General features: G+C 32.4%; 1 protein-coding gene across 3 annotated transcripts; it reads left to right on the top strand.

The window, feature by feature from the left end:
• The first annotated feature begins 161426 nt into the window (after positions 1-161426).
• On the top strand, positions 161427-543133 carry LOC124369085 (latrophilin-like protein LAT-2). 3 transcript variants are annotated; one of them, XM_046826804.1, is made up of 25 exons: positions 161427-161643; positions 299044-299070; positions 372805-373009; positions 396526-396666; positions 401727-401995; positions 404945-405259; positions 431290-431436; positions 449629-449761; positions 452505-452665; positions 469327-469440; positions 470346-470459; positions 473342-473455; positions 496562-496699; positions 502023-502133; positions 503470-503813; positions 503909-504046; positions 508325-508526; positions 514294-514394; positions 522989-523253; positions 525713-525932; positions 526024-526298; positions 526487-526737; positions 526850-527140; positions 529187-529416; positions 534544-543133. In XM_046826804.1, exons 1-25 carry the CDS (start codon positions 161556-161558, stop codon positions 534989-534991), a joined length of 4842 nt encoding a protein of 1613 aa, XP_046682760.1. In that variant the 5' UTR covers positions 161427-161555; the 3' UTR covers positions 534992-543133. The 3 variants fall into 3 exon arrangements, with proteins under 3 accessions (XP_046682760.1, XP_046682764.1, XP_046682763.1); XM_046826808.1 differs by having other exon boundaries at positions 534529-534660; XM_046826807.1 differs by lacking the exon at positions 431290-431436.
• Positions 543134-576716: the final 33583 nt, after the last annotated feature.

The following is a 576716-nucleotide window of genomic DNA, read 5'->3' as shown; positions in this document are numbered from 1 at the left end:
ATTTGTTTTTGCTGATGATCTTGCTTTACAGATAAGTATTGAAAGAGATACCAATTTGTTACCTGATAGTGTGCTGTTAAGTGTTGACCGAATAGTAAATGATTGGTGTGCAGCAAATTCTTTATGTTTTAATCAGAGTAAGACCCAAAATCTTATGTTTAGTTTAAGAAATGATGTTGATATATATAATATTAAATTTCTTGGTGTTTATGTACAGTCTAATATTAAATGGAATGTTCATATTGAAATGTTGTGTAAAAAGATGGCTAAAGGAGTTTTTATGTTGTATAGGTTAAGATCAATTGTTAATAGAGAAGTGTTAATAGCTGTTTATTATGCCCATATACATTGCCATTTAACCTATGGAATTTTAGTATGGGGTAATGATGGGAATGTAAAAAGGGTACTTGTATTACAAAAAAGGGCTGTGAGAGTTATATGTCAGGTGGGGAATAGAACTCACTGTAAACCATATTTTAGACAGTTTAAGATTTTAACTGTTTATTCTATTTTTATATTGAAATGTTTGTTGTATGTAAAAAGTCATTTAAATTCTGTGCCAACTAATAGTTCTGTACATGGTTATTTCACAAGAAACTGTAATATGCTTAGATTAGATCAGTACAACTATCATTCCACTAAATCAAACTTTTTAGAAATAGACAAAAAAACTGTATAATTTGTTACCAAACCATATCCAGCAACGTAGCTTAAGATCTTTTAAAATGAAAATTAAATGTTTGTTGTTGGATTTATGCTGTTACAGTATTGAAGAGTTTGTTAGTTTAATACGTCAGGTAGATAGACTTAGTAATTAGTCAAACAATCATTAAGCCTAAGCATGACGTTGTGTCGCATTTGTGAAAATGTTTACCACAGTAAATTTTCTGATTTCTGATATAGAATGGGAAAAATCAACAATAATTATTACGAGCAACCAACAGCATATGCACAAACCGTGAAATAATTTATTAAAAAAGGCTGTTTATAACCATCTTAACCCCTTTTATAGCATTTATATAGGCCTATGAGGCTCTATAGAATTATAGACTTTAAATTTTGTTGGCTTTTATAAAATATTTATTTATATAGAAAAGACAATTTAATTGATGTTTAAAGTTAAGTTTAAGTGTATAATAAGTACATCAATATAAATATGGCGTTAAAATTACTTATACATTTCATCATGTAATCTAAAAATCCACAAATTCATCATTAAAAACAGAATTTCATCCAAAATATAACATAAAATAAAACTGGGAGAAAAATTGCAGCACGTTTAAGGAGGCAGTCAGAGTGTCATGCATAATGTCATCTGAGTGACGTCATGTAAGGGAAGTTTTCGCCCAGAGTACGAGCACACATTTATCTCTTTGTCTCATGTACAATACGGGTCGTGCTCGGATTGACCTAACGTAAAAAATAATCTTTTCAAAATGTGTTCATTTTATTTTTCACTAAAAGAATAATCATAAAAAATATTTCTCCGCACTAAATCTATAGAGGCTTTTACGCGGCTTCCGGAGTGACAGGATATTTAAGGTGGGTAACGGTAAGTGATTGGGGCCACCTCCTGCCAAGGTCCCGTGGTACAGTTACCATGAGAGAGGATAGTGGGAGAATCGATGTCATTCATGCTACATTAGAAACAAGGGAGGCTCTATTTTATCCCCTACCAGTAGAAAATAAATTTACTACCTACTATAGTTGTTAAAATTCACAAGTGTCAAAGTGTTGTCTGTGAGCCTTGTTGCACTGTGATGTGATGCAATTGACGTGAATATCTGGAAATATTAAAATATTTTGTTAACCTATAAATTATAATATACATGTAACTTTTGTATCAAACATATTTACTAATGGAAAACACACACACACACACACACACACACACACACACACACACACACACACACACACACACACACACACACATATATGTGTGTGTGTTTATATATATTATATATATATATATATATATATATATATATTATATATATTTTATATATATTATATATATATTTTATATATATATATATATATATATATATATATATATATATATATATATAAAATCATAGAGTTTATTTGAATTACTATATATTTTAATATACTAACAGAACACAACCTAGATAAAGTAAGTCAGATGTTGAGTGTTAAGTTCATAAATTCACTGTTAAGTAGTAAGTAAAGCAATAAAATACTATAGTTATGGACAAAAGTTCATGTATGCTAATTTATAATTAAATTCAATCGTAGAACTAGTTAGGAAGTTGTGGACATATGTACATATAATGAGCACATCATTATTGCATACTTACTTGATTATTAATTGAAACACGTGTAACTAAATGTGCTTTATTCGAAGCTATAGAGTCTGTCAAAGAACCTCCCCTTCTTTAATAGTATACTTGTGTGTAACCTATTTATAGTTGAAATTTCAAAGTACAATAAAAGTTGTGTTTTCTCAATGTCAAAGATAGACAAGGGAAGACTGCAAAGACCGAGTACATTTCCTATTAAACTGAAATATTTTAATTGTGTTCCACTGTACCTTCAAAGCACAAGACAATTCTTTTGTTAAAAGAAACTTTGAAAAATATACTTAATAAAATACTTTATAATAGACTCCAGGTTATTTTTTGCTGAAGATGTATTTCTCCAACCTAAATGGAAGCAGAGGAAGTGCTGACAAAAGAATGACAGATTGCAAGAAAATATCTAGTGAAGAGAAGTACACTTTTAGGCTCCATCCTTTACCTTTGTTACCTTCCTTTGTATATAAATATATACATTATTTTTGGTTACTATGCCTCTATCAAGACAATAATCTACGATATTTAAAATATATACGTCGAAGCTACTACTAACTGACTCATTACACAATCTTTGAAACTACTGAACGGATTTGCAGTACATTCGCTAAGAAACGAGTTTGAAAATTTTGTACTCTAATCGCAAAAATCCATGATACTTTTAACGAAAAATTGTATTATATTTAGAAGTTTCACAACATTTAAACTACCAAACATAGATAACAAATAGATGCACTCAAAACGAGATTTTATATTATTTTACAACCATCGAAAACCCATGCATAATATTGTGCTTGTTAATTTCGGAGAAAAATTAAAAATTGTCTCTCGAAACAAGAATTCATTTGGTAATCCATATGCATTTTTCATTCTCATGTTTGGTTAAATTTTCATTAAGGTACAGTTAAAATTCAGGTGGAAGTAGAAATTTTGTTTGAAATTGTGAAATTGCAGCTCTATGGGATCTTCAAAATTTAAAACTTTCCTGTAAAAGTAAAAAGTTGAGTAGCGCATTGTAAGCAGGCCTTGTGTCTCTGATTGTTTTTTTGATTGGTGGATGCCGTGTCGGCTCGAAACCACTTATGGAAGCCTGTTGGCCATAGTGATCGGGAAAGGCTGCGTTGATCACAGACACCTTCAAGTTAGTCAAGTTTGTAACTATGTTGTAATTTGGTGTGGCTGAGTGGTTTGTCACCGTTGTTGGCGAGTCTACTGTCCAATCGAGACAAAATGTCCTGAACAAATCAGTGGCTCGTTTTGTCATTGGGCTATTAACCCCTAAAATGTTAATGTTAAAATCCCCCGTGATCATGAACTTCCAATTTTTTCACTTTGTCACTTCAGTCAGCAACTTTTAAAATTTTGAAAAAAAAAACAATTTTTATTCCCACTAGAAGACCTGTATGTTGCAATGACAGTCAGTTGAGATTTTTTTTTGTTAAAACTTAAAGTCAGTAAGTGCGTAAGGGGTAAAATAAAAGTTATTTTTCATAAGAATTGCCACCCCTCCACCTTTTGTGTAAGCGCGGCAAAAAGAATTTGCCAATTGATAATTTTGAATTTTGAATGTTGCTGTTGTTAAAACCTGCTCGGTCACGACTAACAGTTCGGGATTGAGTTCTTCGCACATGAGAGTTAGCTCATCCCCTTTACTTGTAGCGTTTTTTGCATTTTGATGCATAAATTTCATACATTTTTCAGGTTTTTTTTTAATTTAGTTTTTTTATTTTGTTGTTATGTTTGTCAGTTTGTAAGTGTGGCTAAAATTGGATTCCCTAAAAAACACTGTAGGTTGTCAGCCCTCGTCTGTTAAAATTTAATGCTAATATCCAGTTTATCCAGTCAGAGGTTTTGCTGGCAAGGAGAAGTAGTATTCACGGCTCGTACGGCAGTGTGAATGGAGCTGGCAGCGCTGGTGGCTGTGTGTGGGTCGGTCTCGACTGACGTCGAGGCAGAGATGTCATGCAGGCCGGTCTCTCCACTATAACATTTGCCAGGACCTCCTTCTATCTTGGCAGCAAATGGAGCGGCGTGGTGGTGCCTCCTAATGGTGTTCATGTCGAGTAGCGAACGTTGCTATCTCTCACTAATGTGACCGGCGAGAACGGGGTGGACGATTAGAATTGTAGGATCAGAATATATATATATATATATATATATATATATATATATATATATATATATATATATATATATAGTTATTGTTAGTTTCAGCTATAGTTATAGGTGCTGTTAGTATTGGTTCGATTTTTCCATTTTCTTCTTTTAATTCTTACGATGACATATTTTTCCTCCATTTGAGATTGGTCTTCATCTAGTACCTGGAAGCTGTTGGAGATCGTTAACGGTATCTTCCGCGATGCTCGGTGCAAATAATTCTGACGCATCGGCAGCAAAAAAGTTACGTCATCATCTTTTTGCAGATAGAAATATTTCACAAATTGTTCTACTGAGGTTCTGAGGAACATTTATATTGTTTCCTGGAAGAGGAGTCTTTAGTATATCAGCAATGGATTGGTGAACTTTTGTGGGCAAGTTTAGTTAGTTCATGCGGTGATGAAGCCATAGTTTGATAAGGTCAGAATAGATTATATACATTCTACTCTACATTATATAACACAGCAAAACACAACAAAGTGAAATAATTGATAATCCGTTTGAAGTGGCAAATGGAATTTAACAAATGTTTTCCAACTGTGGCTGAACCAGACGAATCATTTTTGGACAGCCCTCGCGATGATCCGTTGACGAGACCGGTCTCGTCTATGGTTCTTTTTCCTATGAGTGAGGTGGATGTGGCCCGTATCATGCGGGATTTGAGGCCAAAAAAATCCAGTGACATCGATGGCATGTCTGTGTGGTTGTTCAAAGGGTGCTTCAAATACCTCTTGACTCCAATGACCCGACTGATCAATCTCTCATTTGCTCAAGAGGGATTTAAATTTTTCCCGCATTTGATATTTTGGCATTGAAGATTGTTATTCTAATTTTTTAAAAAAGGTCGATCCTTGCATTCCAAGCAACTATCCAAGACATCCAATTTCTATCCTCCCAATTTTCAGCAAAATTTTCGAAAAAGCTTTTCTCAAATAATTTGAACAATTTCCTGATCATCACGAGGTTCTATGTCCCGAACAATTTGGTTTCAGGAAAAACAAGTCGACAATCGATGCTGTAACGATTCCCATTTACAATGTTGTCGAGGGCCTAGAGAGGCGAGAGCACGTGCTAAGCATATTCCTCGACCTCTCTAAAGCTTTTGACTGTGGGCATCATGCAACACTGTTGCACCAGTTGTGGTCAAGTGGTTTTCTGGGACCGCCGCACGATTGGATCTCGTCTTATTTGAAAGATAGAGAGCAGTGCGTGCAGATTGCGAATACAAGACATTCAAAATGCAAAGCAAAGTCAAAGTGACTTACGTTGCCCAAAGGAATCAATATTAGGGCTAGTCTTTTATCTAATTTCGCCAATAGATTGAATTCAGTGATCCAGAATGGAGAAATGGTTCAATATGCTGACGATACGACTCTCTGCATCAAATCAAAATCAAAAAACGAACTTGAAGTGGAGTCATCTATCGAATTGAATTCATGTATCTATGTATTTCTCCAGAATCAATTTAATTTAAACACAAACAGTTCAAAACTAAATGTCATTCATTTTTGCCTAGCGAGAACGTTGATCCGAGGTGATGGTGGATGATTTCTATCTGGAAGAAGCAGACTCCATCAAGTTTCTTGGAATGTACCCGTTGGGGGGGGGGGGGGTACGATCATATTGAAAACGTTTGCTCTAAGGTTGCTTCGGTAATCTATGTCCTGCTCAATATTGCAAACTTTTTTCGATGGATGTATTAAAAATGGCCTATTTCGGTCTGGTACTTCCACATCTGACATATGGCTTGAGATTGTGGGGAAACCTGTTCAAAATAACGATTTGAAAGAGTTTTCAGCTCTCAAAAGAAAGGCGTGAAAATTCTTTCTAAATTAAACTCGTCGTGCAAAGATACCTTTAGGGAGCTTGGATTGCTGACCCTGCCCTGTCTCTATATTCTCGAGGTGGCACTGTACTGCAAACTTAAATGTGAGTTGGTACGGGGCAGGGATGTCCACCAATACGGGACTAGAGGCAGGGATAACTTTCGAGTCGAACAGCACAGAACGGCAGCTTTCAAACACTTGCCATCATAAGCTGGAGCCGGACTAATCAATAGGCTCCCTGAGGGCATCAAACAAATCAATAAAAAAAAAAAAAAAAAAAAAAAAAATACAAAATTGGACAAAAACATATTCTTATGTCAAAGACATTTTACTCAAATGATGAGTTCATGGTAGGCCGCTGGGATGAAAATTTATGAAATTAACAACAACCACGAAACCTTTATAGCTACTTTGACGCATTCCATGCAATATTGTAATTGTTTCACGCAATAAAGAATATTATTGTTATTATTATTATTTACATTGCAAAGTTTCTCCTTGAATGAGGTTTGAGAGCCCTTTTTCCCATGATACTAGTGTATATAATATAGGAATTTACTAGCATGATATTTATCATGGCAAAAACTACACATAGTGGCCAAAGTCTCGTGTTTCGGCTGAACGTTATTGGATGGCATTTGTGGTTCAAGGTATGAACTGAACCTTTGGTTCTGTTATATGTTTCAATGATCTGTGGGTTTTTGTGTCTTTGTAAATAGATGGCGTGTCGTGTCAAACCGATAAAAGCAAAACATTTTTTTGAATTTTCAATTTTTGATGTAACCATTGATGCCATTCCATCAAAACATAACAAACTGGTTCCAACCAACTTTCCTATTTTTCTTGCACAACTTTACGGAGAGATTTCATTTTGTTTTTTAAGCGTACCCACTTTGGCCAATTTATATGGTGATTCTAGTGGGGAAGTGCCTAGAAGTACTGGTGTCAATAAGTGGTCAATGGTTATGTTTCTGTTGGAACCATGGCAAGTAGTAAACAGCTTTTTCACAAAGAATTCACCACGAGTTATGCCTTCTGTATATAATATTCTTCCTGTGTAATTGAATCAACCATAAACTTTGTGGCGCCGTCACACATTACAACTAGTTTTATTCCGTATTTATCAGGCTTTGAAGGAATGTACATCCTAAATGTAGAGCACCCTCTAAAAGCAAATAGTTGTTCATCAATTGTCCAAAATAACCCAGGTTTGTACGTATGGGGGCAGGTTTGAACAAACATGTCCCTGATTTTTCTTGTATGGTCAAATACTATCGGGTTTATCTTTCGGCTTTACTTTCACTGGAATCGAAACGCAAACATTCCAGCAAGAAAGTAAAACGGTCACAAGACATAGTAGTACTACATATTTGACCACTGAACTTAGGATTGAACATATAATGTGAAGGTAAAGTCTTGCTATAGTTGGCATTTATTTTCATAATTTTCTACTTGGTTTGTAAAATAATGGTACTATCTCCTCTCAATAAAAAAAAAATGTTAAATGTCTTAACTGATTTGACTATGTCATTGGCAATGGCAATAAGCCATGACTGTATGAGGATTATATTTTATGCAGAAGAAACATTTATGCTCGTCACCAGTGTAGGCTTATTAGTCTAGCAGTGTCCATTTTGAACCCTATGGTTCACTTGGATCACATACAACTATGTGAGAATCAGATGTCTGAGCTATGGGGCTCCAGGTAGCTGCAGCATCTAAGCTAGCCTCGGTTGGCAAGCTAAGGAGGCACTCGTACCAAGTTGTATTGATGTAGTTGTATGTTCTTCATATACCGTTTGAAAAGGAAGCGAGGCCGTCGTTTCTGGTTTTTTAAAATTTCTTAGTAGTCACTGTCTAATACAACCACTTTGACGGGTGAAAAGTGACTGGTGGCAAGCACCCTCCAGCTTTTACCAACTAAGGAATGCAGCTGACCGGATGAGTCCACTTGCTCCGTGAAAACTTCAAAATTCGAGTCGCAAGATATACAACTGTACGTGTGTAAGCTATACATTAGATGTCTAGTGTTGGATACCATTTAGGTCTTGTTAAAAACTGTTCAGAATATATAAATCAAACTATAAATATTGTATTTGTAAATGTCTCTCGGTGTTTGACAACTGAGTATGTTTGTATTTGAAAAGGAAATGTATCTGTATGATAGAATGCCCTAACGTGATGTAGAATGCCTGTCTACAATAGCTTATAAGCAGAGCTCTAGGATTGGTACCAGGCTGTTATCAGCTGATCTCCTCTACTCAATGTCTCACCCTACCAACGTTGGCTTATGTTCAGATTCTAGTAATAAATATTCTCTTGTAGTTGAGATGGTAGGTGTCGATTCTCATGTTTCTTGTGCCTAATAGATATCTCAATGGCAAGCCACATTCGGAATGGCATTGTACTTCACGTGACAACGAATGATTGTCAAAGGTTGAAACCTAGCTTCTAGCTCAGGTACTTGCCGCACATATATGTCTACATGGTACACAAGGGATCAATTGTAAAGCTCATGGCAGCGGGAGAGATTTTCCTCTAAATTTCAGGTATATCAAGATTGCGCTATTGTCGATGCTTCCCGTGACCCTTCACAGAGGTTTAATCTAAGTCCTCCTATATCTTATCACACCCTTAACTCAACGCACAAACAGTGCTCCTCCGTTCAGAAGAATCTGTAACTTCTGCAGTATCACCTAAAGATAGAAAGGGGGAAAATGTAGAATAAGATTTACAGATTCGTTAAGTAAAAAAAATAAGGTAAAGATGCTAATTCAAAATATGTCTGTACAATTCCAGCGTAAATCAAACAGCTACACCTAAATATTTAGCTGTAATGGGAAGAAGATATCACTCTTAACCCATCAGCATCCATTGGCTGATTATTTTCTTCCTGCTGCTCGGAAACACAATGGATGCTTCCATGTGACGTCGTTAGGACCTGGATAGGTGAAAGAAGGCAACTTCATACCAACGTTTAATTAAGGTACAGGTACAGATTTATCACATAATATGTGACCTTATGCCAAAGCATCAGCGGCAACATTAATTTATTCGAAGGGTATGGGTTGTGTTACACTAGTGGATATATCCTCGTCACCAACAAATTATATCTGAGGAAATGAAGGTTGCAGCTGAGGCTTAAATAGGAACTTGGAAGTTGAGATTTAGCTAAATAGTATTTGGTTTCATTGGAAAACGCTGTCAGTTCTTTCAGGCATGCACTTGGACAGTTTATTGTCGATTTCTACATCACGCCAGGTTATTTTTGTACAATTATATTTCTTTTTTTATATACTGTCTTTCTTTATTTATAAGTAATATGTCAAACACCAAGAGATCATTTACAACAAAATTTCCGATTTGATGGACAAATTGTTAACAGTTTTATTTTAAGACCTAACACGTCTCCTTAAAACTAACGTAAAGTAAAAGTTGCATTTATTATGCCTCTAAACATATTCTATTGCATATCAAAAGATTTTTTTGTTTGATAATTACAGATAATTTATGATAAGTTGGGGGATGGTTTTACGATTTCGCTGCTGTATTCAGCTTTTTATGATTAAAGAAATCTCTGGCGAAGTGATGTTTTACTTTATGTAGTAAATTTGAGTTTTAATCTTGTAATTTTTTCATGAAAATTTAAAGAATTCTGTCGTGATAAAATTTATAAGAGTGGTTATTAATTATGCAGTAGCAATTATAAACCGATATAATTTATATATTATTCTGTCTTTTCAAAAATGTATAAGAAATAATAAAAAATACACTTTTAAATTTTCGGAGCAGTCTCTTATTATAGAACATGAGAGGTTTAAAGTTACTTCAGTGGTAGGAAACAATGTTTGGGAATTAATCATGTGCTAGGTGGTATGAGAATAGTTCATATCCATAGGAATGTACCATAGGAGTTCTAGGTGCAGTATTGTTTATAATTAGTATTAACAACTTGTGCAATGCCATGACATATATAACGCAATTCTACCTGCTACAATCCTTCCTGAGTAAGTTAGTACTTTTTATTGCATGGCCGCATGTTACAGTGAATTGTACAAATGTTCAGAGCGCATTAGCTTACAGAATGACTAGAAACAACTAGAGGGAGACAATGGGGGAATAACAAACATAAACTATCCTGGGATACTTTTTGATAGTGAAATGAACCGAAAATTATATAATTATAAACTTACAAATATTAATCAATGATTTTATTTAAAGTCAAGATAAAATGATTATTTGTGAGCAAAATAATCAACCAAGTAAGTAATGGATCTGGATGGAAACTAAAAATATGCATTCAAAAGAATTTAACATTGAATAAACATGAAGAATATAAGCTAAGTAAGAAAAGCTTTAAAAATAAAGATGAATATTTTTAATTTATGGTGATCGATGCGCTATTGAATAACCAAGCTTTCATCCTAAACGACTTAAACAATATGAAATATTTATAGATAAATAAATCTTCTCTAGATTTGATTAACCGTTGTAAATGACAAACTGTAAAATGGTTTAAAAAATAAGTTTCAATTACATTAAAAATATCGCTATAAAAATATCAATAAATATTTATAGTTGTGATGAAAATGTCATATCAAGCAAATATAAATATCAGAAAATTATTATGCTGAATTTAATAATGATTTTTTGTTTAATAAACAAGAAATCTCATTGAATATTATGTGATGTGATAGAATAAAATAAAAGATAAATATATGAGTGGGAAGGTTATCATTTAACAGAAAGGGTATATGGAACGATGCCACTCACCGACGCGTCCTCGGGAACGTCGTTTTTACAGGTCAGGCGCGCTAGGCTGTACGTCTGGCGTCACAACCGAAGAGGGCCTTTACGGGGTCACCTTGATGTCCGTGAGCAGATGGACAGTTAGAGTCACAGCTAATACTACAGAAACACTTCACGACAGTCACTGGCGTCATGGGGGGAAGTGGTTAAAAAGGAACTCACATCTGTTCGGGGCCTAGTGAATATCCACACAATCTAACGGGTTTTGACAAGGGGTTTTGAGACTCCCTAACCTTGTTACTCAAATTAGCGTAATTTACATATTACAATGATACGCAAAACGAGCGAGAGACCCACTAGACGCCAAGAGAAAGGGAGAGAGCGTCCACCGGCTTACATGGAACGAGTACTGGCCGGGCAGCGTACAGAGGTCGCTATGCCGATCACGTTTTCACGTGAACTGCGGTGATGTTAAATTAAACTGTCTCGACCAATGAGAAGCGGTCACCTGATTCCACGTCTTGTTCCATAGTGAAAATCAATGCTGCTTATCGATTATTCAGATATAAATACAATCCAAATTATTCTAAACAATAAAATTTAATCTTATTCTAATTAAACATGGTTGTAAATATTGTACACACATTATTATTTAACAGACTTAAATAAATTGTAATTTCACAATTATTTACTGATATGATTCATGTTTCACGTTTATTGTGTCATCTTTCACGTTTACGTTTCAACTTTTCATAAATAAATGGCTAACGTAATTTCTAGTACAATCAATATAATAATCCATATGAAAATTAATTAATTAAATAATAAAATAAACAAATTAGAATTAATTAAAAAACCTTAAATTATTCCAATACTATATCTATCTTCAACTTCCACTATTAAAAATATTTCAGATAAATTTATATGTATTTCTTGAATCAAAATCAGCATATTATAAATTTGGTTACATTTGTTAGACAAATTGCAGATACTTCAATACCAGAAACGAAAGAATAATTTTAATGACCAAAATATTATCATTTTCAACATCGTTGTTTAAACCTAGAGTTATTGAAGAATCTACAGTAATTTATCCAATAAGTCCTGGAACAACAAATACTTAGTGAACATGGTAACAAATTTCTTCCTAGAGCAAAATTTTACTAATTGTTTGTATTGAGATAGTAAAAAGAAAACTTTTATGATTGAGAATTTACCAGTGACTTTTGAACAAAATCATATAACTATTGATGACTTAAAATATTACAGGACTCAAGGTTTATATAGATTATTAACGAAAAACCAAAGTAGCAAAAGATCATCTATGTTTTCAACAAAATTTAAAAAATATACTTTTAAACTTTAGACTAATATTATTCTATTTAAAATAATTATCTATCGACTAGTAACGAAATCTCAAGCAGAGGTAAAAAAAGATGAGATAAAAGATTAAATTGAAAGACCTGGAATAAGAAAATATTGGAATGATATTATATTTATTATTATACTCAAGAACAGGCTGGAACCTGAAAGAAATTAAGGACTTTACTTCGAATAAACTTGATGAATTGATAGAAAAAAACAAAAGGAATTAAATATTTAACAAGAATTTTACCTGCAATAATGTCACCAATTTCAATAGAAGGTGGTGTTGAACTTTTAAATAGCTTATTAAGAATTTACCATTAGAATTCCACGTACCAGATCACCGGTATCTAAGACATGACATTAGGGATGAAAAATAATGAAAAGAGAAGATCCTGGTATATCTTAGATAAAGCTGCAATGAAGCATTTTTAATGTAAAACATAGAGATACAATTACTAGACATATTGTAGGTAAAATTTTACAAGATACAGATACGGATAGATATTTATCAAAATATGCGAAATTAAGTGAAACACTTATTGCACTTCCAAAAGCTAAAACAATGTTTTAGAAAATTAGGAATGCGCATTGAAGAAAGTTTGAAATTTTAATTAAATAAATGGAGAAAAGGTTGTGAAAGAAAGTTTTATCAAACTTTATAAAGAAGAAAGAAAATCTGTTTAATAGAATTAAATAACTGTTAGTATTGTATTTATTGTAGATAATTGTAAAGATGAGATATTTTTAACAAATAGACAATGCAATAAACGTAAAAAAGTTTCAAGAATAGAAAACGAATCACAATTTAATTTTTATGTTATCATTACAAAGAGATGCCAGGCACTCTTTATGGCACTTACCTAAATACCACCGTGATGAGGGTGGAAGGGGGCTTGAAATGGAGCTTGATACAATTTCTTCTTGCATTGTTCTCAACTTTAGATTGGCCAGAGAAGAGGAGGGTCTTGTAGAGAGCATTTCGAGCTACCTCGAATTTCATGCCAGTTACTGCAGAAACCACATCTAGAAACGAAATGAGCAACTGCAGCTACAGAAGCAACAGGAAAGAGGACTGTCACAACTTAAATATGTACAGCTTTAGAGAAAAGGCTTATGTGCGCTTTGTGTGCTTAGTAGCACAGAGATTCTTTACCTTTATAGAGAAAGGACCATTACAATCCACACCGTGATACAGGAAGGCTCTGTTAGGGGTCACAGAGATCTGATTCTTTGGGTTTTGCTTAAAGCAAGTTAAGCACTTGAAAATGCGGAACCGCACGACAATCCGAGCAGAGAGGATCCACATATGCACTCGCACGGATGTGTTTGACATGAACGTTTTGCACAAGAAGATTTACCATGTGTTGTTCTTTAGGGAGGATGCAGGGGTGACAACTGTCATAAGAAAGGCCAGAATGCTTGAGCGTTATATACTTTTAATTAGGTTTTTCACAGATTTTACATTCGTTTGTATAAATTATATATTAAGATGAATTGAAATATTTAATCTTTTTGTTCATAAAATTTATCATAATTGTTTGGCTTTTTCACTTAAATAGGGAAAATTTGAACAATAAGAATTTCTGTCCATTTACATCCATCTATTTATGTTGTTTTAGACAGTAATTTAGACTGATTTTCAGTTGGCTATTCAAATGAACTAAACGTGGTATATTATTTATTTATATCTCTGTATATATTTCTGATGTATCTATGTTCATGTTTAAATGGAAGAAGTACAACGATATAATCAGTGGGACGAAGTTGATAAGTATACAAGAAGTACTATGCTAATATTTCTGATTTACCTTCAAAATAAAAAAGCATTAAATAGTGACTCAACAGTATGGTTTAAAAAATATACTTACTTTATCCTCTTATGTTCCCAAAATTTCAAAATGTCACAACTAAAGAAAAAGTTTAAGAAGCCTCAGCTATGTAATCAATTTAAATAATATATACAGAATACCTAGTATTCGTGTATAATTAGAGTCAACTATTTAGCCCACATTGAAATGTAATAGACTAATAGTGAAACATTACGTCGTAACCGCGACATAAACAACATGCAGTACACTTGTCCCTGGATCGGAAACTACATCTGTACATTGACAAGCACAAATTGTGTAATATGTCGCAGCGTGTACCTGGCTGGTGACAACCGGTGAATTCAGATGAGGCAACTGTGAGCAGGAAAATGTGTAATATGACATTCCTTTTACTTGAAAGGTTATCCGTTTGACAAGATACATTTTTAACTCCATCTTAAAACTGACATTTGGTTAATACAGACAACACTGTATGACTAAACAGCTAATGTAATAAATATATTCTATTTCAAGTTCAAGTCATTTAATACATAGTCTTTTACCGTAGTACACGTAACATACATACTCCGTAGATTATATACAGAAAAATTAAAGCAGGTTACTCAGAAAAGATACATGCATAGTTTTATTTTCATACCTATTTATATTTTAAAATGTTACGCATTCTTAGATTCGATAGAGATTTAAGACTAATTATTAATTTTTCAAACTTAGCTGACAACTCACAAAAAGCTTTCATTTTCTACAAGCTATTTTAAAGATTTAAACTTCAAATTGGAATTCTAATACTAAGAAAACAAGAACGATCTCACGATTTAAACATAAAATTAATCGCACTTCTCATCGTATTCGGCAGTGATAGGCTGTAAATAACGGGGAATGGTCGTTGTTAGAATGTAGTTTGAATTTCATACTTTATAAAATTACTTTTCCGAGTTTCTTAATTAAGTTTGTGATTGGATATTGTCCCTTAATTTAAATTTAAATAGATTACTGGTTAAAATCATACATTAAGACTATAATTAAAACACTATTTCGAGTCCTGTCATATTAACTCATCTCTGTAACGGTTTGGACGTTAAACATAAATTATCCAATCACTTTCAACTAAAATTAGGATTATTGTCATTATGACGTATGGAGTAGAGGACAAAAGTGATCTGGACATATCAAACGCTCGCCACATCAGATGTATCATATGTTTGAAGATAAAAAAAATCTATTTTACACTTTATATTTTTCATGCAGGGGGTGGTAGTCCTGGCCCCTCATTGTAAATACACCGCCTGTGTCACTCCGTAGTTTAATTTAGTTCCGTAGAAGAATGTTAGTGACTCGTTTTGGCTCAGGTGACATTTAATAGCTTGAGTTTGTTAAATAATAACGTGAACAAGACAAGGAAATCATCTTAGAGGTAATTGCTTGCAATAAAATTAACCATTGGACTAACAAGGTAAAACTTTTACACGACAATATAAACCACATTTTTTTATCAATCTACGAAGCAGCGCACTTTATTAAATTGTATTGAGTCTCTTATAGTAATCTGTTCTACTGGCGATATCAGTAACATCGTGGATAATTCACATTCCTGAATTTTAATTCTATTATATTTATTTATAAAAAATCTGAAATAGAGAAAATCTAAAACCGGTAAACCCTATATAATTTACAATGCTATTAAACACAGAATTTTTAAAAGTGGTAAGGTGTCTTGGCGATGCTTAGGGAAAAGCTGTGGAGCTTTTATTAAAACTGATGAGGACATGACAACATTAACTGTGTGTAATCAAAAACACACTGGAGAACACCCCGTCACACTGCACTCGCTGTTATCATCGCGGGCACGAACTGCGTCTGCCGCTGCCGTGTTACCTGTGCTGCCTGAAACACTGCCTTCAGAACCCGCACCCTCCTCACCGCCTGCGACCAATACGCTCATTGCTGCCTGATCTACGCCAAGCCAGGGACCTTCACTAACTGCCAACTTTTCACCACTAATCCCTCCAACATCATCTGAGTCGATTACGGACATCGCCTTTCTCAAAAAGGAGCTAAATAACCTATATAAACCTTACAAAAATCTGTTGAATGACACCATTGAGTCCGACTCTCGCTTGCTGAACTTCACAGACGAGAGATTTCCTGTGAACAACCCGACGCTCTGCGGGGACAAGACCGCTCGTGATTTCGCGACTGTGGTGTCCAGTGCAAGCCCCTCAGCCTATCAGGAAGCTCCGTGCCCACCTCTACAGACTCGTGTGTACAGTGTACCGTGCTGGTGCAGCCTGCTCCATCTTCAGTGAACCCAGAGCTTCTAAACAGCCTTAAAACTGTAATAAAAGTGCTAGAAGGCAAAAATGAAGGTTTGAAGCTACAACTAAATACATATTCCTGCAGGAAATCAAGTCATGAACAGCAGAGACGGAAGTAAAGACCAAGATACAATAAGCCCCGATAGTAAATATAAAAAAAGTCAAATAAAATCAACTAAAAAAATACAATGCCAGTTCATAAAACAATAAAAAAGCTAAAACATCAACCAAAAAACCCCAACAAGAAAAATTAGGTTAAAAAAGACAAATCTTATTTAGGAACCAGAAACCACCTGAGCTTCCAGGTGTTAGAAAAAGTGTGGAACAGTCAAGCCCATCAATTCGCCGACTTGGTGAATGTATTGTGACGAGTAACGGCGAACTGCGTGTCAGTAGGAGCGGTGTGTCTGTAAGGAACAAACCTGGCAGACATCACCTTCAGCAGCCCGCCAACTCCAAATACCTGTAGTCTTAATCGCTAACAATAACTACATTGCGGCGGGTGATCACCGCAACATCTTCAAAATCCTGGAGCAGCGTATCACCGTCCACCTCGACTCAGCCCATGTCGTGATCTCGGCCATGCCGCATCAATATAACCTGCCTTCGGACCATCCGGTGAATCAGTAGTGAAACCGCACATCTCCGTTCGCACACCCAAAATAGACAATTAGGAAGCGAGCCCCCATGGTGGCGAACGGGATAGCGGATCAGAAGTACACCTAGAAGGAAAAAAAACACCGTGGATAGCGTGCTCAGATTCATTTACTTATTAACATTTACTTTAGGTATTCACCACCAACACAGGGTAGAACAAAATAACATCTTTAACCAAGATAAGAACCTTCTGTCGAAATAACAATACTGGCCAGACGAATGTAACAAAAAAACTCATTACTACAATTAACCCCAAAATTTCTGTCGTATGTCTCAGGTGCACCTGAATAAATAAAAATTAGGAACAGCCATAATTTAAAACAATAACTGCCAATTCCACCCGGTATCCTTCGGCTAAGGGCGGGCTCCTAATGAAAACCAAGAAATAAAACTACATAGCATTTAAACTAACCTTAAAAACTAAATAACAAAATATAAACTATAATAACTGGCAGCAATAACAAAATAAATAAATGACAAATATCAGGGTATCACAGATGTTGACTAGGTATTCAGCTCATCATGGAGGCCAGTTTTCCAGCAGACAGGGGAAACCCTGGAAACAGATGTCTGCGACCACCCATGATGACGAAGCAGTAGGAGGCAAGAGTTCCTCTCCTGGACATCGTCAGTGCGAAACAGCAACTTATGCCAGCATGTTATTCGGAAAATAAATAAGTAAATAACATTAAAAAACTTGAAAAGGTAAAAAGTTACAATTGGTACTTCCAATAACGTGCAAAAATCTCAGAAGTTCCTCGCCACTCTGAAAAGGATGTGCAGAGCGCTCTGAAACAGCACAGTCAGTGCCTTCTGCAGCCACAACGAACAACACTTACATATACTATATAAATACAAAACATGAGCCGGTGAGAACTAGGCTCAAGACTTAGAACCGGGTCAGTAGACATTCCTCGTCATCTCCTTCATTAAATCTATGCGTCAGAAGGAGTTGAGTTATTGGACTTGAACGCCATTGGACGGTTCACCCTTCATGGCATGCACCTTTCAATGAGAAGAAAGAGACTACTGGCCGAGCTGTTGGCAAGGAACCAGATAGGGGTCAAACATGACACCTTCGGTGGCAAACCGCCAGCTGCTCTTGTTGCTGCCTCCCGTGAGTCGCCCACCGCCTGCTCCTGGTTCTGCCTCCTGTGAAGCACCCTAGACTGCTCCTGGCACTGCCTACTGTGTGTCGTCCTCGCCTGCTCCTGGCACTGCCTCTTATGAGTCACCATTGCCTGTTCCTGGCACTGCCTCTTGTGATTCGCCCTCGCCTGCTCCTGGCACTATCTCTTGTGACTCGCCCTCTCCTGCTCCTGGCACTGTCCACTGTATGTCGCTATCGTCTGCTGCTGTCTGCTGCCAGGTCGGAGATTCGCCGAACCCACCTTCGGCTGTTCCGTACACGACATCTCCCGTGTGCATCATGCAGCAACACGACAGATACGCGGAGGCGGTATTCAACGGGCCTGCTGCGCCGCCTACCACGCCACTAAATATCAAATGAGTAATTCTGATTTTTAGGAGACCCACTTACCAGCTACGGAAAAAATAACAGACATAACCTAACAGACGACTTGAAAATTCTACAATCAAAATTCAATACGATTGCTTCACCAAAATGCGCAAATTGCCACTAAAAAATTAGACTAAATTCAACTCATGTGTGACTACCTGGGAACAGATTTTCTTGTGATAACTGAACACAATTTAGGGGGAAAAAATATTGACCGCTGCCAAATTCCAAATTTTTAAACTGCCACTTCCTATTGCCGACAACTGTCCAAAGGAGGAGGAGCAGTTTTCTTGAAAACAAATTTGAATTTACATTTTTTCGCTCACAGAAACAATTATTGAAAATGATTTTGAAGCAGACGGAATCAGACGTCTCACGCAAAAATCAAAATTACAGTTTTTTTGGAATTTACAAGTTACCCGGCGGAAATTAAGAAAGTTTTTTCAAATTCGAAACAGTTTTGACTAGTCTGACCAACCGCAAACAGGATTTCATCTCGATGGGCGATCTCAACATCGATGCTTTGAACGTAAATCATTCCTATATAAAACGATTGATCGATTTTTTGAGATGATCTAGTCTTGCGTTGCCAGTCAAAACACCAACGCGCGTGACGGCAACACAGACAGCCATCGTTCACATCATCACAAACCTTCCAAATGTCGCGGTATCAGTGTCAATACAGCTATTTAAGACCATTTCGGTCAAGAGGCTAAAATTAGTGGAAGAAAACTAGAGAGTGAGCCCAAAATTGCTAAAAGAGACTCATGGCCAAGTAACATTGCTCTCCTCAATGCTTCCCTTTCAAAGAAGAGATGGGCTCTTTTTAACCCATCACATTCCGTAGAACAATAGTATAAATACTTTTCAGACTGTTTGAACTACCATTTCAATTTGCGCTTTCATATAAAAAGTTTGCCCCCGAAAGGCGAACAATAAATGAATATTTTCCGAAATGAAAAAAGAACATCAAACGAAAATTGAAAATTTTCTAAATTACAAAAGCATTATGGAAAAGTGAAATATAATGTATGATGACTAAAAGAAGTGTGATACATAAAATTGTATGTTAGACTGGGATTTCAGTGTAGTGTAAATGTTTGAAAGTTTATATCAATTTTGACAATTGCTTACATTACATTTTGTTTCTAGCAGTAAAAATGTTTGATATGATTGATATTAATAATTTTACGATGCCCACGTCTGCCTCCACATGATCTCCACAGAAACATTTGTCCAAAAAATGATAAGATGCTCTTACTACTTTCTGAATTTCAAGGCACTTCTCAGCACTTGTTATTGTAAACAATTTTGAGTATTAAATAAATACCTGTTTTGAGAATTAAATAATGCATATTACGTACACATGTGCACGTAATGTCTGGTCCAGCAGTAAGATCTAAAGCAGCAATACGAGGCAACGTTTTGATGTTGTTTTAGTAAGCATGATTGATTTAAGTATTCTAAATAAGAACATTTTTTACGAAAATATAGAATTAGTCTCTCTATGTACAATATATTGATTGAATTTACGTGTTATAAGGTTTGATATACGGTCTTTAGGAATAATAATTAATTCGTAGCTAATTATTCCGGTTTAAAGTCCAAATTTCAGATAACGTTTAGAAAAGGGGTTTGTTAAGATTTAGGTAGCTTTATTTCTAATCTTTACAGCCATATTTACGTGGAAAACCTTAAGTGGTGTACGACACATTTCTTTGAATTACTGCAATGCCCAAGAATGTTATCAGAACACATAATATGGTTCTAAATAGACCTTGACTGAAAGATTTCATAGCTATGACAATCTCTAATATCTTAAATTCTGTAAGTAAAAACCAAGTAACTATATACATTACCCTAGTGCTAAAAAACTACGAAACTGTAGTTTTAGCTGGAGTAAGTCTTTTAGATTACATCCAAAATTTTCGCGTATCTATACATATTATGTCGACATTGAATAATAATGACAAATGAGGTCAAAGTAAAACTAATTTTGGATATTCTTTATCCTTAAAATCTTTGTAACTGTGATATTAGATGCACAGTTTGAGGATAGCAAATATAGATTTTCTCCGGAGATTATCCCTTTTTCAGTAGTTACCAGCAATACATGATGGTTTTCTTTACTACATAAAATATGCAAGTTTATTCAGAGTACAGTGATTACGAAGACAACAAAAAAGTGACTTTCAGGTGTCATACTTCGTTTTTTTCAGTAGACGTCAATAGTTCAACCGTATTACTACTTATTTCTTGCTGCTGAGACAAATTTTACTAAGCATCCGTTCTTCTGTTCACCTGTAGCAGGAAAGCAATTCGGAAACTGAAGATTATTCTTTGGGTTTGGCAATTTACTTACCAATCCATACATTTATCTCTAAATTGAAAAATCCAAATTATTTGTTAAATTAGTATGAAGGGTATTCCCTATTTATTGGAACATGTTCTCATTAATCCTTTGTTTATGTTTTCTTCGTAAACCGTTTACTAAAAAAGCTTATAAATGACAAAATACATCTATTTCAAATTAAAGTGTTTCGTTGCTTGTAATGTTTGTGAAGGTCACAATAGGTCCGCACTAAACAACCCACCACTGACAACTGGGTTTGTTTGTTTTATTATGTGCATGTCTTAGACGTAGTTTGCAGAGTTTACACTCATCTTTGTTGTAACTCCTTACCTCGTGTTGCAACGCTTTTTTATGATTTGTATATCCGTGTTGCAGTTACGTGTTAGGTCTGTTATCCACCTAAAGAAAAATTCAGATTGCAGATCTTGAAACATACCTGTAATGTTGTTGATTGTTGTAACACTGAAATATGGCAAATTTCAAGAGGAATTATTTAACCTTCATATTTCTGCAGTCATGAGAATAATGGATTTTAAATAAACCTATCAGTGAGTAAAACAAAAATATAATTATTTAGATGTTTGAAGCGTAAAAAATTGGTATTCTCTGTGTCCGTAAAACTCAGAATGTCTTCTCAATTTTTGTCTTGATTACACGAAATATAAATAATTATTTGAAAATGATTGCATAATTTTTATCTTATTGAAAATAAAATCAAACTTTATAAATAATATAACCATTGCTATAATATAAATATTAATGTAAAATATAAAAACGGTTCCAATAATTTTAACAAAAGTTATAAGACTGTAAGAAGTATTTATAGGGACTGAAAACAACGCTAATGAGACAAAACGATACCCCATACGCACTCGCATTCCCTAAAACAACATTAAACATTAGTTAAATATATTGCGTATATTCATATATTTCATTACATATGCATTCAGTTCAATTAGTCTGTAAGATTTTGGAGGTGAATCAGAGGGAGTCCTTAAAGAAAATACAAAACAGTCTTTTGTAAAACGTTCAAAATAAATTGTAGCCATTTTCCAATTAAAGTTGTCTAACTACTTTTGGTTGTTTTGCTGTAGTAAACATCACGACCTGGCATGTTAGAGTATTGTTCACGTACAAAATCATTAAAATACAAAAATACATCACCAATAACACTCAGTAAATATATTTCATAAACACTGACAATTGGCCACGGCTGGCTAGTGACATTGCAGGAAGTCAGTCACGCGCATGCAACTAATAAGCTGCAACCTCTCATTCATTGTACGGCAATAACACGCCTATTTCTATCGCCATGGTCAGCAAAGCTTATACATGTTGCTGAGCCGTTATTTAACTGGCACAAAAAAATTGGTAGTACAAAAAGATTTAAAATTGTTACAAAAATATGGTTAGTTTATTTTCACTGATGAAAAAGCTGTGTAAACATAGACCTATGAGCCAACTTTTAAATTTCCACTATCTTTTATACCTAATTGGTACAAAAATGTACAAAACTCTGATATAGTTGCCTATATAATACAAAACGAATAGCGAACTATGTAGTTCCAAATTATTGAACTTTCCTTCACAAGTGATCCGAGTCATAAATTCATAAAACACATGGTGTGTGTTTTTTCCTTATGTCCTGTTACTTGATGTATTTTCAAGTAGTGGTCAGTTTTGTATAGGCCGGTTATCTAGGTTGTAGTAGTAATCATACAGCTAACTTGTGTCAGAGTAGGTTGACTGGAAATGAGTTAAGGGGAGTTGAAGGTCGAAGGGTCAAAAAATAAAAAAAAATTTTTTTTTGCTAAACTTGTTCTCTGTATCTTTCTGTACATTTTGATACCAAACATGGCCTATAAAAGTTGTTCTAAGTATTTTTTATTTAATTTTATAAAATAGTCTGCATAGCCAATTTGCGACCAGTTCAGCTTTCACCAACTTCTATTGACGATAATTATTTCTGTATTTGTTTGCACTTTGCATAGTACTCAAAGTGAAGAGTAAAGGTTGAAGAAAAATCAATGTTGGCAACACTTACTGCATATTATTTGTTGTCTATTGCTGTTTTTCTTGTCTGCTTAGACTAACCTAGTATTGTTTACTGTTGTTTTCTGGTTTGTCAGTGAGAAAGGTAAACAAAGTGTTGTTGTTTGTGTTTATTATTTATAATAGTAAAATATTTTAGAGTTTAGTTGTAAATATGCCGAGAGTGCAAATAAAAAAACGTAAGTTTCACGGTAACAGGTTTACAAATGCTAATCCAAGGCAGGAAGCAGAGACTGAGGTTAGGCCTAGGCCTTCAGTCATCAGTTCTGCTGAAAAGAAAATTGTAGGCAAATTAGATACTTATGATAGCTTTGATGCTTCAGATAGAAACTTATTAATTTCATACAACATTTTGTGTTCAGTGTTTTCTAACTTTGTAGCTTGTAAGGAGTGTGGATCTGACGTTTTGATAAAAGACGATATAGAAAAGCGTAATGGGCTGGCAAGTAATTTAGTTCTAAAGTGTACAAATGATGACTGCACATTTAGTCATGAATTTTACTCTTCTAATTTTATTGATAAAAATAATACTTTTGATATCAATCTAAGAATGTTTTATGGTTTGCGGTGCATTGGAAAGGGGCCAGAAGCTGGGAAACTTTTGTGTGGAATGTTGAACTTGCCTTCGCCTTGCACCTATGTAAGTAAATATACGAATACTCTCAGAAACTCTCTAGCTACTGTTACTGATAGTTGTATGAAAAATGCCACATTAGAAGCAATAAATGAGAATATAGATGATAAAGATGAAAAAAAAATTAGTACAGACATTCCAATTGCTTTTGATGGAACGTGGCAAAAGAGAGGATTCGTATCCAAAAATGCGTGTTGTATTGTTACGGGTGTTGATACCGGAAAAGTGTTGGATGTGGAAGTGTTGACAAAGTACTGCAGTGGATGTGAAAAAACAAAAGGCAACGAAGGTAAAATAAAAAGTCATGAACCTAATTGTTTAAAAAATTATGAGGGGACAAGTGGCGGCATGGAGTGCGTGGCTGCTGTTGCAGTTTGTCGACGATCGATACCTACGCGTGGCGTACGGTATGTAAAATTTTTAGGTGACGGCGACTCTAAGGCTCATCTGGCTGTAGTGGAAGATAATCCTTATGGTGATGACACCCCTGTTGAAAAGCTTGAATGTATAGGGCATATTTCCAAGAGAATGGGCACAAGGCTGCGAAAATTAAAAGCAAGGCTTGGCGGTAAACCTCTGTCAGATGGTAAATCTATAAAAGGAGTAGGTAGACTTACAGATAAAGTTATTGATAAATTTAAGTCATATTATGGCAATGCAATTGGAGCTAATGTAAATAGTTTGGATAAAATGAAACGTTCTGTATGGTCCATATATTTCCATTACATCTCTACGGATGAACACCCGAGCCATCAGCTATGTCCACCTGCACCGGAAACTTGGTGCAAGTACAATAAAGCTGTTTATGAAAAAAAAGACTTCAAGCATAAAAATACAGTTCCTGTTGCAGTAATGGAAGTTATAAAACCTATTTTTCAATCATTGGCTGATCCTAGTCTCCTTAAAAAATGCCTACATGGAAAAACCCAAAACGTTAACGAGTCTTTCAACAATATAGTCTGGAGTAGAATACCTAATAATGTATTTGTTGGAAGAAAAACTTTAGAAATAGGGGTATTTGATGCAATCTTGACATTCAATGATGGAAACTTAGGTAGATTAAATGTTTTGAAAGAACTTGGGATTGTTAACTACGGTATAAACACTGTTGTGGCGCTGAAAAAAGCTGATGAGGTTCGACTTCAAAAGGCTCAACGGGCAGCACAGGATGCAACCAAAGAATCCAGAATTGCTAAAAGAAGAAAGAAACTTGAAGAAGAAGAAGGAGCATCCTCTCAATACTGCCCAGGTGGATTTTAAGGTAAAATATTCACAATAATAAGCTGATTTTTTACATTTATGTCGTTTACATTTATGAAAGTTGCATTTTTTAGTTTTAGGAACCATTATCTCAGGTACTAGTAGAGTTATTGCTTTGAAATTTTTACTGGCTGTTTGTATATAAGTAATGTACAAGATAAACTACAATGAATAAAATTATTCAACTAGAAATATATATATATATATATATATATATATATATATATAATATTAAAAAGGTTTGAAAAAAAAATTTGCGATTGAAAAAAAATTTATAATTTTCAAGTTATATTACCTATCAAGCTAATTGTAGTTTATTTTACTTATTATGATGCAACAATCAAGCATAAAAAATTTCATGCTGTTAGTTGCTATGGTTACCCAGATATGTGTTCCTAAAATTCTTACTTTTAACATGGGTGGGAATGGGGCCTTCAACTCCCCTTAAACATGTTACTTTGGCTGGCACTCTCATGCTATAGCTGCTAACACAGTCATAATATAGATAGGGTGTTCGTTTAAGTTGTTGGCAAAGTTGAGTAAACGGTTTATGACACAAAAACAAACAAAAACTTTCTCAGACCGCATGTTTATCTCGCTCCGTTTAGCCTTTGTCTGCGTTTTTACAAAGCTGTTTAACTTTTGCATCTTTAAACAAATTTTATTTTTACTAGCATATTAAAAGTTGAAAAAATTATGAGAGAGCGAATTACCGCTAATGTTTTCATGAATGTAATAATTATTATATAATTTATTAATGATAAAAATAGTTAAATGAGTAATAACAATGATTAATTTTCACCATTCATCTGATCGTATATACTAAATGGAAGGAAGGATTAACTACTATACATATACAGTCACTATACAAACAGATACGTGAGCCTCGCATTAATTTAGTTTTGCAAACAATCAATAAATGTATGCTAAATACAATTTATTATATTCAAACCACTTATCAACTTCATTGAACATGATTGGATTAAGCTTAACTTATTGTTGAAAAGGAGTGAACAATGGGTTGCAAACTCATGGCATTTTTTAATAACTTAGATTTGTGCATTTTTTGTATCTAATACAATGTTGAATTAATATTTACGGAAAATAGAAGTATATTACTTCAAATATTACAATATTTGGCCTCCTCACCATATTTTTTTGTTATTTGGCTTTGTATGAAGAATTCCATATTGTTTAAGGGTTAAATTAATTATATACACACAGTATTCACTAAGTTTGAAAATAAAGTCTATAATACCCAAAACATGTCTGGCAATATACTACGTTACTAAGGGTTGAATGTTATTTGAACAATAAAGTTAAAAAGACTTAACCAAATTAACTAAATTATTTTGCAACTTTTGCACTATTAAAACGTTGCAAACTATTGAGTTGTTTATTAATCTCATATCCGAAAGAAAGAATAACATAACTTATAATAAATAATTATTAATTTTCAGTAGTTATAGTGGATGTTTAAAATATTATCAGAAACCCAGCAGAAGCTCACTTAATAAAAGTCCAAACTTTTTTTTGAGGGAGAGGAAGGAAAATGCATTTATGCACACAGATGGCCAGCCTGTAGTGTGGAGCTCTCGAAAAAGACGTAAACTACCCACTAAAAACCTACTCTATACTTCAGGATCCTACTTTGTAACGGTTTGTCACATTAATTCAGGTTAGGTCTGATTTTAACCTAAGCCCTCAGGGCTAGCGCCTGTATGCGCTACTAAGAACTAAGGTCTAGACCACGTGACGATCCAAATTAGCCTTCATGCCCGAGGGTGTCCTGGACGTATGCGCCAAACAAATCAAGTGCAGTGATCCTGACCTGCAGTATCACTTGGCAGACCAAGTCTACCGATAAAGCACCATCAGTGCGTGTTGCCTAGTGGCGGGGCCTTTCCTAACTTGAGCAGCTGAAGAAGGTGTGTTCCGCTTCGTCGGTAACGCCCGGGCAATACATACAGTTCGGAGACCTAGTTTTGTACACACGAAATAGGTAAGCCTGGAAATACTAATTCCCACTGAGGAATTGAATTGGGGAGGTAGTAGTCCATACGACCGTGCAACCGTTCCGACCTGATGCCTTGCAGTCCATCGTCCCCGGGATTCATGTTCCCACATCCCCTGTCATTTTTGGTAGATGCGGGCGTTCTTCTTTATTAAGGCGCTCGTTACCTCGTCGCCGATAGATCACATTCCTCTGCTCTGCCAAGAGTTTGACAGGGAGCAACGAACTGGACTGTTGGCAAAGACACCGGGAGATACGCTGAAATTAATCTGAGTGTTGCTTGATGCTGCACTCGTCCGAGCCTCGTCCGATACGCTTCATTTTTCAGCGCATCTGCCCACACCTCAGCTCCTTACAGGAGAACCGACTGGGCTGCAGTTTTCACAAGTCTTCTACGGCTGGAGCAGGGGCCATGGACGTTGGCCATCAGCCGACTAAAGGATTGGACTCCGTTTGCGGGCTTACCCGCAGTTCGTGAAATCTGATCCTTCTAGACCAGCTTACAATCGACCCTCGAGGCAGCTCGAGGGGTCTGACGCGTCACCACACCCACGCCGAGCAGTACGTCAGTTTCTATCCTCTTTTTGGTGAGGATCACGATCTCTGTTTTAGCTAGAGCCAGAGACAGGCGTGATCTGCTACGCAGTTGTTAACGACACGCATGACTTCGTTGAGCTTCAGCTGGACCAGCTCAAGGTTTTTTGTGGCGGTCCAAACCGCGACATCATCGATGTACCCAACTAAAATCTAATGATCCGGCATCACGCCCTACTCCTGTTACAATGGGGTAAAGATTTTGGGACATGAGTTAAATGAGCAACATATAGGCTCAAATCTAAGTTGTGCAAGATTTTATGCCTTCTAGAAGTTTGAGAGGTTTAAGGCCATTCTTACATGAAAATATTATAGAAATTAAGAATGCATTGTAGTAGCGTGAGAACAAAAACACTTTCGACAGTTTCCCTGGGGCAGGAAATTCATAATAGTTGTCGATCACCACGCTCTATGTTGGTTAGATAGAAACAAAGATGTTTCAGGAAGATTAGGAAGGTGGGTGCTTAAGGGGAGTCGGATGGGCCTATCCCCGCAATGTTAATTTGATGAATTTTAGGTACCATTATCTTAAAAACTGTAAATGGTAGCCAGTTAATTTTTTTTGTATTCTGCTCCTTGTACTTTTCTTAACATTTTGAATACAGGGTTATCAAAAATCTTTTCAGATAAACGTGTGACATTTTTTTTTCATTTATGCAAAAAATATCATAAAAAATTACAATTTAGTCTGATGTATAAAATTAAGTACTGAACATAAGGCAATAATATGTACTCAAAATGTAGATTATTACTTAGGGAACAAATTAAAAAAAAGAATCAACAGGCTACCTATAATAGTTCTTGAGAAAAGTGTACCTATCAAACAAAAAACATAGTTTTTACAGAAAACGCATTTGAAGTTCATTGTAACAAACTCTATAAAAATACAAAAATAAACTACAGTTAATAGTGTCCAGGGGCATATGCTGGGTTATCTGGATCCTCTTCTTCCTCAAGCAACTCTTCCAGTCTTAATTTGGTTAATTTTGCCCTCTGCCGGCACTTCTTTTCTAATTCCTCGATGGCATTTTCTGCTTGTCGGATTCGGATCTCATCTTTCTGTTTCATTTGTCTGACCAAATTGTTGCCAGGCTTGTAGCCTAATTGTTAAAGCTAAACATCTCACAATATTACCTTGATTGAAGCAAGCAACAGCCTCATATACACCTAGTTCAAGGGTTTACCTTAGCATAAATGTATTTCTAGGAAGTCGAGACCAAATTATGTTGTTGACGGATTCATTGGGTTTTGTGTACCTCCGTGTAAACATTTCCTTAGAAGGTCTGGTGAAGCCAAGTCCCTAAATATTGGTTTTATTTTGTCCATTACCACTTTAGGGAGGTGGAAATGATCTTTATGATCATAGGCCTCCTTATTGGCCATCGCTCTCTGGTACTTGCACGTCAAAATCTCTTTGCAATTCTTTAGAAAAACAGCTATAAAAAAAGAACTAACCATCAGAAAATCTTAAGTGAAGTATTTTCTGAAAAAGAATGAAACAGGGAATACAAAATCACAAAAAAACAATTTTCGGTAAAAAAAATTTTTTTGCCCATCCGAGTCCCCTTAAGCTTATGGAATACGAATATGAAATACGTCACAAGCAAGAACGTTTACACGTGATACCAGATTTTCTGTCTCAGAACCCAGTTTATGATTGAATAGAGGAAGATGAGGAAAAGACTAACGAGATTCCTCTATTAACCTTTAATCTACAGGATCTAGGAAAGCTTCAAGAAGACAATTGGCTCCCAAGTTAGCGCAACTGTCTGCCCCTTCATTTCCTGTGATTCCTCTATGTCCAGGCACCCAAGTTAGAATAACTTTATTGGTTTTCGCCAGCAATTTCAAGACCTTTTGGCATTCCCAGACTGTCTTCGAATTACAGTCATGGTTGGCCAAGGCCTGCAGAGTAGCCCTGCTGTCCGAGTTAATGTAGATGTTTTTGCCTTTGTAGCCCCTTTCCACATTAACTCTTGCACATTCTGCAAGGGCTGTAACTTCAGCTTGAAAGACAGTTGCCAGTTTACCTAGGCTAAAGCTTAAGTTAACCTTCGGTCTGGCTCCCCAAACCCCTGCCCCAGTACCCTTCAGAGTCTTTTACCCGTCCGTGTACCAGGTTAGAGCCTTCTTCATGTAGTCAGGCTCACCTTTTGACCATTCCTTCCTTTCAACAATGTTGACTTGAAATGGTTTTTTCCCAGTCCGTAACCTTTGCCATTCTGTCAGACATCATTTCTAGAATATCCAGTTTGAGAATGTCAACGATCTTGGAGTGCTTACTAGCATGGTGATAATGCCAGTCCCCATTGCACTTCAGTCTGTAGGCAGCCATCCTAGCCTCTCCTATGACGAATATGTCTAGGGGTGGGAAGTTTAGCACTACTTCCATAGCAGCGGTTGGTGTTCCTCTCATGGCACCCATTGTCCCCAAGCATGCCAACCGCTGTACCTTTGACAGGTTTTTTGCGGCAGTCACCTGTTGGACTTTTGGCCACCATACCACTGAGCCATACACCATCATTGGCCTAATGAATCTGGTGTACAGCCAATGTGACATGTCGGGTCTAAGCCCCCATGTGCATCCTACCGCACGTCTCACCATCATCAATGTAGTTTGAGATCGTCTGATTATGTATTCCAGATGACAATTCCCGGTGAGTTTATCATCCAGTTTGACACCTAGATATTTGAACTCCCTGCTTAACTGTATCTGGCCCCCACATAGGACTGGCTGTGTGATTTCCAGTTTCCTTCTACTTGTAAATGGTATCATGACGGTCTTCGAAGGATTTACTGCAAGTCCTTCTTCGTCACACCATCGCTCCACAGTGGCCAGTGCTCTCTGCATCATTTCCAGACACGTAACCATATGCTTGCCTCTTATGAGTATGACAACATCATCTGCATAGCCTTGAGCATACATACCCTGTTCATTCAGAGTCCAGAGTAAGTCATTCACAACTATGTTCCACAGGCTTGGTGATAATACACCTCCTTGTGGACATCCTCGCTGCGTTTTGACCTCTCTTGTGACTCCGCACAGACATGCCTGCTCTTAAGCATGTTACTTATCCACCTAACAACAGTTTTCTCCGTACCCCTGGATGTAAGCTTAGACACTATAGAGTGAGTACTCGTATTATCAAAAGCTCCTTCTATATCCAGGAACACTGCTAAAGCTATTTCCTTTTGTTCAATAGCTTGCTCAATCTTGCCAACCAGACAGTGTAGGGCTGTTTCACAAGATTTACCTTTCTGATAGGCATGTTGATTTGGATGTAAGGGACGGTTGACGAGGACTGTGTCCCTTAAATGCGTATCCAGAACCTTCTCCATGGTCTTGACGAAGAAGGATGTTAGGCTTATTGGTCTATAAGCCTTTGCACCCTCATAGGAGGGTTTGCCTGGCTTCGGGATAAATATAACCCTAGAGGTCCTCCAAGATGAGGGTATGACTCCTGTTGCTAGACTAGTTCGAAACAGTCGTAGGAGCAGAGGTATCACCAAGTCCCCACTCTCCTGCAGTAAAGCGGGAAAAATGCCATCGGTACCTGGTGATTTGAACGGCTTAAAAGACTCCAGGGCCCGTTTTATCCCTAAGTAGTTGATAACAGTCTTTGCACAGTTCCAGCCCTCCTTAGACGAGCTATCTCTAGGTTCTCGCCGCCATTCACTAACAACTGTTTCACTGGTTTGAAACTATCCTGGGAAGTGTGTATTCAGTAAACACTGAAGAGTCTCCTCAGGATCCTTGGTGTGAGTCCCATCTTCCCTAAGTATAGTACCCACCACATTTGTGGGGCTTCGAGCTAGGACTTTTTGGAGTTTTGCGCAGTCAGGAGTCTTATCAATACTCTGACAGAATTCTCTCCACGAGTTTCTCTTAGCTCTTCTCACCTCTTTATTGTACTCTGTTAAGGCAGCAGAGTACCTATCCCAGTCCCCTGCACGTTTGCATGTATTATATGCTCTGCGAAGGTTTTTCCTCAAGGTTTCCAGCCCCTGGTTCCACCAACATGCTTTTTTCCTTGAGTTTTTCTCAATCACGGGGCAGGCTTTGTGGTACGATTCTATCATGGTGTTTTGCAAAGAGTTCGCCATGTCCTCGACCCCTTGCCCCTGATACCCATTTTCCCTTACTAGATTGCTTTTTAGACCTGCATTGAAAGCTACCCAATCTGTTTTCTTTGGGTTTCTATAGGTCTCATTTATTTTATACGACCTCATGTCAAAGGGGATATACTTATGATCTGAAGCAAATGCTTCATCTAGCACACTCCAGCTTAAAACTTTAGTTGCAATATAGTTGCTAGTCAGAGTTATATCTAAGACCTCTTCTCTTACCCCTGTACCTCTTCTTTGTACAAAAGTTGGTTTACGGCCTTGATTCATAATAACTAAGTTAGATTCTACTATGAAATTCAAGAGGCACTCACCCCGATTGTTGATGTTGCTGCTCCCCCAAGCGGTGTGGTGGGCATTCGCGTCACAACCGACAATCAGGTGCCTCCGCGTAAGGGTTCCGAACTCCACAATCCGCCTCATCTCCGCAGTTGGCGGTGGTTCTGGAGAATCGTATGGGAGGTAAACCGATGCAAACAGGATTCTGATGTTGCCATCACCTGTCTGCAAGTGATCCTCTGTCACGGCTGTGTCTCTAGAACACATTTGTGCCATTTTTAATGATTTGATTTTGTTACTGACATATATACATGCTCTAGGGTTGTTACTGCCAGAATCATATATCAAATTACTTTTAGCGGTGCTCATCCCCATCACACGGCTGCCAACGGTCCATGGTTCTTGGATCAGGACCACGCCTATGTCGTCAGCCAGGATCTTCTGGCAGAGTGTTGCCGTAGCTGCTCTGCTGTGGTGTAAGTTTATCTGGAGCACCGCTGTTATCCACTATTGATCGTTACCTCCCTGCAGCTTGAAGGTGATCCTGTCGCTACCCAAAAATGGGCGCATCGCCAGAGTCTTCAGCTTCTTCAGGGAGTCTTCGTCCACATGAAGGACCAGGAATTCGCCGTTGGTGCTAGATTTCCCTCCAACAGTAGTCCATTGATCCGTGTCAAGGTCATTCTGGTTTTTGAGGGCTTCGAACAGCTCTTGCTTGCTGTCCACCTCGATGTCCTTAGGGATAAAAGTTGATACTTTGAACATCCTTACCAGGCTTTTAGCTGGGCCCATTTTCAGCTGAACTCCTTCGAAAGGACTCAGCTCGTGGACATGCTTCTCCAGCCACACCTTTGTTTCTGTGTTAACACAGCCGACCACTATCGCTCCACCTTCAACATGACGTGTTGCAATGGAACATGCCACAAAATAAGGCGAGGCTAAGCCTGTACCTGCAGCCGCCGCTCTGGATAATTTGGCTGCCCGAAAGAAATTCTAACTGTTAAATGACAGAATTGGACGGAATGGACTTGATGTGCGAACCTTTTTTTCTATCGCCTATCACCCTGCTTGTATTGGGCTCGTTGAAAATTTTAACGGAACGTTATCACAATTATTATTTCACTACTTATCGACGAATCAGTAAGACTGAGAATTGTATATGAACCTGACATGCTTTAGCTACAATACCACAGCGCAAGAGACTGTGAAGCTTTCGCCGTTCTACTTGATGTTTGGCAGAGAGGCACGACTATGTGTTGACGTCAGACTAGGCCAGGACAACGGTGAAGGTAAAGAAGAGGAAGTGGTGCTGTGACGACTATGACAGTGTCGGCCAGATGTGGTAAAGATAATCGCCCATTGTTAGAGGCGACAAAAGGTAGACAAGACTAATTGTTTTGCGGATTATGAGGCGGGAGACCTTGTCATGGTGTGGACTCCGACCAGAAAGTAGGTGGAATCAAAAAAAATATTTCACCGGTGCCATGGACCATATAAAGTAGTGCCTAAGCTATCGGAAGTGAAGTATGAAGTAGAGATAAAGAGTAAAAGAGATAAATGGCACACTATCAGAGATATATACACTATTCAATTAAAGACACTTAAGCGTTATTACTTGAAACGCCTTTAATATGTAATATTTAAATATGAGTAGGTTAGAGAGAATATTAGTATTTTATAATGAATTTATTTATTTGTAATATAAAATCTGATTATAATTTTTTTAAGTTTAAGAAATTTAAACATTTTAAATAGTATAAATTAGACTAGTATTAGAAGAGTCTATGGGCGACTTTTTATGGACATTGACCGCAGTAGCGATACCCGCACAAGTCATTAGATAGGCTGAGAATATTCAACTTATATAGCAATAATGACATTAAGTTCAGAGGAAGTAGTCTATGAGCGTAGAATTAGTTTTTTTTTTTTTTTTTTAATGAGTAAAAGTTCAAAGTGAACTGTCATGGTTGAATACTAGTATCGGAGAAGATGCTTCTAGTTTAAATAGTATTTCAGTACGAAATAATCCGAAATAATGTAGGATTCAACACTTGGTGTTGGGGAGTTGGGACTAAAAAAGAATTGAGTTTAATGATAATCTCTCTCCTTACTAAAAATAAAAAATTAAAAGAAGATGATTTTTCAGATACAGAAGTTCTCAGATAAAGATAGCGTCATGGAGAATTTTAGCGATTACGGAGCTGAAATGTAGAAAATGCTTTCTATGGTTATGAGTGTAGGTGTTAACATTTCACAAGTGATTGACAGAATGCAAATGCAGCTACCAGGGGAGAAGGATTACGTAACATTTAAGATCTAAGATAAGATTTAAGATTTTAAATGTTTTACAGTTATTAGTCCAGCAGGAACTCGCCAGCTTCAAATTGTGCAGCTAGTAACGAAGTTGAAAATGATTAGCCGTGAAAGAACATACCGACGGGCGTAGTTAAGACTAAAATTTTGTTACAGGATTTGGAGAAATTGAATTCACGAATGATTAAACAAGTGTATGAGTTAGTTGTACCTATTAAATATGTGGGTATTAAAAGTACGAAATAGCCGATTGTGTAATAGCTGACAATGTAATTTTGGTAAATATTAAAGTTCCCATAGTAAGATTACAGACAGAGTGGAGGGTGTACAGGATGATAGCGGCCCATTTGCTTTGCATAACACCACACGTGTTTTGAAGCACGAGACCACACGAGCATCAGCGGCAGCGCGCCGCACGACTGTCGTGTTTGAGCGCGTAATATTTGCAGTTGAGCGACTGTCATAGGAAAAAAATGAACGACAATTCAAGATTTACTTAATTATTTTGTATATTCTTGCACTCCAGGTAGTAGGTTACTTGCAAGTATGGTGTACGATCAGAGATACGTAATCACACACGGTCAGGAATCTAAGAATACAGTATAGAACTGAATTGAATTAAATCATAATGTATTTCCCAATGTTCATACATACAGCTTAAAAACTAAAATTCCCTAAAAAATAAAATAGATGTTACAACAATCCAAATTATTTTTTAATTATAAGTTTAGTTAAGAATTTACAATTATGGAATTAATGTATATTACTAATTGTGCTTTAATTAATATTTGCAGTAAAATTATTTTAAAAAGTTGAATTCATTTAAAAAGTATTAATACAAAATATTAAATACCCATGAACTAAGTCTACATGCGCAGAAAGCCTGTAGGCATTAGTTGCTTCCATAAGATTATGGACGGATTGTATTTTGTGGATGTAATTATTAATTATAGAAGCATATAATGTGTGCACACACACACACACACACACACGCACAATTTATTAAATATTGCACTAATGTTAATCTAAAGTGATTCATTAAAAGTAATAAAATCTAGAATGATATATTTGTAGAATCAATAAAAAAGAAACGACAGAGCATTTACATCATTTACAGTGATTGCTAGCAGAAGATTATAGTGAATGCAGTAAAGTGAAATTATACTGAGAGCTGTATGAAGAATTCATAATGTTCCGTAGTGGAGTGACAGGTTAGATAAGGAGGGGAGGGCTATTGTTAGAAGTTATTTCCGTCTGTATTCAGCCGTAATAATTGATTCAGCCTCGTCAACAATAATAAGATATAACAATTTATTTGAGCGTTACTTACACGTAAATACAGGTGGTGAATCGCAAAAGTGGTTCTCAGGAAAATATTGACAGAGATTTATAAATAGAAGATGGGATGTATAGAAAGAGTAAATGGATGAGTTGGATTTAATAATTTTCATTGGTACAACATCAGTATTCCGCGATTATCGAGTATTATGTGAATGTGAAGTTGTTGAGAAGATTGAACATTGGGTATCGGTAATATAATTATAACATATTTTATCACACTTCACGCTGCGATGCTGGGAGCTTCGGAAATTAAAGTACCGTACGATTGTAAATTATTAATTTAAGAAAAGTATCCTTGTATAAAGGAAACCTATGTTACAGACTCACATTATTCCAGCCTCATGATCAAACATGAAATCCCTTAAGTTGCCACCTCTAAGGACGCATTCATCAACAAACTTTGAAGACTTTACAGAATGTTAAGATTACAATTGGCCGACCAAAGTTTGTCTCAAACTTTCTCTCTTTCAGGTAACCGATTTTTAGAAATAAGATTTGACCAGAGTCCCGAGGACCATTTGCCACTGTTGGCAGCTGATCTAAGTGTAATCGTTTTTTTTTAGTGATCATAATAATTGTGGGAAATCTATCTGTTAGGCATTAGGTGTGTAAGGCCTGTAATAACAGTAAACGAAAGAAGTGAGGAGTCTATTGGACTAATTTATGTATTGTGCCTAACCTCGTTTACTATTTTGTTTATGTACGTAATGTGGCGAAGCGTTGTCTGGTTGTGGCGTAAACGGAGTAGTCGGCAGCATGTTGTTACTTAAGGAAACCAAAAAGGGACATGGGCGAGAGACCGCTTGCGATTCGACTAGCAACACTGCACGGCAAGGAATGGAGGATTCCTATAATTATAATAAGGGTTACTGAGTAACCTATAGGTAACATAACATTACTCTGATGGGTAAGGAATAAAAAGGTATATATTTCAGTATAATGAAGGTTTTATTAAAATAGTTTTCTTATTTTACACTTGAAAAAGTAAATTGAGGGCATAATGAGAAACAGAAAAGTAGAATGACTCTAAAACGAGAGGCTACTCAAACTCAGTATAAATGTGTGTGTATGGGTCAGTCCTAAGTTAAAGGTAATGAACGATGTCTTATATAAAATGCTGATATATGTTTGTTTATTTAATTGACCTGTTAAATTAATAAACAGTCAATATTTTCATGAGAGGATATTAAATGTAACGTTAAATTGTCTTGTAATGTTTGTGTAATAGAAAGGGGCCCCTAAACAAATTATTATGTTATATTATTTGTAAATATACATTCCTAGATAGATTTAAGGCAAGATGTCTACTGCTGACCATTGTTCATATTTCCGCGAAGCTGCTTTTGTTGTGCACAGTTCCATGTACAAAACTTTGTACCTGTACTGTACACTGAACATGTATCCAGCACAAAGGGAAATTACAATTGTAAATGTTTAAGGGGTTTTGCATTACTTATGATGTCAAAAAGGACAGCTTTATATATACTGAAAACTTTATTCTGATATCAATGTGAATCCTTCATATGTAGTAGATTCAAGGGCTTTGATTATACTTACTTTTATTTTTAAGTATTATTTTGTTAATACCAAACCAAGAAAAATTGTGGATACTAAGATTTTGATTTAAACAATTTTGAAAATTCGATGATTTCTATGTAACGATTAGAATCAGGATAGCGTAGGTTCCGATTGAAGTTGTTATTCCTGTATTAAATATTTAAATTTGGGTTATATTCATTTTTATATCTCAATTGAATTTAATTGTGTGTATTAATATCTGAATAGAGTAACAAAATTTTAATGGGAAATACAAAAATGTTATCAATCCCTATTTATTAATGTAGCTAGGAACATTGTAATTTGCCTTCCATTAGTTGTTGTCACGTATTGAATTGTGAAGCATGGAACTATGAACTCTTAGCAGTGAAACTGTGCCACATTAATTAAGGAGAAAACTAAGGACAATTTTGGTCTCATGCCAAATGAGACGTGTTATGAATACTATATATTAGTAGTGGTTACGGTTTACCAGTGGGATATTGTAACCGCTGGACTTCTACTGTGAATGCTACTTAACTGAGACATGAGCCCTTATGTGGGCAACTCCGAAGTTGAGCGAGACGAATCAGCTTCCTATCCAGTCCAACTTCAGAGATAACCTATAGGATGGCGTTCCTGGCACAGCGACTTCAGGACCAGAAAAAGGGGTGCCTAACCGTAGCTTCCCTTCAAGAAGGAGGTGTGTGACGACGTAGCTCATCCCTCGCCGTCTGAAGTAGAGGGGAGGGGTCAGGGTGTGGCACCTCAGGGACAAGCAGTTGAGTTGCAGTCGAGAGAGTGCGTAGCAGCCATGGTCAGTGGGCATAGCGGAGAACGCGGATTAAATTGAGTGTTATTATCTCTCACACGCCAAGCGGCACCATCCCCAGCTGACCCCTGGAAGACGCCGAAGGGTAAGTCACAACTATTGCAATTTTGAAAGGGGCAGTACATAACATTACAATCTGTCTAAAAATTGACCTTATCACTCACAATATTGTAAAGCTAACCACGAATATTTATTCTTACATCTTCTTCCATGTGGGTACCGTAATAAATATGAATAAATAAGTCTTAAAGATCCTTTGCCTTCAATACATGTTGGAGGTGGACATGCATGTGCAATTTTAAAGATATGACTTTAACTTGAGGCCTTAAGTAGGTTGACTTGAGCTTTGCATTAACCACATTGGCACATATATACTGTACCTCATGGTACAACTAATAGAGTCTGTCTGAATTCACCAGGCAAAAGCAATGTGACTCCAGCCTTAGGACACTTTAGCCCCTTTATGTCCTGAGACGTTGTGCCAAGAGCCTCAGAACTTCCCATTCAACTTGAAGGCAGAGAGGTAAATTGAAGATAAAGTGAGCCATCATTCTTTTATCAATAAAAGTAGTTGCAATATCTGAATATATAACGGCAATAGGTATGTTACTTTTATTTAAAATTGTGTGCAACAACATATTAATGAAGAAAGTTTTGCCTGAGCCACAAGGAGGCTCAATCAGAATCAATGATGTCAATTAGTAGTCGAATAAGTCATAACCTTTATATGGCCTAAAATAAAATTTAAGAACATTAACACCATCGACTTCAAATAACTCAATGGTATCGTATGACACTTCACTGGAATGTATACGGTTGACAACAGTGAGTCCTAGATCTCGTAAACGAGAAAGAATATTAGAGTGTTTTCCCATATTTTCCCATAATCTCTCTCTCTCTCCCCTCCCCCCTCTCACTCATAACAAAATACAGGGAATTATATAATACTATTTAATATAGAAGTGCACTGACCATACCTTTTAATGTCCTCAAGTTTTTGGGCAAAATAACCATATTCTTAATAAAAACAAAAACGCGCGTGACTCGTCAATAACTAATTTGTAAATTTGTATAAATCCCGTCCTAATATCTTTGTTACAGCTGTGTGTACAAGAGCATACAGATAGATAACTATGATGATATTCAAAGTGCAGCAAAATCTAGAAAACCCTTACCGGACGGTTCAGAAAAAACTTGTTTCCTTTTAAATCTCTGTACAATAAGAAACCTATGGTAATAATGTAATACGGTTATATGTTTGCTACTACAGCAAGAAAGAGCCATAAAATTCTACATTATCTAGAACCTCAATTTACTAGGATGAACCTACCAAGATTTTTGCTTTTAAGCAAAAATAAGAATATTGAAATATTCTGAGAATATGAAAATTGAAATAATAATAAACTTTAAAAGAAAAAACTTACATAATAGCCGGGATATCCAACTCGACAAAATAGTTCTCTTCAAAGATCTGCGATAATCCGCAGTGGAATGTTTACCCGAGGGCCCATCTCCACCGTGTTCTTTCTGTTTATCAATAATACCAAAGATCCATAAACTTGCGTTTTTCGTGTTATAAAACGAGATAGTATATCATACGTTTTTTATCATTTGACTATTGCATATACATACTAACCTATCTATGTACGGTACACGATGAACATCTTTAGACTAACATAAATTCAATTAATTATGGTGAGTCGCCGTTCATTTAGCGTAATCGATTCTAATAAACCTCTGGTAGGATCATTGTTCATGCCATAGGATAACACGCATTGCTTATTTTCATACGTCTATTTTCCAACTGGATCATTTTTGTAATTCCAATCAACCCGCCACCAATTGATCTCATGTGTAAGATGATGAAATGTTTCCAGCAAAGCTAAATGCTTGAAAATAAGAACACTGATTAGTAAAATGTATAAAGATCAAACTACAAGAATTTGACATGACTTAAGTTATTACCTGTTCGTAATTTAACTACCCATAAAAACTAGCTACTAAAACATAATCTATGAAATATAGGAGGCAGCCTAAACCTCTTTTAGTCTTTAGGTTTGTATGTAACATTTCTTTTACTTTTTAATGTGTATAGTAACATGTATTTCTCTTTTGTAATCAGTACCGCATTTCCCTATAGGCCCACTAGGCCCAGGCCTAGGGCGCAAAATTTTAGGGGGCGCATAAATTTGAAAGTACACAAAAGAAAAAAGTTGCGGCGGCGGGTGGTGTTGGCGCTCGGCGGGGCGGGTGGCCAAGGTCAACTAGGTCCGGGGTGCGACGTTGACTCATTCATTGGTTCATTGCTTTTATTTATTCAAAATACTCCTATATATATATATATATATATATATATATATATATATATATATATATATATATATATATATATATATATATATATATACTATTGTAATTATCTTTCATCAAAATTACGTAATTAAGAAATTTACAGGATTTTTACGTCAGTGTAATCAGAGTCCTCTGGGGGGGGGGGGGGCGCTCTTTGGTCTATAGGCCTAGGGGCGCCGAATTTGTAAATGCGGCCCTGTTTGTAATCGATATGTAGAGAATCACTTCTATCTCTAAATATTCGGAACAATCTTCTGCCGGACGCACAATTAAAATAAATAATATCTCATAATTCTTAAGGTATCTTTAAGTGATTACGTTGCTCGGCTCATTAAAAAATACAAATGTAAATATTTTCTAAAAAAATAAATAAAAACATCATTTTAACGATACTACTGGGGACTGAGGAAGAAATTAAAGATAGGATGCATTAAGAAGTCACTTTCATTCACATTATAACCCAAATATGTAACGCACAACAGTACAACGTGCCGCTCGCAGAATGCGAATAGACGTAAACAGAATGCGCGCGCATCCTGGTGGGGCTTATGATACATGCAGTGGCATGAAACATGCAAGCCTAGCAACAGCGCAGCAGCCCCTTCCATGTAGCAGCCACCACAGTGACCATGGTGAACCCATCATATTATTGTTCTCTCGTGGTGTAAACGGGAACTTCAGGCTTATTACTCAATCACTACACAACTTGTTTCCACAACAAGTACTGTAAACAATAACGATGTTATAGTCCTATTTTACTATTTTTGAATTCTGAATTTAAAGTAGTAGTAGTTCTTATCTTATCTATTATTATTATTCTAACATGGGGTTGCTAAGTGCCATCTTTAATGGTGACTCAGTGTAAGTCTGAACATATAGTTTTGGGACACCATTCGCTTTTATATGATAAAATGTTTTGAAATAGAGGAATAAAAAGAGAAACTGTCCGAATAGTATTTTACACTAGCTATTTTGTGTCACTACGGGCTATTTTCCAATGTCCAGATGATTGTACACTGATATCTTATAAATAAATAAATAAATAAATAAATAAAAAGGCCTTTATTCATGAGCGATTTTCAACATTGATGTTGTTTTACAAAATAACTCAGGTCCTATATAAACTAAACATAAAATATACAACCAAACAATAAAAATAACTTAATAACTCAATAAAGAAAAGCCCTTTTTCCCTCTTTCAAGGCGCACGCGCGGCACCGCCAGCAGGGCATCCTGTCTCGTCTTACGCTCCCTGATTATTGACCGGGCAACTAATTTATTTTTTAAATATGTTGGCCTACTGGTTGTCAATACCTTGTGGACAAGAGACACAGTTTGAATTTTGCAAGTGTCCTGTATTGATGGAATTTGAGCCAATTTACGATAAGAACTGATATGGTCATATTTCCTCAAACCATACACAAATCTTATGGCACTGTTTTCTAACTTTGTTAAAATTAATAATTTTTCTTTGGTCAAACTATTTCCAAATGCGGGGAGAGCATAATATATTAAAGGTAATATCAATGACTTGACAATCTGGAGCTTAGCTGACACCGGCAGGAACGACCTCAGCCTGCAAACAATCCTCAATCTACAAATGACCTTCTGATATATATATATATTTTACATGACTTGTAAACTCTAGTTGTGAGTCTATTTTAACACCCAGAATCTTAACAGTTTCACTGAGAGACAGGGACGAGTTGTTCAACATGACGTCACCGGGAAGAGATTGGCCGGTATTATTAAATCTCAGATTTAAAATTGTACATTTATCTGGGTTTAATTCCAACCCATTTCTTTCCGACCACATTAGCACTTTTGACAAATCATTGTTAATTTTTGTTAGTGCCGATTTTTGCTTCTGAGGATGGGTAAGGAAGCAATAGCTGGCAATCGTCAGCATATGAGTGCAGGGAACAAAACCTTATCGTGTCGGCAAGATCAGACGTATAGATGGAAAACAAAATAGGACCGAGGCAGCTGCCCTGTGGAACTGCACCAGATCTGTGTAGTATGTTAGAGGAATCATTACCAATTTTAGTGATTTGAGATCTTCTACTTAAATAAGATGCAAAGAATCTTACAGAGGCATCATCAAACCCATAAAATTTTAGTTTTGCGATGAGCATTCGGTGATTGACAGAGTCAAACGCCTGTGAATAATCTAAAGACGTCAAGTTACAGCAGAGATTCCTATCAACTGCAGAATACATGTCATCAAGAATATCCACAAGAGCAGAGGAAGTGCTGAAATCCTTTCTGAAACCAGATTCATGTTCAGGCAAGACATGTTCTTGTTCTATAAAGGATGAAACTTGTTCAAATACTATCTTTTCTAATATTTTGGAGACCACTGGAAGAATCGAGATAGGTCTGAAGTGAGAGGGTAATGAAGGATTGTTAGACTTTGGCAGAGGCAAGACAATACTTCGCTTCCAAGAATCAGGAAAGCAGCCAGTCACCAGGCATCTACTCGTATTTACTAGGTGAGTGATAACACCAACACAGAAAGGACTGAGACTCTTTCACCATTACAATATTTATACCGTCCGCTCCACAGGCCGTAGAGGAGATGCTGTTCATCACTCTTTTTATGTCTTGTTCGGTAATGGTCTTAAATGAAAAACTGTTTTTAATTCTATCACACTGACTGTTCTCATAACACTCCAGCTGTTCCTCACTGATTCTTTTTTCACAACCCATTCGAGAAAAATAGTCATTCATATCATCAGGTGAAAAACCATAAACATCACCTGCCTGTTTGGATTCCCATGCACCCGAGGATCGAAGAGTAGCCCAAAAAGCTTTCGAGTTTATTATGATATCAAACAGGATATTTCCTATTGGAAGGACAAGAAACCCCCTTGAGTGTACATGATGAGGTTTGTAGCTTTGATTAGAATAATAAAAGCATACATTAGATTTGCAATGTTGTAGTCGAAAATGAAGTCCCATTTCAAGTTATGGCCAAGTTTGATAACATTTTCACACAAGGTACAGGATTGTTAGTATATAATTGTTACTGTTGGAAATGCAATTATCATAGCAAATTTGATACTTATTAAAATACTTAAGAACTTACTGATAAAACAGACTAATATTTTTTTAGTATGATTTTTCAAACAAGCGTTTACCATGAAACGTTTTAGTCATCAGAATAAAGTGAACTTATATCTTTTACTGATCATGCTTAGATCGATTCCAACCCAAACCACCTTCTACAATAGCTTACCTTAAAAGAAAAATATTTAAAATCACTGTTAATATCTATTGGACTAGGTCACACCGTGTGCTAGCTATTTTGCTCATATGCGATTTACAGCTCACTCGTTCTACCTCATATACAACAGGTACACTCTACTTGGCCAGCAATGATCGATGGATCGCTATAGTTTCTGCCACTGACAGTAAATCTATCTGGTTGGCATATTGTACTGCGGTAATTGACATTTCCAGGTAGAGTTACATTCATAAGATCGAGTTAAAAGTACTAAGTACAACTCTTGTTTTTGAAAAAATGTATTCTGTGTGACCATTTTAAATTATTTTCGAATAGTGGTTGCATATAAATATATTGATTATATTATACATAACACTACAATATCTAATGAGATAAAAGAACCTTACAGTATTATCTGCAAAAAATAATCATATGATGTGATAAAAAACTAAACTAATGTATACAGATATGAGAAAAAGGCACATACGCTTCAGCTAGAATAGGCAATGGATTCAATTCGTTGTGGTGTGATGCAATGTCACCTCGATAACTAGTAATCGAGTCCTTGTAGTGTAGTATGGATACAATGATCAAAGATGCTTCAAAATACATTTCTGGTAATTAATTTCAGTGTAATAAGTATAATGGTGGTTAACTGGTTATAACTGTAAAAAAATAGACTAGCAATAATATTATAATTCCAATGATACGTCTTACATGTGAAACTTACGAAAACGATTCTTCTGAAAGAAATTATATCCTAGCGATTAGAGGTTCCTAAATTTAAAAAAGAATCACTGATATTATTGTTGTAAACCACAGCGTAAAATTGTAGGGTTACCCTCCACACTGTAATTCAAAACTTTTCTTATAGCTGTATAGAGCCCATCTATTGTTGTATGTAATTTATAAATACATGTTCTCCAAAATTCAAGCGTAAGTGCATGTCTATGCCTATGCCCCGCGTAAGTTACTAGCCTATGCCCCGTTACCTCACTTACTTTTTTTTAGCTCTATTGTAACGGGAGCTAGGTTTATGTATTTATGTATGTACGTGAGTGTGTTAAGTGTGCTACATATCTGAGTTATATATGATTAAAACTTATCGGCAATGTGGGTCGACCTATCTTTTCAACGACTCGTGCCCACGCACAGGCTTGCCTATGTGGGTACTTTTTTCCTATATTTTAAGTAATGTTACTGTTTTAATCATACTTGAAAATTACTATAGTATATATTACTCTATTATGGAACTGTAATTTCTTTATTTGGAAATAAATAAGGTTTTGAATTGAATTGAATTGAATGTCGAGCGTAATTGTGAAATACAAAAATGGACTACTTAGTCCAACGTTGGTCACAGTAACATGGGGAGAGCCCGTAGACACATCCTTTGGCACCCTTATACAACGCCGAACTGAAGCACTTAAGGAGCAATCAAAATCACTCATATTACCATTTTATTTTTACCAAACATGGCTTTCATTAATGGTTTGGATAACATTGTATTCAACATTGTATTGGCTAAACATAGTCGGGCGTTTTAGCAGTGGAGATTGTCCTAGTACTAAAAAAGGCAAAATTTAAGATGCAAGAAATAGGTTGTTTGAAATGGCTACAATAGGTGATCAGCATTCATCTATTTAGATGCTATCTCAAATCCATTTTAAGACGAGGAAGCAATCTTCGCTCCCATAACCTCCTTATAAATTATCAGATTCCGAGATAAGGAACAAACTCCATTATCCACGCTCGGATAGACCATTACAGTAACAAGTGGAATTTTTCTATGTCTGGTCATATACTATTAACTATGTGATATATATAATAATTATTAGAATCTCACTTGTGTCTCGTTATGACATAGGCCCTTTCTCTTTTATAAACTAAATCAATGTGGCTTCGGATCATTGAAAAATCACTCAAGAACCTTAGAGGGTTCAAAATGGAGCAATGAAAATAATAAGAATTGATTTTAAATGTAGTTTCAAATTTCAAAACAACATGTATAAATAATGATTTTTAATATTTATAGGCTAGCTTAGAATGTATAAAAACGCATAAAAGACCCTGACTAAATTCTTTTACTTAAACGTACTTTGCCCAAGGTTATATAAAATAAAGAAACATTAGTTCAGAGTCAGTTGGTTTCTGCCTACATAACATAAGAAATATAGCTTATGAAAAAACTGGGGGTGGTGGCAGTAGTTTACAGATCTAACTGTCATGTTATCCATTAAGGGGAATGCATTTTCACACTTCAGGAAATAGTATGTCATTGTAAAAAAGAAAAAATTATAAATTCGAAATCGATGACTAGAGATAATCCCGACAAAGCGAATATATTCTCAAAATATACTAAAATTGTACTCAGAGTAGCTTTATAAAAAGCACATGATCCAGTGAACAAAAAAATAAAGATATGATCCATTATCAGAAAGTTATCTGGTTAAAGATAATGAGAAATCTTTTCAAACGCGTTTTTGGAAATCAAGGGAAACAGTGTCTTGACCCGTCCCGTCACTTAGTCCATTAGTACATCTAACTAAAAAAAATCTAAAACAGGATTGTAGTAATCCAGCGATATCTCTTGAACCCATGCTGATAAGGAGAGGTAAAATAGCACTCTCATATAAAGAAAACTGCGTACAACTTTCTACACTCTCATCAATACTACAGCAACAACACGTTAGCCAAAGATTATGGATTTTGAGAAATCTATACGATAAAAACGATGAAGATTTGATAATTTCTAAAGCCTGCCTGTTTTACCATTACCACTCATCCACCTAAGACAGGACTTTTATCTTCATATAAACATGAATTTAACTCAGTATATGTTACTTTTCATATTTATATTAAACTTTGTCATATGATGTATTTATAACTTCTGTGTATGCAGGATATGTAGTACCTGTTAAATTGTTCTAATGTCGTGGTTGCTTATTGTGCAAATACTTTCTATAAGATATAAATGAACATTTTAGGAAATAATACTGTATCAAATATTTATAATTGTGTCTGTTTATAATTATGACACTTGAAGGACGGGTAAATAGTAGCAATTTTCTTTTCCAGGCTACAGTATGAATTATAGAATCTTGAAAGTACGAGAACTGTACTGGTGAGCGAGCGTGAAGATTAGGCTCCTGTCTTCAGTTCTGATGCGTGTTTTATGCCCTATGGTTTTCTAATTTCCGTTGTTTTCAGCTCAGATGTAAGTGAATAAATTCAGACAATTTCGTGAATTCTTATAAAAATTAGCTTCATTTAATTTTTAGATTATTTTAATAATAAATTGGAATTTACTTTGGAGGACAATTCTAATCTCCCTGTTAAGTTATATCCCGAAGACATATTTATGTTTTAGTCTATTTACTAATGGAATGGTATAAGTTGTAATCTGTGTAAAGATAAACTATTTTTTCAATTATCGGCATGTAATATCAGCAATGTTGTACATTACTGGTAAAATATAGTGTTTCAAAAATCGCTATAATTACATATTGCTACTGTAATAAAGTAGTCTATAATAATTGTATTTACATATATTTGTTATAAATGAATTCTTATGAACACATTCTTATTCTTATGAACTTGAATAAGTTCAATAAGTTCAGTTAAGATTTGCAAGACGTGAACAACGTTATGTTTGAAATACCATCTAAAACATTGGAATGTCATATTTTGAAAGTTTTTTGAAGTAGCACGATTGGAGAACGAACCTTGAGGTAGACATACGGTGGTATTCCTGGCGTATCGAGGAGCATTGTAGACTTCCAAAGGGTAATGTACAGCATCCTCAACCTCAACTACAGTATCCATTGATTTGTAAATCATAATACCAGTTAGAATCTTCTCCAACATAAAATGTTTAACGCAGTTGGCTGAGCCATCTTTTGGAGTGATGATAGCCCACTGTCTTAAAGCGAAAATCCGTAACAGGCTGTTAAGGTTTGGGATATTTTCTGTCCTTAAAACCGACCAAAATTCTCAAAATATTGCAATTTTTCCACTGATATTTATTCTTGGTACCTGAGCAGACTGCTTAGAGATATTAGATGCTGCTTTCCCAGAAATGATCAAACTAATAGGTAACCTAAAGGAGTTCTCCAGCTACTTTAATTCCTCCATCAACGAAAGTATCTGCCACGACAATAACTATGCTCCTTTTGATTCTAATTTTAGACAACTACAGATTAATGAGGAACGTTTTGTCTCTGCCACCAGGAGTCTAAATGAAAATCAATGTTTACTATAAGAGGTTGAGTATTAACTTGCGTCTGTTCTTTTTTATAAATTAAAAAAATAACATTAACGAATGACAGTTCTTTTGGGTGTATGCGGTTGACAACAGTGGATCCTTGTCTCGTGAAGAAGAAAGAATATAAGTCAAAATGCTCTGGAACATTATTAAACATTGGTTGTAAATAATGTCGAGGAACAGTTAAAAATTCTGTATCTATATTTTTCTAATAATTGTATGGGGTATCGTTGAGAGGTCTAACCAACATGATAGGAACAGCTTACGAAGCTTCTTCCAGATTACTGTTCCAATAAGCATCGTTGTCTACTAAGGCAAGTGGTCTAAACACTGCTTGGAATGTCGTATTATCACTCCTGCAAAGGTTTGAGTATTCAGCATTGCTGGGATGGACGTGAACACTCTGCCCAAAACTCTATTCTTCGTAACTTCTCAATATCCTGACACAGGTTTCCCTTGTTTCGTTCTTCATAAACATTATAATTTTTACACGTAATTGGCTGGTATAGTTCAATACATACGATTCCTCGCAGAGGCAACTTGGCATAGACAGAATAGTCCAAGCAGTGTTATGTTTGGCAGATTATTTATTTTACTAGTAATTTTGTCTTCATTATAATAAACTCTATGCTCATTTTCAAGATATAGATTAAGATGCAATTACAGGAGGAAACCTGTCATGAATAGTAAAACAGAGTATGCACCAGGCTGCCTAGGTACTGTTTATGAATCATCCTACCCGTCGTATAGTTCAAATATTCAACAGTGAACGTATTTACCTGGTTTAACACTTTCTGGACAACTTTGAAATGTTATTTATTTATTTAACCGAGTTGCCATACTAATTTAATATTGACAGAAATGTGCTAGATAAGACTAGATTATATGGAGATACCCAACGATTATAAAGATGTATTGAATTTTGTTAACAAGGTAACCGCCATATGATACAAACTACCTAGGATAATCTGGCTAACCATATTCTCCGGTTTGAGTGTTCTTACAACGTGTTCTGTGTTAATATTAAGCAAATATAATTTACCATATACGGCAATTGCTAGTGACAATTTCATAGGGAGATGAGTCTGTGTTAATGTCAGGATGTTCATGCATAAAGCGAGGTTTTCTATTAAACTTTTATGGCAATACAACCATGTTATGTCCATGCTCTTTTAACCTACAATCTTTTTAATTACTAACAGTCTTTCTGATAACCTAGTCTTTTCTTGTAGTGGTGTCTTAAATGTGCATGTGTTTCTAACTTTTTAGCCGTTGCTATTGTGGGGAATCCAATTCATTCTTGTATTCTCTAGTTTCGCATACATAAAACCAAGAACGTCTTTCGGTCGCATTCCGGCATAATGATATAGTAGCCATCTTCACCACGGCAGAACATCACAAGATAATGCAGAATGTAATAGGAACGGCATGTATCGCTGATTTGTAACATGTTATTGCTTATATTGTGAATTGTTATATCCCTGCTCTCAAAATCTGGACCAACATGAAAATTTGTCACTTCTCTACACGTGGATGCATTGAAAACTCTCAAGGTTTTTGTAGTTGACACCGCTTCAAACTAAATCCAGAGTATATCCTTAATGAATGGCGTAACAAAATATATACAAAAATATAACACTGCAGTATTTCTACCGTTGCATTGTTTAAATAAATTTATATTCAAATATTTAGGCAAATACCACAATTTAACTTTATTTTGAAATAAAATGTTGATTGATTTGATACCTGATGAAATAAAACCTGTTACTGACGCTCTAGCATAAGGCCTCATATTTTGTAATATATCTCTCTGTGAACCCTGAAATTCGGCATGAAGTTATCTTCTTTCAATTCTATAGCTCCAAACGACGACATTTGGAAATATCCATTGTACTTCATAACAGCACATAACATTTATCTGGCAACGAGTGCTGATTTTTTCAAGGTGTTCAGGGTAGGGTTCAAGAATATATTTTGCTACTACCGCAACACATTCTGAGAGTTTCATCCTTTCACTTCAATGCACCGAATCTGATTCTGATTCTGAGTTACAAGGTGACTGAGGACTACCAACGTTACCAACGTTGTATTTGGAATAAAAAATTCGACATTTTTTTTAAACTTGAACAATATTTACCAATTCAAGATGTTGTAGTCTTTTCCTTAAATTTATCTGTAGCTGTCTGGTTAACATTGGGTTTTCTGTGTACCACCGAGTGGCGTTTATTATATTTGTAATAGCTTTTGTTTCTGGATTATTCTTAACATGTATTTTGAATCAGCTTAAGATTATCTCAGCAAAACTGAAAAGGTTTTCTACTTTTATCGTCTTTTCTCCCTTTTTAACTGATACTACAGGGATCATCTGAATTGAAATACATAACCGTTAGCCAGTTGAAGTGTTGAGTTGTTTTATTAGTTTCGTTCCTAACCTCACTTTTTTACCAGTGCAAACGTTCTCCTACGAAGCGGGGAGTTGCATTTTGCTGAAAAGTATCTGGGTTTATTAGAATAAGGGCATCAAATCATTCTCCATTAAAATTTCCAGAGAATATAATTATATTGGCTCCCTGTGCAGAATCTCCGAAAGTTGCTATAACTTTAATTTCTTAATACCCTTATTTCTTGATATACCATATTTCATGACGCAATAATTCTTCCTCTGCAATAATTTCTAAAAGTGATCCGTATGTATAAGCTGTGAACATATCTCTATCTTTATCACTATATATTTACTATATTTTTCCTACATTTTATCGCAAAAGATTATTGTTTTTTTTTTTTAAGAACAAAACATCATGTAATGAAACTATAAGACAGACAGTAAAAGAATCCCGAGTATGAAATAACTTCAAATTAAATATAATTGTTTTACTAGAAAAGTGTGAATTAAAATGACATGAAGCGGATTACAAATTAAGATATGTGGTAAATTTACGTTTGGAAAGAAAATAATGTAAAAATAAACAAGCTTGAAGTAACTTTGAACCAACAACTGAACTTTAGAGTTAAACAGTATAACGACTTATATTTGTACTAAAAACTTTCTTCTATCGATTAAATTCTAAAATAAAATAAAAAGGAGGGAATAAAAGAGAGTCGTAAAAATTGAATTAGCAAGAGCAAAATTGAGAAAATAACAATGTGTGAAGCAATAAAAATAATATGATTCTTCATGAAATAAGCTATATCTGATTCAGACTACTACAGGTGAGTCAAAGGTACAACTGTACCAGAAAATAGTAAAAAAGTGTAAAGAAAAAAGCGAATAATTAGAATATAAGAAAACAATAACCTTCTACAACCCCCCCCCCCCGCGCCAAATATCAGAAAGTGGATAGTCAAACGGCTACATTTTTCTAGAGTATTACCAGTTAATTTTAAGAGGACAGTAGTTCAATATTGATCAGTGGTCTAATAACAATATTCTTGTTTTAATTATTCTAATATTGTAATACAAATTTTAATTCTTAATATTGCGGATTTTCTTGAATTTCCTCTATTGATTATGAAACAATGCTAAAACATATAATATGTTAAGTGTATTTATAGTAGAGTTATACATTTATGTGGAACCCTGATAATAATTTTAAAGTTTTAACATTTAAGATTGTCATAAAAACTTGCAATAAAAGTAACGTGGTTTTTTGCGGATTTCAATGATTAATTCATTAAACTATGAAAAACTCATCTTGAGCATATACGGAAGACTCTAATAGCACACTATTGGTAATTTAAACCTTCTAGAAGTCGTAAAAGTGATCGCAGTTTTTTTCGGATATTCGACGTTAGGCGTAGTTTCTTAGTCAGCACTAAAGAGTCAAGACATTGAAGCGTTTAATGAAAATCTATTCAGTAGTTTTTGGTATTTGTTTCCTGATTAGTTCATCATGAGTCTGGGCGTGAGTTTGAGTTATCTTATATATAATATAATATAATTATAGATATAGTTTTAGATATATCCTACAACTTTTGTTTAAGAAATATTTGAACATTTGTCTTAATTTGAATATAATTAGAATTTATTGTAAGGTACAGCCATGTAATGTCAGTATTTTTGTCTATAATCTTAGCTTGATAAAAATTGGCAAAACACATACTACACCTACGTTAAGATTGAAAGGTGTAGGTCAGTAATTTATTCAGAGGAATTGTGTATGCTTGTTTGTGTGGGCAACAGGAAATTTAATAAAATAATATAGGGTATAAGAACTTATAAATCTCATTATACTTCAGTGGTTCATTCAGTTAAGTAATTAAAAGATATGATTAAGCAACACATTATGGTTTTAAGTAACTATTTATGGAGGGGAGATGGGTCGTAAATAGAGAGATTTAGCCTACGTGAAAACAATAGCAGGCAGGAGACCTGGTGAACTAAAACTCACGAAGCAACCAATTTAGATTTAAAGCAGGCTATAAATCTCAACTTTGAACCCTGTATTGATCGAGAAGAGATTAACGGACTAGATCCGAACGGTTTACGTCTGAGTTAAAAACCACGAATATAGTCCTGAAACCCAATATCATACCAATACTGTTATGTACATGTATTGTAACTATTTTATAAATTACATGTATATAACTATAACAGAATGTTAAAAATGTTTATTAATATAATTAAAACTTATATCATTCTATTTATAGAAGTAATTTGAAATCGGCATTATAAATCCCGAGGAAATGCAACATACTTTGATGGTGTAAAACTTCCTTAAAAACATTCAAAAGGATCGAACTTTTTAAACGATTCAAAGATAACTGACAGTTTTTAAGATAGACGTAATCTTAAATTTATTTGCAAATTAATGTATCTCTAAACTTAGAGCAATATTAGAATTTACAATCTATGATGATTGATGACTAATAGTAAGTTTAAAATACGGTAAAATCAATTGAATAAGCAACGCATTTTGGCTGTTAAACACGAGCTAAAAGAACAATATACTAAATAGACTGTTTTTATATTAAATTAGGTAGGAAGTTGTGGTGGTTATCCTACAACACAGTTTTTACTAAATATCAAAAACTTATATAGCCATTCACTTCTGTGGTATCTGAAATTACTTGTATGCCCGGATTCTTAGCTACTACTAATACTTACAAATACTAAATTATTGTATTTTAAAACAATAAAAGATTAGAATACACGTTTTCAAAACATATGCATATTAGTACATTATATTATACAAAATAAAAAAGTAGATACTGTATTCATTTTTCCATTTTGTCACTTGTCTACTGTAATATCATACTTTAACAATTAAATCAGTAGCTTTGCCAACGGCTTTAAATCACCCTTAAATTAAGTAGGCTTGTTGGAAAAAGCAAGATTTTTTTGCAGTAGGTATTGATTGATCATAGATATATTTTATAAGGTCTTAAACATTTTTTGTTCTCTAAAGTGCAAAATACAGATACAAATTAATATGTATTATTCAAAATAAAAATGTCGGACTCATAATTATTAAGTATAATTTGTTATAGTTCTCTATATGCCAAGTAAAAAGTATTGGTACTAAACATTAATCTACAAACTATCATTACCAATTAAGGTGATTATTAATTGGCAACTTTGATTGAAAAAAATGTATTTATCCGTTAATTATCAAAATAAATAATCGTCTACAGATGCTTTAAAAAACTTAAATGCATCTCCACGGTGCTTGAAAAAAAACTGTGTTGAAGCCTTTTTTCTGAAAGAATAAAAAGAATAAAATAGTTTGATGAAATTTTGTGAAGACTATCACTTGTGGGGATCAAAAGATTTCATTCCTGTCTGTCTATTTTCTGTACGTTCGCACGCTGACCTATAGATATGAAATTTTGCATGAACCTTAATTTGTACGAGGAAGGTTCGTATATACTTATACAGAGTTCTATGTAGGTCACTCAATGGGATTTGGCTGACAGTTTGTGAATATTTTACATAGGTCTTATGAAAACCTCACCTTGTATAATAAAAGTTTTAAAATCTATTTTATGATACGCAATACATTTCTACTATTGCAGTATTTTTTTTAAATTTATATCTATTCATATATAATTTTTTTATTTCGATAAGGTAGTGCAGTCGTAAAATGTATTATTATCGTCCATAAATACTCGTAGAATCTAGTCCTTAATTAATATGAACATATTGATTTTTCTTGAAGAGGTAAAAGTGGGGCAATCACTTTTCCCATCAAGTGACATCATCTGCCTCAAGGATGTGTCACCACATCCATGCAACGCAATTGTAATGTGTTGGTCGGGGGTCTCGGGATTGCTTTCGACTGACGTACGGTGGGGCAGATAGATTTAATTGTGGACCCAATTATTTTTATACACATTATTGATTTTTCGTAATACTACTGAATTACTGTTTTTTTATCACATATAGCAGTTATTGTGGTAGTTAGTACTCTTTGTAATTAAAAAATGTTGAATGAATGTTAAATACATATTACAAATAAAATAAAATTGAATGGTAATGTAAAACATAATTTTAAAAATATATTTAAAATACTTATCTTTATACATATTTTAGTTTACTAGTTTAAATGACTTCTTCCCTATATATCTTTTTTTGAAGATTATGTTGGAATTTTATACCACGAGTGCAATTACACTAATAGGTTCACAATGTCCTAGCAGTATTTTCTGAACGATTGGTAATTTGTATTTTATTCACGGGCGAGGTTTTTATAATAACACTAAATCGACACTAAATTTTGAAATGAGCTCTGGTAAATACATTGATATAACAATGTGTCTCTGACGCATGATGTTTCCATCATTGCAATTGCGCTAACATAGTTTCAGCTTATCTTCAATTAGCCTAACATATTTATTCATCTGTTGAATAACCCTGCTAATCATAACCCTATAATCTGATATGTTACTTCATTTCAGCCATTATTACTTTTTATCATGTTTATCTGGCAATGGTTTCACTGATAGTTAGTATTCTATATGAGTTATACAATTCTGATAGTTGAATTCGTGCGTAAAGAGTAGATAATCTTAGCCTAAAAGTATTTTTATGCTTCGATTGTGTTAAGCTCTTCAAAATAAGAATGTAAGTGAATGGAATAAATATTTTTTTATATCGCCCATTAATAAACAGTATCTGAAAAATTAAAAAAGTTATAACTTTAATTTTTGGAAATTTGCCGATTTATTATTGTACATCCAATAACTGTTTTATCATTTACTTACTATATTTTGATTAGTTACCATTAATGTGCTATTACATTTTCATAACAAATAATTATAATTTTAATAAAACAATTGTATAACTACATTAAACAGTTATATTTCATAAGATATTGTGTAATAAGAGCATATCTATTTAGACGCATGTAACAAGAATATATTCCGTGTATACGGAAATCAAAGATTTTCAACTTCAATTTCATTCTTTAAATGACGTTAATTATTTACAAAACTAATATTAAAAAATATTGAAACACAGAGTAAGACAATGCCTAAAAATTAGATACTATATCTTTTATAAAATAGTGCAATTTCCTGGAAATATTTTGCGTGGTTGCGTGGTGCAATGGTTGCGTGGTTTTTCTTCATACAAAACCATGTTATTATACTACGTCTTAGTGTAGCTTTTTTAAATAAATAAATCTTTAAATCTGAGGTCAGCTTCTCACCTAGGGAATCAAAAATTAACTCCACTATCCAAATTATTACGAATGTTCCTTAAATTAGATTGCAATAATAATAATTCAGAATATATTACTTTTAAAATAAAACAAAGGGAAATATTTCTTATGAGAACAAAGAACTAAACCATGAAACTAAAATAAAGTATTTTATTGAATCAACATATAAAATATAATACATAAAGTTCATATATCACATACTAAGAAATGGTGTTCATCAACTCCGGAAGCTCATATCAAAGAATATAACAATGATAAGTGTATTAGTGAAACTTTCGAAAATTGATTTTGTCCAGATTTTCACAGTACCTGCGCCACTGTGTGACTCGATGAAGTAAAACATTCTCTAGCCATGTACCAATTGTAAATCGTATTAAAATTACAAAATTATAATTATTATATAAAAAAGAAAATAATTATATTTTAAGTTAGCAATATATTTAAATCACGTGAGTACATGTTGAAGTGCAAGATTGATAAGCAAACTAGATTGTAGAACTGGTTGAATAATGTTATAGAAAATATCAATATTAGAATAATGAACCATATGTTCAATAGGTAGTGATGCAAAGATTGGGAAGGGGGAGGAACATCTTCTTGTAACCAGCCTCTGCCTGAGGGTAGTTAGATTTGAGAAGTGCTTGTGGTAGTACAGTGTCAAGTTGCAGACTATATTTGGTCTCCAAGTTATTATTAAGAATTAAAAGAAAATAAATCATCCCTCAATTTTATATTTTCTACTCATTTATAGTAATTACAGCGTAATTAAAGATTTTATTAAAATGTTTAGTATTCCTTTATAGAAATTTCTAAAATATTTATAGATATTTAAGTTTATAGTTTAATATCATAAATTCTTGCTGAAGCGTTTATTTTTAAACTCGGAAATGTGTTTAAGTTTGAAGAAAATTAATAATTTATTTTATTGTAAGTAACATTTATTTATTGTGATTAAAATTAAATTTTTATTTAACTTTAACTTTTGATTTTAAATAAATAAAATACTTTAGTGTAGTTGATTTCCATGTTTTAGTTGCGTTGCTCTTGTAAGAAATATTTCAGTTTTATTTTAGAAGTTATCTATTCTGAGTTATTATTATAACAATTTACTTTAAGGAACATTTATAACAATTTTGATAGTATAATTTATTTTTTATATTCTAGATGAAAAGCTGACTTAAGGCTTAAAGATTTATTTTTTCGTAATGTTACACGCGGACTTAGTATAATCACACAGTTTTATGATGAATTGTATTTCCAGGAAGTCACAATATTTGATAAAATAAATAAGAATTTATTTTGAAACGTTGTTTAATTCTGTATTTAAACAATTATTTTTATAAATAATTCCTGTCATATGAGTAGATATAAAAAGTAAAAATGGTTCTTATGGTATAAGCCAAATTGAACCACCAAAGAAAAGGTGCCAGAGTTTCAAAGCTCAATGAGCAATTCAAACGTGCGTAGAACAGCAGGCATGAGAGCCAGCCTCTTCCACGTGATATGATTTTATCAATTTGCTCTCTGTCAACGATATCCTCCATGGGGCGTTTCAAAACGGAGCATAGGAATACGTTTTAATTGATTACACTCCTAAGCATTTTGTTAGCCCTTCTATCAACTGTGAAATGCTCGTACACAAAAAAGGTCGAGCACTGTTGGTTTCGGTTACTCAGCACATGCATATAACTTTTTTCCGTGCCGTGTGGATGCAGGTGAAAGTAGCCCTGGGCAGTCAGGAATTGGAAACGGCTTTCAAATTCTTAATCAATGTCGCCGTCAATTTACTCTTTGTCTCGTCCCAACTTCGCTGACATGCACCAAATGTGCACGAGCCAGTTCGTGGTCTCCTACCGATTTACTTCCGTCAGAAGACTGTACAGCAGCTTCCTTTCCTATACAATCAAAAGGATGGCCCCAACTACGACTAACGTGGGGGCTCGGACAAGTCGTGGTAGAAGAGACCCTCTTCACAAAATGCAAAGGTGGTATTTTTAACACTTACTGAATTTGCCCAGATCACTGTTTTACACAAAAGAATAGGCTGAGCTGCTTTCGCTTCAACGTTCGAACGTTCTGCTTCGTGAATAGTCGAGTATTTGATAATAGCCGCATAGCAGCTGTACCAATCGCCCGTCGGAATCTCTTCCCAAAAGATCAGCTTGCTGCCCAACGTCAACCCCAAATACCTACTTCGTTCGGACCACCTTCTACCTCATTTTCATCGAGATCTTCTTCCTGATTAGCTTAAGATCTCTAGTTGGGTTTAGTCGATTGCTAATGGATGACTGTGCTATTCCAACCAACCATAATTTTGATATACTCGTTTGGTAGTAATTGTTTAATAATATTCTTTTACTCCTACAGAACAATTAATTTGTTCGTCAATAATTTTTACCCAACATCTTATACCAGTAAATAAGAATAGTAATGTTTATCACACCATTAGTTACAGTATACACCATGTACAGTACGTTCAAACATTGCAGTAAAGCGTATTCTGTGATAGACGTATATTAAAATAGGTTTGCTTGTAAACCAATCGTAAGTGAGTTACATACTCACTATTCACAGTAATGCGCTAGTGATTGACCCTTGTCAATCACAAACGCATTACAAACACACACACATATCATTGTACCACTAACATCAGTTGATGTAACTTGCACTCCCTGATTCTAGCAAACACCATACCTTGCTTTACACTAGATATATGGCAGTACATTAATTAGAAAGAGTATAGTGCTACAATGAAGGTGTCAAAGGACAGATCAATTTGGAAATTCCTTAAGTATATTTTGTATAATTACACAAAGTGCTGATGTTTTCTTGAATTTCAATCTAATCGTGTTGGCCTATTCGACTTTAACCCAGTTCAGTTAGGTTAGTAATAATGTATTGATATCATTTTACGTGATTTAAAATAGACCACATTATATAAATACACTCTATTACAATAATATATTTTCTATTTCCAATAAAAACCTTAATTGAAGTTTTGGATGGCTATTTCATTACTCAAAATTCCACTCATTTCAAGAAACTAATTATCTAAAAGGTTTTAGTAAAATAAATATAATTATTCAAATTATCCTTAAAGTCCTATAAATAATAAATAATCATATCCAATTTTAGTTAATAGTTCAAAACTATTTAATGGTTATTATAAGTTTAATTAAAACTTCATATTATAAGTAACATACAACAGCATTTTTTAATATGCTTTCTGAGCATTTAGTAATAATTAATTGTCCTAAACACTATTATTGCTATTCAAAGTGTGTAGAAATCTTCTCAGTACAATTTATGCCTTATTTAAGAATTCGAATCTACTAAACATTAGCTCTCTTGGTGTTTAAACGAAGCCGTTTTTAAGTTTTTATGATGGAAAGTGTTTTGCATCCGATACGAAAATAATCAATAAAATTAGAATTCATGATAATTTATCGGTTGTATATCGGATATCGGATTTATCGCAGAGGCAGAATTCATTATAATTATTCAGAGCTTTATTCAAATGCATAACATAGTGTGTATACATATATATATACATATATATATATATATATATATATATATATATATATATATATATATACACACACATATATATACATATTATATATTATAATCTAATTATAAAATATTGTTTACAATATACGTGTCTCTAATATATATCGCTTTTTTGTGTATTTACGTGGTAACACGTCATTGGTGAATCGCTTTCTTTTTTCAAAGTTAAATTTAAGGTATTGTAAAGTTTAATATATGTAAGCAAACTCAGGTCAACCTTCGCGGAAACAATATAAAACATAATATTTTGAGAAACTTGTGATTTTTTCCTAAACTTTTCAATGTCCTTAAAATTGTCTTGCCATACTCAAATTTGCTAGCCGTCAAAGGAAATCAGTAATGTGAATGTGTATTTTACTTACAGAACTATGTAACAACCTGGTTATTTATTAAAACAGTTTATTTCGAGATCTCTAATCCGATGTCTTCCTCAAGTGGATAACTAACCTATCGTACATCTACAATCTGGAATAATATAATCAAATCATACCAAAACACCATTGGACGAATGAATCAGAAGTTACAAGGAACAAGTTGTTTGCCAACTACATGGACACCATCTCACAGATATGCACTTAATTAAAAACAATCACTAACTGAAAAGAATGGAATTTGGTTATAGAACCGTGAAATAATATTTTAGAGGCTCGACTAAGAAGGACCACTTCACACTAGGCAGTGAAGACGCCGAACACACACTGATTTTAACAAGAGTTCACTAGGTTACACATAATGAGTTTATGAACAGTGCATATTCAAATAAAGTGTATAAAATAAACAGTTACCTTTATTTTCATGAGAGGTACCTAACCGTAGTCTGCAGTTGTTGAGGGCTAGGTTGTGATCAGTAAGTGTTGGAAATAGGCTGCTGTCTTGTAGGCAGGCGTGAAGACGGAAGATGTCCTTCACGGATTCACTCACGCACAATACGACCGCAAACGAATAGTTCATAACACTGTGGCCAGTCCTGTAGAGCACGGTAGACGCGGATGTCCGGGAGCAGAGACGTTCTGGTAGAGATTGCCAATCCAGAGCACTGACTTTAATGTTAATGTAAATGTACAACAAATAGAATAAACTAATATTTAAATGAGAGAGTAACACATGGGGGAGAGAGTAAGTATGGTAAGCAGTGGCTAGAGAGTACATAAGTGCCCCAGGCGGGATCGAGAGTATAATGAGCAAGCGTGCCGTCGCTTTAAAGGTAGGCAATTGATAAGTCAACCGTTGTGATTGGTTGGTCAGTGTACAGTAAACAGCTGATTCGGGAAACAATGGTTCATTGGTCTGTCACTGTACGTGAATATTTTAATCCAGTAAGGAATGGTATTGTAGGCACTAGGACGCAGAAAGAGATATAGGATTAATGTAGTATATACAGTTTAGTAAACAATTTCAAATATAGAGTATAAATTGCCCAAAAAATATATACATAATTATTATTCAATAAAAGTAGCCTTTTCATATTAGGCAATAAAAAACAAGTTATTTAATGCAATAATACTTAACACTAACTATTATGAACTGAACTCATAGAAATGTGTTACTGACTTTTCACACCTCTGAATTACCGTCCGTAATGACTGAAAAATACAGTAACGTTCATAATCTGATTTTTCTTCTGTTACTTACTTTGTAGAAACATGGAGTTTTTATTAGTTTTATCAAAAGAATTTCTATCTATCGATATTACACAAATCGACTGCATTACAACACAGTATATTATTACCCACTCTTGGAATTTACCTAAACAATGAAACACAACTGTCAAATATTAATATATTTAAAGTCATCGGAAGCATTGGTGCACATACTCAACAAGGTAGGATAGTACGCCACACCGTGTGTACCGTAACAGCCTTCGCTGGGTCGGGTGCAGATGTTTAAATTTATAGCTCATTTCATTTTCGAGATGTTCTGCGAACAGATAGAAAGACGGATAATCTTATGGAAATGTTTACATCCCCTACAGCAGGCAAAAGATAAATTGAGTCATATATTTCAGTGGCACTCAGCCAAACTTCATGGTGGGAGATGCAATATCATAGTCATACACACAGTCATACTTGTCTATGTATAAATAAAGTTTCACGTACAATTTTAAGCCAATAGAAGAAATCTTTCTCACCAACATCATGCATTCCCATAAAAAGATTAAATTAGGTTTCATAGCAAAGGTGTTTAAGAATAATAAAAATTCCGGTGAGCTGAGAGGGTTTTTAAACACATTGGTTAAAATAAAAATAAAAATATAGAAAGGTATAGTACACGTAAGAAAACTATTTTAAATTAAACATCGGCCAGGAAACACCCTATTTAATAATAACTTAGCTACTGTGGCTAGGGTGATTAGTAATAGTAAAGTGACCGACTCGATAGAAATGTAACAGATAACGAAGAAGATACCTTGACCAGGAATATATATCCGAACAAACCAACCAGTCCGTGCACGACGCTCAACTCGCCCGTACTGTCATGTTTTTCTGCACATTTTAAACTCTTGTAAACGACCCGTTTAGGCGAAATTTTAATTAATACATTTTGTGTTATGTGTTTGGGTATGTGGGCTACTCTGTGGTTTTATCTTCTTGAGTGTGTGATTTAAAATGCCGTAATCGTACGAAATGCGTCACGCTTAAGAATATAACGGATTACCTCATGCTGAGAGTACATAGTATTATGGTATATTCTCGTTGCCATCATGGTTACTTATAAGACCAATATAAAAATATTCACTAAAGCTGAACAAAATCTCATGGAATGACGTGCACCATCATCGAACTCAGTGTTGCTAATATGTAACTGGAACTTCATGCAAAACTTCAAGTTTATAGGTTCGCTTTCGAGATACCGAGCGGAAAAACAGACAGACAGACAGATATGCAATGTTTCCAGCACCAGGAGTGATAGGCTTCGTTAAAGTTTAGCCAATAACAAAGCAGAGAGGAACTTAATATTAGGCGTTAACATAATAAATAGGGTATCCGAGTAAAAAGATATAGAGAAAAGAGTGTTTTAAAAGCTCTTTATACAACATAATGAAGTGAAATCGAGATGTAATAAAGTGGATGAGTAAATTATGTAGGAAGTAACAGGGGAGGAAGACCGTTTTCACTAGTAAAACCTAGTACATGTTGTAACAGTAATATTGTATGTTGGTACAATTTGTGTTGCATACTCTCAGTACGAGTAATAAGTAGGTATTAATGTATGAGATACTCGCTGCCACGGATATGAGGGGAAGGTCGACAATGCGATGAAACCTTAGCATCCGCCTCAACTGAGTGCTGTTTAATAAGCTCTCTTCATGAAAGCAACTACCCCAAGCTGCCGGAGGAAATGTGGATTATGATGTCTCACTTTAACGTATTAGGTTACAAAGCAGAGTTGACGAGACATTTTGTTTAGGGATTAAATATTTTGGTTTAAATATATACATTTCAAATAAAAAAATATTTACGTGTTTGATACATAGTCATTATTGAAGTCTCGTTTTGGAAAATAAGTATAATCTAATATGTAAGTGATACTATGTGTAATGTAAAGCCAAGAGAGCTGAACTTTTCGTTGTAGTCTATGAGAACTAATTACTAGACAACATTATTTCCAATGGGACAATTTTCTTTTAATGGACATAGAGCATTAACGTTGGTTAGCACTGTGTATGCTCTTGTGTTTAGTTTCGATACAGCTAAGACCCCTTGTCGGTTTTTTGTTATTGCTATTGTTAAAACGGTGATAACTTTGATGGTAGATCTGAGTGCATTGACTGAACGCTCGTCAGAAGTGTTGTATATATATTTTTTGCATATTATTGAACAATTTTCAGGAGTCGCAGATTGTTGTGTGTGTTAAAGATTATTATGGATGAACAGTTGTTAAAATACGTGTAGCGCTAAAGTTTGAACGAAAGATAATAATAATAGATAATTAATAAATATATGGGAATTTAAAGTTGAATAAAACTCAAGGTAACCAGCGAAGCAGTCGAGGACTGTGGAACTAGTGCTTGTCACTAACACGTGTCCACTTGCAATCATTCTTTCTACCTCCTCGCTGTGAGGCTTTTCTTCTGCGCCTTCAATCGGCACGACGCAACTTCATCACTTAAGTGTAATGAAAGAAAGAGCGTCTACGTTAGTCTGGTACTGTAGTTTTTGAAATAACAATATTTAATATTTATTTATTTCTTTTTTTTTGTCCATTACATAATTGTTATTTGACCATAATTGTATTTAGGTGTTATAATGCTATTGTCAAATTGTTATTGTTTTTCCTGTTTAATCTATAAATTTTTATGCTTCTGCAGTCCTGTCTCTGACTCCTGAGCTGGATTGCGGCAGCATCTCTGCGGCCTGCGATGACCAGCCTCCATCTCCGCTATTACAAGTTTCCTCATCAGCTCGTAACGCCGGTTACCCCATAGATGTTTTGCTGGCTGGAAACTCTATTTTGAGATATGCAAGCGCAAAATGTGTATATAGAGGTGCATATCTTGAATATACGCGGAATATATATTGACATTAGGAATATATTGTTAAGTTACGTAGGTGTAAGTGAGTCTGTGACTCTTTTTCACGTAGGTACCAAAAATTTAAGGCGAGGTTATAGGGGAAGCACTGGCCATGGGAAGCGTGAAGCCCTTCACAGTCTGGCGGATTTGATGTACACTGCCAAGACAAACTTTCCTGGTGATAAAGTCTTCAAGAACAGTATTTAAATTAAAAGAGTTCTTACTTAAAGTCTTTTCATAATTTTTATTCACAGCTTGAACTGATCTCATTTAATTACAATGTGCAATTTATAGAAGTGAACTGCTGTCTTAGAAGGAAGCACTTTGCCTGGGACGGAGTGCATCTGAGCAGGGTAGGTGATTCTTGCTTGAGTTAACTGCTACAAGATGTCATATCAACGGCGATTCCGGATTTGGACTGTGACGTAGCTTCTGTCACCAACGCATCCTAGTCCTACACTTGAGTCCGGTTTGGGTCTGGGGGGTGAGGACACTGACTGTACTGCTCCCTGCAATCTGTCTGCTTCTCACTCCTCGGGAAACTAGTTGGGCTGGGAGAGGAAGAACTTAAGAAGCTCATAATTGCTCATCTCTGAACACAGGGTTTGATGAAATGAACGCGTTGGTGAGTGATTCCTATTTTGATGTTTTCAGAGTAACCAGAACATTGGCTTCAACCTAACATTCCTTCTGAAATGTATAAAATTCCAGGGTACAAAATGCTGAGATCAGATCGCCAGACCAACACGCCTCACAGAGTTGGAAGAGGAGTTGCTTTATACGTAACGGAGGGGTTTGTGTGAGAGCAATACTTCCTTGCTGATTAAGTTGACCCTGTTATAAAACATATATTTAGACATGAGGATGAAAGGAGTGCGACTTGGAGTGTGTGTTGTACAGGCGTTACCACCTGAAGTAAACTTCTCTTGATGCTCTGTTTCATTTCCTATTTTTTGATCTTGCTATCGAAGTCAAGCCTGTCATTTGCCTAGGACACCTCGAAAATGACCTGTCATCCAAGATTCGTTGCTGAAATAATTATTTACGGCGTCTGTTGCTGATCTGGACAAGATCATAAACTGGTTTATCACCAAAGGCCACAAGTTGAACATTGTTAAGCCTTCAGATCTGCACATCCTCATATATACAGTCCCCCAGCTATCTTAGGGTGCAGGTGATGCTTAAAGGCCGTGCCCTGGTGGTTTGTGACTAGATCAAACCGCTGGGCGTTGTGCTTGACAAAGACCTCATATTATCTGATCACGTCATCCACGCCATTTAGTTATATCTCGGTATTTTTTTTAAATAATTTGTATAATAGCCCGTTATCTGAAAACTATATATTTAGTCTGCAATATAAAGCTAATGAGCTAGTCTTTAAAGAGAATATTTTAAATGATTTTTAAAATTTATTTCATTGTTGCAGCAATTAATGTTACGACAAATCTTGGAAACTTTCGAATACTTGAACTGAATAATATTTTCCCCAGATACTAGGCTTGTGGTAATGTAAACTTTTTATTTACTTATTTTTCACGCAACATGGTCAGTACACGTTATGATCAGGGTATGAATTTTACTTAAATGTTATTATTAATAATTAATAAAATTTTTCTTAATTTACGAGTGTATTAACAAATTACTCAAAATGTAACCTACTTCATTAAAATAAGTGGTTCCATAATTCTGACTCATCTACATATAAATTTGAAATCTTTTATGTCATTAATTGATTACGACCATCTCCCCTCTGATGTATATAAGATAATATTTTCAGTATTCTTCAGCCAATAGATATTGTAGACACATTCATATTTTTAACATATTTATTTTATATTTCTTATACAATTTTAAATCAAGCTGTTTTGTTATTAATATTGAAGTAGCGTATTTATATATATAGGGACGTAGTTCAGTTACTGTACCTTTTTGAGATAGTAAGTGGCCAATATTTCAATAGAGGATATAAAGTTTTTCAATATTTCAATAGAGTACTCCTAACATAGCTTTTTCTGATTTGGTATAATATGCCCCCATTATTTTTTACGTTCAAGCGGGAAAACATTTTTACATGTTGGTCTATACTGCACTCTTCGATATTCGAATTAATATGAGATTATTATTTCTCTAAATATTATTATCATTAATAACTTATACTTTATAAAGTAGGACCCAGCGATGACTGAGAAATGGTTATTGAACTTCTTAACATCGATAGGTAGTATAAATAATTAAAGTCTTTATAAATTGAAGAACTCTTATGAGATCATTAATTGTCCTGTAAAAGTTAGAAGAATGAAAAATATTCCCGTAAAAGTCTATTAATTCAGCTGAAACTGAACAGCTGACAACCTGACTATGATATACATAAACCCTAAAGGCTTGGTTGAGAGCGAAATGTCATGTACAGCTCTAAAAGCTTATCAAACCCTTTTTACTGCGACAGTGTACACAATTAGTTAGTATAAATAGTTTAGCTCAATGGTTATTAGTTCCTTAATGCTAACAGAAATATCTAATAACAACCCATATCACGAAAGATTATAATAAATTGTGTACAGGTACTGTTGTAACCTAATCAATAAAACGAACAAAGTACGTAGATGTAACCAGAAAATATGAACCGAACCTCATCCTATATATATATATCCACAATAGCTATATACAAGGTACAACTAAAATATGTTTACTATTGCAACAACATAATTTCGTATATTTACTGATAAAATATTGACATTAGATATTATGTACTTTTCCAGCGCTTCTACCAATCCTCAAAACACTTCTTAAACTCGGTCTTCTTTGGGATAGCCTTTATATATATATATATATATATATATATATATATATATATATATATATATATATATATATAAAGGCTATCCCAAAGAAGACCGAGTTTAAGAAGTGTTTCGAGGATAACAGTGAACATAACCTTTCACGTTCGACTGCACTTTCCGAGCCTTTTTCGGTCTTGGCGATCCAGAACGCCTCCACTGGGGTGATTTAACCTTATCTTCGACGTCATATCCGTAAACCCATGTTTCATCACCTGCTGTCACGTTTCAATAATTCTTCATCGACGAAAATCAGACTCTTCATACTCGCAGAACAAAAAAGTTACTTTTTGAATACACCTCAAACGTCTACAAATATAGCAGATACGTGATAATTATAATTGATATGATGTAAAATGTAGAAAAATATAAATCATGTAGAAATGTAGAAAAAACGTAGTATCACTGGAGCCTCCTTCATGAAATATAAAATAATAATAATTATTATATATGGAGGAATAATAATCCCACACATAACTTATTTATGTTGGAATGTGGTGATGCATTGCGACTGTTGAGTTAAACTACATTTCGCCTTTTGCTCAGTGCAGGCGTCTGAAATCTGACACTGTTCCGTTCTTGACTCTTGGAATCTGGATTCCGTCTGAAGAGATTCAAAAATGCTCGGTGATGAAGACGTTAAAAGAAAAATATTTATATATTTTTTGTATGACAGACATGTAAATGACAGCTCCGTATGGTTTCCCAGCAGCCACTTAGTGTAATCTAGGTGAAACGATCTCATACTATAGAGCGAAGTAAGCAGTCTTCGTTATTATACAACAACGTCCAACATTCTCACCCCCATGGAATGTAAAAGCAAATAGTAAGTAGGTTCCGAGATCGTAATTTATTCTACAGAATAATAAAATGTTTATTATCTATTATTGTCAATTGTTTGGGTATTGGAAAACTAAAGATTTTGAAACAACGTGTCCGTGTGCGTTATTTACGAAGAATTTTTGATATTTTATAGGGGGGAAATTGGTAGTGGTAAGATGTCCTAAGTTTAAAATTATCATGAATATTTGAAATATAAAACAGTTGTTAATATTTATGGTCCTTTTTTGTTTTAAAAGAATTCTGTTAGAATCAATATAATTTCGTATGTAATATGGGAATTATAAATAAGAAAAATTGACTTGTCCAGATAAGTAAAGTTGAACTCATGGGATGGATTTCAAATAAGTGGAATTAATTCTTAATCCCATACGCATAATTGAAGCATTGAATAAAAGTTTTGAAAATAGCTATAATTGATATAAAAGTATATATACTTGCCCTGATGTTTTAGAAATCATTGATAATTTTAAAATCTTTATTTCTTAATAATGAAGTTTCACAGCAAAGTGGATTATTGATCAAGATTATACGTGAAAAAATCCTGTCACATTATATGCTTCCTTGAGTACAATAACCATAAAGACAACTGTAAGTACGTTTTTAATCAAATAATAAAAAAGAAGTGGTTCACGAATCAACTATCTTGGATCGAGGACAGATAGAAAGCCACCAACATGATTCACAATAACCTTTTATTTTATATGGTTGCAAAAGGAAGTCCAGTTTAAAACTTGTCCTATGACTCCGTAAAATTTTAGGTTGTCAATGAGAATGCTCTATCAATTCAAATATTGCGGTGGTAATACATTTCGTCCATTAAAAAATAAACTTGTTTGCGTAAAAAACCCATACTAGTATGAATGTGCAGACTGCTACAAATCCTTTTAATAATGTATGAATAAATTTCACAAAGATACATACAAAGATATATGTGTAACCTTATTGAGTTTCCTTCCCAGTGTCATTTTCTTATTTTCTTGCTCGTTAGCAAATTATTAAAATGTTTAAATCAGGGGATACATTTATCATAACAGAGAAGTTTATAATATTACCAAGAATTTTAACACGGCAGTCAAATTTGATCCAAAATCGACCCAGTCAATTTTTAAATGACTAGGTTGCAGAGCTAGAAATTTTTTGAATGGATCAAATTGAAGTTAAAATATTAAAATATAATTTTAATACGGGTCTCTATCTGTTATGAAATTAAGGAAGGAAGAAGGGAGAGGGATTAGATATACCGTATGTAAAATAAAGGTAATATAAGCTCAAAAGTATTAGTCAGACAAAACTGCTGAGGAAGCCCAAACAACTATGTTTCAGGGCCGGAAGACGGGGTAACCAAATCGAACGACTTGGCAGCGGCGGACTATCTCGAGATTTAGTTAGCTTCAGTTAAAAAAATATTTAAAAACTTAGGATACTAAAACATTCATTGACGTTCCTAGTCACGGAAAGGAACTTAATGTCTCCGTTAATTTGATTAAATTATTAAAGCCGTGTCAATACGTAAGGCTTATTTCCCTACATAAGGGTACTGGGCATTAAGAGTAATGGCGTTTATGTTGGCGTAAATGAAGTTTCATTTTCTCTTAAGCTCTGTAAGTCAGGTTTACAAGGTGAAGGTCATTGTTTACACTTTTAAAGTTAATTTTTCCAAGTTGGGATAAGGCGATATCTAATTTTATTAAATCGCTAACTAACATTTTTATGTTCGATATTGTCAAAGTGTGTGGCAGGTGTTGGCTCACATACTATTCATAACTAGCACAATAATAATGCTAGTTGTAAATAATACTGTTAAGCTTACAAATATGAGACAGTGAAAATTTTTATTAATCCTTAGTTATTTGAAAACTGAGATGAAAATATAATAAAAATCACCCTGTTGTGCTAACAGTTAACTGCACTGTTAACACTACTAAACATTTTTTAAGAGTTTGGTGGGTTGCGCCTCAGTCTATTAAGCCCTCACGTAACCCACAGGTTCATATTCTCTCCCTCGCTTTTTGAGAACCAAGGTCATGTAACGTTGTTTTTAGTGAAAGATCAAGTCTATGCATAATACTGTTAACTCTATATGAATAAAACGTATAGAAGCTGGGAGAGAGGAATATTCAAGTCCATGTTTAGTAGCAGTAGAGAAGCCCGTCTAGATAATATGGAGGAGCTTGGACGAAACAGTTGGGCACACTATGAAGCTCACAATGTTGAAAAACATGCGTGGACACTAAGGCTGCTTAAACAGTTCATCTACACGTTATTTTGGACAAAAGTGGGGAATCGTGTCTTATTGCCCTCTCAAGGTGGGATTTAACTTTTTACGAACTACCATATATAAAACATTGTTAAAAGTAACAGCTCAGTTCTTAAAAACACAAACGAAAACGAATAAGGTAAGCGATGGGGGAGTAGCCTCTTATAAAGCCTACATAAAAAGTTTACACATCATGCGCAGGATCACTGTATAATGACTTCAATGTTTATAACAAAACTATCTCCATGTTAGATGCAATCATTAAGAATTATATAAATAGACACTGAAATAAAACAAAACATGTTAAATATGCTTTTGAGTCAATGTTTAAAAAAGAGCGTATGAAGAAACCTCATTGAATACAGACAGAATAAAGGATATGATTTTAGAAAAATAAGGACACGAGAGCCGGAAAAGGAAATTTACAAGGCATATTTTTTAAGGAACATCATTGCCATTAACCTTACAATTAGATATTCATATCGGAAAAATTGCTAGAACTAAAACACTATATTATTATTTGATAAAGCGAAGTTATCATAAAACGTCGGCATACCTTGAAATTCAAATGAATTAAACAAATAATGGTGGTGTAAATATTTTGCCTCACCATTGATATTTCCATTTTTGGCTGGTTTTTACCTGTCAGAAGAATCTATACTGAATACAAGAAAACTGATGTCACATCTAGGTAACACAGGAGCGGCATACCAGTACCTGGCAATATCGATATGTTAGGTTAAAGTGATACTTTAATTTGATAGGTCTAGTCTATAGTGGAGGACAGTAGCTTGAGTGGACGTGGCTCACTTATTTTAGAAGGGTTTTTAGCAACCCTAAATATGAGGTTGATCACACCCTGTCCAATTGACTGGAACAGATAGCAGCGACTGTCGACCCTTATCGTAGTTGTGACAAGAGATCTCGATAGCGGGCGACTCCAATCGTGCACTATTACCCATCCTGTATTTCCTGACACCCAAAAACCAGTCAGGCCATACAAAAGACCTGGAGCTACTAGATTTAAGTGCAGTAGCAGTTTTCTCAGCTTTCTGCCGTAAATAAAAAGAGTGAGGCTTCTCCCGGCTAATCCATAAGTACATTAATGAACGTTTGCATAATAATATTCCTAAACTTGACCTTCAAAATAGGTAGCGTATTTGCCCCTCCTTGTGAGCTTAAAAGTGAGTTAATGATAGCGTTACAGTGCGCGAGGCACCTCCTGTCACACTTACAAAGACATTAAGTGTCACAATATAAGTCTGCGTTTTTCTAAATTATGACATTATTCGACCCTGAAGTGGAAGATGTAAGCTTAAGAAAGAACTCCACTGCGGCCCCACCTTTACCGGAACTAGCCCCTAACATATCCTATTCTTAATATTAAAATACGTACATTCTTACAAGATCAATAATATCCCTTTTTACCATCGTTCAGTGAAACAAGAAAACAGTAACACTACGTTTCGAGATCTGCAATCTGATCTCTTCTTCAGGTAAAGAACTAACCTAATACATAATTAAAAACTAGGTTAAAATAAACAAATCTTACTAAAGCGTTGTGGCACGCCTAAGTCAGGAATCACAACGTACATGTTGTTGTCAACTTCACTAACACTAAAGACATGCACTTAATACAAAACTATACAAAACACTAATCATTAAAACTAAACTACGGAATACAGGTCACAATACGTCTTCACTCGTCTACTAACCACCTACGACTGACCAGAGGGACTAGCCAATGGCAATCGTGACGGCTGGCTAAAACAAGATGGCGGAAATACAAGGGAAGGGGAACAGGAATGGGCCCTTTTCGTTATTATTGGTTCATGCGAGATGAACTTCTTAAAACCATATTGTGACTCCGCATTGGTTTATTACAAATATCCGATCCGTTTGATACTTTTGGTTTTCTCTTTAGTTCATTTTTTAGAATTGGCAACCAAAGCGGCCTAATCTCGACTGATGGTTGACTGATTGGTTGGTCTGCCAATTTAATGTATGTTGCCTCAATTAATTTCCTTTTGAAGAAATGTGGTTCCCGATGTATTATGTGGGCTTCATCCCAATTCATATGATGGTCTTCGGACCAACAATGGTGTGCAATTTTTGACTTTTCTGTGAAACCCTTTCTCGTGTTTTCTTTGTGTTCTTTTATCCTTACGTTTAGTGGTCTTTTTGTCTCGCCTATGTATTCCCTATTGCAGCTACATTTTATACTGTAAACACAGTTTTTGGAATCCTGTGTGCCATTTTTTGGTTTTGTTTTTACGAGACTTTGTCTAAGAGTGTTGTGTGTTTTAAACGCGGTTCTAATGTTGTACTTTCTACCTACTCTTCTAATTTTCTCCGATAATCCCGGCACATAAACGCAAATGCCGCAAATGTTTATGTTGGGATTGACATAAACGCAAATTTATCACAATTCTGTTTTTCTGACTCAGGAATGATTCTTCTGGTTCGTTTGCACTTATTAATTACTAATTGAGGGTATCCATTGCTTCTGAGATCCGATTCAATTTTCTTAAATTCTTCTTTTAGTCCATCTTTATCTGAGCACAAGCTCTTTGCTCTATCAAACAACGAGTAGGCTACTCCTTCTTTGACAGATTTTTGATGGTTGGAATGATAATTTAAATATTTTCCTGTGTGTGTTATCTTTCGAAAAACAGTTGTCTTAAGGACATCCCTATCTCTTAATACACACACATCCAAAAAGGGAAGCTTGTTTTGGACTTCCACTTCCATTGTGAGGCGGATGGAAGGAGAAATACTATTAATGTGATTCAAAAAATTATTTAATTCAATGTCTCCATGAGAAAAAATAACAAAGGTATCATCCACATACCTCCACCAAATCTTCGGTTTGAACTGAGCTGAAGCCAAAGCTTTTCGCTCGAATTCCTCCATAAAGATATTGGCGAAAATAGGAGACCGTGGAGAACCCATTGCCATCCCCTCATCTTGACGGCATTATGTATTAGGTTAGTTCTTTACCTGAAGAAGAGATCAGATTGCAGATCTCGAAACGTAGTGTTACTGTTTTTCTGTTTCACTGAACGATGGCAAATGTCCGGAAAAATCCTGTTTCCTTCACAATCCTTCCATCGTCAAAAATAACCTTTACACAAAGAATCCCTTTTTATTCTTGCACAGTTTGATTCAACACTTATTATTCTAAGGTTAAGTATTCATATCCTATAAATATTGTCGTATAATAAGAAATATTGTTCATTATACAAAGTTACACACCTAACAGACACCTCATGGTTTGTTACTATTTCATAGCTCAATTATTTTTTTTCTTCAACAAATAGTTTACTATGTTTTAGATTTTACAATGAAGTGGGATTTCATTTGAAAATGATCCAACGTATTTCTTGAAACACTTTTTATATTCCATTGCATTTCCCATGTTTCTAGTTCTTAATTCATGTGTCTTTCATTTTATGTGGGTTGAAATTTCGAAACCATAATCAGGCCACCGGGGTTTTCTGATTATTCATGATTTATTCATACGGTTGTTGTACACAGTTTGGGAGCAAGAGCAGGATAAGACTAAACGATGCACTGTCCAACAATTCCTGTGATAATGTTTTCACGAGCACAAAAATGCTCATGTTTTGTTTTCTGCTCAAAATTTCATCTGTATTCTGTTACAACTGCCTTGCATGTTTAAGGAAGTGAGTGACCTACAAGTGAAGCATGCTAGTGCACTAATTGAGCCACGTTTTCTGGTAATATTTTTTTATTTTAAACGACGTAATCTGAAGTCATCATGAGTAAATTTGTTAGAGATATAAAATGACGGAGAAAAATATATGAATATCATAAATAAATATAATTATACATATAAATAGATATTAAAAACACAATAGATATGATCTATTTTTATTATAGATATTAATAGATTATTATATTATTATTATACTTCAGGTCGGTATTAAACTATCAGTTATATAACATAGATTGTATATCATATATTTTATAACATGCTGTATTTAGAAGACCATATGAAAATAGACATATGATCATATTTCAGAAATTATATTATTTGGTATATTATGCAATAATATTTCTATCAAAGAAATATAATAATAAATGTATGTCATAGAAAGATGATAGTGTAATATCGGCCAGTGTTATTAATTGATACTGACTAATTTTTTGAGGAAATGAAAAAAAAACAACTTCTTCGTTTATTTTTTTACCACTGTCACTGCCTTTTATTCTCGGTTCATATAAATGTTGGTTTAAATATTGTTTACATTTTGTTTGCTTTCTGAACAACAAAAATTATTTTATAATGACTTCACGGAAGTCATTTAAATTAGGTGAATGCAAAAATACTTCACTGCAAGATGTATGAAAAGATTAAAGATATAACAAACAATACTACGCCTGCAAAATTTATTAGAAACTAATTACACTGGCATGTACATGTATTGCATTAAACCGATCTCAAGTTGTAGCATTTTTCCATCACTACTAATATAAGTCGTGAATAGATGCCTTTTCGCTTATTCCCTATACAACATTTATCAGTTGTGTTAAGTTGCAGTTACAGAGTACTATAACTATACCGTTACTGGTGTAATGGGGGTACCAGGAAGAATCAAGGACATAGCGCATATTTTACACTGTGATGAATTCCGAATGGTATACTACATAACTCAAACCAATCAAAACATATTGTGTGTAACTGTAACGACTTTTATTATCAGCAAAATCAGCCTGTATATGCCATTACGAAACAATTGATTGTAAATAAGTATATGAACTTGGAAAGATAAAGGTGTCTCTAAAAACCTTGAACCTAAGTTATAAATAGTAAAGTTGAAGTACATATTTTGAAAATCAAAACTTTAGATGGAATTACTGGATTACTCACATCGATATCGAAGAAATATCTAGATATTTCATACACCTGGAGATAAGAGTTCGTTGAATTGTATAAGAAATCTAACCCAGACTTTTTATAACATCGATAGAGTATTTTAAACTTTAAATGTCACATTTACCAAATGTAATTTGATTTTAACTTTACATACCAATAAGAATTCGTGAAACATCTCAATAATTGATAAATAATCCTCAGTAATGAGATAGAGAGGCTAGATATCACAATATTAAGTGAGGGATAACTGTCCCTACTTTTAAAGAATTACTGTGAGTGATTTAAATTAGTCGTATGTTAACGTTTTGATTATTTTAGATACATTGTGGTCCACCTGATAATGTGGCACCGGTGGTGGCTGTCATTGAATGACTTAGTTCTTGTTTGATGTTATAAGTAAGAATAATGGCAAAGGAACATAATTATAAGATAACAGTAACAATTTTCTCATGTTCTACAGTTAAATACCTAGTTTATAATATATTTAAATAACAAAACTTTATAAATATATATTATTATTACTCTTTGACTTAAAAAGGTGTAACATGAAACAACTGTAAAATATATGTATTTATTTTCGTTAATACTATTTGTATTTATTTTAAGAAGTTTGCATATTCTCAAAAATTTATAAATACTTAAATTACAATAATAAAGTTATTAAAATTGATATTGAAAACAAAAGCTGACTTTTAGTTTCACAATCTTCACGGAAAAATTAAGTTTTCTTTCTGGGTGTAAAAATATTAACATAGCAAAAATATAGTCAAATATGAACGGAAATCTAACGCAACACTCTTAGTGTCATTCCAATGACACTATTTAGTACAAAGGGGAGCGCAAAAACTAGGTACTTTTTTAGTCGTCCATTGAATTCGGTTCTCATTGTAAACCTCCGGGCAGCACGTTAATAAACATTGCACCGGCCTTTGAGGGCAAGCGTTCGGACGGTACAATCCCATGCTGAACGCTGTGGAAGCTGTCTGTAGCCCTCGTCTCGTACCAGTGTACTGCATTGCCCTGTGTTGCAAATGCACATGCAGTACAGGGCTGTTCCAGTTATGTAAATGCAAGAAAGGTTAAGCAACTCTAATCTCCCTACTCTACGATTCTCTGAAATAAATTTTTCCGAGTATTCAGACTGCCTATTGATTAAGACAAAAAAACTCTTTGTAAAGTCGCGACGAACAGCCTCTCAGTAATCTAATTCCATAAGAAAGGTAAATTAGGCCAAAATATACCTTTAGCTGCCCTTGTCAAATACTTAAATAAAAAACTTGTGAAAAGCAAGATACCAGATGCTATTTTGTCACAATCATTGTTGACGCGATCAATCCAGATCGTTACTATGTCAAAGTGTATGTTTAAAAGACTAAAAAAGTCAGCTTTAAAAAGTCAGCTCTCTCACGAAGTAATCCATGATTAATGTAGAGAGAGAACTTTCGTTTGTTCATGCAAAGTGTATGTAATTTTTTTTATTTTCTATTTATATTATTGGTTTTAAAATATTGTATACAAGACTTTATATCGGTTTGTCATTAATCATTTAAACAAGAGTCATTGCAATATTACTGAAATTGCCGGAATTCCATCTCGTAGATGATTAATGTCACTTCACAGATACTCGTTTTAAAGTTTCGATACTGCTAGACACGTTTTCCTAATACCCATAAACTGATCGCAGAATTAGCATTAAACACCAAGTATTCACTTTTACTTTCAGAAATGTGCTGGGGTTATTATTTCGCAACGTCCTGGACGAAGCATACTGTTGACTGTCTGTTGTGGGTGACGATGATGTTGAAATCTTCATCCACAGTGAAATTCGAACTTAATCCCATATACTCTTTGAATGTGAGTATAAATTGCTATCGACGAGAAAGTGGCTTCGGATATGAGTAGCAGTAGTTAGAGTTGGTCTTTACTTTTAAGAGGGTAAATATGGCTTTAAGGTCTTTATTCGCACTATAATCATTAGGAATGATCCAAATGACAACTCATTAGGAATAACCCTGGGAATATTAAAGTCATTAAATAGTTCTCTAGACACAAATGTTTAATTGTAACCGCTATAACCGATTGCTCTGTCTTTAAGCCAAAACTCTGTAAATTGAAGGTGTTAGTTATTCTGGCATGGCAAAACTACGTTAAATGTTTTTGATAATAACAAAATAAATAAAATCAATGACCAACGCTATCAATCATTGTTACGTTTACATTAATACTAAGCTTATATGCTTTACAGACAAGATTATCAGGTGGTCTCCCAATTTGTTTTTCTTATAAATATTTGTATAAACACATTAAAAACATATTCTTTAACACTCTTCATTGTCACTCAAAGTTGAGACTTATCAAGAAATATGCAAAACATTGTTTCTTCTCTGAAAAAAAAATACTAGTCTGCCAAGTGACATTTTGTATTTTTAATTTGATGGACTATATTGAATACAAACAGCTATATTTTTCTCATCCATAATTGGTTTTGTTTTAAGTACGCTTTTAGATAGAAATACTTATTTTAAACTTAATTTTATTTTCCTATTTGTAGTGCAAATTATATCTTTAAGCAGAATATATGAATTGCCTCAGTATCAATCAATATCGTATGCTACAGCTTGTGATGTATTGGCGGTTAAAACCCTTGGTGCTAAATCCTCGGAGGACAGATGTCCTGTCTTGTTACACTATGTAGATTAGCGTTCCAAGAGTTAACACGGTCAGTTGACATCGGACGTTATATTTAGTAATGTATTGTATATGAATTCTTCATATACTTTAAATGGACTACTTGGATTGTTTCCCGTAAAAATCGTTGTAGAGTGATCCAACTACACATACAACATTGGATACTATAGTTGGTAAATGATTATCTATTAATCATATGTATATGATGTACCGTAACTCTCTGGGCAAAGGTATATCACATTATTGCTCATGTCAAGAATAACATATTTCACCATATGAACATGGGTCTCCGATGCTTAGTTTCCCATCTTTTTATCTGTATAAGTTTTGTATAAAACACATTTATATCTTAAAAGCTAATACATTCAATAATACCCAATTTGGCTCAAACGTTTATGATAACAAGGCCAGTTACTGAAAAACTTCAAACATGAATACCGGTACTAACGAAATTATGTCAAATAGTCAATGAATTTTTCAGGTGTGTAAACAAAAACGTTCTAGTAATAATAAATAATAACTAAAACTTTGATTTTCAACAAGGAGGTTTAGGTACGAAATGTATAATGCTATTTTACAGTAATCAATATAATTATGCCATTGATGCACATTAATGCACTGAAAGATTGGCATTTGGTTAATATAATTTTCGTTCACAAATCTAGATATAAAAACGCCCGTTTAAATACTACAGTATGTGAACGATCCCTTGTCAACCCCTCGTCGAAAGAACCCCGTGGGTCGGATAGTAGGTCCCAGGCCGGGATCTGGACCCAGTGTCCGCCCCTTAAGAAGAAGGTAAGATACGGATTTACGACGTGGACCTACGTTTAAACTACGATAAAAAGTTGTTTAGGGTGGATAATTGAAACGACAGATTATGCCATAACTCAATTATATTTCAGGAAAATAAATTTCTGTGTTGACTACCGCGAGACTTTTCAACAAGCCTTTTGTGTACTTCAAGATGTATTACTAGCACACTCATATGATGAACAAACTAATAAAGTAATAAAGCTCAGAGTATTTTTACTCAAGAAAATGGGATTAAGCAAGTACTATTAATTTTAATAAGTTTAAGATTTTAAAATTAATGGAAGTAACATAGGCTCTAAGGCATTACAACAAATTCTAAATACACGTTTTACTTTATTTAATACTTGGATTAGTATCTGTATTACGGGTCAATTGTCATTAACTAAAATTGTAATTTTATGATTACCAATTTCAAGATGGTGACAGTTTAAATCGCCTATTCCAAATAATTGTTTTTCTATTAGGAAAAGAAGCTTATAAATTGCCCTTAGTCCTATAAGGACCTTAGCGCTGCTTCCGGAGTGACAGGATATTCAGGATGGGTAAGGTTAGGGGGATAGGGGCCGCCTCCTATCGAGTTCCATGAGGAAGAATTAGGGCAGTAATCTCAGTCATGTCCCCCCGGAAGAAGGGAAGCCAGCTCTGAACCAGTCTCTCCAGTCAAAGCAGACAGGGGGTGGCACACCCTTGTTGAGGCTAGCAAGAACGTCTGATACTTAGGAAAAGAACCCAACCAAATCCAACAGTCATCTCCTGCAGTAGACGAGATCTATCAAATTACACTTGCACCTCAGAATCTGGACATTTGTGGTTAGTGATGTGCAGCTCCTACACATCCATAAGGTTGCCCATATTTATGTGAGACATCGGCTTTTGCTGTGCATAGTGGTAGGTTCAAATTTATAATTATCTTAAGGTAATTTACTTGCTTGCCAGCGATAATCAGTACTCAGCTCTAATGTTTCCAATCTATTGTGGTGAATGCTGAACTTTATATTATTTTTGCTCAGGTTACAAAGGCCACCTAGTACCTCTGCATGTTTTACATGTAATACATTGATATAAAATATTATTTGTAAAACAACTTTTATATTATTACACTTTGAATTAAATAGTATTTTAAATATATAATTCAAATATCTCTGATATCATTATATATCGTTGGTCAGAACAATTTTGCTGTTACTTAATTATATAAATGCCTTTTCGTAATCTGAAGGTGCAACTTAAAAAAATATAGACTGCCCATTCAAACTCTGAGCTGGAGTTATTAAAATTTAGACTGAAAGTATATGAGGTATACATATTTAGGTTACATGTTGCTGATTGTAATTTTAATTTGTAGTTTACTTTATCTAATTCGTTCACTGGTATATGTGAAAGGAAGTAATACTGTATTAACAGTCACAAACGCATAAGACCAACCCAGTAATTATTTCCTACACTTAAGTTTTAGTTCAAGTAACTCGGGCAAATTTTTACCAACTGGGCGCCTACAGAGACGTTTTTCAATTGTTATACAGAAGCCAGACGTCTTTTTGCTAGCCTACAACAAACCACTTAAAATGTTCTACTGGTTTTTATGCATTTTAAAATTTGTTGCTCTCTCAGGCACTGTGATCAGATCCTGTAGAGTTTTATTCTGTTATGTGATTTGCACTATCTCTAGGGATTTGTGTCTTGCGTAGCCGGAGGTTCGCACTAATAGCTGTAGGCATTTTTTTTTAAATTTTTTAGCTGTAGATGAGGCAGGATAGAAACGTTAACCAACCCTCATCTTTATGAAACCAGGTAAATTATATTTACAAGTTTTATTTTGATATGCGTTGTGAGAATGCAATAGTTTTGATATTCAATGCTTTTGAAATGATTCGGTATTATGTAGGTACATGAATCCTGTGTTAAATCCTTTGTTAATGTATACGAAGACAATGAATCCATTGTCTTTGACAACACTCGGGTATTCAAATAATCCTTGGAAATATAGGACGAACTCTGTTGTTCGATTCCCACGGAATATGTTAACCATCGGAATCACATTAGAAAGAGCTATTGTAATATTAATATATACAGTTTATAATACCGGATATATTTCGTTTCAGAACAAATACATTACAAAGACATGTTATTAAGTATGTAAATATAGCACAAAGATGGTATACAGATTTTCTGGTTAGTAAAATAGGAGTATAATTCTTTGGATGTATCATAATTATAATTAATTTTACCCTGTTCTGTCAAATCTAACTGACAAGAGACTGTTTCCTTTATAAATGAAGTGCTGAAACCGAAAGCAGTACGTCATATTTACTACATTCAATTATATATGCAGTGTCGAGATTTTTATATACCTTGTATCGAGGTAACCACTAAAAAATATAAATTTCCAACCGGCGTTAAAACTTTGGAATCACCAGAGTACAACATAAAGTTAGCTGTAAACACCCGTATGGATCTTGGAGAGCAGCCAAGAGGTTCTCGTTCACAAGAACATCCTTGAGACAAATTTATTATATTTTTCACTAACACCGTTCCTATGACGATTTTTAACGGGTTTTTAAAAGTCAAAGAGTAGGACTACAAGAACGCCTCACTCCTTCCTATACCAGGGATTCTTTATTGTTGACTCACTAGAGCAGTAGGAACGGCTCTGCAATCGGAGGACGGCGGCGTTATGCAGCACTCTGTGGGTTACAACTGATAAAACACTTGATTTGTGAATAGTGATGAGGATATTTGATAGATATCGTAGTATTTCTTTTAAAACACTTTGTTAAAATGCGGCCTGGGTTAATCTTCTACTCTCATGAAAAATGCAATTAGGAAAGTAAAACTCCATGCTTTATGTCTGCCTTCTTGAAGGTGATGACAATTTCTCTGAATCCGGGACCATATGTTAACATGTGCTTAGAAAGTAAAAGCATATCAAGTTAAAATATTTCAAAGGAGAGAGAGTGGTTTGGGCGTTTTATAGCACGAAAAAATTAACGCAAACAAGAAGTATACGTTCTGCATCAGCCTAGTATACTGTTTATGGCTCCTTGAATTTCAAATTAACAGGTTAAAGAGATTCATGCAGTAATTAATTTATCTGACAAACTAAAATATATTTTAGTTGCTAACATGCAATTTCCTGCCGAAATTCAGGAAGAAAGTATAGTATATTGCTGGTATGCAACCGAATAAATATGAAAATGTGAGCTTAGTACCTTTTAATTTTCTCTGTAAAAGTGATATTTGTTGAATACCATTTCATGGACAAACTATATGTGCACCTCTACTTAAGAGTGCTAGCTGGTCCACGATGTAATACATTTATTACATGCAAAAATCAGCGTATATGTTTTTAATACTGTCGACTTTCAAAGAGAATACGAGTACTTAAATACTGGTGGTGTCTAAGTTACAAGAAACATTGTTTGATAACTGAGCAAAGATGTTCAATCTAGTTCTATTATATTTATACAAATTTCGATATTTTTATTTACACGGTGAACCAGACTACCTGAGAAACTGATTGTAGCGGTATATCAAGTGAAGATATAAACTCTGTTTAAACATAACCCCCCTATTTTGTCGCCCAAGAATTCGATAAAATTATTGGGATACCCCGAAAAATCTGAAAGAAGTATTTTTAATAGTAGTGGGGTTTTTTGGGGAGATTTTTAATTATAAAAATGGAGCATGGACACTTTAAAGGTATCTTGAAACAGAATATTTAAACAAATATTTTCTATTTATTTTTGCTGTAAACATGTAGGGTGTGTAAAAAGTCTTTAACAGTTTTTTATTGCTACTTTATTAAAATAATTATGAAGCTCCAAATGCTACCCAAAATTATGTGTGGATCTACCTTCGCAAAAAATAAATAAGAAAGTTCAGTTCCCAAAAATGTCAACATTAAAAAATTATTTACTTTTTAAATGTTTACAAATGTTAATATCTAAAAATATTAAATACAACCGTAAGGTTTACATTACACCAAATTTAAGCCAATAAAAAACTGTGTTTTTATTTAAACTTTAGTTTTGTTTCAAGCGATTTTGGTTCTGTAGTCAAAAATGATAAGTTCAATTTATTTAAAGCATTTTATTCATGAAATAAATTGTAATCAGGCAGTTGATCATTACGAGTATTTTGAAAAGTCCTTCATTAAGCCCATCAATACCTTACAGTTGCTCTAACTGTTTCCTGTGGCTGCCAATGCTAAGTTGCACCCCCTCAGTGAAGTTATCTACTGAACACTTTTTTGGACAAATGGAAGCTACTGTATTTCTTATTCTTTCCATAATATTCTTACTACTAGTTGGTTTTGTAGCATACACTATAAAACCTTCCCCCAAAGGTAGTATTCCAGGAATCGTAAATGTAGTAAATGACAGGATAATCGACTATTGCACTCCGTCCTATCAATTTATCAGGACTCTGTTCAGTACTAAAAAAAACAATGATAGCCTAATGTGGAGGTGCGTCATCTTGCTGCAGGCACATTCCTTGTCTAGCTTCACTCGGAAGATTCATAAAGTGGGTTTGGTAAGATATTGTTAAGGAAATAATTGTACACTTCTCCATTTAAGTTTCAATCAAAGAAGTGGGGGCTTATTATCATGTTTCAATTTTACTACACAACGTGTTCAGCGTTTAATACTTTTCATTGTCTACCGCACGCATTTAATATGGATTCTCGAAGGACCAGCAACGTATATTATGGTGATTCACCTCGTTGTTACTTTTAAATGTCACCTCACCACAAGAGGCCAAGGACTTTATAATTCATTCTCTCTTGGACACATAAACAAAAGTTGATACTCTGAAGATCTCTGTCAAGCTCTTGACGTTTTCCTGAAGGATTCTCAAAACTGGTTTGACTCCACCCAGAGCCAGCCGTTATTTCTTGGCTTGAGTCCTATAGGTTTTGCCCTTGATTGTAGATCCTTCTGAGGTCCTAAACCAAGGGTTTTGTATAGCAGCCGCTAAAGTATCGGCAGAGATGTTCGTTTCTAACTGGTCTTGCAACCTTCCTATCATTATTGTAATCACAATGCACACTTCCAGTTTTTAGAACACGATCTGCTAAACTTCAAAATGCCTTTTGTTATAGTCAGCTGCTGTAGTGAACACTCGCCCAAAACTATATCGAATGTCTTCCCACTGGCGTAAGCCATTTTAAAATTTAAATATATAAAACTACGAACAAAACTAAATTATTAGAATTTTGCTGTGCGTAAGTTGCGAGTATTACAACTGTTGCAAGAGTAAAAACATCAAAGGTAATTCTTCCTAGCTATCATTTGCTTGTTCGGTACTGAATTGGTTGTTTTAGAGTTAGTACAGCAGTTTAATGTTTATAACAATGACTAAATATGCATTATTGTTATTGTTTATCACAAGAACAATGCACACATAATCAGCTGGCAAAGGTTGACGGGAAAATTCCAAAGAAGATAAAAACATAAGAATATGAAGATAAGACAAATTACCTTCCATCCTCTTAGAAAGACATTGCGATTGTTGTGCTAGTGACCTTCGTACTAGAGGATTATACAAGTTGTAAGACCTGCAAAGGTTTTATTACTAGGAGTAATTAGTACACGTACGAAAATAGTGATGCCTGAAATACCAACAATAACAATAATAACTCTTTTTGTTGGGAATATAATGGTTCTCACTCTTGTGTGTTTTCTGTAATTCGTGTATTGTCTGGGTAAGTTAATCATAGACAAGAGTGGTGGATCGCGGAGTTATTATCGCGAGCTAAATGAGCTAGAGACGAGTAGATAATTATAGTTCCAGCAAACAACAGATTAGGCCTGCCGGACATAATTATACAGTGTATTAGGCCTACTACTTTTGAAGGTTAAAGTCAATATACGAAATAGGAAAAGGTCCAGTTCAACGCAGTGACGCCGAGCAAACATCAGGCATCAGTATTCACATCCACCGTACGTAACGTATGTACTGTAATGAGTAATATATATTAAAAATATATTACGAAATATGAATTATTATGGATAAAATATACATTATAAAAATGTTGTTACAATTTAGTACTCCATTTTATTGCTTTAAAAATATCAAATTTAGAATATTATAAGATATTGTTTTGGTCACAGTCGTAAAGGGTCACAACTTCGTAGATTGGGAATAAATAAGTTTCTTATACAAGTTAAATTAAAAACTCATTTCATTCGCTGTAAAGAAATAACTGTCTGCGTTATTAAATGTTTTATTGTTTTAAGGTAATTATTATTTATTTAATATTATGCTAGTTATTTATTTTACATGCAACGTTATTAAACGTAAGATTATCCCGGTTACTTAACTACTTTTATTTAATTATTCAGCTGGGTTATGAATTAAGCTGGAGATTATACTATATTGGAAATATATGTGACGGAAATAAAGATGTTCCACAAGATGAAAATCAATTTAATCCAATTTTTATGTTATTTACTGCTAGAATCCAAAGTGCAGACAATTACTTAAGAGTGTAGTAACGGCCTTTAAGAGGAAAGTGGGTTAGATGGACAAATAAGATTTCCACAGCATTTTAGTACGAACCAACCACATGTTTTATCGCACTCCGCTATCCAAAGAATTAGGTATGTCCATTTTTGAACTTTTTAGGTCTAAGTATACTTATTGCACGGGTAAAAACTGGCATGAGGACATCATAAACCATAAAAATTAAAACCTTATGTAGATATCTAATTGTTAATTTATTCTTTGTTGATAATAACGATTAAATGTGTCGTATTAGGCCGGTTAATCACTTAGACAGTTCAACTGGGTTTTTAAATTAGTTAAACTGACCTATACATCCTAATGTGTAAAAAAATACGAATTAAAATGCTTAAATTGACAATATTTTCAGCAATTCGCCTTTCGTTGCATTTTAGAAGTACTTACTTGTCAGTTTACTGTGTTTCCACATCGGTTAATGAACGGTTGTGAAAAATAGCAAAAAAAAGAAAACTTTCTGAAAATGATATTTTTAACTTTTTGTAATTTTTCGTAACTCCCACAGATTGATACCGAATTAAATTCAATATTGTTTCTGCCTATTTGTTTTAAATATTGGTGAATATTACCCAACCATATAGGTTATTTTTGCTACTATTAGATAACAGTTTTGGTTTTCCTATTCTTAAAGTTGCTTATCTATTAGAAATATCCAACACTTAAATTAAATTTTATATATTTTGTTAGAACTCGATACTGCACATTCAAATTTAATATACTGCAAATATTGTACTATTTAAGGTATATAATAATAATAACATGCCAGGTTATTTTGTGAGAGATATGTTTCTAGGCTTTAATATTCTTTCTAATATGTATCATATGATTACAAAGCTTTAATTGAATAAACGTAAGAGATACCTGTGAGCCAATATAAATTGATAACTTGAATCAAAGTAACTTATTTAAGATTGATGAAATCCGCAAATTAGATGTTTATAACACTTTACATGACTATTGCACACGTGTATGAAGTATCATACACTTATAAAGGATAAAATATAACTTTATTGCTCTTTTACTATGGTGTGAGTTTTCAAGTCTAACTAAAATACCCTAATTTTGTATTGCTGATTAAAACAACTTTACTAGGCTGTTCTTCATGTGTTGCTTTACAATGTTACTCATGATACACCACGATAACTTGGTCTGACCGATGTGTAGTAACCTTGAATTGGTTCTAGTATCATCTGTATAGTAAGTGTTTTGTTCCCTCGTCATTAGTTTATATGCAAGATAGCGCTGGCATGTGTGATCGCTATTATTTTGCTACAAGTCTGTTCAGAAAAAACATGTATTTCACTTATTTAAACATTATTATACGTCATATTACTTATTGAATAATTGAGAACTTATAAGTTATTGTGCAGAATGTAATGGTAAAAATGTCTTTACTACCAAAAAAAGTAAAACTGGACAGTAAGGCGTTATGTATTGGTGGAAAATAAACATTTGTTCCCCTAGTCCACGTGACGTTTCGGTGTATAGTGTGTGCCGTGTATAGGAGGGCTTTGTCGTAACCAGTTAATGTTGTCCTGTCGAGCCGGGGCATTTCCTCTACTTGTGTGTTTTTGTAATATGTGATTAAATCCATCTTTTCCATTAGGAGCCCGCTCTATGCCGTACGATTCCTTGTGTGATTTGATATTCATGTTCCAATGTTATTATCTGCAGCGGCAGCAATATTTATTTATAACAGATCACATTTTACTAAATTTTTTGTTTGTCTCTGATGTTTTTTTATTAAAAAAATGTTCAATAAATAGTTTGTTTACTTTATCTACGTCTTTTAAACATGCTTATTAGGTAGTCGTGAGCCGGCCCCAACTCCGCCCCCAAAGAAGCGCGCTTCTCTGTTCTGTTGTGGTGCGCGAGTATTGACGCGTTCCATGATGTTCGCTGGCTATAGTTTCAGATTTTATGTAAGATTCTAAGCTAAAAATGAAGAAATTGGTTTTTTATAATTTCCACTATGTTTAGCAGCTATACGCCATTTTGTTTTTTTTTTTAACAAAAAGAATTTGATACTTATTGTTATCTTTACGAATTTTACAAATTTGGTTATATTATATGAAAAAATATTTTAAAATCTGTTTTAATATTTTTTAAATGGCAATAATTTAATTTGATTCATGAAATATCTAATAAACTACTGTTTTAATTAAAATTGTATAAGACTCAAAAAGTTGTTAAATAACTGCTTCTTTCAAAGATACTTCATTTGTAAAAATGGGTTAGTAAAGAACTAATTTGTGGAAGGATGTTTGTTGCAAATGCAAACTTAATGGCCCATAATGTGACAGTATTTGAAGAGCTGTTATTTAAATCAGCGTTTACTGTAATTAAAATTCAACACTAAAACTGACTATTGAGTATTTAACATATAATAAACACAAACATAACCAAATTAACACGTTTTTAAGATTAGTTTGCAGTTGATAGTGTTATGGAAATCATGTATTCTTTCAAAAGATGACGGACATGCACCAGATCTTGCCTTGTAAAGTACAACCTTGCTGGTGCCCTTTGTTTTTATGCACATGTTTCCAAATAGAAATTAACAAATAAGAAAACATTTGTAAGACTTAATTAATTAAGAAAAACATAATTTTTATTGAGATACTGGATCATTCGCACCCTTGATGCATGATGGCGGTAGGCCTGAAATTACTTGGACATTAGACGTAGAAGAGCGGGTGTTGGAAGCAGTTGACCAAGACCCTAGTGTGAGCACCAGAGGAATCACGTCAGTAGTGTAAAGTGTTGACCACATGTGCGTTTGGCGGATTTTTATAACCCACCCTATTTTAAAACTGCATCTATACCATATTCAAAGAGTCCAAGTACTTCTTCGGATTGACTATCCAAACAGGGTTGCTTTTTGTACTCTTATATTAGAAAAAATGTGCTGTCGACCCTTTATTAAAGTCAAAAACTACAGTCCAGCGTATATAACTTTATGGAAACAATGATGTATAATAAAGTGTTTTAATTTCTACATAAAAACGTTATAAACATTCATTAGCATATTTTATTTGAGGTGAAATATACAACTACAACTCTTATTCCCTTCATTTATTCTGCCTTCGCTCTATAGTAAAGTAAGATATATTGCAATTTCTATGATATAAGCTCGACATTCGGTTTTTTCAGACATAATGTCGTACTTGATAAGCTTAAAAGCTGTGATATGCATGATTAGTTATACAATTCATAGGTATCTCTAAAAAGCAATGTTAAGTAGTTAATAGTTCTAGAGAGGAGTACGTGCAAGATTTAATTACTATGACTATTATTCTGAAACATAATATATTTTTGTTTCAGTATTATCTTCTGCGATATCTCGTGTTAAGAATTTAAGAGTAGAGAATCTTGCAGACAACAAGTTGACATACGACAGCTGCATACTCGTCAGAAGCCATTTCTACCTACCAAAGCTATATATAAAAACAGACATTAGTATAGAATAAGTTTTATATCTGATGTGTTATTATTTATAATAGTCCTTCCGCTAACGTCAGGAGGTTTCGGGGCTTCAGTATATTTTCAATGCAATATTTAAGTTATAAAGTTTCTATGATGTAACTTTTTAAGAAAGATTCTCAAACATAGCTTACAATTTATTTTTGACAACTTATTGAACAAGTTAAATGTGACTCAAAAATATATTATTCGTATCATTTGCTTCAAACGCAGAAGAGATCATACGGATCAGCTTTTCAAACAACTAAATATTTTAACAATAAAAAATTTGTTCATATTCAAAGTTCTTCGGGCTTTTTATAAGAGGAGTGGCAACCGGGGGACAGAAAATTTATTCTATCAAACTAGAAATGTGGTAAATCGCCATTTTGTAAGACCGAGGGTGAATAAATCATTTTTTTCAAAAACTTTTCTCTACTTAGGCCCAAAAAGTTTCAATCGTTTGCCACAGGAAATTAAAAGTTGTAATACTTTGATTTCCTTTTCTAATAAACTAAAATATTGGCTATTTGATGCTACAAGTATTGATGTTCTGTTACGGTAAAAATACATTAGAATTAGGTTCATGAGTCCATTCCTATCAGTGTGAATTCCGTCCTTGTGATAAGAACACTATTGTTATTCGTCACAGGAGCTGCCTGTTACAGTGTTTTTGTTTGAAGACTAGACAGTTAAGACATCTTTTGGTATTACTTTAATATTAGTTTTAATTTAGTCACCATGTACTGGATAAAGGTGACTGTAATTTTCCACAAATGTTTTGAATTACTATTGTAAATATTGGGAAATAAAATAAATATTATTATTATTATTATTATTAATTGTTTTCAAGCATGAAACTTAATGTATCTAATCATACGTTCGCAAGTGTCATTTATACACTATATTTGTATAAAAGTGATTTGATTAGTACGTAGAGTAAAAGTTATTATTTTTATTTTAAAATTGTATTTTCCTGCTATTCATTCTTAGTGTAATTTACATTGTTTTAAGGGGAGCGGGTCGTTCCTATCCCGCGCATGTTAAATTTACAAACTTTAGGTACATGTATTGTCAAAACTAAGTAAGTTACAACCTTCAAATTTTTTGTAGGCAAAGAGTACTCCTTTATAAACATCTCTTGCAACTTTAGTAAAAAAATCTTTAAAAAAAATTTTTTTAGGAATTTTTAAATATTGTGTTTAAAAAAATTATTTTTTTATACCAAAAAATTTTTTTTTCTCATTTGTTTTTTTAGATAGAATGATAAAAGATGCAACACCATTTGGAATTGCACTGTTCTATATGCATACCAAATTTCAATTCTCTAGCATTTATAGTTTTTGAGATACATGTACCTTTATATGAAAAAAACCAAGTTTCCGGGAAATGTCCGGTAAAGGCAAAAATGACTGCTAAACTAACCTTTTGCTGCTAAAACATCCCAGCTCCGTACTCAGGGTCATCTGGGTCTTCATTTTCCTCTTCTAATGCAAGTTTTCTTTTCCTCCTAGCAACTCTAGCCTCCTTGGTCATGTCTAAAGCAGATTTTTCTGCCTTTTTCAATCGTATTGTATCAAAATTTCGCAATGCGGCAACAGACTTCTCGCTCAGTTTGATTCCTAGCTTGTTATACACATCCAATTTGCTGGTGAATCCATTATTAAAAGTTAAAACTGCATCATATATGCCAAGTTTTAGAGTGTTTAGCCTTACAAAAACATTTTTAGGCACCTTAGACCAGACGGCATTGTTGAAACTTTCGTTCTGGTTTTGAGTCTTTTGGTCAAGGCATTTTTTTAGAAGATCCGGATTGGCTAAATCTCTATAAATTTGTTTGATCTGTACCATCACTTCATATGGCAAATTGTGTGACTTATGGCTGAAAGTCTGATGTAGGGCTTCGGCTTTATTATAACCGCACCACGACTCCGGCCCCTTTGGACATAGGCCATGTTGCGGAGTGTCATCATTCGATATTTTGTGGAAATAAGTTGCCCACACATTTTTAACCATTTGTTGAAGATCTGATCCACCTCTTTTTATAGCTAGGCCATAATATTCTTGCAGCTTGTCTATGTCATTATTTGTTAGCCTATTCTTGCCCCCTATTGCTCTATTATCTTTTAGTTTTGTTTTTCCCAACCGTTTCTTCAATTCCCTTAGTCTGCTCCCCATTCTCTTCTTGACATGATTGACGCATTCCAGTTTTCTTACTTCTACTTCATCTCCATATGGCTTATCGTCAACCACCTTTTTAAAACCATTGCTGTCACCATCTCCTAAGTATCGTACATACCGTACATTTCGATCTCTGGACTTTCGGAAAACATCTAGGGCACCCGCAACTTCCATGCCGCCACTTGACCCTTCGTAGTTTTTGGAACATATATGATCAGGTACAATTTTTTTTTATTTTCATGTACAGTGCAGATTTGACAGTATTTGGACATTATGGAAACATCCAACACCTTGCCAGTATCTAATGATGTTACGCTGACAACCCCATTCAGTGACTTGTGTCCCCTCCTTTGCCAAGACCCATCTAAACAAACCGTCAAATCTCTTTTTGACGTTTCTTCACACTCATTTACAGACACAGCTTCCTCAATTGCCTGCTTCATACTTTCACTAGCACAATTTTCAACAGCCTGATATATTATGTTACTACAAGGTCCTATTTTTTGAGGTGGTAAAGGTAAGTCTAATAATGAACACAGAATGTTACCTGCACTGATACCTTTTCCGATCGTTCTCATGCCGTAAATAAATTTCAAGTTTACCTCATATTTTCCATTCTCATTTTTTTTAGAGTTGTAAAAATTAGTTGATTCCAAACAAACACAACATTTCAGTTCAATATTCACAGCCAATCCAAATCTTTTCTTATCCGTAGTACAAAGTTCTATGCAGTCTTCGCTATCGCAGAATTTACATTTTACAAATTTTTTTAATTGCTCACTAAATAAACTAAGATCCAAAATAACACTACCCATTCCAGTTCCTTCATAATTGTCATATTTATCAAAGGACAGTTTTTTAGAAGCAGAGCTAATGTTTGCATTAGTAGTAGGCCTAGGGCTAGGGCTAGCAGAATCTGTTTGGGTAGGCCTAGATTTAGAGTCCAACTTACGGTACTTGTTTCCTCTAAACTCACGTTTAGATTTAGTTTTGTAACTAACCTATGCTCTTGGCATGGTTATAAGAAGTTGTAAAACACTTCAAGAAACAATACACACTCCTAATCTACCACTAACTATGAATAAAGTGCAACACTTTTAGTAAAACACAATTATCCGACACAAACACATATAACATAACCTCCTAAGCATATCAAAACAAATAAAGCAATATTCTTTCTGTCATCTGTATTCCCAGTTGTCAGTACCAGGTTGACCAACAGAGCAAAGCCATAACATACTTATAACTAACACACATGATATATATGATTGTGTCAGCCAACATCTTACGAACTGCTGCAAAAAACTAGTGAACATCTTTTGTTTGTGAATTTTTTGGGTAATTTATAAATTTAATTAATACTTACATATTTTTAAAATACACACTTTTAACTATTAAAAAATGCAATAAAAATTTTTTCTAATTTTTTTAAATTTTCATCGACCTGCTCCCCTTAAATCATTGTATGTTTTTATCGATATTTGATTCATTCATAATGTAGCGTATTGCCTGTTTCATTCTTCCGTCTTTTCGTAAGGATGGTTAATCGAAGAATTAACATAACTCACCAAAATTGTTTCAAATTGAAGATAGTTTTGGTGCCAATAAATACAATTGTTAGGTCTTTGAATGTTATTAATAGTAATACTATATATATGACTATTTTAGTCTAAAGTATCTTAACTGTTTATGGTAATTTAAGCATTCTTATATTTAAATAACTAATAGATATAATATTATAAATATTTTACCATATGTTATTCTATACGAATAAAATATGCTCGGAGTAAATAAATTAATAAAGGCAAAGTAAAAGTCTAGAAGGTTGACAGAAAGTTCAGGACCAAAGTCATGAAATATTTCACCGTGGTCGTCCACGGAGGTCGAGAACTTGTTATCACTGTTCCAATCCTACATGTATATCAAATATTTACAATCACTTGGCCCTTTTCGAGGTAGAATATATATTCTTGACATATACTAATTGAGGTTGAGTGGTATAGAGAGGTTAATAGCCCTAACTCCGCCTCTAATATAGGTGTTTTCCATTTCATTTCATTTCACTAATAGTGAAATCAATTGTACCACTCAGATGTCATCAATCCAAATTTACATAAAAGTAAACCATCAGGTACTTTAAGCATGTTCCCTCTGTTACACTAATATTCCAAAACCGATAATAATAATATTATTATTATAACTACAGAAAGCCAATCACCTCATGAAAATTTGTCTCAAATAATAAAGCTTATGAATAACGCAGATTAATGAAATTCCTTAAAATCTATGTTTATATTTGAAACCATACTTATTTAGAGTTGAATTAAGCTTCATTTTGAATCTAGTTCGAACACTCAAAAACTTGAAACACGGATCTCAAAGATCTTATGTACAAAACCCGTCAACAAAAAGCACTCTATCTGAAGAATACTCAGTTTTGCCTGGATTACAACTCAATACAACTTTAAACTTTACTTCATGTAATATCCTAAAGAATAACTAATTGATTATAGCTTAAGTCTCCTGTTTTAGGAAGGGGATTTCCAACACAACCTTACATTCTTATACTGTAATGATTGAAATATATGGTATTAAATTGTTTAATGGCTGAATTATTGATTTTAAAAGAATTATAGGAGACCTACAATAATTTTTATTACTAACACTCAAAATAATCATCAATTATGAAAAATCGTTGCGAGCATCAGTACAATGTCACATAGTTTCAAACTCAGTTCCTGAAACAAAATATGACAATGGACAGAAAAAACCTACCTCACAACAGACGAAGACGTTTAAGTAAGTATTTAAACAAATAAACAAAGTAGGGTAAGAAATTAGTGAGAGGAACTAGCCAACACGGGTCCAATTAAGCAAGCAAAATTAGACAGGAAATCAATTCAACCAATCTCTCACCATTTGAAGAAGATCAGGCACAATCTACAGTGTATTGTACGTCCATTATCTCCTTCTCCCCAAACTATGAGAAGAAAAGTTTTTTTATCTGAGTTATGTTTCATGTTTGATATTTAAACTAATTTCTGATACTTTTAATCCAAGACAAATTATACAGAACATTCGATATCTATCTATTTATATTTGGTTTTAAATTATATAAAAGCAATTATTCTAGCTTCAAAATATTAGAACTTTCTAACTTTAAACCATCAAATATTTTATAATTAGTACCAGATTTCCTTGAGAAAATATTGAAGTATCTTCATTAACCTGACGCGAAAGTTATAAGAAAATATGGTATGTAAGGTTAATTTTTATAAGTATGTGTTAAAAACTTGTCTATGTCATAAAATATATACCACAAAAATTAAATTAAAATGCTTAACACAAAGATCTTTTTAGCACATTATCATAACAAATTTATGAATAATAGAAAAAGCTTAATTTTAAAGCTTTAATCTTCTTTAAAGTATTTGAAAATAGAAAGAAACATAAAATCTTCCATTTCTGAGAAAATGTTTAAAATGTATACAGTAAAAAAAACACATATAATATTCTGCAGTATGTAACAGTTCCAACCTTTTTCATTTTGAGAAATATGATAATTTAAACTTGTTTAAAATAAAATATTATTTATAAAAATTAAAACTTGTTTTTTGCAGTTTTTTAAACATTTCATATTTGCAAATAAGACTCGCAATCTCTCTCATAGTACACAAAAACTACCAATGTCAAGCCAATGGCCTTAGACTAAAGTGTTGCCTAACAAAAGGATCTCATAAAAAAGGTACATCCCTAAAACCTGCACTAATATTTTCCCTTGATAAGTACATACAGTTTAGACCCAAAAACATCAACGCTCCACTCTATACCCGAAGGATCTTCCATCAGCAGTAATTAGCTCCGTAGAGCCAGTTTTCTTCCCTTTTGATAAATTTAAGGTCTAAAACAAAGCTGGAGGAAGTAAGACGTGCTGTTTCATCTTATTTACTAATTTATTAAGCTTGGCGTTTCTAGATTCAGCTTCTGAGACTACTTATAAAAAACATTGATTTTCTGAATATTTTGAACAACCATCGTTTGATACATTGCACTATTATATATATATATATATATAAATCTGGAACAGTAAACTTTCAATATTTGGATATGGTTCCTTTAAAGCGTATATTGTGTAGGTAACGACTAAAATAAAGTATAGGTATCGATCGCTTAGTCTACATTCAGAATATACTCAACAGTTAAATTAAACAGCCACAAAGTAACAATGAATAACAGGAACTCAGCTTTAGCGTCTTTTAAGAAATAAGTACTATATCTCAGATGTGCTAAGTGTGAAGAAATAACATGAAATTGAACCAAGCAAAGCACGAGGAGGTTGAGCATCTATTACTTTGAGGTTGAAAGAGATAAAGTAACTCAAATGCTATTATGTTGTATTGTGCACACAACATTTTAGGGATTTTGGGGGAAGAATACCAAAATATATAAACATTTCAAAAAATGATAATAGGGTTTCGGACGTTTACCATCGTTATACGTTACTAAATGTATAATACAACTTTTTAAGGCCTGAAATGTATACTCTTAGTCAGATAATATAATCAGATGATATAATTATTTCATGGAAAGAAGAAAGAAGAGAAAGAAAAAATAAGTAGATTAAACTTACCCGAAATCTGCTTGTATTCCAGACTGGAGGAAATGAATTAAGGAGCTGTCACTGCACAGGATTCAAGTCACGGACAAGAAAATTCAAGAGCACTATCAAACGTCACACCAACATAGGCGAAAGTTTTATTTGCTCTCTTTTTTATGAGCTAACTGTATTATCAACTGATGAAGTGGATAAATTTCAATCCCCTAAAAGTTGTGTTATACATTTTGTAACATATAACGATAGCAAATTTCGAAAACCCTCCTATCCTTTCAAACCTTCCATCGTCATTTGCAAACTTTAAACAAAGGACAATTCAAGAAATTGTAAGACATTTAAAACTCACTGCTCGGCTGTCATAATAAAAAATAACCCCAACAATTAATATCATGAATATACATCTCTATACTTGTCATATTTGACAAGAGCTACTCATTTATTGTCTCTGGCCAAAGATTATTTCCATTAATTTGGTTTCGATTGTGATTTTTGAAGTATAATGCTGTCATTAGTGTTGGCTCAGAAGTTTTATGTTCTCTTGTTTGTAATTATTGTATTTCATCGGCAAGCTCAGCAATGGTACCTTTAGATAATTCCTGTGCTTAAGTAAGTGTGTTTGAGGGGAAATGGTATGGTAGTAAAATAAGTCTTGTCTGTATTTTTTGTGATTTAACATATATGGGGGCTATATTACCAGCCCTCACACAGTACAGGAAGTTTGCTGAGATAATTGAACTCTGAAGTGAGTGTCCACTCCGATTAATTAACTTCGTTCTGAAGTGACAACTACTTATCAACACACGTGGAGTCCAATTGAACCAATAGAAAGCAGTTATTTCTAAAACAGTGCACGTCCGTGTCAACTGCGAAGTGTAATAAAACTGTCAACGAGAAAACCGATCAGAAATGAGTCTCATCAAAGTTTGGTCTCAATAAAAACGGTGTCGTCCCGCAATGTCTCTGAACATTACAAATTGACCATCACAATTTTTTAGTATAAAAGTACCATAGTAAAAAATTAAAAAAAAACTCAAAATATAATAAAACTAAAAAACATCGGTATTTATTGTGTTATAAATTTATAACATAATTTGCTAATTAAAAAAAGTCAGTGAAAACACATTGGTTAGTAGAGTGAAACGCCGCCAACCGCATCAGAATACGACGATCCAGTCAGAAATGGCAGCGCATAATGTACTTCACAATGTGTACCTAAAACAACCCGCCATTTCTGATTGGATAAACCTTTCGAGATGCGGTTTGCGGAATTCAACTCTACTAAGTGAGCTCTTTCAAATGAGATATCATTCGACCCATGCTTCAATTTAAGATTTCCATGTTTTCCTCTGTGGGCCGTCCCCCCATGGTTGGCATGTCATGGTAATAGCAAGGGAAATAGTTTACATAGCCATATGACACTGTGCAAAGTTTATAGATGTTATCTCCTATGGTCTTTAAAATATTAAGCCGTACCCATACTTTTCAAACACCCTGTATAAGGATTAGTATATACACAAGAATAAGGGTGATTAGATTTTGATATAATAAAACGGTGGAGAAACACATTAAAAACACAACCGTTAGCTAAATGAACTATTATATTATATTCTTAAAAAATAAACAAGTATTCTTGCCTACAAATCTGTTATTACTATAGACATACCAGTAGTCAAATGTGACTTTTCCCGTTTCTCGTTAAATACCCTATCTTACATGGATAGAAAAAGGATTTAAACAAAGGATGTGACCATTAATCCACTCAAGAATTATTGAAACTGTTTTACCCTGATTTTCAACTTGTCGCTTGTGACATCCAGTATATTTAATGACTAGGATAAAGTTAAATAACAAACTCATTAAATCAACCATTTGAAAGGTTTACTACTCCTTCAACAAAACTTCACTTAAATTTGTAAATTACTTTTTCTGCTTAGATAATAACAGCCCCCATTGGATGGCTTGGGCCAGTAATTTAACTTCAGAAATTTAGCCTATAACGTGTTCAAATATGGATAACTTACTCTTTTCTCAAAAAGGCTTCTGCATATTTATTTTAACCCAGAATATAACGCATTATATTTCCCGTCAGTTTATCGAGACAAGAAAACCCCCTTTTTGTAAACTAATTTAAATTCAGTTACTTTCATCTAATGTCCCGCAAACTACAGCAGAAATTTCAAAAGTTTTCTCCGCCCCACGGTTCAGTTTTTAAAATATTAAAAATTTTAAACTGATAACAAAATCGATCGTTTTTTTATATATCGAGAACATGTCTTGATTAAGTTTTGCTGTCTCTTATGTTTATTAATCAAAATTCACATTATTCATGAAAAAGGGAACGTTTTATTAAACTTTCGAAAACTACTACCATTTACGACTTTCAAACGTTACATATTTTATGTAGGGTCACGTTACTGTTTGGTGTTTGAGCGTTGGGCTATGTCTCTTGTGTTCTTCTATTCAGTTGCCATAATAAGAATAAATATGTTTAAATATGTAGACTTCAGTTTTTTTTTAATTTTAGTAAAAGAATAAAAAGGAAAAACGTGTTAGTTCCTAATACATTTGAACTGATATTATCACAGTTGAAAAGTTATAGTTTGTTCCATCTTGCATGCATATTACTTGGTTACATTTTAGTTTTCAATTTTTATTCCTAACTGGTTTTGAGAGCGCTATACCTAATAAGAACATAATAGGTCATTTAGTATATACAAATAAAATAAAGGCTATGCTTTGAACAGTGTATATATACAGGGCTTTCCTAAAAGAGTGTCACAGACTTCTGTGGGTGATAGTGTTCATCATTTAAAAAAATAAATGTATAAACATAGGTCGATAAGTGTGTTGTTTGGTCACTAGACGTTATTTTGTATTTTTATAAAAAATTTCTCTAAAAACTAAATTTAGCACATAGTTTTGAATAGACAAAAGAACATAAACAAATTCTGTTAATTAATTGAAAATTATTAATTCATAATAATAGCGTCTGTTAAAATGTTTTAAAGCTAAATATCATAAAACCAGTATAGTTAAAAAAATTTGACAAGACATTAAATATTTAAAATATGTTATTAAAATTTCAACGGTACTTGTTTCAACGAAATCCGTCTATGCATAAGCGCGCATGACCACTTTAAAGTTAAGCCGGGAGCATCAAACATTTTATCTTTTGATAAACTTCAGCTGTTTTACATAAGTCATAAAAATTGTACACGTTACCAATTCTTTTGAAATATTTATAAAAAATCCAACGGTACTTTTTCCAACGAAATCCCTCGACGTATATGCGAGCACGACTACTTACGCAAGCCAGGCGCAACAAACAATTGATATCTCTCTCAAATGTGACATGTTTGGAGAAGTTTCGGTGCAATCAGTTCTAGTGGTTTTGTTTGGGACAATGCTTTTGTCATGGATTTTAGCTTGTCAAAATCGGTGACTAGTTTCCAGTTGGTCACTAAACCCTAGTGTGCCAGAACTGATTCCATACACATTACTGTATCGCTGCATTTTCTGTGGACGATATTGTAAAATGTGGGGTGCTTGTGTCAGTGTATGTAGTTTGCCTATACTGTTATGGACTTTAGATTTTGGGTTATCAAGATATTTTTTGCAAAAATGCACTGTATTACCACAGAGAGTTAAGAAATGTATAATTATTATGGCGAAAACCTGGTATGGCTAGAAAAGCCTACTTACCGAGGAAAGTCATCATGTGTCTAACTGGCTGTATTAATGACGCTGCAGCAAGGCGTTCTTCCCGTACTAGCTTAGAAAGCCTCATTTAGCAGGGAAACAGGATTTCCGTTTGACTATCATTATGGTCAGCCCTGAGTAGGTCATTAGAGTTTCTTCCTATATCCATTGGGATAAGAAAGATCAGGGTCTGCACATGAAAAATGTAGGTAATATATCTACACAGGTGAAATTTCGACAGATTTAAGACATAGCGAACTTACCTCACCAATCAAAATCATGAGTTAATAAAGGGTACTAAAAACCTTTAAATGATTTTTCAGTGAAATCACTTAGCCTTGATAATATGATGGGGCTCTGTGATGAAACTGAAGTAGATATATTTTTGGTACGTATTATTTCACGGTTCATGCAGAATTTCAAAACACACAAAACACACACACACACACACACACACACACACACACGCACGCACGCACGCACGCATGCACACACGGAAAAGAACGAAGCACACAGTATATTGTGAATAAGGTATCACATACGTACTATTTACGACTAAGTTAATTCCTAAGAAGAACCCATATGCCTGTTTCAAGAGCCTCCTCTGATCTATGTCTATTATATAATCCTATTGCCTTGGTTCAGTGAAGAAATTATATCCATATTTATATATCTACGTACTCCTCGTTTGAGAAAAACGGACACACTGGTTTTATCGACTGTAAAAATTTGCACATTGTGTCTGGTGCGTTGCTTTATTAGGCCTAGACGATTTGTAATGATCTCGGACTCGCTGTACTCGCATGATTCCTCAGTGTGTAAGAAAGAAAGAAAGAAAGAAACTCTTCTTTATTGAGGCGAAATTAGGACCATATGGTCCTTTCTTACATTTAACCTCTTAAAAATATGTCTTAACAAAGCAAATTAAGGCTAATTAACTATAACACTTACACTTACAGTATTCCATTCACACAGTCACGATTCAAAGAGCAGCCCCGCCGCCCGCCCCAATCATCCGGTCCAGGTATTTTCGTCTCAGCTCCGCCACAAACCGTTATCGGCTCTCAATTTGTTTGACTGGATCTGGTAAGGAGTTCCATAATCTACAGGCGGTAACGGTGAAGGATTGGTTATAGGTTTTGGTTTTGTGTATTGGAATTCTGAGACTTAGTGCACCAGACCGAGTCTCTCTTGCGCCACTCACCGCCAAAAACTGAAAGTTTTCAGATAAATATTTTGGTGAATCCGTATTAATAATAGAGTACAACAATGACAAAATTCGAATCGATCTTGAATCAGCTAAATTTTAGAATTGATGATTGAATAAAATATGGTGTAACATGATCCCTTCGACGTAAATCAAACAGAAAGCGAATGCAGTAATTTTGTGTTCTTTGCAGTTTAGTGCTAAGGGCTACAGTCATGTCATTGATTACACCGTTGCAGTAGTTAAAGTAAGGAAACACAAGTGACTTGATCAACAGAAGTTTAATGTGAAATGGTAGAAATCCTTGCATTCGTTTCCGTGTGTGCACAGCAGCGAACACCCTGTTACAGGTGTACACCACTGCATCGGTCCATCCAAGTGTGTTGCTTATGATTAGTCCTAGACTTTTTACCCTTTCAACGTATGGTAAAAGTTTTCCGTCTACAGTTATTGTCGGTGTATTTTGTAGGTCAATGGAGTTGGCAAGTCGTTTATGGCAGACAATCATGGGTTGGGTTTTATCCGGGTTAAGTTTAAGTCCATTTTTTAAAGCCCATTGAACAAGTCGTTGTATGTTTTCATTCATCCACTTCACAGTCTGGTTTATTTCGATAATGTTAAAGTGTGAGTAGATTTGTAAGTCATCACCATAACAGTGAAATTTGCAATGTCGCAATACAGTGTTAATGTCATTTATGTACAAAATAAAAAGTAGTGGGCCAAGAATTGATCCTTGCGGAACTCCGCAGGTCACAGTTCTAAAATCAGACATTGAATTATCATTGCACACACACTGCTTTCTGTGCCTCAGATATGATTTTATCCATGCCAAAGCATTTTCAGAGAAACCTAAATTTTGAAGCTTTTTAAATAGAATGTTATGAATGATTGTATTGAAGGCCTTGCTGAAATCGAATAGAACTAGTAAGGTATAAAGACCTCGATCCATGGCTAATCGAATGTCATCAGTTATTTTCAGAAGTGCAGTTTCTGTACTATGGTTTTGGCGAAAGCCAGACTGAAAAACATTAATAATATTATTTTTAGACAAGAAATCAGATATTTGGGAATGAACTATTCGCTCAAGGCCTTTCGAGAGAGCTGGTAAGATACTAATTGGTCGGTAGTCTTGGGGTTCAGATGGAGATTTAATTTTATTTAGTGGACGAACTAAGGCAGACTTCCATTGTGTGGGCAAAACACCTGTTGTGAGAGATTTTTTATAAATTGCTGTAATGACAGGGAGAATAGCAAAAAGAATTTTCTTAACTAATAAGATTGATATGTTGTCTGAACCCGTAGCATTCGTTTGTATACGCCTGATTGCTTTAAGGACATCTACCTCTAATACTGGGTTTAAACGAAACTGGCTGTCTGAGGGAATATTATGGGTTTGTTGACTCAATTCATCTAAATGGGTTTGTACAACTGCTGTGTTAGATTTTTGAGAAAATGATGAAAAATACTCGTTTAGATCATTAAGTGAAATATTAATAGAGGCAGGAGAGGGTTGCTTACCAAAACTAAGCTTCTTGACATTACTCCATAACGCAGTTGTCGATTGATTTCTGTCTGAAAACATACCACTTATGTATCGAAGACGGGAATTTCTAATTTGTTGTTTGACTTGGTTACGAAGATGGCGGTACCGTATCATTCAGTTGACATCTCTAGAGCGCCGAGCCCTTCGAAACAAGGCATCTCTTTCGGCCATTAGACCGAGAATATTCTCGGTAATCCAGGGAACGGGTCGTTTCTTATTAATTCACTTGGTAACAAGAGGGGCGTGTTTGTCATACAGCTTTAATATAAGAGAATTTAAAGAATCAACCATCTCATCAACAGTCTCCTTATTCTGCACGGAATGCCATGGGTATGAATAAACATCCGCAAAAATGCAATTTCATTCATATTTCTGTATGATCTGTAAGTTATATATTTTTCTTTAGGTTTGGGAACTTTTAATGAAAGGGCACAGAGAATTAAATCATGATGGGAAATTGCCGGAATTGGAAGCTGCCCATGGTATAATGATTCCTCAGGGTCCGAGACTACCATAAGATCTAGCCAGGTGGCGGTTTCGGCAGTGTGGTGCGTGGCGTTCAGTGGTAGTATAGTCAGGTTGCAGGATTGAAACATCCTAGTGAGCTGTATAGTGTTGTGATTGTTAGGTTTCAGAAGATCCGTATTAAAGTCACCCATAATCAAGACACGACCATAGCCCGGGAGAAGGCGCAAGAGAGTATCCTCAAAGTCATCCATATGCCCCACCTTAGGTGGACGGTAACATAATCCTAAGAGAAGTACATCTGAAACAGACACATTAATTTCTAAAAACATAAATGCCGGTTTAGCCGAATATTCCTGCGGTGTAGAGTACAAGTGCTTAACCCCAAAATTTTCTTTTATAAATACACACACACCCCCACCAATTTTGGACAATCTATCATTTCTGAAAATTAAATAACCCGGAAGTGCTACCCCACCGTCAGGAATACTCGGCTTTAACCAAGACTCAGATATAGTAATGACATCAAACATCTGATTCATAAAAATAGTCCTTACTTCATCTATATGACATCTAAGCGATATATGGTCTAAATCAGTCCACTAGTTTTGCATACATGAAACAACCGAACTTTTTTTCACAAACATTCTCATTTATAACATCGGTATAATATATTTATTTATCTTTTGCATAAATATTTTGTACATTCTGCACTATAATGTGTACATTTTTTTGCATAAAACAAAACTAAATAATCCATTCTTACAATAATCTGACAAAAATAGTTAAAATATCTTTGGAAAATAGTAACTTTGAATTGATAAAAACGCTAAAAACATGATATCATCCAGTAAATTTAAATCAAAATACATCGTACATGGCACAATGCAGAAAGTGCAAAAATAACAATAACATCACCATTCCATTCTAGCAGTATTATTAGGGTTTATATTATAAATATTGTTACATTTTATTTGCTAAAATGCATTTAACTCATGTATTGAGTTACATATTGAGTATGACAAGTAAATCTAACTTTTATTGGCAGCCAACACCTTCTCAAAATGCACATGTTTGCCCGCGATTTCTTGTATCCTTTTCGTCATAATGGTGATATTGAGTGTTAATGCGTTCATTCCTTGAGTAGACACCCATTGTAAACCTTATCTCAGGTAGGAGTTGATAAGAATCTTCAGCCAAAATTTCCAAAGTGCAGCTGATCGACTCAAGACATCTGCAATGGCACAGAACTGTCTTATTTGCATAATTAAATCCAGCTATTGTACGTTGAGTTCAATTGAATTGTTTTATTTCCATAAAGGATACAGTAATTGAGACCTTGCTGATAAAAAGCTTATCGGCAGGGTCATATTTAGCCATAATAACTATTATCAAACCCTTACAAAATAAAATAGTTTGTATGGGTCCTAAGCCAAAATTTCCCAAATGCAGCAAGTAAATGACTTTTGCTTGTATATTTACAATATTTACTAAAAGTTTAGTGTTAATTATACAAGGCTTATTTAATTTAGCTATCTGAAATGTGTTGTTTGGGTAAAATAAATATAACAACATGTGCTGTAATACAATTTGTATTGCTACTAAAAAGCAAGAGAGAGTAGGATTTCATAATGAACTGTGGCTGTATCATGTTATGTTTAAATGAGCGCGTGTAGAAGAGGGGATGGTATCGCTCTCAAGTTACACGGTGACGATCCCTTTGTTAAGCAAATAGTGTCATCATTACACAAAGGACCCTGTTACGACTAACTCTACCATTATGATTACACTCCGTTTTATATCACTAATTCTCTTCAATAAGTATGTTTAAGAACAAACTATAATCATATCTTAAATATTTTTACTCAAAACAACACGTATAACTATTGTATATTCTCATAGCTTACATTAGATGGTTAAATTTAAAGTCGTAATACTACGTGTCAGTTGAAACAGTTTCATGCTTTCCAGGAAACATATTACTTTTATGTAAATACTTGGATACTGTAAAAGATCACAAGGTAGTTTTGATAAATTGTAGTTATGATCATTATAATGCATAAAAATCAGAATTTTGAATTGTTATTTACGAAGTACGTAGTCTATTGTAATACCACTGAGAGCATAAATACAATCTTTGCATTTCTATTATTATGTTTAAACATGAAATTCTAAAATACTCACAATGGATTAATACCTAAATTGACCGAATATGAAAGACAAAGATAATGCTCTAAAGCAAGACGCTCGTAACATTGGTCATAGTAGACTAGAAAATGTAAAACCTGCCACTTCCCATTAAATGTGTCTCGTCTTATGGGAATCTTACGGATGTTCAGACAGTAAATATGTATAACTATGAACATTATCTATGTACCACCTTTACAGTTAAAAAAATTGCTTATTTCTTCAAAACTGACAACAAAATAACTGTATATTGGCGAAGTGGCTGGCAGGAAAGCCAGCCTGTGTTTCTTCGTTAATGATCACCTGGTTACAACGCTTATCAAAAAATAAACGACCAATAATTAAATGCGTAGTACAGTATAAGTAATTATTTTTCAAGTTTATTTTTTACTTGTCTCTCATAGAATTAATGTTCTATGTCGAAAGATAAATATATTTTTAGGTGTATTCGACATTAGAATTCTAACAGTTTAGAATATTTTGCAATCATTTACAAACATTTTACAGTTTTAGCAATCCCTTTTTCACTAAAAGAATGTTTAATACATTTAAGAACATATTGAAATAACATTATAGTAAACAGTTGAATCCGTGGGTTTGTAATCCTGGATAACAAACCGACCAAGCCATAACATTCAGCCAAGTACCAAGCCATAAAATGAACAAGTACTTAGATGATATTTAGCCTTATTAGAAGTAGTGTCTAATTTCCTTTGGAAGATCTAAAATATTTTACTACTAGTGTTGTAGTATTGTTTGAAAATCGATTTCCGTACGTTCCCTAAAACCTGTTATTTTGTTACTTAACTATCAACCTATATGAATTATTTTGACTTTTGGGCACTCCAGTAAAAGAAAATGGAGGTAGTGTGAATGTAATATGTTTCTATATTATTCTTGTACTTTGTTTTCCTTCAGTCATAAACAGTTTTAGAACGTTAACGAAGATCGGGACTCATTAGCCTTAATTAAGTTTGTACTCAAGGCTTCACATACTCTTCAATGGCACAAACTTAACAAACAATTTCTAGAATTGCAAGAGATTTCGATAAAGATAAATGACCTTTATAAGGAACAGCGAAACGTAAAAATCTACTAATAGTTTTGCCGTTTAAAAGTAGGGACTTTATCCAATATTACAGTGCATATAATCGGTTTATTTCGTAACATAACCGTAAAGGCTATTTGACCGTAAGAAGAGGTACTTGTAGCTTTGTACATTTTCTTACTAGTACATACTCATACATAATTGAAATAGAACTCAAATTGCCTTTTCTTACACGTAACCTCGCTTAATATATTTCAATTAAAAAATATTATACAAGGTGTTTGAAAAGTATGGGTACGGCTTAATACAGTATATTACAAACCATAGCAGATAACTTCCAAACCAATCTATAAACTTTGCACAGTGTCATATGGCTATGTAAACTACTTTTCCGTGCTATTACCATGACATGCCAACCATGGAGGGACGGCCCACAGAGGAAAACATGGAAATCTTAAATGAAAGCATGGGTCGAGTGATACCTTCTTTTGGGGATATTTTAGCTTACTTAGTAGAGTTGAATGCCGCAAACCGCATCTCAAAAGGTTTATCCAATCAGAAATGGCGGGTTGTTTTAGGTACAAATTGTGAAGTACATTATGCGCTGCCATTTCTGACTGGATCGTCGTATTCTGATGCCGTAGGCGGCGTTTCACTCTACTAACCGATGTGTTTTCACTGACTTTTTTAATTAGCAAATTATGTCATAAATTTATATCACAATAAATAAAACTAAAATGAATTCGTCGTCTTTATGTTGATAAATTAACATAGTTACACACTAGCAATGCTATTTTATTCACTATGTGAAAATACAATCTTAGAACAAAGTACTTACTTATTAATAATTTGCAACTAACCTTTTATTTATAATAAATGTTAAAACTGTTCTCCCATTGCAGTTTGACAGTGAGCTAGCTGGCTGAAGTAGCCATCCATAACATTGCGTAGTATTTCAGGAGGTATTTCTGCCGCTTCATGTAATATTCTTTGTCTTAAGTCGTTTATGTCATAAGGCTTGGTTTGATAAACTTTATTTTTTAAATATCCCCAAAAGAAGGTATCACTCGACCCATGCTTTCATTTAAGATTTCCATGTTTTCCTCTGTGGGCCGTCCCCCCATGGTTGGCATGTCATGGTAATAGCAAGGAATAGTTTACATAGCCAAAGTTTATAGATGTTATCTTCTATGGTTTGTAAAATATTAAGCCGTACCCATACTTTTCAAACATATATAATCGTAGATTACAATTATAACTATATAGAATTGTAAAATATTTAATAATACTCAATTTGTTTCTTAGGTAATGCGAAGTGAAAATAATTCATGTAACCACATAAAACATATATATCTCACTCGCTCATCACTGTCAGTGGCTGCGGCCATGCACTCCAAAATTGAGTGTTTTAATGCTGACGTGAACCACACATAACAATTCTTCTAGGATGTTATGAAAAAGATATATTTAAGAGAATTCATTACTCGACATGCAATACGGACGAAGGAAACATTGTAGTACCGTGGTAAGGGGCATGCAGGGTAGTAAATAAGCCACCAAAGGAGTTTAAAACTATAAGTGAGTGTTCAGTGCAAGTGATACTCGGTGGTGAAAGACTAGTCGTGTCTGACACTCTGGAGCAATCTGTCACGATATGCTGCTAGGCCACAGCTGGTGAAATGTGATAATCTATTAGTGTTTTATTATTCCTATCCGGTATAAAAAGCGGTAGCATTGTTAAAAAAGATGGGCGAATACAATATATAAAAAATGGAGCTATGAGTTTGTTTACAATTAGCAAAAACACGATCATAATCCACTGATAGTGAAACGGCAAACTTGTTACCATAACAGATTGTGGTGGTATTCTCTGTGTATGCCACTGACATGCTACATGATTCATGAGACTGACAGTTGAAAACGCCAAGTATGTATATTTGAACGACTTACAGGTATGTTCTAGGAGTTTAGGAAGTGTTCTACATGCCAGGAAAACATGTTCTATATCCTACGGTTTGTTTTAAACTTAGCATGAGAGGTTTTAATTACTTTGGACATGCACTGTACATTGACTTACCATTTAGTTAACGTGCACTGGCTTTAAATGGAAGTAACAGTAAACATTAGGTCAACGTTTTGTTATAAAAGTGTAAATTCATATTGAGTAAGTATTTATTTTGTGTTTTATAATTGTTTTATTTTTGAATGTTTTTTTGCAATAGTAAGTTGCTCGGAATTGATATACGTAAATTAGTCTTTATTATATTCGTTTTAGGATTGTAGTTTTAATTACAAAAGTACTTTTGTAAAGCAGTATGAAGCGGTTGAAAAAAGAAGCATTAATATTAAGATTTAAAATATGCATTTTTACTTCATTTGTAGTGGCCCTATAGGAACAGTTCTGAAGTGGTAAATGCTATTCCAAAACATTTACTTTATTCGACAATTTTTAAAAAGACACACTTGTTTTAAACTTTCTAAACTATAAAACAGTGCATTTTACATCCTATTTATTATACTCCTCGATGTGGGATCTACATACACATCTCTAATAGGTGTAATTAGTCAAAGTTCAACTGCAATGAAAATGTGGCAATTGCTCTCCTTTGATCATATCAAAGGCTCTGCTGTGTCTACATATAACACATCCATAGGCAGCATCGCATTTTCTGACATTAGATCTCTCGTACTTCCTATGTTGGATTATCTTGTCTTAATATATTTATAGATCCCAAGTTTATCCCTTAAAATTTTAATGTGCTATATAAAACTCCTCGATAATTGTACTTGTAAATTTAGTCGTCCAGGTTAACCTACCTGTACATGTGGACTTGCATGGTAATAAATAAACAGTAATTCAATTAATACAGTCCATATTTGCATTTTTATTACTCTTATTTCACTAAAAATTGTGAATGTATATAATGCAATGTAACATTAATTAAAACAGTTTTATAATAAGAGATATATTTTAATATTAAAGAGTTAGTAATCTGTATCAATTTAATGTGCCGACTAGTTGACGAGGTATGATTGAGACCTGACGACCTAGATGGTGGTATGATGATCCGGGAATGGGTTTGGATTTGATGATAGGGAATAATATTTCAGAAATGTATATTTAGGATGGTTTCTCCAATGGCAATCTTATATATTACAAGATGGGTTTGAATAAATAATTGGAAGTGGTGATAAATAACCAGTATTGTTGTTTTTTGCTCATATTTTTACCTTACCACACTTAAAACAATCTGTTAGACGTGAAAATACAAGCTAAATTATCCATCGGCAGAAAAAGACTTAAGGACACTTTTATGAATGAAAACATTCATTATTTAAATTTTATTCACTAATCAAACTATTAACAGAATTTGTTCAACCGAAAGCTGAAGAAACTGAAGTTTTCAAAATTATATATACATATATATATATATATATATATATATATATATATATATATATTATATATATATACTCTAGTATGTAGTGATTTTAATAATAATTTAGCAGTTTTAATTGTATTTAGAATAACAATATTAATCAGATTAGAGTTTGAGCAAACATTTTAGTACAATAAAGTATCGAAGTCATCTAATATAATAGGAATAACGAAACCTAACTTTTATACGCCCAACCCAAAGTCACGACATAATATATCACTTTTGCCATTCTGAACACTATAATAAAAAGTTGATTAGGGTGGATAATTGAACAGGAGAGCTTATACTATAAATCAATTGTATTTCAGAACTAATGTGTTAATTACTTTGAGATTTTTCATAGAACTAGAATTTTTGCATCGTAAGATATATTATAAACAAAATGCAACATAATCTTCGGATGATAATAAGACCCAGAGTAGCAGTTTACTCAAAAAGGCGGTAGTACTCAAGTACTAATAGTATTAATAATTTTCTAATTTAATAAAGGTAGTATAATCTCTAAGGCTATATCAAAATAATTGTTTTTATTGATATGATATTTGAATTAATATTAATACTATCAGTTTCTATTATTAATCAAACATTTAATTGCATTATTAGAAATTTCACGGTGGTAGTATAAACAGCCTATTCGAAATAAATTACTAAATACGAATTCTATAACTATCAAACCCTGGAGAAAAAATTACCGGCTGAGTTTAATTATGAAGACAACACCTCATCCAAGTACTAATGGAATACGAGAACTTTCCTTGATGTCATTGCATTTCATAGCGGTACATTGTTTGCACCATTATTTTGTGTTATATTACAAATACTTTGGCACTGTAACTCTTTGATAATGAATGTTTAATCAGGAAAAGCGGTCTTAAGTTAATTTACTTGCTTGCTAGCGATAAGCAGTACTCAGCTTTAATGTATTTCAGAGAACACTGCTCTTTAAATTTTTTTTCTAAGGTTACAAAGGACACCTATTAGCACTGCATGTTTTAAATTGTAATGCATTAGTCTTAAATATTCGTTTTAAAACACTTCATTTTATATTATTACTCTTTCAATTAAATAATATTTAATTAGAGTTTCTCTAACATTATTATATATGGTTGGTGAGAATAATCTTGTTTCAATTTAATGATATAAATGCCATTGCGTAATCTGAAGGTGCAACGTGAAATAATAATATAGACTGTCCGTTCAAACTCATAACCTGATTCATTCAAATTTATACTAAAACCTTGTGAGGCGTACATATTAAGGTTACATGTTGGCCGATTGTCAATTTAATTTGTAGTTTACTTTATCTGACTTCTCCACTGGTGTAAGTAAAAGTAATAAATATTACATTAACCTTTCCAAATGTATAAATTTTACAAGACTAACCGAGTAATTGTTTTCAACACTGAAGTTTTGGTTCAGGTAACTCAGGTAAATTTAAACCAAGTAATGGGTCTCTACAGAAACGTTTTTAAACTGTAAAACGAAAGCTAGTCGTCTTTTTGTTAAACCACACCAAATTAGTTAAACTATTCTATCGGTTTGTATCCGTTCTAAAATTTATAGCATTATTCTGCTGGACGTGATTTGCTCTATCTCTAGGAATGCTTTTCTTGAGTACATGAAGTAGCTGCCGCAATCGGCACTGATAGCTGGGGACATTAGTAGATGAGTCTCCTGCCTATTCTCAGAAACCTTTACCAACCCCATTTTTATGAATCTAGGTAAATCATATCTTAAAGTTTACTTTTTATATTCGTTGTGGGAATACAGTTGTTTCGGTATTAAATGTTTTTGAAATTACTCTGTATTACGTAGATGCACGAATATTGTATTAAATCCTTTGTTAATAATCCTTATGTATACGAAGACAATGAATCCATTGTGTTTGACAACACTCGGGTATTCAAATAATCCTTGGAAATATAGAATAAGATCTGTTGTTCGATTTCCATGGAGTCTGTTAACCATCGGAATCAGATTAGAAAGATCTATTGTAATTTGAACATAGCCTATACTGTTTATAATACCGAATTCAGAACAAATATATTCCAAAGACATGCTATTAAGTATGTCATTATAAAACTAAGAAAGTATAGATTTAAGGTGTGTAAAATAGAAGTAGAATTCTTTTGATATATCAGAATTATAAATACTTTACCCTGTTTTGCCAAATCTAACTGACAAGAGACTGTATCCTTTATAAATGAATTGCTGAAACCGAAAACAGTATGCCATGTTTACTACATTCAATTATATATGCAGCATCGTGATTGTTAGCTAAGTTGTATCGAGGTAAGCACCAAAAAATATAAATTTCCAACCGGCGTTAAAACTTTGGAATCACCAGAGCACAACATAAAGTTCGCTGTAAACACCCGTATGGATCTTGGAGAGCAGCCAAGAGGTTCTCTTTCACAAGAACATCTTTGAGAAAAATTTATTATGTTTTTCACTAACATCCTTCCTATGAAGATATTTAACATTTTTTAAAAGTCAAAGGGTAGTACTTCAAGAACGCTTCACACCCACATATACCAGAGATTATATTTGTACTGCTATAGACGACTTACCAGAGCAGTAGAAACAGCTGTACAATAGGAGAACGGCGTTTTGCATCACTATGAGACTTAAAACTGTTAAAATCTATAATTTGGAAATATCAATGAAGATGTTTGATAGGTATTACGGTGTTTCTTGAAAAAGCTTGATAACTATTAAATTTCTGTGTAAAAGTTATATTGTAAAATGGGATTTCATGAACAAAATATATGGGCACCACTACTTGACAGCGCTACCTTTTAGCTCCCCCATGTAACTAAAATTATTGTATACGAAAAAACTTGTATCAATGTATACATTTTTAATACAGTTGTCTTGAAATGAGGGTATTTTATGATATTGATGGTATCTGAATTATAAGAAACATCGTTTGATACTTTAATAAATATTTTAAATATAGTACTACTAGATTTATACAATTTTCAATGTTTGTATTTATACACTAATAAGGATTAGTCCTTTGTACCTCATAACTTTACGTACCGTTATATTATAAGTTCTGGTAATTGGTCAAGGCCATTTTTTTAATAGTGGTCCAGGTTTTCTGGCTCTGGCAGTTGCCTCCCAGCCATCCGGCTTTTTGTGAAACCTCTTCCAGGTTTAAGCTGTATCAAATTCCAGACCTTTACAAAACCACTAGATCTTCTGAACAATGCTTACTTGTTCCAACCCTCTTCCGTATGTCCTAGAAAACCTAGGGACCTTGAGCGTTTGCTCTGTAATACCCGACATTCAAATATGACGTGCTCGGCTGTTTCGTCAGCCTCGCCTCATTTCCTACACAGGGTGTCCTGAACCAGAATACCTCTTCTGTTGAGGTGGCTTCGAAATATCCAATGACCTGTAATAAAACCAGTCTTTTTACAGATCTCCATTATAAGGGCATCTGATGCAATGTTTCTTGATGGTCCGTTGAGCATCCGCTTTGCTTGTACGTTCCCCTCAGTTTATCTCCATTGTTTGTGTGTTTGTTAAACATGCACATGGCAACTGATCTACGTGCTAAGTTATATGAAACCCCACACGTTGGTTTAAGACCAGTAAGAGAAGAGTTGGCTCTAAGTTAGTACAACTGTCTGACCATCATTACCTGTGATTCCTCTATGTCCAGGCACCTATGTTAGAATTACCTTATTGGTTTTCGTCAGCAGTTTCATGACTTTATGGCATTCCCATACTGTCTTTAAAATACAGCCATGGTTGGCCAAGACCTGCAGAGCAGCTCTGGTATCCGAGATAATATAGATGGTTTTGTCTTTGTAATCTCTTTCCACATTAATTCTCGCGCATTCTGCAAGGGCAGTAATTTCGGCATGAAAGACAGTTGCCAGTTTGCTTAGGCTAAGGCTTAAGCTAGCTCTAGGTCTAGCTCCCCAATCATCATCTCTAGAATGTCCAGTTTGAGAATGTCAGAGATCTTGGAGTACTTGCTAGCATCCTAGCCATCCTAGCCTCGCCTATAACAAATATGTCAAGGAGTGGGAGGTTTAGCACTACTTCCATGGCAAAGGTTGGTGTGCCTCTCATGGAGCCCATTGTCCCCAAGCACGCCAACCGCTGTTTCCAGTTTCCTCCTACTTGTCTTTGTAATCTCTTTCCACATTAATTCTCGCGCATTCTGCAAGGGCAGTAATTTCGGCATGAAAGACAGTTTCCAGTTTGTTTAGGCTAAGGCTTAAGCTAGCTCTAGGTCTAGCTCCCCAATCATCATCTCTAGAATGTCCAGTTTGAGAATGTCAGAGATCTTGGAGTACTTGCTAGCATCATAGCCATCTTAGCCTCGCCTATAACAAATATGTCAAGGAGTGGGAGGTAAATGTTATTATGACGGTCTTCGAAGGATTCACTGCAATTCCTTTTTCATCACACCATTGCTCCACAATGGAAAACAATACTCACTGCATCATTTCCAAGCACGTGACCATATGCTTGCTCCTAATGAGTATGACAACATCATTTGCATAACCTTGAGCATACATCCCCTGTTCATTCAGAGACCAGAGTAAGTCATTCACAACTACGTTCCACAGGCTTTGTGATAGTACACCACCTTGTGGACATCCTCGCTGCGTTTTGACATCTCTCGTGACTCCGACTCCGCACAGAGATGGCTGTGCTCTTCTGCTACTAATCATCTTATTTATCTATCTGACAACAGTTTTCTCAGTACCCTGGATGTAAACTTAGACACTATAGAGTGAGTACTCGTATTATCAATAGTTCCTACTATATCCAGGAATACTGCAAAAGCTGTTTACTTTTGTACAATAGCTTGTTTAACCTTGCCAACCACACAATGTAGGGCTGTTTCACAAGATTGTCTTTTCTGATAAACACGTTGGATGTAAGGGACAGCTGATGAGGACTGTGTCCCTTAAATGCCTATCCACAACCTTCTCTATGGTCTTGGGGAGGAAGGATGTTAGGCTTATTGGTCCATAAGCCTTTGCAACCTCAAAGGAGGGATTACCTAGCTTCGGGATAAAAATAACCCTAAAGATCCTCCAAGACGAGGGTATGACTTCTGTCGCTAGGCTAGTTCTAAACAGTCGTAGGTGCAGAGGTATCATCAAGTACTCACTTTCCTGCAGGAGAGCAGGAAAAATGCCTTCGGCACCTGGTGATTTAAACGTCTTAAAAGACTCAAGGGCCCATTTTATCCCTGAGTAGTTGATGACAGTGTTTGCACAGTTCAAGTCCACCTTAGACGAGCTCTAGGTTCTCGCCAGCATTCACTAACAACTGTTTCAATGGTCTGAAAATATCATTGTAAGTGTGTTCAGGAAACACACTGAAGGGTCTCCTCAGGATCCTTTCAATCATATTTTACAAGGCAATTGGGAACTAATGCGTGGAATGGCCTCATTGAAGACCAGTCTGAAGGAATTGATTTTGAAAGAATTTGAACTGTGTTTTTTTTAAGGAGATTTTCTGCAGCAAAACCTGCCAACATTACTAGCTAAAATTGAACCACTGCAAAGAGCAGAAATAATATTACAATAAAATGACGCTCCTCCTTATTTCTCAGATAAAGTTCCGTTGTGCTGATCGAGAACCATCCAATTTGGATTGGAGGTGAAGGAGTTATAGAGTGGCCTTCTCTAACCCCAGAACCAGAACTTGTCGTAAAGATTAAGGTGATTAGATTTTTTCCACTTTTTCTATGTTCAAATTATACCGTGTCTTTTCATTCAGACGTACCAATATACATTTGTGTTACGCCGTTTCAAAACATTTATTGTTTAAGTTGTAACGTCATCGTTACGTGACAAATACATTTGGGTCATCGGTCTGATCAACCGATCGTAATTTAGCTGTGTTGGAGAGACGCCTTCAACAACCCTGCATTTACGTGACATTGAAGACTTGCATTTGCCTATGTTCCACTGAAGGAGCAATTCAATTCCAACCGCTACAAACGTTGCCACCCGTACTTTCCCCGATTGAACTATGGACCCCACAAGTTTGTGCACGAGAATTACAGTCAGGATGTACGACATTGTTCTACAGGCTGTTAGCGTTAGACTCCGTTGATGTAAAGTTCGTCAGGAACCTCTTCTCTGGCTATTTAAAAGCCCTGTGGATTTTATTAAGAGGTAAGGCAGAATATTTTCATTTTAAATCATTATTTTGTAACTATGTAATGTACAGTAAAGATTCATGGTGATATTAAATTATTGGCAATTAATGATATTTGAAATTGGTTGACTATTCATGCATCAACATTCATCAATAGGCCATTTGCAAAAGTTTATTCTAAAGTAAATTTAATAAATTGGGCCTATAGCACTCCAGTATTTTTAATATTGGCATTAATAGTATCCTAATTATTGTTATGTCAAAGCAATATTCTGATTTATCTGTCATTTCAAATTTAAGAAACATTAAATGCAAGATTTAAATAGTCAGTGGAATAAAAGTTGCAGATAATAAATGGTATGTAAATAATTTGTGTAGTTTTTGGTTGGTAAATTGTATAAAGTTTTATCTTTAAAACGTACAGTCACTATTTCTTTTGTATTATGTTCTAAATACAAAATGTAACTACAGGGAAAATGTAACTAGTTATCTGTGGACAACTTAAAGTTTGTAACTTGTATGTTTGCTGGCTACGTTTTGTTGTAGTCCTAGTAATGTTTAATTTCTAGATGGCACCTTTAACTATATTAATTGATATGTTGACTTACTGATATTGTACTAAGCATTGTTTTTTAACGAATTAATGGATCAGAAAGTATAGTAGTCTGAACCTTTACTTAACTGATTGAACATGGCGTTCTAATTAAGTGCTGGAAATGATTTAATACGTCCTCTAGTCTGGTTTAAATATTAACCAATTCTACTAAGGAGTGAAGTGATGCTTTACTGAATCTATTCCCATGTTAGATTGTTGTGTATATTTTGTGACAGTCCTATATACTACTTAAACTGTATACTGTATGCTAAATTTTTAAATGACAAGAAAATAAAGTTATTATATTTCATTTGAATCCTAACTAAAGTTCACAGTAAAACGTCTAAGTGGCAGCTAATAAAAACATTTAATAGATTTGATATTATCATAAAATGTGAGATGGCTTAATATTTATGTCTATTGTCTAAAATAGTAGAAACTAGACTGTCTCAGCCAGTAGTTATTTTGTAAATATTAATATGGCGATAAATAAATTTATGTCGATAAGTCAAAATTTTGTTAGGAGTATGTACTGTATGTATTGTAGGTATGTCAAGTTACAAAATCTTTATTAAATTAAATATAATCGGATTACAGGCCCCATGCACCACAAGAGTGCGTGCGGGAAAATATACATTTTATTAACACAATAGTTATTTCTGTAATTATGTTTGTATATGTAAATATGTATATGTGTATATGTATATTAAGCCCATAACTATGTGATACTATTAAGATAGGAATTTTGTAGGTTTTAGCTACGGCTACGACCGGCCCTGGAACGGCCACCATCACTGCTGCTCTGTCAGAGCCTGCACGGACGCGCACCGCCCTTGGTCGCCCCGCGCCCTACCACGGCCACCTGACCGGACACAGGGCTACCACGAACCTCCCTACCATGGACTGCCACTGAATTGTTGCGGGATCGACCACGCATTCCTCGACCGATAAGTCTGACACTCTATAAATAATTTTGTTTGGGACAATTCTGTAGCTAGCCAATAAAATCATACACCTTTTTTCAGTGTACCACCAGTGGAACGTGTAGGCATGTGCCTACGGACGATTCGCGCCGCGCTTCCATTAGGAGATATCCAATTGGACATCTGGGATGATTATACCAAGGATTTGGACTCATGTATTATTGAAGAGCTATACTATACATTTAAATATAGTATGTTAATATTTCAGCATGGTGGCCACCTGCAATTATTCTTTTGATGTATTTGGGTATTAATCTATCATTCTCTTTTAGTGTAATCTTAAGCCAATTTTCTTGGTAAATTCTAGTTGTGTATTACGATAGTAATTGCCAAATATTGGTATCACTTTGACAAATTTTGAAATATTTTGTGTCTCAATCAATTGAATAATAGGTTCTTAGAATTTGTCATAATTTTGAAGGTGCTAGTATACTTTGCTATATAATAAAATTGCCTTCACTTAATTACATTGTTTGGTTTTCTGATTTACCTTTTTTTTAAAATTAATTTCCCTGAACCAGTAAAACTGAATTAGCATATTAGAATACCAATTTCAATTGGATTGCTAATATGCACATTGGTATAAATATACATAACAAGGAAGGTCAGACAACCCTGACTCTTATCATAATTATGTTATCACATGATCATTACTTACAGTTAACAGTATCACAGTGGGTATTATGTATTGAATGGCAATCACTAGGCTTTCAGACATTAAGAATGTGTGTCTATATCTATGAATAATCAGATAAGCATGAATAGTCAATAGTGTACTTTCCTTAAGCTTTATCTGCCTTACTATTGAGTCACTGTCCACCTGGGCCGTAGGGTTGATTCCCCATTGTCGTCCTGCAGATTCATCTACATAACTACAAATGGGGTGGCGCCCTTAAAAATATTATTAAATACCCTTGCATTCATCAGAGCTTAGCTAGTGACATTACAGTAGGAGTAGATCTCAGTGAACTTAACCCACACCCTTCTCCACTGAACTAGTCGGGACCTAAACAAATAAATTTGGGGGGGGGGGGTTACAAAGTTTATTTATAATAGTTTATACATATTCTGTAGTATATAGGTTTTTTTTAAATCTAAAGCTTTCATTGATATTTAATTTTCTCAAATAATAAAAATTCAAAAAGCTCAAAATGGAAGATTACACACACACACACACACACACACACACACACACACACACACACACACACACACACACACACACACACACACACACACACACACACACACACACACACACACACACACACACACACACACACACACACACACACACACACACACACACACACACACACACACACACACACACACACACACACACACACACACACACACACACACACACACACACACACACACACACACACACACACACACACACACACACACACACACACACACACACACACACACACTTAATTCTAATTAAATTTTACCCAATTTTATAAGTTCCTTATGTATTTTTTTTTTAACAACTCTAAAACAAAATTATTTATAAATTTATAACTAGGAAGTTTTCATTTTACCAAGACAAGTGCCACTAGTTTAATAGAATAAAAATAACGTAATCTGTTATTTGTGGCTCAAGTTTGCATTTTACGTTTATTTTAAACCAAAAATATTAGAATACAAATATAATTGTATCAAATAAATATTATAGGGCACAAGATCTCTTGCAATGGTACATATCCAGAAGTGTTCTCTTTACTGGAAAATAAATTAATATATCTTAGTAGTACTGTTTAATTTTTGGTATATTTATTTATTTAACAATATGTCATACTTTCAAAGCCAAAAGTATAAAGTATATCTTATTTTATTCAGTAATAGCAGTTTTTAAGTATATTGTACATGTTACTATCCAAACAATATATTTGACTACGTTGTTCTTATATCATTTATACTTGATTATTTGAAGATTATACATTATTATACGTATTAATCCTCAATAAGATCCTAAAATCATTATTATGAACAACTCTCAACTCTCTTATGCCTTATTAATAATATACGCAACTGCAAAGGTAAGAATTCAGAGCTTTGTGCTAGCATTGAGCATACTAACAATGTTACAATTAGTATCTTTAAATGTTTATATATAGCTGTTGGAGGTATTTATACACATTCTAAAATAGTGATGCCTGAAATACCAACACTAACAATAATAATTCTTTTCGTTGGGAAGATAATGATTCTCACTGTTGTGTGTCTTCTGCAGGTCGTGTAATGTCTGGGTGAGTTAATCATATACAAGAGTGGTGGATCGAGGAGTTATAATGACGAACTAAATGAGCTAGAGACGAGTAGATAATTATAGTTCCAGCAAACAACAGATTAGGCCAGCCGGACATAATTATACAGTGTATTACTACTTTTGAAGATTAAAATGAATATACGAAATAGGGAAAACGCCAGTCCAACGCGGTAACGCCGAGCAAACATTAGGCATCAATATTCACATCCACCGTACGTAACGTACGTTATAAGATATTGTTTGTGATATCGTTACGATATTATTGTCACAATCGTAAACGATCAGATTGGGAATAAATAATTTTCTTTTAAAAGTGAAATTAGAAGTTCAATCCATTCCTTGAAAAGAAATAACTGACTGCATTATCAAATGTTTTATTGTTTAAGGTAATTATTATTTAGTTAAAATTATGATCTTTATTTATTATATATGCAACTTTACTAAACGTAAGTTTATCACGGTTTATTTGAGTAGTATAATTTAATTATTCAGCTGGATTTTTCTGTTATATTGGAAATTAAACTGATAGAAATAAAGATGTTTGTTAAGATTAAAATCAATTTAATCCAAATTTTATGATATTTGCTGTTATGAACCAAATTATAAAACAATTGGTAAAGATTTTGGTAACGGAATTTGTGAGAAAATGTATTAGTTTCACAAATCAAGATTTTAGAGGTTATTTATGAACCAACCGCATCGCATCTATCACTTTCCGCTATCGAATGAATTAGATACTTCCAGTTTCCTTACTTATTACGTATATATAATATCTATTTGAGGTGTAAAACGTGACGAGTTTTTCCAATGACGTAGTGTAGCGGGTACAACGGTTATCGTTACACCGTTTGACCGTTTCTGGTAAGTTGTTATGCTATTTATCCATTCTTATGTTGTTTAACTAATAACATAATATTATAAAACGTTTTACCATATTTTATTCCACACGAATACAGTTGTTCGGAATGAAAATGTTAACCCAGGCAGAACACAAGGCTAGAAGGTCGTCAGAAAGTTCAGTATTAGTCATGAAGTGTCTTCACCATGGTCATCCGCAGAGTTCGAGAACTTGTTATCGCTGATAAAATCCTAAAAATATATTAAATATTTACAACGATTGGTTCTTTGCGAAGTAAAATATATTTTTTGGCATATAAACTAAACCAATAGTACATTTTACTGATGTCATCAATCGAAATTACATAAATGTACAACTAAGTAAAACATTGGGTACTTTGAAGATGTCTCCCTGTATCCAAAACATTTTGATACTATAACCACACAAACCCAATAATCCCATGAACTCGTGTAACAGGAAATAACGCATATTTAATAACGCTCGTTGATATCTGTCCGTATTTGAAATGGTGTATATTTAGAGTTGAATTCAGCTCGATTTTGATCTAGTTCTAACTATTAAAATCTTGAAAAATGGATCTCAAAGATAGTATATACCGAACCCGTAATAAACACTGTCTCTGAAAAATACTTAGTTTCGTCAGGATATGGAATCCACGTAAATAACTACCGTAATTGATTATGATGCTAAAGTCTCCTGTTAGTGGAGAGGTTTTCCAGCACAACGTTATATTCTCATAACGTAATGGTTCAAATATATTGTATTAAGTTGTCGAAATGCTGAGTTAATTATTTGTAAGAACTATAGGAGATATAAATATTTATTAATAATTATTTATTGTCACCCAAAATCATCATTGATTATAAAAGTCTTTGTGCGTATCAATACAATGTGGCGTCACAACAAAGAAACCCAGCTCCTAAGACAAAACATATCAATGCGGAAAGAATAAATCAATGTCACAACAGACGAAGAAATTTAAGTGAGAACCTAAACAAACAAATATTAAGAAATTAGTGAGAGAAACTAGCCAACACGGATCCAATTAAGCAAGCCAGATTAGACAGGAAATCAATTCATCCAATCACTCACCATTTGAAGAAGATCAGGCGTAATCAACAGTGTATTCAACATCCATTTTCTCCCGATATTGCCAGAAGAAAAATTTCATTTCCGGGTAATGTTTCATGTTTGATACTTAAACTGTTGTCTGATGTTTTTAATCTATGACAAACTGAACACAATATACCACGTTTATCTATATTTTGTTTTATACAATAAAAAATCAAATACTCCGACTTGAAAACATAAAAATTTTAAAAAGTTTAATCTATCAAATTTAGGTAATTACGTGACAAAATCTTTAATCCAAGTGCCAAGTAGATTCCAAATAATGTATTTACGCAATATCGTAATAAATATGTTTATTTTGTGAAATTTAAAGAACAATTATGCTAAAAGGAATTATGAAAAATGAAAGAAAATGGAATACAATTAAATAACGAAGCTAAACATAAAATTACGTAGGAAGGAAAAACACGAAACTAAGAACTGTAAGAACGACTGGCAGGTACGGTTAATTTTTATCAGGCTGAAAATTTTAGGAAAATTGAAAGATAAATATTTAAGATTGATCTTTTATTATCAGGTCATCATGCAAACTTATTAATAGTAAAAAGTGCTTGGTGTGAAATAGAAGCAGTCAAAGGAACTCAACATCTATAATGTTGTATTGTAGACACAACAACACATTGGGTAAAGAATACCAACATTATAACCAGTTCAAGAAAGGATTATAGACGGTTTCGGATATTTGACATCGTTATTATATTAACAACTGAAGAAGAAGGTAGATGTCAATTCTTTTCTGTGGTTTTAGTAGCGATTATAACATCGGATTTACTGATGTCTTATATTATGTTCCACCAAGTACAGGAAGTTTGGTGAGATAATTGACCAACACTGAGGTGGACGACCCCTTCCGAAGCTGAACCTCGTTCAAAAGTGTCAGCTATCTATCAACATACGTGGAGGTCAATTAAACCAATAGAAAGCAGTTATTTTAAAAATAGTACTCGTCCGTGTCAGCGATGAGGTGCATTAAAACTGTCGACGAGAGAGCAGATCAGAAATGAGCCTCATCAAAGGTTTGGTCACAATAATAACTCTGTTGTCATGGAAATTGTGTAAACATTGATTTCGGTGGGTTTTGTGCTAGAACTGCTATTAGATTTCATATGCGTACAGTAGATAAAAACATTTGATCATGTTACTCTCTCGATTGAATGTTGACCACTGCTTCTTTGCAGCCATTTAACCCTTCGACCGCACAATCAATAGGATTCAGTCTTTAACCAATAAAACCATATATACCAGGTTTGAAGTGTCTATGTCGATATTATAAAAGAGCTGTCACACAGATGGACAGACAGTTAACGACAAAAGTTTAAGAAGGATCTCTCAGATCCTTAATAATATATAAATATTGAATAAGCTGGACCACTCTTCTAAACATATGGCCATGAACCGTCGAATGCGTTTCACAGTTTGCAATATAAGGCGACATCTAATATTAATGTGACAAAATGTTTTGGTTTATATTACAATAGAAGCTACATACAACGGTGGATAAATAATTTCAAACCCAAAATTTGTGTAAATGAATTGTTTTCCTTTTTTTAAATAACCCCGAATTTTTAAACACATATATAACTGTAGACAAACCAGTCGAAATTTGGGACTTCATTTCTCTCCGTTAAATATCCTATCTGAAAGGGATAGAGATAACGATATAAACAACTGATCAAGAATGTGACCATTAATACACTCACGAACTATTGAAACTACTTCACCCTGAATTTCCGCTTGTCGCTTGTGACATCCAGTATCTTTAATGACTACAATAAAGTTAAGTAACAAACTCATTAAATCAGTAGTTTGAAAAGTTTTAATTACTCCTTCAACAAAAGTGTACTTAAATTTGAAAATTTCTTTTTCTGTTTAGATAATAATAACGCCCATGCAAGTCAGCAATGTAAATGCAGAGATACTAATAAGGTGTTCAAATATGAATAACGTACTGTTAAAAAAAATAGGTTCTACTTATTTATTTGGACCCAAAATATAACGCATTATATCTCCAACCAGTTTACTGAGCTAAGAAAAACCCTTTCTGTAAATTACTTTTATTTATATCAGTTAGTTTTATATAATGTCCCACAAAGATAAGTCAGAAATTTCAAAAGTGTGTAAATCTGTTCCCAGTTTAACTTTTTTAAACTAAAAACTTAAATATTATTAAATAATCAGTCACTTACATATAGAGGATATCTCTTGATTATTTTTGAAGCCTCTTATTTTTATTAATCAAGATTATTATTACTAATAAAAATTGAAAATGGTACTTTTATGTAGCTTACGAAAACTACTAACATTTACGACTTTCAAACGTTTATTATTTTATATAGGGGCACGTTACTGTTTGCTTTGTGAGTGTTGGATTGTGATTATTATGTCTTTCTATTTAATAGCCACGAGTATAAATAATTTCGTTTCAATTTGTTGAATTATCCTTATTTTGTCTATTTTAAGAAATGATTAAAAATAAAATTGTTTAATACCCTAAACAATTTTAATCGATTTGAACTAGTTTTAATAGACCGAATAGAAAATGTAATATAATTAAAAAATAAAAATCAATGAAATGCTTTAAAAAGTCTACACACATGGTGGTATAGTGCTCTACAGATTTATATTGTTGTTACAACACTCTCTAAACTACCTCAAATGTCATAACTTTTCTATAAGTATGACTCCATATAACTCAATAAGTATTTTTCTGTCTGTAATAATATTTGCTTATCTTATACTAAATGTTACGATAGTTAGGATGAGTTTGAGGTAACAATCATATACAATGTTATTAATAACATTGATTTATACAACATTTTCATGTCAAGAAATATCGAAATTAAGTTTTTAATTCAGTAGAATATTAAAAAAGACTTATGCTACCATTCATTATTTTTAAGATAGCTCATTTACATACATATTATGGTTAGAATATTGAGCCATAATGTATTAAATTCCATTGATTCAATACGTATTTTTTCAAGCAATGCACAAATGATAACAAATGTAAATCTATGAAGATAATAACAGTAAAAATCTGTAAAATTAGAAATTTTAAAGGCATGTGCAATTCTCGAAGGCGACTTGACGTCCTATGAACTCATTATTGGGTCAAGTAACTTGTGATGAAGAGGAGATCGCAGCTCATTTCAAGAGTCCTTCGCAAATATTGGATAACAATTGGCCAGAGGTTCATGTTTTATTGGCAAAGTTCATTATTGAGAGCACAAAGAACAGTATAACAGAAGTAAAGGTCTCTGAAGTGCTTACTCTTGTGGCTTTTACAGTTTGTAATTTTTTTAATGCTAGTATCTTAAACAAATAATTTTCGTTAATCAACATTGTTTTTACTTATTTTCTTACTTTTAATGTGGTAGCTGCTATAGTACAATTTTAGAAAAGGTAGAAAAAAAACAGATCATTTAAAATCTGTGAATTACATTTTAGATAATAATTATTGACCGATTCCAATTCAGTCAGGTATCTCCCTGATCAGAATATTACCATGTGGAAATCATCAGAATCAATAAAATTTCCCAAGGAAAACCCTTTTTTTGGGATAAACAAGTGCTTACTTGACACTTTTTAGAGTGTTAAAGTAGCAAGTTTCATAAAGTATCCCTATGATATTATAGGTATTTTCTTCTAGAAAAATGTAGAAAGTGACAAAATTGAAATATATTCACGCTAAAGCACCCACACTTAGTGTTATTGCCATTATGTTTTGAGGAGCGTGGGCTTTGAGATAGTGAAACTGGCATATCAATTATTTGGATTTTGTGACACTTTTTCTTTTTTGTGGAACGAAGTGGGGTCTTCAGAGATTACTGGATCAAACGTCACAACGAAGAGGATGTAGGAAGGTAGCTTGATTGTGAACGTTGTGGAGTTCCTGTGGATTGTAACCTCATGCCATGGGCCAAGTATTGAGACACGTTGGATGGCTCTCACCCAAAAGTAGAGGTTGAAGCAATAACATCGCCGTCTCGTCGTGCACGAATAATTGGCGTAGAATCTGAGTGTTTCGTAGTGCAGAGATTAGTTTGTGTGGCACGTCTTGGTTATTATGGAGAATAATTTTTCAAGGTCCTCCAGGCTATATTCATACAGAAATTGTTTGGTAGTACAACAAAATTACATCCTCTAGTCATTCCTCTCGCCGTATATCTAGAAGTCAGGCAAATAAATAATTGTTATTATCCTTCTTTTTTTCTATATATATATATATATATATATATATATATATATATTAGTTGGTTTTCATTACGATAGAAACGTAAAATAAAAATAAATTATATTCATATTTTTTATACGTTTACTTTTTTATATTTAATTAATCCTGATCAAGTATTCAAGGAGAGTAGAAAATATATTGTCTTGTTCTATTTCAATAATAAAAGAAAGAGGGGTTGAAACTACTAAGGGTTGAGAAATGAAGAACCGCCATGTGTTGAGTATTTGATTCCAAGTTTATGATGTTCCTCGTCATAATCAGAAACGTGTCGAGCTATAATCGGAACCCTACTTTTCAGCCCTGTTTTCAGCTACAATAATAGAATGAGTAACCTTGTGAGACTTACCTTCAATCAAAGGATAACAATAACATTTTCTATTATCCAAACCTTTTATTCCACTCTAGTTCCTACAACAATTGAGTTAATTTCTTATAAATCGTATCTCCAATGATATGACAACACAAACATATGTGATAAGACGATTCCTATATTTCATCATTGTCCCATTCAATAGTTCAGTATATATATATATATATATATATATATATATATATATATATATATATATATATATAATAGTGATATCAATATTCAATCAAAGAATAATTAAAAAATATCATAGAATTGGAATCCTAATTGCCATCTTTTTTCTTCAATCATTGAACACGTAGCCTTATGAAAATGATTTGAAATCATTGGATAGCATAAAATTGGTTATTAAACTCCAAATTTTTAAGAACTGATATCGCTAGAAGAGAATGTAATACAAACTGCATAATCACAATCCTATTAAGCTCGGAAACTCTTCTTGATCAGCAATTATTCGAAAAAGAGGATTATGTAATTTATGGGCTACTGAAGTGCTAAATATAACAAGGTAGAATTTATTAGGTGCCTTAATAGGCTTCACTAAGGTTACATACAGAATTTTAAATCTATACCTCATTTCATTCTCATAATTGTCCTACAAACAATCATACAAAAAAGTTTTACACAAAAGTGATCGCTTCCTTCTAGAAATGATGTTTCATGCAAGATTTATAGTGTAAATATAAATCATTCTTTACATAGTTTGCTACATTAATACATTATCATTTTTGTTAATTAAATCGTGTTTCATATCAGTGATTAAGTAATACAAGTCTACTCACCAACTCACTATTAAATAAAGTTGGTTAAATTAAAAAGGGATTGTATAAATAAAACTAAAGTTTTGTTAAATATTGTAAATATAAAAGCAAATATCATTTACTAACTGCATTTTGGAACTTATGGCTGCAGGTCCCCATCAACTCCTCCGTGATACTAGGGTGACGTTGAATGTAAACAAATTTACTTTTGAAATTTAATATAATTCCCACTGTCAGTTTAAGGAATATAGTTTAAAAATGGATTTTGTCACGTTTTGGAATTATATTTCCTGTATTAACATAACCTAACAGATTGAGCCATATGTTTTGGACAAAAAATATTATCATACGATGTAATAGATTGATAACGCCTCGTCCAGAGTGCCGTTATAAACCTGTTAATAAAGATTGTTATTGTAAAGGAAGATACTGTATTGTGAACTTTCAATGATTTTATCAATAACCATGCAAATTAGAATCTTTTTAAAATTTATTCACAAATTTAAATTAGAAACTAGTTTTAATATTAGTAAAACATGGGGACTTTAGTATTATCGCAGGTCACTATTTAAAAGAGCTTTTCTTAACTGGGACTTAAAGAACTTCTATATTATTAGAAACAACAGACTTTATTTGACTTATTGTGAAAATGACATATATCTATGACGATCGGTTCTTGTTATCTGCCTCCCAAAAGGAAGCGACGTCAGTGAGAAAGGTACTCTGTGCCTATCCAAAACTTGTTATTATTTGATATAATTAGGTTTAGATTATATTCTCATAAATATGTTATCAGTAGTACCAAATTTTAAGATAACCTTTACGAGCACTCAGGTGATCTGAATTGATGTACTATCTCGAGGAATGTTTTTCTTTTTTTAGCCAAAAGTGCGGGGTAGCGCCGAGATCACTGAAGGCCAGAGGCATTTCTAATCAGTACTATACCGATCTCAGATCACGCCCTAGATCTTCAAACTTTTCAGATGTAAGATCACGTTGGACGATCTGGCACGTAACAAAATAAATCTGTTTTTCCAATAATGCAGTTTTTTAGGTCCCTGTTAAGAAAAACTCTTCCAAAAACAGTGGCCTCTGAAATACAACAAAGTACCAAAAACGGTACCATTTTTATTTTAACTTACTTCGAATAACTGTTCAAGAAATAACCCCTTTAATTCCTATACTTGTGATTTGAGAGGCCCGCATGAAATATCTTCATGTTGTAAAGGAAAAAAGGAATCGCGGACAGACATATACGTTCTGAATTCTTATGTTGCCTGTCAATAAAAATGAGATTTACCTCTACCGCTATAGTCAATAATTGATTAAAAAAAGTAGTTAAATACAATTTAGCAAAATGAAATGTAACCAATAATACCCATATAAGGAATTTTTGTTGAAAACAGAATTTAGATGTTTAGATTACATCACACAAATTCTAGTGGACTGATTTAGGCAATATTTGACATTTTGATTGGTTATATATAAGCATCAAAATATAAATACCTTTTCATTAGATGTTGTATCTATAAATACTTAGAAATTAGTATAAAGGAAATTTACTGTAAACACGGTCAACACTTTTAGTATTTATTCAGCAGATCAACTCAAGACATCTGCAATGGCACAGAACTGTTTTATTTGCATAATTAAATCCAGCTATTGTACGTTGAGTTCGATTGAATTGTTTTATTTCCATAAAGGATACAGTAATTGAGACCTTGCTGATAATAAAGCTTATCGGCAGGGTCATATTTAGCCATAATAACTATTATCAAACCCTTACAAAATAAAATAGTTTGTATGGGTCCTAAGCCAAAATTTCCTAAATGCAGCAAGTAAATGACTTTTGCTTGTATATTTACAACATTTACTAAAATTTTAGTGTTAATTATACAAGGCTTATTTAATTTAGCTATCTGAAATGTGTTGTTTGGGTAAAATAAATATAACTACATGTGCTGTAATACAATTTGTATTGCTACTAAAAAGCAAGAGAGAGTAGGATTTCATAATGAACTGTGGCTGTATCATGTTATGTTTAAATGAGCGCGTGTAGAAGAGGGGATGGTATCGCTCTCAAGTTACACGGTGACGATCCCTTTGTTAAGCAAATAGTGTCATCATTACACAAAGGACCCTGTTACGACTAACTCTACCATTATGATTACACTCCGTTTTATATCACTAATTCTCTTCAATAAGTATGTTTAAGAACAAACTATCATAATTTATTAAATAAGTTTACTCAAAAAAACATGAATAACTATTGTAAAAGTATGAAACTAATGCAAAATTTACATTGTATGAATAAAATTAAAATCATATTACTGCAAGACAGTTTAAGTTATATCATGCGTTCAAGGAAACATATTACTTTTATGTAAATACTTGGATATTGTAAAATATCACAAGTTAATTGTAACAAATTTAAGGTATGTTCATTATAATACATAAATATCTGAATTTTTAATTGTTATTTTGGAAGTACGTAGTCTATTGTAATAGCACTAAGAGCATAAATATAATCTTTGCATTTCTATTATTATGTTTAAACATGAAGGTCTAAAATACTCATGATGGGTACGAGTTAAATGAACCGAAATGAAAGACAAAAATAGGACGCTCTTAACAACATTGGTCATCTTAATATTACTGACCAAGCTGTATTGAGTGTTTCGCCCTAAAGCAGTCTTACACGTGCCCTAACAGTAAATATTTAAAGAGATTTATTTACAACTATGAACATATTACATTCCTCAAGAGCTACGTTTACAGTTTAAAAAATTACTTATTTCTTTATAGCTGACTACAAAATAACCGTCTAACATCGTGGTTTCTGTCAGGAAAGACAGGGTCTTTTGTTTACTGATTTTCTGCTTATGATCCTTAACAAAATATAAACAAATAATAATTGAGTGTGTAATATAACTATTTATTTCTTAGCTCTTTTTTCTGCTTGTCTCTCATAGAACTAATTTCTTCTCTAGAAACGAGGAGCATATGTTTAAGTGTATGCAGTTAGTATAGGAATTATAGAATTTTAGAATATTTTATAAGGATTTCCAGACTTGTCACAGTTCGATCTTGAAGTATGCTAAGGGATATTTTAAAGTAATCAATTACTAATCCAATTTTACTATAAGAGTAAGGTTGAATAGCCAATACATTTCAGAAAATACCTAAAAAAACTTCATAAAAAAAAAAACGATTTCATAGTTAGTTATCAGTTCAATAGGTGGGTTTGTAATTCCTGATAACAAACTGACCACCGCGCAACATGTACAGTAAAATGAACAAGTACTTAGATGATTTTCAGCCTTCTAAAAAGTAGAGTATAATGTTAGAGATTCTGTTATTAGTAAGTGTTACATAATCATTAAAAATTCTTTGTTTGGTGGCCAGCCTCTCAGAAATAGGCGAATTAAACAAAGAGGAGCTAATTCACTATTAAATGCTGACAGCATAAACGTAATTTGCTTCACCATTCATTTCAACATTTTCTCTAAAGGTGTTTTATTTGCTATAATAACTGTAAAATTGTACAACTATTTTGGGTTTTATGCAATCCAGAAAAAGAAAATGCACGCAACAATTTCTCCCAAAATGTTTGCGGTTTATTTTTTTTCTTTAGACAGTTTCAGTAGAATTAAACATAAACAGTTTTAAAACGTTACTGAAGATTGGGACTCTTTATTCTTAATTAAGTTTGTCTCAAGGCTTCAGATACTCTTGAGTAGAACAAACCGAACACGAATAATTCTAGCTTTGTAAGAGATCTTGATAAAGATAAATGACCTTTGTAAGGGACAACGACACATAAATCTACATACAGAGTTTTGCCATTTGCAAGTAGGAAATTTTGCCAATTAGTATAATGCAGTTATGATTTATTCGAACAAAATTTTAAGAAACCGAAAATGGTGCTAACGTTTGGAACATGAAGGGCGTTAGACGAGACGAAGTGAACACGATCTAAGACGTGGAGTTTTGATCGTGAGTGAAAAATAGGGAATTTTCTAATATAATAAACATTTGTATACATTTCCAAAAGTCCTTCACACCCCATTATTCTGGATGTCTAGCGTCAAAGGGTAAAATAACTCAGATGATAGGATCGAGCTCTAGCTGCAGCTAAAGGAATTTCGTTGTTTATCCTTGTCATAATGCTGAGCCCCTATAGTTGGAGAAAATACGTACAGCGCTTATCTTTCTCATTTTAGTTGTTTGGCTTTTAATTTTATAAAACACGTATTACATTTTTAAGTTAATTACGAACGAGTGTTCTAACATACGAAAACTACACAATATACTGTATCGAGATGTGTGTTTGGAACATTAATTGGTTTGTGGAGTTTCCCTTTAGTACACTCTCGTACATAATCGAAACATTACTCAAATGCCTACTTCTTACGCATAACCTTGCTTACTATACTTCACTCAAACAGTTATTATATTCAAACCATCCTAGTTTACATTTATAACTATATGAAAACAGAAATTCATTAATACACTCTATTAATTACTCTATTGTTTTTAGGTAATACAAAGGAAAATAATTTACGTAATTATGACCACATGAAGCAAATTACGTTACGTAAATAAATAAATACCACTTTAAACTCATTAGCTCATCGCCCCTATCCTTGTGTGCTTTTATGCCACAGAGCCATCAGTGTCGGTTGCTGAAGCCATGCACCCCAGAATAGGTTGTTTCAATGCTGACTTGAACCGCATAAAACACTCCTTGGATTCGATGGAAAAGATATATTTAAGAGAATTCAATACTCGACATGCAATACAGATGAAGGACACATGGCAGTCCTGTGGAAAGGGATACGTAGGAGCGTAGATGAGTAAGAGTAATGCACCACATGCGTTTCAAACTATCAGGGAGTATTCAGTGCCTGGAGGTGAAAGGCTAGTCGTGTCTGACACTCTGAAAACACTCATTGGACACTAATCAGTCACGATATGCGGCTAAGCTGCAGCTGGTGAAATTTAATAATCAGTCAGTATTTTAATATTCCTATCCGATATATGGCAATATCATTATAAAAAAATGGAGCTATGCGTTTTGTTTACAACTTGCAAAAACACGATCATGGATCCGCCTACAGTGAAATGGCCAACATATTACCTATAAAACCTATGTGTAGGGTACTGACATGCTTCTTGATTTATAAGACTTTGACAGTTAAAGACACCGAGTACCTGTATTAACTATTTGTGTTCCGGGAGTGTTCTTCACGCCAGGACAACGCGATTCGCTTTTCTAGGCTTCGTCTTGAACTTGGAAAGAGAGTGTTCAATTGCTTTGGACCACACTGTTCAGTGACCTCCTATTTAATAATAAAGCATTAACGCAGTTGACGTGCACATACTTTAAATTAAATTCAACGTTAGATTAACTTAGTTTCATACCAGTCTTTTATTATTTACATTAGATAAGTATTATATTTCGCATTTTACAATGAATTAATAATTAAATTTTGTATTCTATTTTGTTTTTATTATAATAATAAATGATTTTGAATTATGATACGTCGTAATTTGGTATATAGTTTCTTTTTTACTTTTTATAATATTTATTTTAGTATTTTATTTTTAACGAACGAAGTACTTTTGTAAAGCAGTGTAAACTAAAAAGCGCTCTAAAATAAAGACGTTAATATTAATATTGGGTTTTCAGATCTTAAATATACCTTTTTGATTTAGTTAAAGTGGTTTTATAGTGCGTTAGCTTTTTACCTTCAAAATTATAAGAAAGTGCATTTTACAACTTATTTATTAAACTCCTCGGCATAGGATCTACTTACACAACTATAGTGGGTACTAACTAAGAGTAATTAGTCAACGTTCAACTGCAATGAAAATGTGGCAATTGCTCTGCTTCGACTTTATCAAAGGCCCTGCTGTATCTACATAGTATACATTCATCACCTTCTCTGACACTAACTCTATTTAGTACTTCCTATTTGTTGGATTGTCTTGTATAAATATGTATTATAGTTCTCAAGTTCATCTATTGTAATTTAAATCGGGTGTATACAAATCTTCACACATTTTACTTACAAATTTAGATGTCTAGGTTGACCAGGTCGTGTGGACTTGCACGTTAGTACTTAAAAATAACATCAATTAATACAGTATATAATACTATAAAAACTGTATCTGATGTGTATATGCAATGATTGGATTTAATATAGTACACGTGTAAAGAGATTGAAGTGTCAAAGATCCAAGGCCAAAGTAAAGGGTTTGAAATTGAAGGAACGGTTGTAGCTCGCCCTTCTCGCCCGAGCAGCCAAGGCTAGGAGTCATTACTCGAATTTAAGGTATCAGAATTGTGTGTAAAATAAATTAAACGTAAAATGTATCTTTGGATGTTCTTTGCACTTATTTTGCGTGATTATACTACTAATTTTAAGATTAATAGTGTTTGGAGGGCACAGGTTTTAGATTAGAACTGAAGAATAGAATAGAATAGAAATTCTTTATTTTGCTGCAATACAATTTAGTACAATAAAGACCTGGAAAATTGTCTAAGCATTTTTGTACTGAATACAAAAAAACGTATTCAATGGCGAGGTTAGGACTATTAAGTCCTCTTATACACTAACAATAAATTTATAAGCAATACTTATAAACCGAGGTTTGGTTCGGTTCTTCACCGATACCGTAGCAAAACTTGGAATGGAACACAGCACTAATAATTTTCACTTATTTTCCTTTGTTCAAATTCTTATTATTGGGATTTTGCCCATTATTTTTATTTAGAGTTTAAACAATAATAACGAATACAATGAAAATTTGTTTAAGCACATAGGGTTTTTAATTTATTCAGTTAGATCAGTTGTTGGTTATCAATTTCCCCCAGCAGTATGCATTATTCTCCCACCACCTCCTCCAATCAAGGTTGTTCTATTCCCAAATCTCTTGTAAAAAATAATATTTATAACTAATAAAAACGCTGCAGATCCAAATATTAGGAGAATCACACACGAGATACAGAGATATTAGACGTTACAAAATTTAATTTGCTCCACCGTAGCTCCAAACATTCTACAAAGCATTTGAGACGTTGCCTTTTCGGGAGCTAAAATTTCGTTTATTAAAGATCAAATTAAAAAATATGTTCCAGCTTTTGACTTTAGTATTTATCTTGAAATATTACTCGGAACAAATGAAATTTAGGGAAGATATCCTTACAAGTAATTAATGACCAATATTTATTCGCTGTACAGCTTCTTAGGTAAATATATTTTGTACTTGTGCTTTTATTAATTGTATTTTATTTGTTCAACTCCAAATTTTTTCCGCGATGTTGGAACGTTGCTCATCTATAATTCAGCTCATAGAGGTTTTTAATCGATTTAGACTGTTATGCAAATCGTTTCTATAAACATAATAAAGTATGCAGATCAGTTTTTTTTTTTTAAAGGAGAGGCCGATCTCCTGGGCCACTGGCCTGTGCGAGGATCTTATCAAACAGAATAAGGGGGAGAGTCGATACAGTACAAGGCCAATGGTACTGATAAAAAGTGCAATGGTCACAGACAGGATTTGAACCTGCGTTATCTCTAACTCAGACCCAAAGTCCAACGACTTAGACCGCTCGGCCATCGGCACTCCCTACAACCACAACACAACAAAAAGAAGTACAAACAATCACAACAAGAGACAACAACAACCATACAACCACAAAACAACCAAATACAATCATATTTATTTTTTGACGTGTATTATACACGGTCAGCAGGCTTTCTTAATAATAGGGGTATAGTCTCGTGGTCAACTTGTTGAAAATGACTTTAAACACACTTGAGGATCCGTTAAAATACTGTATTTACGCTTAATTATTTTCAAATATAACATGCTTAAACCCCTCCTCCACCCATAATTCAAATTTGTGTGTTGATAGCCACACAAACACAATTGTCTCTTTTATAAAGACAATATTTGTTGTATATATTTAGTAAAAAATATAAAATGAGTGTGTAAGGAAATAAAATTTCTACAAGTAACACTAAAACAAACGTGCCGGTATATTCCATGGGCTCCAGCCCTTCCGGCTATTCTTGGAAATATACATTAACAGCTTAACAAGCACAGTATTACTTAGTCCATTTATTAAAACAAACCATTACTGAGAGACTTTACTACGATACAACAAGGCACACCTAGTACAAATTGTAACTCCACACTTGAGAATAACACTCAACATGAAAACCAGGAGGAACTAAAACTCGATGTGGTGCCATAAGGCGAGACTACCTTTTAGATTCGTATTGCTACACCAAATATTCATATTTCTGCAGAAAATGACACCAAACGAGAACCACTAGTACAGGCAACTGCATTCGTGATAGGCTCCCAAATAGCAATATATTTTGTACAAAATAATGCCTCTAGGGATCACCCCTGGACCATCCACCTTAGTTGCACGACCCAAACTTCTCACCGACATGATTGACACCTTATCTGAGGTTAGTGGGGACTATCCTCGCCTCTTTCTTCGCTTTTTCGATCAGCCTAAAGCAAATAGCTAACTTAGAAATAGTTGATTAGTCTAGTTTAATATTGGTAGCGTTATCGAAAAAAACAATACTGATATTACTAATTCTCTTGATATCACCTTCTTACCTAACTAGAACTGAAATGATTTATCACGTGCAAATATCTACTGAACCCCTGGCTAAATCTGCAAGTGACTTGCAGTCCCTCTCCGACATTTTGATTACTGAATTACATCTTAAATACTCGACACTATTATTACCGGACGCGTGCTCAATTTGAGGACTCTCCTGCACCTAAAGTTTGAGGTTATTAAAAATATGGAAAACCAGTTTCACAGAGACTATAAATACTCCTCCACACCAAAGCATCACAAACATTCACAACATATACAGCTACGTTATTTCAACAATTTTTACAGCAATGATCACGCTTATCGTAACGAGCTATCACCATGACAATAGTGATAATCAATACGATAGTTAACTTAATTAATCCTCACAGAATCCTTCAACTGCTAGTAGTTCACAACAACAGCTTTGGAATCAAAATAGTGTAAACAATTATAAAATGCATTATAGTTACGGGAGTAATTACCCGCGAAATCCTCCAACTCGGACCAAGTCAGGTATAAAGCTCAGCATATTTATGATGTAGGAAAATCCGAATCAATCCGCATGGAGTTTTAAACTAGTTAAGGGGAATTCAACGGGTGGAAATTTTTCTCCTTTTTCCTCATACCATTCCTTTGAATTGTCATACTGCACCAATGAGAGAGAAGAAGAATAAACCGAAGTTTATGAATTTACCATATATTCCACTTATGTTTTGACCTGTTAATATTCGGAAATTTAGGTGTTCAAGGATTTATCGATACGATATCAACACATTCAATAATATCTCTTCCTCTTAGGTGGCAGAAAACAAGAACCGATCTTCATAATAACATGTAATATTTACAATAAGTAAAATAAAGTCCTTTCTAATAATGCAATATTTTAGGCCACCGGTAAGAAAAAGTCTTCGAAACATAGTGGCCTCCAGACAATACCAAAGTCTCAACATTCTTTACAGTACTAAAATTTCACCGAACGTAGTCATGCAAAGAGTCGATCAAAAATCCACAATAGAAGCTAATTGAGAGCCTTATACTTTCCACACCAAAGCTATTTAGACCTAAAATTCTAAATTTGTCTTGCAAATTCCCATTTTTGGTTCGATTGAAGTTTCCAGTTTCAATAATATTTGGGTCCTGACTTTCTTGCTAAGACAAGGGCTATTTTAGATATGGCCAATAAACACTGTAATATTCAATAAGGCTCACCAGGATCTTTGTTGCTTAGTACGCTTCCTACACTAGAGGGTATCATTGATTAATTAAAATTAGAAGACAACCTTAGTCCCTAACAGTACTAATTGGTTCTTGAACTTATCAGCGAGCTCCCGGACACCATAACAAAGCGACTTGGCCGGATAAATCGAATGTAAAATTAGGTTATAATCTCAAAAGGTCGTGAGGTCACAACCTTTTGGAAATACCGCTCCTAAGATGCAGCTGATAAGAGACCATATTACTTATGATTTACCCTACAATGGAGTAATACGTCCAGCCAATTCCAATTATGTTTCCCCAGCATTTCATGTACCTAACAGGGGCGGAAACTCAAGGCTTGTGGTGGAATATCCCCGAATTAATTCTTTAACATATTTAGAAGCTACACAAATACCCACAATTGGGTTATAATTCCAATACTTGGTCAGCCTTGTTTTTTTTTTCGCTGTTGGAACTTAATAAATGTTATTTTCAACTTCTTATGTCTTAGGCGTCAGTACACTTCGTAGTACATTCGCAGTACCGTGGAATCAGTATGAGTTCAACAGTTTAACTTTCGGAAACGCTTGTGAGAGCATGGTTCTAACAAGGCACGTCGACAATATCTTGGGTAAGATCAAATACAAACGTGTTTACAATTTTTTCAATGATATTTGTGTTTACATGTCGGGTTTATTTGAGGAGTATTTATCACACCTTTTTGAGGTCTTAATGCGTTTACAAAGTAATCCATCAAATATTACCATAGCTGTGGCTCATATTCAAATTTGTACTAAGCATATTCAGCCATGTATTTGCCAACCAATAAGTTACCATTCATTTTAACAAGGCCGAAACTATTAATATTTTCCAACACCTAAAAACATTATACGATTCTCGGTTCTTAGATATTACTGCATTTACTCCAGGTTCGTAAAATAATTTGCAGAGATATCACTTCCGATGAATAAACTGAAAAGAAAAGGGAGATAAATTCATCTGGGTTCCTCAGCAACAAAAAGGCTTCAAAACTCTTAAGATATATTTAAATTCCCAGTCTGTACTGAAGCTGCAAGACTTTAAATAAGAATGTATTCTATAGATGCACCAGGTTCAACAGTGGGAGATGTCCGTTGAAAAAAACAAATTTTATTTGTTATTGGTTACGTTTAGTTCTCGTCCTCTCAACAAACACAAGCTTAAGTACTCCAAAATACAACTGAAAAGTCTAGCTATAATACATGTGTTAAATAATTTCAAACAATGCCTAAAAAACATCGGTTATTCCTTCTTCAAACTGACTTTTCTGCATTGCAATTTCTTTAAAAACCCCAAGACAAGCCATTAAAATAACACACTGGATTTCGTGTTAAAAGTTACTGTTCACCATATCATGGGCAATGAAAAAGTTGTTGCGCAGTTTGTCTTTAGCGTCTGTTTGAAAATTCTAAGCCAACATACATTCTAATTATTAATTATTACCCCACTCTTCCCTCACACCTTCAGTTATAGTGTTATTTGGTGTCCCGGATATATATATATATATATATATATATATATATATATATATATATATATATATATATATATATATAAGGACATAGTACAGCACCAAAGTGAAGATGCAGAGATATCATAAATTAGGATTTTTCCACATATATCCCTAACTGTATTTTATTACACAAGGTATTCTATTACATAAACAGCTTAATCAAGCTCGGCCTAGAGTTATATTACCTATTAAATGAATTTATCTTGTTTTTAAATACTATCACCAAGCACCTACAACATCTCATTTTCGTGTGAATAAAACTCTTTATCACATTAAAAAGTAATTTTGGGCTTAGAATCTTTCCACTATCATTGCAGATAAATTAAGATATACAATTTGCGCCAGACATACAGGTAAGAGTAAGCACCTAACACCAAAGTTGGTTTTGTTCTGTTTAAATATTCACTAAAGCTGAGGAAAAATATTTTATAGAACATAAATGCCATCGCCAAGATCCACAAAGGTTATCGACATCCCAACAGCCAACTCAACCGTAAGAAAACATGTCTCCTCTCATTTCGGTGTTTCCAAATTTCTTGTATGAGACAATGCTCCTCAGTTCAGATCAAGAATAATAGAAGACATGTGCTTGAACTATGACATTCAGCACATTTACATCGTGCCTATTTACCCGAATCCATCAGAAGCTGAAAGATCCAAGAAGAAGTTGAAGGCAGTCAAAAAGATTTCTACCAACAATGTCACCGAATCGGAGACAAATCATTAAATATTTTCGACTGGAACCTCACGACAGTACCAATACCTCTTCTGTCAGCCTCTTTCCTGGTCTTTCTTGATATATTACATCAATTAAAAACTGCTTAGAACCTCGAGAATTTTACCAAGAACCAATCCCAAAAATCGAGTATCGAGCAGTAGTGGCTCGAAGACAAAAATAACCTGAGATGTGTGAGACAACGGAAAGAAACCGAGCGATTGGGTTATGATTAGTCTCAAACCCTTGAGCAAAGCAGTGGATAACATCAATTATAAATTAATACTATAATGTCTATACGTTGTGTTACCCATCCAGTCACTACTAAACAAATTAATCCAACTACTGATAGATTTACTCGCGCGGCCCATGTATCACAATTTTGTCCGAGGGAAATTTTGGTTTGAGTACCTTCATTGGACGATAGTAGTATTAGGTTTTGGTTTTCCTCTTTTCGCACATTATTTAGATTCATTGGTGGTCTATCCACCGCTTGGTCTAAGGTGCGTCTTTTTTAAGGAATCATCTACAGTGCTGAGCATCACAAGTTCAGTCAACGTCCGAAAATCCTTTTTGTGGACCACCAGAATTCGTAGAAGTGGAAGATATTTTAATTTATGCTTGAATTGAAGCATATATGAATGAATATGAACCAGTTCTCCTCTTTTGGATTTTATTTTTATTTTTTATTTACTTTCGTAGAGTAGAGCACCCTCTAATCTTATAAACCATTCGCAGGTGTGTGTTTGATGATCAGACAGAGGAGTATGCAAACAAACATAATAATTCCCACCTACACCATTCATATCACTCATCATCTTTCTTCCTTATCCGAGATAAAGTTGTTATTCTTATTTTTTAAGAGATTTATAATGTTGTTAAGTATTTATAGTTATAGGTATTAGATTCGTTCAAATAATAAGTAAATATAAGCCGAAAGAAAAACGTGTGCAATACATTCGTTTACTTCCAATAAATTCAGGTTTCAGGTTTCAAAAATAGCTACAAACGAGTAGCCAACTATTTTTCTTATTAATAAAATTAGTTTATTTGCAAATACACGAGTACCCAACTCTTCCTCTTATCTAACAACCACTTGTGCTTATAGTTAATTTAATGTTGTTGTTTAGTGTTGCATGTATGTTAATTTGTTCGTTTGGTTTTAATTTAAATGTATTAAAATATGACATGGTATGTACTGAAAGTGAGTAGGCTTTAAGAAAATCGCGAAAACACTCCGAAATGCAATTAACCGATTGTCAGCATGCAGCTATAACGTTCATACCAAGTCTAAAGCACTCAATTAATGTTTATTACAATGAGAGTAGATGCATGTGCTCCTAAGGTAAGCAAACAAAATCCACTATCCTAAATCAGTATCTAGTTTCATAAATATATAGTTTAACCAGAAACTGAATATGTTCAATTAGATTGCAATGGATTAGTTGCGGTATTTTTCAAAACCTCCTTAGCAATTTAAGTTGAGTCCATTTATTTAGATACAAAATTGCAAATCTTAAGCAATACGAATTGCCTGTACAATGTTAACATCTCATAAATTAATGAAAGATGAGTGGGGATGACCTGTCTTGAGTCAGACGTGCTACAGTTCGGCTCCGTATTTTGGTGGTAAACTCGTTAATTTCTAACGCAAATCTTACACAATTGTATTCGTTATACTTTTTCCTATTCATTACAAGTAATATTTTTCAAATTCTTAATCTTTTTGTTGCTATTCTTATGATAAAGCGATCATTATTTCATGTTCCGATCTCCGCCTCATCTAAGATCAGGTTCAAAGGGAAAACCGGTTCTCTTATCTGCAACTGATAAGCCCGTACTCCAGCGCTCGCTCTCCGCTTCTTCTGCGTCGAGTCTCACTAAATCGATAATGCCAGCTGATAACAGGCCCTCCAGTACATTTGACTCTGCCTTCGTAGAGAAGTGTGTCAACAACTACCTGTCAGGCTGTGAGGGACTGAGAGCGCTCTTCGCCAAGCTCAATACCTTCGCCAAGAAATAAAGTCTGCCGTCGAGTCTGCAGTGACTAATGCCCTCGCCAACGTACAAAAAGAGGTGAAGAAGTTGCAGGATGAGGTGATCACTCTAACAAGTCCTGTGGGTAAGCTTGATAAGAGGCTGGGAGAGAGGTCAGATGAGCTGGAGCAATACCAGCGCAGAAACAACATCCGGATATTCGTCGTAGAGGAGAAGACCGCTGAAGACGCAGATCAACTTGTGATCGACTCTGCTGTGACCGACTGGGTCTGGAGATGACCCTGGAGCAGTTGATCCGCAGCCACCGCGTCGGGAGACCTCAGCCTGGACCAGCACCTGACGGCCGTAAGCGGAGTCGTTCCATTATTGTGCAATTCTGCAGCTACAGGGATCTGCGGAAGGTTTTTGATTCCAAGAAACGGCTTAAGTGATCTGGCATCACAATAAGAGAAGATCTGACGGCCCGGCGGACGGAAGTGTTGCGACAGGCGACGGCGCGTTTCGGGGCCGGTAGCACTTGGACCCAGGATGGACGCGTGATGTGGGTCGACCACTCGGGGGTGGCGACGAGACTGGCTGACCTTCCTGTGGCGAAGATTGGACTGGCTACACCTATCAGCTAAGACCCTACTTTTACTTTTGATATTCTACATTATTAAACCCCACATAACTGACAAGAGCGTTGAGCTTCAAGGGTACAATATTTATAGAAACGATCGCACTTCAAAGGGAGGTGGGGGAGTAGCCGCTTTTGTAAAATCTCATCTTCCCGTATCTGTCCTTTACTCTTCTGATAACTCCAGGTTAGGGCGTCCTGAGTACATGATTATCGATATTAGTTGTAATGGAATACACGTTCTAGTGGCTGTGTGCTACAGAGCACCTGGCCTGGATTTTCATGTGGAATTCGAACACTCACTTATCAACTTTATGGCTCCTTACCGTCATAAAGGGAATTTAACCGTTGTAATAGGGGAATTTAATTGCAATTTACTGGGACCTGATAACTACGACAAGACCAACTTGACTAACCTTTTCCGTTCCTGTAATTTAACTATTCTTCCACTAATCGCCACTCACCACACAGCTACTGCCGACACATTGCTGGATGTTATAGCGGTTGCTGACCCGGATCGCGTTGTGCATCATGGACAATACCCTGCCCCTGGCCTTTCTCGACATGACCTCATTTTCTGTGTTTACAGATTATCTATTCCTAAGGCGAGCCCCAAATTCGTATCCTTCAGAAATTACAAATATATTGATTCAGATGCTCTTCTCAATGATGCGTGGGCTTTACCTTGGAGTGAGTTAATTATAGTTCCTACTGCTGATCTTATGGTTAATAAATTTAGCTCTTTGGTTTTTTCCTTTGTGACCAGCACGCTCCACTGGTGATGAAGAGGGTTACTAGGCGGCCAGCTCCCTGGATCACAGGTGTTATACGCAATTTGCAGGCTCAAAGAGATTCTGCATTTCGTAAAGCAAAACGTACTAAGTCACCTGCTGATTGGCTAATATATAAAAGACTAAATAACAGAGCCAAGCAACAAGTTCGCAATGCCAAAATAAGATATTACTATGTACAATTTTCTTTTCAACAATCGACAAAATCTTTATGGAAAATGGTGAAAGAGCTTGGCATAGTTAAAGTTAACTCTGATAAGCCCATCGCAATTGATCTAAATATAATCAAAAACTACTTTGTTGATATCCATATTGATCTATACGGTGCCATTGATTATACGAATGAGTTGACTGTTGCTCCACTTAATCGTGTTCGGTATCAGTTCCCTTTTGCTGGTATGACTGAGACTGAGGTTATGAGTGCGATCTTGAGAATTTCTAGGAACGCAGTTGGAGCCGATGAAATACCTATGAAATTGTTTAAATATATTCTTCTCGTACTCGTTCCTATAATTACAAATATTTTTAAGAGTTCTCTTTCTTCTTCAATATTTCCGTCTGTTTGGCAACTTGCTATTGTTCGTCCACTTAAAAATTGTTAATGTCCAGGTGAACCTTCATATTTCAGACCCATTACCATTCTATCAGCTTTATCTAAATGCCTTGAGAGAGTGGTGCATCAGCAAGTATGTTTCTTTCTCGAATCCAACAAAACTTTGTCCAACTATCAATCGGGATTTCGTTCTAATCACAGTACAACCAGTGCTCTTTTAAAAATCGCTGAAGATATACGTTCGGTAATAGACAAAAGGCTTGTTACCATTTTAATGCTTTTTGATTTTTCTAAGGCTTTTGATTGCGTTTACCATTCGTTGCTTCTTTTGAAACTGCCTAAAATCGGATTCTCTGATGGCTGTGTGGAGTGGTTTGGGTCGTATCTGTCAGATCGTCAGCGGTGTGTTAGGTCCAACGACAAAGACTCATACTGGAAACCTGTAAATCGAGGGGTGACACAAGGCTCTGTAATTGGCTCTCTTCTTTTTTCAATTTACATCGACAACAGCTATGATCAAACACTTATTTTTTCACCTGTATGCCGACGATTTGCAAATTTACAGTCACTTTCTCGTTTCAAACTATCCAAACGTTGTTGCTAACATGAACACTGACACTGATGCTATTGCAACGTGGGCCTTCAAACACGGACTCAAACTATTCTCAGTGGAACTTTTAGACTTCTGATCAGTATTGACTTGAACAACTCTCCTACACTCATATTGAACGGTCATCTCTTTCATACAGTGACAAGGTCAAATATCATGGACTGACTATTACAAAATATCTTAGTTGCGCCCATAATGTTACTGATACTTGTGGCAGGGTATTTGCTGGCATTCATAGTCTTAAGCAATTTGCTATTTATTTACCCTTGAATTTGAAAGTAATGCTAGTGAAGACCCTGATTTTCTGCCATTTCAATTACTGTAGCTTAGTTATAAATGACATGACATGAGAACTACTCACTTCTGAAAGAGGCCTCTTTCTTAGTGGGTATTGTGGTTTCCTCTCACCGCAGGGGAGAGTAGGGTGACCAAGCTTGTAATCAGAAGACGAGTAAATTTTAAGTAAAACTTGAGTCTGGCCTGTCCACTGGCCAGCAGCATTTGTAGCTGTGCCCCCCCCACTATTGACACGTACGAATATCTCCAACACAGGTCTCTACGACTGGTTAAGTCGGTCACATTGGTCATAGTGGAGGCCCTGGAGCTACTAAAATTTACTTCATTTAATTAGGATGTTTTGCTAACTTGTATATGCATTTATAATAATCCACCTTTAACCTTATCCCCATATAAGTCAATGTATTTACGCGTTTCGACCGCCGCAGAGAGGCGGTCTGGTTGTGGCGCTAGCCACGATTATTGGGTATCCACCGTGCTATAAACAGGCTATTGTTCTGATCCTACATAGTAAGTTGAGCTGTGAGTACGACAGACCAAGTATACGTCATCGAGTAAAGGTGACGAGTCACGAGTCAATGTCAAGTACTTAGGTGGTCGTAATGAGAAGTCAACCCTGCGTGAAGGATTCTTGGCCTGGTCGTGGTATAGCCACTGTGGGGAAGTATAATTAATTTAGACTATATTAATTTTTATTCTTCGTGGAGTCTTCAATATTTTAAATTGTACTAGTTGCATAAACCGGAGGGGGAGTTATTAATTATTTATCTTGCATATTTATCATACACCAACATGCGTTATATATCATTTTATTCACAGAATCGTATAAATATATAATATAATGGGGTGAAAAATAATCAAAATAGAAACTTTTTTGAAAGATGTTTTGCTACAAAATGGGGAAGGGTTACACCTGACAAAGTAAAATGTTGTAATGAAAAACAATATCTATCGTTTCAAAAATATTAAAAAAATGTTCTGGTTTCACAATATGTACAGGTATAAACATATTTTATAGAAAATACAAATTATGTGATTTAATAATGCATTACTAAAAAACAGTACGCGAACTGCTGATTTTCTTATTATAAATTTGAGTTTCTTGAACAATTAAATGAAAATGTAGATTAAGCATTAATAGATTATTAATATACTAAACTATAAATACTAGTTTATACTAAAATTTTAAAAGGTATCAACTATAAGAAGAAAAGAAATTAATTAGTTAATTGATATTAATTATTGATACTAATTAATCTAAATTGAAGACAAAGAATAATAATGTTATTAAATATTAATGTATTTCATATTTCTAATTCTTACCACAGTGTATAAACGTATATATTTCTATATTTACTGAAGAGTCAATAAACGTCTCCTGTAGAAAAAAAATCCATATACAATGTATTTTTCGATTAAGTCACTTTGTAAGTTTTAATTAGTAAATACATAATGTGTATTGTTTACATCTTTATGTATGAATATCAACTAAGCATATCTAATGGTGATATTAAAATCTCGTTGGACATACAAAGAGGCTGTGCAAGAAGTTTATTACATAAATAAACTTTTCATTCTTTTTTAGGCATTTTAGTGGTCTAAGACGCAGATATTAATATCCAACAACACGCAACCCAAAGAGTAAATTATTTAGAAACTGATATAAAATTCAACTTTCATTTATAACAATTGGTAAAGAAAATGACTACTTATTTAATATTAGCTGTTGTTTTGTTTTTATTATTATTAGTTTTATTATTACGCCTAACTAAGTAAGTGAACTTATTTGAAATGATATACTTCGAGTCGCTCCTCGCACCCATAAAATTCATTTTCTCAACATAAAAAAATCATAAATATGACTGATAATTATATTCGTGTCTTTACGTTTACAACTATTTGTATAAAACATTTTAACTATAATTTTTTTATGTTTCAACTATATATTTTCTGATAAACATTCCTCAATTCATACTTAAATTTAAACATATTTTCATTATGAATTATAGTTTCTTATAAATAAGTTTCCTTTAGATATAAATATACTACTGTAGATATTTTGCAAACACAGTTTTAATATAAAGCTACGTTCTTATAATCTCAAACTTTGTTATTAAATTTAATTCTAAAGTACTAGTATAAAAGATAATAAATAAAAAATAATTGCAGTTGATTCATAAAATAGGTTTATAGTTTTTTTCTTTATTTCACATATAATTTTATTGTGGCTAAACGGATTATTTATTATTTTAGATTTTTTTATTGTTTAAGAATTTTGTTTTTGGAAAAGGAGTTCTAAATGACAATTGTGTGCAGAATTAGGATACGGAAAATGACACATCTATAAATATTTCCACAACCAATTTGTATTAAATTTAGATTTAAAAAATTATATTAAAATATTTTAAATTAAATTTTTTTAATTGTAACTGGTTAATTAATTACTGGAAAACGTCTTGTTTTTCTTCCTTTCTGACGTGATATAAATTCTGTTGTTAATTTTTAATTGATTGATAAAGTATTATGCTTCTTATACAGTTATTTTCACAATATAAAAAACTAATAATACATACAACATGTAATAAGCAGAATAAATTTTCATGATCGTACAAGTTTAAAACATCGAAAAATAAAGATAATACTATCAAATTTTCTATATATATATATAAATTTCAAATTTAAGTTTAAATTTAAAGTTTATGTTGTACATCTGTAGTTATAGTTCCAAATTTGAATGCATACAAACGTTATACTCAAACGTCAAACTCAATATAATCACTCTTTTTATGTGTTCTTTATTATTACACATTTTAAAATAATTTCTTAATATTTTATTTCAACTTTAAGAAAAATAGGGGAAAATATATAAAATTAAAACTGTTATTTAGATCATTACATTATTTCCCAAAGCACCTTCTTAAAAACTCTCAAATAGTCTTTGCCAATGTTATAAGAATTTTCTAAATATTAGCCATATAATTCTAATTTTAATATCCAATAAATTCCTACGCCATAAAATATATTTTTATATCTGTATTCAGGTCCACTAAAACGTAATAATCGTACAACAATTACTCTTTCTGTGTTATTAATTGTAGCTTGGAACATTATTGTATATAATTTTTAGAAACTTTTTTGTTTGAAAAGGTGAACATTGTTTAAAAAAAACTGGTTTATTTAGTGAAGCTTATGCGGAAAAAGTCAGGCAAGAAGAGCAGAACCAGTATATTTGCTAAATACGCTTACAATGCAATCCACTGTTTCCGTATATCGAATATAAAACTACTACTACTTCACCGTTTTGCTAAAGCGTTCAGCGTCGCGTTGTGGGCTAAGTAAGTTGTTTCTTAGTTACTCTTTAATATAATTGTATGGCACGAATTTAGTTATTGCCTTGCATGTTATTGTGTATTGATACGCTTCGTATGAGACCAAATATAAGTACTTACAAGACTATTTATAAATTTCTATTACAAATATTGCAGTTAAAAAATGTTACTTAAAAGTTATATATTATTACAGAAACGTTTAGTTTATAGGAGGAAAAATCTCACTTTTGTCGCTGTTGGATATTTCTCGTTAAAAAAAGCGTAGCAAGTGACTAAGAGGATTTTTAAAATGTACCCTTTGAAGGTCATACAAAAGTCAGAGTTTGCGTTTTAAATTTTTTCAACAAACTCAGTAACTACATTATTAATTTAGTACATTTAATCGAAACGTAATTTTTTGAATGAATTTAAATGTTGTAATTCAATTTCATGGAAATTCCTCTTACTGTGAAAAAGGTTCATTCATTATATATTATGTTTCCTATCTTTTCTTATTGTAGTGAATATCATGAATGGCCTCCTTTGGTACCTACTATACACTTACGGTTTTTTCCCTTAATGCAATAGAGTGAATTGGAAGAAGATAGGAAGTTGAACTTAAAACCAATATTTAGTAGTTTTATTCAAACGTAGCACTTGCCGTGAAAAATCTAAGATTTCCTAAATGTAATGAAACGTCACATTAAAACACAAACAAAATTAGGTATTGCAGCACATATCTGTAAATAATCTTTGATGAAAAAATACAAGAACTATAAAAGCAAATTCCCTAATATTAATTAATTTAATCTATTACATTAATATCATTAGTTTTAAAGTAATTTAAAATATATTTTTCAATTTGTACTACACACATTCTCCATATTGATATAAAACAATAACATTTTTGTATGTTTTAAACAATAAATGCCTATGTTAATTTTCATGTAGTGCTATCTTTGCACAAAATTATGCATTTTTTATTTGTGATTCATTCTTTAATAAGATATTTTGATAGCAAAATCGGCTTAGCTCTGAAACAATTCTAAACAATTGCAGCAAAAAAATATAAATGTTGGTTAATAGATTGGTTGCTGTTTTTCTATTTTAACCAGAAATTCTCTAATTTAATTCATGCTCATTTCAAAGCTTTATGAAATTTAATAAAATTTGAAATATAATTTATCAGTTGATTATTGACCCTACAAATTTTGTGCATTGGAGAAGTAAATGTTGTATAAGAATCTAAATTAATTAAAGACTACTATTTACTGACTCCAGAAGAGGGGTTTTTTTGAGATTAGAGATAATGATCACCGTGAAATACATTGTAACGTAGGAGCAATGTTAGTATTGTTAGTAGTGGTATATTTAAAAAACGAAAAGATACGTTCTGTTTGCGATTTTAACAAAAGGTCCCAAACGATATCCGTAGCCAGGTTAAGAAATATCATTGAAACAAATGCTTCTAAAACATTATTATTTCCATTTCAAAACCATTACTTGGAATAGTACATTAATTTAAACAATGTATAGACGTTGGTCGTAATAGTTGAGTACTCCGAAGAAGTGGCAATATAATTTTGGTTGTTCGAGATTCCCTGGGTATCGAGGTGTGTTACTGTATTTATTACGGAAACAACGATTACCACGCGTGTCTAACACATTACTACGCATTTATATTTCTTCTATTGCAATTAGATTTCTCCTTGCACTTTATTGCGGGTGGGCGTACACTAGTACGGTCACGATCACGGCCATGGCTGTGCGTCGTGTACTTTACTGCGAAATGCCATGCCATCAGACATCGCACGGTTTACTACCAAGCTACACAACATGTATCAGCAAAATAAATGCAGAACATTTTAATATGATTACAAGACTTGTGTCGTGATAAAGTGCATGAATACGTGACCTCGGTGTGGGCGGCATGCTGGGTGTGCTGAAGTACTAATATCAGCACAAATACAATTTTTACAGTATTTATATAGCAGTATGGCAAATAATATGTTACAACTATTTAATGGACGTATTTTTTGTTATGCTATAATTTCTATCTATTTAATACATGTGTTCTTTTTACTATTTATATTTTACCTGAGTCTTACATTATAGTTCGTGATAGGCTACAGTCCTGTCTATTGTCTTGAATGACATTTACTCTATAATATTAATTTTATACTTAAATTTACAGCTGAATATCAGCAAAACCCAGTACTAACATTATAATTAATATGAAGAATCAAAGTGAATATTACTCACTTTGGATTTTTATATTTGGTGTAAATAAATCACGCTTTATTGAAATCAGTTTTAAAATTATGTGGACTTTATTTTTGTTTTAATAATGTCTAAGTATATAAAAACTAAATTCTCTTACAGGTTATCCAAAACTTGGAAAAGAAGTCGGAAAAAGAACACTATTTTACAATGTGATGACAAGAAGTAATTTGTGTTACTATATGTTACATACAAAAGGGTTAGTTACGTGTTTAGTATTCCTCTAATCTAGTTGGACTGGTTTACCTATTCACCATCGTCTGCTCTACTGTTTTGTTAAGTGGTAGGTAGTAGTAGATTAACAATCTACAATTTATGTAATTATGTTAGTCACTATTATCATTATACCTAAAGCATTCAATAAAATTTAATTAATGGAGAAGAAATGCTATAATCATTGTAATTAGTTGTGTCAAATGGCGGCATAAGCTATATTCTACTGAAAACGTTATTCATCATATTATATTGTAGCTTAATCATTTTTAATGAGCAGTTTACGTTCTTAAGGTGCTAATTGTATTTTCAATGTTCTCCTCAGTGACACATTAAAACTCCTATATTCTTAAATATATGCAACATGTAGAATATGAAATACAATGAGTGGAAAATCAATTAAAAAATACAAGAATATCAAATATTTTATATTTGATACTAATCAAGCGAGTTTTACTATTCACAAAACTATCAGTTGTATGGTTTTATACGTATAATTAAATTTGAATTAAATAGGTGATTCAAAACCATGGAACTTATGAATTATACATATAAAATTCTATGTATTATATAATTTTTGAAGTTGTTTTCACAATGCCATTCCGCGGCGGGGGTTAATACTTTTTAAGATAGTATTTTAAAGATATTATTTTTGGGATAAAGAACTACACTTTTTTTGTTAGTCTGTCCTAAAAGCTGCTGAGGCTGGACTGGAGAATCAGTACTTTTTACGTTAGTAAATTCACAATGCTGTGGTGAGCCTACTAGTGAGTAATATTATTGAAAGATTATTGGTTGAGTTGAAAATATACTTGAAAAGATACTTGAAAAGTATATACTTATGAGTAGAATGTAAGAATATTTTAGTCATGTGTTATCATTTATTAAAATACAATATGGTTATATAAACATAAGCATAACTATCATGTTTGGCACAAGCAGGCCATTTATATGTCAGGGATATATGAGATTAGTAAAAATTCTAGTTCCGTTTTAATTTTTACGCCAAAAATTGTGTAATTTTTTTAAAATTTTGAGTACAATAAATGTAATTGTGTACACATAGGAATGAAATTATTAAAATAAAACCAATAGTAAAACCTGTTCATTGTTATAAACTTAAATTATACAACTTGAATTACAATTAGTTTAATGATGCGAGTGTGGCTATAACGTCTTAACAATAATACCTATGAACAATACATGTTAATCTAACAACACCATTACCTGAAATTTACATAACATTTTTAAAAGCGTCAAAAGTAATTTGTACGCGTCACCGATTTTATGTAAAAGTACAGAAACGGATGACGGCACTGGCACAGGGATAATAACGTAGACTATGGCTACTCAAGCGGTGTCGTCACCCGCGCAGTGTTTGCAGGCTAATGTTATTCCCTCAGTACTGCTATTAAGTTATATCATCGCACCGCTTTGCATATTAAAAGTCGGCTACTTTACAAAGTGTGTCGCGGTTAATTCTGGGCCAGCCTTGGCTTCACAGCGTTCCACAGTAACTGGTTAGTAAAACATGTGAGGCTGTCAAGTGAGAACAATCATTACATAATGTAAGAGTCTATTTACATCGCAAAAATAGTAGCATGTTATGTAATCAATTTGAATGCGTAAAAATCCAATTTTAGGTCAAATTGCCGAAGGTCTCATTACGAAAAATATAATTTAAGATTATAAAGGAATATAAAAAATATCGTTATATGTTACAAAATACTTGTATATAACACTAAGTTTGGAATATTGAAATCCACCCTCTTTGTGTAAGAGGTTTATCTATTCACAATTTAAATATCATATCCTTTTAATCCTTCTATCGTAAATAATAAACTTTAAATAAAAAACAGATTCTTAGTACGGACTCGGAACCAGTAGAAAAATCAGTGAACAAAGCATACCAATCATCTGGTCTTATTACATAAATGGACGGATTAAAAATACACTCCGCGATACCACAGGAAATACCAACATCGATTTTCTTGTAAGTGATCCACTGTCGATTGTGTGGGTGTGTCATGTGTGTGTTCTTGACTTATATGCAGTAACAACCTCTTGGACTCATTTTCTCCTGTTTGGACACTGGAGCTGATGTTGGGTATGTTAATTTTTACACTTGACGAAGAAGGTAGAGTTAAATCCTCGAAACTTAGTGTTATACATTTTGTAATATATAACGAAGGCACATGTCCATAATCCTATTATTATTCTTTCATACCTATGGTCAATAACAATCTTCAAATAAAGAATTTAAATCTCGATAATAAAAACTCTGTTGAAGATAAAAATAACAAAATCAATTCCTGTTATTTGTTTACTAGATAAACTATAACATAATACATAACACGCTGATATTTCTGTTGATGATAATTACGTTAACAAATCATGCAACCTTCAATAATTGTAAGATTAGAAACTTGATATTACATTTTACAAATTTGGTTTTCAATTATATCTTTTATATTGTCCTTACTATTACATATTCTACTTAAAAGATCTATATTACATACAAAATTATGGTACCAAGCGTGAAGGACGCAAGGATACTTAACAGTACAAATATGTATTAGCCTACTCCTTTTCAATCAAAGTGAGTAGTTAATTTTGGATTGGTTTTGATTGTTCTTTATAAAAACGAATAGAAGTCATAGGTACTCAAAAAAACTTTTATATCACACTTTCCGATTAAATTATTATTGAGCATTTAGTAATTAAGTGTTTGGTGTTTTAATTGAGAGCTTTAAATAATTATGTTCAATATGAAATCCTCATAACCTGTTCTATAAATTTAATTTGGTACATAAAACAAGTTTTTAACGCCACTATAAAATTACGAAGAATTAACAACCAAAAGAAATAGTTATATTATTGAAACTTATTATCCTATAATTAAATACACTGATAGAGTTAAATAGTTAAGCCTCGTAAAAATCAATATATGACACTTTTAAATTAACAAACAACTGTATTAATCCTTATTTTGTAGCAAAAATATAACACAAATGTATATAAATTTTTAAAATAAAATTATATTCCCTCAAATAACAAATTGGATAACGGGCATTTTTGAGAGTGTACAAGATAAGAAAGTCTGTTCACACAAAAAACTAGCCGTATTAGCACGTTCAAAACGAGAAAAGTACATTTGAACTTTGTTACAAGTTTAAATGAAATACGCAGGCAAATAAGGTGAACATTCTTCTGAGAATCCCAACAATATTTATTTCTTTAAATAAGCTAATTGAAGACTGACGTTTATACGAGTAAATTTGAATAATAAAATTCCTCCCTTTTTTATTTTAATTTCGAATGACTTATTCATCGATGATACATTTGATCCCTCATGATTAACTTTATTAAAAACACCCATATGCTTATATATGCACTGATATTTCAGCTGTAACAAAAACAAAGATTTTTATCCATTTACTTACAAGTCGTAAATGCTTTACCATTTTATATATACAAAATACTTACCCGTCTACGCAAAACATCATTCTTTAGATAACAATAAATTGGCAATATTTAGTACTGCCGTAGAGTTCGGCTTAGTTAATTGCAGTGCATCATTGTGCATCTTTTGTTAAATATTTCAAAACAATACGTGATAATTTAAATATGTAAAAGTTAAATTCCATAAAATACAACAGGTGCTTTGTATGTTTGATGGGGCAAATGCCGAAACGCATCATACGAAAACTATCAAAGAACTGCTGCTTTAGAAGTGACATTTATCACATTTACGTTATTATATTGATGAATTCCAGAAAAAAAAAAATACTCTGCCTGACAAGCCTCCCTTGATAAAAGATTATTTAAGATGTAACTAACCAGTTGAAACAAGGCATGCTGGTATGTGTTTGTCAGCTAAGGATATTTTGATTGTCAACAATAACAACTTGATAAGATAGTTCTTGGATCCATGTACATGTAGCTTTATGAAACTTGAAGACACCTCAGTATGGATGCTGAATGCCGAGCATGAGATTACATGGTGGAAAGTACAAATTATATAGCTCAATTACAAAAACCTTAACATCTTATATGGACCTAAAATTTAGGCTGAATGTATAATGTAATTAGTTTTAGATGAGTGATGAGCAAGAAAAGAAGTAGTTTGCAAGTGTTGTCTGGGGGAGGGCATTTTGCAGATATTACAATCCAACAAAACTAATGCAAAAGCTGGAGTTACCCTATTAGGATCTATGCATTTTTCACACTCTGCTTGTGTTTTCATCTTTCCGTTACATAATGCATTGATATAAAGAACATTTATTTTTTACTTCATCTAGAATAAGGAAAATTTGTATTATTTTTTCCTCGTATTAGTTAGTCGCACATATTACCAGGACCGCGTAAAGTAGAGGCACTCGTTAGTTAACTATTTTACGCAACTTTTCGTTAGATAACTGGATAAAGATTTATTCATTTAGTACGGAATACGCCCAAACCCAAGAATGAAATAGGCTGGGAATAAAATGGCCGTTACACAAGCTGATGCCAATTCACGTTCTCTTATTGGTGATAACATTCTACCAATGTCCGAAACTGGCAACTCAGTTTTAATTTGCCATGTTTCATTATCACTGCGTAAAGCGTAGTTACAGCTGTAATTACATTCTGAAACTTTGTGCTCATGTACAGACGTACATTGGCCCAATGAAGAGCATTTTAGAAAAGCTAGATTGCTTTTGATTTTGATTCAAATAAATCATAAATATTAGTAACACAACTTTTCTTAAATAAAAAACATCAAAGTCCTTTTGTGGGAAAGCTCTTGTTAGTTTAATTAGATTATTTTTGTCACTGTAAAATCGGGTGGAAAATACCTGAATAAAAAATTTTCATTCTCCATACTTTGGCTACAAATGAGGTCAGAAGTGGAACGTCACCATGAGTAAGACACCCTCCAGCGTCGTATCGCGACGCACCTTTCCCTGTATTGTACGTCTATGTAATAAATTGTAATTCAACTAGCCCATTAGGTCTTCTGCAGTTAATTATTTTCTATCTTTTATTTTATAAATATTGAAGTGGTGACAAAATCTAGAAATGCTAATTTTATAACTGTAGCAGTAATAAAAATATAAATGAAATTCTGATATAGTAACAAACTTTTTAAAGGAGAACATTATTTACTGTGATGATTTTTCATCTTTATAATATGATGTATATGGCTAGTTATTTAAGCATGTAAGTGTATACCTTAAGCAATTAAAAAACCACAGACGAAATTTAAAATGCATAAAACTGCATTAAAATTTAATTATCTAGTAGTTGTTTTCATTAAGTGTTAAATGTTATTGACATTTATTATTATTGTTTTTTAAGAGTTAAACTAAATAAGCGTTGTTGACATTGTACACAATATTAGTAAAATGAAATTATTTACAGTAGTGATATAGTGAGGTTTGATGCTCGGTAATAGATGACTCATGTATTTTCTCCGAACTCCTTATTTGTAAAACCACTCTGACATTGGTCTGTGGGAATATGGGTCAACATGTTGAGTTCATTTGGGTTAATCCTTGTTTCAGTAGAAGCTATTCCTTCTTTCAAGAAAAGAACATGCAAATTCCCGAGTAACTAAAAGTGTTATGACTGTAAAGTAGTACACTGTCCCGTGATTGATTTACTTTGGTTATAAAACGCAATTTTAGAGTGCCTTTATACCTCTTATGTACAAACCCGTGTACTCATACACGTGCTCCAGAAAAGGAAGATTGTTTTGAATCTCTCTCTTCAAGGCTAAGAGAATGAAGGCAGAGCTGAAGTTGTATACATTGAGGGATCCTAACCTACCATTTAATTTGTTTTAAATTTCTACTTGGACCGGGTTGATTACACTAGGCTAAGTAAAACGGTCTTGTGGTTATTATAGCCGTTGTTTCTGTTTAAATAACTCTTATCTTGCTGTTCGTCAGAATTGTCTGAAATAAATTTTCTGGTCGTCTCAGTGCTGTATGCGCAGCAAAAATTATAGGCTCATTAGTATTTCTTTGAGCATACCATAGGAGAAACTATTCGTATATTCAATTTGTATGTCACAAGGATACCGCTGTGTTGTTTGGAGATTCCGAAAACAAAGCAGGGGTGTAAAAATTGTAGAAAATATTGTCCTATAATATTCCTTTATTAGATGTTGAAAAATCTTCTTTGGAATAATACAATTCATTCCCAATAACCTTAAAACGTTTATGTTTGATGCCGCTATTTTCAAAATAATAAAAATACTATCATAATATGTTTTTTTAGGTAGAATAAAATTTGGTAGGATTCAATTTGAAATTTTGAAGATATTAATTGTTTTATCTAAAATATATGCAGACAGACAGACGGGAAACCAGGTACCATGATCATATGGTAAAATGGGTTTGTCTTGACCTGAGCAATAAATTCATATACCTTTGTTCAGAGAGTTGCGGGACACTCTGTATATCGGTTCCGATTGAAAAGACATGCGTTTCTTAAAATTGTCTGTGTCCTGTTTATTGTGCACAATGTGTTATCAAACTCGTGTAGATATTACACTATTTGTTTCCCTAATGTAGGGTAGGCCACAACTAAATGCAATCTCCTAACTTCAGTGTAAATGGTGAAATAATGTCCTTTACTGGTCTCAAACAGTTTTTACAATATGACGAATAGAATCCAGTCGTGATATTAAATATTCTCATTATTCTCAATATTAAATGTAAGGAATATTTGACACTTTTGGATGTTTCTCAGTTTGTTTTAGACCTAATTTGGCACATTAGTGTCGTACCTAACAGCAGTAATTAGATTTTCAAAGATTTAATTTATATGTGTTGCAGTGTGTCCAATCTCATGCAATTCTTTGTATAATACCCTCCCCTCTGCATTCGTTTTATTTTTATCTGGTATCCAGATAGCACGATTAATTATGTAATTCAATAATCCAAACTTCTGGGTTGAATGATAGTGAATTGAGGCGTTCAGATGTACTGGCTGTTGGTTTCCTATATAGTATATACCGAAAGTATATAATTAAAACTGATATGTTAGTTATAACACCGGTTATTTAAGCATAAGAACTCAGACTTATAGATTAGGGTTTGGAAAAGTTTTAGTCCTTTGGCATTGTTATATTGTATTAGTGAGTAGGTTTCTCAAAAAGGCCAGGATTCTTGGAAACAAAATTTCAGATAGTACGAATAGACAAGTAATGAAAAGTTAAAATGTTCTTCGGTGGAATGTCATCTCTCTAAAGCCTTGCGAGCTATTCTTAAGCTACAAGAATTCTTTAATCTCGTAATCCAGGGCACTCTATTCTTAAGGTGGGCTTTTTCAAAGCATGATGAAATCGAAATAAACAATCTTCAGTCTGGCTTTATAAGAAGTGCTGCCAGGTGACTTAGTGAGAACACAATACAATTTAGCTATTAGCTAACAGCATCGACCTGTTGATCCCAATGTGGGTTACACTGAAAGACAACGCCTAAGAACTTGACATTACCATAGATTATGTCATAGTTTCTACCATTGCTGAATGGTAGTGTGGAAAAGTAGTCTAATGGAGAAATGCATTTTTTTATGCAGGCTCGATAATGAGCTGCTAATTGATAAGCATTGTTTAGGTTTAACATGGCAGAATGTAAACTAGTTGAGAACTAATTTAGAAACTTTGCAGCCATAATAATAATATCAATGGGTAGGGTTATGAAAAGTAAGGGCCGCACATCAAATCTTTGAGGTCCTCTAACCTAAATTTCCGTAAACTCAGAAGACTCAGTATCCTGTGGAGTATCCATCAGGATATGTTGTATTCTTCCGGAAAGACAATAATGAAGCCAAGCTATAATACGTAGCTTGTATGGTTGTGATGCTGTTAGATAAAGTTTACTTACCGTGATCCGCGTTGCGATAGGCCTTAGTTAAACCACAAAATATTGCATTATAGATTTACCCTTATTAAGTTCTGAGAAAATATAAATGAATAAAACATGCATTCCATCCACTTTAGAAAACCAAAATATGCGTTTGGTGTAGCGGAACGTTAGCCAAAAAAACCCAAAATCATGTCAAATGTAAACTAAAATAAATTAACCGTTTGAATAAAGATGGGTCTACAGTTGTTTGTGCAATTTTTTTCACTACTTTTTAAACAGAGATTATTCTTAAATTCTTTAAATCGGAAGAAAGCATGCTGTAAGAAATGAAAAGGTTGAAAAAAGTGGTGGACAAAATAATATGAAAATCGTTTTATTAATGCCGGTAGAGTGTCATAAAACAGTTTGCAGTCATGTGGTTTATCATATTCATGATTCTAGACGCTAGACTGACAAGTTGGCTTAAGATACAAACATGTACAATTTCTAGGAGCCGAATACGTTGATGACAATTATGATGTACCGTTAGATCACCATTATATAGAGGGTTTGATGAAAACTTTACTATAATGTATTATATTCTGAAGTTGACATTAAACCTAACTAGAATACCTTCATTGCGAAGTTCAACGCATATCATAGGATAGTGATGGTTTTTATGTTAGAATTAAGTCAGCTTGGTCAGATTCATACCGCTACTGATCTAGTATAAGTTTGGTTGTTAACAGTTTTACCAAATAAGACATGAAGGATTGTGATTGCCTTACAAAAAATGAAACATGTTTACTTTATATGATTAGCAATGAATCTTTTACCAACTAGATGTTCTACAGTTCCATTCAGTAGTATGCCCACTTTAGTTAGTTTGTACTAAATTTAATCAGGATTTAAATTCGAGGTAAATTTTTTAGGAGTGTCGAAAAATATGATGTTATTTTGATTCAATTACATTCCTTTCATTTGAGATTATTAGTTAAAAAGTCACTGCAATAACTGGACTGGCTAACCAAATATATGGAAATGAAAAGAAAAATATTTTTTTAGTTATCAAACCTTTGGGCTAAATGGTGAAACGTTAAAATCATAAAAAAAACCGTTAGGTTTCGTTAATTAGAAACAACTTAGTAGTCCTTTTTTACATATTTCCGAAATGGAAGTACATGAATTAGTTAATAGACGTCTAACTTGCTGTTTGTCTACAATACTCGAAAATACAATATCAATTTCTGTGACAGTGTGCAGTGTGTTTAATATAATATAATATCAAAAAATATAATATAGGTACCATTAAATACTATTTATAACGTTTAAATATATTGTGTGAGTTGCTGCGAATACTTTCAAAAATCCGAGAACAGTTTAGCACAATAATATATAAGGTTATGTCCCAATCAAGGAAAAACACCACTATCGTTAAATTCACGATTCCAACTTTAATAAAAATAATTTAAATGTATAGTACGACAGTATATTCACTTCATGCAGCAATCTTACCCTACAGGTCTTATAAGTGATTAGGTATATCGTAATTCAGTAACAAATATATTTGGATTTCAAACTAAAAAAACAAACCCCACACGAAGTATTGTCTTAAGACTACATTTATATGCAGCCAATATTCCTCATGCTATATTTTCAAAACTTTAAAACCTATAAACATCCTAAAACCTATAGTATGTATCAACGCAAATCGTCTGAATATATACTGGACTACAGGATTTTGTCGTTTAGTGGTTTAGAAAGAATATTAAAGCGAAAGTGGCATAATTCCCACTTTATTGAATAACGTCATAATAATTGTTAAAACATTAATTATGAAACTCGTTCTTGAATTAAATTAATCATACCACCACCAATGTCTCCAGATTCTGACGCTCTACAACGTATTTCTACATACAAGTATAAAATTGAATAAAGATTTCCCGAATAATACGTTAAATATATTGTTTTTAATTATTTTCATTGCACCCTACTAAATTACGTTTTTGCTAGTAGACCTGTTATTGCTAGCCTCGTGGTACCACTGGGAATACAAAGGCTATACCAGAGACTCCATTTTTCACCAGCCTTAAGGCTGCATTGGGAATACAGCGTCTTATCCGACAGTTTGAAATCATCCCTTTGATATCTTTATGTTTTTTAGGAATCATGTTTTAGTTTAAAGCTCAAAAATTTATTATGCTCATGCCAGTTATTAACAGTTGTGCTTAGAAGTAAATAAGAATAATATGATCAAACGTATATTTTAACATACAATAGTAATACTTCCCAAGAAATAGTATCCATTCACTAAAGCTTAGAAATATTTTAAATTAATGAACATGTTTTGAAAGACTAATAACTTCATGAATAAAGACAAATAAATGTTAACTTCTGCAGTTGTAAGAGCAGGTGATTTTAATGAAGCGTATGATAAAAGCTTAAATAAAAACACCGAGTTCTGTATTTATTATCCGTTTATTCATAGCAGTAAAGCGAGAGAAAAGACATGAGAGAGACAGAGAGAAGGAGAGAGAGAGGGGAGAGAGAGAGAGGGATTAGACTTATTCCAAATTGTATAGGACAAGAACCTGAAATCGTTCTACAGAATAATGAGAATTATTTTTTTACAGGTATATGGGTGAAATCATTGCGTAATTAGTTCTGAGTTAAAAAACAGGCTCAAAATTAATAAGGTAAATTCATATGTAACAAGAAAAGAACGTAAGAGCTAGTTATCAAGTCAAGAGTGAGAAGAGATCTTTAATCCGCTCGTCATCCAATAAACTTATATAACTTACGTATATAACACATATAACTTCATCGTTATACTGTACATAAAGAAGTGTTGATATTAAGTCTTACCGAGGCGTGTAGGACTTCTTACAATAAGACACCAAACCGTTCGGGAGACGTATTGATCACGTTATATTACCTAGGTGTGGAGGACGTCTTACAATCGGAAAGCACACCAAATTGTTACATCGTATGCTGTAGATAGAGATGTGTTGATGTAAACACGTTACATTATCCCAGGATTGGAGGACGTCTCACAGTCACACACCGTACTGTCTGGGAGCTAGACTTGTAATATAGTATACTGTAGATAGAGACGTGTTGATAAAAACACGTTATATTACCTAGGCGTGGAGGACGTCTTACAATGAGAAACCACACCAAATTGTTACATCGTATGCAGTATATAGAGACCTGTTGATGGAAACACGTTACATTATCCAGGATTGGAGGACGTCTCACAGTCACACACCGTTCTGTTTTGGAACTAAACTTGTAATATAGTATACTGTAGATAGAGAGATGTGTTGATAAAAACACGTTATATTACCTAGGTGTGGAGGACGTCTTACAATGAGACACCACACCAAATTATTACATCGTATGCAGTATATAGAGACCTGTTGATGGAAACACGTTACATTATCCAGGATTGGAGGAAGTCTAACGGTCACACACAGTACTGTCTGGGAGCCAAACTTGTAATATAGTATACTGTAGATAGAGAGACGTGTTGATAAAAACACGTTATATTACCTAGGCGTGGAGGACGTCTTACAATCAGACATCGCACCAAATTGTTACATCGTATGCTGTAGATAGAGACGTGTTGATGTAAACACGTTACATTACCCAGGATTGGAGGACGTCTTACAGTCACACACCGTACTGTCTGGGAGCCAAACTTGTAATATAGTATACTGTAGATAGAGAGACGTGTTGATAAAAACACGTTATATTACCTAGGCGTGGAGGACGTCTTACAATCAGACATCGCACCAAATTGTTACATCGTATGCTGTAGATAGAGACGTGTTGGTGTAAACACGTTACATTACCCAGGATTGGAGGACGTCTCACAGTCACACACCGTACTGTCTGGGAGCCAAACTTGTAATATAGTATACTGTAGATAGAGACGTGTTGATAAAAACACGTTACATTACCTAGGCGTGGATTACGTCTCACAATCATACACCGTGCTGCCTGTGAGCCCAAATTGCAAAATCGTATACTATAGATAAAGAAGTGTTGATATAAACATGTTATATTACACAAGATTAGATAATGTCTCATATTCAGACACCGTACTACTTGGATGTCATAATTGTAACATATTGTACTGTAGATTGAAATGTATTGACATAAACACATTACACTACCTAGAATGTTTTCTAGCAGATTTTACACATATTATTAGTTGTGAAATTACCCTATTCGGTGTCTAAAGTACTAATCTGATACACAATAGCTGGAGGTGTATTATATACCCATTGATAAGATACAAGCAGTGATTAAATAGATATTGGAACGAAGAAACGTAAAATGCCTTAGTGCTAATAAATTTTCAGTATTTAGTAACTTAGACTGAAAAACTGTGTAACATAAAGAACAGAAATTATTGTTTTAGCAATTAAGGTTTTTATTTACTACTAGGTATTATTTGAAAGTTAAACGTACATTTTATATTCACATATAAAAAATACCGAAATGTCCATAGCACTAAATAATAATTAATTTTAAAGTGGTAAAGGTGTTCTTTCTGTTAGAACACTTTAGTTAGCTGTGCACTGGCTCATTTTATACCGGTGATTACCAAAACCAACACTAGCTACTATGTTCTTAAAGTGGCCACCTCTTATAATCCTAAAACTTTTCTAAATTGTGTTGGGCAACCACCTTTGTAAGGTCGGAAATAACTATGACGAGTTTTTAAAACACAAGGAATCAACAGAAGGTCTTGGCACTTACTAATATTCCATTTCCACCGATTAGTGTTTTGCATTAATTATCCTTGTTTGATCTAGTAACTTCAACTATCATTTTATTAATGTGTAATGAAAATTCACTACCAAGAACGTCTGGAACGTCGGTTTAAAGGACATTTCGAACCGCGCTTTGATATCTGACGGGTGATGAGATGTCTGGTCGGGAAGTGACAGTGTCACAGAAGAGTGAGCTTATGTACATAAATACTGAATAAGAGAGGTGCGGAGTGAGATGGAGGTGGGGCGGCGCGGTGCAGCGCGGTGGAAGGCGGCGCGGCGGTGGGTGGTAGGAGGCCGATCCTTAGCCGAAGCTCACTCAGTCGCTTGTGACGGTCGGGCCCGCGCGTTTGTCTGGTCCACTACATGGTGAGGTGAGTCTGGACATATTACTTAGCCCGGCTCACCGCCCACCGCACCTACTCATGTAGTTACTACAGGCCACAGTTACGGTTACAGACATGGATGTGACTCTCACCGTCGTGGCCGTCATACTCACACTTCTCACGTTCGGACAGCCTTCGCTCTCAGCAGCCGACTCTCAACACGGTTTGTATATAAATATTTACTTCATCCGTTTTTTTGAGCTAGTATTACAAATATTAAGCACTAGCTGTATTTATGTGCGATTAAGAATATAAAGTTTCAGTTTGATCATATGACGCTATCGTAAACTGAATGTTTAGGTTAAGTTTGTATAGACATTGTTTATTTACTTTAACGATTCAGCATGGAACAAGTGATTTGTTGAGCCGTGTTACACACCGAGTTTTTATTCACAATGTAATTTTTCTACGATAAATGTTAAATACCCAGTTAAATACTTGGTAGGGTTTGATTTATTCGTAAATTAATTTTGACCATCTTTAAGAAAGTATTCACTTTATAAAAACCAGTTTAAAATGTTTGTTACAACTTCTAAAAGTCAACTAAGAAACGACTCTGAGTAATTCCGGTTCACTTAAAAGCAGTACTTCAATTTTATTTTCTAACACGATGAACTAGTGAGTGAGTTGAACTAACCCATTTCAACCTCATTTATCTTCTCAGATGTTTAAAAATAGAACCAAAACATTGATTTAGATATGGACTTAAACATTTTATATAATAATATGTGTTAAAATCAACATACAATTAAGTAATATTTGAACCCAGAAGTATTTTAACTCAACCAAATATGATAGTCATTGTGGTGTAAGTCATAAACATAATTTGAAATAACGGTTTTTGTTTTTATTTGTGTTTTGCAATAAAATAACAAAATAGCCTATTTATGTAACTTCCTAGAAAAAAAAAAACTGTTTATATGTTTCAATCACACTGACTGAAACAATAAATGCAATCTTCAATGTGGTAATTTGAGCGCTTTCTAAATCCAAACAGTCAAATATTAATAGGCTACAAAATGTATTAATAAAATACGTAATCATTTATTGATAAACAGAGTTTTTTCTAACATATACTCTTAAAAAGAAGTGAAAGAGGCATTAAATGATTGTTAGATTTATACGTTAATTTTCAACGGTAGTAAAGACATTTTCTGTTTAAACGATTTGATTCTGAAACAGTGGAGAGCATTTGGTTAAATCGTACCTGTAGATACGGCATTTCTTTGTTAATTTTAAGTGTTTGTTTGCTTTTTTAGGTGTCTGTTACTTGTTATTTATAATTCTTTGTAAATGGTTTTGTTATGAGAGTAAAATAACATGAGAACATCTATAATATAAATATTTCACACTTGTATGAAACGTTACACGTACAACCAATAGTGGCGTTAATAAATACTATACCAAATAATAACTTTTGTATGATAGTACCAGATCAAAAGTAACACGTTTTAAACATTTAAATCTGCTTAATATTTCTTAAAATACCAAGATTCAATATAAATTACCCAAAATATTAAAACAAATATTGTACGTTTATCGCATTACTTTACACATTAAAACTAAATTTAATAGTCCTTATATATCTATATATACTGGTGGACACCGTTTTAGATCAATTTAGTTTTGGTTTTGTTTTACTGACAGTACAAAAAATATAATATACAAAATAAATTAATACCAAATGCTTGAGACCTACGTTATTCATATTACTCTTTGTGTTTTTGTGCACTTTATTTTATTATTTTCCTTGTGTAACACTTTTAAAATTGTTACTTATTTACAAATAAAACAATTTAATTTTGATTTTATTCTGTAAAAGTTGCTTGCTAAACTAGGCGTCTTTTTAAACGGTTACTCAAGTTAATATCCAACCATATGGGAATCGTTTTGAAATTATTTTACTATTTCTTATCCCTTCGTACCTAGTATCAATGTTGTACGTGTCATTTATATTGTGAGACATATTGATTTCGTAAATAACAATGCTTTGTTAAATTATTAGTTACCTAATAGTAATAGATTATGTACCATGATACTCATATATTTATAGTTTACACATGGTTATTATTTGTTTATTTCTGCAAAAATCTTTATTTGTCTGAAACTTGTCATCATAAATTAAAAAGATTTGTAGAATACAGTCTTCGCCATACAAAAGATATTAATACCTTAGTTCCCTTTCTGGGGAAGGGGTTAGCCCTCTTGTTTCCTCCTTATTTTAGTCTATAAACAGCTTTTCGAGTCTTAGCATTCTGTTTGAACTCGGTCACTCAAATATTTTGGAAAATCGGAAAATTTAGATGTAGTAACATTGTTTTTAGTATATTTTTCTCGTTCATCAAAAAGAATAATAACAGAAACCACCCGTGACGGAACCATAAATTAATTAGTTATGATACACCTTATGATAGGAGCTATATTAGTATTGATGTTATGAGTTTTCCATAGATTTTGGTAACTCTTAATCAGATATATAGTAATATCCGTATGCCTCGATACTTTATTGTGGTGGTGAAATATAAAAATATACACTTTCACAAAAACCCTAAGTACTTAAATACTCTTAGCAACATGGTTAGTAATTATTAGTATTATTTTAATTGCTTCACTATTTTATTTTGTAACGAAAGGCTATCCTTATGTACGGCATTTTCCTGATCATCCCCTTTTGGGTAATATATAATATATTGGGTATTATATTTCTGGAGTGTTGTTTGCAAATCAGTACAATATTGACAGTTGGCGCAAGTATATGATTACCATACCGTTGTTTGAATTACACACTCAATTAGATCTATAAATTTATTGACGGCAAACGCCTATCCAAAAATATGATAAGCAGCTGACGTATATAAACTTACAAATGTTAAAGGTACATTAGGAGGTTTTGCGATGACATGAAAGTTTGGTTTTAAGTTTTTATGGAATATTATGTGTAACCTATGGAATAGCTATCTTTAGCATAAATAGCCGGATCTCGTAAACAGTTTTTAATATGAAAGTGTATGAGTAAAATAGTCCGTTGGTCCTTCCTGGCTCTTCCTTCCATCCATCTTAAGCTAGTGGTAGTTACCAGAATGTTGGTTGTTGAAGTCATCCCTGTGTCTGCGAGAGAGATTTCAGAGTTTAGATATCTATATACATTCTATAGTTGAGTTTAAAACATCTACTTACGAGCTACTAAAATTTTATAATTTAAGGTTTATTTGCTTTATTTTAAAGTATTTGAAACTTTATCAACAGTTCCATTAAAATATACAAAATAGTGTACTTATAATTTATTAATCTGCAGTTTAAATCATTATACGGAATAACTTAGTCTAACCTTTTTAGTGGCGTGACTGCTGGGAGTAGATTATTATAACGAACTCCAGCAGTCCACCAGAGTATATACAGACACTACTAGTGCTTAAAACAAAATATAGATAGTAATTTAACGGATGCCATATAAATAGAAATACAAAAAAAATTAAAAATTCATACATTTTTGGCTATGTATAAATTATAATTCACAAATCCAACAAGCAATTCTGAAAAATGTCACTCGTGCACCGCAAATACAGAATATATAATCTATAATCGAAAGGCCAGATGAGATTGATTGCAAATAGATTAGGAATTGTAAAACTAGCAAAAATATTATACAACATGCTGTATAATATCTGTATTGATCTGTTGAGTAGGATTGAGTAAGAAAAATATACGGAAGCAATAAAATTAATTTGTTTGGTAAACATATATTGTGTCCTTAAAAACTGTTGCTCTATGGTTTTATATTAAATTTGTATTACTAAGTAATATTGTGTGAAACCTTGTAACCCTACATGAAACTTTAAAAAAAAGGAAGTTCTATTCCCGCTTCAAATGGCAGCGTAGCCTTAAACACCTCACTCCTGGTTAGGTATTAATGCTCATTAAAATTTTAATAAGTCTCATTTCCGTTTACCTTGATCGCAACGTTACCCATTCATTCCGTATTCTAACAAGCTGGAAATATAAGCTTTGCATGTGCGTAATTTTCGAGCACTTCCATTCATTTTAAAACCTGACAAAATCACTGCTTTGCTCGGAACTAACGTTACTAACAACGTATCTTAACCTAGCTGCCTGTTTACAATGATATCTCTTTCGTATATTTATAATAAATACTTATCTATTTGTAATTTAATAACAACGAATCTTAATATTGCCTCTTACTACAAATTATTTACCTAAAGAAATACAGAAACACTATATGTCTAATTAAAATAAAAAAATCTATTACTTTATTGGCCCTGTACACAGTCCCTGAATGTGTCTTATCTACCAACGGAACTAAACTTATTACAAATCTAATAAAATAAACATTGATTTCCTAGGCTGTCTCTATATGAATTGTGCCCTCACACTCGTGTACTTTGATCTGTATGTTTCTTATAGACATTTTTTATCCACGATACTGTTAGTCATTCAAAATATCTAAATAGTTTGTTGCTGTGAATGGTATTCGTTTGAAAAGTTAAATTTAAAGAAGATTTTGTGCTACCAATCGAAGTTACAACTAAGAAACTCTCTCTAACTCTTAACCTAAGTAGCGTCAGCTTAACGGGAACTTTCCAATCACCAACAATGACCGGTTAAGTGGACTGCTTCTAAGGACAGGGGATCTTATACTATTAAGGGAAGTTAGAGCTAAAATCTTCTATCCACTTAACCTAATCAGTAACAAATAAAGGTGACTTCCTAGTTACCAACAATGGTCGTGCAGGCCGTTTCCAAGAAAAGAGGTTTTTATACTACTAGATGATGTTATAGCTAAAACGCTCTCTCTACCTCTTAAATTAAGGAGTAAAAATTGCAGATACCCTTATAATCACCAACAGTGGCCATACAGGCAAACTGTTTTCACAAACAGGGCTTGACTTTTTTTATTTAATAAGTACCTAGAGTATAACTGTACTGAATGAAAGTAACATAGTGTGTATGGCATAGTAACTTGTTTTATATCGTATACAGGATGATTTTTAATGAATGACTAATAATCTAGGATATGTTTCAACACACCATAATGACTAAAAATTCAATAGGAAACATATCTAGAAACCTTTTTTTATCTCTTGCCACTATTATGTTTCTAATAATAATTTGTATTATAAGAAGTTCTGATCAACGGCAATGCGTATTGTTTTGTGACATGGATGGACAATTTTCAAATAATGTTAATCTTTTCCGACGTATAATGGTGGCCCGTTACAACCTTTATATTTCTATTTACCATGCAACCAACTCGTTGAACAAAAATAATACATTAATGTATTAATAGTCTATACTTTAACAACTAATTTATGAACATTTTTCAATTGACCTTAAAAAAATATCTTAGACTAGTTAATTCTCAATATACTTACTAATATATAAAACAGTAATCAGCTGTTCCATTGTTCCTATTGCACAGCTGGCTAATGTTGTTGTTTACTAACTAAGCCAGCAGACTCTTTATTTGTAAAATATCGGTTCAACAATACGATACAGATGTATTGTTAGTCTATTGTTTTGTGTATTATAATTAACCTAATCTAAAATCTCAATCAGTATATGAAACAAATCACAGCTTTAAGGAAAATGTAACATCTGCCTTATTTTTGTGTGATTTAAAGAACAATATTGTTGGTATGACTATAAGATAAAAAATCAAACCCTTATATAAGGTTTTTATACAGGGTGAGTTTGTAGCTGGCTCCAATTTGAAAATAAACTACGGATATATTAATATAGTTTTGGAAAGTACTTATTCATATAATAGATGTTGTTCAAAACATAATTTCGGTTGATCAAACTATTCTTAAAAACAACAATGTTTGGTGGAAAACAAAATGGTTTTGTTCTATTCCTGTAGAACAAAATGTTTCCGAACAATTCTCCAATTGAATTACTTCTAATTCTGATGTGCTCAATCAAATCCTACAATATTGCAGTCATTTCTGAACACCCTCCTGTTCATAGAATATTAGTGGTAGCTTAGAATAGTTGTTAGTGTGGTACAATAATTAATGAGACTTAGAGCAATATTTGGTTTTAAACATAGTAGACTGAAGTTTTGACATTTTAGTAAAGGTCTAATTAAGTAGATAAATAATATAATATTAGAACTTTAAAATGGAAGTTTCCATATAATTTACGTTTTGGCATCTGAAACTGCTATCTCAAATTTAATAAGGAGTAGTGAAGATAGATTATGTTTCAGTTACATAAAGCGAATGCAACGTTACAATATTGGATGGAATAGATCCTTCCTTGTAAATATTAGTTTTTAAACCCTTCTCACAACCTGATTTATTACTCTGTAACATGTAGCCAAGAATCTTGGTGGGGGGGGGGGGGCAGACAACTGATATTTGCAGTAGTAGGCAGAGAGTAAGGCCCCATTTTGTTCCTTAAACAGTTCTTGACCCGTTGTTGAGAACGATCTTTCAGCAGTACATGTCAGTAATACTGGATTATTTCAATAATAATAATCGTTTACTAAAAAAATGAATTGAAACATTTAAGATTTGGGGGGTCCGGAGCCCTTGGATCCCCTCGCTGGCTACGTCCTTACTCTTTAATTATCATCGTCCAAGTTTTTTCTCACAACGAGGTCCTTGATGCAAGGTAGTATATTAATATAGGCTTACTGTAGAGAAACTGATTGCTTTTTTTAAATAATTACTTGGCGTCACGTATCATGGACACGTCCCGGATCAATGGCATGTCGAATAAACTAAAAAATAGGGAAATTAAAATGTATGGCTATGAAAATGGCATTTTAAACGTGTACAAACTGAATTAATGCGTTCTATAACCATGTAATATTTGAAAAAAAAATTTTAATAAAGTTTCCAAGTAGAAAAAGGATTTTGAAAACCAATTAGATTTTGTTCATATTTCGTATTCTGTTTTTGAAAAAAAAAAAAAATATTCATGAGGTTATGTAGTTATAGTTTCCAATTACGTGGTAATGTGGACGCTGACTGTGGGAGCATTACAAACCAACAACACTGCTAGTAAAACATGTACTTGTTTCTAGTAATGTGGACGCTGATTGTGGTATCATTACAAATCTACAACATTGCTAGTAAAATATGTACTTGTTCCCGGTAATGTGGACGCTGATTGTGGTATCAGTATAAACCAACAAAATTGCTAGTATAACATGTACAGTACTTGTTTCTGGTAATGTGGACGCTGATTGTTATATCAGTACAAACAGCGTTTATAGTAAAACATGAATTGTGGATGCTGATTATGAAAAATATACAAATGAAAATTTAAGAAAATAGTTTTTGCTTTTTGTTTTTTTTTTTTCAAGAATTTATTCATTTGTGCATGAATGCTTTTATTCTCATTCTTGAACAAATTATGTAATTGATATTGAAGTAAACTATTTCGTTAAATTTACAAAGGTGGAATACATTCTTTGCCATACAAAAGATACTAATATCATGGTTCACTTTCTGGAGAAAGGGTTAGCCCTCCTGTATCCTCGCTGAGTACGCTACTGACAAGTAGACTCCTTCAGGGCTTTCATGAAGGTCATTCAGCTGCAGGAATTCAGTTCTCTTGTGTTTCCGTAGCACGCGACATTCCAGCACACTGCAATTTTTGCAATTGAGTCATAATTGTTGGAGTCTGGCCTCTTGGGTTTTGTCACTGTTGCGAAAACTTACACTGTGCAAATCAGAATTCAAAAATTTATTTGAATTATGGGCACGCTCGTAAAACATAAGATCTTTGTAGTAACTATTGGACAGTAACTTAAGTATTACCTTGCAATATCGTTTGGAATAATAAACTTACATATAACATGAGAATCTGTTCCTTCCCCCTTCTTAAGGAACATCAGAACAGCAATATACAAACTATTTACAGTAATTCCTTATCATTTTTTATACTCAATGAGTGAGTCACATTCTTAATTACATTTAATTTACTGTATTTAAAATTAGTGATACATTCATCATTACTTCAATTATTTACTTAAGCCAAGTATAGTATAAACCAAATATAAATAACCACATCAACCAATAAGATGAAATTCATACTTTCCAGCGAAATAGTCCGTCTGTACCTTCACTGACACAGATGTAACCATTATTTACGTGTCTGACAGTTGTTATTAGGCGTGACAAGCTAAAAAATATAACCTTTGAACCTGTGATAAAAATGTACTTTCTATATTTCTATCCCCTTTTATGCCCTCCCATTTTGACCAAAACTATAGCTAGCGTATCTGACAATGTCTCTATGCTTGTTTCACTAAACCTAGAGGCTTTGTGCTTATTCGAGACAAATTTGCTCTCGACTAAGAAAGTACTTTAAAAAACATAAACATTATTATTAAGCTCCAAATAATAGTTCTTATTAGGAAAATATTACATTTAAAAATTATAACATGATTTATTAATATATAACAGTTAATATTCTAAATCTTAAAATTTAACATTGAATTTGTGGAATCCTCAATAATAGGTTAGAGAAAAATAGTTACATTGCATTTTACTCTTTAAAGGAAGAGTGTGATTCTTATACGAGTATTATACCTGTCCTCATGAATCAATGGTCTGTCTTAGTACCTCATCTAACAGAATATGTAGGAAAGCCTCTACAGTACAAGATTTACAATACAGATAAAAGTGCTATGGTCACAGATATAATTTGAACTTGCGCTATATATAAAGTCCGATGTTTAACACCGTGCGGCAAGCAGTTCTCCATTCATTTTTGTATTAAAACCAATTTGTACTCATTTAGTTGAAATAAACTAAATCCACACTAAAATTAAACAAAACCAATAAACAGCGATTCTCGCCAAAATATCTCAAACAGAACAATTTTGAAAGTTATTACCTATATTATCCGAAAAACATGTAATTTAGTTCAATAACAACTTCTAATATTGGAATTCAAATGACGGCGACAGTGGTTTTAGAATCAGTATTTGTTTTAGCTATTACAAAAAGATTTTGTATGAGTTTGGTAAATAAAAAAGGTTCAAGTTTGTTTAATGCCACAAACTTATTGTTCATAAAGTTATTGTTTTGAAACTCCTGTAGAGAAAAATGTGAAAAGTATTGTATAGTACAAAATTAAAGAGTATCTTTACTTTAATATAACAAAGTGTAAAAATAAACCAGGTTTCAACGAGATAAATTATCACTGGGCTTCAAGAAATTTAAAAAAAAAAATGTTATAATGTTAATTGCAAAGCCTAAAAATATACCTCTAAACCACATAGTTTCAATAAAACTGGGTAATCCGTATGACTTGTCTGTTCGTAAACTAGGCCTCAATTAATTAAGAAAATGTTATAATGTTAATTGAAAAGCCTAAAAATATATTTCTAAACCACATAGTTTCAATAAAACTGGGTAATCCGTATGACTTGTCTGTTCGTAAGCTGGGCTTCAATTAATTTAGAAAATGTTATAATTTTAATTGCAAAGCCTAAAAATATACCTCTAAACCACATAAATAAATAAATTTCTTTATTGCCGTAATAACAATTTTTACAACATTGTATGGCATGCGTCAAGTCGTGTAGGTATTTAAATAAAATAATTTTGTAATGTTTTACAAAGTTATATGTAAAACTAAACAAATAAAAGAAACCACTTAAAATTTTAATTCTCAAATAAAAGAAAACTTAAATAGAGAGAACATTATGGTTTATCGTGTATGCCTAAAGCCTGGCACCCCCCACTCAACGGTTGTACCAGCTAACCTCCCCGGTCCACGAACTCGCCGACGGAGTAAAAGGCCCCTTGTACCAATAGGTTCCTTAGCTTCCTCTTAAACAGTGGTTGCCCATTTTCAGCCTGTAGCTCAAGAGGCAACTTGTTGATAAGTTTGACCCCGACCTCAGATGGCAGGGCTTCGAAAGCCCGGAGCCTGTGCTGCGCTGGTCTTAATGCATCCCTCCCTCTAGTGTTGTAGTCATGGACGTCACTGCCCCGCGTCACTTCACATTTGTAACGACAGTACAGGACAGTCTCGTACATGTAGAGGGATGGAAGCGTTAACAAATCGAGACTTTTGAAGTGCTCCCTGCAGGATTCTCTCATTCCTATTTTCGAGATGATTGCAAAGCCTAAAAATATATCTCTAAACCACATAGTTTTAATAAAACTTGGTAATCCGTATGACTTGTCTGTTCGTAAACTGGGCCTCAATTAATTTAGAAAATGTTATAACGTTAATTGCAAAGCTTTAAAATCTACCTCTAAACTATATAGTATTTATGAAACTTAGTAATCTGTATGACTTGTCTGTTCGTAAATGCCCTATTTTGTAAATTTATCTCAAACATTCTAAACATTTTTGCCTCGTAGATTTTTCATATGAAACCGAGTTGAGCAAAACGTGAATTAAACGTTTACTCGGATACTAATAAAATACTTAAAATGGGGAAATGAGCTGTTTCGAAATAACCGAATATTACTGTATATTAAAACGAATACCAACTTTCAGGTATTTTTATAAAGTGGTCAAAATATTTTCTTTTGACTTTATATATGTGCAAGGTTTTGAAGTACAAATTAGTAGCTTCGGTTTTTCATAGTTCAAATGTAAATATAATAGCATGGCATAGTAATTTAAAACCAATCATTTTGGGGTTTTAAGAAATATTTTTATTTTACTATTATTTAATTTTCTACAATGTATTACAATTATCCCTTCCAGTTTTACATTATACAATTGTGTTTATCCATGAAGTTACCAGTAATTTCTAAAGATAAAAATGTGTTTTTATATTATATTTCTAGAAGTCTACAAAATACTCATTAAAACAATATGCAAAATATCTTATTTGTAACGTATCATGAAGATGTCAAATACAATTTAATATACAATGACTGTTTAAATAATTAATTAATATAAACTAACATAGAAGATACAAGGAATATTATTGGGGAACATAAAGGTCAACATGCAGTATTAATATTTAATAAATAATTATATTACGTGTTCTAACAATAAACAGTTCTAAGATGTAATTTCCTATTAATATTGAAATTCATTCTAGTATTGATGTATCCTGACCTCGTTCCAAATGACTAGGGCTGTTAGTCCTGTACACAACTCCATAGTGACAATATCAGAGGGATCAGAGGCACAGAAACAACTCAAACACACTTTCAATGCTAAATCAGCAGAAATCTGGACGAAAAGTGGATTAGTATTGACTTGTTGAGGCTGCCGGTTCTAGCAATCTGAATTGTGGTACAGTGGCATGTTGGCGAAGGAAGTTTTAAAGTATACAGGAGAGTGCCAGTAAGTATGTTTACTCGTATGTAAAATTTATTATGCATAATAGAGTTAAATATTTTTTACAAGTTGTAGGAAACCACAGAATTATTCCGCGTAGGCGCCGCTTAGAACCTTTCTTAAAGTGAAATGACTTTTGCAGTACATAAATAGTATAATGAATCAATTAAAGATAACAGTGGCATTCAGTAAATTTGTACATTCTGGAATGGAATGAATATTCATCGACAATACAACACACAATTTATCGTTTTCTAGTTCATATGTTTACTGTAGTAAAGTAAGAAACAAACTTTTAACCAGTATAAGGAGAATTCCTCCGCAAAGAATTCTTTAACAAGTCAAGCATTCCTCGTGCACCACCCGTGAATTCCCTCATCCGCCACTGAAATGTTCAAAGACTTTAGGAGATTATCATTTGTTACTCCTGTTACAGGCTGAAGAGAAGCTGAATAAATTCATCTTTAGTATGCATTTCCTGCACACAAATATTCATGTTGGTTATTTCTATTTAGTAAATAGTAAAGTTAGAGAAGAAAGACAATTCAGAGGATAAAAATTGTTGCAGATAGATTTAATAATTCATAGTGTTGATCGCTGTATATTTTAATTGATGCATGATCGAAAAAATAAGTTCCAGAGAGATCTTTAGTAAAAGTTGTGAGTCCAAAAAAAGAGTAAAGAACTATTACTTGGATTTCTCAGATTTACATGGACTTTACAAAGTTGATTACAAAAGTTTATTCTGTTTTAGGGATTACTTAATCTAATCTATTTAAAATCATAATTATAAAGTCCTCTGCCAAAAAACGACAGTAAAGTATTTTATAGTGTACACGAATTGAAACAGGATAGTATAATATGACGGATTTACTAGTAGAAAAAATGTGAACTAGTATAATCAAATAAAGGAGAACTACATTGGGAAGGCGTAACTGTTTTTGCGTTATTCTGTAAGTTACACTTAAATAGATAATAAACACTTTGTAAAATATATACATATATATAATACATAATAATATATTTAAAAAATGTATACGCAACCTTTAATTTTGCTTTCTCATTTACTATTAAATTTTATATAAAACATATAAAGTTAAAACATATGATAAATATGAATTTGCGTTTCAAACATTTCAAACCGTATACTAATTAAGCTAAAGGTTCGTTTTAAGTAAGCAACGATACATGGTAAATCCTCTTCTCATTATTTGAATCTTAACCACTGCTTCCCTATAAAAGCAACCCCGCATTGTCCCTGAGCCGTCCTTCCCCGTCCAATCAGGATTAAGCTTTCAATAGCCCGCACACTTTCTCCACTGGTCACTCACTACACACTCAGTCCACACTTGAATACCTCTAGGACAGTTTTTACCGTTCAAAATATCCCAACTATATCCTATGTCCTAAAATAGATTCAGGCATACGAACATTGTAATATATTACTCTTATATATTAATAAACATTCTAGCTTCATATAACAGTGAATCACTTATACATGTATTCACCGACAGACTGGCAGTCATCACAGGACAATTAAATTTAGCATCTTATGGCCTATATAGTCCTGTAATCCTGCTACTAACAAAATGAAAATATAATTATATTAGATTCAATATTAGTTTTTAAAATAATAAAATGCAAGGGAGAAAATTCCTAAAATATTGTTTTCTAATAAACATAAAACGTATAATGTCCTCTTCACTAATCTCCCCACGGATGTAAAAATACACAACATGGTTGGTTTAAACAGAAATTCTTTTATATATTCGAACTTGAATTTTGCCAATATTTGACCAGCGAAACCCGAAAGTTAAAATGCATTATATAAACCCTTTAAGGGCCTATGAAAATACTCAATGGGGGATATAAAATAAAAGTGCTATGCTATTTGAATCTAAATATACGTGTTGTTCTGATTAAAATATGTGGGTTTAGGAAGGGGAACATATACAAAATTCCTCAAGTTTGGCTTTTAATTGATTTAATTTTTTCCTTATTTTAATTTTGTACGTTTGTGGCCCACAAAATGGTTCACATTTAATTTCTAACCTTTAAAGGTCTTAAGTTAACTCAAAGCAATGTCATTAAAAATGTAGAAGTAGATCAAAAACAGCATTACATTGGTTTAATGGTAGTTAGTAGTTCAGTTCACTGTTTAAGCTATAGCGCTGAGGAACTTAATGAGATCCTTAAAGGTGACATCTAGGTAGCATTCTTCAGGTGCTATCGATAACACTGTATCTATTCCATGTTTGATAAACAATAATGGGAACTAGTGGAACATACGTATCAAGTATCAACTTATCACAAAATACCAAAATACTATTGCTAAGACTAGAAATGCCTTGAGCATAGACTGTCATTGAGTCATAAGGGCTCAATAAGAAACGGTTTTATCGCCTTTAGTGAACGCAAGATGCAAATTGACTTATATCAGTAACATTGTGGTAACTTTGGCCAAGTTTTAAAATTTTACAAATTTGAACTAATTTATCACATCACATCCCTCATAATTCTTTAATTACACTTATTATTTTGTAGTTTACTCTCAAAACAATGTTTTAGCATGGCTTCATAACTAATCAAGGAGTTCACAGAAAACCACGACTGTACCACTTATCAACTTATCACTAAATGTCCGTAAATATTGGTCGCTGAAGCTTGAAATTAGAAACGTAGTGTATCCTGGAGCAACAAGCGCTCGCTAAAATACAGTTTTAAAACTTCCGCAATTTATCTGTTGAGCGTTGCGGAAAGCTACACAAATTTTACAACAGATTCCGCTAGATTTACATGTTTTACAAGATTCAAAGTGAATATATACGTAGCTTTAGTATCCCGAATTTGTCAACATTTATGCATTTCACATAATGATGGTTCTACCTTACTTAATATCTTCTTCTCTAATTTAACGGAAAGTTTTTATGCTAGGGTTAATATAAATCAATTAATTTATATATATATATATATATATATATATATATATATATATATATATATATATTTATTTATTTATTTATTAGATCTGAATATATCACTAGATAAATATACAATTAACCTACTGTAGCTACTGAACCTTTTGCTGTAAAAGAATGTTTCCTTGAAGAGCATAACAGACGGGTTTAATATTTGCCTACATACCTCCGGTTTGGGATTTGCTATAAACCAGGCACGATTCAATCCAGCTATCAAAAATTTCTTCTCAGATCGGATGACCGCGGCTGCCGAGACCGATGGCGTGGACGTGGGTGTAAGCGAGCAGAATGAATGAGTGAGTGAATGAGTTTAAAAACATGTTTGTAATGTGATATATGTTATTATATAAAGTATTGTTAGTTTTAGTTTTATTCTAATTTTTAAGTTAATTAAAACATTATATACAGATTTAAGCAGATTATTTTTGTACTTCAGTTATGTAATTGTTTAGTTGTTGGTTTTTTGAGGTTGAATGTTAGAAAGGGCTATGTGGATCGTCTCTGAACTCATACGCAAATAAACGAATTATGACTATGACCTCCGTCCTACTGGCCTTGAAATTATCCACAGAGTTTTATTACCTTATAGTTTCTCACTATAAAAATGGTAATCTCCCCTATGTATGTCTCATCCCAGTGATATGTATACTCTCAGGTAAATCTAAAGTACTACTGAGATTTCAATCCCTGAGATTTTATGAAAATCTGATATCTCTAACGCTTGTGATTCATCTTGTCTTTTATGTCTCATATACAAACGTTTCAGTGTACCAATTTATTACCTTTAAAGGTATTGGAATGTGTAATAAATAACATGATTAGTGAAGTTTCAGAAAGCAATAGAAAGAATTATGTGATACGAAGAAGATAAATTTGAGGTGACCGACCCCTTAGCACTGGTCTTAAACGTAATATTGCTCAGTAGCAACTAGAAAACACAGGTTACTATGTAATAAAGAACACATCCTCCTGCCTAGTAACAATTAAAGTTGTTCTCAGCTGAGTTGAATTTGACCCCTGACTTTTAAAAGTGTACATTTCTGATACTTGAGACCCAAAACATTAAAATCATATTTACTGAGAGTAAAAGTATTTTTAAACAGGCTTAGATCGCATATTTTATGTATGTAGTTCTTTAAAATAAACCAGAATACGAAAAATCGAAAATTAAAAAATTTAGATATACATAGTTCTTGTCTTTAAATCACGTACTTCGTAAAGTTAAATAAGTGCAGACATTTAAAAAAAGAAATATTTTTAAACATTTTTCTTAGGCTTTTTCCATACATGGTGTCCATCCACAAGTTTCGTAGAACAGACTTTGTTAAGAAAAATTCGATAAATGAATTTAATCTTGTATTTAAAAAGTTCACAATTGATGGGCAACTCAGCTCAAAAACTGGGACAATATAACTAAACGGTAGGACATACTCTTTTAAACATATTGGAATAAAGTTAAAAATTTAAAATATTCTCATATGATAGTCTATATATATATATATTATACGACTACATAATATATATAGCATGAATCCTGCCCTTTATTAAAAGTCATAAGTTTCATAATACCCAATATTACCAGCACTCTGCTAAATTGAAAACCAAACTCTAGGCTTTGAGATACAACCATCAATCAAATGGATGGCATTAGTAATTATGCTACAGTTGGGCTCAGCTATTATTAGTTTTGGATGAGGTGGAGAATGTTACTTACAACTGAATATATATGCATTATATCATTGGATCTCGTATACGTGCCGTCACCAAAGGTACTATTAAGGTTGACCTTAGTTGCTTCTAGACAGGGTCTCTCACAAGATGGGTAACAAATTAAGAATAACCGTGACAATTCAACATACGATTAACAAACATCAAAAGTTAAAAAATTAAATGGATTTGCTTATATTCCAAATTATATTTATTGTTTTTTTATTAAGTATTGAATTGAATCTTTAAAACTTACTTCATACAATTTTGTGTGAATTCATCTAGAAATAATTTGTGTAAAATGTGTGTAAAAGAATTAGAATTCTAACAATTTTCCAAAGTAAATTACTTTTCCATTTACATGCAATTTAAGTTCGTATCGTGTTGAAAACAAGTTTAGATACATTTTTAGGTACATATATTTGCTGAACTCTGCTCATTGGAGGTTCTAAAATATGTAATTTTTTACAAATACATTTCAATATTTTTGAATTTCCAAAAGTCCGAGAATTTTAATCTAGCATAAAATTATTTAGCCAACATGTTTAGCTCAGACAGGTTGGCTTGTCTATACCCCAGTGCTATGACACTTTCCAGCCAATCGATTCGTGTCCTGGTTGTATTGAAAGGCTCTTAAATCCAGTCCATCCCCTCACTAACCTGACCAAATTTACTCGCATGGTATCCTCACCAAGCAACAGGAATGCACTGTTTCGAAAATATATGTTATTTAAACATATCAGAATGGTATAAATGAAAAAGCGTTGGTTTTTCTGGATCCAAATCATAATTTTGTCCTTTTTTTAAATCGTTTCTATTTTCTAAAACTTACCCATTTGAGAAAGCTCGGTGATTAGATAGTACTCTAGACGAACTTACTCATTTTATAAGGTGGAAGAAAAAGCAAAACGAGCATACAGAACGTTGTGTGGTTAGTGAGTTATACGGTCGCAAATATATCCTGTCATGTCAATACTGGTTCTAATCCATTTGCTTCTTGATCAAAATGTAGTGGCACCCTATGTCACTAATTTGAAACGGTCTTTAATTTTGACCCTCTGATTTATTTATGTGTTGGTCATTATTAGATTTTAAATAACCATTTGACGTTTATTTTTAAAATAAAATATTAGGCAACTTGAGACCTGTATAACTGAATTATACACATAGTTCCAGTTTCAAAAGTTCAAATACTATTCGTAAAATATTTATAAATCGGTTAATAATAGCGAAGAGTGATATACCTGTAGCATATTCATATCAAAGTAACCATTTCGATTAAAATTTTTTACACATTTGGTTTAGCATTAAGTCTCTTGATTTACAATGCTCTTTAGCTGTATTTTAGGAAATTATCTCAATCTCTAACTTTTTCTTTTAAGCCTTCCTCTGAAGAGTAAAATTATCAATATCTGAAGGTTTCATTTATTAAAAATGCTTAACCTTTTGCCAGTTTGTACCCTTGGTGGATTTAACTCTTCGTTGAACCTAACCCCCAACTGGTTTAACCACATGTAGATGGTTTAATCACATTATCGCTATAGAGCGATAGTTTTCAATTGTGCACCTTTCTGACATCAGTTCAGCCAAAAACTAATAGTAAATCTAATAAAAAAAGTTCTTAAAACAGAACAATCTACTAACTTATAAGATAAACTTAGACCATACCGTCTCAGATAAGTTGCTGAAGCTAAAAACGTTCGTCAATTACAGATTTTCTCACTATTGGATGTGCACACCACGGGGATTGTTTAAAACTCCATTATAGTCTATGCCATTCTTGTTGAGCTGAGTTAGTTGCAAACATTAATGTTATAGTAATAAATCTTTAGTTAACTGAGAATAAATCTCAACCTGAAACCTATCTGATACCTACTCTAGGATTAGAGAAATGGAACTTAATGGACTTGCAGCTGACGAAATCCGACAAGTACTGTTTGGAGAAAAAAACTAATGTTTGTATAAATGGTTTTATAACGCGTTGTTTAAACTGTGATTCTCACATTGAGTCCTAAACCATTACGCTTCAAGATCGCTTTTCAGGCAAAACGCTTTACGACTTGAACGGTGTTTTGGCTTGAAAAAGTTTGCCAACAATTGTACATTGGTTTATGCCAAAAATAACCCTCCCAACATTTGAAACTTTGAATGTTTTTTACGAATATTGAGTACACGTCATTATCATATCCTGATCACAATATTCGATTAAAATTACTTGGAATTCACAGTTAATGAAGCATAAAGTACGTATTAACTTAATAAGAGTTTATATAAAAGCTGCACAATCAAAAATATTTTTGTATGATATATTTTTCTTGGATAATTCCATAATATTACATTTTTGCTAACGCAAAGTACTTAGATTTTTTAATACACTTTTAACGTGCGAGGAAACGCAACGTGGAAAATTACCACATATCTCCAATTTGCTCTGAAACCAATTTATTATGATGAAGAAAGGGTTGGCGCTGGGTAATCTTCAGTAAAATATCCCTCAACGTGAAATTGGGTGGAGTAAGTCACTTACTGGTCATCAAGGCGTGAACTAGTAATTTTACTTAAACACATCTCAAATTTGTGAGTTATTTGCTAACGTTCCAGCAGGGAGTATTATTCAAGAGTCTAGTAGATTTATTTTATTTGTGAAAAGTTCATTATTATTCTTTCATATTAAATACTTAATTATTACAATAGTGTTATTAATAATGCAATTCGATGTACATGTAAATTCAAAAAATATTATAATCTCGGAGTGTATAGGAAAATCAATTTTCTAAAAAAGGCGCACTAAACTTAGGAAAAGGGTAAGAAAAATGTTTTGCAATAATTAAATCTCTGATAAGAGATTGGCAATACATATATTTATTTTCGTTAAAATAATTGATTATGACAGAGTAAATTTTGATTTATTACATTTTATGTGCTATTTAATTATAATTGTGTTTACGGCTGCTGCCAAAACATACGTAATTTAAAAATATTTATGAACCAAGATATAAATAGCCCAATAAGTACTTCAAATAAAATAGATGGAGTCGTGAGAGTGGCGTTTGCAGTGGTAATAATAATGGAAGATATGTACTCGTATTAGTATAATTTAAGCGACATTTAGAAAGGCATTATCTTAATGAGCCTCATAAGGTAGGTAATAGTCGCTGAATAGTATATTTAAATTCCAGTCAGTAGGCTGAATTTTGTGAATGAACCCATTGAATTCAGTAAACACGTATGAAGTAACATAAACGTTAACGCAAAATTTGATGGCACTTGTTTAATTAGTTCTCGAGATTAGGTTAGTTGTTCAAGAACCTATTCAGGACAGATAGAGAAATGAGATGAACAATTCTTTATATATACATACAAAGTTAGGACCATATGACCCTTTGTTACTCATTACCTGGTGCGAAAAGAAATTTACAGATTATATTAAATTAAATATTAACTTATGAATGATAAATCAAACAAATAATTACATTTAAATAACATGGAGAAGTTAATAATATTTTAACACGTAAAAAACTAATAACTCAATAAACTAACTATTTTTGTACACCATAAAACATATTAAATAAAATTATATTTTTAATTTACACATAAAACTAAATCATGGGTGTTAAGTTTAGCTACAGTGCACCTTCCTCTTGGTGCAGCGAATGAAATCTAATGCTGCCACAGATTTGACTCCTGGAATCCGGAGTCATGTTCGTCTAAAGAGATACAAAAAAGATGACAACGAAGCTAAAAACGATCAGTTTACCTTATTCTGATTACAAAATATAGAAGTATGGTGTAATATAGGTAATTTGATATTGTAATTGTCTCATCAGGTGCATAATTACGTGTACCACAATGTTTCTGACCCGATATCTAAGCACCGTGGAGCAACCGAGAACGTAAGGGCTGATTCAATATGAATGTTGAGTTTAGCTACAGTTCACCTTCATCTTAGTGCAGCGTCTGGAATCTATCGCTGTCAGAGACTTGACTCCTAGAATCTGGAGTCATGGTCGTCTGAAGAGATCCAAACAGGTCGCTATCGACAACTCTAAAAACGAAACATTTACATCGTTCTGACGTCAGAGACACCCAAATTACAAAATATAAAAATATAGTGTAATATAGATGAAATTGGTAATCTCAAGAGGTCAGAAACCTCGTAGTGCACTCAGTGAAGCACCTGATGGGACATAAACTGGTATTCATGTGGTATTTATAATTGATATACCGTTTCTATTTTTTAATTTTATTTGTGGCAGTTTCGTTAATAAACAAGAATTCTTTTAATTTTCAGATCAAAGGATAAACATTTCTTAGAGTTAGCATTTCTTAGTAGTTAGGCCTTACTTATTTGGCCTAATTTGAATCACTTGACGTGTGTATTTTCAAATGTACTTAACCTAATTACCTGTTAGCCTTTCGTGGCCTATATAAAATAAAAAATATATACTTTAAATTAAATTAAAGTAAATAGATAGTGACATACTAAAGAATTTTATGACTCAATGACATTGTGTGCTAATAATTATATTTTGTTATTTATAATAGTAATGTAGGACTCTTGAAATATTTAGTAGTTTAACAAAATGTAATATGAACTTTCATATATTTATAAATACTCGTATATGCGCTATAAAGTGTAGTCTTATATACAGGGTGACAATTAAGTCTGGAACCAGCCTACTAGCTGTCGAACGATTAAACATAACAAAATAATATACCACTTGAGTATATCGATATTATAATAGAAAGTCCACAATTTAACGACCTCCTAGTTATTATCTCATCGGGGAGATGTATATCAGAGGAAGCCCTAAATGAAAACGTAACTTGTAAATAGTCGCTTTGTTAGTAGAACACAACCCCCCAAACCGGACCTCAAAATGTTCACCCTAACCAAAATAGCGGCAGGGGATTAAAAAAAACTCATGCTCTTAAACTCTTTGGAGTGGCCATACATCAGATCGTGAAACGGTTCCCATTACTTCCGTTGGAAATAGAACAAATGGCACATAGCACTTTTCTTAAGAAAATAATTCTCTTATTTATTTAATGTAAAACAATCTGTCAACATAAATATGACAAAAAATGTTTAAGGATAGAGGGACATACAAGCAACGATTTGGCAGAACAAGAGTGTTACCACATTGTTGTACGTTAGGCCTCTTATCGCGCTAGGCCACTAGTGTACAAACAATACTCTAGTTAGGCGTGCGCTCGTGCTGAGCCACAACAGTTTTTATCTCCTAATGAACTCTATTGTTTCTTTTCTTCGACTCAAGTATGTAATACTTTGCCTGCCTTACACCTGTCTATTACTTTATGGTGAAGTTTAAATTTTAAGTTATTATAATATAGTTATACACTTGTTAAGTCCATTTTATACAAAACTTAGAATATAAATATATGAAACATTCTTTTAAATATTTCGGATTGCAGAAAAGAAAAATATTGGCTTCTAGAAATACATATTTAAATTACCTAGATAACCTTAAATTCAAATTAAGATAATTTAATAAGTACAACTTTTAGAAATACTGATAATATTTGCCAAATCGTTAAATAAATCCAAACAACTGTATCTATGGTATTACGTTCAGATGATATTACACTAACAGACATAAGCCTACAACCAAGCTTTTAATGTATATTACAAAGGCCCTTAATAATTAATTACCTAACAGTCAATAAAAGTAGTCATACATTTCTCACCTTTTTCAAATTATCAGTTACGTAATTCAAACGATCCTGATCTTGAGGTGGTCTGTTGAGTAATTACAGACATGCTCAGTTTTATAACAGGTTTAGAAACAGTAAAGCCTGTTTAAAATGAGTACTTTTTCTCGCATTCAAAATATTGTTTTTCTACATCCAGCAATAAACGTTATCTTTTCGATCAAGTAATCTATCCTTATAATACAAGAAATTACATATTACATTATTCTGTCTATCGGCTATTAGCCTACGAGCAAGGAGTGTATTATTCAGCAAAAAATTATACACTAGACTACCAGAATATCTAAAAAAACCCCTCATTGGCATTGCTTAAAGTTTCTCAAATGCCACCTTATGATCAGGTAGTACTAATCAGTTATATATTATTGAAATAAATTACTATTTTAGATTGCTTGGTAGTTTTAGTTTTTTACTTTTAGTCATTTTCAGACTGGTAAAAACTGGTTTTTGTTAGTTTATCTGTAGGAAGCCCCTACAGTCAAAATTATTTTTTTAAACTTAGTAATGCTAAAATTGTAATTACTTTGTAAAGCTAACAAATATAAATAAATATAATAAAAAATATAAACTAAAAAATAGTTAATAGATCAAAATGTTTTACATTTATATCTTAGTATTCCCCTAGAGTTTACATTTGACTCGTAAACAACATTTTTAAAGTGTTTATTTTTTAAACACTAAGCATTTCTCAAATTCAGAGACATACTTAAATTTCAATAAAAAAATCATTGTGTTATTATATAATATAAAACTTATTCTACATTTCTCTGTACTCGTAAGATTTTCACATATAACAAAAGCAGTGGATTCATCTGGCTGTGTATGTGTGTGGTCAGTTGCGTTACAACATATTTTCTTCCTCCCGTAATGACGGATATTAAATTGTAAATGTACAATTCAATATATCTATAAATGTAATCCATTAAACTGGAGTTTTCTAAACATATATCTGTTTCCTGATGAACAATAATTAAATGACATATTGTAAATTGTCAACAATCTTTATTTTTTGAGAAATATAAAGCAAACAACCTTTTGGAGAATGCACACAGTCATAATGGTTTTAATATTAATTAGGTTGTGATGGAATTTTAATGCCTGTGATGAAGGCCTCTGTTACTTAATTTCAAAGTGACTTTACTTGAACATAAAATAATCTTTTAAACACGAACTTTTCTGCACTTTCTTACTAATTAAAAAAATAAATGGATTAAAGAAATTATAAAGTTGAAAGTTCAATCATGACCTGATTGCTTTTTATTAACATGATTTTCAGTTTTGAAAAATTAATGAAACTGATGAATACGGTTGTCACCTTGAGTAACTGAATTATGTTTAAAAAATATAAGTTAAAACCATTTGTCACACTATTTTAATTTCATCAAGTTAAATTGCCATTTCACATTCGATTTCCCACAGTATCACCTAGTTAGGTACTGTGTGTTCTTCGTAATGCATCACAATGGTTGTAACCTTCTATTAAACTATAAGGTATGAGAAAAGTATTATTTTGGGCACATCTTATATTTTTAAATGAAATAGAGTCCTGTTAACAGAGTTCTTACTTATTTTTCATAATAGGTTTAACTCATAGACGTGACGTTTGGCCCGTGCCTCATTATGCATGCAAACCCACAAATATTTCCCAAAATATTAACTGTTGCGGTCTTTCATAATGCCACCTTAAAACTATTAACCACAGGTCTCGTAAAGTTAAATTCATCATTGAAATCAACAATAAACTATTTGTGTTACGCACATTTATCACATTTAATAAATCACATCGTTAAGTGGTAACGTTATCTAGATTCAAACACATGTTTAAATCTTAACACTTCTTAGCGACGAAACAGTTTTTTTGAGATTAATTTATGAGTAACAGCACGATAAACAAAAAATATTTCTTCTTGTGTTCAACTTGTATTACACTAGAAAAAACTACACATTTTAAAATACAGATAACTCCCCTACATTCGTGCCTTAAGATGCAACTTAAGATGGGGGAGTGTATTATTCAATGAATTTTTAATGTTGGTTAGGACTAACAATGTTGATAGTAGTAACAGAGCTGTCCTTGAAGCCAAGCCATTGTAAGTGTCGATTGTCGAACGGTCTAAGGTAGGACTTTGGGTCTGATCTAGAAATATTAGTGCAGGTTTACATCCTGTCTGAGGCCGTATCCCGTTTTATTAGTACCACCTGCCTTACACTGTATCCACCATCTCCCTTATTTTGTGTCATAAGTATCTCGCAAAGGCCACTGACCAATTAGGACGGGCTGAAAAGGCTTAAAACGGGAACGGCATATATGTTTATATACAATAATTTAAAACAACTTTCAGATTATCACATATCTTTAATGTGATATCACTAGTAAGTTAATACACATTTTCCAATATTAATTTATTCTTGCGAGGCCTTTCGGGATCAATAATTCCATCATCAAGAATTATGTATCATTCCGAAAGGCCTCGCAAGAAAAAAAACACACACACACACACACAAAACAACTACAAAAACACTGTGATAATACAAAAATATGTAAATATCCAGTTTTTTACTCATCTCTTCAGACATTTCTCTCTGGATTATATCGTTCACCAACTGAAATGTATGAATTTCAGGACTTGCGCCTTTCATGCTTTTACTTTTCAATACAATTCTTTTACTTTTAGATTAGAATCGTGTTTAGAGTTATTTTAAGCTATATATTTATAAAGAATAGTAAACCCGACATGACAAAACATTACGAAATTATAAAATAAAAAAATAAAAAACTATTAAATACTTTAAATATATTACTATGTGCGCAAACTATTAAACAATCAATCCTACAGGTCGATTGACTTAAATGTTGACTATCTAATGATTTTCAATATGGTTATTAAACTGGTGATAATGCTTTCACATTGGTGGCACATTATTTTGAGAATGAAATTATTGTATCGTAAGACTTTATGTAAATTGATCCCAAAAAAGAGTGGTTATTGGGTGAATTGAATGACTAGTTTTTCAGATTATAACCCTGTCAAGCAGACTGAATTCCGGTTTGGTAGTGCCGTAGCCATGGCTTATAAACAATAATTAACTAGAATGTTATTGCTAGCCGGATTTAATACGATGGACGGTTTCAGGCATTGATTTTCACATCGATCACCATTTAAACCGGTTCCCGCAAGCAATCTACTTTAGGCACATGATTTTGAGATGTTCTACTCTCCTTGGTACTAATTGGTGTTTATTGTGGTCTGCAGTTCACCCAAATAATCAAAACAAGTCTTTTATGGTTCTAGTTATAAATCCAAATCCGTTTGTTTGGAAACAAAATGTAGGGACTTACTGAGCTTAATTTGTAGTTATTATTGGAAGGAACAGGTTGTTATAATTCATAAAGATTCAAATATGTGTGGTTCATACGTTGATCTTTAAAGATTGTGTTATAGCCGATTTATTGTATGTTAATGAATGTGATGGTAATATTTTTAATAAAGATTAATTTTAGTAAGTGAAAAAAAATCGTCAGTGAAAGTAATAAGAATAATGGCAAAATTTGGCTGAATACTCTAGCATGAATCAATAATGAATACAACTTTTGATTCCGTTGGACGTGTTATCGTGTTATGAATTAACCATTTGCAAATTAAATTGATTATAAGATTTGTAGTAAATTTTTATTTGATTTGTAAACTGGCTGATGGGCTATCATAACCACTAACAATCGGTGTTAATGAGTAAACTATAGATTGTAAAACTGAAACCAAACTAATCTAACCTATTTTGTAAAGCGTATTAAACATCATTTGTATTGAAAAGCGTTCTTATGTCTGAACATTACTACACCATCAAGTTGAAAAAGAGAATAATACAACATGATTAAAAATATGATACACATTTGTTTAGATTAAATCGATATATTATATTCCAGTTGTTCGTTTTCTAAAAGAACGGACTCTTTAGTATTTTTCAGTGGGGCTTCCAGTTGAGATGCAAAAGGTTCTCATGTTCATGAATATTCGCAAGGGCATTTACAGAAATTCATTTGGTTAAGTGTAAATTATTCGAAGCAGTCTTAAGTGTATATTTCATCGTAATTTTTCCGTCTTACAAACGGGTTTAAATCTTACATGTTCCATAGCAAGTTTAATTTTTGTGTGTGTAAAAGTTATGATAACTATAATGTGATCACGAGTTAAAGATTTTAAAGTCAGTATTGTCTTGATTGATGTTCAGTTATAAATGGGTTCTGCAAGGTTATAAGATAACTCATTGTTTCTGAAACCAGATTTGTTATCTCTGGCACAATTTGTAAACACGGATGATAGGAAGAACATCGGGTAAATCAGAATTAATGTAACATACTACGCTGGGCCATCATTTATTTCCAAGTAAATTAATAAAGGCTTTATGTATTACATTAGCAGTCCAATGATATTATCAACCGTAAGTTGAAATCAGGCATCTTTGGAGGCCAAATAATGGGAAATTAGCTGAAATTAAAACTGAAGAATAACGTCGTCATTTACAAATGGCCACTAGTGAGTTTTCAGTGGATTTTCATTGCGTGTAATGTGATTGCGACTTGTATTCCTTAGATCAGATGATAATAATTAGTGTTTGTTTTATTAAGTGGGTGTTACATATAGCGAGTGTCGTTTTGGAGTTGACACTTACCATCTGTTGGTTAGTTATCCCACCTAAGGAAGAGATCATGTTGCTGACGGCATATAAAAACGTAGTGTCACTAATATTTTGTATCATTGAACTACGGTAATTGTTACGTTCACCATCCTTGTGCCATAAACTTCTGATGGATTTATTACTCAAGTAGATTATTCAAATACTTATACGCTCGCTTTACAATTATTTTGAACTTAAAATTACAATACAGTTGTTTTTCTAATACATTCTCGAAAAAAATCCCCTCGGTAAGGAAGTTCAATAAACATTGACAAGCTCATTAAGATGATATTAAGATTACGTTTCACCAAAGGGAGAAATATCCATGTTTACTTAAGACTAGAAGTTCACTAATCGCAGTAGGTAGTACTCGTATCGTAAATTAAATAATAAAGGCTACAGAAAATATCTATTATAACCTTGGTGGCCGCTCGCTTTTATTATCGATGACTTTCTTGTACGCCTGGAATCCAATGTCACGGGACTTAGACGCGGCCGCCAAACACACGTCGTGGTTAACCAAAATGTTCTATCAAGGCCAATAATACCCTTTCTTGCACGTCAAATGTTTTGTTCAGTTGATGGTTAATATTATGTATTCCTCCATCTCCCACGTTGTCAGGAAATAGGGAAATAGTCTGAATAACTAAATTAATTTTTCATTTAAGTTATTTTTAAACAAATAAAGTGGCAGTTTTGTAAAACCAATATGAATCAATGTTATTTATAATAATACTTGATTGTATTTATTGGTACATTATTTACGTAGAAAAAAGTTTGAATATTGAAAGTTTGAATGAAAAGAATTAAATTGATTCAATATACATAGCAAATAATAATAATAATATAAAACAAATAATAATAATGTACTATGTGCATCATTTTTATAATATCAGGATTATTCAGTCACATGAGTAGGCTACTCTAACTTCTCTTTTCAATATAAATTGATGGTGAACTACTTTTCTAGATTAAGTAACACAGTATATAATTTCAATTATGTCCTTTAAACCAGACGCCCTTCTAGATTTTAAATTGAAAGTTTCATATCAATTTATTGATTATAGAGTATTTTTGATTTGTTGTAAACATAAAGCATAAGCAATGCTGTCCATCTTATTCTACAAATATTAAAATACTATATTACATATGAAATATCAAACCTTGTTTAAAAAAAGAACCTCAAAAAATTATAACCTCACTTATCTAGCTATGCAAGAGTAGATTTATTTATTTACAATGTAAATATAAATATATTCCATTACAAATGTTGTAAAGCCATTAAGTTAGTATCCCTTTTTATATGTAGACATAAAACACTATACGTCTGTTTTTTTCCAAAATGAAAACATTATAATATAGTATAAATAAAACATATAAATTAAATAAACGAATTTTTTGTATAATGGAATTTTTAGACATAATTTAGCTTTAGCTCATAGTGAGAATGGTTGATCCAATGCCTATGTCGATTTAAGTCTAGCTCCATTTCACCATCTGCTTAGTGCAGCGTCTGAAATCTGACACTGCAATAGCCTTGACTCCTGGAATCTGGAGTCCATGTCCATCCGAAAAACGGTCGGCGATGAAAACAATCAAACATACTCTCTCCGTCATCAGAAACACCTAGAATACAAAATAGGTCAGTCTTGTTTACTCAGGAGCCATCCAGTGTAATCCAGATTTATGTGTTCTCATTGTCCCATTAGGTACACACATCACAGTTGAGTGCTTTACGTGTTTTAGAAACGATCCTTCAGGACGGCGGAGCAACCAAGATTTTAACACATAACTTAGCTATGGCTGGAAGAGTTGATTCAGTGTGAATATTGAATTTAGCTCTAGCTCCATTGCACCTTCCGCTTGGTGCAGCATCTTTAGCTCCGATTTCAGGAGTCAAGTCTGTTACATACCTACGTTACGATCCTATTGTTACAATTCAGTAATTTTTAAATTTTGAGAGGATTTGTTTCTCTGTAGGATTTTATTTTGGATTTTTCCATATAGTGAAATGGAATTGTTTTAAATTTATCACAGAAGTAATAAGGGTAACTTAAGATTTAAGTACGTTACTCTCGATGATTTTAGCGTAAATTTAATATTTAAATAAGAATCCCAAGGGAAGATTGGATTCAGATGCAAGGCATCAAATTCACAAATGTATTTGGTACTACTATTTTTTAATTATTAGCTAGAGAGGTGGGCTTATATAACGAGGGCACAAATCGAAACGTTCCGAGAAACATACAAGTAATCATTGTGCTGATTGATGCATAGTTTTACATTTTTGGAAGATAAGTTTTGTTCTAGATACTAATTACTTAACTTCAATTTACTTTTTACTTTGATCTAAATAATTGGATATTTAATAATAAGGAATGTCCCATTAAATGTTTACAACTGTTTTTTAATTCTGCTTTATTTTGTTATAAAAATACGCTCATAAACGTACTTGGACTAGTTTGAATTGCAATTAAAATATAAAATAACTGTGTTGACTTGTAAGTATATATTTAATAAATATTTGTTAGCGAAATATAATGAAAAGTAGTTTTCTTCTTACACGATCAAATTACAACAAGAGTAAAATGTACATATTTATTTGAAAGTGGGTTTTTTACAAAGGGTAAAAGTAAATGCGTGTTTAATCGTGCTTTTATGCTTGTGGGCGATTCATGCTCTAATACTGAGTGCGACAACTGGTTAAATCGTAACTTTTCTGCTTTGTGGTATATGCATGTTTAACATTATTTCCTGGCTTCAAAGTAAATAATATATTGTTTCGTACGTTTGCGTGTTCATTAATCATACGTAAAATAAATGTGCTGGACATTTTACTGTCTCATTGTTTTATTTAATATAACAGTACTATTTTACCCTAAACAATTGAGCAACCGGGTGTAAAATACATGTAAATATAGTTACACTATATTGAATAGAATTGGATTAAATTCTAAGAACTATCTTAATGTATTTCATCCTTATATTTTTGACAACTTTTGCTAGCATAATTTCATAATATTTCGAGCGATTGATTGTTAAAATTTATATTCTTACAATTTTATACAAGAAAAAATACATGTTTAAATCTTTATGAAATAGTCGTATTGAAAACATATTAAATTTTTTAATGAATGAGGTCCTTACCCTAAGCAATTATTACAATAACGCAACGGTATTCAAACGAGGGTTGATGAACAGCAACGTCCGTATGTTCCCAAGGAGCGTCGGAGATGTGAGGCTAATAATCAAGTTAAAGTTAGTGGGAAAGGGTTTCCCGATAAAAATCAGAGGCGTGGCAACAGGTTTCACAATGGAAGCTAGTGGGAAATTGTCTATAATAGTAAGTTACTTTAGGAATGACGGTTTACAGAAAACAACCTCAGAACATGTTTTCCAGCAAGCTTACGGAGTATAGAATCAGTATCTCAATTTAACGGTAGTTTCTAAGAAGGAATGTTTTGATTATTATGAAGTTTATTGAAAAGTTTGAATTAAATTGTCAGAAAATAATGGGTAGTGATAACATATGATAGTGAAAAATGTGTTCTCCAAAAATCATTAGAGGAAGGCGGAATTTCAGTTGATTTAGGGTTTATCGCGATATTCCATTGTCAGGTGTAGATCCTGAAGTTCCTATTTATGAGTGATGTTCCCGCAAGCAGACGGGTCAAGATACGAGGACACATATAGCTAAATGTGGGAAAGCGTTTGGGTTAGAAGGCGGATGATAGAGAGCAGAAAGTGGCTAGCAGATAAATGTGGAAGGTCAACAAGTTTTGGGCAGATCGGGGCGACAAATGGTTCAGGATTGGATAAAGGTCAAGATGGCTGGTGGCTATCAGGTAGGGTCCCCCTAATCCCTATATAAAATGGATGGACAGTCTAGGTGATAGATAATTTGAGTCGAGAGGTACGGAAAAGTCAAAGTTAATGTTAGGTTATAAATAAAATATAAAACTTGTCACCTTTTATGTAGTTGTAAGGCTACAATATGATTGCGTCTGTATGGGATGCTTTTCGTTGAAATTGTCAAGAAAGGTTCCAACATGCTGATTAATATATCTGGTGTTGGTGGATACGTTTAATTCTCATCAGCCTCAATGGCAGATGAGAATTAAACTTAGCACAACAGCACTAAACAGAGATCGACTGGAGTTTCTAATCGGGCAGCAGCGGCAAGAGTTTTGGGTCATTTTGCTTCTGCAAAAGGGGCAAAGAGTTGCACACATGAAATAGCCTAAGATGGTAATTTCTGTTATTTTCTAAGACATTGTGTGAGAGGGAAACATTTAACAATTGATTATATTATAATTTATTTGGGTTATCTAAACCATAAACCAAACACGACAAACTAAAGCTTGCTTAAAGCGTTGGATGGTAGGAAAAAATTACAAAATAGACAAATTTTCACAAATTTTTATAAAACTCAAGTTCAATGTGCGACCGGAAGATGTTAACGGATATTGATTTTTGTATAATTTTTATTTTAAACGCAATAAGAAAATGTTCTGCACTAAAGAGTTTAAAAATACAAATATTTATTTTTTTCGGCCCATCATAGGGGACGTGACTATGAGCTTGGAGATGACCCAGGGGCACCCCTAGGTATTTGCAAGTTATATTGAGTGAAAGTTTGGGGTAGGGAGCGATAGTCGGCTGATTAATTTAAAGTATTACATCCATAAATATATTTGGTGCACCTTTTGTTCTAAACGAGGTAGGTATTGAAAGTTTCGGTTATTTACGGTTAGAGTATTGAAATTCCAGGAAGAGACCCAGAAATAATTGTCGTCAGTATAATGGGCAACTTGGATGGTGTTTTCTTTAGATAAGAAGGCATCAGTAACATAAATTATGTAAAGCAGGCGACGGATCGCCGAGTGTCCAGTGCAATGGTTTTAGACAAACTTTATACCGACTGTGCTTTGCGAACGACATTATTGAGATATCCAACTAATGACGGGTGGTGATAATAACAAACGACCTTTTGTAACAGACCACATAAAAGTCTTTTTAGGTTAATTAGAATGACACTATGTCGTGGATGATGTGATTTATCTTTTAGACACATGTTTACAACATACTCAGAAGTTGTCCGTACATGTTTGTTCCATACCAAAACCTTGTTAGGAAGGCAAGGATGAGTGCAGATGATTGTTGGAATCAAGCTGCGAGTGACTTCTCAAAGAGCTTCTGGACAGCCTTCTGGGACGATATTTGTATTGTGCTGCTTAAAGAACAATATGAGATTCCAGTCTCATTGTTTTCTTTTCTATTTTGTCCTGCTTCTACTCGCGATTGTTTCCAGCAGAATGGAGAATTTTTAAGATGGAGAAGGGATGTAAGTAGCGTTTTTAGTATGATAATTCAAATGAAAGATACACTATTTGTTAGAGGCTGGTGATCATGCAGGTTAATTTAGTGGGATTATATGGGTTAGTTTGATGCCTCAACTAGTGAAAGAAGATCTTGAGGTTTTGGTTGGACATGGATTTTTTGTAAGCGTATTGAGTGGGCACTGTCGTGTTGCCGTGAAAGTTATGTGCAGAGTATTTCTTAATTTGAAAATGTTTGCAAAATATCAACAAAAGTGAAGGCTATTATCTTTAAGCAAGTTACAGAGTAATATTTCTTTGTTCTCGGAATGTAAAAAATATTATGTTAAAGCCACTAGCGATTTAACCCTACACATATTCGCACAAGGGAGAATTCACTATTCTGTAAAACCATTCATATTCTGAGGTTGGTGTTCCAATTATTATTAAGAACAACGATAGAGTTTATAAACAAGTATCAGAGGTATAGTCATTAATATTATTACTTATGAATTTCGATACATCAAATGAGTGTACCCAATAATAGAAGATATGGGTTTGGTATTTCAGTTATAAAAAAGGGTTAAGATCGAGTTTCCAAGTAGGGTTCAGACGTGTACGATCGTATCTGTGTATAAATCGGTGGCAGAGCGAATTTACGAGTATTAGAGGTATGGTATTGATATTCTAGTTACACTTAAGGAAAGGTATAACATCTTAATTTGCACGACTCAGTGGAAGCGTTATCTCTAAATATTTCGTAACAAGCGGAGAATATTTAGTTTTGGCAATGCGATTTGATTAAAACCCCTTTAAGCGGAATGATAGAGATTTAAAAACACTACTGAACAGTCGTAGTAAATGTTCTTCCGGATTAAAACTACTAAATACTACCGAGTGGTAAAATATGTTGGAGAAACGAATATATTTCTTTAGGAACTGTTGGGTTCTAGTGTCAGTACTCCAGTTTATTTGGTCGAAGAATAGGGATTCTGAATAAGCGTTAAAGGTTTAGAAACAATATCCTACAGGTGTACAGGATATACAGAATATAGAATATAAGGACAGGCATCAGAGAGAGGTATGGATTGTTGGTACAACAAGTGTTGTTAAGAATGAGAACTTGACTTGTAGACAGCAACCATGAAATGTTAGTGGAAAGACATTGGAGTGATTAGTAATTAATGTACCTATTTTTACTAAATTAAAATCTGCAACTAAAACTTTTATCTTAAAACATATTTTTTTCAAAAACGAATTTAAAATAGCCTGCTTCTACTGAGTTATTGTAATTCTGATGAGGAAGAAAATATACTAAAATATTATATTATATATTGAAAATAAAATATTATATATTAAGTTATATTTCAATAATAAGCAATATTTCAGTATGAATGTACAATGCAAAAGAACAGGAAACTGTATAATATTATGTTAGCAGTGTTTTAAATAGTTGAAATATGTCACATTCTTTGCCGATCTATAAATACAATATGCATGCAAAATAAAATTTGCAATACGGGTGGATATAAATAAAAACTTATTAGCTTTAAACATTTACCAATATTTTTGAGTCACTAAACAAGTCACTAAACAACACTAAAGATAATAAAAGCTATTGCGTATCACCACAAAGGCTTTATTCAAAGGTATTTCCAGTTAATGATGTCAGAACATTTGCAGGGTGATGTTGATAGTGAGGTAGAAAGAAAACGTTTTATAGGAATATGTAAATGTGTACGGCTTCTATGTATAAAAGAAGTTCAATTTTGAGATAGAATTGAATTTAGCCTTTAGCGAGTAAATACTCGTAGAAGCCCCATGTGAATGGAGAGAATTTTAAATGGAACTTTTATGTGAGAAACGTAACAGCTTTAGTGAAAGTTTAAACGTAGAAGCTCTTTTAGACGTGCAGTATTGGGGTGAACATTACATTACTGTCTTACCACTGAGAAAGAATACTAAGGACCGTATAGTTATTTTGCCCTATACTTCAATAGGTTCACAATAACATGTATTATTAAATTATTTTTATCGCTGCATTTTTGTTATCTTTAAGAAATTGAACTATCAACATATTCTTACATCAAAAATGTGTAACTCTTAATATAGGCTCCGACAAAGTTGAATCGTTTTACTACAGTAAATGCAATTAAAACATAGCACTATGGTACGTAACGTACTGTAGTAACTGTCATAAGGAAGTTCCACATTATAATATTATATATTTTAGCACAATACATAAAAGGTAAACTTTACCTAGATGTTCTCACATGCACAACACGTTATCTAAAATCTTGTGAACTCTGTCCACGCTGACAATGCTTATCACCGCTAGACAACTTAAATAAATTTTTTGCTGTTATAAACAATTTAAAAACTAAGAATCACATTCGATTATTGATAGGAAAATGAATTATTCAATCTAAACCCCAAAAGTAATAGTCAGAATCGTATAACATCCAACATTATTGACCTGACCCTCGAGGTGTAGGTACCAAACAATATCTCACTGCTTAATAGTGCTTCAATAAATAAAGCCCTCTCTTAATATCAGATATATAACACTTATTTTCACGGACCACTGCATTTCTAAGTCCATTTACCACCGATAGCTATTTATTAGCTGATAATTTGGACCCCTGTGTCCTCTGTTTCCAAAAACTATTTTCGTAGAGTTCTAGGCTATTTCTAGGCTAAGTTCTTTTGCACAAAATGGATAAAGTCTAAACAGTCCATGGCATTTACACGAAAGTTAAATTTTCCAACAATCCCGCGTGTTAAAATATGTAATAACTTCTGCTTTCTTATAATTGCTTACATTATATTATTAATACATAAATCTATTATTTAAACGTATCTCCCTATATTTATCATCATTTAAAAAGTAATTTCGGAAGAAATAAACTGTTGAGTTCAGGTCGACGTTATAAACTCAATTAATTTTAGTCTTAGCGGCATTTGGCGACTGAGAATAGGGTATTAAAATCCAATTTATTCGGAAATCTCGTTCTAATCTAACATCATTTGTTCTTTATTATTCTAAGTGTTGGCGGGATACAAGGGATAAGTTCATATTTTCAAATATGATGTTTATAAACTAATTATGATTTACAAAATGTATTTATAATTATTTTACATATGGTAAAATGAAATTTATCGCAATAAATGGTCATGGTATTCATTCTTCTTATGAAACTGATTTATAATTTATTAGCTACAATGAAACACATCCCACGAGCAATTGTCCTCAAAACTCAGTTAAAGAAAATTACCTAGGGAAAGAAAATAATTCATAATAAAATGGATTTGTATAAATAAACAGGATGATCGATTAAACTATGTGACCTTTCTGGGTAACAGGGCATCGTGTATGTTACCCTATGGATAAAGGAAAGTCTGTATCCGTAAACCGTTATCTGACCCAACAACCAAATAATAATCATCACCATTTCAGAAGAAAGTGCTACAATTGGATGATGGTTAGTGAATGAATATGAAAATATATTGGATTGTGGTACTTGTTATTATTAGTTTTAAACATAACAAAACAACTAAAGTTTGTTATGTATTCTAGATGGATTTGAGTGAGTGTTCTCGAGTTAAAAATAAAAAAGTAATTAATAAAATTATCGGTTCTGTTTTCAATTTCAATTTGACATTGAGAGTTTGTAATATTGTATTATTGTTTGAGTTTATTGGTAGTGTTTTCAAGGGGCATTTAAATAATGACAAATTCACTGGAAGCCACGAGTTATTTTTAATTAGAACTGTGACTAAAGTATTTTTTTAATAATATCTCATCACATCGCAAAACATAAAACTTTTGACATTAAAAAATCCAACTTAGGAATAAGGCAAAAATTTGTAAAAATAATTTTATTTTCTAACGCGTAGATTAAGTATGCCATGTTTGTACATTTTACGTAGTTCACTTTGAAATAAAATACTGTCAATAAAAAGTTGTTTTTTTTCACCTGTGAAATACTTTAATGTTACAGACATCTTCGTTTCCGACTTTGTAAGTAAAATACCAAGTCAAAATCTGTTACTTTGATATTGTACAAAAATCTGTTTTATAACTAAAAATAAAAATCCACGGTAAAAATCAGTTATTAACATTTGTAATAATAAATAAACAGTATCTAACAGTATTATTAAGTCTAGAAGGCGTTTTAAAGTGATGTTATATCATTACTATAATGCCTGCCATATGGGCGGAGTGAGTTCTTGCCCATTTCCAGCGCCTGCTGACTCGGAACGCAGCCCAGGATTTCGGCTCGGTTTCTCCGGCCCAGAGCGCGTTCCATTAATATAATCGTTGCCAGCTCCTGGATTATTAGCGATCTACATATTTGTCCATAGTTTCAGTTTTATTACTGAAAATCACCAGGAAGTGTGAAAAACATACGACTTTCGAATTTCCATACATTTGTACGTTTAAACGTATGTAATCGTTTTGGTGTTTTCAATATATTGCATATTTCATTCGTAATAATCTAGTATAATAAATTGTATTTTGTTTATAGTCGAGTTCATAACCAAATATATCATTCTGAGCAATATTCGTGGATTTCTAAGTGAAGAAGATTAAAAAAACATGATAGATACCAGTTCTAAAAATCAGTTTTCAGTTTTTGTTAACACATAACGTTCAAAATTTCTGAAATATTGTAATTTCAAATCATCTGATCATCCGTTAAACTAAATTTTAAAACTGTTACTCAAGTACTTATGCTCACTTAAGGGGAGTGAGGGATTTGTTCTGATCAGCCAGTCATTTATTTCAAATCAAGCCCTTTATCGTTTTAAAACTTTCATAAGTGGAGTAGCATATACACATTCATATTAAAAGATAGTGTAGCCTGTTGTGGTATGTCAATGTTGAGTTGTTGCGTTAAATACACTTACTGTGACTGTTCATCCATCGTAGCCAAATTCTTAGCAATTTTAAAAGTTTTATGTGAAATTTCTTTTTTTTCTACTTTGTATATATAGTCGATTCTGAATCCTAAAACTGATGAAACGGGTGAGAGAACCAGTGCACGCGCTGACACATTTGTCGTGTTTATGGGACTTTGTGTAAAAGATACCGTGAGTTAAAATCTTGTCTGGACCGGAACAGAGAGCTTGTAATTTAGTTTTGTTGACCTAGTCGCGTCATGTTGTAGAATGCCTCTCGTTCTCCTTGCTGTATATGTTTGTATGTTATGTATTTATAGATATTAAAATTACAATGTACTCTTAAATATTAATTAAAATATATAATCTAAAACTCTAAAAGTATATGAATAAGACAAACCCCATTTATATGTCCTTGTGATAAGTAAAATGGAGTAAACCTAAAAAAGGAAGTAGGTTATGACACAGGTGAAGAGTTATAAATAAATTAGATATTGTTTTTTATCACAGGGGCGACTGGAATATTAGGTAAATTGTAACAGTTACTACTGTTGAATGTGGCTATACATATATCAAGTTTAATTTATAAATAAAATATATTTAATTAAGTTAGAACATTATTGTAGTAGTATACAATAAATTGATATTTCGTGTGTAACTCATAACGATGGATAGTTTAATGTTTGTATTGGGATCTATTTAGCTATTTATCTAATAATATTATTATTGGTAAAAACTTGTATTGTGGTTGTTTCTGAGAATATAAATTACAAGTAACGGTAAATTCAGATTAGACCTATACCTGAAATCAGCTGATTATTTATAAAGTCAACCGTAAAAAAAGCTAGAAACATTGACCAATGAGTGGAACACGTTATAAACACAACTGTTTTTTCTCAAATTTCACTCGAGTAAGGACTGAAATAACACAATTTTGTAAAAATCTGAAAGTTTTACAGCCTTTTTCCGTTTTAAGCAAATCAGACTTTGCACGCTCAATATCTTCAATAAAAATATAGTTTGCCAAAGGAGGGACCATGCACGTTTCTCTGCGTGAAGTTTCTCTAGCGGTTGTGACGTATAATTTCTAATCATTTTTATTTTCTATTCTCTACTTTTTATATAGATTGTGTATTTCTCAGTTGTGGCCATATTAGTTGTAGGCATTTTTATGTCATTTTATTACAGGTTTAATTCCTGATTATATGGTGTAATATATTATTTCACTTATAGCTGAAGATAATACCCAGTATAACTGACCAATATACGAATATATAAGTTACCACGATGATTTCTTGCCTTCGATGGTAAGTAATTATATAGATACATTTTGTTTTACACTATTAATAGGTTGCTTATGCTGTTTTACAAGGAAAGGGAAGCCAGGACAACCAGCATTGCGTAATTTACAATTTACGATACTTTTAGTGGAGATAAGCAGGAGGTAATGGTCGGTAATTGGTTTTTATCGGCCCCCAAATGTCATAAAACATAAACGAATGGTTACATCAATACCTCGGGGATTTAAATACTATCCCGATGGCAGGTTTAGAGAAGTAATTAAATGCAGCATGGTCCTTTATTTATCTAATCTTGCCTTTTGGCAAGTATTACGTCTACGTATAGTGGTGGGGCCTCTTTCTGACGGTAACCGCTCGATAACCACAGTCTTCTTTTTAAAGGGTACAGATTAGTTTACTCCTCCTTAACTCCTACGCTTAATATTTGCTTAGTGTAATGAGTTAAACGCTTAGACGTCAATCACTTTAAAAAATAATAAAAAATATAATCATGTGCAGCGAATATTCTAACAATCCCACAAAATTTCACAGAAAAGATTAAAATACAAAAATGTTTTAAGCAAAATTAACGTATTCATTTAAAATCGCTATCCAAACTCGTAAAATGTGACTTAACAGATTATTAATATATAAGTAAACCATATTTATTACTTTTACCATTAACGTATTTCCCTGTTAACGATTCTTAATTAAAATATACCTCCGTTTTAAGCTACCAATATTATCAATCTTTTTTCTGCCTAAGTTATAATTACAAGGTATAAGATCAACGTTTACATCACTAAATATTACTGACAGGCTCCCTATATTCAAGGTTGCGTAATTTTAAAAAGCACAAGCGAGAAATTAGATATTTTAAATCTAGGAGTGCTGACAATAGCCTTGTGGTACTACGGCTGGCCCGATTAAAACGATTCAAGAATACACGAGCGTGTCTGATCCTTGAATGGCGATTACGGAACATTATTTATGTCCTTGCAAGCAGTTCATGAATCCGACCAGTTAATAGATTCGAGTGTACTGTATCAACTTTAAAAATAAATAAAAGTATGAAGGAATATGTTTTAATAATTCTCGTACAAAACAGAGAATATTAACATCTGCTTTTAGTGCTTCGTTCATATTATTCTAACACCAAGTTAATTATAAAAAAATAAAGAATTAAATACTTTTAGCCCTTTTATTAATAGTTTATTGATAGATTTTGTTTTTTATTAGTACTAATTTAGGGGATATTTGCAGTTTACGAAAAGCTGAACTCCCTACCTCCTTTATTTTTATGTGTTTATCCTAAGAGTTACGCACAGACATCAGCGTGTGTGTGTGTATACGGCCAAATACAAAATAATTGAATCGGAAAAAGTAAGCGCTCTGTGGTGTAATGGTAGCACATTCACCCGGCAAGTGAGAGATCCGGGTTCGACTCCCGGCGGAGCAAGTACTTTTTGCGATTCAATGTTTATTGAAATTAAATAAGGCTACTGCCATTTATACAATTTAACGTAAATAAAAGTCATTTGACAGGTATTTGGTCTTCCGATCATATGTTAGTTTGCTTATTTAAACACATATGTGACAGATACGGCCAAATACAAAATAATAATTGAATCGGAAAAAGTAAGCGCTCTGTGGTGTAATGGTAGCACATTCACCCGGCAAGTGAGAGATCCGGGTTCGACTCCCGGCGGAGCAAGTACTTTTTGCGATTCAATGTTTATTGATATATATATATATATATATATAAATATATATGTATATGTATATATGTGTATATATATATATATAGAATATTGGTAAAATAAAACTAAAATACTTAATTTTAATATCAAATAGGATACATATACAGTGTGTTTTCAAAGGATTAAAACTCCTTTTTATTCTTTAAGCCATTACACGTGTAATATTTTAACTTTGCTCAGTGTTATACATCGTGCCTACTTTATTATGTAAGAAACATCAAATGCTTACATTGGTGGCACGGGCCATGGAAGATGTCCTAGAAATTTTTAATGTACACTGATGTTGAATAATACCCTACTTTAAATTTATCATTATTAAATCATTAAGTAGAATTCAATGCCTCAAACGAATCTCAGACGGTATATCGAATCAGAAGCGGTGGTGTGTGGAAGAAAACATCTATCGATAAACAATTGCCGAAAAATCCATTATTTATACAACGTCAACATAGAATTAACAAAACATAAAATAAAAGACGAAACTAATTCTTTGAAGTACTTATAATTACAATTACAAAAGTTATGTCCTTCAGTTGTTTGGCAGATGCCACTCTGTGGCAAGATTCATGAACAACTGTAAAATAAGATGACAAATGCTTACATATCGGATTTCTTTGGCACACTCCATAGGCTGTCCCCCCAATGTAACCATCTGACAAAAAGTAGTTACGATAGCTATACAACAGTGTGCTAAGTTTATAGATTTTATCAGCAATGGTGGAAAACAATACTAAAGCATTTCCGAACTTTTTAATGTCTGTCTGCTTACAATATTCAAATAAATTCATATTTTAAGCAAAGTCATTCTTCCAAATAAAGTATGTATTAAGTTTTGTGACAAGGCTGATAGATATGTGTTAATGATATTTTGTTTGGATATTAATGAAATAAGGAACAGCCTTTAAATATTTAGAAAATACGAAATTACAACTGTGAATAATTTAATTCATTTGAAGAAGTGATAGAAATATACAGACTGTTAAAGGGGTTATTGTGTTTTGCAATGAATATATTGTTTACTAAATAATCCTTTCAAATCCTTACTTTTTTATTTTTGACAGTCTTGTGATGTTCACTTGGGGTGTTCACGCTTTAAATCTAGAGTTAGGCAATTCTGTAAAAAAATTCTCATATATTACAAATGACTTTTGCTACACTTTAGTATATTTGACAAATTTAGAGTTTTAATATTTCACCATAATCAGTTGCTTTATTAAAAGTACAAACCCATGAAGTTAAGTTTCAAAAACTAGAATAGTAATGAGGAATATTGTACAACAATTTAAATTAACCTTTAAATTAAATAACCGCATTTAAGTATACAACCACGACAGATATTGAAGATACATTAATACAAATGTAAATAGTAATACTATATGAAATTAATATTGGAAAGTTTACAAAAACAATCATGTGATTGCTAAATGCGTTGTTTTGTCGTTTGGCAAAGTTCCTCTCAGCCTTTCATAAGATAAAAGGAGAAGTCAGATTTTTTACACTTGTCCCCATGTTTCTTCCTTCCTACATAGGCTTTTCTCAGAAAGTCCCGCTAAAACTTCATAAGTATAGAAAGCTTAAAATTCAATCTGTAGATTTAGAACCTTAAATTTAATCTTCTAGCACTGTGGTAAAATGTGTATTACGTACTTGATAAGTGCGCAATAAATACTAAGTAAACGCGTTTGGTGATGTTTGTTGGCATTTCATTTTGATATAAACATGAAAAAATCATAATTTTTTTAAAAAATTTTCTTTTGTATTAAATAATTAGAAAGAATTCTGAATTTTTTCTAATTTATTTTTGGATTGAAACCATGTTCTTTATTACGATTTGTGAAAAAAATGACAAAATGAGAGAATATAATCTATCAGTTCTACAAAACCGTTCTGCCCGTACTGCTGCACAGTGTGGGGGGAGTACTTCCGAAACCATCAGTGAAAGCTGGCGTTTTCAGGTATTGGCCAGCTAAGCTCGAAAACTATGTAGACTGTGACATAGACAGAATTGGGGTTGCATCACATCTTTCTTCCAAAGGCCCAAGCTGCTAGACTCTTACAAAGACCCTTTGCTGTGTCAGAAAAATATAGAATTTTACATTAATCCAAGATATAAGTGGCAAATACATTCAATTAATCAGAGTGTAGAAGTATTTTAGTACCCGTATACAGGGTATTCACAAAAGGGTGTCAAAAACTTATTGGCAGACAGTATTCATAATTTTAAGCAAAAAAGTTTCCTATAAACATAGGTCGAGAAATTAAAGAAGAGGAAAATAAAAAAAACAAACATTATATTTAAAACACAATTTCAAGATACAACCTAATTTTTAAGTTTTATAAAAATTCCAATGGTACTTTACTCAACTAAATCCGTCAACGAATAAGCGAGCAAGGTCACTTTAGAAGTATGCTTGCACAAGCCAGGAGCAAGAAAGATTTTTGAAATTGAAAGGTATCAGCTGTTTTCCATCAATATTATACAAAATATACAAGGTGCTAACTATTTGGAAATATGTGTACAACAATTTCAACGGTACCTTTTTTCAACTAAATCCGTTAACGCATAAGCGAACATGACCACTTGAAAGGTACGCTTACACATGCCGGGAACAACAAACGATTACACCTCTCAACTGTGACTTGTTTCTTGCTCCCGGTTATGCATGCGTACCTCTAAAGTGGTCGTGCTCGCTCATGTGTTGACGGATTTCGTTGAAAAAATTACCGCTGGAATTATAAAAATTACATAATAGTTGGTACCTTGTAATGTTTTTAGAAATATACTGGGTTTTTTGTTATTTCACTTTAAACATTTCCATCAGCTACCATTTTGTTGATGTTAAAGCAAATCACATTTTTTTAAATTTCCTCTTATTTATTTGTACTTATGTGTAAAATGTTGTATTTATAACTTGACTAGTGCATTTGACAAAAATTTAATTAAAAAAAAAATTAATAAAATCGCGGCAAAATGGCGGCTACACGACGAATTCCTCGACCTATGACATATTTTGTTTGTAATGATAAGTACTACCAACCACAGAAGTTTGTGACACTGTACATTTTATTTTATAATTGTAATATTTCTTTGGGAATCAATGTTAAAAATTTGTTTGAATGACGTATTCCAACGCTGTATGAAAATAACTATGTATATCACAATGGTGTTTGTGTCAGTGATTACACATGTTTACTGTTGCTTCCAGCCACGATATTACAATTGCAGCAATACTGATATGAAAATAACTATGTATATCACAATGGTGTTTGTGTCAGTGATTACACATGTTTACGTTTGCTTCCAGCCACGATATTACAATTGCAGCAATACTGATATGAAAATAACTATGTATATCACAATCGTGTTTGTGTCAGTGATTACACATGTTTACTGTTGCTTCTAGCCACGATATTACAATTGCAGCAATACTGATATGAAAATAACTATGTATATCATAATGGTGTTTGTGTCAGTGATTACACATGTTTACTGTTGCTTCTAGCCACGATATTACAATTGCAGCAATACTGATATGAAAATAACTATGTATATCATAATGGTGTTTGTGTCAGTGATTACACATGTTTACTGTTGCTTCTAGCCACCACGATATTACAATTGCAGCAATACTGATATGAAAATAACTATGTATATCACAATGGTGTTTGTGTCAGTGATTACACATGTTTACGTTTGCTTCCAGCCACGATATTACAATTGCAGCAATACTGATATGAAAATAACTATGTATATCACAATGGTGTTTGTGTCAGTGATTACACATGTTTACTGTTGCTTCTAGCCACGATATTACAATTGCAGCAATACTGATATGAAAATAACTATGTATATCATAATGGTGTTTGTGTCAGTGATTACACATGTTTACTGTTGCTTCTAGCCACGATATTACAATTGCAGCAATACTGATATGAAAATAACTATGTATATCATAATGGTGTTTGTGTCAGTGATTTACACATGTTTACTGTTGCTTCTAGCCACGATATTACAATTGCAGCAATACTGATATGAAAATAACTATGTATATCATAATGCTGTTTGTGTCAGTGATGACACGTGTTTACTGTTGCTTCCAGCCACGATATTACAATTGCAGCAATACTGATATGAAAATAACTATGTATATCACAATGCTGTTTGTGTCAGTGATTACACATGTTAACGTTTGCTTCCAGCCACGATATTACAATTGCAGCAATACTGATATGAAAATAACTATGTATATCATAATGCCGTTTTGTGTCAGTGATGACACGTTTTTACTGTTGCTTCCAGCCACGATATTACAATTGCAGCAATACTGATCACATAGGTGGCCTAGAGACGTGACACAATCAACGTTACTCATCTGCTAGTACATAGCCACTGGGCCCAATTTTATATTAGTTACTACCAATGAAAAATATAAGCAAACTAATCCGAGAAAAGGGTTTTGGTTTATTAATTCAACATTTACCAAAAGAAGTCGAATGAATCACATGTTGTTCCACTCATGTTAACAGTAATTCTTGTGGTATTCATTTTAGTATGAATAACATAATTTATTATTTTAAGTGGTATGGAACTAAATTTGTTCCACCCAAACTTAAAAAAATTAGTCCGTAGTTCTTAAATACAAATATTGAAAGGGTTAAGTATTTTTGGTCATACAAATTTTTTTAGTACAACTCTCTTTTGATAAGAACTTATTTATACTTGTTGAATTCGAATTTAAACATTGTGTTCAAGTAGTAATCCCGTTGCACAATAACTGCTGATGTTATTTAAAAATGGAATATGTCGGTCGGTTTCGAGTACCCTTAAGCAAAAGAATAAATATTGATAGCTTGCATATGCTAGCACACCGTGAGCGCGCCACCGTACTGCTCCACACTTATTATGTAATATTTCACTTATATTTCATAATCCATTACCCTGAGGAAATCTTACACTATATAATTTTTTACTGGACGATGATGTGCACACTTTCATTTTTATAATGTGAATAAATAACCGCACTTCTTTCAAGCCCACAGAATATACAGTATAGCAATATATTATATTCAGCTGGTATATCAAATGCTTAAAAATGATACATTTAATGGTAAATGTTTTAAGCATAAAAAAATCCAAGTATTTAACAGTGGTGTTCACATGTACATACAAGTAAAATAAATTGTACAAACTTTATGCTGTACTCTGTAGAATATTTTACTAGTGACTTGACCGTTATCTTTTCCTATTTTCGGTAGTGTTCGCTAACACAAATATAAAACACACACACACACACACACACACACACACACACACACACACACACACACACACACACACACACACACACACACACACACACACACACACACACACACATATATATATATATATATATTCAAAAGAAAAGGTGGAGGATACTATTGCATTTGAAATCTACATCTTTAAACATTTTTAGATTTTAAAATATCAATTTCCTTCATTCAAAAAGAATGAATTTTTTTATTTTATGTATGAATAATTAATATTGCTAAAATATTTCCACCTCAATAAATATAAATGTTATATCATTTATAAATGTACAATGGCATTAATTAAATTACATGGTTACATAGTTATAACTATAACCATGTAACATTCAATTTCAGTAGAATTTAATCAGAAAAAAATATTATACAAATTGCTCTACCTGGGTGTTTGAATGATACCCAGGAAAGTCTAAATGGAAGGAATTCGCCCAGATTAGATTGCAGCGCGTTATATCGAGGTGAGATACGATTTGACAAATGGGAGGAAAGTGGCACTGTGAATATTCCTTACCTTCTTCCTTTTTTATTACAATAATTTAAATTGCAAGAGAAACGAATTACTCGATTTCTTTTCTTGCTAGAATAATGCATACATTATAAACGAAATTGGAAAATTACAAATAAGAAGGACAAATAAATCAGCTTATGTGTTTGCATATTTTTATATTATTTAATATGATTGTCTTACAATTGAACAAATTAAACGAAATATTTTACATAAGAAATCCAATTTTACAAAAGTATATGTTGCACGTATATTAAGTAATATTGCTATCATCCTATTAATACATTATTTTTGGTCAGAGTAGTAAGGATCTAAATAAACATAATACATCCTGCACGTACATATTATTGTTTGGCGAAGGGAAAAACAATTTTCGTACTTCTCTGTCATCAATATATACAAATGTTATTTAAAGAGTTGAAAAAGTACAATGCAAAAAATGCTTTAAAAAAGTGATGGATCTATAGCAAAGATGATATGCAGTTGTTCATACAGATCTTATCAATATAAACTTGATGGACTAGTAGGGTGAAAAACCGAATTACTTGTGAAAATCTAAGTTTTAAAGATTTATTTTAAATTTTAACATGCTTTTCCGAACCTCAGGTTGTATATGCCTAGGTTTAGTAATAGTTATGGCAACTTACTGTTAGGTTACTTAAGAACGCTTCTTAACCAAACACTCTTTGGTCCTATTTCATTTACGAAATAAAATTTAAAGTATGGTTTATCTTATTATTTACGAATTCTGTGAGTTATTTAAGCTGTTTCCACTTCAGAGAAAGACACGCCCATCCTCTTTGTAGTTCAGATTAATCGTGACTTCTGCAGATTTCAAGTTGTATGGGCTGATAGAGTGGTTAAAATGCACTGTCATTCCTCAATATTCCTACTTAACAGGTTTAAGAATTTATATCATTTTTACCTTTAGTTAAATAAAAATCACATATTATAGTTTTAGTTTGTGATTGCTGACGTTCACCTTTGTTAAATGATTGTATTTAAACAAACAAACAAACCGGCTGATTTTCTAAGTATTTTTTATTTTTATTTTATTCTTATTATAAGTTGAGCCATAGCATATATATACAAGCCTTGCGATGTATTGTGAACTTAATAACTAATTACGCCTATCCAGTGGAATGTTGGATCCAAACACGCTCTCTCTACTTGAGATTTTCGTGACAATAATTTGTTATTACGACAACACATAACTGTTAAAAATGTCAGATTCCGTTTAAACACCTCACTTTAGACTCTAATCATATGCAACACATCAGTATATCTATATAATCTTCGCTCGGTGTCTTTTCGAAGTTAAGATATAGGATTTTTTGCCTTTGTAACGTTTTTGAGGAATAAAATAGAGTAATTAGGTGAACCTACTTGAGAACAATTCAGCAGTACTTGAAGAACAGGCAAAAGGTCCCCTAGATAACCAATGGGACCAAGGGAAGGAGGGTATTATCATATTATCATATAATAAGTATTCTAAGAAAGGGTGATCTCCTACAATCCTCTTTATAAGTATTGTTAGATATAAGTAGTGATTTTAGAGCTAAAACATGTTGATTATGATATTTACAGGCAGCTAATCATATGTTTAATTTTGCTTTCGGTGTTCTCACGTTTACTTAATCTAAAGTCTTTAGAAAGATCTGGATCGGATGAAACAGGAGGTTCAACCAAAAGGTTTGAAATGTCTTAGTCACCCCAAGAATAGTATTTTGTCAATTTAAAATCCAGTACATATAATAAGGAATCTAGGGCAGGTACAGCTCTCGCGTTTAAGTAAGGTGCATTTATTTCCCTCATTGCAGTTTGTATGTATATTTTAGTGTGCAATTTCCGTAATGTCTAACCATTAACGATGAAGGTTCGTGAAGACATCCACTTATATTATTAAGTAGACGGCCAAGCCTCCTCTGAACGTTCAGCTGGGTTTTAAAATAATGCTTTTAGTCCTAGTTCCCTTTTTTATCACAGTTTGGCCCCCTGAAAAGTAAAGTAAACAAAGTAAAGCTTTTTTAATGGCCAACTACGTGAAATACTTATGGCTGTAGAAGGATATCCTATAGCATCGTGAGAGTACAAATTATAAGTAAAAATATAATAATAAGTGGAAAGCTTTAAGACTATGTGCGGATCTGGGTCAGTTGTATATAGTGGGTGAAAGTCTCATTCACGTATACTTGACTTTGGGTGCTTGGTTTTTTCCTATCGAAAAATATACCACAAGTTTATTGAAATATTCTGAGCTAATAATTCCTATATTAGCTCAAAATATTACCCAACCCCCAATAAGCTGGATTTCTTTTAAGGAAACTTATATTTAATAATAAGTAGTTTAGTTGATGAAAATCTAGTTCAAAGTATTTCTTTAAATTATTTCCTTTGACATCTCATAATACAATTAGTGCTAGTGTTTGCCGGGCTAGCAGCGTCGAGTTACAGGACAAGTACTCTCACGTAAAGGACCTTGATTATAACCCCATAATAAACCTTAATTGCAAGCTACTGATTAAAAGGCTATTCCCAAAGAAAACAAATTACTGAATTTCAAATTAAAATTAATCGTGATTTTAAATTTTGTTAACTATTAAATATTAACTACGTTTAAGCAATAATTGACAATAAAACGTTATCTCACCTTTGTTACTGCTCCAAATATACCATTTTCAACCAACATTTAAATACTTAACGAAACATTTATACATTCTAGTAAATAATAACAACCACTTTATATGATTTTTTCTCTTGTAGTAAAGTTTATAAATTTAAAGGATACAACAGAAGGCAGCACTACGCAACCAATTTGCGAGCATGAAAGGAGATGAATAATGATACAAGTTTCTACGCGAAAGTGTAAATCATAATTGGTAGGAATGTTTGCGATTCCCCCAGAGTTAGCTCTTGGCTATAAATGTGTGGTGCAAAGCTGCTCTGGCAACAACGTTCAGCATTTGTCACCCTCTACATGGAACCATCAAGCGTATATCTTTCTAGGCGACAGGCGTACAATAAAACGACGCCACGTCCTTACTTTCTCCCTTCAATTTTGATCTCGAAAATGAAAATGAATCATTTATATGTTTCTCATTTGAACCTTATTTTAAAATTGGTGAGGGATATTATTGTATTAATTTTTACATTAATATACGTATAGTATGTGTTTAATTTACTGACTTACTTTACTTGTCTATTCTCGTTGAGGAAATCCCCTGTAATATGTAATATATATTTATTTATTCTGGTCAATAGAAAATTTTAAATTGGATATTATAATTAAATAGGAATTCAAATTCAAATTTTTTTGTGAAATTGAGAGTCAGCTTATGTAATCTAATATTATATTGTACAGTTGTTTCTTACTAATTATGTAGTTTTATAAACAATAAATTAAAAGATTTGATGGATATTTAGCTTCTCTACGAGTAAGGAAGTTTAGATACATAATTAGGTTAACTACATATTTAAGCAATTCAATTTCGTCGATTTTGTGACATAAAAAGTAATGTACTGTTATATTCTGATTTAAATGACGCAATAGTTATTTTTATAAATCTCTCTTGTAGGAATGATATTCACTAACAAAAACGATTCAATTCCAATGCTTCCGTTGAATTTTAAGGACATGGATTTGTTTTTTATTTTTGTGTTTTTATAGTATTAAACTCAAAATCTACGAAATAATAATTATAATAAATATAATTAACATAAATCTATGTGTGTGTGTACATACGTATTATATAGTATATATTTATTCCAATTTTTTGTTGGTTTATTTTATTCTGTTAGTTAGAAATTAAAACTCGGAATTTGTGTTAAAAAACGAAGTTAATGATGTTATACAATGTTTAAATGCTAAGCGTGAAAAGCTAAATAGCTGGGAATGTTATACCCCTATCAGTAACGAATGCTAGTTTTGGGTTAGTATCCCCTCTAGGTATTAGCCAGGCATCTTGGATAGAAGTAATATTTAAAAATGTATCCCACATTTACATGGGTTTAAGCTATTGGTTTGGAAATTTTATTTCAAACTTTATAGAATAGCAATGTTTATTCTAAACACAAACAAATAGGATTTGTGATTGAATAACGCTTTTTCAGTCAAATATTTACAAAGTCTGTTATAAAAGGTAATAAGTTTCTAAAGGTATACGCTTATTTAAATAATGGCTCAATTAAACCTCCTCTGTTAAATGTTTAAATATTGATACCACTAACAATTTTATTGCGTATCGGGGAGGATTTTCAACCTTTTTCCTGTCAACTTTTTCATCTCCTGTTCATAAAAATTGTATTAGTTTTAAACAGGCAATACAAAACCTTCTGCTTTCTGGAGAAACAATTCAAGTTGCATTTTAAGCGCACGATCTACCAAAAAGACCAAAGCAGTAACTCAAATTAAGTTTGACTTCTTCATTGGAAATGTTTTGCTTTAATATCCATATTTTCAATATTTTTTGATGGAAAGAAATCTTTCCACAATCGGATAAGATCCGTAAACTTCATAAAATTCAAACTAAATTGATGAAGTTCATATATCAAGAGCAATTTGTTTTTTGTTAATTTTTAAATACATGCAGTAACTACGCGCAGTCATAGAAGTTAGTATACGGTGCAAACTCTATATGCAGTACACTGCATCGTATGACATTATATCAGGCATAGTTTAGAGCCCCGACGAAAGGTTAACTGCATGTAGTATAGCTACAGAGGTATTGATCAGTAGTTTAACACATGTCTGCACAAGGCGCCGCACTTCATTAAATCTTATCATGTATGTTGTAAATTAGATACAGTGTAGAACAGTTGTAGAGGATAAACAATTTATTGAATAAAACAATGTTTTTTGTTTTGCTTCAGAGAATATTTTCTGTTTGCTTAATTTTTTATCCCATCTCCCCAAATATATTCCATTTCCTGTAATTAAATAGGCCAATTCTAATTAATTGATTTTTTTAATGTTTCAATAGACTGCTCTAAAACACAAACTGTAACATGATATTTAACTAAAAACACACCACCACCCTAATTCATTCTCTATTCTTTAACACATTCGAATATATTGTTCCATAAACAGATTTTAGTGTCAAACACGAATTTTCTTCTAATCTAGTTTTTAATTCTTTAAAAACCGCGTTTTATAAAGGGCTTTTAACTGAATGAGCATTAACGCATTGGATGTAATGAATAGTCTTGTTACTTGAAAATATTTAGTTTATTTATTTGGCCTAGTTAACTAATTAGCCAGACTAATTAAATTTAACATCCATGTTAATGCTACTTTTTAACTAAAACTGTTGTTATTAATAACACTTATGTCACACTTTCTACCAACATTCTATTAAGAGGTCCAAACATTCTAATATATATATATATATATATATATATATATATATATTTATTTGAAGAAAGAATTTCACTTGTAATTTATTCAGAGTAGAATTATTATTACTTTGACATTACATCACAGTAGAACAGATTACAAGAGCTTTCTACGTTTCTTCCAAAAATGCTGAATAATTCAGTAAACATGACATTTTTTTAATTGCCTACAGATAATAATCAGGTAATATTTGTCCTCCACAAAATAGTTTGAAGACACATACGTAACAGTTTGTAAGAAAACATATATACTGGTTTTTAGAGTATTATTGTTTACACAAAAGCAAATTACATATTAACACTAGTAATTTTCTAGCAGGACGGCATAAATATTTTTTAAATTTTGTTTTAGGTGTTGTTGAATGATATTTTAAATGTAATATAAATGCATATATATATATATATATGTGTGTGTGTGTGTGTGTGTGTGTGTGTGTGTGTGTGTGTGTGTGTGGTGTGTGTGTGTGTGTGTGTGTGTGTGTGTGTGTGTGTGTGAAATTTCTTTATGTGTTTATTATGTTTAGACAAACTAATATTTTGCTAGCAGAAACAATAGATTTTATTTGATGTAGGGTCTTTTAAGATAAAGTCTTAACAAGCTCTTAATATTTATTTACAGTAGATTGTTCAACGGCTGGATAAGACTCTTGAAATTGTTTCTTGAAGTGAATGTTAAATACAGCATTTTTGTATTCACAGCAATCGTATAAAACTTACTAAATTTTTTTTATAATTTCTTAAAATAAGCTAGCACCTAGTTCCTAGAATGTCTTATTAAAAATTTCTAATTATTTATTTTTGTCCAACATTATGTTTTTATCGATTAGAAATTCTAAAGCATTGTCGGCGGTCAAAGCATACCGTTGGTGCTTGAGATTCTCACCCAATAAACCGGCCCAGGCATCACTTACTCTCGAGAGTGCCATCCGCATTACTTAAGAGTCTTTTTAAGGCCCTGTTCGCATTAGACGATGTGGATCACTCGCTGTGAACGTTTTCAAGTGAATTGTTCAACTAGCAATTGTACAGAAATGTAATCCGATTATTTCCGTACTCGTACTTCTACTCAAACTCACACTATCACAAATAACTACAATTCCATTTATTTAGCGTTTCTCAGTAAATTACAACTAGCATATTTGTATATGTTAAAGTATAGTATGTATGGATATAGAATATTCTCAATTCCTAAAATAATCAGTAGCTCAAACACAATTATAAATTAACTACTTACAGAGCTCTCAATAATCGTTATGCAGTACAAAAATAACTAAACAAAGTACAAGTTACCATGTTTACAAAATCAACTCTATTCTGAAAACATAAACAGTATCACATTGACTTTATAAAAAAAACTGGTGAAACCTTTTCACCATGTGTTTTATCAACATATTATTTTTCTGGCGAGGCGTGAAGTAGTTATCTTCAATAAATTTCCAATATAATTGCTTCTTTTATTGAAAAATACTCATACTGCCTCAATTTCACAGAAATGACTTTTAAATTAAAACAAGAAATCGATGATTTTGAAACCAATCGATTATACTTGAAAATTAAGCAACACTTCCTGTCGGAATCATATATTATATAGACTTAGTCCTTGTTTTTTCTATATATTTAATGATAAGTAGGGACACGAAATTTTCCACTTATGTTTAATGAAGTTTTGAATGGGATTTTAATTTTATATACATTACCAAAATAAAAATAATAATAACAAATACTAGTACTATCTACTATAACTACTAATACTAATAGCTAGTAAAAACTAATAGCTTCAGTACTATGCATTATGTTAAGACAGGAAAACAATGGTTAAAATCATACATCACCAAGCAAAGACATTTCACAATTAAATGTCTTCTATACGTAGTAGATACATCCCATCATTCGAGAAAGACTCGTTCGAGAAAGCAACATCATGAATGGGTTTTGTGTAGATTCATTAGAGATCTGTTAATAACATTTTAATGTTATTTATTTTGGGTACATTTCTCAAAACCGATTGTTTAAGATATTTTGCTTTATCATTCTGCCTTGTGTTGTAAATGTAAAAATATACACAAAACATGTAGTTTTATGAATACTAATATTATACCCACCCGGCTTAAGGTCAAGTCTGTTTTACCAGGATTACTGCCATTAAGTGTTTTAGTAAATCTATAAATAAATATATATGTTAACAATACGATGAAATAATAAAGTTATTATGTGTGTGGATGTTATAATGTATTAAGTTATTATGTGTTGTTGTGTGTTAGTGTGATACTGTTAGGTCCAGTATTAGGTACAAGACATTTCCTGTCTATCACGTATTGTGAACAACCTTTGGCAGGCTATTATTCGAGTACTACAGCTATTGATATATTTCAATATGGCCTTTTAACGTCATGCCAGGTAGTAGATACAGATTACATTAAATTTCTACTGTAAGTATACAGTGGCCAGACGCTGGGAGTGTACGATTTATAAAACTAAACCTTTATAGCAGCCACATTATATTTATATTTTAAACTTTTAATAGGAATTATGCGCCTTATTTTATATAAGCCTAATATACATAAATGAAAATCAATTGAATATAGCTGAAAAATGAAACGAACTATAGGGATTGGGACTCATAATATTAATCCTATCTTCTGCATGTGTTATGGTTACCTGCCTCGTACAGCATCGACAGCTTTACAGCCATCTTGTTACACATATAACTTTCATATTTCGGGGAACTCTTGTGGCTCCTATTCGCCGGGCGCCGAATCGTGAGATCCTAAAGATAGGGCATAATTAAAATCGGGTCGTCACATCGATCCGTCTGTCTGTCCGTTTATGTCTAACTCTTGATAGATTTTTCTTAGTCCTAAGGGGTGCTACTGATTTTGGGATGAAATTAACGTCAAAGTCTGTCTGCCTGGTTGTCTTTGCTATAACTCTAGATAGGAAGCTCCCCCTCTTAAAACTTGGTATATATGTTTCATTGATCCAAAGAAGGATTGTATTGATTATGTGTCAAAAGGTAAAAGGGTAGTCTGTCTGTGCGTCTGCGTGACATTCCTTTCGTTACGTTCTGTCATATACCGTAATACTCCGTTGCATCGATCTATTACTATGAGTTTTGAGATGGTGAAATATCGTGTAAGTTAATTCATTATTTATAGTATTGAGCACTCGATGACTCGAATAGTTGTCTTAATAGTTGGACACCTTCTAGCGGAACTCAACAGCGTAGCAACACTACTTATAACACAGGTCATCTACTAGCTTTCCCGCGTATAAGAGCATTAAGGCAATATTCGTTCACTTTACATCAATTTAATTAATTAAATAAAACTGAATATATAACATTAAGTCCATTTTGCGGAAGCTACAAATGAGAAACAAACTAACAACTGTTTTATAACCCACCACATCCATATTCAATAGCAGTGATGATTTGCTAAGATTGGCGCTAGCTTAGATATTGTTTATTCTTTGTTTAAAGGTTATTTTTGACGATGGAAGGATTGTGAAGGAAACAGGATTTTTCCGGACATTTGCCATCGTTCAGTGAAACAAGAAAACAGTAACACTACGTTTCGAGATCTGCAATCTGATCTCTTCTTCAGGTAAAGAACTAACCTAATACATAATTACAAACTAGGGTAAAATAAACAAATCTTACTAAAGCGTTGTGGCACGCGTAAGTCAGGAATCACAACCTACATGTTGTTGTCAACTTCACTAACACTAAAGACATGCACTTAAAACAAAACTATACAAAACACTAATCATTAAAACTAAACTACGGAATACAGGTCACAATACGTCTTCACTCGTCTACTAACCACCTACGACTGACCAGAGGGACTAGCCAATGGCAATCGTGACGGCTGGCTAAAACAAGATGGCGGAAATACAAGGGAAGGGGAACAGGAATGGGCCCTTTCGTTATTACTGGTTCATGCGAGATGAACTTCTTAAAACCATATTGTGACTCCGCATTGGTTTATTACAAATATCCGATCCGTTTGATACTTTTGGTTTTCTCTTTAGTTCATTTTTTAGAATTGGCAACCAAAGCGGCCTAATCTCGACTGATGGTTGACTGATTGGTTGGTCTGCCAATTTAATGTATGTTGCCTCAATTAATTTCCTTTTGAAGAAATGTGGTTCCCGATGTATTATGTGGGCTTCATCCCAATTCATATGATGGTCTTCGGACCAACAATGGTGTGCAATTTTTGACTTTTCTGTGAAACCCTTTCTCGTGTTTTCTTTGTGTTCTTTTATCCTTACGTTTAGTGGTCTTTTTGTCTCGCCTATGTATTCCCTATTGCAGCTACATTTTATACTGTAAACACAGTTTTTGGAATCCTGTGTGCCATTTTTTGGTTTTGTTTTTACGAGACTTTGTCTAAGAGTGTTGTGTGTTTTAAACGCGGTTCTAATGTTGTACTTTCTACCTACTCTTCTAATTTTCTCCGATAATCCCGGCACATAAGGGATTGACATAAACGCAAATTTATCACAATTCTGTTTTTCTGACTCAGGAATGATTCTTCTGGTTTGTTTGCACTTATTAATTACTAATAAGATAATAATTATATATAATTATGTATAATTATAATAATAAGATAATAATAATTACTAATTAGATATTGTTTATCTTGCGTGATCGATCTCGTGTGAATGAAACGGTTTGTTAACAAAAACTCCACGAACGATCACTACGGGCCGCCACGCTGTCTCAGTGTGATTCTAGCTCGTATCAGCCTAGCCTAACTATAGTATATGGTGTTAGGACTGGAACATGGTGTAAAGAGACAAGGGTGTGCTCATGCGCATGTGGGCGGAGTCACGGGCGGCGTGGTGACGTCAGCCAGTCCGCAGATCTCACTAGCCGCCACGCGCCGGCCTACTCCGTTCCACGTGGTTGTTGTTTACTGCTGTTTGTACGGTCTTTGTTGTTTTAGTGGTTCGTTCTTCTATGTTTATGTTACTTTAAATTTAAAACATTAACTTTTTAATGCCTGGGTGTGCAGTGTTTGGTTGCAATAACTACTACCGCTCTACAAAAGAAACTGATTTCAAGTATTACACGTTCCCCAAAGATTAAGATTTGGCAAGGCAGTGGATCCAGGCTTGTCGGAGGAAAGACAAGGTAAATATAGAAAGAGCCAGAATTTTTTCAGTTCATATTAAAGGTGACTGTTTTTTCAACCATTGCAACACAAGTTGTTGCAATATTCTTCAAAAAACTTTAGAAATTTGAGAAATGATGCAATACCAACACTACATCTGCCGAGTACTGACACAATCCAGGATACCTTCGCTCGGCAGCAGCGATAAAAGGTTAAAGAGAGAAAACAAATATTCAAAGAAGTTTTGGAAAATGTTTCTAATGTAAATGCTCAGTCTCCATGCGAAAACGGTAAAAAGTCGCCTAGAAGAGGTCGAGAAGAAATTTTCAAAAAAAGTTAAAAACTTAATTTTTACTATGTGTGACTAATTTATGTTTCATTTGTGTTATCATAGTGTTCTTATCCCTTATTGACATGAAGGTTATTTACTATTTAAACATTTTAGACAGTTATATTTCTGTATTGTATCATATGTTTTTCAATTGCAATAAACACTTATTTTTCATAAGTATTTTGATATGCAGTATGTAATTTATAAAAATAAAAAAAAAGAATTACATTTATATATCTGTAAAAAGGATTGTTCATCCAAAGACCTGTCAGCTATCAGAACAATATAAAGCGAAATTATCATCATTGATTTGAAACTAAGATTTGATATCTGAGTTCATAGAAAATAGGCGTAAGTGTAACAGCTTTTGACCACGGATATTGTGAACATTTTATTAGGAATAATGAAAATAAAGCTTAACATGTTAAGAATCTTAAGTATGTTAAATAATTTTATACACAAATTATTTACACATTTTTTGTTGTCATAGCTGTATCTTAACGTTTCACTTGCGTAGCAAACTGTTTTTAGTAATAATACGAATATTTGTACTATGAAATAATAAAAATAACGATAATTTGAGAATATAATTATTATATAATTAAGTGAACAGTACCAAAACATTCAAAATAAAAAACTATTTGGGGCCTTTAATGAATCGGATTGTTTAAACATTATATTGTAGCATTAATGTTGAATTAATAAATGTCTTAACTTTTCTATGTAAGACTAACTTCAACAAAACTTTAATATTAAAAACAAATTTCAATATTATAACAAAAGAATACAATCTTGTATTAACTGACAGCTGTGAGAAACACTGCGGAGCACGGTATAGAGCAGGAAGCCAGCGCGTCGTTGCGGACTGAGTGACGTCATGCGCGCCTCCGACACAGTTTCGTTCACCGTATGAGCACACCCTTGTCTCCTTACACCATGGGACTGGAAGTAACAAGTGGCACAATGACCTTGCTCGGGACAGGTGGAAAATCATCAAGTATGAACTACGCTAGTGAGCCTGATTCGGGTCAACACTTCTCAAAATCACCCAGCTATGTTGGGAATGTTGAGTTTAACTTCAGTTCACCTTCCTCTTACGTGCAGCATCTGAAATATGATGCTGTTGCAGACGTGACTCCTGAAATCTGGAGTCATGTTCGTCTGAAGGAATCCAAAAGTAGTCGGCGACGAAGAACGAAGGAGCTCAAAATCGAACTCCCCCCCGGCATAGTTTCGTGCACCTTTTGAGATAATGAGAAAACTTCTTGACCTAGATTGCACTACTTTTTGTAGTTTGGGTGTCTCTGATGTTGAAACGATGCGGGGGTTCGATTTAAGCTGCTTCGTTCTTCCTACCCAACTATTTTTGGATTCCTTCAGACAATCATGACTCCAGATTTCAGGCAACAGCGTCACAAGAAGATTTCAGATACTTCAAGTAAGAGGAAGGTAAACGGAAGTTAAACTCAACATTCGTACGGCACAATGTTAGGATTTTGACTAACAAACAGAAAACATGTTCTTGTTGAGCCATATAAGACAATCGGCTGGTTATAGTGTGCCATGTTTAAACTTTGACTAACAATGAAAGCATTGATTACTATTGAGACGTGTGGAACAGTCAGATCGCTTAAGCTGTAGTTGCAAACGTGTTCTCTAGCTACAGTAGTACTTTGACTACCAGGCAACGCGTTGATTAATGTAGGGACGTGAGAAACACAATGTAACCTGTAATTGCAAACGTGTTATAGTGACAGATATTAAGCAGCATGTTTCAACACAAGTTTACTAGCCTAGGTGACCCATGACTCATACATTGGAACAATAACTTTTAACTAAATTTTAAAACCAAGGGTCTAGGGATATTAACTAATCTAGTTTTCAACTCAATTAATGTGTTATTGTGCCATATACTATAATCACATTTTATTAAACAAACTTTATCCCAATATCTTAATTTTTGAAATTTGTATTACACTCAGATAATATTTGTACGAAACGAAAAGATAATATTAATGTAAGGAATTATTGGAACAATAACCTTAGACCCAGGTGAGCTGAGACGCGTATATCACAATCTAAGTATGTTTCGATGTTAATTGTGTAAGATTATAACTACTTCACATATATCAATTAAGATGACAGATCATCTCATTATTTTATTTCTTGGTGTGGTGATAATCATCGTTTAAGATCTCAAATATGAGAGAAGTAACAATATAGTATTTTTTCCTAGCTACAAAGACATAATGGGTTATATAAATTCCTTTAAATTTACTATTTAAGACTTGCACCAAGAAATGTAAATATTTACCAAAAATTAAAACGCTTTTTTATACCATATACTAAGAAAGGTTTTTGGTTTTCTGGTATTTTGGTTGTTTTTACTGTTTTTCGTATTTGAAATTAATTCTGTGAAGTTTTTCTCAGTGTAAATACCTTGAACACAAAATACGAATTTAAATGAATTATTTTAGCGTTTTAACAACGTATGTGCGATAAGTAGGATACATTTTATGGACTAGGTATTTATATTTGTGCAGTGCTTGCCTGATCAGTGAATCAGTGAATGTTTTATAATCATAACGCTTTTTCTATGTACACTTTCAATTTATATGTAACAAAATGTTATTTAAAATGTAATGTAAAAAATCCAAAATGGTCAACTACAAGTAGGGGCTATGTTCGAATATTGCGAGTGGTGGGAAGCAATATTTTCTGTTGGTTTATTCATGTACCTGATCGCAAATCAACAATTGGAAGCTGTGTTTTGCCACCGAGTGCTCCATTGACTTGCAAATGTTCTAGAGCCGAGGTCTCAACACTGCGCACCTTTCGCTCTCCGTTGCCGCCCAAACCAAATCCAAATACTAAAATTGATTATATGGTTTAAAAATATATGTTAAGAGCTAAATGTCATGGAGATAACGAATGAAGTTTAGTGTATTGCCCTCAAGGAAGGAACAGTTCGTAAAACTCAGGGTTCATATCAAAACTTTGAAAATCACTAAAATTCTAGGCAAATATTTTCATGTACTACGTTTTTCATAAATAAATTCATTAAATATCTACTAATAAGTAATGTGAATGCAATTTAAAATCAGTTAATTTCCATTTGGACCCGATATAATTCCTATCAAGTATTTTATGAATCAATTTCAGTGAAAAATATATCAAGTATTTCAATATTAGGGAAACATTTATCTTGTACTTTTTACCAATCAAAGTTACAAAACACAATTTACATTGTTGGCGACCAGCAAATAGATATTGCTTGGATATAACATTAAAACGTACTAGATTTGACATAATGGGATATAGATAAGACTCATACTTACCAATTTTTTAACGTTTTCATTAATGATCTTACTGATAAGATTCAATCCAAAATCCTAATGTATGCTGACGACATCAAACTGTTTTGTGCTGTTAAGTCCTCATCCACTTGCGAGATTCTTCCTTTATCAGATGTGTATTAGTGTGAGGATAACCAAATGTCTGAACGTTAATAAATGCAGAGTGGTGACCTTCTGTCGGGGAGCCGCTTCATCGTTTACAGCTATTCAGCAGGTGGAATTACTCTTGAACGGTGTACTAAAATAAGAGTCCTGGGAATTCAACTTATATCTTACTTATATACTTACATCCTGTCAACTCCATCTTGAAGAAATCTGCACTAAAGCTAGTAAAGTACTTGGCCTTATCCCTAGAGCGACCATTGTGTGGGCCATCTGTGCACTCGTTAGTAATTCTTTATAAATGCTATGTCTAAATAAACGTATTGGATCATAGCAGTGTGGCACGGAGGCCTTACCAGGATAACCACATCATCAGACCACAGAGTATCCAACGCCGCTTTGTAAGATTGGTTGGATTTTAGACGTGGGTCCCGTACCAGCTGAACAACTGGAACAAGAGGTGCTCAAGCTTCATCCTTTGGAACATCGTAGAGATTTGGCGAATGCTCTACTAATCTTAAAATTGATTCGTGGATTACAAGACTGCCCCAAAATACTAAATTTGATCTATTTTCGGCTATCTGGCACGATTAGATCTACTGAACCTTTTATCAGAAAGATATAATACAAACTATTTTAAGAATATCCCTCTTGGTTTGATGTGCATTTGAAACTCTATTTATGATTCGGTAGACTTTAATCACGACAGTCTCCATCTTTTTCGTCGTAAAATCAAACTCCTATATTTTTACATCTTCAGCATCTGAACCTATCTATCTTATTCTGCGCTTTACTCGATCTCTTTCCTTCTCTGGACTCCTGTAAAATATTATGATTTGAATTTCTTCTTTTTTTTGCATTATTCTTGCAATACCGTTCTTTATTTTATGATTACTGCTTATTTATTTTATTATTGCCGTTTAATTTATTGTTAGAATTGCAATATATTCCTATCAAGTTTATATTATTACTATTGTTAAAGTCAAAAATGTATTTATCGAGATGCTGTTTCCGTTTATTTGTTATGCAATCTACTTGTTTTGTCCTATTTAGTATTGGTATGCTATTTATACATGGTTTATTTAATTGTTATTTTTTTCTCTTAAAATCTTTACAAACTGTGTATCTATAGTTGATCTGAGGAATCTCGTTTTCTGCATTTTTTAGTATAGTGTTTTTATTTTAGATTAAATTGTATTGTTTCACTGTGTATATGTATTGTTTACAAAAGCATTGCAGTTTGTTTAATAAATAAATGTCAATCAATTTATGTTTAAAGTTGAAAAGAACTACAGATAATGATCGTGTGCATTTGTATTTGACATTTTATTTAAGATGTCCATAGATATAAGGTAACATACTATAGGTTAAAATCTTCCAAATGCAGTGCTATTCATGATCATTTAAAGAAACCCTTACCTTTTTAACCTTTATTTCCTCGATATATTATAACAAAGACCACAAATAGGATCTTTGTTGGAACCATAACATGATTTTGTATGTTGTTCTCTAATGATGTTTTTTTATTTTCCCTCACCAGTTAAATCTAGAGAAACTACTACTAGGTACCAAAGAGTTGTGTTGGCTCCATAATAGTTCACTTAGCCATAAGAAAATCTCCACTGTATCATCTTAGGGGAATAATATTAATTCCACGCAGAAAGGCATAAGGAAGAGTTCAACATTCTAAACCAAGCCTTCCTTGTGTGGAATTATTGAAGTTATTTGGAGGGACAATATTCCCTTTAGTATGTCTACAGTCACGACCATCAACGAAGTTACTACCTAAAAAGTTTTGCTATTGCTTACTTAATCTTGCCGAAAATTTCTTAGTTGGACTGATTTTACTATTTGGATTATATGCTGACCGACTACTTATCATTTTGTCGCCTCCTTCTCCGATACGTACGAGTGTCTTGTTTTTATCACATAATTAGTGAATTCGTATTACTTCAAACTGAAAGCAGAATATTAAAACTATATAAAAAATATATAAAAATGTTTAATGTTATTAATGGGCATCATATTTCTTTATATTTGAGCACTATGTAGAGTACACAATAATTCAATACAAATAAAGCACTTACTGTGTCAGTACATATGTTCTGAGGAGCTGATGCCAATTTTATTTTAGTAGATTTTATAAAATCCATCAAATAAGTTGTAAATGTTCTATAGTTTGCAATTTTTTTCTCGATCCACACACTCTCATTTCGCATAAAATTTGTCAAGAAACACAGGCTATAATACCAACGGTAAATAGTGGTTGAACAGTTTTTAAGACAATTCAAATCTTAGTTATTCTGTTATTCTTAAAAGTTTTTGGTATATGTTTATGTTTATAGAACACGGCCGATTAAAGCTTCAAAACTTTGTAGTTATTACTAAGAGAAAACTTATAGAACAAAAATGTTTCAAAATTACTAGTTCATTGAGTACAAATATTGTTTCTAACAAATTTCGACATCTAGTAAGTTTCCAAGATGTACAAACTTTGAGGAATAAGCAATAAATATCATAGCAGCAATCCGAGTGACCATAATAACTACTGAAATTCCAACTAATTCCAAACAAAAGTGGGCTGGAAATAGTACTGACACATGAAGTTTGTTAGCAACTCCCATTCAATAAATTCGTTGAAATGGTGCCCATTCACATTTGTGAGGAATTTTCACCTCAGAAATGAAATAATGAAGACAAAATACAACACGTTTTGAAAATATATTGTCTGCAGTTGTCACTAACTCTTTTTATACATATCAGGGCTTCAGTCATCTAATTTAAAGTTATTATCTGAATAGATATACTTATCTATCATATCTGCATATAGATATTAAGTATCAAGAAGCAAAACAAAAATGATAATTTTTGGGTCACTTACAAACTTTTCACCCTTTTATGTTACTAACTTATCTCGTAACGTTAATTTTTTTATTTGTAATAATATACTGTAAGTGGACATGAATCCAATGTTAAAATAATTACTGAATGATTCTAAATTTATATTCATGGTTTGAATATGAAAGTAGCCTTTATACAGGTCTTGAGTTTTAAATATTAAGGATCGACGATAACATCAGCTAAAAATCTTGGATTGATGAGTTCAGTTGTATTTTACCTACTGCCAGGTAAAATACCGCAGTAGCGCACAATAGAGTAAACTTATTGAACATTGTTAAAACTGTTGGGCTATTTATAACTTATGAATTTTTTCAATATCTCGTGTAATACCGGGCGACCATATAACAATTTAACGTTCAAACTTTAAAATATTTTGGAGGATTAAAAATTTTAAACCGGTGTAAAACGTCACTGATAAACTGCAAAATATTTTTCATTTATCAGATATACTTTGTATTATCAAACTAACATAACAATTAATTGTAAAACTCATCGTAGGAAGCGTCTAATTTGATTGGCTTTCGGTGGAAGAAATAAAGCACTTAGGTATAAAGATGTGTTCCCCAAAGACTTCGGTATTGACACGTAAATGACAGTTACTAGCAGGAAATACAATTTAACGGTGTTCGCCTTATCATGGCCCCCGAAGATCGTACAAGAAACATTCAAAAGTTATGCTTCCTATGGTGCAACACGGGCACCCATGAAACAATGGGCAAACAAAATATTTGAAGTCCCTACTGTAATGGGCCAATACTTTCAGGTTCTGAGAGTTTTCATATGGAAATTAAATGATTTGTAAATCGTTAACGTTTAAAATTTTTCGTTGTTTTGTAGTTAAAATCTATAGTAAATACGTAATTTTGGATTTCATAAAACAGTTCTTTAATCCTGAATCCACTATAATAATACATTTTCTAATGTCATTTTTGTGTACACAAATAAATTGCATGGATATCAGGCATGTAGTAAAATTTAGCTAATCTCTTAAACATTCTATGCTCATACTCAGTGGAGTAGTTGGAATAGTTGAAATAATAAACTCACATTGCTTCAAATAGAAAACCAGTAAATTATTCCTAAATAACATGCATTTAATACTGTTAGTATTCCTTAAAAATTTTGCTAAAGGGCCTCGAATTTGAAAAAGTTTTGAAAGTACAAATATACTTCTTTGGATATGGTTACAGCTACCATATCAATTGCAATGTTTACACTTTAAAACGAAAGATCTTGACTCTTTCCATCCTTTATGAAGTTTATATACCTATTTAAGTCGTGACTATAGCAAGGACATTTAAATTGCAAAATAAAAAAACTTCTATTAAATAAACCTGCCAAATCTCCCAAACAAAGCGAAGCTTTTTGGAAAGTCATTAATTTAAATCCCTTAAAAGCAATAAAGTTGCAATGTCGCATTTATGGATGGAAATAAGAGTCATATTATAAATCATAGAAACGTGACGTATACATAAAGTTATTTATTTTCTGTAATAGGATAACAAGGAAAAAATATAAACTGGAGCGGTAACACTGGAGCAAACATCTCCAAATGCAATGCAATTAATAATAAACTTCTGTTTGCTAGACACTTGTAGATCTGAAAACTCCAGGAACATGTCATAGACTATTTCCTCCACAGAGTTATTTCGTAAACATTTATTTTGTGGAATGTATAAAACTAGATTTTTTTGAAGCATTACATAGCAAATATGCTATACTAAATAGAGAGAAAGGAAGACATCAGGATCTACTTTTCGGTGTCCCTCTTGGAAACATTATCAAAGAATGTTTACACGATTTTCCTCCAGATGAAATTTTCCTTCCTGAACTGAAACGGTATTATATATTCTAATCAATTTATGTTACAAGGGAACACCTACAAACTACCCGATAAATCATATTTCCCTACCTATAAATCGAGCTTCGGAATCAGGTCTCTAGGAAATTCGCATTTTATAATGCTTTTGATGTTATAATGATTAATAATGTTACGCTGATGAGAAAACTCGACAGTCTTAAAATGAGGGACTATCGCATTTCAGGATCTGAAATTATTTATGCGGTAAGACACAATCTATTTAGATACCCTATTTGAACGATCATAAATGTCTTAGGAACAGCTAATTCCATCTCACCGGCTTTCAATATCTCACAGAGGTTAGTTTAATATTTCTCAATTCATATTCTTGCTCTCTCTCTCGCCACCCGGGAACTTTGTCTGATTTCAATGTCAATATTTGTTTGTTTGCCGAAGACGTCTGATAACCATTCAGTTTTTCTCACCTTGTTATCTCAGGATCCATGATACTGTATAATCAGTAGTTTGAAAAGAAAACTGAACTACGCAAAAAAGGAGGCCTGAGCCTTTTACTTTCTTTGTCTGGTCTGGTGAGGTCTTTTCAAATGCAACAACCAGGAGTGGATTTTTCTAGTGTCAATAGACTAAACTATAATTACTACATGGAGATGTGCTATTAAACGACTAATAATTTCTCCAATATAGAAATAGACATTCTAGTTATCGTAGTGGAAAATTATGTGTTAGTCTACTCGTACTTTCTTACGCTGTTGGTATTCGGGGCAGTAAAGTTATACTTACCCGATATATATATATATATATATATATATATATATATATATATATCTTTAAATTTAAATTCAAAGGAGATATATAGACCTCTTTTGAAACCCCTGGCCATTCATATGGCAGCTCACTTTTATTGTTGTGTAATTTGATGGCATAACTTCTTTTAAAGCCATGTAGAAATACAAATGGTTGCAAATGAAACAGACAACTAGTACCTGCGGTAAAAAATGTCCTTAGCATCATTTTGTTTTACAGAAATGTAAGAAAACTGCGGATTCTATAATTCTTATTTCATAACATTACTGCTTCATAATGATTCTTAGATTAACACTGTTACTTATTATATTGCTCTAACAGTACAGAATAACAGAATTTCGGACATTTGCCATCGTTGTAGGTTATAAAAGGTACAACACAACGTTTCGAGGATTGGAATCTATCCTCTTCGTCAGGTGGGGGAGGTATTAATGTATACAAAAACAATGGGACAGGAAGGCGATGGTCAGAGACAGGAAGGGGTACAGGCTAGCCGCTTCCGGCCCTAAGTTTTGGTCCTAGGCCTTAGTATCATGATGTGTGTGTGTGTGTGTGTGTGAATTTTGTTGGTTGAGGTTTGTTTGATTGTTATAACCTTTTTAGGTTTTTTAATATTGGTACCCAAAGTGGTCTAACCTCAACCGAAGGTTGACTTAGCGGTTGGTCTGCTACTTGTATGCATGAAGCCTCAATAAGTTTACGTTTGAAAAAATTCTCCTCGTGGTGTATTATGTTGGCAAGTGTTTCAGACCAGCAATTTTGAGCAATTTTAAACTTTTCCACTAGTCCCTTTTTGGTATTGTCTTCATGTTCTTAAATTCTCACACATAATTGTCTTTATGTCTCGCCTATGTATTCCCTATTACAAGAACATGTTATAATGTAAACAAAGATTTTTGACAAACAAACTCCAAACAAAGAAGTACAGAATAATTTACAAACAAGTTCAATATTATTGTAAATTTAATTCTTAATTTATTGAATAATTTACTCTTCTTAGTAATAATATAAGTAAGTAAAATTTGAGCCCGTTAATATATTAACTGTTCTCATACATACGTAGATGGTATCAAAATAGTAATTTAATAACAATTAATAAATTTTATTGACTAATGATTTAGTATTTCCAATTTATCACTTGGGTAGAAAAAGTTTTTTAAAAGGATTCCTGACCGTTTTGATATAGCCTTATGTGGGATCCATTGGTTATTTTAACCCGCAATATGCCTCGTTACATTTTCGATTGTTTTTGAAACAAAAATGTTTACCAAAGTGAGCTACATACTGTACATATCACCACGAAGCCAACAAGAGTCAATATGCGAGCTCGCCAAACAGCGGATACAAGGCATTGTTCGAGATATGGCGCCCGACGAGTTATTGAACGCTTCAAAAATCTCTTGAAGTTGGCCACAATAGACATACATTATTAGGCCAACAATAATCAATGGTAAAATATTATTTGATTTTGGTAACGTAATCTATTTCAGATTTTATCATTTAATTGTGCTGTTTAATCGATTAGATACAAATATTTGTTTGTCTCACATTTATTTATTTCAACAGTTCATCTATGCTCAAAAATTAAAAATAAAGCACAAGTTTTTTTAGAATTAAGTATATCTTTATAATTTGTATGATATAGTTTCATATTCATTACACTTGCTGTTGCCTTAGGAAGATAAATAAGAAAATAGGAGTTTTCATTGATTGTCGAAGAGATCATTATGAAATAGGAATAGGTTTTATTGGAATGTATCCCCAAATTAGTTTTATTTATTGCAATCAACCAAAATTCTGCAATTCCAATTAATAACACAGCGATACTAATATAACTCATAGTTTGAAAAATTCTACTTGGAATGAATGGAATATACGTCTCTTACAAGAGAACGAACCTAACAGACGGCGAAAAGATAATCGAGTTTGAAAAACCTCTTTTCCATAGCTAAATACTCGTACTTTCTTATTTTCTTGGATAATCTCTTTCTTGTGTACCACATAGAAGCAATCTTCATTTAACTATGTATAAGAAAGTTACATCTGTAAGAAAAAAAATCTTATGATAGTTATAAGAAAAAAATATATGTTTAATTACGAGTAAATCCAACCTAAATGGTTGGATAGCCACTTAAATTTTACATTACTTAAAAAATTAAGTCTAGATGACTGAAATTTGGCCCATTTCATTTTTCAAGAAGCTGTCGATGATTTTAAAATACTTCGTTTATTCCTATAATTAGATAAGAACTAAACCTTGACAAGGTGTATAGTAAATAAAAGAATAGAAAAATATGTATGAGATATAGAAAGATTAAAAAGGTTTAATCCCTTACTTTATTTATCAATTCACAAAATCTTGAAATCCATAATTTCAGTTAATATTAAAATTATTATATTCGTCTATATTTTCTATAGTACGAGCTAAATGGAAAGTCTCATTTTAAGTGAAAAGTAATTGACAGTTTAAAGTTTTGGAGGAATATTTTGATTGACAAGAGTGTGTCCAGAGAGAAATAGGGAGGTGAGCTCGAGCAGGATGTTGGGCAGTTGCGTAATGTGGAAGCAAAGCCGGTTTCAAAACGCTCACCGGTGACCTACACCAATTACTATAATATGGTTATTCTACATTACATGGCACACAAATTAATTCTATCATGCTTCCATTGACGTTGATCTCTCTCCTCCCTCCCCACCTATCGCTCTCTACTGGCTACCTCTAACTCCGCATATGTCTTTACTTCTACTGTGCGTGCAATATTCCAATTTAGTGACTTGTGTTAAGAGTTTTTAGTTTATATTTTGGTTAAATAAATGTATGTGGTGTATTTGAGGAGTAAACAATCAAAGTTATCAATTTAACTTTAACCAAAGTGTTATAAATGTAAACTCAATGAAGTTCATCACTAATGACAGCTTTGCCGAAGTTGTGTAACCAATACAAACAAAATTGCATTATTAATTGCATTACATTACTGGTGACATTAATTACATGCATATGTTGTAAGGCATCCAAACTGTAGAATTAAAGGATTCCTAATTACGATACATTAATTTGTTATGTTATACTCAAACAGTAATAATATATTAATGCATATAATTGAACATAGTTAATACTCGTATAATACTATACCAAAGTATTTATCATTATTTGTAGTAAAAATTTAAAGGTCATTAAAAGTTATAAACAATTAAAACTACCAAAACTTTTTTAAGTGAAATTCAGCATGTTTATAATAATGTATTATTTATGTACATATGATACATATTTTTAAAGAAAATTAAATCAAATTCATGGTTCAAAAATGTGTATCGTAACTTAGTTAAAGCCTAAATTAATATTATACTAACTAATGACATTTAAGTTATTTACTTTTCATGGTTTACTAATGGCTAAATCAGTCTAGGATACGTTTATTAATACATTCATAATATTACTGTTAATTTCATTATAAAAACGCGATAGCAACAGTAACTGAAAATTAAAACAAAGCATGGTCGACTACTAAAATATATATACCCAGGTGGGTTAATTTCTGGCTGGTTTATACCTTCCAGTTGACCTACAATACAGTAGGTGCAGTTAAAACCCATGCGTTAGTAACATCTGGGATACCCAGCAGATGTTCGGAAGCAGCTCATCACTAAGCACAACTGTTGACATTATTTTGTAAAAGAATACCTCAATAGATAAGTCTAATTTACTGATTTTTCGAGTGTGTAGGGCTACCTTAGTGTTAAAAGGTTTACAAACAAAAACGTGGTGGAATATTGGTCCCTACCCTCTTTCACTGTTAGAGATTGAAACGGAGCTAGCTTCCAGTTCCAGCAAAGGTAGCATAACTGAGATGGTGCCCACTATCCCTTCTAATTCTGACTTTATCGTGGAATATCGTAAAAGGTGACCTCAATCTAGTAGTCGAAACCGTCCTGAATGTCCGGAAGTCCTTACAGTATACGTGTAGTATTAAGTATATAATTGTAGAGAAGTAATATTTACACCTTTTTCCTGTAGTAGCTAGATATTTCTAAAAAACAGTACATAATACTATAGTAAAACTATTACCATAACAAATACCACCAACGTTCTTTACAACGAAAAGATAATTTTTATAAACTAATATATATCAACTGTATGAAATATACATATTTATCGTAATAAAGTTTGGAAAGGCTGAATAAATAACACAAAGTACTTTGTTAGTCTCAGTGTATCTGGGAGACAATAGCAACATTTACATTAGCCATTGCAGCATCTCTGGAACTCTGAGGAGGTTACATTGACAGTACTAGTTTTATTAGCGTATAAAAACGGGAGTAGGACAAAGGTGGAAGGCCAGCAAAAATTTTACCCTGTAGGAGATATTGGTTGCCACTATTGATCGTCATCACTTCAATTTTGAGATCGAAGAGATTGAAACTGATACCAAAACATTTACAGTTAAATATATTTTGGGCGTGTGAAATAAATGTGTTAATTTACGTAATATATGTATTTTCAAACTAAACTCGCATTTGTGTACATTCTTAACTGCTTACTCTTTTAGAAGACTTCTTTTTTCTCGTATAACTCTTATCGATACCAGTGCTTACCTAATTTAAAAATCTGTTATAGTCAACTTAGAGGTTTTGGCTTTTTAGATTCATCCAAAAGCTCCAGGTACGTCCACCAATCGTTGTTATTGGATCAGAACGTCTTCCAACGGTGACTGATTGGTTCAATTACAACTTTCCTGCGTCATTCGGCTTGTCTAATTGGATCAGTGTTGAGCAGACAGGGTATTCTCGCCAATCCTTTGAACGCCGTACTGAAATAAAACGAATGTTGTCACTTTCAGTGAACACTTACATTATTGTTTGTTTCCTTACAGGACGTCACATCTATTCAGGGTCACAATATAAGTTATAAAAATAGTCTAATAACAATCCTTTATGGACGTACATACTGTTACTTAATTTGGATACATTTACTTGGTATACTCTGGTATTAAAACAGATAAGTTTTTGGCATCGATTATTATTATTAAAAATGTTACAACCATAAATATTCTAATAATATCGCCATCTTAAATAATCAAGAATATAAAAAGTAGCTTGAAATAGATAATTCACTGATAACATCCTGTAAAAGAGCAACTAATGCAGAAAAGTAAAGAACTACCTAGTTGGGTAATTAAAGGTATATATGATATTAATTTAATTGTTATAATATATTAGTGTACCTTATATTTCCAATAATCGTTAGAATAGTGATATGTTTATAAGACACCATCCTATGCTGTTAATGATCGATAAAAGAGAAAATACTGACATAATACTGAGATAATAGTATACCATATAAAAATAAGAGTACTTAAAAGGAGCAGGTCATTATTATATCTGTGTTTGGTATAATGCATGGCTATGGCTCTATAGCCCAGTTGTAGTCCTTTTTGAGAATGCACTCAAAAATGTTTAGAAATCCACTAGTGATCATCGTTGTGTTACTATTAAAAAATGAATAAAACCATAGTAATTTAAGTTTTCATGTGAAAAGTTTTCATGCTTCTGTTTTTTTTATGTGAAGAACTATAGTGTAATGTAATCTTTTATAATATCTCTTATAGATTAGAAAATAAAAACATACTTATTCTGCTATAGTTCATGCATATAGTGTTTGACTAATAATGTTAAATTGTGTTTGTATAGTATTTATTGGAATGACTTCATTTATTCATAAAAGAATAAGAGTAATACGTTATATACTCTTAATCACTAATTTCAATATGGATATACTTTCTTGTTAAAACTCAAGTACAGTAAACTTCATGATAACATAAAAAGAAACACCTTTGTTTATGACATTATAAATAATTCTGTAAGGGTTAAGACAATATTTCCTGTAATAAGGAGGTGTCTCTTAAGTTTGAAACTACTGCAATTAAATCCCACACAATATAAACGAGTTCTGAATAAGTTTACTTAACACAGCCCCAATTAGACTTTAAAAGTTCCGATCAGAATAAAGTTCAGAACGTATTTTGGCCTGGAATAAGTCAAAAGTTTTATTCTTGTTAATGACACATTCATTCATTTCAGTGATTCCTATATTGTATTGTGCGATGCCATTGTAGCCGTCGCGTCGGCTTGAAGAAGATATGATGTGATCCCTATATATTTTATCCTACATACCTCAGATATTCACCACAACTTACATACGTGCTGTTCAACACAATAATATTATATGTACTTAACTGAACATGCTTCATTGTTTTAAATTGAATTAGCCAATCATTTATTTATTTTAAAAATTGTTTTATTTGTAAGGAAGTCACAATATATTTAACCCGAAATAATCTTTTTCATCAACAGAACATCTTCATCAGAAGTAACATTTGTAGCCATATATTAAATAAATATTCTCATCGTTAGTAGGTATACAACTAAACATGATATTGTATGTAAATACAAGTAAGTATTTTAGAAATAGCCTTATCGATATCAGCTTTTTTTTAATTCAGTGTTTTCTTGAACTGTATACGAATACAGAAAAAGATACAACTGATAACACGTTAACCAATATACGCCAAGCTCCACAATGGGTGATTGGTATTTGTGGTCCATCCACTTCCCCGCTAAATTAGTTTATATGAAAACCACAAACACAATTATTGGAATCCTACTAGTCAATTCATATAATCTTCTTTGTTCGACCTTTCCAGCAACATTGCTTCATTTGAGATTTTAACTAACTAATCAAATCAGTCTTTTGACATTTTCGAGATGAGTTGTACAATACAAGTACAGTACGCAAAAGTAAATTGTGTTTGTGTCATCTGTTAATTTGTTTGTTAAATGATTATTATTCTTGTTAATTACATTTAGTGTCTTGCAACCTGTATATCTTATACTTCAATGGTTATTTTCCTACATTTAAACTTCAATATTTTGAAACCGAAATAAATGAACTACATTTGGTGCAGGAAACTAAACCAATTTACTTAATTTTTAACTTATTTTAGTTACAGACTTTAGAACTTATATTATACATTAAAGTAAATTATTTTTATCAACATTTCTTACCTGAGTTGCAACCTATATATATATATATATATATATAGGTTATAGCATTAACTGATTTGTTTCTTTTAAATTTTCATCTAAATCGACTGTGTAAAATACATAAAAAATGTGCTAAACTTAGTGAACTTAATTTAAACTTATTTTAGATAAGGATTTTTTAACTTATATTGATAATGCGCTACATACTTCAATGTTTTAATACCTACACAGGTTCTATTATGCATTTATTTTAAATACTATTCATGTGAAGTTTTTCGTTTAAACAAGAATAAGTATATATTTTGTTTTAATCTTAACACTGTTGAATACTATAAGGTATAGGTTGAATTATAGTTCTTCTTTGAAGACATAACTTAATTTTACTTCATAAAATAAGATGGCAGCCAGGCGTGCAGGCGTTGCGTAGCGTAAGAAGAAGATATATAAATCAATTAAATTATCTAAGCCATCCAAGTTCATCGCTTCTATACTCATTGACGAGACGTTTACTCAGTAGTCGATTCCGTAGCAAAAGACACCTGTAATTTTATACATTTCAGCAGATTAGGTACTGTCAGCTGAACTTATTGAAAACGGAAAGAGAAGAACATGACCAAATCGTGCCAAAGAAGACAGAATAGGAAGAGGTTAACCACGGTTAGGCTACTAGAGTACACGGTGGAGTCACGTGCACCGTGACGTCATGTCAGCTGGGACAAGCTGTCAGCTGTCTTAAAAACTCGTCAACATTAAACACTCTGTATTAATTACTTTTTTATTTTATCTCTTGGCATTAGTAATGGGAAGCTGAGTATCAATCCTTATTTTTTCTGTTATACTCTATGGTATCAACTAATTAATATTACAATAGGGCCTTTAAAGTGATAATATATTTATGTACACGAGTTATAATAAGAAATATTGTTTATTTGCATTGTTATAGAAATTATTTAGACATTAAAAAAGGTGAAAATTTTAAAACTAGTAATAGTGGCGGTATGAGACAAACGTTACACGTCTACTGCGCTTCCGCCTTGTGGCCCTACCGTGTATTTTAGTAACCGTGAAGTTAAAAAAACCCAAAATAGGATCTAACCAATCACGCAGCTATAAACATATGGCTATCTAGTCGAAGACACTGGTGGACCTGGGTATCATCAGCCGTCAGCCGAATAGAGAGCTGGGAAGACGGCGCGGCGTTCTGAAGACGAGGAATCGGTTCAAATGGACGGACAAGAAAATTTCGCATCGCGGACAATTTTCCAGTGAAATGAGATTCGTGTACCAGGGTGAAAGAAAGAGACCGAGTATCCAAAATGAGAATTCCCTCTGTTAAAATCAATATTATCTAATTTTCATACATATCAACATCCTGATGCTATTAATTTACTAATTTATCACATTTTTTTAAAACATGACATTGTAAGGCTTTGGACTATAAAACTTGGCACACATATTCTTTCTAGGCTCTACATGTATTCTTTCTAGAAAGGGCCATGAGGCCCTAACTTTGCCTGTTTAAATAAACAATTTTTCATTTCATTTAATTTACATGTGCACAAAGAAAGGACTTTTAAAATTCAGTCCATAAGTATGTTATATATTAAAAACTAAGTTGATATTCATTTCGACGAGGGAGCTGAACTATCAATATTAACAATACAAATATTTTAGTTAGTCCATAGTGCATGCACCTACAAAACTGAAGTTTTCACATATAGTATTTAAAATTTATAGTTGCAAAACAAATAGTCATTAAGAAAATTCACTCTTATAATTTATTAAAAGTCTTCTTCGTATTTAAATATGTAATAATACTGATCTTGAATTTGGCTAGAGGGCAGCGATTTTCTAACGTCGATAACCCAAGAAACGCACGGGGTTTATGGGAGCAAAAGCTCCAACCAACATTTTAATCCTGATACCTAACGATATAGTGTATTTGGGCGTAAATATAAGAATATGTTTTAACGTACAAATTGCTGTTCGTTACAAGCATATTTTGAGAAAATTACTAATATCTATTGCTCGCAAGCTTAAGGAAATAAAATTCGTAGCAATCGTGGCCACATCATGTGGAATAGCAGCAACCTTTGTTGGATGACGGAAAATTGCGCGTTATGCATTTAAGATCCCCATTAACTGAAACATTAGTGATGCACTAAAAACAATCTAAGCCCAAGTTCTTTCATAATGACTGTCTGGAACAAGTGCACTATACACCATAATGGAGAATTGAAAGCTTTAGTCAGGGCTATCCAATACATACGTAGCTGTAACTCAATTAAGGAGGGATGGACTTTGCTGTATCTTTAATAAGCATGCTACGGAATCTAATCCTTCCTTAACTATGCAGTGACTTCAATTTAAAACTTTGCTAGGACATATCTCAGAGCCTATCAAATTCACTGGTTGTGGTATAATTAACAAAGCTTAAGGGTAATCGTTAAAAGCGGCTTAAGTGGTTTTAAGAAATCCGTGTTTCTCCCACGGCCAGTCGTATGTGGCGTACTCTCGAGTAAGTTAACTGACAGTTTGTTGATTGTTGACAGTGTTGCAAAAAAGGTGTCGTGTACTGGAAGGTTATAAAACGAAAAATATCAATAGCAGACACATGTATTACATTATCCAGTACACAGTAATAGTTAGTACAAAACTAAGTGAAACATGTTTATGTTTTGTTCCCGTAGAAAAGCATGGGTAGTCAGGTAGTTAAAGATAATTTGGTGTGAAAAATATCTTAAAGTAATTATAATCGTTAACCGCCTTAATCTAATGTGTTACTTGTATTTCTACTGATTATAAAACTGATATAATATTAATGTACCAATTATTAAAATTAAATTTTCAATTATGAGCAGATCTGTTGAACTAACCTCTCCAACGATGATTTCTCTATGATTCTTGATTTATTTTACTTGTCTGACTATACCTTCATGCTTCATTTAACTGAGTTATCTATCCCATTGTACACTTATTGGACTTTTACAATATGGTCAAAAATTATACACATGGAATGTATAGAGGTAACAGAGGCATGACATAAAATACAGGTAACAGTAACGTTTATTTATATGATATACCTTTATCCTTTTTAAAACTATAAATATTCTCGTATAAAACATTTTTATATTCACTAGATTATTATTAAATGTATAATAGGAAGTTTTGAACCAACATTCTAAGTCTAAAACAAATTATAAAGCTTTCAAGTATCCATCTGCGCAAATAAGATCAGCTTCTTGGCAAGTTAAACCGCAACAGGAGGTGCAAGAAAGTAATCGATCGCAGTTAATTAAGTTCGCTTAAACACGTTTGAGTCGTACGATACGAGCTGGATAATGCTCAGGCTTTGTGTGAAAAGGCTGGAAAGAGCGGTTCTGAAGCTAGGAACATTTTGAAACTTTATATCTTAATAGCTTTCTCCTCTCACGCACCCTTTTGGTACGCTCCACATGAATTGCAAAAGGGTTCTTTTCTCCTACATTTTAAGATATCTTTGATCATTTTTTATTTATTTGAAAGACCGTACGGATCAACAGTAAATTGTTTAGTCACTAGCAAATAAGAAACTATGTATAAATAATATTTGGTTTTACTCTGGATTATTTCGGACACTATATTATAGATAGTTTAATTTTAGAGTTCAAGTGTTATAAATTTTATAAAAATCACTGTATTGCTCAAATATTGAGTACTTCAATATTCAGTATTGGATAAATTGCCAATAGTCTTATTGTCTTTATCAAACCTCTTTCCTAACTGAAGAAGAGACTATTGAAAGTTCTAATTGATTTCTCAGACATTAAAGAATGTATAACTGGATGGAAGCTTCCATTGAATTACATTAGCCTGTCATAAAAAGGTCTATAAATGTGTATATATATATATATATATATATATATAATTTAGTTTTTATGGGAAACACATTATATATTATGACATTGTGATATTGCCATCAGTCGGCACGATGTCTGTTGATTGAAATCACAGAGTTGGACATTCCTGCTCATAGTGTAATTATAACTACACTGGAGTTTGCCAAATATCGAGAACAGTCAATAATTGACACTAGCTTTGTCTCACAGGTATATCGCTGCAGTTAATATCATGCTCTGCACGTATTTTCGTCTTTTGCGATCAGTCGGCACGATGTATGTAGATTGAAATCACAGAGTTGGACATTCCTGCTCATAGTGTAATTATAACTACACTGGAGTTTGCCAAATATCGAACAGTCAATAATTGACACTATCTTTGTCTCACAAATATATCGCTGCAGTTAATATCATGCTCTGCACGTACTTTCGTCTTTTGTGGTCAGTCGGCACGATGTATGTTGACTGAAATCACAGAGTTGGACATTCCTGATCATAGTGTAATTATAACTACACTAGAGTTTGCCAAATATCGAACAGTCAATAATTGACACTAGCTTTGTCTCACAGGTATATCGCTGCTGTTAATATTCGTCTAATATTAATATATCTGCACGTATTTTCGTCTTTTGCGATCAGTCGGCACGATGTATGTTGATTGAAATCACAGAGTTGGACATTCCTGCTCATAGTGTAATTATAACTACACTGGAGTTTGCCAAATATCGAGAACAGTCAATAATTGACACTAGCTTTGTCTCACAGGTATATCGCTGCAGTTAATATCATGCTCTGCACGTATTTTCGTCTTTTGCGATCAGTCGGCACGATGTATGTAGATTGAAATCACAGAGTTGGACATTCCAGCTCATAGTGTAATTATAACTACACTGGAGTTTGCCAAATATCGAACAGTCAATAATTGACACTAGCTTTGTCTCACAGGTATATCGCTGCTGTTAATATTCGTCTAATATTAATATATCTGCACGTATTTTCGTCTTTTGCGATCAGTCGGCACGATGTATGTTGATTGAAATCACAGAGTTGGACATTCCTGCTCATAGTGTAATTATAACTACACTGGAGTTTGCCAAATATCGAGAACAGTCAATAATTGACACTATCTTTGTCTCACAGGTATATCGCTGCAGTTAATATCATGCTCTGCACGTATTTTCGTCTTTTGCGATCAGTCGGCACGATGTATGTTGATTGAAATCACAGAGTTGGACATTCCTGCTCATAGTGTAATTATAACTACACTGGAGTTTGCCAAATATCGAGAACAGTCAATAATTGACACTAGCTTTGTCTCACAGGTATATCGCTGCAGTTAATATCATGCTCTGCACGTATTTTCGTCTTTTGCGATCAGTCGGCACGATGTATGTAGATTGAAATCACAGAGTTGGACATTCCAGCTCATAGTGTAATTATAACTACACTGGAGTTTGCCAAATATCGAACAGTCAATAATTGACACTATCTTTGTCTCACAGGTATATCGCTGCAGTTAATATCATGCTCTGCACGTACTTTCGTCTTTTGCGATAAGTTCGCATGATGTCTATCTATTGATGTGCCTTTCCTGCACATAGCCTGATTATAACTACACTGATGGTTTGCGTAGCTTTCGTGAATACAGCCACGTTCACTGATTCCACCACTTTGGAAGGTCGCCAGGCAAATATGTTTACAGCCTCAACGAGCAAACATCGACATAACGAGCGAGCTGTGAGAAATATCACCATCTCTGAAAAACCTAATCCTCTAGAATTTCCAAACCTTTCTTTCGGTAAATATATCCACTAAGATTAAATTTTAATCCTACATTGTTTTGCAACTATGAACGAACCTCGGAGACACTCGTAAACATGCTCATTTTGTGTTTTATTCCATTGTATAAATACTGTCCAAATTGTTGGACAACATTTCTATTTACAATTAAATTATTTTCACTGTATTTTTGAGAATTACCTTACAAAGTATAATTTGTTCATTTGTCTATAATGTTAGATTCAATAGAGCCACAAACACTATTAACAAATACTATAAATTACATTTCATTTTTAATATAATCTAGAAATGTATCGAGTGTGAAACTATATGTAATATCAGGTTATATAATAGTATTATTATTTGTGTAATTACTAGTATTAACGTAAATTTATAAATATACATTTGGATAGGAAAGACGTGTTATTACAATGTATTATGTGTGATCCCTAGGGAGACAACGCGATAAAGGAACAACAGGGTACATTTAACAAGACATAGATATAACGTGACAAAATATATATAGGCTATTGTTCTTTCCATAAAAAGTTATATTGGAATAATCTGAGTATGCAATGTGCAAACTGGGTTTTTGATATTGATCGAAGTATACCTTATGTTTCTTATTCTTTGATGTAGTGTTCTTCTTCTTCTTACCTAAATGCTTAAGTGTTGGCTGTACTAATGTAGAGTCTGGAGATTAAGATTATTCTTAATATAAAGGCTGTATAAATACGCACTCAAATGTTAAAAGTTTAAAAGTATACAATACACTTTGCAATAAAGTAAAAATACATTTGTATGCGTTTTAATAATTTCTTTAAAAGGGTATACCTCCCACAACTCTACAAACGTTTTAGTAACAGAGTATAAAGTGTTTTTTACTCAACATTTCTGTTATGGAGTAAAATTTTATGTCTTTTCATTACAGGCAGCTCTTAAAATATTTGGTTAACATATAGATTTTTTAATTTAAATATGTTTATTTTATACTCTTCGGTTTTACTTATTGAAAATTTACTTTACCAGCCAAAGGATCTTATATGTGGTCTACAAGTTTTCATGACTGTATGCCCACTTTTTGGGGGTGAAATATTTAAAATACTAAAATCCTATTTACAATGCAGTGCTTATAAGACTGATCATTTCATTTATAAGCAGTATTCAAATTACGGTTTCTTGAAGCTCTCAGAAATGAATAACAAATTGTTTATGTTAGCAATGTTGCAAGCTGTGAATTTAGAACCAATGACAGACCTCAGTGAGAAGTGTCAGCTTAAGAGGTGCCCACTTGCACACTCACCGTATACATCAGTGTCCTGCGCATATGCGAACAATTTATTCGCTTAAAATAACAAAAGTAGTAATCAAATGATCCATACAAAATCCTACTGCTCACTGACAACGTTTTGTTTTATATTTTATAAAACTTCACTGTTTATTATTTTTGCCATTATAATTTGGTATTTACTCAAGAATATATGCTGCCTCCGGTACGTTTGAGAGCAGTGAATAAAAATATTATAAATATTGTGGGATTATAAAAGCATTGATTCCTTTATACAGCGTGACGTTCGTATATTTATAACATATATATACATTATAATAGTTGTAAATGAATGTGCCTTTAAAGGTCTCAACAAAAACTGCTATTAGGACAAGAGGAAAGCTAACTAATTTATTGTGGTAATGGGACAAGGTTTTAGATGAGAACAATTCTTGATGTTTAGTTTCAAAGCGTTTAAAATTTAAGATCGTTTAGGACATTTTTCAACCTTACAAAGATTCTAAATATAAAGAAGTCAGTATTTAATTATAAAAACAAACTGCACCAATCAACACTTACCACCATAACTACGTTGCGTGTAGGAGAATGCGAGAACTGGAATGCGATGAAATCATAGAATCGTAGCGGTTAATAGTTATTTCCGTGATGAATAGCGGTGACCTAGTTTTCATCTTTCTACCATTCGTGGTTCTGTTCAGTAAAGCAATCAAAAATTTAACCAAGAAATCTGGACGGCTAATCTGGTAGTAGAGAATGTTTATTTTTATAAAGTACCTGCGCAGCTTTTCTTACTAAAACATTACTAATAAGCTATTACCTTCACGAAAATAATTATTGATAAATGTTCATCCATAACAATGAACAGGTTAATATTTTTCATGAATTTTACTTTTTTTTGTGAGGGTTTCTTCCTGTTCTTTAAGGTTTGAAGTTACGATTAAAAACGTTATTTTAATGCCATTTAAATGAAAAATACTCTTGCCATTAAATGAAAAATATAGCCTCTTAAGACAACATCCCTGAAGACAGAAAAAGTTTACTCACTGTTTCATCACTCCATAAGGAATTATAGAAATAAAATAAATAAAAGCACAAAATTAAAAATATAAATTTTTTACACTATGTAGATGAATGATAGATTTTGGGAGTGGCATACTCTTTTCTCATTTATTACTAAAGGACATTATATTTTTTATCATGTGTAAATTATAAAAACTACATGATTTTAATAACGTTTTTAAATAAAGTTTTAAAAATAAAAAAAATTAAAATTAATATTTTTTTATAATAAACGTGTCTCTCCCGCCAGTTATTATTTTATTTGGTTTTTTGCCATTATCAGATTACAAAATCCCAATTAGGCTATGTATTTACAGAAAATAAAATGTCAGCAAACAAAATTTGTATTCGTAGATATAATTATCCTAAACAGAACTGAATTATTTCAATGAAATTCATAAGATTTACAAGATAAACAGTATTAAAATATATAAATACAATATAATTAAAATGCATGCACACACTGTCACAATTTAATATCTTTATATCTTCACCATTGTTTCTTTGGGTAAAGTTATGCCAATCAATTCTTCTTCAAAGGCTTACCACTCCTCATAATAAACGAGCCTGCCACTCCTCGCTTTTTCCTATATTCAGGAATAGTATCTAAAAGGGCTATGAAAAACATAAAAAATGTATTAGAATCGAAAACTAATTTCACCACCTTAAGGATATTCCACTGCCAAACTACGGATCTAATTGCAAATCCTACCCGAACAGGATCAAATCTTCCCTTACTCTAGTCATTTAGTTCTCTGTTCAAACTGATAAATTTGAGAACTCGACAGTGAAAAGTTTAATGAGAGTGGTCTATATAAAAATAACTTCAAATATATAAACCTATCTTTGCCCACATTGTTTAAAAACCGAAAACGATGTAAATATAAAACGATCTGTTATACAATAAGGAATGAATATATTGATAATATATAACTAAAATATATAGTTATATTTGTACAATGGATAAGAGATAATAAGTACAGACATTTGATACGTTTTTAATAAGTACATTTTGATAATGAGTTATTGACCGCACTACGCATTCTCAATAGACGAAGGACTAAATGTTTGATAGAAGCATTATAATTTCATGTAAATAGAATGTTCACGGGGGCTTCGAAAATGCTTTTAATCTTATAAAGATTATTGTAAGTTATCCAATTGTATTTATAAATTTAAAACTTGCAAAATAAGCACACTCCGGCATATTAGGAAATAATTGAATACAAAACATGTTGAATGATTTAGCTACTTCTTTTTGGCAGTTAGTGCTAAAGGATTACATTTAATTTTTTAAGTTTTTGTAGTAATCATGAATATAATTTCAGAAGAAAAATTTAACTCATTCACAATTTTCAATAGTGGTTTAAAGTGGTTATAGTGAGCCCAAACCAGGCATAATTTGATTTTATAAATCTCATGACTGCCAGTAGAACGCCCTAATTGTTCTAGTAACATAAAAATGTTATTTTAAGCAATGGCGGCTCATAGTGCCTAAGCTCACAGCGCCACAACGTGAATTTGCTCACAGCGCCACAACGTGAATGTGCTCACAGCGCCACAGCTCATAGCGCCACAGATTTGGCCGGAGTGCTCACAGCGTCAACACAACCGAATAAATAATCGGGTCCATGCTCACAGCGCCACAGCTCATAACGCCACAGATTTGGCCGGAGTGCTCACAGCGCCACAGCTCATACCGCCACACATTTGTTGTGGCGCTGTGAGCTGTGGCGCTATGAGGCCGCACCATTTTAAGCGTAGATAACGACATGTTTGTATCAGTAACATGACAACGGTGTTATGGTAGCGGCAATTTGACTTGTTGTTCGTTATATACTAAGTATTGCTATAATACTCGTAGTTCAGTGCTATGCGTAAGGTATCGTATACGACTGGTTTGTACCGGTAATACGACAATGATGCAATTATAAAAACAGTCCAACGCGGTTTACATAACGTGCTTAGTGTTATTAAAATAATTCAGTAGTAAATAACGTAACGTAGACGCTTCACTTGTACAATTAAAACGATAACTGAAGCATGGCGGCGACAATACAACGGGCTGTACGTAACTTGCTTACAGTTGTTATGACTGTTTAATACTATTTAACGCATCGTTTACGCTCGTTCGTAACAGTAACACGATAACGTGGCTGTGACAACTACATTCTGACGCTGCAGCTGCAGAATGTGACGTGACTAGTGTCGTTATAATAGTTCAATACTATTTAACGCATCGTATACGATTCGTTTGTACCAGTAACACGATAATGGCTCTATGGCAGCGACAGTCTGACGGGCTGTATTGTTCTGATGTCACTGTAGAGCTACGGCAGGCCAGCTGTCATTTACACAACACTGCTAATAGAAGCGTTTCCTCTTCTCCTCTTATCTGGAAGTCAAACTGATTGTAAACATTCTTTTAAAACTAGTTTTCTATACATTTATATATAGCTAAGCAACGAATGGTATTTTTTTAGTAGATCTCTTTAACATTAAATTAATTAGAAGTTTTGCAAACATTGCGGTTCTAGTGTACCGTATGACGATAACACATGGGGGTGGTGACTTCTGAGGTCGTAGTAATAAATACTAGAAATGCAAAGTTTACTTATAAGTTCAATTTAATTTACTAAACTTACAAGCACCACTTTTTTAGATGGTAAATGAAAAATATGTATTGCCACGTTGCTGCCAATTAGAATGTAAATAACTAAAAGTATATCTTCTAGGTGGGCCTAAAATATCCAATGTTCTATTGAATTATGCGTACGACGTTTTACTTTACAAAACAATAATATTTCACTTCCCTTCACAATAGGTAGACTCACAACCCGGGTATCGGCGGCGTCTTGGCACGAGACATTGAAGCTGTAGTCTAAGAACGGTTACTTCTAGAAGAGGAGTAGATGTTGGGAAGTGGTAGCCATCTATTCAAACAACACGTGAGATACATCAGCTACGTAAACTCGCCTAAAACAAATTCGCGACGGTATTAGCCATTTAATGATACAAATTACTATTTATAACAACGTGCTCGTCGCCATAAGGACGACGCCACAACCTTTATCTATCTCCATCAAGCAAATAAAAGATCTTCAAGGGTAATTTACTTTACTATTCACATCTTTACTTTACGTTACATTCATTTTATACGTTTGGCATCAAAGGGCTAATTTAATAATACGAAAAGATAAATTTTACTTACGGACAAAGCGCGCGAGGTCTGATGGGTTTACGTAGTTGGGCTGCTACAAAAGGGTTAGAAGAAAAAAATTCATACGCGTGCCAATTAGGTAGTTACTCCCGCCCAATAATTTAGTTCCGGAACATTGGATGTAAAATAATATTATATAATACTACTGGCTGATTAGGTTGCGAAATTTACATTGTATGAAATTTAATTAACTAATTTACGGTACAGAATATCCCCCGCTGTTTTGATTTCGCAACCTAATTAGTCGCTTTAACTTTAAACATATTCTAAATAACAAACTTAATTCAACCTTTTATTTCATTACATAAATTCAAATTCAACCATAACAATACGATAGCGCGGGGTTTCAAAAGTTTCCTATGAAATCCGCTAGATCATCGCATGCCAATGCAGTTCTATGACTGCTCGCTTAGGGACCAAAAATAGAAAATCAATTTAGGCAAACTATTTTCATGCAGTGCACGTTGCAGCGTTTTAGAATTTGCGGGTCGTTGCAAGAATAAGGGCATTTAAGGCGATTAAATCGTAAACAAGTGTAGTGTAGTGTTTTGTTATATAAGGCGCCACATTCATACTTCTTTTTTGCATTCATACCAGTGTTTTTGTGTATAGTGTTGTGCCATTAAATACCCTGAGACTTGCGGACAAGTTACCAATAAGGATCGAATACTTTGGAATAAAACGTCCCCTCACGAGAAGCTAAGTCTCACATTTCTTATTAATACTGCATCACTCTTAATATATATTTACATACAACATCCTATACATCTTACATCTACATAAATTTTAACACTTCAAATATATCTACAAAATCCAAACTTCAATATTTTGACATACAACAAAAGACAGACACAACTTTTCATATTTGTTTCCTATATTACAAACAGGATCAACTCTGTCTCATTTCTTTATATAAAGTCTATCTACAAACTTTTTTTTTATATTTTATTTCCATTGAAACATTCGTTAAGAATTCACCAAACAATTAACTTTCCTGGATTTTATCTTATCTTTTAAATTTGGCAGCAAGTGGTTCCTTAAGCTAGGGATGCTACAAAAATTTTTTTTATACAGAACAGGTCTTAATTTAATTTTAAATCTACAATATGAACCTTTTTTACATTCAAAACATTTTCAGTGTGTTGTACAATACAAGTTACAGGGCTTATAAAAAATATAAAATTCTATAAATTCCTACATTATTTTGGTGCTAATTTTGCACAAAACTTTTCTACCTTATTGCTTAAATAGTGGGTTCTAATCCATACTAAGGAATGCAACTTAAAGGGATGTTTTTACATTTTGCTCTGAGTACTATTGTCTATTACCGTTATGTGCTATACTCCTTTTTACATTCAACCACAGCTCTCTTTAAATTGTTTACAACAGTTTTTCCTTGGACAAATTCTCACCAATTAGATCATTTAGCTTCCATAAATTAGATAAAGCATTATTACAGGAATGATTAAACATTAAATCAAAGGCAGCAAAACCTGTGCTTTCATTATGGGCGGTGTTTAAACTCAATTGTATATAGCCTATGTCATTATCCCAATTACTATGACAGTTGTGATAGAAACTACTACGTAATAATGTAGATATGTTTCTAATATGCCTTTCTGATTTGATTTCCATTAGCCCTGTAAGGCGCTAGTCTACGGTGTTCAATAAAATTCTTAAATAAGAACTTCTTAAAATACAGTGATGTAAAATATGCGGCCATTGTCTGACACTATTATTTTAGGTACAGAAAAGTTGTTAAAAATTATGCGGTCTAATTTATTACATATTTCAGCACTCTTACATTCCCTCAAAGGGATTTAGCCACAGAAATTTACTGGCGGCATCTACAACTACAATTAAATATACATTGCTGTTTCTAGTTCTCACTAAGGGACCTAAAAGATCTATGAATAAACAATCCATATTGTTCTTAAATGGCACAGATACTAATTCGCCTTCATATTTTCTTTGGCACACTTTACTCATTTTACAAACATTACATTCTTTGACTTTTGCCTTTATAATTTCGTCTAAATCAGGTCTATAAAAATACTGATTAATTTTTCTTTGCGTTCTAGCAATGCCTAAATGACCTCCTATTAAAGAACAGTGGAAGAATTCATATACTAAATCAACTAACTGTACAGGCAAAAAATATCTTACTCTTACTTTTTTACATTCCTTTTGTACATCAGTAAATTGTTTTTTTATAAAATAACATAAATTGTTATTATTGCTTTTTACAGATTGAATGATTTTTCTGAGTTTCTTTATCTTGAAGTTGAATATTTTTCTAAATCTTTAAATGCTAATGGCAAAATCATTAATTAACAACCACAAATTATCCTTGTTATTGCACTTATATTTATCTGCATTTTAGGCTTTACATTAGATGTTCGTTTACATGTTTGCCTTCGGGGAGGAGTTTGAATGGCAGAAGGAAATCGATAATCTATTTTTATCCTGGTCAGGACCGTTTCCGGCAGTCACTGGGGCTCGGATCAGCTGTTCCCGTCGACTCGCCCTCAAACATACGTGAAAGGGCGTCTGCCAGCGCATTATCGGTGGAAACTTTTAAATTCCACCTCAAATGGCAAATTCAAAATCCTCTCGATCCACCGGGCAAGTCTTCCTACCTTCCTTTTGTGATTGAGGACATAGATAAAGCTTGGTTATCAGTTATTAATTTAAAGGTTCTTACTTCTAAAAATTCGTGCCATTTTTCTATGCAAATTAGTGCACTCAAGCTTCTTTTTCATAAACAGTATATTTTAATTCGGCATCAGTAAATTTCCTAGAGTAATAGGCTATTGGCATTAATTCATTTTGGTCGTTTTTCCTGTAACAAACAACCACCTGCGGCTATTCCACTAGCATCTGTCATTACTTATAAATTGCTTTGAAAAATCGGCTAACTGGAGTACAGGAGGATTCATTATAGCTTCTTTTAACTTTACAAACGAATCTTGACATTCACTTGTCCAAATAAATTTAGCGTTATTTTCCTTCTTAAACGATTTAAAGGATTACATAATTCGGCATAATTGTTTATAAATTTTGAAAAGAAATTGGTCATACCTAAAAACTGTGAAATTGTTTGGCGTTCTTAGGCGGCATAAATTCTCTTATACTCCTTGTTCGCTCGGGATCTATAGTTACTGTATTATTTTTTATTAAGTTCCCCAAAAAGGAGATTTCCTCAAAACAAAACTTTGCTTTCTCTAGGTTTTTGCCGTTAAGCCATGTTTGCTTAGTCTATTTACAATCTCTCTGACATGTACTAAAATGCGAATCAAGGTCTTTACTGTACACTAAGATATCATCACAAAAATTTATCACATATTTAAAATTTTATATTGTCTAGGACTTTATCCAAATAGGCGGACAATACAGCACTACTACAACATGTAAACCAAAGGGTACTCGTTTAAATTTATATTTACCAAATATAGTGCTAAATGAGGTAAGATCTTGACTATCAGGTGATAATGGACATTGCAAAAAACTTTTTCTTAAATCTATTATTGAAAAATATTTGGCTCCACTAAGATGTTGATAATAATTATTTAAATCACACAATGGGAAAATCAATTTTCTGTAACTTTTTATTTAATTCGGTATAATTGACTACAAGTCTGTCCTTTTTGGTTTAAAAAGGCTGGACTGGAGGAGTAGGCTGAAGTACTGGGTTCAATTATTCCTTGGTCCAACCAATCCCTGTATTATTGTTTTCATCTTATTTACAGTAGGAGGGCTCATAAAATAAGGCCTAATATTTACAGGTGTGGGGTCATTTAGAACTAATCTCACTTCCAAATCTAGAGCCTCTCCTAATTTTGGAGTTAAAAAACATTTGGAAAATCCCCTATAAGGTTTTGTATCTCAGCCTCAGCTCTAGTGCACCCTATTTTTACATCAATGCTGTTTACTTCATGTTCAAAAGGCTGTTGTCTGACAATAGTTATTTTCTCATTACAATTGAATTTAAAATAACATGAATCTCCATCAAGATCTAAAATTAATTTGCTATTAGTTATAAATGGGTTTCCCAATACAATGTCCCATTTTAAATTATCCAATACAATAAAATTTTACTTTCCAACAAAATTTAGAAATTTTTTTATCTTAGCATAACAGTAACCAAAACATTTTATTTCAGTGTTATTTGCAGCAAACATTCTATCATCTGACTTCATTAATTTAGAAACATTTTTATTCAACAATAGGCTATCATAAAATTCTTTACTAATTATATCTCTTGTAGCACCAGTATCTAATAAGCAGTTTGTTTTTACATTTTTACCCACTATAGCTTCAATTAAAGGCATATTGTTACACTGTCTAACATTTAGTCCCTTAAATTAGGTTTTCTATAGTTTAATTTACTCCAATTTTTAATTACCTTACCATAGACTCTCACAAAATAGTGTTTTTCTTTTCTTACTGTATTACTATTTATAAAATTATTATTCTTAAACTTATGAAACCGGGGAGAGATATTTTTAGGTGTTTGTGTGTAATACCACTCCCCTGTCAACTAGTTTTTTTGGATTCCTAAAACAATTTTTTGCTAAGTGACCAGGCCTATTACAATTGAAAACATAACTTTGGGTTTTTGATAGTAGCCTACTATTCCTAGGTTCAACATGTGGTGGATACATGTTGTTAACATAATATGTCTTACTTAAATTGTCCCTTAAGTTATCATTAAAGGTTATATTGTTACTAGCTATACACACATTTTCCAAATCTGTAAAACAAATGGGATTGTTTTCAAAAATTAACTTATTTCTATCTGTAGGCTTAATATACCTCTTTTTTATACAAGTTACCAAGTCCTGTTCACTTATGTTACACAATAAAACTTGACTGAGCTCTTTGATGTCATAGATGTATTCATACAGTGGCTCATCAAACCTTTGTGGCCTATAAACTAAATCTAGTCTAAGTCTTTCAATTAGGCCTACAGGGATAAAAGCACTAATTAATTTCCCTGTGTAGATAGTTGACATTGGGCATGACAGACTTACACTGTATTATTTTGGCTAAAAGTGGACCTTTTGCATAACATGGTAAACAATGCTAAAATTTCATTTTCTGATAGGCTAGTTTCACATTTTAGTTTTAACAAAGTTTTCAAAAGGTTTATTAGCTCAGGTACTACTAAGCCATTTGTTACTGTAAAATTTTGTAAATAACATTCTACAGGGTTGTTTAACTTATTACACATATTTAAACCAGACATAGGTTGACTAATACAATCATTGTTTGCATTATAAATAGGCATTATAGGCAAAGTGGGGGTACTGGCAGTAGGCTGTGATATTGTTGGTGGTTGTACAGAAATATGGCCTATTTGTTCTTTCACTGCCTGTTCCATAGCCTCATCTTGTTCTAATGATTCATTTAAATTGGCTTCTAACACTTTAAGCTGTTCTAGGTTTCACTGTAGGTAGCAAGTTTTTTTAGCTAACTGTTGTTCAACATTTACTAGCCTACACTTTAAAGCTGATAAAGTTTCACTATGTACAGAACTTAGTTCTAGCTGGTTGTCTAAAAATAAACGGTTTATTAAATGTTTACACTTTTTCTTGGAATTTGGTGATTTCTAAAGGTGAACTAGCACTGTTCAATTCACTGCAACCCATGTTCTAATAATATATCACTTTATTTCACTGAGAAGTTTTTACTTTCCTGATTGTGGTCTATTTTTAATAGGCTACTAGGAGTAGGTAAAATATTGTTTCTCAAACACTGTCTTAAGGACTTTCTGAGTTCATTTACTGTACTGTCACTATTTAAATTTAATACCTCTAGATATCAGTTCAAATACCAACTCATCTTTAGACAAATATTCTATTTTTAATGGCAGGCATTGTGGCGTTTTCACTCAGTTTCACACCCAGTTGATGGCAGAGTAGGCACATCAATAGCAGAGTTTGCGCAATAAAATTGTGTACCGTATGACGATAACACATGGGGGTGGTGACTTCTGAGGTCGTAGTAATAAATACTAGAAATGCAAAGTTTACTTATAAGTTCAATTTAATTTACTAAACTTACAAGCACCACTTTTTTTAGATGGTAAATGAAAAATATGTATTGCCACGTTGCTGCCAATTAGAATGTAATAACTAAAAGTATATCTTCTAGGGTGGGCCTAAAATATCCAATGTTCTATTGAATTATGCGTACGACGTTTTACTTTAACAAAAACAATAATATTTCACTTCCCCTTCACAATAGGTAGACTCACAACCCGGGTATCGGCGTCTTGGCACGAGACATTGAAGCTGTAGTCTAAGAACGGTTACTTCTAGAAGAGGAGTAGATGTTGGGAAGTGGTAGCCATCTATTCAAACAACACGTGAGATACATCAGCTACGTAAACTCGCCTAAAACAAATTCGCGACGGTATTAGCCATTTAATGATACAAATTACTATTTATAACAACGTGCTCGTCGCCATAAGGACGACGCCACAACCTATATCTATCTCCATCAAGCAAATAAAAGATCTTCAAGGGTAATTTACTTTACTATTCACATCTTTACTTTACGTTACATTCATTTTTATACGTTTGGCATCAAAGGGCTAATTTTAATAATACGAAAAGATAAATTTTACTTACGGACAAAGCGCGCGAGGTCTGATGGGTTACGTAGTTGGGCTGCTACAAAGGGTTAGAAGAAAAAAATTCATACGCGTGCCAATTAGGTAGTTTACTCCGCCCAATAATTTAGTTCCGGAACATTGGATGTAAAATAATATTATATAATAATACTGGCTGATTAGGTTGCGAAATTTACATTGTATGAAATTTAATTAACTAATTTACGGTACACTAGACTCAAAGTAAAATAAACATGATGTTTTTATTTGCACAAATAAAAAGCGTTGTGATACAAATACGTCCAATACTGTTTCATATCTACTGCTGAGTACCAAAATAATGACTAAAAAGCAATTATTTTAGACTATGGCATATCAAGTGAATTTCATATTTATTCAAATTGGTATAAGTCATATTAATTTAAATTTATTTTCTTAATATTATATTTCAGGCAAGATCCAAGTAGAATAACGTAACACTGCTTATTATCTGTTTATAACTCACTACCATGCCCATATATTGCACTGTTCAGAAGGATATGGGTAAAAATACAAGATTCCATTTCCATTTCCTCCTTGTATGGTTAGAAGTCACAAAGGTATTTTTTTAAATAAACGTTAGTGCCTTTATTTGGTTCAGTAAAAAAACTAGATTAAATGCCTCCATAGAACGGTGGTTTTAGCACCCGTGCTGTGTTATCTGGATATATAACATGACTCAAGAAAGAACAAACACCTTTTACTGTTAATGATTTCGATAAAAAGTGTAGGTTTAAATTTCTAAAGTATAAATTGTATTCCCCTATTCATTGAACATTTCTATAAGTGTATTATTATTGGTCAGAAATCAGAGAACAAATAATTGAGGATAGTGAAAATCTTTATATTCGTTGAATTTTTTATTCTAAATTATGAATGACATTTAAGTATGAACATATTGTATTAAATAGTATTATGTTTAAAATATCCAGTGAATGCTTATTTACTTATTTGTAGTAAATACACTGATGAAAATAAACATAAATTTTATGTAATGCTAGTAATATTCTAAAGTAAGAAAGGATTTATTACTTGTATTTCATTGCAGCTTCGTTTCAAACGAACACTCAGTTTATTCCAGGAAACCCTCGGATATCACAGTGTACGAGTATTTTTCTTTTCTCAATCCTGTCAACCTTGCTTCAATGAAGGTGCGCAAGCATCTGCTGCTTTTGGTTTTATCACATGAACATCCCTTCCGGTACAGTAGAGGATACTGCAATATACGAGTGTTCAACTATGTTGTATTAAAATGGCGTGTTTATGTTGTAATACATTGTAACTATTTAACATATATCTTTTAACTTATAATAAAAAAAATCAATCGGAAATATAGTCTCTGTATGTGAATAATTTTAACAAAACTATTTATCTTTAAATGTTCGTGAAATAAGGGTTAAGTACTGTAAAATTTAGATATCGGCGTTACTGTAGTTGTTGTTGTTTGGAAATGATGCAATTTATTACAGAGTTATATTTACCCCTTTGGTACCTGTTTTAATTTGCGGGTGTAGTGCAAATATTTCAAGAAAATCATATATAAAGTTATTGTTGTTACAATATATACTAAGTACGGTAAATAAAATGGACGGATTAGGCCTAACGTATAAATGTATTGTTGTAGCTTATAAAAATAGGTAGTCAGGAACTTGTTACTTGTGTTTAGTTGTGCAGTCGGGAAAGTAAGCACTTTATGAGGGCCGTCTAGAAATGACTATCAGATTTTAATACATTACAATGTTAGTTTTAAATCAAATTTGTTGCTGTGTATTTCTTAATGACTGATTATTGTTCTTCCAATAACTCAATTCAAAAGATAATTATGAATTTTACTTTGAATAAACTAGAGCGCCGCGCTGCGAATTGTTGTCAAACAGGGTTTCAAAACACTTGATATAATATATTGTGAAATATTATGTAATAAAGGTTTCTCTAACATTTTTCACCTATGCCACATGATATTTTTAGATGCGATTTTTTCTTAAAGTGTATTTCTCGTAATAAACACCCGTACGTTTTATATGACCACCAGCTGAAAGTACCCGTTCTTAGCAACGGCATAACAGCACATACATTACGTGTATGACGATAGCTTTAGGTGCGTATTTCCGTATTTTATTTGCGAGCAACTGAGAATTAAGTCGAACTTGTATAAAAGACGCCGTATAAATAATTTCTATGGTAAATGGCATTAAACCTTTCTGGTTTAATATGTCATTAAAATGATCTCAGATAAACGTGGTTTGGGTGCGGAGTTGAATACCCATTTCTTAGCGAGTAACTACGAGTTAAGAAGAAAATGTTTCCAACGTGTTATATAATTCTGTTAAGTAATTTTTTAGATTTCTTGATAATAAAAACTTTCATTAATTTTGTTTCGAATTTCCTTGATTTACCACCGATTCTAATGAAACCAAGAAATTCGATTGTGTATATCTAAAGAATATATTTGTGAACGTAAGCATCATTATAATATGTTATGACATTATCATTAAAAGTATCATTGCTTTTCCTTGATATTCGTGGGTGGGCTGTGATATTTTCAAAACAGTTTCCTTGCAAGCACCTAAGAGGTAAGACAAAGTTGTGTACCGAATGTAACGTAAATGCGTTCAGTGGTGTTCGAGATAGGGCGATGATTCCATCAGTAAATTTGGTTTATACACATACACTCAGAGGGTGAAAGAGAGAGAGGTTCAAAATTAGGTTGCCCGATATAAAAATTTCATTAATGTAGGCTACATGTACGTGATTTAAAAAACATCGATACAGTATATTTTACGAATTCAACTGCGATAATATAATTCAATTCTATTAAAGTACTCCTGCTGTTTTAGGTTATCTAATTTTAAAAAATATGGAACCTACATTAATTTCTGATCACTCATTTCTATTTTATCACTTTTATAACAATACGATTTCCTTATAAATCTGGGGCAATTTTTTGGCTTGTGATATTACACGGAGTGTTACAGAAAATCTGTACGCCAGACCCCAAGTTGTTTTGATTTATGCTAGACGCAACTTTACATAGTGTCAAACCTTATTGTTTTTTTTTTCAAACTTATTAGCTTTAGCAGATTGTGAATAACTACTGTCACATAAAATCGTAACAATAGGACACTAGAGTATTGTTTTAGCCATTTAAACTCATTGAGTCTATAAGGAAAACTGACCTTAATAATTGCAAACTGTACCTAAAATGTGTATTGTAAAGTTAAACAAATACAGATTTTTAGAATAGCAAACACTACGTATTAGAAAATGCTGATCCTCATAATCTTGATTTTCGCAACATAAAAAAATAATATATAATAAGGTAAATCGACTCAGGAAAAAACTAATTTACGTTGTGATTTAAAGTATAACGTGAATACGGTGTTACATTAAATATCTATATTTTTCATTCTAGTGCAAGAGATCGTCTCCCCATGTAATTACGGTAAATTTCGCAGCAACTTTTAGCAGCACTTTGTTGGCAGTCTCTTTGTCAAGATTTCCATTATCACGAATAAAGATTTCCTCTCAATTATTTTCGTGAATCTATGATCAAACCAGTAAAAAATATTCCATTTTCCTTATGAAATCTTAAAAGTAATGATTCAGAAAGTACTATCTATAAAATTAGACATATGATAAAGCACTTAAAATGTTATTTCAGCGGATTTAGGGCAAAAACCTGGAAAAGTGACAAGAACTTCTCCAGGGTATTTTAATATCATGTCTGCCGTTGTTGGCCAATTTAAAATGCAAATCGCCGGAAAGATAATTGAATTAATTTCCTTTCCAGTTCGCTTGCTGCGTCTGGTTGGTTGATGACGTTTAGTAAGCATGGATTCACTGTGAGCTCGCGTTCTAACCACTCTTGTAATGTTCAACAAGCTTCATACAATTCTCTGAGTTGGTTGGTTCATACCATTCTCAAAGCAAATGTGCCACTTATAAAAATGTATAGTACCGCAAAACAGATATTGATGTACTATATTTATTTTAAAACCCTATTGTACTAAAACAAAGAGTAGACATAATTCAATTATTACTGTAACTTATAATTTTTATATTTTGCTATGTAACTGGCTTATTGTTACTGTGAATTATTTAAATAAATCTAAATTATAACCCGCACTCAAATATACATATATCAAGTTAATTTTTACCAAGCAATCGTCGAGAGAATAAGGTTCATAGAGAATAATAACATATGTACTTATTGGATGTATAAAAATAAAGTAATTCAATCATTTTAATCTAAAAAAATAACTACCCGTCTGAAAAAACTATTTACTATTTAAATTACAAAACCATTTCAGAATTTGGATTGAATACAAATTCAATACAAATTACATTGAAATGTCAAATAATTATAATTAAGTTCAGTTATTTAGTTCATAGCCATCTCTTTTAGCTTAGCATCAATTGCTTTCTGCACATTTTTCTCAACTGATGTTTAGCTTTTTCCCTATTATATTATTTTTTATGTATACTTAGTTCTGGATTTACAGACAGCCCAGTAATAAACTAATGATATAAGGCTCTGGAGATACTCTTACAAGGGGTTTACATTCCTCTACCAACTTCCCGGATTCTCTTACATTTCCTGTTAACTTCACCGCAATCCTTGACAAGTTTGAGTGCCTAAACTGCCTTTCACTGCTCACACCTACCATCTACCGAAAATTAGTCGTCGAGGAGTACATCCACATGAGTAGGAACAATGACGTATATGCCCAGGTGGAACACGGATATGGATTGTGGAAGAAATACATCTAGTGATGATGAAAGGAGTTACCGTTACAAATTAAAGCATTTGGTTTCTAAAACGCCCCCTTAAAAATAGCAATAAAATTAACCACAATAACATTTAAACAGCAGCCTAAATAAAAACACTCTACACTATAGTATAAACATTATTATTATTATTTCTACGCTTAACTGACTTAAACTTAGATAATCCTATTGTCACTAGATCCGTTACTGCAATTTTATCTAAATAACTTGGTAATTTATTTTCTGTGTTTTTATATTCTGAGCCTCTGTACTTAGTTTATTTTCTCAATATTTAATAGTCGTAAATGGTGTATAAAGGGATGTCTAAAAGCCATAAAGAATATTTTAATTTGTGGCCCTCCGAGAGATGGTTTATGAAAACCGATCTCGATACATTTTTATCTCTTTATAACGATGTTCTTGTGTGTCATATGATGGCTGTGTATCGGAATTAAAAATTGTTTCACGATAACCCCATTATCTATATAAAAGGAAATATTAAACTAGGTATAATTCTTGCATGTATTTAATAGAAAGCATAATAATAATATAATAATTAGCAATATATTTACCACGATTTTAATGTATATAGATATGAAGATCTCACTGCGTTTTAAAAGGAGTATTAAAAAACGAGTATATTTAAATATACTAATACAAACATAAAATTTAAAATAAAATACTTTAAAATTAAAATCAAACATCCTTCCTGAATTATTAATTGAAAATTATGTCACGGTTATGTAATAAGCCCTTATATAGTAGTGTTTCAAAGAATATGAAACACTACTACTTCCTAAGCTAGTTTTTCTTGTATATTTCAATAGAAACTTTTTTCTACCAATCTCTAAATTTATGTACTGTATAAAGTACCATTTTTTTACTGAATAAAAGTGCATATGAGTTATGCAGAGTTAGGTAATAATATAAAGTGCATTCATTCGAAATTAAAATATATTATTTCATTCGTATTACACAAATTAAAACGTTGCATATTTATTTCTACATTTTTATGCCTTTAACCGAGCGAGTAACACACATAATAGCGTTCATCAATCAAATACGTATCAAGTACTTAATGACTTAAGCTGCTAATACTATGCTAGGTCGTAGACCACTGTTGACAGGGATAGATTGAAGAAACTCTTAGTTACACGTACAAAAAAGAAAAATAATACATAAAAATATAGAATATACATATACATATAATGTAATATCCATAACTATCAATTAATGTTACGCATTAATGCATAACATTACATTAAATTAATTTAATTACTTGCTTAAACAATATTATTGTATATTCAGTTTCTAGTCTAAATTCCTAATATTATGTTTTGCAAGATTCCCCAAACACACAAATATGTAACTTTTCAAAAGTAATGTTTACATTATTTCATATATATATATATATATATATATATATATATATATATATATATATATATATATATATACGCGCGCGCGCGCGCGCGCGCGCGTGTGTGTGTGTGTGTGTGTGTGTGTGTGTGTGTGTGTGCGTGTGTGAGTGTTTAAAGTATGGTAGGACCGCTACTAACAAAGGAATCATTGAATGGAAATAACTGTTGTATTATGTTTGTGTATTTGTTGCCTCCCACTACATATGACTTGCCATCAATAGTCATCTTATATATTATTCCATTTCCAAATCGTATGTTTATACTATAAAACGCCTCACGTCAAGTCCACTATCTTTGCTTCAGTTGTTGTTTTCCCAGTGGTGGTAGGCCCAAATTTGTATTATGTCAACTAGATAATATTTTCCTGTGATCGTTTGAGAAGGGCGGTACAGAAGACTGGATGTGGAGAATGTTTTCTACTGCATTGCATAGGCTAAGGATGCATGATAATACTTGAATATTTAAAATAAAAACGCAACACGTGAAGAGCTGTGGGGCATATTCTTAATGGAGGGGCCAGAGACTCATCCAGAGGGAGATTTATCCTTGAAAGGTTAAGGAGGCATATTGAGATATATTTGTTGGGGAAACAGGATATAAATAGTTCTATCAAATTTTGGCAACTAAGAGGTGTAAGTTTTCCTTTCACTGGGATCTGGTGACCTGTAATCAGCTGCTAGCCACTGGATACTTTTATCTTATTTCCTTGGACGAGATGGTATAAGCCTCAAGAAGTAGAATGAAGATCAAATACCTGTTACAAATCTGTAATAGATCTTTCACTTGTCCTAAATCTCTTCTCTGGTTGCTTTACTGATATCGTTTTGGCTTTTAGGACTATTATTTTATTTTTAACAATATATAAAATTTTAATAATTAATAATTGTAACACATCAGAACACATTAAATAGAAACGAGGTGTTTTTAGCGTAAGTGTCTTCGAAAAGATAGCAATAGTTTTTTTTCACGAAAGTGATGCTGAAAATTTGAGTAGCACGGCCAAAGAGAAGTCTGCTCAAGATGGCAGAGATAGCCTTTTATATCGTCAACCGTTACTATTTAGAACGTTGGATTTAGCTTCAGAACCGATGAATCTAGAATAATTACTTGATGCGCGCTGAAGATCATTTTTTGTTTAGGAAATCGAAACAGTGTCTTCTGACACATGTGAATTAGCTCAAAAGCTCTGGGTTATTGAAAGCTCAGTGTAATATCCAAGATCGAGTTAAGACAACAGGAGGTTGTTCAGTATATTCACTTGTATCTTAACAGGATAACTATAGCTGCATTGATTTTCAGAAAGCCTTTTAAGAATACGAGATTGACTAAGTATCTGGAAAAACAATCATTCAGGTTAGCTATTTCTTACTTAGATGTATAATACTGAGATGTATAATACGGTAGTAAAATCAGATTTACATCTACACTATCACTAACAGAATGCAGAGCTCAAAAAATTTAGTTTTCAGATTTAAACTGCTTAGGGACTTTTCAAGACAAATGTATGGGTTTTTATAGGTGAAAAAAGGTGGTTACCTAAAGAATGAGAGCTCTAAAAAAATTTATCAGGGATAGTTTATTTTTTATCTGACCTTCTATCGTAAACCAATATTAGTTACAGGATAAGCTACCTGTTTAGTTTGTAAAATGTGCTATCTCGTAGGATAGGTTAAATTATTGATATAAATTTTGCAAACTCCTTGTATATAGCTGTAAAAAGCCGTCAACAAGTCTATCCAACCATCCAAAAGAATGAAATGAAAAAATTAGTACGAATAATCTGGTTGGTTTTTCAGAATTAAATTAAAAACACCAAGTTTAAAAGATATTCTTTTAAAATATGTGCAAGTGTCAGAAAATAAATATGCGTCATTCTGTTACTTATAGCTTGGAAGCTACAGTATTTGGTTTTTAAGGGGGAGACATTTTTTTTATTAAGGGACAAAAATTATAAAAAATACCTGAACCAGCCTTTATAAATTGCATATGAATAGAGATATGTAAATAAATTAACGAGCTAATAACATTTAATGTATTTTAAATGCTACAAGTATATTGTTTTGTCTAGTAAATATTATTTTTTCAGAGCACCAACAATCAATAAAATAAGTACACGGTTTCGATTATTTATAGTCTAATAAAATAATGATACCAATACATAATAGATAAAAATGTTTTACTCATTTTCCCAACTATGCGGTGGAGGCAATAAACATAATTTGTACTCTATGTACCTAAAACAAGAACATTTTGAGTGTGATTGGGAACAGATCCCATTTGAGTGTGATTTATGTACCTGTTCCTCTTAAAATAGATAGAATATTCTGGTTCATAAATCTTTTTATTAGTCTCCGAAAATGTATATTTTTTTAATTGTACCTTCATGAAATTCGGATCCTATCAGGAGCCTCTTACTTTGAAATATAGCGGAGAGAAAACTCCATTTGGATTAGGATCTGACAACATAGTCGGAGTGGCAGCTATATCACAAAGCAGTCGCAGAATGACCATCTCCTTCCACGTCTAATGGTTTTGAAATCTATTCCGGCCCCACCGTCTCAGAACAATCACACATACATCATATCTGCAACCACATACACGCTGGGCCCTGGACAAAATAGTGCGCAATCAAAATCTATTTCTTACCTGATACCTGATATGCGATCATAAATCATCCTGGGTGTCGGGTAAACCTCAATATTAAATGTATGAAAAGTTTTAACTCCTATTATTAGTTAAATTATTAAAACTAAACTTGATAGGCATTTAGCGACCTGCCTTTTGGTTTCCTTCATGCTATATTTGTGTCAATGGCCACACGTGGACTAGTACTTACTGAGAGGCACGCGTACCGTATAATGTGTTGGCAGCTGCTCCGCTGGACGCTCGTTACGAAACCAGCACAGTATAGACTGACTCTTCCATTTTTGATAAAAGTTTGTCAAGCCACTTTTAAATTTTATAAGCTTTATAAATATTTTCTGAACATTCATGCAAATGTAATCTTTACGAATGGCAACAATTTAGTATACTAATACTTATCAATATTTGATATATATTAAGACTGTCTTTCCTGTAAACAGTATTCCATATAATCTATTATTATTTTTATTTTAGGTACTTGGTTAAAGGTCCACATATATTTTAAAACTATAATCATACCATGTTTGTTTTTCTTCTAACAATTTAAACCAACATTGCCTTTAATCTCAAAATTTATCTTGAAGAATACATGTTGAACAAGCGTAACAATTTAAATCCTTATGTATAGATTTGAAACCAGTTTAAAGTTCATTGAGAAAGGTTGAAGAATCTATTTGAAAGCTCTGTAAAAATCTGTTTGAATTTTTATGTTCAAAATATAAAAATATAGTTTAAAATAATTTTACGGATACTTGCCAAAACTATTATTTTACATTTAAAATTTGTAGTGGCATTGAATACAATAATCCCCTATTTTAAAGGGTTGTTTATAAATAAGTTAATATTTTGTAAAAATAAACAGTACTGCAGGCCCTGCTCGGTGTATTTAATAAGAAGGCATAACTGTAAAACATCCTGCAGTAAAACTGTTGAATTTTATAAAAACTTATTTCTTCAAAGTCAGTTCATAATTTTCCGTGAACTCTGTTCTTACATTAAAGTTTTAAAGCCATGATTTTAACGTTATTAAGGCGTAAAACATTTTTTCTGTGTTTAGAAAAAAATATTCCTCGTCTTATACTCGAAACAGTATATTAACATGTGTTTATATAGTTTTAAACGCAGATTAAAGAATGAAACTTATTTGTTTGGTTTGTTTCCCAACGTTCATTAATAGTAAATAATACTTACTTAATAAATGAATCCCCTGAAAATATTGTTATATAAGAGTACCTTAATTATGTTACGTCATTAAATAATATTTATTTCTGTTTCTTTGCTATTTGAATCCACATAACTCAAGAAATTAAGTAACGTTAATGTAGGATCTACCCACTCCAATAAATAACTAAAATGTGTTTTTACAGATTTTTGCAGTCTTTTATCATTACAGTTCTCTTTACAGTTTCATTTTCAATATGTATAACACCATTTGTGTTTAATAACAATAACATATCTGATATTCATGCATTTTATACTATTCTACCAGTGAAAATATACATACAACTCGTAAAATATATAAGATTAATTATAAAATGTATTCCCATTCTCCATGTGAAATGAAATTATAAGTACTGTTTATTAGAGAGCTTGAGGTAGGATTTAAAAGTTCTCTCTTCCACCCTCTGATATAGTGCGTGTAGAGGGACCATATATTATGAGATGTTCATCAAAGAACGCTACACATATGGCATCAGATTTATTTTGTAACAATGTTTATAAATTAGTAAATAATTAATCTTTACGAAAATAAATAAAAAGTATAAAAATCAAAGAAAATATCGAAAGGTACTGTACATATGTTAGAATGCATAACACTAAACTACAGAATATAGTAAAATTATAAAATATGCAAGGAAAATAACATAATAAATTTAAAAAGCACATGATATATTCTGAGATATTATTTTTCAATAGATACACGATTCTCACTCTTCTCATAAAAAAGTACCTCACATGATGGATGCTTTTACAGTACGAGAGAGAAAGTTATGTTTGTTTCTACAATCACCCAGGTCACGTTTAAAAGTTTTGCAAATGTATTACATACCTAACTCAACCTGTCTTTCAATGAAGGAACTTTCAGTTTCATAACTAAAAACAAGAAGCTAATACTATTTGCAGTATCCTTATTCACACTAATAAGTGTTAACTATGTTAAGCATGTCTTTTAATCAACACTTTTTTAGTAAAATTTGTGTAATTTCTATTACTGTCATTATATTTTTCCTTGGGTGAGTTCTAGTGAAGCCAATTTCAGTTCTGTCTGTCTGTCCAAACGATACTTCGAAAATGAACAGACGTAAAGACTTTAAATGCGCATGAAGCTTCATTTTTATAAGAGGAACACTGAGTTCCAAGATGTTGCATGTCAGTCCATCGGATTTGGCTGACCGTTAACGAATATTTTTACATTCATCTTATGGATAACCACGAGACAACGAGAAAATAGCAGAACAAATATTGTGTAAATGATCTCAATACACTGAGAACTCTAAGAGATTCAAACATGTGACATAGCCTACATGTGGCCAACTATAATAATACCTACAACATCATTTTATAGTGGCGCAGTGTGTAGACTTTTAATATTTAAACAATGATATGAAACACAATTAATGAAAAAATCTAGATATGACATGTCAAGAAAGATTTAACATGTAGACTTAAAATTTTGCATGAAACTTCATTTTAGAACAATTAGTTACTATATGATGATTGATTGATCGTCTGTCTGTCTGTCCATCTCGCCATAACGCATCTTAAGAATGAAATGTGGTATAGATTTGAAACGTTTCATTAAACCTCAAGGAAGCCGATTTGACACGCGATGTAGCATAATCCTAACTTGTATATATATATAAAACTTTTATAAATGGCAATGGGCTAATTTAATTTTAATCAAGATTGCAAAGATTGAATGACCAAAATATTCAAAACATTGATACAATTAGACTATTGTCATTTATAGTAATTTAATAATTGTTCAAGGTTGTTTGATAGGTATTTGGTATTCCGACCATATATATGTTCAGTTATATGAACACATATGTGGTATGAAAGGTTGAAATGGTTGAAAGGATAACAGGATCTTGAAAATTTGCCACGGTATAATCTTTTATAATCTGTAACGATGGCTAATGCCCGAAAATTTTTTATCCTTTCAAACCTTCCATCGTCAATACCAAACTTTAAACAGAAAAATGGTAGAATGAAAAATAATTGAATCAAAGTAAGGGCTCTGTTATGTATTGGTATAATACTCGCCCAGCACGTTCGGGCTCTGTAGTGTAGTGCTTGGACGGATGACTGCTGAGCGATTCTGTTTTCGCAAGCAGCCCGACCATTTGTGGCGGTTCAGAAGTTTCAGAAGGCTTTGCGTTTGTCCCAAGGTTAAGTGTTACAGGGAGCTTTTCCAGGTAAAATATGACATTCTTTACTTATATATATATATATATATATATATATATATATATATATATATATATGTATATGCACATATATACATATATTTAAAAATCGTATATGTGTGTGTATTAATATATAAATATCTAATCATAAATTTGTATTCACATTAATAATTCACAAAAATTGTTCTAAAAGATTTATAGATTATATAAATTTATTATTAAAATACCAAAACGCATTTAACAAGCTATGTAATTCCTAATATACCACTACGATGGAGTAGTTCTAACGACGATGTGAAGCCCATTTGCTTTTATCACCCATTTGGTGCATAAATCTTTTAAATAATATCAGCGATATTCTATAACACTATTGCTAGGATTTTACAAAAACATCTGTCAATACGTGAACAAGCAATTTTTTACGTAAGAATATTATTATAATTGTTGTATCACATGTAACACACAAACTATACTTACACGGTTAAAATATTGCTCAATCTTTATCTTTATAAAATTAAATTAAATGTTTACAAATATATATGATTTAAATTGAGACATCAAATTGATCATTGGCTATTGTCATTAAAGTAATAATAAAAAGAGTTCTTGAGATATATTTTCCATTAGAGATACAATATTAACGTATGGAAAATCAAATTAAATAGATGGAAACGTATTGAACTTACGTTTAATAAACCTTTTAAACCGGTAATAAAGGAAGAATGAGGCTATTTGAAAGTTCGGAGGAAGATATTAAATTAATATAGGGGCCCAGTATCTCTAAGAGATCCAAGAGAATTGAAATTCTTTATCTAGAAAAGACAGTTTAGTGAGTGGTATATATATTTCAATAAAATGAAAGAGTGTATTTAATGGAAAGGATTGAATGACCAAATAAATTAATCACTCACATTCGTATCACAAGAAGCTTATAGGTATTAGAAATAACTTGTAACTCATATAAATATGTTTTATAAACATATGCATAAATCTGTTACCATTGGTTTAATGCATGATTGTGTGATTTAGTTTCAGTAATTAAGTTATGTCATATTTTCAGTTAAATAGGATATATGACAGTGGAAAAAAGTTTAAGTGACTTCTTCTATTTTATTTGAAAATTTTACTCATTTATACATAAATTTAAGTGACCATAGTTTAGATTTATAGACTTGTTCAATCTACAGTTCATCTAAATATTAACAATTAAGATAGTAAATCAACTATTTCTATATATACTGTACATCTGGCATATCTAGTTATCAAAACCTACTATTTTTGTGACCTGGCAAAAAAACGATTTCAAAACATGAATTATATTTAATTTAGAATTTATGATTGGGATTTTTTAGCTTAAAATAACTAAAAGTCCAGATCATTTCGTCATACTTCTTCGGGTTAGTAGTGTATCAAGTACAATCTAGACTCACATTGATATCGAATGCTCTTTTTATGTTAGGTTATTGCTTTCACAGAATTATAAATATTAACAAAATACAATTTGCTAAGAAATAATTGTTCTAACCTGTTTAACAAATTAATAATGCGTAACAAAAATGTTCAAATCAATCTTGTTTAAATAATTTTACTTAGTTACTGTATTTTAATAAATTTAAGTTATTTCATCGAAAGCTAAATTCAGTTACAGTCAGTTAAATATGGATTCAACTACAGTTTTCTGGGCCATCAAAACGTTTGTGGCCACAAACCTAGTGATGTTGTTTAATAAACCTGTGATTCAAACTTGTAATTATTAAATTATTAAATTTGGTACTGATTATTAAATCAGTACCAAAAGTTACTGTAGGAGCACACAAAAGGATATTATCGGTAATTGGTAGTTGGGCTTGTGAATATAGGAATGCCATGTACCGATTAAGTCAAATCTGTCAAAAGAGTACATTGGCCAGACTGAAACTGCACTGCTCATCGAAATAAAACAAACTCATAGCGTTACATACCTTAGAATTTAATTTAATCCTGTTAAGACCCATTCAATGAAGCGTAACAAAAAATAACATAATATACTTCTTGACTGAGCGTCATTGTCTACTTGTATGTATATAAGAAACAAAATGATTGTAATTTAAAATCTCAGTAGTGAGACTCACAGTTGCTATCTGGCCGGTATTATAGGGATGTCGACTTTTTATGCAATTACATAAATCAATTGATTTATATTTTATAGAATTACATTTATGACTTAGAGTATAAACGTTGAGAATGCCTTATAAAGCAGAAAAACATTCTTAAGTTATCATCGTTGCAAAGCGAGAACGGTCGTTTACTGCTATAAATAAGGAAGAAGAGAATGGCGATGGTTAAATACAGAGGGAGATAGCTGGCGGTCGGGAGAGGAAGAGGCGGTTGAAATTGTTGCGGTGTTTACCTAAAGTTCATAAAACCGCCGCAAAGGAATCACGAAGCTTTGTGCATAGACTCCACTCTAAGAACCCGAATAAATTATTGCACCGCATACCGTGTGTGCCCTGTCTAAGTAAAACTAATAATTTGATTGGACGTAACCAAACCAACTCCACAAACATGCTTTAGCATGAGTAGTCTTACCAAACACGTAATCACGACTGCTGATTGACGATACACACATCTGAATTATTTCTTAACAGCAGAATAAAAGAGTATTTGAGACAATTTGGTTTTCAGTCAAGAAGTTATATAAATATTAACTTCTACCTCAACTTCACCAGTATTTGTATAATGTAATAAATGATAAAATAACTGCTGCACTTGTTGACCAACACCGAGCAATGATTTAAAGATACCAGAAACGAAAATAATAATATTAAATTGTTGGTTATTGGTAGAGACACATACACTATATTACTTTCATACCAACATCATGTTTTAATCTATATATGATATCCCGTAACTCTCTGGACAATGCAATACCAAGTTATTGCTCAGGTCAAGACAAACACAATTCACCATGTAAACATGGGTCTCCGATGCTTAATTTCACATATGTCTGTCTGTATGTGTTTTTTTTATTAAATGAATTAATATAACAAATAGTACAGTAAATTATGCCAAATTTGGTTCAATTATTTAAGATAAGAAGACAGTTACGTTTTAATTTAAATATCAAACTAACAATTCTCTCAGAAACTACAAGAATAACATATTTTAGGGGATTTTATCACAAGTCTAATGACCCTTGTTCATATAGTGAAGTTTGTTGTCTTGACCTAAGTACGAGTAATAACGTGGTATATCTTTGTCCACAGAGTTTCGGGACACCTTGTATACATTTAAATTTATAGTATCAAAAATAGAGGAAAGCTGTTATATCAGTAAAATAAAACTTAGAAATTTTAGAATATGTAGGAAAGATATATTCAAAACGAATAAAATAATATTACTACCTTTAGTTTATACTAATTACTGCTGTAAGGAAGATCAGAACTTTTGCTCCACATAAACGCCAAAAATGTTTTATTCGAAGCGAAACGGTTAAATCCAATCTTACTGCCGTTGATACTAGTAACAGTAGTTCTAGTAAATATTGACATCTATATATTCTAACATTGCTTGAAAATATTATGATGTAATCGACCAAAGGAAACATGGAAATCATCCAGGAGTTTCCAACGACACTTTCACGTTACCTCATATGTTTCCCTAAAACTTGTTAACTCCTTGTAAATAAGTAAATAAATACTTCCTTTCTTAAATATTTTTTGCATTCTTTTTGTTTATGTAAGTCTTAGAAAATACATGTTATAAAACAGATTATTACTAGACAAACTGTTATACAATTAACTCCATATTCTAACGTATGAAACAGACATACGGGCCACTTCCTGCCACAAGTATTACCATTGAATTCTACCAGCTCAGCTGTAGTATTTACTGCCCAAATTAAGATCCATGTATCCGCGTGAGAAATAGTCCTGTTTCCAAGGTCAAGGTCAAGGATCAGATATTGGTACAGTAGTACCAGGTTCTTGCAACGGCAACAGTCAGTTTTCCACGAGTCCCGCAGTCCATCACTCTCCCTTCAGGACCAACCATGCCCCCAAATCTACAGTGATGCCAAACTGTCGTCATGAATTAACCCTTCCTCTCCATGAGTAAATATTTATTATTTATTTGTTTTTCCAGTATTAATGGTAGCGTATATCTAAACAATAAAAGTATAAATATCCTTATAACTCTTCATTTTTGAATATGTGGAAAAACAATTTGGCATAATTTTTGTACACAGAATAGTAAAAAAATAATTTACAGACATCATATTTACCGAAGCTCCATGTGGCCCTGATCCCTGTAAAGTAGATAATATTATTTAATTATATAAACATCTATTGCTTATAACTTAGTGAGACCTTAATCTTATTTATTAATATTTATTCATCGTTGAGGTTATTTGTAATTTTTCTTACAACTTATATTCAAAGACGTAGTATTCTTGTACACAAAGATACTTTTCTTATTTAACACATACACAATAGTAACTAAGGGAAATTAATTATACCATAACATCGTAAACATTACAAGATAAAATCTCTCAGAATTTGAAATGATCTATTACTTATTAATTATTACATTGCGTCTTAATATGGTGTCGTTATATTAAAGCATATATTTTTCAACAGACCATTTATTTTTGTTGACCAGTAGAAGCTCACACTCTTCTAAATAATTGAGTTTTTCTAAGCTGGAAGTAAGTTTAAAACTACTACAGCAGAGAGAAGAGAATTCACTGGCCTTTAGATCACTTGTAATCCTGATTGAATTGACTATCAGCTTCGCAATCATGATGACCATAGTCATTAGTCACCGCTGATTCTTAACCAAACGTCTCTGCATAGACTGGTCTTTTTATGTTCTTCTATCACATTGTCGTAGATGTAATAAAAATTTGGGATATTTAAAAAATATATGTGCATATCCTCTATGACCACATAGAGCTCTCAAAAAAGTCTTCCGTATTTCTCTCTATTTAGGGGAAGCATCTAATTACAATCCTTAACTGTGGTTTACAGTGCCACATATTAGGAATTTTTATCATCCACTTTATCTGATCACCTTTTAAAATTCTTCTACCTTTCGGTCATCATGAAGAGGGCTTATAAGATAGTATAGCCACTATATTAAGTCCAAGTTCAAGTTCAAAACTGTTTATTCAAGTCAAAATTTCAATATACTGTATATCGTATCGTATCGTATCTATATCGTATCGATATTTCTTTTTATAGAATGATATATTTCTTTGTGCACCTTTACTGCTCGAGTAACAGAAGTTTACATTAATTATATTAGTTTAAAACTTTTTTTTAATCACACTCTAATATTTATAGCCACAAATGTTTAAGTATTAAATTACAATAACTTTGCACATTTTAAAGGCATTATCTAAATATAGCACGGGAGTTTCGTTAATAATATTAAACTTGTACAGCGCTAGATACGCGACCTGGTTTTTGTATCTGCCTGTGAGGCGTTTAAATTACGGCTGGTCAGCTTACACTTCACACATTGTTCCTAATTTAAATTATTTAACGTTGACCTGCACAATGTTTGATACATGATGATTCATACCTATATAAGCGGGGACGTGGACTATATTCACCCACAAATCCCCTCTAACTCTCTAAATATGAAGAGTTTTCATTCATTCTTAAACAAGTACTCTCATTAAATAGCATGCAATAAAATCTCGTTCCATCCCGTTTAATTTTTATCACATTATGCTTATATAATTTTAAAGTGAGCCGTACGAAAGAGTTTGTATGACCATTTTGAACTCTAAAATCTCTTCCATCCCTAATGAAATATGGCTTATAAAAATTGGCAACACCTGTATTTTAGTAATGGTAAAAAACTGACGATATTTGTATCCAATGTGTTCATCCAATAATAGACAAAAACTAGAGACGTTTATTGTTTTTACTATTCTAAAGCAATTAGGGTTTAAAAGGACTTTTTTGTAAAACCAGTACTAAAAAAAATAAATGTTACCTCATAAATCATAGAAGTAAACACCAATACCTCTGAAACCTTTTGCTTTATTCGCTTCTGTCAGTAGATTGAGAATACAAGTGTGAATACCGTTTTAATTGGTATATTGATGTGATCACCGTGTTGCTTCTCCGTACTCACCGTTTCCAGGATGGTCTAAAAACAAATGTCCACATAATGCCTGTCTTCTGTAGTTACCGTGTATCATCTTTAAAAAGGTGATTTTGGATATTTAATGTAAATTTAAAACATTTACTTTGAGTTTTTTCGTAACTTCTGGCGATGTTTAGTTATATTGCTTAGAAACTGTAAAATTTTGAAATTATTGGATATAGTTCATGTTACTGTAAATATTTATGTACCTAATTACAAATGATAAGTTAAAGTTGAACAAATTCTTAATTTTTTAATAATTTAATATCACAAAAATATTAGGTTTACTGTCATATTCTATATATTAAAACAAACTTGTTAACAAACTGGATAAGAAATCGGCTGTATGAAAAATTCCCTTAAACTACAAACGAATTCAGGTAAATCATGTATTAAAGGAATTAAACTGGTTAGATAATATTGGTATTATACCGTATAAATGAGCCATTTAAATGCAAATGGAAGTTTACACATTACAATACTTAATAAATACATCATGTTATTACTGTCCTGTAATTGTGATGTTGTACACGAGAACAATCCATTTAGAACATGGCTGTAATGAGTATGAGTTAAGAGTCAACAGTAATGGAAAACATTCACGAATAAACCTATTGGTATAAGTGAAATTCTTGTAACAATATCATAAGCTAAACATAAGCTTTTACATTTATGTATAATTTTCGTATTGAAAAAAGTAAGCCAAGAGTGTTTATTATTTTTCCAAAAAGGAGAACTACAGTTGTGTCCTTATATAAAAAGGATGAGAATCGATGCTCTTATTTAATGGATCCAGTACTAAATTTAACTAAGGAAATCTTCTTTATCGCATGAATAGTTGTTTAGACAGTTTACAAACTAAAAGAATGTTGCCTACAAAGAACGTAGCGAGTTCATTGTGCACATGCTTGAAATAGAGTTTATTCACGTAAATAAGAAACTAATTTGACTTAATGAATTTAATTTAGTTGAGATATGTTCATCTACAAATTCCTTAATCAAACATAATGCGAAAATAACAACATATGGTTAGCCAACTATATCGCTGATTTGACCTTAATGAAGAGACCTTGTAATAAAATATTCGTAAAAAATGTAAAATGCACCACTGTTTTTTACACTTTTTAACATTCATATTTACGTAATTAAATCCAAGGAATGCGCACCACACCCCTACTACACGTGTCCCTAAAGTCCACAATCTTTACAAACCAAAGTTATGGGTCTAGAATCTTAAAATTAAATAAGATAAATACCGCCTTCTGCAGTATCTGTGAGTCATTAAATCAAACTGAAAATATCAAACTGAATCAAATGTATGGATTATTATAAAAATGGATTGTTATACTTATGTGTATGTGTGTATTTATACTAAATAGCCACAAAACTGTTAGGTAAATACTATATTGGGACGAAATCAGATTTTTAAAATACTGAAATGGGGACATTCCAAACTCAACATCTATAAATTTGTCTCTGCCCCTTCTATAATTACTTCAAACTTGTATTGTATACAACTTATACTCGTATATACTTATGTGATATTGTATATTGTATACATGGAAACTTATGTATACATTGTAAATAACGTATAATTGTATGACGTATAAAATAATGTAAGCTATTTACTATTCCAGTTGAACCACTTTTTATTTTTAAATCAACTTTAATCAATTCCTTTTCTGCTTGACAAACAATTTATTAACCATGGCTCCACCAAACTGTAATTTTAGGTTGTTTTGAGATAAAAATAACCTTTGATAAATTATTTCTTTATAAACATACATTTTTCTTTTATAATATACTTTTTCTAATAATAATGTAGATTTGGAAAATAATGAGTATAGTAAATATGTTATGTATGTTTATATCTGTAAAATAAAGAAACCAGAATATAAATGTTATTTATATTTGTCCTTTCAATAAAGGTAGTGGTGAATTAGAGCCACTCGTTTATGTTGCAGTTTTAGTCTTCCTTGTACATGTTTCCATGGCTAGTTGGTAAACTAAATATTGCCTCTTTTTTAAATCATGTTCACAAATAATTAGCAAGCTTTGTTCACTTTCGATGAGAGAAAATGGTGGTATGCAGGAAACAAAAATTTGACAGTTATATGCCATAAGAGGAGAAGTTGAAAAAGAAACAGAACACAATTCGTTATCATCTCTACGTTGTTTGAATATCATTATTTTCTCCCAAAGCCAAACTATACGAACTTCTTCACAAAATAAATGTATTAATATTCCCTCAACACGAAATTTTGTTGGGCTTAAGCATTCTGTAATAAGCTCAAATGTCCAGATGTCCTTGAACCAGGTAACCCAGTGCTTCAAAAAATATCCATGAACTTAATCTGTTTAATTCAAGAATTTAAACACGATCCTCTCTCAAAAATTAAAATAAAAAATAAAAATTTGGTCTTGTTTATTCAAGTGGTTTGATCGTCCTTTTTATTTAGAATATTTTAAAATCCCTTCATCTAAATCTATTACCACTAGGGGTGTCCTAATTTGTCAAGAAAACAAATGTTGATCAAGTAACAAAATTAAAAAATTAATGTTCGTCACACACAATATTTTTAAAATCTGATTTCGTCCCAAAATAGTATTTACCTAACAGTTTTGTGGCTATTTAGTAGAAATATACACATACACATAAGCATGAGATTGAATCACTGCGATGTTGAGAATGTTACTAATATCCTTTAATTACAACTTGAAAGCTTTCAAACTGCGTTTGAATGAGAGCTGTAGTATTCTCATTGCACGTAGAAGTAGGTAGCACAAAGTAAATTAATTTCATCCTCAACCATGAAAGATGTGGAAGCAGCAGGGTAATTCAAAGGCAATAAGTGTGCTAACTCTTGAAGTAACTGTTTTAGTTGCTTCTCACAAAAGTGAGCACGTTCATTTGAAAAACAGATTACATGTTTGCACAGTGATCCTTAATAAGAAAGTTTAACTTTCTGAAAATTTACGCAGCACAAGCTTGTTGCGATCACGTACATTTATATTTATAGACTCCAGACTACAGTACGGATTAGCTTGTTAGAGTGGGATGTATACATAGTTGATAGAAAATTTAAGAGCAATACAATACTACAATTTACAATTTAGAATAAATCTAAACTGTTCTAGTTCTAAAACGCTCGCTCCCTCTTTTCATTGAATGCCTAATTTACCTGTTCAATATCTCTTTATCATTACATTTCTTACGCTTTTTTATCGGTGGTTTTATAAGTGGTAACATGGGAATTGGTAACCTATATTACGATATCCGCTATGGCCTTAATTAAAATATATGGCTTTCCAAAATGAATACATCAATATTTCCTTTACTTATGTCTTGGTCTCGTATATTTCTAACTGGTGTAAAAATTGTTTTTTCACTGAAGAAGTTTCGTAAAATACTTTTACTTGCCTTTCTTCAATTCAAAATGTTAACATTTGTTTTTTCTTTCATAAAAAGAAATATATTGATATGTAAATTATCAAATTGTAGCTTAATATATTATTACTTCCTGTATATAATATCACCTGTCTAATCAATCTAATTGTTTTTAATGTATTTTAAGTCTATATAATTTTTCATTTATTGTTCAATTTTTATTACAATATTTGCACTTAACCACCACTGGCCATTGCTAAGTAGTAAATAACATATTTTCGCATAGTTAGCAAATTTGAATCCATCATATTATAATCGCCATTTTGAAAATAACCTAACTAACTTCATGGATATGGTATTTTACAGCTGACTACTTCCTTATACTAAACATGTTTCTACAAGACTAGAAGTCAACACATTACCGAACAATATAAGGGAAATGTAGTAAAAATCATAAAATTGTATTGATCGTGAAATGGAATTTTACTATTCATGGTAATTTACATAAAGACTATTGTTTTCAAACAATTAAAGCTAAATTTGTACGAGTCAGACCCAACTGATTTTGTTACATATACACAGGGTGTCTAAAAAGTCATGTCATACTTTTAAATAACTTTATTTGCAAAACTATATACAGCACAAGCATGATATTAACACAGGATTAAAGAAGTCTTTAAACAGTTTTACATCACTTTATCTGAGCCTAACATGAGCAGCATGAATCACCCTGTAGACGTCCCGAACTTTGATGTTTTTCCATATTTTGGTCATGATTTAATCGCAACTCTGATTCGTTTCTTTAAGTGTTCAATATACGAACGTAATGACGATGCACATTTCTAAACAATTGAAAGGTAAAATCACTAAAAATAATTTGGTTTATAAAATGTTGATCCATATATTTTTATGCAGAATAACAACACCAAACTCATACCTCTTTAGTTTGTTATCTGGCTTCAAAGCATGGAATGTTTGAGGTTTCTAATAATTAAATTTAAGTCTTTTCGTCAAACCTTTTTGTGAAAGTCCAAGTTGCTACTAAGATATTTTTTGTAATTCTTACAAAACGGCTTTGAATGTTTTCGACTGTTTGATGTCCTGTTTATAGCCTACCTGTCCACTTTTTGTCCAATAAGCTGCCTGTTTCCTTAAACGCCTCATCCCATCAATAAATGCCGTATCTTTCAGAGGGATGAAACGATACTCATGATGCACTGAAGTCACAGTATAAAAGTTTGCTGGCCACTAAATATACTGAACTTTTCTTTAAAGAGTTGCCATTATGGCTGTTTTCATAAAAACCTTAGCCACGGATGATAACTATGGGTAACTCAGCTAATTACAACAAAACTTTGTAAACAACTGTTTAACATATATCTGTTTCATATACCTGTGATTATAGAGTAGCTATAATCTTATGATCAGTTAAATGTGTCACATGACTTTTTGGACACACTGTATATTATACAGGGTGATTCGTGAAGTTCTCCCCCCACTTCTACAGCACATTGTACTAGTAAAAAATAATGAAAAAAATGTTATATAAACATAGGTCCCGAAAACGCTTCGTTAGCGAGTTTACAGGCTAGCGAAAGATTTCGCCTGAATTCCTGGGTAAAGAGTAAAATAAAGCCATACTGAACTTTTGGAAAGGTTAATTAAGTAAGAAATATCGTGGATTCTTATGTATTTTTACCTGATAAAGCTAATAAAAATAGGTTTTAGAACTGTACCTGTTGTATTTTTTGAGGGATTCGGGGTTAAATGCAAAAGATTGGGGCACGAAACAATGTTTTTTTTAAGCTTGATGTACAATAACTTTGTTAAATTGGTAATAAATACATAAAATTCAACAAACATTAATTGTAGAGAATTTAATTCTGAGAAAGTTGATATAATCAAAGTCTAAAATAAAACAGAAATAAGTACCAAAAAATCGCACCTTTTTATAATAGATGTTCGAAAATGAGGCCATCATTATCAGTACATTTTTGCAGCACGTTTGTGTATTGCTTTTGTTGCGTTTCTTAATTTTTCAGGACTTCCCTGTATCTGCACAGCCGAATCCATAATACGGGCCACTTAATCCAATTAATCCATTAATTCATCACGAGAATTCACTTTTGTCTTGTATACAATGTCTTTCATCCATCCCCAGATGCAATAATCCAATGGAGATAGATCTGGTGATCTTGGTGGCCAAGGGTGAGGTCCTCCACGACCAATCCAGTGTCCAGGAAATTGATGATTTAAGTAAGCAGAAACGGCACGTGAAAAGTGGGGAGGTGCTCCGTCATGCTGGAAGTACAAATTTTGTCTGAGATGTAAAGGAACATTCTCTAACAGCTGCGGCAACTCTTCTTGAAGGAAATGCAAATAGAACTCAGCATTTAGGCGTCCAGGTAATATGAAAAGGTCCAATCAGCCGATTGTGCAAAAGGCCACACCAGACATTGACGCTAAATCGGTGTTGAAAGTTCTGTTCCACTACCTCATGTGGATTTTTCTTCTGCCCATGAGTGTTCATTGTGCAAGTTATTGACACCATCCCGAGTAAATTTTGCCTCATCCGTAAACAAAATACGCTTGTAGAGTTGATTATTAATATTCAAAAAGTTGCAAAACTCCAAGCGAAGCGGACCATCCCTAGCTGTAGATGTTGAACCTTTTGTTTATGAAACGGATAAAATTTGTTTCGATTAAGTGACCTCCACACCGTTGACTGCGAAAACTCCTATCCGCCTAGAAATACGTCGTGTACTTACACCTGGACTGCGATGACAACAGCATTAATAACAATATCATCATCAAGTTGGACAGGTCGCTCATAATTGTTCTAGTACTTGGTAGTGATCCTGTTTCCCGAAGAGTACGAAAAGTTCCTGAAATTGTTTTGGTATCTGGAATCCTCCTATTAGGGTAACGTGGTTCATATTCTTCTACAGCAGCTCTAGCATTACCATTACAGTAACCCAAAATAAAAACCATATCAGCGTATTCCTCTGATGTAAATAAGTAAGGCATTTTTTCGCTGAATAAACAATCGAATTATTAAACTCACAGAAAAATTGCATTTAATAACACGATTCACAGAACCCGATCTCCTGCTGTAGCTTGCAAAACACCACTAATACACAGTTCTAACGTAACAGTACAGAATACCATTGTTGATCAGCTGTTATTCGTGCGTTACCAACTAGAAATTAATAAAACAAAAACTGCATTTCGATGATTAGTAAACAATAATGGGAAAATGTTTTGCTTCATTTATTTTCGAACATTTGATGTAAATTTTTATACAAAAAAATTCAACGTAATAAAAACATGATATTTTTATTTACAATCAAATTTATTTAAAAGTTAATCTTGTTTTTCTCAATTTATCTCATCATTAAGGAACAAACATTTTGTTTTTGTTTTATTTGAAACTAAATACCGTACGGTATTTCTTTACAGCTAGTATTGTATTATACTGAATAAAATCGATTTTTTGATACTTATTTCTGTTTTATTTTAGACTTTGATTATATCAATTTTCTCAGAATTAAATTCTCTACAATTAATGTTTGTTGATTTTATGTATTTATTACCAATTTAACAAAGTTATTGTACATCAAACTTAAAAAACGTTGTTTCGTGCCCTATTTTTTTTGCATTTAACCCGAATCCCTCAAAAACTACAACAGATACAGTTCTGAAACCTATTTTATTAGCTTTATCAGGTAAAAATACATAAGAATCCACGATATTTCTTACTTAATTAAACCTTTCCAAAAGTTCAGTATGGCTTTATTTTTACTCTTTACCCAGGAATTCAGGCGAAATCTTTCGCTAGCTGTAACTCGCTAACGAAGCCTTTTCGGACCTATGTTTATATAACATTTTTTCATTATTTTTTACTAGTACAATGTGCTGTAGAAGTGGGGGGGAGAACTTCATGAATCACCCTGTATATATATATATATATATATATATATACATACTTGAAGATACAACTGGTTTCCATTCACTTTTGCATAGTAGTAAGAGAAAGAAAAAAGATAACAACAAAAACTATGGAAATAATGTTAAAAATGTTAAAAGCTATTAACAACCCAAAGGTAATTGGTGGCAGGCCAGATAGGTCATATTTGAAGAAATTTTAATTATGTTTATGAGTGGCAGAAACTATTAAAACTCACTCATTATATTTTATTATCCTCACACAACACAGGAAACACACAAATGGAAAGCGGTGACAAAAATGTTATATGAAAATATTAACAGATAGAAACCATGAGCAGCTAGAATGAGCGCTCATACACAAATTGCACCTCACTCATGGGTTTCAGGTGAAGAAACAATGACGGATTAAATTATTATATGACTTCTCTCTATACTTGACGTTTCCTTACGTCCTTTATTGCAAACGATTGCGATATAACTAAGCTTCTTGATTCACTGAATTTTATGTTAAAGTCATTTTATTTTATAAATATTCTAACAAATAAAAGTCTTTTAATACATTATTTTGTTGTACATAACTGTTTCGTGTATATTACCCAACTTTTAAATATTTAAAATATATGAATTTAACTCTACGCGTACAAACAGGTTTTGTAACTAGAATTTCGTAAAACTCTCAAATTGTAAGTTAAAAAACACCTCTTCACATTCTTTTGATATATTGCTGCATGTCAATAGAAACACGTGAAGAGGTACTTAGTGAGAGGGCGCGCACCGTTTGACGGCGTGGCAGCTGCTTCTGCTCCTCCTCCCTCGCCCCCAGCCGACATTCTCGCGGTATTCCTCTCGCATTGTGTTTATTCAATGATTCCATTGAATCATTTGAAATGGCAACCTAATAATCAAGTAATTGCAATAATTTATATGTTGCATCACACTTAATTAGGCACATGTTAAGGATTTGTGTAACAGAATGATGAACAAATTGCATCAAGGAACATCGATTTTGTTAATATTATACAAATGTTCATAAGTTACGAGTACGAGCGTGTGTGTGTGTGTGTGTGTGTGTGTGTGTGTGTGTGTGTGTGTGTGTGTGTGTGTGTGTGTGTGTGTGTGTGTGTGTGTGTGTGTGTGACACTAATGTATAAATTCTAAATAAAATTATATAAACGAAAATAAAATCAGAATTATTGATTCCATACGGAAATTACACTGAAATTACTTCAACATTTCAAACATTTACATTTTTATGACCTAGTTACTATTACTAACTATCAAACAATACTACTACTATTAACTCTTTTTGATTTCTTCGTTCACTATTTTCTGCGCTTAATACAAGATATTATTTATGTTTTTATTTTTTATCTTTATGAAACATATATACATATACATACCATACATGGTATCAATGCAAAACATCATATGATCAACAGAAACTTCATGGAATTCTGGCAGTTAACGTGACCTATTTCATTCGTGTACTGTTAATTACGTATGAGAAGTTACTGCACAGAAGCTGATTAGGTTGGTTCGTTTACCCTGCTCTAACTGCTCTCCAACTGCACTTGATCTTAGGAGCTCTAGACTACTCTCACGGATTCAAACTTGTACCAGGTTCGGCTCTCTGAAAATGAAACTATTCGAATAATTCAAATTATCTGTTAACCTAAATATCATATAAATTGCCTATAACCTAAATACGATATACACAATCATTAGTGGTATTATTACAACGGCTGTGTAATTTCACATTAATTACTAAAAAAAATTATCTTTACATATCAATATCCTGAAAGTTTTCAGGATCTCATTTCAGAGTTAATATAAATGACTTATTTTAGTTTATTTAGAGTATGGAAAAAAATAATCTCAAATTTCTATTCTAAAACTTATATAGCTAAGCTAATAACTTTGGCACGTGATAAAGTATTCTACTAAATCCAGTTGCTCAGGACATGGATTGAGTTGCTTCGTCTGAAGCCAAATTAAAAATGTTAATCGAGCGGCCTGTAATGCAGTTATTTGGTTCACCCTCACTATTTGTAAACAGTTTATATAGCTATTAATCCTTTATGTGTTTACTGACAGCCAAATCTTGATCATAAATATTGTCAGTTTTGTACAATTTAGTACGCCACAATTGTATAATAGTGTATACAATGAGTGTATAAGAGTCTCAATTATATCAGAAATATAGAACTTTTTAAATTCCTTTGAGTACAATACATCTATTAAAATGAATATAGAATTAATTTCTTGTGTTGTATAGAATTAATTACTATTACTAACTTTACTAATATAGTTATTGACTTCCACTCATTACTAACATCCATGTGGCATCGTTTTTGTGTTGTATAATTAATTACTATTACTAACTTTACTAATATAATTATCGACTTCCACTCATTACTAACATCCATGTGGCATCGTTTTTGTGTTGTATAGAATTAATTACTAACTTACTTAACTTTACTAAAATTTTAGTAGAAATTTTGAGATGGAATATAATAGTATATAATTTAAGATTATTTTTGTATGTTTTTTTTAATACATTTAAGCTACCACATATTTAAACAATTAACATCTAGTGGTTCGAAACTTCAGCAAATTCTAGGCTCAGCTTAACTACTTCTCTTGCTTTACAATTGAAAGAAATTCAAATATAAAGTAAGGTAATTGCTTTCTCTGTTTATCTGCTGAACGAACCCGTGGCTTTATTTAATACTGATCAAAGTTGTGCTCTTAAAAGAAAAGCGGCTTTTTGTCTGTTTCGAAGAATACGATCTCATCTTTATGTATTACTTACAAATTGAACACTTGTATGATATGGAAAATAGTATAGTTTTGTACAAAACTCCAAACCAAGCTTTGAAATCAAGTAACTACTATCTCTGGTGTATAGACTAAGTAATAACATAAAAAATCTAAATTTCTAAATAATCAGCATAACAATTATGACATAATGGCATTTGTTTTCCTCGTGACTAGGAAAAATTGCAACTAAATGTCATGGTTATATTTATTTCCGAAGAAGACTAATGCATGGGTATTATTTATTGTGATTATAATGTATTGATAAAACGTATCGTCGCAATGCAACAATAAGCAAAAGTTACGAATGCAATATATTACCACATTTTACTTTGGGTTATTATTCCATTTATAATATCAATAGTATAATATATTATACGATATTGATACAGGTGAAAGGTATCAATGGTTATATTTTTAAATCGACAATTGAATCATTTCACTAACTCTAATTACATAATGGACACATGATGAAAGAACTTTATTCGTTTAAAAGTAAAAATATATAACAAATAATTGTTATTTGCATGTAAAGACTTAACATTCCTCTCAGTTATATGCATTTATGTTCAAAAAACGGACGAGAGAATTCATCAGTTTATGCAGGTATACAAGGTATATCCTAGAGCTGCTTATCCGGCATATGTTCCGTATGGTTACAGTTCCTTTGATTTATTATAATTATATTACTAGACTGAAATAATCAAATTTGTAATAAAAGACATGTAATACGAAATGTTAAAGTTATGATTTCCTCTAACTATTGTCAATCATCATTGGATAATTCAATGAAGAACATTATAATGACACATAATTCTTCATTATTCTGATCAATTACGATGCCCTCTAGTAAGGGACCTAGCTGCAGTTTTACATTACTTTACCCATGTCTTCACAGACACATCTCATCATAGTATAACAGCTTCTAGTGATAATTCTTTAATAAACTGGCATTCAAAGCATTTATGGGATATATAATCCTTATTACAAAGTATTCTTATGATTAAAACAAACTTCTAAATGGTTGACTGCTTAATTTTAAATGTTACTGAGGAGCTTAAAGCTGGAATATAGCTCCTCAAGCAGGAATATATGTAGCTGAAAGCAAGTGGCTACGGGAAATACTGAACCTACATGCCTGGTGCCGGTAAACGTCTTTGCGCACCGACAAATTAGTTTATTGCCCTCACTGATTTGCTCAGTCAACTGTAGCAGAACGGGATGGCCTTAGATTTATGTCATTCTATTCATCACACTAACATTTTTAGTTAATCGGTCAAGGTAATTGATACAGTTTACTTCAATTTTGTATAGCATGCAGAAAATATTAGGATTACCTCATATCTTACCTCATACATATGAGACACTCCATAGTATTATAATTATGTTTTGTGAATACTACGTAATGACTTCATCTTGGTCGTCATAGCCCACTGTTATATGAACGGTGAAGTATCCCTAAACATCCATGAGTCATGATTGTTATTAGGATCTTAAGTCTTCATCTTATAGGGTGCGAAGAGAGAATGACTTCACCTTCTGCTGTATTAGAACAGAGGTCTATATGGATTGTGAGTTATTCCTTAAACATCCTTGAATCTACGATTGTCATTGAAATCAGCCTATAACTCCGCAACCTTTCGTGCTTCATGAGGCCAGGACTGCTACAACATCTCCAGCAGAACGAACAGAATAAAAATGAAACAAACCCAATAAAAATACGTATTTTGTATGCACGTCATATGTATTTTGTATGAGGCAGTATTCGTGATTACAGATTCTATTGCAAGATTTTATGGCTTGGCTACATACCCGACGTAATGTATTCATGATGTTTCTATAGGCCACGAGATCTATGTAGACAACAGGTTTATACTGGCTGTCATAGTAAGTGAAACAATCACAGTGAATGTTCATAAACCTCCCAATACCCAATAGTCCTATTTTATATCACCCATACCTTTATAACGAGTACTTCAACAGTCATCATATCCAGTGGGCATACTCGCCCAATAATTGGAGATGATGTATTCTTAACTAAGTAGAACAATGGCTTTTTTGTCTTCGAAACGAAAGAAAGCAGATAATTCTTTTCAATCTTATTATGTTGCTGTTTATGATGATAGTACTTAATGCTCTTCCACGTTTTCACCACGGACTTGTTATAATATTTTTGGAAATGCAAACACCGCTTTTTTGCAGCCGGTTAATGAACCTTTTTTACAAAGATCCAAAGTGACTTCTAATTCTCCTTATTAAGCATGTTACATAAAATCACAAGAATGCTTTCAGCTATATCTAAACTCGCGTATCCAAAGAACTTGTGAAGATTTGTATTTCTAGGTAGGTCCAAAAAATGAGAAAATGTATACGTAAAATAACTATACGAATACCTTCTGACTATAATAAAATACACCATTTTAAATATTCCCGCTTTTTGCGGATTTCCTCAGTATAACTGAGAAATATCCAACACCGTCTTTCTCATAACTCTTACCGTTCATAGGATGTCTCATTTCCAAAAATGAATTCTCCAAACAAATATAGAAAAGTCACGATTATTGAATAGGCTTAGGGGGTCTTATTAAAATGTAAGATGAATCGTTTTACAAACTTAATCAAAATTATTTCGTTGATATAGATTTCGTGAATAATACAAGAGATTAGCATTTGAACTTTACATGTATAGATTTATGGCTTATCATCTTCTGAAATCAAACCAAGATAACAAAGTCTAATTGCCATACATGCCAAATACAAAACTTCATTAAGTATTCTCAATAATTTGTATTAGCAGAAATAATTAAGAAACATTGTTCTCTTTGCAATTTTCCACAAATGGAATTATGTAACTATATAACGAGTGCAATTCATCATATACAAACTATATCAACCTGTTTTAAATGCCATTATATAAGCACTCAGGTCTATTTCATAACTATGTGTTTGCTTTGTTTCAATTACACCTTTGTATCAGAGTAAACCACGTATTCTGGTGAGGTGTGGCAACAATGTGTTTTATTAAGCTAAAGTAAACCAGTATTCTTATAACAAGTTTTAGAAATTATTACTTAGCCAAGGAAATGAATTTGTTGTTGTTGTATGGGCGGGCGTATTATACTTAGTACATTAGTTACCGTAATATAACTGGGTCGAGCAGTGACGAGCTTGGATTTAATTTAGATAGGTGGCTGCTTAGCGAACCTGTACTTGGGTCAAGCCCGCCTTAGTTGTCATTGGTACAGTAGTGGTTTGGAAATCAAAATTATCGTTCACTATATAGAACTGTTACTAAAACCTTTTTCTTTTATACTTCAAACGCTTGACAGTTGACATTAAAATAAAAACGTGTATTGTAAAATTAACTAAGGCGTGACTTGTGTGAGCTTCAGTTCGACTTTTAGAACGTATAGAAGTATTTATTACAGTACGCACAATGAAGAGGTATATTTTTTAATATTAGAATGTAGCAACTGGTTTTCACAAAATATTCAAAAGTGTAAAACAAATAACCACCACGAAACATCGAAGTAACTTTAAAAAAACAAAAATCGCATATGCTACATGTGTACTGTTAACTGGTGACAGATCTCACCTTGAGGTTTATAGCGTGTCCTACGCACTATCTTTCGCGGTATAAATGGCAATTAATTTTAATATACAAAAACCATTTTAAACTATTAGTTTCAATTTTCAACGATAAGTATTTACGCTAATTTCCAAGTGACAAACTGTTTTGGAAAGGTTTTCGTACCACATATCTGAACACAATCGTTACCGTCCTTTGCTATGGTATATATATATATATATATATATATATATATATATATATATATATATATATATATATATATGTGTGTGTGTGTGTGTGTGTGTGTGTATGTGTGTGTGTGTGTGTGTGTGTGTGTGTGTGTGTGTGTGTGTGTGTGTGTGTGTGTGTTTAGAATCTTAAGATAAGATGATTGTATTCACTAGTATAAATATTGAGATAAATTTTAATCGAAGACTACACATTTGAACGTTGACTAGGTTAGAGTCACTTACAAATCTTTCTTAATATAATCGACTAAGAAATAAACTAAGAAATTCCAAAATCAGACAGCCTGTTAACCTTCTACGTGAAATAATCAACTAAACATAGCCGGTGTAACGAAATCTAACAAGAGTTAAAGATTTAAAACAATGAAACTAAAACAAGACCATGAGCCACATATAAATAGATTAATAATAAACATACCAGACAAGTTAAAAATACATCTACTTTTTTAACTTTTATATACACCCAAACTAAATACGTTACACTTGTGGTGTTAAGGTTGTATGCTTTAACACTGTACGGTTACAATTCCTTACTTCGAAGTCCGTAGCCACGTTTCTGCGTTTCAAGATCAGTGAATATCATTTATGGAAGCCTTACAAATCACTAGTATTAGGTGAACCCAAATATGTATTTGCTTTATTACATATCACAAATACACCAAAGTTACAAATTGATTCAATTACTAGAACTAAAAATACTTAGATATAATTTTCTGATTTTGTATCAACCATACAGTGTGCTATAGACCTCATTTTATATAGAAACATTTATTGACAGAATCATAAATACATTAAAGCCAGTCATGGATCAAGAAAAAGCTACATTACCAATGTAGAATGCGAGATTCACTTACTGATACATTTTGTCACAAACTCTATCTCAATATAACGATGCAGTCGAAATGATGGATACATACACACTTTTGAGTTTGGCATGTATTCAATGCGGTGTGGGTGAGATATGACTGTTTGGATACGACACAGATCGGTAAAATTAGCAACGGACGCAGTTTATTCTTATCACTGTGTTTTGTGTTTCGTATTTTCATAAAAAACCGAAATAATTAAAAGCTCTATTTCAATAAGTGGTATACATTTTAAGCAAATTGTGAAAATGACAATATATCGTTTTTATTTCCTAAACAAGTAAAATATTTTTTATTTGTGTTAACTAAAAATTTTGAAAAATGCGTTTATCCCATTTTGTGTAATTTATTAAATGTAAATAAATATTATGGAAGCTGAATTTCTCCATATGCATCCATTATAAGAAGTTTACAGTTTTGAACAATGAAAAGTAAATTTCAAATACTGAAGTAGAAAAACGCTTCTAAAAAGTTACTACAATTGCATATAAGCTAATGATTTCCGATTTGCAACAGTATACCAAATTCCCATAGAGAATAAGGAATCAAAGAATTCATTATTGACAAATTAGGCTGAGCAATCATTGAACTAAGTATTTTAATTAATAATTAAATAAAGCGACTGATTAAAGTGTATCGGAGTTAGCACCTCCATTTGTATTTACTTGCAATGGTCCATACATACTGTATTTTCAATTACGACATGATAGCTCGATATAATTTATAACAATATTTTATACTGGAGACTAACTGTAACTGTATAAGGATGGTAGAGCAGAACTAAGATATTCGCGACACCGACTCCAAGGTACGCAGAAGAGAGGTTATTGTGACATACTAACTGACGACAGGAACAGATCAGAGTGGATAACCTTGAGGTCCATTGTCAGGCCCTCTCCTCGCTCCGCTGCGTTTACGGATTCCTCATTATAAACCGCCCAGTTGGTTTCCGTCTGTGACTCGCATCTCGGATCGTCCTCATTCGGTCTTCTCTTATATTTCCCTACCTAGTAATTCGAATCTGTTTCCAGCTAATAGATGCAATTTTATTTACTAACAACAAGTAATAACGTTTACATGTGTCTGTGTTAATTGTTTCAACACTATATTATTGCGTATGAAAATAGGCTCATTATGTTTTACTGTTTGCTTTTAACTCTTTTTTTATCTTCCAGGTTAGGCATTAGAATCTGTTCCTCCTTGTCAGTAATAGACCGTGCCTCAAGTTTTTAACGTTACGTCATGTGATTATCATCCATTCCTCACTAGCATAGTAACAATTCCACAAGTTAGCCTACTCTCAGATCATTTACATATATGATCTGAATAAATACTCTTGGGGTGAGAATATTTACACGTGACATTCAGTAAAACCTCAAAAAGGATGCCAAGATTACATATATTTGCCACCAATATGCGCTATATAGTAATAACACACGGCGTTTTGAGGACTGAAATCTGTACTTTTCTTCAGGTATAGGACAAATCTGACGTCAAATTTAAGACGTAACTTTAAGCATGCACTAAAACTATAAACAAATTAAAACACATGGTAATGAACTTGCTGAAGTCAAATTTGATAACAATAATGTGCGTCGTAAAATCAAATATATACCTTAAAGTCCAGTAAAGATCAGGTGAAGCCCTAAATATACCAGCACAACGTGCTTCACATAACATGTTTTACACTCTACAGAAGGCTTGTGCGGACTGTTTCTTTATAACATTCCGCGACTTAGTGGAAAATTCACAACCTGTTTTATTTTCATAAACAATTCTATACTAGGCACTGTGGATTTTTTTGAGTTTAAAACCATTCTTGCTCTTTCGAATGAAGAACAAGAAAAACAACGCTCCCCTAATACGAAAATTAATTTTGATTGGCGAGAATACACTACTTTAATATATAACTCATTTCATAAAAGTCACTTATGACATAATTTTTCTTAACATTCAATCCAAGTCACTGCATCAAATAAGAGAATCAACATTACTTTTTAAACAGAATGGTTACGAATAATTCATTAAGTTTGGGAAAGATGGTTGTAACATAGTATAAAAGCTTGATTTGAAAGCTGGCGTACAGATGAGGTAGGTCCGAATTATTACCTAGATCTGATTGCTTGAGGGTTTTGTAGAAATGTATTGACTTACTTGTCATACTAAACCCATTCCCTCCATAACTATATCTGATGTTTTCTTTAAGGCTACAACAAGGCACTGTTGTTTTAATTTATTGGAAAACGCTAATACAGTATTAGAGTTTTCAGTAGAGTGCTCGAGAAGAAGATCTGCTTTGGAAAGATTCCAGTCTTCATTCCATTTTAACAATACTAAAATAACACACTGTCATCTTAAATAGATGACAACCACATTTATTCAGACACCTAATAATCCTTACATTATAAAAGATCCTATATGACTCTTTATTATAAAAATTTCAAATAGAGTTCTATGAGGCTTGAACGCTTGAGTAATTTTGATTTAATGAAAACTTACCAAATATTTTACTTTATACCTAAAATATAGATGAATTAGACCACAGTAGGCCACCTTTAAAACGGTTGTGATGCCGTTTGCGAAGATTGTGCAAGATTGTGAAAGGTTAAAAAAATCAGCAAATCACTGTGAGGGAGGTTATCAGATACTACTATAGACAAACTCCAAAATTACTATATACTACAAAATTACGGTTATAAGGAGAAACTAGAACAACTTACAGAACATAATAAGATATGTGTGGTTCGCACAGTTCCATAATCTGTCCACTGACGACACTATATAGCTCGGCCTCTGCCCTAAAGTTATTGACATTTGGTGTCAGTACCACAAATGAATGTTTGTATTAGTATTTTTCATTCTTGCTAAAGAATTGAAAATAGATAAAGTACTAATGGGAATAACTAATGAAAAGCATTATTTTATTACTTATAGCTGAAACGGTAGATCACTAACAAATTAGTGTTTTTGTGTGTGTAACGAAATGAGGAATTTTGTCTTGGTTGTGTAGTACTGTTTATTTTATATCGAGTGCATTATCTTCCAGCACGACACCAGTATTTGACATCTACAATGTTTACTGCATTACAGGAACTATGTATACAAGTGAACAACTGTTGGAAGACTATCTAACCTATAACAAGTCACAGTGACAAAATTTCGACCTCACTACAGAGTCAGAACCATCTCATTTGTTACATGAAGCAAGGTTAGACTTCGATTTGATTTCGACTTTTCTTTCCTCTCTCTCCCTCCTACAATTTCCTACAATTTAACAATATTTTATAAAAGGACATTGTCGCGTATTCTTTTATAGTCTATGCTTTTTATTATTATTCGTTGACTTAAATAATTACTAAATAATATGAAGAAAGTCGGATAAATGTATACTGCTTGGCATTTCCTTTGTGTGGCAATATTTAATAAACTAACTTACGTTACTAGTTAGTTATTGGATAGGTCTAGAGTAAAGCGAGGTGCTTTGGGTGATTTGATTTTTGAAGTGTCACGAAGTTTGTTTGAAAAGTTTACACGCACCACAGATGGGAAGTTATTGTAAGCTCTTAAGCTCGTAAGACTCGTAAACTCGTAAGCTATAAACTAGGCCGGGAGAGTAGATATAAGTAAATTTGCATTCCATAAGTACACAATCTAGTTTTGCCTTGAAATTGTAAAGGTAATTTCACGTGAGAAAAAGTGACAGCCGTTAGTTTTGATAGGGGGCCGAAATTGAAATGTATCGAAATGGTTAAAAATGGACTATCAATATCCAAAATGAAGTTAATAATTCTGTTATTGACTAATTGACAGAAAATGGAAAATTTTTATCTATTCATCTCGTTTCCTGAGACAGACATAAGTTTAGTTTAGATATATGTTAGTTTCTTATAAGTGTGTTAAGCTACAAAAATGTTACTATATTTATTCATCATTAGTATTTCAAATCCTTTTACTTTCGACTTCATCAAAACTCTTGCAACTGACGATAGTTATTTTTTGTTGAAGACTTTTAGTTTATCGTTTTTACGAATAACTAGGTTTGTGGCTTATATATACAATGCAAAAGGAATCCCGGTTCCAAGAATATAGCCAGTGTCGGTCAATTCTGATGGACGTTTTTGTATCATATAAATATCTCTGTTCTCCATCAATGCGTACTTCTCTGTCGAATTGCAATTCAAGATTGACTCACATATTTACAAACACCGGTGTGATGAATCTAACATTCCTTTATTACATTTTTGATTTAGGGTAAATATTTATCTTTAAATCAAGTTTACTCTAACGAATTTTGTTGTAAGCTGAATATTCTCTAAAAATCTGCACCTTCACTACTTTACACCATATAATATAAACGACAAATTATGAAATTCGGGATTGTTTCACACGTGTGTACCACATGTAAATTCAATCTAAAACCTTGCAAAAAATTTTTCTACGGAATGTAATGCCATAGATTTCATAATCATAGTTGGTCTAAAATCTCATTTGGTATTTTCATTGTGTTCACAGTTGTAAAAAACCTATTATTTTTAATTTCGTTAATATCAGATTGTTTGTATTAACATATTAAATGGAGTAGTTTGTCACATTGTTTTGTCAGTTACAAATTTGTAAGGTATGCCCAATTGTGCCCTTGAAGAGACAATGAGAATACGTGTTCACCTGGATTACACTATATTTCTATATTTAATAATCTACGTGTCTCTTAATTTGAAACGATGCAAGGAGACCCTTTGCAGCTTTTTTGCCAACGTTATTTTATGATCTCTTCAGATGAGCATGACTCCGGATTCCGGTATTTGGGTCTGTGACAGCGTCAGATTCCAGACGCTATGCTACGAGGAAGGTGAACTGAAGATTAACTCGACTTTCAATTGTTTAAAATCTTAAAGTAGTTAATCGCTTTACTGAAATCATTGAGTTTTATTTGTTAGATGTGATTCAGTTGTAAAGTTGTTAAGGAGGAGGGAATATAATTGACTTAAAAGAGGAATTTATCTATAATTTAAGGACCTACCAGTAAGTATACAATTTTTGATAAGTTTAATTACAGTAACAAAGAAACTAGTTTTGTGTAATTCTTTGTAAAGCCTATGATATTTTACTGGTGAATATTTTACTGCCATCACTCCACCTCTATCCTCACATATATGTCTCCAGTCATATCAAAATTATGATGAATACCAGAATTATATTATATATATATATATATATATATATATATATATATATATATCGGATGTCTTAAAATTTCCAACCCTATTAACTGTCTTATGAATAGAGATCAAGTTATTTACTTTGGAGCATGTTTATATTACCAACTGAGGAGGTATATAAAAAATAGAGTAGTTTAAGGATAAGGCAAAATTTTTAAATAGGAACCCCTAGCAAATGATACCTCAATTTATAGATCACAATCAGAATGGCACAAACTAAAGGTCTCTAAATGTCAATCTATTAAATTTGGTGGCTCATTACAGGTAGAATTGTTTTATAACCCCGCAATGTAAGTTTTGTTTAACGTTATTTTAAGGCAGATAAAACATTCATTCACAATTTATTTTGAGAACTTATGACACCAAATCGTAAAAAGAGTCATTTCAAGAATTAACAAACTTCAACAACTATGAATAACATAGCATTATTATGTTTTGCTTTGTTTTACCGAAGTACAGTAGAAAGTTCTTGGAATAGCAATGGCTTGTGTTTCAATGTTATCTCTTATTGGTTACCAGTTAGTGTGTGTGACACATTCATTCCAGTCACTATGTTACATTTCATTGCTATTTCGTATTTAATAAAAATTTGTTTGGTAAAATGAAGATAAAATAGAGATGATATTGTTTTATGATGAAGCTGGGAGAAATGTTTATGAAGAAATTAGTTCATTTAATGCTGCCTATCCGGATATACCAATACACTGGGAACATACCGTTTTTAGGTAAGAAATTTTCAATCACTTTCTATTGTCACAGATGCTACACAAGTAGGGCGCCCTACCATTACGATAGAAGAGGTTCAAATTACAGTTTTAGCCAAATTGTGCCAAAAACACAAGAATCACTGTGTTCTACTGCGCTTGGCGTTGGAATTGCAAAACATACTGTACATAAAATGGTAACGGGTCATAAGTTTCATCCATACAAAGTACAACTAAATCAGAAATTAATTGAAAACGTTCTTGACCGAAGACCTCAGTTTTGTGAGGAAATGCAAAAGATTGAAAATAATAATAGTTATTTGATATGTTTAACTGATAAAGCATAATTTTTTTCTTCACGGAACAGTCAAACTGCACAACTGCCGTTATTTGGCAAGCGTTAACCCATGTTGAAGCTCATACGCAACACCCACAAAACTTACATCTATGTGCAGGCATTGTGGAAAATTCATTTGTTAGGCTATTTTTTACTGACGGCAGCTTACTTGGTGTTAAATACTTGGACATGTTACGTAACGTCATTGTTCCAGCAATAAATGAGTTCGTACAAGGTGCTTATGAGCATGAATTTCAACAGGCCAATTAAGAATGTGATTGAACGTTTTCCGTTCACCTGACCTTACCCCTCTCGATTTTTTTCTTTTAATTTTTTCTCAAAAGTAAAATTTACGATACAAAGCCCGCAAACCTCGATAAATTAAGGACAAGGATCGAATACGCCTACAACCTCATCACACCTGAAATCTTACAAATTGTGACACGTGGCATTGAATCCAGGCTTTATTTTTGTCAAGAAGTATATGGTAGGCTTTCCGAGAGTCTCATATGAGTGAAATTGAAATGGGACTTAAAGATTTTGACCATTTTTCATTCCAAAACTGTTCACAGGTGATCGGGTCTTGTAGGACAATTAATTTAATTAGCCACTAATTGTTTATACAAGTATGCTCCAAAATAAACTTCATCTCTATCCATAACAAAGTTAATATAGGGGGTAGGGCTTATAAAATACACTGATCACATACAGTTTTGATATTATTGTAATGTCCTTCTACTGTTCTAGAAATTTAAAGTTACTTTCTCCGACTTAGTTGATATATATACTTACCATATTCTATGACAGGTGTAATAAATATCAATAATTTCAAGACCAGACATTAAATTAGCTCATGCACTATGACCGATAAAATGCCCTACTTTGCACGTGTAAAAATGGGTTCTTCGTGCCTGATGGGGAAAAGTATGGACATGCTGAATGAAGTTAGACATCAGATTTATCATAATGATTTATGTTTATGTCAAATCGTGATATTTTCACTATTAAATCGTTATACATTAACTTAGTTTAATAATGTAATTAATGACAATAAACCTGAATTTAAAAATCTTGGCATTTAATCTGGTTATGACTGGAAATGTTCCCATACAAATTATTACTATAATTTAAAAATGAATATATTTATAGTTAATTAAATATTTAGTAGATAAAATTGTCAGTTAGTACTTATCATAAGTTTTAGGTCATATCAGTAGTGGACAGTTTCTCAAATATAAACGAAGCTTTGAGAATGATGCGGGCAGAATCCATACTCTTAGTACTGTTTACACTCCTCCTGTTATGTTCTGTTCCTATCATGCTTTTGTGCCAGATTTACAGTGTTTAAATCTTTACTGATCGCGTGTTATTAATTTTAATATGTAGTAATGTCTAATCAAGTGAATTTATTAATTTGGAAACCGTTAGTAGTAATAATAATAATACTTTATTGTCATGAACATATATACATGTATTGACAATGTCAGAATTGTTGAACGTTACATTGTTCTTAGTCATACTAGAGCAGTAAAAAAAGACTCAGCCGTATAAAATAGTAACAATGTATGTATTGCATGTAATGTAATGAATGTAACAATTGTAAACAATTGTAAAAACACTGTAAAATTGATAATAATAAATCGATAAATAAATAAGTATATAAATAGATAACCTCATAAAAAATTCAACAAGTTAACAAAAAAATTAAGACTATTAGTAAGAACAGTGAACAAGGACAAAAATAAACTATTTAAAGAATCAACAAGTAAAAAGTTATTTGATCAACGGACAATATATTACAGAGTTATGGCAGGGTGTTCTAGGATTTCCTCAATGTTATAAAAAGGATTTGCTAACAGCCAGTCATTGAGTTTTTTTTTTAAAGAAAAACCTTACAGCTATACAATTTAACAAAATAACTAAACTTATTATAGACTTTTTTGCACATGACGGAATGGCTATTTAACATTTTACTTAATCGGCATTGTTGAAAACTAATATTATCTTTATTGCGTGTATTGTATGGATGTAGGTCTTCTTTAAGTATCATTTCTGGTAATTTTTTAAGAAGTAACCAGCAAGTTCAAAAATGTAAAGATTGACAACAGTATTAATTTTTAAACTAATGAATATAGGCTTGCAATGATCTAATGGGGCTGAGCCATTAATTATTCTAATAATTATTCTGCAATTTCAAAATCTCAACAATTCTTGGAGAGTTACCCCATACAAGCAAACAGTATTTCATTATTGACTGAAAGAAAGCGAAATGTGCCATCCTAATATAATCTGTGTTTACACAATGTTTCAAACATCTCAATAGAAATAGAACTCTAGAGTTGTAACAATCTAACAATAACTCTAGTTACAAACAGAGACAAAAAAAAAACTTAAAAAACCAATTACTGTCGTAATTTCCTTTGTCTAGACTGTCTAGTTTGAATGTGGTCTATATGTGTTCCCCAGGTCAACTGGTGATCAATAAAAATACCAAGAAACTTAACATTATTAACAGTTTCCAACTCTACAAGTTCTTGATTGTAGGGCCTTAAGCTAAATATTACATTTTCAGTTTTACTTTTATTTAATAGGTAACCATTGGCTCGAAACCACACACCTGCCTCTTCTAAAGAGCTCCTCACCAAATCATTCAGCTCTACAATATCATTTGAAACATTCAAGAAAGTTGTGTCATCAGCATAAAGGAAAGTTCTACTAATAACATTTACAGGCAAATCATTAATACTTATTAAAAATAACAAAGGCCCCAAAACCGAGCCCTGCGGCACTCCATATTTTAGGACAACTTCTTGAGACCATTCTCCATCGATAAAAACGTTCAAAATATTTATAAAAATAGTAAAAAAACATGTGAACATTGCTGCTCCATTACAAAAACACTGTGCGGAAAACAGGCACCAGTTGACAAGATTAAGTCTTACATACATCAGTTAAACGAGACATACTTTTCTTAGGCAGGAAAAATTTGTAAGAGGAATTAGCCTTAAGTATACTATGTTTAGATGAAGCTCCCTTTGCCATGGATCTATTTATGGCTTTCAAATTAATAAGCATACCATCATGATCAGTAAATGGAAAATTTTTGACAACATTTCAATTTACGTAGTCTAAACTAAAATTTACAAAAACATTATCAAGACAGTTATTACCCCTAGTTGAGTTCAAACAGTAGCAGTTAAATTGTCGAACTAGATTAAGAAACTCGACTGCTGTGGTCTTTGTAGTAGTTACATAAAAATCAGCATTTAAGTCGCCACCCGCTATGACGGTGTAGTCATCCCATTTTGTCAGGTGTATAAAGAGATCTTCTAATGTACTGAGAAAATATTTAGGGTCAGACCCAGGCGAGCGGTAGATGTAGATGATGATAAGCTTGAAATTGTCCACAATTGCTGCCGCTGCTTCAAAGTTCAACTCGGAACAGAATGATCCTAAATCTAATTCTCTGGTTTCTAAGTTATTTTTCACAAAGATTGCCGCGCCACCTCTGTTATGATCAGTTCTGCAATAATTTGCCGCACAATAATAATTTTCTGGTTGAGAATTCAAAAGTTCATCTTGACACAACCAATGTTCCGTGATACATATGAATGCGATCGGGGATAAGTCTAAGTTAAGATTCACTATATAGTTCTCAAGAACGACAGTTTTATTGTTAAGACCCTGTATATTTAGGTACAAAAAACCAAGCAAACCGTTATCACTGTTTGATTTCACGAGGCTAGAGTCATCTAACCTCTGCGATTGCCTAAAAAATTACCTCTGAATTGCCTACGCAGTGGCATTTATACTCCTTAACGAGTATACCTTCTTTCCAGAACTCGGGATCCATGACTTGATCAAACTGTGAGTCCTTTACACCAATTTTAAAAGGCTTGTATGTATCATATTTAGTCTCCAACTCAAAACAAACAAAGTCCCCGATTTTAGAGTCTTTCAAGTATGTTTCAATATTTCCTTGGCAACACTTGTATCCAAACGAGAGACAAACACCCAAGATCTTCTACTAGCAATTTTTAGTTTACTACTACCCCCTGTTTTTATCCCAACAATAGGTCTAGCTGTAGCTTTTTCTTGATAAGTAGTATCACCACTGTTATCTCTTTCTTGGGCATGCTTTATAGCAGATTTTCTCCTTCGTGAGATATAAACCACAAAATCCTTGTCACTGTCATTATTTTTTGAGACTGTACCATTTCCACCCATCTTAGCGCCAAGAGCACTGTTTCTAACTACTCTGGAATAGGTTATGTTGTTTGAGCGGGTAGCGGTAGTATTGACAGCATCAGGTTTCGTCTGCTGGCTCCTGTCTGTGTGGCACAGAGTACTAGATGCAATAGAGCTTTCAATATTATTAGTTACGTTGTGATTAGTAGATCGACCTACACATGTTCGAGTGTCTATTACTTGAGAATTACCGTTTATGCGCATAATCTCATTCAAAGTTACATGGTTTGTTTTAATTTCACGAAGTTCGCTGTTAAGTTTTTGATATTGGGAGGGAAGCATATCGATTCTCTCACACAGTAAAACATTGTTCTTGCTTTGATTTTCAAGTTCTGTTAGGACTACATTAATTATACTCGGCCAATCACAACGGTCGTCAACTTTCGATGACTTGCGGATAAGCATTTTCAGTTTATTGTTACATGCCTCGCAATACCATTTCACCTTCACGGCTATGTAATTGATTACAGCATACATTTCATTGTCAATATCCACACAATAAGGGTGGTACCATAATTGACAGAAACCATCACACCCCATAGCCATTTCATTGGAAACTGGCACATTGCACTTTCCACACAAAGATTCTTCTTCATTTTCTATAGTATTTGCCATATTGGTTTCGGCCTCAAGATTATTACGACTACGCGTATTCATAGTTCAAATACGGTTGGCTGCCTGTATGAAGTATGAAGAAGGAAAAACAAATCTTCAGTGTAGGTAATAAACCTACAGTATATTATTAAGGAAAGTATTTCCAAACAAGTTTTCTTTCTTGAAGTACAGATAAACATAATCCAATACACATAAATGTGTTTTATTCAATTAGAAGTTATTTTCTTCATAAGCAAAAATATATTGCCAATGGTGAGGATTGAACCAGGAACACCAGAACCAATTGCTGTCTCTCTAACCGACTGAGCTAGCAAGCCATACAGGACATAGCTGATAAGCTCTACTTGGCAGGTAGAAAACCGTTATCAACAAATGACCTCAGTTCAGCCTAGACCCAACTCACAAAAATGTAAATGTCAAAATCAGCTGTTAACAGTTGTTTACAAAATTTTATTTCACAAACACTTTCAGCTTTTTTCAGTTTTAATTGAAACAAAATGTATTATTTTCACAAAATACTTGTGTTGCAAAATAGCTAGTAGAGGTTAGTTTCTAGGCTAATTATTTAAACCTTTTAAATAAAATGAACTCATGCTCAGTAGTAACAGTTGATTGTTAAGAAGTTCACCAATCTTCCAATCTCGAGTTTAAACAAAAAAAGTCATACTAATATTACAGAATAATAAAGTTTTAACCAAATTAAACAACCAGTCACCACACTACATCACCAGAAAAATAACCAACCAACTTGTACCAACCAACCAACCAACGTTAGTAAACTTGTTAATAGCTTTTGCTTAACCCACATTATCCTACTGTTACATACATAGGGTATCCTGGTATCGTGTATTTGCTGTTTTTAGGTAGCAATACTATACAGACAAATGTGAGTTATAATAGTGTATAACAATTATAGGTTAACCCACATTATCCTACTGGTACATATATAGGACATCCTGGTTTCATGAATTAATTATCTATAATTACTCAAGACAACTAATACACGATACCAGGATGTCCTATCTATCTATATATATATATATATATATATATATATATATATATATATATATATATATATATATAATATATATATATAGGGTGACCATTAAGTCTTAGGACGACTTTATAACTTTTAAACGACAAGAGATATCACAACCAAATTTGGTATACCGTTACAGAAAATTGTAAGCTACTTTTCTGTGTACATGGTGGTCGGATTTCACCTTTGGGGGACGGCCTGTCGGGGGTTATAAAAAAATCTTTAATGACAGCCTATGTTGAGTTGTACATCATTTTAAATGTCTACTTAAACTGAAAACAATGCCGCAAACCGGACTTCAAAAGGTTGATCCAGTCGGAAGAAACCACTGTTCAAAGTTTAAAAATGTTTAATACCAGTACTGATAAATAACTAATACTGTAGCTGTTAAAAGTTAAGGGGAATTAAAAGTTAGTGAACTCATTTAAAAGTAGATGTTCAAAATGTTTCCTTTCGGCCGTCTGACAATGTGCTACGTGTAATCAGAAAAACCTACTGCTGTACTTTCATTAAGAAGTACAATGAAAAGTGAAAGCAGTGCCTCTAGGTCAGGGTTTCCCATCCACTGGACTTCCCCATAATGGCTGTTATCTGTCTATCAGTGCACTTATCAGTTCCACTCAAGCTACAGTACTTTTTGCAGCCATATCCTTTTACTATAAGTTATAAGTTTTAAGAGATGTCGCTTAGTGAGCTTGAAAGAATTACACTCTTAATGATGTGCGGCTGGGGTGATAATGTAAGACCGTTTGCAGAAGTAACACATTTATTGAATGCTACTTTTCCTGATAGAGCTCCTATTTCTAAATCCACAGCACAGTACACAGTTGCTCGCTTTGGTAGTGGTAAGGATCGAGCCAGATCTGGACGACCAAGTACTGTGACAGACGAAGACGGCTCATTAGACATTCTTTAGTCTTTCATTGAAAATCCAAACGAATCAGTTAGGATCTACTCTGGGCGCTGACTTCCAAACACGTTTTTTTCCAACAAGACGGAGCACCGCCACACTATGGTGTTCAGGTAAGGCAATACGTAGATGCAGTATTCCCACACCGTGGATTGGAAGACGTGGTGTGATTGAGTGGCCGGCTCGTTCCCCTGACCTAACTCCGCTTGACTACTTCCTATGGGGCTACATCAAGGACAAATTGTATAGAACTCAGCCTACAGATCTGAACGAACTCAGACATAGGATATCACATGAAGCTCAAGCTATTCCACGAGAATACATACAAAATGCAGTAGCCGGCTTTTATAACCGGTTAGCACATTGCCAGACGGCCGATGGTGAACATTTTGAACACCTACTTTGAAAGACTTTCAGTAAGTATTCCCCTTAACTTCTAACAGCTACAGTATTAGTTATTTCTTATGTAATAATGGTATTAAACATTTTTAAACTTTGAACATCGATTTATTCCGACTGGATCAACCTTTTGAAGTCCGGTTTGCGACATTGTTTTCAGTTCAAGTAGAAATTTAAAATGATGTACAACTCAACATAGGCTGTCATTAAAAATTTTCTTATAACCCCCGACGGGCCTTAAGACAGTTAATATATACGATATCAGGATGTCATACATTCGTCGTTCTTATACATTACTATGCGTTTATTATACTATGAATGTGTGAGTTATAATAGTGTATGAAAACAATTTAACCTACATTATCCTACTGGTACATATAGAGGACATTCTAGTATCGTGTATTACGTCTCTTTATGTAGCAATGCTATGGACGCGGATTTGAGTATTAATAATTCCCAGTGAAAAAGGACTTATAAACCAACAAGAAGAAGATTGAAATAAATGACTTTCCATAACAGGAATACGTATTCAACAAGTTTATTTATATGACCAACGAAAAGAGGACGGTCCCGAATGGGCTAGTTTAGTCCAACTAATTTTATTGCTATCAATAGATTGTATTGAATTAGGTATTTTAATGTGAAAACCTATCTTAACCTATTATCTTTTTGTTGCAGATGATGGAACAACCAGAAAAAAATCAGGTCAGTTAAATACATAACTATGTTTAAGTTACAAAAAATGGTTCATTTTATAGGAAAAAAATATAATTCTCCTAGATCCAAACAAAATGAGTACTAAATAACAGTTTTATTGGTTATTAACATGATTTACACAAGTTCTTTCTCTGGACAAGTCTTCGGAAACGGTTCTTTTGACCACTAGCTGTTCTTATTCCAAGACAAATTCTATGATAAAAAAGAGTTCATAATGCAGGGTTAATTTTGCATAATGCTAAATATATAAAGGAGGATATTTAAAAAAGTATTATTCACATTTCCAAACATCAACAACCTGAACAAAATATTGACAAGAATGTTTGAGTTTTTTTTTTATTCAAAGTTGAAGCCACAATACTTTATCTGTTAAAATATTAAACAAATCAGAAAGCTGTGTTCATATTTCCCTTAAAACTACGGTCTATTAAAAGTAGTTAAATGTTATAACTTACTAAATCACAATACATTATTTAGCTATCGCAAACCGTTATCACCTGTTCCATATTTAAATCTACAGTATTAGTACTGTATTACATTGTTAATGCTGTCCCAGTAATACTTGACCGGTTTAACCATAAATAACACTCCTTTTGACTATTTATAAATTACAGATTTGTAATTTCAGGATATATTTGTTTACATACATCATAGCTAAAAACGAGTATCTTCTTAATTTTGCGTATTTTATCATAAAAATTAACTATATGTGTTTTGCATAACGATTCTGGGGAAGTTCCGAAACGAGGGAGGATAGAATGGTAGGGCGATCAAATGGTAATTAAAACCTTTTTGACGTCCATTAGCTAGTTTGTTTGTGATGACATTGTAATTTCCCGTATTTAATTTTGATTGGATAGATTGATGTAATTCAGTGCAGTCTCGTGTATCTTCATTTGTAAGCCAATTAGTGTTTTTTATCTACTCCTCATTTTCTACAGTACCTCTTATTCTTTTATGCAGTCTTTGCCTTACAAGGTAGGAGAAAGAGCCACATTGTCGCAGCTACATGGTGTATGCAACGTCACAGATCGTCTATTTGTATAACCCAATGACTATTTTTGAAACTAGAATATGATCTGTCATTAATCAATGATACGTTAGTATATACTTATGTCCTTACAGTTAGGGGTAAATCGTTTACAAAAGTTTTGTTTCACTCTCAGAAAGGAAGCTATCTTGTTTATTACGAGCTATAGACGACTTCCAGGTGAGATACATGTTCTGTACTCAAGCCTCCTTTTAGTATATTGGCGAGTGAAAATAGATTGGCATTGTTCAACTTGTAGATGTTGGATCCCAATATAGAGTGTTGTGTTAAACAGTGTGAATTATAGATTTTGGAATGAACCATCCAAATTGATCCACCGCCCAAAAAAACTTTCAATTATCTTGTTTTCCCTTTTATAAATAGTGTAATTTCTTAAACCATGTTACTTATTTTCCGGATGTATCTATAAATCCTTCAAATATATCTATGTAGTTGTCACTTCTTGCATTACACGGTTTTAATTAAACAAGGTTAGCTATAATTTCTTCTTAATAAAAGTGGTATGATTTCTCTAAATGCCCAAAATGATTCAAACATTTAATAAACGGGTTTTCCATTCACAAAATTTTAAGCTATTGAAAGTGTAAATTATACGAAAATAGCAATGTATTGAAGAATTTCTCTCGACCTTCAGACTGGAAAAGATATCCTTTTTTTCTTCTGTTGCTAATAAAAACACTCGATTTCTAATATCCTAGAGAACACCAACCTGTCTCTTTCAGTAAATGTGGTTCACAATCTCGTACAGTATCTTCGGTCTGGGTCGAAACTATGTTAGCTTTTGAAATTAAAGAAGACATATACCTCTAACACAAATTGCGGAAGAGATCCAAGGGCCGGTGTTGAGCGTTTTCCCAAACATAAACTTATAAAATAACAATAGGATAGAAATTTCAGACTTCTGGACAAAATTCATATTCAGTCTTCTTAAACTAGTTTAGGCATAACATAGTTTGACCGGATTCAGAACTGGTCAGATATCCCATCTAAAATTAAACGTTTAAAGGTTATACCAACCTGGGGTGTTTTAAAAGAATTAGAATATCCCCCTTGTATACATTTTACAAACTTACCATTTTAGTTGTGTTTATCCTTATGAAATGAATCATCATAATCTGTTTTCTTAATCTGTTATAATACGATCAATTTCAAATGAATTAACCAATTACTTTAATCTGGTAAAATACAATTGTAAAACATTTTTTAGACATATTTAAAGCTCTCTAAGACTCGTCCTTATAAAATATATTTTAAATCTGAATGTGTATTGGGTCTGCTACGGTTTGAATTGTATTTGATTGAAAACAATTTAATTTTTAATAATTTTCAAACTATAAGTTTGAATTGCATTTAGTTTGTTCCTTTATTTAGAAACTAGTAGTTTATAAATAATCATCATCAATTTCATAGTTAAAAAATTTTGCAGTAACACGTGTTTTGTCTTTAAATGTCTTAAAATGGGATATAAAAAAGTTTCATTAAGTATATCTACAAGTTAAAACAAAAAAAGTGTTTGCGTATACACAGACTAAACACTATGCATTTCTATTCAAACCACTAGTTTGACTTGGTGATACGAAAAGAAAATATTTGCATAGAATAGTTGCGTTGTTGAAACACTTTCTCTCAGTTCTCGTATTTACCGGTGGGAAAATTCAAAGAAAGGTAAAAGCTGAGTTTATGTGATAGATAAGCTCAGTTTGTAATAGGAAGACCATTGTTAAATGGGATGAAAAGCTCAGACACTTATATTTGTTTTTAAAATTATTCTCTCACAAAAATTTGATACTAATTATATAATTTGAACTAATTATAAAATTGCTGTTATTGGGTTACTAGTTGAATAAGAGTGTAACATATAACTTAAAACAGATTGAAATATATGCCTGTAATACACTAAACAATACTATTGTTTATTGAAGATTTATTATAAGATTACTAATTACGTAACAATGAAGGCTGCATAATCTTGATGTTTATTTGTGCCAGTTCAATTTTGTTTTTATAATTATTTTTGCGTATAAGAGGTTTATTGGTTAACATATATAATTTAGTAACAGGCTAACATTCTTAGTTCTTGTACTAATTCTTAGTTTCATTCAACTTAAATCTTATAAAAGCAGTTTCATAAAGTAAAAATATAGCTAACCTAACAATTAGCCTTCATGCAAAGCCTATTCACATATAACCAGCTCAATAAAGAGCTTCATTACGCAAGGAAAACACTGATGTCCGTTTTAGGTGAAAACTATTGTTGTTATATCATTAAACCCTTGCATAAAATTAGGCCAAATTGAAGATAAATACATCGTGTATAAGCCTTCACCTATCACACTCTGAATTCGATGGTTCAAGAAACAAGTTTCCTATAAATGCACTGTAATTGTTCTGAAGATAAATAATCAATCTATTTCTTATCAAACAGATATAAAACTGTACAGTATATTTTAATGATAAACATACAAATATCTGTTATACGCCTTTCAGTTAAAGAAAAAAAAAACAATTTATTTTCGTAATTGGAAAACAATTCCTCATTAATAAATATTTCAAGAAGGAGGAGTAGGAGAAATGAGAAGGGAAAGGGGTGTAATTGAGGACATTAAAAGGTTGGGGAAGGTAGCCGCAAACAGCAAAACACATTAAGGACATATGTGTGTGCTTCTGTTATTTTATCATGGTTAGGGCGGCTCGAGCCCGGACTGCTAATGAGTTGAGTGTTTGCCCGGTTAACTTGCCCTGCAGGGTTCTATATTTGTCCCATAAAATATATAATTCATCTTTAGATAATTTTTATATAAATAATTAATATCTTAATAACACACCTTCATCAAATGTATAACAGGAATATTTTTATTCGGAAATTGTTTTAACAACCTTATTAGTGGTTTTTAAAATTTACTAAAATCCATATTTTCAGATATTGCTTACTCCATATTGTTGGAAATGTTGCATGCATAGGTTTTACAATTTTAATAAACAATGGAATTTTTAGTTTAAAGGACAAAATATAGGTCAGCTATCGGAAATTTTAAATTGACATCTTAGGTTGAAGACAACTAAGAATCTGTTCTTATAAAACGTCTTAAACGTAGCTATTGATTTACAAATCAATCAAATGTTTTATTTAGAGTTCAAAAACAAGATTGATGTTCTGAGAAAATAAATAAAAACACCTAAGATATTGTAAACCAGCTGAAAAAACCATATAAAACCAAATGTACTTGATTTAGATATGCATTTATTTGACGAACTAAGCTATTCGTTTACAAATTAAATTTAACTCATCACTTTACAGTTTAAAATCAAGATTGGTATTCGGAGGATATGTAAAAAATCTAATTAGTTCTTTTATGGAATGCAGCCGTTAAAACATACAGGCTATTGCTAACTTGCCGTTAACACAATATACATGTACATATTAAATTCAGTAGAATACAAAATAGATAGCAGTATCATAATTATGTAGTTCTTATATTAAAGTATAAACAAACAGCAAGGAGTTTGAATAGATAACTGAAACTTCTAATGCCATCAGGATGTTTTTTACCATTTTTCCAATGATGGTAAATCGCTATAAAACATATGTGATCCATGGAGTAACGTTATTCACAACAACGATAACAAACAAATTGTTTTCATAACATTAGGACCTTGAACTTTAAATCGAATCACATTTTTATTACTTTCATCCTCTTCTAGGGGGTGGCCTATCGCCATGCTCTCAGGTCCTTTTGCACATGATGGCTACCAGTTTACAGTTTTCGAAGTCTCACAAAACTTTGAACAGGGAAATTCACTGTCCGTGCTTAGAGTGCCAAATATGGCATAACACTCCGTAGCACAGTCAAAGATCAGGTGTTCTGCAGTTTTCTTATGCTCTTGAAATAATTTGTAGAGTTGATAATTCATAAAAAAGCCGACTATGAAAATGTTTCCTAACACTCCCGTGTCCGGTAATCAGATAGATCCACAACCTGAGAAATCAGTGAGATCTACTTAAGAAGACAATATTAAACGCCTCCCAGGGAAAGGTGACTGTAATATAATAATAAATCGTAAGGTGTGAGAACATAAACAGTCAGAACAAAACGTTGTACATTTTAAGGCAATTAAAAGAATTATTATGGAACTGACAAATCATTTTAGTGTAGATATTTGTGGTACTTAAAACTTCAAAAGTGCACATTTTGTATTTCTATCTTTTTTATTTATCGTTCATATGCGTGAGATAGTAAGTTACTTTCAAACATAAATAAAACATTATTTTTTATGCATGTACACATGCTAAACGGAATAGTATAATATTCACTTTAGTTCTACATGTAAAACTATTACAAACAGAATATAAAATTATTTAACTATTTTCAATGATATACTCACAATATTCTACTTCTAATATTCAATTGAAAAATATAGTTTTTACTCCAAGAGGAAGGACGTGTCCTTTATAAAAATAAACATAGCGTAATAAATACAAGTCTATAGATAAATTATGCGAGCAAATGACGCTCTACCATGTATCTACCATGTATTATATAACGTACCCTAGGAAGGTGTTTACATATTGAACAGTCCACAGACAAGTAAACGTAAGCAGAATTATTGCATATACGTTTGACACTTATTCAAAACCTTAAAAATTTCACGTTAATACCTGCAATAGAAACAAAATTGCAGTTGCCGAGAGCAATGCATAATTTAAACGGCAGCGCCGGTTGAAACAGGACAAGTTTCACCTGTTTAAACAGATGGTTATTTCGAATAAAATGTCTGACTCATTTTTCAAATTAATGCATCATAGAAACCTGATGTTTGAAGTTTTTATATTTTTGTATCATGGCATTTACGATACAGCAAAGTCTGAGCAAGTTGAGCAAATTTTGTGTTATGCTTTCGTCTAATTTTAGTAATGATGGAGAAGCACGTAGAAATTTTCGAACTGCAGATGAGTGATTAAACCACTCTTTAGATTGTGTTGATTGCAAAGGGAAGAGAGAGTTGTTACTTGAAATTGGAAATATTCAATACTCATGGAAAGTACCTGAATTAGAAGTGGCCTAAATTGTGTGTGCTGCTATTCTGCAACTCCTTACTTACTTACTTACTGCCGTGGCTCTTGGTACCCAAGGTGGTACTTCGCCTCGCCAACACACTGCCTCCAGATCTCTCTATCCATTGCCTCTTCTTCCCTTCTTCCCAGTTTTCTTATGTCTCTTCTGATCTGGTCTCGCCATCTCAACTTGGGCCTTCCTGGTGGTCTTCTGCCTTCCGGATTGTTTACAAGAACGTTCTTGACTAAGGAGTTGTCCTCCTTCCTTAGTAAATGGCCAGCCCATCTCATTCTCCTACTTCTCACCTCGGCCACTATGTCTGGGTCCATATATAGTTGCCTAAATTCTACATTATGTTTTATCCTCCACTCTCCATCTTCAAGGGTTGGCCCATAGATTTTTCTCAATAATTTGTTCTCAAATACTATCAAACGTTTTTCAGTTTTTTTTACTTAACACCCAGTTTTCTGAGCCATATAACAGAACTGGTCTTATAATGGTTTTATATATAAGGAGTTTGGTTTTGTGTAATAGTAGTCGAGAGCTTAATAGCTTGGAGCATGCTGATAAACTTCTGTGTGCTGCATTTATCCTTTGTTGTATTTCCATGTCTTCTTCATTATTATTCGTCAGCATTACTCCCAAATAAGTGAAGTTGTTTACTTTTTCAAATTTGTGCCCTTCTATTTCTATATTATTTTCATTGTTTATTTGGGTTGTTCTCCCACACTCCATTATTTTGGTTTTCTCTTCATTTATGCTTAAACCAACTTTTTGTGTATGGTTTAGGAGTTTTGCGACCAGCACTTTCAGCTCTTCTTTACTCTTCGCTATAATTGCAACATCATCCGCAAATGCAAGAACATTTATTTTGGTCCCTATTGTAATTCCAGCTTCTGTTTGTCTTACTTCTTGTAATGCTTCCTCTAAAGCTAAATTTGAGGCGTGGCTCCTATTTTCTCCTAAATTTCTGCAACTCCTAGAAACAAAAATTTAAAAGTATCCTTGTGCACGGCTGTTCCAAAGTATATTGAATTATCAAAAACTTCATGTTATAATATTTTGCAAATCTCCACGGACTTCCTAAGGACCAATCAAACAGATAAGTGACGTTTTCTTCCTAAGTGGTTATGAGACTGTCTATGAATGGAATCCTTGTTTGGAATTTTCAGGCGAGTATACATTTTATCACAATGATCCAATAAGTACACACTATGGTAACTACTGCAGTGCTAAAAATTCTCATATTGTTCATGAAAACAAATTTAGGTCGAAGGGCATTACAGTTTGGGCAGCATTCATGGCACAAGTATTGAGCGTTCACTTTATCCCTTACTTTACTTGCGTATTTAAGCACGCTAGAGTCTCTTCGCACTACCCCGGAAAAGTGAAAGCTGTACCAAACACTCAGATCAAACACTCGCTGTCACTTCAGGTTTGATTGTAAGAGGAAACAAGTTTTTGGACCTAGATCGCCAGGATTGTTGTGAACAATTCGTGACTTTTTTCTGTGTAGTTATCTAAGGAAAAGGGTACTCCCTCAACACAAAAATATGAGGACCTAAAAAACTGGAGATAGAATAAAAATTCTTAATATCCTCCGAAATTCTTCTGGAAAGGTCTCCGTCCCAATTTGCACATGTTGGCGTCCTCAATAACGCCTATCGGAGGGTAACTCCAACCCTTGGGCATGACCAAGCTCTGGCACTACACCCTCCCATTTGTAAGGGATGTTGCTTATAACTGATCGTTGTTATCCGAGGTAAAATAAAAAGAAGACAGATATGCCCGATGGTCAAATGTCCTACTCAAGGATCAAAAACCCTTACTTAAGGGTCAACTAACCTATTTGAGGACTGCCCGCCTACCCGAGAGTCAACCACCCTACTCTTGGACCAGCCAACCTACCCGAAGTTCAACCACACTACTCGTGGACCAACCACCTTTCTCGAGAGTAGCGCCTACTCGTGGACCAGCCATCCTACCCGAGGATCAAACGCTCTACTCGTAGACCAACCATCCAACCCGAGGGTCAACCGCTCTGCTCGTGGACCAACTATCCTACCCGAGGGTTAACCGCCCTACTGGTGGACCAGCCACTCTACCCGAGGTTAGATTTTCCTAACGGTCCATAGTAAGGTAGTTAGGTTAGGTGGGGTTTCATTAGTTTACCTCAAATAAACTTCTTGGATAGGCAAGTTAGCACTCGGGTAAGACGATCGCCCTTTAGGTCGAATGGTCGGGGACGCTGCTTTAGCACCCCCTGGAATAAGCACCCCCTTGGTCTGCGACATCACGGTAGGGGGGGGGGCTAATTCAGCGCATGAACATGGTCGAGGCCTTGAATTAACACCCCCCTGTTCCATGGATTGCATGGACATAGCCCAGTCACTGAATTAGTACCCCTTAGCATTCAACCAGCAACACAATCAGATTTATATATATTACAAATGTAGCCTCGAAAAGTGTTTTATATAAATATACAATCATAAACCTTTTATCAATTTTTATATATTTTATTTTACAATTTATATTTCGAATTCAATGAACCTACAAGTACCTGATGATGAATTCAAGTTTTGAAAGGTTTATTATTTTATATTCATATTTGTCTTTTACAGATTAATTTAATAGTAAATATAATAGTTTTTATCTGGATTTTTATGATGCTGTAGCTTATAAGCTACTATCTACGATTGTGTAAAAATTTAGGATAAACGATGAAACAATATGTTTCTCAAATATGCCTACTTTATTTTCAAAAGTACCATACGACTTAATATTACGTAATAATGCTCCAACTAACAAAGATAATAGGATTCCTTCCCCTCACACCCATTGTCCTATTATTGTAAAATATTTTCACTCATCACTTTGCTTTCTGTTTTTTTCTAAATATCGCTAATTAATAGAATTAATTCATATAATATCACTAATTTATTCATCTTGAGTCAATTCTTTCAATTAATATGTTTATAAAATTAATCAACGCACTGATTAAGATAATAAGAAAGTACTAACTTACTATAAAATACTTTAAAAATTTGTATCATATATACCATAATTTCTAATTTTTCCTGTTCAATATAAGATATTTACTGCTGTATGTACAGTTATAGATTTTTTAGAAAATAAGAGCTGTTTTTTTATTTCATTTGACATTGGTTTATTTGGTTATTTTAGGAGGACAAAAGACGCTTTTTGGAATATTACGGAAGTTAAAATGTTATTATGGTTTTTAATACACATTTAAAACACACACACACACACACACACACACACACACACACACACACACACACACACACACACGCACACACACACACACACACACGCACACACACACACACACACACACACACACACACACACACACACACACACACACACACACACACACACACACACACACATATATGTATATATAGTCAGAAATATGGTCAAATATTTTAAGACGTGATTGTAGAGCTAAAAATAAGAAAAATATGTTATATAAAGGTAGGTCCGAAAACGTTCCATTAGTGAGTAATGGCTGCCGAAAGATTTTGCTTTGTTTTCAATTCACCTGGTGAAATTAAGTGATTTTCTGATATGTTTTGTTCTTACTTTATAACTCAAATAAGATGGATGTATGAGGAAACCCACCTGAAAAATCAAATAAAACCACTCTAGAGTTTGTAGTGTGAACGGTTTTTGAGAAAAAGTATGAAATTTGTCAAAAATCTAATAACAAAAATAAAGTCTTAAATGTTTGATGTCCAATAAATTTTTAAATGACCAATAAACAAATTGTTTTTCCTAATACAGATTGTAGAGAATTTAATTCTGAAAACAACCATAATAAGCAAAGTTAACTAAATGCGTAAAAAAGTTATGAAATTGACTCCTTACGTATTACACTACACAGCAACCTTTTGCTGTTTTATAATAAGGAATGAGTATCTGATTGGTAACAGCTGGTGAAAAACAAAAATATTTTTAGTTCAAAATTTTATTTTTAAATACAATAAACATATCTACAATCGCTTTAAGTCTCGCTGAAAGATTAAAGATGATGCTCAAAGTGACCTCCGTTGTTCAAAATGCACGCGTTCAGGCGTTTTCTCATCGAATTTCGGACCCGTTCAAAAACTCCAGGTGTCTGCTTAATGGTTTCTATTCCATTAGAAATGTTTAATCGGAGTTCTTCAATGGTATCTATTGGGAAGAGTAAACTAATGTTTTTAAATGTCCCCAAAGGTTAAAGTCCGGTGATCTTGCTGGCCATGAAACTGGTCTACCTCGGCCTATCCATTGATTTGTGAAACTCTCATTTAGGTGTCCATGAACAGCCAGAGAGTAGTGCGCAGGTGCCCCGTCATGCATAAACCACATGTTTTGGCGCAAATGCAGAGGTACATCATCAAGCAGGTTAGGTAGCTCGTCTCTTAAAAAGTTCAAGTACAACACACCATTAGGCCTGGGAGGAAGCACGAATACGACTAAAAGATCTGCTAAGATTCCAGCCCAAACATTTACTGAAAACTGATGTGGGCAATTAGGTTTGATAGCATGAGGATTTCTGTCTGCCCAAGTGTGGTTGTTATGGAAGTTAATGATAGCTGTTCTTGTAAAGTGAGCCTCATTGGTAAACAAAATTATATTTAAAAAGTTTGGATCAGCACATTTTCCCAGAAGCTATCGACAAAAAGCACTACGGGGAAAGTCTTGTGGCAAAAGAGTTTGGACATGCTGGAAGTGGTATGGGTGTAACTGGTACTCGTGTAGTATTCTCTGAATACTAGATTGGCTGACATTTAACTGTAGTGACAATTCTCTAATGCTCTTTTCAGGATAATCAGAAATTTCATTAAGAACAAACCCTTCTAATTCAACAGTCCTACATGATCGGGCGATGCCTGCATTACTATGCTCCGAAGACTTCAATGGACCTGTTTCAGATAGGCGTTGATGAATAGTGGCAAAAAAATCACCAGCTGTTACCAATTAGATACTCATTCCTTATTATAAAACAGCAAAAGGTGGTTGTGTAGTGTAATACGTGAGGAGTCAATTTCATAACTGTTTTACACATTTAGTTAACTTTGCTTATTATGGTTGTTTTCAGAATTAAATTCTCTACAATCTGTATTAGGAAAAACAATTTGTTTATTGGTCATTTAAAAATTTATTGGACATCAAACATTTAAGACTACCTATATTTTTGTTATTAGATTTTTGACAAATTTCATACTTTTTCTCAAAAACCGTTCACACTACAACCTCTAGAGTGGTTTTATTTGATTTTTCAGGTGAGTTTCCTCATACATCCATCTTATTTGAGTTAAAAAGTAAGAACAAAACATATCAGAATCACTTAATTTCATCAGGTGAATTGAAAACAAAGCAAAATCTTTCGCCAGCCATTACTCACTAATGGAGCGTTTTCGGACCTACCTTTATATAACATTTTTTTCTTATTTTTAGCTCTACAATCACGTCTTAAAATATTTGACCATATTTCTGACTCACCCTGTATATATATATATATATATATATATATAATTTCAATAAACATTGAATCACAAAAAGTACTTGCTCCGCCGGGACACGTATATAATTACGTGTTTAATTTAATAGCTCAACGAAAATATATTAGACAAAAAAAGTGACTTGGCGACATATATTAGGTAATGTATTTCATGTCCTTTAAATGAAGGACATGGGATCTGAGCGCAATCGGCATAAGATACTCTGGAGCTGGCGTTTATTCGATTTTTTTATTGTGAGCTACTAGCTGAGAACCTCAATGTCCACCGTGTTTTGTCGCAGTAAATCTGTGTGTATGTTATTGTACATAATTTTGGTCATTATATTTGTTATAGAATCCACTTAAAATTTAATTCTTGCAAAACCTTAGTAAAATTGCTGATTTTTAAGGATTTAAACATAAAAAACATTAATAGCTACAATTTTGAAAATATTAAATATATTTTTGCAGCTAGCTTTTCCACCATATACATTTGACCAAGACTCACTTCACCTTGAGCAATAATGCTTTGGAAAATATGGTAATATATTTATTGCTACGTGTTTTAACATAGTTTGTTACAGCGTTTTTATTTTTTGTTGAATATAGTTTAACTAACTCATACGGATATAATTGAATCCAATCACTTTCACGAACATTACGGCTTTGCAAAAACTCCTTTACAAACTATGGTTTTAAATTAAATTTACTAAAAAATAAAGTTGTATTTAAATGTCTAGATCCTATTTTTTTTAACATAAGCATTATGTATGCATATTATTTTTTACAATAGGGAATTAATTATTTGTTGTTAAAATATTAAAATCAAATCATAACAATTAACAAGTCTTATTATGGTTAGAGTTTTATTGTTTTATTCAGTAGGGGATGCTTATTCTTCACATCAACAAGGTATAGGCGCTCGCTGATTCAAGATGGGTGCTAAATCAGCACATGGACACGATCACTGCGCTTATTTAGCACCCCCTTTCGTGACGTCAGTAGCGAGGGAGTGCTATGTCCAAGGGGTGCTAATTCACTCGCACCGAATAGTCGACCCTCTAGTAGGGTGATTGGTCCTCGAGTAGGGCGGTTCCTGAGGTTAGCCCGACTTTCAGACAGTTTGGTTATATGGGTTTGAGCCTTTTATCGCTTGCTGCGGCATCAGTTGTTATATTTTCCCACTTTGAAGAACTAGAAACTGTATTTAAAAGTAAAAAACATACTAAAGTTTGTCTAGTAATAGGTCAGAATTACCTAATTTACTCGTATGTTACTCGTATGTCCACAGTACATTTTGATCAAACTATGTAAATATCGAAGCATTGTTTGTACTAAAACAAATTAAAAATGTAACTCTTGCTCACTATTAATAGTAATAGTTAATATATCCGTGTGAAGCACATTCAGTATTAAACTGACCGATATTTAGGAGTTCCAGTGAAGATTACACACCATGTTGCATTATTTAACAGATTTAAAATAAAAAGTACTCTGTTACTAGCCTGACTTGATATCGGGTTATTGTGCCTTGTTATTTACACATTTGGAAATGTTGTAGCAATCAATTATAAGTAGTAATAAACGCTCTGCGACGTCAATATGGTAGTCACAACCTCACTGGTAAGGACAAACCCGTATCCTCTTCCTCACTTTATTACGATTTTCATTATTCAAACTTAGATACTATTTCTTAGTCCTGTTCCACTGAACACAATTTATATGCAAATTCACATAAATGGGTTACCCCTCATCAGTAAACAACTTAGCTTCATTTTCCATTAACCAACAACAAAATAGGTGCGAAATATTTATATTTCAGAGCTATTTTTACAATTTAAGTGTTTTTGTCCCAATAAGGCAACGCAAAGTGGTAAGAAGTCAATATCTACTGAGTGTAGATTAAGAAATAAATCAAGTATCTGAAATTTACATTAAATTGGTTTCTATGTTGAAAAGTACTCAAATAATAAACAAACAGTTAATATTTTTGCAAAAAGGTTGTAAATTTATATAATTTCTGTATTGAAATAGCTAAAAACAGATTAAATTAATGCATTTCTTCGCAAAAGTTTCAAACAACAGAGCGTTATTAAGTACAATTGGTATGTATTTCAACTATGATTTTAAATAACATTAAAGATAGAAAGTTAAATTCTTAAATCAAATAAATTTAATAATTATTTAGTAATTTAAAATAATTTTTTTATTCTAAAACGATTAAAACGTACCAACTAAAAAGCTAAAGCAGTCTTAAAAATAACATTCCTGAATACAGAAAAATCTATTTATTTATAATCCTAAGAGGAACTTTAGGCATTTTTATTACTAATTAGGTTCAAATTGTAATAAAGTGTTCAACATAAGGACATGAATGTTTACAATAATATTGTAATACACAAATGTTATTTCAAAAGCTATATATTATTAGCAGCACGCTGTTATATCAATGATAATTAGTTAAAAATTACGTCACCAAGGTCACAGATCATTTAAAATATATTATTCCTTTCACCTATATTCCATATACATTCCGTAAACTATGTTGTTAAGATGTTTATCTTGAACCACTTTCATTTGAGCCAGAATGTGTACTTTAAATGTGTATAATTCCTTTTGAAATGATTAATAAAATTTAGCGTTTATTTTTCTTTGTGTAAGAAAACTATGTACACAAAGCTATTTTCTAACCCAACCGATAACTGAATTTACCATCTAAATTATTTCGCATAACTTGGAAACATGAAGCTATCCTTAAAATTACCTGAGGACAAAATATGGGAATAGTTAATTGAGCCATTACCCATGTTCCGTAAAATAAAAAGTTGTTATCGAAATCAAATTTTCACTACAATTCCTGTATTCTTGTTTGAAGGAAGTTGATTTGGTACACAATTGTGAAAGGGTCCACGGTTTGAAACATGTATCAGAATAGGGGCAAATCAGAGTCATACAAAAAGTGTTTCCTGGATTTCTTCACCTTACGTTTTCTTTTGATAGATCATTCCCAAGTGAAATTTTACATATGTATATATATAAAAACTGTTAATAAGTTAAAAAGTCACAGTACAGCGGTCTGAAATAGTAGAAAGTCAATTGCTTTCACTTATCGATGTTAAGAAGTTCAGGAAACCTCCAGACCATCGTCGTAAGGAAGTCCCCCTGCACGCTCTTGATTTGATCAGTGTAACTTCGTCCCTTATTCCATACAAGGGTCCCATATAACGACAGCTTCAGTGCATGTAACATGGTTTGATATCAAATTAAGAAATAATTTACAAACTACAATAGAACATTATCTTATAAAGTTCAATATCTGCTGCTATATATAGTTCCCGTTCATAAATTCAAATATAATTTAAATAAAAGATTCGTTATCCAGTTAAAACGTTTATAATAAACAACATATAAGTTTTATAACTATTATTGTAGTTGAGTTGATTATGTTATATATCTAAAACGGTTAAGAAGAACTCTATTTCTGTACTAACTTTCGTTTAATACTCGTGTGGAACCTAACAAGAAACGAAAAACCGTGTATTGGTGCAAGACAATAAATCTGTCCTTAATAAATCAATGGAACGTGGAAGTACAAGTAGATACAGTGGCCTTCGACGTCTTCTTTGTTGAGAATTGATTCTGCACCTTGTTATGTGTGAAAGTTGTCCAGACCATGTGTAACTTCTAAGAAATCAATAGAGCAAGATGCAGCAAAATGCAGTATTTCCATGTAAGCGTAGGCACAACATGAATTACTTAACGGATTGTATATAGTACGTTTTATAGAAAAATTGCTCATTCATTACCTAATTATAACCCACTACTGTTTTTGAAAATTTACATTCAAATGTAATATGATAATTTAATATTTGGTATAAAATAGTATCTCGATGGAAATCTGTTTATAGTTATTTTAAATTCATAATATTAAGACATTTTCTATTATGTGATACTTAATAATAAGTTATATTACATGTTAGAAATGTTTGTGTAGTTATATGAATAATGTATACTGCTAAGTGTGTATTTATGTGTTTGTTATAGTTTATGGTACTTATTAAGGTTGAACATAACAATGTTCAAAATATGTAAAATTCGTGTTAGCTTATTGCTTATAGAGATATTCCAGTGTGAAATTTGGAATTAATATGTTTTATTACTAATGTTAAAATGAACAGAATGTTTAAAAGAACCTAAACCACTTGAGATAAGACCGAAGTTTAAATAATAACATTCTTTGCTTTTTACTACCTTTAATTTAGTGTAATGCAACCCATAATTTATTTTTGATAGTTATACACTTTTTTAAATTTTCTAAATGTAAATAATATTTGAATTTTTTAGGATATGGACTTTTTAGATATTTTTTGAAAGTGTATTTCCTCAAGAGATTATGGGTAACATTTGGAGTTTTATAAGTTGTTTATTACTGTAATAAGACGAAATATGTACAAGCCATTGTTTTAATTTTTAACAAACTTTACATTTACAGCAAGATAAATGGACAAAATTTAATGATGCATGTCAAGTGACCTTTTAAATGAGGTACCACACGCCTATAATCGAAACTATATTAAGAAAAGATTAAAAGAGACATGTAGAGCATTGCAACACGTATGAGGATCGTAACAATCGGAGACGACATTTGTGGTAGGTCGAGAACCGAGAAAAATATATATACAAGGTACAAAGTAATCTGTTATCCTTCAGTACGGTTCTCGACCTACCACAAATGTCGTCTCCGATTGTTACGATCCTCATACGTGTTGCAATGCTCTACATGTCTCTTTTAATCTTTTCTTAATATAGTTTCGATTATAGGCGTGTGGTACCTCATTTAAAAGGTCACTTGACATGCATCATTAATATAATTTTTGTTTGAGAAAATCTAATCCAACATAAAATTAATGAACGAAACCTTGTCAAGGCTGATCGATTTGCAACGCAGAATATTCTTTATGATAAGATTTGACATGATATGTGGTCTTAGAAAACATACAGTTAAATTATTTAAATTTAAGTCTTAGGTTTAGATACTAAAGGGATAAATGTATAATATAAGCCCACCACAGATTTTTTTAAAACAATAAATAAAGTAAATTTTACAAATTATTTAAAGTCTTTTCTGAGTACACAAAAAATGAATACATTATTGGAAATTATATTGAGAATTCAGGTAGGGATCAATTATAATGAATAAAATATTTTTTGCTTGAAGTCTTTTTAGCAATGCATGAGTTTCAATGGATTTCGGAAATTTGTCATATTTATGTACGCTACAAAAGTAGAACACAAAGATTGGATTCATTCTCATTTTCAAGTATCGAACTGTTAATTTATATTTTAACAGACTTCCTGTGAATCATAATCTAATCAAAGCAATATAAGTGTATAAATGAGTAATTACAGGATAATCATAAAAAATTGTTTTTTAATCAGCATATGAATATGTACAAGCTGATTTCACAATATAAGAATAGAATAGAAAAGAAAGGCTGGGGGATGCTAGAGTAGACGCATTGAGGAGGGAGACGCTGGACAAGAGGGAATTGAATGGCTGCAAAACGAAAAGGTAGATTATTCTGATATTATAGGATTGTTCAAAACGTTGTGATAGACTGAAAAATTTGAACATTAAAATTTAGAGGGCTCATTAATTTCTATTCAATAATAACTATTTACTAATGTACCCTAATATAATTTTACACATTTTGAAATTAAACAAAACAAATGTGTTACAAATAACTATCTCTTAAATTTCTTTCAGCTTATATTTGAATTATCTACAATTTACTGTTTATTATTAAGAAAATATCAAGCTTTTACGTAAATGAAAAATAATAAAAGTATAATGATTAATACGTCTTATTTTAGTTAAAATAAAATATGACTACAAAACAAGTATACGGAAAAATGTCAAGCATATGCCTGTAAGTGTAGAGCAGTCGGAAGAAGCACAGATAATATTACTGCATAACACACGCTGCACACATAAGACAACGTGAGAGACCGATAAACATCGGCACATGCATGGTAACTGCGGCAGGTTATTTGAAACAAAAAAAATTGATGGTGAGGGTTGGTCTTGATCTTAAAGTCTTGGTGTGTATTTACTTTTTTTCTGGGGTTTATTTATGAATAAAGGTGGTTTAGGTTTTCTAGTTAATTATTTTAGTAGTGGTAGCCTACATGGCATAGCTTTTACAGAAGGTTAACTTTGAGGTTGATTCTCTACTTTTATTCATTTAAGCCTCAATTAGATTATGTTTCAAAAATTCGCACTTTAAGTGATGATTTTGATAGCAACAATCTTCAGAAATATTTAGTTTTACGTGATTTCTATTCTCACATTGTCTTTGTTTTTCTTACATTTAGTGGTCCATATGTTTCTTTACATAACATAATTTTAAACTATAATCACAGTTTGTGTTTGTTATCCAATCTTACGAGAATTTCGCCTAGTTCGGTGTGTTCTAAATCCGGTTATAATTTTGCTTATTTTATTTTTTGCGAACACACAATGTCTTTTTGACACCGAAGAAGAGGATTTATGCAAGTTAACGAATATAGCTATGAATGAAATCTTATTGTCCTCTTTATTAGACAGTTAAAGTTTTGATCTTTTAACATGTGCTTCTATTTTATGCCGTACTACAGAGGTGAAGAAAATATTTTATGACATACTGAAGGTTAAATAAAAACAGCAAGACACATATTAAATTCTATTTTATGATAGTCTTCATTAACCATTCATTATAACAACCTGTTTGTATTCCAAAAGTCATTGCCAATACACTAAGAATGGCCACATCTATTCTACAAGAGATCCACATTTTCCACTTATTGTAGAAGAGTACCTTAGTTTGAGAACTCATTGCCATTTTGCATCCATCTACTTGTTTCTTACTCACATGAATATGGAATGCGCCATAATGCCTACAGTACGGTATCGCTTACCTAATCCGCACTGCGTTTTCCTCAAATCATAGATTTTGTAAAACAATGTAATTTGTTTTATAAACAAACCAGTAACCGAAGAAAATTATATGAATTACATACAAATAAACAAGCTCATGCTGTATCCTTAATCGGTTCTATTTACCTTATAGTCTTTTTTACCTCGATGTATGTGCTTTACCTTTGCCGGCTTCCAGGACCTAAAGTTTCATTTGTTCTACTGATAACTGATACATGACATTATGTTATTTAGGGGTTAGTAAACAAGTAATTGCAGTGAACGTCATAATGCACTATTAACTATTACATACATGAGTTACACAATTAATAAATCAGTATTCCCTTGTTTCATTTAGGTACTGACTAATGTAAACATTGTTAAAGCAAATTTTATGTTTAAGAGCATTGTGCCATAATCACTGAACTCTGGATAGTAGGATTAGTTTAAAAATTTTAAAAATTAGTTTTTCAACCAATTTTAAATTAATTAAATAAATAAGAACAGTTTGTATCTTTGAGCTCGGAATAAAAAGGAGTGAAAATATGATATTTGGGGTTTGGGCAAAGGAAACTTGGGTTCAAAAGGGACTAAATGAGTATGAGTGACTGAAAGAATAGGGTGTTTTAAATATAAAATCTCAGTTTGAATATGTAATGAGCAATAAATTCCAATGCATCATAACCATTTTATGGGCTCTATAATGCACCATTTTCGTAATTTATGTTTGCAGCAGGGTTTTGGACTTTTCAAATTTAAACAACTAATGTTTGCGTGCATTATAGTAATAACTATGTCTTTAATCCAACTTGCCTCAATTTCGCAAACCTATTTATACATTGTTAACTTATGTTATAAACTCAACTATATTTTTTAAATTTACATAATAAAAGTATAGTCATATTTTTAAATCTCTCATTCTTTAGAGCACTCGTATTTGATGAGGGAAAATGTTAAATAATTTGTGAATTTTCCAATAACCCTAATCTCATATTGTCCTTGTTATTTTTTAATCTCACATTTAGTCCATTCATTGATTTTTAAAAACAACATGTTACAATTTAAACTCAGTTTTAGTCACGGTTCTATGAACACAAATAATAGTCCGAGGTTGTCTGAAAATGGTATATATAAACTAGTGTACAGAGGTTCAGGCACGGTAGGTATATTTTAAAAATCGCTCAAAATATCTTCCAGCATGATGTGTGCCACAATATTTTAAGGTTTGATGTCATCCTTAAAAGTTGTTTGTATTAATGTCAGGTGTTACGATGTATAATCTTTACCCAAGAGTTAGTTACTTTATATACGAGAAAACCATAATTATGAGAATGATAATTCAAACCATCATGTCCTAGTCTAACTGATACATTCAAACGAATTGTAGCCCTATCAACATTTATCGCCGGCTATCTAACAAAGAAGCATCGCACAAACTGAATGAATCCATAAAATATCAGAGGCCCTCAAAATCCTTTTATGTATATGGGCTTGGAGAAGCAATCTCGCACAAACCCGTCTGGGAAAACATAGTGGCCTTAAAACCAAGACGTGGTTCGTTGTTAAACACAGTTACATTTTATAACACTTTTCCACAAGACCTTTTAACTTAAATGGGTTTCATTAAATATAACGACTATGGGTGTTTAGAAGTGAACCATACGAGAGTACAAAGCTACTGTCTAGAATTCCTTTTTGATGTTAAAGAAATAAAGCTCTAACAGTAACCATTCCTTAAGACTTTTTTCAATCCTTAGTGTGTGATTTGAAAAATTATTACACTTTAAAACCATAGTATTGTCTATACTTATAGAATACTATCCCATTTTGCTAAACAGTAAATTAATTAAATTTAGTAAAACTGTACTACACTAATTAATTTACAACCTAATTACACTAATAACAATTAATTTATTTACAGGGGAACTTGCAAGATCTTGAATATCACACTAGTTGTGGTCCAACATTTTTTGGGCTGAAAATAGCACTTCTCATCGAGGCAGATATGTTTCATAATTTGAATTGTTCCGTATAAAACAGATACTGGTGGTAATTATATATCTACATTGTAAGTCTAAGATTGAATATCCGAAATCATTTTCTATACCAACCTTCATCTATTTATATTTCATTTGTTTCATATAATTTACGCTCATTGTCGCTTAGGTCAAGGTTTAAGTCGCTTCTATGGTTCCCAACTACAGTTTCTAGTTGCAACGGCAGCATTTCAATTAAATGTAACTTTTAATAAGTATACACTGTCTAACATTGTTCATATTTTGTTTTACAGGATTCTTAGTAATCAAGGTTTCCGTCAATTAAGTGTCTAAAATAACTATTATTAGTTACAGATTTAACTGTTTGTAAGTAATTGCTCGAATAATCTTCAAAGTTCTTTAATTCTATGGAATGCGAGAGTTTCGTTCAAGTGTGAAATTGGCATTATATCGTTTAAAAACATGTGTACGATAAAACCTGTAAAACTCACATCATAATTCATTACATTTATATACAAATTTGTTACATTGACCTAAATATACAATTCAGATTGTTTTAACCATCTTGCCTCTACAACGTGGAAAAATATTTAGGACCATACATATGGCTTTCCAGAAATTTATAATAAGTGGAGATGAATATTAATTTGTTTCCAAGAACTAATGGTCAAGACGTTGATACCATTGTTCAACCAAGAACAGGTCTGGGATAACACAAGGGACATCATCTCAACTACAAACTCATCACAAACTGTCTCAATACTTGAGTAAAGTTTCACCTCAGACACAAATACTTGCTAAGTAATATCTTTCAAAACCTCAAGACATGCAAAACGTCATCTTAACAAATAACATGTTCAAAGAAAACTAATTTTTATACGGGCCTAATTTTTATAATGATGTGGGCCTACCTTCATTCTAAATTTCTAAATTGTATATGTTGTAGTTTCAAAAATTATATATATATATATATATACACATAAAAAGTATTGTATTTGTGTAAATCGAAGTAAGTTATTCGTTTTAGCGGCTGGTCTTACTTCATGACTAAGCTTTTTCTTGTTAATGGTTAGGATCTGAACTGTGATTATTTTAAAGCAATAGTAAAGGATGAAATGTGAGGATTTCATACTTTTTAAATAATGTGGAAACACATTAACATGTTAGTCATTCAGTTTAGATACAAATTCCATTTCACACATTGATTTGTAAATAGCCGGTTAAAAAAGTAGTTCACTATATTAGCAATATCTATTTTGATAAACATTTTTCAGGACACCAGTTTTATTAAATACACAATTATGTTATTTCTATATTATTGTATTATTTTAGGGATTTTCATGTCTAAATTATTATGATTTGCCAACAATAATAACTATTATTTATGAATTATTTTGTTCCGTGGAATAAAAATTTTATACAGTTACAAATTTGTTCAAACTATGTGGCTTTGTGACCTTATCACTCTGCATTTCCAAAACATCATACCTATAAATGTTATTTACTTACTGTCGTATTATTCTGGACATTCACCACCGTAGTGGTGTACCAGAATTGCCATTGTATATTCAAATGGTATATGTCGGACATGAATTTATAAACAGTTATGAATAGCGTAATCAGACTTGCCGTTATTATTTAAACAGTATTCGTAATTGTAATCACTACATTAAGGCCACTACAAATTGCACGTAAAATTAATGTCAATTATAGGATACATTACTCAAGTTTTATGTAATTTCAAAAATGTATTTTAATCTTTTAAAATTGTTCTTTTTCTAGTTACACAAGATTTTTGAAATATGTAAAAATGTATGTAAATACGATTTTAAAAAACATATTTCTTAACGGTGGTTTTTACTTTATATTCCATATATTATTGAAAATATCAAATAATACATGTTTTAGGAACTATATATAGGTGAAATAAACATGTGGTTAAAGTTTCTTTGAACTATCACGAACGGTATTCAATATGTGTGCGCTAAAGAATTAAAAATTATGTTTTTGAGAATCAAACAAAATGTAGTTTAACAACAAACATTAAACATTTACCTTTCATGAATGTAAGGTAAATACCCCACTATATGTAAGGTTGTCTGAGACCTCTGCAGCATCATACATGTTCTCTAATCTTCTTTTAAGTAATGTTTTCTTCAGCCTTTTTTTATTCAAGATCAGTAACAGCCTTTTCACCTTAAGTAGCTCCAAGCTTTGACGTTGGATTTTCCAGCTTCAGACTCATGTGATCCATTATCTTTATTTTGCCTTTATAGCCATTATTAAAAGACAATATTGCCTCTTACATACCAAACTTCAGTTTTGGTATGCTGACTGACAAATTTTTTTCGGAAGCCTTAACCAGATAAAATTATTTAAAGATTCTTCAAGATTTTGGGTCTTTCCTTTAGGCATTTTTTAACAGTTCAGGATTGAACAGCTTCATAAAAATGGGTTTAAGATGCAACATTGTGGTCTATGGTAAATGGAAGTGATTCGTATGGTCATATGGCTTTCCTTGGAAGCCAATGCTTTATTGTATTTACATCAAGTTTGCTAGCCTTTTCGGCAATGCTGATGCAGCGAATTCACATTTGAAAATAGCATGTCAAACTGTTTTCTGCATTTAACTAGTAATATCCATATTTCTTCAAATTGTCAGCCTATAAAAGTTTGAATTTTCTTTGGCAACCTCAGTGAGGCGGTTTTGCCGGAAAGCGATTTTCATCAGTTAGTTTGCCTTTAGTTTTACTTTTCAAGTTACGTATTCTTTTCTCCATTCTCTTTTGGATTCGTCCGATGCATTCAAGGTTATTAATAGGAAAATCTACATAATGCGTAGCCTCAACTATTTTGTAGGCGGAAGAATCTCCAACGCTATATTATTCCGTATACCTTACATGGAACTGATCGTCGGAATGTTTAAAGAGATTGAGAGCACCTTCGAGTTTCACCCATCCGCTTGAGTCTAAATAATTTGCTTTACAAAATTACATGTACACTGTTTTGACATAGCATGATAGTCTAAAACTTTACCCGGGTCAACTGATGTGAGGGTCATCACCCCATTGAAAGATGATTGTCCTCACTTTTGCCATATACCATCGAGTGCTACACACAGGTCCTGTTAGTTTCATTATCATTTATCGTGATAGCCACCTCGTCAGCACTTTTCAATAGAGTCTAATTCATTCCTTCACATAATTTACCTTAGTATATTTCATAATTTGAGAACATGGTAGGTAGGGGAGGTCAGTTCAAAACACCGCAAACGCTTTTAGTTGCAGTAATCCCTTCCCAAGAACTCGAAACCCATACACAAGTAGTATTTAGTAGGTTCATAGGCCTATCTGTCTGGCAAAAATTATTTACATCAGTTACCACCTCTTTTCAGTTTACAAAAGACCGATCAGATTGTTCTCAGTTCGAACGATATACTCTGAACACAGTAAGAAGGACTACCAAATTCTTTTTAGGTATATACATTTTGTGATTACAATTCTTGCATGCAGGCAATATACCTAAAACGAAGTTTAGAGCATCCAAATTTATGATGTCATATTTTAGGTCATTATAGTAACGAATATAATAATCAATGTTTTCTCCTTACTTCAACTTTTAACTTGATTTTTTTTATCTTAAGCTCATTTAGACCACTTGTAAATGAACCTGTGTTCCTTCTGAAAAACCAATGTTTTTTAGCCTGCCTACATTTTTTCTCTTTTTGTAACACTTTCTCCTGCTACTAACTATCTTTCGATTTTCCTTTTCATATGAAACACTACAACACACACACAAACAACAACACTACTGCTGTAACACAGTCTCAAAAATCACCAGGACAATTATTCACTTAAACAAACATTACTGAAAGATAGTTATTTTCGTTTCAGAATATACAATACAAATAAAGTTTCAAGCTGTAACAGCAAATCAGCTGAGTACTATAACATATAACAAGCAATGCAATTCGTATTGACGTTGTTTGATTAATAATGCACTCTAAAACTTATGTAACACATTTGTTAATAGTTGTTTTAACACCGAAAACATTTTTCTACCCTTAGTGTTGTATACCATTGCAAAGAGGAAATTGCAGCAAACAATAATCAATAAACTACTGAAAATCGGAGAAATTATTTAAAAATTTAGAGTGCCGCAACAACCAATATATCACGGAAGGTTAGTGAAGTGACTAACAAAGATAGCCTTAGTATGAAAAGGGCTTAGATAGTAAAAATATTTAAGATATTGGTTGTTGTGAGTTTTTAATAAAACGATCACTAAAATCACTTATGCAGTATTCATAATTGTTTTAGTTTCAAATTGCCGTACATGCCAAATACATGTAGCGTTTTTCTGTATTTGTGTGTTCGATAAACTACAAGACATAACAGGAACAGCAAGCCGAATCCATGCCTCAATGTCAAGTAATGATCATATATAACTCATCCCCTCCAAGTCAACTGGAGTCATATAATGTGTACATAAAATTCCAACGTCATATAATGCGTACAACTCCATTCCTAATACGTACGGAAATCTCCTCGAAACGAGATGTAAATATAATTCTATATCACTCAGTCATTCTGTTCTACAAAATTCTACGTAATCAACTTCAATAGTTCGGTTCCAGAACATACCAGAGAATTCACTTGACCTAGCATATACTGTGTCCACTTAAGCTATGTGTAAATCTGTTATCTATTACTAATTCCAACACAATATATAGTAATATAAAATAGGCATTCAGATAGATTACGTAACGGGAGGGCAAAAAATAGTTACTTTTACTCATATAAATTTGTAATTTATAATACATACAACATATACACATATTCCCATAATAATAAAAAATACTTTCTAAAAAGAATTGCATCGATTAAAATTTTGTCATTAATTAATTGATAATGATTAATTAATAATCATTCTGGTTATTTTATATCCTTCCAACGATCAAAGACCACTTTATAACTATAAACATACTGCAAGGTAGCTAATTACTACAGTGCTTAAACATAACAGGGACAAGCCAACTGGACCTTATATTCCTAGACATAATCAACAGTGTACAAAATATGTATACGAGAATTATAATCAATATAACAGTAATTATAAATAATAATTGAGCAGAGAAGCAGTCTAGAAATAAATAACAATGCAAAAATAAACTATCCGCAAATAAGTAACAGTGCAGAAAACTATAAATGGATAGCAATAATAAAAAAATAAATAAATATATGAATAACAATGTTCACAAAACTACCTTCTTAACATCTCTGGCACAAAATTTAAAACCATGAACGTATCCCCGTTCTAATTAGTTTGGCAATTCAATTACCAATGACAATAGTTCAATTACCTAAACTAAATATTAAACGTATACACCCACTTACCTGGGCACAACTGCCGGTGATAACATGTCATATAACATTCCCAACTGAAAAATACTACAAAACCCTCTTCACGTACATTTTCTTCACTCGGACAGTGGAATTTACTCTATTTGTTCTAACAGCTCTTTAGTGATTCTAAGTCAACAATATATTAAATTCATTAACATAAAATTACATTGGTGTAAAAGGTAATATACAAACGAGATTCTCAATGCAGCTGCATATCCAGAAGTATTCAAAGATATATATATATAACAAAATTCAGTGTTAGAGATGGAATGGACCACGCACACCATCTCCAAAAAACATGGATGGAAAACACTACTCACTCCAAAAAATATTTTAAATCACATTCTCAACCTATTTCACTTAAACCGTTATAAACGTGGAAAATCCATACCGATTATAAACATTATAATATAGAATGGTATGATAAAACCATCATAACAGAACGCTTCCAATTTTTTTATGCGTGGCTGATTGAACGCCCACCTCCGGTAATGAGGTGAATTCCGTGAGACAGACTGGCCTCTCTCAGCTACGGAGACAAAACCGCACGGCTATGTCAATAAGTATTTACATTTTTCGTGCTATATAAGTTACTAAACCGATAAATCCTTGTAAATAAATTTTAATTATTATTGTGTTTAATCATCCTTTTTTATTTTTCATGATGAGAACAAGTTGTGATTTTTGGACTCGCTCAACCCTTCTGGTGAATAAAATTCGTGGTGTCAACTTTTGTGGAGCCAAGGATTTCGTGGTCAACAATATTTCGCGGTTGTAGTTCGTGGAGCCAATATTTGCAATCGTCCAGTTTAAGGGAAGTATTTTTATTTGAAAAACGATCGGAGAAGTTTGTGATCAGAAGGGATGTCTCCAGGTTAGGACTATGTATCTGTAAGGCTATGTAAGTCAGTCATCTATATTCGTTCCAGATAAAGTGCCCCTATCTGAACGAATATTATATATGTTTAGAGAGTTATAACAAATTATTTATTAAGGTCCATTTATTAATGTAAGCCATCCTGTAGTTTGATACAAATATTAAAAAAATAACTTTGCATACGTGTGTATGAAAAGTATGGGGGAAATGAACATAACAGAAAAAAAATCAGGAGCAATCATGTAAAAGACAAACTAAATCAAATTATCCAAGAAAAAATCCACAATCATCGGCGCTTCTGGGATTAAGAAGATAGAAATGTGGTCAAAGACGGGACGAGCGGTCTCCTCGGAAAATATATGGGGATTATTCAAGTACTAGTAGGAAGGGAGTTTTATCCCAGTAAAATATTTAGGGATTGGGAGCGATCAAGCTTCTTTCTCACGATGACGAACAGAGCTGAGTACCCAATGATACGTTTTACATATTACTGTTATTATTGTTACATATTGTTATATGTGCGATCCATGTCGTTTAAAATTAACTTAAATATTTTGTTCCGTTCAAAATCTTTCTTTCCATTAAGTTATCCTGTTGTTAATTGAACACGTAAACAAATTGCTTAAAATACAATTTTATACTAAAACAAATTCTTCCTGCTGGTAAATTTAAATATGAAACAATATATCAGCATAATATACTTGATTTATCTATGTGAAATAACTTGTATTTGAATAATCAGTCCATTTTATTGCATTAATAATAACCTCATGCATAAAGCGTTCTGTACTTGTAAATATATTCAGAGCATCTCTTTAAAATAGTATAATCATATAACCCCATAGAATTATGTTTTGGATAAGGCAATGCTTATTTATATTGCGTATTATAGGTGTATATTAGTCTTATATAATAGTCCGTTTATAGTTCATGTAAACGTGCTTATAAACACTGAATGTATTCACTAGATTACTTTAAAGGACGAACAGGTATGGTGAATAGCATTATAAAACAACAAGACCCTTGAAAATAATATATTGATATACATATTGACGATTTTAAATGTAGATTAAAAATGTAAATGTCGGCATTTTAGTGCCTTATGCCAATATGTGGTGGAATAATGTGTACTAAAGCTCAGTCTATTTGCTTAACACATAAAAAGCAGAGTTAATTTCACCTCGTGTGTTTAATCTTTTCATATCTCACTATAGTCGCCCTAAGCAAGTGTTTTTATCTTACTGGCGATCTCAATGTTCGCTCGAAACCTAACTCACTGATAAGGTGTCTCAGGTATTTGACTTTATTCTGTTCACGTAATAAACCATTAATATTTACAGCAATATAGAAAATATTCATAAGAGAACTTACATAATATTAATTAAACTCTCTAATTAGTCAGCTAATTAGATTTACATTATATAGTACGCTAGTATAACTAATATAAAGTAACATGAATAAAAACTCATTTATAATTATTTAGATACCAATTATTCAAAACAGAATTTCTCACAATTAATTAAAAACTAAATTTTCTACTAGCATTTCTTACAACTGGCATATCAAGTTCCTAGACCGCCAGCTCATCATTATCAACCTGTTGGACACTTTAAAAAGAGATTAAATATTTTGAATAATATAATGGCAATAATATCTTACTATTGTAGCAGTTTAGATAGGGCTGGTTTATGACAGGAGTATAGACTGGGCTCCCTCCTCCAAAACCACTTTTAAGAAGAAACTGTTCCCTCATGCATATAAAATTTCTACACTTACCCCTCAATGAATTATGCGTATACAATATCACAGAATTATTTCTACATTTCACACAATATTAAACTACATCCGCCTGTATTCGTTCACAAATGCAACTTTAAACTCAATATACCGGTTTTGCCACACTCCCACATCCTCAACATGTAACTTTGAACGGTTGAACATAAATGTCATATAAGGCTTTATTCGCGTACGCTTATGTACGACAGTAGCTATTTCAAACACTTGTAACATTTAACATTTACTGTTTGCTTGTGCTACATAGTTTCATTTCAATAACTTACGTGGTTTCTATCTCTACTAGTGAATGTCAGCTTGTATACCAATAGCCAATTTGTACACTATGTAGAAGTTACTTCTTGATAGTGCTTTCTTCAATTTATTAAAATTAATTCGATACATAGGGAAACTAGTGCAACCCAGTACTGTTAATTTTTTTTATTCTATGAGAAAACAGAGTTAAGAGCTGTCAGGGGAGGGAAATCTTATAGTTTGATTTCCTGGAGTACTTCTATATTTACAACTGCGTATTTACAACACTTGTGAATATAATTGCCTTATACCAAGAACGTATAAATAAGAGACATGTTTAAATTCAATTTCGTTTAATATTCTTGCAGACATAAAGTACTCTATCCAGAAACAAGTTGGTTGTTAGGGCGAAGATAAGTTGTGAGTGCAGAAGTCTTTGTCAACATGAGCATTTTATTGAGCTCTGTAGTCATCTCTAGGAGCACAGGGGTGCGGTATAGCTTAGCTGCCTTTATGGGAGATACCTTGTCGTTAGTAAAACTTTAGTTAGTATACGAGTAATAGTCTGGCTTTAGTTGAACATATTAAGTGAGTAACCAAGACACTATACTGCAAACCTAATGTTATTCTACTGAGTAGTAATTAATCTTCTACAATTTATGTTCAAAGGTTCTTTGTAAAAACTCACATCACATTAACCGAGGGACCGCCATGATAGGCCAGCAGGAGACAAACAATTTGCATAGTATAATTACACAACCTACTTTTTCAGGGAATCGATAGACAAAAAAATAGAATGTCAGTCGCTCTAGTTTTAGTAATGGTCGAAATGGGTATCAAAGAGTTAAAAACACAAAGTGATGAGTTTTCCTAAAATCATATTTGTTGCTGTATGGCACGTACGTTCAACTTAGTTATGGTACAATTGAGAATATATAATTTTCAGTCGGTTTTTATCTTGTTTATTGTTTGTAGGCGCTGGTTTATCTAATATTTTTGCAGCTGATGGTTTTTGAGCATTGAAAATGTAAAAAAATATATACAGTGAACATATTTGTAGTTTGATTTTTAACTCGTTTTATATATTTCAAACCATACGAGAGTTAGCGTGGCTGATGAAATCACTGTATGGGTTTCACGAAAACTAGGTTATATGCTTATACAACGCAAATTGGCCTTCGGCTTTCGAAAATATCGGGCGAGCTGCCTGTACCATCCTGCACCTTTGAGAGCGGGGAATGAGATATATCACGGAGCCATTGCATCTTTAGCCTCCTTCCACCGTACATAAATTATTTATAACTTCCTCAAAAAAGATAATTTTAAAACTCAAGAAAATTGTACTTCAGTTAATTTCATTAAGAGTATCTAGTTAAGACGTTTTCTGATTATCTCATTAAATGTGTAACGTTGGCATTATACACTAAAACTTTACTTTCACTTTTATGCACATAAAAATATTAATATTTGAAGGCTTATTGGTGTTGTATTATTTTTGTTCCTTTTGTAATTAGATGCTATTGTCTAACCAGATCCGTTCATTTATTAGCATAAAATATTGGGTAAATCCACATTTAATCCACGTATGGTTCATTGGCGCCGTATCGGATACGCATGGAAAATTGAAATCCGTAATTGCTTCTGATTTTATTATTTTATAAATCTCATACACCAGATTTTTTGTAAGAAATAAATAGGAACGTTTTTAAATTACTATATAAATATGTGTACTACACATGTGATTGTGATACAACACATTTGGCAGGCATTCTATTGAAGAACGCAACCTTACGAAAGGTTTCCTAAGTGTGATTGTAGGATTATCGGGATTTCATTAGCTTAAGAGTTCGAAAATACATATATAGTATTGTTTTAGGTAACAAAAGATCTAATTCACAATAACAAGTAAAATTCCTGAAGACATCACCCATATTCGAAGCGGTTGTTTTAAAAATACATGAAAGGTTGCGTCCGTGCAATAATCAGATATTTAAGCTCTTAAAGTATATTCTTACGTGGTATAATCATAACTCCTGAAGTGTACATAAATATTCAAATACTATACATAGAATAATATACAAAAAAAATTTTAAATATGAGTAACTGTAGTAGATTGTGGCATTTTACATATTGAGATTTTTTTGCTGAATTATAACGGCATTGGATTTCAAAACTTACAGTTTTAGGGCAACGGTTCAAAAAAACAAGTACTAGAAACTAGAAGAATACATAAGTATTTTGTCAGGGTTCAGAATATAACTTTAATATTCAAAACAATCAAAACGTGTTATTATTACTGTTTAAAAAATGCCAAAATATATTTAAATGTTGAGAAAATAACATTTTAAAACATAATTTTATGGAATTAAAATTATTTAAATAACTATTAACACGAAACTAACTTAATTTTAATTGGTACGCGCTTACTCTTAGAAATACAAACAGTCAAAACATGCCATTAGTTAGAAGAATAAAACTATAAAGTTTCGTATCGAAGATTATCTAAGTGGTCATCCGAATATTAATCTACCTTAAGATCTTGAATTGCCTAAAACGTGTATCGTTTCATCACTTGGCTAATGTTACATGTTATGAGGCGGAATAGAGAAACACAAGTGAACCGGAGGAGATACAAAATGTGAAAACAATAGCGACCGCACCAGGTTTAGTTATATCTATTGCAGGAACCGAGAAAAAAGCCAACGCAGCGACCCGAGGTTGGCCTACAAAACTGGCAGGGTTGTCCCCTAGTTGTAATCTACGTTTGACTGCACTTTAAAAATTGTTTGTTTACCTCTTCCGCAACAATGCTTACCTCTGCAACAATGGTTACACCGTAAAACACCAGATTGTTTACGGTCGTCCTCAGATTACTGTATTTATATGGGAATATTTTTTTATTTCGGACAAATGTTGTTTATTTTCTATTCACTCAAACATAAAAATATGCAAATAGAATAATATGTTTGTATTACTGTATATCCTGTTATTAGATATTACGAAATAATTATCACTTTGTCTTTAGATCGTCATGTTTATATGGATTAATATTCCTGTTATTATATATTCTTATGTTTCTGTAGTATACATTGTTCTATTATTTACATTTAGTGGCTGTTGAAACTTACTTTCACATTCATTAACATAATTTGCCAATTTAAGTTAGTCATAAGTAATGTTTTCATTGAACCTATACGACTATCAAAGACAATTATGAGACAAATTTGTAATATTTATTTTATTTTACAGAGTAAATTCTGTTACTAATGCTATATAAAACTATATGAAAAAAAGATGTCTATATGAAACGTTACTATACCTGTATCTACAATATGCATACAAATACATTCATATATTTTGGAGCTATATTACATATGCTTTAGGGATATAGTGTTTATAATCTTATATGACCTTGTCGGTAGCGTATTCGAAGAGTAAAATAAAAACTTTCTCTATGATTAACAAGAGTTCAAAGTCTGGGAGGTTACCATTCGATCTATAAAGCCCAAAGGTTTTTAAATAGTTTTCAGTCACTGCTAATACACTACATACTCTACTTACGATTTTTAAATACTAATTATTGCACTGTATTTCGTAATAACTAATTCTTACTACTCTATTATTACAATACGATATCCCGAGCGCCAATATGCCGTACCATATGTGTCTTCTACCCTACTATCCAAATACAACTCGAAAGAGGACTATTTATTTCAAACTCATTTCCTTTAGTAATATTTGTTCTGCAGAAGGTAAGCCAAACTCTTCTGTATTAAAAGTTTGTTGTGCGTAATAATACACGAGGATAACATAATAATTATCGTTTCTAATATTTATTGTTCTAATTCACTAGTAATGAACCGGTTGACTGAGCTAAAATGTATTAGCTCATTAGCAAACCATTTGCGAACCCATTTGTCTTGAACTTATATTATTAGTTCCTCAAAATACAGCCCTACGAAGTATTCGCAGGTTCAGAAACACTCGTGTGTATAGAGGAATTACTTGTCTGAATAACAGTTAGTGGCTTAATTGTGGAAGGAATAAAAACATCGTTTATTACAACAAACATGTATTGTTAAAATCATACTGTAACTGTAAGCCAGGCTGTTTGATAAGCCATCATTCAATAAATCCTTAGTAACGATCACATATAAAAGGGCTTAAATCAAATAAGACTAAATTTATTCCAATAATACGAATAAAGCTCCCAACCAAATTATTAAAAATGGGCCAATTTTATTACGCATATTGCGTTAAAAATAGTTGACATTACAAACAAATAAATTTGTTATATAATTATTGGACACAGGAATAATTATAGTGGTGATGTTACCTCATAGAGACCTGTAAGAGGAAAAGGCATAAGATGATAAGTAATTCTATGAGAACGTTGTGAGTGTTTCCCCGGACAACAATTCGTTCTCGTGTAATGGCTGCAATTTTATGACAGGGTGGTCTCAAGTTCGTTGTCTTGTGTGTCGTTAATTTTGTCTCATGAAGACCTTCATCCAAGTTGTCCAACCAACTTTCATTCTTTGGTGTACAATTCAATTATTTCCACACGATACATATTTGTAATTAATAAAATAAAATGTAATCATTTTTAATATTTAGTGAAAATAGTGCCCTTTAATAGCGATAATCTTAAAATATTTTTACGTAATAAGCTAGCATATTTTTTAATTTATTTTATATTTAAAAATGTTTATTTTTCTTCACGCCAATAATTTGTTTTTCATTATTTTATTTTATTTTTGTATCTTAAAATAATCGCAAAGTAACATTAAATTAATTTTATTATTATATAAATTAATATATATATATATATATATATATAAATAAATAAATACGTATATACATATATAAAATATTATTATATAAATTAATGTCATAAATATTTCATAGAGAAACTCGTTAATTATAAATGGCTCATAGCATTTCTATACTCTGTGAAACCCTCTGTATAAAAGGTCAATAAATTATTCAGCGGTCAATTCTAACTAAAATGTTTTAGGTATGCTACGATCCTCCATTTTGGGTAAGGATTGGAAAATTTTACAAATTATTAAAAGGCATAGACAGTTCCTGAAGCATAAAATTCTGTGATAAAACGATTTAAACATTTACTCCAAAACCAAATCTTTTGCACAGTTATTAAGTACATAGTTATAATCCATTGCAAGTATTTTATTATATTATGTGTTTGTCATAGAATAATATTCCGAGAAAAGTAGATTAATTTCGGTGCGTGAATACATATTGACAACCACATATGTGATTGTCGATGCAGTTGGCTTCAAATAACATTAAAATGTGTTAATTTATTTCTCATTATTTGTGTTCATAAAGTTCACAGTCACGTGCCTGTGGATCTGTAAACTCGATGTGCCAATCTAGGCGTAAAGTAATATACTCGTAAACAGTGTTGTCTCGTCTGGAACGACTTGATTGTATTCATTAGCTTCGTGATAATTGAAAACGTAATGATGAAAATTGGGTGATATCTCACCTGACAATAAATTATTTGAAAAAATCTACACAACAGAACTGACCAAAATTAAATGTGGCTAATTCGCAAAATGTTGTCAAATAATAAGGCATATACTCCATGAAACGTGTAATAAGAATACAGTGTTTATAACCGATTCTCAACAACCGATATGATTACCCGTTTTGCAACTGTTGGTCAAGTTTACTATAAGTATCAGACCTGTTCAAGTGTTGTGCAAGAACGATTACAAAACTGTTACCTCGTGTTAATGAGACAGGTACTGAGAAGATAATTAGAGGGAGCGGAAGCTGGTTGTCAGAATGAGGTTGAATATCCTTGACTAGAACACCTGCAACAAGAGTAAAACGGATACAAGTATCTTTGAGAAGGTACCACTTGTTTGTTACACTGAACTGGTCCTCAGTCGTATCACTATATTCATTTTATAACTGTTCTGACCGGTAAACATGTGTTGCGGTATTATCACAATAATGTTATGGGATTTAGAAATAGAGTACGAAAAAGCAAGGGGAATAAATACTTCTTTTTATTTTAATAAATAATTAAAACAATAAATATTTTTGGAAGATAAACAAGAACTTGTACTGAATACTAAATTCACAGTAAGACCGTATTTTTCCACTACGTAAAAACTCAAGAGTATAGAAGATTCAATTGAAACTGTAGCAAGAAAACATTACTACTTCTCACGCAGTACCGCACTGGCTTGTCCCTTGAGTATTGTAAATAAAAGTCCTGCAAGGGTCCCCGACCTGTATGGACGAACAGTAATATGGGTTATAAGTATACAAACTTTTCTTTCCTTCCTTCTAATAAAAATGTGAGTATCTAGAAAATTTTAAAAAATAATTCACACATTTGATATGATTTAAATATAAATAATTACAGCAGATACATAAAAAAATTTAGACTCCAATGTTTCAATTTATTTGTATTGTTACATATAATTGGTTAGTTATAAAACTTTGTGGAATTCTGCGTGGTTAACTGAATACTCAACTAGTTGCACACTACAATTTTAACACTAATCATTGGCTTTAGTGATTTACAAAAAAAAATCTTTTAGTAATTATTGGAGAAATACAGAAAAATATAAATGAACCATCGTATGAGTACAATATATAAATGTTTAATCAAATTAAAATATCTTTCTGCATTGGAAATAATCAAGTAACACTTTTAAGAACTTTGAAATAAATACAAAAATCCATGCAGCGCAAAATGTGAACCGAGAATCCCATATTAGGATGGATACAAAAGTTTCGATGATAAATATGTGAAAAACGTAATTGAAATAGTATTAATTAGTTTAGATAAATCAAAATGGATAAAGCCTTGCAAAGTAACCGAACGCAAAGTGAAAGATAGTGCGTTATTCTTTCACACTCGGTTCTAAAAGTAAGAAAATGTAATAGACCATATTTAAAAGTTAAATTACAAACAAAATGTATCAATACATTTACAGACAATAATCCTAACATTAACGGGAACTTCATGTATACCCAAGTAGGGTTTCCCTTTAAATTGTAACGGAAAAAGATTTTCTCCTTTTTGTTACATCTGGAATTGGACAACACCTTTATTTTGCTAGGAAACTTTACAATTGCATAGGTCTAACTTATTGTTACTAAACTGTTGATTAATCCGCAAACGAAGTTGTTGTTCTCTATTTTCTAGAGTTGTGTTGCATCTTTGTCAGATTAAACACTCAAGTTTACGTAAGAACCGTCTCGTTGATGATACTATATAAAGAATTTGCATCATACTTTCTCTTAGGGTGGTTTCAAGTGAACACCTAACCTATTTCCTAAATTAGTAAAAAAAATAGGTAACTGTTCTTTCAACGTTACACACCAACTTCGTGCGGATAGAGCAGACTTCTTGAATGTGTCAGATAAGTTAAAACATTTTTTATGGGGTTATGGTAGATTAATGACCCAAAATCAGACAGGTTAGTTCCCCCAAGATTAGTTTTAAACTTAGTGAACACAGAATAAATTGCTATAAAATTGCAGGAAACCATATGCACACACACACACACACACACACGCACACACACACACACGCACACACACACACACACACACACACACACACACACACACACACACTTATATTTAATTTGAATATTTTTCTTAACGATACAATGTATTTCATATTTATAATGTGCTACTATTAGAACTATTACTTCATTTTGAAGAGCGAAAATGTTGGATTTATAGAGAGTTATATCTATACCGTATATTTTGGTAAAAAAAATAACTCTTTTCCACCATTCTGCTAGATAAGAGTAATAAATTGTTTTGTTTGACAATGGACAATAGACAATAGACAAATTCTTTATTTACAAATTCTTTGAGAATTGTAACTCGTCAAAATATGTTGCAGATCATATAAATACAATTGTGTAAATTTAACTATACATTTGTATACATAACTATACAATACTATTTTGTTAAAAATAATAGAGTGAGAAAGAAATACTCACTATATAATTATGATTTTAAAAACCGGTACCTTAAACAACAAGTTTGTGTCTCATAACAGAGAATATTTTCTATTCAAAGTATACATTTTTCACTATTATCAGTAAGACAATTCACACATGAAATTTCATTTGTTTATTACAATAACTAGATCAAAGTGAATTTAAAGTGTGTTATGTTTTCAATAACCCAAAAAAGACTGACGTAGAAGCGGAACCTACTCTGGGTACATCAAATACCGATGTGTCTCTTAAATCTGGACAGCCTTGGGGATGTCTAGGAAGGGCTCAAGACTATTCGCAAATATAAAGAGACTTATTGGAATAAAAAGGGTCGGCTGACACTTTTGGTTTACAGCGGAGTATGTCTGATGGGGTGGGCGGAGCTCCCTTAATGTTAAATGCTTTTAAAAATCTAAACATGAGGGAGTATTGTTTCCAGGCCCGCTTTGCTCGGAGAGTCTGGAACATAGCGGCCTCCCCTTCTTTCAAGGTGACATGTCTGGGATAGTGCCCGTTATCCCTCGTCATGGGATCTCGACAGGAGGCGGGCCATACCCTCTCTCTATCCATCTTGAATATACTGTCACTACAGACTAACTGCAATGGGGGGTTTCTTCTTGTTCTTCTCCCAATCGGAAGTAACATAATATAATGAATTGATCTCGTGTGAACAAAATATGTCAATATTTTTTTTTTCATTTTGTCATTCAAAAGACTATACCGTCACTGTTGGTCATTATGTAGAAAGAGGACTGAGATTGATATAGTATAGATTAGTAATACTGATTGTTTACGGCCACCTTCTATGTATGTAATAATTTATTTACAAACTACTATAAAATTAAACATTACTAGCTTTCCGATCTTCAGCTTACATTAAATTGGTAAAGGAGAAATGGATATAAATATCTGTCAGAAAATCGTTAGGTTTATGGTGTATTATATTTATAGACATTTTTTCTAAAACATTTATACTATCATTATTATACAATATCGTTACGTAAAACATTGCTTGCGAGTAATGTAGATAGTACACAGATCAACGTAACACAATAGGAGTGGTGTGTTACTGAATACTTTTTGCCGGATGTCTAATTTAAGATATAAAATTAAAATACGAATTTTTTTTACTTAGTTCACTTATTTTGGGACTCATTGTCCGAAATAGAATTCCGTTACATTATACATCACAAAAATGATTGAAATATGAAAAATATGAAAATGATTTTCTAAATGTTTTCCTCAACGTTGATAAAATGGAGCTGTTTCTGAAGTCTGTACAGAAAACATAACTACAGAGTAATTATTCTACATTAGTCTAGAGTTACCCTAAAGTAGATCATGGTCCTGAACTGTCTGACCATATTGGTATGTGTGTAGATAATACTACCATTTAAAGCAAGGTGTAAATATAAAGTAGATAAATGGGTACATAATAATTATCATAATATTTTAATCTGTTTGTTTAACTTATCAAAGACTTGTTAAGCTTTACATAAAAATAAGATTATTTTTTCCTAAATATATGACAATTAGGTTTTGAATTTTTAACTTAATAAGATTTTTAATAAATATAATTCACTGGATTTACTTTAACAAAACAAGGGAGTACTGATAAAACTATCCCAATCAGAGTATTTGTGTACAATTAAACAGTAGTATCTATGAGTACGACTAAAGGTCTCGATTTTAAATTTTAGCCTTATATAAGTGACCTTCGACCTCCAATTTAAGATGCTTCAGTGGAAACATTTAATCCATAGAAATTTTTCTAAACCATCGTATGGGTGATTCACCACAAACTATCAGTCCAATCTGACTTTCATATATGTTTCTAAAGAATTATATCATTATACGTGTTTTGAACTTCACTTCAAGACCCAGAAAGTAATACATTAAAAATTAGCATCTATTGCGATATTTAAGCCATACATAGTGTGTTATTCAAACTTTTATCATGAACATAATTTAAGCCTGAAAATACTTTCTAACATGTCTAAAAGGAATTTTTTCATCTTAACATTTTAAAACCTTTAATAAGTAAATAATTTTCAAGTTATAGTTCTAATAGAATATCTCGTCGACTAGGCTGAAATTTTACGTGAGAAATGCAAGTATAGGAAGGCTCTTATTTAAATTTGGGTTATTTACGTAAACCCATTCAAGTAATGTGTCTTTAACGGGTTATTCGGAGTCTGGAAACCTAATAATGTTTATCAAAAAGGTTTAGTTGAAGATTTTATTTCTGATAGAAGATACGGTCTTATTAGGTTGAAATTTTGCAAGTAATATACCTAAAGTATAAGAGAAAATACTTCTTTGATTGAAGTAAAAACCTCGGAAATATCTTTGTTTGAAGTCTAAAACTTATCAATATCCGGAGCTCCGACAGAGTTTGATCAAATCGGGATAAATTATGATGATATAATAGTCGAACAGGGAGACTACTTTTGTTACACAAGTGGTACTGCTAATTATTTTTCCTATTTATTTAAGTCTAAAAATCGCGTATAAATGAGTTGAAAGTTTAAATTAAAAATCCTAAATAGCGTTCATGTATTATAAAAATAACCTTTCAGCATTTACGAGTGGTTAAACTCTGTGTAAAGTAACGATTTCCAACATTCTAAGCTAAAACTCAAATTGAGTTGGAGGTCTATGTGAATTAGAGCCAAAAAACAAGCATTATAATTATTAAATGAATAGCCTGAAAAAATATATCAGTCTGTAACCACGAGATTTTAAATACTACTGTTATTCATGAGCCAATTTTCATAATGCCATTATTTGCATTCGTTAATTGAGCTGGACATGCTAATTGTGATTTTTTAGAGTAGAGTCATGTTTGTATACAAATACTAAAGCGTCTTGTACATAACTAAATCGAAATATTTAGAAACTTGGTTCTTATAATACTTATCCACGTCTTCATACGTGTATATATTTGTGAGTTTATTTACGTGGTTACAAGGATTATTGTTCATTAAGTGTACTTTATTAAATCAGTATATTAGTTTCATTGAAAACTACACATTCTGTAGTTTTACCTTCATGAAAAATTAAACATAAGTATATTTTTAATTTTATTATAAACAACAGATTAACTCCTAGTATAACTTGGAAAATAATATTTTTTCACAAGTATTCGTAAAATACCATGATTAAAATATCTTAAAAGTATAAAGCGTTCTTTATTTCGTATTTTTAATCGTAAAGTTATAATATTTTATCAATAAATTGTTTACTTAATGTGTTATAAAAAAGGTGCTATACAAAAAATATGGTAATCAGTTTTTGAACACTCTGTGTGTTTTAGTAGTTTGTTTTTCACAATACATACTTAAGAACATATACTAGTATGATCATCAATTATAGTATTCAAGAAGTAATATGTTCTGCCAATAACCAGACGCAATTAGAAACACAACCACAATAAAATTCAATTAGATTCTCAGGTATGAACACATTTTTGAAAATCACAAATGAAATACACTGGACAAATATCTTGTAGCATTCATTACAACACAACTATAAATTTCATTAACCGCGTTGTTTCTAAATTAAATGCACGTTATTAATAAAAACTGTTTATTTCAAAATGAAGTAATTTCCATCATTATTTTTCTGGTAAGTAATAACAAAGCAATAATACTAAAATCAACTGTTTGTTCTCATAAATTATTCCCGCAATTAATTTACATTAGTCTCAATTCTTACACTGTTAATGTAGTTTAAAGTGCTAATTGAATACTGAAAAAGAAAATTCAGTTTGGTATTTAATAATATTTATAAATTGCAAATATAGTACAACTTTGAAATTGACAGTACACTCTTTATATACATGTAACTAGCTGATACCCGCGGTTTCCTATGCAATGTCGAGCTTATTTGCAGGGATTTCATAGGTATAGAAATGTATATGTTGACATAAGTGATGGCCAATAGGAGGAGTTCCCATTAGACTTACAGTGCAAGATTCCATTATTAATTTTTTAATAGATTTTTTTGCCTTGATCTGTGATAGGCCAAGGGAGGAACTCTAAAGTCTGTTAGCTTTCTTAGTGAGAGCACTTACCATGTAGAATAAAGGAGTCATATGATAATGTTGAAACGGAAGTAGGCATATTTTAAGAACGTATCATTTCAGCGTGTGTAAAAGTTTCAAAACAATTTAGCGTTTCCTTTCCAGGAATACAACAATCCAATCAATCGCATTCATAATATTTACGATTAAATGAAGTTGCCAAAAGAAACGTCAGCTTGTGTTATAGACTACCCAGTTCACAATCCTCGTTTGTATCCTACTTTTTAGTGTTTTGAAATTATAACTGTCCGTAAACCTGTTACAGTACGGGTAAAGTGTAGGTAAATTGCAGTACATTGTTCTCTGTTCGCTATATTATCCAATTTCCTTAGTTCGGTCTAGGAATGATATCAACTTGTATATAACTAGTCACTCTCTTATCCCTCATCACCGCAACAGACTAGCTGCTGTCTTAATGCTTTCATAGCTCAAAAATTCCACTTTGTGAGTGGTTCAATGATTCTTATTATATTTTCTAGAGTAAGAGCCTCACTGCGCAAGGGTTTTCCTCAAATTATAGTGAAAGAGGGAATGGCACATTAGTTATGACTCGTCCCTTTATTCTTGCTCTTCATCTTCCTTAATATTTCCAGCAACAACGTCAAACAAGCCCAACATCGAATACGTTACGTGCACGTATTAATTACTTTGATCAGTAATTGCCTTTTTTAACAACCTTCCAATAGTATTCATAACATATTAAAACTGTTTTAATTTTAGGTGTTGCGAAATATATTTAGTATGTAATTTTATGGTCATTGCTATTTGCATTACACTAGTACTCTCGGAACGAAAGAAAATTCACGTTTCACTAGCAACTTTGCACTGTATTCTTAGAAACACACACACACACACACACACACACACACACACACACATATATATATATATATATACTTTCATTAAATTGTATAAGTGGCAATAGCCTAATTTAATTTCAATAAACATTGAATCACAAAAAGTACTTGCTCCGCCGGGACTCGAACCTGGATCTATCACTTGCCGGGTGAATGTGCTACCATTACACCACAGAGCCCTCACTTTTTACGATTCAATTATTTTGTATTTGGCCGTTTCTTTCACATATGTGTTTAAATAACCAAACTAACATATGATTGGAAGACCAAATACCAAGTTTTTGAGATTCAATGTTTATTGAAATTATATATATATATATATATATATATATATATATATATATATATATATATATATACATGTATAGATATGTAAAATAGCAAAACCATCCGTCATCAGGTCATGTGATTAACAGAGAAAAGCAATTTAATTTTTATGTATATAAATGATATAATATATATTAATAGCTGACCAAAGGTATTTGAAGAATTTCTCTTTATTTCATTCAGAATTTTGTAATATAGTATTTAGCCAGCGTATCGAGAAGAATCGGTACCTTGATAACTGTATATATCGAGGTACTGGTGATTGGAATCGATTTACATCGAACAGCTGATCACATCTAACATAATCTTCAATTAATAACATGTGATTCTGATAACGATTTTTCTTCTAAACAAGCCCGAGGCTAGAGAGAACGATCCCCATATAGAGTGTAATCCGATATATATATATATATATATATATATATATAATTTTTTTTAAGCAACATGTATTAAAAAAAGCACTCGAACCCGGATCTCTCATCACTGCACCACAGAGCACTTTTACTTTTTATAATTAAATAATTTTTTATTTGGCCGTACCTGTCTCATATGGTTTTAAATTATCAAACTAACATATGATATTAGGATAAAATACCTGTAAAATAACTTTTATTTACATTAGTAAAATTTCTGTTAATGGCCATATCCTTATTTATTATTTCAATCAACATTAATTCACAAAAAGTCATTGCTCTGCCGGGCCTCGAACCCTGATCTTTTACTTGCCGATTGAGTGCGCTACCACTACACCACTGAGCGATATATATATATATATATATATATATATATATATATATATATATATATATATATATATATATATATATCAAATTATCTATTTAAGTACAACTATAAGGACCAATTATAATTTTCTTTTAATTGAATATTCCCGTCTATGAACAATGGGCCATGAAGCCATTATATACTTTCAATAAAAATACCGATAGCAAGGGATCGATCAGAAACACAAAGAGTTGACAATATCACATCAGAGTAAGGAATCGGATGTTGAACTAGTGACATGAGTAATGTCATTTATGAAAAAGAGAACAAGCATTCAAGAGTGGAGATCAGAGACATTCCTAAGATAGCTGTAAATGTGTCCAATATATCACTACAAAGAGAATCCTAAACGCACCAATAATTTTCCAATGATTTATTTTATAAGGATTTCCGAAGGCTGCGAGCCTTAATAAGATCGACGAGAATAGAACGAAACTACTTTCTAAAATTGTTTGCAGAAATGAGATGTCGTTTGATGGATCAGTACTAATAAAATTAAAAATTACATATTTGAGTGCCTTTCTTATAACATACACTTTACATTTAGGTTAATATCAGAGGTTACACGTGGTATCTACAAATTACTCTATCAAACTACACCACTTCATTTGTCAGGACACAATAAGTAAGAAATGCCAAATATAGATTAAAGCCCTAACTTGCTTTATTTCTGTCTATCTATCTGCATTTTGGGAAATTACTATATCTTTCAATTAAGTTAAAGTATACGATGAACCCTTAGAATATTTTTAAGGTAGTTAATACTTGGTTTAAAAACAATTTTCAAACATAAAAAAATACTATATCCGGTTTGGAAATACTTTAACGAAAATTAAAACTTTAATTAAAGTTCTATTAAACTGGACGGAAATTTACGGTATCAGAAATGTATGTGCATACGTCGCCGTAACTTGCCGCAAGTGAAAAATTGAAAATTGCAATTACTCGAAATATATATCCTCCGGGACTTTCTGCATTGTCCAGCGTTACGAGAACCCTTGGGGGTACATACGTGGACGTCGATAGTTCCAATTTCACCACCATTCCATTGCTGTGTAAAAGGAATTCATTGAAATGTCCTGCCTTTATTGGCCGTAGATTCACAAAATTACAAGACTCTTTAATATGCCTTCATTTTCAAATTTTACATTTCCTCTGCGTTTAAATAAATTAATATATATATATATATATATATATATATATATATATATATATATATTATATATTTTATATATATATTTATTTATTTAATCGTTTGAAAACATTATATTAATAATAATATTCAATTATAATTCAAATAATTAGTTTTCTACAGCGGATGATTTGAAAGAATTGCCATAGAATTGTCAAGGTATATGAAGTTTTTAGAAAATCAAAATTCATGACTTAAATAAAACCACCTTCCCGCCGTAGGAAAGGAAGTATGGTAATACAAACCATACTACGAATCGTACCGACTGTCTGGTCACACGGTGGTATCCGGTGAGCGGATACCGACTTCCGCTCACATGTAGGAGCGGTCGTCCCAACATTAAGTGGTCGTCATTTTAATAGTACCCACCAAACATGCTGATACCAAAGTATTGGTACTCAACAATCACCAACGGAGATTCGTAATTGGCGTAGTCCAGGAAACTGAAGGGGATGCTCCAAATACAAAACCCTGGAGTGGAGATTAGAGACACTCAGCTAGAGTCCTCAGGAGTTCTCACGAAGTCGCGCTAGTTAACGAAAAAGCGAGTGTGTGTTCGTGTGCGGTGAAATACTTTAGGAGTAAAAGTGTCTTGTGTTAGTACCCAGTAAATATGTAAGTTAAGAAATTTTGTATCTAATTATAAGAAAGCAACATTAGGTAATACCAGAGTTTTATCAATTCATATTAATACGTAGAATTTAAATTTTTATATAAAAAATATAATATAAATATAAAGTATTTATATTTAAAAACAATCAATTTAAAGATTATTTACACACATCAAATTAATAGTTTGTAATGGAAAAGAACTTTTCTTTTGAATTGATAGATTTTGAAATAAAATAAAAATATGTGTATTTTAATGTGAGAGTGTTTAATTTCCGATTGAACATATTATTAAATCCTTTCACACTATAGCCAAGCGTATATATATATATTATATATATATATATATATATATATATATATATATATATGATTCTATATATATATATGATTCATAGTCTAACTTTAGTTGATAAATTCACTCCAGTCTCTTAAACCACCTCAATCTCACATGCCATAACCTTACAGACTTCACTGTGACGTGATAAACAGAACCCACAGATGTGACTTTTAGATATCTAACCCGAACCCTTGTTTAGGTGAATAAACAAACCTACAATATAACATTATATGCAAGGTTTGAAATCCAACATATTGTAATTAGTTTTTGAGGTTTTTCTGCAGAAAACATGACTAATACTTACACATTATAAGGGAACACGTTGCCTTCTAATATAATAATAGTACAATTATGTAATACACACACACACACACACACACACACACACACACACACACACACACACACGCGCGCGCGCGCGCGCGCGCACACGCACACACACGCACACAAACAGATATTCAAACCTTTACTAATTTAAGCTCTGCAGGTTGCATAAATTGTTACACAACATTATAGAAAACATATTTATTACATTTTAAAAACCAGAAATGATAAACTGAAACGTATTAAGAATATGCCTAAGTAATGATTTAGTCATCCATGCGGTAAAACATTATTTTGCTACACAGATTTCCTGTGCCAGACAAAGATCCATAAAGTCATACCCTCATAATATCGCATTACTAACTATTTGTTAAGCTCCTTTAATCTCAGCAGTCTCAAGGTGGTCTCAAAGGTAGCATTAACTTGTTAGAAACTGCCCGTAATTACCAGAACACGATTTTGCTAACTTTTATTTCGGCAGGACTCTTTTCTCTCATCCTATAAAGTCGGTTTCAAGGATATTTCTTCTTTCTAAAAAACATTAAAAACAAGATTCAGAACTAATTAAAAAAAGAAGTCTGCGGAATTTTTTCCTTTAGCTTATCTGTATTAAGGCAACGAGTAACAGTGTGACACTAACTTTCAAGGTGTAAGGGGAATATGTTTTTTTTTTTTTTTTTTTTTTTTTTTTTTTTTTTTTGCTGACAATGCGGCCTGAAAAGCCAGAAGAAGCCTTATTTTCTTAAGCTCACTAAAAGCTTCTTTTGGCTAAAGCTACAGTTTACAAACAAATTTCCACCGCTTAGGTCATATCTTGATTATCACTCTCTTACTAGTACTTTGGGGAAAATCCATCCCCAAGGTAAGGATAGTGGAGAGGCCGGATACAGGATGTTGAGAGAATTCTAACAATCGTATCTTACCTTAAATCACAATGTTAAGCTAGTCATTTTGAGGATATAGTTTCTTACATTCCCGCGCTCACTTTTTTAATCACAAAAACTCTGTGTTAGTTTTTCATCGCACATGTTACACATTCGTATTTACGCATTTTTTCTAAACCACAATACTACGTTTCCTTATATGACACTTACAGTTACTTTAAAACACGGAATCACATCATTACTACCTTGTATTCATATGGTTAAATTAACATTGTTTAAAGGTTGAAATGCTTTTATTTCACATTTATACACACACACGCGCGCGCGCGCGCGCGCGCACTAGCTTCATGTCATAGAATTACACTGATACACTCGTTTGATCATAATCATGATTTCATCTTTAACTCCTTTTAAATTCGTAAAATGTGACTAGAAGTACCACAAGTGAAAGTGAAAAAAAATAATTCCATTTAGTTGGAAAAGGTTCTATTAAATTATTCAAATTTTGTGAATATTGGCATAGCCATCATTATAAAACAGAAATAATAAAATTTTGTTATGCTCGTATAAAAAAGATTGCCTGGATAAAGCAAAAACTTTGATCGTGTATAAATTTAAGATTACATTTTCATTTTTATACGCTTTTTCGGTAAGAAATCATCTGTGAGACTACTGTCAAATAAATTGAACTATCAATAGTGCTATTTACTAAATATTTAAGGAATAAGTCCCATACATTAGGGTCGGGTAAAGAAGCTAGTTTTCTTTCAAATAAATACGTCATCTTTTACGTCAATCTATTTCGTCGTTTTTTACGGTACGAAAATAAACGTCAATGGGAATAAAACAATAGAACTGCATTCATAATAGATCATACATCATTATAGATTTGTTGAGAAGGAAAGCATATGCGAGAGTGTTGAAAAACAGATAAGCATGTCAAAGATACTCTTGATTAAATATTTACAAAGAGTGGGAAAAACCACATGTACTACAGAGCGACAAGGAAAGCGAGTTTGCGTAAATAAAGCATTTCTTCACGGGGGCTGGAATTAAATATTTAACAACAAAAATCGGACGTTAAGCCGGGCGTCGTTATATCTCCCACAGTAAATTCTACATTTTATATCGTTAAGAGCAACTATTCTCTTTAGCTAGAGAGTACTGCTAAAAAAATATTAAAACTAGTTTTAGTAAGATTTTGCGTAATATAAGACTGTTCAACCTTGTGAACATATTAAAACATTCAAATTTTCGTTCGTACATATTTTTGACGTAGTAATAGAAGGGAGGGTTCCCGTTTGTTGCCACTCATCTCAGGTCCAACATTAACATAGAATATAATTTAGTTTAGTTTTTGAGTGTTTTACTAAGTATACTATTGCTCGTATGAAAATCTTATACTTTCGAGCACTTATGATATTTCAAAACTAGATGTTGTGCCAGATACACGGAGACCTTAAACCGTTACTCATAAATTAGATACATTTCTGTTTATGCTTGTAATATAATCCATTATTGTATGTTAGAAATTCAAATTTTGTTTTTTACAAATGTAACGTGCTTTTCCTTTCAATGTCACTTCTAGGTAAGTCCTTTTAAGAACAACTACTCAATATCGTAAGTCCATCGAAAATCACATTTTACGCGTGTCGCTTTATGTGAAACGCCCATTTCCTTTCCGTCTTCATATATGATCTGCATGATGACGTTCGATCGGATATTTTGGGGTGAGTGTAAAGCTTTGAAGGATAGCATGCTGTAGCCAGCAGCAGAGGTCACCATTGTTATTGTCCCCGCTCCCGAAGGAGACTCCGGCTGGTTCAACTGTGACGAGAAATTAATTATCTTAAACCAGCAACGAAACCGTGTTACTACACATTACTACAAATATTACCCCTTCTACGGCAGTTAATTAAACTTATGTGGAATCTATATATTGCAGGTTCAGTTAGTTACTAAGCCTATGCTATTTTTACAGGTAAATCTTTATTTCCTTACGATGTGTAATAAACTCATTCAAACAAACGTCATTGATTTTCCTATTTGAATATTATTATTCATTATTTAACATTTTAATAAATTATGGGAATACAAAAAATCATAGTAGAGCAAATTATCAAGGTTTAGTTTTGAGCATTAGTTTTGAAGATAACTAAAAATCAATTAATATTGTGTTCTCAAATTAAACACCAATCGATAATGCATGTATGTTTGAAACTAAGGACGTTATGTTTAACATCAATATAAACTCTTCAAGTATTATTAATTTATAATGGAAACAATAATAATTTCCCATACACAATGGATTGTTTATTGTTTCAGCTTATATTTACGGCGACAATAAATAGGTGGAGCCCAATTGGCCAGCAGATTAAATTATATGGACATTGCTCGCAGTAGTACACAGCTTTTTAAGTTCTACAACATTTTCATCGAAAGGGGAGGCGGTGTACCCCAGAAAAATATTTTTTTTCACATTTTTTTTTTTATTTTTTAAAATGTTAAGCGGCTTTTTCTGCACACAATGATATATAATACATGTATATTTGAAAATTGTAAACCTACAGAAAAAAAGTTTTAAAATATGCTTACATCATGTTTCAGGAAGAAATTTGTGACAGCGCTTGCGTTTATTCACACATGTACTATTATACATATGACCTTTTATTTTTGTGTGCTATAATTTGCTTTTGTTGTGTTGGCAGGCCTGAACTAACTTCTATTTCATCAGCTTTGAGTTCTGCTTCTGACTTTATACTGTTTGTTTATTGTTTTGCTTAGTGTTTTGGTGCTTTGTGAAGTGATATAGTGAGTGTTAGTTAGTAATTTATATTTATTATTGCTAACAAGATTGTTTATGTATAAATATGCCTCGTGTTTTAAAAGTATTTATGCTAAACCCCGTAAAGGAGTTTGGTGGTAGGAAAAGAAAACCAGCCAGTCCTAACCCTAATGAGATGTCAAAAGATGAGTCTACCCCTAAGGCCTGAAATGTCAACACAATCTCAGTCAGCTCTTCAAAGAAAATAAACATAGATAAGTATGAGATGTTTAATTGTGATGAAAACTATGACAATGAAATTATTAACATGCAAATTTTATCAGATCAACTTTTTAGTTCATCACTTTGTAAAAATTGCAAGAAAAGTGGTTTACAAGTGCGTGCTGCTCAACATTTTGGCCTGGCTTTTTGAGATGGAGATTTATTGTTGCCATTGTAAATATGTACATAAATTTAATAGTTCTAGGAATATTAATTTAGAAAAAAAAAGACTCTATTTGATGTAAATATTAGACTAGTGTATGGACTGAGGTCTATCGGGAAAGGTATGGCTGCAGGCAAAATGTTTATGTGGCGTAATGAATCTTCCGCAACCTCCAACAAAACCGTTTCGATATAATAAATTTTTAAAAGACAAGGCTAAACAGGTAATGGATGAATCCATGAAAACTGCTGTGGATGAGGCTGTTGAGGAAAATAAAACCTTAGGTAAGAACGAACGCGACTTAAAAGTAGGTATTGATGGCACTTGGCAACGGGCGTGGCTTTAGCTCTCTAAACGGAATTGTTACTTGTACAAGTGTTGACACAGGAAAAGTTATGGACATAGAAGTGTTATCTAAATTTTTAGTAATTGTTTGGACAAACAACAACATGAGGCTATTTGTTCGGCAAATTATCAAGGCTCGAGCGGAGGTATGGAGTCAGCTGGAGCCTTAGCTATTTTTCACCGATCAGTAAATAAGTATAATGTTAGGTACTTAGAGTATTTAGGTGATGGAGATACAAATAGTTTCAAAACTATTGCAGACAGTAAACCTTATGGTGAAGTGGAAATACAGAAACTGGAGTGTATAGGCCATATTCAAAAGAGAATGGGGTCTAGGCTAAGGAAACAAAAAAGAGACTCAAAAGGCGTAACACTTTCTGATGGCGGCAAACTAGGTGGAAAGAATAGACTAACAGATGGCATAATTGATCAATTGCAAACCTATTATGGAAATGCTATTAGGAAAAATACTGATAACCTACAGAACATGAAGGCAGCGTTTTGGGCCATATATTTTCATAAACTTTCGACGGACGACAATCCTCAGCATGGCCTTTGCCCGTCAGGAGAAAATTACATGGTGTAAATACAACAAGGCAAAGCACACTAAAGAGCCATATTCTCATAAGAACAGCATTCCTTCAGCTATAATGTTAGCCTTGAAACCAATCTTTCAGGCTTTAGCAAATCCTGACCTTCTTCGAAAATGTTTACACGGTAAGACGCAGAATGTCAATGAAAGCATCAATAATGTCATCTGGTCTAGAGTGCCAAAAAAAGATTTTGTGACATTGAACACACTTGAGTTTTGGTGCTTATGATGCTATTTCTAACTTTTAATGATGGCAACATAGCAAAATGCAAAATGCTTAGAGCAGTAGGCATTGAACCTTGCAAGAGGACAATTGACGCAATGAAAAGTTTGACTACGAGCGAGTGCGACGAGCAAATTGTGCGATAAGTGACTTTCAAAGACAAGCAAGGAGACAAACCAGGAATTTAAAAAGAAGGATTGAGGAGGATTTTGAAGAGGAGCCTGCATATGATCCAGGAATGCACTAATGCTACGGTAAATAAATTGCATGTTTTTTTTCTATAATTTTGTTATTGTTTACTCTATTTGTGGCTGGGTATAAGTTCTATTTCATAATTTTCTCTGTTATTTCTCTTATAAATGTATTCTAAACTCAAAAATGTTTTGAAATAATATAGCCTAATTAATTTTTTTTGTATTATCTTTCACTCCGTTATGACTAATAGGCCTAACCCGCATCGCGTTACTTTTGATATACAAATTTTCCAATATAGATAATTCTAAATATTAAAGCATATATAGCCTATTCTATTAATATAAAGATCACATTTAATTATAAAAAACCAATTACATATCATATATAGGTAAAAATATTATATAACATAGCTAAATAGGTCATTATATTCGTTTTTTTTGCGATTTCCCGCAAATTTACTTTTTTACAGTTTTTTGCACACAAAGGGTACACGTTTCTCAGAAACTACTTGGACAATCAACTTGAAACTTTTACACACATTTATATAGGTATTTTGGCACCTACTGAGTTTTTTTGAGATGCCTCCTATTATAATTAGGTACCTAAAAAAAAATATTCTAAATTCCAAGTTTGATATTTCAATATGGGTTTGAAAAAAAAATCATAAAAAAATTTATTTTTTAAGATACAAGCCCAAAAAAACTCAGTAGTTGCTTAAATACCTATATATGTTGTATAAAAAAATTTAGGTTGATTGGTCCATTAGTTTCTGAGATAATGGTACCTATGTTAACATTACAAAGATAGGGGTACCCGCCTCCCCTTATGCAAACTATTTGATTAGCTATTACAAACAACTTTACCACCGTTAGAAATAACATTATGATTTTTTCATTTACAAATAAATAAAAGTGTAATATTTTTACTGTCATCAATTCTTTATTCTTAAATATAGTTTATTACCCTATTTATGGATTAAACGTTTAATACACATCATGTAACTACTTAAAAATGACTCAAAATTCATTGAACAGTTGGAAATATTTTTTACAATAGTAGGGCACAATGTTTAGCAGAGGATTATTATATTATAATAAAAATACTGCTATCTGAAAAGTGAAGCTGCTATTAATAGATATACTTGGATAAATGAAAATATGTCCTTGGTAATTAAATAGAAAGTAGATAAGCATTTAATTTTTGCTTATCATGTTTTAGATTTAGTTGCTATGCCTGAAAACCTCGAAAAACTAAATACCATATTAAAATTTAAACATAGATCGAGTTTCAGATTTGTAATATATATGTGTAATATACAAATTTGCATATGGTTGAACCTTTTAAAGTTCCAAAACTTTATCACTGCGATATTCGATTTAAAGTTTTTTTATTATATACGATAATATCGGTATATTCCTAAATCGATTCTGTCCAAGGTTTTAGAACGCACAGTTCACATAACTCAAAAGAAACAGTGTGGAATAAAACTAAAATCCAAATAATTAGGTTTTTACTTAAGTATCGAGTAACTCATACATTTAATATAATTACAAATTTACTATTTTATGCATTGATAACTATGCTTATGTTCAATTTTTCTAATGATTTCTTACGGGATTAACAAAAATGGATATTGATGTTCGTTTTATATAATGAATTTTATTAATCATATACGAAAGCATAAAAATTATTATTTAGCTTTTAGAATTTTCCTGACTTTTCAACACTTGTGTGATATAATTAAAAAACATATCTTGGCATTCACAGATCTACTCCACCCTTTTAATTGCTCACCACATCACCTGTTGACATAAGAAAATATTTGATTTTAAATATCTTAATTTAATCAGATTACCTTGAGGACATATGTATCATACTTGATACATTTACGAGTATTTAGTTTAGTTTCCTTGTGCACTAGTTAAGGTTCGATACACTGGCACAATTCTAAACATTTTAAGTAACACATTTCTTTTGATAAGGATTTTTTCTTCGCTGTTAGCTAAAATTAACACATAACGCTTCGTTTCATTAATTTTTCTACAGTAAAATAAAAGTAACCACCATACAAATACAAAAAAGATAAGCATCAATGAGTTTCAGAAAACATAGGGCAGAAAATATGCTAATGTATTCGCGTTACACTAACGTGATTTGTACAACTTTATTACGCATCATAGAATAATAACATAATCCATACAAGTCAAAATCTAACATTTATATTTATTACAAAACAGTGAAACAGTGAGAGGTAAAAGAATTTTAAATTGTATTAATATATATATGTCTGTATGTGTGTGTGTGTGTGTGTGTGTGTGTGTGTGTGTGTGTGTGTGTGTGTGTGTGTGTGTGTGTGTGTGTGTGTGTTTTAATATTACGTTTTATTCTGATAGACATAACGAGATTCAAATATGAGCATGGTGGTAGGACTAGTTAATTCTATTAAAAATAAACAAATTTATATATAGTAAAACTTGAAGAAATGAATATTACAGAAGTGTTTATTACTGTACACTTTCTTAACTTAGACACTTCTATTTTCATGTAATTCATTTCTTCTTAATAAATACTCGTATTTATTGGAATAACCTATGCTTAGCTGGAACTTTATGCTTGCACGTATGCTGACTTACGCAACACATACAACGGTTGGGATTTAATTGTAACCGCATCTGCATTTGCTATACCACTCGATGTTTATTTCCAGTCTCTGTAAATATTTACTTTAAATTATCTTGACATGTTTAGCCGTTTCCTTTAGTTAGTAATCTCACATATATTCTCTTGCTTACCAGCATTTATAAATATAGGAATTAATTATAACTTCTACTGTGTACGCTAAGTCCAAACATATCATTTGTCTACCAAGCAAACCTTTTTTGGCTGTTATGTGATTTTACCAAGGGTCAACTACAGTTATCATCCCAGCAAATATAGATTGTCAACAAGTTTCAATGGGTCCTTGACTTTACTCGTGTCACGGATGCATAATTTACTTAAAGCAAATGTTAATGTTCAACATATCTGTTTAATATAAATGAATTGTACTCTTATTAGATCTCAAAGCGAACATAAACTTGTACAATTGCATGCTAATTAAAAATTAATATACTCGCCTTTCAACCCACAGGCAGTAAAAGTTATAGTTAATTTATTTATTAAATTCAAGGTAGTAAAATACTCGTAACTGAATAAAAACTATGAAAACACTGCAGTAATTTTACAAGAGTCTTACAGTTTTATTAAAGAGTATTCTTGTGCATGAAAAACCCAATATGATACTCTCATAAATATTTTGAATTGTTAAGAGATATTCTTGTATTTTAAAATATTTTTCTGTTCTACTTTGAAACTAGCTAATGTAAAAATGTGAAGCACCACATTTCTCTTCTAAAGCGTCAAGCTTCCCATTGTTTTTTTTTTTTTTCAGATGTATTTGCACTGATTTCTTTGCTATGAAAAAGAAGGAGAAGAGGAATTTTGGGTTTTTCTCTTAACACTAGTTATCATCACAGATACTTTCCACGCGCTTAACTCATTTCACAGCATGCAAAGCGTGACAATATGAACTATTTGTACGAGGTGAATACGAAAAGAATGTAAGTTTTTAACTTAAGCGTTGATACTCTTTATTCCAGAACTTTATTTGTGCTAGAACTTGCTCGTGTATGCTATTCAGCCACTGAAGAAAAAGGTAGTTAGAGGAGCAAGTGTGACTTTGTCATTAAAATTAAAACAAATCTTGTGATGTGTAGCGAATATAAAGACATGGTTCTGTGCTATAAAACGAATAAAAACGTACTAAATGTTTTTGCAATAGTGTGTAGTAAATAATTTTCTCTGAGCAAAAACTTCAGTGAATTTAGTTTAGGGAATTAGTTAGCCAACTAATTAAATTGATATACACTTTTAAACGTTTTTTTTATTTTGTTACACTTTTATTTGATTTAAATCCTTATCATCTTATTCTTTACTTATAATCTTATTTATTGGAGATCACTGCATTTGCGACACAACGGTCATGAAAAAACTAAGGGTAAGAACAGAATTGATGACGTGTTTGGGAGAAAGATGGATGAATTTTGGTAGTGAGCACGAGGTCGACCTGGACTATGTGTACGGACTGTGCCTGGATTTTACTATCAACAATAAAACATGTTACCTACAGACAATACTCCCGACTCATGAAATTGAACTAAACAACTTTACCGTCGCACTGAGCCAATACTACAATGACATGAACAGGATCAAAACCTGTTTGTTGCAGATATCAATGCTGTTATAATATTTATTCATGATTAAGCTGGACAATGCATTCAATGTCACGAAGATATGAAGCTGACTTCACACTTGGCATTACTGAACCTATTATAGTGACTATAAACAGTAAAACTTCAGTTAATTATACAATCCTATACTATGATTCGGTCGATAAAATATGCAATGCTGTTATACAGACTGAAACTGGCGACCACTACAATATTTATGTTCCACTTGACATTTAAATAAAACATCACTATAAAATACGGATTTCAGTTATTTTTAGAAATGTTGACCGAATAAGCAAGGTAATAGTTTAAAATATTTGGTCAGTAACAACAGAATTTTTAGTTAATTAAAATCAGTTTAATAATAGTTCCAATAGGATTTTTAAAGAAAGTTTCTAAACCATTGTAAAAATGATTTAAAAAAGATTTGAAATCTGTTCCTGTTTACTTTAACAATTAGTTTCAACGACTTTTCAAAACTATTTCAATATAGTTATGTATATATTATTTCCATATCGTTGCTCCATCATTGTGGACAGTGTATTTCAAATTTTTGTAATAATCTTAAACTATTTCAATATTATAACTTTTAGTGATTGCAATAATATATGAGTGTAACTGGTTAAACTTCACGTGTACGTAACATCATAGGTGTGTTGAAAAAGCGAGCCCAACAATAAATAATGAACCACTTTTAGAATGTACAAATTATGTATTTCATAATTTTGTTTGCGTTCAATAAGACACATTAAAAATCATTTACGGTGGTAAAAAATCATCTGTTAAAAACTAAATTAGGAGTAAAAAACAAACGGCTCTAAGTATTGTAAGCGGCTATATTACTTAATTAAGGCTGGAATACAATACGAAAGTTTAATAGTAAAAAATGTAATAATTAGAATAAGAATAAGAATAAGAATAAAAATGTATTTATTCCACCATCAAATAACAAAGGTAAACATATGTAAAAAAACTTGCAATGACTAGTCACCGCATCAAGTAAAGGTGACTAGCACAATGAAAATAAACAAGAACTTCTTACATCAAACAGTCTAAATATTACTTATAATCTAGCGGTCCGCTGCAGTGTCAGCACTTATTTATTTAACTGAACCAAAGTACACTTTACATTAATACGAGTAAGTAAGATAAACTAAGTAAACTATTCACTTCACTAAGTAACCTCGCCAGTAGGTGAACTAAAAACATCCAATACGTTAAATAAAGCCAAACAATTGAATACTTAAAAATATTTACACAAACGCATATAAACTCTATTCCATATATCTACAATAGGAATTCGTTTTTAATTTTCATAATTATAGCTAATGTAATATTTCTACCAGGTCATTAATGTTGTCTTTATCAAACAGCCATGATTTTAATTTAATCTGAAATAGCCTTATGTTTTGACTGTTTTTTATGTCTATCGGTAAAATATTAAAAATGTTTGGGCCTAAAAATATAAATGTTTTACTGAATATAGTTTTATTCACTTTTGGTCTAATGTATGTTACTTTTGAAGCTGCCCTGGTATAGAAGCGAAATTGTTTTGAACATTTATTTCCACTACGTATGTAAAACATTTTTAATACTTTAAAAATAAAAAGGTATTTCAGAGGCATAATTTTTTGGAGGCGAAATAGAGGCAAGGACGGTTCGTGTTTGGATTTAAATGTTATGATCCTTATAAAGTGTTTTTGTATGATTTCTAATGGATTTAGTGTGGTATTGTTTGCTGCACCCCACACTTCTATACCATAAGTCAGTCTTGAGTGGATTAAGGCAAAATATAGCATACGTAAAAGGTCATCGGTTAAAAGATTTCTTAAATAATAGAACGTTCTTATATTTTTTCTTAATTGGGACTGTAGATGATAGATGTGTTGCTTCCATGAAGCGTTTTCGTCTAGAATTACGCCCAGATATTTTATATGAGTTACTTGACTAATAATCGGGCAGGGACAGTTATCATTGATTGAGCAATTTAAATAATCGTGATATTTTAAAGTATTAGGGAAATAGCTATAAAAACTTGTAAGTTTATTTTTTCAAACATAAAATAGCAGTTAAAATACAAAGAAAGACATACTTCATCTTGATCATTTTACTGTACATGAAAGTTACACTGTGTACATTGACATAAGCAACGGTTGGCCAACAAATCTCATGCTTTTTTATTTCAAGTTGCTAAGAATTCATCCTGTATAATAAACCCTAATCCAATTGTACTATGTGAGAGTGTTAAATATCTGTTTACAGTAGATATAGTCACGGGGAATGACGCACCATATTATATAAATATCGACTCTTGAAGGAGAAGCTCAGGTGTGGGATATTTCTGTATTCCAGCTTAAGTCTTAAAAGTTATGAAATAATGTATCTTAAAATAGTTGTCTATATTAAATTGTGCCTTAAATATTTATGCCATTGTTCATGAGGTCACACACAGTGCATTTCTAGCTCTAGAGGAAAGAGCCTTCCATCTAAAGAAGGAAATTGTTAAAGAACTCAAAAAGTTTGAAGCATATGCTGTGCTTTCCTCAGTTTTTCTAAGCCTTTTCCTGTTCTCTTCCTGTAATGGTCAAGATTATCTGCGCCATGTATCGCTTGACATTTGGGTAGGAATAGAGGTCGAATCCATTCACTCATGTTGGAAGATGGAAGTGTCATTAGATAACAATGTTATTAAAAAGTTCTTTAAACTATTCATACAAGATTCCTTTTCATATCGTGCTCTGTGTCGATTTTATTGTATTGCGCTTTCTTTTTTTCTTGGTGTTATAAATAAGCTATTCGTTTTACATAAAGTGTTGTTTTTTTTTGTTTAAATTTGTTACTATTAAACAAGTTCAGTTTTTACTCTTTTTTACCTATTAAGAGCTGACTCCTGAAGAAGGCAGTGTAACTGAGGCGGTAGCTGGAATAAGGGCCTATAAGCCAAGAGTATGTTTTGAGAAAACAGCTTCTAAAGATATTTGTTCAAACATGTTCATAAATGCTTTCATAAGAGTAAAGATGGGCATGTTATACATAATATTCATTGTATTGTGAATAAAAATGTATTTGTTTTATATAAATATAAAATTTCATCATTTGTATAACAAGATCACAAAGTGATTACATAGGTCTTTATTCCATAAAAAGTCGTTTGTTTATACATACATGTTCTACAGAAGAAGGGTTTCGGTATTTTTGTAATTTTATAGAAACAATTCCCATAACAATCATGACTCTCTTCTCTTAAATAATCGAACAAGTCCTTGACATGGTTTGTAATTCAATAAGAATTATTTATTTACTGTTAAATCATTCTTTTTAGATTTAGTTTTGCTTTAAGGATCAGGGCGTTTTCCCAATCAAGCACTATACTGGAGTTATGAATTAGCTTGAAGGGGGTTGGATTTTCTCTGCTTGTAATGATACTTTCAAAATATTCCTTGGGTACTTCAATTGTTTAAAGCTTTTTTAAAGTTGTTTCAGATTACCCTAAGGTTTTGGTCAAACTGTCCGTAAAGCACGGCGCCCACTGTTACCTTTTATACTCTATCAAAATACAAACGATCAAATGGACACCCGCCCACTACGACCGGCCCGTCCCAGCCCAGCCCGGACCGGCCTTTTATACTCTGTCAAAATACATACGATCAAATAGACACCCGCCCACTACGACCGGTCCGAGCTGGGCTGGGCCGGGCCGGTCGCAGTTGGCGGGTGTCCATTGCGTGTATTCCGACTCCACCAAAAGGCCGGGCCGGGCTGGGCCGGTCGCCGTGGGCGATGTGCTTAAGAGTGGCCTCGAGCAGGAAACATGTACGTTACTTCTGCTATAAATAATTTTGAGAAGTAGAAACAACATCATATTTTGGTTTTATTCTGGCTACCAACAGGAGCACACATTTAGATCAACTTTATAACATTTGGAAAATCTTCAATAATTGTATTCTAATAAGTGAAGTAAGAACGATACCACTGTGTTTGAACTTATTTATTACAATGGGATTCTACAAAGGTAAACACGAAGGACGAATCATCATTATGTACTTGGACATTGAATAAATAAAGCCATAACAATCTTTAGTAAAATTGTGATTTTACTATAAGATTTTGTAAAGGCAGGGTTTTCAGCATAATCGTATTGCAGTACAAATATTTAGAAATTATTGGTTAATCACCGACTAACACACGTACATTTTTAGCCATTTAAAAAGTCACAAACTGTGGTTCCATTATATAAACTACTGTTAAAAATTAAAAATTTAGTATCACACTACTTAAACATTCTTGGGGTAATACTTGGAATGTAACAAATTTTTGACGAATCAAGAATTAGAGTTTCGGAAAAGAAAAATATTTTGGTCCACCATTAAAAAAGCTATCAACTAAGCTGTAAAGAGAAACTGTGAAGTTTTATACTTTGATCTGTCTAAAACCACAGGGAAAACAACATTATTGAGAAAATTGATTTAACAGTAATAAAAGGGGGCGTCTGTCAATGAACAGTTTCAAGCATCGACAAAAATAGGATAAGCCATTACAATCAATGAATAAAATAAGGTAATTTATTACTTTTTAATTCATACATGAGGGTTTTTTTAAACTAGTGATAAACCGAAGAATGATATTTTTCTGATAAAATAATGCAGGACCAATTCCATTACCTGATGCTATCTATGTTAAAATGAAATCTACCTTTTTTCTGCCGAAAGTTTTCTGACGATAACTTAAAATACATTATTGCTTAGCCCACAATGACGCATTACAATCCTTCCATACTACTACTGATATACTACACTCCTATTGCTATTTAACGGTAGGTACTGGATGGAAAGAATGATTTAGAACAAACATGTAATCTAGATTAACGAAATGTTTAGTAAAGTGAATATATTCAGTTAGCACTGTTTCGCATTTCAGTACATATAAGCGCTTTCTGACGACGAATAATGGCACCATGGATTTTTTAACATTAAATAGAGAAATCACATACCACAAAAATCTATTTCTAAGGTTGCGCAGGGAAAATAGCTACTACTCAGGAGGTATTTTTTGATTATAAGAGCATTTTCAAAGCTAGGTACTTCATGGCAGGCATTCGCTCATGTTTGAGTAGGATTATCGTAAAATATTTCCAAAATAATATACTAAAACACCATCTAATTTTGATATAAAATTTTTAAAGACTCATCTAATAACTTAACTTATACTTAAAAATAAATAATACCACGAAATATTAATATATACTAGGACAATACGTACAAAACTCATGTAATTACATGGATAGTGCTTAGAGAGCGAGAGTTTTCGGCTTTAATATTAAAAACTAATTACTATATATATCGTATTGTTATTGTATAATACGTGAATCTAAGTAATGTTGTATGTTTTCTGCTAATATGTTTTTATTAATCATTTTTCAAGATGTTTCATTTTCATTTTCCTATAAATACATAACACAGTGTTTTCTTGCCAATGCTGATCGTCTTCTTGGCGGTGGGCGGCGCAGCGAGGCCGGAACGGGTCACTTCCGGCACTTCCGATCAAAACTTTTATCGGTCTTTCTTGATGATTGCCGTCCCGACCTTACAAATGTTGCTGCTCTCCCTCTCTCACTCAATAAACCAGTCAATCATTTATCAACGTGTCCACGCCCGTGGCTCACCTTCCCTATGGTTTATTCATTTATTTCAGAGTAAGTGTTTCTCAGACTCTCCAGGACTTTCTGGCAATTTCCCCTGTGTTCTCAGATTTACAATATGTTTTAGACAATATTATTACTATACAATACTATTATATTTTTCATAGTAATACGCAGTCATTATTTAGTTTTTTAATTACGGAGAAAATGTTTCCCAAAAATACGTATATAGGAATATTGTTAATGCACAAAAAGGTTAATGCTCGTTTGCGGAGTTTCTTATACAACTAACACAGATTTATTTAATTACAATATTTTTATTGAACCCTTTTCTAGTAATAGTAATAAAAGAAAATTGTGTTACCAAAATTAGCATAACAAATATTTAAAGGATGAGCTTTAACAGCTACTGAATCAAATATAATAATTATTTTTTGTGTAGTAGCATTGACAAAAGTAGGTATTAGTTGGTAAGCTAATTACGTTTACATACCTTCTTTGAATAACCGGTTTTATTCTTCTCGTATTGTGTTTAATTTGTAACAGATTTCAAATTTGTGTTTTTTGTGAGTTTCGAACAGAGTGTGATTATGTAATACTTTGTCTATATCACATGTATTTGGTCAAATCGATGGACTGTCATTCTTATCCTCAGTGTATTTGATAGTTAGCAATCTATTAGGTATATTCTAGAGCCAATGGTGAGTAACATTTAATAAATAACAGGTTTTGAAGTTACATCCATCATACCAATTGCAGAGTAATGTATTTGTGTTAAATTTCTTTTTAATTGATTTGTTGGTTGCATAATTTTACATATACCATATAGATATTTGAAGCATCACAAACACGCATAGAACTTCTTACACGAGGAATACTCATTTCGTATTTCGCTTAATTAGTGCCTGTCTTTTTGTCTTTATTTTATATGTATATATATACATATATATATATATATATATATATATATATATATATATATATATACATATACATATAATATATACAGGGTGATTCATGAAGTTCTCCCCCCCACTTCTACAGCACATTGTACTAGTAAAAATAATGAAAAAATGTTATATAAACATAGGTCCGAAAACGCTTCGTTAGCGAGTTACAGCTAGCGAAAGATTTCGCCTGAAATTCCTGGGTAAAGAGTAAAATAAAGCCATACTGAACTTTTGGAAAGGTTAATTAAGTAAGGAATATCGTGGATTCTTATGTATTTCTACCTGATAAAGCTAATAAAATAGGTTTCAGAACTGTACCTGTAGTAGTTTTTGAGGGCTTCAGGGTTAAATGCAAAAAATTGGGGCACGAAACAATGTTTTTTTAAGTTTGATGTACAATAACTTTGTTAAATTGGTAATAAATACATAAAATCAACAAACATTAATTGTAGAGAATTTAATTCTGAGAAAATTGATATAATCAAAGTCTAAAATAAAACAGAAATAAGTACCAAAAAATCGATTTTATTCAGTAGAATACATTACTAGTTTTAAGCAAAATTAATCAGGTTGGGCCAACCGTACGCACCTTTTTATAATAGATGTTCGAAAATGAGGCCATCATATCAAATACATTTTGCAGCACGTTTGTGTATTGCTTTTTGTTGCGTTTCTTAATTTTTTTCAGGACTTCCCTGTATCTGCACAGCCGAATCCATAATACGGGCAATTAATTCATCACGAGAATTCACTTTTGTCTTGTATACAATGTCTTTCATCCATCCCCAGATGCAATAATCCAATGGAGATAGATCTGGTGATCTTGGTGGCCAAGGGTGAGGCCCTCCACGACCAATCCAGTGTCCAGGAAATTGATGATTTAAGTAAGCAGAAACGGCACGTGAAAAGTGGGGAGGTGCTCCGTCATTGCTGGAAGTACAAATATTGTCTGAGATGTAAAGGAACATTCTCTAACAGCTGCGGCAACTTTTCTTGAAGGAAATGCAAATAGAACTCAGCATTTAGGCGTCCAGGTAATATGAAAGGTCCAATCAGGCCGATTGTGCAAAAGACCACACCAGACATTGACGCTAAATCGGTGTTGAAAGTTCTGTTCCACTACCTCATGTGGATATTCTTCTGCCCATGAGTGTTCATTGTGCAAGTTATTGACACTATCCCGAGTGAATTGTGCCTCATCCGTAAACAAAATACGCTTGTAGAGTTGATTATTAATATTCAAAAAGTTGCAAAACTCCAAGCGAAGCGGAACATCCCCTAGCTGTAGATGTTGAACCTTTTGTTTATGAAACGGATAAAATTTGTTTCGATTAAGTGACCTCCACACCGTTGACTGCGAAACTCCTATCCGCCTAGAAATACGTCGTGTACTTACACCTGGACTGCGATGAACAGCATTAATAACAATATCATCATCAAGTTGGACAGCTCGTTCATAATTGGTTCTAGTACTTGGTAGTGATCCTGTTTCCCGAAGAGTACGAAAAGTTCCTGAAATTGTTTTGGTATCTGGAATCCTCCTATTAGGGTAACGTAGTTTCATATTCTTCTAACAGCAGCTCTAGCATTACCATTACAGTAACCCAAAATAAAAACCATATCAGCGTATTCCCTCTGATGTAAATAAGTAAGGCATTTTTTCGCTGAATAAACAATCGAATTATAACTCACAGAAAAATTGCATTTAATAACACGATTCACAGAACCCGATCTCCTGCTGCAGCTTGCAAAACACCACTAATACACAGTTCTAACGTAACAGTACAGAATACCATTGTTGATCAGCTGTTATTCGTGCGTTACCAACTTAGAAATTAATAAAACAAAAAACTGCATTTCGATGATTAGTAAACAATAATGGGAAAAATGTTTGCTTCATTTATTTTCGAACACTTGATGTAAATTTTTATTTAAAAAAAATACAACGTAATAAAAACATGATATTTTTTATTTACAAACAAATTTATTTAACAGCTAATCTTGTTTTCTCTCAATTTATCTCATCATTAAGGAACAAACATTTTGTTTTTGTTTTATTTTAACTAAATACCGTACGTTATTTCTTTACAGCTAGTAATGTATTATACTTAATAAAATCGATTTTTTTGGTACTTATTTCGGTTTTATTTTAGACTTTGATTATATCAATTTTCTCAGAATTAAATTCTCTACAATTAATGTTTGTTGATTTTTATGTATTTATTACCAATTTAACAAAGTTATTGTACATCAAACTTAAAAAACATTGTTTCGTGCCCCAATTTTTTGCATTTAACCCTGAATCCCTCAAAAACTACTACAGGTACAGTTCTGAAACCTATTTTATTAGCTTTATCAGGTAAAAATACATAAGAATCCACGATATTTCTTACTTAATTAACCTTTCCAAATTTTCAGTATGGCTTTATTTTACTCTTTATTCTTTACCCAGGAATTCAGGCGAAATCTTTCGCTAGCTGTAACTAGCTAACGAAGCGTTTTCGGACCTATGTTTATATAACATTTTTTTTTCATTATTTTTACTAGTACAATGTGCTGTAGAAGTGGGGGGAGAACTTCATGAATCACCCTGTATATACATACGTATAATATATATATACAAATAAAATATATATATATATATATATAATATATATATATATCCGTATGAGTGTGTGTTTGTGTTCAGTTTAATACTCGTAACAAAAGTGTCTTATATTAAAAGGATTTCGGTAGTTAAGCATTTAAGACCTATAGAGCTGAGTCATATAATCAAACTATAATCACAGTACATGGCTAGAACTTTCTGATCTTTCATGATCACAGATTGAGCTAGCCATTGATGTGCTATCATTAACTGTAGAATGGCAATGATTTTTGAAAACGTCTATTATTTTATTGAAATTATATTGCCAAATATGATAAGTAAAATTTCAAGGTACAAAAAAGAACATTATTGCCATTTTTTACAAGCTCGGCTACACTGCAGTATTTATTATCCAATACTATGGGAATATTATAATGTAAATAAACATTCAAATTAAATCCATACTTAAACCTCGAAACTGTCAAGTACGCCGCGCTCGCTTAGTCCCTCAGCCCATAATCTTAATCCATTGGCCAAGATTATGTGTCAGTATAGAAACTCTCCACAGTAGTTTTAGAACAACTCTGAAGAGAGTTTCTAAAATCAAAGCCCGTATATAGCTAGCCATAAGCTGAGTGAAGCCAATAACGTGTTCCGCTTTTGTGGCCCCACTCCGCTGCTCGCTGTGTTCGCTCTCTTCGTTGGCATTTTGCCTCGAGAAATTTATACATTTAGACCAATGTATATATTTTATGCATTTGGCATATCGTAACACACATATATATATATATATATATATATATATATATATATATATATATATATATATATATATATATATATATATATATATATATATATATAATTTATTGTTGGGGAACTTTTTCTGTAATGAAAAAAATGAGTTACGATGTCTTTTAAATTCAAGAATATAATTTATACAGGATAACCATATTTACATCGCCAATTTAAGGTTACATATTGTTTTTCAGTTTCTATTAAAACTATAAGTCCTGCTTTCTTAGGGGAATAGAATAATCGTGTTTTCCAGTTAACTGATATGGTAAAACATTTTGAAATTCATTAATTTCTAAAATTTTCTTCTAATTTATATTTTTAGGGCATTCTTTGGAGTTATTACAAAAATACATTCACACAAAACATATAACAAAATACATTCTTGAAGGGCGATGTTTCATGTGTAACTTTATACTCAAGCATATTAACGTATTAAGGCTTAACGTATTTTGTGATAAAATAGTTATAATGGGAAGTTAATAGTTTTAAAATGTTTTGAATTCTCTAAAGTTTTTACTTATAAATTGTTTAACGATTCAAGATGTGGCAAAAAGCTATCGAAACCATTAGTATATAAATGTATTACTGACTACTGTTTCACGAGTTTAAAACAGAGCATCTTATTTGAAGGTTATCACTCTTTTTAATAGAGGTGTACTAGTGGTATGAAAAGAATACATCACTTAGAATTATTTTATGTAGAATAGAAATAAAAAATGCCTGCTTTCATGGATTTTATAATTGTTTAAACGCCAAAAGTTACACGGTTGCTTTATATGTGGAAATACGTGATTTATAAATATTTACGAGTATCTTTATACCACTAGCTTTACGAGTACCTTTATGAGTGACTGTGTTAGTTACACATGCGAGTATATACATTTACGAGTAGCTTTATAGTGAACTGAGCGAGGGACACTCCTTCCCACTTTGCACTCCTATACAGGCTTACCGTGTTCGCTTGTTTTTTGGACTACCTTAACACATATATAACGTTTTTAGTATTGATATAATGACATTTTTGCTGCTGAAGGGTTTATAGATGAGTTTTATACAGCCGTAAGAGCACTACAGTGAAATTTCAGTACCAGTACGCTCCAGTCAATTAAAATCCATATTTTCTTTAAAATAATTCATGTTTCGTGTAAGATTGAGCGAAAAAGATAGGAAATGCATTTTTCCATTTTATAGCGTTTTATTTTAATTAATTATATATTTATTCATAAATCTCAATTTTGTTCACTTCAAAGTACTTCCTATTAGATACTATATACTTGTGCCAACGTTTCAACCAATCCTCGAAAATTTCAAAAAGTTGTTTTTGTGATCTTGTTCAGCTCTTCCTATGAATCAGTCTTTATCTCGTCAATCGTAACGAAGATTCGTCCTTTCTTGGGCCTCTTTAGTTTCGAGAACAAGAAAAATTCACAGGAGGCCAGATCTGGGGAATACAGTGGCTGATGCATCATTAGTGTACTTGTTTTTGCCAAATAATCGCGCACAAGTAACGATGTGTGAGCAGGGGCATAATCGTGGTCCAAAATCCAATTCTTGTTCTTCCACAAATCCGGGCGTTTCAGGCGGATTACTTCGCGCAAATTATGCATAACATTCCTTACGATAATATTCGTTATTAGCAGTTCTACCATGTGCCAAAAACTCATGACGCATCAAGCCCCTGCCATCTAAACAAAATGCAAAACTTTCATATTCGACCGAACTTGGTGCGCTTTTTTCGGTCTTCGTTTCTGTGGCAGTTTCCAGTGGAATGATTGAGCTTTGGTTTCTACGTCATAACCATAAATCCATGATTCCTCACCGGTTATGAAAGAAGCAAATTTGAGTCATCGAGGACAGAGTCCAACAGCTCATCAATGGTAATGCGCTGCTGTTTTTGATCGGAATTGAGCAATTTTTGTACCAATTTCGTGGCGACCCGCCCTATGCCCAAATCATTGGTAAAAATCTAATGGTACGAGCCAAGCTATATTTTAGTGCCTTAGAAATTTCGCTAATGGTGATTTGACGATTGGCCGATACTATTTTCTTCACTTCATTAATGTTTTCGTCTGTCGTGCTCGGGTGTCCAACACGCTGTTCGTCGTTCACATCTTCTCGGCCCTCTGAGAACGTTTTGTACCACTGACAAACGTTGATTCGATCCGAGGTAGCTCTCCATAAGCCACAGTCAACGTTCGGAATGGGTCCGTGCACTTAATTTCGTTTTTAACACAGAATTTGATAATTTAAGACCAATTCTTTGATCAATTTTTTTCAAATAGGCACGACTAAAAGGGCCACGACACTTCAAATCATCTGTCAAATTAACTGAACATTTTGCGAACTTTTTACTATAGTATCACTGATGTCATTCAGAGTCATTGGGATAAACTACAATGTCCATGATAGACTCCGAGTATTACCCCAATAGGATTATTTAGCTCTAAAAAGGGTGTCTCTCACTCAGATATTGTCATTGACAACGAATATTTTCATATCGACACGAGACACGAAGTTAACAGTATGTTTGTTCACTTCTATCTGGTTTATACCTTCCAGTTGAACCTACACAGGGCACGGCAAAAAACCAATGTGTCCCTTAAATCTGGGAAAACTTATTGATGTAAATTTCAAAATATTGGGGTCTAATAATAAATTTTCACATATAATCTACTGATGGAGATGATTGTTGGAGTCGGTGGGGCTCCATAAGTGGCAAGGGCTGTTGCTAGCCTAGATATAAGGGCGTGCCACCCTCTGTCTGCTTTACTGGAGAGGGTGGTGCAGATTTGGCTTCCCCGTCTTTCGAGGGGACATGACTGAGATTATTACCCAAAATCCTGACAGGAGAATGTAATGGGGAATGGGGAATGTAATACCCATACATTCTTCGTGTATCCTGACAGGATGTGGCAGCCCATACCCGCAATATCCTGTCACTAAGCCGCGCAAAAATCCTTTTAGGACTAAGTGCAATTTCTCAGCTTCTTTTTTTAAGAGAACAAAAAACATGACCACAACATGCACCATCTCACTGCTCCGCAATTATACCAGATGGGGCTGAAAGTACTGCAAAGTGTCTCCAATTAATGAATTTTGCCTTCCTTAATTTGAGAAATTTCATTGTTTTCACTTTATCTTTTTTGTTGATCGGAAAAAATTAATAAAATATCTCAATGGCCTCATGCGATTGTACAATGGAACATAACACAAACAAAGGAATTTCCCTTAGGATCACTGACTGAGTTTTGGTAATTGGAAGAAACCCTATCCCTGTAACTTAGCCTTTCGCGCTAATATCGGGCACGTTTTATGTACTATACATTAGGGTTACTATCCTTAACTGTGATAAAAATAGCAAAACATACCCCTAACAATCATTAAAATCTGTTAATTATTTGAGTAAAATTCTGTTTAAAGCCCTACTTTATAGCTCATTGCTCTAAAAAAGATATATAGATTTGAAATAAAAGTCACCTGAATTATGGGTAAAGTAATATGCTACATTTCTTGTAATAAAATAAGAACATTGTTTTCATATTAATTACGTTTTCAAAGAAAAAATTTTAATTTCATACCAACACAAATACTTAAATAACCTTAGGGTTTCCTATTTTTAAACTTTTTTGTTATTATGAAATCAAATCAAAAAGTGCTATTACCCGAAAGTATTTTAGCTAATTATATTTCATGAATAATTTAGCAAGTTACTGCAAACACATTTGTACACCTGTCTCATATATAATTACATAAATATATACATGCAATTATTCTGTGTTGTATTTGTGGGATTTTGTCTTAAACAAAAAAACTCAAACAGACGTCAAAAAATGAATTAGGAAACAGTTTTTCTGATTAGTTGTGTGGGTTGTGATCAATGTATAAACAATGTGGTTTCAACATTTAGTAATTTACTCCCTGCTTGTTACTAGAGTTTTCAAATGTGACATGCTGGAGTTTTAATGAATTTGCCAAATTGATCAAACTCTGAAATAGTTTTCAATTTACTGTTGTGTGGTTGGTTCAATACATGCGTGTTTTTCTGGTATTGATAATTTTACTACGTATTATCAGTCCAATCGTATAGAAAAGTGTTTTAATATAGTTTGAATATAGTTTCCGCGATTTCTTTACTTCTATTTTCCAGAATATCAAAGTTTATAACACTATATTGATATTGGCCGTTTACACTACAAAAAGCCATTATTTTGATGCCAGTTATCCAAGTAAATAAAAACTATTTGCCTTCTCTCCATCGTTTCTTCACCTAGGGTAATAAAGCGTACAAGTTTGTCTAACAAACAAGAAAATTAATTGTGAGCTTAAGGGAGATAACAATAAAGAACTTCAAACTCTAAAGAAAGGGGCAAAGACTTGCTCGAATTCGATTTAAAGTTTGTGCGAGAGATATCACGGCTACCGTTGATGAAAAGCGTCGGCCTGGATGGTGTGGGGAAGGGTAAGCGGTAGGACTGTCAAAAGAGAAGTAACACAGCATTTTACCATTTTTTGGTATAGGGTGAGATAAATGTTTGTAAATAAATTTACTACATTAAAGCTAGTCTTAGACAGTCATAAAATGACTTACTGACATACAATATTGAGTAGGTGTAAACTATAATGTTAACCAGATACTGCATACGTTATAATGACCTCAGATTTTGCGCTCTGGTGTATTATTAGGTATACTTGATTATAATTCTACAATTATTTTTTCTTTGATTCATTTTTGATGATCGTAAATATCAAACTTTGCATTATGAGGAAATACAGACGTATTTACTACTTTCTTTATATACAATTTATTGTAAAACGACAGCAGAAAATTGTACATCGTATTTTTTTACTAACTCATGAAAATTGAAATCTTAAAAAATTCCCTATTTTATAATGTTAATTTTGCTATGATACAGCGTGTGACAATGGAATGTCTCATAGATGTCACATTGCTTTCCAACCTGAATGATTTGTGCTTCTCTTTGAATTCCATGTCTTGGTTAAGTTAATTTTTTCCACTTTGATATCAACTGTCTCCCTAGAGAATGTGAACCTATAAGAGGAAGATTACATTTGGATATCCCGTGTCTAGTGCCAGTGATTGCCGATTACGTGACAAAGAGTTGCCACCGAAACTCGTGGTGGTCGCATGAGGGTTTGTGATTGTGTACGTGACACGGTGGTGGGGCGCAAGCTTTGTCTAATTTTGGTTTTACTGTGACACAGAAGCAGTACTTCGACACTGATTAGGGACACCGTACACTCGGTAAGTCTGCTAGAGAGGCAAATACCTGTGTATTATTGACACCAAAGTCGTAAGCGGAGGTTCCTACACTAAGAGGTTTGCGAGCTAAACAATAATCAAGAAAGAAAATCGCTAATACTCTTTTGTCACATACCATCTCTTGAAGTTAAAATTAATTAGTATTAACAGAGTGTGGAGGTTCAATGTAGCACAACGACTTTGATTTATGCCCTTAGGGGCAATTGTAACCTTAAACACATTTACCCTGTTACCTTTGGTTGTATATTTATTGAAGTATATCTTTAAAATGGAATAATAATACTCATCTCAACACTCGATTCTACCCCTGATCTTTTCTTTTGAATAACTTTTTAAATCATCAACTTGCGATTCTACAATCGAATGACCAATATAATAGAAAAATTATAGTCTTTTTGTTTGTAATTATAATTTGTTAAATGAGACATTATCCACAGTTATATGACTGGAATAAAGCTGTAAAAGTAAGTAAATAAAATCTTAACCACTGAATTCATAGGTAATATTACTATCTGATTTCATTAGTTCACTGAAACAGTCTCAATACCGAAACTACAGGTTATTAATTAAGTTTATTATTTATTTATTATTCATTCATTAATTCATACCTACGACATCTCACAAACTAATTAACGGAGTAAAACACAAAATGTATTAAAAAGAACAATTATATAATATTATATACGTTTAGGCATTACATGATCACTCGTATTACCACCTGGATTAGTAGGTTCAGAAGCAGTTTTACCTGTGTTGTTCGTCTCGTTCTTTAGTCTGATAGCGGTAAACATCTGAGACTTGTGTTAATATATATATACCTCACGAATATATATATATATATAAACATAAATATATATATATATATAAAACATAAATATAATAAACAACTACACAACAACATAACATAACACAACAAACATATATACAGTATGTTTATATTCATTTCTGTGAATGACGCAATTTTGAATCTTTTTTGTTGTTTTTGTTTTTATACAGATAATATTATCTTTAGTATATTGAACCACGTCTCCGATTTGTATGTGTCCTTGAATTCAATCCAGGAGGAAACTATAAGGAATATTCACTTTGTTGATAATTGTATATCCTGCGCACATTGCCTTATGTCCTAAAAATAAGAAACAAAGGTACTTGGAGGTAGATTCTTAACACCACTAGCCTCCTAATGATGCAGAATTGAGATATGATGCTTACTTCATCAAGGATTCAAGACCGTTTATGGGAAAAGGTTCTTAATATTTGTTAATATCCGAAGAAGAACTTTACTATGCGCGGATACTGTCTCAGCGACAGGCGAAAAATAAAATTATAAGCAATATCAAGGATTCACAGATATCAAGGATATCACAATCAGATCTACTCCGATTTTGGTTTGTCGTTTACAGCTTTATGGCCAGAGTTTATTTATACATTTTCAATATGCTTTTGATGTATTATTACAGTCAACCAAGGCCACTCTGACAACTTTCTAATAATTCTGATTTATAATAATTTGTGCCTATTGAGTTGCAATAAAAGTTTAATAGTAAAACTTTAATTTTGATCGAGCTTTTAGGATCACACGCGATATCCATGACACCATTTTGAAACTTTTTAATAATGTAGAAAGGCCACGAAATTTTCATATAACAAACAAAGCATATATAAATTGTATTAAACACTCAATATTTCAAATGTCTTTAATTCAATTTTATGAGAAACGACCACCTTGAACGAAATAGTCATAAACACTAGTTTTCAATATGGATAATGCAAATGTGTGTGCACATTTTTTGATTACGTTGGCGATCGCTGATCTATTCGGGTGTACTCTCGTGATTGAAGGTTTGTGGACCAATTTAGACGAGAAGAATATATCACGCCACGACGTCGTTGCATCTGGAGGATGGTGGGATTTAGTAGGTTAATATTGAAATTCCTTAAATAAAAGGAAGTTACGCAAATTTGAGAAACTAAACCCTATTAATTAATTGCGATGGTTAGTAAAGAAATGTACAAATCCATTATGTAATCAGGATGGATTGCCGCATGATAAAAAATAACATTTGTAAATACTCTTTCTAGGATTTGTTGTTACAATTTCCTGTCTCTTTATACTTAATATTGCAATATTCTGCTTATTCAAAAGAGAGTTGATTTGGTGAGAGATAGCGACAGGGAGAAATGTCGATCCACCGAGATCCTTAGATCTCTACGTTTTTAGAGCAATATCTTACTCAAGTTTGCATTAAACTAAATTGTCTACTATTTCCCTGAAGGCGTAAAGAAAATTACATCTTCAAGTACCTCAAAGATATATTAAGTACTGTTTAGAAGCCAAGAACTGTCTTAGTGATTTGAGGCTGAAACGTAAATCCACATATTTCAGTCTTTGATTCACCAAACGTTGATGTTTGTAAGAATTCTGTTTGAGCAAGGAAAAATATATTTGATTACTTGTTATTAAGCATTACATAAATAGTTATTGCGTATTATAGGTTTATTTTTTATCTAGTAAAATATCCAAAATACTGAAAACGGCTTCATATAATTGAACGGTTCCACAAATGTCCACGGTTAGAGGGTATGATAAAAAAATATATTGAGCTATTTTACAAAAAAATTTCATGCATTAAATCGCAAGATTTTTACTAGTCCTCATGTTTCTGGAAACGCAACTATATAAACCAGCGATTTAGTGATCAAGCTGTATTCTATAACTACAAATCAAAAGCTTCATATTAAGAACATATAAACCTTTGCAAAATAAATTCTTAGAAAATTTACTAGTACATAGTATCAGCAAAGACCTCATAATACACTATACTATTTAAATTTCCTTAAAAGTAGAAATCTAATATAACTCATGTTTCATATAGTAATCCTGAAGAATCACAAAAAAGTTAACTCTTTATTTTTACAAATCTCTTTCTTACACCTTCAATGGTAAAATTACTTGTAATTCGTGAAACAATAACAGAGTATAAAATAAACAATAGAATAAAACTAATATAATTTTCAAAATAATTAATACTAACTAGATAGAGTGCTTACCCTAAGAAAGAAATATTTCATAATAATTAACTATTCTGTTCTTATTACTGTAATAAAAATTTATAGTAAGATTCTATATATACATTCTAACTTGTAGTTTTAAAAATATTCTTTTACATTTTATGAGTATTGTGATCTGTGGGTTTGGATGAGAACCAAGAAGTATTAGTTCTATTATTATTTTCTTATAGTGAAGATAAAATTACGAAGTGAATATCTGATTGAAGTATTGTATTTAATAAAATCCAGATGTGAATAAGGAGAACTTTAAAGTACATCGATATAAAGTCTTTATTTCTGTTACAGGTCGGCTTCGGTTTTCACGGCTAGAACACGAACCGCGTATTTACGCCGCTGCGCCATCTGGTGTGTCCGTGACTAGAATACGGGCGTTTGACATCGATGACCCAAGTGTCACCCCCTTCTATCGTCTACTCGGCGACTCTGTGCCGGAAGGTGACGCTCAGTACTTCCAGATACACTCAGAGTCTGGTAACCTCACAACTAAAAGGTAACTTCTTTTCACTGTCGGTTTTACTGTCTTGTTTATTCTTAGTGCTTTTTTTATACAGTAAGCAATCAATTTTATCATAGGACTTGAATAAACTATGTTTATTTTTAGTTACAGTTAAACATTGTTACTTCACGGTGCATGAAACAATTGCATAAAGCGTTTTTAATGTCACAGCTAATTAGTTTTATACCAAAAACGTTACTAAAAATAATCCAAATTTATTCGTTATAATAACTGTGTATAGTTGGAAAATAAATTTGAAGAAAAATAATTTATGGATAACTGGATAATCCAGAATAATAAGACGGGATATTAAAAAGTTTAAGTTAGGAAACGTGCTAAGTTATAGGTCTAGAAAACCAAACATATAGTTCAATTTACTGATAGGATACTAAGTAAATTACAAATTTAATAACAGTCACCTGCAGCTTCTTATGCAATTCCCTACTGAAAACAGGGCCATCTTTAGCAGATCCAATTTTAAATAAAATTCTAAACACTCCTGATTTCTGATCCGTTTTAGGGACACAGTTTTTTATAGGCGCACAGTTTTTATAAGTAGCGTTAAGAAAAATTGAATTTCTCTCCAACTTTTATTATTTCTGTAAGAATTAAACTATTTCGGAGCAGCGTGGAGGAATCCTGAAGTCGAAGTTCTCAGCTTTTCAGTTAAGACACTCATAATGTAATGGATAATTGGGATATATGTCATTGTGAAACGGAAATTTATTTTGCGTTCATGCCCCGATCAAAAATATATACACTTACGTTGGTCCATTGCAGTTTATTCCGGTTTAAGGTATTTCTGGGGCCATAGTTAAGTTTGTCTAGAAAAAACAACTAGGATGTGTTTTATCAACAGTCTTTGAATCTGTAGCAATAATGAGATAGTAAAGTTGTCATTAACTTCTGGATTACACAAATGATAAGCATTGCACACCTTAGTATTTGCAAAAATGTACCATTATTTTTGCTGAAAATTTTCCATTTTACGAGTATATCTGGATTATCTCTGTGCTCCTCAGAGATTACAGAGAAGGTTAAAGTAATAATTGTTGTTACTTTTAATCTGACTCTATGCATTAAATACTATAAACGCAAAAAGATTTTAGATGGTCCTTAGACTAATTCTGCAGATTAAGCCACGAAGGAAGTTTTCTAGACCAGTAGGGCGGAATCAGGAGGAATTTTAGAAATAGGAATAAGCCTATATGGGACCTTAAGAATGTCCATGTCACATTTCAATATAATCGGTCCAGTAGTTTTTACGTATTAGAGCGACACACACAGAAACTATTAGATATTTATATATATATATATATATATATATATATATATATATTAGTATTAGACGAACAGACGGAAGCGTTTATGTACGTAGTTTGCATGCATTTTACATCTTATTATACAAACTTTCAAGTCTATTCATCTTTTTTGCTGGTGACCACACCAACCATGCACTCTAAATGCCTAAAAATTTTCTTGCGAATCTTGGACCCTTCAATCTGATATTCTAAATATTTTGTAGGGAATATATTTTTGAAAATGATGTATGATTTTGCAAGTATAGAATTGTATTTATTAAACTTCGTAAAACATAATCACAGTTTTAGCCCCACTAAAAGATCTTTATAATTGATTCATTTGAAAGAATAGAACCTAATCGACTAACATGCCGAAACCATTGAATTGCGTGTACACATTTCGAAACCTTAAAATAGCTCATAAAATGTTTGAATGTTGCATTCTAACCGCTGACGTTTGAATACAGTATAAAACCATTTAATATGCATAAATAATATCTCGACCTTGAGTTTTAGAAACATTAAGATATGGAAGTAGATCTTTTACCCAGTAAGATAAGTAATGATTCCAGTTATGTAGATATTAATATAGTTTGTATTGTATTTATTTTGATGAGGCTATAAAACACAAATGTAATTATAAATTACATATATATATAACTGAATATATCACTGCATTCAAAATTGTGATAAAAAACTTAATTTCTTTAAAAGTAATTTATGAACAACTTTAAGCAACACAAAGCGAACAGTACAATTAAAAACTATATCTAACATGATTTCAAGCATATTCAATATATTATTGCCTAGTTATTAAAATAATTAGTGTATATTTTTATTCATAAATATTAATTTGTTTTTCGCTTATTAATTTGTTTAATTGCAAGTTTGAAGAAAAGTAATAGATTTTTACAAGAAATAAAATCTTGATGTACTAAATAAAGTATATATAAAGCAATAAAAACTGTATATTTATTGCTGTATTAATAAAGTATTAATATATTAATAGTTCAAAACTAACCTATAAGTGGGCGAAATTATTTTTGTTCAAGAGTAAAAAGTGCAAAAAATGTAGGACCAAATGGAATACAAAAGTATTAAGTTCAATCAGGAAGCGCCTTTATTGTGACAAATACAAAAGTACAATTTTTTGTGACGAGATTTTTGATTCGATTAAATTTGAATGAATCCTTAAATGCTGAGAGTAAAAGCAAAATGTGGCACTACAGCCGCATCGGTTCAAACCCTTCATCGCATAATAGAAACCATAGGAATCCATAAAGGTGATGGAAGGTAAAGTTTATTCTTTGTCACTCCTGAGGCAATCTGACATACTGCTGTCTGAACGACAATATGATGTGGAATTGAAAGGAAGTTATTGATGGTCAAATATAGCATTGTAGTAGGTTCCTTTTTGACAGAGTTTCTAATCTATATTTAGCATTATCCAGTCCTCATGGGCGACTGGCCTATGCGAGGATCTTATTAAACATCTTATTAACCCAGGAGAGGCGTTAAAGTATAAGGTCCGTGGTGTAGCATTACGAGGCTTTCATCCTTTATTAGTTTTAAAATGAGTAACAGTATTAATTGAATTGAATATTTGTAATTTTCTACAAATGAAATAATACATCTTAATTATTGCCCGTCGGGATACTCAAATTTTAAGATTCAAATTATACTGCTGCAGGTTTGTAAGAACAAGTAATGTGCATCTGATTGTATTTCTACGTAATTATGGTATATGGAACCTTAATTATATTTTTGGGCTTATTATGAGAATTTTATTGTCGGTACTTAGCACCCGTGAGTTCTAAACACGCCTTACTTCTGTAAGGCTAGCTATCATTAGCTAGGATACAAAATCCATCAAAGCATATGCGGTGTATGTCAGTATAAATAATTACTCATGAAATTAAAAATAAAATATAATTTTATCTTTAATAGTTGATCCCGCATAACATTATTTTAGAATATATTAGATAACACTAAGTAATTTCGTAAGTGTTGTACCTCTAGAAGTGTAGTTTCAATCAGAATATCAGCCTTAATGGGTTTATACATTGTAATGGATAAGACAATTGTTGTATTTAGTAAGCTCAAGATTGGAACCTGGTTGCAGTAAATAAATTCTGTCACCTTGTCGCGTCTCTGCGATCTAAACTAATTTAGATTGTGTATAGATTGCGTGGTCAGTTGGAGTCAAGTAATTAAACTGATGGAGTTAGCCTTATTCTCTCAGGTTCCTCAAAATGATAGCTTAGCAGTAATCGACATCATAAGAATGTTCAGCATTAAAAACGTTGTAATACACTTAATATACATGTGGTTGAATTGGAGAAGTAGTTAAAGCCATTGGTTAAAATGGACATTGTTTTTAGAGCAATGAAAAAACATTGTTTTGATAAAATTTGTATTTTCATGATTAGATTGTATGAAATTAATGCTCCAGAAAACATATTTATCGGTTAACTTCCAAGTATTGCTATAGAAGTATTTGGTTACGTGTGTGTACTAATATGTGTACTACAAATATTTTGCTTATGAACCTACCTAGAAATTTAACAACAATAAAAAAAAAACTAATTTGAACCTTTTAACAAAATTAAGGCATATCTTACTAGTTATTTAAGGTATTGTTGGTTAGTATGTTTCCATTTAACAAATTGTTAGGAATTAAAAGTGAATGTGATTTCAATCAAATAAAATATGCATATCGTTTTTAAATATTCCACGGTTTTATTTGGACTTTGATTTTGAAAATATGGGTAAGTGGTGTATTATATTAAAACTAATTTTGTATTATGGCTTGAAATTATATGAGGAATAATTTTAACTACTATTTCCGGTTGCCATTTGCGACTAGCCAACGTGATGAGTAGTCTTCAATGGAAATGAACTCAGAATACATGAGTTACATATCTTAATTAATTATTTTTCAGCCAAAGTATCTCTAAATAAATTAATATTAAAATCACTCATAGCTTTAACGTAAGAATATTTCCGTTAAAATCGTAATACAGTATTTTAAAGTAAAATCTTAAATTCAAATAAACTTTTAATTAATGTGAGTGGTAACTCTATACTCTTAAACCCAGGAATCAGTGGATCTAAGAACAAGTCTGGTAGGTCTAAAACATCAACTAAACATTAGGTCTTAGTACTCGTATTATCTGTAGATTACAATGCAACTTTATACAAATTGTAATTTTTCTTCACTTATGGATCCAACCGCTAAGAAAACGTATCCTATGTCTATCCAGTCCCACTACTTTAGTACTCGTGTAAAATTTCGATAAGATTACTATTTATATGAAAATAAAATCATATTTTTAATAACTAATAATTCAGCAACACATACTATAGATATGGTAGGAAAGGTTGATTCAATGCGAATGGTGAATTTACCTCCATTCCACCTTCCGCGCAGTGCAGCGTCAGAATCTGACACTGTCACAGACTTGATTCCTGTAATCTGGAGGCCACGTCCGTTTGAAGATTTCAAAAAAGTTCGCAAACGAAAACGTTCAGAACGAACTTACATCGCTTCAGTATTAGATACACCTAGACTATAAAAGAGGTCTGTATGGTTCCTCAGAAGCCAATGTAATCCTCACGAGGATGTGTTCTTATTGTGTCATCAGATGCACATTTGAGTGTTCTATCATGTTTTAGACACAGCTAAAAGAACGGGGAAATAACAGAGTTTTCTGAACATAATTTATCGTAGCGAATGTTAAGTTAGCTCCATTTTAACTTCCGCTTAGTGTATCGTCTGAAGCTTTTTTAGTCTATATATCTCTAATTGTTTAATGTTTTTTCACAACTACAGAAAAATTTACTCATTAATGATAAAAATACAAAACTAGATTGTACAATATTTATATCAATATCAATATTACAAGTAATGAGTAAATGCCCTCATAAATATTTATCATACTCATATAATAGTAATAGTGGATACATTTACACATCGTAGTACATTTTATTAAATGAAAAGTCAATTATTTTATACGAACTAAATTAACTTGTTTATGTTAATATACATTGAAACATAATTTATCAAGGTGAAATTATATTTTAATTTAAAATTAAAATTAAAACAACAAAATAGCATTTTCGCATTATACCATATATCCCTAATAACGTTATTTTTAAAACTAAATAAATAAGAAATCAAATTAAAACCTCTTGATCTAAAAACTAAATAGTTGATCAGAAATATTCAAAAGTAACTACATATTCCAACTAAAATAAACATAGTAAGTGCAAGGATCAGACTGTGACATAAATACACTGTAAAGATATAGTAAAAACGGAAATGATGGGCAATAAAATCTACATAGCTTACATATTGATACAGTTGGTTTAGGTTTTATATTAAAACTATCGTCTTGATTCAACCATTGCAGAATCCAGGAAAATCTTTTATTGTGGTTTTAATACAAAATTTTATTTTAATAATCTATTTCAGACTACATTGAGGAATTGAAATAAATACACAGAACAAGAAAATAAAAACTGGGATATGTAAAGACAGCTTGATTAAAACAACAATTATGAATAAAACCATTAATGGAATAACTTAATGCAACACAGCTCGTAAAACAATTATTTGTACAATCAAACATATTATACTCAATAAATGAGCTTGGATCAGTATTCATATAGCTTTTTAATAAAGTATGGAATACACAACAAATCTTAACAGTGGTTTAATATTATCAATTGATCGCCTATATATAATATCGCCATAGAATAAAAGTTACTTTCATTTTGGAATGTTTAAAATTTTGAGGGCCAAGTTTAACTGTGAATAACATCGTGTGACGTATTATGTCATAGAGTTTTATATTCCACATTTATGATCTTCTAAAAATTTGGTCAATACTTTTATATTTGTAAGAAAGAAGGGAGCTATGTAAATGTAAAGTTATTAGTGTTTTACCTAATTAGATGTGCATTAAAACAACTGTATTAAATTAAGTTTATTCTAGTTAGTACAAAAATAAAAATGTACTATTAATTTTAATAATAATTCATTGCTTATTTTAATGTTTTACGGTAAAATTTGTGCTCCTTGTTGAAGGTAAAACTATTATAGCCTTTGTTTGTTTTGACTGTTGTAAAAGAATAACATTAAGGGGAAACTAACCTATAACTTTTATTAATGGTTGTATAAAAATACAACAACAGCTGATCAATTTGCAAATACAGTAAAGTAAATTTTTTCAAAAAAAATAACTTTTACAAGTAAGTGCTTTTTCCTAAGCTACAAAATTTAATTTGAGATATGCTGAGTTAAATCATATTATAAGTGACTCTTAGTATACAATTGATTGTAGTGAATATTTCAATGTGTCATCATTTTTCGCCAGTACGAGTTTAACAAAAAACAACGGATGGTTCTTAGAATGAAAGGTTGATAAGGCAAGTTTCATGTCTTACATACAACGTAGTAAAACAGTCCTACTTTGGATAGTAAAATTGATTATAGATTTAAAATTGATAACCGTATTTTAATAACTTTTTAAAGGATTGCAATATCAAAATACAGTTTGTAAATTAATGGAGCTCTATTATGGTTTGTTGGTTTTATGTTTTTTGGAGCTCCTATCAAAAATTATTTAAAAATAAAATGTCAAATGATTCCATAGGTATTTATATATTTTAAATAAATGAAGATGACAGCAAAAACTGTAAACTGTATATTCTACTGTTTTCAAGAACCTCGAAAATTTATCGTCAAGGATGTGACTATTTTACTAGATCCTTGCACAGAAAACTGGGTTTTAACACAGATTCTTTGGGAGTAAAAACTTACATCGCTGGTGATTGCTGGTTTTCTGCATGTTTTTGTCCTGAAAACGATAACCTAGCTTAACGATCTGGTACAGAGGTTTGCACTCTATTTAAAATGTCTAAATTAGCAGCCCGGCATAAGAAATAATTCCTCCTAAAGGGTATAAAAGTGACTGTACAATAAAAGAGTTTTTGTAGGAACTTAAGCCAAACAAAGTATTAAAGAAGGAGAGTCCTTCCGAAAATCAGGTGGATAATATCCTCGATAGGTCTGAGAAATTTAATTTGATTCACTAAGGTCGTTTATTTTGTTTACTACTGAATCCATAATCATATGAAACTACTAACTGTAGCTTATCTACCCATTATATAAACCAGTCATTTTCTTTACGACATTGAGCCGTATATCATCATGAGTTTTAAAGAAGTTAATTTATTGTATACTTTAACACCGACAGTAAATATTATGAAATTTTATAAATATTATGGGCCCAGATGAGATTTAGAGGTGTTCCGTAAAGGACAGATAAATGTCAAGAATTGACTTTATCTCAACTCTCGATATGTATGTGACTCAATTTAACTGAACAAGATGAATTTAGAAAGTAGGAGAACGTTTAGTTGATTATCTTATACCCAACATAAGATCAATGACTCAGCAGGTGGACAGGATTGCTCAGTTAATCTATCCAGAGAAGCACTGCTTTCGTAAATCGATTAAGTTTATTAAAGGAAACGACGTTATTTCCGGACATTTGCCATAGTTCAGTGACACAAAAAAATCAGTAACACCACGTTTCGAGATCTGCAGTCTGATCTATTCTTCAGGTAAATAACTAACCTGACACATAATTACAAACTATGTTAAAATAAACAAATCATACCAGAGCGTTGTGACGCCTGTAAGTCAGGAATCACAACCACCACGTTGTGTGTCAATTTCACTAACTCTAAAATACGCTCATAATAAAAATTTAACACAGCACCAATTATTAAGACTGAATTACAGAATACATGTCACAATAGGTCTGCATTCGTCGACCAACCCACATACTACTGATACTGTTTAAAAACTACTATATTACATATGATTACATATCGCTATATTACACATGATATACAATAATGTTCTAGACTTTTGACGTGATAATAAGGCATCTGCGTTTCACAGGTAACGTATATGGAGGATACTAAGATGTTATGTTTTTTTTTTTTATTCTAATGTTAATAAATGCCCCTCAGTAACCAAAAGCAATTAAGTCGAAAAAATATAGTACACTTAAAAGAAATAAATATGGACAAGAAAACATATACTAAATCATAAGAAACACTTTTCATTAGTGTGATTCATTTTATAAATGTGACTTTTTAAAATCATGTTTCAAAGTAACTTTTTAAAACGTTGGAATATGTGTGGGGATAATGTGTTATATCATAATCGTTCTGCTTCTGCACTATATATTGATTATCAAAACATACGAGAGGGAGCATTAATTTATGTTGTAGGAATGACGAAATTAAATTTCACAAGTCACAAATTCCAACTGAACCTTAGAAACTGAATGAATGTATGTATGAAAATAAAATATCCAAAAACAATATTACAGTATGTGCAATGACTCTATATGTATGTTCTTTTTTAAGTCAATACTGCATTATCACCAAACCAACGTAGCTATGGTGGGAAGGTTTAGTTACGTCAGTCTCTCTAATATGTCATCCCATCGGCTGGTATATTCCCTGTTTATAAAAGTTCATCTTACCGCTTATCTACCGCTAAATGAAGTGTATTATTTGTTGAGGGAAGTTCGGTGAGGTAACTTATCCTCTAATTCATTCCAAATTAATTTCAAATGATATTTATTTTTATATTTATAAGAGTAAAAATTATATACCGGAACGCTCGTTATAGTATGTTAGAAAACTAATTTTGGTTCTCTACGTTTAGCTTTAATACGTTTTTAATAGATTTAAATGTTACAAAATATAATTATTTCAGTAACTAAACAATTTGAACTAATCGTGACTAACCTAACTGTTATGATAATTAATATATAAAACAGGTCAAATTATGTTTAATAAATTACTTTTAAGAGCTACTAAAAACGCAAATCAACGTTAAAAGTCATCTCTTTATCCGTGAAGACTATGTTTAATACACAATATAATCTGCTTTATAAAATGACCTTTAATTTAAGCTGCTGTATCCAATTGGTATGTTGCATTTGCAAAGAGAGAGCAATTCGAGGAAAATATCAGTTCGGACGTGTGTGCACACAGGGACAAACATATGCTTAAACAAATTTTCCCCATTAATTTTCCCCATTAACAATCTGCCAGAGAGGGCTGGATTGTTGTTGATCTATCTCCAATGTTTTATAGTATTTGCAATGAATATAAATTAAAACATGCTAGTAGACTGTTATTATGGTAAATCACCCTTAAATCTATTAAGATGTAAACTTATCACGATGGTTTACTGTAAAGTCTAGCTCGTTGCCTGACGGATAATTTCATTGTTAAGTCTCTTGTTATTTATTATCAAGTTACTACAGTGATACAGTGGGAGTACTCTGTCCTTAGAGTTTTTGTTGTGTATTCTATGTCTACCGTCTTGATCCGTATGAAAGAGAAAAATGTGCATGCTAAATAATAAATATTTAGTACATTTTAAAGACAGTGTCCCAGAACTCTTTACTAACCTTTTCAGGTATTACTCCTGGATCAAACAGCGATCATATTATATCTTAGAAACTCAATATGTACCCAAAAAGTGACCATTTTGTTTTATTATTAAATAGTACCAATTTGAGATTAGCTTTTTGTATTAAGTTTAAACATTGTTAGCTTTATAACTCTACAACCGAGTTAGAGAAAAATCATAATTTTTTACATACTTTATTTTAAATATTACGCCTTTCTGAAAATTTTAAACGTAAATATCTAAAATTCCTCATATTATAAAGGAGTTACTGTAATTATATTATATATTTTTTAATTCAAAAACCAACTATAGCAAATTTAAGAAAATCTGGTTAAACAAATAAAATATTTCACTTTGAAATAAAGACAAGTACTAAACTCAACTGTCATTATGTGACAGCATTTTTCGTAAGACATCTATCATCTGTTTAAATTTTATCAGCTGATTACAGCATTAACATTTTAGTACTGTTATCCCAATATCCTTTCCTATTGTACGGTTTAGGTTTTTTTTTGATTAAAACATAGTTAGATAAACTGTGAATATTATTTTTTAAATAACCTCTTTATTTACGTAGGACTTTTAACGAATGTTACATATATTTTATATTAGAACAGAGTAAACAATATATTTTTTAATTAAAAGAACAATTTCCGCTGGTGAAAAGTTTCTGTCCAATACAAAAAACAAGTGGTTTTCAATATTCTCACCGCCAGTTTGATTGCACATCTTGAACAGTGTCACTAGAGTTAGTCTAACACTTTTAAATTAAATTTTTACCAATCGTATGTAAAATAAAATTGTTATTTTTGAAGATTTCTTACAACATTACTTCCCTTTTTATAAACCAATTTTCTTAAATTTTGCCGCGCCTGATCTATAATTAAATTGATTAACTAAAATGTAATAACTGTGGCTTGTTCATATATGTTTAAGCATTTAAGCTAAAAGTATTTAATAAGTTGGCATTAAAAAAAATAAACCTTGTAAAAATCTTTATAATTTTCAGAATTTGGATTTTAGGTTATAAATAAATAGACAAAATTTCCGTTCTCGAATAAAATATTTGCTAAGTGAAAAAAATGACGGCTGTTTGGGTAATTATTGATATTCTGAAAATTTGAATTTTATTTTACTTTGATCTAAGAATAATACCTGAAAAGGTTAGTAGAGTGTTCAGGGACACCCTTTATGTTTATATACAGGGTGTCACAAACTTCTGTTACTGATATTACTTATCATGTCAAATTAAAAAAATATCCTATAAACGTAGATCGAGAAATATGTCGTTAGCTGCTAACCACCATTTGTAACTTTTACTTTTTAATTAATATATCTAGAACTATTTAAGCTACAGATAGCAAATATTGAAAATACGAAAGCCGAAAGAGAGAAAGAAACAGCTAATACTTCTCAACTGTGACATGTTTGTTACTTTTGGCTTGTGGAACCAATATTTTGTACCTTTCCTCTAATTTATTAATACCGATGTGTAAAATTGATATATGTAGCTTTACTAATTCTAGATATATTAATGTTTTAATCAAAAACACAAAATGGTAGCTGGCGGCAAACTATACATTTTCCAATAGGGCATTTTTGTGTTGAATGAATATTATCAGCTACAGAAGATTTTGAACACCTTTTTTGCACATCCTATATGTGTGTGTGTGTGTGTGTGTGTGTGTGTGTGTGTGTGTGTGTGTGTGTGTGTGTGTGTGTGTGTGTGTGTGTGTGTGTGTGTACAGGCCTATACCCTGTACAGAACAGCACAGAGGGTCTGATCAAGGCCACACTAGTATCCCTAGTGTGGGATTCTAGTGTATCCTTGGTCTGATTCGACCATCAGTGACTGATGGCCGAAGTCATTATTGTCAGCCCGATATGAACAATGATTCAATAACACAATAATTTGACCTATAATTAATTTATGATTCTGTTTAATTCATCATCAGGAAAAGACGTCATTCCTTGTTATAACATGTTATGATTTATAACAATCATAAGAATTGTTTTGTTGTGTGACTCTACAAGTTCAGTGGTTAAAGTAACATAGAACAATTTTATTTTGGGGGCAGATAATAGAATTTAGCTAAATAGTCTACAAGTATACGTATTTTAAAAGTGCAAAGCTGTTGCTTATAGATTTTAGTTTTACTAAAAATAAAAAGTATACATAGGATTTGTAAATGAACACACTTATTTGTCAAAAAGAAGTATTTTAGTTACAAAAAATATTAAACTAATTTTAGATTATCTATTTAACACTTTTAAAGTAAAACTGTGTCACTGAAACGCAGTATTGTATGGAAAGCGTTCAATTTTACATTGCATTAGCTCATTGTGTCTATTGTTCAGCGGCGAACACCGCGTTTTCTTATACTTCATTAAATAATTTATTTTCGGATATTTTATGTCGATAGAAATGAATAAATAGTCTATTTACTATTAATGAATTAAAAACATGAAATTAACGTATTGTTAACCTTATTTTAAGCGTGGTTATTGAAAAGTAAAACTGCAACGGTTATAATAGATACTTTCCAAAAATTCATTGTCTTAAAATACTGCGTCTTTGAAATATATAGGGTTTTAATAAATGTCTGGAAGGGTTCAATATTTTATTTTATAAATTAATCACAAATTATTTGAATAACGTACTACGACGTACATAACTACATTCATAAATACTACTAATCTAAGCATACTTTTTAAGTAACTATCAATTTCTTATCACATGGTGGGGACATGTTGTAGGGATACAAAAATGCCAAAACCCAAACAAAAAAGGTTCACTCTAACTAGAGTATTTTTTTATCGGTATTCTACAATTAATTCCCAATTAATAAACATTCCTACTAATTGAGAATTGTTCTTTACAAAACTTTAACGTGCATAATATTTTTGAAATAAATACAATTTTTCTGCCTAACAATATTCAATCAGTATTCAATCAGTCAGGGAAATGTCTTGATGAGTACTTCAAGGGCATATGAGCACTACTGATTTGTGTAACTGAATACAAATTTTCGCCATTTTGGCTAGAGTCAACCTTAAAAGACCTGGTTCATTTCATATATATTTTTTTTTTTACAAATAAATTTCATTACAACTCGATATATGCTTTCATTCAAGATTTTCTTCTTACTTCTCGTAGCACGCCACACACATATGATTAAAAAAACAGGTAGTTACTAAAAATGCAGGATTTTTTTAGGTAGTCAATGTATAGACAGTTTTATTGATTTGCCTATATGATTAGAAAATAATAAAGCGTTCTTTCCGATCACATTATGCGGGATAATCATAACAGTTAGTTCTTATTGATAATTGGGAGGTGTTAAAGGGAAATGTGGAGGATTTTTGTAAGTTAATTGTGCCTAATTATTGGCATATAACGTTATTGGGTATTACCCCAACTCAGAAATTTCAAATTCAGCTCCATCTATGTAACTAGTTTTTATAATTATTTTCGTTATTGATATACTTTATTTGGAGTCATATTTCAAGTACCTATCTATCCGCAGGATATCTAAGGAAAGAAATTACTCTATATTTAAAATTTTATAGGCAATCTTACTGAAGCCTATTACTACGGAACACGTGGTGCAGGGTACTCATACCTTGTAGTACTAAAACCAGTATATATATATATATATATAAGGATGGTGATATTTGTCTATAGTTGGGCAGAAATTTTATTACACTTCTGCACTTTTTAGTGTACAGTGACATAACTTTCTCCTCTACAATAACAGCTTGACATACACGTATGTCTACGGATAGTGGGGATAGTTTAATCGGTAGAGATACATAGCATACATCTGCAAATTAGGAAAGGACTTTCTCTGGTACACCATTCTTTGCAGAAAATAAGGATGCATAGTATTATTAGTTTTATTACCGATACTGAGCACCACAATATCAAGTAGAGCAGGTCAAAAAAGAAGATTGGTAGGATAAAATTGGAGGCTACAAATTTAAACTTTTAAATACATTTTCTTACAAGCCTCCACGGAAGTGATGCTATCGTAGTACAAATGTCTGTCTTCAAGTATTTTGTTATTATTTCAACATGTGTACCAAAATGCACAAAATAAGCGATATAATGACCATGCATGTAACGACACATCAGATGACTGTGAAATGAATAAAATGACTCCTGATAAATGAATAAAGACCTACAAATTTTAATGTTCCTAACAATCTTGAAATATCGTCAAAGTATGCTTTCTACATTGATCAATGAGATATTTAATTACGAAATTTCTTCTAAATATTACTTGTATTCCTGTTAAGTACAACCCTTTGACAAGAACTGCAACACCTTCTAGAAATGGTTATATCTATATTGATGACTACGTTTTAAGTTTTTAAGCCACAGTTGACCATTCTACTATTTTCACACAAATATATATTTTCTACTGACCAAGAGTCTCCTATACCATTGCCTGGTAGATTTTATGTTGTATAAAATAATGATCAGTGATCTATCCTTACATGTTTATGTATCATTCCTAATTGGTTGATAAATACCGTATATAACAAAGAAGATTTAGGAGTTGAGTATCGGAGAGTACGTTGAAACATTTATTGCACCATAGTACACTCTCTTATTACTATGTATGGGTAATAAAAGGACAGCTCAGAATTGTCACGGAAGATGGAACACCTTGACATTGACGAAAAGGTAAATATTAAAGTTATCTGTAGCAGGAAAAGTAGAGAACAAAAAAGGCATATGAAACTTGATAAACATGTCTTTAAAATCACGAGCGATTCAAGTCAATGACTTTTCAATAAATTTATATTATTTACATTTTTTTGCTCGTTTAACATAATGGACGATTGTGGGTAGGAGTGCACAAAATTTGCATGTCTTCTTCTATGAACTAGGAAAGTGAATTTTCTTACTTGGAGAATATCATATATATATATATATATATATATATATATATATATATATATATATTATATTATTATATATATAATTATATTTATATAATTATAAATATATATATATATATTTTTTTAATTATATATTAATAAAAATATATTTATAAATATATTACTTTTATCATTCAATTATTCAATGAACTCATAGAGTTGCAGTTGAGTAGAGGTACATAAGGAGGAGGCAGAAAGTGTATTCCTGGACGTTGCAATACTTGTTTTGTTATATGGCTTTCTTGTCTTGTACATAAAATTATAAGGAGAAAGTAATGATGTTGGCCAAATTTTAGGGGCTGGATTCGTTTGATATTGCCACAGGGTAAGCAATCACGCATGCCTTAATTATAAGCAACTCGGTGTCAGGTGACCTTTGTAAACCCCGCTCAAGCGCTTCCACATTTTAACATCAATTTATCTTGAATGGTCCTTACTCTGACGGGTCCCTTTTGAAAGGAAGTGCTTCTTCAAATGATCTATCTTGAGATCAAGTCAGATTTTACTGCAATCGCCGGATACATAATTATTCGTTATCTTAATTTTTTACCCTTTGGACTGATATATTATGTCTAAAATATTTGAAAGCTCTTTTAAAATTCGAAAATTTTTTTATAGATTTTCACCGTGGCTAAAAATTTAGGTAAGGTTGCTTACTGTATATGCAATGTAAGTCTGGTTTAATAATTACATATATTATTAATTATGTTTTGTTTTAATTAACACAGTTTTCATTACAGACGTGGCCGCTTATATCGAGAATCAATAGCACTACACACATTTAACATATTCTTAGTTTAATCCAGTCCTGTAGTAATCTGTATGACGATACAATCGAAAGTTTAAATATATGTTTAGTTGAACAATGTAGGTAAGCTGGATTGTACTTATTCAAACTGAGTTTAGGATTTAACTGATGAAAACTGTGTTAAAGTCTTTATGACGGTGGTATTCAGTATATGGGTGAAAATGCATATACATTTTGGGCATGGAAGTTAAGAAAGGGGCAGGTCTAGGATGCCTTTAATAATGACGGAAACTTTTCAGGTAAATCTGTACCCGGATAATTTTTTACATGAAGGACCAGAGGTCTGAGTTTTGCCGCTATATTACCCAATATTATCCCATTATCTGCTAACTTTCCAATAACTATTGTACTTTTAATCATGTAAGTACTCTGTTTGCTTTCCAAATAAATAAAGCTCATGCAGTAACAGTTTATGGAATATCTCTCGCTTGGTATTATATTGCCTAAGTCTAGTTATTACGTTAGGCATTATTGCTATTTTATCATTTACGTGAAGTTACTATATATTGTTATTTAATTGTATTTGTTCGACTCTCCACATACATGAGTCAATGGAGTATTTTGTGATTGTACATTCAGGAGATGATTTCCTACTTTGGTGAAATCACTGAGAGATTGTGTATATTACGTGTTTACTTTAACATTAGGCTAGTGATACCAAACCAATTATCAAGCTGGGTTCCCCATTGCGGCAGGAAGGCCTATTTTATTACTGAAGAGAAAGCTATGAACCAGCCTCCTTGTGGCCTCCTTGATTATTATTTGTCTTATTTAGGTTCATAATTTGTACAATTAGTATTAATAGTGCATCAAGGCAGGTGTGGAAGACATATTATTGAGAGCGATTACGAATGCATTGCCTCCAGTCTTCACGGATGACCGGGTTCACCAGAATAAGATACGAGTCTTTCAAGTACTAAACTTTATGTCAGAGTAAAGGTTTAATTTTTACATCGCAGATGAGCTGACAGGATATTGTGGGGATGACGTAGTTTCATACTGTCTTGAAAAACGTAGACCATTTAAATAGTATCAGTTTCTCCTGGTTTGAAATCTTTGTTGAAACACGAAGACATTACATTTAATACACTTTCCTCTTTGTTTATTTTATTTAAATTCCTTATACCCTACTTATGATTATGGATAGGAAAATAATTCAGATTAGATAGTTATAATGGAGAGATGGAATATAAAGGTGTAAATTTATCGACTTAAGAACTGATATACATGTTCTTAAAATTATAAAATTATACATAATTTCAAATAAGTCCGTAAATTATAAAATCATAAATATTTTATGATTAAATGCTATTATAAGCAGCTTTGTAGTTCCATTAAGATTTGAACAAAGTGCACCAAGTTCTAAACGCATAAAATGTTACGATCTTGCATAGCATGAAAGGTTCTACAATGAACTCATAACAATGAGGCACGTGGACTAAAATTACTTGATTATATTCGGAGATATACTTAATGAATCTATAGCTCTTCGGCAAATTTATCTGAGCAATTAGGGCTGATAGGAGAAATTTCTTTCCACAATAGTAAAAGTATAATTAATTTTAAAGGCTGATTTTACTAAAAATACTCTAATACGTATTTTACCTCATTTACTTTAATGACTTTAAACCAACAAAACCAGATCTCTGTGTTCAGCAAAATAATTCCTAAATATCATCTCTTATCATCCTGAATATGGCAAGATAAAGATTTGTAATCGACATGCTGCGGTCTAAATGTCCAAAGTATTGCAAGCTGAAGAATATAAAAGTAAAAGAAGTAGAGAATAAAACTTAAATCTGGAATAGCGAAAGTTGATATCGTTAAATGAAATCTGAAATTATGAAAAACATCTGAAACCTTTATACTCATTAATTTAGAACTGTCGACTAACGACTCAACGTTAGAATTTTTCTAACAACTTAATTAAAATTAACATTAGACAAAAATACTTTTAATGATACTACGACTCAAACTTCTTTATACATAATTTTACAAGTAATTTACACATATAAGAAATTACAATTACAATACCGTTATAATACATAAAAGGCTCTATAAAAAGTAATAAACTATAAACTAAAGTTGAAATATAACAAAAAAAAAACATTATTCTCAATCCATTACAGTTTTTACATTTCAAGGCCTACGAGTTTATATAACGTTATCTTCACAAAGAATAATTTAGAAACACGACACCTTCGTCATGAAAAAGTCCAACAACGTATTTTTTCATTTGAAATCTTAATTTTTTTAGTCAATTTGGTATCCGTAAGTGAGATCTGCTATCCTATTAGAGTTAAAGCTTTCAGTAATCCGATATTATGTTCAGCAGTACCTTTTTAAATTAGGTCTAAAGATTTTTCGTATGTATATATATATATATATATATATATATATATATATATATATATATATATATATATATATATATTTGTTTTGTACTATTCCTCTTTATAATAACGGTTTGGTTAAATATATTTTTAATATCAACTAAAATTTATTTGTTATAAGATTAATGAATCTGGTTGTCATGTTTATTAAGAAACTATCATCATTGCAAATAAGCAGTCAATATATCTATGTACAAAATCTTCCAACTTTAACTTTATAAGTCCATAATCATGATTTTGAAGACATTCTTTAGGGATATAATCATTAGCGTTGTTCAATAAAAATATTTGTTTTCTTAGAATAAAGTTTTTAATATAAATGAAAAGAGTAAACTAAATTAAAATATTATAAGAGTTTGGAAAAAAGGTGTTATCGTAGAGTAAGTGCCGTATATAATATTTTTGTGTAACAATATTCAGTTCAACAAACCAATTTTTTTATAACTAACTACTATGGAGGCTTTACTTGAATCATACAAGAAAAGTTTGTTTGAACGTAGACGCCAAGTCACGTGGCAACAAAACGACGTAACTTGGAAGAAGTTACAAAGTGTAGTCTAGTTACTGAGACACATGTACAAGGGTTGTTTACTGTCTACTATTTTGTAATTTTTATACAGAGTCTCAACTAGTTATCTCAATATTAGATCATGTTAGTGGCATAAACTACTTGGGGACGTAGACACCCAATTTAAGTGCCAATAACATGCATTCTGATGTCCCTTTTCACAACTTATTAAATTTCTTCGTCAGTATCAAATAGCCTCTATTTACCAACTCAGTAAGTAGAAGAAAAAGCAGAAGCCCTCTCGTCACGTAACACGCCGTTGTGGGGATTAAATGTAACTACGAGGGGTGTTCAATAAAGACTGACAGTACTCTTTTAATACCTTTTAATATAAAAGTTTAGATTTATCCCTTGTATCTCCTTATAAGTAGTCGCCATTTAAAGCCACACGCTTGTTCCACCGTTTCTGCCACTCCTTGAAGACGTGTTCAAAGCCCTCCTTAGACAGAACCTTCAAAATCGCTTCTAAAGTCTTATATAGCAGCAGTAGCAGTTGAAAAACGCCTGCCTTTGAGCTCCTTTTTGGCTTGAGGATAAAGAAAAAGTCATTTGGAGCAAACTCAGATCTGTAGGGTGGATGTGTCAAAGTTTCGATTTCTTTTTTTGCTAGAAACTGAAACACAGTATTGGCAACGTGGGGGCGAGCATTGTAGTGATGGAGTTTCCAGCGTCCGACGAGGTCTGGCCGCTTTTTGGGGTGTGATCTTTGATTAGTTGCTTCAATACTAAAATTTAGAACTCCCCATTAATTGTCTGACCCTGTGGTACAGTATGGGTGTACACTATACCACGATAATCAAAGAGTGTAATCACCATTGCATTTTCAGCAGACCTTTGAGCATGAGTTTTTTTTTGCGTCGGTCGACCTTTTTCCACCAACTCTGTACTCTGTTGTTTTGTTGCAGGATCATAACAGTAAATCCAACTTTCATCAGCAGTAATAATTTTTTTCCACCATGTATCACCTTCTCGACGCACGCACTGTAACCAAAGTTGGTAAATTTCAACGCGATTTTGTTTCTGAACTGGTGTTAACAGACGTGGTATCCAACGAGCACACACACGTGACATATTCAAATAATTATGCATGAGTGTATGGACACTGTCAATTTACATATCGAGCATTATATCAAGCAGTCTAATAGTAAAATATGGGTCAGTGTGAATCATAAAACCCCCTGTGTTGATTGTTCCTTCGGTAAGAGCAGAAACAGGGGCGCCAGGCCCACCTTCCAATTCACATGATTCCAGTCCATTTTTAAAGTCTTTATGCTACCTAAAACAGGTTCTTTCCCTCATTGCATCAATACAACACTTTTTTCAAGTCGCTGTAAGTATCCGTAGCACTTTTCCTTAGTTTTTACACAAAACTTTATCGCATATTTTTGCTCACGAAAATCAGCCATAGTAAACTTCAGAGGCAAAAATGTGTACCTGTTTATTAATCAGTTGCCCAGACAACAATAATTATGTAATAATGTTAACAGCTGATTTGGCTGCTAATATTTGCCAACTTGCCAACTTGAAAAAAAACGAATTATTATACTTTGTTTGTTTACATGTACGCTACCGTCAGTGTTTATTGAACACCCCTTGTATAAATTACTTATATCAAATTAACTAGCACACCTTACAGTTTATAATGCATATTACTTGACCTAATATTTTTCATTAGAATGTTATCTTCCTCTGGTCAGTTGCATCATTACTGAAAAATGTTTGGCGTGAAAGCGTCGACTTAAGCTCACTTAAATACAACCCTCATAATGAGCCCGGAACTACAAATTGGGGAAAACTTTAGAAGGAATCGTGAGCCACACTGTCATATAAACCAAAGATGCCAAAAGCTGGATTTACCGAAGTCAGAAAGATGTTCCATACTGGTTGGAGGATCCAGAGACCGATAGGCTCATGGATGGGAATATTGGAAAAGGGGAATTTGAGTTTAGGAGACATAGCGGACTCAGGGTTTGACAATTTCAAGAATTAGAGAGACAAGATATCAAGTCCATACGAGATATTATTGAATAAATTACAACTAGATTACAAGATTACAATGTCACTATTTCATGTTACATAAAATTATAGAGATAAGAACTTTTCCGAAAGCAGAATATTCTCCCAAGACGACGTATTATTTTATTTGGCGTACTAAGCTACGACTCAGAGTATATCTAATTGGTTCACCTCCCATAACACCAAAACCAAACGGAACCATTACACCTAGCACTAACAATACAATTTTAGATGAAACAATCCATTTGATATTTTGAATAGAATGTTAGCTTCTACAAGGTTTCGGATACTTTTCCAATGCGAATATATAACGACCACACTTATATTAGTGCACAATAATAAAGATATCTCTTATACTTGCGCACTTATTAGATTTTGTAAATGTATACCATACAAACCAAAATATTGTTCAAAATTTTACCAGTATGTTTAAATATTCAAAAACTCTCGGTTTTTAGTGATAGTAAAAGCTGATAATTGTCTTCAAATTATTGTCAAAATGTATGAAATAATCAATATACTGTTATATTCAACTAAGAACAGCCTTTATTTGCTAATTGCTGATTAACCATCATTCACCTGCTAACAGATCATAAACCCCATTAATGTTATATTTACGTTAATCTAGCCATTGAAACCGTGACCCTCATCTCATTAGGATTCCGCTTATCTACTAAACAATGTTAAACTTTAATACAACTTGTTGACACTTATTGAATCTACTGCACACTATAGTCGCAATTCACTCCTGTTCAAAACCAGTCCAAAACTCTATCACATTGACACTTGAGCATGAGAAGACATTTATGTAAATTTGACACCCCTGATTTAAATTTAAACGTTTTAAAGGCAATGTTTACCAAACACGAACTATTTATCGGAAAAAATGCTAATTTTAGATTATCTGAAGCTGACAGTTTATGAAGGTAACATGATTTTTTCTGCACATTTGCCGTCGTTCAGTGATACAAGAAAGCAGTAACAGTACGTTTCGATATCTGCAATCTGATCTCTTCTTCAGGTAATAACTAACCTGAACACATAATTACAAACTATGTTAAAAGTAAACAAATCATACCAGTGCGTTCTGACAATCGTAAGTCAGGAATCACAACCACCATGTTGTTTGTCAACTTCACTGACTCTATAAACATACACATAATAAAAAACTATACACAACACTAATCATTAAAACTGAACTACAGAATATATGTCACAAATCGTCTTCACTCGTCTACTGACCACCTACGACTCTCGCAGTCACAATGCTTTGGTAAGATTTGTTTATTTTAACCTAGTTTGTAATAATGTATTAGGTTAGTTCTTTACCTGAAGAAGAGATCAGATTGCAGATCTCGAAACGTAGTGTTACTGATTTCTTGTTTCACTGAACGATGGCAAATGTCCGGAAAAATCCTGTTTCCTTCACAATCCTTCCATCGTCAAAAATAACCTTCAAACAAAGAAAACCAATTTTCTGAAATTTTGCCGCGTCTGATTTGTAATTAAATTGTTTAACTAAAATGTAATAACTGTGGCTTTTTCATATATGTTTCAGTATTTAAGCTAAAAGTATTTAATAAATTGGTATTAAAAAATAAATCTTGTAAAAATCATTATGATTTTCAGAATTTGGATTTTAGGTTATAAATAAATAGACAAAATTCCCGTTCTCGAATAAAACATTTGCTAAGTGAAAAAAATGACGGCTGTTCGGGTAATTATTGATATTCTGAAAATTTGAATTTTATTTTACTTTGATCTAAGAATAATACCTGAAAAGGTTAGTAGAGTGTTCAGAGACACCCTGTATGTTTATATACAGAGTGTCACAAACTTCTGTTACTGATATTACTTATCATGTCAAATTTAAAAAATGTCCTATAAACGTAGATCGAGAAATATGTCGTTAGCCGCTAACCACCATTTTTAATCTTTACTGCTGTAGCTCATACTGTTTATCATGATCGTTATCCATATTTTGAGAACGTGTCTGAAGACATAGGAGTTGAAATATAGTCCGTATTTCGAATTCCAACAAATAATCAAAATAAGAGATACATTTCTTAGCATTGGACCCCTTCATTGATTGACTGCTGAATAGAAGCATCAACGTCTGAATATTGAAACCTCGTGAAACAAAGATTAGAATGTTCTGTGATTTTTCGCTCGTGCATTATACTGGTGTTGACATGAGACTGGCTTTGTTAATTATACTCTAGGCTCTATAGAAAGGCGGGGAAAGTCTTCATTCGTCTATGCCTGTATTACTCCAACCCTCGAGTGGTTTAAGAATAAGGCATACGGGTAACTGTAATGAATAACTGTAAATAAAATCTGTCAAAATAGATGTTTGAATAATAAAAATCCCGATATAATATAGTACTGAAGGACTTGGCAAAACGTAAAAGTGTTAGTTACATATAAACTTCCTGTTTATAGTCCTGTTGATGGGCTGAGTGAGCTTTTCCTTTTGTCCTCTCTAGGAATCTCTGAGAGATCAAAGTTTTTTCCTTATTCACCAGGTTTCAAGTTTCTAGGATCGTTCTATCAAAGTTATGGCACAAACGATCAGACAGACAGACTGCCCTTGGGCCTTTTAACCCCAAATCAATAGCAATATTCCTTTGACCAAGACAGACACAACTACCAAGTTTTAGGCCTTTTGAAATTGTTGTATCAAAATTTATCGAACAGACTGAAAAATGGACTATACGATTTTAATAGTGTTGGGTTTTACATAAATAGGGTGTGTTAGTTACAGAAGAGCCTCCTTATAATCATAATAAGTTAGTTTAGGTTCTATGCATTTTGTTGAAGTCAATTCATATAATATTAATAAAAATCGTATTTTTTACATCACCAAATAAAGGGAACTCCAATTGGCTGTTCGTAGCATGCCATGCACATATTTTCCTGTAATAAAACATTACTTTAGTAAGATTGCACAATGTATTTATTCATGTTTTAGGTACATAGATCGACCACCAGGTTCCATCTACAATATTATGGTCGTGGCTTATAACAACGGAGAAAGCGAGTATATAGACATCGCCATCCATGTCACAGAATACAACAAGTACGCCCCTGTGTTTCGCTCTTCCAACTATAAGTAAGTAACTTTAAACTGTCTTGTCTTAGCGTTTTACTGTTGACGATTGTGTATTTATCATCTATTGATCTAAACTCATATCAAACTTTAAATATTTGAGTTTTCAAAAATTGTTGTCCTATTATAATTCTACAACACTATTAGGATATTTTCCATCGTTACGTATTAAAACAGAATTTAGAAACACATAAACTCAAATGGGATAAAATTTGATTAAGGGTATTTTATAAAAAAAACTATTAAAATGTCTTAACAAAAAATTAATGGTAACCCTTTTTAATTAAAACTTTAATTTGAAATTGTTACTTTCTTTAAGTTTGTTTAGGCCACTGTTGTGAATGACAAAGCTTTAAGTTTTATTTATTCTAAATATATAGTCATCACAGCTCAGAAACCCCAAATATACTTGTAATAAAGTTAAAATTTACACAATTTACTTGTCAATGTTTTTAAGACTAATAATAGTTTTCTATTCGAATAAAATCATGTTGTACTACTTTGTGTATTTAAACAAACTTTACTGTATGTACCATTACATTTGTTTTGTAACATTTTGACGGAAATGGTGCACCAAAAACTAAGCAGTAGTTAAGAAATTAGGGATTGTGTGATATTTTTGTTAAGCACCATGCAGCATAATCTCTGGTGTTTGAAACCAGTGGTTTACACGTTTTTTCAAACTTTTGATTTTACAGTACTTGCTATCATTTACCAAAGGGTAGTATACAGTAATTTCCCATAAAATATAAATATGATGAATACAGATTATTAAATTATTATTAAATCACAACATTTGTAAAAACTATGAGTATTTTAGTATCATTTAAAGTGTTATCAATTAAATAATCTCACAAATAATTTAATAATAGTTTACAACTTTTTAGCGCAATAAAAAGATTTTGAGAATATTCTTATTAAGTGAATTTAAAAAATACAATATGTAAAGGCTATGAAAACGTACAATAACTCACAGGTGGTAGTGGAAGTAAAATTACTAGAAACAAATTTAGTAAGTGCATACAAATTTGAACACTTAAACTATATTTAGGTAAAAGATTGTGAATTAATATAGCCCAAATATTGACAAGGTTCTTATACTAAAATATATAATTCAGTACCGAATACCTTATTGTGTTATTTTAGAGAAAAATTTATGAGATGTGAATATTGTACATATGTAAGCCTAAGCGTATTGATAAATTAAATAATATTTTTAAGACATACACTATTCACTCATTGCTATAAAGTATTATGTCATAGCCAAGTGTAGATTGTAAGCATTGCTTGATATAGTGCAAATGTCTTGAAACAAATATTGTTGCATTTGGAATAAAAACAGGACACAAGAACACCATTTCAAATCGATGGGTTAAGCACTTTCAGAGATATTTAATAAAGGGTGTTTCAAATAAGGTGCCTCAATTCGATTATGAGATAACAGATTACAGTACAATGGTATGTTAAACATAAAGTAAATATTTTAGGACAGTTTAAGCAAAAGATATTCCGAAATTCGTTGGTCTGGGATTAGATTTTACAGATTTTAAATATATATTAATAGTTTTGGAGGAGACAAAACTTGATCTTTTTTCATATTAAGAATTTCATTTAAAATAGCAGCCAAAACTCCATACAGTTTATATCTGTATATATTCACAATAACGAATGCAGTTTTAAAGATTTAAAGTGTTTAGCTTAAACATACATTAAAATTATATATAAAACCAGCTGTATGAACTGTTGAAAGTTCAACAATCAAACTCTTGACATATGAATATTAGCACATCCTATTCTTAAAAATCCATGAAAACGCTTTAAAATTGTTCTCAGTGGTTAATTTTTCGGAGTAGTTTCACTAATCTAATCCGTTCTCCCACAGTCATTTTGAAATATTTTACGTGAGTCAGCCTATATGATGAAAAATGCTAAATCGTAAACATCCAAATAACGAATTATTCCATAACTAGGTTTACAGAAACCTTTCATCTCATTTTATATAAAAAGAGTAATTTAGAAGCAACATTGTATAAGAAGAATTAGGAGGGTTAAAGCTCAGTAGTGCTTCTTCTCGCTGTCACTGGGTGGATAGGCGAACAATGAACATGTATCTCTTTTTCTCATGTTTCTGACACTAAATCCTAGGATAGAAACATTTAATCATACTGTGCTGTCTACACCTTACCTAGTTTTTGTGTACAATCTTAGGTGAACAATGAAACTTCTTTCGATTTAACCTGAGAAGTTTTATTAGCCACCACTCGTCAGAATCCTTTAAATAATGAGTTGTGAGCATGGCCTTTGTTAATATCATATAACAATAAATAAATATCATAATTTTATTAAGTGATAAAATTGTAAGTTTATTCAATTTCCTAGTTCTAAATTTTAAAAAGATATGCCTTAAGACAACATACTATGTGGCAGAAAAATATAGTCATCAGATCATAAGATCTTACGTGACCTATTCTACAGAAGAAATAATAAACCAGCAGTTAGAGAGTTTTATATACAAAGAGATAGGCTCCAAGGATTGTTTCTGGTTTATTAAAACAGCTGGAAAGATTAGCCACCTAATGGTTCTCTGGCTCTCCACATAGTCTGTATTATCAGTCTGATTTAAATTCACTTTCATCAGATGGTTTTGAAGTGCCATTTATTACAGCTTTAAAGTAAGAAAAGGCTACTCCACAGTCCGGCTTTGGCCTTGTTTAAAAGGCTTATGACCAATATGGCGCCCGATGTTTCACTCCCAGAAATACCTTTGTGACCCAGCTACCAACCAAGGAAAACTTTTTTCCTCTTTACCAAATCTATCAGAGCATTCCTGGATCCTAGTAGTTAGGGTTAGCTGTATTTATTCTAGTTTTAAGTAAATTATTAGTTTGTAAGCTTAATAACTACTACTACAGTTTATTTAGCGTTAATATCTATTGCGTAGTATAAAGACGCTCGTTGGATATAAAATAATATTGAAATATTATCGAATAGAGTTACAATAAATATACGTTATTTTTCAACAGTTCGACTGGAGCGGTTATTGTGAATTACAGAAAAATCTTCAAATTTCGCTCAATAAATTTTACCCCTAAAGTGAATCGTGATTAACATTAAATAAATATGGTGTCAGAATGTACATTTTAATATTTAGAAGGATTTTTTACTTAAATACGGAGAAAACTTATAGTACGTAAATAAGAAAAGATGTCACTTAAACATATTTCATCAACTAAAAAGTAATCTACAGCTATATAAAGATTGTACATGAATGTTAACTAGCATTATTTTGTGTTAAAGTCGAAACCATCAAAAATTAGACTGGAATTATACAGCAATTTTCGTAATTGAATTGCGTCTTTACTGAAATATTTAATAATAAATTCTAAAACTCTATCGTAGTTATATTTTGAGATAATTGGTACTAATTTCTTAAAATACCTGTTTATGTTAACTTTTTTAGTAGAAAATGTTGTACTATTTCACTTCAACTAAAACCATATATTTTCTAATTGAACAATGTAAAGTAAATTCAATTATTCTGACAAACCATACTAAAAATAGGAAACTTGTAATGATATCCAGCAGTTTTTTGGAAGTAGTTTTTTAATAATTAATTGAAGTCACTTTTTTTCCTTTCTGTTGACAGGTAGACTAATACGTTTCATAATAAACGTTTTATTACAGTTTTTATGTTTACATTTAGTACTAGGAAATCCTTGTATTATTTATTTCAACTCGTTAGTTTCCATGTATAGAATAAAAGATGAATAAGAAACATATTAATTTTTTGTTTTTATACGATTGTATCATCCTATTTTAACGTTTAAATTATATCGAATTACAGAGAGGGTTCTTGTGTTTTAGTACTTTTAATACTTTAAATAACATAGAATATTTGAATTTGCTGGGGAAAGGAGGAGAGTAAGCGTAAAATATTTATTTTAATACAGAATTAAAATATGTACTATATTTTAATTTACAAAAATTATTCCATTACAAATGTTTTTGATAATAGATTATTAATAGATTTTAATAATAGTATAATCTTCAAATTAATATTAAAGTGCTGAATTTACTTCCAACATGACATTTCGTGGAAGTATTGAATGTCATAAATCGTGTAACCTCGATTTTAGGTTGTCATCGCGGTTTGAGAACTCAGTTTGACACTTGATTTGCCAAGACATTTCACTCATAATCGACTTCAATTGTCAACCCTAAAGTTGGTTGTCAGTGCCGGGACAATATTGAGCTTTTAAAATTTCCACTGTGGTTATTTATTGGTTTACTTACATTTACAATAAAGTGTTAGTAGTTTTCAAATTGAAGAGCAATAGCAATTAAAGTTTCGTATCGACGTGTAATACACGTGATTGAGATTGTTCCACTGTGGTTATTTATTGGTTTATTTACATTTACAATAAAGTGTTAGTAGTTTTACAAATTGAAGAGCAATAGCAATTAAAGTTTCGTATCGACGTGTATAATACACGTGATTGAGATTGTTCCACTGTGGTTATTTATTGGTTTACTTACATTTACAATAAAGTGTTAGTAGTTTTCAAATTTAAGAGCAATAGCAATTAAAGTTTCGTATCGACGTGTAATACACGTGATTGAGATTGTTCCACTGTGGTTATTTATTGGTTTACTTACATTTACAATAAAGTGTTAGTAGTTTTACAAATTGAAGAGCAATAGCAATTAAAGTTTCGTATCGACGTGTAATACACGTGATTGAGATTGTTCCACTGTGGTTTTGTGCCATGTTATTTTATTAACTATTAATTTCTGTAATTATTCTATAAATCGAGTTTAATGTAAGTTTCATCCAATAGTTTTTTTGATAATAAAGTACATAGTAATGTTCCACCACTGTGATTGTAGAATTGTAGTGGTGAACTGGTTACTGTTAATTAGTAAATAATGTACATTAATGCAGTTCTTGTACATGTTTGCTTTATAAATTAGAACATGGACTTAGAATAGTTTTGAGTGTAAACTATAACTAAGAAACGCTAATGCACTTCTCATTACGACTTACAATCCCCATATGTTGGCAGAATCGAAGTGGAGCTTATTGCTCCTGTGGGTACAGAGATAATCAGAGTCCAGGCAGTAGACAACGATCCTCAGCCCTACAACTCTGAGATTTACTACTACGTCCAATCTCGAGTTGTGAGCGTCAACCGAACGTCGGGCCTGATATCACTGCGAGAGAATCTCCACCCCAAGGATCGTGTCTTCACCATCGGTCTTCTGGCTTTCGACGGTGGTTCTCCTCGCCGCATGGCACGTTCCATCCTCACCATCAACGTCAAAATCTTATCAGGTGTCTATCAAGTTTGACTATAACCTTTCGCAGATAATTATATTTATACAACTTTAGACAAAACATACATCAATACCTGTCTCATCAAAATGTTACTTGAAACTAAACTCTCCAGTCTTGTTTAAAAGGATAACTTATATCCAGGATTGAACGCTGATACTTCCCTATCGCGTAAAATAAGTTCTGTTAAACCTTTTGTACACTAAGCCATTTGAATTAGAAACGACGTCATAAAGCTAACCTCTTTTAATAGTTTTCCAATAAAAGTACAGAGGGTTTAATCTCTAAATACTATTACACACACTACGATAAATTTACCACGTTTAATGGATAGTAATGTACTTTTCTGACTTAATCATGATAAAACATTATGAGGGGAAGAAACTGAAGAAAATGAGTGCACGAGACTTAGAAATGTAACATGTACGTTATCGTACTGAGGAGAACTATGCAGTTGAAACATATGCTTATACACTTCTACAACTCTGTTGTAATCAGTCAGAACGCACAGAATGTAACGTGAATATCCACCCATTTTTCTTGGAACCATGTCTCCTATTACTTACACACCCTTGGTGAAAGCATGATTTCTTAACAGTATCTATTCAAAAACAATGGATGCAATCGGTACGATTTATTTGTTCAGAATTAACTACATCTAGAAATTCTGGTTCAATGTAAATTAATAAAACAATATAACACGATAACGATACAATGACTAATTTTAGTGCCTGAAGAGTTGAATGATTGGTGGTTAATAAATAACAAATTTCATGCCTTGAGACATTTTTACTCCGGTTAAGCAAAGTGGAATATTACCTCATACAAAATGCTCTTTTATTGATGTGTATTTTCACAATATTTCTTAGTAAAATTCACAAATATTACTACATCTGGGGAATAAGTGCAAACCAACCAGCTCCAAAACCAGGAATTTGCGTTGTGAAACAGTCAGTAACACTGTATGAAATCAAGAACCAAATACGCTGAAAAATAACACTGGAAAAACATTGCATTTTGAACTAATTATTCACTGCATAAAATTACACTCTGAGAAAACAAAGAAACTGCAAAATAAAACCTTCTCGTTTGCCTCAAGGAAAATAAATGTTTCTTAAGTTTTGTCTATTATTATTCATTTAATCCAATATTATAATGTTTATATTTATTACCTTTGCGCGCGTTGTAGTATGCTGTAACTAAATTTAGCATGCTACACAGTGTATAAAAATTACGTATATTCACACCACTACAAAAACATTGAATGAAAATAAGATTTCACGAAACTATCTGTACACATGTACTGTTTATAAAACGTAGATTAATGTCGTAAAACCATTGCATGTTTTCAATAACTATAAGAAATGCGTATTTTGCTTACCAAAAGTTCGCTTAACTTACTCCTAACAAATTCCAAGTACAATTTATGCTGTTACAGAGTAATGCGTAAAGGACAGATTGAGACACTAATGAACCTTATAGTTGTTTTGGTGGGTGACTTAGAATTATATTTAGATTCACAGAGGGTATTACACCGCATGGTTCTCATATATTCCGGCCTCATTACTGTCATTTAGTTACCACACCTTTGTCTCGCAAGCCTTACAGTTAAAAAACCTTTTATCGTTAATTTTGTTTGTTCTACTTCAGATATTGTTCTCAAACTTTTCAAATATAACAAGGGTGTTGACCTCAATAAAACATGAAGTTACATGAATGTTATCAAATAAATTTGAATTTATTTTTAGAGCATAGATTTTTCAACATTCATACGTCAATTTTAAAGAAAGTAAAAATACACCGCAGAACACTTATGCGATTTAATTAATTCGTAATTTGACTGTTTCTGTCACATTTGTGTTTAAATAACCAAACTAACATTTGATGAGAAGACAAAATATCTTTTTAAAAAGTCGTTTAGTTTGTATAAACAGCAATATTCTAATTTAATGTAAATAAAGATTGAATTTAAAAAAGTACTTTCACAGCTGTAACTCGAATCCGGAACTCTCAATTGGCGAGTAAGCATGCCGTTTATACAAATTTAATAAATGTTAAAGTTCGTTTGACAGGTATTTTGGGTTTCCAAAACGGGAAGTAACATATATTAATTGTGTTTTTGTATATATATTCAATTCTCTTTATTTAATTTGTAGCTTTTAGCATATAAGTGATTTACGTATTTATTTTATAAATTATATGTTCATTAGAGTTTTTCTTCAAAACAAAATATATGTTTTATTAGCATACGACATGACAGCACGATATGTGTTTTTAATTTAGCAAAGTTTTAATCAAGATCTTTATACTAGAATAAACAATGCTGGTTAAAGCATCAAATGTGTTTCCGAGGTGGACATGAAGCCGTCCCCAGACGTATGATACTTTCCACAATAGCTGGAGATGACTTTTTAGTTTCTTTAGTTACGTTTTCTAACTCATTCCTTGTAATCCAGCTGAGTAACTTCTGCCTGATGTTAAAAATTACATAAAAGTTCTTCTTTATATTGTTTATACATACGTTAATTCAAAAATGATTTGCATATTTACGAAAATTTCGTATTTTTATAAAACCATTTCTAATCTCTTGCGTGAAAGCTGAAAATGCTTTAATTTGTATGAAGAAAATGTCAATTACGATAAGGTTCTTTACTCGTCACAAAAAGATTTTAGAAAATGACTTTCACAAGAGGTCTCTGGTCAACCGTTTACCTTCCAGTATATAAAAAGGGCAAACATTCCTTTAGGTGTCTTTTTTGAATATTATTTAATAGTTAAAACTGATAACCCAATAGTCCAGTATACTATTTATATGTAGACCTACATAACAGTTTATAATTTATTTGAGAATTGATATCAGTTTACAATTTACAACAGTAAATTAATATCAGATTGTAATTCATTTACAAATGCCCGTTATTTATAAACTAATTCAACGTTCTTTTGTAGCACCAAGGGAGTTATCTGTGGAGCAAACTGGGGACCAATGGGCGATGCTGTGTTGGTCACCACCCCTCAGTGGCTCGCCTTCAGGTTACATGATCTACCTAACGTCCACCACAGACTTTATGTCGGACCGTGCTCCCAGCGTCACCACCCAGCGCAACGTCAGCAGAGAGGAGTTAGGTACGCGTGCCGGTCGAAACTGTACTGCCCTCACCGATCTCGAGTCCTGGAGTGATTTTGAGGCGAGGATTGCTGGTTGGGACCGCTCTGAAATCGGCATGATCAGCAAAGCCGTTACTTTCGACACCAAAGTCAACCGTAAGTCCTTTGGACTCTCCTATAATTACACGTGTAACATGCTTCGTTTAATGTAATACTTAATGTTATGACCAGCAAGTATCGTAAAGCATTTTGCTATTAATTATAAAGTAGGGGCAGAACAGAAAAGATCTAACTCAAAAGACTCAATGAAACTACGTAATTTAAAAATTAGGCCTAGTAATACGATTAGCAGAAGTAATGCAACACCAGAGAATGATTTTGACTGTTACTAGTAATTAATACCAGTAAGAGGTCTACTACTACTAATAGTACGGTTAGTACGAATAATTCTACTGGATACCAGAGTAATGTTTTCAGGATATGCCTGTTTAAGATATTTTACACGTGGTTATAATATTTGGCAACATTTGGAGCTTTCTAACTTTCTAGGGTTATAGATTTCTGAGCGTATTTCCTAAAATTTAATTTCCAATTAAGTGGTGCAAAACGCCGAAAGGAATTGCACTGAATATCGTAAAATGAATTATGTATAAATAACCAACGTTCAGTTCGAAAATCAGGTGTAACCGTGAGGTAAACGTAACAAGAATCAAATAAAACTCTAACGGCCAGGAATTACATGGAATGTCTAGTAAACCTATTTATAATTTTTTTTTATTTTATAACTTAGTTGTCATATTTGATTTAGGTAACAACTAGCCTTAATGGGTGAAAAAGCTTATTATCTCCTTGTGCTTTGCACCAAGTAATTCTGGATTAAAAGCTATTGATATAATTTTGTGTGTTTTATATTTAATATAAGTTGTAGAGTGTATTATGTAACCTCATAATACCAGTAATGTAACTATGTTAATCTGCTTTCAAGGTCTACTTTAACTAAATCATTGGATTTATGCGTATTTTGTAAATTACTTTTAAAGTTAACGTAGTAGGCCTTCACGAATTCATTTTTATTTATTTTAAACACGCACTATGCTATGTTAATGTATGTATCAAAATACTATTACAATAAGTAAACATACGTTCATGAAAATAATCCAAACATATTTTGTCCTCATTTGTTTAACATTGCTTAAAAATCTTTATACTTAAATGGTTCTATGAGACTAGTTTCTCCGTGACTTACGGCATAGCTATATAGACGTACTATAACGAGTCTACTCTGTCTCAGCACGAGTAAAACGTACTATAACGAGTCTACTCTGTCCCAGCACGAGTAAAACGTAATGTAACGAGTCTACTCTGTCCCAGCACGAGTAAAACGTACTATAACGAGTCTAATCTGTCTCAGCACGAGTAAAACGTACTATAAGAGTCTACTCTGTCCCAGCACGAGAAAAACGTACTATAACGAGTCTACTCTGTCTCAGCACGAGTACAACGTACTATAACGAGTCTCCGCCCGAGTATCAATATAAGATATCTCCGTGTATCAAAAGAATCTTCCAAATAAAATCAAGGTAAATACGTTTTGGCAAAGATTACCTGTCAATCAATATGTATTCGTGTATGGTAAGCGAAATTCATGATTAAAACCCGTTAGATTGCAGTAAATTAGCATATATTTAGTTTCTTAACAACATATTGCCCGATATTCTCGTTTTTAATGAAATTATCTTTATCGTTTTAAGACCGGTCTTGAGCCATGGGTGTGCGCTCGAACAACCATTAAGCTTGTGTTTGCTCTGAAAACCAATAAAAAAATCTAATGCGAGCACTATAGCTGCAAATATTGAGAAAAGTCCTAAATTTACAAACCGTGTGTTACGGTACGAATGACCCATTTCGACAAAGATTTATTCCTTTAAACTAAGGCACAGCTGTTTGGCTGTACAAGGTAGTTATTTAATGAATGGCTTTTATATCTTGTGTTACGTATTATTTGCTGTTACCCTGTTAGGATCTGTGGAAGCTCTATTTTAACAAGTTTACAAACATATTATCAATCAATAATATGATTAAAATGATTTCAAAGAATGCCTTGTTTCTTTTATCATAAATATTCAATGACCTTATCAGTATGCAAGTACTTGAGCATAGTGGTCTGACTTATGCCAAGGAAGTACTGTACATCTCACAAAATACCTCCAGTCCGATTATCTATATCATCTTTCAAGCCACTAAACTTTCTGCTTATCTGCCATCTTAATGATTTCTGATTCTCATATAACTACTTAATAATAAAGACTGATGTTGACCTGTTGTCTGTGACTGAATGTAACAGAGAACACAAACACCTATCCGTTAACTACGCGTCAGTTGGCATCATGACAGTGTGGATTGTTTAACATCATTCTACAAAACGTCTACTGCATTTCTTGTCCCACGTCAAGCGTCATCTGTCATCACACCCGCTGCGCTTCCGTCACGACCTTCATGCACTCACTGACAGTCTCTTGAATCTCGAAATCACTCGCCACACAATTCGTGTTGTAACTAGTACTGTAAGATGTTCATTAGGCTACATGATCTCGTTCATTAAAGGACTGAAGAGAGAAAAAAGAATCAAAGAAAGTGACGATAGTGTCAAAGAATAACTCAATTAAGAGCGACGTACGGTTCGTAAACTGATCAGACATCCTCATTGATCGTTGAAAATATCCTTCATCACTTTATCACAAACAGCATATTTATGGGAATGGTTCTCCTTCACCACATTCCCTCCATCAGAAATGTTGGTTCATCGAGTCGTTCAAACTGAACGATCTATTGAGACTACAAAGTGAGTGTATTTCGTTATCACTAATTCCTGCTAATCTTTCTGAATCATCTTGCCTACGTTAAGGCACGTTTGAATTCTAGCTTTTGTACTTTATGAATAATCTCGATCTTATTAATATAGTTGTTTTACTGTAAGATAAAAAGCTCCGAGTAGAACGCGATTGGTGGAACACACCCAATCGTTCCACCAGAAAAGACCCAGTTAAAAATATAAAAAGCATTTCGTTGAGTAGCATTGTTGTGGCAAAAGTTAAAAAGAAGATCGATGAATATCAGTTTTTGCTGAGAACTGAATTAAATAGATACTAGAGCTTTTTACAGGGTTAAGAAAAATTACATTCTTTGCACTATAAAGATTTCCATATTAATATATTCAAACACTTTTCGATAATGTCAATTCCTTCTAGAATCATTCCATAATAATAATTACTTTGAAATCATTCAAAAAGCATATCAATATTATAGAAACATGTTGGGATATCCAATACAGATCCAGTATAGATATCTGTATAGTTTGAGACATTAATTTGAGATAATTACAAGTTGTAATTATACATATTACTTAATTAAATTACATTTTTTTGTAAAATAAAACATTTTATTATCTTTAGTGACCATTCATATACATAATGTCTTAGCTTGAGCCACGTTTTTGTAATCAAACAAAGCTTCTCGAAACACTACATTTCTTACTATAACCAATAATTTCTTAGTAGAATAATCAAAAACTTTGTTCTAACTGTACAGACATGGTAGCTTTAAGTACCGTGACTAAAAAATTGTTTTTTATCTTTGACTTGTATACGGAATTGCCATCATCTATACGAGTCAAAACAGCTTGGGAGGTGATAAATAAGAATCAAATAAAACCCAAAAACATTCAAAAAAATCCTTTTCTAACATGTACTAACAAGTATGGATAGTATGTATTAGATTCTTAACTTATTGGATAGGGTATTCTTTTCTAGAAAATGAACAAAGGCAGAACACCACGAACCTGGTGGGTGGTCTTTTTGGTATGGCATTTATACGAGAGCATGTGTATATTTAGACCACTCTATTAACTAGACTGCATCCATAATGCAATGTTATTGCAGGAACTTTATAGTGGCCACGGATTTATGGTGGCCGTGACTGCCACAAAGCATATCAAGTCATGCCTCAGCGACAGAAATAAGTACACTCGTATTCTATATTTGTTTCAAAAATATCAATGAATCATACAATGAACATCAGTCGTAGGTGGTTAGTAGACGAGTGAAGACGTATTGTGACCTGTATTCCGTAGTTTAGTTTTAATGATTAGTGTTTGGTATAGTTTTGTATTAAGTGCATGTCTTTAGAGTTAGTGAAGTTGACAAACAACATGTAGGTTGTGATTCCTGACTTAGGCATGCCACAACGCTTTAGTAAGATTTGTTTATTTTAACCTAGTTTGTAATTATGTATTAGGTTAGTTCTTTACCTGAAGAAGAGATCAGATTGCAGATCTCGAAACGTAGTGTTACTGTTTTCTTGTTTCACTGAACGATGGCAAATGTCCGGAAAAATCCTGTTTCCTTCACAATCTTTCCATCGTCAAAAATAACCTTCAAACAAAGAAAAGAATCATGGTGTTACGCTGAATTTATTTTCGTCTACATACCATTTTAGGTATTATTCAAGCAATTAAATAAATTATTCATGGTGGATATCACGTTCAGGATGTAGATGAAAAAGGTCTATGAGAATGAATCAAATCGAATATCGACTTAAAAATTCGGATTTTTGTAAATATCAATTCATACCTACTGAACATTCTCTCTAGAACATACATATGACTTTAACAATTCTCATTTAAAACAATAGTTAGTTCATTTTTAGCAGGTCGTCATTATGATATAATTCCTATGAATCTGAAGACAGAATTCATTGGAATGAAACTCGACGGAAGGCTGATGTGGGAGGAAGACGTTGGTGAGACATGCTCACAATTTATATAAGATTTATGTTTTGCGTATCTAGGTGAAATGTACTATTATTAAATAATATTTTTATCGTATGAAATAAGACAGAGGGCACAGAATAGAGATTTGAAAGTGTGTTCAGACTCTAAGTCAGTTTAAATCGTGATGTGATAGAACCGTGTATGAATGTCTTGGTGTCCGTACTTCAAGTTTGTTTATATAAGGATATATAAAACCGTTGGAAATGAAAATCTGAAATGATTTTAAACTCATTCAAACGCTCGTCCGTGGCTTGTCCTTTGAAGCAATAAATGTATTTAACAGCTCTGGTGCTTTTTATACTTAGTGCAAAAATGTTGATGATATTTTTTGACATGATAAAATGTATTAGCTACCTACAGTATTTTTACCAAATGTACGCCATATGCTTTATATCTTAAATATATATGTATGTTTTCAACAACATAAATAATCTGTTCAGAGTAAAAAATAATAAATCTTTAAACTGGAACTGTGAACTGTATCTACAAATCACACAAACATTACAGATAGTTTTTATATAAATATTATGTGTGTTTTTATAGTGTATTATACATAGCAAAAATACATTATATAGAGGTTAAATTAGAACAGCAAGATTATTTCTACGACATGGCATCCTTAATGTGATACGAAGTAGCATTATAGAGAATTTAAACAAGGACAATGTTACAGTACAGTATCCAGCAAAGAGTAGTCACGTACGTTGGATGTTGACCTTTACGGGTAAACATCAGGTAGTATACACATTCAGGTAGGTAGTAATAGACAACTCTATCTGGAGACCAACGCCAGTTATATTGTAATGTAATACAGGCAATAGTAATCGCAGACGCAGGATGCAGGCTGTGCAAGGTAAATGTCCGATAGCTTAGAAATGTATACAAACACATATAGGATATCAAAATTGCTATTTACATATTTCATTTTTATTCTGTTATAAACAACTGAAACTCGGTTTATCTGAGATTTACATTCAAGTTTGTTTATTGCTCTAAATCATGTATAACAACTCTTATACACATATTAATTATAAATAGATTCCTCAGGTTTGATTTTAAAATGGTATAACGCCTTAAGAAATACCTGCTCCTCTCCATTTTCTAAATCATTAAAATAATTTTATAACTTTTTATCTGCTTTCCCTCTGCAAGTATGAAAAGCTTAAAATACCAACACACTATTTACACCGGTTATCTTCAAGAAGTTATTAAAGTATTTCGATCCATCCCAAATATTTTATATATATATATATATATATATATATATAATTTCAGTACCCCAAATTCTTATTAAAATATATCAAGTTAAGTTTGAGTTTTAGTTCTGAAAGTTCAAAAACAATTCATTTGATTTTTATATCTTCCGTCGACTACAAAAAAATTGTTTTAAAGAGGTCTATAAATTTACAGCCTTTCATAAACAGAAGGCAAAAGACACGAGTTTTGACAACGATGCCATGATCACAGTAAAATTTTAACCTTACAACAAACTATAAACAAAATTAACTAGATGGTTTAAAATTTTTGTTAGCAAAGAAAAGTTTGACTCAGAATATGTACAATTCCACGTACGTTGCAACTGTACGTGCTAAACAGGACACCACTCAGCAATACAATTTAAAAATTTACAATCTCATATTCTAAAGTTATACCGAATTCCGTCTTTCTGAGCGGGATAGCCATTAATAAGTAAATATATTTAATCTTCCACCTCACTTTAAATATGATATGTATTATTTAAAATATTTTGTTGTACGTCGACTCAAGCTATCTAAAACTATAAATGTATATAGATATTTTCCACTTATTGAAAGTTCTTTCATTTTAAATGTGTCTTGTGGATTTGAAATACATCCGAATATAGGGCTCGGCCCACGAGCTTCGAAAGTTCTAACATATAACTTATGGGTGTATTGTAGTTTGGTTTAAAACAGCTGATTAATAAAACACTGGCGATTCTCATTCCACTAACCAACTTAATATAAGATGATTGGCCATAACATCTAATAACTAAATAAATGCGAAAATGCGTAGTTCTTAATGATGGTTTCTACTTGTAGATGTCAACTACATTGGTCTAAGGGATAGGACTTTTGAAGAAAGAGAGGCCATTTCGATAAGAGAGACGGAGATTACGATTTCAATAACGAATGTCAGTCAAAAGCCACTATAAGTCTCGTGAATATAATAAAGAAATCTTTAGTCACCAGTACGGTTGAAGTATTTATCGTTTCTATAACTGTACTCAGTTAAACGTTATTTACTTCAATAAAATAAGTGGATTAAAATTTTAACCAAACGTTCGCTACAACACATGGTACAGTTTAAGCAAGGAAAAATTAACAATTAGAACCGGGTATGACAAATGTGATCGTATTTTCCCCAGATATTTATGACCTGGCGTGATGGCTGTGCCGTGACTCCGCTTATCTCAGTCAGGGTGTGATTGCAAAACCACAGACCACAGGGTCTACCCGCAACTCATCACTCACGTGTGTCAATCGCACGTGCCCCTTAATATGTATATTCTGTACTTCTGCGTACCCAGTTCCTCATATACTCATATTTATTTGGATGATCCGTAATAATTTCCTCAATCAGAAATAAGATGTAAGAAGACTTGTAATGTATCAGTGTAAATCCAATAAAATTTTAATTCATTTGCTTCAAACTAAGCTCCACTCATACATGCAAATGTCTTTATACTCGACCTACGTTACCAACTGCCTTAACGATTCTACCATTTCTACATCAAGCGATTTACCATATTCACTTGGTTTGGAAGTTTAGAAACTACTTCATTTTACACACATCGTTTGTTCTTTTTTAATGTTTTATTTTAGCAGTGGGTGATTTGGAAGCATAGCAATAGCTTAAACATTAGGCATCGTTAAATCCTAAAAGAATTAACGTTAGGCATCAGAAATAATTGTACGTCAAAGTAAACCACTGATTCTCATAGTCTGTAAAGAATCGCACCAACCATGAGGCGAGACATCGATGAAAAATTATACTACAATAAAACTATTAAATATTAAAGCATGACTCACAATCATACAAATCACACACAAATAAGCCGATTCAATTTGACCACACCCCACGTGCTTGAGATGGGGAACAGAATCTTAGAGCCAAATGTTTCTGTATCTCCTCCTCCCGAAAATGAACACCCACTCTTTTGTCTGAAATTTGCAACATATTATAAAATATTTGTTTGTTTGTTAGTTTGTTTTCTCTAATTCCTTTAGACCTCATGGAGACAGAATTAATAACGTAACTGTCTGTAATCACATAGGTATGTAGAGCAGATTTTCTGTTCGGCCAGTACATCGAACGCTTTGAACTATCCGGTTTTATATTTGAATAGCTGCCATCTTACAAGAGTTATATAGAGGATTGTACATTTACAGTTGCTTTATTTGTTATAGCTGTCTGCAAGTATATTTTTGATTAAAATGTGCTCCTAATACTTTCATTTTTTTATATTCATAAATCGAAGTTCGCTAAGATAGTGACATAAAAGATTCCCAAATTGAATAACATTGTCGTGTAATCATGAATACAAAAACCTCGCTAAAGTCAGTTTTTCAGCATCTTTATGCAGATAAAATCGGATGCTATAGTTTATTATTTTTCTTTTATATTTTATAGTAAAATTTGGAATTAGTGTTTCTATACAGTTATGTGAAAGTTTCTGGATTATAACGCACTGCCATATGTAGGGGACTACTATTGAAGCCTACATTCAACTACAAACAACATATCGGTATTTTCATAAATAAACCATGCCTCGTTACTTGACTCCAGATTTCTCACATATCTGGCAGTGATCTTTTATATCGTCGTAGTAGATATAATTTTAATTTTAATATTTACCAATTAGGCGTAAATTTAAACGCATATCCAAAACTGGATGGCAATCAATTTTATACTGTACTAAATCCATTTTTAAGATCATATAATATAATATTCTGTAACAAAACGCGTCAATTTTACGTTTAATAAGTTCCAATTTTCTATTTCTAACTTAACAAAGAATGATTTTCTGTACATAACGTGATATACAGAATACATGTGTCTATTAAATTTTAGAAATTTACATTCCATTGTAGTATTGATTTTATGGGAAAATGTTTACCTTAATATCTAAAAACTTCAACAAATAGTTAGATTATATCAAGTATAAATAGTGTATACCTAATACTCACCAGTAAATTACAAAGTAATGGAACTGTTTCAGTTGTAGAACATGAAAGTAGCTTAACTGTATAAATGTATAAGTTTATAACGTACAAGTTTTAATGTGGCAGTTACTGATCGAACTTTCTGTGCAACGCTCCATAATCTAACCTTGAACTCTTTTTAGTTGCCTCTACACGTATCATTATGTTTACTTTTTGTGTTAACGTACTCGGTTAACATATATTATAATTAAGTTTTCGGTTTCAATTAGTGACCAAGCTCTTACATCTGATTATTATTTGTGAGGTTTAAATAATAAATATTCCAACTGAGAAAGAAAATCAAATTCAGGAAGCTAGGCCTGCTTACTTAGATATACATAAAATTCATTTCAATGTATCTGAAGAGATCGGATAGAAGCTAAAAACTCTGGCCAAACACGTAACGAAATAATAGGCACATTCTGTAAATAATGGTAATAGCCCAATTCGGTATTATAAATTAAATCAGCTTCTTAAAAGGAAACGTTAAACCAACGTGAGTATTCGCAGGCAAACCGATTCCCCTCGAAATAGACTTTAAGTAGCTTCTGTTAAATACTAAAAAATATTATATGACCTATACTTAGGAGCATATTATTCAACACCAATATAAAGAATTATCATTCATTTCAAATTGGTGAAATTCTAAAGTACAGCTATGGTATCGGTATCAACCATATCAAATCTCAGGTAAAATTTTACAGTAATTTGTAAATATTATCATACAGAAAGCAACTTATAATAATTATTACTAAATTTACAAAAGTCTTATTAAAGTTTACACATACAGCTTTTTACACCTAATTAAATAGTACACTCTATGTGGTCATTCTTGATTCCGTGGCTGCTAAAACAGTAATTATGTCTGAATTTGCTAGCGGGAGTTTAATATCAAAAGGATTTAAAATCTAACCAGTCATAGAAAAGTCGCAAGATTTATGGAAATTAATTTTAAAGCTGAAACCGGTAGTATTACCATTTCTCGTATGATTATGCAAAACAACTTTCCATGCAAGAATGCCAGAATCTGGAATTGATATGAATCACTGCATGAAGTTGGGTGCATTAAAATAAATTGTTGTTTCCATTGTTCTGGTGAACATATCAGCAATTTAAAAAAAAATGTATATGCGAGTCATTTTAATATTATACGGGTTTGCATGAATCTTTACCAAAACATTATATTAGTACAAGTACGTTTTACCCTATTACCATAAAAAGCGTCACCAAAGATCCAACCTTCAGCTAGTCAACCTGCAATAATTTCTTTTTACCCATTCACCAATTTTTCGCTTAACCCAAAAACCACCCTCTCCAAGGATTATGTTAGTAAAAATCTGCTAGCCTTCCAGAGAAGGTTGATGATGAGATAGTTATCACAGACCTAATTAACTCGTTAAACCCGAGTTGACACCAAAAAATACAGAATATGAAAAAATGAGTAAAAATTTATTCATACAAAAAAACATTCTCAGCCTAATGGCCAGCTTGGCTATAACTCTCCAAAGAATATGAATAAAACTAAAACCATGTTTTACTACATTCGCTCCTCCCAAATAGTTAGGGAGAGTAAAATTACAGAGGTCAGCCCTAACAAAGTCATAGATTGTGTAATGGATTCTTACATCAGTGAATTCATTTCTACAGAACCAGAAAGCGACAATAGTTTTATTCCATCTAAAACAAATTGTCATAAACGTAATTATAAGAGGAAATTGAAAATACAGAAGAGATGTGAATAGGGCTAGTCACAGAACTACAACAATGTTTTTGCAGTCTACAACAAATGGGTAACTAACTTAAATGTACAGTTCCAGTCACTGGTTCAGTATTCTATAAACGATATTTCTCTTATGGTAACAGCATATCGAGGAAGGACACCAGTAAGATCCAAATAATACAAAACGTAGCATTACGCTATGTGTTCAATTTGAAACGTTTTTAACGCGTGTGAGGTTCTTATGCTTCAAATGGAAAGGATGTGCGGGGTATTGAACAACTACATGATGCATTCAATTCCAGTACTTGTGAGAGAGGCTGCGATTCCAGACCGAAGTTTTCCAGAGTAGCACCCGCCATGATAAACAGCTTCACTTCCAAAACGTGAGGCTGGTGGGTAGGAGTCCCCATGTATAATGGCTTCCTCGAAAGTTTAATGAAACTTATAAGCTGATAAAGAACATTTATTTAACTTATTTATATTATTATTCATCAATATGATATTGGTATTGAGCTGTTCTGTAAACCAGAATATGTCTGAGAATGTCTCGCAATAAAGGGTATTTTATCCAGTATATAGTATATAGTATCCATTTAGGATATTTATTAATATCGCTAATCTTTCAGTTGCCTAAGACGTCGGACTTGGGTTGATATTTGAGTTAGATATAAAACAGATTCTAATCCTGTAATTGACCGCAGCACAGTAACAGTACCATCGATCTTGTACTTTATCTTCTCACCACCTTACTCTGTTTGATAGGATATTCATAAAGGCCCATGTCCCATGCCAATGGACAAAATGAGACTTAAAAGGGGATCGGAGTCTCCCTTTTTTATTGTCCGTGATAGATTTATTTAAGGCATGACTTCTACTTCATTTTAGGCTATGGTCCTTCTACTTCATGAGCAGGTCCCTGGCAGCAAAGGTTGTTTCTATCCTGCAATTTCATACTAATAGCACACTTTGAGCATATAATTTAAATATTTTGGACGTACAAATCTATGTTTGTATCAGTTACATAGTTTTATTCTAAAATACATGTTGTATTCTGTCCAGAGTATCAAATGTTGCCTAAAATGCAAACCACTAACACATTTAAAACAGTTATAAACACATTGCAGCACTCATCGGCCAAAAATATCTGTTATAAGTAATTTATATATAAAAATACAATACTAACGTAAGGGCAAAAATAACTCATTACATTACGTATTAAATATAAACATAGAAATATTTAATGAAAATCTCCGCAATTGTGAATATATAAAAGTCAATGCCATAAATGTCAAAAACCAGTGGATATAATCAATAATGTGCATTGTTGCGTTTTCCAAAATTGTTCCCTATAACTATGGAGACTTTAAAAATATTTTACTCAACTGTGAAACGATTAAAAATGAATGTATTACATGTTGCACGTACATAACTATTCCTTTGCAGACACTCAGAACAATGACAAAAATTAAAAAATAGGCGTTGCTGAAGATGAAATCAATGGACACGAAATGGCATTTAGTAAAAAAAAACTAACAATCTAAAATGAGGGAATTCAATTGAACACGACTATTTTAGGTGTGTTCCACGACAAGCGATTGTGTGTACACATCTAATATATCGTAATAAACAATGTAGAAATTCAAGCTTTAGTTAATGATTTAGTTCTTTTCTTACGTCATATTTCTTGTAACAAAGTTAAAAAAATATTCAATATTTCAATACGAAAGCGATTTCCTTTTTCCATTAATTTTGCTACAAAATATTGTAGTAATGCACTGTTTGGTATTTTTAGACGTAATAATTCAAACATATTAGGTAAATAAAGATAGCAAAGACTATAAAATGAAAACCTTTGCATACTGTATTTTTCATGAAATCAAAGGAGTAAAAAATACAATTTTGTTTATTTCGGGTAAATAACTATACCCTTACATTTACAGTTGTACCTAATTTTATCGACGGTTGTGTTGTTGCAGGCTTATTAAAAACTTTTCTGGATTATTCCGGAGTACTTATCGATTAAATGGTTCCCCTTCTCCCATTCATATTTATTGCAGTTAGTTTTAGGCGCCTTATAGGTTACAGAGAACATAAGAAGTCATGGTTCATTTTTGAGGTAAAAAAAATTTTGAGATTATAGGTAAACGCGAATGTAATCTTAATCACCACTTTAAATGTCTACGACCTAAGCTTGGCAAAGGTGAACTATGATTTCTCGTTTACAGAACCTCTTTTGGGAGTTTGACTGGGTCCAAAATCCCCTACGGTCTGATTGAGATGTTGCCAGAAGGAAAAGGCAGAATGAATCAGCACTCGCCAGAGACTGGATAGTTTAGGGGAAAGTTTAGAGTGCAATTCAAATGTCAATAAACTGATATACAGTGTGTCTTACTACTCTTCAGCTGAGTATTATATATGTGTATATATAAATAATAGACTTATATACAATATTTTTGCACCACCATTTTGCACTACCAGTAATTCAAACCTCAGTAAATGAGACACAATTTAATACGTCGTATATAATATATACAATACACAAGTAATGGTTTATTTTTAATTAAAAAGTGCCAAAATACTAAACATTCCTTAGTTGTCATACTGTATGTAACAAATGCTGTTTCTAATATGTTAACGATTTTTATAATTAATTGATAAAAGCACCGCTTATCAGGGTTAATTAATTTACAGACGTGGACTATACAAGTGACTCCAATTGTTTCCCACAGCCATCGCAGCTCACATTAATCTAACCTAACCTAATACCAACTAAGATGTTCAGATTAATCTACCGTATAAATCTTACACTACCACATCGGAGATTTCTATGCACCGAATGTGTACTAAGACCTTGGCAGTTGTCCTTCAGAGACATTCAGAACGTATGGTTGTGTGGAGAGTCTGGAGACCTTTGCAAAGAGCTGATCAATCAATTAAGGTCTCTCGTTACAACTGGGTCTCTGAGATTTAACAGATCATCACCTCTTTTAAACGCCATACCGTTCCTACGTCATCGCCGTTATTAATTCACGAAGTAATACTCTTTTATTATAGTCTACAAACGTACAGGTCACTTACAACATTACGGCAAACGAAAGGACTAATAAGAGATCGGTTAGGAGTTTTAAAGATGTGAGTATTGCTTATTACTCATTATAAATGGTAGAAATATTACTTAACTTGTTGGTCAACACAGGCACTGTGCTTTGTTGTTAAAAAAATGTATTCCTATTCTTTTACAAAAAGAAAAAATGTATGTAGATCTATTACAGTCTTGCTGACAAAGTCTTATAATTCTGTCTAATTTCCCAGACTTGTTTAGAAGTCTGTTTGAAAACAAGACAAAGATACGATTGATACACGAGCCTTTTCCTAAGAACTATATTCATATTTATGTTCAAATATTAAATACTTTCAAGGTCATATTTGTAAATTAGCTACTAAACACCAGTAGCTTTGAACAAGACAATTCCATATCTAAAATATCAACTTTATAGCCATCTAATTTCCCAAATTCCGTACCAAGTCGCTCATGACATGTTAGAAAATATTTCTCACCAAATACTCACTTTGAATTAATTGAACTTTTTGTTTTGAAGACCAGGAACTCTGAAGCGAAGAAACTGACATTATACAAATATAAGGATGATAAATGTACCTTACAAAGGCCAGTGAGACAAAGCTCTAAATTCATACTTGAAAACTATTATTAAGCTCTTTAATAGTTTTGAATTGTAAATGCAATGACATTTTTAATGAAAAATATATTTAAGGTTTTAAATATATTTAAATAGATAGAAGGCCAAAATAAAGAAGTTTAACAAATATTGAAATTGCCTGTAATTTTCTAGAATGATATTCCTATGTGCTTTTCATGACCATTCTGATTTGCTTTGTCATATATGGCTTCATTTTTGTATTCTTAGAAATTATTCAAACGCTCTCTATAAATTTTGATGCAGTACATTGAATATCTTTTTCATATCTCTTGTTCGGTTACATACTATGTTTTTTTAGATTCTAAGTGTAGGAATGATATACATTTTTAAATTATCAAAGTTTACTGCTACACAGGTTTACAGCACTCGATGGTTTTATCGATCATTCAAAAAAGCACTTGATGATTGGTGCATTATTTTGTATGCCTTTTTCAACTGACACGGACTTGATGTACACGCATATTTTCTCGGACCTTATCCTTGGATAGATTGGCTCATTATACATATTACAATGCAATTTGTGTCTTTTGCGTACTTACGCCAAATCTTTGTTTGCTTGTTTTTTCTTTTTGTCAGGTGAACCAATTTTTTGTAACTCATTTGTGTATATTTACAGAGTCTTGTCGATTAATTTGGGTTTGGCATCAACAAATAAAATCATAGTAGGATTTCGAACATTTTCCATCGTTATAAGTTACAAACAGTATAATACTCCGTTTATATGATTAAAGTATACCCTCTTTTTTGCCCCAATATAGTAAAAGAGGTAAGAAATGCGCCAATGGACTGTCACTAAAAGTTATTAAAATTATTATAAAGTAATACATAACGAACACCATAAAGTTCAGACCGGAGTGAATGAACCCAGACGCTGTCACTGCACAGCAGCCACGAGCACAAACACGTCGCACCTGAAATAACGTGAAAAAGTTAGTGGCGATGAAACATTTAAAAGGAATATATAAACATTAAATGGAGCATATACCTATGATGACTAGAAATGTAAAAAGCCTACATCCACGCATTTATCCGCACTTATTAAAAATAGTCGTAGGAGAAAGCTTCCCAGTCTTACTATTTTGGTAGTAATTAATGTGTTTAGTTTTGATGTTACTATCGGGTTTTATCTTCGAACAGCTTCCTTAAAACATTAAATTCAGTACCCCATTAATAATTTCTTCCATTTGTAGAAATGATTGCAATAATTACACATAAGCTGGTTAAAACCACTGAATAAATGGAATACGTTGAAGATAGGCCTGTTTTCTATTTGCTGGTAATCTTAGGCCACTCCATTAATTTTGTCTAAGGCCTTTCTCAAGTTCAATTTTGCAAAGATTAATCTGAAATTCCTGAGAAGTTCTGAGTCCAATAAGGAAAGTCATTTGCACATTTCAAGTTTTCTTATCAAGTGTCTGTTTGATCTGTCGACGTTCTACCCAGTGTAGAAAAATTGAAGGAAATTGTGTTTATTCTGCTAAAAATATTATCGTAATTTTAACCAACGTATTACAAAAATAGTGAAGTATGTATACCTCAACATATATGTTACGTTTAATATTATTTTGAACTAATAGTTTAATCATTCGCAATATTTTTACATAATTATATAATAATGGGATATTTTACATACCTAATTAATGTGTTTTTTATAAAGTTGGTTAAATACAGTATTGGAAAGAGATATAAATGTTGACCCTTACCTTCTTGAAGCTCACCGCAGGTACAACAACCGATAAAACTTAATTATACCTGTTGGATGCACCTTGCTGCGGCTATAATGAAATTTCCTTCTTAGATTAAACTTTTACAAATTCAGAAAAGCAAACTTTCGATTCATGTGCTTTGTATTTTATAGTACGTATGATTATATACGATTTAAAAATAATGTACTTTTAAATTAAAATTTTTTATATTTTAAGGTATTACTAATAAAACTATTAACATTTAAATAGAGTATTTATGTTCAATATTAGTGATAAATGTAACTAAAACCTTTTAAAAATATAATATCAGATAGAAATTCCTGAGAAGTAAAACGTCTAGTCAATAAAATACTTTGGCTACAATAAAATCGAATGGCTATTTTACACTATTGATAAATTTACAACACAGAAAACTTAATTCAACAAAGAAGAGACCCCAAATAAGAGAAATCAACTACGACTCTGTTTCCTGTAACACCTTTACCATAATCAAAGTATAGAAATAAACATGTATTTTATTGTTTTGTGTTGAATTACAATATGAACTACGAGTATATTAAATTGCAGTAGATAGCGTGGGTGGTGAGAAATTGATAGGATGGATATATCAAAAGACAATGTAATTATCTAGAAACAGTATTGAAATCTTTAAGGACTATTACTATTATTTCAAATAGTGATACAACCTTGAACTAAATTGAGCCTTGAAAAGAAGCTCTTATCCAATATAATTTTCCAGACACTAAAAACCATAAAAACGTAAATAAAAAAAAATAATAAAAAATAAATGAGGAATGCCTTGTTTCAGCGGGCAAAGTTAAGGCTAAGAAGCGCTCTCTGGCACTTAACCTGGAGGCTTAAAGATGAGTTCCAAACCACCACCAATGGCCATACAGGCGGGCTACGATATTGTTACTATCAGCGAGCGATAACTTACTATTAAAAATTAATACTTTTTTAGTTAGCTCTATCTATCTTTTTTAATATGATCATTTTAACTGTGATCTTGTAACGTATGATAATCCTGATGTATGTATTTAAGTATATGCCTTCATTAACATACACTTTAATTTCTTAATCGTTAACACTACACTTTACTATATTCATTGCTACTATTTCCTTTAATTCTATATTTTAACGAATATTTTGAATTACATGTTAAATTTTGTATATTGTCAGGACGCTTATGTGCTAATTTAGAATAATAGATTTTTGTATATCACCGATTCTAATATTAGAAGTTCGGTTGTCTACGATAGGTTCTACATGTCATTAGGTACTGTAAGTATGTTACTACTATGACACCATAAATTACTTAGAATTAAACATAATGCCTATAGAGATTTATATAGGCGTGTAAAAACAGGTACCCAAGAGTAAGATTTACTGATTCTTAGACGATATGGATGATCAGAATACAATATGAACTTTTCGAAACGTCTGTATCACAATACTTTTTATGTCAAAATGTTATCTCTTTACCATACTGGATTACCTTTGTATTAACACAGCATTCTATTGGACCTGAATAATTGCTGTTTCTTAGTCTTTCATATTTAAAATTATTCTAAAAAAAATAAAAATAATATACAATACAAAAATATATATATATATATGTCTGTACTTAAACACATTATTCATATTCAAGTTGCTGTAATATATATATTATCAATTACTTAAAGTATACGGAACATGGGAATTAATTTGATAACCTTTAGTAGTCAGTCGAATTATAAAAGAATTAGCGAGCATAAACCACTTCAACATAAAAAATGGGAATTTTCCAAACAGAACGGTAAGCATTTACAAATTTCTAAATTGGCAATTTAATAATGTTTTATAATACTAAAAAAAGGTAATGTATGGTTATCTCCTTTAATTATTTTAATTCGTAAAATACAGAAATTTATTTAAGCATCTGTCATGTAAGGAAAGATTTGTATGGTCATACAACAGTTATTCTTATCTAAATGAAAACTTAATTATCTGAAGTATTTAAATTGCAATAACTATCATTACTTTTAATATGGAATGAAAATAAGTTTAAATATTGAGTTAGTATTTTGTTTATTTAAGGTTATGTATAATTTATGTATATTTAAATTCCAATGGAATGCATGCTTTGTGTAAATGCATTCTTTTACAAATTCCAGTGTTAAAATTGAATGGGCTTTACTATAAGTATAAATTGCGTTACTATGATAATGGACATTCCATATATAAATGTTCTCTGGACATACTTCGAGCATACCTAGGATGGATCCTTGGATGTCTCAAGCTCACATTCTTCTTTACAAGACACCTCCTGTATCTGATTTACTGCGGTGATCGCGGTATACTTGTTTATATACATATTTTCTCCTCCTTTTATTGTGCTACAGATTCTAATGTTATGCCACATTTTATAACTGAGCGTTTTTAATAGACACTTTGTATTAACTGACGTATTGGCAACTCACGTTACTGACCCATCATTTTTAATATTAATATTGCTATAAGTCCTTACATAAAACTAAAATGAATCTAAACAATTTTAGTTTTAACCACGATAAAAATCATTGTAGACGAATAACAGTTTTTGAAATGTTACATAAGGTCGTAATAAGTATTATTTTCCATTTATTCAACAAAAATAAAGTTGAGATGAATAAAGGTAAACTCAATAAAAATGTTGTTTAAATATAACCAGACAGTAATCAATGAATAACTAAACACGTTTCCTACCTTAATATTAGTCGTAACTTTAAATAGTAAATAGATGTCATTCAACATTTACCAAATCCTACAAAAGGAACAAGGAAAGTATTTATTAATTTACATAACGTGTTTTGTACCTAGTTATATTCTCTCTATTTATTTTTTGTTTAATTTGAATGTGTGCATTTGTAGTCGTTTTCAGTGTAGGAATTGAATGAGATTGGATCAATCTGTATGACAGTTTGACATATTCCTTATAAACTGAAACGTAATTAAAAGTTGATGGATTTGTTGGAATATAAAACATTGATAGTTATAAACGACAGCACGATATGAGTTAAAGAAGTTTAAACGACATGACGAAATTTATTTCGAAGCATGATTATTCTGCCTCTAAATATAATGGCAATAGATTTGCTTGGTTTGAAAGAAAGTTGTTTATTGATTTAGAACTAATCTTTTATCGTTAGAATTCAATACTAATTATAGAAAAGCTTTAAAGAATACCAAGGCTATGGACAATCGCTATATTTATGTTATGAAACAAAGAGATACAATATTTATAACTGGTATCCGCTTTCCTGTCCTAAGACCGAACCCCAATATTGTAAATACCACGCAATATATTTAATTAGAGAATATTAACACACTAAAGTTGATATACAATTCCACTCAGTAGTGTGCCTTATAAAAACAGAGAGAAGGCTAAATTGTAATTATAATTCAACTTACAATTAACTGTAATGGAATTACAACTGATACACACTTGTCGATTTAATAAGGAAAGAAGGATAAAATATCTGTATCAATTCACATATGCTTTAAAGCAAATAATACATACTTTGATTAAAACATCATTTAAATGTTTCAAATAATTAAAATATATAGTTAGTGTGATGATGACATGAATTTTAATGGAGTGTATAATGAACAAGTCTTCCGCATAATTAAATCAAATAAAAGAATTACGTGCACAAATCTAACTTTGGATTAAAAATTAATTAAAATGTATTATTGTATGAATTGGAATGTATTTTAACAAAACTACAATCTTGTAAAATTATGGAATTAAGAAGTACAATTTATAAAAAGTATTAATAATATAAACTTCCTTTTTCGATGACCAAGAAGAATTTAGAGAAACTACATATATTATCTGTCATTCACATAAATATTATACGATTGTGACTATTAACTTTATAACTTATACTAAGTATGAATAATGATAAAAATAGTTAAAAAGTGTATATGACTCTACATGCATTTAAAAATGAAGATATATAATATACTTTATAAAAATAGAATTAAACTGGATGCTGTAATTAAGCAGGAAAGATAAAGATTCAAGGAAGTAAACAGTAGAAATACTGTGAGAAAAATTACTACCAATTGGAAAACAATGTGATGGAATTCATCTTCCAAGAAATATAATTTTTGCTACAAATATTTATGTCCATATTTCTACAATACATTTATACTGTTTATCTTTATTACCTACAACATTACTTATAATTTCTAACAAATATTAAGTATTTTCCATTGCATGTTAGCCTAAGGTGTCGTATATATAATATACAAGTACTAGTAAAAATTCACATTAGACGTTAGAAGTTAAAGCTAAACAAATATCCAAAATGGGATTTGTTTATAACTAGTTACTAACCACAATTCTTTAGATTTCTAATGACTTCGTTTTATTTAGATTCGCTAATTAGTTTGTTTGCTTATTTATTTTGATGCTAAAATACTTTTTACTAGTATACACTTGGTATTAAGTTACTCGTAAAATACATGCAGTTAGAAATGTAATTTGATAACATTCAGTATATAATACACTACTAGATTCAAGAAAAATATTGTAAACCTCGCACGACTGTCATATGTGAATATATCGAGCAACATTTTATAAGTTTTTTATTGGAAGTAGAAATAAATTACGGTATTGGTGGTTAAGTGGGGCGCCTAACCAGATAGTTGAGCATTCTACTACAGGCAGCATCTCAAAACTATTTACTAACGACCTTTAGTGAGGTTGTTTGAGTTTCTATTTCGGAAGTTGTTCAAAGTACTTTGTGGATGTTTTAATGGATTGTACACTTTAGTAACTTCAACTAAAAGGGTTACACTTTATATCCCTGAACTTTGTGCCAGTGGTCTCAGAGTCCACTCTTATTCGCATTGTATTACGATTACGGTCCGTTATTAATTCATCAACAACTACGTAAAACCTAGATTTTACTTCGTACAATCACATTTTAACACTTTAGAACAAACTGTGCTTTTTTGCAATAGTTGTATAGACTTATTTTTAAGGACACACAAGCTCCATTATCTTTTATAAAAATAAATTTTTGCATGTGTAATTACACAGACATATTTATTAATGTAACTGGTGTGATTGACAAAAGGTTAAAATTAAGTTAAAATAATTTAAAAATTAAATACTTTTTTTTCAAGACAAACAAGCTTCTTATAAAGATGTTACATTAATGAATGATACATTTTATTATCAATTTTTATTTGCTTAATTAGTGGATATATTGTGAATTGAAACGGCGGTACATATGTTTTAATTACAAAAATGCATAATAAAAGTACTAATGCAATCTTTATAACACAATAACTTAATCAAGATTCTATTTCCACCTAATAGATATTTTTGCAAGTATTTGGTTTACACAAAACCGAATTAAAAATATTCTTATTCATTCATTTAAAAATGTTTATAATCCTGTTATGGGTGGAAATTTGTCCATTCAAAAACAATTACATCGATAAAAAAATGAATACTGAGTTATCAAAAATAAAAACTATTTTTATCTGTACAACGTAGCGGCAGATTCATTGTTAGGGCAAAATATAATTATCTCATCATTGCCTGACAGCTATGTTAATTTGTTATATCTTGATACGCAGTGTGAATTTGATACACGAATATGAATCTAATATTTTACTCTATGACAATGCATCTCATTGAAATTGACATTAAAAGAGGACAATAACCAATTAACATTTTAATTAAAATAATATTACTATACTTATACAACCTAACGAACTAAATAAAATAGTTAAGTCCAAGAACAATAAAATTTATTAGCGTTTGATTAATAGTAATCAATAAATAACAATTAAAGTTGGAAAAAGTGTAAGATGTAATATAAGCTACTTATAATAACGTAGGATAGATACACCATTGTTTATATGACAAACTGTAAAGTGAAATTATGGTAAATCAGTATGTTAAAATAAATTATTTGATTGATTTCATATCTAAGAGACAAAAAATTCAATTGCCGAAACACTTTAATTTCACAACTTCATTTAAACTTTATTAGACGTGTAATCTAAGAAAATAAAGTTTTAAAAGTAAGCACTTATGTCACTCTTATAAGTAATCGTAATTTTTTACTGCTCTATTTTGTTGCTATATTTTATTAATCAATATAGTCTTACAGATTCACAGTTTAAAATCTAATAGTAAAGAATCAATTAATCTTGACAAGATGTAACCAGACTAAAATACTTACCAGAGTTATATATTATAGTTTAGCAATATTATGCAATATTTTACTAAAAATAATTATTAAACTATATATTATCCGCTATCCTGTAGTTTGATCATCTTCGAATATTTGGGTGAGTACATAAATGTTCTAAGTTTAAATTATTGTGATAAAACGACTTAAGAAGTATTGGCACAATGAAAAGTCGCACAATGAAAACAAAATATAGTTAAATTCAAAACAATTACTTAGTTATTAAATTATTACTGATTGAGATTACATATGTTTCAAGATAATAATGAAAATGTGTACACTCCAGTGCCACAACGTTACCGGCTGTACCGACGCGACACTACGCGACAGGGGCCTTCCTCACCAGCACGTGTGATATCACGTGTATGTGTACAGTCGGTGAGAACGGGGAGTTATCGCAGTGAATGCTGGAAATAGGAACAAAGCAAACGCCCTAAAACAGCAATAATAAATTTAAGAACTAAATAACCCTTAACAATATACAAACTAGATTACTTGGAGGTACTTATGTTGTATTATGTCCAATATAAATAATGAAAAGCATATTATGCTAGATCAGATGTACATCAAGACTAGAGCTTTGAGGTAAGGGTGTTAAAATGTTAACGTCAAAGGAAATGAATTTCTCACAAAATACGAAGAAAATACATTAACCAGTGGATGAATGTCTTTGAGCCTTTAGTTTATTATAAAATTCCCTTGACCTTGAATAACTGTCCTATTTTATTCTGTAAAATATTTTTCACGTCTGGTTTTAAGTCGGAAACAACAAATGATTTTGTATACGTAGGCAGATATATGGTTTCCTTGGAAACTCTGTCACACATAGGCCTTGCTACGTCACATATAGGCCCTGCTACAACTGGGCACCCCGAAAAAGGTAGCGTGGATTCCCACAATTAACCAAGTTATGTATTGCGCGTTGGATATCGCGCTCAAGGTTATTTTTGAAAACGATTCCTTAATTGCGAGTAAAATTGTTAACGAGTCAAAGCTTATGACTATACTTATAACCTTATGTTAATCTGTCACTTATACAATGCCGAGGATATTGGAGAAAACCCGAATCTCTACTCCCTCTTTAGAATTTGAAATTTGTGGCTTTAAATCAGCCTTACACAAAAGTTGTTGTAGCTAGTGTCCCTAAGTTCTTTAAAAAAAACGTAACTAGACCAGTTTTATTTGTAGTGTACTATTCTTATAACTTTCATACAAAGATCCTATAACATTTATCCGAGGTATCACCAAATAAAGAAGATAACATTCTGATATGCGTATAGTTTTCGTAGCTGATAGTGAAAAAATCCTCATGTAGCTAGGATCCTCAAAAGTAAGTAGTTTCCTATTATTTAAATTCGCCTTTCAGTAATGACGGCCCATCCCTCCAGACTGAACATGGGACCAGAGTAAACAGTGAATAATTGATGGAGTTCATAGCTGGAAAGTCCGCATCTGAACCGTAATCAATGTGAAACAGTGAATCAAGGGCGAAAACACACACACTTCAATCGGTTCCACTCTAACATGCTCAGTTATTTGAGACACTGTTCTTATAAATTTCAGATGACCACCCTCTTTAGTCAGTAATCAAATTGTATTACCAACAATTTAACGTTTTCACATTAAGTGCTCTAATTGTCATCAAACGTTAGGAAGAGCACAATTTGAACCCTTCTATAAAAAGGCAATGCACCGGGGTTTTTTTATGGAAAAAGGTTAAGGATTATTAAGCATGGATACAGATAAGTCTATACTTTTTTTAATTGAGTAAAAAAAGTACTAAAAATAGAAAATTTCTCTATGATGTTCAATTTTAAAGACAGTACATATAGAAATAATATTTCCAACTCTGACGTTGAATGGACAGCAAACTGTACACCCCTTGTCGACGACATGACTTTAGAGTATCCACTAAATGATTGGAAAACTATTTTTAATTACTTTAATTTGCATTAGTTAAAATAAGAAAACAATTGAATGGTAACATTAATGTTATAGTGAATGCATAAAACTTGAATTTAACAATTTTTACTGAGAAATACTATTGAAAATTTGCTGCAATATTAACGCACATGAAAGAAAAAATATTAATAATTGAAACTGTTCAATCGATTGAACAATTCAATCGTATGAAATATTAGGGTAAAAATAAGAGTTTATAATAATAGCATAGTCATTTAACTATGCAAATAAAAAAGGAGTAAGACGATATCACTTTATTAGAAACGTACTCGATGAGAAATTACTAAGGTCGTCGTACGTTGCTTTAAATTCATTGATTAAGAATTTCGCGCGCAATTTCACTGAAGAGTGTACGGAAAATATTTTAGTTAAGCATTTATAAATAATACAACAACGCTTTGTTAACATTTAATCCTTGAAATGTACACAAGAACCTTTTATCTTTTTTTTATTGCAGAAAAATCATTTATATTTAACGTTTTACATATTTTACATTCAAAGCAGTAACAACACTGACACTTTGTTTAACCTTACAACTTGAATTAAAAAGGCCTATTGGTAAGACCTAAAGTATTTTTTTTTAAACATTAATTTCTGCAATTAAATTTTCTATTTACTTGCAAAATATATTTGAAGTTAAATATAAACATGTAAACTGGCTTTCGAAAATAATGTATTTTATTGATTTTATGTGTTTCGTTAGTTAATCTGTAAATATATTTTAAATATAAAATGATTAGTTAGTATGTGATATGAAATAATAAAATATTAAAAACTCAATAATGTATTATGTTACAGTGTTAAAACGGTATATTACTAAATAGTAAAAAGGATAGTCTTTTAATTAATGTACAAATAAATAATTTTAGTCTTTGTTTTTTATTGTGTTTTATTTTTTATTTGACGTTATTTGTTTATGCATAAGCATGCCTAAGTAAGAATCGAATAATAACTCATTTTAATAATCTTGTTGGATATACATGTATAGTTAGATGTACTAACTAATGTGTTGTGATGAAGTAGCTTGTAAGAAGAATAATCAACCGATGTGTTGCATTGAACCTCTAGCTCTACTAAACTAAAAATTAAAAACTGTTTTAAAATTTTATGACTACTTTTCTTTCTTGTATTGCCAAATAAAAAAGTTTGGAGAATTTTCAAACTGTTTTCTAATGTGAGCCCTCTACTATTAACTGTGAAAAATTGCTCTTATTCTTATAAAATACTCAATCCCCAATACGCTTGTTGAAACATAGATACAAGTCAAAATAAAGATGTTCATACATTACGATAACAATCGAGATGTTTTTATTGTTTTTAGCAAACTTAAATTTTCATAAATTTTACAATTCAATACAAAATAAATAAGCAATCGTAGAGGTCATTAACTATTTAATAGTATCAGTTAATATAGATTTTAATTTATCTTTGCTAATTTAGGTGAATAACCTATTGCAGTTATCTTCGTACGTATGGTAATGTTGACTTTGTGTTAACATTAAACATCTACGTTAATTTTGTTCTTGTTTACTATCGTAGCAAACATTTTGGATCTTTGGGATACTATTTTTACATTATTGTTTTAATCAGCATTAAATTATAAATATAATTATATGTTAATCATTTTAAACGAGGCTTTAGCTTTATTTAAAATATAACTTGATTTCAGTACACAACAAACTAAAACAAAATATTTTCTTATTGTGAAAACAAACACAAAACGTTTAATGTTAAAACTACGCATACGTTGTAATCACTTATTTACACAAACATGGTGGGGTATGTATGTTTTCAGAATGCCCACCGAACGCGTGTTACCATGGTGAATGTATACCTAACAGTGATCCTACTATCGTGTACTGGTGCAAGTGTGATAAGGGGTATTTTGGACTAAGATGTAACTTATTTGACCCCTGCTACTTTGAACCTTGTTTGAACCACGGTAAGTTATATGATCAACATACAAGGGAACGCTTTCGGTGGAGGTGTACAAAATTAGTGATGTAAAGGTGGAGGAAGTGTGTATGGAATGCCAACTTGAAAAAGCAGTTTATTTTCCGCTATAAACATAAGTTTCAGTTCCTTCAGTAGAATTTTGGGTAACAATTGTTTCTAAAGTCTTTTGAATACATACCTGTTTTTTTTTAAATAATATCAGATATAATTTTGTAGGCTGCTCTATAATTGCCAGTTTTCAGAGTGTATAGTAATAAAGGATGTTTAAACTTTTAAGTGGAGACATTGCAGTGTTTGTGTGAAGAGAAAACATTACTTTGTTGTCATAGAGTTGTATACTTTGTCACATAATGTAGATTAAAATCTATTGAACTGACATGGAATCTGGAGCCATGTTCGTCTGAAGAGATCCAAAGAAAGTCGACGACAAAGAAGATCAAAACGAAACATTTACATAGTTTCGACATCGTATATTTTGTGTACAGTGTACTGTGTACAATTGCGTACCTGATGAGACAATGAGACTACCACTCAACTATTTATAGGTGCCTCTGATGTCGAAACGATGTTAATGTTTCGTTTTGAGCTTCTTTGTCGTCGACTTTCTTTGGATCTCTTCAGACGAACATGCCTCCAGATTCCAAGAGTCAATTCGGAGAAAGTGTCAGATACCAGACGCTGCAATAAAAGGAAGGTGAACTGGAGTTAAACTTAAAATTCAGTTGAACCAACCCTTCCCACCATAACTACGTTATGTGATTAAAAGCTATCTGTACCTTTATACCTGAATGACCAAATATACAAGTGAACATTTCAACAGTTAGTAGTTAACAACATGTTGTAAACAGTTGCTAATTTAATACTAATAACAATTATAATTATTGCTGACTCAATAGGTTCCCTCTTCCACCAATCCCTAAATTTTTGTCAACGTAACATTTATAGACTAACCAAGTATCAAATTCCCATTGTTTACTTTTTATGTAAGAGCAACTAATAATTAAAAGACCAAAATATGCATAAGAAACTTTAACAAAATAGTTTTTCATACACGAATGCCTGAAGAGTAAGCCATAGTTATACGTGAAAATATGAATATAGAAGTTTAACCTTGCATTTACAATCACTAGATTACCTCCAATCTGTAATATTTTTCAGATATTTATCTGCATGGTAATGTAAATGTATTGTTAGGATTGAAGTGAAGAGTAATTTTATATACATTTTCAAAATTCCATTAACTTAATGTAATAAGATATGACTGTTAAGTTGAACATAACAAGCAAACAAAATTTGTTATGTTATGTTCATGTTCAACAAGTCATTTTAAGCATCAACTGTTTGATGTTTCTTTAAATGTTAGATTACGATAGAGATAATTTTATGCCATACGGTTGATCCTGAAAGATTCGGTTGAATAAAGACGCCAAATGGTAAATCTTCATCAGTACACATTTGCTAGTTTGTAGTGGCTCTAAAAGTAATACAGATACCACATACTCGTATGTGGTCGGCAACCACCTCATCTGTATTAGTGGCAAGATGGGTTGCCGTAAAACAAATTAATAATTCTAGTCTATTCTCCAATTCCTCTCCTAGTCTATTTCTTCTTATTCCGTGACTACTGTTGGCAATAGCCAAATTTATATAGGCTATCATATTTGGCTAGTTCTCCAATCTAATTAAATACTTTAACAAAATTTGTCTGTTATAAAAATAGCATTCAGCCGGTGTTACGGACGGCGTAGTTTTAACATATCTTAATTCATTGGCACAACGTACCATTACTTGAATCCGATACGCTTCTTTTACCGTCAATCAATTATTCCTCATGTATTTAAATCTCTAAAAAGCATACATTCTTTTCCATATTCTATCTGAAAAATGTGCAGTAAATATATTTTCTGGAATGGCAATGTCTGATTCGTTATGAATAAAGTACTTGACGCAATTTTAAAATTATTGGACTTGATTCAACAATACTTTTCTGAATGTGGTCCATTGTACTTATGGCGAAGTCTTTGCCAGCGATTCCTGTTTCATATCAAGATTAAGTGCATATTGTTTTTTTTTAAATATGGTCAAGCAATTTCACAATTCAATACATTTTGTAGTGTTATCTGCTTGTTAACTATGCTTGTCTGTTGCCCTAAATACGCCATTTCCAACAAGTGGAAAGCTGATAATTGCAAATAAGGAAACTAATACTGAATGCGATCCCATTATTTCTATTTTGAGCTATGTAAAACCGGGATAGTACACCTTTGATGTAAAAAATCATACATTCATAGTTTTAAAAACATACATTATAAAATGGAAAGATTTTTATTTAAAATAACTTAATTAAGACTAAAATGTTAGCTAGATGGCAAACTATAACAGAAATGTTTGTTTCTTCAGTTCTCTCTCTATATTAATGAATTAATTGGTATTTAAAGTGTACCACATGAAATTTTCAATTACTGAATTTTTCAACAGTTCATTTGTTCATCAATCTTTTTTGACATAATTCTTCAATCAATCTTAAAAATTAAATTGAAGGATTTAAACAAAATATTGAGTTAACAAATTTAAACGTTATGTTGAATTAAATTCAAACCCATTGCAGATAAGAATGAATAATCTTCGTTTTTGCTCTAAAGAAAGGACGAAAACTTGGTTCTCTAACACATTCCCGGCAATCAATAAAACTTTGAAAAAGTGTTAACGTAAGATATTTGTAATAGAAATAATTTGAAAATCCTTATTTGCAAAGTGCCTGAAGATTTAAACACAATTTATTTATACAATCTTGAACAGGCACGTCAATTAATATTAAAATCTAAGGTATACTTTTGCTTAAAGAAATGATAAATCCGCATGTGAGACTTTTGGCCGACACACAAGCTAGAAAAATATTGAAAACTTTAAATACTCCATTTGTTTATTTTTTAGTTTACAGAGTATTTTTTTTTTATAAAATGTAGTAAGTAATAACTACAAAGCACAGAAAAGACCCGGCATAAATTTAAATACCGGATCTAAAACCAAAATGCTTATTTTCTTACTTCATTCATTATTGTTTGAGTAGTCTTAATGTGTCACTGTGGTTATTAAATGCTTGATAAACATTTCATACGAATTTTAAATGTTTCTTGCAGTCAAATAGAACATCTACGTCAATAGAGGAAGATATTCGTGTCTAGCTACGATTTAAACTATATGCTAACTCAAGTGAATAATTGTTTATTATAGGAATTATTACGTTTGTTATTACTTTTCATTCCAAAGAAAACTATTCTGATGACATAATAATACTAATAATATGAATCAAGTAGAGAACATATTCATTATAATAATAAATAGACCGAAAAACTAAACGATACATCAAACTGAAACTTGACTGTGATAATATTCCACGTAGTATATATATATACTACGTGGAATATTATCACAGTCAAGTTTCAGTGACTTATATATATATATAAGCACAAAGATACAGATTTAGATTATAGATTTTTTTAAGATATAGATTTGGTTATATATATATATATTGAGTGTTCTGATCAAGCTTATTAAACTAGTTTCCAGTTTAACAGTAATTTACGCATAATTTTCAATAAAACATCTGATAGGTAAATGCACAAAATAGCTTTACTTTCTTTAAGGAGGAACTAAGTAATGCCGGGTAAGCAATAGTTGAAAAGCCACATGCAGAATATCTTGTAAAATAACTGATAAAATTATTTACAACAGAGAAATATCGGAAATTTTGACGTTTTTAATACAAAATATTTATATCTGGGAATATGCAAGAATATTTAAATTAACTGAGTATTATTACTAAAGAAAAATTAAGTAATTAGATTAACTGGAAAATAAAAATTCAATGCAAAACTGTTGGGGAGAATATGATCAAAAACCAATATTCTGGTTTAATACGTAAAAATAAATTTTATATATCAAAATCAGATTTAATTTATGAAAATATTAATCCAGTAACATATTGTCCTTTTATTTGAGTAATCGAATTTGATATGACAGACTTTGAATAAACAAGTCGGCAATTAAACAAATATTCAAGGAATAATACTAAATAAATGGTTATGCGTACACTATTGGAACATGTTTAATTTAGTTTCTCTTTATGTCCACCAGAATAATAAAATGGAAATTATTCAATTATTTACCTGCAATTATTTCTCAAATGTGAAAGAAATTGTTCCCTTTATATTATTAGTCAAAATCGTGTATATGCATTTCCCACTAGCAATATCGTACTTCTGGAACATTACACTTAAAAAGACCTAGATAACTTTGGATCTATAAATCTAAACAAAACAATGTCAAAATACAGACCATGAGAATTTCTCAAATCATGTAGATATAGATGTTGTACAAATATGCTAATTGTCAAAAGTCTTCTTATAATTCCACTTGGTTTAGCAGTCGTAGCAAATAACAACTGGTAATTTTAGATCATTTAAGATTATTTTAAATTTTTAGTAAGTATTATACGGAGAAATAAAATTTGGTAACGAGTGTTTCGTTCTAAGGTTAAAAATTAAAAATCAAATATGTCTCAATAAACTTATTCAATTTATTATTCATCTGAACGTCCACAGCATACAAATCTGAAGATAGGTTTTGTATCAGATGTCAGAAGAAGTTTAAGATTAAGTAAGTATTCAATTAACTCTGAAAAATTACATTAAACTTGTAATAATTTAGTCATTCATCTAAGAGTTACTCCAAATATTACAGTACCTAATCTTTCAGCGTGTGGATTAAGAAGGCTAAATACTGGTAAAATTTCGTCAGTTATAATTTCTTCTTAACCTTTAAATTTGCATTACAAATTACACATCTAATTCGATACTTTGTATGCTAATTTCTACTAATATTTCTAAATATTGGTGATTTATAATACTAATAAATATAATAATTTATGATAACCATTTTCATTTAATCCTGTTTATTTTAAACAATGATAAACCAATATATTATAATGTAAATCTCCAGGTGACAAAAAATAAATGTTCTTATGTATCATTTTATAACATACTTCTCATAATTGCATTCTAAAATATTTTATTTGTTTAATCATGAAACTATGTTTGAATAACTGTTTTTATTTAAATGTTATTGCTATTCCACATTATAAGACATAACAATATTTTCATTACAATTTCAATATTTTTTATAAATTTTTTCAATTATAATATTTTTTATTGGTAAAATGTATTTTGAGACATTTGCATTGTATTTTTATATGTATGTATTTTTCTATTATTTTATATTTAGAACTGCTTGGAATTAATTTTGTTTTATTTACAAACACTAAACTGCTTGGATTTAGTGGAACGTTTGAATTATTTTGGTTTTGTACTATAAACCATGAGTTTTTAGTGTACTAACTAAACTTAATTCATTTTTATTTTTTAAGATATTTTAGTACTCCTAAGTTCATAAAACAAAGTAGAACGTAGTGAAATAATTTTTAGTTACTAAATTTTTAAATGATGGGATTAACTCTTGGTTTTATACTTGTATTTTCTACAGTTTTATTCATAGTTTTTCTTATCAATATTTATTTACAGCAAACTTAGTTGAATTCATCATCAGAACAAGCTTGATTAGAAATATTATCAAAAGGAAATCTATTGCTTTAAAGCTATAAATAATCAGTGACATATTTTGTAAAATAATTGTAGTTGCTTTATTTTAAGCAAATGTATTACTCTTTTGGCAATTTGATTAGAATTAGGATTTATTGAATACTTTTCCAATTTTTTTAAATATTTTATACTTTTATCTTTTTATTTGTTAGATTTGTTTAATGTTATATTAGCTTTTAATAGTTCGTACATTCTAATTAAGTTTTAAATCTTGTAAAAGTAAATATTTCTTTGTTTTCGTAAATCCTTAATTACAAAATAACCAAATTTGTGTTATTTCATTTGCTCCTAAAATAACATATAGGAGAGCCACTCATCTATTCATAGCTACATATTACCTTCTTGAATTATATTACCAAGTGTTTAAATTGATCAGATTGTTTTCACAATCCTGTAAAAAACTGGATCGTTTAACTCATATTGTCAATGTTTGGGTTCCGCCAAGTTACAATTAAGCATTTTATGACCAAAGTAATACATTTAAATCATTGGTGCAGTTTGAAAACTATTTTTAGGGAATAATTTGGAACCTAATAGTTCAACTATAAGATTGATCAAAACCTATACCTTAGGATAATTATTGAAATCGAAAAAATAAAGTTTGGTTACTGTGATTAAACTCTACTGCATACTTCTATAATGTAATATTATTTTGCACAAAATTACTTGTTTGTATGTGTAATAAAGCGGTGACATCGCATTATAATGTCCTCTATCGAGAAAATCTCTCTGCAGACAGACACCAGTCCTGGCCGTGATACATGATCATTTTTATTTTTAATAACGTGCCTGAATTATAAAATTGTAAAATGTTGTCAAACAACATAAATTTTACTTATATCCTATATAACTAATTTAATCTTCAGTAATCAATCAGTTACAATTTATTTACCAATGCTAAATCTTGCTTCCTACATATTTGGAGTTGGCTAATTTTAAATTTATATCATATTTAAAAATAACATTACATTATACTGGTTGATGCACGTTACAAACATTATAAGGGTTGATAGCTTGGACATAGATTAAATAACTAAGGAGGCCCGAAACATATATTTCAGCACAAAACCGGGCTCATCCTCTAACAGTTCTGACACCTGCAGCTTCTCCAATACTTATTGCAGAGAGCCAAATCAAGCTTCAACTGTTTACTCCAACTTCTCCTTGCTACCGCGATCGAGAGAATTCAGCAGGTGGTCAATCGTATTTGGTCTGTAGTTCTGACAGTTTCTCAGATTTACAGTTCCATCCATACTTCCCTTCCTCTGGCTGTACTGTAAGTTATGGCAGTAATTCAAAAAGTTACGATTTGGTAGAAACACTATACGATTTTGGAAGGCTTATACATTAAACACATCAGCTTTTGCTTCATTCGATGTCACAAATTTTTATACGTTTCTGTCCACGAAACTCTCGAAATAATAGAAAACACCTTAATAATACCTTCGACATACTTCCAGAAGCAATCACACATTTTATGCTTTATTAAAATAAGTTCTCCACCAGAATGTTACATTCACCTGAGACTGCTATGCGCAATATGACGGATTGGCAACGGGTTCACCCCTGTCTGAAATTGTTATCAGACTTATGTAAATAACTTTGAAAAAGAATCTATCTTTTCAGAGTGCAATAAATGCGTTATAAATATACCCCTGTTATGTACATGACGCATTGATCAAATTTAATTGTTCAAACCTACTACTGAATCTATTGCACTTAAGCCTAAACAACATAATTTCTAAGCTTAAATTTACTACAGAATTGGAAAAATTATAAGGTAACCGTATTTTTTAGACATTAGAAAATGAAAATGATAAAATCGAGTACAGTATATACAGAAAACCAACAAATTTATATCACAACAACAACCAAACGATCCACCCGACTTCTTAACATCACAACACAGTTCCTATCAGTGTCTGATTTATAAGTTACTAAATGCTCCCATGAATAATTGAAGCTACAAAAAATAACTCAATATAATAAAATATACTGCCCAATTTAACATTTATTCACTTGGAAAAAGGTTGATAAAAAACACGAACAAAATATATTTAATCACTTTCGAAAGTAAAAACATTATGTGCGTTTGAATACCATCGGTCTGTACAAAATTCATTCAGTACAAAATTAAAGAAACACGTCATCCACCTTGCCTCCAAGAAAGTTCAACAAATGGCAAATTTGAATTAATGGGTGTTTACAGATGTCCAGAAGCGTCCTGATTCCCCCAAAATCTACAAAGTACAGCCTTGTATGGCTAAAAAAAACACCGCCCCAATGTAAAGATTTATGAACACAAGTCAAATTTCGTCCAACACCTACTTGATGCAAACCACAATTAACATGAATATGAAATGCCATGGCATAGAATTTTAACTTATTTTTAAATTCTGTAATAAGATTAAAATGCCTTATCCCAGAACAATTGACGGCAGTTACAACGTAGAACATGGTGGGTAACCGCCATGGAACTCCTGACCAATACTTGTGTCACCGACGTGGCCCTAGACGTTCGTTCGTACGCGAATGTTTTTACGCTCTCTCTCTTATTCTTTATTTATTTGATACCGATATTTTAAGTTATTTAGTTATGCTGCATTTTTTACTTCAGTTTATTTATTTATTTGAACAACATTTACGTATTTTGGTAATTTCTGTTCATACGGTCTGATAAATCCTTCTACGCTTGGTATTATGTCCCCATAAGACATAAACCAATCCTCTGAATTTTTTAAAGAATTATAAAACTATAAAAATTACTTAGTGTTTTTTTAATTATTTTATGCTTTAAATTAAATTAAGAGTAAACAAAATGCGTTTTTGACGATGTATTCTTTATCATGTATTGCATACCATAATATAGAGAATATTTATATCGCACCTTCTAAAGAAAGTTAACACAAATCCAAACTGGTAAAGTTTTCAGTATATTGAATTTAAAAAGTTAAGGGTTTAACTTAATGTGGCACTGACATAAACAATTTCAAAAGATTGAGAATGTTGAAATGTTGAAAATTTGGCGAAACTTGATGGTTATTTTATAAATATATATTTACTTTATGTAATTGAGTTGTGTTGTTTTTCTCTAAAAAACAAAACTTATTTTAGTGAAATGAATTTGATAACAAAACTCTCGGTGATCTTTAAAGGGAAAAAAACATTCTCACAATAAAACACAACTATATTTCGTGGAAGGTGGTATGTTTCAACATATTTAGCATAAAAAATGTGTTTACAGAGTAAAAAGTCGTCCTACAGCAACTATTAAGTGGACCTCAAGTATGAGTTAGAGTCATTACAAAAAAACTATTCTCTATATATATAAAAAAATGTTTATGTTTATGTTGTTTGTCTGAGTCGTCCTACAGCAACTATTAAGTGACCTCAAGTATCATGAATGAAAATTTGGACCGATCATGATGAAAATTTGTACGTATATGTATTTTTCCACGGAGAAGGTTTATAAGCTATGCCCATCCCTTTCCCGATTCAGGATTCCGCCCCACTGGTTACAGAAATACCCATAAGAAATGCATTGCAGCAAACATATGTTAACGTCTTTTCAATTTTTAATCAGCTGTTCTTTGTAAAACATATATTACACTTATAGTTTTAAAGCATAGAGTAAGCTTAAGAGAAACGACAAATTTTGTTTAAACTGTTTCTGCAATCACTGTTAAACATAGACTTTACTATCCAGATAATACAATTCAAATTTGACGTAAAAATTCACCTTTAACTGCAATATTTATTTAATATAAACCATGCTCATGCTTGATCAGAAGAGCAGCAATGCAGATATCATAATTACTATCTTACGTTTGGCTACAAATATAAAGAATGTTATAAAATCAACCTTAGTTGTTTTTTTTTGACAGAAGTATGGTTCTCAAAACTCCGTGTGTACATATTCTCTCGATCGAGACAACAAAGCAAGCTCAATCGTGGCATCGGAGATATAAACTAATTTAATCTAAAAATTTATTATAGTAAAAAAAAAAATTTACTAAGTAATATAAGGACTTCGGTTCTTAAGATTTGCGTGCGAAGCCGTGGGTAACAGCTAGATAGAGGCAGGAATATGGTACATACCTTCATAATACGCCCAAGAGGCTCACGATGGAACGACTATCAATTATCTCAGCAATGTTTAGAATGTGATAGAAAAAGAATAAATAAGTGAATATAGTGTACTGTTTTCAACGGGAAAATTGCGTGCGAAGCCGCGGGCAACTTTTGCAAAAAATTATTGAAATGCGCAGCAAAGCGCGCCGGGCCCGCTAGTTAAACAATAAAATTCAACTCTTACGACTCAATGAAATTTTTATTAGATTAAACTTAAGAAATGAGTCTATCAAAATTAAAAACTAAAATAATAAAAATATATAAATACAAGTAATAGTTATCTCTTTCCATTTCTATTCACAGAGAATTATAAAAATATGAGTAACGGTTTGGAATAACATTTTTCTCCAACAACTATCGTAAGTCATTTTTTCCTTTCAAAAATAGAGGGTTTGTTTTTATACATCGGATTAAAACCAACTTCTGAAACCTATCTCATAAGTTTTTCTTCTTTTTCCTATTCGATCTTCTTCTTTTAGGTTTTGATATTACATCAGACTCTTCTTCTTCACCCATTCTATCTGCTAAGACGTTATCTTAAGCGTAAACCTAGTCGTATTTTTCTTTGTCATCAAAAGTAGTTTTTGTTTGTTATTGTAGAAATGGTCTCAAAATTGTTATTGTAGAAATGGTCCCCATCTCCGAAATTTATAAAATTAGAATGACTTGGTTCGATTACTGTACAAGGGTTTCCAGTTGTTTTAACTTTTCATAAAGGAAACGTATTGCCTCTGATAATACATAGGTCCACATTTTAAAGTTCTTTTCACCTGTTTTTCGATCTTAACATGAACGCAGTCACCTTCGTTCTAAATATGGCATTCATCAAAATGTTATGTATTATTTATTTTATTTGGTATTTCTCCAACAGTTACAAAAACGAACTTGTTCTTGTACTAGCCACCGTAGATGTCTCAGTAAAATATAAACTCTATATCTTGATCCACATTTGCTTACTCTCAATTAACTTTAAAACGCATGTTGCTATTTCGCAGGTTACCTTTTATTTGGCTCAATAGCTGGCATATGAGAAGTAATGAAAAAGGAGTAATGTCACGGTGACGTGACAGATCTTTTAATTTCCAAAAATTAATAAAATGTTTTGACGCAACGAATGGGTTATGTTTTGTAAACACATCTACTTACATCACAAGGAGACTTCAATTATTTCTCTGGAACCTCTTTCTTTGATTTAGACAAAGAAACATACACCTAGCCGGAATGTTTCAGTAGCTTAGCTTTATTTTCAACTATAATAGTTATATTTGTCAAGATACTCTTCTTCCTCCTCTTTTGTGTTCTTGTGGTTGGTTCTCTTTCTAGGAAATTTATGTTAACATTCTCATTTTGAGCAATACTGCTCTAGGTATTAGTACTTGAATCCTTAAAAATCTTGTTTTTCTTGGCTTGACACTTGTGTCATTTTTCTTCCATAACGTTTTGTATTTGTATTGATTAGTCTCATAAGTTGGTACAACTATCCAACGTCTCAATATCTTTGTGTAACATTCCTTCAATTTGATCTGACTGTGACAGTGGTTCTTTAGGCACAGATTGTTTTGATAATTTTACTATAACTCCTGTACGTTTTTTTAGTCATTAATATATGATGATAGTAATACCTAAAAATGAAGTTTATATGCATTACTTAAGAACTAAATTGTCACAACTGGAAATATTACTTTTGTGTCTACTAACTTACAGTGAAGATGTCGAGGTTTAATGCAGAAAGGTGTCACAACCCTATAACGACTTGGATTGTAGATATTAATATTCTAGAATATTAAGAATAAAATTATCAATCATACATCCAAGTCGATATAAAATATGTTTTGATTAGTAAGCTCCGAGTGAATATTTAGTAAAATTTATTACTAAATTTTTAACTATTAAATATTATCTGGTTTGTCTAAAATTAAATCACAGTTCTAAATCAAAATAATGGATTTATTTAAAATCGCAAATTAAAAGTTCAATGTCTCAGAATTTCATCACTCTATTTTCCACAATGAATTGGCAAACGGTTTAATAATAGTTAAAAGGACCTTTGGCAAGAAATATAAATTTCAGTCAAATATATCAAACCAAGCATCACAGCTCTCTCCTGAAATAAAATAATAAAGTTTACAAATAAAATCAAATACCACTTGGAAATAACTAAAATCAAAACGTTCACTTCTAACTAAGTTCACTCAAAATTCAAAAATAAAAAATAAAACTTCTATTTGCACTAGTTGTACCTTAACTTTCAAGTCTTTGCAATTCTTAATTAGTCTCTTGTCGTATGGCCTATTTTATTACAGGTAAACATCTCTCCATTTTGTCATTGTATGCCCTATATCCGCATGTATTTCAATCCGTTGGTCCCCAGTTTAAGTGTTAGAGAGGGCTTCTTAGCCCTAACTTCGCCCGGTAAAATAAGACGTTCTTCACTTAAAATCAAATCAATATGAGTACTGTTTGAAGAATACATTCATGGATAGAACATAGTCATTAAATAATATTTACTATGAGTATAAAAATATATTGCTGTGAATGTGAATATAATACATAAATATATCAGACCTATGAATATAATATATAGTACGAGTATGTGCTAAAATACTATTGCCTAAGTAGCATAAAAACAATGTTATCAATTCAACTATCGTCAATTACGAATTACTTTATGGCCCAGACTTAGGAGCCACCAACAGATGATTAATGGAGTAAAACGAGTTTTTAAAGTACTGATTTACATTATTTTTAAAAGATGCATCAATTCAATAATTCTTCAAACTATGCGGCATATCAATGAATATTTTGAAAACATATGACACCTGAAATGGACTTCTGAAGATGTTACTGTGGTGATACGAAATGATGAGTGTATCTCTGTTTCTGATACATACAGATTATATATAGGGAACGATGGCAGGTTTTTGGATGTAAACATCGAGACAGAAAATATAAACAGTGAAGGTAACGTCAAAAGGTTTTCGTTAGTGAACTTGACCAGACAACCGTCACGACTACCTAGACGGCACATCACTCTAACAGTGTTTTTGTAGTTTAAACTCTTCCAACAGAGTTAACTCAGGCTGTTCCCCAAAATATCAAACCATATGTCAGAACAGGAAAACAATATCCAAAATAAACCAGCCTAAGTGTTTTCTTCATAGAAATTTGGACAAATATCTAAATGAATGTAAACAGGTACTTAGTGTTTGTTGTTCATGATTCCCTGTTGTAACCAATCCAGGTTAGGGCGCATGTAGAGTCCTTAAAAATATGCAGACGTTGATTCCTGGACAGGATTACTAGCGACGAATATAGCCTCATCACTCATGTTACTTTAAGTTTTTAAATGTATTTAACGTCTTTTTTCAGTGTTAAAAAATAAATAATTCAAAAAAACTATGAGCTGAGAATTATTACAGTTGAAGATAGATTGGTTGAGAGGATTCCGCTTGGATAACGACACTACTGTCGTCAGCGTATTGAACTAAGTGGCCCTTGATGGATTTGTTCAGGTCGTTTATATAGCCAATAAACAGCTAGATTTACTCTTGTAGTTTTTTGGTAAATTCAACATATTAAGAACGACCTGCAAGATAAGAACTAAACCACTCAAGAGGTTAACTGTGACATCGTTAGCTCCGTCTTCTACAAAGACACTGATGATTGGCGGTGTCAGAAGGATAGGTGAGATAACAAAAAAATGCCAGCAATGCCTCTGAGTGTATCAATAAATTAGAGTACAATCTATATTAATTAATCGATTGCATGGCTGGTTTAACTGTAAATGGATTGGGTGGGTGATAGTGAAATGTTTTCCTGGAAGAATACAATAAGTCTATTTATTTATTTATTCCAACGGCCAGTGCCAGTTACAACTTACTTTCTTTAAGGGAAAACGGTATCAAAAATAGGTTAAATAATTATAAATACCCTCATCCAGCTTCAAGATTAGCAAGAAAATTTGATAAAAGCAACTAACATAAATAAATTATATAGATAAAAAAAATGCAAAAGTACTAGAAAAAATACAAAAATGGAAAAGTAGAGTAAGGCATAAAAACATCTAATATATAGAACTATTTTTATTATATTGTAAATAAATTGCTCAAATATTTTGCAACATAAATTAACAAAGTAATTTCCGTGGTTAGTGAGCTTAAAAAAATTCATATTTTAGAAAATTTTTCGTTGTTATTATCATATTAGCTCAGTTGTTTTTTCTAAATAAAGTTGAACGATGATAAACTTTGGGTCATCATTTTGGAGTACTTAATCACATTTTAGATACCTTTTAATATTACATTTAATGAAATTAATTACATTTACATCATTAACTTACTACAGCTATTTTGATAACTGCAAGTGCCAGTGTAAAGATATAATTTTCACATATTTTATAGACTATAGATTAATCGTAAACGTCCTGACATTAACCACCCAATGAATTGTATAGTCTATTTCTTCGGCAAAACGTATTTCTTTATTCGGCAAAACAACCCCAACACGTAACAAGACATTATTCTGATAGTCCTAGATTGATTCTTATTATATTACAGGTGGGAATTTACCAAGACGGATTTCTTTACTTAGAATCAGTAACAGGAAGTTCTTGGAGAACTTTTGCAGAATTCTAAGTTCGCGCACGTACTGTACCTGATTTGGAAGCGTCCACGTGATGTGTCAACTACTTCTCATAAATTATTGTGTTTTAATTATTTAAATATTGTTGATATACCTTTGACACCAACCGTCGTGTATGCAAATCTTCAAACTATACATTCTACAAGGCCGACGCTGGTGATAATTCCTCTCGCATACGCTTTGAAATATATAACGTGAGCTTCCTGAAGTACAAGAACATCAGTCTTCTAACTCAGGCTATTACTCAGAAACCCACATTTTGCTCTGTTTATTCCCCGGCCATGTAAATGGTCAATATTTTAACGCCGGACCAATTTCTCAATACCTTATAGAATAGTCCTATGGCTTTCTCTATGTAGCTAATAAATCTAAAAAATGACGATACACATGCTAATAGAATAGTGAAAAATATTTATATATATTTTTTAATGGTACTACAATTTTTCTAGTGGCACTCAGTGAAGAAAAACAGAATAGTATATCAAATTGCTGCACCATATAAAATGATTTATATGATGATATATATATATATATATATATATAAAGAGGATTTTTAAGATCGTATATATATATATATATATATGTGAGTGTGTGTGTGTGTGTGTGTGTGTGTGTGTGTGTGTGTGTGTGTGTGAGTGTGTGTGTGTGTGTGTGTGTGTGTGTGTGTGTACGATCTTAAAAAACCTCTTTATATAATTATAATTTCAGAAGCAGTTTTGAGGCATTATAAATACAGAACCTGAAGCTTGTCCTCCAGATAGATTTTAATTCGTCTATCGCTAAGCATGCTTTACGTGATACGGATAGAGCACTTTATCTCTTGATCTTGATAGACTAGCGGTAAGTGGTTGAGAAGTGAAGGGGGTAGAAGTTGCTTTATATCGTGAAAAAATTGGGTGCATCACCACTGAGGATAATAAATTCACTATTTAGAGTAGTGTTAGCGTATTTGGTACAAATATGGCGTATGGTTCGAAGGGAATAATTTGGTTAGCTTATTAGTATTTGTTTTTCAATTTATGTTGAGGATTTTGTGGAGGTTTGTAGATGATATCTTTGTTGTTTTTCGTCATGGAGACACTGAACTGAATGAGCTTTAGAAACTCACTAATAGTATTTATCCTTCCATCTTCCTCACAATGGAATTGGTAGAGCAAATCGAGCTTCCTGTGTTGGATGTGTGCTTATTAAGAGATAGGGATGTCCTTAAGACAACGGTTTTTGAAAGAAAACACACAGGATAATATATAAACTATCAATAAAACCATTAAAAATCTGTCAAATAAGGAGTGGCCTACTCGTTATTTGATAGATAAAAGAGCTTATGCTCGGATAAAGATGGACTAAAAGAGAAATTAAAAAAGATGAATCGGATTGAAACGGAAAACTATGCTTAAACGCAATGTATAACCTCAATCAATAATGAGGAATTGCAAAAGGACCAATGATTCTTATAGTTCCTGAGTCAGTAATTCTAAATAGAGTCAAGTTTGCTTTCATGTCAATACCTTACGTGCTGGGATTATCGGAGAAAATCCTAGTAAAAACTCCCCTAAGAGTAGATGCGAAATACAAAATTAGAACCGCCTTTAAAACACACAATACTATTAGACAAAGTCTCGTCATAACAAAACCAAAATATATCAAACAGGACTTTAAAATCTGTGTTTACAGTATCAAATGATGTTGCAATACATCATACATAGCGAGACAAAAAACTACTAAACGTTGGAATAAAAGAACACATAGAAAACAATATGAAGAGGCTTTAAGAAATCCTAAAAAGTCCGAAGAACATCGTATAAATGCAGATGAAGCCAACATAATACATCGGGAACCTCATTTCTTTAAAAGGATATAAATCCAGGCTTCATCATTAAAATGGCAGACCAACCCATTAATCAACCATCAATCGAAATTAGGCCGCTTTGACATATCAAACAGATTAAAGTTTTGTAATACTCCAATGCGGAGTTACAGTATTCTGTAGTTCAGTTATAATTAGAGTTTTGTTATTATTAAGTGCATGTTAGACACACAGCATGGTAGTTATAATTCCTTACTTATGCATGGCACAACAGTCTGGTATGATTTGTTTATTTTAACCTGGATTATATTTATTTGTTTCTTTCACTGTTCTGTTATTACAGTTTTAAACTCAGACTATTGCAATAATTTATATTATTACTCCATCTATCGTTCTATTGTCTCTGGTAGTGTATTGGTTGCCGTTTTATTTTATCCCCCCTGGTTCGATTTAGGGTAAGAAATATTGCATGTTTACAAAATGTTCTGGGTTAAAGTGTCATCATCCACAGTGGGTTTATTCACAAAAAAAGTTAGTAAAATTATATTTATGTTATATGTGACTGTATTTCAATCGTATGTATTTACTATAGTATCATACATAAAGACGTGGCAATTTGCATAATTTTGAAAGCCAAATTTAATGTTTGAACTTAATATATTTGCAGACTGAATTTTGTATAATGCACGAATATTTGTTTGTAAGCGAAGATCTTTATTAACATAGAAAAATCACAACATTTGGGGCCGCACTACCAACTAAAGATCGCTGACTGTCAGGTCCATTTTATTTTTGTAAATTCATCAAGGTATTGAATCTGACTGCTAGAACCTCCGATGATATGGTACTGCGAATGTTCTCGCATTATTGATTCCAGTTTGGTATATGCTCTTTCTTAATCCTCGTGATTGGATACCATGGCGCATATCATGATCAGCTTAGTGACAACGTTTTAATTTACTAGTCGTCGAAAAAGCCTGATGGACTTTTCAACCTTCTTAAGTAAACCAACTAAGTTGTCATAGTAAAATTCCATTTGGAAGAGGATATCAAGTTAGGTTAGTGGTTTAATAGGTCGATATTTAGCGTGAGAAGCTAAGAACATACTATTATTTTCAGCTCAATTTCAAGGCTATGATATTATTGCCAGTAGGCAAGTATCCCTGTTAGTTTAAACATAATGACTGTAAAACACACACACACACACACACACACACACACACACACACACACACACACACACACGCACGCACGCACGTGTGTATATATATATATATATTTTTTTATATATAAAGTTGATGGATGGATCGTTCGCACTACTAATCACCACTCTTCCTTCACGTATCGCACCACGTAGTACACCTTATGGTCGACAACATTGACAGGTCTCTAACTTAGTAGATGTACTGCTCGGAAAAGCCTAGACATGCCTTCCTTCAATGGAATTCAAAGCAATACTAAATCTGAAGAAAAAAGATTGGGATAAATGTAAATATAACTTTTTTTTAACTCTTGCCATGGAAATGGCAAGTATTTAGAGCTTTATTCTTAATGCCATCGCTATATTAGTTTTAAAATGGGGCATTTTAGGCTTTATCGGTAGCTGTGTTAAGGTGATATATCTACTCCTTTTGTATTAATTTACATTGAAAGAATTATTTATCAAGATGAGGTTGTTAGTAGGTGTTTAACAGGTGTACGACACGCTATGTATTAAAAATCCAGCCTGTTTTTGTTTTAAACCAATAAAACTATATATATTAAAAACAAAACGCCTACTGCAGAATCGCACTTCAAGTTGTTCTCTCTCAGTCTCACGAATACTGTCCTATATTAATGATACTGTACTATTAAAGTATACAATGCAGTGCCACATAACAAGTATCTGTATAAGAATTGTTATGAAGTACATTAATGCGCTGCCTAATTCCCGTTGTTCTAGGAACTTGCTACAACCTGAACAATAGCCAGTTTAAGTGTTCTTGTTTGGCGGGCTTTTACGGAGAGGATTGTTCCAAGTTCAACCCCTGTTCGAGCACAGTTTCACCTTGCCAACACGGAGGATCATGCACAAGGTAGCTTGCCATAATGTAGAAAATACAGTTTTGGAAATTTTCTCTCAGTAATACATTATTTACGTATAATATAATACTAATAATCGTTCTAAAAACCTGTATTTATTCATGGGCTTTTCACATGACCGAAGTTTTTCAGGAAGTATATTAATCTAAAACCAAACGTTTGTGAGATAAATACATTTTTTACTGTAATAAATTGGATGCTATAACTCTTTTTTTAAAGTTTTTAATAAGTCTCTAAACCTTAAACTAATTTTACCAAAAATAATGGCATGCCCTTAAAAATTAAACTGGTTAATGTCTTTTAAACAAGCACCTTTTATATTTTTACTACTGATTGTATATCTCCACCGTATGGTAAGGTGTAAGAATCGTCACAAAAAGAGACATAGGATAGTTTTTATAATCAAAATGATAAATTAACTTTCCTGTATAAGAGTAATTATGAATTAAATACGTTTGAGCAATGAATATATTTTTAATGTTTTTTACGTTTAGAGAATAAATTAAAAGTTATCCAAACTATGCTGAAAATTCTATTACTTAATACGTTTCAGGAAAACCAATTGTGCTTCTTTGCTGCAAAGTGTATTTGATACATAGTTTAGCACTGAAGGGAAATGCTTTCACTTATCACTCAGATTTATTGTATTGCTAACTTTCAAAATTTTTGTTTATTAAATCAAATAAAAATTAAATAAAACGATAATAGAAGAAAAGGTAAAAATAGTAAGATAATAGCTGTAGAAAAAGATTTAAAACATATTAAATTGCAGTGTATTTTTAAACCTTATTTAAGGAAAAATTATGTACATAATTTGAGTATATAAGTAAAAATTATAATACTCAAATAAGATAAATAGAACTTAAAACGAAAATATAAAGTAATACGTTATTTCGAAAACATCAAATAATATGGTAAAACGTAAATTGATAAAAATATTCATCTAAAATATGAATACCCAGGCTATCTAGTAATAGTATATATAATTAGTATATAGATCTATAATTAGTATATAGATCTCTGATAACCGATGTACCAATGAAAATGTTTTATACGCGTTATCGTTTTTATTCGTAGCGTACATGTAGAACATTTAAGTACATAGTTATAAGATATAAGTGCCTAGAAGGTTAAGTAAAAATGTGATTAAACTTGCTTTACAAAACAGCAAATACAAAATTGGACAATTATATAAAAGAATAATGAAAACTATGGTCTATCTCATATTGTTCGCCTATGACAGAGTTGACCTGGTGTCGAATGCTATTTTCTTATAGAAATACGTTAACTTTAATTCTCTCATTTAATTTTAATACTGTCAAGGTAAAAGTGTATCCAGTGTCACATTTTGCGATTATTGTAAACTAATGACGTCAAGGAGTTTGTCTATGTATCTTTTGACGTTGAGTAATTGGGAAAGAAATCCTAAATTGTTGACCTATCTGAACGGAGCTGCCTGTCAAACGTCGACGTTAGCCTCTAATCTATCTATGCTCTTCCCACAGCAGTCTAGACTTTAAATACTCGCTCAGCCTGAGGGGTTTCATGACATTTTGTTTATTTTTAAACGTATATCAGAGCTCTTAACTCTTATAATTATTTTATTAGAGCAGTTAAAATTAAACAGCTCATTATCGTGGCTCACAAGCAGTGCTGTCACCTAATAACGTTTGACATTGTTTAGTACATTTTTTAAATCGTAACTATCTTAATTATTTCTTAACCAATTTTCTTAAACTTGGTATGGTTGGGTTTTAAATAAAATTGTGTAAATAAAATGTACTAAGAGTGACTTCTTTATTTTACATCGTTAATAAGATATTAACGCTTGAAAGTTAGGTTGAAGCCACCTATTTAGAAAATAAAGCTTGCAAAAATGTTAATTTTACTGTAATTATGGTTTTAATTTATAAATTTATAAAATGAATTTCAACCAGCCGTTCTCAAACTAAAAATTAATAAGTAAAAATTACACAATGTCAGCCGTATGGGTATTTATTGATGTTTCTAAAGTTTGAATAAGGTCTTGACACTCGCGCGCGCGCGCGCGCGCGCGCGTGCGTGTGTGTGTGTGTGTGTGTTGTGTGTGTGTGTGTGTGTGGGTTTCGTACTGATTGAGTATAGGAGTATTCTATGTCAGAAACTAAGAGCAGGAAATACATTAAGCACATACGAAACTATTATTATAATTTAATGTGTATGTACAAACTTGCGATGTGCTTTAGACTATTAACAATTAAGTAGTTACACACTTTACGAAGAAATATTAGACAAGGAAATAGTGTTTTAGCAAACTATTATAATTATTATGTCTTTCATGCATTTTGTATATCATATTTTAATTCGGAAATGTTTCATAACAAATTATAATTAATAGCTAAATATTAAATGAGTTTATATATATATATATATATATATATATATATATATACATTATATCAACACATTGTATATATATATATATATATATATATATATATATATATATATATATATATATATATATATATATATATAATATGAAAAGGGGTTTGGTATACGTATGTTTAGAAGTTACATGATTTTAAAACAATTATTTACCTTACAAACCTTTATCATGTCGTAAGTACGATTAAGTATTATCAATTGCAAGTAATGTTAATAACTCATAAAATAACAACAATGTATTATAATAACGGTCATAATTAGAAAGCTACTCTACTGTACATGTTGTAACTCATTTAATGTAATTTTTAGCTCTGGCAGCAATCAGTATGAGTGTTCCTGCCCATCCGGATACCAGGGTCGGTCCTGTGAAATTTTCAATCCGTGTTCACAAACTGCATGCAAAAATGGTGGAGTATGTGAAAACAAAACCAGCACGGAGTTTGGTTGCACTTGTCCGTCGGGATTCTCAGGTATGTAATTTTAAAAGGTTTAGTTACAGATAATGTAATGGACAGTGACGCTTACCCTGACATACACAAGCCTAATTATATCATGTTTTATATTTCAGTGCATGACTTAAAGATGATTTATTTCGTTTATTAAAATAAAATCATTTATGTGAGTTTATCTGCAACACGTAAATTGTCAGATTGCAACAATCATATTACTTGCCGATACATTACTTTTGTAAATTGGATTTATTTATTATAAATGTTTTCACTAATATGCAAGCCTCTTTTCATAAAAAGTTTCATATTTTGTCAAACTTGTAAACCAAATATTGTAATGAATATAATGAAGTTGATTTGGGGTCAATTCATGACAAATCTAAATCTTTATTGTATGCGTTTGTGTGCACAATGATCCACCTCAATCAGGGTGTCAAAATTTTGCTAGATAAAAATCATTGAGTTAAATGTATTATCTTATTTAACCTAATTATTTTCAACCTTCAAGCAACACGGAAATAGTTCAACAAATGAGGCATTGAATCTATGTTTTATTACTGTTTATAGTTTGTTTACCCAGCTGTTACTCCAGTGATATTCGGAGGTATTTTATATGGCCTTCCTAATTACCTTCTATAACATAGAAATACTACTCAATGGAAAAATTGTTGCTTTGATGTTATAAATCGGCATGTGATTGATCGAATGCAGATGTTCAGCATTAACACTGAAGTTGATACTCGTCATCTCTAATGTATTACTCAATCTGTTTATTGACATTTATTTTCATCTTGTTAATGCACGGATGTGAACCACTCGAACAACACATATTTAGATCTCTTTACTCTCCCACAGCATTCAATCTTTCAATCGTATCCCACATTGAGCAATAGCTTTGTTTGTGATGGAAATCAACATATTGATATAAACGTTTGCAATTTTCTCAATTGTTTGCATTATATGAGAGATTTCTTTTATCACTGATATATAAATATTGTAACATTATTATTCCTCACTACGGGGTTTAACATCGTATAATTCCCAATATTCCTTGTTTCCAATAGTATTTAATTGTTTTTACTGGGTTCATAATAGTTTACTGCATCGCTGAACTATTATTGTGTACCTTGAAGTAAACTGTTGACTTACTTTTCTCTAAGCCCAGTGCTCCAGGAACCATCGTTTTTCCTTGTGCTAATGACGTCTAAGTAGGACAGTTTATGATTAAACTCAGTCTTTACTTAAATTACTTTCATAGTAGTTTGTAGTATGTTGGAAATGTTAAATTTTTCTCCTGAATGGAAATTCTCATTTCATACTCGTACAAGTTTGCACATAATCTTTCATAAGCACTTTCAATACGACCCAGTCAATTGAAGAACATTAGGTAAGTTCTATTTCACACAGGTTATTTTGAACCTGTTAATGACCCATTTCCTCAGAAAATAATGGGTGGATTTATTTCTAACTATGACTGTTTATTTTCAACACTATATTGCAGAGATGGGTGGATGAATACTTAACTCGGTTTTATATGCTATAATAAATTTTAGAACCAGTCATACAATTAACTATTGAAAATGTATATAGTTAAAACATATTATTTTTTCTTAGCGCATTTATATTTTAACATCCTTCTATAAAAATTTGTATCCATACAAGCACACAATTTAACTTAAATTGGATATTCTTTTAGTTTCTGAGATATGAAATAATTTGTGTTTCCGAAACGGCTACAAAAGAACAACATAGAGAATAAAATAACATTTTATTAAAATATTATAGGAGAATAGAAAGACTCTTGGGGGTCTTTTTCTGCTAAATATATTCAATATTTCTATCCGCTTTCGCACTCGCATATTATCCATGTTTATTTTATTTCTGCACAAACCTTGCTAACTGTCCACTCCAACTTGTCAATCACCATATATCTCAAAGTATTGCCTTTATCGAAGAATGAAATTGGTTCATATACACCGATGCTTATTGTTTTACTGAATCAAATATACGTTTAGGTATCCGTAACCAATTTATGTTGTTTAACGGATTTATTTTGTAGTTTCAAATCCGTGTATTCAAAAACGGATTCGTTTGGTCTCTGTTTAATGTGGTTTTTCAGAAGTTCAGAAATAATAATTTCTAAAAATAGGACACACAACTTCTATAACTTCTAATAAAAGGTATTTATGTTCAGTATTGTTATAGGTTGTTGCAGTTGTCGCAACCCTTTCGAATTTACATAAGCTCGAGTAACCTCGTAAATATCAATCCTTTCCTGAGACATTTCAAAGTGTACACCATCCCAAGATTTATATTGTATAGTTTGGAGCATTTCCTGCTATAATATTAGCAATTTTTAATTTTTAAAAGCGTTTACACCGTATTGTCATCAAATATGAAATTGATGTTTTTATTTATAATTAACATATTTTTGAAATTAGGTATTCTGGATGAGAAATATCTGCGTATTCATTTATTAATTATATTTTAATAATCAGCTACTCACAAAAATCTGCTAATCGCCGAAAATTTGAGTGTCCCTGTTTGCATTTATCGAGTACACTTGAATGAAAATACGCATTGCAAGGAAAGTTTCGTAGGAAATTTCATATTATAAGGAAATATTTATAGGTTGGCAAAATCTAGGGAAATGTTAAAATCATTGCTATATGTCAGTAGATAACGAAGACGAATGGCGGGCGCCATTTTGCATTGTTGATTTGTTGTATTTTGCCGTAACGCTGTAGAGTTCGTAAACATGAGGTCACATTTTACAACCTAGCTCCGATATGACGCATCTGAATCTTTAAAAAAAGTATTATCATGTCTGGAATAAAATAAGGAAATAATTTTTGTGAGTGGAAATTTCTTTTAATAGCCAATTTTGAGTAATTCCATGAGACCATTTTGACATTAACAACACAACCAAACCACACAACATAGACGGTTTAATTTGTTATGTTGGATGTGAACAATGTTTAAATGATTATGAATGTAGTCTCAATAAGGCTATGTACATATTCTTACACAAAATGTTCAGTAGTTATAAAATATCAGTAAACTAAAATAAAAATAACCAATATACATGTCACCGTTATACAGGGTGGAAAAAAAATATGGAAACGCTTTCACTAATTTTGTATGGCTTCACTTATACAAATTAAATTTTGTACATCACCACTTGTATTAAGAACCTAGTTTTTAAGACCAGTGGGGACATTTTATCTTTTCAGGGGACGGCCCGTGAGGAGTCGGACGAAAATCTTAAACGTAAGCATTGGCCGAGTTTGGTATCAAATTAAAGGTCTAGTAAAGAGAAACTCATTACCGCAAACCGCACTTAAAAAGGTTGAACCTATCCAGAGTACGGGCCGTATGAATTTCATGACAAAGAAATTTAATTTTGTGTTGTGAAGTAACTAATTTACTTTAAGTAGTATGTTTTATGTCGGTTATGTAAATTTGAAAAACAATTTCCAAAAAAAAATTATTTTTTTTACCTTTATATTTGTTGGATAACAGTAAATAGGGGGTTTTCCTGTCTTGTCTTCAAGAAACTGAGAGTATTCAATAATACCACCGTAACTCCTTATCAACATGAGGTCAAGGTCCAGTCCCTCCATCCTTTTATCTCAGGCAAACATAAACTGGTTTAGGCAATACAAACAGTACTGTCACAGCAAAACTCTACAGTTTTGTACTTTTAATATCAGCTTGGTTTTTAGTCTACGTTATAATTTCGTCCACGTAAGATAAAGTTGAAAGTCTTCACTAGAAGGTACTGCGATAGTTATACATTTTTTTACTTAAGTGTTTACATTGTATTCTACTAGTTTTAAAAGCAATGTCACTTAGTGAGTTATGAGAGAATCACGCTGCTTATGATGCGTGGGTATGGATATCTAGTTCGTCCCTATGAAGAAACAGCGCATTTGTTTAGTGACACTTTTCTTGATAGACCCCCAATTAGTAAGTCAACAGTGTTTAAGACAGTAAAAAGATTTTAAGAAACTATAACAGTCAAAGAAAGAAGTGGCAGGCCCAAATCGGCAACAAATGAACAAAAATCTTTGGATGTACTCCAAACATTTGTTGAAAATCCCAGCACCTCGGCCAGAGTGGCTGCAGAAGATCTTGATATGAGCCATACCTCAGTGTTGAATGTTTTACACAAAAACAAGTATCACCCTTTTAAAGTAACTCTAAGCCAAGAACTTGCAGAGGATGATTTTGATCGAAGGACTGAATTTTACGAAATAATGATGAGAAAGTGTGACGAAATTCAAAATTTTTTAAGTTCGATATTGTTTTCAGATGAAGCTACATTCTTTGTTAATGGACAAGTTAATAGGCATAATTGCCGTTACTGGGCCGACCATAATCCACACTGGATGATAGATGGCCACACACAAAGGCCTCAGAAAGTGAATATGTGGGCTGGAATAATAAACAATAACATTGTAGGACCGTTTGTGATAGATGGAAATCTAACAGGCGAAATTTATTTCAATATGTTGACAAATAACATTTTGCCAGCAGTGCGTGCTCTTCTTGGAGCAAATTTTAATGCAGTATAGTTTCAGCAAGATGGAGCACCGCCCCATTACTATTTGCGGGTGCGCAATCTGTTAGATGAAGCGTTTCCTAACCGTTGGATGGGTCGCAGGGGTACCGTTGAGTGGCCGGCTAGGTCACCGGATCTTATTCCACTAGATTTCTTTTTGTGGGGCTTCTTAAAATATAATGTGTATAAAACTAAACCAGCCAACATTGAGAAGCTGACAAATCGTTTATTAGAAGAAGCAAGAAGAATTACACCCGAGATGCTTCAAAATGTGACTGCAGTAGGTTTTTATAATACGAGTAGACTAGCTCATTGCCAACAAGTGTTCGGAGAGCAGTTGGAGCACCTCATTTAAAAGGTATGGTTATTTTTTGTAATACATAGATAATTTTTAATTTAATTCTTTTGGATAATTGTGTTCCATAAAGTGTGTCATTTTCAGTCAGAACAGTTTACTTGAGACTGTGAAATTGCGGAGAAATAATAATTAATCAAACGTTACTTATGAAATTCAAACGGCCTATACTCTGGATAGGGTCAACCTTTTTAAGTACGGTTTGCGGTAATGAGTTTCTCTTTACTAGACCTTTAATTTGATACCAAACTCGGCCTATGCTTACATTTAAGATTTTCGTCCGACTCCTCACGGGCCGTCCCCCTGAAAAGATAAAATGTCCCCACTGGTCTCAAAAACTAGGTTCTTAATACAAGTGGTGATGTACAAAATTTAATTTGTATAAGTGAAGCCATACAAAATTAGTGAAAGCGTTTCCATACTTTTTTTCCACCCTGTATCTTGTATATTACGATACAATTGGTTATACTAGAACTGGGGTAGGGCTTATTTATAAGTCTCCAAGGGTAATTCCGTGGCCACAACAATATATGCAAACGTATTTGAAGAGATTTATTTCACTATTATTATAGATAGTGATCATGCAATCTCACATTTCACTACGAGTGAAAATATTTTTTGCCAACTAGTCACATATCTCTAGAATATCTGCAAGCCGCAAGTTCACAGTGCGCACGCAGCTAGCCAAGTTTAGTACGATGTATTTTCCACGGAGAACGAATCAATGCATCGCTAAATTTGATTACAGCTCTTTGAAGACGAAATGTGTTCATTTATGAGGCAATTTTGTCTCAAAACTACAGGTTTACCCTGGAATGGTGATTTTCTGAGATCTAAAAGAAACCCTTATCTTATAATATATATCTTTCGTGTAGAAATGTTTAAAATAATTGCTTTATAAGGAAAAATTATATAAATAACACAACCAATATGCGAATTATTTGTATTTATCAGTCTTATAAATGATTTTTATAAAAAAAGAAAAAAAAAACTAAAGATATGTTTAGCAAGTTAATATTGTTATTTTAAATATATTTATTATATTGCACAATTACACACAGTTTTAGAGAAATTGCCAAAAATAATGTATCTATGTATTTTGCAACAAAACACATTAGGAGATGAACCCTCGCCTCAGCCAGCTGCAAGAGAATGTCAAACAAAGAGACTTAATAATTCAATAGTCATCCATAAAGCAGTTTTTTGCACGAAGAATAAATTTATAATCAGTGAAGTTTTACAGACGGACTTTACGGCCTCAAACATAAAAAACACGATATACGCGACATTAAACGACGTAATCTCATCTACTCTGTATATCGGGCTGGTCTTTTTGGCTGTGATATCGATCGTCCAGCCGGTCTTTTTTGTGTAGTTAACTAACAGCAGTATATATCCGGCTGATCTCCAAAGTATTTCCACTGTTCCTACTATATTGTGAAAATTTATGTAAAATACAATTATATATAACCTAACAGCCTGATTATCTATCAATAAATGGATTATAGTGGATTACATTAGATTAAGTCACCGACAGTGCAAGCAGTATAGTTTTAAAAATATCTCAATGTAAAACAATCATATGCATATCCTTTTACTAATAGTTACCAATTATAAACACTGTTGCGTCCACTTCATCATTGTGCATATAACTGTTTCTAGATTAATCCAGGTAATAGTTCAGTAATTGAACTTTGTAAATATTAATGACCGTTGCTATGTACAATTGTTAGCTGTTGTAAGCTAATTGCGGTCAATTCAATTCAATTCAAAAAGATTTATTTCCAAAAATTTACAAAATAAACTTTACAAACATTCAAGGAAATTGACACCCACATAGGCTGAAGCCTGTGCGTGGGTGCGAGCCGTAATGTAACATAATATAATATATAATATTGAGGAGGTTCAAATTAAAATGACATTTTTTGGTCTGGTACATTGTGACGAGTATGGAGTATTTTCATTGGTAATAATTGGGTGAGAGGAGTCCAAAATTTAATAATAAAAAAAGGGAAAGTCTGTAATATAAAATAAACAAAAAAAATGCATGTTGTGGTTATGGACATAATTCTGCTCTAACGAGAGAGCCAGCCCGACGAGAAACGCGTTCCAGTACGACCGACGCACCACATCCGCGAACCGGGCCACCGCCAGCGACCACCGCCCCGGCCCAACGACGACTGCTGTTCATCAACACCAGCGGTCTGTGATTTGGCAAACCGTCCAGCAGCCACCGCCGGGCCCAACAATAGCCACCCGCGAAGGCCCAACCAACAGACAAGGCGCGTCAACCGCCGGAGGATGTGATTAACTGTAAGATAACGGATAGTGGATTGTTTGTCAAGGTCAGTGAAGAGGTCAAGGTAGGCTTATCTGTATCCCGAGACTATGATGCTTTCGGCCGCGTCTTTGCCAATACTAAGTATCCAGCCATGCACTCTCTTTTTATAACAGCTTACAGAACATCCTCCAGAGTTTCTCAAATAGCTCGGAATATTCCTATATAATATATGCGCAATATAAAATGGACTTGTTGTTGAAAAAGACCTGTTTAGCTGCAGTGGCTGTATTCCTATCGATTCTGCGGTTCGTGTAGAGTATGTATGGGATACATTGTTAAAAATTAATCTCGTGTTGAATATGTAGAGTAAGATGGTTTTTACATAAAGCTGTCTTATGCTGAGAACTTCAAAAATATTAAATAGATCATGTGTCGGAAACCTAGTACCAACTCCAATCGCGGCCTTTAAAATTGATTTTTGGACTATATATAATGGTTCCAAAGTTGTTCTGAGCGCTCCACCCCAAGCAACAATACCCCCCAAAAACAAAGACTGACAGTACGCAAAATAGACAAGTTTTATCACAAGTTTGCGGTGTCCCTCTTTACTATTTTGTAGCCACAATCGTTAACCACCTCTAGGAATATTCGTTTTTCCTTCTACGACTGTTATAAATAACAGTATACTTTAAACATTAAGACTATATAAGAATTGTTATAGTCCAATTTTTTTCAATAAAGTATAGTTTAACGAAAAACTAAACTGTTAAATAATAATTACTAGTTGATTATATAATTATTGAATAACTGATATAGTTATAGATACATAACATTTGAAACTGTTATTATCAGTAATAAAATAAAAGAAATTGTTCTGAAAATTCAAAAAAATTGAGGAAATTAATATTACTTTATTTGCAATATTCGTGACGGTGAGGGAGAATTAAAGAAGCCAAGATCTTGGGGATTACTTTTGCATCAAAGGCGCAATTATTTTTACTATCGCAAAAAGCAAATCAATAATTGGGCAAATAAATGTGAATTTAGTTGTAATTTTCAAAGACATAGCAAGGAATTATTATGTCTGCTCCTTATTCGACGAAGGAGGGAGCAGATTGGAGAAACCAGTTTCGTGGCAATAGCAAAACAACTTCATATATTTATACAAGGTTTAAAAAACGTCCCGCGGGGCTCGATAATTCCCGAATATTTTTAGGTAAAGCAATGACATTTGGTACATCATTACTGCACCTATAAATCTACTTTTTCAAGTAACTACCATATTTTGTCATGTCAGGAGCATGGCCCACAATGAGTCAGAAGAACATCTTAAATTAGAGCATAGTTTGCGTAGTACATCAAATTAAAGGTCTCTATTAGTAGACTACAATGCCACAAATCTGACCTGAAAAGGTTAACTCATGAAACAATTACGCTTGTTTAAAATTTAAAACCTTTAGATTGTAGGTCCTGTTGTACATGATTTAATTTTTTATCTTGTCTCAAACTGTGAGAGTTAAAGTTAGAAAATTAATACTGGACTTAAGAAATAGTTTTTAATGTAGTTATTGACTTATCACATACAATGGAGGATGGTCTATGAGTTGAGCAAATAATTTTACCTTAAGCATGGGGCAAGATGTACATTATTTTAAAGGTGATCCTTAACAGAGATTGATGGTAAAGAGAAAATCCACGTATCAATTATTATAATAGAAAGTTCTTATTTTTAATGAGGCTTAGGACTTTACTTGGACTTTTCATTTTCCGTTGCACTTTAAATCAATGTGCACCTTGAGCTATGCTTACATTAATTTTCTTTTGGCTTAACTCCTTTTACACCATCCACCACTGGATGTGAAGAGTCACCAACTACCTTAATTAGTGTCAGATCTTTTTTCTCGAAAAAGCTGTTCTCATCATTTGTCCTAATGGTATTGACAAATAGAAAATATTACTTTTTACAGCCATTCATAAAAGTATGGATAAAATTGCCTGTGGTGTGTATACGTGTACTAAGAAGGGGGCGTGTAATAACCTGTTAAACCTTTACCTCACTCTCGGGTTTTACAAAACATACTATTGTTGGATTTGACCTACATTTTGTCGGTTTTGTTGCTTATTGCAAGTAGCTTCCCGATTTGCTAACCCTTCTCCTTGTGTATATTTACGTTTTAGGTTTTGTTACCTGAGTACAAAAATATATACTAGATTTAGGAACGTTGTGTTTTAATTGGTTTTTGTACACTTAAGTATGATAAATGTCAGTAACATTTATTTTTTTCAGTAGTTAGTAAGATTGATAGCTTGCAACTTGTAAAAGTTGGTAGTTTTTAGTCATCTCTTACTGAAAAGATTAAACATAAAGTTTGCTATAGCACAACTTGTTTCAAATCTTATTTACATTCTAGTTCTTTTACAGTAGTACAAATATGTGCAAAAATAATTAATTTAATAAGACAAAAGCTAGCTCTAAATTTGGATTCGTTGCATGTATTAAACTGAAACATTTAATTAATAAAAATATATATTTCAGTCCTTTGAGAAATGTAAAAGTTCTTTTGAAGAACACGTGTGACACGGCAACGGTTTACAGTGCCATATTACGCAGTGAATATTAGTTTGATAGTACTAATAACAAAATTAATCAACGTATTACTACTATGTAGAAAGTAAAAAGGAAATTTCACGAGAAAGGAAATAGAGTACTTTTAGTTATATGGTTGTACACGATTATCTAAAACACACTTCTAAGAACGATATAGTCAAACACGGCAGGAACTTTGCTTAGGGAGTTTGGTAGTTTAGTCCAATATCACTTCGCCTGGGGAACTTTTGGGGAAACAATATCACGAGACCCAAGTTGAGTATGTCCTTCACTCAGCTATATATAAGAATACGGTATTACTTTGTTGTTTATTCATACAAAAATTTGATTGAGTTGTTTTTACCTGATCTCAATAAACGTATTGAAATTTATAACGATAAATTTCACAATTATAATTGACTCTATTGACTTTTAATCAGTGTTTCTCCAGCAGTGCACCCCATATAATCAGTTTTACCAGGTGAAAGAACTTCTCTTTTTGCTAATACTTATACTATAAATTCTGAATAGAAATATATAAAGCAATAAAATTCCTGAAATTTGAGTGTAAGCAAGCTGTATTTATTACATAGGTACATAATACACACATAAAAATATTTTCGAAAATACTTTTTGTAACCCACCTATTAGGTATAAATGAGTTAATAAAGTATAATTTCATATAAAAACGTGTACTGTGTGAATGCATGTGTGTACTTAAAATCGTAAGATTTTGACCAAATTTAAATGTTGTTGTATATTGTAAAAAGATAGAGAAATGTTTGCCAATTTTAAAGTTTATTATTTACTCTTTGAAAGCTTTTATTTTAACTGTAAATATGTTTTTCCTCTAGACAGTTTGTGTTAGTGTTGTGTTTTCTTTTAATCAAGGCCATTTTGGTGATGACCTTGTATCTTTCCATGAAATATTCATTATACTTATCAAGCAGTTTTACAAACATGTATTCTTTTAGAGGGTTTTCAGAAGTGAATAAAATCTCATCAAGCCGTCACCTTAACGACGCTATGGTTACAATAGTATTACGCTGCGTTGTCACTACAAAACTTGAAGCTTGTTGCCTTTGCCTTGTTTAAATCTTCATAATTCAAAACAAACACTTCAGATCACATATTTGCTGCATGTTGTTATGCATATTTCTATTATGCTTGTCTATTGCTGCAAAAATCACCGTTATATTGAATCTTGATTGAGTATATATATATAATTAGAATTATAATGTCTAGTTATAAAGTAATAACATGTTTATATGTTCGAGATTATGCAAGATGTAATTGTAGTATTGTTTGATCTTTCTCAATTTTATAATCGTTACGATAAGGTGGTGATGATGTTTGGAATTTTATCCAAAACCCGTGATATTTAATGAATAGTTAAGCAATCGTTTTTATTTATCAAATCGTAGGATAACTTTACTAGTAATTGTCAGGTATGTCTCAAAAACATTTATCTTAAGTTAATTTATCTGAATGAATAGTAAATGTAAAACATATTTCTCTTGTGCAAGTATTGTGACAGGAAGTAGTTAAATGGTCGTACACCCTCTGCTTCAAGAATGGTCATTGGTGTGAAGACCTTGTCAAGTCACTTTAATATGGATTGTTCTTATCGAACTGTTCAACAAACATCCGCCTTTCAGGAAGTTTGTGTGTAGCTCTCAATTGTTTAACGGGAGTGCTGCTTTATATGGGCTGATGTTAGCAGCTTGGTATACGCATAGTTCTTAATTACAATTCAAATAGTTTTTATTTAAGGGAAGGTTTTTAAAACATAAAGTAATCGAACGATTTACATGATACTTCTATCAACAGAAATACTTGTGGAGTTATGAACATTTCAATAGTTATGGTTTATTTATATTGTTAAAGGGAAGTGAGAGTAAATTGTAAAAACATATGAAGTTATAGGGAAGACCTGTAAATTAGTCTGCGTAACGGTTGTTGTTGTAAAAAAGCATTGTTTTCAATACTCATTTTTACTACTACCATTTTTTGGTAGGTGTGAAATGAAATTTAACAAAGTCTTGTCCATCATCAGCCATACAGATTTGGATACGGTAAAGAACTTGGCGATGCATTGATAAGGATCTCTTGATTGATTATGATTCTTATGCATAATTTAACTCTATAAATGTAAACTTAACCCAGCTACAAAGAAATAATACTCCAAATAGCGTACCTTCAAAATTCATTTTACAAATGATAAATTCCATTATGTTTAATAATCAATTATTCAAGAAGTAAAAACTTCGGAAGTGAATATTTAGTCACATGATTGTGTCCTTAGCTTCTGCTTGTCTCCTCATAACGAGTTTACTCAATAACTGCTAGATCTGGATATTGCAAGTCCTATATTTGGAATTGTCGTGTAAACCAAATTCACTACCTGAATTTACTACCTGATACCATAAATGTCTCCGTGATTAACTGTATTTAAATATTAATTATTATTTGTATTTTTCATCTATAACATTTTATCATAAATTCATTCGAAATAATCACTTGAATAATACACTAAAGATAAAACATGTCAATAAGTGCACATTTTTGTATTATAAAAGGACTAATACAATTCACTAAGTACATATTTCAAATAAAAGAACTAACGTACACATAAACACTATTATTTTTATTTTTTTTATTTTGTTTAACGTCAATATAAGCAAATGATTATTCGTGGCTAACGCAGTGATAAGGTCGTAGCTTTTTATTGCATATACACAATTTTGAAACAATACTCAAACAACAATTTTATTTAAGTTTAGTTAATTTTTTCTGTACATGAGATTAGTTTGTTATTATGTATTCTTATGCGCTGTGTGTACGTGTGTGTGAATTTTGTAGTGGGTATGAAACAGAAGTGAACGAATTTTGGTTAAAAATCTGACTTCAACAACCGTATTTTGATTTGCTGTTAAGGTTTACAGTTCTTAGTAAACAGTTTTCAAAATTTAATCTTTTATCGTTACGTGAAATGAGTGCGAAAGAATTCTCTTCCAGCCCTTGTCTCAGAAATGGTGAATTAAAAAACTAAAACTGCTAATTCAATCCCATTCCGGAGGAAAAGGAAAGTCTGTTTAGTTTGTATACGGCTCTTCTCTTATGCATAACCTAAATAGCTTAAGGAAGTAAAACGTGCTCTTCCAGCCGTGTCTCATCAGTCATATCACGTTGCTCAGTTTGGAACTCTTCACTGAATGTATATACCTCTTGATGAACAATTAACAATGTTATATTATTGATTATGTATAATATAACATTGTATTTCATTTATAAAATTGCAAGTCCATTAGTGTTAAGTCATTAAGTTAAAATTGTAATTTTAAAATGTGAATCCTATGTAATTTTAACATTTGACAACCACTTAATAAGCCGCTGTTAAAAATACTTATGACAATGTTACGAGTGGTGTTTTTATTTGAATATTTACAATTAAAAATGAAATGAAATAAAATATTTCTCTATTGTAGGCAAAATTAGGGCATCATGGCCCTTTCTTACATTTAACCTTATAAAGAAACTAGAAAGAAATATTCTTATTTTTTAATATTTATTAAACTAAATATTTGACTTTGAAAATTTTCAATATAAACAACAAAAATTACAACTTCATTGAAGAATATAAATTAAAAAAATTTAAGTAATAAAAAGGTATATAAACATATTTATAAACACGTATTCACACAAAATAATATCATGTACTCGTATACAATGTATATTAGAAAAACACTATCCTCACACACACTATCCCTCACACACTCTACTCATGCCTGTGCAACCGCAGCGCAGAGACCTATGCCGACCCCGCCACAACCATCCGCCCCAGGTAGTGCTCCCACAGTCCCCACGAACCGAGGACCAATCTCTAAGGTTGTTATGCTATGAGGAGAGGAATTCTACAGACGACATGTCGTTACTACAAAAGACTTGTCATATACAGCAGTTCGGTGTGACGCCATGCGGAGCACACACGAACCAGAGCGAGTTCTATCCACAACACTCTGAGAGACAAATTGGAAATCGTGTAAGAAATAATGTGGAAAGCCAAAATTTAAAACTGAATGGAAAAATGTTAAGATTATTATTGATCTGTGTCCAATCAACTTATCTACTTATATATACTCATCTCTCTTAAGATCAAATGCATACCTCATACAATAATTTTGAGTTCTCTGTAGTTTTTCACCCAAAGCAACAGTCATATCGTTCATCACACTGTTACAGTAAAAAACATGACGCAGTATGAGTACTTTGACCAACAACAGTTTTATGTGAAGCGGCAAAATTCTTTGCAGTTTTTCAGTGAATTTATTGATGCAATATCTTTCTTACAAGTCTCTGTCACTGCATCAGTCCAGCTAAGACTACAATCTATTGTCAGTCCTAAGTTCTTAACTTTATCGTAATAAGGTAGTACAGTTCCATTCACAGTAACGTTACGTATTGATATAAAATCGATCAAAGATCGAGAGCGGTAATGAGATATCAGAATTGGTTCAGATTTTTCGTGGTTTACTTTAAGTCCATGTTTACTAGTCCAGTCCAGCAAATTTTTTATGCCAGAGTTGTTTATGGTAATGCCATCATCGATTAGGTGTGTGTTAACGTGGACATATTATATCTAGAGGTCATCAGCATGCATGTGGGACTTGCAGTGTACCAGTACCGTGTTTAAGTCATTAATATACAAGACAAACAAGAGAGGACCAGGTATGGAACCCTGAGGAACACCAGAATCAACACAACCAGTCGGATGTTACGTCACCTACCTGTATACACTGCCTTCTGCCAGACATATAAGACCTCAGCCATTGCAGGACATTTTCTGAAAACTCAGTGATTCTCAATTTTGCCACTAGTAGTCTTTAGTTTACACAATCAAAAACCTTTGAGAAATAAAAGAGTGTTGTCAGTATTGTTCTTAGATTTTTGTCCATTGCGAATCGTATATCGTCAGTGACTTTCACTAATGCAGTTTCAGTACTATGCCCTGTTCTAAATCCTGATTGTAAACCATTTAGAACGTTATTTCGTGTTAAATAATCAGTACTCTGGCAGTGCACAATTTTGTCGATGCCTTTGGATAGAGCCAGAGAATACTAATTGGTTTGAGGTTTTGGCAAGATGTTGGAACCGAGGTCTTGTTCAATGGGCGGACAATAGCAGACTTCCAAAGTAGAGGGAAAATAAGAAACGAACAATTTAAGAAACATATCTTCAGGAAGTTGGTAAAGTAATAATGAATACGTATTAGTTTACTCCCCGACATAACAACGTCCACTGCTGTGATGAACTTGAACTTTTGGGTAAAAATTGCATGGTTAGTGGACACAGGGGTAGGTTTTATTGCTCTCTTGAAAAGTGTTGTTTTTGTTTCTGGCTACTTCATCTAGGTACGGTATTACATCTTTCAAAGTTAGTACTCTGAGGTACAAAGTTAGAACTTGTTTCTGATAATGTCTATACTTTACATAAAAAGAAATCCATATTTAACGGTTCGTGTATTATCGAAGAAATGAGAATTAAATAATAAATTTCGGAAAATTTTCGTCGTTTATAAAACCTTATATGAAAGTAAAAACTTTTATAAAATCTGTAAAAATATAATTTGAACCATTTATTTTGTAAAATCAATAATAACAATATGCATAACTGTTTATCCTCTGAAATCCGGCAAAACTCATGTAAATCTGTATAAGCAATTATTTCAAATGTTATCTTTTTAGCGCAAAGTGTGCATCAATAGATAATTCATTTTTTCCGAACTTATATTTTGTTCGAATACTTTGAAGGCATTAACATACTCGTTATACACATATTTTAAATTAACCCTGTTTAAAATACACAAACTACAGAGTATGTCTGATTTATTTTCAAGTATTTTCAAACCATAAAAAAAACTGTATTTTCGTGCGTGGTTTTGCAGATTTTTTGGAATTCTCCAATCACTTGTAAAAGATTCGTTCGACCAGCCTTTGTGTCAGTAGCAAGACAGCTTACTTACCACCGACTTCATTGGTTAAGTTATCCAACATTTTCTTCTTTTGCAAGAGGTCTCATTATTTGATTCTGAGAATTGTTATGTAATCTGATACACAAAATATAAAAAAGATTTCCCTTTTTTACTAAGGAATACCTCCACCACTATCTGAAATAGTTCCGTAGTTAGCTATGAGGTTTCAACACTTACTGCTATGGTGCTACTAACCCGTGGGTGTCATTACTACGGCTTCACCATTTTACGGAATATATTTGGAAATATACTATTATGGACGCAAACGGTTTAATATGCTAGAAAGATTTTCGTAAATTGAAATTGTTTAATACTTGTGAGTCCCTTTGTTACTGTTATGGGATTTGGATATGCTGTTAATCATTCATGGTTCTTAAAAATAGAGTAAAAAACACGATTGTTTCAGTGAGAACAAATACTCGTTTACTCTCTTTCTCAGTGACTCTTGCTATGGTGATGAGTTGGGAGCTTTTGGTTGCATTTGCATAATTCATACAAGTCAAAATATATCATTCTATCAGTAAGAAAGAATATTCGTTTACTATCCGTATCGGTGACTCTTCATGGTTCTAACAGTTTAACAAACATGATTTATTGAAAAGGGTTTGTATGAAGTGTATTTTGAATGAACGCTGATCAAGCCCCAGTTTAAACAATGGTAGGGATTAGAGCTTCTCGTTTAATGCGTATGGTTCTTTGCTAACATTTCAATTACTATATTTAATCTTTTAGCGAATTTGTATGAAGTGAGCGCTAATGAGTGATCTTCTTGCTCTGTCTCATCAGCGGTGGATACAGGTGCTGGGCTGTGTTTCTTGATGAATGTGCCTGATCTTAAATATTTATTACAAATGTTTTTTTTAGGGAGTTTATGTGAAGTCGAAGTGAACGAATGCTCCTCAAGTCCTTGCCTTAACAATGGTCGCTGCGGTGATGAGCCTGGAGGGTTTCGTTGCATTTGTATGCCTGGATTTGATGGTTGGTTATTATTTACTATTTTTTAACCTTAAAGTGTGCTAGTCGTATGTTTATAAATAATGAAAAAATTTTATGTTAAACTTCGAAGAATGCAAAGCTTATTGGGATTTAGAGTTCCATTCCTATAAAATATTATTAACCTTAAGTAGGTAACTTAACTTAGATCTTAGATGTAGGTTCTAAAGGGCGGTATGAGTCCTTTTTACAGTAACGTTAATCTAATCATTAAAATAATGCACTAACATATACCAAACATAAACTTTGTTCTGCTTTGTTTTAATATGTTCCTATTTTATTAGTAACATTTCACAGTTAATAGTGTCTAAATATTATACAATACATTTACAGGTTTGAAATAAACATGTTTGTTCAGTAAGACAGATAACATCTACTCGTATGTTCAGTTATAATTCATTAGGATATACCGTGAAAAAGATCCAAGATTTGCACTTTTAAGTAAAAATACTAAACATAAACGGAACATTACGAATTTTCTCTCAGGTTTACGCAATATTGTATTTTTTTTGGGCCAGTTTATTTCTTTCATTTTCGAAAACAGATTAAAATGTGCGGTGTGTAGTGTGTATGTCTTGTGTATTTAAAGTCTTAAGTCGCATAATATATGTTTGATTACTTTAGAATATTTATTATTTCATTCACACCAAATTTTTTTATTGACTTCAAATGTCTCTTGTTTAACATAAGGCAAGGAATATGGTATTTTTCTACCCGCAATGTTTGTTTCAAAGTTTGCTTCATATACAGCTTTGCTTCATATACAGCTTTGCTTCATATTTAAGCTCGTGACACAGTATTGAATCTGTCGTATGCTATTAAGGAATAGTTTTAACACTGAGCTGAAATAACGAATTATCCAGTGGGTAATAATGTTGTTTTATCAACAGGAGAACATTGTGAGATCAATGTAGACGAGTGCCAGTCTGAACCTTGCCACAACAGCGGCACGTGTGTTGACCTGGTCGAGGGATATTCATGTAACTGTTCACCGGGATTCACCGGTAAGTAATTTTCGTCATAGGCAATACGGCTTCTATACCGTATATCTCGATAGAATAAAAATACCATTGGGAGTCATGTTAGGGCATTCTTGCAGACAATGCAAATAAACTTTCCAAATTCGATTAAAATCAGTCAACTAACCCATGAAATAATATATAATTAGGACATAAACTCAGTCGAAGCGATCCCTCATGGTCGACACAATGTCTATAGGCCCACTTGTAGGCGAAACCACATAGAGTATTAACACAGATCACACTACGATTCAAAGGAATCAGTAAGGTAGTAGTTACACGGTAATCTGCATCTGTTCAGGGCAACAGACAATTCCTCACAATCTAACACCGTTTTTGTTTTGAAGATCTAATGGGGTTTCGAGATGATATCCGCACCATGTGTGAGTGAAACTCGCATAATATTTAAAGGGTGAGTACTGAGTTTAAAGAGAAATGTACCAGGTCCAAACAATCCCGTGATGAATCTCTCTCTTATTCACATTTCGGATTGACTGCTGGCGAAAGCAGCGAAGCGACGCTGCGGGTGCCGACTGATCAGGTAATGTCACGTGATGTCAGATGATGTACGAGAGAGAAATATATTAAACCGTCTCGGCCAATGGGAAGCAATCACCTGGTTCTACGTCATCGTACATGCAGAGCAGCGCAACCAATTCATTGAGTATTAGATAAAAAATACAAATACTACAAAAATTAATAAAGATAATAAACTCTTATTTGGTACTAGATAAACAGAACTTTACATATTATACACAAGCTATCTGATACCTTTAAAAATTTTTAATAGGATTATATTCTAAACTGACGTTATGAAGATTTCATTTTTATGATAATTGCAATTTATTATAAAACCGTTTTTTTTATTTTGATTTCTGGGATTTCTAATTGCCCTACAACCTATCAATATTTCCTGGCAAAATATGTTAGAACTCACTCCACTCTCCATAAAGTATTTTAAAATATGATATCTTAAAACAATCAACCAATTGCTATCGTTACGAGATATTCGTTTCGTGCAAAGAGTCTCCTTTGGGCAGAAAATGGTGTCTAACTAACAGGCTCGAATCAGTGTCAGCTGCACATGAAGAGAGAGTGCTGGAAACAATGAAATTAAAAAAATAATGCAATTTGGTATTGCTGTTCCAAATGTATAGCTTATAGTTTTAAAGCCCCACTCACCAGCGCCTTACCAAACGCTGACGGTGCATTTGGCGCGTTGTTTTGACATTTTGGCGTACATATTTCGTAATGATAAGCTTTTGCATAAAAAATACTTTTCTAAATAACAAGTTTCGTTCATGATTGTCTGTGTGGTCCATGCCAAAAAAATGCTACTTACTAAAGTTTCCATACTTGTAGTGTCATCTTTATATAAGATGAAACGTGAATATTTAATAAAAATAAAAATTATTAAAGTAGACTATACAAAGTTGCCGGAAATAAATAGTTATTTAAATCACTGATAATCCAATAAAAATATCATTCAAACATGTGCTTCCGGGTTTAAAATCGAACACAAAGAATAATGGGGATAAGTGTTGAAACGTGTTATGTTACCTGGACGAAAGAGACGATCCAGATAAGGAATCAAGTGTACTCATTGAATTTGGTTCCCGACGCAATGTATTCGTAAACACTTTTAATAATCTTGTATAAATACACTCAGCTTGATTGAAGACCTCATACTTCAAATGTTGCATACTTGTTCTCAGGACTCCTTGGAATATTTGAAATGCATACCTAATAGATTGTTTAATTTAAATTAATAAGCCTACTTCAAATCGTTTCGTTATTTTGCCATCTGCCTGTATTTTTTGTGACAACAATTAACATAACGATCATAGAGACTTTAAACTTGGTATACAGCTGCCTCTTGCTGCAAGAAAGAACTTTATGTGTTTGGGGATTAAAAGGTCATAATTAAAAGGGGAAATACAATATTTTTTCCCATTATTAATACGGTTAATTATGTCGGCAAAGACAAAATTACAGAACACGCTAATTTGTAAACAAACTGATTAAAACCATAGGTCTTTTTATCAAATGCAATAGTAACACGTGATAAAATTACTTTGTTAGATTCGTTGGAAACTCATTGGTTTACGTTTTTTATTAAAAAAGAACATTTCCAACAGTTAGATATTGTTTAACATGTAATATTTTTGATTTTATTTTGGAATTTTGCTTCTGTAAAAGACCTGTTGGGATTTTAAAGTTCCTAAATAGGCACTCGTTTGTACGGGAAACCTACAAAAGGCTTTTGAACTAAATTATATGAAATTTAATCTTTCATCTAACGATGTTCACTATTTTCAGTTGGGAATAAGGTGCTATAAACATGTATTGGGATTATATTACAAATAACATGTACATCAATTTATTTTATAGGCGATTTGGTTCCGGACGCAATGTATTCGTAAACACTTTTAATAATCTTGTATAAATACACTCAGCTTGATTGAAGACCTCATACTTCAAATGTTGTATAATTGTTCTCAGGACTGCTTGGAATATTTGAAATACATACCTAATAGATTGTTTAATGTCGTATAACTGATCATTCACACATACATAATTCTGCGGCCACAGGTCATTGCGTCTATCGTGTACCTGTATGACTTTAATGAAATAGTTATTTTATTGCGATTTAAGTTATATTTCCGAAATATCTTCAATGCTATACAGGTAAAATAAAGTGAATAAAGAAAATTAATAAGATTTGCAATTGTTTCTTACTATAAGCGTCTATTTCTTAATTCTCAGTATGAAAAATGGTAAAGAAACTCTTTTGCTTGTTTAGACATAAAAGTCACAATAAGAATAAAATAGCCTTGTTGTGTCAACAGTTTATTTATTTGTTGCAGGAACCGCCTGTGAAATTGAGATTAATGAATGCTCTTCAAACCCTTGTGAGAACAATGGAACCTGTGTTGATGATACTCCAGGCTACACCTGTATTTGCAGTGCGGGATTTGAAGGTAAGAAATGAAAATGTTCATTCGTTTATTCTGCGACATTGTTATGTTACGATATACGGTATGGCCATGTCACACGACCCAACTGATTTCAACTTTAAATTGGAACTATTGCCTTAATTTTGTAAGTTAAATATTTGGTTTTGAAACTTTTATAAATAGCCAACACTTTCCTGCATAGTGTTCACACTCCTCTATAAGCCGCGCTGTAATTCTGTGAAATTTTGGGCTTAATATAACATTCAAATACTTTTTCATTTATTGAATGGTTTTGAAAGGCATTAATATTTTCCGAATGTAAGACATGAAAATAAATAGTTCTCATGAATGCTCTAATATTAAATGTTTGGAATTGGATTCTCTATTTAAAAATAGTAGGATTTTTTTCACATGCTGATTGTAATACTTTTAAAATTAGGGTTAGTCTCTTACTTAAATTTAATTGTCCATTAAATAATATCTTCTGTCCCAAGATAGCCCAATTGACACTTTGCATACTATTACACTGTATTATGTATTTTTATGTACCACAAACTTCTGTATACAAAAACATTTATAAGTATATCGCTTTATTCCTTAGTTTACAACAATCAGTTGCAATCGTTTAGTTTTATTTGATTTGATAAACTAAAATTTTATTTTAGCTAATTAAACTATGTAAGATAACATATTTTTGGTTCAGTATTATAACTTACATCTGTGGGAAAGTTATTTTTTATTATAAGCTTTATTGAACTTAGAAGTTCCAATTTGAATTTTGCTCTCAAATGCAACTTGGAATTGGATGTCTTATTAATTCATTATTGTAAACACACTTTACGAAAAGATTTTCTTATTAAATTATACATTTTATACAATTTTAATTTCAGTTTTCTATTCGTCAATAATCATAATGTTAATGTTGTTTTATTCGCTTTCATATTTAAAGTTTTTATCCTAACAATACGTAGTAATATGGTAATTATTTTTCTCATAAATCTAGTCGTTTTTTGACAAAAAACCATGAAAATTGGTTTTTGGCTTATAAAATTTAATTTAAAGTTCTACGAAATAGATCAGTGATTTTATGAAAGTATGTTTCGATTGTATAATTCAATATATTCGTAGCTTAGGTCAAAATTTGGATGTATTTTTAGGTGAGCTAAATAATATGATAGCTAAACCATATTTTATAGTATTGACAAAAGTTTGGGTTTTAAGTAACGAATTACCGAAGTACTGAAGTACAATTGGCTTCGTTCAATTTGGTCATTGTAATGATTCATGCTGATCGAACGGGGCTGTGGTGTACGTGTGTTCTGGTTACCAATGTAGCGTTGTAGATATACACACAGACATACAATCGGTACACTGTCTCCAGCTCACCTGTCATGCCGACAACGTTGACTTTGTCCTCCTCGCCTTGTATAGGCTACATGGTGCACCGGTAGGGCAGTATCTCACTGATCTTGAACAGCTGAAAAGAAGCTATGACGGACATCATATTGTTTACACCGGTGATATCAACTTGAATATCAGGACTGAAAGTAATGTGGTTGATTCTTATCTAGGCCTGATGGCCAGCCATGGCCTGAGTTGTCTTGTTAAATAACCGACCAGGATATAAAGCACGAGTGAAACATATATCGATCACTGTTTTGTCAGTGTTAACACAACACAGAGGTTTAGGGCGCTTTATAAAACAGCAGTACAACATTTTGGAATTTCTGATCACTCACTGATCATTCTCACGGTTGAAATTCGACGCATCAGATGTTGCGAGGTCTCTTAGTATCGAGACAACCAAGTTAAACTATGATAAATTAGCTAATAAACTTTGTACGATGAACTGGGGTGACGTGTACGGAGAAAATTCAGTTTCGAGTGCATTTGATATATTTATCGACAAATTACATTTTGCTATAGAGAAGAGTAGTCAAAATATTAACAGACTGGATAAGCAAAAAACTTGCACCATGCAGAAATTAATGACTTTGTAAAGGTATACAAAGGAAACGGAAAATTAATAATTAGTGATAGGCAGGCCTCGAGATATTAACTTAAGGGAGTATTATAGACCATTTAGAAATAAATTAAAATGTATTACAAGGGAAAACAAAGAAATTATTTTTTTAACCAATCCCAGTATTGTGCTGAGAATTCCCGAGGGCAATGGGACATAGTAAATAGATTTATAGGAGAAAAAAGAGAAAATTTTGAAATACTTGAAATAGAAACGGGATCGAACATTCTGAGAGATAAAGGTGATTTAGCCATTGAATTTGACTTCTTTTTAAATGCTCCAGAGGTGGTCCGAAATGCAATTACTAGTGTAATGGCAACAATAATTATGAATTACATTTTCCGACAACTTATTTGACAAGCTCATTCTTTATGCTACCGATAGATGAGCATGAAGTGCTGGAAGTAATATTGAGGCTACAACATAACAAATCGCCTTGCATAGACAGCATCTATTGTTATGTCTTGAAAATAATATCAATACAAATTGTGCAAACTATAAAATATTTATTTAATAAAAGTATATCTGATGGGGAATATCCCGTCCGTTTAAAGACTGCAGTTGTTTTTCCTCTTTTTGTTAAACAAACCAACTACTACAGACCTATATCCTTGTTATCTGTGCTCTCTAAGTTGTTTGAGAAACTAGTAAAGAAACAGGATTTTTCCGGACATTTGCCATCGTTCAGTGAAGCAAATTATCAGTAACACTACGTTTCTAGATTTGCAATCTGATCTCTTCTTTAGGTAAATGACTAACCTAATACATAATTACAAACTAGGTTAAAATAAACAAATCATACCAAAGCGTTGTGGCACGCCTAAGTCAGGAATCACAACCAACATGTTCTTCACTACTCTAAAACATGCACTTTCATGTTTCATGATTGGGCCTTTTCATTATTATTATTGGTTCATGCTAGATGAACTACTTGATACTTGATACTTGTAGTTCCGCAGGAGTTGGCCCAGTAGTGGGCTTCTGCAGGTCAAACCGCCCCAGGGAAGGGCCAGGATTAGTTTAATTTGGTTGGGAGCTTGAAAAATGCATAACAAAATCCTCCAAACTGTAAAAGCAGTTTAGAACCAAAATTTCTTGAGCTCAGTCTTGAATTTTTTTACACGGTTAAATTTTTTAAACGAATAGGCAGAGCTTGAAAAATTGTTCTGCCAGCAAAATTTGGGTTTTCCTCAAAAAGAGTAAGCCTATGATACACAGCAACAGTGTTTCTGTGCCTAGTATTGTATCAGTGTACATCATTACAATGTTCAATATTTTGTAATTTGATGTACACTGCACATTCATAAATGTACATACATGGAACAGTTACAATACTTTAAGCAATAAATAAATGTATACAGTGAGTTTGGGGCGGTACACCCAACATAGCTCTTATTGCCATTTTTTGAAAAGTGAAAATTTGTTTGATGTTTTTTGTTTTCCCTCCCCAGAGGATGATTGAATAGAAAATTTGTGACCCAAAAAGGCAGTGGTAAACGCTTTTTACCAGATCTTGATTGTTCAGCCTCTAAAGACACCTAAAAACAAAAGTCCCTACTTTTTGTGACAAGAGTGGTATCATCCGCAAACATAAAAAGATTTTCTTTTGGGATGTGATTTGAGATATCATTAATATAAATCAAAAAGAGAAAAGGACCCAGAATTGATCCCTGTGGAACTCCATTTAGGATCAATTCTGGCTTTGACTGGACGGATTTGTTTTTGTGCATCATTTCGACTGTATGATACCTGTTTGACAAGTATGAAACAAGCCAGTCCATGGCTAAATTTTGAACGCCCAGGGCCGAAAGTTTACCAATAAGAATGTCGGCATTGATACAGTCAAAGGCTTTTGAGAGATCTGTAAAATATGCCATGATAGTCTCCCCCGCCTCCGCTGCCTCCATGCAAACATTCTCAAAATCAATCAGAGCCAGTTTGGTTGATTTGGATTTTTTGAAACCATACTGTCTTTCCACTAGAAGCTTATTTGCTTCGAGGTGGTCGATCAGCTGGTTACAGATAGTTTTTTCAATGAATGTTGAGACCACTGGTAGGAGTGATATTGGACGATAGTTACACACATCCATAAAATTCTCCCTCTTAAAAAGAGGCTTAACTCTGGCAATTTTGTAGGCATTTCGGAAGGTGCAGCTACTAATTGACTTGTTGACAAGATCCACCAGTGGTCGAGTTATTTCCTCCCGACAGAATTTGAGGGCCTTCATACAAAGGCCATCAATCCCAGAAGAAGACTTTGGACTGAAATTAACAAAGAGTTTCTGTATTGATTTTTCATCAATAAATTTAAAGCTGTCCAACGTGATACTATCTTCAACTTGTGTAAAAACATGACTTACCTGACTGATTTTAACTTGACCCTTAGTTTTGTTTGCAATGTTAATAAAAAATGTATTTAACTGCTCGCTTATTTGAATAGGATTATTTATTTTTCCACTGTCATTTTTTATTTTCATGTTTTCAAATATTTTTCTGGTGTTTCTAAAGTTATTCACTATATTCCAAGATTCTTTTGGTCTGTTGTCTGATTCATTTATCCTATTATTATAATACCAAGCTTTTTCTGGCTTCAATTTCTTCCCTGAACTTTTTTAGAGCTGCTGTGTATCTATTTTATTTTCCTCTTACCTGGTGCTTTTCCACAAGCTATAGCAATCAGTCATTTCATTTTTCAATCTTATTTTATCATTTTTTATCCACTTTATTTTTTTATTTTCTCTATTAATGACTTCTTTTAGTGGACAGGAAATATTGTAGTGATACAAAAAAGTGTCAACAAATGATTCATACTTTTTGATTATATCTGTCTCCCTGTCAAAATCAGTCCAACTTTCCCTTTTTAGTCTGGCTTTTAGTTCTAATAAATTGTGTTGGTCAAGCTTCCTAATAGTCTTTCTGATTTTTTATGGTTAACATCCATTTTTAAAACAATTGCGTGATGGTCAGATATTAATGGTTCAATAACAGTACATTTGCAGCTATCAAGATCAGTGATAAATTATCAATATATGCTGCTGAGTATTCAGTTTCTATATTCTGTTTCTTTACATTAATATTCTCCTTTGGTTTATCATATATGTATGGTGTTTCCACCCAGATAACTCTCTCTGCAATCCCCTTCACCAACGCATCAAGACTAAGGCCCAGCCTCTCATTGCTATCTTCCGTGACACAATTTGTCCCTCCCACCACCAAAAGAAAATCTGAGGTTTCAGCTTTGTTGGCCACCGCCCCTGCTCTGTCAATCTTGGATATAAAAGGATCACGAGGCTTCATCAGATCCTCAATTAAAAAACCTTTCCCCACCTCCGACCTTCTCAGTCTGACCCCACAACCCCCAACATGACATGTCCGACACCATCCTCAGCACGCACCCCCTCACCCCACGCGCATTCCCCCCTTCTCATTTAAGTTATGACTTCTCTTCATCCAGTAAGAAGGGGAAAGTCCTTTAGGCTCCTTACATTCTGCCTCTCATCAAGAACCTCAAAAGAGTTTGAGGTAGCGAGCGCCCCACTCCCTCATTCGCACGACGGCGAACCCCACCGCTACCACGCCCTCTCACAACACTCCAGTCAACATTGCCATCCTTGGCCTCATCCATCGTTAAGTCCATGATCGACACTCTTCTGCTAGCCAACTCATTCTCAGTCTTGTTCACAATTTCCATTAGGTCCTGATTTTTTTATACACAAGATTTCGTTTTGAGCAGTTAAATCCTTAATTTGCTCCTCATACTTGTTTAGAAGTGAGTCAACATTTTTATTACTTAATCTATGGTAATACTCAATACACAGGGGACAAGCCCATTGGTCATTAGCCTTAATGTTATCAAAAATTGTTTTTTTGAGATTGCTTCATGGTTTAGCCGCATGAAACCATTTGCAGCAAATATCACATGCAATGAAGTTTGATTTTTTATCATCTATTGTCTCATCACACTTTCCACATTTTTCAACTATCATTTTGATTTGCTGTCTACTTTGTACAGCAGTGCAAAAATAAAATAAAAGCAGCTACTTATTGAAGCTTAGTCACTACTTACTAAAAGTAAAATGCTATGTCTGGCTGGCCTAGTACATTTGTCATGCATAGCCTAAAACAGTGGTCATGAATAGTCAAAAAAAGAAAGATTCAAGAGTGAGACGTTTCAATTTTAGACGTTTCTTTTGAATGTGATGCAATTTTATTGTTAAACAGTTTTGAGGTTTTCTTGTCCAATTAGGTTTTTAATTTGGAAAAAATGAGCTCCAGGCTAGGTTGATTTGGGTGCCGGTGTTGAGGGACGTGTATGGGTTAATTGTTACCTGGTACATATTTACATAAATAGGAGGGCTGTTTTCGAAGTTTCCGCTGTTGATGGTCGTTCTTGAAGTTTAAGTTGATGTTTTCTATGTTGTACCTTCTACATAATCGAAAACCTTGGCCTAGACGAGTCAGATCGACATAACCTCACTATTTCGGAGACACGTTTTCACGTTTGCAAAAAAAAAAACAATTTTACTAATTCTTTGAAATTATTTGCTCAGATTGAAGAAAACTATTTTAAAAATATTTCGATGCCAAAATATTTGTACAAATTTAAAGTTTCACTGACTAATTGGGATAATACTTGAGAGAAACATTGGCCAGCAACCGGCACACGTCATTGGATTAAAAAAAGGATATCTTAAAACCATATTTTGACTCCGCATTGGTTTATTACAAATATCTGATCCGTTTGATACTTTTGGTTTTCCTTTTAGTTCATTTTTTAGAATTTTCAATCAAAGCGGCCTATTCTCAACTGAATTTTGACTGATTGGTTGGTCTGCCAATTTAATGTATGTTGCCTCTATTAATTTCCTTTTGAATAAATGTGGATCCCGATGAATTATATTGGCTTCTTCCAAATTCATATGATGGTCTTCGGACCAACAGAAGAGATCAGATTGCAGATCTAGAAACGTAGTGTTACTGATTTTGTGTTTCACTGAACGATGGCAAGTGTGCGGAAAAATCCTTTTTCCTTCACAATCCTTCCACATATTCCATAAAATAAACTTCAAACAAAGAATAGTAAAGAAAGGCCTGATGAATTTTTTAATGCAAACTTCTTATCTCATCAAAAATCAGTTTGGCTTTAGACAAAATTTAGTACTGAGGATGCTTTACTTAACTTTTTTGAATGTGTTTATAATAGGTTAAAACAGAGTAAAAAGTGCGCTACAATATTTGTTGATATATCTAAGGCTTTTGACACGATAGGCCATAAAATATTATTAGATAAAATACGGATGGCAGGAGTGCGAAGTTTTCCTCATGAATGGTTAAAAAGTTATTGAAGTGACAGAAAACAATGTGTTAGAATTGGAAAAAACGATTAGCCCCACCGGAACAATAAAACATAGTTTACCACATGGATCCGTTTTGGGGCCGATATTATTTTGGTATATATGAAGTATTTGGAAAATTGAAAAATTGGAAAATGGAAAATTGATTGCTTTTGCAGATGATACAGCATTGACATATGTGGATACAAGTTTATCTATAATATAATGTGTGAACAAATAATAAAAAAGATTGTAACTATTGGTTTAGTAAAAACTGTATGATTCTGAGCAAAAAAAAACCAAATATATGTTTTTTTTTATTTGAATAATATGCAAGAGTTTGAACAAAATATGTATAATACGATATGTCATGTATAAATATTGGAAACTGTAGATGTAGGTATGCAAATTAATAAAGTTGGCAATATAAAATATTTAGCGCTGACTATTGATTTGAACACACAGTGGAAGGAGCATGTTATGAAGCTCAAAGGAGAATTGTACAGAAGTTTGAGATCTCTTTGTCCTTCTAAAGTTTTGTTTAAAATTGATCATGCGTTAGTTGGATCAAGATTGAACTACGGGCTTGCATGTTGGGTACGTGCATATGCCACAACGTTGTATCCTCTCACTATCCTGCAAAGTCCTACCCAACTCCCATAGAACTGAGCATGCGTGGTCTCTTTTTGCTAACCATTCTTCAGTTAAGAAATTTGTACATTTACAAAGTATTAAAGATATTTTATGTAAGAAGTACAAAAAATGAACATAAAGAAAATAGAAAAAGTACTTTATAGAAACTTATTTGTGCAAGATCCAAAATCAACGTTTGAATGTACCACGGGTTTTAACTTAATTTATCTTAGATTAAAACAACAAGGTAATTTTTAGATTTTTCAAAAAGAGTTTAAATTTTTTTATTTACTTGATGTAACGCTGAGGGTTTAAAGAAAACAATAGAATAGTTTTTGTTTCGAGTTAGCATTGTTTCGTAACGTATTCTTCTTTATTTAATGAGGTATATTTATGAGGAAAGTTTCTTATTTTTTCTTCTAATAATTATTATTATTATTTGTTTTTATATATCAGAGGTTGTTTTCTATCAACTTAAAAGTTATTTTGAGTTACATAATGTGTAGTATATTTTCATTAATTAAAAGTTGAAAAATATATGTGTTAAAAGTAAGAAACCTTTTATTTATTTGAAAATAATTTTAGTTTATATAAAATCAGTGTACAACAATAAATTTAAATTTATTTTTACTATTTTTGTAAATACTATGCAATGTATCTAAAAATATGTGTGTGAAATAAATTTCCTTTTGAATTTGAATTTGCTAAAATAATTTTCAAATCTATCTTTAATAGTCGGTAGTCAATAAACAAATTGTTAAAAATGGATACTTAGAATAGTTATGTACTCATAAAGTACTGGGTGCTGAAAGCGAGCTGAGTAATCGTAACAATAAATATTTCTAAAGTTCATTGGAATTGATTTGAAGCATTAAAGCTGAGCACTGCTTACTTCTAGCAGGGAAGTAAATTACATTGAGGCAACTCCGGCTTACTTGTGTCGCTTTTCCTGATTAAACATTGATTGTCAAAGAGTCAGTGTGCCGTAATATTCAGAATTGGACAATTCATGGCTGGTGTTTATTCTGTATGCTGTTGTCTACGTTATATTACAACTGAATATAACCTGATATAACGAACACAAGGTGTTCATTGAATTAATAATAATTTTTTCTGTAATGCAGTGATCACACTAAGTTTAACTTATGATAACTAATATGAACTCCAATAATATAAATAACAGCAATATAAAACTTATACAGTACAAAACTAATAATTTAATGCAATTTGTATTTTATATTTTTATATGTGTGACTGACCAATCGCAATTACGGGAAAACTGTGTTCGCTATTCCAAACTAGTTTATGCTACTTTTACTAATATATTTAGTTTGCCTGGACACAAAAAGTGTAAAAACAGACTTTATTTGCTTATCACTGAACAAAATAAATATATGTTTTGAAATTTGTTCACTACAAATATTACCGTTGATTTATGGACACCACCCTCTCGGTATTGTGCTCTGTCTTTAGGGACTTTGTTCGATTTCTAAAGATCTTTTCACTATTTTATCGTGATGTCTTTGTACCGTTATGTTCATGTTTACACGGAATATCTTAATCTTCAGAAAAAGTTAGTATAGAGGCTTAAGGGTTTGAACTGAAAACCCATCTAAAAAGGTATAAACTAATAACACTTCAGATGATAAAAAAGTTTATAGACGTAGTTCTTACCTTTAAACGCATTTTTATTGGTGAAAATCACCAAAAAATATTTTTTAAATATGAATTAATGGTTTATGATCCTTCCACAAGTTTACACATAATGTACATTAAATCCACTGTTTTTAGCGTTATTCTATAAAAATAACTATTACGGCCATCGTAGTAAAGATCGGTACGTTTACGTAAGGAAATTAGTAAAACATGATATATTAGTCAGAATAGTTAACTATATACTAATATAGTTAACTATATAGGATAGCAAACCAATATATCTAAAAAAGAGAAGAAACGTCTACTTCCCAAGAAAATCTAACGACTCCATTAAAATGGAAAATTTGTTTTTGTAGAAATTCTTTCATGACTCAAGTTCTACAACTATCATGAAATTATTATTTATTGCCTTAATAAATTAATACAGACAGAAGTAAATTTTCAAATTACACTGAAAAGTCTTAAAAAACGCCAAACTAATCTAGGCTGATTTTTATTTTTATTATATAAATACATGTTTTGATATGTGTGAACAGATTCAAACTACATGTAAGGGAATGCGACACAGAGACTAGTTAAGAATAAAGCACATATGTTTAGTATATAAAACAGTATATTAAGATTACTATTACAGAATCAAAATATTAAAACTTATAAGCATAAAGGCTATTATTGTCCGAGAGCATTTACCATTAAATTTACCAAGGTCCAGTACGTTGATTAGCTAGAAGCAACCCTGCTATGACCCAGAAGACACGGTGTAAAGAACTATATAGGAATTCCATATTTTTGAAAATGTCTGTGGTAATCTGTGACAGCACAATTCTGAACTGAGGCCATGTTAAGGTTGAACAAACTGTTGTAACAACAAGGATGGCACGTTTGACAAACCTTTTACTATCTTAGAACCAAACCAGGTATGATAAGTACAGAGACATTCTAGTCACTTTCACGCACTGTGACATGTAATAAAGGTAGTAACCACATTTTTGGGGGACCAAGCCATTCCTAAACCATGACCTCTAACCATCAATCAATCTCAAATCTTTTATTCAAGAATACAATTATAATCAAAAATGAAAAAATATGATGCTAGAAAAGAATTCTAAGGCTCAAAGGTACCGTTCAAGATGAAAGTGGATACTTCTTTTTACCTTGATTTTTTATCATCCAGCCTTAAAACCCAGAAAAGGCAGTTCCCCTTTTCTGGGATACACGGAACAAACTAATCTGCCCAAGGCTTATTCCTGTGTTTACATGTTAGTTTAAACTGCCAATCATGGATACCCGGTATAACTTTTAGGATACACGGTATATTTAAAACGTGTTTTAGTGCAAACAGTATTTAAGTGCACTATTTTTAAACATAGATATCCTTGTCAGGTATGAAGACTAGATTTTTTGCTATAAATGTTAGAAGAGGTAATGGTGATGACGTCGAGACATGACATGTCTGTACCCGGCTCTCCTGGGCTAATGGATGAGTTTAGAGCCAAGATAAGCTGGATGGTCCCTGGACGTCTTAAATGCCACTCAGATAATTATATCAAATCTAGTAGGCAGTGAACAATTGCTACGTAGTAAAAGTGAAAATAAACAACAAAAAAGTTTTATTTATCCTATAATGTGCGACAAATTAAAATAATTAGAGTTATCTGGTCATATCAATGTCTAATTTAAAACATAATTATAAAACGACATCGCGAAAAATAAAATATTGTTCATGTTCCCTCAGAAGTTTTCATAAAACATACTGGAATTGCTCTCAACAACCAAAACAGCACTACTTGGAATTTGGAATGTGTAAAGACCATGGTTGGACCACCGTATATTGTTCTCATACTGACCTAGATGGAAAAGGGTAAGGCAGTATGAAATATACCGAAACGGTAAATAACAAGAGGCGGTGCATCGGAAAGTGTTAAACACTGCCACTTATAACGAGGCACCCTTATATCGATTTCGTATATACTTATTTATACATAGAACATCACATGTCTTTACATAATTTGTTTCCTCTACCAAGTCACCTCATGACCTCAACCAGTCATAACCCAGTTCCCAACTAACGTTTCTCATTGAAAGAAGAATATTCCTAAACTAAATTCAGAAAGAGCATATGTATCGAGAATATAATGGTGCACTTTTTTTTATTTATATATTTTATTTTAACTAAAGACATAATTGAAAAGAAAAACACAATAAGGAGAACAATTATTTGTGATATCTTAAGTAATTGGACAGTCAGTATCTAGTTATTATAAACATCATAGCAATTTTCCATTTAAATAGCCGTATAAGGCCAAAGTACAAAGGTTTACACTTTTGTAGTTGACATCTTTATTTTCAGTAATTTTAATACGAGATCGACAAGGAACGGAATCAAGCCTCTATCTTCGTGTTATTAGTTTCTTTTCAGTCTTCCCTTACATTTTTATTTCGTGGAAGTTTGAATGGCGGTTATTTCGTGATCATATATTAATTTTTCTGTCTATCAAAATAACATTATATTTTCGTAAATAATAATCAAAATACATTAAATAGCTTTAATGGAACCCTTTTTCACTACTATCAGTACAGATAAAATAAGCCACTAATTTACTTTAAATTTGTTTCGAGTTAGGCTAAATCTTTTAATTGACTTATAAATGGATCATATGGCACTGAGATATCATGAGATAAGCTTCCAAAGTGGAAGTTCATCCTGGGCTACTAAATCTTCTGGCCTTCTGACTGCAATACATCCTGGCGAAGTCGTTGCTTGATGTTCTTATGGTGTCAATACCGTTATAGACTCATACCTGACGTTATACACTTTAGCATTGCGTTTGTCAGTCTTGCATACTGGAAGTCAAAGAACTGTTACATTCCTTAGCAACACTACTCTATCACGTATTTCTGTTTTCGTGGATATGCGACATGTTTCGAACAATTTACGCCGGTCTCATGGTGGTATTGGGAATGTGCCAGTTAAGCCGAATATAACTTTGTATTACTTTATTGCGCTACATAGGTTCTCTTGTTTGTATTACTTTTACTGGACAATCTCAAAGGCTTATAAAATAATTACATTAGGGGATTTTAAAATCATTTTGAATACAATTTATTGAATATCATGGATTTGATCCTAAACATCGTAGTCTCATTGATTCTTTTAATTTAAAAGAATAATCAAGGATATTACACATATCACTAATCAATGGTCTACTCTAATGAGACAAATTGTTTTAAAACGCATTTACAAATACAGATATTGTATTCAGAATCCTATTATTGCCGATTCTCGTAGTAGAAAAGACGCGTATTACAATTTGGCACGTATTCTGTCATAAGAAGCATGAAAATTTAAAAACAAAAACTATTCATGATTTGACATCCGTTATATAATTCTTTCACAGTAATATTTTGATAACGTTGCGGCCTATTTGTGGGTAACTTTTATAGTTCAGTAGCAGTAAAAAGACTCAATTACTTTCATACACATCTTCTTAACATAAATTGTATTAATAAACTATATATTGATCAATCATAACAGTGATATAAAATAAAAACAAGATTAATTTTCCTCGAATATATCTTTATATAACAGTGTACATAGATGCGTAACTGTCCATGTATATGCTAAATAATAATGTTTCTGAAAATGTCAACTGATAATATTCTAAAAGTGTTTTGGCGCATGCAGTTCACTGGAATAGGTATGAATTAGGCAAAATAATCATTACTTTCTCAAAATTTTCTCGCCACTTGATATGGATATAGTATATTTTTACCAATGTGGGATTCCATTATTCCATTAATGAAATAGGTTAAATAACCATACATTTAATTTTTTTAATTAGGTGATAAAAAATTTGATTTTACAAGTATTCAGTGAGACTGAGGTGATAGGAGTAATAAATTAACATTATTTCAGTATTAATTGGTAGTATCTGTATTTTAAATGACATTTACTGGTGATGATAAGCTATTAGTATTTTAACTCGTCTTCTGAACATGTCAATGTCTGCAAGCCGTTAGCATGAAAGCAATGGGAGGTAACATCCCTTTCATAATCAATTATATACTTGATTTAATTTGGGGCCAGGATTTATATTACCTTAAATTATTACTACAAAAGTCTGTTTGGATATGGAAGATTCTGCACTGATAAACGTTACTGATGAGTTATATATTTCTAAGAATAAGTTTCAGTGCAATTTGGCTACACTATAGAGTACCCCAGCTATCTGATTCGGTGAATATTATTACGTTTAAAAAACACAGAAGTTTCGTCAAAGAACTGTTTGGTTCTTACCACATGTTACTGACAGGACAAAAGTAGCAAAGTTTTGTGAATTCTTCTAAGAAGATTTCATACAGAGCAGATGTACCACAGTAAGACATTTTTGTATATATTCAGCCAGGTAAGTATACTACGACACGAGTGTCAAAGAAATAATCAGGATCGATTTGGAAATCAAATCATATCTGCAACTGAATTCCCGTATCGATTTTTAAAGTTATATCAATCTAAAAACAAATTTTCCTAAATCAAATTACATAAACTTCTGTTACCGACATATCGAAAGTGAAGATAGGCCAATATACGAAAACCTGAGGAAGTTCATTCTACCCAGGTCCTGGGAATACACCTGGAACGATCAAATCGACGGCGTTTGTTCTAAGCTTGCGTCTGGTATTTTTTAGGTAATCTTGCTCAGTATTGCTCTTTAGATGTACTTTTAATAGCCTTTTTTGCTTTATGCTTACAAATATATTAAGGAATAAGGTTGCAGAGCAGTATTTTTAATATAAATTTCAAGTGATCAAGATATAAAAGAGAGATATTCGAATTCTTTCAAAATATAAGTCAGAGAGTCTTGCAGAGTTGTGTTCAGTGAGCTTGATTTGCTGACTTCACCCAGCCTTTACACACTCGAGGTAATAGTCTATGGCGCTTTTTTTTAGATTTAACCCAAGGTATAGGTATCCACGAGTGCATGGTACATTTCCAACTGACCGCCATCCATCCGAAGTTGTTGGTATGCTTATTAAACGGCTCCCTGACGCAATCAAAACATTAAATAATCCAAAAACTTTCAATTTAAGTTAAAACGCCTCTTTTTGTCACAAGTATTCTCTTCTGTTCACGAACTCATGGCAAACCCTTGTGTTATTTAATAATTAGAATTACGATAACACTGGTACTAAAGCTTGGTACTATTGTGAGTGAACTATTATAAAGATATGAATAGGAATGTGAACGAATAGGATTAATAAAATTAGTAAAATTGAAAAATGACTTTTAAAACTTTATTAAACATTTTAATTTCATATTTACGCTAATAAAGCATGGTTGCTGAGTTATTTTCCTTTAAAGTTCAGTTAGCAGTGAAAATGATGTTCAGATATTTGAAACATAACTTGCTGATCGTCAGATAATAGTCTACGGTTAGATTTAGAAAAGCCTTCAGTGGTAGCATCATATAAATACATTAGCTTAGATATTTATAGATTATCTTTTATCACATGAATAGTGAATTTCTGTTTCAAAGCCACTTTGTGAAGATATTCAGATATTTGCTTCCTTCGAAGTAACGTAATGTTATTACTTTGTTTTATTCTGACGGCCATGCATTATGCACTTCCTGTTTTTCACTAAAACCTTACAGTTACATTTGTATAATATATAAATATATGGTCATACCTGTAAGTTTGCAATAGTGGAGGAATTTCTTAAATTGAAGGAACAGCTACTGAGATAGCTTCGTAAGTGGACAACGTTTTACTATCAGGAGGGCATGTCTTCTCATATAACGAAATGTTCTGGTGTGTTGTGGTAGCTTGGAACACTAGATAAAATGTCATCCTGCTACTAGTCAGATAAAAATTAAGTGATTACGTTCATACGCTTTGCCCTTCGTTGAAATCTAGAAATTATGAGCCTTCAATATTAAATGCTCAAAACTAATTGTAAATATTTCACCATAAATATAACAATAAAACAGTGTATCATATAGTTTTAAAGTATTTTGTTTAATAAATAGTTCAAACTCAAAGCCATTGAAAATGGTAACAGTTTTTAAAAATAAATGCATTATTCATTTGTTCCAACCTGTCAAATCTGAAGCTCAGTAGTTTCTCTGGCAGCCTGATATTACTAGCCTCAAGGTCTATGGGGAATTTACCGTATTCACCTGCAACTCTCTCTTCGTATTCGTGTAGGGATTGCAATCACATTAGCTTCAAAAGCAAATTTCTCTTGCTTGCTGGGATTCGGCGTAGTGAATATATGGGCTCTACCAGCAAACAACCCTATGGCCTATATCACCAGCTTTATATTTTTATTATTTTCTTTGGGGGAGGGGAGACCAAAACTATACAACAAACCTCAAAAGAGAAACCTAAATAAGACTAGCTTTACCGAGAAGACAACCTTAGGATTAAACCAGCTTCTTAAACAAATATACCTCGTAAGCTTCATGTCAGATTTTGGGAACCCATGTTCACTTGTAACCCTACTACGGTACCCTGATTGAAATTTAAAGAATAAAAAACAGGCTAATTCGTTGTGTAACTATATCCTGAACCAAAGAATTGTAGTGGAAACCAATACACGTCAGCTTCCCTGAGATATTGCCCTCCTGGTAATATTGAGTGGCTTGTATGGCTTGTACCTCTTTCTTGGCATCCAAGTGACGGCTAGGTATATATGCCGGATTGCCGAGAACCCTATATCAATGGTCTCAAGATGGAACAGGTAATATACCAGGTGTGCACGCAAATTGCCTTGATCTATATTTTTTTTATTACAAAGAAATCTCAAAATTCACATTTGTTGACAATTTGGCAACCGACTATTGCTCATTAAATATCGTCATAGTTATGACATTATTTTTTTATTCCACGTATAGTAAAGTTATTTTATTAATTTTGGAATTTTCTGTTTTTCATAGTAATTACAACGCTAAAGAAACATTGGAAAATAAAATTCCGTCATTGAGGTGATTAATACGTGGCGGATTGGAATCACTGTTTTCATTATACGACCTCTAATAAAATTTAAAGATAATTATTTAAAATATGGACACGATTTTAAGATAATATTGATTATTATAATTTATATTATATAAGAATGTGTGTATGTCGAAAAACTTTTAAATATTTGGTACCTACAGATTTAACAGTTCTTGAGACAGAAAGATGTGGTTTTTACCACAAAACTAGTTTTTACATTTTAGAGTAATTTTTGTGTACAAATGTTTATTATGAGTCCACACACCTAATTTTGTTATTGTTTGATCTCGTATTTAAGGTTACAATACAATATGTTGTATAATTTTGAAGTATGAAATATCTATCGCAAGTAACTAAATTCGCTCTCCTATCGTAACGATTGAACAAAAATTATCTAGGTAATTTAGTTTATGGTACTATAGTTTTTAATACATACGGGTTATAAGGGGTGTGCATTAAATAACTGAAATAATAAAAAGCTCATTTTAGAAAAATTCCTTGCTTGGAAAAAATACGCTACTTTTGTGAAATTCTATTGTGTATTATGTGTTTTTTGTATTGTGAAAAAGTATTGGAATAATCTAACTGGTAATTAATTAATCTTAATATTCGTTTTATTTGATAATATCAGATTTAATAATATCTTTTTTCTAATTTTGAATTGTTTAGTGAGTGTACCTATGCACCTTTTTTAATCAGAGCAGACAATGTTCAAAATGCAATCAAAGAGGCATTCTATTCCCATTGGACTTCCAGTTAATATCTGTGATAGATGTAATTTTTGATGTTCTTCTGGAGTTCTTACAGGAAATGGTACACAATGAAGATGATTTTGCGACTTAGAAACATTATTCATGGTCATCACTACCACTAATTAATTAATTTAAGTGTGATATAACAAGGGTCAGCAGTACTCTTTATTTTCAATTTTAAATTGTATTTTACTTGAGTACGTTCTTATTGTTAACTTTTGAACACGTTGAAAGTATTAATCTATTCTCAGTCAAATCAACCTCAATGAACATAAGTGATTTTCTTCAAGCTCTATCAGCCACAGAGCCGTGAGTTATAGACTAACTGTCTGCCAACACTTTTTGTACCTCACATAAAAGTTAATTTAAGTTCTAAGTTTTCTTTTCTTTATACATTTCAACAATTCTGTCATTTAAATCAATATTGTAATTAATAACTTGCCTATTTCATTTTTACCACACTATCCTTTTAATATTTAATTTAAACGAAATTACAATTGTTAAGTTTAAAAAAATAACTTTCAGGGTCAGCAACTATTTTTGACAATTTCTTTTATAAAATTGCGTTTTAACATAAAATCAATAAGAATAACAAAAAACATTAAGTAAAAAACAATAAATATAATCCTTTATAACGTTTGAATACACATGTTACACACATTACAACAGGATCTGTATTATTTTAACATATAGCTCTAATTGGTACAATAATAATAAAATATACTCATCAATAGGTACAAAGTTACACGAAAATACTAAATCCAATAACAATTCAATAATATTAAACTATTTGTGTGGTCTATGATGTTGTCTCTGACACATTGAACATATAAATTTGAATTACTTTAACGTGATCCATATTAAAATCTTAATCGATGTTTGTCATGAATCATAATAATATAATCCCAAAAAAAAACAAAAAATTAAACTTTTGCACAGTTAGAATAATTATTTTTCCTTTATTGTTCTTAATATTTTGGCCTTATTAGGATAAAATAGTAGCCCTAAATTTATAGAAATTCATTCAAACTCCATTCAGAATTATTATTACATGCAATATGAAACAATATCAGGATTATATACAAAAATAGTATTTCAGTGAAATATGTGACGGATAGATAGTGATACGGTTTGTGAGTACTGTTTGTGAACTTTCCTCTAACAAACTGAGGCCTATTACACTTTCTAAAACCTTGTACTCCTAATATGGTGCAAATTTGTAACAGCTGTGACGAGATGGACACCTGTTCTCAGTGTACTGTTTATCACTTTATCGTTTATTATTTCACCATAGAAATATGTGACGGATAGATAGTGATACGGTTTGTGAGTACTGTTTGTGAACTTTCCTCTAACAAACTGAGGCCTATTACACTTTCTAAAACCTTGTACTCCTAATATGGTGCAAATTTGTAACAGCTGTGACGAGATGGACACCTGTTCTCAGTGTACTGTTTATCACTTTATCGTTTATTATTTCACCATAGAAATATGTGACGGATAGATAGTGATACGGTTTGTGAGTACTGTTTGTGAACTTTCCTCTAACAAACTGAGGCCTATTACACTTTCTAAAACCTTGTACTCCTAATATGGTGCAAATTTGTAACAGCTGTGACGAGATGGACACCTGTTCTCAGTGTACTGTTTATCACTTTATCGTTTATTAATTCACCATAGAAATATGTGACGGATAGATAGTGATACGGTTTGTGAGTACTGTTTGTGAACTTTCCTCTAACAAACTGAGGCCTATTACACTTTCTAAAACCTTGTACTCCTAATATGGTGCAAATTTGTAACAGCTGTGACGAGATGGACACCTGTTCTCAGTGTACTGTTTATCACTCTATCGTTTATTATTTCACCATAAAAATAGGAATTTGTTGATGATTCATAATTGTAAATTATTTTGACAATACATCCTAAAAATACTCTTTTATAAAATTACGATTTCATATTCCTACATACTATACAATAAATACTTTACTTTATTATAAAATTAAACACTTTAGAACAACCATTGTATCACAAAGCGAATATTCAATAAACGATCCATTATTGTATCATAATATAATGCAGTAAACCTCAAAACCGCCATTACCACTTGGTTTACAAATCTATTGTTGGTGAGGGGGGGGGGGTGCAGAGAGAGGTTTGCGGTCCCGTTACAGTTGAATGACTCCTCTAATTATGTTCTTCCACAATGATAATCAGGTATAGTATTATCATCTAAAAGCTTTTGGATTTCATTGATCAGATCGGATATATGTTCTAATTAAGTCTAGGCATATGAAACGGTCTATACACTTTATCAAAACATTTTATTTTGGGAACCTAGAGGCAACTTATGTTGTATAATCCATCTAGTTATTTATGAAATCAATGGATTAATTTCCCATAGAAAAAGAAATCGTTCACTAGCCAAAACTGTGTTCAAACAAAAATTTTGCTATATGTCCCATTTTTTAGCTTTATACACTTATAACCAACCGTCAGATGCCCAACTAATAGTTATATCAGCGTTGTAAAGAATGATATCTAAATACCCTAAGTCACAACATTCAGCCAAATAATCTCCTTTTATCTTGTTGGCTTAACCTAAACTTAACTTTTAGTTACGCTTTTGACGGTTGATTTTAATTCTATCAAGTCAAAAATGTTTTTAAAATTTTTAACCTTCCGATACAATTTTCAACCAAACAAAACCTAATACGGCTGAAAATGTCTTTCTTTAATAACCCAAATTCTAAGTTCCCTAATCCAAATTTTTTAATTTTTATTGGATATTTCCATTACAGGTATAATACGTTGGGATATGCATAGAGAGTATTTCTGCTTTTTATACTGCTAAATCCACGATGAAATCTAAGGATTTAATGAGTCAGGATATGAATTTTTGTGTGATATTGCTGAAACGCCAATCACGGCTTCATTAATATGGCTATTTTCAACAAACGTTTACCGCAGAATAATCCCATAGTGATTTTCAGCAAAAGCTTTTACGTCATAAGCTGTGAATTGTGTGTGGTTCAGTTACATTATGGTGAAAGTAGTAAATCGCCAACAGGGGCTTCGTGTTTTCATAATTTACAGATAGATTGTTCGATTGTTGGTTATGAGTTGGTCGCGTCATGGTATGCAATTGGATTAGCTGCAGATTTATAATTGTATAACAGTGGTGAGTTATTGGCTGGTTGTATGGCATTGCTTGTATCACTTGTAATTGTACAGATTATAATACATTCTATTAGAAAAGTTTAAACTGTCTCAGTCACCTAAGAAGCAACCTATTGTTTTTAGAATGAGATCGTCTGAAGTTTATTAAGTGTTGCATTATTAATTACATTTAATTTGGTATTATGCTGGCTTTGACTTTCTATGTGGGTATGAAAACGAAAATTGCTGCAAAAATAACTACCTAAAAAATGTTTCCCGTGGGAATTCCATGGTAATTTAAAACTTTAAGTCTTGTGGTAGGTAGGAGCTGTGTATTTATGTAATCTAACACCACAGGTAGGATGATTTACGTTTAATGCGACTTTTTTACTATGGAAAAACAGTGTAGCAGAGAAAACTTAAGAAAAAATATTTTCCTTGAGCTCAATGTAGTACAATGAAATTATACAGTGTAATAAACTCCCCCCCCCCTCCAGTGACTGCCTCTCCTTTACAAACAGTACATTACTACAATTATGTTTTTATGTTTTGTTTTATATACAGTATATTTAAGAATTAAAACTAGAAGAATTGTGTAAAGAATTATATTTAAAAATTATGATCAGGAAATAGACAAATAGATAGTTTAGGCATAACCTCCATAGAACCAAAAAGCAAGTTAATCAATTACAGGGAAGGCACTGAGCAACTGAGAAAATTAAAATCTCCTTTTTAATGTATTTCTAAATGTAGGCTACTCTACTTTTGCAAAAACGGTTGGTCTGGAGGCTTTGATATTTTAATAGCATGACTCATCGAATATACTTCAAATGATAGATATTGGCGGTTCACTGCTTTAAATGACATAGTCCCCCAATCATACATTTTGGGGGAATTCTAAGAGATCTAGTAACTTTAAATTTAAACGTTTTTATACTAAAATTAAAAATAATTATGAAAATTATGTGTCTGTGATGTGTGTGTTGGGGTGTTCATACAATTCAAAATAACGTCCAATAGGTTAGAATTTCACATTTTCAAACGGTACCATTATTGGATATAGAGGTACAAATTTCGTTTCTTAATAGTCTTGGTTTTTATTGTCTAAGGGTTTGCAAAGCCTATCACTCGAGGAGCTGAGAAAAATTAATTTCTGTTTGTGTGTCGGTCTAACTTTCTGTCCGCATGATACCTCTAAAATTAACTCATCTACAAACTTTACATTTTGCATGAAAATTGATTTCAATATAAGTAATACCCAGTTCGATGATGGAGCTATCAATCCAATGTTAACTTTGGTGACAAGATTTGATTTCAGCGCACTCTTTTCTTGTAGTATCCTCTTGAGGTAGCTCTTACCAGAATTGTTATTATTTAAAAACAGGTATTAAACCTAATTCAATAAAGAAAAACAGGACTGTATCATGTGGCAATATATACCTTGTGGAAGACTTTATCTGCAGGCTTTAAATTTAGCATTAAATTTTAATTTTCCACCCAGGCAAAAATGAGTTGCTTGATGGTGCGTGTCTAACCATGGAGTTCGGCTGTGCTTCGTTGAAACCTATCATTCAGTAGGCTGACAGAATACCTCTATTGTCTGCTAGGGAATGTTAAACTTTCGTTTTTGTATGTCTATCTGTGCTCACAACGTCTTGAGAATAAAATGCGCTCTTAACTACAAATGTTTAATTTTACCTCAGCGAAGCCCATTACGCGTCACGTGATATGACGTATTCCTAGCTTTGTTATCGAGATTTTCAATTTGAACTATCACTATATGGGTCATCTTATTTAACGATTTAGAATTGTACCCAAATGTCAGTTATTTATGAGAGTGGGTAATTGTTAATTACATTAAAAATATCTTTAGTTTCTCAAAGTAAATTTTAAAATTCTCATCCGTTTTAAAGTTAAGGTGAGGGGTGGGACTTTCGGGACAGCCGGTATAAATGTACTTCTTTAACCGATAAATGGAAAACAAGTTACAAATTTTAACCCGTTATGAACACATACAAACCAACTAGTTCACTGCATAGTTAAATAAATAGTTCAATATACATAATTGATATACTTAATGTACCTTTATTTAATGTTCAGTATTTAACAAAATATCAATTTTTTCCCATCCTAATGGCATATTAACGTTTTCGTAAATATTGTCTCGAAGTACTGGTAATAAATTAAAATCTTCAGCAGGAGCTGGTGTTTACATTTCCAGGATAGTATAAGAATATCCTAGTATAAGTAATATTAAGGCAGTAGTAAAGGTTTAGAAAATTTTTAACATGACTTGATAAATCCAGAAATAACTAGAATTATATCAAATTATTTTTTACTACATTTTGGAACACACCTAGTCTGTAAAAATCGGCAATCGTTGTTAACTGAGTTGTTTTATAATCAATAAAATAAATTTGGTGGGTACAGAAATACATGGCACAAGTAAATTGTTATAAGTACAGTACTCATATAGTGCATGAGTAGTTTATTTCGCACTTGTTTCTAACGTTACAATAGTTGTAGTTTATCATTGCCACCCTTGCCATACTATGATGTAACGGTTTGTGTGCAGGAGACTACTGCGAAGAAGAAACGAACGAATGTAGTTCCTGGCCCTGTTTCAACGATGGCACGTGTGTGGATGGTATCAACGACTACAAATGCGTTTGTCCGCCGGGCTACACGGGACGTCGGTGTGACATCGACCTGGGTCTGTGTTTCATATACCGTTCTGCCTTAACAGAGGCGAAAACAAACAATACTTTTACACCAGAGCAGAGTTTCGCATGCAATATTACTTCTTATAAACAGTGTAATGCTTACTGCACCATTCCGCTACAACTGTTTTAGGATTTACACTTTTTTCAAGAATAATGTTATGCTTTTAATATTGTTTAATCATTGCATTTATGTACTTACAGTATCAATTTGACAACCAGTTTTATGCCACACATGGCAATTTTGTCGGATGAGTTTTATTTTAGTAGTATCATTTTATGTGATAAATTTAAGTATTTTATATTATATTTTATAAATTATTAAATACCTTCTGAATATTTTACTCTTAAATAATGTTACACTTTCATGAACCATGTATGAAGCTTATATCTTGTATCTTGTTTCCATTCGCAACTAAATCCCCTATCTGACCAAAAAATGTTCAGTTCTCGGCAAATTTTACTCATCTCGCTTATTGACTGGGAAACGCAACCAGAGGGTTAATTTACCTCATGATCTACCCAAGTACCAGGTATACTTGTAACCTCTTTCTAACCCAAATTCCGAATTTTGATAACGCCTAAATTTAGTGAAAACTGCACTTGATGTGAGAAAAAAAGTTCAAATCACTCACTACTTCCGTAAATATGAAGTTATTTTCTTTCATTATACAGGTAGTATGTTATGATTAGGGGTGGAAAGTTCTTTCTATGCTTAACAAAAGATGTCGATTTACGCTTCAAAAACCTTAAATACGTTTGGATAAATTCTTGAAAATTAAAATTTAGCCTAAATATTTATCATTTCTCACGTTTTCATTCTTCAAATGTTATTGGATGATCATGGTAGAATTTTCGCAGCAATTTCTTTACGGATTATACAAAATATATTACAATCTCTTACTATATACCAACAGATCCTTTATCTATGTTTATACACTAAAATAATGCACAAGATTGAAATGTATTAAATCAGGCGTTTTAGTTACCAAACATAACTCAAACAAGTATTTGTAATTTTCATAATATGCTAATCAATAATAAATTTCAAATTTTGCATCAAATTTTATATGTTCAAAATCAATTAATGGCGTAACAATGTTATTTGATTAGAATATGAACGATAAACATGTCCATTTGTTTATCATTCGTCTGAATGATTTGGAACCCAATCCTGCACAGACGTTATGGTATGCATACAAGTATGGGCGAATAGCACACTGAGAACAAAAAGTTCATAAGTGACATCATAATAGCATTCTCCAAACTTAACATTGAATTAAATATTTCACGTTATTTTATTTATGCCAATAGGTAAAGCCATTACACACACATATATATATATATATATATATATATATATATATATATATATATATATACGATCAATATTAGTTCAAGAAAGGCAAATACAATGTAGATATGTGTACAGTGTAAGTTTTAATATGATAATAATAATATAATCAACTCAGTATGTACATTGGACTTATAAGAAAATAATCGTGCGACAAAACAATAACTAATAGGGTAACTAGTAACAGTAAAACAATTATCCTTTCTGAGTTAGACTGATATCAAGTTTTCTCAGTTCCCGACCAAAGGAAGCAGCAGTCATTTGAAAAATCAACCTTTTATGTCAGATTACCTTCTTATTTTAGACGAGGTTCTATACTGTAGTATGCGTACTTCATCGACAACTGCGTTTTGACTAAGATATCTTGGAATCGTGTGAATATCGAAGTATGGCAGCCAATTTGACTGAGGATGAAGAATCGTATACTTCACCAACAAAAATCCTGCCCAAAAACGTGTTAATGGCTCTAGCGAATGTAAACTCATTACTATTACTCTATCTTCGAGAGCAATGAAGTAACTGTAGCAACTTTGACATTAATCAGTCCTGTCGTGCTAGGTTGGACCCTTTATATCATGCCGCAATGACTATCCTGATAAGACGACCAGATAACACAACTAAAATCAAATTAAGTGGACCAAACGTAGTATACAAGAATCTAAGAGTAAAGTAAGATAAGCCCCATCTCTCGTAGATCAAAAATAAGTTAGATTTTGCACATTTACTGCAGACGATTAAATTGGGCAACATGGCAACTCACAGGTCCTTCATCATGATACGATTTAATTTGGTACTATCTATAGTATAATTATTTAGCTGAGGAACTAGAAGTCGGTGAAAGATTACATTTAGGTAAGTTGAGCTCTACTTTATTTTCACGACATCTTCTGGGAACCTCATCTAGAGCTATCCTGTAAAAGCTGTATATCAAAGTAAGAAGAAACCTCTTGTAATAGTTTAGTATCATCCGCAAAAGCAGGTACTTTACATTTATCCTTTGAGTTATATAATTAATAAACATGTTTAAGTGTTTTCGTTCCAAAAGTGAACGTTGTGGTACTATAAATAAAACAGGAATAGAGACTGAGGTGGCTCCCAAATCTCACCATCTTCTATCAGTCAAATTATTACAAAACTATTCAAAAAGATGGTAATAGTATATCCCAATAACTCTAAGCTACCCAGTTTTAACTTTACACTTTGTGTTGCACATATAGTGACTAAGCTTTATATTTCAGCTTAGTTACGTCACTAATGCCACCAAAAGCGTTTGAAAAATCTAAATATAAAGCATCAAGTTGATTAGTTTTAACGTCAATTATAACGACAACAATGTGGAATATAGTCAGGTTTGTAAATTATTTTTTCGGTCTGAGTCTATGCTGCTTCACACAGTGATCTTGGATACAATATTTTTCTATCAAGCTCCGATTTTTCAAAGACCTAAGCCTCAACTGATTGGACGATTACGGCTATGTGGTTAGGTATATTCTCGGAATAATTCGATTTAAGTATAATATTTATATATTCTGTTACGTTATATTTTTTACTCAATGTCATTTGGCATTAGATAACCTTGTGCGCATTTGGCATTAGTGCCTTTTGTCCTGTCTCTTCATTTTGTAAATCGCTCTTGGACAGTTAGTTCTCTGAACGCAATCGATACACACTTTTTCTATAACTTCACAACATTTGATGATACTCAGCAAGCTACTGAAAGTAAAATTAATTAATTACCAAAACACTATTTTTATCCCAAACGGTCTATAAACCTGAATTTTATCCTTTTGCAATTAACTTTTCATTCTACCTTTATCACGTAGTGAATGTTGTTCAGTAAACTATCACCTGCACAAGTCTAGTGGTGTCTGCGTGTTACATTTGATCTGATTAAGGCGTAATTACTCTCATCTAAATTTAAATTACCGGCATACCAAACGGTCTCTCCCGAGCTTAAAATGGCGGGACTATGGCCATTTGGTGGTCCTTTTGCTAGTGGTTTACATTGAACCTCAGTGGCTTTGTTTTTCTAAATCCATACATGGACTGTAAGGGGTAGTACACTCGGTTCTGGGGCTCACGAAAGGGCTTGCTTTCCCAGATAGAGCATTAAATATGTACAGTACATCCATGGTAGCTTTTACCATGCTGTGTACAATGTGAACTTAACCATATACCTGCCATTTATATATCGATGTGTGAAACTATATGGTAGAAGTTTTATTCAAAGAGTGAAATACATCAGCACGACCAGATTTAACAGTTAGTTGCTTTAATCAAAAAAAATGAAACTCGTGTTTGCCTCGTGAAACAAATTAAGTACTGTATTTGCATATTCACATAACTAAAGAAAGAATAAGAGTAAAGAAAACAGGATATATGTGTGATATTAAGTTTTTATCTCTAAAATGATGTACTGTATGTAATTTATATGAATTTGCAGAATAAATTGATGAAAACAATCATTCTTTTTTGGCCCATATCTAGGACTCTGCTGGGTACAGTGATTTTCACACTCCTAGCTACATTATTAGTTCTCTCAACGAATTTTGAGAAAACCTGAAACGCTGTACTCATTCTTCCCTTATTATTATATGTAACACAATATTCGAGAAAATTGATACATCCGTTTAAATATAAATGTATTATTATTTAAGGTACATTTTCTTCTTAAAAATTATTGCTTTAATCTCAGCAAGGGGTAGGCGTACTTCAAATATTGAACATGTTTTCCTATAGTACTACTGTTTTTATGTCAATAACATCTTTATCAAGAAGAGCGAGACATTATACTTCGAGAAATAAATCGACACTCACCTTTTTCTATTACAATTAAAGTAAAATTAAATACTATTATAATATTAAACAAGACTGCTTTAAAGTAGCAAACCAGGTTTAAAGCATTTCCCCCAGCCCTTGATAAACTAAAAAGTGATAAAACCTAATGTACGCTAAGATTTGTTTTGATGGTAGTTCTTAAAATTTTCTTTCATTTGTATTTCAATAAGAATCTTTTATTTTGAATTAGTTTTGGATAGTTATTAATAATAACAGATATTTTGTTTACTCTTTTTGGTAGTGTGCCTTATTTAGACGTAAGCGGTGGCTAAGAAAAAGTATCCCCCACAGGTTTTAAACCTGGTTTAAAATAAAAGATTGTTAATATTACGTACAATTGTAATTTTAAACTCTAAATAGATATTTTGTATCTCATATCGATAAGATGAAAAAACTCAAAACATAAAATGCCTCCACTGTTACAAAATCTGTTTCATAATAACTAACATGGCAAACATATTTCTTAATAATGTTTAGATATGTCATTTAATATTGAAAATGCCGTTGTGCCAGCCAACCAAATATTTTTTTAGAGTGGTGTTCATTATATCTAACCACTTAGATAACGAACGAGAACGAGGTTAAGTGGTAGAGAGTACTTTATAGTCCTAACTTCGCCTCTAATAAAGACATTTTTCATTTCATTTCACTTCGCACAATTCAAGCGTTATGTGAAATTTGAACCCAAAAATTTGAAATAGTTGGTGTTTCAAAACCATGTAAAATGTTTGATTTGTTGTTCTTTGATTTCATCGAATAAGAGAAACAGGATTTTAAAATTATATTGATTAACTTTAATATTTGTGCGTTATATATTTTAACCTTAAAATACAAACAGATGGCAAATATTTATCTAAGCGAATTTTGTCTCCTATTGATATTCTAATACTTTCATACAACTCAGAGTGTCATGAAAATGATTGAATTGGTGCTTTTAACCATGGCCCCGTAATTACAATAGAATAAACTTTTTCCAATGAAGCATGACATGATAATTACTGTTTGAAGTGGGAAACTGGTAGTATAATAATAAAAAGCTTACGTAAAACATGTAATCTTATATCATAAGCATGTTTTAAGCTGTGTTTAAGTCTGTATATATGTTTTTTCGTATACATTTTCAGATATGTGTGCTGAAAAGCCTTGTAAGAACGGTGGCATATGTGTGGAGAAAACGAATAAAATAATTTGCAACTGTCCACCTGGGTATAATGGAACCTATTGTCAACTGAAAGGTAAATTATATTTCAATTATATTTTGGAGCAATAAATTCAAAATATCTAAGCTTCTTCATTTTCATTGCTTTTAAAGTTTACATTTTTACTTCTAAAACGATTAACATCCATCAAGAAACATCCAAGAATACCATGCCATTTACATCTTCAAGAATAGCAATAAACTGTGTGACTATGCCTCTGCACACAAAATTTTTGACTCTATTTCCAAAGAAAGTGGAGCGGGCGATGTGATGTGAGACAATACATTCCAATTTTACGATTTTGCAACGGTTTTTAATAAACCACAAAAGACTTTTGGATTTCTAAATCTAAGTATTTTGAAATTTCCCTTTACCACTCTTGTTAAATTGTAATTGGTGAATACTTTCATAGTTATCAAAACATTACCAAAAAACCATATCTCGTAGTACGCTGGATGCTTTCGTTTATTCGGCTGCTTCAGATCCTGTACACTGCGTAAGTGATATGCAGGAGATTTAAAATTATTCACTACCATCTCAGCTCTCTTTTTTGAAATATGAGAGATTACTGATAGTCCACTCGAGTTTATGTAAGGGATAACAAAGCTTTATATATTAGTCTCGGTTAAAAGCGCTCGTAAAATGGCCGTTTGCATAGCTCTCATCTTGTCTGTAACTGATCAACATTCCCGGAACAGACAATTTTTCCTTTTTAGGCAGTATCTGGATATTTCAAACAAAGTATATCTAAAACATGAGCAAATAAATGACGAAAAATGTACTGCTCAACAGTGAAAACTCGATTCTCCCGGAAACGAGGTGTTTACCGAGCAATTAACTGCACTATACCGCGAACGTTATGTGGCAATATCACAATGGTGTCTACATTAATTTGTCGTCGGTATCTCATAGTAGCTCGAAGGACTATTTCAACAAAACAACTTTTACCCCAGAAACGTTTACTTTTGTGCTGAAATTTCTATTGCACAGTGGAATTTACACGAGAGATCTATTATGACAAATCATTTACAGGTTATTATTAAAGAAGAATTGCAATTTTTTATTAAAAACATTTTATGAATATATAATAAACTATTGAAGTATACATTGCTCTCATATACATTACTTATTTTACAATTTAAATATTTCAAACTTTATAAATATTTCAAACTGCATAAATCCTAAACATTTAGCCACATATTGTTCAATATATTTTTAATTTCATGCTAAAATCACAAAAATTTTAACAATAACCAAATAAAAAAAGTAGAATACAAAAGCCGAAAATAATAATCTAATGGTACTTTAAAGCCATTTGCTAAATAATATTGTTTTCATACTAATTACTTCTTGTGCCATGTTTGTTTTTCAGAAAGGTGCTCACCTGACGTACAAAATACAAAGAAAGGAACATTTGTATGGCCTGAGGTGGAGTTCAATACTACAGTACAGTTGGAATGCCCGTTCGGACTGTTATCCAGCGTAGTGCGAGATTACAAGGGCCAAGACCTATCGTACAAGTCGAAAACGAAAAAGACAATAAATAAAGAAAATGCGGATTCATTATTTTTGTCTGATGATGAAAGAGGAAAAAAAGAAGCTAAAATACAGAACCAGTTGTCTAGAACCGGGAAAGCTTTTGCAGAGAGATCGTGTCTCGTGATGGGAGATAGGGTTGTTTGGTCTCCTGTCCAGGACTCTAACTGTGAGGAAGAGGTAAGACCTGCCAAATGTTTTTATTGTAGGACTAGAGGCAAATCCTTTTAACCCTCATAAGAGTATTGTAACTAATTATGAGGTATTTTTTGTAGGGCTACTCAGTCGCTGAACAGTTAACCCTTCGACTAGAGAATCTTACTAGACTACCGTCCCAGATCAACGCATCTATGTTCTTAGAAGCAACTAGTCAGTTAAGACAGGTGCTTACTTATGCACTTGTAGACAAAAAAGTAAGTTTTAGTCAAAAATACTTTTGCTTATTTTTAAGAGGATCCCAGATTACTTCTGCAGAACAAAATTCTTCAATATAGCCTAATTTAGAATGTAATTTGCACAATGAAATTCTAGTTAAAGCTCTATCTTTCATACTAGTGAATTTGAACCCAAAATAATTAGAAGATCAATGAATGTGCATAGCTACTTTCTAAGATAATAATTTTCAGAAATTAGTGAATAAAACAAACAATCCCTATCTTTTTAGTTCGTTGTTTTTAGTTCACAGGCTTTGGTTAAGGAAAATCCGCTATGAAAACTATGAATATTTGCTCTTATGATTTACTTAACGTAAAATGATATATACTGCTATATATCTAGCACAAACGCAGAGTGGTTTGCTACGGACCATTTTTATCCGTTCCCAAGTACGGGAAGGTGATACTTCCGTAAAGCAAATTCGGAAGAATGCATTTCAGTCCAATCAAAGAGATCAGGGTATAAAGACTTATTGCAGAGAAAGAGGAGTTTTTGGGTAAAGTTATCAAGATCATGTTCGGATGTATGTACATATTTACAGGGAAGCCGAGAATTGTAATTCCGAATTCTAAGAGTATTCGACTGTACAAGTTTAAGGTATTTTGTGAAGTTTTGTAATCACGTTAATTTATTATAATATTTATAATGTGTTGTTTTGATATATTATCATTAATAGCACATTGCAAAATTCATTATTAATAGTGTTTTATATCATTTACAAACGTCAATTTGGGTGAGGAGCCTTTAGTGACATGGATTTGACATAGTGCCTCAACATTTGAGTTTTATTGTGTATAATGAGTTTTATAGTTTATATTTATCATCGTTTACGATTACAGAAAGCAACAAGCATTACTCTAGTCTTTGCTATTTAAAAAATTAGTTTTAATGTGATAAATAGTCCAAGCTTCCAAATAGATAGTTTACAGCTCAATTTACACAAACATGTAAATACAAATGTTTCCTGTGTGTTTTGTTGTACAGTTTTGTTTATGATAGGTTTTACTTTCCAACACAGTAAATGTAGCTAGTATTAATACCAATTGTAAGATTTAGAAGTAACAATATAAAACATTCTAATTTGTGGTAAGATTATTATTTTTATTTTCTAACTTTGTTTTCGTTTTATTCGGATGACAACCTATAACAATAACTTAAAAGAACTTAATTATATTAAAAGTAGTAAACTAATTACTCTTGTACTAAATATAATACATTGGATTGTTCCTACCAAAAGTAAATTAAAAGTATGCTGTGTTACCTTTTTGAAGAAGAACTCATTTAATAAACAGATATTGCCGTCCTTTCCTAGAAAATCGGGCGAAATATTTTGCTAGCCGTAGCTCGCTAACAAAGCGTGTCTGGACATGTGTTTATATGAACCTTTTCATATTTTTATGAGAGTAAACTACTTAAGAGTTGGTCGGGTTACTTGTGGGACACCTGTATAATGAATAAAATATGGTTCTTTCCAAATATTAAATGTTAATATGTTTTATTTTCAGTTTAAATTTAGTAAAACAATCGGTGAAGTGAATAAACATCAGTTGTTGTTAATGCTTAACTTTTTAAAAGATAAAATTAGGTTTGATGTAAATAAGAAGTTAGTAACTACCGCCATGTTGCAGCTGATATTTATCTGTACGGGCTTGATACTACTTAACTTTTAAGTAAATAAAGATTAGTTGCTAGTTCTTTAATCTAGTTGTATATTATAATGTTTAAGAATTTGGCTGAGCTTAACTTTTCTTGGCACTTGTTAGTTTGTACCAGATTTGCCGTTTAACAGGTCATGTGTCAACATTTGTACCACATTGCAAGTATTATCAATACGAGTAATTCATTTTTACGATTAAATTATGAAAATGTTAGTACTGTAATAATGTCTGCAACATAATTGGAAACCAAAACGAGGAGCCTTTTAGATGCCCGTTAAAGTAAGAAGGAGGGCCATGACGTTACGTAAAGATTACTCTTGCTTAGAATTTCTATATGTTATATAGAATATAAATATGTTTTTTCAGTATATTGATTTGAACAAAATTATTGTTTAATCTAAATAGACTCAAATGATTTAAAAGAATTGTGTCATATATAATACATTTATAAAAATATATAACGTATAATATTTCCTAAATGTTATTATACTGAATGCTGGTTTTAAATTTAATACCAGAATGGAATAATTAAGAACCAAAGTATTTAAGGTCTATAATTAATTAATATTTATACTTTTCTCAGTAGTTAGTATAGATAGATGATTGTTACTTAAACTAAATAACACTTACAAACACATCTCTAATCTTTAAAACGCGAGTTTAACTGTTAATTTAAAACAAACTGATATATCCTTCTAAAATCTGCTGGAGTTTAGAAAACAATTTACTTTTTTCAATCTCTATAAAATTGTTGTGTGTTTGTATATTATTATATAAACTTATATACAGCTATTGAACAATCGATTTTTGTTTTCCAACTAATTATTTTAGTAACAAAATTACTCGTTTCATTTAAGTTTTTTCTTATGTTATCGATAGAGCAGCTATTTAATTCTTCTTTCGCTACGGACTGGATAAGTTATTACTACTTAGAATGACCTCTTATTTATTCACCTCATAACTATTTATTGCAGTCTCTGGACAGTAGAGTCTACTTTGTACTCGCCCAACGTTAAAGGACAATTTATCGATTTTATATACATAAAAATAGTGCAATTTAAAAATTTTTAACTGCCGTGTTACAAAATGACATATATTTTTATAAATGTATTTTGAAAATATCGTTGTTATAACTCTTAAATGTATGTAATTAAACGAATTTTCAGTTAACAACGTCGATTAAGATATTATAGGCATAATTTATATCAAAGGCAAGATTGTTGGTATTCATGAAGAAGTCTTTAACCACTAAGCTATATTAAAGTAATGACAGAGATTGGTCATAAATCCGGTGGATGCTTGATGCCACCCTGTAACCGTTGAAGCGTACAGCTGCCGGCGAAGATGATGCATGCCTAATGCAATCATGTATAAATTGCTCTCAGGCTAGCCCTTGAAGCGGAGTACATATCCATAAATGTGTCTTGGTTAATGATAAAAATTTAGAAAGTTTGTAGTAAAATATATTTATGACTATGTTCAAATCAGTTCACATTTTATAAAAATAAAACATAAATACCTCCATATGAAATGAAAGCTATTTAAGGAATTTGATTAATTTGACGGACATCTTTATCACATCATAGTAGAATAATAGAACAAGCCATGTAGATCAGCTGCCTCAAACCACATCTAATCAGAACAGATCATGTTGCATATAATAAACCACATTCATACAGTTCTTAAGATATTTCAGCATGCTGGTATAATGTAAGAAGCAGGCAGTATACATATAATGTTGGAAATAGGATTCAAGCAAGTTTTACGTTATTGTCAGCATTCCAGTAAAATATAATGAACGAGCTATGTAGAAGAATTTGTATAAACCACATCAAACCAAATATGTAACTAATTATCATGCCAGTCCTTCTAAGTCGTTAAATTGAAAAATAAAATTCTAAGGAAATAAATTGATAAAACTCTATTCAAATAAAATGTTCTCACAGAGAACCAGCAATGTAGTTATTTACTTAATAAACTGTTAGGTAAGATGGAATTCAAAACAGAATAAACAGAAAAGTTTTGCTAGTTAAGATCTATAATTTACTTACCCGTAAATAACCCAGTTTCGTTATGGTTACATCTAAGTGGTGAACACATGTTTCAATCTCCTTGTAAAAAGTTTCAGTTGTTCATGTTCAAATTGAATATTTAAGTGTAGATGCAACCCAAATATTTAGTATAGTATACTTTATTATGCAACCACTGAAATTAAAGATCTTCATGAAAAGAACAATAATACCATTAATACTGATTTCATATTTCCTGAGGAAAATAAGAACGAGCACCATTTCATACAGAATAATTGGGTAAATATATCTTCAGAATCTGGTTATACCGTCCAGTGATAAACCATTTAACTAATAGTTTTCTGATTACTAACTCTTTTTTTAAGGATAGTGTGCGTAGTTTTTAACCGCATCGAAAAGTACAAAAGTTCACGATTCATGTATAATTTCAATAGGGAATTAATAAATGTGATATGTTCAAAAGTTCATTTTATGATGGGAAATATACAGTATGGTCTATGAAAAGTGGTACTAATTGAATGGTAGGAGTGTTTAAAAGCACATTTACATTGGGTTGCTATTGTTATAGATTGCAAGAAGTATGGTGCAAGTGCTGAGCAGCATTTTAGAGATGAATACTTCAGTGTTGGATGAGGCGGATGGGAACGGCTCAGTTTCTCGACAGCTGGTGGAAACAATCAACATGTACACGAGTCGTGCCAGAATGTCTACACCTGGCAGTAACCTGGCTTTCTCCTCACCTAACCTTGCCGTTGACATACGACTAGTCGGTGAGTATAGCCAATCAGTTGTTGATACACTTTACCTTATAATACTTTGTTATTTGGATTGCAACACGTTCTTCGTCCTGAAATAAACTTTCTCGTGAATAATAAAAGCTATAAGTGCAGAAAAATCAAGACAGTAGATTCAGTTTGTTCCTACATAACATAATTATCCTATATGAAAGGGACGACGTACCGCAGAGTACAAAAGGTTTGGAACAAGGCAGAATATATTTGTAATCCTTATAAGTGAGATGTAAGAGTGAAAAAATTATAAATACGTGTTTGTCTGATATAATTAAATTATAATCAGTTGACAAGCTCTATTTATTAAAAAAACTACATGTAATAAACTTAATTTTTAGAATCACAAGGCTGGTCTTATAACTAACATCTAGAGTTTTTGGTTCTAAAAAGTGTCGAAACATTTATCACATAATTAAATATTTGAAATTTTATGACACTTTCTATACAGATGTTAAATGAAACGAAAACTGTTATCGTTGTAACATCTATTGACTGAAGAAGGGTCTTCAAAGTGTGACCAAAGTAGTTCTAGAGTTGAATTGCGTATGCATATAGGGACGTTTGGTGGCATTACTTTCAGCCAAGTCAACTTCTGGCGACCTTTTAGGGTATGTGAATTTCCACTTCCAAACAATTCTATATTAATTTCAAATACGTTCTACAATTTTATAACATATTTACAAACTAAAGCATACAGCGGCATGGTGTGGACTGCAAACGAATTTCCCAGAACTCATATAACCAACAGCGATAACGGGTCACTGGGTATGTCAGTGTATCAGAGTAACTGGAAAATTTGCCAGTTTTGGCTCTGCCTGGTCGGATAAATGGTTAGTGTGTCACATCGATAAGGAGCCATTTCGACGGGTTCATTCTGCCATTTGGTTGGCTCAGTAGTCACTGTGTCGAACTGATAACGAAGTGTTTCATCGGCCTTGTCGTTTTGTTTGCTCAGTGGTCCGTGTTTCGAACTGATAACTACTTCAAAAAGTTTTAAACTATTGACATTAGGACTATAACCCAAAGGAAGACCCACACTTACTCTCTAGATAACGAGGCTGGAAGGAGGATCGAATCTTTGGTACCGATCGGATTTGGTATGTGCGTTGGTCAAAGTAAGAAATACACAGCAAATTATTGAAAATAAACAAAATTATTATTATCAACGTATTGGCAAAAATCAAGTGAGATAAAATATATCTTAAAAATCTACCACTAAAACGCCAAGTAAATCGAGTTTACTGAAATTTCTTCATATATTACATCTCTGACGATAGGTGATACTAAATTAAGGAATGGGTGTTAAAGTAAGACATGAAACCAAACATATATAACTTAGTGTAACTAAAGATATTAGAGTTGTTTTTACCAGTTTTTTTTTTTTAATCATGATAACTTTTAATATCCATCCCTAAAAAGCTTGAAGCAATCATCAAATTCTGGCAACTTCACAAAAGCTGCCAGAATATGCATTTAAAAACGTATTATTTTCTATTTTTAATGTTTTTATTAAAAGTTTTATTAAACTTACAACCTTACACTCCGTACAAAATTGCATCTGAGATATAAAATCTTAAATTAAACTTAAAACGTTTATGATTATAATGAACCGTATATTTTCGGCCTACATATTAGTAGATTTGTAATACACTTAGCAGAAATATTTAGTGGCACCAAATATAAGATCATGATGTGTTCCTCAGGTCCGAGTAACTTTATGGCAGGATGATAAATTGAATTTCGTGCATTCCAGAAACCCATATACAACAAAGCAGGAATGTGTTAGCCATTGAACCACATCACTGACCCAAACCACGGGCAAACTCATTTATCACTAAGTCTCTGAAACTACAGAATCTAATATTACGAAGATTTGTATTTTGCCTGATAAATGTACACTAAATATGTTTCTACCTTCCTAAGGGTTCCGTCCTGTCCGTCGTGGTAGCACATAAACTTTCTTCTAAACTTCCAAAAACTACTCAACTAAAGAGGCTACAGTGTAAAGCTGAAAAGGCTCCTACATTTTGGTTGCCTGGTTCTTCCTAGCTAAAGAAATTGCTTCTCTTTGCAACCTCTGTGCATTATCTTTAAAAGATTCAAGAACAACTACTGAATCATTAGACTAGTTACTACCATGTAATTTTTAACGGATTATTAAGTGCCTTTTTAGTTGTTAAAAACAAAATGTAAAATTCTATATTTTCAGAAGCGAGGTAGTTACAGCATTTCGAGTTAAATAAATCTTTAAACAGATTTTTATCAAATACAAATCTACTAATAACGCAGTATTGATAAATAATACCCGAAAGGTTTTCTCAGTATTCTGAATAGGAACGATTGACTGAATGTAAATGTACACACATGAGAACGGGACGAAACGTGATGATGTTTGTGACACTATGAACCATTTAACTTTCATTTAGAAAGTCTGCATCAAAATTAGAACTCAATACATTATAACCTGATTTTAAACTTCGCAATGTCTATTTTATAGTCGGTAAAGTTAATTCTTATTTTTTTTACTTCGAAGTTGTAAATGTAGGAACTCTTACTCCACAACTACATTATCTCAAAAACCGATTTTATTGGGTTTGAAGCTGGGTAGAAAGCTGTTTGAATGTTTTCATCCGATACATCAGATATTTTATTTCTTTATATCTCATTTATTTTATAAGCTCTCAGATTCTTCCTAGTTACGTCTTTGAGAAATTGCAATTCACAAAACAGTCCGAGATATAAAAAAGTTTTAAAATAAAATAATAAACTTTTTACAACAACAAAACACATAGAACGTTTCTATGCAACATTAAACAGTTGCCTCTATAACATAATAATCGTACAGGATGAGATAACAAAATGGTTTCAAATTAACTAATGTATAAAACAACAACAATAGATATCGAGGAAGGTATTCTTGGATATATTTTATCTTACATAGTTTTTGTTAATAAATTAATAATCATTTAGAAATTCATCAACTGATTTTATCTGATTTTATTATTTCACTGGACGGAGGTAGTAAAATTAATTTTGAAGTAAGTTAAGAATTACTTGGAAACTAATCCGTCGATGGTCATGTTTTATATGTCAAGTGAATAAACGAGGAATAAAGGAATGCCGGACTGCGCTTTGTGGTATTGTATTGGTCAGCGTTCTTAGAACATCCTCATCGTTATAAATAGTATTTCTATCTGCTTCATGAAATCAGAACCTCACAAACACTCCTGCACTTTTTATTATTATTTGGAGAGTTATTCATTTTGTATACCCAACATACTTTGATGTATAAACATACCATTCTTTTCGGCTATTGTGAACTCAATTATTTACAACCGTAAAAATATGATAGGTTTTTAGTATGATAAAATATTTTAATCTACAGTAGGTCTATGTAATGTTTTTTATTAAACGTAATTATAATTGACGTGTGAGAAATGGATTAGGTAACTAAAATATTGATATGTGTAAGAAATGGAAGTATAAAAGTTGCAGGGATTGTTTTATGACACGTTTGGAAATATGCTACGTAGTGTATTCTGTAGTAGTTCCCAGTCTGTCCTATGCGTCATGGAATTAGAATCGCCCTGATCACCAAAACTGAGGATTAACTATAAAGATAACCGACCTAATGTGATCAAATTTTTTTTATATTCGGCTGACTATTAACAAAATTGTTGTAGGAAATTGGTTATATAATATTGGTTATTATGAAATGTGTATCATATTATCGAACTTGAGCTTTAAAGTATTTGTGAATGGAAGAGAACAAGAACCTAATTGGTTCCAAGTTAAAAAGACTTCGAGTTCTTGGGGTTGGAAAATGTTTGTGTTATAAAAGAAAAGTATTTCCAACTTTCCTTTTGATAGTTGTTATGTTAGTTCAAACAAGTCCTTTTCCCTATCAGTGAGTAATACTGTTCTATTTTGTTGAAGTCAGAACTATAACTTCGTTCCATTATATCCAATACGGACTTCTCAGTAATACTCATGTACGAAAAGTAGTAATTTACAACGCCCTTAGAGTAGGTTAACCTTAGAATCCAAAACTCGTCTCCTAAAGAAATATTACAATTATATCCGTAAAGGCACTCCACTACTTAAAATGCCTAACAGTTTTAAGTGTTCAGAAATTTTCGCATGTTCATCTATATTATTGTAAGAATTGGTTAGTTTTTGTATGGTGATTTTAGGCATCTAGAGCTATTATATATATATATATATATATATATATGTGTGTGTGTGTGTGTGTGTGTGTGTGTGTGTGTGTGTGTGTGTGTGTGTGTGTGTGTGTGTGTGTGTGTGTGTGTGTGTGTGTGTGTGTGTGTGTGTGTGTGTGTGTGTGTGTGTGTGTGTGTGTGTGTGTGTGTGTGTGTGTGTGTGTGTGTGTGTGTATTGTGTAAATCTGTTCCTGTATTCAATTTTTATTTGTAAGTTCTTACTCTTTATGTGCCTCTTGTGGGTTTAGAAATACTCTGCCCCAAGGGCGTCAAATATTCTGATTTTAAGCTTATGGTGGTAATTTTGTTTAGTTTCACACAGCTGATTACTAAACCACACATGGGTTACTTAGGCAGTTTATCTATGTGCTCTAACAATCTTAAATCACCTTATTTGTTAACAGCCAGCAATCTATTAAATGTCATGTGAAATATATATTTACAAATATGATTATTTATGATTACAATAAAATATAAATGAATTACAAATCCCAACTTTAATATGAATTTGATAGTTCATAAGTAAATGTCTGATGTATGGTATAATTTATCGACTGTCAATTATTCGGCCATGAACATCTGCAGTGTGGCCGTCTTCTCTGTATAGGTAGATCACAAATCCACATGGATTTTGAGCATTTCTCTCGTATCAGACAGACGAGGCAAAGTAATAGAGTGTCCGGATCACTTCGCCACCATTCCGTAGCTATTCTCTCCGATATATGCACTATATTTTGTGGCAGTGTTAGATATACAAATATTTCCTCTGCTTCAAAGTTATTGCTATTTTAGTACTATGGCGTAACTTTATATAAAATGACTCAAGAGATAAAAATGAACACTAATCAATGCAATATATTCAACAAACGTGTATATGTTAGGACTAAATAGAATTAATGTTCATACATACATTTTTATAGTATTAGTACACATTTTCTTATTGATATCTTATAATCCATTTTCTGATGTAAAATGCCTATAAAACATGTGTTTTAAAGTGTTATAGAAAATTTTATTGCAGTTTCACTTTGGTAGCACATGAAATTTCAGACGTTTATCCTGTAATAAAACCTATGACGTATTTGGTTATATTTGGACGAAGCAATTAAGTTTATGCAAAGGATATTCACCTTCTGGACAAACTTTAAGTTTTCACAGCTGACGGAGGTAGATATTTGTGGAAAGTTCCTTTCTCTGCTATTTCAAAAAATAACGTAAATATAATACCTACGTATGTGTCACAGATTAAAACAACAGTGAAGATAGTCTGCGAGGACAATAATGTCGATATATATAACTAAAAATTCTGATAAAAATATGCCTTCAATGAAAATTAAGTTACAAAGGAAAACAATACTAGTTAGGTAGTAGCCGTATACAGAATAGCATAGTAATCTAATTGTCACGTTATCACTTTACGAATTAAGAACAGTAGATTTTCTTAAGAGCGCATCTAAGCACTTAGGTGTTTTCAACCCATCTTAGTATTTCTTCAGTAGGCATATTGAATGCTTATTCTGTTGCAGAAAAAAGCTCAGTTTCATCGAAGTCAGGAATTAGGTTTAGCCCGACAGAAGCGGCCGACTCCCCAGAGGCGAGTGGACAGCGCAGGGGCTCAGCTCACCAGGTAGTTAAAACAGTGATAACAACCTTTCATTACTTTGGCTTTAAAACTCAATCTCTTTCGATAATTTATTTACCCTATCCGATTAATAATATAGTTTTCTACTTTAAATTAAAAATATGACGTTTTAAGTTTATGAATACCATAAATTAAAATAATTAAGAATAAGTAATAAAAGAGTTTTACTAGCCCCCTTTTTTTATCAATAACAGTTATATCCTCCATATAAATTAATTTATCCACAATATAGAGGAAAGAATATACAAAATTAGTTTCGGTTAAAAGTTATAATGTAAAGATATATGAGACGTTGAAGTCACCAGAATGCAAGTTTCAACAATATAACAAACAGTCTGATTACCACTTTTTCAAATTTCCATACGATTCATGGATGTTATATAAGTAACAACAGCATAAATAGTATGCCTACTTCGTAGGTTGAGCATCTATGGATACATTGTACGAAGCATATTGCAGGATTCTTAAAATCATGTTAAATACACGCCCCAGATACTCGTGAAATTATGCATGCTACTACTGATTCGAGAATGAAATTTATAATAAGCAAAAAATCATAGACGTATAATGAAACCAAATTTTATGGTTAGGCCGATGGTATTGTTGCAGTGTTTTACAACATCTTGCACATAATCTACAAGGTGCCCCACGAGTAACCCGACAAACTTCGCAGGTGGTTTCCAGTGGAACGGAACCCGAGTAATTGTCATATATGGTTTTTTTCTCAGCTACTTTGGCAATCAAGCTCTACAATGAATCTTGTAAAACTACAAAAAGTGTGTTTTTAATGTTTGTAAAAAATCTTTCTTTACAGCTCGAGAAATTTCTTGATGACCGATTTACGTACGCAATGAAATATGTAAGGAAGGCCCCACGAGTAACCCGACAAACTTCTCAGGAGGTTTTCTCTCATTAAAATAATGAAAAAAAATGTATACATACACATATGTCCGTAAACGCTTTGTTTGCGAGATACGGCTAGCGAAAGATTTTGCCCGATTTTCTAGGAAAGTACGTAAATAAACCAAAACTGGTGTTTTTATGGCGTAAAGATAGTTTTAAATTTATTGGATTTTATTTAAAATGAACCAAAAATTGAATAATATATGTCCTAGACCTGTAAGACTATCCATTTTTTTAAATATCTGACAAAATATACAAAATTCAGTCTCGAAAAACATGTTTTGTTTAGATTTGAAATACATTAACACGCATTAAGTACATTAAATGGGTTATAAACACGCAACATTTTTAACCATAACTTTTAGAGAATTTGATTAAGAAGAGAATAATTTTAAATAGGCTAATAATAAACAAACACAAAGTATGAAAAAATAATGTTTAATTAAATCAACACATACTAAAAACAAAACAGGAAATGCAATTATTTTTTTGGTCATCCTGTGAATCACCCAGCTTTCCTTCTCACTCCTCCCTAGACAGCAACTCTGATAATCATAAGATGGCCGATATGTTCTCCAGATTCGTCTGTATTTTCGTAGCATGTACAATCTGTCCCCAATTTTGCATTTGGATATCAGATTTTGTCCTTCTGAAGCCTCGGAAAGTTGAACATAAAAAAGACGCTGGTCCTGATAACATTCCCCATCGCTATTTTTTTATTGACGCGCATTTCTTGCTGGACTACAATAAAACAGGTTCCATTAACTTTTCTTCAACTCTTCCATAGAGCCATTAATTTTTTTCGGATATCCTAAATATTCGTTATTATTCTAAATGGGAGGATATCCATCTGAAATTAAGAACTATATGCTCATAACTATTCTGCCAGGTAAGGTGTTTGAGTCTTCTGTGCTATTCATTTCTCAGATCACTAATTAGTCAAAGTCAACACGGATTAACAACCTCAAAATCTACTATCAAAAACTTCTTACTATTTGAGAGTAGTTTTCTGTCAGATATGAGAAATGGGAGGAAAAAACTCGCCTTTATTAACTTTGCAAGGACGTTCAACAATATTGACAATTCTATCCTCATCGTTAAATTGAGAGCATATGGGATCCTTGGCTCACTCCTCAGCTGTGTAAGGACCAACTTTCAAGTCGGCACCTGAAGGTTAAACTTCCATTCTGCACCTCATGAGAATTTATTCCGAAATCAGGGGTTCCACAGGGTTAATTTTCAGCCCCGTACCTCTTCATAACATTCATTTATGACATATTCGAAGTGATTGGTGTAGGGAGTTTTTTGTTTGCGGACGATATGAAGATCTTTGATGAGGTCGAAAATTAGGAATTTACAGTCCGGCTACAGGTTAGCCTCTTGCCTATACATGATTGGAACGTGTCAATATGCTTCACAAATAATTCGTGCACCGCAAATAGCAGAGTACAACATATTAAATCAGCCTTTAAAGAGACATTTTTCAATTTAGATTATTTTATACACACTGCACGTATAGTTCCTTTTTCATTAATCAGAATATTAGGTAGGTATCTTTTTTCTTACACATTTGGAATATATATCTACAAGTTATACATATTAATTGTCCAAAACTAGATTTTAAATTTTCAGTGTAATATGACTATATTTATCATTATTCATGTCTGTATGTTCTATTTATGTTCTTCCTTTGTTTAATAATTTACAAACTCTATTCCTGCTAATTTTAGAATCCTTACATGTATATAAACACTGACGTTACACACTAGTCTACGTATGACAGTTATTTATAAGCAGCATCTGTTCACATCAATTCAACTGTAAAATGGTCTTGACAGTTGGAATGTAAAAGAAAATTACAAAAATTAAATAAACGATTAATTTTGCTGGATACTGCATATTTTGCTCTCTCATGCAGTGAGAGACAAAACACATTCAGCCCAATACCGATGGTTGTGGTGGTTTACCATACCGTTTAGTACACATGACGCTTCATCGGTGAAAAATAGTGTTTAATACTACTGTGTTACTATCAATATTCCTCGTCATTAACTAAAATTGGACTCCGAAATCGAAGTCGTCTTCAGAAAGTTCATGAACTAAGTGGATTTTTAAGTTTTTGAAACAGAATGAGTTAAGACATTGGAAGCCTCTATAACGCATTGAAAAAACCCAACTTTTCATCGCTTGTATCTGAGCTTGGTCTTTCGATTCTAAGAAGATCCTCGACTACAACTGTCTCTTAAAAACGTTCTAAGAGACATTTTTATTAACATTTATTTTTACATTTGTATTAGGTTAAATTTTATATAATAAGAAGTCCAAGACAAAAAATACAATATATAAACACAGCAGTCTTTTTTGTGAACAAATAAATATTTAGTAATAAGAACATGTTTCTTTTAGAATGCATGCTGATAAATGACTGAGTAGTAAAATATCTTACATCTGATTATCCTTCATAAATATCAGATTAAAAACACATTTTAAAACTTTCTCTTACCAATACTGACATGTTTTATGGACCATTGTGGACCAGTAGTCTGTAATGAAGACCATTGTGTAAATAATTATTGTGTATTATATTTCCTGAGCTTGGGACCCCACAACTTGCACGGAGGTGATTTTACGGTAGTTTCGTTTTCTATGCCATGTTAGTTTACTGTGGCCAGATCATGATGTCTATTCTACGATTGATTGCCGATTTTCTTGGTTGCCGTGGTATAGCGAGCAATCACAGAGATCTCGTGTCGTTGTTGCCTTAGACTTCAGAACGTGCGGCTACTACATTCTTCAGCTGCCGCCGAGCTGGGTTTGCAAATTAATGTATGTAGAATTTGAAAAATATATCGGAATATATCAAAAATTTAGGTGACGGAATCAAGCATACCAATACTAAAAAAGGTATCTTCATATTGATTATGTTTATCAGACAAACCATTTATTTATCAGTCAGGGGTCCAATCATTAGAGCCTAAGACATTGATAGTTTATTATTGTTTGAAAGTTCTGGATGATTGTATAAATGAACAGCTACAGAAGATTACTGCCCAACCATACATACATTAATTTATTTCCCAAATACATTTAATAAAAAGATATATGTGTGTGTGTGTGTGTGTGTGTGTGTGTGTGTGTGTGTGTGTGTGTGTGTGTGTGTGTGTGTGTGTTATAAATTAAATTATTAAACTTTATTTGATTCATTTACTGAGGAAGTGCATCATGTTAATAAATTCACAAAATAGATTTTTTTTTACGAGCATAACTTGGGATTTCGGAGTATATCGCCGTGTCTAGTTGGAACACTGTGATACGCTCCAACACAGCTGCCATGAAAGCTGTCACGAACATAGCAATCACAAGAGAAGCTGTCAAAAGGTACTGATCATGTTACATATTACTTAAATAATGACCATAATATAAACAAGTGGTGTAACGTTGAATGTAGGTAAAACGGATCTTACTAAATGGACCCCACCCTTTTACAGTAGGCATATGGTATTTAGGTGTTTGGTACATAAATACATTATGTTTTTGCCCTCTCGATAGTGAAAAGATTAAGGAAGTTAAGCAACTTAAATATGTTATATATGGATTTAAATTGTAATAATAGGTTATTTTGAGTCAAATGTTTGATAACTAATAAAAAGAAAACTTCAATTATTTAAATAAAATTTTTGAATCTCACCCCTTGGCGATCTGCTCCAGTACATCAGACTTTATGTATTTATTATTTTTGACTAGGGTATTCCAAATCAGATGACATATTTTGGCTTTCCAAATTAAGATTCATTTAAATTTATATTAATCAGTTTTTTATTTCTAATGAAAACACAATGTTTTAATATTTGCTAATCTTGCAATCTTGCTGGATTATTATTACATTTTGAACTCTTGCTAAATTATCCATTTGCTGTTACAAATAGTTATTGAACTATCCCTCAAAATTTCACTTCCGTAATTAAAAACTCTATTTGAGCTAGCTACACCTTTGTGGCTTTGTGTAGTTATGGTCTTTACCATAACTATAATTTATTTTAACACGTCTGTCATTATCAAGAGATTATTTTGGAACAATAATCTCTTGATAATGTAGAGGTAGTGACGAAACCTCTTGATCCACGGCATTATAACCATAAAGAAAACCCACATTTAACGGACGCTCCCGAATCAGAAACAAAGAGTGCTCGCAATATTATTGTGAGCTTGAAAAAGAGCCTCGTGTTCTAGCACGTAATAAACGACTTGCAGTGACAGTGACAGACGGTCATAAGATAACCCATTGTTACCGCGCGGAGCAATGGCCTGACCTTCAACAAGTCCACAGCTACCCTGACATGGATATAAATTATCAACAACATAAATGGTAAACTAACCTATCCTGAAGTGCCGAAACTCTGGCCTTCATTATAGGAACTACTTTCTTATCTATTCCAGAAACATCAAAAATATCATTGGTTGATCAAATTCATTCGATATTCGCACAGTTTTGGCACAATGCTGATGCACTTTTCTAAGAATATGAGTGGCTGTAACATACTTTACAACACAATTCTCAATTAACTTTGAAAAAGTACAAATAAGATGCAAAAGGACAGTAGTTACTAATAGTAATACCAACTTTTTCAAAGAGGAAAAATCTTACATATGAATAAAGATTAAGGAATTCATAAAACGTTCGTCTGCTTTTAAAATCTGTTTTAAAAAGGATATCCGCCTGAAGATGAATTTTATGATATATCAAGTCCATTTGCCCTATACAGTCCTTAGGGTAATAGTCAATTTTCAGAGTAGCACATAGTTGCTGGAGACTACTATATAAAATATGTTTTAAAAATTCATTTGGACAATATACGTATCAGAATATAAGGCCTGAGTGCTCAGCTCAGCTAACCTCAAGCGGAGAGGTGTTTTGACTGTAGCCTACATTGGAATCAGTGTGTTTCAACATCATATATTTCGATCTTGCTCGATAATAATGAACTTTAGATATTTATAAATTAAATTTAAAAAGTTAATCTAACGACTACTATCTGTTTCCTGGTTTGCACAGCATTACAGCATAACTAAATCAACTCAAATCTTCAGATACTCTAATTGTATTAGCCATATTTTCAACCGGTGTGAACCTGGAATGTGTAACAGAGTTATCAAATATTATTATTGCATTTGCAAATATGTATTTTATAAAAAAATCTGGAGTTCGTAGCTTGGCTGACCAGTTTTAAGTTAGTTATCTTTATATAAAAAAATTGATAGTTCCACGAATATACCCGTACAAATTATTCTCAGTAGTCATTACTGATCAAGCTATGAAATACATTATTAAATTATTATTATCATTATTTATTATTTTATGCTAGATAATGTATGGAACTATTTTAGCTTTAAATAGCTAGCTGTATTTTTTTTAAAGTGTCCGAGTTCAGAGCACATTAATATTTTGACCGATTTAGAAATTGTTTGGATTGCAATCTAAAGATTTTCTAAGCCACCTGCTTTTACTAAAAAAAAACACAAATAACTATTTTTATTATTTTTTTATTGTTTATGCTTTTTTAATCATATTAGGTCTATCCCTAAAAAGTAGTTTATAACATGAGTTTATGAGTATTAAATAGGCATATAGAGTATTTAAAAATTTTGCAAGGATATTTTCTTTGTATTGACTCTTCATAACAGTTACAGAGTAGTCATTCTTCTTTATCATGGTAACATGTGACTTGTATGAAAGAAGTCATACTCTGTTAATCTAGGTTACATATTTTATATTTCTTTATCGCACTATGTATTTTATTTATGCTCTATCGTATCACACATGTATTCAGAAATTATTTGTTGCTAGATATCAATTCTACGTATAACGTAGCTATGACGGGAAGGGTTGATTCAAAGTGAATGTTGAGTTTAGCTCCAGTTCACCTTCCTCTTAGTGCAGCGTCTGGAATCTGACGCTGTGAATCAACCCTTCTCACCATATTTACGTTATGTGTACACAACTAGGTTCATCCACCGTGCTTAGAGATCACTGTGGATGTTATAAAACATCACTGTGTACCCAACTGTGCATCTGTTGAGACAATAATAATACCTCTTCACCTAGACTACATTATATTTTCTAGATGTCTTTGAAGGTAAAACGATGCAAAGAGTTCATTTTGAGTTGTCGCTGACTTTGTTTAAATATTTTTAAACGACATAACTCCATATTCCAGGAGTCAAGTCTGTAACAGCGTCAGATTTGAGAATTCACCTAAGAGTAAGGCAAATTGGAGCTAAACTCAAAATTTTCGATGGTTTTAATATTTCGTGTTCACATTTTCCAAGAACTGTAAAACAATTGTATTATATTGATGACATTCAACATTTGTTAAATGATAATTAAATCACGCGATATTCTTACGACTTTGGTCCAACTGCCAAATATAAGATTGTTGCGTGGTTACTTATGGTCTACTAATCTCGGATACTCCGGCCTCATATTCTAGTTGATATTGACTAAGCTGAAAAGCTACAAAACAAATTGGCAACACCACACGATGCTTATTTACCAGTTAAAGAGAACAAGACGGCGAAAAACTAAAGGGAACCACGAGTGGAACTTTTTTTATTAGTTGTTCATTCTAGATTAACTTATTACAACCAAACTGTGACTCCTCATTGGTTTATCATAAATATCTAATACTTAGTTAATCTTTCATAATTGGCAACCAAAGCAGCATAATTTCGACTTATGGCCTCGATAATTCCTTTTGAAAGAAATGCTGGTTTCGATATATTATGTTGGCTTCTTCCCAATTCATATAATAGACTTCGAAACAAGAATGATGTGAATTTTGGCTTTTCTGATAGCGACTTACTCGTTTTTGCTTTGTGTATTTTTGTCCTAAAGTATTTTTTTCGCCTATATACTCAAACTTATATGCTTATATTACAACTACATTGTATACTGTAACACTGACAGCCGTTATGGATCTAAGTCAACAATATAGCTGTAGGAAATATACTATATAGAGTCATATAACTTTCGTCGTTATGAGGTCAAACATACCAAGGGGTGGGCAACGCAGTCATAGAGCCCGATATTTGTTTAGTGGGAATGACGTGCGATATAAATAATTTGGGATTTAACCCAACAATATAGCAGTAGGAAGGATACTAGATAATATCTTATAACGTTCGTTGTTTGGGGTAAACATACTAAGCAGGATAATGGGCACAAAAATAAATAGGTCTACTTAACACTGCACTCATCACACACTTATCCTGAAACCATTTTAAAATCACTTCATTCACTTAGAGGCGATAGAATATGAAGTTTTTATAACTCAATTTTCTAATTCTGTGAATATTTTTGATTAAATACTTGTCTTAAAAAATCAGGGTACGAGAGAATGTTTTGGGATCTTAGCATTATCTCTATAGGTTCTTCACTCTTGCTTATATTTGTGCAAAACGGCATTAAGACCAGATCCCAACAACAGTGCTGGGTACAATTCTCTCTACAGCTCAAATAATCTACATAAGAATTTATTAGTTATGTAAATAAAAATTACAGCTGATAAATGATATAAATGATAAGGATAGTATGGTGATTCCTAAGGAAACCGTCAGTAGAATCGGATCCTAGATGTAGGTCCAAACACAGACCTACATAAGTGATATATATGATTCAGATAACAATCGTGGTACCTCAAGAAGCCGTCAGTGGAGTTGGCGCTCAGGAGCAGGTCAGGATGCAGTTCGTCTTCTACAGGAATGGGAAACTGTTCAGAGACCGCCGCAGACCCTGGGCTCCATGGGAAATGCCAGTTCTGAGTGCAAGACTGCTGAACGTAACTGTTAGAAATCTGAGCAAAGCTGTATCATACACTCTACCACTTCCATCGTCGCTTGCTTCGGTATCTCACACTGCACACTGTGTATATTGGGACTCACTTCGTAAGTTGAGCTTTTTTTTTATTAATTTGTCCATTCTCCGTACTTTAAGTCAAAATTATATATTAAATTAATTGTTTTAATTATATTAAAAATGAATTTAAGATAACTGAAAATGTTTGAGTAATAGTACTCATGTAAAGCAGAGTACGTCATTTGCGTGCTAATACTATAATATTACAAAATAAACGCATTTAATTTTTATTAACTACACCAACGGTGTACACAATTACGAGAAACTATGACATATTATAAGTTTAAAACAGTACTTTTTGCCTTGTGAAAGATTTTTTAAATATGTTTTCTTTTTAACCTTATCACAATATTTTTCTACGCTTACTATTCTATTAGGAAAAGTTATATCAATCCTGCGGTTATAAAATATTATAATGCCATTAATTAGTTTTTGAAAAATAAATATATATTCAAATATTAAAGTTTATTCTGAGTTTTTTTTCTTTTTCAAACAGTGAGCTTTACGACTATAATTTTGAAAGTTTGAGTTCACAGTCACTATTAGTTTGAATATGAGAAAGATACGTTTAATAATGTAACTTAGAATTAACATATTCATTCCTGCAGTAAACTGCACACCTCTTTAAATGGCTATAGCTTTCAACCGAAACGATAAGCCCAAATGGCCTTCAAAAAAAATTAAATAAAGTGTCAAAGCAACAATTCTGCTTAGTACAAAGGAAAATAACAATATCGTAGTTTATATTACAATATCCCCTTACCTCTACCCACCCCACAGTTGTTTCCTGCCCCCACTGTGTGCAAGGAATACCTTGTCTTTTATTTAACTCTTGAGTGCTGTCACGCTTGTTCCGTACTCCCTCCCTTTTTATCAAATATGTGCTATGTGCTAGGGTTAATTGTAAGACAGGGCCTTATGGCCCTAAATTCGCCCTTTTGTATATTTAATACAAATAAAGTCATTTGAATTTGAATTTGAATTTTGAACCTATTTGGGCTAGGAGTAATTTGTGCAATAAATGGTCAAATAGGTTAACTTTTTTATTACGGGCAACATATGAATATACATAACGGCGTTATTGTATAGTAGCTTGACTTAAGCTATACCAAACAACACTTGAATAAATACTTTACATTATGACATATTTAAAAACCTTTATAACACCAGCTGAACTGAAGCCGTTTTAAATTGTGTCATTAATCATTAAAATGTCATTTCCTTCAGGTAACTTTCTATAAATACATTAGATTGTGCATAATTTTTGTTTACTTTTAAATCGTTATTTTTAGAAACTACCATGCCTTTGCAAGTATATGGCCTTTTCAAATATTCATGTGTCTCCCGCATAATCCAAACACATAGTTGTTAACATTCAAATTAAATGCTTATGACGATAATTACTATACTGCTAACCACAGTGTTAAAACATTAGTACATTTCTTCTTTTCTAAAATGGATTCTGTTTCTTTTAAAATCCTAAATAAAATGTATAAACCCGTTACTAATCAGTTATTATATTTATGGTACAAAACAGATTCGTTTTGTGAGCGGCGTGGCGTTGGAATATTTGTTTATGTTCCTTCGTATGTTAAATTCAGCGAGAGGTTTGTCATTTCAGTTCTTTCTGTTTGGCCTTACGCACTGTGTTGGAGAGAAAGTCAAATTATAAAACGATTAAAAATTATCTTATTTAAGGAATATATCTCAAAGTTTTTACTATAATTGTTTTGATTAAGCTATTATATAAACTAAATATGAGTTTATTTTTGCGCTAAATTCTAATTTTCAAGCGGTGGTTGTTACTTTTTATACGGATATGACAAAAACTATTTGCGGTGTATGGATCACAATTAGCTGTTATTTGAAAACTTTGTGGTTTTTCATTCATTTATTGTAAGAAAATTGAAACCAATTAAGAAGTTATTGATCATAAATTAATTTAAAGTTTAAGAATTATTAGGTATACTATTTACAAATATGAGACATGTGATCACTTTATTTCCATCTCTTCAAGTGTAATAATGACGTTTAGTATAGTACAAAAATAGTATAGTTTATTTAAGAGATTTAAGTTTCGCCGTGTACATCTAACTGCTGGGAATATATGAAAGTCAGGCCAGCACAGAGGCTTTTATAGTGCTTGTGCTACGTTTGTTTGAAATGTCGGAATGTCAACCGCTACTTGTCGGTGTATTCGGTTAATATTTTTCCAAAGTTCATTCATTGATACTGATATAGTGCGTATACGTCAAGTCAAATATTAATCGATCATTGCCATTTTTTACCTAACCGATATTAAAACCGAGTTAAAGTTTACTTCTATATAGGAACAATGTTTATTTGTATTAAATAACTTATTGTCTTGTATAATTTTTTTCATTCATCTTTGAAGTAAGTTAATGATAAAACTTAAATTTCGTTGTATGTAACCATCGGTAAGCATATATTTCGCAGCGCACAAACAAAAATCTGTGAAATCTCCCAGGTGCGCAGTGGTTGTCGTCGGGTCTGAAGACAAACAGCAGTGGTGGCTTAGTGGTGTGCGAAGCCAATCATCTTACCGCTTTTTCGGTGCTACTCGACCCACAGCCGGGCAGACATCTCGCCCACGACCACGAGGCGGTTCTCACGGCTATCAGTTACTTCGGCGCTCTTCTCAGCATCACCGGGCTCATGCTCACCGTCCTCACCTACTCCATATTTCGGTAACTTTTCCATCACAATTCTAAATGTACGGTGATTATCGATTTTAAAATGTCTTGATTCGGTTCGTATGATGTGTGACTTTATTTACAGATGCCTTAATCGAGATAGGTCTGGAAAGATCTTGCTGAACTTGTGTATATCACTCCTCTTCATGAACATCTCGTTCCTGGTGATCTCGATCAAGGAGCACATTGACGTGTACGAAGTGAACACTTGCATGATTGTCGTAATGCTGGCCCACTACTTCGTCCTCACGTCTTTGTCGTGGATGCTAGTAGAGGCCGTAAACATGTACCAACTGCTCATCACCGTGTTTGCCTCTTCTGAGACCCGCTTCATAATCAAGAGGATGATATTTGCCTGGGGTAAATATCATCATTACTTTTTTAGATATAATGTTTCTAGCATGTGTCAAAATTATGATATAGCGTAAGCGAGCACAAAGTATAAGATTAAGTCATATGTGCAATAAACCATATATACACATTCATATGTCGCTACACGTCACACTATATACGAGTATTTAAACTAAGATAACGTTTTATGCACATAGGGTGGCCTCTATGTGTTGTGGGAGGAACACTGTACCACTCAGGCATTGAATACTACAGATTTAAAGATCCCGACTGGTGTCTATTTTCACCATCCAGCATAACGATATACTACGTAACCTTTGTCGGACCTGCGTGTTTTATTCTCGTCGTCAACACGTCTGTGTTCTTGATGGTCAGCAGAGTGATCTGCCAGCGTCAAACCATCAGCAAGAATGGCCACAAGAACGACGATGGTGTTACAGCTGCTCAGGTACGATCCATCCAAATTCCATAAGCTATTTGTAAAATAATTTATTTATCACGTAATTTGTGAGTTACATTTCCGATACGTCTCCTGTGTATGTACATATATGGTGTTACAGGTCCGAGGTGCATTTACAGTTATGACACTGCTTGGAGTTACGTGGATATTCGGCATATTCGCTGTCGGTGACTTCCGATTACTTTTCCAATACATATTCAGCGTGGCTAACTCTCTGCAAGGATTTATCATATTTATCGTGCGATGTGTCCAATACCCGGAAGCAAGAAGGGCTTGGGGAGGGTTCCTAAGGACCGGGGAGCTCAAGAGCCACAGAAGCGGAAAAAACAGGGGAACTTCCACCAGAAACACTTCGTCCAGCAGCCAGACCAGAGGCACAGGCACCATCAAGGTAACTATCACATGTTATAGACATATTGAAACAAAATCTATTCGGCGTGTTTCAAGAATGTTATTACAAGCACAAAATGATAAATGTCCTTAAAACACAATTCAGATTTTTATAATGTCTGGCTCTGTTGACAGTCTGTCAAGGCTTTCCATAAACATACGTGACATCCAAACAGTTTAAATCATTGTACAGTAATTTTACACAATCTATTACATATAAAAAATCATTTCACCACTTTCCATGGTAGCAATTCCATAAAATTCACGAAAACCGATGTAAGGAAAACACTTTGCCAAAGCACATGAACACTAGTTCTTACGCTAATTACGTACATTTAATTTACTATAACCGGACGACAAGTAAGTGGGAATTTATTTTAATTGATTTTATGCTATAAATCTTCAAAGATTTAGGTAAGGCTTAGACTTATTTTGACAGTAAAACGCGTTTTTTATCACCCCATCATAGCAAACGAGTTTTAAAGTGTGTACTCTGTTATGATATAGCTTTCATGTCTATGAATATTTTCCCTTATATACGGTTTTCATGAAATTCGGTACAAGCATTTTTTAATTGACACCATTTTGAAATTGATGTTAGGAAGAAATCATTAACATAACCGTTAAAAAACTTTTTTCCGTTTTTAAATATTTTCTAAACACAACTGTACATATATAATATTAACTTGTGTATGTGTGTGTAAGTGATATAATATGCATTACGTGGTTTAACTTGTATAATACACTTCCTTGATTATTGTAGTTTCAACTTCGTTGGGAAGATATAAGTATATTTTTATTATATCCAATCTATAGAAATCTTATAGTGAAGTTTTATTTAAATAATTAATATGCACCGATGAATTGGCTATAAATTATACTTTACAACATTTTGAACTAATGCGTATTTAAACGTAAATGTTATAATATCACTGTGTGTATGTTTTACAGTAGCTATAAATATCAATATTGGTCAGTACATTTATATTTATGGCTAATCGTTAGTTGAGAATATCCTGCAATGAGTTATTAAATCTAAACTTAAGAATATTTGTAACTTAACATTGAAAGAGACTTACTGATAAATGATTAGAAAAATATAATAAAACACCTGCAACCGAAGATAGTAAAACCAAGGCACTAAACTATTGTTTTATCTTTAATGTATTTTTTAAATGGCAGGAATAAAACTAAATAACCTGTCGTTTAAGGTAGGCATTGTGTGTAGGCATATCAGTCAAATTAAACATTGAAACAGATATATTTAAATTCTGCTTTGTACGATATCTAACTAAACTGAATTAATGTAGAATCGAATTCCCCATTTTTAAACATACCTAAATCATTATCTTTCCTCTGTCAAATAATGATATATACTGTACCTTTTATGAAACAAAACTAGTCTCCAAAAAGATTAGTCTGGATCGAGCGTGGTTCTTTATTTTAAGTCCAGGAGGATTTATTGTTTAATCATCTGAAAGGATCATTCTTTATCCCCATTCTGGCATTCCCATTTCTAAATTTAAAAATCTGAGATAATCCACGAGGTTATCTAAAACTTGTCGTTGTATAACTAATGTATAGCTGGAGGATACGTGAATTCCAGATTTTCTCAGAAAAGGTTCTGGAGTGAGTTAATATATAGTTATTACTGTGTGTTTTTATATCGTTATCCAAATGGCTATAAGCTAAGTAACTTTCCCATATCAACTACTAACTCTTATTACAATTCCCTAAATCATTTCCACATAAAACTTTTTTATATCAAATTATACACTGATTACGTTCTATTAAAATTATATAAATCTTACATCAAAATAATGATATTTTAAAATTATTAAAGCTCCCTTATTTAAGTCGTAACGAATAAAATGACTATAAAGTAACTACTAATAGTAATAACTAATGAAATAACTTTATCATAAAGTCCATACAGATTCATAAAATAAATAAGGGCATGTTATAGATATTTTGTAACATATTAGACATTCTGACAGAGAATTATATGTTCATAATCCTTCCGCTGTATTTTCTGAATTGCTTACAGGGAGATATAGCCTGGGGCGGTGTACGAGCAAGGGCTAATCAAGAAAGGATGAGGGAACTAAGGACAGAAATCGTCAGACCAAGGACGAATATGTCTGGCTACTCGTCCTCGTTTACTCTTCCTCGGTTGTCTCAAGCACCTCAACCTATTGTCTTCTGCTCCATGTCCCGCAGCAGAAGCCTTCACCTGGAGGACAATAGTTCAAAGGAAGGTGAAGACACGTCGTGGAGGTAATTATTTATAACCTTTTGGAGATTTTGTTTACTGTTATAGTTAGGTTTCGGTCAAACCAAAAATCTTTAAATAGCATATTGAAAATTTGTGATACTAATCCGGTTAACGCGTAGTTTGATGTTGGGCGCCACATAGTCAATAGCATTTAAAAAACTGTATAAACAACATACACAGTATTCGGTTGCTTTCTTTCGTTATTATAAATACAATGTAAACAATAAAAAAGGTTTCAAACTGATCTTTGTTTGTCATTCTTAAATAGTTCACATATAAGTGATTTACAATTTTGAATGTGCATTACGTTTTGTGATACTCTTACTAACTTTTAGCTCCTAATTCTTTAACCACTAATTATTTCTTAAGACATTGCTCACAGATTGTTCATGATTCTTCGGCGTATAACATGTTGAAAACTGCATTTTATTCACCCATTTTGTAATCGAAACGCAAATACTTTACCAGTTCTAAATCCTCAAACCTTTAATGCTAGCTAAAACTCTTTTGAGGATATAGTGAATGCTCTTTGTACACTAAGTATGTTTACAAATCCCCTTTGTATACATCTTCGGAAGCTCAGTGCAGTATGGCATAGAGAGGGAATACATTTATGTAAATCCTTGAAACTGAATGTTTTTGTTTAGATTTCTTATTCAGGTAATTAATATCTGAGTGCTTTGTGGATTGTATATATAGAAAGACAAAGAACCAGATCCTATTTCAGTATGGCTACTATACAGAGCTTTATAGAAAATGTACTAGGCTGATTAAGTAATTTGTGTAGTTATTAAAATAATTTAAAACGTTAATTAGGTCAGTACAAATAATTACAGGAAATAGATTTGGGTTAAATGAGGCTTTTTGTCCGCACGCCTCGTTTCGCCAAATCTATTTACGTATATTAAGCATACTGTGTCATTGAACACAAAAACCCTTCCCTGCTAGTCTAGCAAGCTTGAATTCTGCCAGTAAAAGTAAATGGCCAACGTAATTATATATCTTGTATACACCCGTTCCGTATATACAAACAGCATACATGTGACGTGTAATGGGGATAATTGACATTTCCTCTCTCCCCAACGATATAGCTACGCTGAACGTACCGTACACAGCTACATACTACGTTTAAGTTTACTATGTATATACGTACAAATGGGAACGACAACGTCTAACTTACAGAGTTTACATCCTCACTAATACTACCACCCACAGTGTTCTTAGAAGACGGACGTGCAGTATATTCTAGTGTAGTAGGTAAGTGACAAATACTGATTGTCTAATGTTTCCATGAACAACCAATGCATAGTTAATCGGGTATAAATCCCATTGCTGGTTATAGCAACTTTATTATACAGCCAGGGAGTGGGACGTTGGGTCATAGCCCTGTCACCACACCATTTTGTACGTGGGCGAGAACTCGTCCTGCATAATCAGGTCACCGCGAAACGCCTGGTCGGAAACGCCACGCCCACCATGCTTCAACCAGATTTTGTCTGGGTGGTGGCAGGTGACCGCTAGATGTGTGCCAAACCGTCCTAGAAGCGGAATCGTCACAACGAGTTGTCGATGTGCGGTACCGTATTTCAGATCCGTTGCAACAAAACTCCATGTTCATTTCGGTACACATCACTCTGTAGCGCATATTGGATTAAGAGACGGACAAATTAAGAATGTAACGTTGCAATCTAACGATTTATACTGATACATTAAATTAGAATATTGGTATTAAACCCTTATTCAGGTTCAATATTACACACTACATCAAATCTGGAATACAAAAAATTTTAATGTATGGTTTCACGATTAAGATATAAATTCAATGTTAGTAATAACATTAAAGTGGAAAATATTAAAACATGTTTTATCTATGGATTAAAATGGTTGTTAAATATAAGCTATTAAACATTGTTACTGATTAAAAATTGTGGAATAGAAGTAAACTCCCAATCGATATCAAATATTATTGGAGGAAGAGAAGAAAATAATAAAATTACAAATTAGCCGCTCTGGACTCGTTGTAACGTATAGTGTCGCGGTTACTTCATCGTTCAAATAGCAGGACCTGTACGCAATCGGTGTCACAGTGGAACCTTCTATGCAACGTCAGGCATCGTTGCAACGTTCGCGTTGTCGCGACATTTGAAATGTAGCCTTTTAGTTTTTTGCTGTCGATAACAAAGTCAAGCAAAGAAGTTGTTGCTAATTCTTGAATATGCGAATGGTGAACAGTCATGTCCTTGTAAAAAAGCCACTTGCTCCACTCACTCATTACCATACCCGTAGTTTCTATATTAAGTATCTGACAGGCTTCTCAAACTATAGCACTTAATTATTCCTTCTTGAAATTATGGGAAGTTTTTGTTGCTCAGAACTCATACTAATATTTCCAGAAGACAGTGCAATGAATTTTGCTGATTTGGTCTGTAAAAAAAGGATAGGTAAATGACACATAGTAACTAGCTTTATAGAAACTGTTGTAAAACTATAAATGAATACTGAAAAGAGAACACATAATCGGTTTTATTTTCCACATAAGATGTTGCTATGATGGTTCGAATAGCTGACATTCTATGGTTCAAAATGTCAGTATTCGAATCTTGCCTTTTGCACTATCGAACAGACAATTTTGGGTTACTCTAAACCGCTGCACTACTATAATTTAATCTATTTATGACTGCATAAAAATACTGTCCCTAAGGCTTTGAGGCTCTTCGATTATTGTGTGTACGAACAATAGTGCACCCATTAAAGGAAGCAATTCTTCAAGTAAAACTTAAATAATCTGGAACTTGAAGTATAGTTTTGTAGGAGTATAAAGTGTATGCTGGTCTGAAACAAGAGAAATAAGTAGTGAAGAAGGCAGTTTTATAGAAATTTTGAAAGCGATCGGATACACTCACCAACTTCTGGACGTATTTAGGTCCGATTTAATAGTAAACTCCAGCCGTCATAGCTGTCAAGTTTCATAACTGGAATGTCACTGACGCAGGTGTGCTGTGCTCAGGGTTTAGAGAGTACATATCTTCCGAATAGCTACTTTTGGAGAAGGGAAGTTGGGTGAGATTGTGGATAAGACTGAACCAATTATATTGTCAATTGTTTCAAACTTTGATATCCCTACCTTGTCGGTTGACATTGTTCAGTGAACCATTAAGAACACAAATGGGGTATGGTTGCCGGCAATCCTGCGTTCATTATCAAATGTACATCTAGCAACGTTGGTCCTGTGCTGGTATAGTTGTACAGGTGCAGAATATTGAAAAGAGCTTCCTTTAATCTAGAAGACTAAGTTTGTGTACCCGATCGTACAAAAACGCATCTTAGAAATATTTCAAAAATATGTCATATCAGATATATTAAAAAATGTAAGTTATATTCTTTGATGAGAGATTTATCATTTTATGTGTTCACACAAACGCAACATTATGGGAGGACTGTGGTTCAATGATAAGGACAGGTGGATACTTACCTTAAACTCCAATTCCATTTGACAGACTAATCTGAGAAAGATCCTGGATATTAATTACAGTTCTAAACTTTTATCCTAATGTTTTTAGAAAGGACGTTTAGTAATTAAAATGACGAATTTTATTCTGAGAGTTTCGTTACCAACTTATGAATAACTTCAGGGTACAATTTTGGACCTTCACATGTATCTTGAACTGTCAGCTTCAGCTTTATACTTCGCTTATGATATCAAGTTGCAGCTACGGATAGCTGGAGCTGAAGATCATTTAACACTACAGTTAGCTAAACTGGTTCTTCTGTAGGATGAGCTGTAATAAATCATTTCATCCTTATACCACGTATAATAAATTATAATATTTTATAGTAAGATAAACAATCGTCATGAACAATTCGAATTGTTTTACGTGGCTGAGTTAAACAATTATATCCGGTACAACTGTGGTGATATCCACCATAAGGACAAAATCTTGCAAGCGCTGATCGTAAGTATTCGTGTTGCATATAATAATAGTTACTAAGCCAAGAACTTCTTTTAAAATTTAACTTAAATATTAACGTATTGTACAGTAAATTATAGAAATAACTTAGTTCTTATTTGTTGTTTTGATTGTTTAAACCAGCAAATTAAGTTACACGTGTTTAATCCTTGAAGCAATTTGTAATTTATTAATTATATTGTCTTGGCTTAAAGCTAATTCATTTGGGTTGACTTAGGTAGGTTCGTGGTCGTCAAATTTCATAGTAGCAACACTTCGTGGTAACAATACTTATGTCGTGGCAACAACACCTCGCGGAGCCGTGATTTGTGGTCTTCTGGTTAGAGAGAAGTATTTTTATTAAGAGCATTACTGGAGAAGTTTGTGATGTTATAAAGTAAGTGTTCAGGGATTAGGAGTATAGAACTGTAGGATTAATAAAACTGTACAAAACTGAGTTATTCGCAACACTTTGTTGGTAAGATTGGGGCCAATAAATTTAAGAGAAAATACATTGTGCAAGATATTTATGTTATATTTTCCAGGTGCACCTTCTCTGAATACATAAGCACTGTTGTTTATAAAGCTAATAGTTACTTATGTCTTGTTGTATAAATCACCCGGTTTGCATGCACAAAAAGTACTAAGTGATTTGAGTTGAGAGGTTTTTTTAAAGTCAGACCAAAATGTTTGGTAATATTTTGATTTTTAAAGTTTTACTATTCTAGTATCATAAGGCAGTAAAGGGTTTGGTGATGAGTATGGGTAAAGGAGTCTTGTTTTTAAATCATAATTTCTTTTAACTCTATTTTAATTATTTAACTATAAACCATTTTCGATTGATAGGTACGTTTAGACTTTTTCTTAGATTGCAGATTTAAATTGTATATAATTGACCACTTACTCTAACATTTTGTACCTTTTGCAGGATATGATTGACATAAATATCCTCATAAAAGTGTCTGTACAACATCTGGTTATTTATACGTTTACAGTGAAAAATCAATAACTGTTAGTGAGTTACGTAAAGTTCGAGCTCATGTGAGTTACGTAAAGTACAAGCACATGTGAGTTTCAGTTTTTTGAACTTTTTTTAACCGTTCTGTCCAATATTTAAAGTAAAAGTTTTGGAATTATTGAAGTGAACTTTAAGTTAACAAATTATAGGTAATAATTGCGCAGGTTCATGGCACCCTCTGCGCCCCCTGCTCCTACAGATCAAGGGTATGGGACAGCAGAACACTCCCCAGAAAGTCCTAGACAACAGCCCCGGCCATGTCGGCAACAGCCACCCCCACACCTCAGCGTGTCCACGCCAGAACGGCTACACTCCACTTCCAGTCCTGGTCCAGGTCCGTCCGCGCGCAGCGAAAGTGACATGGTCGCCGGACCTCCACAGCCACAAGATACTCATTATCTTCCACGACGCGAAAGTGATGCTACAACCACTGGACCGGCATCTCACTCCTCTACTTCCACTATATCCTCCCCCACACACTCACCCTCTACCACGCCAACGTTCTCGCCAACCCCCTCATGCTACGACGTTCACGTCTGGAGTCAGATACCGTTGGTCGGTGAAGATTCACATAGCGCCCCTAAGCGTGTTCATTGTGAAGAGCTTTTATAAAAACAACTTGAATTTTTTACATTTATTGTCCCATTTATTACACATGACACGACCATAAATATAAAACTACACCGACTGCACGCTGAGTATCAACGGCTCCGTACCTCCTTCTCTCGTTCCCTATAACAGTCACGTAGCATCCGATGGTCACCTACAGATGTGGATTGATTCAAAGGTCAGAATTGCCCTAAATCCTAGTATGGAATTTGAGGTTTTATAATGCGATGAAAAGGAATTTAGGATAATTGTAAGCAGTTTTTCAGATTTTCTTATTTCATCTTCTTTTATAAATCAACAGAGCACGCCCTAAACAATCTTCATCCTATTTAATATAAAGTTATGGAAATGCAAAATCTACAGAGAACAGTATTGTAATCACTACCGTTTATTTCATTTCACTAGTTTTATCTAAGTTCAAGTCTGTATAGGAATATCTTAGTCACATGATACCCACATCCATAAATAATATTCGATAGAAAAATATTGATCGGGCTTGACAAGAAATGCAGTCCTGTTTTATGGTAATTTCATATTACAATGTATACGTTTATATTGATTATTACTATTGATATGTACATTAACTTTGGACAGTATATATTTTCACCACAGCGTACTTAAACATTTTTTTCGTTTAGGATAAGAAGCGGAAAAACTTCACAGGACATTAAGTTTATTAAGTTTTTTCCAACTCTTCCTTACTACAAAACCTTCCAAAACCTTCCTTACTACAAGACTAGTGTCTCCAACAGGGCTGATCTTTCATAACACTTTTCCTATATTTTTGTTTTATTGTACTAAATCATGTATAACACAAACACAAGTTTTTTTAGATCAGTTTTTTCTTTGAGCACAATTGTATAAGAATACTAAATTCCTTTTCTACGTATCTGAAGAGTTTAAGAACTTCAGATCATCGTTTAATGTAGGATAACAAAATAATATTTAGCTGAAAATAGATTCCCGGAAGTTAAAGGGTACTTATTGACTATAGCTGGAAAATTGAGAATAGGATTTTGGAGTTGTTGAAAGCCTACAGGATAACAGCGTTTAGTCGAAGTAGTTTTATATCGATGGGCACGACACATTGAACAACACCGTAAATTTTGTTGATAGGTCAAATGTGGACCACAATTATCATATCTTAGACTTAAGGCAAGATCACATAAGGATCTTCACATGTTAAGTGAGTTTTAGAAATGTATACATTAATGTACCAGTATATATGGATCATAGACTAACTTTGTAAACTAAAAACTCGTTCTTCAAGTTAATAGACCTTATCTAAAAGAGTCACGCTGTCAATCTTTTGAGTAACTACGAGCTGTAACTAAAAATTCATATGCTTTAAGTGTTTGGTTATATTAACAAATAATCTGTAAATGTACTAATTAAAGTTAGTGACATGAAATCCGTGAAGGCTGTAACACTTGGCCAACATTTGGAATATTTAGAAGTATTATTTGGTTTTTCTCTAATAGCTGCAATTGGCCTATTTTGTCTAAAAACCTCATATTTTGTCTAAAATAAAATATTATATTAAAGTTAATAATGTTTTCTTCGAACTCTTGGCAAAACGCACTCATATTAATATAATTAACACTTATAGTGTCAGTAAAGAAATAATATTTATATCAAATAATTCAAATGTGTATGCGTATTATGAAATCTAGTCCTCTGTAATACTAACAAAGTGCTATACGTAAGTAGTTAAAACAACTACTTATTTTAAAATTACTCATTTAAAAGAGAATTTTTACCGAAATGTACGAATCATACAACATACATTTAATATCTATCAAAGGATTATTGTAAAAAATTCAACACATGGTGTTTTATAGGCGCATACGCGATTTACAAACTAATAATCCCACACACACAAAAAACCATCAGTATATATGGTATAAGTATTTCTTCACTTTTTCTATTAGCATTTTCTATTCTTTATTTTTCTATTTTCATAAGCATTAAACTTATATCTAAATAGATTATTATTACATTCATGACATCTAACGTATTTTTAAATAATTATGATCAAGTTAAAAATGTTTACAAATTCACTGTTGCTTAAAACTCCTTTTTTCTGTGGAATATTTTAAGATGTAGAACATGATTGTTTGGGGCAATTATTACACTAACGTTTTAGAAGCTATGCATAGTTGAAGCATATCGTTTTAAAATTTATAATTTCTTACTACATTTTCGTATGGGAAGTAGAACAGTAACATTATAGATCAAATTGAAAGCATTGTCAGGCTGAATTATGACAGAGTAATTCACGTCGGTTTTGTACAATTTAAAATATCAGGACTTCCATACAGTTATTACCCATGATTATTCCTTTAACAGATGTTACATTTTTCTACTAATTCCTTGTTGAGTTTTTATTAATTAAAGTTAGTGTATCCATAAAGAAATATTAACTTTAAAACAAACCGCTTTTGTATTTTTATTTAAATTGTAGATATTGAAATGTTCTTGTGTTTCAACTTGTGTACCGAAACATTAAGTGAACTAGTACACATGTATGAGACCTAACGTAGGACAATAAGTTTTAATAGTTTATATTCGATTCTTTTATTGTATTGCCGATACTATTTTGCAGTTTAATATTATCATAGTTTCTTGTTCCTATTAATTATTCATATACAATGTGTTAACCCTCCCTCCAGCTGATTTTTTAATAAAATCCAAGCATGATTACCTCATTATATTATGATTTTCATAATTAAAATTCTGGAAAAAGTTAAAAATATTGAATGAAGTAATTCTATAATATTATAATAGCAACTGTAATTAAGGTCGTAAAGGGGCACGGCCAACCCTGTACGATCCAGGATGTACATCCTGAATACGTCCTCCGCATACACGATTTCACATTCGACTTCCTTATCCTTTAGATTTAGAAATTAAAACTACTATTTAATTATTTATTTTATTTTAAGTACATCCCAATATATTAGAAATAGTACTATATTAACAAAACCTAATGCAATTGTATTTATATTAATAACACTCAAAAATCAATAAAACCTACAGGGATCATCGTAATTTCTGATGAAATTACAGTATTCTTTAACAAAATACAACCCGATTAAAGGACCTACAGCGAAAAATAAAGTTTATATATAAATATATATAACACAATCTTAAAGAGAGTGAATAATATGTGATAGATATATGTGTGTGATCACTTCCATTATTGTATTAAGTATTCAACACGTGTTCTCATACATGTGTACCAGTAAGATCCCACCTGATAATTGAATTGAATAACTTAACGAAAATACAATGCAAAGTTCACTACAGTATCGGTATTCTTTTTAGGAACGCGTAACGAGTGTACAAAAGTTAACTCAACTTACACTGTATAAGTCATAACCTCGAGGTTGAAGTGAATTATGATCGTTGTTGCGTCGTAAACTAAAACGAGGCACGTTTCGATGTACAGCATGCTAGTTGCTAGCAATATTTATGATGTAGTTATGCACAATGATCAAGAAGTTATCTGCGTAAAAGTGCTAGAGAATGTTTTGAACAAACTCAACATATATGATCTGACTATTTTAGAATATCTACTGCTGAAGGCTGTTAAAGACCTATTTACAGTAAGAAAATTCAACACATTAAGTTTTAACTATTATTCTCATCAACAGATTGATAACGTAACACAATCATTGTTTATAAACATCTGTAGTGAAGTTCTTTATAGCAATATGTTAATAAGCAGTCAAAAAACGAATCCTAGTATATTGGTGTGTAACACGCAGAAAAAAAATTCCCGAATACGTTACTGAGTTCCGTATGTACAGTCGAGAACGTCAAATACTATTAATGTTATGTTATAGACTGATTCACCAGCTAAAGTTACTTAAGGGGGCGCAATCAGATTTTGGTTATATTTTGTTGTGTTTGACAAGGACAATTGAGAAAAAAAATTTTCGTTAGATATTTTTGTTATTTTAGACATTATGAGTAATTATTTAACCAGGGTGAAAAATAATGGCTGAAGATAAGGATATGTATTTTTCATAATATTTATATGAATTAAGTCCCAAAGCAGATATGTTTATTTAATCAAATATAACTTAAATGAAAAATTACTGTCGTAAAAATGGCATTTGTAAACAAAATATTACATAGATTTTATTTTTTTTAAGCATTATATTCGTATTTTATTCTAATTAAAACCCGTTACATTCCTCCGGTTTCCTTTGGTATATCCTTAAAAACAATCGATATAGCTCAGGTTACTACTTAAAATATATAAAATATTTTGTTGAATCCAATATTCAGTATTTATTCTTTCTCAGGGAATACGCTATTTGAATGAGCGGAATTATTAAATTTTAAATATTCAAACAATAAACGATTAAACCACCGTCAAAACTTAACATATAATTTCGTTCGTTACTTTACACAATACAACGTCCTTATATTTTTGCAGATAGCATTTTCAAGCTTAATCCATCAGAACTAATACATATTATTTGTCACGAAGGAACTCGATGCAGCGTTTCTTCCCACCAAGTTCTTCAATCTAAAGTAACCGAGTGTTGTCGTAGTGTAAACGGAACGTGACAAACCGTGAATTTCATGCACCCGTAATTCAGAACCAACAAAGCGCTAGTTCAATTTTAATCCCACTCCATTAGAGAGTGGTACTGAGACTGAAATACTAAAGATAATTAAAATTATTTAAATAATAGTAAAAATCATTTAATTTCACTACGGGCCTTCCTACTTCTTAAACGTTGGCTCAAGCGAAACATTCAATGCTCAATATATTTTTATGAGTCTCGGATTTTTTTCTGGTTATAGGATTTGTCTTTTGCATAAATATTTACCAAGAAGTTAGTTTCAGTTCCTTGTTCATAAACCAACAAATTTTAAAATGTGATAAATAGTGCTTGTAAATTATAAAAAAATGCAGTCTCATTTTGATCAACGCATATATATTTTAGTTTATTCATTTTTACTATCAAATAATATGTTAATTGAATTTCGTGTTTTACAATCGATGACACCTACAAACACTAGATCAATTTAAAAAATTACGCTTTGTTTTTTTCTAATGTCAGGACACGGCAATCAGAACTATAGTCTAGAAATCAATAAACCTACTTGGAAGAGAGAAACACAAGCAATTGGTTAGTTAAATTTATTATTTTCATATCATTAAAATGCTTATAAATGTGTAATTTTTAGCAAACAGAAATTGTTATAATAGGTTAAAGTTTACAAATAAAGTTCTATTACGTTTCATGTTTGAATATTAAAAATCTCAATCGTGTTTTAATTTTAAAAACAAAATTTAAAAAAGCACTATCTGTTGCTATATTTTCAGTTAGTTCACTTTTATCCTTGTGTTATCCAAAAGGTTTATTTGATAAAGACGAATAAACCCCTTAAAAATATACTTTTACCACATGTTTTCTTTGTTACTTACCCAGACTTCAAACAATTACATCAACACCTTCAGAACCTTGGTGAAATCTAAATATTTTCCTTTTTTAATTGCAATTCTTTATTAATAATAATAATATTATAATAATAACAAATACGATCCAATGTTATAAATTCATTATTATAAATATCATGAGGTTGTAATGATCCAATGTCAAAATTTAGTTTTTACAAATATGTTTGAACGGATTGTTTTATATCACGGGGAAATGTGTTAATGGAGTACACGTTTTCACCGGGTTTGTCTTTTTTACATCTAAAGCATATGCTGTTACTACCCAAAGTAAAATCACTCTGTGGGTCAAACCATGGATGGATAAAACAATTGTGAAATCATATATGAACTCCTCAAATAATTGCCTTAAAAAATGTACGTGTATTTTACTTGTCTATTTTATTTACTTACAATATAGTATATTTTAAATAATAACAATATTAACAGTTGAATTACGTTTTAGTTACTCAAGAATTTTTTTTTATTTTTATAAGGCAGGTGAGAACTAGGAAAGTTCTTTTTTCTTTATATGCCCACGCCCATATATTTCAGCAATGAACCTATGTTTTTTCTGTGGAAATAAACTAATTAATATTCACACCACGTTATAGTATGCAGGCCTATAAAAATTAATTGAATGCGATATAAATCTATGACTTTTGGACCATAACTTCCCTTTCAGGTTCAGTTAATGTTTCGTCACTCGCTTATTGATAGAGCAAATAGAAAACCGTGTACAATGTGTACATAACCCGGAGGTGACTTCCCAAATTATTACTATCATGTCAAACATCAAAGGAAAGAAACTCATTCTGTTCTCGCGTATTGGCCGTATCATGAAGCGTTAGTTATTTATGACGTTGTCACTGCAATGTCAAATAATTTTCGATTTCATGCCACTTTGATATATTATGAATTGTATGAACACGAATTATTGAATATTTTATAGCGAAAATAACAACTTGTTACAGTTAATAATCTTGTTTAAAATTGCATGGGATTATTAGTGCACTTTAGTGCAATAAAAATAACTTTAACACTTATCAGTTTTCCTTTCGAGGGTGTATTTTAATTTTTTAACTGACACTGTAACTGATATTATCATCATATAATGTATAGATTCGTGCAAATAATAAATTAGTAATATTGTAGTTATCATACATATGTAACTAAAAACCATCCACTAAAACGTGGAAAATAAAATGACAAATCACAAACTTTTCGGTTCAATATTTCTAATTGCAATGACTGGATCATCCTCATGACAACTGTAAACATTACGTATGACCAACTTAGGTATATTGTATTCCGAAAATTAACTGTTACAACTGTAACAGATTTGATAAACGCCTGATATACAACGCTCATCCAGTACGTGTAAATAGAGTAGAAAGTTACCATTTATTTAGCATAAAGTGTTAAGACTGAATAATCAGGACTAATATATTTCTTTGAAATGCTCATAATCAAACTTCACCAAAGATATATTTTATGTAAACTGTAAGAATATAGATTTTGTATAAAGTATTAGTGGCTACTGTACTGTAAATGTCATATTTGCTAAAGATACTTGATGAAGGAATATATAATTATTAAGTAAAGTGTTGTTTAGTAAGAAAGGCTAAGGAAACTTGTGTGATTTTGCTGTGAACGTTAGTATGTGAGTGTGGTTGAATGTCAAAACTCAATGACTTAGTGTTGTAAAAAGTTATGAATTAAAATTATCCGTAAGAAGGTTACTATGGTCGTTATCTATAAGATATTAAGATTCTATGAGATTGTAAGATGAGGAGACGGTGATTTGTGTAAGATCGATTTCTGATAAAATATACAAATGTTGTGTTTATGTAATTTTATGCTGTTAGACCACAGTGTTGTATTGTAGGCCTTCTTAAGCATAGCACAATCGTTGCTTACAATAGGTATCCGTTTTATTGTGTGAGTATTTTATTAATGTTGTATTTTCAGAGAATCTGTTTTAGAATAGAGTTTTATTTTATTAACTGTTTTATGTACTTCTCTACCATATTTTAAAGGAAATTTTAATCATTTCATAAGAGTTGTAAATACATCTTTTTCACATAGTATAATTAAATTTGATGTAGGCCTTAAAAAGTTAAAGTGACAGATTTAAAATATAATCAATTTCATGTACGTGAAAACTATGACGATCAATGCCAATGAAAAAGCATTTAATTTCAATTCGCATACGGATACGGATTTATATTTTGGTAGATACTCTGTGTCATTATTTATATATCATTTGATGTTTTTAATTGACCATTAGCAAGTCTCTTACATTATTTCCTTAATATGGCTTTTATCAGTTCAATTTTTGATACTACATCTTTTACGAAAATACATGTTATGCTTCTAATGAAACATATAGTTATACGGGCCTTAATTTACCTTATTTATTGCAAGGTATTATTATACCTTACATTTAAGTTTCATAACAAGGAAAAATATTTCACAGTACTTTTCATTTGTGGACATAAAACATATGTAAAATATTACCTTATATAATAAATAGTGTGAACTCATCTGATTTAGAATAAAAATAAGGAATATTATTATATTTGTGTATAAGTTGCTGTATCCTATAATGTATTCTTTGTTGTAGTAAGTGGCACCTTCCTGTTATGAGGAACACCTCAAATAAACTGTGTTATTTTGCTATAAAATTGGGTTTTATTACAATCACCTTGTACTGTATCTCTCTGACTGAAATATTGTCACATTACGATTTATTAAAGAGGTTAGACCTAATTTCTTACCAAACGGAGACCACCCTTAAGTAACAGACTGCAGCTTTAACCTGTTGACTTCTGCAGACGCCTTCAGGCCCAGAACAGACTGCGTACTAAATATCAAATCAAATCAAATTCTTTTATTGTCGTAGACATTGTACATGCATAGACATTGTCAATAAGCCGAAATACTACTCTTTGTCACAATAATTAGAGACAAATTATAGTTTGAGTTAACTTAAAAATATACTGAACCAGTTACAAATTACAAATTATGCCTTCCAGTTGGATCAATATCGTAAATAAACTATTAAATAATCAACAAACTATTTACAATAACATATATAATAACAAAAAAATATAAACATATGGTTAAAATCGAAGGGTAACAATAACAGGACAAAAATTTTCATTAAAAAGTTGTGTCAGAAAGCTCTAGGAATTCATTAAAACCATAAAAGGGATTTTTTTAAAAGCCAATAATTTAATATTTTTTAGGAATACCTGTTGCAGGTATTTATTTATATTGAAAACTAATTTATGATACACTTTCTTACACATTACAACATGACTTTTTTTTTAAATTTACTTAAACGACAGTGCTGAAAACTAATTTTATTTTTATTGCGGGTATTGTATGAGTGTTATAATTTTCATTTAGGACCATGTCAGGTAGTTTTTTAAGGAATAGACAGCCAGTTCAAATATGTAAAGGTTAATTACTGTATTTATTTCTAATCTTTTAAAAATAGGCTTACAATGATCAGATGGATTTGAACCGTCAATTATTCTAACGACTTTCTTTTGCAATTTTAAAATTTCTATAATTCTTGAAGAGTTGCCCCACACAAGTAAGCAATACTTAATTATTGATTGGAAAAAAGCAAAGTAAGCCATTCTAATATATTGAGATGTCACACAATTTTTCAATCGTCCCAACAAGTATACAACTTTAAATAGCCTAGTTTTGATATAGTCTATATGAGTACTCCATGTAAGCCGATGATCAACACTTATACCTAAAAACTTAGTACTAGTAACTGTTTCCATTTCCACTAGTCCTTCATCATACGGCCTTAAAGAAAAATTATATTTTCAGTTTTTATTTTTGTTTAATAGATAAACCGTTAGCTCTAAACCAGTTTCCCGATTCTTCCATTGAGTTATTTACCAAATTTTTTAAGTCTAGGAGGCTACTGTAAACATTTACAAATGATGTATCATCAGCGTTAAAGAAGAGTATTACTAGTAACATTGTGAGGTAAATCATTAATACTAATTAAAAATAACAAAGGTCCCAGGACAGATCCCTGGGGAACACCAAACCTCAAGTAAACTTTTTGTGACTGTTCACCATCAATGCACACTACCTGCCTTCTATTCCTAAGATAAGACTCAAAGAGTCTCAGAGAGACACCCGGGAAGCCATAGAAATTCAACTTTGATAAAAGGTCTGAATGGTCAACACTGTCAAAGGCCTTACTCAGGTCACAAAAGGTGACCTGAGCAAAGGACCTTGCCTCAAAGGCCTGCAAGATTTGTGATACTAATTCTTCAATAGCATCCAGAGTACTCTTACCGCTCCTAAAGCCAAACTGAAAGCTGGACAAAATATCATTTGTTTCTAAAAACAATATAACCTGGTTATAAATTATGACTTCAATCACTTTTGATAGTAGAGGTACAAGAGAAATAGGACGATAGCTTTCTGGTTTATCTTTGGGTCCCTTCTTAAAAACAGGAAAAACTCTAGAAATTTTTAAGCTCCTCCGGGAAAATCCCTTCTTGTAAACATACTATTTACACAAATTGCTAAAGGAGTTGAAATTGCTTGGAATTATTTGCTTCAAGAAATTATTTGACATGTTGTAAAAATCATTTACTGTTAGAGTTACTGAGATGTTTAACAGCCTTTAAGACATCATATGATGTAACAGTTTTTCCACTCAAACAAACACACATATTATCAGGCCTATAACTAGGACGTCTTAAGCTTACATTTCTGACAAGATTTTCAGCCCCTATAACGGGCTGTGCAATATCTCTTTCGATTTTCTCTACAGCATCAATGCAAAAATTATTAAACATATTTGGTTCAATCAATGGTTTGCTTTCACTTGAAAGATTAAAATTTTTCTTAATGAAAGCCCAAGCTGTCTTACATTTATTTTGCTACACTCTATCAACTTACTATTATGAGCAACTTTAGCAGCAGAAATCTTAAGTCTATACTCTTTTTTTTAAAACCAGCAGCTGACCTTTTACTAATGTGCTTTCCTGTGTTTTTAAACAGATAGTCAAGAGACAACAATTTTTCCTTCATTGTAACTAGTTCAGGTGTGTACCAATTACAATTTGTTTTTCTGCTACTTGCTTTAGATTTATGAGGTTTTAATTGTAAGAAAAAATTAACAATATCATTTAAAGTTGAGAAAAAATATTTAAACATTGTTGCTGCATTGCAAAAATATTGAGGAGAGAGAAATACCAGTTGACTAGATTCAGTTTCTCTATTATATTACAAACACAGTGCTTGGTTTTAGCACCAATTTAAAAAGAGTTATTGTTCTCAAAGGAATTAGTTGAGGCTTCCAATGGCGCAAAATGATCAATGGCCTTGAGTCCTATAACCAAGCCATCATGGTCCGAATAAGGGAAGCTCTTAATATTACACAATATTCCATCAGAGTTACAGTTAACAAAAACATTATCTAGGCAACTGTTACCTCTCGTTGGACTAGAGTTTAAGCAGTAACAATTAAACTGCCGAAGTAAGTTGAGGAAATCAGCAACTGTCGCCTTTGTGGTAGTTATATCAAAGTCTCCATTGAGGTCACCTCCAGCCAAGATTATGTGATCCTTCCATTTTGACAGGTAGGTCAACAAGGCTTCCAATGTTCTCAGAAACTCCGCCGGGTCAGATGCAGGAGAGCGGTAAATGCAGACAACACAATGATCTTGAACTTATCCAAGATTACCGCCACCACCTCAAAATGCAGCTCCGTTGAGAATGAATCTACATCTAGTGTTCTTGCGTCGAGATGATTGGCAATAAAGATTCCCACTCCTCCTCTGATACGACCAACTCTACAATAGTGAGCAGCACAATAAAAACCTTCAGGGTGAGAGAACTAACCAGCTCATCCTGACACATCCAATGTTCCATCATACATATAAACACAATAGGCATTTGGCTTATCTTACCACTTGATATATAGTCCTCCAAAAGATTAGTTTTATTTCTAAAACCTTGGATGTTAATAAACAAGAATCCCAGAGGAAATAAATTCACCACTTAATCCTGCAAGGCTAGAGTTCGAGTACTCTAACCTCTCTGATGGCCTAAAAAATGTCCCCGATGTTGCTTCCGTAGTGGGAATATTCTTTAACAAGTATTCCTTCATCCCCAGAACTCTGGATCCATGATTTGGTCTACTGCAGAGTCATTAACACCTATTTTGAAAGATTTATATGTGTCATATTTCGTTTCTAGTTTCAACGCATAAAAAGTCGTCGATTTGTGAGTCTTTTAAGTAGGATTCAATATTTTCCTTAGTAACACTAGTGTCTAGTCGAGAAATAAACACCCATGATCTCTTACTTGCAGTTTTGAGCTTTGTGCCAGATCCAGTTTTTTTCCCAAAGATAGGCCTAGAAGCCAATGCTTCTCGTGACGTTGCATTACTTGTGCTTTTTTTCTGTTCTGAGCACGATTCATCGCAGATCGCCTTTTCCGTGAGACATAGACCTCAAAGTTTACTTTCAATTTCACAAATTCTCGTTAACTTTGTTGTCTTCATCAGTCTTACTATTTAAAACACTGTTTCTAATTATTCTAGAATAGGTTATATTTTTATTGTCAGGCTGTTTTTCTTCCACTTCAGCAGATCTACTTGGTCCCTGGCACAGAGTACGAGCAGAGGAGTTAGTTTTTTTATTATTGGATATATCAGTGTTTTTTATGAATACGATAGGTGTTTTCCTTTAAAGGAGGAAACTCGGTTGTATTGGGTTCATGCATACTGTCCATGATCTTTATACCCAGGTTTTACTTACTAAGGTATTTAAAGCTTTATGGCTTGCTTTTACCTCCACCAAACTCAGTGTTAAGTTTTCGATAATTGGAGGTGAGGTTATCTATCCTTCCACATAGTGCAACATTGTTCTTGCTCTGGTTTTCCAATTCTGTCAGCACCACATTAATTATTACTCGGCCAATCACAACCATCGTCAATTTTTGTTGATTTTCGAAAGAGCATTTCAGTTTTGACTTCACAGTCAGCACAAAAACCATTTAACCTTGTCGGCAATGTCATTTATCGCAGCGTAGGTTTCATTGTCTATATTTACACATTCTGGGTGGTACCATAACTGGCAAAAACCCGTCACAACCTATAGCCATTTCATTGCAAATAGCGTCTTTACATTTTCCACAGAATTCTTGGTCCGTTGAAACGTCAACGGGATATTCTGTTTCGTGGTAACTAGAACTGCGACTCTTCATAATTTTTAACTCGCGAGGTTGGTAGCACAGAAAATGACACAACACCACTCAAGTAACAGAAGGTGTGAGTTAATTGATAACTATAGATTTTGGATGAAGCACGCTATAACAATTTTATTGTCTGAAATATCAATAATAATTGTCATATCATTTAAACACAGGAAATTAAACACCATTTACTAGTTATGATTATGGATAAATATGTGTCCACATTAAATACAAATTAGTTATGAGAGCACTGGAATAAGATTCCTTTTTATTATATACAGATGCAGATTTAAATAAGAATAAAATAAAAAATAAATAATAATAACAACGTACTGAGGTAGAAATAGCCTTATATATTAAGATATTATAATTTTAATAGGTTGCTGTCTTGCAAAAAAGTTTATGTTTCCAAGCTGGAATCGATCTCTGACTCTTGGGATCCGATAGCGAGTGCCTTGACCACTAGACCGCCGAAGCCTGACGTAGTCGGGATGAACGCTTGTTGATAAGCCGCGCGTCGGGCAGAACACGACAGCATGTGCATGTTTAGTCTGTTGACTGGCTCGGCTACTGTAGTGGCTACTTGATATAGGTTATGTACCTGCTAGTGGCTACTTGATATAGGTTATGTAGGTATAACAGAGTTCTTACGCTTCAATCACATCCATGTTTCGAGCAACACTTCTATAGACTAACGCACTGATATGATTAGCCTCGGTAAAAAGTCACTGTTTTTAATATGTAACAAATATCAAATTAAAATATGAAATAAACAACAGACGATATGAAGGCACCTCTGTACAATCCGGAAGTCCCATTGTACCAATCAGTATAAGGCCGCAGTGAAGGAGTAAACTACATTTGTTATACTCGCAGCTAGGTAATATTGTACAGTATTTTAACACGATGACTGTAGTACTGGGTGATTAAAAGTACTGAAGATCACACAGTATATAGCTGCAGTGACGGTGATACTCGCGATTATCTTTATTTTAAATTTATAAAATTAATACTAAACTGAAATACAAAAACTCTTTATTTTCAAACTAACAAAACTATGGCATATACCTCGTTTCAAAGATATAAATAATACGCAACCAAACGTTTTTAGTTTTTTTAAATATATTTAAATTGGCTATCCAGAAACAAATATTAAGCTTTTTTGCAGTTCACCATTTTAGTGAGTTGAGATACCTCAAGTAAGTCTATTACCAAAACTATGGGCTTAGTGTTTACAGTTTAACACAGTTCTTATTTAGTAAAACTCACAACAACCGGCTCTTAATATACTTTATTGTTGAACTTAATACCCTATAACTTATGTGGGTGTCTAATCGGAAACGGAGAGTGCTCACAGTTCTGATCTTTGTTTAGTATAATACGTAATCTGGTCTTGATTTTGGAGGCACCGAGTAATTTTCTAATATTACATCTTATTTTTTCGATTGAATTAAAGATTAAATAAAACAAGGCTAGTCGTCAATTTTGACCTCCATCTCACTGATCCGGAATCGATCTTTGCAGAATATTTCCAGATTAGTAATTTTATTTCATAGTTTCTCCCCATATAATAAGTTTCCTGCCGAACAATAACCAGCGTTAGATAATGGGGTCACACTAAGTCTTTAGAAATAGTTCTGATCTCTGTATAGGTGTTGGAGGTCAGATCCGGATAGATTAAATCGTTGCTGCCTTTTATTTACAAAACAAAACAATATGCTGAATATAATATTTTATTGCAGTTTTATTCAGAGAGTAATGCAAGGAGACAACGCGGCATGGCGCCGGTGACGGACGGAGTATTATGATTCTTACACAATGTAATTTGTAAAATATATTACTTGTAATTGATAAATAATTATTATATCTAAGTAATAATATTTATTTACTGCAATTGTTGCGGCTTTTCTTTTATAGCTAGTATGGACAGTACAAGTACAATACCTCAAGCTCTCTCTCGAAAAGTAACATGACTATTGTCAAACAAATAGCCCTTAGACCCCACTATGAAGTATTTGTGAAAACCCCCTTTATTTGAAACATGCTGTGTGCATGAACTAGTGAAACTGTCACAGCTTCGTGCCATGTTGTATCTCCTATCCATTGCCTTGATGAAAATAACATGAATGTTTAAAGGTGATTTCAAAGCCAAACAGATCTAATTATGAAATTACTTAATCGAAAATAGGTATAAAAACCAATATCTCTTACAAATACATGTGTAACCTATTTTTCCCTAAATATTTTTTTCATATACATCGTCCTAGCTGCATAGAGAAATAAACATTTAGTATGGTACGATGGACTAATGAAGATCAAAAAACTTTTGCACATATATAATAGCTAGATAACGAAATTTGTAGGCCTTCTATGATAGGAATTTTATTTATACAGCCTTCATTCCTACATTTGTTTATTCTTGGTCTCTATTATAGATAACGATGGCGTGTAAATAATTATTGGTCAAGGATCTGCAAAATTTCTAGAACAATTTAATTGCTTTAAAATCGAGAAGTCTATAAAACAAGAATTCCTTCTTATTTTCAAAACAACGCCGCTAATTGTTCAGAGAATATCAGCTTGGACTTAGTACAACATCAAGATCCTGTGCAATTTGCTTTTTCTCAATCCTATGGCTTGTAATTCCACAAAATTATGAGAAATGTTGTGATGAGTGAGACTACTGGAGAACAAACAATTATTTTGGCACCTCACTGTTCAGTAGATACTTTAATATCAATATCATGAAATTAGACGACACGCATCTGTAATGTAACGAGAGGCTGTTACATACATATAATAGAAATACAAGAAATAAGGAAAATGCATAGTGGTTGGCACCACTGTCTGTGACCATGTTTATGGATCTTGTCATTTTTCTAATTGATGAAAACCGTTTTAGAGGCAACCATGCGAACCTCAATTAAGTGGAACAAAGTTATTAAAAGTGTCAGAGCTGAGGGACTGTACGCGTTGCCAATCTATCCACAACATCCCACGCTTGGGAATAGAATATTGAAACAATTTAAAAACTATTGGTTCTTTCATTTACTTGTTATTTGAAAGCCATTCTCCTCGGTCGACCTGTGTAGCTTAAAAATACATTCTTTACTATCATCAACATTGCCTGGATCAAACCATGCGAAAAATGAGTAATAGAACTCAAATCTTAAAATACTTTGCTCTATATATGTGTAGAGTCATTTTCAGACAGCAAGTAATAATACATGTGACCACAAACGGTTTGAACCGGAAAACTGTTATGGCAGTAATGACAAAAGCCTAAAAATATATATTGTTTACTGTATAATATTTGAAATAAGTCTAGTTAGTGGAGGCTTTTTTAGTTCAATTATTTAGAATAAGACTCCTTGCTATCACTTAAAATGGTTCAGAGCATTCCGATTCAAAAATCAATAAGCGGATTAGATTTACCGATGGGGCTACCGCTTCTTTCATTGGTAGACTCATCGTGTGGTCCCGTCTGTCTATCTACCCGTACAGGAAAGACTTGACTCTCGCCTCGTGAGCGGTATGTCAGAAAACACTAGCAGTCACTGTGAACTAGCAGAAGACGTCTTGTTTTCTCTCTATCACGGTAAAGTGAGTAAAGTAAGTTGGTCCCCAGGTTAAGTGTTAGAGAGGGCTTCTTAGCCCTTACTTCACCTGGTAAAATAAGACATTCTTTACTTTAATTTACTTTTCAAGGTGAAGGGATTTCGAAACCACCCTTGTCCCCCACTTTAGAGGTCGTATGTCGTTTGCAGTAGTATCCCGTGGGAGTCGTTCTGGATAGAACACGGTCCGGGGACGGCCACTCGACATAGCCTCCTCCTTTGTTTTCTCGTTGGCATTATGAGACTGTCTCAGTATGTTTGGTTAATCAAAAAACCTCGTCCGCATCTTTTACCCGTTATCATTGTGCCGGAGCCGTTTTGGAAGTCCTCCCGATTACTTTAGAGTGAGATAGATAGATGGATCCTCGTGTTCCAACCCGATACGAGTGACTGTGGTAGTGACAAGATTATTTTCCGACAATTTTAATTTTAAAACATTTGAAAAGTAAACTAAACAATGCAAAACAAAGATTATTATTAATTAATGCTGTTATATGTAATCACTTAAGCTCTATCCAGACTCTCTTCACGAGTTCACGCAGTGTGTTTTACTAATGAAATAAAATCGAATCATATACTTCCGGGTTCTTGTTTTCATTTGTCTTTTGTTTGAAATTCAATCAAACATTAAGGCACGTGTACCTCAAAAGGGCAAGGAGAGAGAGAGAGAGAGATTTAGAAGTTTGATTAATCTCTAAAATATCTTACAAAAGTTACAATTGTTCAAGAATTTGTATCAGTTTTTAGCAAAAATATGTATCTCTACCAAATAATATAAGTATTTGTACATTTTATTATTTCACAGTATACAAAATTCCATTGAACGCCTCATTATTTTTATTTATAAAAGTTTAAGCACTTTCAATTAAAACTGTGTTCTTGAAATCAGAATAATTAAATTAGAATTTGAATAATTACAAATATCATTAAATAACATTAGAATACGATATAACAACAATTGCTGTTTAGAATCATGCCCCAGCACTCATTTATTATTGAGAGGGAAGTATATCCGTTAGTAACAATCTACTTTAACAGATTGAAACACCGCCTCTCTAACCACATAATAAACTTCCTTCGGAATATGAACACAAAATACGGGTTATAAAACATAGGATTAAGTTGTAAAGTTTCCTTTTTACTTCCTCAGAGACTAGCACATAAGCGTAGTTTATCGTTATTATAGTATAAAGTTACAAACATTGCCTAACAGATTCTTTCCTCGTTCAATAAGTTTACAATTATTAAATAATTAGTGTGGATATTACAATAAGATTTGAGATTTTTATTATTTTGTTCTATCTATGCACCAGTATTCTGAAAAATACCATAGAAAAATCAAGTTTTTCCATTGAGTTTGATTCTTTGCTGTATATATAGCATACATATTTAGGTGTATTTTCAAAAGTCTTTGCCAACTAAGCATACAGCTGTTATATTGACTGCTATGTTTTAATTTATACCACATCACTGATCGATTTATAAAAGGTTTTTTGAGGGAGTGAGGCAAAGTGATTTTTGCGCACACTGAGAGGCTCGTTGTTCGCTCAATAGGGCTTAAATGTTCATTGTCCCACGGACTGCCGGTTAAAAACCAATAGATGTTCTCGGGAGTGACGTAAAGCCGATCGCAGGAGAGACGGAAGCCCGGCGCACATGCTTCCTGTTGCATTCGAAAAATGTGTATTGCGCCGTGTCTGCAGTGTCAGGACATAACAGACAGGCCGATCTGGTGACTTTGTCCACCTTGAAGAACATACCCGTGGCCCGAGAGAAATTTGGTCAAGATGTTATTGATCTCACCGTGCTACCGTTGTACCCACGGTTGAATGTCCTGTATAAGACTGAGGGTCCAACGTCTTCTCGACTCGGCTTCCCAATCACGTTGCCAGCGGGAAAGCTGCGGACGCGTTCTTCTTTGGCAGCATTATCTCTGTCCATCTCGGACCTGCGGCGGCAGATCGCCTGTCTCTCCATCGCAAGATGGTAGATGGGAAAGACACCAGCGATCACCATCACTGATGGTTCGGAAACCGTGCGGTAAGCTGATGCGACCCACTGGGCTCCTCGGCGCTGGACTCGGAAGAGCCAGTTTCGGTAAACATTCGGGACAAATTGAATTCATGACATCGACAAGCGGCATTTGCAAGGAAACGGACCTCCGAAATTGAATATGGACCTGCCCAGGGCTGCAAAAGTCCTGGCGGTTCCGTCGGTGTTTCGCTGCACCTGCTCGCCGAAGGAAAGTTCACCCCGAGGTACTTGGCAGAAGTCTTGGTCTCCAGTAGGGCGTTGCTGATTTGCAACGGTAATTCTCCTCTTCTAAGGATAAATATCTCTTTATTGCTGATCGCTAGAGACAGGCTAAGAGCCTGCATACACTCGTTGACTCTGGCCATAACCAGGTCGACCTTGAGTGTCGTCTGCTCAACGTTTCTCGTTGCGATAAACGCAGGACCGTCGTCAGCATAGCCAACGCGGACGCTCGAGTCTGGCAACTCGTGTCTGAGCAAGCTGTCATAAGGCACATTCCAGAGATCGGGGCCAAGAATCGAACCCGATGCAGCCCCAGAAATGATGGAATCTCACCGCTGACCTTTTTTGGTATCATACAGCAGGATGCGATCCGTCAAGTAAAACTGATGATTCTCAGGAGATAAATCGGAACGCGGAACGTGTGCTCTAGCATCCACAGCATGTTGCTCCACCTGGCAGAATTGAAAGCGTGTTTCACATCGCGTGACGAGGAGGACCACGCGGCGCGACCAGTGTGGTCCTCGACCCTCCGCACTATCTGCACGACCTCCTTGAGTCGATGGTAGAGTGTCCGGATTGTAACCGAGCTGCTGTGGGGACAGTTCTCCTGCATAGACGATTTCCTCGGTCAATCTGACACGAATTAGCCTCTCCCACTTTGTCAAACATGCACAAGGGTCGAAATGAAGAAGGAAATCCCGGTACAGAATTGGGGATAAAGGTTAGGCGGGCCCCCTTCCATGCAGAGTAAAAAACACCATCTGCTAAATACGCATTCAACAGGTCCAGTAGAAATATTGGATTTACCTCCACGACGAGCTTAAGGACCTCATAGGGTATGCTTTCAGGCCGGGGGCTCTTGTGTTACAGATATATCAGACAGCGGCGATATGCTCCTCTTCGAGAAAAGGGGAGAAGGCACAAATATCTCCTAACTGGTCGCACTGGGTGAAACAACGTGTCAACGACAACGGACATGGCTTGAGGTTCCATGACCGCGGGTGGAGAGCAAATTCCTTGCTTTGGGGTTACAATTGTGTAGCCCATCCCTCAGGGGTCATTTTTGACATCCTGACACGGCCGTTTCCAGCAACTGACCTTACTTCAGTTTATGGCTCCACGAAGTTCAGGCCTGGCCGCCCTATGCTCAGCCGATCTGGCATACGTATCGGGTTGCTTCCTGGCTCGCTGCTCAACCATCAGAAACCACCAGACTGGTTTCCTCCTTCGTCGACGAGAGACTCCGAGCATGGACTTTTCACATGCGGACAAGATAAGAGCCATAACGCTGTGGCCAGATCTTCTTGACGAGATTCTCAAATGAGCTTTTGTCCAAACGATTGTCCTTCGATTGACAGCGTCAAAGCAGAGGAGCAGGATTGGCGTCTGGATTCGCCTGCTCGACAAGAAGATGAAACCCCCGCTCCTCTCCCATACGAAACCGTTACCCGAGCTGGTTATCTTTCCGAGGTCAAGAATCCAGAATGCCGCAGTGCAATAAGGATTCGAGATCCACTGCGGAGATGCGAAGGTTTAGATATTGCTCACTGAGAAGCAAGATATCAGAGCCTCGCTCAGAGGCAAACCGGCACAGCAGATTTGCTGTTTTGCTCCTCTGCCCGTTCAATTCAAGAACTCTTATCATTTCTTCTGAGACCTAAGATTCTAAAGCTCTTCTTTATACGCTCCGCAGCGTCAAGCCCCAGTGGGCGACAATGTCTTACCTGTTCGCCCTTCAAGCCGGCATCCGAACACAGGACGCAAAACTCTGCATGTTCTGGCCTTGTGGTCCTGGCCACCACACTTGTATCAGATATTGCTACTGTCGATATTGCTGCAATGATACATGACCAAAACCCACGCATTAAAATACCTGGAGCCCGTAAGCCTTCACCTGACCCACCCAATTCCTATGCGGCCCTCAACTTGAAGTTTTGCAGCATCTCTGGCACCCAGGGTAAGAATTATCATCTTCTGTTTACGAGAACATGCCTTTGGTATGAAGGTCGATGGCGTCACCAAAAACGGATTTGACAGCATTGTTAAACTCCGTCTCGGTTGTGAGGATTCGGCAAAACTCGAGGCTGGGCGCTTAGATGCGGGAAACAGGGGATTCTTCTGCAACGACGGCGAAGTCTGCCTCGAGCAAGAGACCACCTCACAGGACTGCCACGACTTCCTAAGTTGGAGGACTTGTTGAAGGCAGGTTTCAAGAATAATAATACCCTTCTTCATATCATGAATGTTGTTTTATTGTCTAAGAGTTGCAGCCTTCATCACCGCTAATATGCTCAGACATTTGCGGAGATGCTCTTCCTCCTACTCCCTAGTCAGAGCAGTGTTTTGCTGACGCCCGCTCCTGGGGAAGGCCTGAAGCCGCGGATTCTGTGGTCACCGAGGAGGGCGGTGTTTCTCCTAGACTCGCCGTCCGGTTGGTGTTGACCGGCGATATCGACACCCGGAACCTGCGTTCGAAGGGATTTACAATCTCTTCGGCATTCCCGACATGACTGGCAGGAGTCAGGGTTGGTAGCTCCTCCCGTGAGAAGTGTTTAGGATTAGGGAGCCCCGGGATGGTTGTTGAAACTTTTGAACTTTTTAATTAAGTAAGCGTCCATGATGTCTGGATTAGCCCCCTAGACGAGGCGTTTCTTTCCCCTCTACTGTACCCAAATGTGACAGTCAGACCGGTCAGTCGCAGAAACTGCCCCTAAAAACACAGTCCCGATGAGCAGTGGTATCGGCCGAGCCCTCCCTCCAAGGTAGCTGTATGGCCCTTTTCCGGTCGCCAAACAGGCACTAGCCTCCTATGACCAAAGGGATTTTTGCCGACGGATATGGCAGCCAGGTCATTGCTGGCTAAGTTGACCCGGAACCCTGTACTATCCGGCACCCTAGTATGTGCAAGAAAAGCCCATTTTTAAGCTGTACCCTCTGCCCATCACAAACGTCCAACGTCACGAAGCCTGAATGAAACAGACCCACTCCCGCTAGTCGACAGGAATGATTTGGAATGGAAAGCCGGGCTATTGCGATTAGTCCGAACATCTATATAAAACAAACTCAATATAATGATTATTTTATTTAAAACCGACGTTATCGTATTAGAACTATTATTCAAACCTTTTAAAAAATCTATACAAATATTCAAAAACAACTCAATTGACTGATACATTGACACTGTATAAAACTATTTCAAAACTGTAAAGAAAGTTTCGATAGTCAAATTTTATCATCAAAACAGTTTTAAAAAATTGGCAAAAATCACCATTAAAACGACCAAACGCAAAAAACATTACAAACGAATTGAATTGAAACTGCTTCACCAAAATGCTCAATTTGCAACCAACAAATTGGAAGAAATTTAAACTCATTTGCGAGTATCTCAAAACAGAACCTACTTGTTATCACTGAAGACTGTTTCAACATTGATAACATCGCACTGTGCAAAAATTCCAAATTCCAAATTGGCTTCCGCGTACTGTAGACCCTACTCCAAAGGATGAGGGGTTGCTATTTTTATTAAACAAAATTTCACGTTGCCCCCTTTTCGATCCAAGAATCAACCGAAAAAGATGTTGAAGCCGTCAGGATTAAAATTCAAACAGATAAATAAAAATTACTAGTGATCGGAATATATAGTCCTCCCTATGACGGCCACTACTCAATCGGCTATTGACAAACATCATCACCAATCATCCAAGTGTCGCGGTGTCTGTGGTAAACACAGCTATGTCTGACCACTACGTCAGTGGAATGAAACTTGAAAGGGAGCCCAAAATTACTAAAACAGTAAGAGACATAAGGCCAGAAAACATCGCTCACCTCAACACTTCCCTGTCAACAGAAAAGTGGAATTTTCTTCACTTTTCTCAAACCGTAGAGTAGCAGTTCGAAACGTTTAAACGATGTCCTAAGTTTCCTCATTAACAAATTTCCCTACGAAAACGATTAATATTTGCAAACAACGTCCAAAAACATATGGATCACAAAAGGTTTTTTGGTTTTGAGAGAGAAAATGAAATTTTTCTCCGATATTAACAAACGTTACAAGTACATTATTTCATGCTAATTTCAAAAACATTCTTCAAAAAATATAAACAAATTTACAGGAAAGTGAACCAAGCTGCAAAAACATACGATTTCTCCAAAATTTATTCTTTCTTCTAAATATATTAAAAAAAAACAATTTGGGGCATCATTAACAATAAAGCAAAAACGGAAAAAAACAGATAAAAATTAAATATGGGGATATACTTGTGGAGGATGGATCTGAGGTTGTTAATCAGTGTAACGAGTTTTTCACCTCCGTTGCTGTTAGACAAGGTCCTCGGCCATGTGAACCGCAAATATGTCCCTCGCGAAGACAGAGTCCAACAGCCTCAATGTTGTTGACGCCTGTCATTGAGGATGAACTTCACCGAATTATTCAGCAGCTCTCAGCCAAAAAGTCAAACGATCTTAATCTATGTCCACATGGCTAATCAAACAATTCTGCAAGCATTTGGCGAGACCCTTAACTCAATTAGTAAACTCTTCATTCCAAACAGGAGAATTCTTCTTTCTTCCCCTCCCTTCTGAAAATTGCAAAAGTTGACCCAATTTTCAAGAAAGACGACCCATTTTCAATCAATACCTATCAGCCTGTCTCAACTTTACCAGTATTGAGCAAAATTTTCGAAAAGCTTTTTATCATAAGAATGCTCACTTCACTTATTGGACCAATACAGTCAGCTCTCAAATGAACAATTTTGATTCAGAAAGGGCAAATCGACGACAGACCAAGACGCAGTCGTGAGTCTTGGCGATAATATTGTAGAGGGAATAAAATGTCGGAACCACACAATGAGTGTGTTCTTAGACTTGTCCTGCTGCATACTGCTCGACAGACCAGGGTCATATGGCATCAAAGGCGTGCGTGCTCCTTAAATGGTTTAGCTCATTTCTAAGTCATTGATCCCAAGTTGTCCAAATATCAAAATAAATCGTCAAAATCAATAGAACTGAGTTGCGGTGATTCCCATCATCCAGTCCTGTGCTTTTCCTGCTTTATGTCAACAACATAGGATCATCACTTTTGCAGGGATGACTAGTGCAGTATGCTGATGATACGAAACTCAGTTTTAGTTGAAGTGTTGGAACAACAGGCCTTTGTTGACATCAGTAACTGAGTACAAATACTTCCAAAGCCTCATTTTTACATAAAACACCTCAAAATCCAACGTTTTAAATTTTGCTTTGCGCGATGTAGGCAACCGTTGTGGACCTGCCGTCTTATTAGCTAACTCGACACTGGAAGAAGTCCTCTCAAAATTCATAAAAATACACCTTGATCGAGGGTTGACTTGGAATGAGCACATCAATCATATTTGATCCAAAAATTCCTTAGGCATTATGTTTTGAGGTCCTTAGCAAAATACTGTCCAAGTCAGGTACTGATAACGGTGTATTTATGGCTTAATTTACCCCCATTTGTCCTACGGATTAGTCGTGTGGGGAGCGTGTGCACACTCTCAGTTTTTAGAGTGCATTCAAACTCCAAAAATAAACTACTCGTATAATCGAATTGCAGCTGTTATGTCAAGTGTCATGTCTGTATATTTTTTTAAACCACTTTGTTTTGTATGTAAAAGTGTGCCTTAACCAGAGGCCGTGACACATATGCATGAGACACAAGGTGACACACACAGGTGAGACACATATGCATGAGAAAATACTATGAACTACGAGACACAGAACAGTGGTATTTAGAACACTTAACCTCGCAGGCAGGTGTTAATTTTATTAACAGACTTCCAAATACAATTAAAGAATTCCCTAACGACTAAGGCATTCAAAGCTCGCCTTAAACGCATTTTGGCGTCACAAGCATTTTATAATGTAGGGGAGTTTTTGGCATTTAACTGGGGGACCGCCCAATTGGACAACTGATTTTGCTGTTTAATGTCGGTTATGTTGCCAAAGAATGAAAGGTGCGTAATTTTAAAATTCTGGATGATTTCATGATGTCAGTGTAAGAAATTTTAAATTAAATCCATGGAGTTTCCTATACAATGTACTATTGGCGCTGCAATTAAAAACTAGTTTGATTTGAGTTCTTTACCAACTAAAAAAACTATAATTAGGAGCTCTTTTCTTATTGGAATTCTTTAGAAGTTCGAAAACAAACACTACAATTATATATATTATATATATATATATATATATATATATATATATATATATTTCAAATGTCAAAATGCCTCACAAAAAGGTATATTTGAGAGTTTTCTAATTTACAACTATAACTTAGTTTAAAAATATAGTTTTATCAACTAATCCAAATGCTTTAGTAAGTATTGTAAAGCTGTGGTAAAAATTGCATCAACATTTTGTAATAAAACTCCTTTTAAAAGAGTTTCAAACGTTTTAAATCTGTTTTTATCAGTTTCTATTATATCAAACGAGTATACTTCATGTCCGTAATTTGAAAATTTATAATAGTTTATTATTTCCTTCATGTGTCTCTTTGTAGTGAAAAATTCCATCAGTGTTTACACCGGAGATTTATTGTACAATTATGTGAATTTATTGGCGTCCGGAAAGATTACCCTATGATACAAGGTAGTTTTCTTGTAAGTTAATTCTATTCTTACTATGTCTACTTCTTTTTCCTGCCAGTATCGCCATTGATACATTTCTACTGCATACGACACACAGTTTATGTTTCCTTAATACGAAATGTCCTTTAAGTGGAGTTTGGTATAACGTTTGCGCAGTTTTCATATTTTGTATTACGTGCTCCACTTATATTATATTAAAAAAATTGCCCACCACATTCTTGCCTTGTTCAACAAATATAAAATTGTACAATAATGATTGGACAATCAGTGTGATTAGTTTGTAAAAATTGTTACTGTTTTGTTTGACAATTTGGGTTATGTCTGCACAATGTACATTTACTCTCAAAGATGATCATGATCATTTGTGTCCCTGAATTTATATATGATATTTTAATATAATTGTGATCTTATATAAACCACTTTTATATTTTACAGTTCTAAAATACCTAAGTTGGCTTGAACATTTATACATTTTATCAACAGCTTCACATACACACGTCAAATAAAAATACAGCAAGAAGCCGGTTCAATGTAGTGTTTTGCTGATTTGTATTTGACATAACAATCTGCATATCATTTCACCAAGTTTGCAATTTGTAAAGAAGTAATAGAATATAGCCTTCTGTTTTTTATTCCAATTGTGTTCATAAACTGTTTTATTACAGTGATCATTAAATGAGTCTCTTAGTGACGGTTTTTTAATTTTAGTACTTATGTAAACTTAGTAAACTTAAAATAAGTTTAGTACTGTATGTGATGTGTTCCCGTCTGAATTGCTTTTATAGGTTTGTACACGTTATTCTAGTAAAGACGTCCATTGGTGCCATGAATTAATATTATGTGAAAAATGTGTGACATTTCTTATAAATCCATGGTAATTGTATGTTTAAGAAATGGTTGTCTGCAACATAATAACCTGTATGTTAAATAGTTTCGGGTGCCTTTTATATAAATACTAAAACATCATAGTGAATTAAGGAGAACACCAAAATATTTTAAGTAGTTTTGTTGTTATTTGAATGCGATGAGAAGTACGTGTGGGTTTTGTAAACAATTTCAGTGCGGCAGAGACTGCAGACCGTAACGTACCCATCTAGCGCCAACTCGGCTAACTGCATCGTCAAACAAAATTAATCTGAGAGACCATACACAGATCACAAGCCGTGAACCACACCAAAGGCGTGGAACATGATCTATGGGAAGCCAACTTGCAACTTTTTAAATAGGTTTTTACAAACCTTTAGTCAGCAATCCATAAACAGTATTGCACTTACGTTAGAATAGAATAGAATAAAAACATGTTTTACTGAGGCGAAATTATGAATGTCCTTTCTTGCATTTAATCTCTTAAACAAAAAATTATATTAATAGTACAAAAAACTTATATAACTAAGCTTTACTAACACATTATTGCATTCACTCTTCCATTCACACAGCCACGATTTAAAGAATAGCCCCTCCGCCCGCCACGATCATCCGGTCCAGTATCCGGTAGGGGGACTGCTATAACAAGCAGTCCAGGGGCCAAAACATGATTCTTGATTGCAAATTTTATTGATTAGATTCAAAAACAAAATTAAATTGTTTTTGAGTACAATATAAAACATTATTATTATTATTATTTATATTTATTTAGTTGCTATGAAAGGCTTTGTCTAACCTATATGGATTGTGGATCACTGCCTCCTCACATTCCCCTGCGCAAACGAGCTAACCCACACAGGATCTCAAACAGTAGTCCCATGTGGCAGGGGAAGACGGGTCCAATTGGCAGCGGCACAGAGACTAATGAACAGGGCTTGTAAAAAAGACTTATCAAGGAGAATGGGACTTATTTAACTCGGAATGGTGTTACGAGTGTTTTTCAATTACTGTACAATTAATAGCAATTACATAAAGTGCTCTTTTTAAAATAGTTCAGTGCAAGTCATTTTACACTGACAATGTTGTAAAAAGAAAACGCAGATAACATTTCAAGGCGGATTCTTTTGAACATGGTATGTACATCGGCGACAAAAACTACCCTTTTAATTCATTTAAACAGAAAATAAAAAAACTTTCAGACAAAGAGAAACTAAGCATGTAATATATAAGGTTGAAAGACACATTTTAAATGTTAGCACCTGCTTCACGAAAATATTTAGTGAGTTACAAATAACAAAAGTCATGTATTTGTAATGGTTAAATGTTACACGCCAATTTTCTTTCTCCTAATTAAAGCTTTGCGATAGGATGTGAGAAGGTTAATTTCACACCCTGCCTATCTAGTACCATCATTTTAAACCATTTTTAGTGTGTCTCGTATAAAAATGGGACATAATTAGAACAGACTACATTTTGAACTCAAATAAACTTATAAAGACCGAGTTTGATCTGCAAGTAATATTGCCCTTCATTTTATCATGTGTGTGCGATAGGGTGGAGGAAGGGTAAAGATATTCAACCACAGGGATGTTTTAGATAAAATTGCTTTAAAAGTTTGGAATTATTCTTAACAGAAGAAACCAACCCAATCTTGTTACAATTAAAAATAACTGTTCACAATATTTGGTTTAATTATGCATATAGCCATCGTTCTTTAAAATTTCAAGTATATTTACTTCGGAAAATGCATAAAAAGTTTGATTGGTCAGATAGTCATGTTATGGCTCTTTACATCGTTTAGTTTTGACTCGTTTCTCATTAATCCAATACCTTTAAGATATAAAGACAAGCGTGAATTTGTATTATTATTCTTAATTCGATTTTCAGATTCTATCCTAACTCAAACCTTCACACCTGTTGGTATGATAGCACCTTTACTTTTGGGCTTCATGTTGCGTCTTACTTGTAGTTTGTGCCAAATTAATCCAAATTAACATAAATCTCTTCAGTCTAATCAATTTTCTGCTTTAAAATCAAGTAAATTTGCAGTGCATGTTTCATTTCCTTATGTACTGTTAAGGCTTACAAAATTTGGTAAGATAATCGTATACATTTTCTGAGATTACGTATAAAAGTATTTTGCTAAAGGCTTAGGTTAACCAATGTTATGATAAACGTTGGGTATATATGTTCTGAATAAACTTATAAAATATTCTGAACTAAAAATATAAAGTTAATAACTTCAAAATTGTTTTATTTTAATTTAAAAAATTAAATATTCTAAAAATTAAACACATTATCGTAGGAACTATAGCAGTAAAAAATGCGCAAAAGACAAAAACATTTACCTGTTCGTACATCAGAATTTTACTGTCCAGTGCTGGATTTACATTACTGCACATTCTCGAAAGAGAGATTCCGTTACTAAAGCAGTCCTTTGCTATACAAAACAGAATCAATAAGATAAAGAACTGACTTGCCAGTATGTGGTCCAATATTGGTTTTTCCTTATTGGATTCAAACACAACATAACAAATTCACACACAATATGGGGACAGACACCCAATCTTTGACATTTGCCCTTCCACTGGAATGTATCACAATCTTATTGTGCGTTCAGATTCATGTAATGCGTGGACTGAATGAATAATATATACAATATTGAATGGTATTAGTTTATTGACATAATATTCTATAAGACATAATTCCACATTGATTCAAAGACATAATTCCTTAATATAGTTTTATTTTATTTTGATATAATGATTTTTACAAAACATCAGGCTATTAAGATATGTTACTTTCTAATCTCTATATTTGTTCATAAAGTGCTGTTTACGAATGAATTTATATTATAACATTTCCTTGCATTCACTTACATTTAACCATTTTAATTTCAGGTGTACTACGGATATTACTGAGTAATCAAGCCTATACTTCTCATAACTTATAAGTACATGTCAGACATGGGGTGGTGCGGCGGTACCACTTCACCTCATTTAATATGCATTTTAAGAGTTTAAAAACAGTGTGTGTGTGTGTGTGTGTGTGTGTGTGTGTGTGTGTGTGTGTGTGTGTGTGTGTGTGTGTGTGTGTGTGTGTGTGTGTGTGTGTGTGTGTGTGTGTGTGTGTGTGTGTGTGTGTGTGTGTGTGTGTGTGTGTGTGTGTGTGTGTGTGTGTGTGTGTGTGTGTGTGTGTGTGTGTGTGTGTGTGTGTGTGTGTGTGTGTGTGTGTGTGTGTGTGTGTGTGTGTGTGTGTGTGTGTGTGTGTGTGTGTGTGTGTGTGTGTGTGTGTGTGTGTGTGTGTGTGTGTGTGTGTGTGTGTGTGTGTGTGTGTGTGTGTGTGTGTGTGTGTGTGTGTGTGTGTGTGTGTGTGTGTGTGTGTGTGTGTGTGTGTGTGTGTGTGTGTGTGTGTGTGTGTGAGAGAAGGTAAAACTCAAGCATGAATGTATTACACTTAAGATTTCAAATTAAAGCTACTTCTAAACTTTAACTAATTCTTTTTACTAAATAAATTTTAAAAGAAGTAAAAGAGATTTTTAACAGAATTTAATTTCAGTAAATACCAAGAAAGATAAATGTACATAGTCTCACATAATCTGTTGATATTTCACTCAGTTGAGAGGGGTATGTGAACATTTGATTTTCTTAGCAAAGAATTCAGGCCAATGTGATTATATGTATATATATATATATATATATATATATATTCCTTAATTTATAATATATATACACAAAATTTATAAATATATATACAAAAATACAAATAAAGGTTATCTCAAGAAAAATATATTTCTGAAACACCGTTTCACTGTTATGTTTTTGTTTTTTAATTATGAAAACTCGTACATGACACAATTACAAATGAACGAATTGTTACTTATAAGGCTTTAATATATTAAATATGTTAAAACCATGAAGATAACAATAATTAAATAAGAGTATTTATAAACTTTTATAGACTGTATTAGAATGGGTTCTATACAGCAACTTAAAAATATTCTAATAGCCACTTTCTGCCATACATAGGTATTATATCTTCCACTCGTACTTGTACATCTCTGTATGTATAGTTGGTAACTAAAATAGTCTAAATTCATTGATAAAACTTGAGTTCAAAACTGCGTTTGCTGTAAAAATCGTTATAAGCTCGCAAGACAATTGCAGTCTTGGGACTGCATGCACTCTACATTTCTCTTTCGGAAGAATCAACGTGATATTCCCCTACTATATAAATATTACAAACACTTTAACTTATGAAAAAGAGAAGGCAATTGCTAATACTGTATATTGTTTAGCTCTGTTTCGCCTTCACTTAGGGTAGATTCTGAAATTTTCACAGATTTAGCTCCTGAAATCTGGAGTCCAAGTCCTTCTGAATAAACAAAAACAAGTCGGTAACGAAGGCGTTCAAAATGAACATTTAGCATTCTTTCTATTACAAAACAGATTACAAAAGTACCCAACAGCTGTCCAGTGTAATCCAGATGAAGAGTGGTTCTAATTGGCTCATCAGGTGCACAATTGAGTGCATTACTATGTTTCAATACGATCCCAAAGAACTGTGAAACTACTGGATTTTCCGCCCATAACTTAACTATGGTGTGTAGGGTTGGTTTAATGCGACTGTTTAATTGCACCTTCAGCTTAATTGCAGCGTTTGAAAATAGTAGCCAACTGTTAAAAGAACAACTGACTGACCTGTTGTAAGTACGTTATCTTTATAATAATAAGACGTCTATCTCAAATGGCTTCATTGGTAACGCGCCTCCATAAAACTGATCATTAACAATGAAGAATAATGCGAATATTTTTAGTGTTAACATTTTTTTGAATTGTTTATTATTTTACGACTCTTAGAAACTGGTTTACTTATTACGATACAGAGGAGTGTTCGGTGCAGTTATAATGGCGATGTGTCTACGAATCAAACCATACGGCAATGGCTAAGAACGTTTGAAGAAACTGGACGTCTTGATATAGAAATCGCCTGGTAGGCCACGTGTATGTGGATGGAATCAAAAGTTAGTCTTAAAAATAATGCTTTATGTACCACAATCGTGAATTGCTGATACTTAAATCAATTTTTCATATGATAGTTAACAAATCCCGTTGTATAACTGCGTATGAGTAAAAGCTTGAGAACTAAACTAAACCAACAGACAAGAACAAGGGATTAGTTCCCTATATGACCAAATTGTGTCTCTCTCTCTCTCTCTCTCTCTCTCTATATATATATATATATATATATATATATATATATATATATATATATATATATATATATATATATATATATAAGTAGATATATATAATCCGGTTCTAGCGCACTTTTGGAGCCGACCGAAAATCAATGGAAAATACTGTTTAAAGGACAATAAACGAATCTGTAAAATCAAACAGTAAATCACGAATGAAAAATTAACCGAATCTACATCCGTTCGTCTCCAAAAGCAATCCAGGACTGGCATATATATCTACTGACCATAAACGAATCTGTAAATCACGAATGAAAAATAACCGAATCTATAGCTGTTTACTTCTACTTTCTTAAGCTGTTTTATGAAAAATCTATAAATCTTTTTACTTAATTTCTCTAATATCGTTCTTAATCACGTCATATGATAAACATTTCTCAGAAACAACAACAACATAACAAATCGCATTTGCAACAGCATTTTGAAAATCCACATTGATAATTATATCGTTCTTTGAACCAGACATATTTGTCAAACTCTTTGTTGTATCAATGACATAAATGGGTCTATTGGCTATAAATTCTTTGGGATTGTAATACATTTCCATATTTTTGTAGTAAACTTTCTTAAAATCTTGATACATCTGATACATAATTCTGAAAAGACCTCCGGAAATGTTTAAATTTTGTAATTCATCTGGATAATAAGAACCATTCAATTTTACTCTGATACTTTTCACACTCAAACTATCGAACTTTGAAGGATTTTTTTCTTGATTATTCTGTCTATCTGTTTGAAAACCAACAATAATGAACTTGGGATTGAATATATTTTTATAAATATTTGTGATATCGAACGAATAAGTTGTTCCGGAAATACCTTTTTGCTCAATACATTACCAATCTAGAAAATTAAACATCATATTTTGACTTTTTATAATGTCATACATCAACCTAATTTTACTCGTGGTTTTATAATCAATCATCGGAACACTAATGAAAAACTCGTTAATTGTAATTTTGCCATCAACTGGCATATCATTTCCAGTTTTTGTTTTTAATATCGCATCATCATCTTCAGCTCTTATGAAACTAATGTAAAATCCACCTTTATAGATTTGAAAATTTACATTCTCAAAGAATCCTAAGCCGAAATGTGCTAAATCACCGACCACTTCAAATTGTCCAAATTTAAAAGTTGATTTAAAACTGTTTGAAAATACATCACTTTTGGAATAAGATATGGTTCCTTTAATAGTACTCAATTGACCACAATTTTCAATTTCTTCTATCGATTTATTGTGTTTTCTTACTTCAATTTTAGAGAATAAAAACGGCACGAAATTATCAATAAATCTGACATCATTTGTTCCAAGATATGCTTGACCATCTTGTTTTGTTAAAGTTCCAGAAATATAAAACTGGAAGTTAGACGAGTAAAACTCCAAAATCAATATGTATTAAACTCAGTTCTTTTATTCGGTTCATTCAAATGCTGTTTACTAATTGGATAGAAATTTTTAAACTCCGCCCTTTCAATATCGCCTGAATACTTTTTGTAGTCCACCATTTAATAAGAGAAAATTTCAAAAAATTTTTACGAAAATTTTAAACAATATGTAAAAGTCGATAAGAAAAGATATAAATTTTAGTCATTTATTAATGATCTACTTCGTCATATTCGGGATTTTCTGCTTTAAATTTTGCGATTTCGGCCACATATTTCAATAAAATTTGCACAGGATAGTAACCGCTATCTATAATATTGTTCCAATCAACTGAATCTTTAAATTCTTCCAAAAATCCTGTGCTCAAATGTTGATGTTGTTATGGTGTGATAATGTGGTCAAGGAACAGACATGTGTTCTTTCAATTGATAATGTATATTTTCTTTAATGAATTCTGGGGGCAGAGTTTGATATTTTGCAATGTTATACCAATTTAACTTATTAATGTACAAATCGCATCATATCTTCAGATAGTTCATATTTTTTAGAAATATCATCCCAGTGTTCTTTTTTCAAATTTTTTTCGTGTTGCATTATAAAAAGATCGAAAGCACTGTAATGTCCCGCCATCTCTATTTATTAGGAAAAAATCCCAAATCAAGTTTTTATAAATTGGCTCTTTTTAGTGTTACATTCAGCACATTTTCCAGAAATTCTCTTAACTCCATTGATGTTTGCATAATATTTTATATAATTTGTTGCACTTTTTGCCTTACACCTCACACAATATATGAGCGCCATTTCTTTATGGAAAATTTATGATGCATAAAGTCCTGCGAAAATACCTACCTCATCAATTCTTTTATCAAGTTCTTCATGAAACTTATTATTTTGTTTTTCTAATTTTTGAAATTTATCAGCATATGAATCACTGTATTGAAAAAATTTATGAGCAGTACTTTCAAAGGTTTTGGTCGCATCTAAACTGAACTTATCAAAAGACTGTTGAAATTTTGTAAGTTTTTCATTAATTTCATCACAATTTTCTATAGATCTTTTATTTCTGGCTTCTAACTTTTCATAGACTTCTGTTGTAAAATCCTTAACATGCTGTTTATGATTCTCATAATTTTGTTTTAGTTCATTAAACAATTTAATATAATCTTCGAATTGATCTTTTACGATAACATCAAACGGATAAATTCCCTTACTAACGCTGCTAAGTCTTTTACCTTTAAAATCTAAGGCATTTTTAACATTCGGATCATGTAAATCAACAATATCGATGTTTTCTGATAATTTTAGAGGTTTTAAAAATTTGTTCTTTAACAACAACATCATGTTTGTCAATACCAGGTCGAACACCGACAATTCTTTTTTTATTAACCAAACTGGCATAATTCTTTTCAACTTTGATCGCTTCAGTAATTTTATCAGCTTTTTCGATATGAGACATTAAATTGGTAAATATCTTTTTTGCACCATCTTCAAAATCTTTTTTCAATGTTTTTATTTTATCAGCAACTTCATATAAAATTTACAAGTTTGTTATCATATTCTGCTTTAAAATCTTCAATCTCGACAGCAAACATATCTAAATCTGGAAGGTTTTGCAACAAATTTTCTAACTTGTTATCAAACTCATTTCTCAAACTATCAAAATTCAAACTATTATCTACATTTTGAATACTTTCTGTTTTAATTGTTGTTCCAAATACATCAAAAATATTTTGTGAATCCATATTTATTAAGTAATAATTTGTTAACAACTTCTTTAAAATCTTTACCATCAGTCAACTCATTCAAAACAAAAACACATAAATGACCACAAATTGGGGGATCTTTATAGTCTTGAATTTGAGAATCATTATAATAAAGGTTTAATTTTTTCAACTATTGGATCAATTCTCTCGGTGGTTTGTCCTCAATTCTTCCATACGAATCAAAATAATATGCAATCTTATCATTTTTATAATAGCAAATCCAATGCGTTCCACTTCCCATAATCGAATCTAAATTCACAATTCCACATTCAAATTTCTTAACTTTTTCAGGTAATGTATCTCTCATGAAAATTAATCTAAAATGTTTAATGTTTTTGCAGATTCCTTCCAATTCCCTGAATGTTAATGGTTTGATTTCAATTTTTTTATGTTTGATTTCACGTAATTCAAAGTTTTTTCATCTAATCCAGATTCTGTAACATCTTCTAACTCTTTATCTAACCAATTTAAGATGTTTCGAACAATAGGAATCACGTCTTTTTTAACGATTGGAGCAGCTTTTCAAACATAAGGAACAACATTTTTAACAACTGGAATGTTTTCTCCAAAATCTAATAAATCTTTCAACAGTCCACCATTTTTAAGCTCTTTCAACTGGTTATAAGAAAATTCTATTTTGGTTCCTTTATTGTTTTTCTTATGTTTTTCGAGTTTATTGTATTGTTTATTTGTGAAAAATATCTTATCCTCGCCATTTTTTAGTTGATCTATTTTAAATTGAATACTAACAGGTATTTTCTTCTTAAAAACGGATTTTATTTTTTCTTTCAGAGTTTTACTGAAATTTACGTTCACCTCCAATTATATACCTAAAATTTAAAGTTCTCTTCGATTCCCATTCCTAGTTTTCTTTTTAAAAACATTGCTCCAGCTGTTGGAAGAGCAATAAATCTTTCACCTAAACTAGCATCTTTTGATAAAAATCCATCCATTGCCTTATCTTGTAAATTTTTATCTGCAATATGTCTGGAATTTGTGTCTCTATGTTTTGCATAAAAAATATCGTGTTCCATTGCAGCTTGATCTAATTTATTTATACCAGGATCTCCTCGTTTTAGTCTTTTTTCAAGTTTTGTCCCTGGTCCCATATATTGATAGCCTGGTACGTGTAATTCAAAAGGTAAATTGTTGGTAAAATCATTCAAAAGTCCACTACCTATAATTGGAGAACTTATTTGAGGCAAAATTCGTTTTAAATATTTAATTCCATCGGGTTTTTGAATCAATTCATCAAGTTTGTTCGAAATAAAAGCTTTAATAACTTTCTTTTCGTTCAAAAAATTATTATTTTCAGCCTTTTCCTTAGCATAAATATAATTAATAATTCCATCAAGTTTTGTCAAATCATCGATATATCTGTATCCAATCTTATTATCACTGTACTTTCTTACACCAGATCCTTTGATTCGTTTTACCCAAATTGGTTTCATTAAATTCATATATTTTTTACCTCTACTTGATTTAGGCTTTTTAGTTGATGGATCATTATTTTTGTAAATTGAATCAGATTTCCATAAAATTTCAGTATACTTTTTCAAATGTTCTTCAGAATATAAATCGTCTTTTGGAACATCATTGTCTGTTAATAATTTCCAGAATCCTTGAGTACCGTCATACGTTTTTTCATTAATAATTATATCATTATGTTCAAAATTCACGGGTAAATTTCCAATCATAAAACTTTTCTTTTTTCTATCCCAATACAAACCAAATTTATCATATTTTTCTCTAGGAAGGAATTTTTACCAATTTCACCAATTATTATATCCGTTGTCCCAGGACTTATTGGTTCAACTATTGTAGAATCTTCAATAATTCGGGGTCTAAATGGTGTTGAAGATGGTAAATTTGGTAATTCAAATTCTTCTACTTCAGATTCTGGAATCGAAATATCAGCAAATAGTCGTACAACAGGAACCAAATCCATCATATTTTTATTTTGATTTAAAACATTTTCAATTTTACCTTCAACATTTTTAATTGCAGAAGTTACAGGTTGATTAATTTTTTGAAGCAATTCTTGTTCTTTTTCATCAATTATAATCTGTTCTTTAAATTCTTTGATTCATGTCTTTTCGATTTGATCAAGTTTTTTAGCTTCTTCTGAAGTTACGTTCGCTATTTAATTAGAACAATTTTGAAAAGTGAACGTGGAACGTGTAAACGTGAACTTGGAACGTGAAAACGTGAACGTGGAACGTGAAACCGTGAATGTGGAAACGTGAACGTGGAACGTGGAAACGTGACCGTGGAAACGTGAGCGTGGAACGTAAAAACGTGAACAGATTTACCGATTTCAGTTATTTTCATAATTTAAATAAAAATTAAAGATAATGAAAAAATAATTATAACAAATATTTTATTGATTAAATTTGTCAGACCACAGACCATAATTTATATTAGAAAGTTTATTCAAATATTTACCATTTTTAGGCTTCAAAGTTAGATTAATTGTTAAAAATCCGTAGTCTTCTTTCCAAAATGTTATCACATAACTCATTAAAGTGGTTAACACTCATATCAGATCCCACATAATTGTTGTAAATCTTTCTCGAATAGTGATCATATTGCTTAAAATCACATAACATATTCAAATTATTTCTAATAACCTGTTTATCAACCTTTGAAAACCATTGGGAAAGATAGATACAAGATATGTTTTTGTGACGAGATATTACGAAATATACTTTAATAACATCCTGATTTTCCAAAATACAATCATCAAAAACGATTAAAGAATTGGGTTTACATTCGCTTAACGGAACTATATCCTCAGAAGCATTATAAAAATGTGATATTTTTTGCTTAAGATCTTCTCAATATTTTCAAATCTTTCTTGCAGTTTTTTATGCATCTTGTTCCAAAGATTTACTAAACACTTACAAATTTGAATAAGGAATCAACCTATTGTAGATAAAATTCATCAATAAAGTTGTTATTCCACATCCACTTGAACCAACAATTAACAATCTAATAGGTTGATCTTTCTTGTTTTCTTCAAACGTTTGTAGTTTTATTTGATATTTTTGTTTTAAAAATGTCTCCATTTAAATAGCAAAAATGAAACTATTCAAATTGACTTCAGAAAGCTCTAAATTAGTTTTAAACTTAGAACATCCTATTCATTTAGAGGAAGAATAAATTATTTTATTGGTTTAAGTGGCTTTTATTCTGATAATTTTGTAATAAATATTATTGAAAGTTCTCCTTATTGTATAGGATTTAGTGAAAAGAACATAACAAAATATTATGGTTTAAACAAAGGATATTATACCTTCGATCAAATAAAAAATTCCTTTAAAAATTATCTGAAAACATTCAAACAATCAGATAAATCTTTGAACTTTGACGAAAACAAGTTTGAAATGCAAAAAAATTATCTCTTTAACAAAATTAAAATAAAATCACCAGTAAGAATAATGTTTTCAGCAATTATAGTAGATTTATTAGGGTTTGTTCAAGAAACTATTGAGCCAAATCAGGTATATTTAGGAAATAAAACGCCAAAATTTAGACCGTTCGATGTAATTGAAGTACATTGTAATATCGTTGAACCTAGTTTCGAAAATCATACCGAACATCTACACAAAAAATCGGAAATATTGTACACATTTTACCCAAATGTTGCTTATGGATCAAAAATCAGTGAAAAACCGAATAAAATCGATTATATTCTAATTAGAAAAAATTTTAAAAGAATTCAAAAAATCGTTCTGACTATACAAGACTCTGAAGGAAATTTATTGATTAATGAGAGTAAAACAACAATTTATTTAAGATTGCAAGTTACTAATTAAACTAGAAAACTCGAGGAAAACTATGATAAATAATGTCGATAAAGACGAGAAAATTATCTTTAAATGTATATATTACAAGCGGCTATGCCATACAAAATCTTCATCCTGACACTGTTTTTATCAATGAATCTGGTCTTTATACTGAAATAAAAATTATTAGTTAAAAATGTTTCTATCTAAATGGAGTCAGTTGTGGATCTACTCAATAATCAACTCAAATTCAATAACTAACATACCTTTACGATTGTTGACGAAAATAATCAAATTTGGTTTAAAGCTAAAGATGTTGCGAATATATTAGAATATGAAAACACGAAAAAAGCTGTTAGAGATCATGTTAAAGAAAAATATAAGAAAAATTTCGAAAGTATACGTTCTGACAAGAAGTTTTCTGCCACAATATGTCAAATTATAACACTCATTTGTACATAAAATAATTGGCTAAACAATATGGAAATGTTGATTTGATCGCAAACACAGATGAGAAATATATAAATTATTCTGTAAATTCTGGATATGGCTATGAGTTTGACAATGATAAGCCTAGAAAGTTTGTTAAGTTTTCTTTCGTAGACACATTTAGATTCATGGCATCGTCTATTGAAAAATTAGCTAAAAACCTCAAGAAAGGTGACTTCAAGCATACAAATCATTTTATACAGGATGGTCGAATATTGAATGAAATTGTAATAAGACTGCCAAATGACGAAGATGAGATTTTTAAAATATTGTCTGGAAAAGGCATATTTCCTTACGAATTTATCGATAGTATTGAAAAACTTGATTACACAGAAGAGCTTAAAATTGAAGACTGAGAGCACAGGTGAGAGCATATCTGAGAAAGATTTTCAACACTATTTAAATGTATGGAACAAATTAAAAGTGAAAAATCTAGGAAATTACTCTGATTTGTACAATATCCAAGATGTTTTATTGCTTGCTGATATATTTGAAAATTTCAGAAATATTTGCTTAAATTGCTATAAACTTGATCCGGCACATTATCTAACAGCTCCAAGTCTCGCATGGGATGCTATGCTAAAATTAACGAAAATCGAGCTTTAACTAATACACGATTATAATATATATTTGATGATTGAAAAAGGCATTCGTGGAGGCATTTCTCAATGTATTAAACGATATGTGAAAGCAAATAACAAATATTTGAAAGATTTCGATAAGACAAAACCTGAAAATTATCTGTTGTACGTCGATGCAAACAACCTTTATGGTTGGGCTTTATCACAAAATTTACCATATGGCGATATTAAGTGGATGGATCCAAAAACTTACACAACTGCAGAATGGCAAGAAACAATTTTAGAACTCACTGGAGAAGAAGATTATGGCTATACTCTCGAAGTTGATCTAGGATATCCAACGAATTTACATGAACATCACAAGGATTTGCCTCTTGCTCCTGAACATTTTAACAAGAAACATTGCACAACTTTACTGGATAAAACTGAATACGTTGTTCATTCAAGAAATTTGAAATTCTATCTGGAACAAGGAATGGTGTTAAAATATGTGAATAGAGTTATTGCATTTGACCAGAAGCCTTTTATGAAAGAATACATTGATTTTAACACAAACATGAAAACCAAAGCTACAAGTGACTTTGAGAAGGACTTTTACAAGCTGATGAACAACTCAGTTTTTGGAAAAAGTATGGAAAATGTGCGAAATAGATGCGATATCAAACTAGGAAACGAAGAATTTTCGATGAAACAAGCTAAGAAAACAAACTTCAAATGCTTTAATATCTTTGATGACAACTGCATAGCGAGTCACATGTATAAACAAAAAGTGAAATTTAACAAACCGATCTACATAGGATTTTCAGTTCTTGACCTATAAAAATTGTTAATGTACGAGTTTTATTACGAAAAACTTAAGAAATATGATCCAGATTTGAATCTGTGTTACATGGATACAGACAGCTATTTCCTAGAAAAGGAAACGAGATCCTTTTCAAATTATTGATGAAAATATAGATGAGTTTGATACGAGCGATTATCCAAAATATCACGAATGTTTCACTACTAAAAATAAGAAGGTAATAGGGAAATTCAAAGACGAGCTAAATGGTGAAATATTAGGAGAATTTTGTGGATTGAAATCGAAAATGTACTCGTACAAATATTTAGACAAAAATCCAGTAAGATGCAAAGGAATTAAGAGAAGCGTTTTAAATAAAACAATAAATATCGATAATTTAAAGAGATGTTTGTTCGAAGATAAAGAAGAATTTAGGGAGATGACAGTAATCAAAAGCTACAAATATGAGTTATACACCGTTACTATAAACAAGTTAGCACTGAACGCTAAAGATGATAAGAGAATTGTCCTAGAAAATAAGATCGATACAGTACCGTATGGCTATAAAAATGAAGCGAAATCTGATATATTAGACGAATTAAATAAACTTGGAAACTTTGATATATATAAATGGAAGATGATTTGATCCACTGTCACAAATGTAAGAAGAAAACGAAAAATATGGATTCTAAGATTGTTCAAACTCAAAACGGATTGTATAGAATTGCAGCAAAATGTTCAAATGTAAGACAAGTAAGAGTAAATTTATAAAGAATCCTTATTAAAAACAAGTAAAGAAAGAATATTGAAGAACAAAGAGGAAATAGAGATTGAAGCTAGAGAAATTCATGCACCTGTACGAAAGAAATTTAAAAAGAGAAAAATTATAACATTAGGAATTGATGATTTATGGGCAGCAGATTCAGTTATAATGTCTAATTATTCGGATCAAAATGATGGATTTAAGTATATGTTAAATATTATTGATACTTTCTCAAAATATGCTTGGTCAAGAGGGATTAAAAGAAAAAACGGCAAGGATGTTTCAAAAGGTTTCGAAGATATAGTAAAAGATGCGATAAAGATCAATCATAAACCTCCAAATATTCTTCATACAGATAAGGGTTTAGAGTTTAAAAATAAAGAATTTAACGATGTTTTGAGAAATATAACATTAAGATTTATCATACTGAAAACGAAGAGAAATCAAGTATTGTAGAGAGATATAACAGAACTCAAAATGAGAGAATAAAAGTTATTTTTGAGATTAATAAAAACTTTAAATGGATCGATATTCTTCAAAAAATAGTCACAAATTATGATGCCGTGCAAGCGAATATCCATACCCTGATAAAGTTTACAATTCTAAATTTCCTCCTAATACAGAAGGTTCTGTCCCCAGAGCACAACCTTAAAAGGAGCTATATCTGGTCTCTTTGGAGTTCAAGTAGTCCAATAAAATACACCCTAAACATTAAGCCTTTCCTTCCAGTTCACCTGTTCGTGAATCGAGTATCAAGTACTTCCCACACACGCAAACTAAAGTTAAGCGGTGCTTAAAAGTGGATGAATCCCTTCCCCTCCTTAATGTTTAGCAACTGAGGAAAATACATACTCGTCTAACATGTCACAATGGATAT

The sequence above is a fragment of the Homalodisca vitripennis genome, chromosome X (assembly GCF_021130785.1).
Source record: "Homalodisca vitripennis isolate AUS2020 chromosome X, UT_GWSS_2.1, whole genome shotgun sequence".
NCBI classification, from domain to species: domain Eukaryota; kingdom Metazoa; phylum Arthropoda; class Insecta; order Hemiptera; family Cicadellidae; genus Homalodisca; species Homalodisca vitripennis.
This window is presented reverse-complemented; position numbering and strand designations above follow the sequence as displayed.

Bases quoted from the DNA above. Each gene is read 5' to 3' on its own strand.
- LOC124369085 (XM_046826804.1), top strand. From the start codon at position 161,556: ATGGATGTGACTCTCACCGTCGTGGCCGTCATACTCACACTTCTCACG. The intron at 508,527-514,293 runs GTGAGTATAGCC...ATTCTGTTGCAG, and splicing joins CGTTGACATACGACTAGTCG to AAAAAAGCTCAGTTTCATCG. The intron at 526,738-526,849 runs GTACGATCCATC...ATGGTGTTACAG, and splicing joins ATGGTGTTACAGCTGCTCAG to GTCCGAGGTGCATTTACAGT.